This window comes from Apus apus, chromosome 3, assembly GCF_020740795.1.
Source record: "Apus apus isolate bApuApu2 chromosome 3, bApuApu2.pri.cur, whole genome shotgun sequence".
In the NCBI taxonomy this organism is placed as follows: domain Eukaryota; kingdom Metazoa; phylum Chordata; class Aves; order Apodiformes; family Apodidae; genus Apus; species Apus apus.
Window position 1 is genome coordinate 110,988,994 of NC_067284.1, and position 576,716 is coordinate 111,565,709.

General features: G+C 40.9%; 1 protein-coding gene and 1 long non-coding RNA gene across 5 annotated transcripts; one reads left to right on the top strand and one right to left on the bottom strand.

Annotated features, from left to right (window-relative positions):
* Positions 1-8,607: 8,607 nt before the first annotated feature.
* Positions 8,608-400,581, bottom strand: KLHL29 (kelch like family member 29). 4 transcript variants are annotated; one of them, XM_051615175.1, is made up of 15 exons: positions 400,473-400,581; positions 335,164-335,247; positions 253,614-253,919; positions 154,799-154,912; positions 148,464-148,605; positions 147,162-147,704; positions 81,566-81,704; positions 66,302-66,501; positions 59,550-59,809; positions 46,492-46,690; positions 43,338-43,520; positions 40,559-40,739; positions 31,554-31,747; positions 22,843-22,987; positions 8,608-10,925 (listed from the first exon to the last, which is right to left on the bottom strand). In XM_051615175.1, the coding sequence occupies exons 3-15, from the start codon at positions 253,872-253,874 to the stop codon at positions 10,742-10,744; spliced, it is 2,745 nt and encodes a 914-aa protein (XP_051471135.1). In that variant the 5' UTR covers positions 253,875-253,919; positions 335,164-335,247; positions 400,473-400,581; the 3' UTR covers positions 8,608-10,741. The 4 variants fall into 4 exon arrangements, with proteins under 4 accessions (XP_051471135.1, XP_051471136.1, XP_051471138.1 ...); XM_051615176.1 differs by lacking the exon at positions 154,799-154,912; XM_051615178.1 differs by lacking the exon at positions 147,162-147,704.
* A 391-nt stretch (positions 400,582-400,972) lies between these two features.
* LOC127382965 (uncharacterized) lies at positions 400,973-405,351 on the top strand. The gene is made up of 2 exons (XR_007889078.1): positions 400,973-401,256; positions 405,134-405,351. It is a non-coding gene; the product is annotated as an uncharacterized LOC127382965 (long non-coding RNA).
* Positions 405,352-576,716: the final 171,365 nt, after the last annotated feature.

The following is a 576,716-nucleotide window of genomic DNA, read 5'->3' on the forward strand; positions in this document are numbered from 1 at the left end:
TGAGGTTTTAAGCTAGCACTGCATGTGAATAAATTCTGAAAGATAAATGGGTAAACTTGTGAACGGATTAATGAAGCCAAACACTTAATTTTTTTTTTTTTTTCCTTTTGCTTTTATGCATCACTTTTGGTCATGTAACTATTGTGTAAAAATGAGGGATTATAAACTTTAATTAATTCAGCCTCATTCCATTTCTAGGTAATTTTTTTTACAGTGATCATTTGCATAGTGGGTATATTTCAGTTGAACCCACTGCCAGTAAATGGCTCACTACTGCTAAATTCCATTTACCTTAGGAATGCATTTGAGTTATACTACATTGAGCTTTATTTTAATAGTAGGGACAAATCCTTTTCCTTTAAAAAGATGATAAGCTGTTAAGATGTAAAATGAATTTGCCACTTCCAGTGGAATGTTAGCATTGACCTGGCCACATCTGCATTAAGATTTGTTGGTATGTGGATGCTGATTTGGAATAAAGCTGCTCTTGAGCTTTGGGTGCAAAAGGTGTTCTTGAGTTAAGCCACATTAGAAGGCTGCTCACATTCAATTACAAGACTGAGAGCAGAGGAGGTTGTCCAGGCTCAGGTTGGAGCCTCAGTGCTGCAGCTCTTGCCATGGGCTGGCAGGCTGCACAAGTCAAGTCAGTTCTGCTGTGGTGGACTCCTCTCCTCTCTGTGTTGTGTTTTGCTAACTTCTGGCTCACAGCAATCAGGAGTTGGCAGAGAACTGTGGAAACAAGGAATTGTCAGAGCTGGAAGGGAGCCATAGAGATCATCTAGTCCAACTCTCTGCTGAGGCAGGATCCCCTAGAGCACATTACTCAGGACTCCATCCAGGTGGGTCTTGCATATCTCCAAAGGAGACTCCACAACCTCTCTGGGCAGCCTGTCCCAGGGCTTTGTCACCCTCACCATAGAGAAGTTTTTCCTCATATTTAAATGGAACTTCCCATGTTCCAACTTGTGGCCATTGCCCCTCGTCCTGTCACTGGGAGGTGGTTGAGTCACCATCCCTGGATGTGTTTAAGGGTCGTTTGGATGTGGTGTTGGTTGAGATGGTTTAGGGGAGAACTCTGTAGAGTAGGGATGATGGTTGGATTTGGTGATCCCAAGGGGCTTTTCCAATCTGAATAGTTCACTGATTCTATGATTCTATGGGAACTACTGAAAAGAGTAGTCGTAGTGTGTGTGAGAGATGTATGTGTCCCTGAGACTGGATGGCTGTTGGGAATGCTCTCACCGTTTGCCATCCCATTTTTTAGGTGGAGATGAATTCTATCATGATGAAAACTCATTTGTGTCAATGCAAAATCTGAATTGTGCTGTAACCTGGAGATGTTTGGCTGTGTCTGTATGGAAGTGGGAGGCTGTAGAAGATGATGGGTCAGCTTTGGGGCTGCAGTTTGGGAGGAGGGAGACTTGGGGACATTTCAAAAGGGTTCCCTTTGAAATACTTCAGCAAAGGAAGTTAAGCAGAGACCAGAACATTCATCTTAGAATATATGTTAAATTCGGACTAAATTAATTTGCTAAGAAATGGAGTCTTTCTGCTGGAGAGGGAAAGAAAATAATGGTCTTTTAGTTAAGGGACTATATCTCATCTCCAAAACTCCAGCTCTAGTTCTGTTCTAAAGGTCTTGCATTCTCTTGTTGATTTCATTACACCCTGTAGAATCACTTCTGTATGTGGAGGCTGCCTGAAAGAGCAGCCATACCTGAGTTTGGTGGTAGGGAAGGACAAATTACCACTTGTTTAGGTTTCTAATTCTGAGATTAGTTTTGAAGTGATGCTCACGGCATTCTCTGATGTTACGAAAGGTTTAGTGAGGTAAAGAAAATATGTGAATAGTCACATGTATGTGGCTGTGAACATCAGTTTAGTAATAAAATACTGTTTCAGGTAGACTTTTTAATTATTGGAAATATAAGCATGTAAGGCTGCATTTCCATGAAGCACTGGAGATATAATGGGTTTAAAATTAATGTCTAGCCTTTATATTGGGGTTAGAGTGCTTGATAGTCTTGATCTAAAATTTAAAGTATGTCCAGAAGGCAGGAAACTTTTTTTTTTTTTAAAAAAAAGCTTCCTTTTCACAGGGTTCAGAGGACAGCCATGAAAGCATAGGCTGAGCATAAATTTTACAGTGTTAATCTTTTCAATACACGAGAATAAATTTTGGACATGGAAATGAGATGACACCTGATGATGACTTCAGTGTTTAAAACTTTGTCACAAAAATTAGGGTTTATCCACAGAGGATAATGTCAGCAGAAAAAAAAAAGTTCAGTCTGATCCTATGGCAGGTAGGATTTAATCTCATGCACGTGCAGGGTCTACTATTATGTGTGGTGTAACAGGCTTTTTGCAAGAATGGCCTCTTGTCTCAAGCTGCAGAATTTCACAATCATAGAATTTAGGGTCTGGAAGGGCCTTCTGGAGATCATCTAGTCCAACCCCCCTGCCAGAGCAGGATCCTCTAGAGCAGATCCCACAGGAACACATCCAGGTGGGTTTTGAATGTCTCCAGGGATGGAGACTCCACAACCTCCCTGGGCAACCTGTTCCAGAGCTCTGGTACCCTTGGAGTATAGAAGTATTTTCTCATATTCAGGTTAAATCTCCTGTGTACCAGTTTGTGACCATTACCTCTTGTTCTGCCACTGGACACCACTGAGAAGAGTCTGGCCCCAACTCCTGACACCCCCTGTAGATACTGATCAGCACTGGTGAGATCCCCCCTCAGCCTCCTTGTCTCTCAGCTGAGCAGCCCCAGCTCTCCCAGCCTTTCCTCATATGGTAGATTCTCCAGTTATACATTTATCCTGCTTTTTGAGCTGTTCATCAAGTGGTTAAGCTCATGGCTAGAAATTATTGCTTTACTCCTCATACGTTTTGATCCAGCTTCTATTTCCAGGCTCTGTTTCTTGTCTTCTCTTTGTTCTTCATACATAGATATTTTCTTTTTCCACCCACAAAGATACTAATGCACTGTGATCAAGTAGCCTCTCAGTCTTCCTTTTGCTGAACATAATGAGCTCTTTATGGCTTTCACAGCATTTTCTCCAGCCTTTAAGTCAATTTTGTGGCTCTTTTCTGCAGTAGGTCAATTTTTCAACATCTTCTAAACATTTGTTCACAGAGGAAATTGATGTGATATTCCAGCATTGGTCCCACCAGTGCCATATATAGAGCTAAAAATCACTGATTCCTACTCACTGTTCCCTTTTTTATACATCCAAAGATCAATTTAGGCCTTTTATGCCATGAAATTGGGCTTGGGAGCTCTTGTTGCTTGAGTCTTCTCAGACTTATCAGGATGCCATTCTCAAAAAGAAGCCTTATGTTAGTGGTCCCAGACAGCACAGGACTTGCTTGGTCCTTGTTATCCTCTGCTCTGCTAATCTGTTTCCACAAGTCTGAGACTAGAGATTTGTGTCAAGTTTTTCCTTCAGAAACTTGAGAAGAAAAGAATTCCCTCATCAGAAATACTGTGATAATACCAAATTGAAAATTAGTGAAACAGATTAGATATTCCTCAATTAATCTGCCTGTTCTTAGCCTGTTTAATATTTACTGAAAGTTGAAGTATTTTGTCACATACTGTTGAAAATCTATTACCTTATCAATCAAATGTGTAATCCTGTCAGAGAATGAGATCAGGTTTGTGTGATACAGCTGATTTTCTAGAAAATCATCATATTGATTCTTATCTCTTTGATTAATGATCAGTTTGGTTAGATATTATCTTTCCATTTTTACTTGGGATTGATGTCAGGTGAATGCCCTGTAATTATTCAGTCATTCCACTTGCCCTGTTGATAACTGTCACATTATCAGCACTTCCTGAAATACCCACGTTATTAAAAATGAATCTTAGCAGGACAGAGACTTCTGGGCTTTCTGGAGATGGTTGACTGCTTGGTTACCTTCTGAATTTGAAAACACTTACTCACTAGGGAGGTCTGAGAGCCCCTCCAGGTAATGTGCAGTCTGGACTTTTTAATCCCCATGGGGTACTTCTTGCCAAATAGGAAACAGGAATGTAAGTCATTCCCAAACCCTCCCTACCACATTTCCACTCTTCATTTTCCCTGGAAAGGCTGTGTGTGTGGCATTTGTATGTTTGAGTGCATACACAGGCAGCTTGCAGAAGAGCTGGGCACAAAGTGAAGCAGGTAAAACTGAACTTGGTATCAACAAGTAATGGAGCTCTGTGTTCACTGGACATGAAAATAAAGAACTCATTAAAAGGTGATACTTTAAATGGCATTGGAGTGGCTACAGGTACTCCAGTGGGCTTGGATATTTGGGCTTGCTTTTTGAGAGCTATGTGTTTTAACTAGGGTGTAGGAACAGTGTTTCTGGTAGAGCATAATGCTGATTATACTTCTGCAGCATTTGGTGCATCCCCTTCACTACTCAGTTTGCTGATCCTTACTCTGATGCTGTCCCCTGGCATGAGGACTTTGTGTTGCCAATTAGGGACTGCTTTAAGTTCATGAGATGTGTAGAGGAATTGGTTCCCTTCTACCTGTGAGGGCTATTATTTTAATATATTTTTAATGAGGTGGGAAAAAGGGAAGAGCTGAAGCTTACGTAGGAGCGTCTCCAGTGATTTCAGTGGCTGGATGGTTGAGCCCAGAGTTGTGGTGAATGGAATTTAATCCAGTTGGTGGCTGGTCACTAGTGGTGTGCCCCAGGGCTCAGTATTTGGGCCAGTTACAGCTTTATCTGTGATCTGGATGAGGGCGTCGAGTGCACCCTCAGGAAGTTTGGAGATACTAAGTTGGGAGGGAGTGTTCATCTGCCTGAGGGTAGGAAGGCTCTACAGAGGGACCTGGACAGGCTGGATTGATGGGCCAAGGCCAATTGTGTGAGGTTCAACAAGACCAAGTGCCAGGTCCTGCAGCTGGGCCACAACAACCCCAGGCAACATTACAGGTTTGGGGAAGAGTGGCTGGAAATTGCCCAGAGCAAAAGGACTTGGAGTTGTTGGTTGACACCTGGTTGAACAGGAGCCAGCAGTGTGCCCAGGTGGCCAAGAAGGCCAATGGCATCCTGACTTGTATCACGAATAGTGTGGCCAGCAGGAGCAGGGAAGCGATTGTCCCCCTGTACTTGGCACTGGTGAGGCCACACCTTGAATCCTGGGGTCAGTTTTGGGCACCTCGTGACACGAAGGACATTGAGGTGCTGGAGCAAGCCCAGAAAAGGGTAACAGAGCTGGGGAACGGTCTAGAAAACAAGTCTTACGAGGAGCAGCTGAGGGAACGGGGGTTGTTGAGGCTGAAGAAAAGAGGAGACCTCATTGCTCTCTACAACTACCTGAAAGGAGGTTGGAGGGAGGTAGGAGGGAGGTGGGGATTGGTCTCTTCTCCCAAGTGAGAAGTGAGAGAATGATAGGAAATGGGCTCAAGTTGTGCCAGGGCAGGTTTAGGTTGGATATTAGGAAAAAATTCTTAACTGGAAGAGTAGTCAAACATTGGCCCAGGCTGCCCAGGGAAGTGGTGGAGTCACCATCCTGGAGGTGTTCAAAAAACAGGTGGACTTGTCACTTCAGGACATGGTTTAGTTGGCATGGTGGTGTTGGGCTGATGGTTGGACTTGATGATCTTCGAGGTCTTTACCAACTTCAATGATTCTATAATTCTCAAAATCAGGTGCTTGCTCTTTAGCCACAAAAATGTGAGAACAGGTCACTGCTGCTGGACAGCAGAGAAAGTGTTTGGATTGTGTGTGGTGCGGGGCACAGCTCTGAGTGATCTTCAGCTTAGCCCCAGTTGTCATCACCATTTCTAGTTCTGTATTAATTTCCTTACAAGCCACATGCTGAAGTTGCCTATCAAGCTCTTAAAAATCCTGGGTTTCTGGTGCTGTTCTCTGGACAGGTCGTGGGTCTGGTACTGTTGCCAGTACAAATGTTGCTGTGGAAGATGTGGGATGTGAACTCCAAAGGTGAAAGAGAATGCTGGTCAAAAGTAATAGATGATGAAATTAAACCCAGCGGGCAGCCTTTCAAACCTCATTTTACAGACCACCACTAATAAAAAATTCAAAGGCAGATTTCGCTTGGTGACAGCACTGGAGCTTCCTTCTCCCAGGGAGTAACAGAGCCAAAGCATTTAATTCTGTGTGTAAAGCTGCTACCGACTGCAGCAGAGTGTTTTTTAGATGAAGAAAATCGAAATTTGTTACTCTACAAAATCCACTAGCCAAGCAGGAATTACTAAAAGTAGTGGGTGTTACCAAAGACAAAGCACAGGTGACTGGCAAAGGGAGAGTTGTCTTCAAGGCAGTCTGCCACTTTCTTTGTTGTTTCAAAATCTCCAGCAGCTGGAGACCGTGCTGCTCTGCCTGGGATGCTTCCCAGCTCAGCGAAGGAGCCCATGATGGCAGCTTCTGCTTTCATGAATTCTAAGCTCAGTGAGTGTTTAACCATGCCTCAAACAGATTGGCTTTTCAGAGGAAAAATGGTGTTTCTGTTCTGGTATTGCTGTCCAGCTTAATGTAATGAGTGATGGAAGCACTGTGCGTGGGACACATCTATCTGCTTCCCTCCAGACCATTTTTGTTCTGGCTTTTCCTGCAGTCTTAAGTTATCAACCCAGAACACTCACTGATGACAGGAACTTACTGCTGCCTTGCCATACATGCTGGGATCTCTACTTCAGCTGAAAGCATGTTCCTGCTCCTGTTTTTGAGCCGACTTGAAATGGGAAAGAAGGCACCAAGGGGTGAGCTTAAGGGGCTCATGCAATTTAAAAAGCGTGTATTAGTGTGACAAGTTGTAAAAATGTCCAAGTGGATGGAGAGCCAGTGTCTTCCTAGGGACCTGGAGCAGGTTGCAGCCTGCCAGGGCTTGACTGTATGTGGTGTTTGTAGGTTTATCCCCCCCTTGACTATCAAGTCACCTTGTTCAGCTGGTGGTGGGAGGCAGGGTGGTTCTGAGACCTTGCCCTTGCATTCGAGGCAGCGGAGAAAAGCTTTGGGCTCCGTTCCAAATTCCAGAGGCATTCTTCAGGAGAAGCCGAGCGGGTGGGTGAAGTACAGGAAGCAGCTTGTGCCTTTGCTGTCCCTGCTGATTAAACATAATGGCACTCGTGAAGTCAGGCAGAAGGGCAGGCTCCAGCTCCTCTCCCAGCTAATCCCTGCTGCTGCGGAAAGCGGGTGCTCCTTCAGTTTGCCTGGACTCCACCAAGGGCAAGTTGAAGTGTAACGAACGCTCTAATTAGCTCGCTCCAATTGCACTGTGCTGTGCTCAGCCTTAGCACCTAGCTGCAGTTAATTAAAAGATGGGTTGCTGAGGTTTTATTAGGACAGTGTGTTTGCCACTAGATGAAGTGATGGCAGAAAGGGACGACTTGTGTAAATTGTCAGGGGAAGGCGATACCTGAACGCGGCGAACGGCCCCGTGTGCGAGATCACTCGCCTTCCCAGGTGAGCCAGGGGCGAGTCAAACCAGCAAACAAGAGAGTTTGTATCGTTACCAGGCTGCTGAGCCAGCCTGTCCCCTGAATTTCTTAAAGCTTTTAAGAAGAAAAACCTCCGAGCAGATATGTGCCCAGGATTCATTTGGCAAAAGCGCTCAGGAAACTTCCCAGAGGGGAACTAAAATAATTTCCACATACAAGTAAAGCAAATAGCCTGTGTCTTGTTCATCCTATCAAGTATTATGGACTAGTGCTGAGTAAGAGATCTTTGCAGAGTGCTGATAAAAAGGTTGGCAACTCATTCTACCTGGTCTGGATTATTGCAGCATGGTTGTATAATACTGAATTACAGTATTTTTAGTCTTTTTTTTAGTCATCTTCCCAGGCTGTTCAACATGAGCCACTAAGCCTCAACTAAAATGTTTTAAAACAGCAATTCATGCTCCTAAATACTTGTGTAGATGTACCCTGTAAGAACCAGAGACCATTTCAATGGATTTTATATTCTTCCTCTTAATGTGTAGAACAGATACCGCCTCCTAAGATCCAGCTGAAATGTTCCATCTCTTTGGCATTTGAGACTAGTTATATTTGGCTCATCTTTGTTCCATATCCAGTTTTACAATTACCAGATGACACCCTAATGACACATCAAAGAAACCAGGAATGGTTGCACTTAAGTGCTCTCTGAAAGATGTATCCAGTGAGTTACAGTTACACTGGATACGAAGGGATTTTGACCACAGAGCAGAAGTGGCTTTTACCTTTAGACATCACAGCAGCAGTACACTGCAAATCCTAACCTTCATTTAAAACAACACAAAAAGCTACTCCGAAGTGTAGGCTTGGTTTTTTTTTTTTAAGCTAGTTCTGTAAACTGTCTTGAGCCCTTTTGCTCTTTATTTAATGGCAAATTTGGGGAAACAGGTAAAGAAACCGTCTTGCTGAATAAAAATCCAAACTTGCTTCTAAAAACTTTTTGGAAAAGGAGAATAGAAGTATTTTGGAAGCTTCTGAGCCTTTAAATGTTGGCCAGACATTTTTGGATTTGCATAAGAAGCTGGCTGGAATGAGCACACTGTCATCCATGGCTGGGATGAAACCTGAAGTCACCGTTCATGCAGTGTTGGTTCTTAATCAGTTGTGACAAAATTAATCCAATCTGGATGCTGAATCTAGATCTATAAATATATTTATTATAATATAACAAGAACTTAACAGTAAACATAAACTATATACAATACCATTACAGATAACCCTGTTTTTAATATTATTCACAGAAATAGCCAGTTTTGTTCCAGTGTGAGAAATGAAGAAATAAGCTAAATTGGAAATGTTGAATGTGTTTAGGTCTTGCTGACAGGTAGCACCTCCTTTGGAGGCAGACACACACCAACACTAAAATTAGTCCTGCCCCAGGCAGTTAGAAACTTGTGCTCCAATCTTTAGGTTCACACTTGCACCCTGTTTGACATAAATACTTTAAATGACATACTAGTATATAATTTTGTTGTGCTTATTTTTTTTTTTTCTTTTAAAGAATAAATAAAACAACTGCATAACAAAGGCTGGAACCTCACTGTCAAAATGGGAGACTTGAGTCACCCTATAGCTTGACTCAGCTGACTTGAGCACTTTTTCTTTAAATACTGCAAGATACAAATTTCATTCTTGTAATTTTATAAATTATTAATAAAATAAGATGATTAGCTAACCATCTGCATTGATTTCCCCAAAGCTGTAGGCAGACCTCCCTCTGTATAAAAAGGCTAGCATATTTGGTATGAAATTCAGCTAGATACTGACTGTAAGATCTCATCCACGCCCTGTGTGGGACCCTCCTTGAATTACCAGCATGGCAGTTGGGATTTGAGTCTGCAAAGGCAAGTATGGCAACTTTTCTCTCTCTACTTTGAAAGAAATCAGACGATCCTTAGCTTGGGGTTACTTCCTTTTTGGGAATTTTAAGATTCTTTCCCCTGCCCCCTCTATGTTACCCAGTCCATTTCCCATTTCATCCTTTAATGTATAAATTTATAAAGAATTTCCACATCACAATGCTCTCTGGATAGACAATATTTTAATATATATAAAAATATAACCCCTGTGCTGTGCATATACTTACAACTCTACATAGTAATCACTTTAAGTCTCTTATACTGGGCTTAAGTCTACGCGTTTTTCTACCACGGGATTTAAACGGTGTGTTTGGAATCTTGTCAATAAGAGAAGCAGAAGGTTTCCACACCTAGGGGGGAAACTTGAAAAATAAAATCAAAACAAAACTTCCCAGACTTTGACGTTACAGATAGTGGCGTAAATCCCAAGGCAAGGGATTTGGCTGAGAGCCAAAAGGTGGCCACAGCTGGAGGCATCTTCCCTGCGTGCTGCAAACGAGGAGATCCCGCCCTACGCTGCGTGTCCTGGTGCCATCCCAGGCAGTGGGTGTAGCAGGAAAATGCCTCTGGAGCTGGAAGTTATAATTTGGCATTACGGGTATCGAACGCTTCCAAGTTCACTCATCAGCAGAAATTGGGAGGAGAAGGTTTCGAAACCCCTCCCCACCCCCCAAAAAACCTGTGGGCATGACCACAGGTCCTCAGACACGTATCACCAGGAGCCCAACAGACGTTTGGTTTGGTTTTCATCATTTTACATGGCATTTATTACCACTAGCAGTTCCTCTCCCCAGCCCCCACCTCGTCCCCCTTCTGGGCTCTGCTCTAGAGAACTGCAAGATGTGTTGGATCTGATGGAAGACTGTCACCAGCATAAGCCATCTGTCACACAAGGTTTCCCTCAGTCACTGGTACTGAAAAGCAGGTATTTGTTAAAAACAAAGGTAGGAATCAAAGTGGTAAGGACACTTTGACCTTTCAGATAGACTGATGCCTAAAGTGTAATAGTAAAACTAATCTGCATGGTTATTTTAAGAATCAAGCTAGAGCTGTAAAGTAAAATGCAGATTATTATTATTTTTTTTTCCTCTCTTCCCCAGCTTAAAAAATATGTGAAATTCTATTGCACCTGGGTTGACCAAAAGCCGACGTCCAGAACAAGTGCCACTATAACATCTAGTGACACCCTTGTGTTATGAAGTTACAATATCTTACATAGCACGGAGCTCTCTGCTCCTTGTTCACCAAAAGGTGAGGATGATTTTTCTACATTCAATGTAGACACTATTCAAGACTTTAGAGCAATATGTTCACTGGCTGGCTTTGCTGCTGCTGTTTCTTAAGTAGTAGTATTCTTCTTGCCTGCTTTCAACAGGTACAAACAGTTCTCCATCCAACTCCTGGGTAACGTCAGCCACTCTGAATGTACTTCTTGATTACTACACAGCCGTGTCGAAAAACAGGGCAGGGCATATTTGGTAGAAGTGTCCATGTATTTGTTTTAGGGTCATAGGCTTCCATGTTTCCCAGGGCAGGTCCTTCACTGCTTACGATCCCACCAGTGGCATAAATTTTTCCATCCAGAACCACAGCACTGTATTATTAAAAAAAAATAAATAAAGTTTTAGTTAGTTCTCTTACCCAACAAATCTCTTTTTAGGCTTTAAACAAACCCAGTCTTTTGTAACATGGGGCAAATGATGAATACACCTTTCATTCTGATCTGTATAAAGCTGTGTGGGCATTTTTCTTGCCTCACCCTTTCTCTCCCCCAAATCAAACCTTTTTGTGTTCCTGCCAAGCAGGTAAATGTCTTCTCTAATTAAACAACAGAAATCAAGTCCAAGAAAGGTGTTTCTCCAGCCCACATATGGGATCTGCAGCAAATGTACCAGGAGGACGTGGCCTTGCAACACCACACACATGCAAAAGCAATCCAGGCAATCTGGGGTCCCTGCTGCCTTAGCTGGAATAAACTCTTGCTTTAAGTTACTCCTCTAATTATCAATAAATGCTGCAAAGTGGAGGAAAAAATGCTCTGTTTGAGAGCCCTTCTATTGTTGTGCTCTGGCACCAGATCCTAGAGGTCCTGCTGACTTGTCCTCCTTGGCATGCCCAGGGAGGGTGGTGTCAATTGGAAAGCCAGCCTGGAGCACATGGATCTGGTGGCTGGGGATGGCCAGCTGAGGGACTGGCAGGGGACCTACATGTTGGCATCTAAAGAAAACAAAACATCCTGGTGCTTTTTAAAAATCGAAGTGTTTGACTTCAGACATGTCTGGCAAATCAAGGATAAGGAGGTTGGATTAATGCTGTGCTCTGTAGGCTCTTGATATGAGGGAAGGGGTGTAGGTGGGGAAGGGATTTGAAAGAAAAATTGCCCTTTGGTCTCATTTCTTCCTCCTTCCACTTAAGCCTTCTGCATCTCCAGAAATTATGCACAGGGTGTGACACTCGTTTTCGGCTAATGAAGATGGACAATGGAGGATTTGGCTCCTGTCTGTGTATTTGGACAGGGCAGAAGAATGAGAGTGGCAGCTGGGTAGGAAAGGCCTTCACAGGGCTGCTGTGTTCTCCCTGCTGCCTTGGCACTCCATAGGGGAACCAAAAGGGGGGACAGCTCTGCTTTTTATCTGCTGTGAAGTGTAAGTTTGCCTCCAGCTAAATTTGAAGATGTTAAGTTAGATGGAGTTGGTGGTGGCTTTTCTGGTGATTAGGTCCCTTCCAAGAGCATCCAGTAGATGATTGTGTTGGGAGGGAAAGTGGAGACTTCAAGAGTGTGTAAACACCAGAGGACAGCTGGGAGAAAAAGAGGGGAGGAGGGGGGGAAGACAAATTAATTGCAGCCAAGGAGATCGATCTAAGAAGGTGGAGAAGGGCAGTAACCCTATAGGCTTGGTAAAAGCAAAGTAAATTCTTCTGGCTAATTTTGGAGCAGTGAGAGGAAGGAGGATAAAAAGTGAGAAAGGCAGACGACAGTGCTAGAAGACCCATGATCAACTGAGGTTAAAATGGCACTGATAAAGCCACACGTTTCTGAGGAGCACAAAACTCTGATGTCCTTGTGGAGAAGGAGAGCCTGAGGTTAAAAATAAACCCACAATGACAACAGTGAGGACTCGAATAAGCCTAGTCCCTGGGTACTGCCAGGAAATGGGAAATAATGAGAATCTTGTCAAAATAACTGTTAATCTGAAAGGAGGAGGAAGGAGAGAGAGAGGCTTGAAACACTTGATTAGAGCCTATCCACAAATCAGCAGGGCTGGATGATACATAGCCCAGGGTCCTTAGGGAGTTTGCTAATGAACTTACTGAACCACTGGTAATTATTTTTGAAACGTCAGGGAGAAAGGGGGAAGAACAAGGACTTGAGTAAAGCAAGTGTCATCCTGAAAGATGGCTCTGAAAGACAAGGAGCCTATCTCCAAAGGAGCTGGAGCTGGTGGCAGGGGGGCACTGCCCATAGGGACTCCTGCCAGGGCTGAGGTCTCTATGGCCAGCATGGAGCCCACCCAGTAAACCAGACAAAAGAGCAAATTAAACCATGGTTTAGGACTTAAGCTGTTTGTTGGGGGGTGAGGAGCCCTCCTCTATGCTGGAACAAGTTACTATTTAAAGCAAGACAGGCTGGGAATTACAGCTTGCAGAATACATCATGAGGAGGGAAGAGGATGGTCCCAGCCCAAGCAGGAACATTCCTGATGTGGTGGAGGGGCTGCTGAAACCAGCACAGGAGAGATCAGAAATGAAGCCATGGGGCAGTGGTTGCTGTTTGTGTTTCACTTTGTTTTCTTAAGAGTGAAGCTGAAGGAGATGGAAGCTTATTTCAATTGGGATATGGTTTGGGATATGCTGGGCAGAAGTGGGTCCAGTGTTCAGAGGTGGTTATTAAAAAAATATCCTGTAACAGCTTGACCCAAAAAACCCAAATGGATTCATGTAGCCACTTTGTTGGGAGAAGCGGGAAAAATCAAAGAATCTCCCCCCAAAAGAAGAAAAGATCCCCAGAGAAAGATCTGACTTCAAATTTACCACTAATGGGTAATTACAAGAGATGCTGGTGCGGTGCACGGAGCCTGGGGCCTGTTCCATCAGTGTTGATGAGCAAGGCCCTCAGCTAAGTTTTAATTTACTGATGTAGAAACACTGGTGTAGATGACAGCACCTCCCACCAGCACAGGAGAGGACCTTAGTGGCTGTTACCACTTACATACAGGCCCTGTCTAATCTTTAATGCTTATTACCTGAGCAGACTGCTCTGTGGAGCATTTGATCTGGGTGGGAAGAAGGGAATGGACAGAGGGAGGACCCTGTGCTGAGACCTTTCCATCTATGCCGTAGGTGACCCTGGGAACAGAAGCCAAGCAGCCACCAGCCCTTCCTAGCTGGCTGTGGGCTGCACAGCTGAAGTCTGGCTGCAAGTCCCTGGCATCCCCTTGGGCACCTCGTGTCAGGTCTACAACAGGGACGTGGGTGCTTCGCAAATTGTAGTGTCTCAGCTGCCTCCCTCTCTTCTAGTAAAGCCTCCTCTGTGGCACAATTAGCAGCTACTCTAAGCCAGAGCTGCTGCCACTGTCGAGCAGCTGAGTAGCCAAGCACACCTTCCCAAAAGGATCTGGGCACAGGTTCCACCCCTCCGTGCTCTGGATCAGGGGCTATAGCAGGAGGGCAGATGTTCTCCAGCACCTGGGCTACACTGGAAAATAATTCCTGCCCAGCAGCTGGGATGAGCAGCTCAGTACTGTAGCCTCCCATCATGGTGCTAATGCATTGGGGAAGAAACGGTTGCTGAACTCCACCTTTGGAAAGACAGTATGAATTTTAAATGGTGATTAGAGCAACTTCTGCCCCCTCTGAATGCAATTCCCACAGCTAAGATTGGCACAAAGCTTAGCTGGTGAGTCATGCCTGAGGTGAAGTCAGGGAGCTGCTCCTGCTCTCAGGAAACAGGCAGTTCTCAGTGCACAGCAGGTACTTAAATGTGCTGGGGAATTTAGAGACATTCAGGCATCTTCAGGCTAAGTGGCAGGTAGGTACTTAAGATCAATTAGAAATTTAGTCCTAGACTGCTGCTACTTTGCACTATTAGGACAATCACTGCTAATTTCTAGGACCTTAGGGAATAGAAAACTCAAGAGGGCTCTGAAACCTTGAAGAAAGTGAGTGGAAAGGAGTATGCTCATTGCTCTTTCTTCATTACTGTGACAATATTTCTTGTCTCCCCTCCTTTCCATCCCATCAGCTGTAAAAACATCATTACCAAGGCTGACGTACAAAGAAAGAAATAATTACAATAATTAGGATGCGCGTTTATTGCTTGGTGCCATTAATCCTGAGAGATAAAATGATTACAGGCTGTCAGCTCCTGGGAAGGAGAAAGGAAGCTCAGCACCACAGAGCCTGGCTGTGGGGACACAGACCCTCCAGCAGTGTTGGGAGCACTGACCTCACCAGCTAAGGAACAGCCAGACCCCATCTCTCCAGCAGCATCCTGGGGTGAAGGTAACGTGTGAGAATGGAGGTCACTTCATCCACTCCTTCCAGGAAGATACGTTTTCTATTATTACATGAGGGTGGTGGATCACTGGAACAGGTTGCCTACTGAGGGGGTGGAGGCCCCATCCCTGGAGACATTCAGGGTCAGGCTTGATGGGGCTCTGAGCAACCTGATCTCGTTGGAGATGTCCCTGCTTATTGTAGGGGGGGTTGGACTAGGTGACCTTTAGAGGTCCCTTCCAATCCAAGACATTCTACGATTCTATTTCGGCATTTTGCTAATTAGTACCCAGCAGGCTAACAACCCTGCTTTCTACTGCCCTGGTAATTACTGTGGTTCACTAGAGAGGCTTCATCCTGCAGCCCATTCACTCCTCATTGCCCAAACCATGAGCCGTGCCAGAGGATCACGCTGTGACTGTCCCCTGGCATTGCCACCACTACTCCAGGCCATCTGCTGACCTCCACGAAGCTGTGAATCACACTCCTAAGAAAACCCCAATAAAGCTGAGCTGCACCAAGGGCTGGTGGGGGCCTGGCTGGCCATGGTTGGAATGCTTGTATAATATGAACACATTCTGTGAATATAATAAATATGATATAATAAATACAATATGATATGATATAATATAAATAATCTGCCTTCTCTTCTCTGCCTACCCACCTTGCAGTCCTTGCCCAGCTTGAGCCAACAGGTGGCAGAGAGGATCCCTCTCTGGCCACTAAAAGATTTGATGGAGAAAACCAATCATTGAATTATACAATCATAGAAGAATCCAGGTTGAGAGGATCTCAGAAGACCACCTGGTCTAACCTTTCACGGGACAGGGACACTAGAAGAGATGATCCAGCACCCCCTCCAGTTGTGTCTTGAAAGCCTCCAACGATGGGGACTGCACCACAGCCCTGGTGAGGTTGTTCTATTGGATGATTGTAAAAAAATCCTACATTGAGATTAAGCCTCTCCTTGTACCTGTTGCCTCTTGTCTTCGCCACATGGCTTCTTGTGAAGCCAGAGCTTCTGTCCTCCTTGTAGCTGCCCTTTAAGTGCTGGAATCCTGTGTGAGGTCCCTCTGAGCCTTCTCGAGGGAGAAGAGACCTAATTCCTTCAATCCTTCCTCATAAGGCAGGTTCTCCAGCCCTTTAATTAATTTTGTGGCCCTCCTTTGGACCCTCCCCACTCTGTCCATGTCTTTTTCGAACTGTGGCACCTGAAGTGGACGTTGTACTCCTGGTGTGGGTGACAAATGCTGAGCAGAGTGGGCTGACCACATCTCTGTCTCTGCTTGTAACAGCCCTGTGGATGTTGCCCAGGATCCTCTTTGCCTTTGTTGCTGCTTTTGACTTTGCACTGCTTTTTAATCAACGTTTTTAATCACACCTGAAGGTGCTGCTTTAATTGCTGCCATTGGCTTGGTGACCACCTTCCCACCAAGAGTGTTATGGACCCTCCATGTTTCATTCAAAAGCATCTTAGAGTCTCCTGAAGGGCAGTAATTTGGAAGCAACCCAAAGCAGAGGATGTCACTGCCTCTTTACTGGAGTGTTTGAGAGCCAAGTGCCTGGGAGTTCTGCTGCAGCCCTTCCCTCTCCCAGACTTGATGGCTAGACAGAGCACCAAGCAGTGGGACTACCAGCCAAGTTTGTTAATTTTTATTACTATTCTAATAATTTTAAAATTTCCTGCTTAGTCCTAAAGATCATATCAGCCATATCAGGAAATGTTGAAAAAGAAAATATAAATAAAATCCTATGTTGTAATGTCTAGGGTTGTAGAAGGGATTTGAAACAGAAGAATTAGCATATTGTTTTGATTCCCTGAAATTTAACATCTTCTGAGTCCACAAAGCTCCTCTCCCTCCTCACTCCTGCCTATGCACACACATGCACTCACTAATTTATTTGGAGCAGCTCCATAAAGGTTATTAAATATTATCAGTTAGATACACAGAATCTGCTTGGAAGAAGAAAAAAAATCCCTGCATTTATCAGTGGATGAATTTCCTTCCTGCCCTAGGATTTCAGGTGGTCTTTAATGGAGGTGGAACTGAACAATGCACATCAACTAGGTGGAGTGAGCACCAGGATGAGTGAAGCCTGGGGGGTAGCAGCTCCCGTGGGAAGCAGTTCCATGTGGGACTGGGCAGAGCTGCAAGCTCTCTGTAAGCTCTTGCTGACCCTGGGGACCTGGAACTGAGACCTGCAACACCGGAGTGAAAGGCATCACTCCCATCTCCATGGGTAGTTAGTGCTCAGGGTGCCAAGGTGTTGTCCTGGGTTTGGCAGAGGTGCTGACAACCTCCGTGGTCATTTGCAGCTGGGTTGGCAGCCAGGGTGTTATGTTTGAGAGGGCTGGAGCTCGGGTGGCCCTGGTTGTGCTGCCAGAGGTGTCATCTTCACAATGAGATGGATAAATGAGGGTCCAGATTAGTCCTGCTCAATTAGGAGGATATCATGCCACTTCTTGGAGCGGGATTATTAGTGTGGGTGTTTTGGCCAAGCTCCAGTTATATTCTCCTCTACTCCGTGAGTACTTTTCCTTGCTAATGATCCAAACCCATCATGTGGCATGGTTACTGGTTGCTGAAATCCAGCCCTGCTTCATTCCGGAGCCCGTCGCCTGTCAGGAACGGCCCGAGTGCTCTGCCTGTCTCCGTTGCGCTTTAGCGCACGCCGAGATCCTTCATGTCATGAACTGCTATAGGAATTATTGCTAGGAGTCTGGTCCTGCAGTTCTCATCTGCTGCCCATGGAGCACAAATCCCAGCCACGCGTCTCCTTCCAGATATGCTGGAAGAGTCTCTGGTTTTCCCTTTTGGACCGCAAACACTTCCAGCTGGAAACGCTGCCTGCTGAACACACCGGCCTTCACGTCTGCAGGCTTAACGTGGCCGTTAGGGAATGGTGCTCTGTAATAGCTTCACCTGAGAATACCTGTCCAAACAAGCTGTGCTCTAACGCCTTCCAGTGCCCAGAGGTACCACAAACTTTGCAGCAAGGAAAGGCATCAGCTGGGGGGGCTGTGGCTGGTGCCAAACACGAGCAATGCCTGGTAGTAAAGGCACAGGAGACACCAGGCTTTGCTGTTCAAGAACAAGGGCTTATTTAAAGAAGGGGAAAAAAAAACAAACCAAACATCTACAAACTGACCCTGTTCTTGTGCTGCTTAAGCCCGAGTCGAAGTTTTTGATTTCCATTCAGCAGAACCCTCTAATAAATCTTACTGGTTAACAGTCAGAGGAGGAGGAAGAAAATGTTTTTCTGGTGTCTGTTGGGAATTGCTGGTACTAAATTAGCTGCTCTGGAATTACTGCTGGCACCATCTCGCCGCCGCTGCTGCCCCGTGGAGCTCTCTGCAGCACACGCCTGTGCGCACGCTGCCTGCATCCCAAGCAAGCAGAATATGGAATTTTTAATCATCCACAGAAGCACATTTGGTGTTCTTCTTGCTTGTGGAAAAAGCAAGCCTTGAAGGGCATTGCGGGGTGGGAGAGGACCTGCCTGCAAAGGGAGGACTCTCCAGCACTTGAAGGGGAGGGATGTCTTTGCAAGTCTTCCTGGAGGGAGGTGTCCAGCTGGGCAGAGCAAGGTGTGTGTGATCATTATGGCTCCTCATCCCTGTCGGCTGCTGCCACCGCCTCCAAAGATCCAGAAAATGAACAGGGGCTGCCAAACTGAGACAGGGTCTGTGTGGCAAACAGGACATGCTTGCTTGATGTTTGGGAAATGTCAAATACTTCCCTCAGCCTCACATGTCAGTGGAATATGTGCAGGACTGGTGTGTGAACTTGCAGTGAATTTTAAAATGCTTCAGGCCTGTTACAGGTCTTTGCCCATTTGGCACCATCCCTCAAAGGGTTAACTCTAGGTCAACATGAATTTCTTATTAACTTCCATCAGGCCAGGCTTAATCTGAAAATGATGCTCAGTTTGGTCTTCTGGTGATTGTGAGCTAGAGACCTGAACCATGTATGTTTCATTTTTCATTAAAAGTAATTTAACTTGATATTGAAACCATTTGAATGGACCTTTAATTTTTCATATGCAGGGACAGCCATACACATCTCTCTTCCCTGTGCTTGAAGCCATCAAGCTCCCTGGTCACTAATGTAGAAACAGTGCAGATAAAAATAAAAGTCATGTGGTCAAGATTTTTCCCAGCAAATTCGGTATCGAGTGACTCCTGGTGAGAGGAGATCAATAGCATGCAGTTAATTTTTAAGTTGTTTATGTTGCTGCTTTTAAACCATGTTTTTTTGTGATCCATGCTAATGAGTGGAATGAGGAATTTATAGATTCATAGACTAAGGCCAGAAGGGAGCTCTGTGCTTAATCTGAGCTTGTGTATAGGCAGGCCATGGACTTCTCCCCAGGCAGCATCTCTCTTGGAAATGTATCTAATCTCCTCTTAAAAACAATGAGTGCTGGTGAGTTCTCCCCCTCCCTTGCTGGTTCTCTGTTTAATTACCCTTGCTGCTGGGGAAGTGCCTCACTTCAAGGCTGAGATGTGGAATTTGACTTCCTAGCCCTTGCAACCTGCTTCTCCTTTGTTTGCGAGACTGAAAGCTTTTCCACTTGCTCCCAGGGATCGAGTCACCTCTCAGCCTTTCTTTGATAAACTTAAATCTCATGTCAAAGATTTGATTTGCAACCCGGGGTCATTTTTGCAGCTTCCCTTTGAATTCCTGCTGGTATTTCCACATGCTGATGCATGGACCTGTGTCCTGCACTCATCTCGCAGCAGCACCTCTCTCTTCCCAGCTGTTTTCATTTCAGTTTTAGGGCTCGTATTATATATCAAATATTGCATTGACACTTCATCCACTGTCCTGCAATGACAGCCACATTTTGTAGCTGAGAGTGGCCTTCTTTATGTCCTCCTCTGAGTTCCTGACTATCTAAGGAGAGCAGGGCTGGTATGTACAGCCCACGACTGCACTTCCTCCACGTGTTACTTTGCATTTAAACTACTGCTGCTCACTTGAGACTGAGAAATGCAGATAACTGGCTAAAACAGTTCCTTCTGTCATACTTCTTACCCACCAAGTGTTATGCCACCTGCAGCCTTTACCAGGGGAGATTTTCTAGTGCATGGATTGTTGGCAGATACATTCAATAATACTGAAGAAGAATCAATGCTTGCTACCAGTGGCCTTGCTCACTGATATCTTCTCATTAACAACTACATTTTGAGATCTGTCAGTGAAACAGATTTAATCTCTCTAATGTGTGCCTTGTTAATTCCATATAATACTAGCCATAATACCTTGGAGAAATCACACTATGTTATAGCATCACAGTTGTCTTTAGCAGCCAGGCATGTTTTATTAAAAGCCAAAAGAAAGAGCAAGAATTCCTCCCCCAAAAACCAGAAAGACAACAGGTTGGTTTAACAAGACTCATTTTCCAAGCAAGCACATTGATTGCTGTTCATTGTATTATTAGTTTATAGTTGTTTGTTGATGAAACCTCAAATTAATCACTCTGGTATTTTGCAGAGGACCAACAGGAAGCTAAGTGAGACCACTTAGCCTGATGCTGGCACTTTGCAAAATTAATTGCTGTGCTAAGATTCTCCCTTTCACCTTTTCAAAACGTGGTGACACTTTGACAGTGCCCTAATCCATCCTGCACTGCAAGAGTTATTAAAAATCAACATTAGTGGTTCAAAACAGCTTCCCAGTGAAGTCTCTAAAGACACCTGTGTCTCAGGCAGCCGAGTTGCCTGATTTGAGTACTTAATTTCTGACCTTTTTCATTCACGTATTTCCTTGCAGCCGCCGGTGACGGCTTCTGGTCCCCTCGCAGCAGAGTATGGAACCAAACCTTCTTTCTCCCTTCCAAATACAGATGAGAAATCCCCACCCGATTGGTCTGTGCTACACTTTGCTGCCTCATATAACTTTTATAACCAATTGAAATTACAAATTTGATCCCACTGGTTTCAAGTGCCTTTCTTTTCCCTCCTATTGGCTCTTTGCTTCCCTTGGCCCCCTGTAGCAGCAGTTTTTAACCTCTACCTTATACTTGCTCCTGCTAACTTCCCATCTTCCCTATTTCCATACCTCCTGATTTATTTTGTTTTGATCACAGCTCTCACGTACTCTTTTGGCTGAAATATTTTTCCTTGATTGTTGCCCAGCACATTTAAGGATTTTTGAAATGGTGCCTTTTTTGGCATCCAACTGGGATGTACTGAACTATTTATTTTTTTTTGGTGACTATAAATGTACATTTCCAGCTCACTGTTGCATTAAGCTTTGGAAAAAAAAAATAAAGTCTGAAGTTACTTTTTACTAATGGGTGTCATACTCTACTTAAGGAAAGCCAGTTTATTAGGGTGCCTAAGAAGCAACTAGTATTTAGGCCACTGGTTTACTCTCCTTGGTCCATCACAAGGTCTTCCACTGGTTTCCCTTTTGCAGGGTGCAGAGCCAAGTGTCCCTTCATGTTAAAACCTTGGGAAGTTTTCAGCAGAGATGCTCAGCTAACAGCCCTTGCTGAAAATCACTACAACTATGCAATTTCTCTTGTAGTGTATTCCAGATATTTAATGAACAGATTTTTGTTCTGTTTTAGAAAACGGAGATGATCAAAGAGCAGTTCATCCCTCTCTATGGGAAGGCACAGGAATGTTTCAAGTGTTCCAAGTCCCTCATGTTTCATTTTACTGGTTAGGGCTCTAATCCTGAGCTGGATCCTACCCTTTATTTCTGGTTTTCAGGAGAAAAGTATCATCAGCAGCTGCCTGAGCACTGCAGGCTCCTTCTCATTCTGCTTTTCCTCCTGCTGGAGTGGAGGGGACAAGGAAGACTTGATCTCAGGGCAGGACACGCAGGGTGGCAGCGCTTGGGACAGACTGTGTCTGACTCTGGTGCTTCCAACAAAAGGCGCTTCGGCCGCCAAGAGAGGGCGCGCGGGAAGTTGGGAAAAGAAAGGGAAAAAAGGGAGAAAACCAGAGGGGAAAAAAAAAAGGGAAAAAAAAAAGCCACAGCTGCCAGAAGAGAGAAACCGAGCGTGCTTTCTTAAAAAGGAAATTTCTCATCCGCACCAAAGGGAAAGGTTAAACGCCAAGAGGTGAGAACGCGGAGGTGTTTTTAGGACGGGGGTAGGAAGAGCCCTTGGGCTGAGCGCCTGGGGGCTGCGGGTCCGTGGGGTCCTGCCTGCTGCCCTCGCTGCTCCTCCTTCCAACCCAGCCGGTGTTTTGCCGGGGAACTTGCCTGGCATAACCCTTCCGTCCCGGTTTTGCTTCGTGCCACCAGGCGCTGCTGCGTGGGAGCTCGGGAACAGCCTCTCACCCCAGGGCAGGGAGGGCTTTTCCCCCGGGAACCCAGAGCTCAGCCTGTCCTGGCGTGGGGAGCTGCTCTGAGGAGCTGCTGCTGCTGCTGCTGCTGCAGGAAGCCTGAAACAAGCCTGTCTTCCTCTAACAGCCACGTAGTACTTTTTTAAGAAGCCTTTAAGTTCTGCCAGTACCTGCAGTGGGCGCCAAGTTTTATTTTTGTCAGCCAATTTGGGAAGTTTGCTAAACCCGTGACCGGGATCAGGGAACCAAGCCCAAAAAGCAATCAGAAGCACGTAATAAATAATAATTAATAGCAGTGTGTGGTGCTCACTCAGTGTTTTGTTTTTTTTTTTTCTTCCAAGGATCTTATAGGTAGTTAGCAAAAACATGTTCCACATCACGGGCAGTCTCTCCTACAGCATCCTCTGGTTGCACATGGCAAAGTGAGGGAAACAGCGTCCCTGCAGTCTGCTGGAGGAGCCCAACACACACACACACACACACACATCCCTCCCCCTGATCCATCGTGCCTGGATGTGAAGACACTGCAGAGCCCTGGAGGCACCCTTTGGGAAATGCTGTGTCCCTGAACACGTATGAAAAAGAGATGAGGCAAACCCCCAGATGGACACACCTCCCTTCCCCTCTCCCCTTCACTCTTAGGTGGTGTGAGCTCACGTATCACCAGAAAGCATTAAGGCACCGGTAATTCAGTTTTATTGGTTTTTCTCACCTGCAGAACTGTCTGGAGTGGTTCATGTTGGGACCTGCTTTAATATTGCCTTTCTCTGGGTCATAGATGGTGGTTGCTCGTGCATAAGCTCCTCCAAGAATAAAGATGAACCCATTGAGAGTGACTGCAGGAGCATATTTGTTATCTGTCAATGGAAAGCAACACTGAGATCAGTTTTAGGCTCAGGTTTGGAGACTGTTTTCTTATTTATACATTCCCCTTATTTACAGATAAGTCACGTTTTTCTACATCTCCAAGGCTGGGGAAAGAAAAATGAGGAAAGCTTTCCTGGTCTTGTTCTTCTCTCTCCAAGTTCTCAAAGGCACTTCTAAAGTTCATCAGTCCTTCATCCTGCAGTACACGCTTCTCTCTAAACTGGTGAAGTACAATTATCCTCTCCCAAAGCCTAATGGAGTCACTCTTACATATAAAATTAAGATGTCAAGTTGTTTCACAGTTGCTGTAAATTTTAGCTCAGATGCTTCCCATGTTTGTGCAGCAGCTAAGTACAGAAGAGTACTGAGACCTGCTCAATAATATCCAATACCCTTTTGTTTTCTGTTTTTGCTTGTGGGAAGGTCACCCACATAATGCAGAAGATTTTCTGAGCCCTGACTTTCTTTTCCCCTTCATCTGCCTTGTAAATTCACCTGCATTTTTATTTTGCAATGTGCCTGTACCTCCAAGCAGTCCTGTACTTCAACAACAAACTCTGTCAGGTTAGGGTTTGAAAGGAAACCAAGTCCCTTATCCTAAGTCACACTCAAACAGAGTTTCCAAAGATGCTTTAAAACTCTTGTGTTAGATATGGCATTATTAGAAATACTGGTAGAATGAACCACAAATTATCAAGTAAAATAATTCTAATTTAATTAGTTGACTTGTCCCGTATGCTGCTAGCACACCATATGCACATTATTAAATATGAGCCAGTTGGGCTGAAATTTCTCATGATGGTGTCTGTCTTGAAGCTATACCATTTTTTTTTAATCAACATTTCAGTGAAACCAATCAGCAGTGTCTGGGAACAAAAGATGGGAAAATAAATTGCTTTATTTGAGTTTAAAAAAGCCTCACAACCAGTTCTTTAAGAAGCAAGTGCCTAAGCCCTCTGGGGTGTGAAGCAGACACATGGGTCTGGGTCTGGGTGCCTATCCTGCTGTTGGGGGACACATACAAGTTGTCCATATTTAGTTGTAAGTTAAAGCCTCTCCAAAATCTGAATTTTTGTATGATTAGAAAAGGTTGATCCTCTTGCATCTCCAGTAGAGGATCTGCCCAGTTGCCTTCAGCCCCTGCAACCCCCCTGTGAGTGTGGGGAGCTGGGGGCAGTGCCCTGGAGAGGAGGTGCAATATCATTTTCACTGTGGTCTTATATCTCCTGTAATGGCCTCTTTGTAGTGTTGAAGGGTCTGTATGGTCCTCCCAGAGACTATGTCTCTGTCCTTTTATGAACACAGAAAGAGATGGGCTAAAACCAGCCTTGGCAGCTTCACTTTTGGCATTGACTCACCTCTTGTGTGACTGGCGTTGTAACCCTGAGGTTCTTGTAAAACCACCTTATTCCATTAAACATTTGAAAAGAGTTTTAATTTGACAGGAGCTAAGCAAAAGCTGATGAACACCCCCAGAAGAGAGATAATTTCCATAACTGTGGTTTGAACTGGTTAAACTAGAAGGCAAATAATGGTTTTGTGGTGTCTGCTTCTGTTCTAGCATGGCCACGGGGTGGCCTGGCTCAGTTCATCTCACCCCACATCAGCACATGCATGAAAACAGGCAAAACATGTTATGGGTTCAAGCTGGGCTCCTATTACGCTGAGTATCTACAGGCATATGTCAAAAAAACCACGGATGTATTAGGAAAATGTCACTGATCCTTGGGAACAGATGGGAAGAAACTAATTCATCCAGAAAATAGAACAAGGAGTATTCAGTTTCTTCTCAGTGCCACTGAGCCACTATAATTCATCAGAAAGACTTATCTGTCCTAACAACCCAGCTCACATCCCTTTCCAAATCAGACTTGCATATGTGACAATTTTTCCAGTTAAGACACTCATCAGAAATTTTCCGTATTTAATTATCACATCTTCCTGGGTTGGGGTTTGTTGGTTTTTTTTTTGGTTGCTTGTTAAATTTTTCTTCCTTCCACGATCAGTGTTTTGCAGGAGAATGAAACTCTTGCATAAAAAGGGAAAAAAAAAATAAATAAATCCACAAAACCTCAGCTCCCAAATCTCACAGGGAAATTATTTGGGGCTCCCTCAAGGCAGACACAGCGGATTCTCAGGAGAATGAATCAGTGACTTCACTCTCCTTTTGCTTAAAGAGGGAACCCCTCTTGGTTATTTTTATAGTGACTTTTTTTTTTTTTTTTCTTTTCAAATAGGCAGACAGCCTGGTGTTCTTTTTCTTTCTTTGTAAGACACATTGTGTTTGATTTTCATCAATTTTTCAATACATCACCTATTTGTTGTCCTTTTACTGCTTTTGGCTTTAGCTACAATTTGAGAAATTGGTATAAAGAAAGCCTGAGCTAGAGAAAGAGAGAAATCTCTGCTTTTTCTTTCAGGAAGGGAGAAGTTCAGGGAGAAGTCTCCTGATCCTGATGAAGATACATCAGAAAGAGAGGAGTGACACCCCTCCAGAGACAGATAGAGAGTGAACAGTGGGTTTTATGTTTGTTTTGCTACCATGGAGGCAAAAATTATTCATGGATACAGAGATCTTGAAAAACTGAAGCTGTCATTTCTGCTACCTAGGTGTGGATGACCACCTTCAGCCTTTAACCTTATTTCATCCTAGGTCTTACCCACACCCTCCCCACAGTGTTGTCCTTTCCAGGGCTTGGTAACCTCATACAACTACTCACAAGAGTGCTCCAACTTCTGTTGCAGCTGGAGGTCCTTTACATGCTCATAGTCTCAGGTTGTTGACTGGGGCTAATTTTGCAAAAGCATGTCCTGGTGGGGCTTTTCTGACAGTGCTGCTGGGCATGAACATGAGCTCCTATGGGTCAGAAGCTTACTGTGGGATACAGCTGGGACACTGGCTATTTCAAAATCCTGCCACAGTGAAGGAAGAGAAGGGAGAGGAAGCATGAAAGCAGAAGCAGCCTTCTTGCCTCTCCAAAATTCAAGTATTGAGGCTGTCGGATACAGTAATCCATTTCAGGCTGGAAAATCTTAAATGGGATTTGTCCAGGACAGCAAGCACACTTGAGATTAAAAGGCAGAATAAATGTAAAGGAAATAATAGATAAAAGGAAGTCTTCTCTCCAAGTGGATAACATAATAACATCATTCGCATTTGCTGTTGCTATAGAAAAATATGCAAGTATTTCTATTCTAGTGGCAGGTCATTGCCAGGAGGGCTATGCACTCAATGACAATCCTTGAGCCAGAGGTGTACTTCACATGGGGCTGATAATTTAACCTGCTGGTGTGCTCCTCAGTAATGACAGCATGCTGTCTGTGATGTGTTTTGTGGCTCTTGTATCTCTTGGCATATTATATGGTCAAGTAGCACAGTCCTGCTTGCTTAAATATCTTATGTTGCCTTCCAGTAAAGTGCTCGGTCAGGGACTGAAGTGACACTGCAATGAGTGGCAGCAGCAATTTATATGGAGAAAGGTTATTAAAACCAAGCTAGCTGAACATTTCTATCAGGAGGAAGAAATGCTGGCATGTCACCAGTCCAGATACAAGACCAACAAAAAGGGTCTCCTTGCAGGTGCGGGCAGGCGGGTTGATGCACATGATGAAACAGATTGGAGAAAGGAGCCTAGTTAATAGAAACTAAATCTATTTTAATAGTAATGCCTCTTCCCCTCCCTGAATACTATGCAGACAAGCTCAAGAATGGCACAGTAATGGATAAGATACCATCCTGTGGCAGCTGGGAGACTGTGATCTGATCTGTAAAATACCTCGTGGGGCCAAAGCGCAGCTACTGCAATTAACGGGACAGTCTCAGATGTCAGCCCTTCTGGCAGGGTGCTCTTCTGTTAGCTCATTTCTCCTACATGCACAAACCCTCCCCAGAGCCCCCCGAAGTTGAGGGTCCTCACTTGCAAACACCACATTTGATGCACGTGTAGGGATGAGCTGTGCCAAAGCAGAGCCACGGGGGGCAGTTTCAGCGTCGTATTTATGATGAATTGAAGAGAGCTGGACAAAGCGTGGCCACACGGATGAGGTGGTGGTATGAAGTGAAAGGGAGGACAACTGATGAAGGGCAAACATAAAAATACTGACTTGGCTGGGTGGAGGGCAGAGTATTTGTTGAGGAAACATGTCATGGAGTGGAAAAAAACATTCTGAAGAGAGGATACAGCAAATACAGAGGAGAAATGGGTGAGGCAAAGGAAAGTAAAATTCAGAAAACTACTAGGAACTAGTCATGGGAAGAAAAATATGTTGAAGGAGGAGATGAAACACATGCTGCTTGGAGACTTCTAGGTGAGAGCCAGCCAAACCCACACACAGATACTGAACTACTGGCATTGGAGGGAGGGCCAAGACATACACCTGATTTTTCTTGTAAAGTCCAAATATAAATGCATGGGAATGATTATGGATTTTAACTGAAATAAGTCATGGGACAGTGCAGCAAAAATGCACAGATACTGCTAATGCTGTTTTCTTGCATTCTTAGCTCTGTGATTGTTCCACTTTGATCAGACACATCACTGCAGCAGTAAAAGGTGTGGTGAGAAACTAGATACATTGATTAGAAACCAGAAATGCTCACGGATTTTTGACCTCTGTGTCCCCACAGTTCTCCTCAGATTTTAAAATTTAATAGCAGTTTTCTTACAATCCAGAAACATTAATAAAAACTTGTAATTCCACCAATATAGACACTGCCTGTTCATGTAGCAAAAAAGTTATATTTTAGTGGCCTGGCACAAAGGCAGAAAGTGAACTAAAAAGGCAGTGACAAGACAATTAGGCTTACTTACAATCATGAACTTCAGCATGTCTGTGGCCATCTTGTTGAACAAGACAAACCCCAGGAAGCTGAGCATGAAATACATTTTTAGCAGAGCTATACAGGACAGCTTGGCAAGAAATGGAAAGGCAGGTGCTGCAACTATGTAGCCCTGGTTCATTTACTGTTGTAGGACTTCGGCTCAACAGCAGCAAACTTCTTATAGGTCAAAACACAAAAAGGGAGTGTGCAAGGTGGTTTATCTAAACCACGCAATGGGGAAGCCCTGGGAAGTTCCATTCCTCCAGTAACATCAAACTGTGGGCTATGCTGCTGCGAGAACATCTGCCAGCTCCCAAGGCAGGGAGGACAGACGTGGGGCAAAGGATGGGGCACTGAGAAAGACCCTCTTCTCTCCAAACATGGATGTGTGTAACCAGCACCCACCCAAATGCTACCACAGCAGCCATGTGCAATGTGTTGGTCACTGTCATACCTACTGCACACAGGCATCCACATCCCAACACCTCCTAGAAGGTGAAGGCTAAAGAATACATGGAAACTGGGCATGAATTTGCTGCTTATTCCTAGAAGAACTCCAGGTAGAAGACAGCAGGGGCTGAGCTGTGTGAACACACTATCAGTCCCCACTCCCTATCTTTGCACAGGCAGTGTGTCAGCCCAGCCTGCTTCACCTCCACTCAGACAAGCCAAAAAATGACTCTCCCTTGCCATGGCTGATGCCAGTGTTGCTCTGGGTTAGGCTGGCACACAAAACTTTGAAAGAGATGGATCTGTTGGGTTCAAACATCCCATGCTGTGTTCAATTCACTATCATAAAATTCCACAGTGACTTGACACAGATACCACTGGTCTAAAAATCTCCAGAGACCTTGGCTACTTTCAATACCTGCATCTACTGTTGCATATCTGAGCATGCTTGAGGTGTTTTTAAATAACCTGTTGTCCTATTTGAGGTCAAATGAGTTTCACCGATCTCTGAGGTGACCTTAACCAACACAACACACTGTCAGATGTCTCAATTGACTTAGCTCAGAGGGATACCTTAAGAATTCACTAATGAACATTTCAGGCACCCTACAGTGATCATATCAGGGTTTATGTCAGCTCCATTTTTTAAAAAAGCACCTCAAAACTCCATGTACTCCATCTTTGTTTTAGATAAATTTTGCCTATATCACACGTGGCACAGAATCCAGTTACTGGGGGATACTCTACAAATAAAGGTTCTTGCAGAGCTGGAGAAATTTAAGTGCATTTTCAGAATTCCCACTGCCCTTTAGTGAGGATCAAGCCCCACACCAGCTCACTTTCCCAGACATTCTGCACTCGGGTGCAATTTTTCAGGCTCTTTGCTATTTTACTTTATTTGCAAATAAGCTGATGCCAAGACGCACAGCAACTCTGCATTTCATCATGTATTTTATGCCTTCAGCTTAACTAGTTAAATGTGATTACAGCAAGAAAACATAAACCCCATCTTTTAACTTTGCTGGTGTCTTTCATGTATTTTTGTTAAGAAAATATTGTATATGCACATTAGCACAATGGGTGACAAACCCAACTCTGGATGGTTTGGATGTTTTATTCACAAGCAGGCGCGGTGTTAACGCCTGCTAGACAGTGTAACGAGCCCAGGGAATGGTTTCTTAGCTCCTGTGGCACCTGCACTATTTTGGTAAGGACAAGGAACACATCTTTGCACAATGCATTCGTCTTTGCAATACACTGTGAGCAGAGGAAAACCTGGTACTGCCCGTCAGGGGATGAAATGAGCCACAGCAGCTGCATTCTGGCATGTGGCAAAAAGCAGGCAACGGGCTGTCTGCACTGCTCTAGTACACAAACATGTCACGGGTGAGGCCCTCCTGCTGGGTGCTTCATGCTGCATCATATGCATGTCATGTTGTGTTAGGCTGGACACAAACAGCACCGGGGAGTCACAGAGCAGCAGTGCTCTCAGGAGAGTCGTGGCTCTACCAGCTCCTTGTGACCTGATCTACTAGGGAACCCCAAGAAGGGAGTCATCAGAATTGTAACCAGCTACAGTAAAAAGAGCAACTTGTCTTAGCTTTTTGAATGGTTAAGGTTGGAAAGGACCTTAAAGATCATCAGGTTCCAACCTCCCTGCTATGAGCAGGGACACCTCACACTAGACCAGGTCGCACAAGCCTCATCCAACCTGGCCTTGAACACCTTCAGGGAGGGGGCATCCACAGCCTTCCTGGGCAGCCTATTCCAGTGCCTTCCTACCCTCATGATGAAAACTGTCTTCCTAATCTCTAACCTAAATCTCTCCTCTTTCAGTTTAAAACCATTACCCCTTATCCTATCACTACCCTCTCTGGTGAAAAGTCTCTCCTCATCTTTCACGTAGGCTCCTTTCAAGCACTGGAAGGCCACTATAAGGTGTCCCTGAAGCCTTCTCTTCTCCAGGCTAAACAGCTCCAGCTCTCCCAGCCTGTCCTCATAGCAGAGCTGCTCCGGCCCTGGGATCATCTTTCTGGCGCTTCTCTGGAGCCTATGATTAGGACTTACCTAAATACCTTATAACTGTGCTTCTTGTATCTCTTACTTGCTGCTCCTATTGCTCTACCAGGCTCAATAATGAGTTCTTGATTTTTTCTTTAAATGAAGCACCTCACGTCACAGTTTCAACATGACTAAGAGTTCTAGGATGGTGAAACACTGCAACAGGTTGCCCAGAGAGATTGTAGGTGCCCCATATCTGGAAGAAGTCCGGGTCAGGTTGGACAGGGTGTGAGCAACCTGATCTAGTTGAAGATGTCCCTGCTCACTGCAGGGGGGGTTGGACTAGATGACCTCTGAAGGTCCCAAACCATTCATGATTCTAGGATGCAAAGGCAAGCCACCCCAAAGCACCTTCTCCCTGGTGAACGTGTGAGCACTATTTCTTTGGCTACTTGAGTGCCACCAGACCAAAGGCTGCCCTCAGCCACCCCGTGCAGGGCAGGTGGCCCAGGTCGGCTGTCACCCTTCAGTGATGTCCTTGTGGAGCTGAATGCTAAACCTCATTTCCAAAAGGAGCCTAAGCACTCAGGGTGTAAATCACCACAGAAAGCAAATAAGTTGCAATCTTCTGAGCACTAACCTAATTTTAGAAGGAAGGCTGCACCTCTCGTGCTGGCTGGAATGGTGGAAAGTTTGGCCTCTCATCTTGCTCTGTATTCTGTAATATGTTTGCTAAGATCAAAAGCTTCACAAACTAATACGCACAGGTTTAATAATCTACATGTCTCAGAGATTTCAGCCTCTGAAGCATATATGCCTTTGGACACCACGGATAAATCCCAGTTAGGAATGACTGCCACTGCCCACAGGACAGGTGGCATTTTAAGAAACCCATATATAATAATTCACTAACTGAGCAGTGTTGTAAAACCACATGGAGCAACACATGATGCCAGGATGAAGTTTCACTGCACTTCCTGATTTTTTGGATCTAAAATTACTAGTTGTCCATACCTAATAAGTGCTTTGCTTTCTCCTCTACTTTGAACTCATCCCTTCTGGCTGATACCTGGCTGTATCAATGAGTGACAGTTGCCTTCAGTTAAGATCCACATAATTGCCTCTCTGGTATAATACACTGAGCGTTCCTGCCAATCTGTTGCCAACATCCCTCTCCTTCCCCCCACGCCCGCTCACTCATTTTCCAGAAAGGCACAAAACCACCGACAGCACAGAGATTCCTGTCACCACCCGCGCTTCCTCGGCCGCCGCGCAGCCCTTACCGATCATCGGGGACTCTATGAAACTCCAGGAGTTAGTCTGTGGGATGTAGGACTGCAGGACCCCCGCGGCTCGGCCGGCTTCGTTCACCCCTCCGAAGACGTAGATCTTGCCACCGCAGACGGTGGCGGCGGCCGAATGGACGGGCTTGGGCAGAGGAGCGATGGTCTCCCACTGGTTGGTTATCGTGTCGTACCTAAGGGGGGAGGCAACCGGAGTCAGCCCAGGTGGTGCAGCCTTGGGCAGGGTGGGAAGGCAAGGAAAGCAGGCTGGGGTATAAACAGAAAGGCAGCTTGACAAGCAGAAGGTAAAAAAAAAAAGAGGTGGAAACGCACTTCCTAGCATCCTGCAAATTCAGCCACTCGATGAAACAGTGCCATTAATGCCTCTTCTGGGCTTTTAAAAGGCTGAGAAAAAGCCCAGAGAAAGCTGATTCTATTTTCTGTATATGCTTCTCCAATCTCATTGTAGTCCAAGCTAAAGAAACTCAGGACATCTTTGTTGGGATGTCTGCCACTAATTAATTTCTATTAATGAGCATACAGTGAGATTATTCTTGCAAATCAGTGCGGTGATATCCAATGGCAACCGCAGGCAGGCAACTGTTAACACACTTCAGCTGTTCAGCTTCTGGAACACTTCTCACCTGCAACATAATGCAACACAATAGCTCTTTTTAGCCTAGTTAACTGACCAGGGATGCACATTTTGTGCCAGAGGAAGTTGCTTCCATTTAATTTTCATTTTGCAAACCAAACTCCTGCGCTTCATTGCAAGAAGCTGCCCACGTTAACGCTGGAATAAGATTTCACCATCGCAACCGTTTTTGACACGAAGCAAACAGAAGAGAGTATTCATGAAAGTGCTAAATTAGTTTTTAAGGTCATCAATATCTGATTTAATTAAGCCATTGACCATAAGGGAAGTGCAGTTAATAATCCATGGATGAAGATTCATTTTAGACAATGTCACAAGTACAGACATGATTTTTTTTTAAAAAAGATAATGTGGCAGGGATCCAAATAGCTGCTCTAAAATGAGTCTTGGAGTCAGTGGAAAAATAATGTGATTTTTAGGCTTCTGTATTTCCATGTAATGGCACCTTCAGTCAAACAGGAGTTTCCTGTATAGTGATTATACAGAACTGTTGACTGCAAGAACAGAAACCCTCAGCACTCGGCTCTTAATATTAGTGATATACAATATGCAAACATGAAATGAATCCATGGCCATGAACCCACCTGTAAAAAATGACTTAGTGGCAGGGGAATTCTCCCTTTCTGATATGTCCCTCAAATCCAAACTGCCCAAACTTGGGAAAAATAAAAGGGAAAAAAGATACAAATGGTGGAAACAGCACAAAATAATGTGCCTAATGAAAAGGCATTAATGAGTTTCCAAGTAATATGACTCAAAGTAATTAACAGACTCATAAAACTGAAGTAATAGCAAAAGGGAGGCAAACTTTAACTAAAAAAAATATTAGGGAAGTCCCTTTTAATGAGCATGGAGAACTGCCTTGTACAATGCTTTAAATTAGTTAGTGAGAAATTTAATTAATCTACAACAAAGTGATCAAAGGGGAGAAATATAACAAGATTAAACAACATGGTGCTGGGAGCAATCAAGGCAACTGACACACCCATACTGGGCTGATTTTTACCATTTGGTATCAAACCCACCTGCAGATGGATTTTGACTGCCCAAGCAGCTCCTCCAGGTGAGATACCTTATGCTGCAGCTCCTGCATTTGCTCACAGCCCTCAGGGCAGCATCACACCTATCCTAGCTGGTATGTAAAAATGTTGTATTATATAAAGTTTCATGCACTGCTTTTGGGTTACACTTTGCTAACTGTAGTAATATGGGGCTTTTTAATTTTGTTATTGATGTCTTATTTTATAATAAAAGCTGGTTAAGACATTGGCTATGTTTGGTTAGAAACTGGGCAAAGAAATAGAGCTGGGAAGAACTGATCTAATGTGCTTTTCTAGTTCCTTGGCTTGTATGTGTCACCTAAAACATACTGTCTCACACCATCCACTCTAACTCGGCACCACTGTTAGTCCAGCCTTCAAGGTTTGTGGCCAAAGTTGTTTGAGATGGGAGAGTGAGCAGCTGAGCTGCCTTTCTCAGTGCTGGCAGAACCACCTGGCAGACCACAGTTCCCAAGACCAGTATGTTCCTGCCAAAGACTTTCTGATCATCCTAAGATGTTTTTGTGAAGGAGAGGTCATCCCCTTCACATTTGCTGGGGGGGTGGGTGTGGTTGAGGACCACATATTTAGGAATACAGGAGAAAGGTTCAAATTACAAGACAACAGTCCCTTTTCTGGATGAATTTCACTATTGGGACCTCAGGTCCTCCAGAAGCCCATTTTTTCCCTGCTCTCTGTTTATGCTATATGCTGACATAACTGTTTTTTCTATCTTCTACCCTCCTTCATCTGCCACCAGGAAACCAGAAATTACCAGTTCCACTTAATCTGCTGAAAGACAAAGGCTGCAGATCTACTGGATAGGACTGCAAATGGGGCAGCTAAAAAACCCCACTCTTGTCTTGAGGGTCATTTGGTTCAAAAACTCCATGAAATATTAAGCAGGTGGAAGGTAGTTCCTGTCCATCTAACACAGGCATCTAACATGGGTTTCACACAGGCTGGTCTGTGAAGCAAACCTGTTAAGTAAGTGCCTAACCTAACTCTGGGGCTGAAGAAGACCAATTGGTGCCTTCAAGGCCTCCTAATAATAGTCATAGAACCGTTTGGGCTGGAAGAGACCTTAAACATCATTTAGTTCCAACCCCCCCTGACATGGGCAGGGACACCTCCCACTAGACCAGGTTGCTCAATGCCCCATACCTGTTCCTCAAGTTCCTCCATCCCCTGGGAATTTATTCCTCTGGTTCTTTCCCTCTTCACAAAACTGTAGACTTGATTTCTAGTCTCTGTTTTGCTTCAGCTCCCACCCACCAGAAAGTAAGGAGGTTTATTTCTGTTGGATTATAAAGCTATTTGGTATCAAATATCTCTTTCACATATGGACTTGTGGAAAATAATAAAGTCACCTCTTCAGCTTCCGTGGGATCAACTAAGTAGTCTAAGCTTCTTAAGTCTCCCACGGTGAGGCAGGTTTCTATCATTCTGGTCGATCTCAAGTCAGCTCTTAATGTGTTCACACAAGGATTTGCACTAGATTAACTAAATTGGTTTTAAAATGAATGAAGTTGAATCTTTGTAACCTTCCAGGACAGGAAATAATGACACCTGCTTTACCTCTCTGCCCCATGGCCTTTGCATCTGTTGCATCATCTCTGGCATTGCTCTCTCTTCAGTGCCACTAGTGCTAGTGGGGCTCCCCAGCTGCCTTCGACACCCACCCATTCTGCACATGGGCCAGAGGAGAGGGAGATTTAAAGAATCATCACCTTGAACTCTTTCCATTAGTTAAGCTTTGCATTTGATTCCCCTGTTTGAAACCATAGATGGAGACTTACTGGGAGCTGGCTTGAAGCCAAGCAAAGGTTTTTCTTCCCTGTCCTCCACTGCTCCCTCCAGTCCTGGTGTGTCCGTGCCTGTCCTTGGCTATGGGCCTACCAAACCTGTCCAATTTGCTGAACTTGAAACTTCAAGGACATCTCCTTTCACATGACTGGCTCCTGGTTTTGCAGTCCTTGAAGACGATGGGCTCACGTGTGGTTTCACACAGATGCCCTTGCATGCCTTCCTCTTTCCCCAGAGCTGTCCCTGCAACCCCGCAGTCCATGGCCCTGCAGTGCTCCAGACATCAGGCTTTCCAGGTGTGCAGGATGTGTGTGTCCCTGCCTGTCATTCACGTGCACTGAGCACTGGACCCTTGTGCACTCACTATCCTCTCCTTTATGTATTATTTATACATCTGCAATATGGCAAATGATCTGAGTCCAGGAGAAAATACAGCCCAGGCTTGAGGAGAACACATGCATAAATCACCTTGCTGGCTTTCACAGTTCTGTACTCTTAGGATTTAATCTGTGGGCCTGATCTTCCTCTTGCTTCACTCATTTCACTCAAGGCCTCCTCTCTTGCTCTTTCCCTACCACCTCCGGATTAACAGCAGAAACCCCTTCATTTAAAGCTGTGCCGTTTCCTTTGCAGCCTTCTTGACTTTTGATCTCTTCAGCACCTATAACCAGTATTTTCTTTCCTCTTCAATCTCTCAATTTCCCTCCTTCTAGTTTAAACAGCTGTATGAGTATCTCCATTTATTCACATTATAAAATCCTTACATCACCATCAGTTGCTTACAGACATGCACCCTTCAGTTTGTTATACATTATATCATTCTGTTTGCAGGAAAGCTGCTATTTAAAATAAAGCTCCACAGTGTCATACTGATCTACTCTCCAGATGAATCACATGTTGTTTAAAATCACATTAATGGATTACTATTTTTTGCCTTTTTTATTTTCTTCTGACTGCTTTGAGGAGCTTAAGAAACTATCCTTGGACAAGGCTATATATTTAATTTCCTTAAGACATCAATAAAACAGTAGGTTCTAAAGCTTATAATGTTACTCTTCACACTGAATTTTTTAGACTGTCTTCCCAGTACACACTACCCAGCTGAAATAATCTCCTGATTTTAGACAACCCTATTGTAAAAGTGCTGTCAGGTCAAGGGGATTCATCTTCTTCTGTCCTTCAAACAGATAACAACCACAAAGTACCCACATTTCCACACGTTTAGTCACATACATTGTCTTGTCAGCACACGCAGCCTTCCCGGCTCTCAAATTGCATGCATTACAGGGCCCATCCATTATCTAAAAACCTAGTTTGTGGATCCACTTCATTTCGCCGCCTCCCAACTCAACTCATATCTCAGAAGAAGACAGAAAGTGTAATACCCTCTCGCCTCACACCTCATGACTCACTCCCTGTCACACAGCAACTTGCCAGAGGGGCTTGATGGAGAACTGCAGTTGCACCGTTATTTCCCTAAACACTCATTCCAAAAACATAACTCTCCCTGAACACATAGCCATGTACAGCCACAAAAATGGACTTATAACTCAGTCCCTCTGGCGCATGCATATTGTTTTAACTTGAGTAATGGATGACTCCTGCTCGTCTGCTTCTGACAGTCCTGTAGTATTATCCATTGAGTTGGAATTTTTACTGCCTCTTTACAAACAAATGGCAGAGAAAGGGTAAAAAAACCTCAGCTGTATTGAAGTTGATGGGAAAACACCCACTGATTTAAGTGGCACCAGAATTTCTGGATGAGGCTGCACCCTTCATAACTGAAAGCATGGAGAGAAAACCACAGGAGCTGATGCCTTAAATCATGAGGAGTCCAGCAGTCCTTACTTGCTCTAATGTTGTCTAATAGTGCAGCAGGTGTAGTCAGGTGGTACCATGGATAGCTATGACGCTCTGACATCTGTTTTAAAAAAACCCAAAAAATGCAATAAAACCTACTTCGCAAGATTTTAACCATTTAGAATTAACTATTCCAAGAATCCAAGGAAAAACAGGTGGGGAACAAGAAAGAAACTGGGAGACAACGTGATTTTCTGTGTCTTCAAGGACCACAGTGGTGAGGCACCCTGCAGCCTCCTTGCTCTGGGGCTGCTCACTGGCCAGGTCAGGACAGGTCACTTTGGACTTGAGATGTGCCCTCCAACATGCCAGGAAAAACACAGTGAAACCTGGCCAAAGCTGGGCATGGTCACCCTTGAGCTAACTGAGCAAGGAGAAAGCAAAATGTGGTAGGGAAAGATAAGCTGCATGTGTATGAGGGGAGGCGGAAGGTGGCTCAGCCAGGGAAGGTGTCCAGAGCATTGTTCTTCACATTGGTGGCACAGTCCAGGACTGCATCATGCATCAGGTCTGGGTGAGCCCCTGGACCTCCACCTGGGTAGATAACAGGGCTGTAATCTCAGATGCCTCCTTTGGGGTGAAAGCAAATCAAAACCCAAAAGTGCATGACCCTGAAATTCAACTCTGAAAGGAACAAAGTTAACCTCAGAGGTAAATATAGTTTTTGGCATCACCTGACTTTGAGCATATGATCTTGTAATTTTCTTATAATCATAATACGAGGCTTTTTGTAAGACACACTGGAATGACAGAGAGGCTTTGCCCCTCCTGTGAAATGGTATCTCAGTGTCCCATCCAAAGCAATGCAGTATTTGAAGAGGAATGTGTTGCCCACACAGGAATATGATGGGAGAAGGGCAGTTGCTTGTAGCTCTTGAGGGAGGGGGAGTCAAGAAGTATTAACTGCACATACAACTGCAGACAACTCAGGAACTACAGTGACTTTACTTTGTATGGCTGTTTTATTTTGCAACTCAAATCCAGAAAGCCTCATTACTTGCAAAAGTGGGTACAGTGATCTCCACTATTTTAAATTCCTGAAGGCTCCTGCAAATTAGCTGCCAAAGGTGACATGCTTGTGTCTGAAAAGGCTGGACTTGGCTCAGTACAGTTACCAGGGTCAGCTTTTTCTCACCTGCCTTTTTAACAGCAGACCCCTGGAACATCCTTTCTGACATGCAGAGCTTCAGCCATGTCATGCTCTGCTTTTGTCATCCTCCACTGTCATTTTAATACAAAGGATAAAAAAAGGAAAGCATCCAAAAACCTCTCTCATTTCTTGGCATAACTGAAAGGAGGCCATGTTGCACTTTTCCATGGCTGTGTCTCACAAGTCACTTTATGGACAATAGCAGATTAATTATAACCACGGGCTTAGCAAATCCCCCAGACAAGACATTCTTATTGAGGTTGAGACGGTGTGCACTGAAATGATAGGGAGGAAATCTGCTCCTTTCCCACATAGGAGTCTCTTGGTGGGCTCGTTACAACTGAAAACCAGCAGGGCTGCTCTCCAAGCAAGGCAGGGTGTGCTGAGAGCCTGAGTGTGACTTTGCAATGTCATTTGTGGCAAAGGCTTGGGTGACTGAGATAAGGAGAGGGGGAGGCTTTGCTTGATTTGGGGTTCGTTCAACTGACCAGTGTTTTGGATGCTTTGTTAAAGAGCGACCATGAGAATCAGAGCAGAGAATGAAATGAGACTCTGGGAAAAATCAAAAGAGGTCAATCAATCGATGACATCTATTGACAGCATTATTTTGATGTCCCTCTTTATTGAGAGGTGGAATGAAACTCTTTTCTGGGCTCGCTCCCTCCCATGTTCAAAAAACATTTCTGCCAGTTAAAAATGTACTGACTTGAAGGACAAATACCTTCAGAAATTAGAAAAAAAAAATCTGCATCAAATGGTGGGATTTTCTTCAAAGCAAGTCCCAGGGGCAGTGCCCACCTTACACTTAGAACCAGGAGGAAAGCAATGCTCACACATTGTGTTCACTGCTATTATCATTCATTCTTTGCTGCCTGTATTTCCCTGACCTGCTGAGAGCATCATCACCAACACTGGTTCTTCGGCCCATGCCTGGGCTGGGAGGGAAGGCTACCTGCAGACCTTGTTCCACACCACACTTCCTTCTGTCACGTCCTTGTCTCCTGGGCAAAATAGTGCCAAATTTGTGAACATAAAGGAACACAAAATGTGAATGGTATCAATCAGCACCAGGCAAAATCTCCCTGGCTATGCACACATTTCCCAAACTAGTTTGCCCCATGCACTGAACTTAAGCAGAAATTGTTTAGGGGGGAAAAAAAAAAAAAGTGATTATTCAGTTAAAGATCATACCAAAAAGTAGATCTGCAGAAGGAAACTGTATTTTCAGCATTTCCTGATTTCCTGTGTGACTTTGAAACTTTATTTAAACTTTTAATACAGGTGTTGGTATTCAGTATTTATAGTATCTCCTTAAATAAAAAAAATAAACACCCCCTGCAAAAATGGAACATGAATGTTGCAGCACTAAAATCCAGAAATAATAGATTGAAAACACCTTTAATCCTAACCTTTTGAAAAAGAACCTATCCCTTTTTTGGCTCGCCTGTTAAGGCAACTTTAACAAGGAATTGCCTGCTTCAAAATGTTGCTGAAGAAGTATTCAAATTCCAGCATTTAAAACTGACAAAAAGAAAAAATCCCCTCATATTTTTAGTTGCCAGATTCACTATGGAAAAACATTTGACAAAAAATGTATCATTAGTCTATTGTCACAACGCATTTTTAAGTGTTTGCATAAGGCTAGGGCTGCACTGATCTTTTTGGAATGGAATATTCTTACACACTGCATTTCAAAGCAGTCTCTGTCTTTTAATGAAAACATTGATATGCATATAAAAAGTTTGGTTTTACTGAATGTTATGGTTGACATGAAATTAGTTGGTTTTGGACTTCTACTTTGTGAAATGTTTCTTCTGAGCTTTTGTTTCTTCTTCTATTTTTTTAATGTTCCATGTGAGAAAAGGAAAACTTTTCTATTTGGAGTCTTCTTGAAAAGAGAAATTTCCATTCTCTCCTGTCTCTAGTCAGCCCCTCGGCCAGGAATTCAAAACTGTTTCCGTTATTGGTTGGTTTCCTCAGAGCTTGGCAGGTCCCAGCTCCAGGCCAGGAACACCAAAGGCAGGATCTTCTTTTCAGCCAGGGCAAGGCTGAGGTGCTCTACCAGGAGAGGGCATGTGAGAAACTTACTTTGCTGTTTCTTTTTTGGAGTTTAAAAAAAAGAAGGGATCAGTGTGGTCTGTCAACACTTTCATCGGTACTACATTCAAAGAAGTTTATTAGTTCACTGTATAATCTGTGTGAAGTGTCCACAAAGCAGCTTAATTCCTCTCTTCCCTCCCCCAAGCAAACTGACAAACAAACCGGCAGCTTTCGCCTTTGGTTTTGAAACAATGCTTTCCACCAAGCTTAAAAAGGAACCTAATCGTGCATAGCGTCCTCCTTTCTTAGCTGCTATAAAAGCTTGTTTCAACACATACGGCCCGTTTGATGTGTCTTTTAAAAGGGAAATGCTCCTTTAAAAAGAGCATGAAGAAAGAGCTCCAGCAAACAGCAGCGGCTTCGGTTTGTTGCTTGGTTGTTGTTTTTTTCTTACCTTTCCACATGGTCAACGTTGCCTGCCACACCGACCCCTCCGATGGTGTAAATTTTCCCGTCGTACACCAGGCTGTTATGTCGACACCTGGGGACTGTCATGCGGGACACCAGGTTCCAGTTATCCAGCAGGGACATGTAACACCAGACATCAGCCAGAGTGACACCCGACTCCATGCCGCCTGGCACCGGGTGAGGGGAGGAGAAGAGGGGAGAATGATGTGAGATCCTGGAGCAGCAGAAGCTTTGCACACAGCAATCAAAGCCAGTTACAGGGTAAAAACTCTTCAAATGACATTTGACTAATTAAAATAAATCACCCTCAATACTGAGCATCTGTTCCGATGATGCATATCTGTGTCATTTATTCATGTGCCCCAAAGGCTGTTTTTTTTTTTTTAATAAGATGACATGAAGAAATCAGATGTCAGATTACGAGGGACATGTACAAAGGGGACAGACCCTTTTCATAAATAACCTCCAGTCTATTAAATTACTGCAGCACTTGCAAGAAGGTGTCAGCAGGCAGAGGCTACCTTGGCTTGCGAGACGCAGGCCAGTCTGAAATCTAAAATGCTTAATGAAGTGATGGATTGAAGCAACACACGGGCAGAATAAAGTCAGTGCTTGCACTGCAGGCTCAATGCCTCATTTTCAGGGACAAATTTCTTATTTATTTTAATTTGCCGATAAAGGAAAGAACCAGCTGTGCCACTCCCATGAAACAGTTCAAGTTGCTCTAGTGAAATATTTATATTGGTCATTTTTAAACTTCTGACCAAAGCTTCCAGGGCAGCCACTTAGTGGGTGTCTTACTATCCCTGTTTTGAAGCATAAAGAAGTGACATGATTTGAGACCACACCAGGAGTCAGTGGACGAGACAGGAAAAGAAACTAGACTCAGTTCTGCAGTTTAATGAGAAAACCAGGCTTCCTCCTTGGTATTTGCTCTCCAAAACCAGTGTGGAGTCCAGCACCTGGAGCTTGCAGGGGTTCATTCCCACTTCTGTTAGTTCCCCTTCCCTCTTTCATGTGTCTTTCAACTTTGAGCAAAGCAAAATATTCACTGACACTCAGCTAGGTTTCCTGCCATGTGAGACTTTACACTCTCCTACGGTAGCCACCAAATACCATCAGGTCATTCATCCAGACTCAAGAGAAAGAACTGAAATGAGCTCTGAATTTAGGATTCAACAGCTTTTGTTAGCAGGTATGGCACAGCTTAAAATGGGTCTACATCTTGGAAAGCAGCTCAGCTAAGAACAGCTAAAAGCCAACATCTCACAAAACCCTCCACAGAAGGCTTTCACTCCAAAAAAAAAGCATGGGCAAAAACACATAAAGAAATAAACAATTTCCAATCAATCCTCAGGGCCTTGATGCAGTATTAATGGAATTTACACCACAGGCAGCCATTTACTTTGGAAAATGCAGTGAGGGAACTCGGCAAGGGAAAGGCAACAGCTGTAACCCCTTACTGGTACTGTCTGCTGCATCTGTGCTGCCAACTACATCCTTGGTTGGCACACATCCACACCTCCCTGCCCCGGCTCCTCTTTCTATCATCAAACCTCCACTCAGTTGCCATCGGAGCATCCTTATATCACCTGGTGGGAATTGCTTTTCCCACCAAGCAGAGGTACCAGCAGACTGCAAAATACCAGAGGCTGTGATGCTATGGGCGCAGTGCAGGCAGCGACTTTGGGAGTCACAGTCTGGAACATGGTCTCAGACAAGTCTCAACAACATGTACAAAACATGAATGCTCCTGTAAGCAAATACTGTAAGTGTAGGTCACATATTCAGCAGTTCAGCCTGTCTGCCTCTGATTCCATAACCCACCACTTAGACTCAAGTACAGCCAGTATTTTAAATTGTGTTTCTAAGGCAGTGAAAGCTCTTTGCATGCTTGATGGTTGTCAGACCTATTTTCTTCATGTTGCAACTGCAAAATACTGCTGTTGCCTGCTTTGAGAGAATGTTAACAACACAGAGAAATGGAGAATGATAAAAGCAGGGAAATCCCTCTTCCAGCCTCCCTCCCACTTGTCTTTTTTTTTCCCCAGGAGCAGCTGGTAAAACGCCCGCGCGTCCTCCTTTGTCTGTGTTGCCTGTGGTGTAAGGAGGAAACTTTTCTTCTAGTCCAGTGAAGCTGGGGGATGACTGGATTAAGAACAACCCTGAGGAGAAGGATGAGAGGCTTTGACATGAACTGGCAATGTGCACTTACAGCCTAGAAAGTAGTCTTATTCTAGGCTGCCAGCAGGATGAGGGAGGTGATTCTCTGCCTCTACTCTGCTCTCATGAGACCCCACCTGCAATACCGGGTCCAGTTCTGGGGTCCCAAGCACAAGAAAGACATGGACCTGTTGGAGTGGGTTCAGAGGAGGGGCACAAAAATGGTCATAGGGCTGGAGCACCTCTCCTATGAAGACAGGCTGAGAGAGCTGGGGTTGCTCAGCCTGGAGAAGAGAAGGCTCCAGGGAGATCTTATCGTGGACTTCCAGTACATAAAGGAATCTTAAAAGATGGAGAGAGGATTTTTAACAGGATCTGCAGTGAAACAACCAGAGGTATAAGAGGGTAGATTTAGACTGGACATATGGAAGCAATTTTTATGAAGGTGATGAGACACTGGAACATGTTGCCCATGTCCATGTTTGAACAACCTGACCTAGTGAAAGATGCCCCTTCCCAGGGCACAGAGGTTGGACTAGGTGATCTTTAAAGGTCCCTTCCAACCAAAACCATTCTGTGTTTCTATGAAATCTGCTGCTTACCTGAGAGATAGATGTTGTCCCCAGCGCTGACCACACTGAAAAACTCTCGATCATAGAAGGGCAGACTGGCCAATGGGTACCACTTGTTGTTTTGAGGGTTTAAGCAAGTGACTGCTGTTAAAGCACGTTGATTCATGCCAATCATCTGACGACCCCCAACTAAGACTATTACCTCAGCTACACCTAGGGTTCAAGGAAGAAAAACAGTATTAAAAAGTGACATCTCTCAACCAGGCAGGACCCTATTAGACAATCCTTGCCAGACATGGCAATTTTACTGTATATAGGGCTGTTCAGCCTAGAGAAGAGAAGGCTCCAAGGAGACCTTATAGTACTTTCCAGTACTTGAAAGGGGCTACAGGAAAGCTGGGGAGGGGCTTTTCATCAGAGAAGATAGTGATAGGACAAGGGATAATGGTTTTAAATTGAGAGAGGGGAGATTTAGGTTAGATATTAGGAATAAATTCTTCACTATAAGGGTGGTGAGAAACTGGAATGGGTTGTCCAGGGAGGCTGTTGATGCCCCATCCCTGGAGGTTTTTAAGGCCAGGTTGGACGAGGTTTTGTGCAACCTGGTCTAGTGGTAGGGTTCCCTGCTCATGGCAGGGGGGTTGGAACTTGATGATCTTTAAGGTCCCTTCCAACCTTATTGATTCTATGATTCTAGAAATGTGTTTTAGACTGTGCAGTCAAACCAGGAAGGGTGAGAAAAAAGGGAGTGTGGTGTGTGGAGAGTGGTGGGTGAGGAATGACACTATGAACATGCTTGGGAGAATTTGGGAGGGAGCATGCCATCTGGGCAAAACTTGAAGGGCAAAGAACTAAAAAGGCAGTCCCATGTAAAGACATCCGTTGACTTCAACAGTCTTTGAGTGAGACCTGCATGTGATAGCTGTGGAGTTTAGCCATCATCCAGGGAAAGAATGTTTGGACTTCAACCTGTAGAAGGTGTTTTCACACTAAAAGCTAATGTCTGGAGGAGACATAGGCTATAGTTGTGGTTCTTCTCTCTGCATGTACTTGATGAACATGTAATTTTCTGGTGGTGTTTTTTTTTTTTGATTTTCCAGATGTAGGTAACGTGCTCAAGCTATGGATCAGGGAATGTCCTTGCCAGGGTCTTTGTGTACTAGGTGCTAGGAAATGGGACAGAGATAGCTCCTGCCCTAATATAGTTATTAATAACTGAGATTTATCTGTGCTTGATCAGCTCCCCCAAGACCATAACACACAGGGTGTGCAGCAAACCAAAATCTCTGGTAGTGCAAATGGGAAAAACTTTTGCAACCCAAATCTGAGTTTTCATTCTCGCTTTACAGCCAGAGCTGAGTCAATTCTGATCTGAGCGTTACTCCAGACTCATCCCCGCAGTGATGGGTCACAGTTTAACTCTGGATCATTTACTGGCTTCAATCCCAGGAGTCAAGTGCTGGAGACAGATAGTTTGGATTTAGCAGAAGCATAATAAATCTTTCTGCAGCAATTGCAAGCCCAAGTGCAGCCTGTTGCCAGGAGAGGTAGGCTCAGAAGCAGGACCATGTGGCCACAATCTGGAAGGAATCACCATTTGGGAGCTGTGCACATGGCTGGACCTGTTGCTGTCACGTGTCACAGTGCTCAGCCCAGAGACAAGTGTGCACAGGCAAAGGGGCAGAACTGCAGAAGTCAGATTGGTAGCAAGAAAGATCAGGAGCTGCAATGGAGCAAAATGGATCTTCAAAATAATGAGTTATGGTCACTCTTCATTAGCCTTTTCAAAAACCATGTTTGTGTCATTCAAGCAAGGTTACTCTCTTAAAAGTTATTAAGTTAGAGTGCTGTACAATTTAAAATAAATATTTTTCAGGAGCAGGAGATCATTATTTTTGCTCCATACCAGTAAATCTAATCACTTGCGCAAGACATAACTTGACTATAATCAATGACCCCGAGAGGGCTTGTGACATACTGCAGCGAGTCCAGAAAGAGTGTTTAGAGATCCTTTGTGTCTCTATGAATGCTGTTGATATGCAAAATAACATGGTTCTATATAATTAGACTCTGACCTAAAAAACTATAATCACCCTCTCTTACCTCGAGAGAATCACTTTTACCTCATCAACAAGCTTCTGGAAATGGTTGATATTACACCTACAATTTTATATACATAAAATAAGCACTTTTCAAAAATCCCTTCAAACATCACACCATTAGTCATCTTCAGTGAAAGACTTTTTAGAGTAGATTGCTATTGAAAGTCTTCTACTTCATCCTTCTGAAAGGTGCCTTGATGAGGCAGTCTCCAGAAGCTGCAAATGCTGTGGTTTGATATGTCATCTCTGTGCCACATTAGCATTCGTGGCAGCAACTGGAAGTTTTGCCTGGCTTTGCGATTGTACTTGTGGGAGGCAGAAGTACAGAGAGCATGTTAAAACAATTCACATGTTTCATCTGACTCCTTCTTGGATGCAGAGTTCCTACATGGCATTTGTACACTCTTGGTTCAAGAGATATTTAGGATATTTCTCACACTGCTAGATACAGGTTGTGCTGGTGAGTGGGGCACTTGGGTTTTTTTCATGTATTTTTCCAAAAAGGAAAATGCATGAGTTCCTCAGGTGAGGAACTTCTCAGAGTGATATGATTCTCCCTAGCTGGTGGGTTTTTAAAAGGGAATATATCATTTGTTTTGAAGGCAGTGAACAGCCTGAACTGGTACTGTAGGGCTCATGGTATGAAAATATATTTACAGAGGGTTGTGAAAGTGAAGCTGTTTTATGAATATTGATCAGCTGCTCCCTGCATGAGGCTGAAGAACAAAGAAGCAAATTTTTCACCTACTTTTGCAACTAGAGAAATGGAGGCATGGAGGGCAAAGGGCTCACTTTCAGGACAAATGGGGACATGTCACAGTCTCTGCCAGTACTAGTAATTCCTAAAAATTAGCCTTTAAAATCTATTTTCAGGACCTTACATCTCCATTCCCATGTCTGAGCATCGGGAGAGGCTCCTAAATGCTTGAACAAAGTAGAAATAGCAATTTGAGCTTGAAATATTGCCAGGCTTCAAGAAGGAGCCAAGGGAAGGAGACAAGATCCATGTCCCATCCCAGGGCATGTCCTGACCATGCCTGGGAACCACTGGAGCTGGTGTCACTGAGGAAGTTTTTCTTTACCTGCAGAGAGCCTGGGCCGGGTCCTTGGCGTCTGCATCTCCTGTCGGGCATGTGGCAGCATGTGATAACGTTTGGCTTCATTCACCAGATCCCGGCAGGCCTCCGAAGACTTGATCAATTCCTCATTGTCAACAACATTCAGCAGGTAGCTGGGGTGGATGAAGGGGAGGCGCACCACGGCCAGCAGCTCTGCAGCATACTGTGGGGGAAGCAAAACATGTCCTAACACACTGCGGCCTTTGTGCTGGAGTTCAGCCCCTCGGCACCTCCACCTCCTTCCCGAAGAAACATCCCCTGTCACCCAGCCTGGAAAGATGCATGTCATGGATGCTGCATACAGCTCTGCCTAGTGATCAGGTGGGACAGAGACAATACAGCTCTCAGTGTTCCCTGGCCTGGGCTCATTTTAGTCCCAGAGGACTGAAAATAAGCATCAAAAGGTGGCAACTCTTGTTATATAGAAATGTTTAGAGGGACTTTTGAAATAAAAGCTCATTCTGAACGCAGGCTGAATATGACACGTTCCTGGGTGATGTGCTCTAGATGATCCTACTCTGGCAGAGGGGTTGGACTAGATGATCTTTCCAGGTCCCTTCCAACCCCTAAGATTCTGTGATTCTGTGATAACACCTTGTGTACTGCAGACACAGAGTAAGCTTTCAAGTTTTCTGAATTAACCTTGAAATGTGAGTGTTGTTGCTGCACTGTAAAAAAAAATCCCCGAGCAAATATTTTCTGTCAGTATAAATGTAAAAAAAAGAAGCTGTTAAATAGGGTGGATTTCAATGTGGCAGAGACTAAATAGCATCAGCCAATTTGCTAAAAATCTTTTAATTATTAACGTTTATTTGTTAGAGAAACAAATCATGCACTTCTAAATTTTGGGGAAGTCAGACTCCAGAGGGTGCTATACAAATACTGACAATAAGTTTCATCTTCTGAGTAAATACATTAAACCTCAGAGGGCAAAGGACACCTGAGCAAATGAAGCTGTCTGTCACTGAACACTGCTTAAAGGAGAACAAAACCCCAAGAGAGACAACTGCAATCAAAAAACCAAGAGTCCATCCCCAGATTATTCTTTTTATATGTAATTGGTTATATCACAGCACAGCACAAGAGTACAGGGAAAATCAGAGCAATAGGAAAACGTGCTTCTCGAGAAGAAATACACACTAACAGGATGCAAACTAAGGGTGCACAGCAAGAAAAGATAATCATCCGTTGTAATAAATATTCACGTAGCAGCAGCATCCAAAGATCCCAACTGGGACTGAGGCCAGGATACAAATAAATATTCCTGAGGTCCATGCCACTCATCCTGAGTCATGCTTGGTGCCAGCAGCATCTCCTGGCCCGCAGATACCTGTGGTCTTCCAGAAGCTACTTGGCTCTTACTGTCCTTTTCAGCAGTGTGCCTGTTCCTGCACCAGGAGCTGGGATGGCAACGGGGCAGGGATGTGCCCTGAGCCAGCTAATGGACTGGCCAGGCATGTGAGAACACAGTGACCTCCAGGACTGCTTCCAGGGTTTCCCCTTTCCACACCCACACTGAAGAAGCAGTCTTCATTTAGGAGGGAAACAGTGGATTTCTCCTCCCAACGGCAATTCACACTGCTCTGCTGCCAGAGAGCTGTGTCAGCCTGGTGCAAGCTCAGCCAAGCGAGGATGCGACCACCTGTGGGGAGGTGAACCCACGGCAGCAGGGAGACCACCTTGCTCTCTGGCTGACTCCCAGCCCCTGCTCACCAGCCCTCCTCAACACTGGGGCCAGCAATTGTAGGCACAGCCCCAAGAGTTTAGGTCTGGACACCCTGTAGTTGTTTGCAGATGAAACAGAGAAGTAATGCAAAAGGTAAAGAAGAATGACAGCCCTCATCTTCTGCCAAAAATCCCACATGAACAGCGAGTCCATGGCTCCTTGCTATTACTTCTGGCATGGCTCGGGGCTGAGTAAGGCTTGAGATCAGTTCATCAGACAAACCAGAAAAGAGGACATTCCACTTTTTTCCCTTTCTGAAATCCATTTCTAAGACTCTTTCTAGGAGGTAAAACGGCTGCTCCCTTTCCCCAGAGTCACAAATGCCAGGCACTTGGCTGCAGATATCTTAATGTCATTAAACAGTACCTTGTACGAGAGGGAGCAGTGGACATATGGCAGTGGGAGGCAAAGCTCTGATTTCAGGAAGTGCTTTTTTTAAGAAGGTTGGAGGCGTTTAACCTTACATGGGAGCCAAGATGAAATGTGGCATCAGGACATGGGAATAATGCGGAGAGCAGGTATACCAGGGATGAGACAGACAACCCCCACGAGGGAGGTTAATCCCCACTACAGGCTGCTCAGGAAGCAGTATGAGTCTCTAAAGGGCAGTTAAAATCAAATCTTAAAATACATGGAGTGTAGAGTGGAGCCAGCACCTCCCCTTGGTGCAGGGACACACACAGGAGATGTCCCTGACGCTCCCGAGGCAGGTCTGCCCTGGAAGCAGCCGTAACACAAAGCAATGCAAAACACAGAGGCAACAGCTGTGCCATTAAATTAGGACACGGGGCTCAACAGGCACCACAACGTCCTGAATCTGAGTGTGAATTAGCACTGGGAAAAGAGCTCCCCTCAGGCAGGGATGGACAACTCCCATGGGACAAGTGGAATAAGTGCCTCCATCTCCCATTTTTCCCAGAATAAGCAGGGCAATGGTGTCGCCTGAACACGGCAAGCTCTCCCTCTCACTCGCCCACCTTGCTTTAATTGGATCAGGGAGAAAACCAGATTCTGCTTCTCTCCTGGATTTTTCTTCCCCCTTTCTCTCCTTTTTTGTCTGAGCTCTTGGCTTATTTTAAAGGGGAATAATCATTAGGACGTGTTGCTCCCCTTTCATCAGCTTAAAAGTTAATGTCACGTATCAAAACTGATGTCACTTTTCACTCTTGTTCTTCCCTTTGCTCCAACAGCCACAGAAAGGCTGGGGGTGTGTGTGCACACGACTGCACGCTTGTCACTGATGGCATTAAGGGTACATGTAATTGCAGTGTTTTTCACCAAGGGATTTGAAGGCTATGTACCATCATTGTGATGCCTCTAGAAGACAGGAGAGGCTTTTATAAACCAACTGCTTTCGCACCAGCTCTTTTAAGCACTATAGTCAAGGGTGAATTTCATTTAGCCTCACTGATTTAAGAATATTCAGGTGATTTAGGCAATCAGCAGCCTTTTTCTTTTGGATTCTCCCTTACGAAGGCTTTCTAGCTCTGTTAGCTATGATTGTACTAAATATCCTGTTACTATTATCCTTTTCATTTAAGAGTGGAATAAGCACTGTAAAGCATTTCAACCTTCTTAGCATCTGTTATTTGCTCTCCATTCTCTCTTGTCTTTCCATTGTTCCTTACACAGCTATGAAATATCTGCTGCACCTACTGATGTTACTGGTTTTTATTAAAACAGCAGAACAAGTTGCACAGGGCATGTTGCCAAATTCAGCAGACAACAACTTCTGGTCCCTGGAGTTGTGGTTTATGCCCGTAACTCCAGGGCTATTTTTTTTCTCACTACTTGGCTGCAGGCACTGGCTGGACAAGTAGAAATACTTCTCAGGCCTTTTCTGGGAATCACTTACGACTACTCTACAACCTGCATCACACACCAGCATGAAGCAGAGAATATTAATGCCCGTTCTGGCCTAAAACTGGGAGTTATCAACTCATAGGCATGGGAGACCATGCCTCAACTCCTTGAAAATGGACACCATTATGCAAATATCTAGCTAATTTATTGCTTAAAATGCTAGGGAAGATTTTGAACATCATCAGAACTGTTTTTTCAGGTGACATGAACCTCAGCATAGCTCCCACTGGATGAAGGGTGGCTACCCCTGCAGTGCTGTGCATGGCTGGGGTGCTCCTGCAGGAGCTAGGACACTACTACACAAGCAAAGGCTTTTTGGACAGTCACTGGGGAACACAGTAGAGTAGCAACTGTTGAGGGATGCTGTCTGGCCTGCTTCAAGGGACCTATTTCACCCATACCAATTTCAGAAAGCAGGGTCTTCAAACAGCCTACAATCACAATGTTGTTTCATAAAAACAGGGAAAGAAAAATCCTAGGAGATCTTATCTTTCCCTAATTACCTAAACTTTTGGGGGAGAGATTCAACTCTAGATTCAGACACCTAAATAGGTACATCCAAGCAAGTATTTACTTGTCAGCTAGACACGTGTAAGCTCACGTTATAATTAATAGAGATTTAGTCAACAAACTTAACACAGTCCCAGAGCAATGTGAGCTGCGTGGCTGCAGAGGAAGCAGAGAATATCAATGTCCCCTTCTGGATTAAAACTGTGAGCCATCAGCTCCTGGGGAAGGGAGCGTGTTTCTCAGACCATGTCACACCACACTCATTTGTCTACAACCAGATGTCAACCCAAATTGGAGGGTGATTACTTCTTCCCTGTGGTGGGAATTTTTGTGCCCACTTGCCCTGGGTGCTGTGCTTGGAAGGAGGTGGTGATCACACTGCAAGGGAGCCTGAATGTTATCCTTGGGTCAGCACTGGCTCAGAGGATTATCTGATCAGCACAATGTGCTATAACTTGAAGTTGACCTCTTCGGGCCTTTTCCCAATAATGTGTTAATACATCAATTCTAGCCCAGAAAAAAGAATGCTGTGGGGAGATCTTATTGAAGACTTTCAATACTTAAAGGAGGCCTATAAGAAACAAGGAGATGAACTTTTTTGCAGGGCCTGCAGTGATAGGACAAGGAATAAGTACTGGTTTTAAACTAAAAGAGAGGATATTCAGACTAGATGTAAGGAAAAAATTTTTTACTATGAGGGTTTTGAAACATTGGCACAGGTTGCCCAGAGAGGTTGCCAGTAGATGCCCCATCCCTGGAAACATTCGAGGTCAAGTTGGACGGGGCTCTGAAAAACCTGATCTGGTTGAAGATGGCCCTGCTCACTGCAGGGGGACTAGATGGACTAGATGACTTTTAAGGTTCTTTCCTGCCTAAACCATTCTGTGATTCTATCATAAGTTATTCCCTTCTCAGCAGGCAGGTCAGAGCTTGAGCAAACTAGATTAAAAAACAGCTGAATGCTTATTTTGTTCCTGCCTGTTACTTTGAGTGAGGACACTTATTTTACTAAACTATTTGTGAACATTTCTTCTCCTACTAATTATATCAGCATTATGAACACTTGCTTGCAAGTGGGCTTTGTTCTGGCATCTTCTGAGTCTCAGATACAAAACCCTCTTCAGTATCACACTAAAAACAATCTTTTTAGTCTCAAATCTCTAATCCATAAAAATCCTCACATGTACTCTCCTAAAGGACTCTCAATTTGTTCCTGCACAGACTTGGGCTACAACAGTATATAGATAGTTCTAAAAGGAAATATGTTTATGGTGGCAGAGTCAAATTTCCTGCTCCTTAAATGCTACACTGGAAAGCTCTCAAGATTTTTAAAATTTTTGAAGTAATGCCCAGAGAGGTTAAAATAATGTTTTCCTTATGCCTCAAAACTAATTTGTCTCTCCAGTTTACTGTTCATTCTACAAAGAAACCTTTGTGCTATCTGCCTAAAGAAACAGGCTTCAGCTAGAAATACAAATACAGAAGTTAGATTACCCACATGATGATACGATAGGGTTTTGCTCCAACAAACTGCTGTTTCAGCTCGTTGTGTGTAATTCCAAGAGAATTTAAAAAAACATTATGAAGTAGTAATATATTTGATTCATCTGAGAGCTACAGAGATTTATGTAACTGGGTTCAGAGTTGCTCGGCATCTCCCATCAGCCCCATCTGAAAGCTGCAGCGAGAAGCTCCTCAGATGGAGAGAAGCCATCATGGACAGATTTGAAGCAGTTCCTCATTGCATAAACCTCATTTGAATGAGAAGAGAGCTCTCTAATTAATAAAACATCTCCCCCAAAGCCCCTCAAATGGCAGGTGCTAGCCTTTGATATCTACCCTGCAGACAGGTAATGAACTGCCCAGTGGGCTGTGCCAGCGGTGACGGCTGGGGACTCGGCACAGTGGTCAAGCAAGAAAGAACATTGGACTGGTGATGTGAGTGGCCCCTTCATGCAACCATCTCCAGCTCAGCCTGGGCTTCCCCAGGAGGTTACCCAACCCAATATCCAAAAGACTGCCAGCTACATTTCCAGGTGCAAGCCCAGCAGGGAACGGGCTAGTTTGGGGAAGACAAAGCTGATGGTGCACTGATTTGCCATTCTCAGAAATGTGCCTTTTCCAGCTAGATTTTCACAGTACTGCCCTGCTATTTGGTAATGAGGGTACCTGCTTTGATACATCTAACTCCAGGTTATTACAAAGACATGCTGTGTTTCCAGTTACGTCCTGCAGATTACTTCACCCAAGGTTGCATCCAGGACCAACCTAAGCTCTCCAGAGTGCCTGACTTCTTGGAATCACAGTGCTGCCTTCAGATGAAATCAAAAGGCTTGGTAGCAAGACAGACAACAGCCTCCCTAATATCAGGAGATACACATTGTGGCAGCAAATCTGGTTCTCAGGAGCTGGGTTCAGCTGATGGCTCAGTGGCACGACGCCACGTGCTTAAGTCTCACGCTTAGCAAGAGGAAAAGAGAAATCCCTCTGTCTTCCTGAAATAAGGTTTCAACATGACATCTTTGTGGCAGCACAGCTGACTAAACACTGCCACATGTCATCAGCACCACGTAAAGCCAACTTCTGTCCTCTTCTCTGAACTGTCTGCAACGTAGCACATGGGTAGGTATTTCTAGCAGCAATATGATGAGTTTTTTAAAATATGTAAGAAGATAACTCAATGATCCATCATACTTGGAATTGACCTGATATTAAGGCTTAAAAAAACTTCACTTTTACCATGCAATCTCTAGCTTGCTGACTAAACTCTATCAAGTAAGCCCTCTAAGTTCCCCCAAAGGTTACTCTAGCAGTGAGTGGCTTTCCTTTTGTTTACGGGCATGTCCTCTACTCTGGTATGCACACAGATGCATCACAAAAGCATGCTGGCAACAACAAAATGGCTGAAGCTTCCAAGATGCTTCACAGAACCAAATAAAGTCCCAAAATATCCATCCCTGCAACATTCTGACACAGGAATCTATGTGTAATAATTATCCCAAATGCTTCTTGCTTATAAACTGATTTTGTTTCTGGAGGTTGGTCCTGAGAGCTGGGGCCACATGAAGCACAAGGCAACGCAAGCAAGCAGGTGGAAGGAGCTGCTTGCAGGTGTGTGTCTTAGTAAGGCTGTTGCTTCAGCAACAGCAGAGAACTATTTAGTAAAAGGTAGGCATAGGTGTTGGAAAAGCCATAAATTAAGAGAGCAAGAAGACTGGGAGCCAAGGGAGCTCCTCAAACCAATTAAAACTTCAGAAAAATAACTCAGGAGACTTCCAGTCAGGGGTACCCCTTTTTTAAAAACAAACAAACAACAAAACATGGAAGTTTAGTACAGGGGAAATTTAAGGAATTGCTAATGTCACCTGCATCCTCTTTTTTTAAAATTTAATGCAGGTTTTTCCTCCAATATACAGCTAAGGGCATGTTCCTGCACTGATTCTGTTCCTGCTGCTGCCTTTTCTTCTTCCTCTCTAAGCCTGCACAGGCTCTGAGTGTGTCTGCAAAATCCTCATTTAAATCTGAGCTCTTTGAGTAGCCTGTTCCTGGGAAATCACAGGGGTTACTGCTCATCCCTTCCATTTTTCACTTTCAGAGAAATTGGAGCTTCTTGCACTTTCATTATGGCATCTTTTTGAATTTGTCTGCTCTTCCCACAAATGGATTTCAAAGCATCAGGGTAGTCTGGGCTTTTCAAAGAAGCCTAATTGAACTGTAATAGAGTGTTAGTGCCTAATTCACTGTGGCTCCCTTGTAAGTTTCCTTTTCACACTTATTCCAGCACTGCTTCCCTGAAGCTAATGCCCTTAAGTACATTGATTGATAATTAATTTCCTCTTATGATGAATTAAGTAAGTTGAACATGCTGGTACTGGGTATCAGCATCGGAAGATACCATTGCCTTCCTGTTGCCACAGAGCAGAGTTGGGATTGTGCTTGTTCCCCGTCACATTCTTTATTTTCTTGGAGCAAGCTGCTCTTCTGCATAACTTTGGAGACTCTTTAAAATGTGCCTAGAAATCTCAACAGCCTAGCCACAGACCAAGTGTCTTTCACCTTCTGTCTCATGGTTACCAACCCCTTCTCCTGTGTAGAATCTTGCCTCGGGTCTGCCATTTGCTGTCACTGTCAAAATAGCTCATATATACATGGGCATTTGTAGCATTCTTTACATGAATGCTTTTCTACTTCTATCCATTACCTTTCTTCACCCTCACTGACAGATGCAGGGTTTCAGGTGGGCTTTGTGTTTGCTTTGACTAATTTGCAAAGTCTAAAAATTCATCCCAGTGGTCCTTACTGTTGTTACAGTCCTTGCATCCTTCCAGGCAATCTCTCTCCTTGGGGCTTCAAACACTTGTAGACATCTATCCCTCTTTAGCTGTCACTAGGCCAAGTCATGCATATTCATATCTTCTCATCTTTTTTTTCTCACATCAGTTCCTTCAGTCTTTTAATAATTTGTGTTGCTCTTCTCCAAATTACCTCTAAATTGTCTATGCATCTCTGGTTCTCAGGCACCATGAAGATTCTGTTTAGACAAATCTGTCTCTCAGGACACAAGTTCACAGAAGGCTTGTTAATGCCTTTATGGTAAAGATATTTAATTTTGCTACTGGACAATGTGATTTTGAACAGGGTTTAAAAAAGGGCACATGATTATATCCTTGCAGAGTGCAACAAAAGGTGACTGCCACTCAGCTGAGCCTCCCGTCTGTCTCTCATTGCTGCAGTACCTGCCTCTCTTCCAGCACTACTCCAGGCAACTTACTGAAATGTTTGTCCTCTCCTCACTTCTTGCTTCTCCTCAGGGCGTGAGGGAAGCTTCATGCAACTGGACATCTTGTTTTCCCAGGCTTTCTGTTATTAATAAACATGTCCCTATTGCTTATGTCAAAGAAAAGAGACACAACTTTGGATTTGGAGCAGAAAGTAGGAAAGTTTCGCATGAACTTTGGTATGTCTGTACTTTGAGCAGGCAGCAAATTGCTGCACATCCCATGTATTCACATCTTCTCCATGTTGTGCTGAACACTGGGCATGACTGCAGCTCTGTGCAGCTCCAGCAGTCGTTAGCACCAGCAGAAAACACAGCTAGTTATCCACCGGATCCTCCCAACAGCCCACATGGGAGGCATAACTTTCCTCCAGCTTAGAGTTTAAGAAATGGGGGCAGAAAGGTGAAACAACCTGCCCAAGGCCATGCAGGGACCTGGGGGGATGAGCTCAGGTGAAGACTGCCTCAGGCCTGGCAGAGATCTTTGCTTGTTTGGATGCCTCAGACCATGCTGGTTTCCAGACAGTAAAGCCTCCAATATACAATATAGTTCTTGCATGAGTTTGCCAGAGTTGTAATAAGCTTATCAAGGGGATAACTGTTAGGATAAACCCTAGAATCTTGTCCATCAGTCAGGAAGAGAAATAAATAGAAAACCCAGTAAATGCAGCTTTTCCAGATATGTCAGTCAGCTGCAGGCTTTTCACTCGGTGACAAGTAATCAAGAGTGCTCCTACAACCAGAGCTCTGCCTCTGCTGGGACAGGAAATTACCTTCCTAGCCCAGACCTCACATCACAGGCTGCTGCTTTTGGTTAGACCAATTTTACGTGACTGCACTCCAAGCAGCACTAAAATATCTCCATAAACCTTACCACATGAGCTGGAGAACTGCTCCAATGCACTGGATACAGTTATTTACCAAATCTTAGCTTAAGACATATGTCATTATCTGAACTGCCTTTCTGCCTTATGTAGATGGACCAGTAACTCTTAAAGCACTGTTATTCCTTCTTTGTGACAAGGCTTGGATGCTGTTTTTTGTAATGCTGAAGAGCACTTTTATAAGCATCTTTAGACTGTATGAGCACAATTTGCAAAATTACAAGTCAGCCAGTGCACAGCTTTTCAATCTGCCCTGCAAGCAAATCCTGGGTCCTTCCCTGCCACTGCCCTCCAGTCTGGTGGGGAAAGAACCAACAAAAGCAGACGTAATTAGATAACTGAAGAAGAGCTTTTAGAAAAGCAGAGAAAGTCCCTTCCAACCCCTAAGACTCTGTGATTCTGTGAAAAGTAGGAAAGTAGTAAACTCAACATCCTTTCAGAGGAATGGGGAGCTCCACTGAAAATCTCCTTCCCATAGGCTCTCAGAAAGGGATCCAGACAGGAAGGGAGGCAGTGATGGATAAGTTGTCATAAGAGCATGGCACAAAGAGCTGTGGTGTGGGGAACACAAGAGGTGAGATTTACTGTCAACAGACATAAACTAGCACTCCAGAGGGGTACAAAGCCATTAAAGCACAAAGAGTTTTGGAGGGCTGCAGCTGCCCTGGGGACTGATTTAGAGAGAAGGCTCCTTCTCCAAGCTCCTCTGCAGAGATGTCTCTGCTGAGCAAGCCCCTGCCAGGCTTTACTTGGGAAGATGGACATGCAGGTGAGATGAAGAGCACAGACCTTTCCCCATTTGTGTCATACCTCCACCTCTGGGAGGATGACCAATTCAGTGCTTGGAATAAGCTACCAAAGAGGCATTTTAATTACCTGCCATTGGAGCTACTGAAAATAAAAACATGATGATAGAGCTTGGCCTGTCAGGCAAAGGGAGATGGGGAGAGAGGAGACAGGAAGAAAGTGAAGGCCCTAGAAATCCAGGCCCTGAAAATTTTACTGCCAGGACTCCCTTTGGGAGAGAGAAATAAAATGAGACTGGTCACCTGAGGAGTGCAGCATCTTTATCAGAAATGAGATTATTTAGGTCTATCTTCCTTCCTATCAACCATCAGAGCTATTTGTTCCTGGGCTGTGAAAATGCAGAAGTCATTATTGTAAAGATGGTACTTTTCCTGGTAAGAACAGTTTCCTACTATTAGAAAATAAGTACCTATTTAACTAAGAGCTTTATAATAGATCAAGCAGCGCATGGAGTACAAAAAAAAAAAAAGTGAGAGCTACAATTCAAAGAAACTAGTTTAGTGGTAGAATTTAGAACGAAAACAGTTATCTGCTTGGTCTCTTTAATATTAATTTATTCAAGACCCTAATTTCTGGATAAATACAAATTTAAAATTAAAAGCCCTTGTAAAGTAATGCATGAAACCAAAGCATTTGGAGAAGCAAATAAAACTACTGTAGTAAACTACAAAGGCACTGGAGAAGCAGGGAAGAGGGGAAGGCAAGTTGGAAATTAAAAACCCCAGAAAACCAACCCAACTGCAACAGGAAAGGAAGAGAAGAGATGGCCGTGGTGCAGCAGTGAGAGGGGGGCAAGAAAAACAACCACTTTGAAAAATAAATCCCTAGCATCACCACAGCAGGGTATAGAAGGAACTATTTAAACCAGCAACTTTGAAAATGTAACCTGGACTGTCTGGTGAGTGACACCTCCTGTTTGCACCAGGCAAACAGGTTCCTGCTGCAGGGCTCCCATATTCCAGCCTCTGGGAATAATCCCCGAGGTTGCATTACAATCAGAGTTTGCAGCTGCCCAAAGCTGACTGCTGTCATCAAACTTAAAGCAAGGAGTTAAATAACCCAGTGTGTTTTTCAGGCCACCGAGAGCCAAAAAGGGGCCTGTTTCAGTAAATTAATGGTGTTGTGCAAATACTTTAGGCAATAATTTTGGGCAATACTGAATGGCACGGCTGGCACATGGAGGAGGTGGTCCCCAGCACAGGATTGCCCAGCTCAGCAACATCATTCACTGGCACAGGGTGGGACAAGTTTGGAGAAAGGCCCTGAGGCATTTCTTCCAGTGGCAGCAGTGCTGGCAGCAAGGCCTGGCCTGGCATGGAGTGCCCCACCATCCTTAACGTCCTTGTCCTCACCCAGCGGACTGATGAGGTCAGGAATACTAATTTTCCCACTTTCCAGGTGGGGGACAGAGATGCAGCTGCTCTGAATTACAACCCATGATATATTTAATATTCCATTGCACATTTAGGTGCTTGAATTCCCATTTCAGTCAAGAAGGTGCTGTCTTTCATGATGTGGGACAGCATCCATGATGTGTTTCCTGGGGCCCAGTCTGGTCCATAAGGAATTGGAGCATCCTCCTTAAACCAGCCAAAACTGACCAGGGATCAACAGAAGTTGGCCTGGCTAAGATAGGCCAGCAAATCTGATGTCCAAAGCAAGGGAAAGGAAGAAAACAACCTTCCCCTTCTGGGGTGTGTGGGGAGAACTGGCCTCCAAAAGGAGAGGTTTGGGGTTCAGACCACTGCAATTCACTCCCCATGAAAGCTGACTTGCAAGAGCTGCACCAAAGGCAAGTGGCAGGTTTTTAAATATCATCAGAAAAGTCTTCTGGTCTCAAAGACAATCATCAGCATCCAAACAGTCATTGCTTCTAGCATTTATCTGGAGACAGTGGGGGGCAAAGTAATGCACTCAGTTTCTTGAGTAAAGAGCAGAATGCATAGCTCAGATGGTGGAGGAAAGGCTAACTTTAATAAGTATATAATACCCAAGGGGTTGTCTAAGCAGGCAATAGACAGAACACTTTTTTTAATGCACTGAAGTCACACTCATTGAGCATGTGGTACCAAAAGAAATACAGATTTTTCTGAGAGATTTTTATTTCCCACTGTTACTAAAATGCATCACTGCCTTATAGCAGCACCTCACACAACTCTAATCCTTCCTGAGTTACCTCTGACCAAGCCTGCAGCCAACAACTCGAGGCCCTAGCTTTGTACCATGCATGTCACAAACAAGATTTTGATTCTAAATCATCAGCTATTGGGACCAGATTTTCAAATTACATACATTTTGTGCATAGCCTGCATTCCCTTTCTGTTTTTTTTTAATCTGAACTGCCCATCCCACCTCCTATGCACTCTCATGCTTAAAATTGCACAGGGATGGTTTCTATTTTAATAGAGGCATTCATGGGAAAGGAGCAGAGTGAGACTGCTGAGATTATTTTTACCTGAGCTCTGATTGCAGCGTCCTTCTTAATCCACTTTATCACTGTTTCATACACCAGCTCCTCTGCTTTGGTGTTCAGGCTGTCATTAGACATATAGGAAATGAAGTCGTCTTTTGAGATATTAAGGATCTCCTCTTGGTTTGCCACCTCTGGGAAAATCTGCAGGGCATATGCTTTGGCCATGTTGTATAGTTCAGTGCACTGCATGGCTTCAGCCATGGCTAATATTCCTAAGCAGTTGCTGGCAGTCAGCTGCTTTTCTAAAGGAGGGGGAAAAAAAGAAAAAAGAAAAGCAAGTGAGAAATTATTAAAAGCAAGATTCACATTTTTACAGAGATAATGAAAAAAATAAGTGTCACAGACAAGCCTCCAACCCTAATTAATTTTAAGGATTTAATTAGAAGCAGCACCCTGGGTTACTTTAGAATTGGAGCTTAAAATACAAAAATCAAAGTCTGTCTAACAGCTGAGCTGGGGATGGGGAGAGCAACACACTTTCTGAGTTTGCTTTTTGTGTAAGTCTTCACAAGGCACTAGGGAAACCTACTGACATTGTAGTATCTGGGGCTTCCCAAGGGATGGGAACCCAGCCAAGAGCTTGCTGCTACTCCTACCGCCCACAGTGGTGCTTTAAGGAACAGCAAAGATGTAAACGCCAGCACAGACACTCCAGAAGAAATGCAAACAGCACTAAGGACATTTCTGAGGATGCTGCAGTCACTTTATGATAATTTTTGCCCTGTTCAGCTACTAAGCTACTTCAAATAAAAGAAAATAAAAAATCCTCCCCCCGCATTTTATTTTTTTTTTTAAATCAAAGGAACTTTGTTGCTGCTGGATGTGATGACATCCCTTATGCAAAACACAGATTATACTAACGCCTCCTGTTAAACGTTGTGTAGTGGGTTTCAAAGAAAATCATGCACAGAGGAGACAGCATTATCTCCTACCCAGCAAACAGAAGTAATGGCAGAGCGTGTAGCTTTGTGTTAGGAGTGTGCTGCACCATATATTTGACTGTACTTTTTTTCCTTTGCTGCTATTTGGAAGAAAAATCCACCAATTTCAAACATTCATAAGAGGAACTCTCAGATTTTTCTTGGCTTTTGTTAACCAAGCCACTACTAATAAGTAGAATATATTCTTTTAAGATACAGGAACAAGGGAAAAAAAAAGTAAAACAAGAGAGAGACAGACTGCAATAGATCACAAAAGCATTGGTACCAGTGGCAGGCTTCTCAGAGGAGAAGTATATCACATTTGGGCAGAGTCATATCCTAGTGCACCATTTCAGACCACTGGACAGGAATGTGTGATAGCCTCATATTTCTTCAAACAAACCCCCATCAGACTGCTTCTGCTTGAAATGCTCAGGAATTTATCCCTACATCCACCTTCTGCCTTCCTCAGATTTAAAACTTGCACATTGTCTATAAGTGGCTTTTATGAAAATGGGATTATAACCTACTTTTAAACATTTATTTAACCTGGCCTGAGATTAGTAGTTTTGTGGGACTCTGTTTTGTGTTTGGATGTTATTTTCTTTTTAATTTCCCTTAATGCTTTTTATTTTCTTTTACAGATCCAGCAATCTTGAAACTAGGTTATCCCATTTTTGAATCAGTTGATTTTACTGACTCCAAGGAGCCCATTTCCTCGAGCAGACTGAAGCAGCAGCACTGTTTGCTATTAAAAGATTTTGTCACTCAAAGACTGCCCAGAGACAGGCTGCTAACTGATAGCTATGAAGCACAAAGCTCCCAAAATTTCTTCTTTTCCAAAACCAAAAAAGAACCAAAAACCTCTTCCAGGTTCCTTGGTGCTGGCTGTTGGCACAGTCCCATGTATACATAAGGCTGGGTGTAAAATAATCATCTAACAGAGCCCAAAACTCTCATCACTGCTTGGCAAACTCTCAAGTCAAAGACAAATACGACACTGCTCCACCTTATCCTCACAGGGTTTATAATAAAGGTAATTATCAAGTTTGACTCATTAAGCAGCTGTTTACTGGCACACAATGGAAAAGACTTGCAAGAATGAGTCTTGGCCTTCTCGGGGCTGGGTCTGCCTTTCTCAGGAGAGATTCCCATACCATCCCCAGCTGAGCTCATGACGTCGGGCAGAAAAAGCACTGGTCACACCTGGTTTCTTCTGATATGGATGGGTTTTTCTACCTCTGACAATGCTGGGTGACTGATGCAGCCTGGTACACTGGTCTCCAAGCAGTTCCACCTTGTCCCTTTGAGCTTCACTCCTTTCTCGTTCCCGAGAAACCACTCAGTGACAGACCCAAATGTCTGATTTGGCAGGTATTTTAAGGTCATTTGGAGAGAGGTTCCAGGGAAAGGCAGACTAGGGTGGGTCCAGGAAGCTGGTGAATGCTCTTCTTTGCACTTCATCACTTTTGATGTGAGGAGCACCACAGTGGCAAGGTGAGCACAGTGATTTCTTTTTTACGATGAGGGCTGGCATGTGAACTAGAGGGTTTCATCGCAGGTTAGCAAGACAGAGTTTGAGGCAACACCTATAGGAGATACGAAAAACCTCTATCCTGTGAGGAGCAAAACTACACCCTCCACTTTTTACCTCTGACTCAAAACTGAGGGGCAAGATTGGGCTCTCTTGACTCCCGCTGCCTATGGTACAACTGAGCAATCACATTCATATGCTTGTACATTCATAAATAAACAATTCCAAGAAGCAATCTGGTAATATTTTGGATTCATCTGGTAATATTTCTGTTAACAATTTCAGGATGAGCTGAATCGTGCCTTACCAATGCCTACTACTCTTCATTGACTATTAAGGGAGCTTACATGGCTAACTAGATATAGACTTCTGCTATATATATATCCCAAGTGAGTGCAATCCAGGGGCACTTCTGGATGCTGACATGACAAAGGCAGCTAAGGACCAGTTCTGCTCCATCTGCTCCTGTGCCGTTTTCCTTTGGTTGCTGACATGTTTACAGTAATTGCTGTTTTTGCCACGGTGACACTGAACTTGTAACAATACATGCTTGTGGAGTTTCACCTTGAGTCCATTCAGAACATGATTGCTGACTGCTAAACTATTCCCAGCGCCGAAGGGACTTATGAGCGGACTTTAAGGATATCAGATGTAATCTAGTAGGTTCTCAGTGGTTTGATACAGTGCTGGAGAGCACATTTGTCTCTGTGTATGTCACAATACTGCAGATCAGCAGCTCCACTTGTGGCAGATGTGATTTTGGAATGGGATCCTGTGCAGAGTCACCATGAGATAATCAGCCAGGCAGACTGCAAAGACTGCACTTCTGGGAGTGAGACGACTTGAGATATCATCAGAGATAGATGGTATGTAGGAAGGATTACTCAGTGTGATTGTGGTAACAGTGGAAGCTCAGTGGTTGATGTAAGCACTAATCCCTCTGTATGCATTAAGTACTGCATTTCAACTTAGAGAGGCTTTCCAGATGATGACTTGGATATCACTAAAATTAGTGTAAAACATGCATTTCCTTCCTCATCAAACTCTGTGTACATTCTGATGGGGATTTCGTTCCTCAGGAACTTCTACTAGTGTCCAAAGCATGTGAAGATGGGTAATAGGTGGAAGACTTCTGAGTGCATTCACTGTCCAGAAGGTTTCGCTTCCCCTGTGAGAGTGTTCTTCATTTCTTCTATCTACAGATAGATTGATGCTTCAGTTCCTCCAGTGTTGGGCAGTGTGGTTCTCCTGTGGGCTCAAAATTCTCCACCTTGGGTGAACAAAAAAATATTCCAGAATACTTTCTGCCAAATGAATAAGGACTATGAAGGCCTCTTGTTCCTTCAGGTGCCTATGCCTACTCATGCAGGTCTCATCACTGGTCTGTCACAGTTTTTCTTAAAGCTTCCTCTCATACTCTTTGCAAAGTTTGACTTTATGCCCTTTGCCCAGGAGACTAAGAAAATTCAGAGCTCCTGCTCTTTCCTGTTCTCCTCCATGAATCTAAAGGGTTCCACCAAATTCTTTTGATTTACAGAAGAATACCTTTATTTTATCAGCAGCAGACTTAAGTACAAGCTCAGAATTTGTTCTCTCCTGTGATGGAGAAGCCTGATTCACAGACCCAAGCCGTGACACTGATGAATCTCCTGAAATCGGATTTGAGCCATGACCGTGATGACAGTGTAAAATAAATATGAAAAAAAACCCCAAAACTCCAAACAACTTCAAATCTTCAGCCATACAGATAGAGGAAATACCTATGATGTCCTACCAGTTTGAAAACCTTTGGCCAGTTATCATATGGTGCCTACATAACTTGTCAGCATCGTTGCATCAGTGGGCACAAAACTGTTGCCATTTCTCATGGTCTAGACAAAAGCAGAGGAGACAGCACGTGGGAGAGAGAGAGAGAACGTGGCTATAAATAGCCCACTGAAGCTAGTTAAGGAATGTCCCATTGCAATGAAAACATTTTCCTGGCATGTTTTGAAGCATGTTTCCACAAGAAAGTGCAAGTAGGTTTGGAGTGCCCCTGCCCAATGTTGCTGAAAGGTTTGGGACAGAGACACAAGAGCTGTCCATCACCAGTTGGGACCCTGTGGGAGCTTCAGAACCAAAAAAGGATGACCTGACTTTCTCCTGAGATGGTGTTGTGCTGAAGAGACCTATTAATCTGGGTTTTTTACTTCTTTGGGCTTATTTGGACTTTCCTCCACTTCTCTCATTATTTAGACATGGCCACTGATGGGAAAGAATCACTGCTTATACTGCTAGATCAGCCAGAATCCTTGGAAAAAAAAACAACAACCCTGATTTTTTCCTCATGGGGAGGAGATGGCTTGGATGAAAAGAAAAAACACAGCCACAGAGAAAATGCCTTGCTATAAACTTCTTACATGGCAAATGCTCCGCTATCTCTGTAGAGCAATCCAGTCACAGCTATAAATAAAAATAAGCAATTACACTCCATGAATTCTCCAAATGAGAATAAGAAATTCCAGTGACTCCCCATATATCACTGAACTTATAAGCAACTCTACTATTTCATACCATAGCATGGTTCACTGAATTAAAATATTAACTATCGGAAGAGAGAAATCTCACATTGATTTAGTGAAATAAATGTATTTTGGTTCTGTGGCTGACTCTTTAGAGATAGTGCAACTTAAACACATCTTCTGTTGCTGGAAAGGTCGTAAGATCTAATCACTTTTAAAAGGTGGTAAAGAGAAGCTGGGGGAAAGCAATGTGGAGAGACCTTATTCAAGCTGCACAGTCAACATGGTGGGATTGCAAAGCATAAGCTTCATTTCCTTATTACCCACCTATTTGAGAACAGGCTTTTAAACAAGTGATGCATAAAAAGCTGGAAAGAAGAGAAGACTACAATAGCACAGTCTTTACTGTTGCCTGCATTGTAGCAGCCCAGTCACACCACTCATCTTGCCAGCAGGCCAGCTTAGCAGTGAGAATTAGCACAGCAGTAAACTGAACTCAGTGGAGTTTGCTTTTTGTTTGTTTGTTCAAATGAGTGCAGTATTTTCTAAACCTCATCTGCCACACTCTGCAAATCTAGATATTAATTTTAAAGGAGAAATGCCCAAGAAGAACCTATAGTTTATGTGGGTTGAGGATGTATTTGAGTTCCAGAGAGAATGACATCTCCCATACCAATTTGAGGGAGCCTGAATAGAAAGGAGATGTGAAAAAAAAAAAAAAAAAGATACTTGGAAATTGGACATGCAAAGTGAGACATATAAGAACAAACTCATGCATTTTGTATAATAAGTTTGCATTAAATCAATAATTTATAAATTATTAACACATTACTGATGAAGTGGTATGACTGAGGCACGAATTTGAACCAACGTGTTTCAGCTGAGCTCCAGTTCTGGCTGCTCTTCTGCTGTGATAGAAATGGGGCTGGCTGGTTCCAGCTCAGACCAGTAAAGCTTAGTCAACTGAGCTGGGAACCTTGGATTGTTTTGAAATTGTCAATGTTGAAAAATATACAGAAAATGCTAGGAGAAGGATGACATGGTGCAAGACAAGAAGAATGGGCTTCTCAAGGAGCCATGAGAAGACAAGACAGGGGCACTGGTCATGATGTCGCACTGCACATCTTCACTGGAGCAAACGCTCCCTGTGCACGCAGGGCACACCATGGGTGGGCAGAGAAACCTTTCATTCCTATCCACCATTTTGATGACACAAATCCATCAGACCCTAACTCTGAAAGAACAAACCCAGGAACATTCAATCTGGAGTAGGTCAACCAGATCTTGTTGATAAGAACATTGGATTTATGAAGGATTTTTTCATGGATGCAAGAAAATTGCAGATCCTGACTCGTCTGTGGGAGCCCAACTCCAACTCTTTCAGCTCTTGATGAAGCTGGCCAAGCTGGCCTGAGGTAGCACCCTGTCTTCTGTCACAGTTATGAGCAAACTGTGAGCTACATCCTGGTATCTGTGACATGATCAACCACTGCGAAAGAAAATGTCATCACAATACCAAGTATGAACCAAGATCCAAGAAAAAATTCTACCTGAGATGTGAAAGCAGCTGCCACTCAAACAGGCTGTTTCTCTAGATAATTTTCCACTGATCACTGAGTCAGGATTTTAAATTAGAATCTCAACCCAAATAAATAATGGATTTTAATTTTCTTATATTTAATCTTGGGTTTCCCAATTATCTTTTAAGAGTTGTTAGAAGGAGGGCTTCCAAACCTTACAATGAGATTTTAAAACCTCACTAGATGGAGTGATTCTTACCTAGAAATGAAACGCAGACTTTACAGAAAGTATGAAACTGGAACTTGCTGGCAGCTTCCAGTAGGGTTTTTGCATTGGCTGAATCTATGATCAAAGAACCTGTATAAACAAACTCCAGGAGTAACTCCAGGACATCCGCAGTGAGGTTGGACATGGCCAATTCCAGCTTCTCTCCACTTCTGCTACTGTCTCGTGGTGACCTGGTAACAGCAGACAATTAAATTATGGACATTACACCATCCCCATTTTGTTGGCATTTATTGATTAGTGAGGGCTAGAAAATCGCTTTGCACCTCATTATATTTCTCCATTATTTTGTTTACGGAACTGAAGAATATGAATTTTAAAATAACTGAACTTAAAAACTTTAACTGGATCTGAAAGAGAAGAGTCTTAAAGCAAGTCTTACAAAAAAATCTGTTTATTGCTACTTTGCATTTTCATGCAAAAACAGTTGCAAAAGAAAAGAAAATAAAAAGAAAAAATGAATGAGCCAACATTAATGAAAATGAGGAACAAGATTAGCGTTCAAAGGGAAACAATACATTTTAACATCTTGGTTAACATCTCATCTTCTGTGCATAACATAACTGTTAAGGAAAAACCACTCTCCAATTTCAAGAGAAAAGGTCATCTATTTTTTCAGGGAACCAGCACTGGAATAATTTTAGATGTCACGTGCATTTAAGGATACATTAAAGACCTTTTCTTAAAAAATAAAAAGTATTAATTTGTGTTAATTTTGAACTTGTCATTGTGGTCTATTAAAAGTACATGTATGATAGATATAATATGCATACACAGAGGGTCGTATAAAAAAATACATTTATGCTTATTCTAAAAATCTATTGTTCCCTTTTAGGCACTAAAATAAGGAAGCCCTTCATGGCAATTGCTTTGAAAACCGAATACAAGACAAGATAGACAGACAAAATGGTTAGAGCAAAGAAGGGAGAGGGGGGAAAACAACAACCAGCTCTGCCACAGGAAGCCAGCAGCCATCCTCTAGGAGTTTCATGACTGTGGCCTACGGTTTTTCCTGCATGAAGTGCTGAACAATTTGGGGATCAAAGTATCTCCTGCATTTGAAGTGTGGATTAGTGCTTGTGAAATTATTGGACAAAAAGAAAATCATACTGAATTAAAGTAAGGGCCCAGTTCTTAATGCATGGTTGGCTGATGTGTCTGCAACACTAAAGACAGGTTACACCTGAAAGACAAAAGCGATGATAAATTTGGTAACATCAAGGAGGGGAAATCTGCTGGAGTAAGAAAATAAACTCTTTTAATGGTTAGGACCATCCAGCACCTTCTCAAAGAAACATGAACTTCTCTTAGTCACTGGACAGTGAACGTCTGCTCGCTCCAACTCTGCTGGAGTACTTGCAAAGGCATCGCACAATTGACACAAAACCGGCATTCGATGCTGTGAGACTTCTATGGGCTGGTCAAAGCATCACTGTTCATGGGCAATGCCAGCTTTAAGCATGAGCAAGAGCACTACCAACCTCTTGGATTCACACAGCTGCCTATTCAGGTGATGGTCAGACCTCTACTACCCTAATGAAGCAAAAAAACCCCGATGTATGAGGTTCAGGTTTCTTCCCTCATGACACCCCACCCACCCCAATAACCCCTAAAATAATTTTGGAAAATGACTAAAATGTGGATGCTTTGTCACTGGTCTTCCATTGACTACCCTTGTCAAAGGCACGGCTTTAATTCATACAAATCTGTTCAGGATCAAATCTTTAAAGAGGTTTCATTTTTCTACTGAAAGTATTTAGATGGAGTCCACTACCACAGCGGAGAGTAGCTTGTAGTCCTTAACTTCACACACTTCTCTAAGGCAGTGAGCAATGGTTAGTCCCATTCACAAAAGGAAACTGAGGCACAAAAAGACAAAATCACTTGCCTGTGATCATAGAGAAAGCCAGGGGCAAAGCAAGGATCTAAACCCCAATTTTTAATTCTAAATGTTGGACTATCCCTTTGCACAGGAATACAGGCGGTTTAGATACTATTCCACAAGCAGACAGATAAGAACACATGTTGATTGTGATACCTGTGGTACCCCACATGCACAGATGTGTATGCTACCCCAAATCCTTACGCTTTAGCACACCACAATATTCTTCCTGAACTCTTTCTGAACTCTTGCAGATTCATATTTGCACTCAAGGCAGAAAACCTCAGGTGCCAAAACAGAAGAGTTGCCATTTCCTAGATCCTCAAGAGGATGTCACAAATTTTTTTATTTTTATTTTTTTTTTCTTTCTCACACTAACATACCAATAACATTCCACATATATGTTTTATTTCCAGTTGTTCCCACTCTTGGTGCTGCACCCTGGGCTATCGAAGTGACTCCTGGTACCAACACAATTCTGGTTGAGTTGATTTCAGAAGTGGTTTGTATCTGCCAGTGAATTCATATTCATGAGGGCTGGTTAATAAGGACATTGCTTAAAATTTAAGGGAGATTTGCAGAAACCCAGGAAGGGATAGGATCAGGCTCTCAGCACTGTGGGAAGAGCCACCACCATAAGCAATAACTTATTTAAAGCCACTAATTGCACTGTGCTGGTGATGGCTGTGGGAACGACTGTGCATGACCCAGCAGGAATCGCTCGCTCTCTCCCAGCGCAAAGACGAGGAGGCACAAAGGAAAAGATGACATGACACCAATGTCAGTGTAGACACACACCCACGTTAGCAACAACTGCAAGCTGCTATTTTTCAGAATAATTAAGTAATAATCTCTTTTACTTTGTAATACACCAAGCAATAAACTGCTGCTTGCAATTGATTACACGCCAAAGAAAAGCTAAGGTGTTTAATCAATCACTAAGAGCCACTTACGGCAAGTATAATACGAAGCTACAGAGATTATCGATATTATACAATGAGCCAGAAATGGGAAGGAATATTATCCCTATTCCTTCCTCTGCAATGCCTTGAATGTGTTGTGCTGTTTTGCTTGCACTTTCTAAGCAGTGAGCAGTCTGGATCCATGTTTAGCTGGTCCAGATACCAAGCACAGGCTTGGTTCAGCCCGCACAGGGAAATCACAGGTACCCTAGTTTACATCTGCCTTGGTATGGGCTGGACAATGGGCAGGGAACTGGTTGAAGCAGGTCCTAACGGACCAAATATGAGTGTTCGAAGGAAGAGAGGAAAATATTGGGGGCAAACAGGCTGATGTGACTGAAGCAGGAAATTCCAAGATTTCTTCTCAAAACAATCTCAATGAATCAGGCTGAGCATCCTCCTCTCAGCCTGACCAGAGCTTCCTGTGCTCCTTGGCTTTGCATGTATCGGAATATCATTATGCTCTGTGCAGTTGTACTACATCTATTTGGGGTGGAGCTTTCAGTTACTCTAGAGGAACTGCAAAGAAGTGGCCAAAGCTGTATGACAAGAATAGAATTTAGTCCCATTAACGCACTGGGGAATAGACTGGGGAAAACCTGGACAAATGTATACAGCTGTGCCCCAAACAGCTCATCCTGTAGCACCTCAGGAGGAGTTCTGTCAGCGACATCAGTGGATGCAAACATTTAGGAAAGTCTGCTCTCAGAAAAGCACTGACTTCTTGCCTTTAGAGTTGGGAAAAGAGACAGCTCTACCTAGTACATAAACCTGTTCCACCACTCTTGGCACAAAGACGGGATTTTGGGGATGGAGAGCCTGCCAGCTTCATGTTTCAGTTTCACTTGAAGCCAGGCAATGTACACTTATTGTCCGTGGACATCATTAAATGTGGCATATTCTGCTATTTGCCCTGCAAACTCTAAAGTTTAAACAGAATGATGTCATTTTATTGGCCTTGTAATCATTGCTCATATTATAAAGGTCACACATTTCACATTGTGGCATAAAATCAATAGCTCTCCCAACAGCCTCTGGGGGGAAAAGTTTTGCTTCTGAAGAATAATATATAATAAACAATTTTAGTTCTTACTTTATCATGGTTGTAATCTTGGAGAATAGCTACAGTAAAAATCTGGCAATGGCTGATATATAAACTCATTAAAATTAGGAAGTGATTTACAACAGGACTTTAAAAAAGATTTATCTTCAGCTAAACAGCAAGGAGGTTTGTTTAGGTCTACTTTTAAACAAGCTCCAAGAGCTCTTTAGCAGTTTAATTTTATGGTAACTGTTGGGGAATTCTTTCAGATTTACGAATCATATATTTCTCCAGCAAGGTGATAGACCTGAACCTGCAGATAAGCAGGAACTGCAGATACACTCTGAACGGGTAAGGGAGAGTTAGTGGAAAATATTGTGTATTGTCTGGAATAATTACGTCTAACAAAATAAAGCCAAGGCCTTTGAACATACTCTGGCTACTTATCCTTCACCTTAATTACTTAAACTAGAGAAGACAAAGGCACAGGGAACCTTTTAAAGCAAAAGATGGCTCGATTATGCTCTCAAATAACAAATCAAAATCAATGTCCTTTTCTATTAACTAATATATAGAAAAGACCTAAAATGTTAAAATACTCGTAGCAGGAAAAATAATCCTAAAGCCTCATCTGGAAGATACAGGAGCAGAACTGACAAAAGAAGAAGTAGAGAACTTTACATTTTTGGTATTAATTTATCCTTGAAAATTATTTCCATACATACAATGCCCACAGACAAGAATCAGCACTAGTGTTTTCATGCTTAATAGCAATGCAAGTGAGATGCCTTGATTTACAAAGCTGCATTTAGTCTAATTCAGGCTTCCCTCATGGTTTAGATATGCTGCCTTAACCGCCTTGCAATTTTATTTTGACTGACTAATGGTTTGGCTACAGCCTCACTCAACTTGAGATCAGATACAAAAAGCTACCTATACGCAGTGCAGATGCCAGCCAACTCTGTGTTTACAAGCTACATTCACAAAGTCAAAACAAATCCTGGATGTTCAAAATGGAGCCATCTGCACGGAATAAACATGAAAAATGTGAAACATTTTATGTAAATGTACATTACTGCCTAGGAACAGTTGGTGCAGCTTCCTCCCAGCCTGCCTGGCTGGGAACAGGAGGACTGACAGAGTTTGTGACACCTATTTACGTGCAGAACCATATGACTCACTGTGCCATAGACTCAAAGGTAGGATGTATATTGAAGCTTTGTGCTCCAAAAGGGCACTGAAATAAATGATTAGATTTAAAAATATGTTCAGAATTATCTTTTCTGATATTTCCCCAGGCACGTGGGACGTGGTGTGTGTCTTTTTCTTTTTGCTTCTCCAAGGCCCATTGCTTCTGCCTGTGAACAGATAGTCTATCACCATTACCTGCTCCTCTCAACAGGAGACAACACCAGAGGGCTAGTTCCATACTACAGCCTCCATTTTGTTGATATTACATCCAGAATTCCTGTTTAACAAAAAGGAAAGCAGACTGATTCTGGCAGTGTAACTACAAAAGTGGTATCTTTGACTATCTCCTGCTCAGGGTCTCATGCAAAGCAGGAATTTGAATATCCTCCATGAAAAGCACATGTTTGAGCTAATGGGAGGCTACTGGACTGCCAGCACGTCCACAGGAGCCCCAGCTCCACCCCTGACTGAGGCCCCATATTTTGGGGCTGGTCCCTCCTTGCATGGGTCAAAGAAATGGCCTGTTCCACTGCCCAGCTGCATCCTGGCCTCTTCACCTGATGCCTGCCCAAGATCTGCCCCATCAGCTTGACATGCTGATGGCACTGGCTTGCTTTCATCATCAGGAACATAAAAGTTTACCCTAAATTAATTATGTTCCTATTCCACTAGAGCAAAATATTTGCTTCGAAGACAGACAGGACAAAAAAACCCCAAACAACCAGATCAAATCGCTTTGTTCTCTGGATAGTGTTTTGGTCTCCAGAAAACAGGAAATCCAAGATTTTTACGTAAGATGAAGCACTTAAATGAAGAGAAGCTACTTCTTTTTGTCTCTGTCAAATTATTTTGATTACCAAAGAAAGGACTCCAGACTAGGATAGGCAGCTTCTTATGAGACTTAAGAGCCTGTTAGCTATGTGCTCTTAAAAAACTGTTCAAGTCTATAAAATTTAGACTGAACATCTTATGTACTATGGAATATTAGCCTTAAAGCACTGAATCTCCAGGCAAAGAAGAGACTACAGTATTGCTGCATCTTAACTGTCCACTCTTTGAATTTCATAATCTTCAGAGTTATTAATGGTTCAAAATCTATTTATTCTGGGAGAAGCAACAAAGAAACCTAGTTATATTATAGCCAGCCTTCAGCTATGAACAGAACAGACATAACACTCTACATGGGAAGTCATATTTCATACTGAAGAGCTTGATTTATCATAATTACATGCTCATGAGATACAAAAGCATAGATGCCCAAACATACCAACATACATTTCTATGATACAGACACCAAGCTGCATGTGCACACTGAGGTAACAGGATATATACTGAGTTATCCAAGTTTATGCAGCTGCAAGGTAATCAATCATGTAAATGATGACAGGAAGGGACATTTATAGAGCAACATCATTGCAATATGTATGTCATAAGGCACTGAATGTTCTATTAAATAGGATTTAAAAGAAATAAATTACATCCTTGCATTGCTTCTCCTTTGGAATTATTTTATCAGCTCACAATGTATTAACTTGCAAGTCTCTGCCTTTGCCATACTATCTTGTAGATAAATATGATCTTTGAGCCTCAGTCACTATCCATCTGTCTCATGAGAGACAAAAACATACACTGTAATGGTGCTATTGTATGATTACGATAAAGAACTAGTAAAATCACAAGGTTAAATAAATTACAGTGTTTAGAGAGAGGTTTGCAAATTTGTCATGAAAATTTACCTGACCAACAAATCCATTTGCTCACTTTTTACCAGGATATTGATACAAACAATGTTCCTCGTTCCAGGCAAACAAAATTTGGCAAGACTAGTGTAACTTGTTAGGGTCAAATGCTGCCAGTTTGCACCTGCTCTATCAGAAGAAAATCAGGGAAATGAATGGCTGTGTGCTCAGCCATGCACCAGCAGCTCCTGCTAATGCGCCATCACGGAAACCATCATTACAAACCAAGATGAGCAAAGGGATTAACTGCAAAACGCTTTTGTTCAACGGCAACATGGCCAGAACAAAAGAGAACAAACAAAAGAGCCACGTCTCCTATATACCCTTAATGCCATTCCCTGATGGAACACAATTTAATTGCTCCTTCAAGACTGTTTCTAAAGGCGTGGGCTCAGCAGCTGCCTGTGATGCTGCAGTGTCGGAGATCACAGTTGGGAGGCACAACTCTAGCTCCCTGCTGAGATTTAAGGAAGAAGATGAAGAGTTTGAAGATGCTGGCTCAAATGGCTAGCAAGTGCATGGAGAAGTGAATAGCAAGTGCCCCTGGAAGAACAGCATTTCACAACCTAGGGACTGAGAATAAACTACTGGAGAAGTAAAAAACTGGGCCAAGCTATTAACAGCATGGGATCTAACTTGTTTGCAAGTATCTCTGGCAGCCTAATTCAGCAAATGTGTGTCAAAATAGCCTGGGGTGAGTGCAACTATTTGTTAAAAGTAAATAAAAGATGCAAGCAGGTTTTGGTGGATTATATGGGAAGGAAGATGAAAAACAAAAAGACAAAATAAAAAATTTATTCCCACCCAACTTTAAGCGTGCGCCCTTAACCAACTCCTGTCTGATTGGTTTTAATGATATTTATTACACCATCAAAAACCAGCTTAGCAGAGAGCTGGCATTATGCAGCTAATAAATCTGTTTCTTAGGAATGTCCTGAAATTTATACAAGTAATTATCTAGGTAAGTCTATCCAAGGCTTTCTCATCAGTGCAATGTCTAGAGGGACAACAATAATAAAATAATGATAACCACAATTATTATTTATTGCTACTACTATGATTATGGTAGTGCCCAAAGATCCCAATCAGCATTTCAGTAATTAGAATTAATTCTGTCAGGCAGTGGTTCTGTCTCACTCAGCTATGGGGTGTTGCTGCTGCTTTTCTATAATATACACAGAGCCAGCCTGTGTTCTGGCTATCAGTAAAAGGTAATATATTGCATCACCTATGGCCACAGCATATGCAGGAAAGGGCATGGAGCTCTTCTCACCCCATCAGTCCCTGCCCACACTACCCCACAAAACTGGTTCGAGTATTTCAGTCACTGAGGATTAGCTCTGTGCAAGCAAAAGAAGGTGGGGATCAGGATCTGATATGATCAAAACCTGGTCATATTAATTCAAATTCATTATCCCAATCCAGCAGTGGCTAATCCTTGATGATTGAAATGAAAGGAAGTGAACTGCTGATCCTTGGAGCTACCTGCCAGCACGCTGGAGTTGGAGATTTGATTACCCTCATTTTAGGGCAAGCCTTGCTTTTGGAAGTGGCTCAAAAATGATAGCTTTCAAGAACACAGCTCCAGCTCCTATGCTGTGGAAGTTTTTTGTTGCCTTTGATCTATTTATCTTGAACTGCACCTCATTAGAGAACTGTTCCCTTTCACCCCTAAATCTCAACACAATCAAGCCTACACAGGGCTGTGAGATGTAAGTAAATATAGGCAGGTCACTGCACTGGCATGTCATGAGTGGTTGTATGACAGCTGTATGGCTTGCAGACAGGTCTAGCCAGAGCAAGAGAGGTGATTACTCTGTCATTTCTTGGGTAAGATTCACAGGATTTGTAGTTGTGTCTAGAAATTACGTGAGTGTGAAGTCCAAACTACAGAAAATAGAGATGTTGGCAATGAGGCAGAGGAGCAGGAGGCTAAGTGATTTTGCTCAGTGCCTCTCCAAGCTGCGGCCATTAAAAGGCGGCAGCTTACTTTCTACATTGTACCTTAAGGCTTGAAAAGGAGCCCTTCTCTCTTCCTCACCACAGTTTCTCTTCAGAGCAGGGCAGATCAATCCCTCCCTCCTTTCAGTGCCAGGATTCAGCCCAATCCATGGACCCTCCCATAGATTCACCCTCCTAACCCATGGCCATGCTTGTCAGGTTAGAAACAGCTGGGCTGCGATGCTTGCTAGGGGTTTTGTGGCAGTTCCACAGCCTGGCAGCCCAGCACCACCACTGAATATTTGTAAGCTGCAGTTCATTTATGTGGAAGACTATACATTTTTGCTTGATGACAACATGTTTTCCAAAGCCTGGCAGCTGCAAAATTTGAAACCCAGCAGGCAGCTCCAACAGGTGGGTGGGAGCATGGCTGCTCGGCCCGGCAGAACAAGCGTAGAGTGCTCACAGAAAGGGGCCAACAAAAGCAGAAAGCTGTCTCCCATGCCAGGATTTTGCACCCAAACCAAAGCAATTATCATTCCCTCATTTCAGAGAAAAAAATGCCTCCGTGCCATAATTTCCGCCTGCACCCTGGCAGTAAAGTGTGAAGAATATTTAATGCTCCCGTGCAGCCTCTCATTCTCACAGTCTCCTTCAAATGGTTTTAAAAGAAACTGTCCAGGCACAATATGCCCCTCCTGGCACTTGAAACAAACACCCTATTTTTAACTCCTTGTTTCTCTTTTTTCAAAGAAACATTATAATTTGTTTCCACATTCACCCTGTTCTACAGTGGAGCACAAGCATGCAGATACAGAAATGCTGCCTGATCCTCTCCTGGAGTTAAAAGGAAGGTTCTTAATAAGGAGGAAAACACAAAGGGGTCACTAAGAGTAGATTTTTCTTTCATCTGCTATTTCTCATTTTGGGTTTTTTACAACATAAACACAAACCAGACAGTCTGTTTTCCAGACACCTAAATGCTTTTGCAATTTTGTCAGACTGTTTCAGATGGATAGTGGCAGGTTTCTCTGTCTTGCATCCAAATGTTGCCTTTCCACACAATGGTGTAAAATCCAGAATGACACATCTGTCTTCAGTGTAGGTGCAAAAGCAAAAGGAATCTGGTCCTCTCACCCTAAACATGTTATTTCTCCCTGCCCTGCCTGCAAGCCGTAAGAAAGTAAATACAACCTTATTTTTTTGGGAAAAAAAAAAAAATTATCTGAACACTTGCAAAAAGAGGCAAAGTATCATGGAAAGGCAGTTTAGCCATGAATTCACTGCCTCTGCTCCTTAGGAAAGAAGAATGAACGTAGTGTTGCAGATGACACTGCATCAAAAGTGCTTGCTTCTTGCGACCAAATCTCTTTGCTTATGTTTGTGACATTGCTGCTCCATGCTAGTGGAATTAGGCAGCCAGGATGACTTCAAAGTTAAAAAGCATGATTGAAATAAAATATTGAAAAGGCAAAGCTTATAGGACAGGATCTATGTATCTTTAGTACCTGACCATAGAGAAATAAAGCTAGAGTCTGCACATAAAAGTCAGCATTTTGGCCAAAAATAGACTTTTATGTCAAGTGCATCCTACTATTAATGTCATACTTGGTAGAGATTCCAGCACTTTGGGTTGTATTAAAAAGAAAGCAGCAAATTAAAATGCTCCTGTGAAAATCCCTTTGTTACAGAAATATCCCATTCTATTTATTCAGCAGCTGTATTTGTCAATCCCAAATGCAGTGAGGAAAAAAAATGATGCCTCTTCATGGGATTTTCTGTTCCTTCCTTCTAGAACACTCATCTTCTACCAGATACAAAGACACAGCTCATTTCTCTCCTCCCCCAAACCAAGAAGTTGTAGCTATAAGGCTGGTTTAAATAAGAAAATCTGTGCTTGAGAGAGAAGTAATTTAGAGACAGGTTTTTTGATCTCTTTGTTTCTTCCTAGGTACATATATAAGCAGATGTATGTGACATTCGACAAACACTAGTTTCTGGAAGGAATCATTCATGCACTTTTAGCCAACTACAAATCAGGTGTCTAATCAAAGCTAGGTGACTAGCCTTCTCTCTGGGTGATGAAAAATGAGCATTTCCAAAAGGCAAATCACTCTATTTATCATAAGGTGAGATGAAACACCCTATGGACATTCTCATCTTCCCTTACAAATGCAGAGAAACCCTAGATTACCAGTTTAGGCTGGACCCCTGAAGGAAGCAGTCTAACACCCATCTTAACTTTATAGTCTAAGCAAATCACTTCAGCTCTCTTATTAATAAAGAGGGATGGCTTCCTCCTTCATCTCTATCTTAAGACACCTATTTTATGGTAAGAGGACTTGCCTCCTGGAGAAGTCTATGTTCCTTTCTGTAGACTACAGCAGCAGGCTACAATGTAAGGTTGGACTAAACTGTCCCTAGATGTCAACCTTGGGCCTAAAGGTTGCTTGACATTTAGAGCTCATTCCTCCAGAGGGATCAACCTGCCTGCACACAGGTACTTGAATTAAGAGACAAGATTCCTTCTAGAAACCTCTAGACTACTTCTTTTAATTGCCTGTACCATAAATTAGGCCCGCACTTTGGGAAGGCTGATTTCCTAAGTACCTAAAACATAGTTGTGAATTAGAGGCCAAAGTGAGGCAGACTGGAAGCAACTGTGGTTTGCTATACACTCAGAATACGTAAGGTGGCACTTACGGGATAGAACCCTACTCCAGATGCTACTTAGCATCCAGTTTTTCTTCTGAAGTTGTATGCTGCAGTAATCTGTGTGGGTCACAGTTCGAAGAAGCTGACTAAACGTGATTACCCTAAGCACAGATAAAGCAGATCAGCTCCTCTATTTGCTCTGTGCCTGAAGGAGCAAGCAGAAAGGCCAAGTACTCAACTCCATACCTGTCAATAAGAAGGATCCAAGATTCACCAGAGAAAAGACTATACTTCATGAAGAGAAATCTCACACTCTATGAATATATTTAATACTGTGTAAAATAGTTCCTGAGGTTGTTAGCAAAAGCCCCAAAACCCCTGAGGTTACTCCAATATGTCCCACTAGAAGACCAGCCTTGGACGTGAAGGCATCTTCATACATCCCTACCTCTCCTCAACACCTCTTTCCTCCCTTTGTGGTCACAGTGAAGTGGAACTAATGTCAGGAACATTTCATACCTGCTGTTTCTAATACATTTAATCCTTTTCAGATGATTTTGCACTTAGAAGGACCAAGAGTAGTTTTTATGGTCAGCTGCTGTTGGGAGGGAGATGAAAGTCAAGTTCTGGCTTAGGCTGGAGTGCTTCACAGGTCTGATGGGGACAGGGTAAGCAGTTCCTAAGTACACCAGTACCAGTGCTGGATATGGTGCTGAGCTTAGGCACATGACTGGACTAATCCAACCTGAAACAGGCTGTGCTCATACATTTAGAAGATAAACAGCACGGAACAAGAACTTTTTTAGAGAGGGACCAGAATGCACTTTGCAGTTTCAACCATTTTCTCAGAAACTAAAGGGGTTTCAAAGTGCATTCTCATTACCACACTTGTTTGATAAATAATAAGTAACTTACAATTGTTTTGGTCAATTAGACCTGATTATCATCTTTTCACTACAGTGCATTAAAAAGAACATTTTTTTCTCTGCTATGACTAATTTTTGTAAATAGGCTTCCTTAAGATGGTCAATAACTCTAGTTCTATTATGCTTTTTGTCTATTCATTTTTTTTGACGAGGGGATAATTGATCATACTTGCTTCTGAACATTTCCCTTTTATTCTTTTGAGACACTACTTGCTATTCTACTGTCAGATAGCAACTCAAAATACAGTGGAATCCGTGGCAGAACATGAGGCTAACAATAATTATCCTGTGGCAAAGAACAGCTGAAGTAAATACTCTGAAAGATATTGTTTTTCTGGGTGTTTACATGGATGCACATAGCACCTTCATGAATAGATAATCTTCTCCTTGAGTTTTCTGGTGACCTATTGGTGCCTTCAGCTGGAATGGAATTAAGAGTTTTACCCTAGCAGGCACTGATTGAAATGGCCTTTATATTATATTTAATCTCTTTTATTCTTTAAGAAAAACTGCCATTTCTTGTTTTGATTTCTATAATAACACAGAGAGTGCAGTATAAATCAAATAAAGCTTTAAGTACTACCTCAAAGGAGCTGCTAACAAATATCAGGACAGGATTGCAGATGCATTTTATTTATAAACATATTGACCCTTGTGAACTATAATGATTCTGTATTATTAAGGGCAGGATCTTACAAAATGCTGAGTGCCTCTTGCAGCTTGAGTCCTTGACTTGCACTGACTTAATGGAGTTCCTAGAAGGACTAGGCTTTACACTGCAAATATCCTCTAAAAAGCAAGTCTTTAGAAATTCCATCCCACAGCCCTGAGTTTGTTGTCTTGCAAAGACACATTTGCTCAGTTTACAGGTGAATATTTGTTTTTCACCTGACAGTTTTGCAAACTCAACTAGACGTCAAGCTGGATTTTTCCCTATTCAAGCATCACCATCATTAATAAAGGTACTTTTGTCTTGGATACACCTGTGCAACTCCATTAGCCTTCCTCAAGGTTACATGTGTGCAACTGAGGTTATATATGGAAGACAACTGGGATGGACACCAATTGACCTCTGGAATATATATTGCTGATGATGATGTGAAATAAGGTAAAAAGTGTTGAGGCTGGCAAATGGGCTAAACCTTTCACTATTTTTTTCTTGTACTGCATGTGAGCCTGTGTGAGCAGCTGAAAGAAAATAAATGCTGAAATCTACGATTTTGCTTTTATAGCCTCTTTTTAGAGCACTTAAAAGTTGGTTTTGTGGGGTTTTTTGTTTTTTTTTTTTGTTTTTTTCTTCTTTCTTTGTGTTTATTTGAACCTAGTTCATATCAGAGCTGTGCTCAGTCTAAAATATATCTCCATTTCATAAGCAAATAATAAAGCAGCAACAATCCTAAGTGTGCTTCTAGAAACAGATGCTGCCTGGTGACTTCTACACACAAAGAGATGTCTTCACAGCAAAATCCAAGTGACAGTCTTTGGTCAGTCAATTGTTGGATTTCTACAAGTTGATGCTAAGATTTTTATTTCCCTATATACTTCTTATCACCCTAAAAAGCATATAATTAGCCTTAACAATTAAATGGTAATGAGCAGACAGAAGAGAAAGGACAGGAGAGACCTGGCATAGCTACAGCTAGCAATCATTAGATTTACAGAGGGGAAAAGACATGCTTCCTAGGCCAAGATATTTTTTATGAATAATTGATAAGACAGTCAGACACAGTTATATCATATATATATCCATATATATCCATAATTATAAAACCAGCTTTGTGCAAAAGGACATAATACACTGAAAGGAGATACCAGCCAATATGCCATCCTGAAACAAAATACAGTCACTATGGTGTTAGTTGGCAAAATTTAAATACAGGATTTGAAGCAAGCAAAATTTTCTTTAATCCCATTTTTTAGCACAGTCCAGGCTCAGTCTGCTCAGGAAAATACTGCAAGGCAAAATCAGCAGCTGCATTAATTTGCTGATGATTGAGAGAAAAATGAAAGTTATCCTCATGGTTTTTTTTTCCCTACTTGCTACTCTAACCTACTAATAATATGAGAGTACCAATTTTTTCCTATGCGAGTATATGAAGCATACAAATTGAAAAATCAATGTAATGGAAAAAAAAGATTATCATGCACTGTTTAGAATCAATCAGCTAGAAACAGAGGGGGAGGAGGGAAAATGTGAAGGTGGAAGCATGATGTTTAGAAAATGTACATATTGAACCTACCCTAAGCTAGAGTGTTTGTAGGAAAAATCTACCCTGAAGTCTAACAGGCAGACTGAGCTATATTTTGAAAATAATCCTATTTCCAAGTTTTTCCAGAGAAATTAATCAGTAGTCTTTCCTTCCTTGAAAAGTCCCCAAATAATAATACAAATATCAATCCCTTTGCCCATAAAAGCCACACAAAAGCAGGTAACCAAGATTTCAGGGTGAAGGGACCATGACCCTCAAAATGCTTTATCAGCACGAGGTCTCAGCATCATTCACCAGAAGGCTGGTGGCTTTACTGCAGCCCGAAGGACAGACTTTGGCCGTATGTGTCGCAGTCCCTTGAAAACACTGACAATAGTTTTTAGTTGTGGTCTGAATTCACCATTAGCAGTTGAGTTTAAATCTTAAGGTTTCTCAGTGGTGGAACACTTTCTTCGGCCAAAACCGGCCTGTACTGATCAGAAATAATTACATTGTACGAGTCAGATGTGTAACAAATGGGTTTGAGTCTCAGTTTGGAAATACATTCAGAGGAGGTGGAAAGAATGGCTACTGGCTCTGTGACAGGAGATTCAATCTTCATAAACCTGCAAGAGAGGGGAGGAAAAAAAAGCGACACAAATGCGCCCTACAAAAGAACAGAGCAGATCACAGCTGGAAGGAAGGCAAACCTTTTAATCAGGTCCTTGAAATACAAGCTGCAGGAAGCTAGAACATTTTGGTGGACTTCAAACTCTTTGCCTTCAACAATAATTTTCAGGTCTGTAAACTCTTTCGCTCTGCGTTGCTGGTTCAACTCCTTCAACATTTCTGCAGAACAGAGAAGACAGACAGTGCCAGGGTTCCCATTAAGAGTTTTTTATTTTCACTTTTTACTTTTTTTTTCTTTTTTTTTCTTTTTTGTTTTGTAAAGAAGTAGAGAAAACAGGAAACAACTTGATATTTTTGTTGGTAAGATTGGCTCAACACAGACAGTCAGAAGTTACGAACATAACATATTAAAAAAAAAAATAAAAAGCAGGAACCAGTAGGTCTAAACAACTGAAATATATATACAGAAAAAAAGCAAAACCAATCCTAAATTTGGAAGGGTTAAAAACAAAACCAAAATATATCAGCATCAGCAAATCAGAAACACTGAGAATGTATTATCACAGAAAAGTTAAAATAATTTGTTATAAGAAAAATCAAGAGCTAATGAATTTCTATTCAAATGCAAATAAGTTTTGAATATACTAGAATAATATTGTAAAAATATGGTATTATGATGCAATATGAATTGGATATGGGTCAAAATAAAACCACAAAGCCTGCAAAAATAACTTATCCTTAACATAGTAAAAATGTGTTAAGCCTCTCAGTTAACAGAACAGTATTTCTAAATAATGTATGAATTACAGTGCATAAAAATTAGCCAAATTATCAGTGCATCTTGCAATATACCTCAGCATATAGACTACAATTGTATGTGCTTCAGAATTAGCTTAAAAGCATCCTTACGATAAAAAATAATCTCACACAGAGAATAAATTACTGCCTTTTATAGCAATTCCCATTTTTTGCACTCCAAGGATTTTTACCATCACAGCATTTTTATTTTTTAGCCTTCAATGGCTTCATTTACAGCAACAATCAACTTTCACACATCATGAAAGACTTGTAATGATTAAAATAACCTATGAAAGTGTTTCCCTCCTGCAATAAAGCACCTACCTTGTGTGATGCCTCCTTTTATAAAGCCTGTTGGAACTAACAGAACAAAATAGTAGTAGGCCATGTCTTCATGTGTGGATGTGAACTACTAACTGACCTACATGTTTTATATGCTGGCTGGACTTTTAAGGGTAAGACTTTCCTCCAACTCTGCAGACCAAAGTGGCTCTCAAAATGAATAATGTACTCTTCGCCTGGGCAATAGTCTGAGGGTTCAGTGATCAAAATGATAAAAGAGATTATTTTAAATACTAGAGAATTTGGGGTTTATTTTACATTTGCAATAGGTCAAGGTTCTCATTTTCTCAGTGTAACACCCTGAACACATTTCTCTTCAGACAGACCTGTAAATAAACAACAGTTCTTGACATGGAGTCCCTCCTTACACAAAGTAAAAGGGACCTGAAGAGTCTGTAACTTTAACTGCATTTAATTCCACTGTGTTTAATGGCACTGGGCTGCCAAGGCATCGTCAAAGGCCCTCATGGCAAAATGAAGACTCAAATTATCTTTGTGCTCTCCTGCTTCCCCCATGAAACTCAACACGAATGATTAAAGTGAAGCACTAGTGGTTAAACAGGAAAACATGCAAATACAAAACTGTTGCCTGGAAAGAAGCTCAAGTTCTCCCAAGCCCCAGCATCTGTGGTGCCCATTTTTCAGGCCTAAGTAAATAAATGTCACCTTGCACATTTATGTCTATTTAATGGAAACACAGTAGTGTCTGAAAGGCTAATTATTCTGTGCTGAAATGGGTCAGCACTCTCCAGAGAGCAAGCAGATCATTAGAGAGGGCACAGAAATAACAGCAGGCTTGTGTCAGATCTATAATAGGGGAAAACAAAATACTCTGTCCTGTGGGTGCTACAGCAGGGACTATTTTTCACAAATTCATCTGAGCTGAAGTACAATGATGCATTCTGAGCTAAATGGAAAATGAGATCTGAATGTTCACTCTTCTGCAGGAAAGCTTCAGGCTTTTGCTGGAGGTGTGGTGCCTGAAGTCCAACTTGACTATGAACAGCTGAGGTCTCCATTAAAGATCAGTGATGCTCTAGACACAAGGGGTGTTTCACCTGATTTAGGGTCAAAGTGACTAAGGTCTTTGGTTTCACAGGAACAGCACCAGGTGCCTTCTTTTATTTTGCATATCTGCATATTTTTGGAGGCAGTTGAGGAGGAAGTATTTTTCCATCCCTTTTCACATATGAACAATTTATTTTTTCTTTTTTAGTCCATTTTCCTCCTTTCACTTACAGCAGCTACATTTTTTTTTCCTGACTAAGTTTCTATCATTTAATGCCTTAAAGACAGTTACTTTTTCCTCTAAACTTTCGGACACTCTCTTATCCCCTACTTAATTTCACTTCTGTTTTCTGTCATTCCCCTTTTCAAATTTGCTCAACTACTGTTCTCCATCCCCATTTGCACTCTTCCTAAGTTCCCATTCAAGATCTTACTCTCTAGTGTCTGAGGCAGCCCTTTAAAAGCCTCCTTGCAGAAGCCTTTCAAGACAAGGGTTCCAACCAAGACTAAATCATACAAGTTTAAGATTGCACTTACACAAGGGGTCAATCTCCATCTCACCTCATTCCATTTCCACCTTTCAAAGCTCATGATCCATTATTCTTAGTGTTCAAAGAGGACAGCTGTATGAACAGCAACTGCATAAATGGATCCTGTGCTCCAGGAGAGGAAACACAGTTTAGCTGCACTCTGAATGGGCTGAGGGTTTTTGGAGGTGGGCTCAGGGTAAGCAGGACAGTAAAGACCATCCATGAACTCATGATTATGGAAGAGATTGGTGAATAACAAGACAAAAAATTCAGCCACAGCAGTGATGGATGCTGTGCTCTCTGTGCTATCTCCGGTGTTGTGAGAGCTGGTTTGAGCATCTAAATCCCCAGATGGCTCTCCCAGGTATTAGGCTGATTATTTGGACTTTACTGAGCACCCTTTAATTACATCCAGTCCTGCAGTTCCTGGGCACAGTTTCTATGTACGTTCTTCCACACTTCCGTGTGCTTTATACTACAGGGATTCATTAAGGGATGCAAACCAGAAAACACAGGTCTGGAACAGTGGTGCAATTTGGCTCATAAAAACCCCAGAAATCAGAACAAGCTGTAATCAGAAACTGAAGCTTCTCTTTTTCCTACGGCCATCAGGAGGCTGTATTTCCATCCTTGTCCCCCTGATTTGTTCTAGTGCCCTCCAGAGAGAGAGGACTATGAACAATCCTCTATTTTTGTAGCTTAGTTTCTGAACTAGAAAGAGAAGAGGCATGTGGAGAGGAGAAGAAAATCAGGAGACTGCATTGATTCATTGATCTTCCTCGCTGAGGCTCCTTTGTATTACTAAATAACTAGTAGGCATCAGTATTGGACACAAGGTTATACTGGAACGGGCCCTCATTCTCAGAGTATTTGTAATGCTCCCACTGTGCTTAGCCAGGCTTTAATGATTTATGAGGACTCAGGATGAGTTGGAAAACAAATTTTTTCACCAGGTAATAATGCCTGCCAATGAGTTGTAAAAGGAGAGACAACATAGTGCAGTCCTGGCAGTGAAAAATGATCTCAGTTGTCTCCTGCTAGTCCCTCTTCTGGGCTCCTCCTAATTCTCAGCTTTTCCTCCAAGAAGTGGAATTTCCCGAAACCTTCAGAAAGGGATGTGCTGGGAATTTCCTAGTGGTTATTTATTCCTCTGGTTTCTTCGTTCTTACACTGGGTTTTCTCTTTGTTTTCTTTTGTCTTATTGATTTTTAAAGTGATCCAGGTAAAAATGAAGTGCAAAGACAATTAAGGTGCAAGGTCTCAGCAGGATGGACACTGATATTCCCCCTCCCCAGTGAATCACAGCAAATGCTCTTGCATCCACAGTATGAAGAAATTATCTTCCCACCCCAGGTGTGTGACATGCATTGGGACTGCAGAAACCAAGCGAGTTCTTTCTGTCTTCTTAATGATTACTGATTCTAAATTATTCTCAGTCAAAGACTGGTTGAATGTGTTCTTCACAAAGAAGTACATAATAGGCATCCCCATGTTCTTCCATAATTATATGAGCCATGTAGTGGTAGAACCTACGTGGGACTTGGCCTAAAACCTGCACCTGAACATCTTTTAGGAACTTGTAAAAGGAAGTGCTGCCTATCTTGCCATTATCAGCCTTCATATTGATGCCTGGGGGCATTTAAACATAATTATATTGAGAGTCCCAGAGACAATATGGGTCAGAAGTTGTAAGTGACTTTGCTCAGGTCAGTAACAGAGCCAGGAAGAACTCAGAAGCTCTCACTCTTTGTCCCCGGCTCCATCCATCACACTACTTTTTCTCCCTTCTAATTAATGGACAAATTACAAATTAAACTGAAGAGCCCATAAGCTTTGGATCAAATGTAGGACCAAGTACAACTGTGTAGCTGTGTAGATCAAACAAAGAGAAGAGAAAATATATATTGACTCTTTTTAAAAATTACTGATGAACAAAAATAAAAATGAACCATAAACTTATTCCCCAAGTTTATTTATTCTGCATTTCAAGCACAGTGGAGACTGGATACCCAGCAGAAAACCCTCTCTAATGCACATTCCTGTGGCACAATGGAAGTTCTCCGGTTAATTTCCACTATTGATAGAGAATTCTACTTAAATTCTAATAGGTAAGGCTTTAAAAGGGGGCAGCAAGAGCTAACACATAATGAGCTGTGAAATAACGAAGAACACTTTTTGCAAACAGTGTTTTAAAAAATTTGATTGGAAAAACTAACCTATGATAAAACTGCATAGGCTAATTGATGAAACATCACTAATTATTGTTGTGAAGAACATGCAAGAGACCAGCATTTGCCCAGACAGCAACATGTTTTCATGACTGGGACAGAAAATGTGGGAAAACCAAGAAAAGTTACCAGAAGGAAAATCCATTTAGTTTTTTGCCTTAAATAGTAAGGGCATTAATTTCCAAGGGTATGCTCTAGTTAAGGAAAACAAGAATTTTAACCATTTAGTGCCAGCACTGGCCATGTCTCCCCATTTTGACAGACAGTGGTAGAGTGTGTGTAGCTCCAAGAAATGAAAGTATGAAGACTAAGAAGTTGAATAGGAGTTACAAGTGATGGGAAAGTGTGTACCAAGGTGAACCTGTCCTATTGAACCACAAAAAATCATTACTTTTTTTTCCAATTTTAACAAGTCTCTCTTTCTCCTCAGTGTATGCCCAGAGAGAACCCCAAAGCCTGACTCCATCTACCCTCCCACTGTCGATAGTTAGCTTGAGGCAGCTGCACAGAGAGATAACAAAGTGCCCAGCTGCCTCATCAGCCTGATAAAGTCATGCAGACACACTCACAGGTGTTGCTGTGGCTGAGGCTGTTCTCCACTCCCCTGGGGCATCTTGACGCTGCAGACCAACTGCAACTGACCATCATTCTTTAGGGTCTCCCATGATTATCAGGCATATCTTCCATGCTTATTAGTTATTTCCCAGTTGACAAATACACCACCAGCTATGGCAGCTTGAATGTGGTGTGAAGACAAGTACACACCTCTGGAGAACAGCTGCCTGCTTGGGACTCAGGAACATGGTTTTGTGATCTTCATTTTCCTTCCTGGACTCTAAAAATGAAATGTCCAGTTATCTGGACTGCCTCTGCAGTCAAATATAGACTGAAGCATGACTAGACAGAAGGTAAGAAATAATCTCTTGCAGACAAGTATGTTCACTTTTGGAGCTCAATTTCAGTTGAATGTCTTCATGAAGAGCAAAAGGAAAAAGAGGCGCAACAAACCTGGGACTCACCTATAAGAGGATCCTTTATCAGTGAGATGAAGGAGGCAGACAAATGGTGAAACACTCTTGCTCTGTACTGTGAAGTGCCATGGCTGCTAATGGCTTGGGATGGAGGTCCTAAATACCACTGTATGATACTGGGGTGTCCAGCCCTGCTCTCCCAATCTGTACTGATTATGGAGTTTCCACAGGATGCCATCCTGCTCCAAAGGCATCTGCAAATGCTCAACTGCTTGTGACTGTCTTCTCAGTATTTTGTTTTCATAAGCCCTTAAGCCAGATAAAAGGAACTGAGAAAGCCTAACAGTGACACCAGGAGCACTCCAAGGCTGTGCCCTACTGAGTCACTGCTACCCTGCTACACACCCTAAATGACATGGAGCGTATGCTCATGGAGACGTATCTCTGCTGGCACAGCTACACCAACCTCTGAACAAAAGGCAACAAGAGTCATCTTCTGCTGGGTTTTCTCAGAACAGCAATGTGAAATGCAAGGTGTGAAGCTGTCATAATCTGAGCTGATACAGTTATGGTAGTAGGACTTTGTAGTGCAGACCAACCTGTCTAGAACTTCAGTCTTGCTGACACTGCTACACACCTGTGCTTCTAGAGGAAGCAGTAACAGATGCTGGAGAGGGGAAAAATATTTTTAAATCCCATAACGAACACCACATATGTTGCTGTATATGATAATTCTACTCAAAGGATTGCTGTCAATGGGGTGCCCCATTGTGCTAAATAATTTTTCGTTGTTCATGTAGACAAATTCTTCTCACCTTATTACGATGAGAAAGGGTCAACAAATTCAGCTGCAGTGATTGCTCACTTGAGGAAGACAACTACAACTCTATGTGCAAATGGAGCCTTTCTAAATATACTTAAAAGTCAGGGAAGTCACCATATCATGTTTTGAAACCAATTTTCAGGCTATTATAATCACTAGAACTGACGTTAGGAGGTACCTCAAGGGTGCTTTCACACATTACAGAGTTGATATTTTCCTATATTAGGCTGCAGAACTATTTAAACATATTTTCTGATTACATTCAGAAATGAACTACACCACTGATTTCTACAAAATCTACATTAAATGCAACTTTGGAGAGATTTCATATCACAGTTATGTATAAAAATAATAAAAAAAGGAGTCTGGGGGCTAGAATGCTTTTGCTGCTTTGATTTTTAAGGTAAAGTCTTCTATGGTATCCATGCCTGCTAATTTATAACCATACAGGGTTACAGATTCACAGAATCACTTAGGTTGCAAAAGACCTTCAAGATCATCGAGTCCAACCGTTAACCCTACGCTACCAAGTCCAGCCCTAAGCACCCTATTTGGATGACTTTTAAACACATCCAGGGATGATGACTCAACCACCTCCCTGGGCAGCATGTTCCAAAGTCTGACAACCCTCTTAGTGAAAAAGTTCTTCCTAATGCCTACCATTAACCTCCCTCGCTGCAGCTTGAGGCCATTCCCTCTTGTTCTATCACCAGTTACTTGTGAGAAGAGACCAGTGCCTACCTCTTTACAACGTCCTTTCAGGTAGTTGTAGAAGGTGATGGGGTCTCCCCTCAGCCTCCTTTTCTTCAGACTAAATAGCCCCAGTTCCCTCAGCAGCTCCTCATCAGACTTGTTCTCAAGGTCCTTTACCAGCTTCGCTGCCCTTTGAACATGCTCCAGCACCTCAATGTTATTCTTGTACTGAGGTGCCCAAAACTGGACACAGTATTTGAGGTGTGGACTCACCAATGCTGAGTACAGAGGGATGATCACCTCCCTGGTGCTGCTGGCCACACTATTTCTAATACAAGCCAGGATGCCACTGGCCTTCTTGGCCATCTGGGCACACTGCTGGCTCATATTCAGCTGCTCATCAATCAGAACCCCCAGATCCTTTTCTGCTGGGCAGCTTTCCTGCCACTCTTCCCCTGGCCTGTATCATTGCATGGGGTTGTTGTGGCCCAGCTGCAGGACCCAGCACTTGGCCTTGTTGAACATCATACAATTGACCTCTGCCCATCAATCTAGTCTGCCCAACTCTCTCTGAAGAGCGTCCCTACCTCAGGAAGATCTACACTCCCTTCCACAAATGCACAGTGATTTTATGTGACTGGCTTTAAAAAAGAGCTGCATTTATATTACATATATGGATTCAAAGAATGAGAAAAAATGTAGAGACAATCTGATCTCTTTCGTTTTCCAACACAGACTGTGATCCATGTAAGGACAAACAGCAAGACCAAAGGATCCAGCATAAAAATACGCACTGAGATGCTGAGATAAAGATGCAACTTCTTGTATCAGGATGTGCTGTTTCTTTTTTTTTCAGGATTCACCCGATTAAATAGAAAGTTGGCTGCAGCTTGTTCTATATTGGCCAAGGCAAATAAACCCCAGGGGAGCCCAGCAAATTGCCAGCCTAGCCCCCTGTTCCATATATAACACGTCACTATCTCAGCTAAGACTGTAACTTGATTTCCAGGCAGACAATAATTTTCTCTGGAGACAAAATGAGAGAGACAGACTTAAAGAGAAGGAAGAAAAATAAATAAATCCATGAGCACTGGAAACATGGAAGAGCCCATATTCAAACAGAAATTTAGTTCTGATTGTTTTATTTACCAGCAGGCAGCCCTGAATATCAATACACACTTAAGGGAAGGCTAAAATATTTATTACTATGTGATCTGGGATGGAATCAGTATTATCCTAATTGCTTGTAGCAGAAGACTAGCAGATAGCTTTTAGACCTTTCTGATCTCTTTATGTAGTGCAAGGCATTAGCTAAACATTGCCTAGTTTGGAAGGCTTTGAAGAAGAAGCACCCATCTGTGAAACTGATCGTGTAATCAACAGGCTCCCCGACACTTCAGCAACAGGCGAACGCTGACCGGTTTTTGCTGGTGGGAGAACAAAAGCTGCACATTGTGCATTAACAGCCATCAGTCATATGTGTGTGCACACGCACAACCAGCAGACAAAGTGCTTCTTTTCAAAATATGAAAATAAATCAGGGATGCATCCAGGACGAATTGCATGTATTAGAGTTAAAATAAAACAGCAAAACTAAAATCAACTGTAAGATATCACCCTGACAAAGACTTCAAAGCACTTAAATACATTAATTAGCAAAGAGGGGGTGGGTTCCTCTGCCCCTTCTAAACAAAGGCAGTGATGCCCAGTTTCAATAAGGGTAGGACTTGTTTTTTTCTTAACATGTATGTAAGTGTAATCAACGCAATTCTTTGAAATAAATCCATCTTTACTGATGAGTGGCAATGCACCTACTTTCTATCCTTCATATACTGCACTGTATGATGCCCAATGGAAGCAAATAAAACCAACTCAAATCTTTGGCATTGAAATCTCACTCTTTCAGAAGATACTGTACATAATCTATAAATAATAAAGTATTAAACCTAAGTATTTAGGCCTCAGTGCATGGCTTAGTACCATGTATGTTACGCATTGGGTTAAATGCATATAACAGCACCTCTTGATCCAGTGGACATCTCATATTATAGAGAACTGTTCTTTAGGTACAGACTGCACCTCCACAGTGAGTCTCAGTGATTCATTACACTATCAGAACAGACCAGTGTAACAAAGTATGGCAAAAATAAAAAAATGAAAACATGGCCACTCAACTCTAGACCCTCCCTCAGGGTTCTCTGCAACCCAACTTCAACAACTGGTTCCCTGCTCTGTAACTTCAGTATGTGTTGGTGGCTGCACTCAAGTCCACTCATGAATATAGAAGTAATTATACAGTTATATAGGAATTATATAGTAAATAGTTAAATACAAGGCTGTTAACCTACCTAAAAATCACAAATGACTACAGGTTTTTAAACAAATGATAAATAAGCTCATTTTTGTGCCCCATGGGCTTTAGGAACATGATATCATATGATAAAAAAGCCATAATTTGTGTCAGATTTCCTTTGAACATCTTCTTACTTACAACACTTTAAAATCTCTACATTCTACCTGTCCTAAAGATGTGAAATACTTCATTTTTTTTTTTCTTATTTTATAAGTATTGTAAAGTTTCTAATGTCTAATGGTGTTGCAGCTGTTTAGGGAACATTTTCTAAAATGTCCTACTTGCTTCTGCCTAGCTCATGTTTCCCTTCAATAGGGTAACTTTGATTTTTAAGTATTTTTAAACAAACTTTTTGGAAGGTACTGTTGTTAATATTAAGTATTTTGTAGAAATCCTCATAAAGGCACTTCCTAGTATCCTGAATAGTGGTGTTGAATAGTGAATTTGTACAGTATTACAAAAGAATATGAGCTGTGTTTGGCTGATAATCACAGAATCACAGAATATTAAGGGTTGGAAGAGACCTCTGAAGATGATTGAGTTCAAGCCCCCTGCCAGAGCAGGACCAAAAAACCTCAAACAACTAGGGCAGATCACTCAGAAAGGCATCCAGATGGGTCTTGAAAGTCTCCAGAGGAGACTCCACAACTTCTCTGAGGAGCCTGTTCCAGTGCTGTGTAACCCTCACAGTAATGACGTTCTTCCTCATGTTGAGGTGGAACTTCTTGTGCTCAAGTTTGAATCCGTTGCCTCATGTCCTAATCCAGGCACATGTGAAAAGAGGTTGTCCCTGCCTTCTTGTGCCCAGCCCTCATGTTTTTATAAACATTAATTAGATCCCCCCTCAGTCTTCTCCTGTCTAGACTGAAAAGCCCCAGGTCTCTTAGCCTTTCCTCATAAGGCAGGTGTTCCAGGTGTTGGTAAAAACCATTTAACTACAAAGATTGTTTATATTCATAGAGGAACAAGTTACCATGAAGTGTTTAAGTAGCTGCCACACCAAACTCAGCACAAAAAGACCACAGAAGACATTTTTAAGAAGTCTGTTGAGATTAAAGGACAAAGATTTATTTACTGAGCATTAAAAGTTATGGGGTCTCTAAGAATTAAGCATGCTTATAAATACTATTTTGAGAGCTGAACAGCTTTCACATAATGAAGATGGTTGATGTGACTTGGCTAAAACATTTCAAATACAAGCAGAAACAAAGGGACACCTCAGAAAACACAGCGATTAAGTCAAATTTTCAACTGTGAAGGCAATGTACAAATTTCACAATCATTTTATAATCCAAAAATGCTACTAAGACTGACCCGCAAAGGTGCTGAACCTATGAAAGGATGACAACAGGCAATTTTGAATCTAGACAGGCATGAAAGAAGCATGTTTTTCTCCTTCTGTGTAGTTATGGAAACAGAGAGATATAAAACTCCTCCTAACTGAACTAGGGCTTTTTTCCTCTCTCTGCTCCCATTCGCAACTTTACAGTTGTCACCACAAGTCATCCTGCTCTCTCCTGCAAGCCAGCAGGCAGCAAGCAGGCATCTAAGGCAAGGAGACAACAAAAGGGGCTGCAATACAGCTTCAGTTCAAATGAAAGCCTCACCAGGGCTCCAGCTTGCACTGGGAAGACAAAATTGTAAAGTTTTACAAAAGAATTGAAGTAAATTCCTTTTCTAGAGGTCTTAGCTGGAAATGGAAGATCTGATTCAATTTAAGATACTGGCAGCTTCTCTTCCTAATGACTGAAATATCTAAACCAATAGCTCCCCAACAGTATTTTGCAGGATGACAGGGGTCCCTAACGCCACTTGCACTGTTCTGAAAAGCAATATGCAGAGTAAAACAGTAACTGTCTCCAGTTTTCAATCAGGGTGTTAAAGGTAGTGAAATAGAAGAAACATCCAGGGCTGACAGTATCTTTGAAAAACGCTGTAGAAACTGTGCACATCTGGAGAGGGGACATGCTACAGCTTTAGGTAAAAATGGGAAAAATAATGGAATCTAATTTAGAGAGAAGATTCTTGATGGGAATTTATTTGTCTGACTCACAGTGAAAATCAGAAACACACTGATGTACATGATGTAGAAACTTGCTTTCGTACGCTGGACTTGGGGAAAGTCACTTTGGTATTCCTATTGCTTCGCTTCTTGGGCTGAAACTAGAATATAATCTAGGGTGTCACATTTAAAGTGGAAATAGATGCCCACTCATAAGCTACTTTGCTAATCCATGGCACACTAAAAAAGGGTTTACCACAAATTTGGAGAAGAGGGCTGCCTCTGAGGTCCTTTCAAAGGGCAGATGCTTTCTTGCAGCCTTAAATCCAGTGATGAAATGTTCAGAAGTGGAAATGAAATACCTGTAGTCTCTTTAAGTTTTATTTTGCATTCTTCAAGAACAAAACAGTTGGTGATTATTTACTCTATCTTCAATGATATTTTGCCCTATGATACAGAGTAGAACCTGATGTCTTTAACTAGGGTGAGATGTGTGTCAGAACTGGTTTCAGGGGAGATAATTATTATATTATTTCTCATTTCTCTAGACCATTAATTTTATTTTATCATATACATATTTATGAAAATTGCGTTTCTTTTAAGGAACTATATGGTATTAGCAGTTTATACGTACAGACTAACAACCCTGGGAACAAACTCCTTAAAAATCTATGGCTAAACTTCAAAGGCTTCAGGATTTCTCACCTCCTGCATACTTGCCCTCTCCGTGCTCTCGAAATAGAAGGCTAACATGTATTTAAGAAGAACAAATATCTGCTTGTGCAAAAGCTGCCCTTTACGTTTCACAGGAAAAGTCAATATTTCAAAAGTTGGTTTTGTCTTCCCAAGTATCTATGACCCTTTCTGTCAACTAAAGATTTCATATACAGGGTTTTAAAAATGAAAATTGCTCTTAATTAATTTTTTTTTTCATTTGTATGTACATTCTTACATTGCTTAATAAAATGTCATTAACACTGACAATATAGCACAACTGTCATGTCTCACTGCACTGATGTCTTTGGGCTAGTTTGGAAGCATTTTTCTAGGTCATTATTTTTAATTAATACAAGGAATTAGTATATTTTTATTCAAAATGTCAAACTGTTTTAATCAGAACACAAATATGAAACATTGATCGAGAAATTAAGATGTTTCTCTGGTACTAAGTAGCAGCAATGTAATTAAAAGCATGACATTCTAAAATGGAGTATTTGACCATTTTACATCTTAATGAACTATCATCTCTACTTGCTATTTAAATTTCATTAAACTGAAACAACATCTCTCATAACAAATTCGGGAAATCTGTACCTTGTTAATGATGGTTACATGATTTTTCTAATTAGTGTGATTTGGAGAAAAACTGATTGAAATGGTGTCTTACAGCAAAAAATAGTTTTGAGGACAATTTATTTCAGCAAAGACACTGTCAATACTACATTAGATGGTAGCTATTTGTGTATAATCAGAGCTTGCTTTAACTTGGGTATGGCTGTGTATTAACTAGTAGAGTTAAACTCATGCAAAGCCCTTTTAGGTGACAGTAAATGTTTACCATTTCTAACCAACACATCAGTTTAACTGAGAACAGAATGTTGTTCCCATTACTCCACTTCAAAATAAGTAGTTATACAGACACACACGTTTGCAAGATTATCAAAGGAATATTGTTTCTTGATTTCCTCAGACTCCTTATTATCAGTTTTCTAGTCAGCTTAACTTATGTCTTGGGTTTTGTTTAGCTCTCTTTTTTTCCTTTAACTGCTGCATCTTTATTCTTCAAGTCCCTCTTGTGTACTTGTCATTTTTTCCTAGCAGTATTTTGTAGAGGTAGCAATATATCATTGAAGAATGTGATTAAGATAATTTGGTACATTCCTAAGGACATAGAATTGCTAGACTGAAGTGTAATTTGGGTAAACTGCAACTTTTTTTTTTTTTTTTTAAAAAAACACAATGCTGTAAACAAAACTGAACATGAAGCATAAGCTCTGTGGTCCTGATTTGCAAGAACTCCTTAAGAAATGAGAAAAAAAACAACCCAGATTTAGATTAATTTTTGCAAAATGCCCAAGTAACACTTGAGCCTGCAACTTAACAGCTCTTGAAAATTGAACTTATCTGTAATTTTTCATAAAGAAAAACAATTATTTCTCCTGAACTAATAGGGTCAAACTGCTTTTGACTGATCTAAGAAATGTCAAAGGTTAAAAAGATAAAGCTGGAAGGAAAGTACTTACTCTGTGAAATAACCATTCATCAGAGCTTTAAATCTCGGCTTGTTCTGCAGGGAATGGTCTGCCATGACAACTTCACAAAGAAATAAGACATTCTCTTTTGTAGGGGACTGTACAATTTTTTACAATTTTTGTCTTAATCACACAAATTGTACATCATTTTAACACCAATCTTTAATGCTGGTTTAAGTAAAAGAAGTCAAGAGTTCACAACTGGAAGTGCAAGCTCTAGCTATTCTTATGATTTTCCTCTCTGCAGCTGATGAACACAAAAAGTTGCCCGCACCAGTTCTTTCCTGGTCTTTAATATTCAATTTATAAATGAGAAAAATTAATATAACTCTTTAAAAAAAACTGCATCACACAGAGCTCCTAGAAGTGAAAAATAAATTCAATAAATGACTCAGTTTGACTTGAAGAACAATCCTTTTACCAGTCCTTTTTGAAAGCAAAAAGAGAATATGGTTGCTGCACACTTACACATTCAGTGGTGCACTGAAACAATGTCTTCTCTATTCCAAAAGTTAGAAAAGCTACAAAGATTTCCAGTATGTTGAACTTAAAAAAAACCCCACCTATTTTTTATATGTAACAAACCACCTGCTGTACATTGGTATGGCATCTATTGACAAAGAAGACTGCTGATTATATTTTTTGATTGTTTATTTTTTTTCCTAGAAGAAAAGGGCCAAGTAGACCTATAGGCAAAATTCAGGAGTGAACTAGGAGTAAACCTAGTGAGAAGACATTTTCAAACAGGATAACCATAAATAAAGATTGTAAAGCAAGAAAATAAAATTTAAAAGAAATGCCAAACAACACCTGAAAATTGAAGACATGTTCTTAAATGCCAAAGGTAGAGGTCAAGACCATAATGAAAATCTGATGCTATTAACCATGCAAAGCACAAGGGCTGTTTCAGGAATGTGCCAGTGGCAGAAAACAACCTGCAAAGAATGAAAGAAGTTGTTTTATATAATGAAAAACACATACTACCTCACATGCATATAACTAAAAGTGATCCAGGAATATAAACAGCTGTTATGCTGGGCTTAAATCCTCACAGACCAGGCTAACGCTAAAATAATGGAAGTATAAAAGATTTTCAAAAGTCACACAACTTCCTAAGTGACAAGTATGAAGAGAGGAGCCCTCTGCTACATTGGACCTTCCTCAAAGAGACTTTTTTCCTCCCATGAAAACAGAGTTTTAACTGTGCAGCTGTGGCAGATGTTAGTATATGAATATTTATACATCCAGAGGATATTTTTTGGTCTACCTCATCAGGGATGTTAATATTTGAATAGATTAATCAAAGCACTGAGATCATGAAGCAAACTGCCCCCTCACCTCCTCAGAGATGGTTGAGGTTTGTATTCTGAATGATGAGATGATGCTCCTGAAGCACTCAGCCCCAAAGCTCATGCCTGCACCATCTCAACAGGTACCTCCAGACCACAGAAGGGAGTGCAGGGTCACAGCACTGGGTTCTGGAAGGACCTAGGGTATGATGGAAAACCAGCACAACATGGTGCTGTGCTCAGGCATATAGCTCATGCCTCTAGGGAATCACAGAATCGCCAAGGCTGGAAAAGACCTTGAAGACCATCAGGTCCAGTCTAGGACCTAACACCAGCACATTGGCTAGACCATGGCACTAAGTGCCACATCCAGCCTTTCCCTGAACACATCCAGGGATGGTGCCTCCACCACTTCCCTGTGAAGACCATTCCAATGTCTGATCACCCTCTCCATGTCTTCCAGCTGTCCCAATGGCCTGCACATTTAACTAGCCTGCACTTGGACCAGTGACAACAAAGCTCACCTGACACAGTACAGCATGGTTTGCCCCATCAACTTACGTTTTCTTTAACTCTAGCTGCTCTAAATCACTCTTCTGGTATCTAAAGCAAAGCACCAAATGTGTCCTCCCAAATCACTGGCCACGACGAGTGGGTGGAAACTTCAGCAATAAGCCTTTAGGGCATTTTTTTTTTTAAATGGAGCTATAGAAAATTTAGTTTGCATTAATAGTGGCAACACAACAAAACTTTTTAAACCAGAACTGAACTAAGTTTCTTTTTTAGAAACATGTTATGTAGAAACTCTCACACATGTGAATGGCGCCAGCTTCACTGTGAGAGGAATCTAAATGGCATCAAAGCAAGACTACACTTCAAATTGCTTTTCATGCCTCAAAAACCAGCAAAGGAGAACAATACACTGTACACGCCTATTCATTTTTACCAGACTGGAAAGTAACACAGCTCTTGCCCTTTTATCCACTTGAAATTGAAGTATGTATTTTGCATATCTCTTTTTAAGTTTGTAACTTCACATATAGGATATACCTGCACTGGCAATATATTGTTAATTTGGTCCTTATTTCCTCAAGTTAATGGTATTGCATATGGATCAATGTTTTTAATAAGAAAAATCACAGCTGTCCTCGAGTGGACAAAATACAGAAAAATAACTGAGCTATCTTTATTATTTTTTTATTTTTATTTTTTAAATCTACAAAATATTTAAGGAAAACATCTGAGTGGGTTACTTTTTCTCAAGGCTGGGAAATGCTAGAAAGATCTTTGATGTGTCAGCTTTGACAGTTGTTTCAGTCCACCTCTGTCAGCCCTGCAGCAGAAGGCTGAGGATGTGATTGTTTCCCTTGTGCTCACCAGTCCCTCAGGCAGAGCACTCCTCCAAAACACTGCTTGCTAAAATTAAAATGTGATAAACACACTTGCATACTTTTACATGGAGCACACATTTTTGGCTGAAATTAATCAAATCCACATTTAGCTATGTAAAAGACATTTATCCTTAACTTCATTATCTGGAGTCCTTCTGCAGACACAGACAGGCACTCTTTCACAGGAGAGTATTTCTGTTTCCCTGGACATCTGTTTCAGCACAGCTGGGTTTTCCCCAGGGTTGTCCATCTCTCTCTATTAAGCACAAAAGAAGACTAGCTGATTACCTTTGATTAGCCATCCGCATTTGTCAAGTCCTTTGATCCAGTTGGGTTGACTCTCATCCACTGAAAAGCTAAGATTCTTTTTGCTGAGGGTTGCCCGTATCTCTCCCAGTGGATGGGGAGTACCCGGCACTGGAGCCACTGGCAGGAAGGACGTGGCAGCTATGACAAAAAGGGGTCTCCTGGTCTGGAGAAAATCAGCATGTGACTTTTTTCACTATTTAGGAAGTCACCAGGAGGAACTGAAGAGGCTTCTGAAGTCATAAAAAATCCAAAACTTCTGAAAGAAAAAGCATGTGAACTGGATGCAAAGAGGGAAAGGGGAATTCAAATAGAAAGAGGAGGAAGTTTAGGGTTTACTTTTGACAATCAGACTGTTGGTCTGGGCATAACTGAGATGGAAAACTGTTACGACCCAAAGGTTGGATGACTGATTTTGCATAGAGCTGCACAAAAGCAAACTTTAATTGGTACTGTTTTGTTCCCGGCCTATTCTAGTGCAACTTTCAAGACAAAATTGCCATTCAGAGCCTAGGAATATTTGCCATCCTAAATCGTGTTGAAGAAACAGAGTAATTTGTATATCCATAGAGACTGAGGAACCACAGCAGCATATCGGAAAGAGGAGAAAGAGAACTATACACACACAGGAAGCAATTTACTTATTTAAAAGCATTTAGGAAAGCTTGTCTTTAATCTGAACTACTTCTGCCAAAAAGTAATCATTTGAATGAGCAGCGAAAGAAGGACAACTTAAGACTTTGATCTCTATGTGTTTACGCCACCCCACTGCTTGATGATTTCACCCTCTCCTGCCATATGCTGCTGGCTGGTTTTCTTAGGAGTTGCTACTCATCCCCACTTGCATCCTCAGCTGTGGTCAGACTGTGATCCTCAATGTGCTGCTATTCCAAAGACCCTGACTCTGCTGGCACAACACCCCTTTCCATGACATTTCGAGGACAGGCACAGGACAACCTCCACTGCCTCATTTGATGGTGAAGTTGACAAATGACTTGCTCACTCTGGCTCTGGAAGTCCAAACACACCCTCCGTGATTTCGATCAAAGAAGCATCGTGGCTCCATTTGCCTTAGAAACCCCACATACCTCATTTGAAACATTAAGAGCTGCAGCCAGGCTGGGACTCAGCACTCCAGCTCTACCCTGCAACCCGAATCTCCCAGCTGACAATGAAATGCTTCATTGCTGCTCTGCCAGGACATCATTTTCTTTCCACCCAGCAACAGGCACGAAGGCATTCGAAATCACACTGTAACCCTGACAGGTGCTCCAAAGCCTTTCAAGGCCAGCAGAAAGAAAAAGAGAGGGAGTGAAAGAAAGACAGAAAGAGTATGCAAGGATGAGGAAACTACACTGAATTAGAGTTAATTAAACACAAGCTTTGACAATGTTTAAATAACAGGATTCTGCACCTAGCCCTGGAGTGCCTGTACTTGCTGTCATTTAATTTAAAAGAGCACAATAGCTAAATGCCAGTCTCCAGGCAGATCTTTTGCATCTTTCAGATACTGTATTAAAAAGTTATTATAAAGCAGAAGTTCAGATTAATTTTTTTTTCAGTTTGCTAACAGTATTCTCAAACATCGTACTATAAACACTTGGTAGGGCACTTGGTTCTTGTGAAACTGGGAGGATAGTTCTCCTGGACAGCTCTAGGACACAAAAGAACTCCAAATCTTGATGTTAATATAAAATAAATCTCAGTCTAATCTGAAGATGAAAAAAGGAAAGCATTTTCTTAGCAAGACAAATAATCTAACAGTAAAATGCCTCTCTAAGAAAATCAGTTTATAAAAAATATGAGAATACCGTCCCATTTGTAAAACTTTTCAGCAAAAATTAGTGAATATTGTACTGCATATTTTTAAAGAACAGTGCTAATACTTGGTAGTACTACGTTCAGCTTTCAATTTTTGACATGCTTTAAGAGGGATCTCATTAATTCTCCCATGCCCTATTCAGTGATGGTTGTGGATCTCTTTTCAACTGCAAGCTTTCAAAAATTTTTCAGCTTGAATTTATTTGAATTAGCATTTCCAACTGAAATAAAAAAAACAATTAGAAATTAAGTACCATATCTTATAGAAATGTTGATATAGAAATGTGTTAAGCTAATTTGTATGTTAAGCTACTTTCTTCAATGAAATCTGGCTATTATTTCCTCAGCTATTCAACATATAAAATTTTGCTATATTCATATTTGCAGAAACATGCAAAATGACCAAAATTGACAAATCAGTGCACATGAGTTACCTGGACGAAAAATCCAGCAAGCCATTTTTTAGTCTCTCAATAATACCTTGATGTCCTATAGTATTTTAAGAATAGTATTAAAGGCATCTGATGACAAAGTAGACACATCCATTTGAATACATTTTGGAAAAAAATAATAAAGTAAGGTCACAGAGATAATCAATGGCAGAGCCAGCCATTTAAAAGAGATGCTAATTTAGAAGCTCCTTGTTCTCAAAAAAGCAGAAAGCAACCTTATTTTACACTAGTCAGCTGGAAATAACACACCTCTGGGTGTCCCTCCAGATAGGAAATCAGAGGATGGTAGCTGAGCCTCAAGAGATCTTGGAGTAGATAACAGAAATAGGATACTTGAGTTCAGCCTAAAGTACACGCAGAAAGGTAATCACCAAGGACAAGATTAAAGTCACCCAAGGACCTCGGTGGACACAAGCTTTGGGATAACCTAGAGGCATGTGCATCAGAGCTGCCTGACAGTGGAGCATCCAAGAACTCACTGGGTAACTCCCTTGTGAGGCTGCAGCTCCCTGGACACCAACCCTGCACCTCTCAGTCCCAAGTCCCAACTCCACTGTACTCCAGAGTGTGGCATCAACCCTGCCCCAGATCCAGAGAAGCACAATCTGGAGGATACCTTCTCTAAGGACAGCAAAGAATTGATTCCTGGCTGAATGCTGGAGTCTGAAAGCTACATTCAAACATACGGCAGACTGAAAGTAGGACTTCTGGAGGGGTTGTTTTTTGAAATTGCTTAAATACTAGCAGAAATCAGCCAAAGGAGGTGGATGTGTAGACTGCCTTACTGTGATACAGGCTCAACCTTTCCCTTCCAGAACGCATTTAAGTGCCTGGATAACCCTCCCTTTTGGAGGTTGTCAAATGTTAAATAAATGATTGCTGAAATAGAGTGCTCTTTGTGGGAGAATGCAACATCAAACTCTTCTAGCAGTTCTCCCTCTCATGAGTACCTGAAAGAATTTCAGTGTCATGCTACAGTATGATGGGGTCGCTGAGACACAACATTATCCACACTGAACTGCGGAGCCAAGCAAAAGGTGCCAGGAAATCAAATACTGTGATACAGAACAAATGACATTTCTAAAGACAACAAACAACTCTTTATTTCAATCTGGCAAAAGCAAAAGCAGAAAGGGACAACACACTGAGAAAAATACAGGAAATGAGAAAAGCCTGGGCTATTAATAGTTTCAGTACAAATTAAAACAGTACAGAGAGAAATATTCCTTTTTCTTTCTTTTTTTTTTTCCTCTCCCTTTTGGGCTCTACTACCCTACTAAAAATCTCCCTTTCAGCAATAACTTTCACAGATCCTAACATGGGTCTAGATTTGCTTCTGTACCTGTTTCTTGCTGAGAAATCTGTCCTTTCTAATTACTTCTAGAGCAGTGACAAAAACCTTGTTGATCTGACCAGACAAATGCTGGCAAGTAAAACATTCAGTACTGCTTCAGAACTGCAACTATGAACATGCTGACTGTTGAGAGACAGGGATGATAATAGCACTGTTGATAACAATAAAAGGGACATAGGGAAGGATGAGAACTTAATTTTAAGCCATGTTCCATTCAAAGCAACTACAAAAGATATCTAAAAGAGATGTCAGAGGCAGAGACTCAGACAAGATATCTAAGAGAAGATGTCAAAGAGGCAAGGGGCTGCTTACAGAGATTTCACCACCCAACCAAAGTGATACAATCTTCCTTCTGGACTATCTCCCCAGAAACTGAATGCAGGTATAATGATACATGATTTATCTATTTATCTATCTATCTATTTATTTATTTTGGTAATTGAGATGGTAAGGCAGTCTTAAAGGTTTTGATATTCAACATATTTTTATTGCAAAACCTCCTGTCAGGAAGTGTGTTGCCATCAGAAGCAAACACTCTCCCTTTTCTTGAGGGAAATCATGCAGCAGTTCTGTACTTTGCAGTGGGCAGATGCACTAGTGGAAATATTTCAATGCTTTACTATTTATGCTTTTTTTAAAAAAAGATAAATTTCTATCTCCCTGCCTCTTTGAATGCTGTGTCACTTGTCCTTAATCTGTTCCCAAATACAGGTCCCTCTCCAATAGCTCCAAAGTTTTCTTTCTTCCATTATTCTTTCCTATTCAGACGCATCATGGCTATAATCACTTGATTATTGACAGCATTTTAGATGACTGGTCATTGTAATTGATCAATATTCTGTCTCCTCTGTTTAAAAACAAATGCATGAGTTCCACCATCCTGTTTGAGTGGGCTTGTTTTTCTTCCAGGTCACTGTATAGCTATTAGTTTTTTAATTTCTACTCTGGTCTTTATTGGTCTTGACCAGTCTGGGATAATTTTGAAAACATCTTGATCTTCATTGATCAGGAGAGTAAGACCAGAGCACAGACATGAGGGAAAAGTATCAGAGAGGCTTTTTGTGAATCTCGCTGTACTGTAAGAAGCCCTCCTCATCGAAGACTCAGGAAGGGCTTGACTGTAACAGAGACTGAGGGACAGAACTATCAAATATTTCTGGTTTTGCTCCTCAGAGTTAAATACTTTGTCGTGACTGGCACCTTTCTGTATTAATTACAGAATTAATACAGAATTACAGAACTAATATTTAATATTAATTACCAACTAATACTTGATTGGAAGATTTTGAATCTTTCTTTCCCCCATTTGTTCTGGGGTCAGTTTTGTCTGTTCCCAGGATAAAGCTAATGGCTTTAAAAAGCCCAAATTAAGCACTTTCTGCACAAGCGTTGGTAGTATAACCTTCCATCTGCATCTGTGTGCAGACTAGACTGATAAGCATCAGTATCAGAAAGAGTGCCAAAGCCAAGGCAAGCACAAGTACCTCTGCAGGATGAGCCATTAGTGACAAAGCTACACCTTCTACACAGCTATATTTAGGGGAGCTTCCCTGGTAATAACAGAGCCTTTGTGTGTCCTCTGTATACCTGAGGCAGGAACTCTTCACTCTTTCCTTACCTTTGAAAGAGCCTTCCTGTATCATTTCAGTTCCAGCTTGCCCTATGGAACTTCTGCTGTCTTGGTTCTTCACCAAGGTCTTTCCAGGCAAAATGTTTATGCCTGCTGGACTTTTCTGCAATGATGGTTTTGCCAGGAAGAATAAGTTCCTTAGCAAAGCCAAGGAAAACACCCCCACTCCCTGTTCTCTGACTGCTAGAGGTGTGCCAGATGAGGAAGCCCTGTGTTTCTCATTCAGCTCACTCTAACAGAGCTCTCCATATAGTATGCTCGTACTATGTACAGCACACAATTTTTTTTTTTTAATTAGAAAACTGCCTTTATTTTCAAATGTCATCTACAAGTTCAAAATTTGCACCCCTAGAGAAGAGATTTTCTTACTAACCATACATATGTGCAGCATGTTGGGGAGCATCGTATCACAAAAAACTTCTACAGTGGTTTTTCTTTTCAATAATTCTCTAGCTGCAACACTGAAGTCAGTGTTTTTAAAAAATGCAAATACTGCTGAATTAGAGGTTCTGTGGTACTTAAACCCCCCTGAGCAGCACAACCAAGAGAACCCCTCCTGGATTTTCAGTGACAGCTTTACAGTAAATGAGTGATAAAAGATGCACTGCTTGTCTTTGCTAATAATTTCCAATATATATGAAGAGAATGAAACATTTAAAGTCAGGGATGGAGGATTAAAGGATATCCATGATGAATGAGCTGTAGAGCTGAAAAGAATTTGTTGTACATCCTGACCAATACAGCAGTGAAAGTAATCAATCCATTACCTCTCTACTGAGAGAAATGGCAGAGAGATAAGAGGATAATGAATGCCAGGCACAATACTGATAAGGGAGACACTTAAAATGACCAGCCAGAATATATTCCATAGTTAATAGTGCTGACAAAAACAGTGACAAAGTAATAATTTATTCATGGAATAAGAACCATTCCTGTGAAAATCAAGGTAGCATTTTAAATTAAGGCAACTATTGAAATTAGGGTAGCCTTATTAACCAGTAGCCATTAATGAAGTATTGTAGAAAAGAATACTTTTAAGGGCTCATTTTACCATTAACATATGGACTAAATTACAAAATCCTGTTACTTACAAATGCAGATTTTTTTTTTCCTCCACCAAATCCTTCTGGCTTTTTCCTTAACCCTGTTCTTTAATGCAATAAAAATTCATATGAAGCTCTGCATATTCACATGCAGCCTGAATGGATAATGCTTTTGCCCTGTGCTGACATGCCCCATTCCAAAATCTTTTAAGAGGCTGACCTAGATTTTGAGTCCAATAACACTGAGTACTGCCCAAACTGAAATTTAAATACATTTGATGATTTGAAATGCAATATTTAATTAAGAAACCACACCCTTTGAAAAACTGCAGGTAATAAAAATTATTTGTTTTTCTCTCTTTGTGCCTGAAGATTGTGCTATATAACATAGTGTGCAACATGAAGTGTTGGAGATATATAAGGAACAGCACTGTGTTGAATGCAATAAAATCTGCATTTGCTCCAAATGGCTAAGGCTACAACTAAAAACCAGGCTGCTTGATCCTGATTTTCTGTTCAGATTTCATTATCATTTCTTAAATGCTTACACTGTTTCTTAGAATGTTTGGGGTCATTATCCGCTTGGAAACTGAACCTGTGGTCAAGTATACTGGTTTCCCTGGTACACAAACAAGCTATCTAACCACATAACCTTCTGACCCCAAAAGCCTGTTATTAAAACTTTAAAACTTTTATTTTCAACAAAAGTATCTTCCAATTATTCAAAGAATCTCTTTCTCATATTTCAGCCCTGGTGCCAGACAGAGATGAGTTTAGAGGCTTATCACTTCCCACATACAATAATTTTCTCCCCGTATATCCATCACAGACACAGAGCTGTACTGTTAGATTTGTTGTCTCACCTTAGACAAAATTAAAACATAACTTTCAGGGACTTAATGGCATTTTGAGCATTCTATCTTTATTGAAAAGCAATTGTATGTATCCATTAGAGTTAGGAAATTACCTATGCTAATAAATGTGCCCACCACAAACCCTAAGCAGGCAATTACACCTTTCCTCCTTCTTTCTAATAAGAACAGTGAAAGATTTTTGTCAGCTTAGAAGTATTAGTCACTTAGGTCCTCGACTAGGAAGTGTCCGAGGGAGAAAACAGTCACTAAATCAGGTAAAGGTTTCTTCGGTGGGCAGAAGAGAAATGCTTCAGGGACAGGGAAAATAGGTCCTTAATGTACATATGCAATATCTTCTGTTGCAATTAAGCTCACAGAGCAGATGGCTGCAAGACGCAGGAAACAGGCTTCAGATCCCCCAGCTGCCTGTATTAACCCACAGTCACTGAAAGCAAAAAGATGGCTTGCTTGGTGCTCTGAGCACAAAACAGACTCTTATTCAATTCCACCCGAGCTCACGCAGAGATAGTGACAGTTTTCTCAAAAGGGAACACAACTTGCTTTCTCAGCTCCTAAGCGTCTGTAACGAGCCCCTCTAATCACCTTAGAGTGGCTCAAAATAACTGGGCAAAGGAAATAGTGCTGAAAATATTGCTGAAGTCACCCCTGTTTTACACCAAAACTCTCTTGTTCTGTCATGTTCTGTTCTTTGTTTTCCAGGTGCAATTCTGCTACGTTCCCCTGGGTAGACGGAGAATTTCAAGAGACCTGATAATTTTCTTAGGCTCTCAATACCCTGACTGATCATTGGCCCCTATGGCTACAGAGCCCTCAAAAACCTGAAGATTTGGCCCAGACCCCCTCAATACTGGGGATTCAGACAGCAGATTATGCACTCTTCCCTCTTTCCTCCCCAAATCCCTTCTCCTCTCCCTCCTTCCTCCACTGATCTTCTTTCCTTCCTGCCTGCCTTTTCAAATTTTTTTTTGGTCAAGAATCCTGCATCACTCTTGGAGATCTTGTCCTTTCCTTCAATGACTGGAGTTGGCAGTAGTGGATTTTGTGGATTCCCAGGGGGAACTTGGTCAAGTTTCCTTTCATTGTGGGAATACTCCCCATTGGTTCCAAAGGGGACGCAACCCAACACTGTGACGACTGCTGTAAAGAAGATTCTGTCAGGAGCTCATGGCAACCATCTTCCTAACATAGAGCCTTGGACTAAAGAATCTCTTTGAGGATAATTTCAGTCCATGAAAAATGAAATCACTTCATGAAGTGAATGTGGTCTGTTCTGGTTTACTTTGAAAGGTTTGAAGGTTTATTATGATTGGAAAGAATGATTTTTAAAACACTCCAGTGTTCATCAACACCAACCCAACTGACAATGGTTTCCAGCTCACAAAGCAAGACAAGGAATATGAGGAATAAATTAAATGAATAAAATTAAACTGTCAGCAGAGAAAGTAACTAATCTCCATCAAGTCTCTTATGTAATCCAGACACTTTTACTGCTGTTATTATTCAAAACCCTTAGGGAACTAAGGATCTAGGTCATCTGCAGGATAAAGACTGTACTATCCAGGAATCAATATTCACAGTAGTAAATTAAATTATAGTCCCTTCCATGCATAGAATTTTATTATTATAAGGAGTGCTAACAATTTAAACTCAACAGGAAAAAATAAATCTAAGCTATCAGCTAACTTTTTCACTCTGGCATATCTCTATATACTGCGCTGTCACTTAAACTGTCAATAATTCTTTAACTTTCTGGGAAATAAGATACTGCACTTTCCCAGTAAGCGTATGGCTACTATAACGATAGACTTAGATAAGCCACTGCATCACTTGGAAGGACCATTTCAATTAATATTGACAAAGTTATATTGCCTTTAACACTAAAGAAACATCAGCACCACCAATGCGGTGTTTGAGGAATCCTACAACAGGCCATTGCTCTTTGCAATGTGACTTTTAACCACAGCAGTGTGATAACAGAATTTCTAATGCCTAAAACAGGTCAGGGAAGTTGATTTACAGGTATGCTGGGAAACCAGCCTTGCAGCTTTGAGAGTTGCCATTAGCTGCAAGGTCCTGGTGTAGTCTTCTACTATTTCTTCCACATGTTTTTGGTGGTCAGATTGCATTTACCTATGACCAACACTCCAATTTAAGACGCTGCCTAGATGTAAAAGTCAAATCTTATGGTAGTCTTCAAACTAATTAAAGTTGATAGCATATGACTGGGAAGTGAAGCCAATTGTATAGTGTTTATCTAAGCAGTCACATTTCTGTTTTTTAAACCTCCACAGAAAAGCTTCTAATTTCATGGTACATTATGGATCTCATTCATTGCATTAACTGATGAGGAAGGCAGACTGGTTTGATTGATTACTTAAACTGGCAGAGCTCAACTCAACTGCACACTCTAGGGCATTCATGTGCTGCTCTCTGCACTGTGCCAGGCACTGGCGCAAGCCTGCAGCCTCCCTTGATCCAATGCAAAGGGGAGTGACCCAACTAGAAGATATAGAGCTTCCACTTTCTATCTCTAACTTGTGCTTCCTTGTCTAGCACTGGCCATGACTTTTTTTGACTCAATTTCTCTTTGTAATTTGGAGATAAAAAAAATAAATATGTAGATCAAGGAGAAGTGATACTAGAGAAATGCAGAACTATTCATGTAGGAGAATCAGCTGCTTCCTTTTCTCACACACATATAATCTCACACAAAAGACTCTACAAAGCCACATAACAGTGCTACTTTGGGAAACTTCAGAAGCCTGAAATTCAGACAACTGTGCAAGTAAAGTATTAAGATCAGAATTAAGGAATGAGAGAAAGAATGGCTTCATTTTTAGCTCAACAGTCATGCAAGGTTCAAATACATCCGAACACCAAAGTCACAGTTTGCTAGTTTATTACAGAACACCTGACGCTCAGCTTGCACAGAAAATTAGGCAAGTTTTCCCAAATTGTTTCCTGAGCGTACAGTTGACAACATGTAACTACAATTAATATATTCTTCTGCTTAACTTGGGAGGTGGAATGCATTCTCTTCTCTTGCCAAATCAACCAGCAGATGCACCAGGCCCAAGAGATGCTGAACCTTCTGATCCCAAAGACAGCCAAGTTGTCATGAGGCTTCAGCAGCATCAGGTGCTTTTGAGGAACATGAAAGCATCAGGCACTGCAGACTGACATGTGAAACAGGTTTTCATGTGCCACTCCAGCCAAAAGTGTTGGGGAAAAAACCACGTGCCTGTCCTTCCAAATGTGCATGACATCTAGGTGAGGGGAAAGGACCTCCCGAGATTATGATCTCACTCTTGTTTCTGTAGTGCTCCTCCACCATTAACTGCCAGAGTGCCAAAACTGCAGGACCCACCACGGCTGTCAGAACAAAGAGCTTCTGTCAAGTGCCTCTGCTGATCATAATTAAAGTGGCACAAAAAGTATTTAGAAAAATGGGGAAAGGAGGGAGCAGATGGACAGGAGTAGGAGCTGGTGGTTCACTTCTGGCTGCTTCTCCTCAGCAGTCAGATTGCACCAAGAACAATGGGCTTTCTTTCCTGATCCTATCCTAGCCAGATCATTAAAACCCTCTTTTTGTCACTGTAGTCTCCTGGTGACTGAGATTTGCTCTGGTTATAGATTAACTATTCCTTAATCATAGTGAAAAAAATCACCATAGCTGCTGTATTCTGTAACACTCTGCATTCAACTATTTACTGAGAGCAATGCAAAAACCCAGTAAAAATAAAAAGCTCTTGCACATCAACGTACCTGCCCCAGGAAACACGTGGTTAAAGGACCATTATAAAGGACTGTTATGACGTTTGAGCACACAGCACAATGTATTGCCAAAAGACAACTGATGGACAAAGCTGAAGAGCAGCCAGATCTGACCAGAATCCAAATCCTACTCCTATTTTATCAAGTCCAAATCACACTCCCTCCAGCTTCTCTTCCTCCCTGTCTCTACACACAGCAAGTTAACAAAAAAAATTCTTGTAGCTGTTAATGAAAGCTTATAGCCTGCAATATACTGTTGAGCTGCTCTGATTCTATCTAATACACATTTTATTATTTCAGGATTAATAACAAGAACAATCGACAACACTACAATATACTTACACAGCACCTTAATTTGAAGATTGCAAAGGATATTACAAAAGACTGAGTAAGTATTAACATGTCTTTGTCCCTGGCTAGCAGAAAACACTGATAGACACACAAACAAATTTCATTTGGGATCTGAACAAAGAATCCTCAACTCAAGTGAGGAGGGTGGCCATCAGCCTACTCGCATGGTAACTTTAATCAGATATGAAAATATACCCCTACCCCATGATCGAGGTAAGTATGCCATGCAGAAGCTTAACAAGCTTAAAGTCAGCCCTGGGTGGCCACAGAGGAGTGTGTCCCACAGCAGCCTCACAGAGCAGTACTGTGTTGTACAGCACCACCAGCTACTGCCAGGCTCACAGGGACTGTGGTCACTCTAGTTTACATGGGTTTTGTGTGTTTTACGGATTACAAGGTTAAAACCAACACCATATTATGGCTTGACAGTTAAGGGTTAACTGACTGGCATTCCTTTATTCTTCTGTGCTTTAGATTTTATCAGAAAGGTCTGATTACTTATCAGTGCTGATGCCGTATGAATTACATCAAGATGAAGAATTTACATGAAAATAAGTCATCAGCACTTCGTGCTGAGTTCCATATGACTTCAGAGAAAATTATAACCTTTCTATACAATTTAAAATTCCTCCTTTAAAATCTCTTTACAGTATTCTATAGGAGGGATGAGAACCTTCACCCTCTTCCCTCCCACTCACCTCCCAGAAAAATCTAGAAAAAGATGCTATTAACTATGTATCCACATTAGTTAAAAAAACCCACACATATACACTTTTAAAATAATCTCATAATTCTCATAATACAATTGGGTGACAATTATCTGTAATTTTATAGGCCTTATCTATATGATCTTATATATAATTTTAAATGCATAAATACTTGCAAGCTAAAATGAACATTTTGAGTATGCAGATTGTGTATAGATCGTAGAATCATAGAATATGCTGAGTTGGAAGGGACCCATCAGGATCATCAAGTCCAACTCCATCATAATTGTATAGAGATCATAATATGGCTGAACTGCAGTTTTGTTCACTGTGTGTAAAAGAGAAATGTAACTTATGTTCAGAATTTGAGTGCAATGTTGAAAAATCCCAACACAAGTTATACATATGCATACAAATACACAGCTTCCTTATTTTTACATTTAATTTCTTCAGCTCTTAACAGCATCTATATGAGGTTTAAGCCCAGGTAATTTCTGAATATTTGGAAACAGTTTCCCAGGATGATGAGACACAAACATGTTTAACTGTGTGCTTTGCAGCCCACTTTAAGTGAGCATTCAAAGTTATTGCTAATTGTGGCTACCCTCCAATTTCCAAAGGAAGGCAGTACCATAAAGCACAGACTCCAGGCTCACTGGCTGCTCTGCAGCAAACATTAAATACGTGCATAAATCATTGCAGGATTAAGGTCCAAACCAGTTTGGAGTTACTGACTGAAAGCTTTCCTTTTTGTAATAAACTAACATTCAGCTCATTCAAAATGAACCCCAAACCAGACAAACCACATTTGCAAAAAAATTCAGCTGGTGTTAACCAGTTGTACCACAGTATGATAAATCTAAAATGGCCATAGAGAACATGGCCAATTTTAAAATGCACCACCATAAAAATGCAAGCACCCGCTCTTCCAGTCCAAAGCCCTGAAGGGATCTATTTTTTTCCTGAAACAATTATAAATAACTGAAAAAATAAAAAAAAGGATTTGGTATGAAAATGCCTCCCACACAGCCATCTCCACAGCACTGCTAATGTGTTGCTGTAACACTTTCTGTGAGCGATTATGTATTTCAGCTTCGCATACCCACCGAGCTCAGTGATTTGCTTCAATTAATTTAAACATAGTTACAAATGAACTTTTCAAAAATATAAGTAGAAGGTGATTTTTTTTTTTTTTTCCCAATTTTGTGCTTTAAGTTTGCCTTTATACATGTCTTCCTGCTCTTTCTCCAGAGTGACACATCTCCATCTCCTCAATTTTCAAAGACGAGCCTTGTCACTCTACCTCTCTTAGTCTGAACCTGGGAGATAATAGGGCAGATTTGACAAAACCTGTGCAGGAAATGAACACTCATTCATTTATTAGTGAGTCTCACTGGGCACTATTAAACTTGTAATAAAAAAAGTTATTGAAAGGAAGAGCACAAACCTACTGAATTAGAAACCCAGGCACTGGTGTTGCCTTCAGATTTTTCACTAATTCCCAACAGGTTGTTAATGGATAGCACTGCTCCCAGCTACAGGGAATTAAGGAGTTAACACTTAAGGTTGACAGGGAGAACAAATTATGATCCCCCTGTACAATATTACTTGCTCACTATTGCTGCCAAGGGGCAGCAAAGGTTGGAGACAAGGCACTAATCTTATTGCATAATTATAGCATTACTTTTCAACCCATTTCTGGGAAATCCTGGAGCTCCCCACAGAGTGCAGGTGACTACAGCAAACCAGAGGTGAGCAACACTAGCTTTGGGAGTCCCATCTTCCTAGCCTAGAAGTGATTACACTGGAGAATTTGAGATTGGTAGTGGAGGTGTATATATCCCTGGTAAACCCTTGACACGGTACTTTGCATCCTGCATTTTCTGTGTATGGAATATTACGTGAAATACTTAGACTGGGAACCTTGGGAGATTTTATGAATATAAATTAAAAAAAATATACTTTGGAAAGCAAGTTTGTGAATAGTTTTCATGTTAAATTATAAATCACTTTTCAAATGTTCATTCATATTATGATTAAAGCTCTTAGTTGTGAATTAGCTAAGTAAATATGCCTAACTGCAAGAATTTTGGTTGCTTAGATAAACAGTTACATAGTGAATGCTTTACTACATACATAAAAATGTATCTCATGTTATAATGCCTAAGTACATATTGATGCTACATTTCCTTGCTCTGATACATGCATTGAGTCCCAGGCCACTTTGAAGAAAAACTACAGATCTTAATAATTTATGTTCCAAGTTTTAGCCAGGATTATCAATGGTAGCTTTTGAGCTTTTTCTTTTAGTAACATAATATATCATAGTAAAAATGCACAGACAAGCGATGTGTCAGTTTGATTTTTTCCACCTGATTCAGCAACCCAAAATTCAGACACAGCAGTTTAAGCAGAGTTGCACACTGAAGAATTTAAGTCTAAGCATTTAATCTGTTCTTTCCATAAATTTCTGCTGCTTGTGCTATTATAATGATGTTACCAGAGGAAGTTTATTTATATCACAGATTTTCAGCATCAGCACATTCAGAGTACAACAGCAATCATTCATTCAATAGCTAAAAGCAATGTAATAATATCATCACTAACACTCTAAATATCAAAAGAACATTTAGAGAAAAGACAACGGAAAATAAAGTCACTTTGACCCATTCAGTAGTGAATTCACTGAACTAAAATGTATCTTTTAAATACACGTGCACACAAACCAGCACAGAAATAAACAGCAATTACGCACAGCTATTCTGCAGCAACAGGTTGCATATAATTAAACAATAATAAATAAGGGGATCTTTATGGGCCCATTAATAGGAACGTACACTCTAGAGAGCAGCATTGTAAGATCTTAAGCCTTGTGCATCCGAGAACACCTAAAGAGATTTTCTTCATGAGCAAACTATAGCCAGCATGACTGTAAAGCAGCGGGGGCAAACCTGACACTGCTCTGTCTAGACTATGCACAACAGGATCACTGTATAAAAACATAAAGTGCCAAGACTGATGGTGACAGATAGGAACCAACCCCCCCTTTTTTTTTTTTCTAAGACTATGCACCATGACTTCTTTTTTAACAGGCTCAGATCTACCATGAAAGCTGTTCTCCCTGCTGTTCCTAATGTATATTGTAAAGCGCTACCGAGAACAGCACTTTAAGGAGTCACTTGTCATTCTCACTTCCCTCCCCTGCCTGCTTCCCCAGTATTTAGATAATAATGGATCTGGTTGAAATCATAAAGTCTAAGAACATACTGCAGAAGGTTAAAAAGGCTAGACCCGTAAAAGCACAGATAAAGACTTCTATTGAAAATGATGTTAACAAAGCGATACTCTCCAAAGGTGAAGAAGTGGTCAGTCCTGTGTGTACCCATGTTTTAAAAGAAAAAGCAAATGATTTCTCTGTATTTTTGCAGTGTGTGTGGGTGAGTGTGTGGTGGTGGGAGAAGTGCAGCTTCAAAAAATGAATGGGAAGGGGAAAGGCAATGCATGTCAGAATAAAGTTTGTTAGAGCAACAGGAAATGTGAACACCAGCTTGTAATAGGTTCCTACAGGGCTTCAAAATGGAATAGATGAAGACCACTGCAAATGGTCAAAATGCTGCTTGGCACATGGGGAGAAATCATGATGACATTACCCTTCCAATGGCACATCAGCTCAAAGGGTGCATTAGCCATGGACCTGGGGGTTCTCAATTGTGCTGCAGCTTATGTTTAAGTACAGATATAGAGCTAACGGTGAGCCCATGCTAAATATGAAGGAGGAGAGTTTTCCAGATTAACTGGAAGCAGAACCATGTGGTACTCTTAGAGATGCTTATAGGCATGCTTCTCCAGTGTAAAGAACAGCATGGGAAAAGGAATTGCTGGGCTGAAAAAGAAAGAGGGTCTCTTGAGCATATATGATGTCTCAGCACAGCAGATTCTTCAGTAGTTAACCATATTGACTGAAAACTGGTAGACAGGAAACACATAGGTTTTTAAGAACTTTTAACATGAATGAATAAGAGAATCATAGAATATGCTGAGCTGGAAGGGATCAACATATGCAATGGATCAAATATGTTGCAGGATTCATCAACAGGATGACATTTGCATAGTCACAGGCTGAGCTTTTAGTAGGACATAAGGACTGGGAAAGATCTGACGGTGTAGATGTCTACAGCTGGGCCAGTTGTTCTTGTTTCTCTCTACACACAATGAAGATCTCTCTACAGACAGTGTGGTCAACAGAGCCTGTGGAGTCACATGCACAATTCACGTTTTGAGGATCAGAATAATTGCCCCTGATTCCCTTGATGCTCTTGTCCAGATTTCCACTGACAGGAAAAAGTGAACATGGCAACTGTCTCTAATGTCAACATCTACCTGGTAGATTGCCGGAAGTAAGGTCAGATGAATCTTACTTCAGGAAAAACATCTGGAGACCAGGGAAGATCCAAAGTCATTAAACTAGGTAAGTCTCTTAACATAATTTTTCAATCCTGTTGCAAAGCGTAACTCTTTTCTTGGGAATCTGGTGAGCAAGTGGATAGGCATATAGGGGTTCATTATTGCAGAGGGCAGAGATGATAATGTTGTCAGAACATGCATTAATGCATTACATGCTGTGTCTACCTAAATAATATGAATAAACCAGCCTGGCCTAGCCCACTTATTTAAAACTATAGAACAAATAAATATAATTGTGGCCAGAGAAAGCAAACTGCCTGGAAGGTACAGGAACAGTCACATTGAAAAATGCCACCTCATAAAGGCAGTAATCTCTCTCAGACAAATCTTCGTTATAGCTAATCACTATTTTGCCAAAGGCAACAGATTTCTAGGGGAAGGAACAGGAAGGCAACGGGGGTAAGAAAAAAATTCTCAAGCCCCTGCCCTCTACCCCCAAAACTGCAGCCCAATAAGAAAGTCAAATATTTCACTTCAGCTGGAAAATTCTAAGAAAAAGTTCAAATGGAATACTGTAGCAGGTGAAATTGAAAATGGGGCAGATAAGAGTTTGCAAGGCATATACTCCCCTCTGGCATTTTTTAATCAGGAATACAGAACTCTTAGGTGGAGGCAACATCACATACTTACATTGGATTATATGGTCCAAGTAATAACCTTGCATTGGTAATAAATTAATTTTTTTCCTATAAAAGTTGGTATCATTTTAACACAGATATCTCCTCTGAGGGGTACGGTTGGATGTTTCCACATCAGCACACATGCTTAATGTAAAATGAACAACTGTGCTCTCCCCCTCCCTCCTGATGAAGCAAAGATAGTCCAAGACAAAGCCTGGTTAATAAACCAGTTGTAAACAATCAGAAAAACCAGGCAATGCACTGAGCTGTGAATTGCCTTTATACAAACCAGGGGACTGCAACACAGATACGGTGTGAAAGCCATCTTAGAACCAAGATAAAAGAGACAATAAAAAGAAAAAGATAGAGGACAGCAGACAGAGCAGCAGGAATATAATTTCCTTCATAAATAATTGCATCCAATTTATGTTCTTACCTCACACTCCCAGCACTAAGTAATCTAATCAGACGCATAAGGTTTTATTCTCCAAAGTACACACAAAAACATGCAATAAAAGCCCCATAAAACATGACCTGTGGTGATTCGCTACAGATTTAAGAGGCTGTAACTATTTTTTTCTCCTCTTTCTCCACTTGGCAAAGGTCTTTTTGCAACCTTGTGGTCTCCTTCCAAACTTCAGCCCCCATATAAGATCTCTCCCTTTGGTTTTCCATATATTTCTGCTTAATTGCTCCTCCAGTCTTTTCTCTTAGGAAAGAAGGTTTAGCTGGAGGATGTCAACTCACTGCTGTGAAGTAGCCATCCTTTCTGAATGTTCATTTTGTACAGCTTCCTATGCCTAGCTTTTATGACACTGAAAATTTCCTTTGATTCTCCTCTAATTCAGTCTTAATCTGGAAGTACACAGAGACATTCATAAGGGAGTAGCAGCGTCTGTAAAACTTTCTTCCTCATTGCTTTGTCAGGTTGAGCTGGACAGTCTTCTCAGCAGCAACAACAAAATCCCAAGTTATTGGATGCCAGCGAGAAGGCTGGACAGATATTTCATGCACTTGATTTAGACACAGAGCTTGTAATCAGCCAGGGAAAGACTGATACGCTGTGGAACAAAGGCAACAATACTGAGAATTTACTCAGTTACATATTTAGGTTGTGTATTATATTATCATGAGCAGATTTTGAGCCTTAAAAAAAGTTTAAACTATAAAAAACTACTCAGCAGAAAGTATTCAGATCAAGCTGTATTTCACAAATTAATTTATAGTTGTTCTCCAATTGCCATGCACTGTTTAACAAGCTTTGTACCAGACCCATTTTAACAGCAAGGTTCTGAAATCAGTGCAAGCACAACCCCATCACAGGGAGACATGACTTTTTGATCTCATTTACAGCTGATATACTACAGAAGACAATGGTTGACCATTGGTCACCAGATGTGCTTCCCCTAATTCCAGCTCTTATGCCCACCCATAAAAGAAAGGTCTCCTTTAGTCCAGCAGAACACAAATCATGTAGGGCATCCCAGATCACTATCAATGCCTTAACCCACCCCTATAACCAAATGGAAAGTCAGGGCATTTTTCAGGGAACTCTTAAAATCTGATTCTTCCAACTGCATGTGCAAAAAGCTTCAGCCCCCTCACTATGTTGCTCTGCAGTTCTCTTAATGGGTAGCCTCATGCATTTGTTTTATTAATTCAGGTTATTTATTAACTTATACAAGACTCCAGACATCTTAACATTACTAATTATATACACATATCTCATGTTAGATTAATTATACTATATATATATAATTAAAGTAAATCTTGGCAGCCTCAAAATTGTCAGTTCTACAGGATCTCAGTCAGTCACCTAGGAGCCTGTTTCATCTTTGAGGAATGATAGCCTTAGCCTTTCCATCACATCTTTCTAAAACACATACTGAGAGCATTACCAAGAAGTTCAGACAAAAGAGCAGGGGAGTGATTTCCAGACTCCTTGCAGACTGTCCTGCCAGCCTGTTTTAAGACAAGGAGACTTAACTAGACATACTTCCAGCACACAGCATAGCATGCACTGGGGGTGGGGGGATGGATCATTATCGAGGTTAAAAAGTGAAACGGCAGTGCAGCCAGAGCCAGTCGTGGTAATCAGCTGAATTCTGATGCCTGGGTGTACATCTATGCACAGTTAGGTTCCTGGATGGCCAGTGGAAAGGCCCACTGGCCGCAGTGACTACTGCTTCCCCACGACCATATATTGCCCCACATCTCTGAATTTCCTGCCTTTTGCCTCACTGCTCCAGAAGACCCTTTGGCCTCTGCAGTTACAACAAGCCCTGTGCTTTTGTCCTGTGCTTATGGCTGTGCAACCTTCCCATTTGCTTCCCCCATGAAGGATGTCCTGGGGCTACAGCTTCCTTAAAAAATCTGTTTTCTAAAAAGGAGGTATTTACTGTTCAACAGCTCCAAAAACAACATGAAAATTTAGGTCCTCTCCCACCCTCACAGATGATTTAGTGGGCCACAATGGACCTCTGTGCCTGATCTCCATGACTGCCATGGAGAACAGTCTAACTTCAACAGGTAAATGTCCACACCAAGGCTATTGAGACTGGCTATTCCTCTGAGAGGTGGGAGGTAAGAGTTTGAGTCCCTAACATAAAGGAGGGGACTGAACCTATGTTTCCTATTTGTCAGGCAAGATCTCTACCCAACAGGCTGTCCTACTTTGTCATCCCTTCTGTATTTGGTCAAACAGGAACTGAATGTCTAAATGATGGAGTTTGAGGGCATGAATACAAGATTCCAAAAGGCATTCAGGTCCTCAAGACAGGTGGGATTTTAGATGTACCAGTTTTTTTATTCTGTCCCATGACCTGCCATATGTGTGATGCCCTCCTCTGCCAGCTGCCCCTTGCAATCTCTATTCTTAAAGTCCAGCTCAGAATTGCTAACTCCAGCCAGAGCCCAGAGCCTGACTTGGGTGCATTGGTGTGCTAATGCCTAAGCCCCTCTGGGGACAGACAATGGTCAGGGTAAAGGCAAAGCAAAGCAAGCAGAGTGGATTGCAGCGCCAGGGCTGCAGGGCAGCAGTGAGACAGACTGAGGTGGGCAGGAAGCTGCAGCAGCTCAAACAGGCTGCAGAAGTGTCATGGTGAAAGGGGGTGGAGGGGAGGTCTAAGGATTCAAGGATGGGAAGAGGGGTCTGCTTCAATATCTAGATGATGCAGATGTACTATATTTTTTTTTATTATTTATTTATTATTTCTGTATACTTAGTAGCTTTCTCAAATTTCATATTTTCATTCTAGGCTGTCTGATAAAGACTGTTTCAGAGGTAAAGATTTTTTTGCACTTTAAAATGCACATTTTTAGAAAACATGCCTTTGTAGGGATTTTAATCCCTTTTCTATAATGAGGAAATGTGGGGGAAATACAGTGCAAGAATATGATTGTTTTAAATTCAATATGTGAATCCTGTTTTTAATATGCAGAATTCCCAAGCTTTTTATCCTATTCTGTTTCACACATACACATGATTAAATGCACTGCACTCTCATTAGAGGAACCAGAGAAAGGGGTTCCATAATGAAAGCATGGACAAAACCCTAGATTTGTGAGTGTGGCCATCATGACACACAATCCCCATGATGGAATACACAAAATGGTGAATGTCTCTTTTCTAGCTCAATTCCAGGGGGTAAAAGAAAGGCAATCACTGAATACCTAACAAAGCAGACTGTGGTAATGACTCTGGAATTCCTGAGCAGGTCATAATTCAGTTCTTACATGAAACAAAAGCAGACAGCCAAGAGATAATGCCAGGGAAATCCCACAGGAGAGCAGACATGCCATGGACATGACTGGCCACTTTGCACTTCTGTTGCTCTCTGGTAGGAGCAGGCTGATTGTGTTGTTTTACATTTCTGAGTAAATATTGGTACTTGCAGAGGTTAAACAAGATGCTGTACTAGACCCTGCCAAGTCTTTCTTTATACCTAACCAGGAGACAGGGTAGGCAGTTACAGGATGAGCATACACTGACAACCTCTTTTAATCTAATCACAGAAAAACCATCACAGAAAGGAAAGTAATTTAGCAGGCAGTCTTGTCCGACTTGTCCTCATTCTCTACACAGAGGATTTTTTATTTAATGTGGTTTTAGGATAAGACTATAAGCACATGATAACAATATAATACACTAGCATCCCAGACCAGCAGAAACCGTGTGTCAAACCCCAAAGAACACAATTTTGGAATCAGGATAAAAACTCCACATTCAGGACCACTCAAACTAGTGCATCCTCCAGACACATGCAGTATGGTCCCGATGGCCAATTTGCAAAGGCAGCTTGAATAATTTGGTCAGTGAAATCATTAAATGACACCTACTTCAAGTCCCTAGTCTTCCATAAACACACATCCCCGCAGGACGCCCCCATGTCAAGTTGAACACATGCAGAGCTATTCAGGGTTTGATGCAGGACTGTGCTGGTGCATGACTCTGTCCTATATGAGGGGAGAAAAAGAGCATATGTGGGAACAGTGGGAGGAGAAATTGAAACCCTGTTGGTAAATCAACATTAGGGACTGAGATTTAAATAAGTATGTCTGTTAGCATGTGTTACTCTCATCTTAGAAGAGAGGAGCAGATTGCTGAGACCAAGTGTTGTGATTCAAAACTGTGTGACAGATTTGCTCTGTGAACCCTAGCAAGACACAAGTTTGTGTCCTGTTCTCCTTGTCTAAAGGGTGGGGGAATGAGTGGGAAGGGACCCATTCCATCCAGCGAGCGTGCTGTGGCCATGCACAGTGTCAGCCCTGTCAAACTGTTTGCCACCAAAGGATCTGATGGCCCATACAATGATAAACTACTTCCTCTACAGACACCTTTACATAGCTGCTTTGCTCTAGGCAGCTTCATTCACTGAAGTTTCTCTGAACCCTTTCCATTAAATGTGTTTTATGCTTATTAGTCAACAAGCCAAATGCCTCGTTCAGTTCTGTGAGCATTATTCATGGGGAGAGAAACATTTGTCCACTGGACATTAACCCAGAAAAAACAAGTGAGTCTGTGAGCACACAAGGGTGGATTCCTTGGGAAGGAGTCTCGTTGCATTTTCTGGCTTTCAGTAACACTGAGCTCTGACAGGAAGAGTGAGGCGTTCTTAATGCTCCTGAGTTGTTCCACATTTCTTCAGTGGCAGCAATGTAGAAGCTTCTCTTCTGTACTCATTATGAACTTAATGAAATTGGGAGAAAAATCACAGGCTTTGAGAACAGAAACCCTTTGCAGGATTTGTCTTATATGGGCTAAACAAATTTAAAAAATAGTGGAACTCTGGTGAGACCAAATGATATCAAAATACTGTGATCATATAAGCTTCAGATCCTTACAGAAGTCTTGGAAATCTCTTTCAGTTCTCAATACAAACTGAACTGATTTTGGATGAAAGTGAACATGCTGAAATGACAATAACATAGAAAAACTAAAAAAACAAACAAATTCCCACTACTCCCAGAGAAACCCTACGTGCCTTTCCAGCTACCTTGCATAAAAGGTAAACAATGAGAAAATCCTGTTATTCCCCTCCTTCTGCCATATGGATTTCTGCTTACTTTGAAATCATGAAATATTAATAGGAGACTTCAAATGAAAATTATGAGCAATGTAAGCTTAGCAGAGGTCCTACAAGTGCCTCCTGCAGCATTTCTTCCACTTTTTTTCTAAAAATCAGATCTAACCACTGTACAAGACACGCTGGCAAGGCAGGCAGCTCAGGGCACTGCTTCAGTTTAGCTGTTTTGACTCTCCTTTATATTTTTACGTGTAACACAGGTTGATTAAAAATAATGTTTGTTTATAGAGATGGGAGAAAACCCCTAAAGTATCCCCATAGCATCTCAATTCCACAGGGATTGGAATAAATCTGGTCACATCACAGTGTGAAAACCAGGTCCAAAGAACCAGTGAGTAATTTTGCATATGCAAGCGACCCCTCAGGTCTTTAGTCATCTGGCACATGCATTGCTATCAAGTTTATATACATAATTGCTCTAAATCATGCATACATTTTTGCACACATCTGAGACTCATACCCATATAAGCCTTGCTTCCTTCAGCTAAACAAAAATAGACTGTTTGTCTCTGTAGCTCTTCTCTCTGCCTCTCATAAAAGGTATCACCTGCACAATTAGCTAGGAGTATAATAGTTCTAATGTAATTTATTCATGAAAACACTCCCTTTGTTTCAACAACCATAAATAATTTGGCAGAGAGACAGTACACTTATTTACTCAGCTGAATATCCAGGGTTATATGATGAGTTCTTATCACTTCTTTGTGATCTGCTTATATCCCACTGGCATATTCCTGAGCCTTTGACATCCCAACAGACTGGGAATCTCCAGAAATCTGCCCCCATTATTCTATTTCTGGTGACTTTTACTGCTAACCTTGATGAACAATGACATGGAAATTGTAATCTGAGAGCTACCTCTTCCAAATCTCTTTGTAGGAGGTGGCATGGTGGGTTCTACCAAAGTAAGAAAGATGGTATGGAAGGACAAGGAGGAGAAAGAGAAGGACAAGGAGGAAGAGGAGAAAGAATCAACTGTCAGAACCCTTCAAATTCAGGAAATGTGCTGGCACTCCCTCTGCTACTGTGCTTCAAACCTTCATCTTGTTAGGAGAATTTTCTTATCCCAGGCCCCACAACAGGCATCCAGGACATTTGAGGAATCTGCTTGTAGAAGCTTTTCATCCACAGTAATGAGGTAAATTAAGGCAGCAGCAGAACAGTCTCTCCATGACAGTATATTTGGATTTCTAAGAATCTGATGGGCTAAAATGGATGGCAGAGGTATCACATTTCACCATTTACCTGTACATTTCCAATCACTGCATTACTAAAATAAAAGTTATACCTCTGCTGAGACACGTTCATTTTCTCTTAAGTCCTTAGCATGTTGGCCCATGAGAGGAAACCTCTCTGTTTTAAGTGCTTTAAGGTTTGCCTTCTAGTACTGGAACATCCTTAGATGGTCCAGCCTTCTCTAAAGTTCTTTGCAATTTTCCCAGTTGGAAATGGCTCTTTATTTTACACTAATGGCTGACTTGAAAGCTTAGTGGATGGGAAGAGAAAGCTTTCTGGGCATAGGCACAGATTACAATTAGTTATTCACAGAGTGTATTTTGATTGGAGAATATTTTATATTTTATGTTCATTAAAGAAGCAGCTTTCCTTACGTTTTTCCTATGTAGCCATAGACAAATCTGTAATAATTGAAGTTATTTTCTAATAACATCTAATTGCTACAGAAGTACCAATGGATTTGCTTCTAAAAGAGTAGCCTTGCCCATAACTGTAGAATGCTCTTAATAAGGAAAAATTGTTCTTATGAAACCTTTCATTTGTCCAATATGAGGTGGAAGACTATCATGCTGACACTAAAGAAAACTGAATATATTCTTCAGAGAAATTTTTAGAATGAAGATAAAGCAATAAAAAGAGTTATGTTTTGGTTCAAGTGAAAAGTCAAGTTAACCATAGGAAAGGAAATAGCAGAAGCTGCCAGAAACTGCTAATATTCTGAAGTTTAGGGATAATCCTCTAATGACCATTTTAAGTCTAAAGGTAATAAGAAATTTTATTTCCAAACAAAAATGAGAGTTAACCCAGAGATTCAAAGGAATCGTCACTAAAGGGGTTCTGAATCTATACTGAGAAATTCCAAAAGATGCTGGATCTTCATTTCAGATGTAGAAAGATCTAAAGGTCTTTAAGGCTGTATGATAAAACCTCTTTGTGAAGATGAAAGAAGTATACTTTATATTACATTTTGGTTTGTACATTCATCATCATGGGCCATGCTGTGAAGCTGAGAGCCCTCTGAAACCCCACCACACTTTCAAATGACTGCTTCAAGTTTTAATGAACTGGGTGGGCTTTCAAAATTTGTTTATTATCCATTTGCCTCAAATAACTTGGGACTAACAAATCACAACCCAGGCTTGCAGACTTTTTATCTATCACCAGCACTAGCCCAGGGGAAGCAAGAGAATGTCTTTGAACAAGGATTGATAAGATGTCTATTGACTGAGGATAAAGCTGAACCATGCTGAGAAAGCAAAGCAATTCATGGCGATTTTGCAAAGCTAATGTTTGATTGGCGAAAAAGCGTTTCTGAAACATTCTAAAATTAAATTTGTCTCAGTGGCATAGATGGCTGCAAAGAACCATTAAATACAAGATTCAGGCAAAGCAATGTACCCCCATAACAGTTTCTATAAAAGAAAGTACAGAGTAAATACATGACTGCTTTGCCTTAGGTGAAAATTATTCTGCCTCCAAGCCCTGGATTTTGATGATAAGTAATGTAACAAGGTTGGACTGGGACTACCAAGTTGTTTTCACAGAACATTTGTGCTCTTGAGTACCCATGTACTCTACTTGTTACAAAGCTCTGGCAACTTGATTATTTACTTTATTGAATATACAAGTTTCCAGACATATAGTGTTACCATCTACATACTTAAATTTTATTTTCACTGGTGCTGGCAAATAGAAAGAAGCCAAGTGTTATCTTTGCTTTTAGGATATGATCAGCAGTAGAAGTCAAAAGACAAGCTGAAAAAATGGGGCATTCAGGAGATGCTCTGTAGCTAGAACAAATATGACTTGCTGACTTCAGGCTGTCAGTAACCCATTAGCTGAAAGAAAACTGACTCTGACACAGATGTGAGACAGACTTAACTTCAGGGACTCTCACATTTTAAATCGTAACTTATTTAGTTTCTGGGAACAAAGAAAGCCCAAAGGAACAAAGCCCTGAGAGTGGTCACCAGTGTTCTCATGCTGAAAATAGGTGTTGAGGACTAAAAGGCATTTTAACATCTTTTCAAAGATAAAATAATGCATCAAAGACATTTTAGAAATCTAATAGATGGAAAAATCAAACGAGATGTTAAGATGCAGGTGTATTTTCTCATAAAAAGCTGTACTAACTAAATCTCTTTTCTCAAATGATTTTGTCTCACTTCCTTGGGGTTGGTGCCACAGTGCTGTCAGCCACCCCAGGGCTGGGGAAGGAGGGGAAGACTAAGTGCAGACTGTGCCTGTGCTTTTCCTGATGTGGGCACTGAAGAAAATGCTGCACTGGACAAGACTACCTGGAACTCTGGTTCCTTCAATCCCTGAGACGAATTTTGTCACGTACTTGGTACTGACTCCCATGTCCAGCTTGGGTTTCATTAAAGGGATGGTGAGGAGAATGAAAAACACCTTCATCCATTTGCCAGGGTAAAAAACCCAAACAAACCAAAACCAAACAAGACAGCTAGAAGCAAGCAAGCCAAGTCAGTCACCATTCTGCCCTTTTATTGCTAGGTTTATTTTCTTGGTATTTAATGAAATGCTTTTGAAAATGGTGTACTTTAAAGTACAGCAAAATAAAAATGCTAATCAATAGTCTCTCTATAGGAGCAACTACCTTCTGCCAATTAAAGTGCCTTGGAGAAAAAGAGACTTCTAAAAACCAATTTTATATCTTGCAGTGGGTTTTGAGGTGGGAGAGGGGCCGAAATCCAATTTCCCCTAAGGGGAGATTAGCCAAATACGATTTAACAGCAAGGTCTGGATGTAAAAGGATGCAGCTAATGTGCCTGTCTAGCTGCCATGTTGTAAGCCAAGCTAACGGCATTAGAGAATCTATTAGTGCGTCACACACAAATGTTATGGTTTGATCAATTCCCACTGCTGGCAGTGGTTTTTTAGTCTTGAAAGCAGAAAAAGAAACTAAAAAAAAACCACCTTTACATGAAATAACATGCCATTGCAATGTTTGACTGCCTGTTTCTGTTGCACTTAAAACTACTGAGGATTAATGTTTGGAGAATTCTGGCTACTAAAATGAACTACGAAAGCCACTCTTTCATACTATGTGAAAATACAGTATATTTTGCAAGCACTGTGACAGTTTACTAGATGCCTCATAAAAACCAAGCCGTGAGACAGTGTCTGTGATGAAGACCTTGTAACCAATACCCTGATAAGGATGTAACAAGAGAGGGTTGTATAAAAACTGGCTTTAGTATATGGGAAACAGAAGGACTAGAAAAACTGGATTTGTATAGTATATAAAACTGTGTACAGTACAAAGTCTGTAAAAATAAAATAAGCTAAGTCTGCCATGCTTCCCTCTAGTGGTTAATTCAGGGAAATTATGGTGGTTCAGGCTACACTCATTTACTTAATTTGGGCAAAGAGCCAGGACTCGAAGTTAAAGGTTCAGCTTCTCTACTGGCAGATGATATTACAGAGGATGTTGTCCATCTGACGCTGTCTGTATGTGGGCTGAAGGAACAGCATGCTGTCATTCCTAGTCCTAATGAATCAGGAAGATTTGATGGAAAGCATCATAAAGAGCCTGTTAAGTCAGAGGTAATAAGCAGAATTTGCAGTAAAACAAAAAATAAGCCATTTTAAGAGTGAGTATGGGAGAAAAGCAAAAAAGCCCAACAGCCCAACCCAATGAAACAAACCACAAAAGTATGCACTGAGAGGAAGGAAGACTGTGCATTTACTTGGAATTAATGAATAGGAGTTTCTAAGCATGGCCTCCCTGAGGTACATCTGTACTAGTAATTTCAGCATTGCCAGGGAACACACTTCTGCACCAGAACTCAGTCATCTCTGCCACTCATGTTGTTTTGGTCTGGCTCAAATTATGTCCTCCCAACAGGACAGGGACCCTACAGGCACCCTCTCTTGATGAGTAGGTGAGTTTAACAAGAAGGATGCAGGCTGTTCTGTGCCAGCTGGATCTCTGTACCAAGGACACATGTCATACATACTTAACTTGTGTAGATGTGGTCTGAGGGGGTTTAATTCACCCAACATATCCAGATAGTACTGAAGTCCACACCAAATATACCATATGGGAAAACAGAGGATGTCTAACGGGCTTGCACATGAGAGGAGAGTGTCTATTAGGTTCATGTTCTGGACAGGATACCCAAGAAAAAAATATTCCCAGCATTTTTTACATCTCTCTATGAACCTGATTTGCCAACAGAGAGCAAATGGGCCCTAGAGGGCAAACTGTGCACAATTCAGACAGCAGCCAAATAGAAACTTTCAAAGAAGAGATTTAAAGTAGCTCTGTGACTAGTTGAAAGTTATGCTTTTCCCCATCTCATTTTAATTTTAAGGAACTGTTAAAAAATTTAGATTCATAGAACCACAGAATAATTTAGGTTGGAAGGGAGCTCTGAACTGTTCCAATAACTTCTAACAAAAATACTTGCCCAAGACTTGCACTTTGGAAGAAGAACTTGAAATCTGAAATAACCATAAACCACCTCTTCCCCTTAACTATGGATAGGATGAATAAGGAAAATGAGACCTGCAAGGCAGTCTGCAAGAAGTATCATGCTTAAAACTCTGCATCCAAATGTCACACTGCTATCCCAAGCCAGTTGCTAAAGTTTGCTCTAGAATCAATAGAAAAGATGGCCAGCCCTCTAAGCAATGCCTCTTTCTCCACTGATGATAGATGGAGACCAGCTGGTGATTTATTCAAGAGCTAACAGTATATGTGGAAAAGCTACAACCAGCACTTAGAGTCAAGGACCTAACAATGATTTCCCCTGCTGTAGTTGAGGTGGTTGAAATCTCAAGTAACAGTGTGGGTCACAGCTCTGCAAATGACCAGGTATGGCAACTTAGGAAGGATACAGTCCCATCAACTTTAGTGAAAAGCACTATTCCTGGCTGCAAGACCAGGAGGCACTCATAAATCACAGACTGCTTGTTGCAGCAACATTTTACTTTTTCTTTTCTTGTTCTAAATGTTATCTGTAAAGTATCTGCATGTAAATAAAAATAATCTAACATCAATGTAACAGAGCAGCTGTACAAAATAAACCAAGGTAACTTGCAAACAATCTGTAAAGTTGCTAGAGGATGCAATTCTGATAGCCCTGCTAGGGATTATTATACTGAAGATTGTCTGAGTGGCTTCATAAAGAAGCTCCTACAATACTCTGCTTTACTGAAGTCTTTGTTCCTTTCCTTATACCTGGTTCAATATATACCGTTATAATTTAACTCTTTTTGATGTTGTTCATCTGGTCTCTGAGATAATGATGCTGGAGAAAATGGAAAACGTTACAAACACAGAGTTAGAAGCTAGCTGTTCTACAGTTTTGCAGGCTGGCATCCAAGATATCAAAAGATTAAAAAGTACATGTTTTAAAAAATTATTCTCCAAGGCAAACTTGGGAGAAAGATAATAAACCCCATCCTGACCAATTGGGAAATATTTGACACATTCTGGAAATCAAGCTGATGAATCAAGCTTGCAAAAGCAAACAAACCTCAACTGGGTTTATTTAAGCTTCCAGGCAGACAGACACATGCGGGTGCATCTGACTTTGGAGAAACACCAAACCAGAGATTACTGCTATTTGCATATGGCAGTGCCTCGAGGTTCAGTCAAGGATCAGACACCCACTGTGGGAACTGCTGTCAGGACATGAGGTAGGAAGGTGGTCCTTTCCTCCCAACATTTGTGATTTATTGGCCCAAACTTGCAGCAGATGCTGAGGTTGTGAATGGAAAGCATGATGCCTGCTCAGCACTGCTCATCCCTAGGCTTGGGTTATGCCCAACAGCAAGGTCAAGACACAGAATGAGATAAAGGTAAAGTGAGATGGTTGCTGTATATGAAGCCGAGGAATCTTTATGTCCACCCAAGCACTGTCCTTGAAAGAGAAAGAAACATCCTCTTCTGGAGGTTTGGATGCTATCTTGAGTGTATTGCTAAGAGGCAGTTAGTGAAACCCTGTACGGATAGCTGGAGACAGAAGGGATCTGTCTGGTGTTGTGATGGTTCTGTCACCTGCAGATATTCTGTATTAAATCAAACCCTAAGCAACCTTTAGGATCATGTCCACTACTTCCTCTCCTTGCATGCTGTTTCACACCTGGTCTGTTTTTCTCTCTTTCCCAGCTTTCTTTTTGTCTCCCATCTAATTGATTCCAAGCTTGACCAGCTCTGGAATTAATTTAACTGCATAATATCATTGCCATGACAGGCTCAGCCAGCTTGAGCTGCTGCAGCCCAGTGTGAAGGAGAAGGGGTGGGAGGACAGGAGAGTATGCTGGCCAGATGTCCTCCCAGAACAGAGAGGTAAGCCAGGGCCAGAGGCTGGTATACCTGTGTGCCATGAGCTTCTCTCTTGTGGACGTGTGCAGAATGTGAATGAAGCAAAACAGGAGCTTCCTCCTTCCTGTTCTCTGCTCTTGCCTTTGTTGTCTTTGTCTGAAGAATAAGAATAATCTTCCAATCTGTAGCTGAGCCTCCACAACTTCACATTGTTCTCTTTCTCTGTGAGGATGTCTGGTGCCACCTCAAAGGTGGCTAAGCAAAGGGTTTTGCTTTTTTGTTCCTTTTTAACAGTCCTCCAGCTAAAGCAAAAGAAACACTCAGAGTCTGCAATAAAGGGGACCATGTAAATGCCTGAGTGAAATTAAAGTACTGCAGACTATCAAAATGGAAAATACTATCTTTCAGGTTGTCCTTCCTTTTGCTTTACTTGCTGATTGCAGTAGATGATTAGAGAAGGCTGACTGTCCTTTTCAAACTCCATCGGGGCTAAAGCTGTACTGCTTCATATTTAAGCTTTTCACAGCATTTTTGCTATTAAAAGTCAAGGACAACAGATCTCAGCAACTATACATTACTTGCAGTGAGGGGCAGGCACGTCACATGCTATTCCTAAACATTCCAGAAGTGATACTCATTAATACAGTCACTCAGAACCAAGTGTCCAGCATTATCTGGGGTGGATGTAGTGTGCAACTGTAGGTGCAGTCACGGACAAGAGAGAAAACAGGGTGTAAAAGCCTTTGACTCCTGATCCCCCCAGGGTCCTTTTCACCAAGAAAAATCCTCATTGCAGCTAGATTCCTGTCTCCCTCTTTCCTTTCCCAGTTGGATGTGGCATTCTTCATTTCCTATATTTAACCACTGCTGCCTGGCAGCTGCTGCCTTTGCCCCAGGAGCTGGTCAGCTGCACGAATTCTAAGAAAAGTGTTTAGAGCCCAACAGGTGCTGGATCTCATTGCCTTGCATCCTTCAGTGCCAAATGGCTGCAGGCTCCTGCCTGCCTCCAGTACAGACACTTGCAGAGCTACTTTGATTTACCATCCTCTTGAGTCAGCTTTGGTTTAGGAAGACAACTCAACAAAACTGAACAAATCCCCAGGTACACAAACAGAAAACTCTGAGGACAGAGCTGCTGCTGCTGCTTTTGAGACTTCTTCCTATCTTCCCTTGGCACAGCACAGCTATGACTTTCCATCCTTCACTACAGGTCATAAATTTCAGAGAGGAAGTATTCCGTGCCCCCTGCTATGTATTGGCATGAAAGGCAAGGCAGCCTTGGACTCTTCTAAACTAGATGTTTCACACACAGTTACCTGTGATTGCAGACTGGACACAATGACCCAGAAGGCCTGTTCCAGCCTTGTATTTCTAAAACTTGCGGCTTCCTCCAAAAGGAGAAAAAAAAAGGTTCTTTCACCCTCCCTTTCTTATTTCTGCTTTGACTGGATTCTGAGTTATACACTTACTCGTTTTAATATATGTAAGGTCTTTTAATGAAGACTTCTGACCTTCAGCCCATTTCTGGCATCTGCATGATGTTTCCCACAGTACCACCAGCTGCTTCCCCAGCTGCTTAAAAACATACATATTTGGGGCCACCATGGCTATGGTCCTCACAGCCATTTCCAGGATGCACGACAGGAAGGCAGTGGCACTGAGTATCTGTTGGTTTCTGAGATACTCCTTAAGGATGAAAAATCCCCATGTTTGTATATAAGGACCATTTGTATGAAGGTAAATGAATTGCCATGCGTGGCTGAGAAGAAACTGAGGCCAGATAGAGGCAGTTTCACCAGGGATTCCTGGAAGTCAAATTAGGGAAAAGGAATTTCAAGTGAGGCGCAACATTTTTTTCATTTCTAAACAAGTTAACAGTAAAGTATAGCCCTAGGAAGGCGTATGTTTGAACAATTTGGAGCAGGCAAGATTCTCAGTGCAAATCAGTGAAGGTTTACTGCTTTCATTACACTGCTGATGGTTTACACCAACTGAAGAGCTGCCACTGTGTGTAATGTCTCTGGACTGGGGTGGAAGAACCACTAGGTTACATGCTTTTTTAATTGCTCATGAAACTGCAATCAAGACTACTTCCAACCAGATTTTAAAATGATCTGGTTCCTTTCTAAAATCTGCAAGAAGCTAGACTCCTCTAACTCCACTGAAGAAAGTTTTTATAGCACCAGTAGGTTAGTCACAACAGACACTACCCTGCCAGCCAAAGCAAAGATTTAACACAGGAGAAATGCTAATAGGTCTATAATTCTTTGAGGTAAAAGTCCACCATCATTTAATAAGAAGGTGATGTTCTTGTACATACTGACTGCAGCTCCTTCTGCATTGCTATAGATAGCTACTGTACTTAAAGTGGACATTAATGCTAATTTACAGTGAAATGCTGGCTGAATTACGTATCACATCCCCATGAGACTATAATGAACTCCCCATAATTAATGTTATTAATCATGGGCCTAGTGCAGGGGGCATATCTCATGCATTTCATGTCAAAGGTTCTTATTAATAAACATTTCCATTTTCCCAGCTGATGAGAGTTAACAACCTGCCAGAACTCCTATCATTCAAACCCGTCCAGCTTTATAACCCATAACAGAGCTCAGCTCCACACAGGTACCTCTTCTCTCAGACTTGGGGTGGTCAGCACTTTACAGGAGTCACTAGGCAACCTGCATGATGCATCAAAGCTCTGTTTTCACTGAAACAATTCTACAATAAATCTGCATGGGGTCAGCACGGCCTGAGAAGAGACTCCTACAACCCCACATGGCGAGACATGAAACACTGACGGTCTGACTCAAACGATGCAGAAAAAGGAAGTTCAAACACAGAGGTTCTACTTTGATTTTAACTCTTGCTGATATGCATGGGTCTGTGCAGTAAGCCAGTGGCCCAAAACTATTATATCATCATGGCTGTGATCACTTCTGAGATCCAGTTTTGCTGCAACAGATAACTTTTAAACTGCTACTATAAAAATCTTTCAATGCCAAAAACTGAACAAACTCAAAATCCTTTTCTCCCAGCTGCCTACAGTCTCCATCAGAGGCGAACAATATTCTTCATGTAAGGCTTTTTGTACTTTATCCTTCCTCTGGTTTCCTCTTCTTATTTTTGAAGGGTGATGTTAAATAACAAAAATGTCACTCAGTTTCTCCATAACTACACCGTGCATAAAGACCTTTTCTTACACACATATTTCACTTACAAGCCTGACTACTATTTTTTTTCCCCTGAAGTTATTACTCCAATGCAGTTCCTAGTCTGGACACAACTAGATCAGCTTACAGATGTGATCACCCTATGACTCAATTTTTCTTCTTTACTCCTTACAGCATAAGTTACTCTAAGCATTTTTATAACAGTGTAACTGCAACTACACTGAGAAGCTATGCTCTTCTCACTACACAAATGCAATTAATGCAAAACTGCAAGCAGCCAAGTCCTAACAGCCCTTCTAAGTACTTGAATGCCATGGATAGAAGGAGTGTACTTTTTTAAAGTGCATAGACTGGGATAGATCATCCAAGCTCTTACCTGAGCTGCAATAAACAAACAAACAATTTAATTTCTGACCACCTTTTTTGTGCCTGCTATCCATTTTTAAGATCCTATTTTTTTCAGCAGCTGAGAAAGGCTGTATGGCTCTGCTTCCCAATCCTGGCTTTAAAAGAAGAAACAGGAGAGCTCTGATCTCATGCCTGCTCTATCTGAAGAATCTGTGACGGCTGTTAACTGCTGAGACTCCTGCATCAGTGCTGAAAATGATCTGGCAGGATAAAAAAGCAGGGTTGCAGTGCAGTCAGGGCGAAGGAAGTACAGTCAGTTAGGCTCAGACTTCATCTCAGGCATGCATTCCCTCACGGTGTTGAAAATGGCAGCAATCCAATGAGTGGTGAGCTGAACTGTCTCCGTAAGGACCCATTGCTGACAACTGCTGTCACCCCTCTGCAGCCCAAACCTCTGGGCCAGCACCTGCTTGCCTGTTGCTGCTGAACAACACAGTTTGCTTGCAAGTTTTTGGGGGCATTTGCAGCATTTCAAGCATTCCAGCTGGCCATTTTCTCTACTCTCCGTCATTGTTCCAAAAAGCCAAATTGGAGAACAACCTAAAATATGCCAGAATATACATAGTTTTCTAATCTGTCCTACATCTTCCAAAATACCTCCCTGAAATTAAAACCTGTTCATAACCAGAAAAAAAAAATATTAAAAATCCAAATGTTGGCAAAGGAAAGTGTGAGAAAAGGGAGGGAGAGAGGGAAGTGGGTGAAGACAAGCTGTCTCTTAAAAAGTACAACTTCTATTCCCTTTTCCTTCCTTCCTTTATCCTGTCCTGTGGGCATTTGGGCTAATTAGCATGACTCGTACATGTCTGCCGTCGTATTATATAGGATTTATTACACACAATCCCTTGTTGAGAATCCTGCCTGGATGGGAAGTAGCTGAATAAAAAAAAAACGAATGATGAAAGTCACAACTTTCAAAGCCCAACTCCTCTTGCTTTACCAGGAGCTAGCACCAGCTGTACAAGTCAATGGAAATTAACCTTCCCTACCCCTTGGATATCCAGTAAACTCGGATTTGATCCGGATGTTCTGATTTCCATGCAGCTAAAATGCAATCAAATGCTTGATTTTGGGGGATAGATTTGCTTAAATTGTATTAATTCACAAGGATAAACACAATTAGTAGAGCTCATTAGCTCGCAAAATGTAATTTATTTTCTTGAATATACCCATTTCCTTGGATGAAGAGCTCCATTAGCTTTATTATATTTGCAAAGCTTATATAAAAATCCAAACCATGGCAACAAAGAGAAAATTGTTACTACACAGTCACAGCAGTCACCTTTCCATGTTAAATAAGTTTGGCATTTATTTATATTTAAATGAGAATATCTACCAATATCAAGACCAGGATATGGAGGAAGTACTTATACAGAATATAATTAAAAGTAATTCAAGAAACAAATGTGGCCTGAAATTAAAATACCCTCCCAACTTCTTCAACTGAAAAATGATTTAATGTTGTCCCTCAAAAAACTCTGTTTATAACCGCTTAATTATCATAACCAGCAATAGTAAAGGGACTTTAGCCCTTTACAGATGGGTCTGCATTCAGGCACGTCTGGTTTGCTCAGTGCTGTGCTTTAATACCTCTGTAGTATAAAGGCTGGAGAGTGGAGAAAATGAATACATGGCAAAGTACCTGTCATTACTTGTACCATATCACCGAGATATTCTACATGCACAATATGAAAGCGGACGGTGCAATTTTCATACTGTTATCATTTTTGATATTATACTGTCTAAAAGCAGTGACACACAAAAGAAGTGCTTTTATCATTTTCAATGCAGGGATGATACTAATTACATCATCTGTCATCATTATACAGCTAAACAAAACTTTTCTTTCATACAAAACTGCCATTTAGCAAATTAACGGGTAATGACCCATAATATACAGAAGATTGAAATGCAGGAATTACATTCACATTAGTCTGTTTTCTGCTTTCCCCTCGATTTTATTCCCTGATATATCATGAAAAGGAAGAGAGATGGAGAATTTCTACAACTATCTAATTTTCCACTGGCCCTACTGTCCTTTTGGAAATTGGTGCAGGATCATCTCTGTCCATATCAATGCATAGTTTGGTTCTACTTAATGATACAGACAGTCTGCCAAGCCAGTAAAAGCCAGATGTTAGTGTTCTGATGCACCAAAAAACTGCCGCTGGGGCCAGATTTTCAAAATTAGACATGAAACAATGAGCCTACATTTACTTGCAAATAATGGGTGGATGCTTGGAAACCAGGTACTGGAATGTGTGTTGCCTCCTAAAGCCTGATCGCATCATGTAAGATGATGGCATGTAGGAGGCAGGTGAGACGTTCCAACAAAAAACCCACACACGGAAGGCCAGGTAGGGTAAAGAAAGCCCTTCTGCTGCCTGGACACTACTTTGTGCCTGGTATAATGTTGCAATGAGTTGTATTGTGTGAAATGTTCAGGTGCCACTCTTCAAAGAGATCTATAGGGATTAAAAAAAGGCACAAACAATTGTGGATGAGTCCTTACCTCACAAACCCACACTTCTGGGAAAGAAGAATAAAAATACTTCATTTTTCATTCTCTCTGATCATGCTATGTTCCTCAACACAGAAGAAGAAATAACATGTAGGTGGGGATTTTAGCCGTGATGCACTTACTAACAAGATCATCTACCTAAACCCAGAAAAGCACATTTCAGCCAGATCTTTGCTCAACCTGAACCAGCGTGGCCCAGATCAGCTACTTCCTTTCCTCGTGCACCTACTACAGTTTGAGGAAAATTAAAAGAGGAATTCCAGGGTCAATTAGAATAAAATCATGGCAAAGACCAACGAATTTGCTATGAACTAGCTGTGTTACTGGAAGTTTAAGTCATCAGTAGGTGCTTCAGATACCCAGTAAGAGCAATTAAGCACTTGGTCTTTAATTCCCATTGTCCACATCAGGGTGTTTAGGGCTTTTCTCTTGCCCATAAAATGACTTCATGACAAGTGGAATTCTGAACTGAATGTATCTGTTAAGTAAGGAGGAGCTCTCAGTTCCAATTTATCATTGTTAAAGTGGATTAAAGGATTTTTTATTAGTAACACTTAGAGCTCACTTGTTCATGTACCTGGAGACTTCTACCAGAGGAAACCTTCCCCAGCAGACACTCTGGCCAAATCAAAAGCTGAAAATGAGTGTGTGATGAGCACATTACACAGGCTGATGAGGGCTCTCATGAGCTGGGAATTAGTGAAGAAACCTTTGAGAAAAGACCAAGCTCTGGTGGAAACAGTGTACGCGACACTTTTTTACTGAGTCATCACTGAACCAAAAAGCTCAGGAACCCTGTGGGACATCATGCTACTGAAAGTGATGTTTCCTGAGTGAAGTATGTAACCGTCTGTCTTAACCTTAAACCTCTTAGTAGGCCTTATTCTATTCAACAGTATAAGACAGCACTGGAACTTATGTAAGATAACAGTGTGAATAGCAGTTTAACAAACCATGAATCAAAACTGCTGACAATGTGTGACCAAATTAGCTTCTGTTATACTACTGAAAATGATGCCTGGTAAAATATTGGATGTATGACATCCAGAAGTAGCTTTCCATGGGCAGACGTGGAAAGCCAGCTTGATCACAAACAGGGACAAATGTGTTTGATTAACACACCTAGATCAACGTGTTTCAGTGTTAAGAGGCAAATGTTGTATTGATTTTAGGCAATTTTAAATCAATAATCTCAAAATACCCTCTTAAGACAATGACAGTTAAAAAATACAAGAATTGTACTTGTTATATCGCACTTATGACAGTGAGGCTGTGCTTGTGATGAGATGTCCCTCTGCTGATACTCTTGACCCTATTCCTGAAACTTAGGATGGGATTCAGGTTATGAAAACATATGTAAATTCAAGTGCATTCAAAACTGGCTATGTGTATAAGCTCCTATAACATCTATGGAAACCTAATCAGAGCAGACAAGAGAATCAACAGTGATTCAGCTGGGCAACCACAGGAGCTTGTTCAGTTGCTGACACATTGGTCCCTGATGCCCTTCCTAGGATAGCCAAGACATCTACAAATAGCAGCACTTATGGAAGAGCTGAGCCCTGTCAGTATCAAGGGACACAGGATGTACTACAGCCAAGGATAAACTTGGTCCTAGCTACCCATGTTTAAATGACTGAGTGACACGCTTACTTTCTAAATTTAGGTAACTCAGGGAAGAAATCTTACCTACCAGGCTTGACTACTGGTCAGAGTCTTCTAAAATAAGGCTTCAGTTTTGAATTGAAATTATTTTTTTCTCTCACTTACTAACCACATAATAACCTTCAATGATATCATATGTCTTTTCCTCATTACGATGTCCTTTTTAAAATATTCTGTTGTGGATTTAAGATTTTAAGTGAAATTCACTTCATCCGTTTTTGGGAGGTAGTAGGTTCAAGGTTAAAAATCCAACATTGTTCTCAGTGCTTTCCAAGAGGTAGGAACCAGCCAGTGCTCGTAATTCAACAAATGCAAATGTATTTTTGAAATCAGCTCCTTCTTTTAACTGTCAATTACAACTTATTTTTGTATTTAGAATTTGTCATCTAAATATGTTACCACATTATTTCCAGAGACTTAAATAGATCTTCAGTATATAAACAGCCTTTCTCTACTTTCTTTAAAACACAAAAGAAGACTGCATCTCAGGAAACACCTAATGTTACTGAAATACTGAAATCTAGTACTCCAACATCCAAGAGTTTGGACAAAAATACACACTAAAATAATTTCCAAGCTTTATTAAAATTCTTGATTGAGTTTACCTTAAAAGCCAAGAGGTGTTGTCAGCACCACTTTATCTCTATGATAGTAAGTTAAAGCATCCCTGGTTGATCACACCTGGGTTTACTGCACATGGTTTGCCTATATGGTAGTTTTGAGAGAAAGAGGAAAAAATAAAAAGAAAAGTAAAGTAATGATGGCTTCTCCAAAGACTCAAAGGGCACTTCCAGGGAAGGGCTGTGGGACTCATTGAAGTTTTCAAAGCAGAAAATACTGTTGGTATGGGCTTTAACAGACTGACTGCTCTTGCAATGTACTCAGCTTCTACTCATAAGCAGACCTGACTGTTCTCCAATCTTTGAATAGCTGATCCTTGGACAGGATGTCAAATTTACTTTCAACAATCTAGCAAGAAAAATACATGAAGAATCATGTCCTTCTGGAGCTGAATGAACATGAGCCCCTGTTCCTGCTACTTTTACACAAATTAAAGAGAGATTCCTGCAATTCTTCAGAGTGCAAAGATTCTCTAAACCTGAAATGAGTCGACTGATTCCTGCTATACATCTAGCAAAAGTCCTTCTGAAACACTCCTGAAAAGTGCTTTTTCTATTTGGAAGCTCAATATGGCTTCCAAATCAGAGCTCTAACCATCCTACAGAAGTATAAAAAAACCTCAAAGAAAGGCACTGCTCATAAAATAGCACCGTTTGGCCATGATAGGACTATATCTAGCAGAAAAACATCTGAACCCGAGCAAATTCAGCCATCTAGAAAATTCACATCTGTAACAAAGTCCAAAGACTCTCCTATTTCCTAGGTTACAGGCAATAGGGCTCTACTAGCACTGCTCCTCTGTCTGTTTTCCACAGGATGGTAGTGTTTTGTGCAAAATGTGCATGGGGATGCAAGGAACATTTCCCTGTTCATTCACAAGGAAAAGGTCAGGCAGAGGAGCTGGGCTCAATGTTGGATTGGGATCCTCTAGAAATCAGTCAGACTGAACAGAGTGCCAGCCCACATTTCTTTTAAGAACTCTTCCATTTTATCCAATTTTGTCTTTTTCATACCATCTTCCTCATCCTCACCCAAATACTTTAGTATGCAGACTGATGGGCAAAACACATTTTGTCTTCCCCTGAACCATCAGAGGAATCATGAATAAAAACATAACACCTCTTTAATACTGCATTCTTGGGGCTTTTGGATGCTGAAATGCAAGAGCATTGTGGAAAACATTATGTACAAAGCATTTAGGCAAACCTTTTCATCTGCTTTAGCTCCTTCTAAAGTATTACACAGTCATACTCTGCAAACCTGACCGAAGTATCTTGGCACCTTGTCTAGTAAAATGCTTCTGACTTAACTTCTGGTACACACAGGTGTATGTATATATGACTGTCTATACCCCATGTCAAATACTTAACTTGAACGTCCTGGTTTTGTCAGTAGCCCAAGGATTTTTCCAGTCCAGGAGTAAGAACATACAACAATACATGCTGTAACTTTCTGACTTTAATACGACAAAACTTCACTCTGCTTTTACTTGCACATCTAGATAACAGAAGTTTTGTCTATGAGTAATAATTCCTGCAAGCACAGGTACCTAGTGAAGGTTTCCTCACCTTATGATTCTTGCCAGAATATCCAGTCTGGGAATCTATTGCAATGATTTGTAAATATTAAGATGGAATTCTATACAAATACCTCATTACCCTCACTTGGTATAAATAGAAACAGGAATATATGCACAACACAAACCAGACTGAATGCGAGAAGCTTAACCATCTCACTCTGCAGAAATAACTCAGCAGCTTATCTTTGTGTACAGGAACACAACATACAGAAACAGGTACATCCACTGCTGGGAAGAACCTTCTTCAATGCATAGATTTCTTGCCCAACTTATTTCCTGCTTAAACAACAAAAGACAAACTAAAGAAAAGAAAGCATTGATACAAATGCCGTGAGCTTACAAACCACAAATGATTCCTCTCCTCCTAGTATGTATCTTGTGAACACGGAAGACAACTCAAACAAGCAGATTTGTGGGATGTTACAGCAAAGCTTGTTTCTTCACAATTATTCTTGTTTTTGCTTCATCTAAAGTCTTTGTATCTTTAGTCTTATAAGATTTGCACATCAGTTATTAAAAAAGTTATTTTTTTTAAAAAAAATATGTCCATAAAAGCACTTTGAAGATGCAAGGTGTTATGCAATCTCATATTATTATTGTTGCTGACTGCAGCTCAAAGCCCAGCCTCGCTGTGGGACAGCAGAGCTTATCATCAGCAATCTCAAGGCACAGCAGGGTAAGAAAAATCACTATTTGGAAATGTTCATATTTCTCAAATCTGTTTAGACTTCTTAAATCGAACTTGGAACAGAATAATTCTTTTTCTGAATGCAACGAGACAGAAATGATTCTTCCTCATGCAGAGTTCACGCACTGCTCCAGAGGACTGCTGATTCCAAAAAAAAGAAAAAAAAAAGCATTTCCATTTTCTTGTAGGGAAACCCAAGTATCATTTGCAATTGAATAAATCCACGTGTCCAAAGATCACAGAACAGCCCATTTTGAGGAGATTTAAGAGTACACACAAATGCACAGTCTGGCTCCTGATGTACTCAGCTTGTTCAGTTTGGACTGAGCATGGTCTCAATTCTCTACTGACTCTCTGTAGTAGCTATAACTTTACTGTCCAATTTTTAAGTCCTGACAACAAAAGAAGAGGAATTATCTTGCTGTGAAGAAGAAGAAATCCTAGTGGAAAATTCAAGGAAAGGCCAAACTTGTGCAGTGAATTGAATGTTCAAGAAAGGTAGCTCTGAAGTGGCTTCAGGCATATGAGTACAGCACAAAAGGGAACAGGAGTGTTTTTTGTTGCATTCAAAGGGTTGCTTGCAAAGAAGGGCTGCATCCAAATACGTGTCAGGAGGTAAACAAGAAGAGGACTAAGGAAAGACAAGGTCAAAGAAATTAGAAATTAAATAGAATGAGTTTTTAAAGGAGAACAGAGACTCTGCAAGTGTTTTGGACAATTAATAACTTTCAGAACATCCAAATGCAGTTCCAGCTCTCTGCAAGGGATTCTTGGAACAGCATTTGGATGGATAGATAGGTAGACTGCCTTGAAATTTGGGCTGTTTTTTATAGAGTTGCCACTTATGTATTCTGTGTCAAAAGGGAGCCTAGATTTTGGTTATCATCCAGCTCCTGAGAAATTTTGCACTTTGTAAGCATAGTGTTATGTGGATGAGAGAGAAAATAGTAATTCAACAGAACTCTGCCGCCTCTCAGACTTATTTTGAATGCATTTACTTATCACTCTCATGGACAAAACTGTATCTGTTAAGAAACCACATGCTAAGCAAACCATGCCTTAGACTTTAGGGTGGGAAGAAACTCAAGGCATCTTCAAATGTTTCATTGTCTAATTACCTAAGTGGAGCTCCAAGTGATGACACAATATCATGAAACAGAGTAAAATCAAAGTTTGTCAGATCTGCACTTTCAAGAACAGATGAACTACAGCTGTAAATCTGCTGCTTATTTGAAAAAAACAGGTATAAAAAAAAGGAGCACAGAGCAGATGACTTTTAAGAGCAGTTTCAGGAAGTTTTAACACACTTCAGCAACCCCATAGTTTTTTTCCAATAACCCTCATAAAATATTGGTAGTGGTGAGAGGCTCCCGCTCCAGTTGAAACCTGGAAATCTCAAGTCACTCACATATTGAGACCTGTCAATCAAAAGATAATTCAATGACCCTCTTTATGCTGTACATTTAGGAAGGCAATGTTCTAGGACTATTACAAGTCCTCTTTGACTCTTCAGTGCACTAAATCACTGTCTGTCATGACCAGACTGATAGTGGCATTAAAAGGCAGAGCAGGAATTACTGAAAATACTCCATCTGGAACACAAAAAGGTGAAATGCATTTCAGTCTTGCCCAAGTGATGGCTTAGATACCCTTATCAACTTTGCAATTCTGTTAAGATTATCCTAATGACAGAAGACTGTAATTAATCTTGAAAAGGATTTGATTTTAGAGAACCTGTTCAAGCAGTTTGCTTTAAGGTCATTACTGTGTGTCAACATGCTGGAACATGAGCTTGCAGCAGTGTGCCCTTGCAGCAAAGAATGGTATCCTGGGCTGCATTAAGTCAAGTATTCCCAACAGAGTGAGGGAGGTGATCCTTCCTCTGTTCTCAGCACTGGTGAGGCCACACTTGGAATGCTGTGCCTAGTTCTGGGCTCCTCAGTACAAGAGAGACATGGACATACTGGGAAGTCCAGTAAAGGACCACAAAGATGATGGACTGGAGCTTCACTCCTGTGAGGAAAGGCTGATAGAGCTGGCACTGTTCAGCTTGCAGAAGAGAAGGCTCAGTGGGATCTCATCAATGTATATAAACACTTGAAGGGCTCAAGCAGAGAGGATAGCTCCTAGTGACAGGACCAGAGGCAATGGACACAAACTGAAACACAGCAGATTCTCTCTGAACATTGGGAAACATGTTGTTACTGTGAAGGTGACTAAGCACTTGCCCAGAGAGGTTGCAGAGTCTCCACCCTTGGATATATTCAGAAGTCATCTGGACACGGTCCCGGGCATACAGCTCTAGCAGGTCCCGCTTGAGCAGGGAGCTGGGCCTGACAACTTCCACAGGTCCCTTCCAGCCTCAACCATTCTGTAATTCTGCAAACTCTTACGCATCATTACAAAGTTGAGCTTACAAAGGATCACCTACTAATCATCACTAATCATCTGTACCTTGGTACCTTTTAGACTGCCGCAGAAAATCAAGATTATATTACAGAAAACACAGCAAGAATCATGTACAATGCTAACATACTTCCATGCTCACCTCATTCTCCTACAAGAAATAGCAGAATGCCCTGTTATTTCTATTGTAGATTTCCTTCCCAACACTATAAGCATATATATTCTTATATTTATTTGTATATACAGGTACACACACATACTTAAATTTTATGAATTATTTTATATATATAATTTTTGTAATCTTATCTGTCTACCTATCTGTATCTATGGATACAAAATAAGAGAGATTTTCCTAAGCTTACACAGGCCATGTATTCTTGTGCAAGATAGAGAACTGAGAACAGGCTTTCCAGAATCTTCATGACACAATATCCTTTAATTAATGTTATTAGAATTCCAAATGGTAGGGTGTACTTCAGATTTAAAAACCCTCCATGCCCCAGCATTCATGTCTAGAAATAGGCACACTCACAACTACAGGTCAAGCTGAAATCCCTTTGGAAATTCAGACTTTTGTGAAGAAAAAGTTGATGGTTATTGACAAAATGTTGTAGTCTGTCTTGTTACTATTCATGATTAAGGAAAGTAAATATTGTCTCAGGTCTAATGAGAATTCCAATGCAATAAAGTCAAGTGTGAAAGGTGCAATCAATAAGTGATGATGCAACAGTACTTGTTTGTAGCTTTGTTATTGTTTAGTTCGTGGTATTTGGTGATGCTTGAAAATGAAGTGTTAAGAAATTAGTGCTACAAGGATTAACATTCAGATTTTATATTTGATATTGATATGTTTCTACAGTCATTACATTCTGAACACTAATTAGTATCCCAATTTCTGATTTCTTTTTCCACTAGTTAAGGACTGCAAACCAAAGAATTATAGAACAAAAATACTATGCAGACAAATATCAACTCTATCTATGAACATCCACAGATTAAAACCCATGACACCCATGGCTAATTTGAAACTCCAGGAGAAAGTGCTGCTAGGAAGAATGGTATTTTCCTCACTTTTGTGTTAGTGACTATGCATCAAAGTATGTCAAGTTTATGAAGAAAGTGTCTTTTCAAATGTGTAACAGATCTCACAGAGTCCAAGCCTGAAGATTTACGTCCTACATATGGCAGGGTTATCCACCCCGGGCCCTGTTTCGGATTGAATACAAGTCTTGGATGTAAGGAAACATACTTCTCTATGAAAAAGTCAAGGATTCAGTTACTCAGTTATTTCTGCAAGGAAACCAACCTGTTCTAGCCCTTCATCAGACTAATTTCTCTCTACTTGGGCTCAACTGGACTGGCAGGCACACAGACGTTGGTCTCTGTCACTGTGCCATGGCATGGGACACCAGGACCTTGTGTCAGAAACCGAAGGGGTGATTTCCATCTCTCTCTTCTCTGCAGGCATGCTGTGTGAGTGACAACTTGTGCTGGCACATCATGTAGCCTGAAGATACTGAAATTATGTTTGAGTATTATTTGCAGCTCTGTATTTTCTGAAGAAGCCACATAAAAATTGCGCCATGAGAACTTCAGTGGATCTTCACTGAATATGTTTCATATGACTATGTCAATCTTCATAGTTATGGAAATTCTGCTCCATTAATTCCCCTGGCACTTAAACTTCAGATTGCAGAGCAAGACTTAGGACATGGATAGAAAACAAGATTCTGTTCTAAAATACTAGGTTACACGACATGGCTTTTGAAGTCAGCTAGGCGTATTTGGCATAAATACTATCCAAAGGGCAATTACAGGCCAAACCAGACACCTCTCAAAACTGCTGTTGACTGTGGATGATTTGAAAGATCCTCTCCATTTCATAAGGCAGCTGTACAGTTCTTCACACATTGCTAAAAGCAGTAATTACTTTGAAACATCATTTATGTCTCTCATAATATGACTGCTTTATAAGTTCTCTAAGTAAATGGATCATGTAGCTAAACTTAACATTCGTGTTTAGTATATTACAGAAGCAATAAAAAATCCCTTCACCGAATATAACCCATCCAGACCAAAAACATTCTCTAATCCGTGCAAAAATTATTTTCTTACAAGTAGTTTCAATGGAATTAGGTAGGAATTAGCTGTGATACTGTAAGGAGAATGACATATCTGTTCTATATCACGATTCTTGTTATCAAAATGTATTTTTTGCACAGCTATGGAAATGACTCAAACCTCTCAGTCATGTAAGTGAGATCTCTTGACCTATTGCAAATGAGAGGGCACACTAGCACTGCCTCTGACTTTTGCCAACTGATTTTTTTGCTTTTGTTTAGAAACAGCCAAGTCAGAAATTTAGTTCTGCATGAATACAGTATAATATGACCCAAACATGTACACAGCCAAATGAAAGATAACTATGGCAAACAAAACATGGCGTTTTAAATCAGCTCCCTAATAAAGTCTAAAAATATAATAAACCAGCAAGAGCTGCTCTTTCACTTAAGGGATAGTTGGGTAATTATTCAAATCTGTACAAGACCGTATTGTCAAGTGAAATAATACTACAGGCTATCTCAGGATAATGAGATAGATCTTAAGGCCATCAGCAGTGGATCTTATTATAATACTGGCCAAGGTTCCCCAAGAAAGAGAGAGAATATTTAAATGAAACTTGTAGAGAACTAGTTTGACCTTGTATATTTGAACAGCTTAATACTCTCTCATAGTTTCCATTCCTACTCAGAGAGAAAGGTGCCTATCATTTGACACTTTGAAATCAGTAAGGCTTTAGAGACTGAAATCCCTGAAGGCAGAAACTAAAACAAAAAATAATTTAAAAATGGAGCCATACTGAAATCTGCACAATTTATATTAGGAGTCTTATCCCAGTGAGGTTTTAAGGTCTAATTAGACACCCAGCTGTCTTCTCTTTCCTGATTCTTTTTTTCCATTCAATACAACCAAACCAAACACATATGTTCTTTGGGTTCAGGTATTGACAAGAATTACAGCTTTACATGTAAGGGCTTTTAGGATTGGAAAAAGAGGAAGAGATTCCTTTTTCTCTATGAAGTAGGTACTGGTTATGAGACATTTGTATATGCATACTTCATTATCTTATGTTTGCTTTTAACCACAACAGGAACGGGAATAACTCAATAGCTGGTGGTCATGGAGAAGCTAGCTAATCCCTGGGAAAAAAGTTGTCTAGCTTGCAGTTTATGAGGTCCAGTGTGGCTAATGTGTCAGCAGTTGTCATGGATTAAAAATACTGCTTGTTCTGATATACTCCTTACGAGCCATAGGTTTCCAAATACCAGACCAGACATAGGTCTTATGTGCCTGGCATCCTCCAGTGAGGAACTCTCCTCCTCACCTTAATGAACACCTCCTCAGCTGACTGCACTCAGTGCTGCTTGGACCATTAGACTAGACTGGGGTTTACAGCAGTTTAAGCAAGAACGCTGATTAATACTTTGCAAATCAAATATTAAAAGACTGATTAAGTATTTTATGATCTTTTTACTTAGGCTCCAATTTGAAGTTTCATCTTCTAGGCAGAGATATGCTGAAGGTTAATTGATGGAGGAAGAGTGAATAACAGCTGATGCTGCTGGCCCTAAGTACGCAAGGCATTTAAGAGTATTCCTAACCTCAAGAGTGCAGTCACTGATGTGCTCATTTGTCTCACTAGGTTAGTGTCACTAGGGCTCAGATATGTGATCAAATTACCACAGTGAAAGTGGTTTAAGCTTATGTGTTTTTCCTTGTATTGTGTATTTGTATGTCTCCAATGACACCAAGTAATCCTTTAAATTGTGTTAATTTGATCATGTATCCGAGTACCCAGTGTAGTAAATTGGGATAGGTGGCTATGAAAAGTGGAGGTGATGCCTTTTAGAAGACAAATAGCTTCCATAGAGAAGAAAAGACATCCAGCAGAACCACTACACCTCAAGAGTATGAATCTCTCCCCTTTTTCCTTCTACAAAATCACAGAATCATAGAATGGTTTGTATTGGAAGGAACCTTAAAGACCATCTAGCTCCAACCCCACTGCCATGGGAAGGCACATCTTCCACTAGACCAAGTTGCTCAAAGCCCCACCACAGTTAAAGGTTTGTAACTTAAAAACCTTACCTTTTTAAAATTATTATTATTTTTAATTATTTTTTTTTAAGGGAAAGAATTTAAAAAAACTCTTAGAAACAATTGTTGGTCAATTTTTGGTTACCTGATGGGGCCAGTATCCCTTAAAACCCATCAAGATCTTAAGAAAAAAGTCAAAAGTTCACCATCCAGCAAGCATTCTCATATTTGGGGATGGACTTAAAAAATTCAAAGAAGTCCAAATATTTAGCTTTAGAAAAGTACTGCTCAGGTTGTGCCTGAACTCCTCAAGACACATTTGGTAAGGATTTGCACATACCAAAGTACAATTTACGTAATGAGCAGGAAGAGTTATTGGACTCATCATTTTTAATAGAGATTCCTGGTCTTTAGTACAGAGCTGCACAACAGAACTTAATAGCTTGTGGCAAGTAAATAATTTACACATGGATTGTGTCTGAATACAAATGTATACATAAAATATCACAGACTTAATGAAGCCTTTGGGGTGTTTTTTAAAAAATCAATTTAATTGATTTTGCTGATAGGTCTGCATTTATATTTTTGTAAGCTCCATTTTGCTTTACATGTGGCACAGTCATGATTTTTAAGGGAGGCAGGGGAAGCTCTGTAAGTGAAATTAGAAACTAAGTACACAGTGTAGGTATTTTTTAAGTGTGCAGGGCAAGATACTTGAAAATAACACTCCAACATGACCCAACAGTGTGGCTCATTTACAAACTACTTATCAGGAAAGGTCAGCCTCTCAGGAAAGCTCATGACTATTCAGGGTGTTTTGCAGCATTTGATCCCAATGAAGCTGGTAATGAAGAGTTTTCTTTTTAAAAGTGATCATGTTGGGTTGTTCAGCTTCAGTCAGAAGGTTACTTGCCTTTGGCTTGGGCTCCTACTACAGAGGGGAGAAGACAACAGTCGAAGAGGAAGGTCATAGTGCTGTGACTAATGCCCAATGAAGCCAGAAGGAAAAGAGCTGAATGGAAACAGGGGTGTGCGTTTCCAAGGGAGAGGCACAGGATGATGGCTGCTTTACCAGCGGGAGCACCAGCTTCTCTCACAGGCCTGAAAGCCGTTTTCTCACTACCAAACACACCCACAGCTCACTCTCCCTCTTTCTCAGACGCTGCTTTTGGTCGTCATTCACTCGTACCAGCTGTGCGCTACAGAAAAGCACGGAGACAGACGCCGGAGCTGGCTGGTGGGCCCGGGGAGAGCGGCAGGGAGCCCCACGGGCCCCGCCACCCACCCCCGCCTGCAGACCCCGCGGGGCCAACCGTCTTACCTTTGGGGTGCCAGGGGTCTGTGAACTCGTACTTCCCCACGCCGATCGTCCGCAGCATCTGCACCCCGTTGGCGTTGTCCGGGCCCCCCGCCAGGCTGGGGGGCAGCGGGGCGGCCGCCTGCCCGTTGGCGGTGGGCGCGCTGCTGGGCAGGGCGGCTGAGGGCAGGGCCGGCGGCGGCGGCGGCAACATGGGGCAGGCGAGGTGGCCGTTGCCCACCGGCCCGGGGCCCGGGTGGGCCACCGGGCCCACGCCGCTCACGGAGGACATGCTGAGGGGTTGGCTGTTGGTGTACAAAGGCTGGCTCTGGAGGTTGACCACCATGTTGCTGAGGGGCTGGGAGGGCTGCGGCTGGAGCTGGTAGTGGGCCGGCATCAGCGGGAGCTGGGGGGTGACGTGCGGAGGGAGGGAGGGCGTGACGCCGATGACGGGGGCCTGGACGCTGGCGGCCGGGCTGAAGGTGGGCGGCTGCGTCATCCCGTAGGAGTGTGTGATCAGGGCGGGCTGGCTGCCGGCTGCCACCGTGGTGACCCAGGGCGCTGCACCTGCGGCGGGAAGGAAGGCCAGCAATGGCGGCGGGCCGGGCACAGCGCGGACCGGAAGGAAAACAAACACCCCAGGCCTTCCCGTTCCCGCGTCTCTGCTACCGAGTCGCCCCCAACGCGCTCTCCTCCTTCACGGCTTCTAAAGTGGTTCGGGGTCTGCAGCCGTTCCCGACTGGTAAGTGCATAAAATTGCTACCGTGATGTGAGTGCAATTGTTAAAATACTCATCAGGTGACACGCGGCTTGTTTGTGGTTTTATACGTTTTGTGCTTTAGGCAGCTTAAGCACACGCTTCCAAGAAAATTAACCTCTTTCCCCACCGTTCTTTCATGGCTCCCCGACAAACACTCTGGGTGTATAATAATGGTGCTCCAGCCACTACAAAGAGATTGTAATTAGGCGTCTGGCATAGCAGCACAATGTGTGATATGTGTCTGGAAGCTGGAAATCATTTCAGGTAGTTCTGGACATAAAAGAGGTCTTAAAGTATTAGAAAGTGCCTCTTACTCTAGTGAAGGCAGAGGAGGAAAAAAAAAACCAACCCGCACTCTAATGAACTTGCAGGCATCTTAATACATTTATATTAGCCCCAGCACAGAAGAAACTTGAGGGGTCTCTACAATGAAAGAAAAATCCTGCTAAAGAATAAAGAAAAGGCTCACAATGAAGTCTAATTTATGGAGGTAAATGGAGATGGTGTATTGAATTCGTTTTGAATTATTTTCTCTTGTAGAATTACAAATAAGATTAGAAACATACCTGGGTTTTCATTCTCCCTCATCTGTTTAGATGGAGGCTCATCCGTGTCCCAGGGTGTGGACTGATTGATGGGTGTCTGTCCCCACCTGACGCTTGTGGCAAGTCCTTGAGGCTGATTTTCAGTCTTGGAAATGCAAGGTGTCTACCAGAGAGAGAGAAAAATACATAATAAAAATGTTTAGACTATTGGGAATTATTACTGTTCCTCATAGCTAGTCACTTGCTTGCTTGTTTGTTTGTTACAGTTCAAGAAGATATTCTATAATCTTTAAATATCATCCTCCTCCAGGCTTGCAAGACATATCTGTATGGAAAATACAACATATTTGAAAAAAAAATAATTCTGGAAATTTAACAGACCCATCTTTCTATTAAAAAATCCATGACAAACCAGCATTTTCAGAAATAAGTTGCTTCTTTTGCCTTGAAAATAAAAAAAAACCCAACAGATACTGTAATAGCCATTCCGTCAAAGCTTACATAAAATGGGACAATACTCTGTTTGCTCAGTGTCTTCCCAAAATAGTGAGTTTTGTTTAGCAGACAGCAGAACAAGAGATTTACAACCCTAGGACAAATTACTGCAGAACAGTACAGAGAAGCCTTAGTATTTACTGTCTGTCAGCTCTTTAAAACTGAATGCCAATAAAAAAGAAGCAGCATTACAGTCATTGGCTGCTAAAGTAGGTATGTTGGCAGCTCTTCAGAGATGTTATAATAACTGTAAAGTAGGGGAAGAATTGGGGCTGAATAATCATCAAAGGGGTATGATCTGAAAGAGATCTCTTGATAAAGAAACCATCACGTGGATTTAAATGCTAATGCAGCCTCCCCCCCCAGTTTCAGAGAATCTTCCCAAACAACCACCTCTTTGCTGAGAGAAGGCTTGTTGAAAACAAGGGTGCTCCAACAGGTCTCGTTTATTTAACTCTGCAGTGTATTTCGTTGCTGGAAGATTAAAAGTTTTTTTGTTTTGTTTTTACTAGTGTCAGAACCTCTAAACCAAGGAAATGGAACCAGCTGCCTATTGCTGAATGAGCACTGAAGGACTGAAGCTATAAAGAACAGGAGATCAGTCTGAGCGACTGCTTGTTTGTCTTACATCTGGGAAGTAATTTAGCTCTGAGCCAGGGGTATAGCAGCTCCATAAATGCCCTGGGTCACGCAGTACCAATGAAATCTCTGTCAACACCACCAGCTTTTTTCCCCTTCACCACCGGTACCTCAATACCCCCTGAAAAGAAGTCATCAGCAGACCCATTGATGCCCTCTGCAAATACATGCACACCTTTCCCGAGCCCATCAGTCATTCCTGTCTTTAAAATCCGTTGGAGGTGCCTGCTTCCTCTTGCTCACCTTTCTCCCCCACTAACACCCCCGCTAGCTCTTCTGCCCTGCTCCAATGCTCCTTTCCTTCATCCAAGTGCCTCCATCATCTCCTCTCACCCACTTCTTTTCTACCTGAGCATTATCCTCCTTGAGCTCTGGGAGCAACGACTCCCTGAGTGCAGACCTTGATGGAAGATGGTGTTTTTGCTCTGCTGCTCTCCTTGCTCCCAGAAGCCATAATGGGAATATTTTCCCCACTAGAAATGCTCTACTTAATTAAATGCAGATGTTCACAGGAAAATGGCATTTTTAATGTCTTTTTTTTCATTGGAATCTTGCAGTTAGAATTTTCAGCTTGTTGAAGTTTTAATTGCCAGCTTATGTCCATTTCTCCTCCCTCCCCAATGCATCAATTTATTCTTTTCCATGTTTCTGGGGGTTTTGTTGTTGTTGTTTTGGTTTTGGCTGTTTTTATAATTTAACTTCTCCACATTTATTTTTTTTCCACTGCTATGAAGGACAACAATATCCAGGTTTTAGATTCACATTTCCCTCTGCCCCCTCCATTTGAACTACTTCTTCAACTTCTGCAGTTGAAATAAAAATGAGTCAAGAAAGGCAAAAAGAGAGGACAAGCAGACAAGCAAGAGCTTTAAGATTCCTTCTGTTGTATTCATGGCATAGAAAGGGCAGGAGAGGAAGAAAGAAATCTCATTTTTGAAAAGCTTTCTATTTATAAATTGTCCTGAGAAGAGATTTCATCTGAATACCTTTAGCTTTTACATTGTACAAGGCCTTTGACATGGGATACAATGCTGTTGGTGGTTTACTAGTTTATGTTAGCAGTATCCTTTTGGATCTAGCTAAACTGTTTAACGGTGGTCAAAGTACTCTGCAGTAGGAAAAGTAAGAAGGAAAAAAAGAGCACTACCAGCACTCTCTGCTTATAAATCAGCTAAGATACTTCCTTCAGAAACACTCTATATCCTGAAGAAAAGCTTTAAAAAATACTAAATGAAATATAGAAAACTGGGCATTTTTTGAGTCATCAAAGATGGACAGGAGGATTCAGGACTCAAATCATACCCCATATGCTCCACATGTGACATGTATGTGTTTCATTTGTTGTATGGACTGGGTCTTAGAAGTGGGTTTGAAATACGTACTTCTGGTTACTCTGTGGCATGTTCAACACGTGCAGCATCTTCTGTAACTTTGTTACATACCCAAGCTGCTTTAAAACAGTGTGAATCTAAAATAAGAAAAAATATTCCTGTACCTTAAATAATACAGAACTACACACATGCTATAGTTTGAAAAGAACCCATATGTTCTGTACAGAGTGAGTAAAAAAGGGAGAATGTGACACAGGTCTTCTAAATCTCACAAAAAAGACACACCTGCCTTTTTTGAAACTCAAAGCTTGCTTTCCAAAGAACTAGAGCACCAGGTCAGGCACATATGTAACTGGTGGAGTTTGCACCCAAATCTAGATCCTAAGTCTGTACTTTGAGCTTTAATAAAGAGGAAAGAGGTTCACAGGTCTGCTGTCAATAAATACTTTTCCTCCACTTCCACAAAATGCTTTTTTTATCAATTCCCCCACCCCCCCCGCTAAATATGCTGACAAACTCTGCTTCTTAGAGAGAGGCTCTGTGGATTTAAATGAGCAAGTCCAGTACATTGCTTTAAATTGTACTCCTGAGCTTGTATTTCTTTGATCAGAAAGAGCTGGAGATTAGTCAGTATGAAATCACAACACACATTCATGAAATACAGTTTAGACAATGATGGTGGTGTAAACAGAAAAACAGCTTACTAAACTTTTAAATATATATATATGTCTGGTCTCTGATCTAATTTCTGCATTATTTTTATTACTAGATGAAGGGTTACATTACAACTGTTACATGTCTCTGATCCAATTGTAGCAATTACTGATTTGCGTATCTGGAATGCAAAATTATTTCCAACATTATCAAACAAAGGAACTTTCTGTCCATGCGCCCAGGCACATGACAGCACTCTATTTGATGCTTTTAATGTACAACACAAATGACCAAAAAATGGTCTGTATTATGCTAGTTGTGCAGGGGGAAGAGATGTGTTCCATTAGTGATCCGCAGACTTCACAGAAACTAATTGTACTATGTTATACTTTTATCTTTAGCTTTCATGTCAGATGCTTGTTTGAATTAAACACGAAACACATGAAAAAAGGAAATGCATTACAAAATCTAGGGGGTACAGATTTTAAAACACAGCCAAATGTCTACTTACATGAAAAGACAAGAAGGTTTCTAAAAGGTCTGTTGAAGCCTGGCTAGTCAACAGCAGCACTGGATATTTAATTGCCTTAAATTCATGGCAGACTACACAGATTACTAAAGCAACCATCATAATCTTTGTAGCACCCTTAACATCTTCAATCTGCGCCCTTCATCATGGATGGAGTACCCCAAATCTGAGGGGTTTTTTTCCCCTTTTGCTTGAAATAATCATGAAGAACAAAGAACATTTCAACTGAAGTTTGCATTTCACCTCATGCCTGCCTCTTTGAACTCCAGCAGTGAGCAATCTCCCAGTTTTAAGGAAATGAACTGCAATACAGATGTATGGGCAAAACAGAGCAAGATGGAACCATTTCAGAATTACGTGAGACTAACACAGATGAATTGCCAGGTTGATTTTTTTGTAGCTCAAACAGTCATAAACTACAGCCATAGGCAACAGTAATTGGTGTACAGCTGATCCCCAGGACCTTATTAAATCAAAACACTAAAACCCTTCAGATTCACAGGGCTTTTCAGAATATCCACAAGAAATTTCCTGAGTTCACAGGAATCAGCTGGTGCTAAAGACTGGGAATTAACATGGTTACTATCAGGTGTTCAGGAGGCATAGCTACAACTAAATTTGACTCTTAAGTCCCAAGTTTCACAATTTTTTTATGAAATAAGACCTAAACTTTTAGTAAAACCTTTTTTACATCAACAGGAGCAAAACCTACTGCACTACTACCAGCATTCCAGAGTATGTTAGTGGAATTAAACAACAAACAACAACCAAAATCAAACCACAAAAATTCCAGTACATTTTTCTTCAGGCTCAACACCAAATACTTCCTGGGAGGTCCTTATAAACAAATTTGAGCAGTTTCCCTAAAAGCTTGTAAAAGTGCTGACATACATCCTGCTACAGCTCAGAGTGCTAAGACCTATTCAAACAGTTTCATGAGCAAAAAAGAACTAATCTGGATAGAGGGATCCTATTTGTGGTTTCCAGCGACCAAAATTATTTTACTAAGGCCTTCACTTAAAGTGATGGATGAGGAGCAGCGATTCTGTGTTCCAATTATCCAAAAGAGATTGGGAATGGCAGCTTAATACTAAGCTAATGTATCCAATATTTAACCCACTCTATTTTTTCTCCCCATTGAAAATAAAAAGGCTGAGACATACGCATGCATAGAGGCAAACATTCCCTCCCACAGAGTCAGATTTTATGGCCTGTCATGGGTAAAAGCAACTTCAATTTAATGAGGGAATTCCTTTTAAAGCTGTTGGCTATGCCTCGCTCTAACAAGTAATGACTGGTGGCCCTGGTTGGGTTTTAAGCCTGAATGTGTCTGGTGTTCTTAAAGGCTCAGGGGCCTCTGCCCCTGAGTTTATGGTCTAATTTGCAGTTCACACTGCTAGATATTGCATGAAACAGGTATTATTTGTGTGCATGAGGCATGCATGTAAAATCTGAATCACAAAGAGACAGATCTTCATCGGGGGTAAATTTCTATGCCATGTTGGAGGAAATCCCAAACATATCTCTTGAGTCAGTCCATGGCCAAAGAAGCTCTTAAGTATGGATGCTAATCTTTTAAAGATGCAGTGGTGACAGCAATACCTCCCTAGCACTGTTGGGCTGGGCTACAGAAATTAAAGTGTTGTTTTAAGAGATGGATGTACCGTAATGTATTAAAAACCTAAGAGATATGGACAGGCCAGTGTGCAGGAGGAACAGAATGAGCTGCACTGCAGTAAAACCTCATTCAAGAACTTGCTCATGGGTGGAGAGAAGAACTCATCTACCTTACAGTTCCCATCACCAGGCAATTCTGCGATGACACAGCGTTGTTTTTCTCTTTTCAGAGCTAATGTGGAAGCAGCAAGAAAGAGAATAATACAGTTAACTCATAGGAAAAATGTTGCTACCCTGCATAAAAGACAAAAGAAGTCTTCTTTCCCTCTCAAGTGGAGAGAATAATTCAGTACTGGCATTTTAAACACCATTCATGACAAGCTAGTGTGAGCTCTGGAAAACTGAGGTATGGTCTCCAGGTGAGACATAGGGCTTAGCAGCAGGGTACAGTCTGCATTCATTCCCATTTTTCCAGGGATTTAAAGACACTCCCCCCTTTGCATGAATGACATGGGCTTGCAGAAACCAGAGGGAACCACACCTCAGACAGGTACAGCACAACATTCTCTACCCAGCCCTATTCCAGTCTGTGAGCTGCTAAGAAGGCAGATCAATAAACATGGCTAGCTTCTTCAGCCCATCAACATCAACCCACCTTTCCTGGACTGAGCCTCTTTGCCACCTCATTCATATTTGTTCACCTGTTACCTTCCCAAATAAGGCAGTCAGCCCAAATCCCAGTCTCTGACAATGCATTCCAGGAATTGATCCAAATGCTCCTGTTTCATTAACCCTTTCTAAGGTTCCCTACTCACACTGGCTGCAGGTCTGGGGAATTAAGAGGAATGAGGTGATGGAAAAAGGGGGAAGAAAGATGGGATAGAAGGTTGTGAATTGATCACAGGTGATACCTGTTTCTTTCTGGTGGCTGCACTGCCCAGGACAACCACCACTCTCACTCCAGTGCTCCAGTTAGGTGCTCAGAATTAGATGGAAATGAATGCAGGACTATGGAATGATAAGAGCACTTCATAAATGACACTTTGTATTCCATCTTGGAAAATTTCACCAGCAGAGGCTCAGGTACTCACCCAGCTGCCTTCGTTTCTCAGCGAGAACATCAGGGAACGGAGCTGAGGTATCGAACCGAAGTCCCGGCTGCGACACTTGCTGCTCCAGGACACCAGGGACATCAGCGCACGACACTGGGTTCGAGCACAGAAGCCCCACTTTAGCCTGAGCAGAACCTCCTCTGCTAACACGGTCGGCATGCAGATCAATCCCAAATCAGAACAAAGCTACAAATGCAAAACCATCTCACAACAGAGGAAAACGCTCAACGTCAGGAACAACGCGGCAGCACGTACTGCAGAGAACATGCACTACCCAACCCAGGGGGGCTCTCAGAGATCCTGCAGGCAACCCACAGTAGAGGCAGAGAAATCCAATTCATCATAAGAGCTTTTTGTCAGAGGGCAAAAGGAAATATGGGTAATAATGGAGTAAGTGCTTGTCAGACCAGAATCCCAAGGGTGTACAAAGGATGTAACCCTTGTGTACTGGCAAAGCTAGTCAAGAACGACCTAAAGGGGCAGACTCTTGAAAACTAAACGTTCATCTTGAATGCAAATGCTGGCCATGGCTAAGTTTAATAGTCGCTCTGCATGGCATTTTTGCCCTAAATTTCCAATGGATTTTCAAACAAGACCCTCTACTTCATTGTGGATCAGGGCCTAAAGAGAGTAATACTTATTGAGAGAAAGCTGTAACACTTTAGGCTCCAAACCCAGTATTAAGTTACTTGAGAAAAGTTCCCCTTTGTTGTTTGGATGCCAACATTTTATATTCAAGCCTGTGAATTCAGTGTTGCAATTGTAGTACACACTCCGTGGCAGGAAAGTGCATGTTCTCTGTCTACACAGCAGGCACATAAAAATAAAATAAAATAAAATAACCAAAACCCAAGATAAGCCTGTGAGTGTTGAGCAGTGCTGCATGATATTACTGATTTATTAATTTGGCTTGATTAATAAGTCTGTAATCAAGGGCACATTTAGTTTGCACATACATTTCACTTTCTAACAAGCACTTTTGTGTGCTCACTTTAGTTTCCATAATCTGATCCACATCTTAGGAAGCTTTCTTTAAGGGAGAACAGAGAATTCTTTTTCTAAAAAAAGGATCAAAGTGTACTCAGTCAACTCTCAAACAAAAGGACAGTCAGTACTGTAGAAACAGCATGCTTACCTTTCACAGCAAAAAAAAAAAAAAAAAAAAAGCCTATAGGTCCAGATTTATCACTGCCTTAAGTTCATCAACATCAATTGAGCTATTACATTGTGGCTGAATTTGGCTGATAGCAATTTTAAATCTTCTACTTTCTTTGAGAGTCTTCCACTACTAAGATGCTAATTTAATGCATAATTTAAACTGCACTGTCCTTTAACTCAACGTTTGTAAATAATTAAAAAAAAGAACTAAAAATCCTTTTACATTTATAAAACTGCCCTGCTTTTTTTACTGCAAAACAACAAAGACTTTGCAATAAGGGATTTATTTATTCCTTAAATCTAAAAGTAAAAGCTGTAAAAAAGATGAGGAGAAACTGATTTACAAGATAAAACAATTAGTTCTGGGGTATGTACATTAAGACTAATAAATTTCACATAATTTTTTAAAGGAGTGGAGGAGGAATACCAAATATATTAGACTTTATTCAAATTCTATTGAAAGGTTAAATTAAAAGCATCTTCTGAAGGTAAGTTATACAGTCACTAAAATTAAGATGTGAAAACCAGGATTAGAGTGCTGCATCTCTCCAAAAGGAAATACAATTTCATAATCAATCCCTTTTCTTACACACAAGATAATATCTAAAATCTGGCTACTCCTGTAATTGCTCTGGTCTTGTTAGAAATTTGGGTTGTGCAGGAGAAATACAAATGTATTCCACAGTAAAAAAAATATGAAGATAATAAACTGCATTCCCTTTTAATCAAAAATCATGTATCTCACTTATTCTTATTAAAATATATTTTTCTTTCTATGCAGACAGCTGAAAAGGCATTTTAAGACTCAAACAAGTCTGTGCAAAAACAGCTCGAACCCATCAATCTCCCAGTTGGTTCTTAAAAGAAGCTAAACATTCACCAAGCTGTTCTGACCAGACGTGCCTGGCAGATCCTTTTTGGGAATGAGGTTTCAAGATGCAATCCTGCTTTCATTCAGATTCACAGCTTTAATAACACAAGAAGTTCACTGCAGGATCGGGCAGTTGGTCCGTCATTTAATTTGATTTACAACAGAGGGCTAAGATATGTTTTTTTCTGGGAACACAGTCACCATTTTCTGCAGGTTTTCCAGTCTGGAGGTTTTACATCAAAACATTCCTGCTCATGTTGTTCCTGTGTCTCCATGCTACCAGTGGCAAGCTGTCCTGTTCTCCTGCTTTCCTTCAGCAGAACTGATTCGTGGACTAGCATGAGAGCTTCAGCTGCCTCCAACATCATCCTTCTAAAAGACTGATGGCAAACACATCGTATACCAAGCAATAAATCTAGCAAATGGCTATTAGACATACTTTGCTGTCCACAGCCACACAATTTAAAGTAAAACAGATAATGGTAGAGCTGTAGCTAGCATTACTAGCAGGACCTGCCAGAATCATGCTACATTGCCACTCATTTGTTCCAGGCAACTCACTCTCATTTTTGGGGGGTGAATCAGATTATACTTCAATATTACTCTGTGTGTGGCAACGTGCGATGCTAAATAGTCCTTCATCACCTAAGGATAAATGGGTACTGTTAAGATTAAGCTCTGCTTACACTTCCTTCAACAACAAACTGTTAAAAAGTTTCTTCGTTTTTTAAATTATTTTAAGATTAAATTCTTCTAGGTGTCCCGTTTGGGCCAGTGAACTCACTAAGAGGAAACCCGGCAAGGGTGGGGAATTTGGCCAAAGACATTGTACTTTTGAAAATCCACTGTTATGTAACTTTTAAATAAAATTCCTGCTATTAAAAACATAAAACCTCCTACACCCTGCTGAGAAGTTAACACAAACTAAACCACCCCTAAAAATAACCTCTCACTCAAAAACTCCAAGGTAATGAGTAAAGAGGGAGGGGTTGTTGTGACCCCTAAGTAACACAGGTTGGTTCTGTAAGCCATGTAGGGAAGGACAAGCTAAAATTAAATGACCTTTGGTAGGGATACCTCACCTACAACAGCAAGTCGTGATCTGATCTTCCTAATTCTCCTCCTCCGCTGCTGCAGGTCATGGTCCATCAGAAGCTACTATTTCTGCTGGGATGGGTGCAGGGCAGACAGTGCCCTCATAACCTCCTAAGTTGAACTGCCAGGGAGACCAGCCTGGGGTCGTTACAGATAATACCCCTTAAGAGGCAGCATTTCCGCTGCTGAGCTTGCTGTAGCTTTCTGGAGAGGCAAAGGGAGTTTCTGCAGCCATAGCCTCCAGAAGACAAATAGAGCCTTTTTTGTTGTTGTTGTACTAAAGCTTCAACTGGAACACAAATCTATAGATATCTAACAGCGCACATCAAAAAAATTTGGTCACAAGTATTGACCAGAGAGGAGTCAAAACAGGATCAAACACCTACTTTCAAAAAACCCCTACAAATGGGATACTGTCCACATGACTGGTAGAGATCAAAATAATCTCTACTGCAAAGCCAAAATCTCCATTCCCACCCATAGCAGTTTTTGGAGTAACTGTGCGCTTCAGACAAGCACTGACTGTACACCAGACTATCCAAACCACAGAGCCACACCTTGTTTTTTACATTTTTTGATGATTCTGTGCCAATTTCAAACAAGCATCATCTGGTGATATCCTTAAAATCATTAGGTTGTTAAGAAAGTTGAGTCATTAAGCAAGACCCTTCATGCAACAGCAATGCAAGACACCTGCCTCAGAAAAGGTCACAGAGTTTGTGAGATTAGGGTGCTCTGGGTGGAGACGTAAAGTTGGACTAGATGATTGTTGTAGGTCCCTTCCAACTGAACTATTTCTATTCTATTCTATATAAACAAATAAATGTATATATACACAAACATCACCATCATAGAATGGTTTGGGTTAGAAGGGACCTTAAAAGATAATCTAGTTCCAACCTCCCTGGAATGGGCAGGGACACCTCCCACTAGATCAGGTTGCTCAAAGCCCCATCCAACCTGGTCTTGAACACTTCCAAGGATGGAGCTTCCACAACTTCCCTGGGCAACCTGTGCCAGTGTCTCACCACCCTCTTAGTCAGTAATTTCTTCCTAACATCTCAGCTAAATCTCCCCTCTTCCAGTTTTAATCCATGACTCCTTGCCCTCTCACATACATACATCTCTTTCCCTGTACTACTGAAATGTGAATGCTATTAAGATGTTCATCTCTGCTTCTTCCCATAAGAAGTCTGAACTCCATGTACTGAGGAAGAAAAACATGAAGTAAAAGCTAACAGACTAGCTAAGCATCTGCTTTTCAAATGCTGCATTTGATTAATTATGTGATTTATTTTCAATGACTGATTCAATCAATTGTGATCAAATTAACAAAGACAATGATCAGAAATACCAGACTAAAACACAATACAAATTATTTGGTTCCAGGGGATCAAATCAAATGAAACAGGATTAAATTAACCAGTGATCAGATTAATCAGAAGTTGCTGCATAAAGTCAGAAATGTATCAGTACTTCAGGCCATTTGCTGTGTCTGTAGGTTGCCATTTCCAGCTCTTCCTAGAGCTTTCAATGAACTTTAAACAAGATCATTTTTCCTAGGTATGACAAGAGTCATGTGGAAGAATTATTACTATACTATTATTATCATCATCATCATGATCATTATAATAATTATTTGTTATTTCAAAGTACCACAGGATCTTGGGCTCTGCTACAAGAGGCATCCTGGAAAGAAAATCTACGTCCCCCTACACACGTGTGCAGCAGTCTGCACCTGAAGGAGTTTACAGTCTATGTGCATGACACAGAGATTAAAAGGTGACAGAATATCAGGATACAATCAAAAAGACAGAAAACCCCATTTAATTCTACAGTGTTAGCAAAGCCCAAAGATGAAAAGGCTACTTTTCAACAAGAAGCGTTAATGAAAGTTGCCAGTGATACAGCTGGAAATGTAGTTCTTACCTAAATATCAAAGTAAATACAAGTATCACAGGAAAAGTACTTCCATTTGCTGTGTACTGACCTAAATCTTGAGCAGTGAACAAGGTCTTGGAGTACTGAACAGAGATGTGGCTTCAAACACATCGTGCTCACCCTGGTTCAGCTGGACCCAATAGTAAGCAACTGCAAAGGGACTTTGTGTCCAAAGCTAGGCAAAGATGAGGCAGGGGACATTAGAAGCCAGCTCATTTGGAAGTAAATAGGAAAGCATTAATGTTAGAAAATGAAACCAAACTCAATTCCGCCCTTTTTTTTTTCACTTTGAATCCTGGCCCCACCTACTGTGGTGGGACAAGGAGAGACACCAGATTGGTGGACGTGCCATTTGCATGGCACAGTTCCTCAGGAACACAAGACAGAGGAAAGCTACCCAGCTCCCATCACACTGTGGGGCTAAAGCAGAGGGCTTCTCCCAGCTTTCTAAAAAAAAGGGAGTGTGTCTGTAACCAGAACAAAGGCCAAACCATATGTAAACAGGTCAGATCCGAATCAACTGTCCCATTTGTCCGTGTCTCTTACAGAGGCATTCAGGAGTTGTATGGGAAGACTCCTTCCCTTTCACTTAACACAGCATCTCCACAATTTCTAGGTATACATTTCCTAGTAACTGTAAGCAGACATCATGTCCATCCTGCGACAAGCTACCCGTCACCTGGCAGGATTTAGTCACTTGTGATTACTCTAGGACTTTTCATGCATGCAGGGAACAGATCAAGCTAAGTATTTTGACAAGCAATAGCTGGGGTGTGGGTTGGTCTCTGTCTCAAATGAAACCACTGGAGACATCACACTAACTTCTGATGGTCAGCAAGCTTGGAGATCACCCAGGGGATCTGGTTTGTATGGCCGTGGCCACGCATCCTACCCTTGCAGTTCACCATTTGCACCACAGATATTGATAGTGAAGGACTATCTCTATAGGACTGAAAATCTGATGAGCAGTTTTATACATTGAGCTTGAAAATTATTTAGAGAAACATTCCTCTCCCCTTTCCCACAACTTACAGACTTAGTATTTTACCTTCGTTTTCATCCACCACGGTGAGTATATTTAAAGCATCAACTCTTCCTAGCCAAAAGACATCTGGCATTGTGATAACAAATTCTGTTCCCTTAAAGAGTATCTTATTTGTATGTGTGGGCTTTTTCTCCTGCTGTGCCTTGCTACATTTTTTTTTTTTTTCAGGCTCATTGCAATTTTTTTCAGGAGTATTCTCAGTTTCATTTTCTTACTTTATTTTCCCCATGTCGCTCTCTCTCTCCTCACCCTTTCTATCACAGTCTCTCCTAAGTGAAATGAGAACCCAATTATATTCCTGTTAGAATTGAACTTTCAAATCCATCATGTGCTAGTGGGCTCAAAATTAGGCAAATAAATTCCCTCAACCCTACAAATTAAATTGAGTCTTTGCATATGTTCTTTTAAGAGCACAAAGATGTCAAGTATTCACCCAGCTGTCACAAAATATGATGAGCAGGCACTTTGTATTCATATAGATTTTTCTAAACCGTTTGTCAGATTTAAAAGAAATGCTAATGGATCCAAAAGTAAATTCTAATCTACCCTAAATATCTGGTTATTATTTGTATTACAGTAGGACTTAGAATTGTCAGTTGAGGATCATGGCACAATCTCAATGCATTTCACACACAAAGACAAAGATAATTTGGATGAGGTGCAGATATTCTTTTGCACTTTCTGAAATTTTATCTCATTATTTTAACAAACAGTCTCCTCCCAGGTGTACTCAACTTCACTTTAGAAAAAAAGTACTATCAGCTTGTAAGCATCAGTACCTAATGTGTTTGGTATTGAAACACAGGTCTTAGGTTTGCTAAAGCCAGCAACTGTCTCCCAGGTGTAGACTTGGAAGGAAAAAAGCTATCCTGAAGGTCAGACTTTGCCAATGCTTCTTTTCAGTCAAACCTGATGGAAGTGGGGCTGAGCAACATCTGCCTCAGCATCTGGATGGGAACTTGCACAGAGCTGCCTACTCTGGCAGGTTGGGTGTGACACAGGGCATCTGCAACTGGTCTGTGTAGGTCCAGCACATCCCAAACATGGGAGGATTTGCTGCTCTGGCACTAAATGCCACTACAATATTTCTCATGTGGTCAATCCAACACATGCAGGGAACTTGCGATGTGATGAATATATCCTGGACAGTTGCTCTCTACCTACTGCCCTGGCTGTTTGTCCAAAAACCTATTATGGCATCACTTAAAGCAGGAGGGCAGCAGATCCTGGCTGTCAGTGATAATCCACTGCCAAAATCAATACTGTTGGCAAGCTTGCTTCACAGATATTTATGATCAAAGAGCATATTTTCCAAGAATGTATTGTCAATCCCACTGTCTTGGCTCAATTTTAACTCCAGTAATTACACTCCTGCCTGCCTAATAGTCCCCTGCCACTTTGAGGAGACATGGGAGTCCTCTCATCCAGTCCCACGTTGCTTCACAGCATCACTGCACCACACAGGACACACCAGCAGTGGACACAGCTTTCCCTGTATATATTGTACAGAGCAGTTACTACCTAAACAGCTTCATGATTCTTAGAGGTGAAAAGTGTAAGATACTGTTGTTGCTGTTATTTAAAAAATTATTTATCTGCCTCTGGAACCAGTCATCTTGAGACATCTTTTAATTTCCTTCTCTTTAATGAGTAAATTTATACATTTAAATTATTTACCAAAGGTTGAGCTAGGTAGGTCTCATTTAGGGTTGTTTTGTTTGTTTGTTTGATGTTGTTTTTTATTTGGTTTTTATTGTTTGTGGGTTTTTTTCATTAATAAAAGTAAAACATCTATAAAATGTGACTGTCTACAGATTTTCAATACATAGCTTCAGGGAGTTCAAGCCCTTTCAGATCTATCTGGGAGAACTAATTCCACTGGCAAACTACAAATCTGCCTTTCTCAGTGGAATAAAACTGCTGTTTACAGCTGTATAGAGCATAAAATGGGAGGTTTTAAACTTGTGACATTTCCATGTCTGGAAAAGCTGTCACACGCCCAGCACAGCATCTCACCTCGAGCTGTAAGCCCGGGGGCATTAGTAGCATTAGCCCAAACGTAAGAGCACCAGAGGGAAAGAATGGTGTAACTAAAACACTATAAAAACCTCCCAAAATATTTTCCATTTTCAGGAAACAGAAGTTTTCCCACTGGAAAGGAACTCTGATTTCCAGCTGTATGCGCCTGCAGTTTTGCTTCTCAGAAACTTCTCAGTAGGGCTCAGCTACTGATTTCTGCCCATCGGAAATCCTGATTGGTTTTTGAGAGATCTCTGAAGGCATAAAGTGAGAGAAAGCATTGTTTTTTAGAAATATTTGCGTTATTATTTTATTTTTGAAGACTAAGCAAGTGCTGGAAGTTGCTCTGAGCCAAGACCTGGTAGAATCAACCCTATAAATGCGGTTTTGTGGGCAAAGGAAGATAAACACAAGTCACAGTTGGTTGCTTTCAGCCACATTCCCTGCACTCCTCCCACTTCCCAAAGGGACCATTTTGAGTGTTTAAAGGTTACACGTTTCGTGTTAAAATGTAAAAAGAATGCCAAATAAAACAAGTCCAGCTTAAAAAAAAAAAAAAGAACCAGAAAAGAGAAAGACTAATAAAGTGTGAGTGCATTAATTTATTCTGGAGCATTTGCATGTGTCAGAGGGAGTGGAAAGAAGATGAGCAAAAGATGAGAAAATACAAGATGAGACACAAAGTGACAGAAAAGAGCACCAGTTTGGGAAGAAAGAAGCAGGCAGGAAAAAGACTGTCTTGTAGAGAAGCCAAGACTGTACAACATGGGGGGGATATTTAAATGTTGAGATTTTACCTACTAACATCAATAGGGTTATTATAACCAACTTGGCAAGATCCAGGGGCGGCAGTTAAATATGCCTAATTTAGGTGTCATGCCTACTTCTCTCCCTCAGCTCTGCTAGAAGCTGGAGTCTGGCAGCCTGGATAACAAGTGGTCTAAATTACTCATCACTCTCCAGAAGGTAGGAGCCATTGTAAACTCTCTGACTATGCCCCCGTGTGCACTGCAGCAGAACCAGAGTGAAAAAGGAGGGGGAAAAAATGACAAAGAACATAATCCATTTATATTAAAAGCAGAAGAAAGAAAGAAATTTGGGAACTCTATGAAGAGAATGATGACCTAAACCAAAGAAGATGGGATACTGGAAGTTAAATTATCTGTGCAGAAAATATAATGTAAAAAGATTCAAAAGAAAATACAGTCTCTGTAGCTGCAGTCTGGTTTATCTAAAGCAAAAAAGAGCCAGCCCTCCTTCCCTCCCCCCAAACCTTAACTAAACTAAAGAAAAGGAAGTGCATACGAAGGAGAGAGATTTTTTGTTTTGGAGTATCTAGTTCCTAATTTAATCTTAATTCACTCTGACATTTATCCTTATGGATAATTCAGTACACAGATTTAGGGCAGAAAAAAAAATCCATAAAAATAATAAAATAAGAGCTGCTTGCAAGGACAGTAACAGTAAAAATTGCCCTTGGGTAAAAATAGTTCCTACTGCTTTGTGTCCTGCTCAGTTTCAGGCTGTGTATCAAGATCCCAGGAACTACTTCTTTTTCTCTTATGCAATCATTTGTGGCTCTCATCCAGCCTCTGATTATGCTAATTGTATTTGATGGAATTTGTACATACTCTCTTTCGCTCTCATCTCATCTGAACATACACAAGATGCATTTTTAATTTTTAACTCTTCAAAACAAATAAATACCATAATTTTCTCCCCAAGGTTATGTAAAAGTCAACCTTATTACTTGTTCTAAACAGCAAATATTCAACCTTTATTACCAGTGAAACAAATAACTCTTCTCATATTAGTATGTTGCGACAAAGCTTTTAGTTAGCTCGAGAGGAATGTCATAATGTAGGACTCTGCATAACACAGTCAGATCATGTCACCTAGACACAATTTCTTTGCATTAAATTAAATCCATCATCCTAGGAAGTGCAACTTTAATAAAAAGATAGAGTCAAGTTGACTAGATCAAGAGCCTACATAATTTTGAGACACTCTAAGTAAAAGAGGTGGTGAGATGTTGTAAAGCCATTCCCAAGGGTACAGTCATTAAACCCAGGACATTAGATTCCTGAATAAATGGCTTTTTTTCTTTTTTTTTCCTTTAAAAAATGCTCTTGACTAAGCAACTAGACATCAAAACACATCTGATTTTGGTGAGAGAACACCACATGACCTTACTGGCCTCAATCCAGGTTCCCTCACCGTCTCTAAGGTCCCCAAACACAGCAGTGTCAGGGTTATTTCATACTTCATGGGGATCCTTTGAACCTCTAAATTATTTTTTAATTCTACTAACTGGCAGCTACAGAGAAATGCAATTGCAAAAGTATAGGACTAGTCTCCCCTCCTAATTCAAAACAAGACTGGCTTTTCATTTTTTTATTTGGAGCTTTCTGCAAGCAACATTTTGGATTTTTTTTCCCAGGCATTTGAACTGTCTGTGCAAATGATTGTTGTAAATATCAATTCTGAAGCTGGGTCCCCTGCCACCCACTATTTCGGACCCTGACAGGAGCAGTCAGCCCTTCTGAGATGGGCTCTTTGAGCAGTTTGCTGGAATGAGAGCCCTCTGCATGTGAGTGCAGACAAGAAGATGCTGCCTGCCATGTGAATCTATCTGCTGAGGAATTGGCTCTTCTCCTCAGCTTCTGTTTCTTCATTCTCCACACTCGTGCAATGAACTGGCTGCAAACTGCTCCTGCCTCAAGGGTGGCCACAGGTCACTGCTAAAATGTATATTATTTATTTGGAGATCACTCTAAAAGTAACTCTATTTTTTTAAAAAGGGGAAAAATTAGATTCTTCAAAGCTCTTGGCTTTGAAATAAGTCTCTCTGACACACTCTTGAAACACAATACCAGAGGAGTTACAAAACATAAACCATCCATAATAAACACTTCTCTCCACCTTGTGTCTGCTACTACCTAAATTCTTTGTGATTCTGCAGGCACTGTTGTTATATACATGCAAATTTTAATTAAGGGAAAACTGGGCTGAACACTAGATAAAATTCTTTGTTGTATAGTATATTTGAAAAGCAATGCATCATTCTAATAGATTATACAATGGATATTTGCAACCTTCTTTGAAGTGCTTAGGTAATGGAAAAAAAAAAAAGAGATTAATTGAATAATTTATTTGATGGACAACAGCATTATTTATCAAATACATTATTCAACTAATAGTATTCAACCAGTACTAATTAAAAGAGAAGATGCAATTGCTTTCAAGTACAAGTCATTCAGATACCAGTTTTGGTTCCATTGAGAAAATTGGCTTTGCAGGGGAATTTCTCAATGCAAGTGTAGATGGTCTGGCCCAGAGAATTTTCAAGCTAAAGGAGGTATATCCTGCATCACAGTATCCTTCACCAAATACATCTGCATGACTGTGGTAGGATTTGCACCTCTTAATGAATTGCTTGCCTGTACTAGGGTTGGATTTTAGCATCCTCAACTGTGGAAGCATTTTCACACATGGAATAGATTTAATGAGTATATCTAATTTGTAACCTGCAGGGTGGATTCAACTCACTAACCATGCCAACAACACCTGGGAGCTTCCAGATATGAAAAAGAAATAGTCTGGCATCTTCTTTGCAACTTGGTTTCCCAAACATTTTGCAAACCCTCTTCCATCCCATGATTTGACACTCACCATTGCCTGATAAAGGTACAGCTGTTTCCTTGCCCAGGCTGGTGACACACCATGCCCATGTCCCATCCTGTTGCAGGACCACGTGTGGATGCCAAAAGCATTAGAAGCATTACTTACACAAGCTGAGGTGCCATCAAGCATACACTCAGCAGAGGCTAGTCAGCTTTGCCCCAAGGATGGGCCACCAGTGGGAAAAGCCAGTGAAACCACCTGTGCTTACACTACATTAGCACGAGCATTTTAACATTTTTTAGTTAGCAGGGAACTACAAAGAACATGGAGCTTTAAGAGCAAAAGGCTGACAACAGATGAGTCAAGTCCATCCAGGGAAAAGGCAAAGAACATATCAAGTAGCAAATAATGACCTCCTAGCAGCACACAAGAGTGGAGAAATGCTCATTATCAGACGGTGTCATTCAGCTCACCCAGGCACCCTCCTCACAGATGGGAAAACCACCCTTGGAATAAAATGAGCTTCATGATGACAGCAGAAAGCACATTGAACATAGCTTGCCCATGACCAAGGATAAATATCATGCTAGGACTTTACAGACATAATACACCCTTGTTAAGTTCCTGCCAAATATACCGTGGAAAAGGCAGCCATAATGGTTAGCAAATAAAGACCCTCCTGAAGTTTAGTAAGCTTTAAAAAATATTTTACTATTTAAGCAAAAAAGTCTCCCCTGTTTTGAGGAGGTTCTAGGATAATTTTCAGGGAATTAAGTTCAAAACAGTAAAGAGTTTAGATGACCCTGACTAAGTATTAACTGAAACTATTTTGCTAGTTTAATTTACGTTACTATTTTAAGCAGTGTTTCTTTTAATGATTCAAGACACATTTCCACTCTAATCCCCTGCTCCCGTTTGGAAGGAAAAAGATGAACGTGATGAAATGCAACACAGATGATAAATTCATGCCACTCGAAAAGTGGCAAATGACATTTACTGGTCTCTCAGTTCCCATTTCATGATTGATATAGAACTATAAACAAGAAAATAAGTAGTTAAAATCTTTCTACACAGTGGCAAGTAGCATTTTAATGGTGGTTTGCCTGGGCTTATTAACAAGCCATGGCAGTTGCTGCACACTGATCAGTAACCACGTAGGAGCTCAGCCTACTGTAGAAGTTCTGAGTCTATGTACTTTCAATTTTAGAGCATAACCATCATACGCTCCACAAACCAATGAAATTTCTAATAATACAAAGCAATGATGTGTTAAATTGAGACACTTCTAGCTTGAATGCCAAAAACTTCACTATGATTTAAAGGATCTGTGCTTACCTTTCTCTATCAATTTACTGTTAATTCGCTGCTATTGGAGCAATTTGCAAAAAGAAGAAAAAAAAAAAGGTAGTATTTTATTTAATTTCTAATACCAATCCCGGTCATTCTGAATATACACTCAAATCCATTTCTTGTACAAAATGCAATACAGTAATTCAAGAGGAGTAAGAGATGGCATGAGAAGTGTTGAGGGGGAGCAGGCAAAAAGAAATCAGTCTGCAAAACACCTGCCTTTAGAAATAGGTGACAATCCTCACTAGTCCCATTAGAAGAGGCATTAATGAAATTTCAGGTTAGAAATGCTATGTTATTTCAACTGTACCAAGCATTATATATTTGCTTTATTATTTATTAATGTTTTTGCTACTGTGCTTGTTATTATCACATTGTAGCTTCACATTTAATCCATATCAAACAACATGAGAATATCCTACACATGTGGGGTTTTTTTCTAAATGTGTCTTCCACCTTATTTCACCCCAGCTCCTCAAGATGGCACCTAACCATTGATTTATGACTCTGCACTTTGTACCAAAATCAGACATACAGCAAGTTGTTGTTTTTTTTTTCTCAGTATCCCATTCCCACTTTCTACTCAGATACGAAGACAAATTGTAATGACCTTGCATGAATCATGCTGACGTCACCCCATTCAGTCTGTGGAATAATTATGAGAGTAGTTTTCAATTTCTATCTCCAGGGGCTCTCTAACAGTCCCTTAAAATCTTTGCCACATCTTTCTCCTCTCCAACAGGCTTCTGGGGCAAATACAAAGTCAGAACTTGAAAGAGAATGGAAACTGGTCAGGATGACTTCAGGCACCTGTAATAAAGAATATTTAAAATGGGCTTTGTGATTAAACTATTGCTGAGCCAGGTTAGATGTGGCCTTCAGCAAACCAGGATACACTGAAGACACTAGAATTCTTTTTGCAGAAGTTACACTGCTAAGCAATTTGAGAAATTTCAAGCTTTGCTACTAGACAACCATGGAGCATAGATCAGGTCAAACTGATCCCTAGTATAAACCTAGTGAAACACAGCAGCCCTACAAAGTATGGATCTGCTCCTCAGAGTTCAGGTACAAGGTTAGAAATTGATAAATTAATTGTCCAATATCAGTACCTGCAGCAAAAGCAGCTGCAACAACTAAATGTTAACTTTATATACATGGGTAAAGCAGAAAAGATATGTCACCCACCAGTATCTCCTACTGACCTTCAGCTGGCTGGATATTACCATGCTCAGACTACCTTGTTCTGTGCCAAATTCAGTGCACAGTGGAGAGAAAGGTTAACCAGACAAAGATCTCAGACCTCATTTGTGAGCAGAAGGTAATAACCACTCAGTTCACCTTATGGACATGGTTTTAAGCAACCTGCCCTGGAGCACTGTTTGCTCCATCTATCCTTGGTCCAATACCTATGCCCTGCACTGCTGGAAACCCCATTAAAGCAGCAGAGTTTTCCACAAGAAGGTGGAAACTGCAGCCCCAGACACAGAAGGACCACAGAACATACTTTGAAACAGCACCTGGACTGTCAGAGAGTCAGTGTTAAGAGTGCACCACTGAAATAATGAGTTGGACTACCAGAGCTGTTTTTAAGTAATTTTTGTCTGTGGTTTATAAAATTACAGCATAACTTAGGTTGGAAGGGCCACCTAGAGACCATCTGGTCCAACTCCCTGCTCAAACTAGGTACGACTTCAAAGTCCGAGAAGGTTGCTTGAGGCTTTGCTCACTGGAGTCTGGAATATCTGCAAGGAAACAGATGCTACAGCTTCTCTAGGCAACTTGCTCCAATGTCTGACCACATCATTTTGATTTAATATCTGAGAAGAGTCTAGCTCTGTCTGCTCTTTACCTTCCCAGATGTAGCTGTGCACAGCAAGAATAGCTTATTGTTATTAAAGCTGAATGAAACTCACCTCTCTGAGCTTCTCCTCCATGTGCTCTACCTCTCTAAATAATTTAGTGGCCTTTCACTGGACTCACTCTGGTATGTCCATATGTTTCTTGTACTGGGCTATTCAGAACTAGACATGAGTGCTGAACAGAGAGGAAACACCACTTGGCTGGACCTGCTGGCTACACCCCCACTACTGAATACAGCCAGCGTGCAGCTCACTTCCATTTCCAGAGGAGCACACCAGTGCCTTGACAGTCAATTTGTCCTAATGCCCTTTTCTGCACAGCTGACCCCTGAGGAACTCAAAGGAATCAATCACCAGCTTCATGCCATGTTCACAACCCTTCAAGACCAGTAGTTCAGTCAATCTGGCACCCACCTTACAGTGTATCTATCCAAAATATATCTCCAGTTTGGAAACAGAGATCCAATTTGTATACAAGGGGACTATGAGAGACTGTAAAAAGCCTCACTTAGGCCAAAGTGATGACTTCCAGTGCTCTTTCCTTGTCTGGTGCCATGGACTTGTAAATGTCCGGTGACTAAGTGGCCCCTCGGACAACTTCTTCTACCATTGGTCGTACTTTAGTCCCCCAAACTCTGCCACTAGAAAGGGAGCCAGGGAAACCTGAGAGCAGACCATCCTTGGAGGATAATGCTAGCTGTTCTGCTACCCACACTCCTGAAGTATGTCCTTCTATCAGAGTTTCATGGGGAAAATGGTTGGACGTGATGAGCTCCCTGATTCCTAAGGACATAACACCTGTCTATAAAGATTAAAAAAAACCCCAGCTGGTCATTGTATCTAAAGATGGGCACTGCTATCTGCTGCCTGCTGAACAGAAATAAACACTATGGGATATACACCAATTCTTTCAGCAAATCCCTTGAGGATAATGTAAACTAGTGAAAGCTCTTCATCACTTGGTGATATCTATGGCACTGCAAGATGGGCCCTGCGGCACAAAGTTCCCCTATGTTTGTGATCGATACTGTGCCGTTCCTTTGGCAACAGTAAGGCCCATCCCAATGGGCCTTACTTGATCTTTCATGAGTTTTAGATGTTCCACAAGTCCATTGAAGGCTCCCTTGCTCCTTTCAAGAGGAGACACAATTCAGTTCTCTGTTTGTCATTTTACTTATGCACATCCCTGTGTTTATACACACAAACCTTGATAAAACTCTGCTTCTCTACAGCTCATATTCCTTCTTTCTCCATGACAAACTTGTAACTACCAAAGCACCCACTTCTGAGTAAATTCTCTTAATTTAACACACCGGTTGTGATGCCTGTATTGCATCTGCCAGCTGCCAAACCTTTCTTTGGAAACATAAAGAAAGAGAGGAGAAGCCAACACCTGCTGAAAAATCTCACTCTATCTAGTATTTTCTTTTTTCTTTTTTTTTTTTTTTTAAATTGGACATGGACAAGTAACTTGGACTTCTTATAGACAGGATGGTGATGTTGATTGCTTACTGTGAACTATGATGCAACAGGTTTAACTTCATGGTCTACCTCCAGCCAAATGCTGAGATTTTTACCAGCTTCAGCTTTTCAGATGTCAGTGTTTGTGTTTCGACACACATTACTACACAGGAAAGTTTAGTCACAGATGTATAAATGCCTAAATTGTTTTAGTTATGTCAAAAATGACAAAATTTACCACTACAAAAGCTTCTCTATCATAAAAATAATATCAATGAAAATGCTGAGAACAAGCTGGAGGTTGCAATTTCTTTCCATTTTTTAAAAACTTAAAATTTCCTTTTCATTCCCAAGGAACTTTTCATCCATCACATACCCCCAAAAAATTCAAAGTGACTTTGAAATAAGATCAGCCACACATATATATATATATATATATAATCCTAATGTCCTTTTAAAGTGGAAAGAAAAGTCTTTCTTTCCAATGTCTTTTTGTGTATTATCTTTTTTTTAACCTCTCTAAAGAAAGCTATTGAGGACCACTGATGTCTTGCTCAGCTGTGATGTCCGTGATGTAGAAATAGAGAGAAAACATCCAGCATTTAAGTAGAAATACCCTGATACTTCTTTGAATACCTTTTAAACTACTTCTTTCAAAGACACTTTCCTTCATTCAAAACAGCAGGTCTTGCTCCCTGCACACAACCATCCACTTCCCCTAACATCCCTCTCCTCTTTCTATTCCTCTTCTGTAACAGGCTGTGAAAATGAGACTGGGGAGACCCGGGTGTGTGTGTGTCGGTCAGTTTGTTATTCTGTTTGAAAACGGTTCCAAGAGACGTATTCTCTGATTAAACCATTTTGGGAGCCTTCCCTCTGTGCCAAACTGAGGCTGTCCCTGGGGATGCGGGGGAAGCTCCGGCTCAGAGCAGGGAGCCAGCCATGCCATGGTATTCCAGGCTGCTTCACTGCTGTCTATTTGGAAATGCCAAGCCTTCCTAGAGCTCATTATCCTTCTGTTCTCAGCCCACCTGACTGAGGGAACCATATCAGAAAACGACCTGGAGCTGTATCTTCTGTTTTTTTAATGAAGAGAAGTTTAGATACAGCACAAGTTCATAAATAACTTCAAGCTACCTTTGATGTAACCAGTCCTTATTAAATGTGTCTGGTCTAAAAGGAGAAAGCTAACACCAGCTCTGAACTATGACCATAAATGCAAACTACCTTCTGACCCATCTTCTCCGGTTATGCTGCCATCCTGTTCTCCTCTCCATCACCACTTTAGTCTCTCTAGATCATAGAATCATAGAATCATAGAATCTTAGGGGTTGGAAGGGACCTCGAAAGATCATCTAGTCCAACCCCCCTGCTAGAGCAGGGTCACCTAGAGCACATCACACAGGAACGCATCCAGGTGGGTTTTGAATGTCTCCAGTGAAGGAGACTCCACAACCTCTCTGGGCAGCCTGTCCCAGGGCTCTGTCACTCTCACAGTAAAAAAATTTTTTCGTATATTCACCTTGAACCTCCTGTGCTCCAATTTCCACCCATTACCCCTTGTCCTATCCCTGGTCATCACTGAGAAAAGCCTAACTCCATCTCCCTGACACTCACCCCTTACGTATTTGTAAACATTAATGAGGTCACCCCTCAGTCTCCTTTTCTCCAAACTAAAGAGACCCAGCTCCCTCAGCCTCTCCTCATAAGGGAGATGTTCTACTCCCTTAATCATCTTTGTAGCTCTGCGCTGGACTCTCTCAAGCAGATCCCTGTCCTTCTTGAACTGAGGGGCCCAGAACTGGACACAATACTCCAGATGCGGCCTCACCAATGCAGAATAAAGAGGTAGGAGAACCTCTCTTGACCTACTAACCACACCCTTTCTAATGCACCCCAGGATGCCATTGGCCTTCTTGGCCACAAGGGCACATTGCTGGCTCATGGTCATCCTCCTGTCTACCAGGATTCCCAGGTCCCTTTCTCCTACACTGCTCTCCAGCAGATCAGCCCCCAACCTGTACTGGTGCATGGTGTTTTTCTTCCCCAAATGCAGAACTCTACACTTGCCCTTGTTGAACTTCAAGTTGATACTTCATCAGCATTTCCTGAGCTCTACTTCTTCCCTGTCTATAATATCAGTGTCCATTGATGGCCCCACTTATACGTGGTAGACCTCAGTGACCACAGTCACACTGCATTTCCTTGGACCCCATGGAGATTAAGGCTATGTCCATAATAGTGAACCATGTATTGCTGGCTTTTGTAATGCAACTTGGAACCAGCTGGGAGATTGTCAGTTGGGTCAAGGCAAAATTGCACCAAGAACCATTTATACAACTGAGCATCACTGGGTGTCAGGGACCCTGATTGTGCCTGTTCACTGACACTGCTTAACTGATTCTTACTAAAGGAGCAACTTGGCAATGGGGCAGCTTCAGTCTCTATAAAGAGTTTTTAGCATGAGACTGTTTCTTCAATCCCAGATACTCAACTGCAGCATCACTGGCATTTTCCAAAACGTTAACTCTCAAAATCTTAGCTGCTGTTAAAATTCAAAAAATGCCCCAAATGCTATCTGTGTTTGTAGAAGTTCAGGTTTACTTACGGACTCTGAAAAGACAACATGCCTGAAGCAACAAAAAACTGCCACCTTGAAACAAACATACCTGTAGATTCTCATGAGAGCCCTAACAAGATGGTAGTGCTGGCTCATCTGAGGTCAGCAGAGACACAGAGGAAACACCTCAAAGAGTATATGGACCATTCAGACTCCCCAGAACAACCACCGTGCTGAAGAAGCTAGAAGACTTTTATTAAAAGCAGGTAAACACTATTGCTCTGAGCTTGACAATGTCTTCCTAGGCTGAAGAAACAGAAGGGCAGACAGTTTCTGCAGTGTGCAACTGAAGACCAATCCAATGTCCCAAATTCTTCCCTGTAGCCATTCCAATGACTCCAGGAGAGCTATTTTGCCAGAGGTATTATGAGAATATTTTGATTTCAATAAAATGGCTACTTTGCTGGGATTAATTCTGACAGATGTTTTAGCAATTACAAAACCACTTAACTAATTATCTCAACTACCTTTTTGGCCATCTTCACTGTGATAAACACCTCAAAATAAATTACACTGAGTAAACTGCAATGGGATTGTACAAAACCTTGGCTTTGGGAGAGACAGGATGGAAGTTAGTGCCTGGCACTTAATGTCATCAGCATTATAATGATTCAGCTAGAGTATATATAATTTTGATGCTGACCGTACATTATTATATAATTAAGGTAATTTAAGTAATTACTTGCTAAAAAGACTAATTTTGTTCATCAACATAAAGACTCTCAAAGCACAGCAATATGAGGGAATTAGATTCCAGTATAGCAATTTGGGGAGAATTAGAACCTCCAGTGAATAAAGTGGAAAAGGAGTAAGCAGTAAAATGGAAGAAAGGACAGTAAAAGTTCATGAAACTTTTTTACAACTTTCTGTTCTGTCACAGACATCCCCTGAAACTCCCTAATACTCTAAACATAGAAAGGATTTACCTTTTGCATATAAAATATTCACTATGAGACTTCTAACTGTAAACTTAAATTTAATAAGTGAAGAAGTTAAAACTCTTTCACAAGCCAGACAAGCAAAAATCTTTCCTTAGAGATATCTGTAATCAGAGTGACTCTTCTGGAGACAATTTTGCCTCTCCTCTTCAAAACAAGATTATCCTAGAAGCACCTAACCAATTAACTACTTAACTGAGGACACTGAGTATGCAGCCATCTCAGTTATTTCAAGCCATAAGCTCATCCATAAAAATAGACCATCTCATTCCTGCACAATAATGTAATTTTAAACCATGGAGGTTTTCCTCTGGAAACACTTCTTATTATAAATGATCACATTAAACACTGGTGTCTTTTGCAAACATACCAAGACTTAAAAGGAAGACTTTGATGGCAAAAGAGTGTTCCATTTGAGAAACATCAAGAAAACTTCTTTGGATTACTGTAAATTCATTATATCTTTTGGAGGTGACAACCTGCTTGTTTATCTGCGTTCATATAGTGTAAAATTTCTGTCTTTAAACTTCATAGATATGAAATTCCTATGGCAGAAAAAAAAATACTATCCAGATTGAAACCTTGTTTGTGATTATTCCTGATGCTGTTTTTACCTGGATGATGACACGTACCTGTTTTTATGACAGGAGGAAGATTCTGATACAAGTAATCAATATTTCATTTGTTTAATACCTAAGACATTGCTTGCATATATAACTGAGGAGTTAATTATTTGGCAGGCTTCTGAAAAATGCTAATTAAAATTTTAAGCTACAAGAAGCCTACAGAAGTATTTAATAGAAGAAGCTACACTTGGAGAAACTATTTTAGTACTTCAAGCAAGTCTGCCATATTAATAATATAAACTTTCAAAGTACTTTATCTATAAAGCCAGGAGACTTTGATATATACAATCTGTATTTTTAATGCAAGTGAAAGAACTTTCAAACACTCTTTAGAACATCAAGCTTAAGAATGTACATGGCTGCAACGATATTGCAAAGAATATAGGTTTTCCAAAGTCAAATTTCAAAGGCATTACAGAACTTGATGCATTAAGAACAGAAAGTGCTGCCCAATTCAAAACCATCACCACAAGCAGAGAAACTCACCACTGACCACATATATAAAAGAGACAAAGCAAAAGAAAGATCCCTAAAGAGCCCCCAAAGAATCTGACAGCATTTTTTAAACAAGCTGTCACCCAGACACACACACAAAAAAGAAAGGGATGAGAAAAATTATGTCAATGGCACTTGCAGAAGTGTATTTGTTATTGATGGTGCTTTTATTTGAACATCGCAACATTGCTGTAACTTGAGTTTCATTAAAAGCTCATTCCATTAAATCCCAAACAGCTAGACAACATAAGCTGACTAAGGTAAGACAGAGTCTGTGAGGGATTTAACTTGAATTTAAGATGCTTAATTTTCATTAAACTTTCTGTCTCAAATTATTCTTTTAACAAACAGGAGGTTAAATGACACTGGGATTTTAAGTGAATACTTTCAGAGCTGCTTTATCACGTAATTGAATTAAAGCTTTCCTCCAGTTACAGACCTTCCTGGGAGTGACTTCTGTCTTCTCACAAACATTTTGAGTTTTGCTAGGTCAAAAATAAGGCTTACTTTTCTAAATAGACTTGTCAGTTAGAACTACCTAGTTTATCTATGATAATCATCTGCATTTAATATCACTTGCTTCCATAATAAAAGCAGGTATGATTTGCATGGAAGATGCTGTTTTTGCACCTTTCCCAGGGAAAAATGGAACTAATGAGTTTTATTGCTTTGTTTTTAACACCATTTTTAAAGGAAAAAACACCCCAGATTTGTGATTAACGACTTCCATTTCCTTTCTTTGCTTACTTTTGTCAGGTTTTTCTCCAGGGCATGGTAAGAATCTTTACAGTATGACACTAATAGAACCGTCACATCCTCGAGATTGCATCGCATAAACAATTACATGTAATTCAGTTCATGGCTTCCTCAGAGGCTACATTATTTGGTTCCTAACTCTCAAATATTTTCTCCTTCACATCTACCAACATTAAAAAGGGTAAGAGGAAACTTCATCAAAGCCTACTGCTACCCTACACTGGGAAAAAAAGTCTCAATCTTTATCAAAACAGACAAAGACAAAAGGGAACCTTTTGGGTTCCTTTCACTCCCAAATAATTTTTACTGGTTTTAACAACTATTTGAAATACAGCTTATTTTGTTTGCCACAACCTGCAGAAGCAAATGCTTTTGCTTTTACTGTCTGCTTGTGAAATAGCACTACTCATTACATGCAAACCGCCCAGAACCTGTCTGAAAGGTCCAGTCCTTTCATGTACAAATGAAGAACTCAAGTGGTTTGAGAAGTACAGCTAGGTTTTAACAGCTGTGGGTTTCCTATCAGCCACCTATAAGTACTTTTATAAAAGTAAACACCATACAGCATTAAAGAGAAGAATGACAAAAATCCCATAAACCTCCATGCAGTCTAGGTTTTCAATGTGAGAGTATTAATGGGCTCATCATTCTTCAGAATTGAGCAACTTCTAGAGGAAGTTAAAAAATAAAATACAGTAAGCAGGATGAAATATTTTCAGTCATCAAATTCTTCCATTGGGACCACTACCACTTGGGAATCTGCTGGGTGAAAAATGTCACTTCCAGGTGTAAATTAAAAATTACGACAACATGAGAAAAAGATTGTTGTAAAATATTTACTTCCATCCATGAGCATGTAAGCTCTTCCTGTTCTTGGTAGGGGTAAATTTGATAACCACTCTAACAGGTAATGCAAACAAAAGGTGTATCATGTCCACCAGTGTGAAGAAGTGATCTCCATGACACACAGCCAGCATGTCTGCTGATGTAGATTTTTTCAGCTAATTCTGTGTTCTCCAGTTGACCTGCAACTTCCTTATTCCTAGAGCTACTAGTATCCTCTCTAAGGCTTAAAGGATATTCCTGAAATTGTCCTTTTTATAATAATAGTCTACTAAGACTGGCATGAAATAAAACCCTGACAAGCAATCAAAGAAGTAGGTTTTTTTAAAGGAGTTTCTCTAGAGAACTGGGTCAAAAGCCTTCTTCTAGCCCTGAACATTTGGAAGACATGAAAGAAAGCTTTGTTTTAGAAGCTTAGATGTCTACACACAAAGTTGATAATTGTTTTCTCTTTTTTTCTGTTTATTGCTTTTGAAGAAATTCAGTCTGAGACCTGGGATGCATCAAAGAAAGACTTGTATTTGGATGAGCTTTGTTTGATGGCAAAAGCTTTTCCTTATAAAGTCATCAAAACAGCCTGGAGTGAGAAGGAAGCAGAAGCCTTCTGGAAAAGAGTACCAAGCATCATTGAGGACAACCACAGGGCACAGAAACTCGGCAGCTTTTATGTTCTCTCTTTTGATGTGCACACAATTAGGGAGCTAGATGTCACATGTGTGAAGAGCCAAGGTGTCTGATACAAAACTCATCAAGTCAATATAAACATGCCCTTTGACTTCAAATGAGCTTGGGATCAGCCCTCAAAGATTTCAGCACTAATAAGTTAGAGGTTTTCCAACATCACTTGGATAATCTTCCAGGTGGGGGTGGTGGAGGGCAGTTTCAAAAGCAGATCTTAGCTCTGTCTATTGGCTGTGATCCATCAGAACAGGTACTTTCTTTGGTCAGACAGGAACTGTTTTTCTTTTACTCTTTATCACAGTGCAATGTCTTTTGCGGGAACACTAGCACATACTTACCTACCAAACTTCTTGCTGCTGCAGCAATCGTGGCTTGTGGCTTTTGTTCCATTTCAGAAAGAGCCTTAATTTGCATAGAGTACTTGATATTTCTTACAACCTATGGATATTGCCTATGGAGAAAACATGGACATGCTGCTTACGACTTCACTGCCACGGTACAGAAGGACTGGGCTAATCTCTGGGTTCTCTTTACTCTTATGTGTCTTCTGTATTTAAAAAGAATGAAAGGAATTCTATGCCTCAAGCCACCAACTTTCACAGTTGTATCAGAATATTTGTTTTTGTTGCATTCAAACCTAAGCCAGCTCAGTTTGTATCAGTCAATCACAGGTTTCAAACCCAGTCCGTTTTAGGGGCAATTAATGAACACTCTGAGGTCCTTTGGGACTGTGCCTTGGCCCTGCCTGCCCTGCCCTCACCTTCACTCCTGGCTCTCCCTCAGTGGCTGAGAAGTCCCTGCTGCTGCTCTCTGACCGTCAACACTGGCGGAAAGATCCTGGGGCACATTTAATTTGCTGGAAAGTACACAGAAAGGAGGAGGAAGGGCAGGAGTGTAGAAGACGAGCCATGGAATCAGAGAAAAACTCAGGTGCAAACTGAGCCATCCCTTTCACTCGCTTTTTGTGCTTTTCTTCCATCCTTTTGCTTTGTTATGTCTAAACCAGATGCCTTTTGGATACTGATTTTCAATGTGTGATGTCATGAATTACAGATATTGCTGCCTTCAAGCTATTTGGGCTTTTATACCGCTGCATTGATCAAAAAGGGCCAGGGACATCCCTGTATTATCTGCCCCTATCCCCTGTATAACACAGTTAAAAGACCTTTCCTAAAGTGTTTGAGTAACAGCATCCCTGTAAAGGTCACCTCTTCCAACTCCATTCTATTTTTAATTTCTAAGACACCATGAATAGAAATATGTCACAACTCTTCAGATTTTTTTTCCCCCCAAAATAACAATGTCCACTACAGAAGCAACCAATTTAATTTCTACACAAATCCAGTGTGAATTCACACTTCATCCCCCAGTAACTAAGAAACCTTTTTTCTGATTGAATATTGGAGTTACCTTTCCCTTGCAAGAGTTTTAGAGCTCGATACTCAGCTCAACCTCTGGAGAAAGCAGGAGGCAGGAGATCCAGGCTAGAGGAATGCCTCTGCCATGAAGCCCTCATAGACACAGTGTCACAGAGTTTTGTTCTTCACTCGCAGGTCTTATTTTTATTTTCTGATTATGTTTTTGCTTTTGAGAGATAATCTCCATTATCACATTCTTTCCTGTTCAACGCTTTTTAATGCATCTATTATTTATCTTAGGGAGGTCCTTTATACTCTTGTGTGAATACCAATTGTTATAGCTCATTTTAATTTCCTTTAAGGCCCTTGGCCATTTTTCTTTGGGAGTATAGCTGGTTCCACTTAATAAAAGTTTTGCTATGCAGATATTTGAAGCTTCTGTGCCCCACTTTTGAATCTCCAAATAAATAAGACTATCCTATCTGATATACATTCAAATTCAAAAGAGATGACAGAGACTAAAGCATGAAGTGCTTAACTCTAGTACATACACCAAACAAAAGAATTTGAGGTCAAGCAATTTAATTTTAAATTGATTTTACCTTTCCCCAGATTAGATGCTTATCTGTAGTGGTGGTGAGGAACATACATGTAACATTTAGCCCTGTATTTGGTCTAGATAAATCATGCTATACCTAGAAACCTTCATCAGAGGCACAATTAGCAAGAACAAAATTACATAGCAAAGAAAGATACTTCTCAAATTTGTCTCAAGTCAACCCCAGAGGATTTGATCTCAACACTGCTTCTGAAGAATACTGTTGTCTAAATGTTAGATATTTTTCAAGAAAATTGTACTGTTTGACAATACCAATAGTAATTTCAAGTGTTTTCTCATGTGTAATTTCTTTTTCGGCAGTTTATTGTATCAAAACAGTTTGAATAGAGAAAATAGCCATGACTTTTCTATTTAACCAAAACCTTGTTTTCTCTCATTTATTCGTTGCCTGTAATCATGAAACAATAAAGTCAAGTATTTGGGAAAAGGCCCTTCCTTTCATTGCATGTAACATCATTAGGGACTGTGTGATTTGGATTTCCATGTCTGAATAGAAATAATTAGAAAATATGATTCAAGTATTTTATGTCTGGGAAAGATGCTGGGATAAATTCTGCCATTCTCTGCATGAGGCAAGGGAAATTAAATTGAGTAAAGGGCTTAAAAGCAGCCTAGAATGCTGTATCCAAACTAGTGAATGGTACAAGTAAATGGAAGCTTCTAGAATAAAACAGAAGACAAACCGAGAGTGGGTCCCTATCTGATGTGCTGAGAGGTACATCTGCCACTGCTGCCCAGCAAGAATTGCAGTAGGTGTCTGCAAATGGCTTCCAGCTCTTCACATGGCATCTGTCTGAAGTTAATAAGGAACAAGTCATGTTAAGTGTGGAACCCATCCAATAAATTCCATCAAACCTATCCAGAGGCACAGATATTTTGAGAAGAACAAGGACTCATTTTGTCTTCTATGGGTGCTCCAAGACTCACTAGTAGGGAGCTAATTGAGGTGCCCCTGTTTTTAAAAGCACATGCAGGGTGGTGGCTTGCGTATCACCAGTGGTGAAGGCATCTCTTATGGACAGTGGTGCACTAGAACAAACATGGTCACATTTGCTCACTTCTTAGGGTAAAAGTTATTTGATTTGACAACTGAACTCTTTAGGGCCTGTGAATGAGGAACCAGCCAGAAGGCAAAGATATTGCTGTGAAGCATCTATTCCTTATCCAGATGTACACAATTTCGGAGTCTACATTTATGTTCCCCAAACCCACATCTAAAATATTGTTAGAGGAGCCTCAAACCAGAAAACTGCATATATATCCTTTGTTCACTGACAGAGGCCAAATTCAATTCAGTGTGTTCTTTATGATCTTTGAACACCACAGTCTTCTTGCACCAGAGCAGAACAAGAAAAAGTGTATCATACCTCAAATCCCTGAGATTTCATCAGAAAGAAAAAGATCACAGCACTACTGAGAGCAACTTAAGTGCCGAAGTTGGGTAGAAAAGATGTCTCTTTGGGAGCTTTCAAAGCAGTTGCTTCTCCCCAGTGCCTTTATAAAGAATATTTGCTCTTACTTTACAGGGGCCTTTTCACCAGGTGCCTAAAATTTAGGTGGAAATCAGGCACCTACTTCCTACATATGATGTACTGGTGACTTGCAAGGGATTAAACAGAACAGCCTGAAGGATGTACAAAGCACATGTGTATAAAATATTCAGATAATGAATGTTGCAGCTGTACACAGGCTCCTAAGACAAAACTGACTGCAGCACAAATGCTCACAGAAGCCAGAAAAATGAATGCTCAGACTCAGAATTATGCTGCACATGTATCTCTCCACCGCACAAATGGGACGGGTAATAACAAATTCCTTCACAATGCTATCCTGATGTTCATTAAGTCCAGAGAAGAGAGAAGGGTCTGAACTGGGGGACTTTACCCTTCTTTCTCATGTTCAACCACAGCTACTGATTGTATAAGATATCCAAAACTAGATACTGGAGTAGGAAGGGAGGAACATGCCTCAAGGCTACCAAAATGTTCTCAGTAATAGGTTAAAAATGTGAAACATTCAAAATGTCTGATGTTCCTTTTGATATTCTCCTGGCAATTTCCTAAATCAGCTTCAGATTTTACTTATTTTCAGCTTTAAAGAAAGCAGTGCCACAAATGATTAAAAGCAACAACAAAAAATAAACACACACCCAGATGGTAACTATTATCTGAGCCAGAAAATAGAGACAAATACATCCACTTAGGGCAAACTAACATATTGTATTATATCACTATGATCTACTGTAATGGGATATGATTTACATTAAAACTTGTTGTGAATTAGAGATTTAACTTATGGCCTTTCTCCGCAAATTACAACAACAAACAAGAGGATGAAAATAAGCTCTGATACTGCCATGCATCCCATCACCATTTGCTAGATTATTTCAAGACCACAGCCACAGATAAAATATTCAAAAATGCAGTTTTGGAACATTACTCTGGAAATGCGATTTCAGTGAAAATCCTGAATCCCTGCAGTCAGTGAAGATTCTGTGGCAATCTTCCCAAGAATTGGGGTGGTTTTGGTGAGATTTTGACTACAAAACACCCCAGAACCATCAGGCAGATGGCGTGACCATGGCTTATTATGTTAAATGTAATGGTGTCACTTGTGCTCCGTCCATCTGTTTGCGCTATCCACCTCCTGTCTGACATCATCACCCCTAAGATACCTATTTTAGGGACAAAGGAGCCAGCACTTTGGGCTTTGCTTTGTTAATGCAACTGAGCTAAACAGATAAACAACTTGTCAGGGATGAGTTTGCCACATTTATTCTCTGTAGCAAATTGTACTTGTAATTGGATAAGGTTCTCTTCTCCGCGTGCCATCGTCTGGTTTGTAATGTGGTGCACCTTTTAAGCACTGCAGAACCTCTCGCTGAGACAGCTGCATTTTGTGATAGATACTACACAAACATACACATAAACACTGCACATTTCAGTTCCCTAATTTACGTAACTGCTTCCTACAAAGAACCTAGTATTGAAAGTTGCTCAGAGAGGGAGGATGACATGGGAAATGGATTCCAAATCTTTGACGTTTCTTCTCCCTGAGTGACTTGCAAGAGCCAAGCTCATCTCTATGTGCCAATATTCTCTAAATAAATAAAAAAGGGTAATGTTTCCTCTCCTGAGGAGTGTGCACTCAACTTTATCCACCGGTGCTTTAGCAGCTCTGCATGAATGTAAAAAAATTCCTGTTTAACTTTGTCTAAAAACAATCCCTGAGAACATGGAGGGCAACTTTTCCCTGCTGAATGTGTGCTTGTGTGCCTGCCCAAAAGGTTGAGACTGGGAGGGGAATGATGAACACCCACCTCTGAAGTCAAACCACTCCTATTGCCTCCTGCTCTGGTGCAAAGCAAAAAAAATAAGTATGTTTGAGCCAGAATTGGTAAGTAATTACAAATGTAGCACCTCCAGCAGTACTCGAGGCAATGTTAATCTGACTGTCTTGGGTACCAGCCTGCAGTGTAGATCCTCACCCACATGGTGAGCCACAGATGACATTTATCTTGCTACATTCTTCTGTTATTGTCACAAGCTACCATGACTAAGGCTAGGACAGCATCCTGACTTGTGCCACGGTCATAGCTCTGTTGACCACACAGACTGACCTTTCCTCACTGACTGAAGAAACATGAATGATGTATCTGTACGGGTTAGGCTTTTTTTTTTTTTGGTGTGGGTTTTTTTGCTTGTTTGTTTGTTTTTAAAAAGGAATGTTATTATCTAGACACGAACAACAGGAAAGTAGGAGCTGAAAAAACATAAGAAAAAAATTTAGCTGCTCGTGTCTCCTTGGCTTTGGGAGCGATTCTCCCATCAGTGAGTCATTTCTGAAATGACAATGCTATGAAGAAAGCAATGTACAGAGAAGGGAGAACAAAATCCCATTCAGGACACAAGTCTCAGATCCCCAGGCTGGTGTGACTGGTCTGCTCAGGGAAACAGCTGAGATAGCTACAAATTTTGAGCTGTCTGGAATTTGTGCTCACTGCCAAAGGAAAATAAGGGAAACTACTATGAAACAGAGATAACAGTGTTATGAGAACTACACCAGCAATGAAATGTCAGAAGAAACTGTAATGGGAAGCAGAGGACATCAAGAAGAGATAGCATACGATGTCACCATGGCTTATTCTGTGTCAAAGGAGAGATCAAGTTTTGTAATGATGGGGGCCAGGCAATAATGAGGTAGGAAGTCAAGCCACAGAAGTGGTTCAAAGCAGGAGGCTACACTCTTCTATGAAATCTAGAACTTCTCACTAATTTCATAATGCCAAATATGTTTCTAGTAATTACCCTACAGGCTCATTTCTTCCTCATTTGCAACTGCCTTATGTGCTTTTAGCAACTACAGCTATCCCTGAGTTAAAATAGTAAAATAAGGAAGGAAGAGATTTTTCTTGCTGCCATTTTTAGTATTTTGTCCCTTTTGGATTAAATGCATCATATTATTTACTATGGTCTTTCATGCTAGTCCTCTGTCTTACACTCTAGCTGGAAGTGGGAATGATAACTAGCACCATGCCCAGGTACCTCACCGTTGGTGCTCAGAGAGTATGCAACACTGAAAAGAGATGGAAAACATAAGCAGGAAGTCAGGAAGACATGCCATGGGGATTGCTCCTTTGCTGTTGTGTTGGGACAACTTACTGCTCAGCAGAGCAATACAGACCCACCAGCTCTGCCAGCACGGAACCTGCTAGCCCAAGGTCTGAATGTGGACACTTGCAACCACTCTCTGGCATCAGCCTTGGACCTGCAGCATGAAATTAAAAGGACAAAACCCACATCAAATTCAGCTCTTGCACTGCTTCAACTGCAAGCTCATACTTTCCCCCCATAACCTATGCAAGATGTTTCTGAAGAGTAAAGGATGTTGTGCCATGACAGAGCTTCACTACAGAAACAAGCTGCCAGCTACACACGTGCTAGGAGCATCAAGGCCAAAGAGCTAAAGAAAAGCAAACTTATATAAAGAAATGTGAAAAAGAGACAGGAATAGTAATGCAAAATAAAAATACCAGATGTAACTGAGAAGAGCAAGCAGGATTTAATGCACGTGAGCCTTGCTGGCGTTGGATACATTTCTTCTGTTCCATTCTGGTGTTCCTGCAGGGTCAAGCATATTCAGTGTCCTTTATAATCAAGTTGTCAATATACAGTCTTGACGCTATACATTGATTTTCTGCCACAAAAAAAGATGAAGCTATCCCTTTGTGTTCAGCAATGTCGCAGGACTTAATATTTCTTAGACCACAATATTCGGTATCACCACAAAGACCAGGGAATCTTCCCGCCCCCTTACATTTGATCTGTAGTTTTTATGCATGCAAGTTCTTTACAAACATGTTGCCAATGTAATGTAGCAATGTATTCAGTAGCAAGGGGAAATCAGTAAAGTTTCAGTTTGTACCAATAAACTAGTTATGAAAACTTCTGCGAACTAAAGAGAACAGGGCAAGAAAATCCCCCTGAAATCCTCTTAAGGAAGATAATGAAAATGCTAAGACTTCAATAAAAAACCAGTTCACAAAATAATGTTTGTAAAAAAAAAATAACACTTACATAGTTCTTTCTCTCTAAGTTTCTCCAAAACTTCACCAAAGAAATCAGACTGAGTCCACCAGTGGCTAAGGAAAGTGAAGAAGGGACTTATATGTCTTGCCCAAAATAGTATATAATGCAGCAAAGGAAAATTGCACTTTCAGTCCCATTTCTTCATGTTAAACACATCCTTCTCTTGCCAACTTCCCCATCTTTTTTTAGCCATGAGCAGGGATGATACAAGGACTCTTCTACCTGAACTCCCATCTACTTAAAATGAAAATTAAAGTCCATAATGGTTTATCTAAAGAAATTTACATCTTAGAAAAAGCAGATGTTGTCAGAGTGGTCCTACAAGGATAAAAATCCCATCACCATAACTGCCAGGTGTATTTATTTTTTCTGTGTTCAGGTAGTACTTGTCATGAAATAAATTACAAATTATGGAAAGATGTATTCAGCAGGAAAGAAGGCAGAGGGCTGAGCTCTCACAATGCCCAACGCTCTTCCATGACAGGATATGGATTCAGTAAGATATGAGCCCAGCCTGAAAGGTATTATATGAAAATAAAGTAGAAAGCTAGAAGGAGCTCTACCAGACACCTCATAGGTGGTACCCACAAACACAGCCTGCCCTGGGTGTACGTTTCTTATTAGTTTTTAAAGATCTCCTAAGAAGACACTGCCAAGGAGCCCAATCCAGTGCTAAGTTGTTATCTGTCACCAGACAGATTTTCCTACCAGCTGACTTAAAGCTCCTCTTTCAGCATCACTTCCCAGCCAGCAAGCTCCTCTTTTATATTTGTGCATTTGGGTGTATTCTTCCTCCCCACGTCCACTTCTGTTTACAGAACTGTATTACACTGATAAACCAGGCAATCAACTGAAAGCAGCCCTGTTTTTTTCCAGCCCCTTCCTCTTCTCCCTGCTCATCACCATCCACACATACCGCAGCATGTGTGCCAGTAAGGCGTGCAGGGGACCATGGTGGCACAGGCCAGCCCTCTCAAAGCACTGTCCCTGGCTGTCCCCTCAGCTTGACCACACTCCTCTGGGTTGCTTAAAAAAATACTGCATGTGACTGTATCAGAAACCTTATTCAATTTCCAACCTATCACCTTCACCACCTCCTTCTCACCTGTTGGATGGTTTCTGACACCCTGTCCCAGGCAAGCAAAATAAATTGGTCTTTTACCTCGACAATAAACACCAATGAAGTAACTATAAATTACTTTCAGTGAATTGTTTCTTATCACACTACATATTTGCTTTCTTCAACTTTATTTGCTAGCCTGAAAGCTTATTATTTGTTAACAATACCTCCTTTTGGGAACTGGCTAGCTCACAGCCTTCTTCTAACAGGATCCTGGATAATTGTCATAGGTGGTTCCCGTTTCCAAAATAGACAGGGAAATTATTTGAACAGGATCCACAGAAGAGTAAGACCCATCTGTTTTAACAAGATCCAGCCAAGCTGCTTCAAGTGATTACAAGACATTTCAGAGACACTTAGTGGCCAATTTTACTTGGCTTGTGGCTAAACTTCAAGATCTACTTTTTAAACAGGAAGATTTCAGATCACAGCTTTACAGAATTTTGCTGAATCATGAAAAAAGGTGGAAAAGAAAAAAGCTGGGAATATACATATGTTTTTTCTTCATTAAATAGGACCACAAACTGGTAGAATGGGATTTGTGACCTCTTGAACTACCAACTAGAGATATTAAAGATGTGCTGTTTCCTCTGGGGCTTTTCTATTCAAGCAGGAGGATGCTGGTCCCCAGGTGCCAAGTTACCCATCTTGTCCTCCCTCAGCACATTTTTCATGCAGTTTTCTGACCTAAGCTGCAGTTTTGATCACATTTCCATTAGGAATCACTGACTGTGAGTACCCACGCATGGTGAGTGGCACATTAAAACTACTTTTTAATGTCTCACTATAAAACTTACTTTCAATATCAAACAAAACATTAAAGACCCATTATTTCTCCATACCAGCTAAAGACTTTTTAATGAGATTAATTACAAGAAAAGAAGAATGCATTTTTCAGAAGATCAGTTGAATAACACAACGCCTAATGTTTAGCAACTTTAAACAGCATCTATTATGTCTGATGCTATTTGAAAATTGCCTGGAAATATTTATAGCATTTCAAGTTGTTAAACTGGACTGCTCTGGTTTGGTGGGGTTTTGGTAGTGGGGGAAGGGGTCCAGGGGTAGCTCAGTAAGAAGTTGAGAAGCTCCCCCTGCTCCAAACCCAGCCAAGAAGCCATTAGAGGGACAATAGATGCACCTCTACCATTAACATACAAAAGAATCAACATAACACCTGAGCAGAGAAGGGCTTGGGGGACAAGAGCTGTGCTGGAGGAGGAGAGAAATGCTGGTGTTTGGTGAGGAAGAAGGGGAAGAAGGTGCCCAAGCAGAAGTTTCCCTGCAACCCACGGCGAGATGGCAGCTGTGCCCCTGCACTCGTGGAGGAACGTGGTGGAACATTCCCTGAAGGCACCAGGAGGGGTGAACTTGGCCACTGGACTTGGATGTTGTGGCCAGAGGATTTGCTAACAGTGGACTCTGATTGCACAGCTTTGGAAGCCCCCGGGCCAGGGGAGTTTGTTCCCAAAGCAGCCGTGACTCTGTGGGAAGCCCAGGCTGGAGCAGCTCTGGGCCTGGTGGGAAGGACTCATGGAGGAGAGGTTCATGGAGGACTCTGCCATGGGAGGGACCCCGTGGGGAAGCAGGGCAGGACTGTGAGGAATCCTTCTTCCTGAGGAGGAAGGAGCAGCAGGAACCACCAGCCTGTGACCTGACTCTAAACCCCATCCCCATCCCCCTGTGCCGCTGGGGGGAAGGAGGGAGAGAAACCAGGAACGAAGGGATTTGGGCGGGAAGAAGGGAGGGGGGGTAACATATGCAAGCCCTGCTCTGTGTGTGTCTGTGTCCTGTGTGTGTGTGATTGGTGTGAAATTAAATTATTATTTTTTCCCCAAGTTGAGTCTGTTTTGCCCGGAACCTTAATCGGTGAAGATCCCTCCTTGTCCTTTGTCTCATCCCAGTAGCTTTGTCCTTCTCATCCCAGAGTGTGTGATGGGGGGACTTCAGTGAGCGGCCATGGGGCTGTTCCTTTGTTGTCCTGTTGAGCTCAAACCACGACATGGACACATTCTAAAACTTCCACAAATAAAAGTGCCTATTTTTCTGTTTAAGCCTGTTAGAGCTCCCTAAGCTTTTCAGAGCCCTACAACTTTCACATGCCTTTAAGAAACCTATGTGCACCTTGAATGGAAGATGATTTGATTTTGAAGAAACGCTCAAGTAAAACGACCACCATGATCTATACATAAAATCTTAGATAAAGCAGAAGTTATCAGAATTAACCTCTCAAAAATGGCTCTTCAGGATGATGGCTCTGTCACAATAGTGACAATCTTCCCGCCTAAAGACCAAATACTAGATATGGGGGAAAGAAGAAAGAAGTTATTACATAATGAAATTGAAAAATACTATAGGCAGGCAGCAAAGAAAGAATACTTATGAATTTAGTTTTTAATCTTATTTCAGGCAGGGAGAAAAGAGAACATGGAGAGCAAGAGCAGGGGAGATGATGCTTCAGTTGCTCACTGGACCTCTTTGAGGATATTATAGCCTTGTTTGTGAAGGGAAGAACAGCAAAGATTATGTACCTGGATTACTGAACCCACAGCCTTGTTTCTCACTAAAGGTTAATGTCTAGGAGAGGAAGAACACTGACATACTTCTATAAAAGCCTAAAGATAAAAGACAAAGGGCAGTCTCAAGTGGATACTTTTCCTGCTAGCAAAAGCTGTTGCAGAACACCGAAGGCACCAAGACTTATTTTTGCTGCTATTTTTATCATTAATATAAACAACCTTTATTTGCATGAAGAGTTATAATTTTGCAAGAGATGCTAAGTGAGAGGCAAAGGGAATAATTATCGCTGAAGGACTAGGATAAATCACACATGTGAGCACAGGGAGCTTCACGTGAAACAGCAGGAGAGGACCACAATTCCTGGTTAAAAAGATCCAAAGAACGTAGCCTACATCCTACATGCTCAACTCACCCAAGAATATGTGGCTAACCCGGCTGCTCTTGTTGAGATACAGAGCTGAAAAGCAACCTATATTACAGAATCAGAATGGTTTGGGTTGGAAGGAACCTTAAGGATCATCTATTTCTGGCCCCCCCACATTGGCAGGGAACCTCACCCTTATATGAGGAAGACAAATGACAATACCAAATACAGTAAGAAGAAAGGAAGCAAATGTACACCTGTCCTTCAATATGAAAGCACAGCACAGCTCTTTGTGCGGGGTTTGACTTCAGACCTTCTGACACAGCCAGAGGTGATGGGCCCATTGGACCAATCCTGAGCCACAGAAATGCATTTCTCAGCATATGCAACTACTCCTCCTAAGTATTCAAAAACTAGAATACATTCAGGAAACTTTTAATAGATCTTTAGTATTAGCCAAGAAAAAAACCGCCAACATTCTCCCATAACTTCACAATTTCACAGCTGAAGATTTCAAGCCAAATGAAAGAAAGTCACAACAACCACCATCATTCTCTCTTCCCCTTTCCAAATCAGACAGTACTGCAAAACTTGCCATCAAATCACAAGAACTGGCAAACCTGAAGATATTTACAACATTATGAATTAAATTATGTCTCAGAGATTTAAATCCCTGGGAGAGGCACGGATTCCACAAGCTAAGGACATCACGGTGACCTTCCTTTAAAAGAAAGGACAGTGCCAAAGCTGACAGGCCCTCAAATTAAAATCTAGTCCAGAAAATACATTTTTCAAATGTCCTCCTGATTCTGAAAAAATCCATCAGTCTGCCAAAGCAAGGGCTGTAAGATTATTAAAGTGCCAACTACAATTTATGCCCAAGATACCTAGCTGGCCATCTCTCATGTTACATACTGCCAAGGCTCTGGGTCACACATCCTTCAGGACCCTCCTAGTTTATTCTGACTGAGGTTAGTTCTTCTCACTCCAAGGACTCTGACAGCAGAGTCCTGTCCCTGATCATGCTTCCCAGATTCTTGTTACTTTCTTCTCCAAAAGTTCAGTGTAAGATCAAGCCAGGTGGGCTATTCCTGCCTATTTTAATTTTCTTTCTTGATTAATGTCCCACTGCTTTGTTCTGGGTAGTTGTAAGAACATCTGCTACAAGAACAGACTTGCAGTAATTTCTACTTAGTGCAGTATGGGGGCATATATATGCATAGAATATTTTATGTGTTTCGTGCACAGCAGAGTTGACATGAAACAGGACAGATTAAGGAAACCAACTTCAAAATAGTCCTCTTGGGAGGTGGGAAGTGGGTTCAAGCCTTGCTGTAGCCTGGCTTGGGGTCAGATGCAAATCAAGACCTCTGCTTTTCAAAAGAAAGCCCCAACTCCCACATGGCTGCATCTCACTCAGCACAGCCCGCTGGGATGGCAATGTTTTAACGACTCATCAGGGAAGAGAATATGAAGGTGTTAGTAATGCCATGGTGAGGACATCCCCCTTCCTACCAAGAGCCCCTGCACCCGTGGCAGAGAGGAGCAGAGTGACTGCACCAGGCTGGCTGCTTGCAGGGGGAGAGATGCAAGCTGTCCCAGGCAGGACAGGGATGGCAGCCCTGGCCAGTGCCATGCCAGGGTGCAGACCTGAATGGAAGAGCTATCAGGTGAAAGGGGAGCCATGCACTTCTCTCCCTGAACAAAGTCTGCCTTTCTCCCCCACATTTCTTCAAAGGACTAATGCTTCATTTTGAGTGCATCACACTCCTTCGTTTGACACTAAAACCTCATTGTCCCCGTACTTTCGTTTTCCTCTCCCATTTTGCTGCTGCCATGTCAATTGGAAGAAATAAACCCAGTGCTGTTTTAGTCATCTAGGAGCATTTAAAATGACATTGGTGATGATTTTTCCCAATTTCACAGTCTAACAGATCAATTCTTTGCCGAGCCCTAAATTTAAAGCCACTCACTGGACAAAATGCAGGTCAGGACAGGAAGGGTTTGTTTTGCAATGAGCTTCTGTGGAAGAGCAGGATTCTCCTGTGTTACAATGCTCTGGGAGCTCTTGAGCAGAGAAGGGGGTGGTGATGTGCAGACACGCTGATGAGCACAAACAAACCCAGAGCCCTAGGGTGGTGGTGTTGACTGGTCACCTCACAGGTTAGTCGCTGTTTTAACTACGCAATGTTCCTTGGAGAGAGGAATTTTTCTTGTATCGAAAATATCCTGCTTGCTCAAGAAGAGCCGGAATGACAGGGCAGAAATGCAGGATGGTGAAACTGGCACTTAAGGTGTCTCTAGCAACACAATGCCAGCACTGTAGGCTTACAACATCCCTCCTTTCCAGCCCCCTCAGAGCTCTGTTTGCCTTCACACACACCTCCCCTGTAAGTACAGACACTTTTGCATTAAAATCAGAAGATTCATGGGGGAATGGACCAGAGGGCTGTCTGGTTCCACTGTGGCTTACGCTGCTCTAATACTGCTGTGGGTGTTGCTTTGCTGATTTCTACAATACCCCTCATTTCATTGCCAACAGCTACCCCAGCTCCTAAAATCCCCCATTTTGCTGTCTTTTACCCCCATTAGGCAAAAAACCCAGGATGCCTGATGCAACTCAACCAGTAGAAAAGTATGACAGCAGCGAGCCAGGCAGGAGGGAAGGAGGAGGCAAACAGCTTGTGGCCAATGTGCCACTGAGTGTCTCAGTGTCCTACCACTGCAAGGACTTTGGACATTGCACCAAAAAGAATGGCACAAAAACCATGCGGGGAACAGCTGCTCAACTTAGTTTAGTTCTGCCTGGCTCAGCTCTATGTCAGAGGACAGGTCCTTCTGTTCCTCACAACCAGCCTTCTGCTCCTCACTTCATCCTGCATCTCGCCCAGTCTTCAGGCTTAGAAAGAGAAAGTGTCACTATGTCACTAGAGACCATAATGCTATCTCAATCAGACGGAATCCCATCCTTCCCAGGAAGAGTCCCTGTAGGAAACCTGTAGCTGAAGTTTAGCCCAATACTGTTCACGGGGGAGCTCTCACACACTGGAGAAAGCAATCACAAAAGCTTAATGGAAATACAGCAAAAAAAAATAATTTAAAATGCAGGAAAGAGAGCAAGGAGAGACAGTCCTCAACTGTGAAAAGCTTGGGTTGATTTTCCAATTTTACTATAGGATGCAGCAGATGAATCCAGTGCTATTATTTATTGAGAAGTGTCCCATGTGCACGGTAGGGCTGTGCACACAAATAAGACAGTGTCTGCTCCAAGCTGAGACACAAACAGTTTGACATCTGAATACACCAGAGACAAGCTCTCCGTGAAGCAGTGTGGATATTTTCAGAGATCATTGCTGGAAGTCTTAAGGGAAATGGGGTGTTTGCAGGCAGAAGGCATTTCATAGAGAGAGGCAGTTCTTACTGAATACATAACGCACAGGAGTTTCAGCAGTAAACAGGACACAAAATGGGCAGGCAGAAGACAGATCTGGGAAAAATGTAAAAATATGAGTATGAAGTTATTAACAGATGGAAGTTAGGAAAGAAACTTAAGGAACTCTGAGCAGAGGGCAGAACTGAAGGAGAGACTGGAGAAGTTAGTATGACAAAACTGAAGTGATGGTTGATGCTGATGACAGAGCTTGATTCAGACCTGCTGTCACCCACAGGCCAAGTGTGTGATGGGTGAACACCACCCCAAAACCTCCATGACAACAGACTGGTACACTTTGCTATTCATGAAGCTCTAACAGCCATGGATGGGGTACCACACAGGAAAATGTACACCACCAAGAGCCCTGGTATATTAGAAACCCTCTAGAGACCAAGATTTCATTAGCATCTCCTATATTTAAACCAAGAGTATGTGCAGGATGGCCTGAGAGCCTTCCGTGACCACTTGGCCCACAATGGATCTGCCCATCTTGAAGCAGTTAGCCAGTGATCAGAAGGTGTTAGGGGTTGCAAAACTCTACAGTGCAAGAGCTCGTCTGATGAGCCAGTATTTGGCTTCTTTGAACACAAAGTGAGGATGGTGGTGACAAAAGCATCCACGTCTCTACTCAAGGCCTTGATGCCTCTCCACACACAAGAGCTCTGTGCCAGGCACTGGCCATCCCATGCTCCAGGAGGAACGCAAGTCTGATCTTGTCTCCATACTCAGACCCCTTTGGTGAATGTGGGCAAAGCAACCACCATGACAAGGATTCCAGGAAATCTATCTAGGCTCACCTTTTTCTCAAAGGAAACAAGGTTCAAGAGGCCAAACATCAGTTGCTGGGTAGTCTCCACCCTCTGTTCTGCAGAACTGGGGATATTTTGGTACCTTAGCCAAATCTGGAGTGGTGAGTTGGGTAATGCACCAAGTACCACCTGAAACTGCACAACCAGGAACAGAAAATTGTATTATGAGCAACACTGGGGAGAACTGAGACAGGATTCCCATGTGTCCATCAGGTTTGTTTACAAAGAGAGCAAAACCCTTTCCATTTTGGATGTACAGGGTACTCACAGTAGAGGGAAACACTGCGTGAGGTTAAGCTGTTCACCCAAGGTCACAGAGGCTGCCAGAGCTGGTGAGTGCCAGAAATTCCCTACCAACTCGTCAGCCTCCAAGTCAGACCATCCACTTCTTCCCGAAAGAAGCTACTTGTGTAATTGCTTCTTTCCTGTAAACTCCTTGCCAACCTTTTGAAAAGTAACTCCCACTAGTTGGGTTTGACAGGCCTGACGCGGCACTGACGTGCGGGCGAGCGGGGGCAGCTCCCTGCCAGCCACTGCCATCCACAAAGGACCCACTGTTTACAGGATGCACTATCAACAACCCAGCCTCTTTAACCCCATAAAACTGAAACTAAAGCACAGGAAAAGAACAGAAAATTCTTCTCTCAGCAATGAACTCCCTTGGCAATGCATGCCGTCTTAGCTCCCATTTGAATTTGGCCAGTGTGTTTAGTAGCCATAATGCATACAAATGCATTTTGCTGGAGAAATGCAGCATTAACAATCAGCTCATCAGGCTGTAGTGGAATGGGTTATACCATTAAGTTATCTCAATTAGCTGTTCTGCTCTGCCTACATGGTGTGCTCAGGCTCCCCCAGCTTACCTCATCAGCTCTAAGGTTCTGAAGATTTCAGCCATGGGTATGGGGCTTCAACCTGAAGAGCTGCTTCCTTGCTACTTTTAAGCAATTCATGAAATGAAGGCTGAAAAACCTCACAAACCAACCTCCAGCCACCAATGCACCTCAGTGAGTTGTGCACTACAAGCTTTGGAAGAAACTGTTCTTTAGGGTAAAAAGACAAAGCGCATGTTCTTTCCTGTCTATGTTTCAGCAGCAAAGGCTGCACATCACAGAGGGATCTTATGTTTATTTGGCTGGGCTCTTCCTTTCTATGGGAGGAAATCTGTGATTGATACAGGCAATTCCTAAATGTCAATATGTCCTTTCAAATGCACGGCCCACTTCAGTGTCAGTACAGGGAAATGACAGGACATCCGATATTAATAAGTATTGATGTGTGAACACATGCAGACACACAGTGATGGTGGAAATCTGATGGCATGAAGCTTTGAATAAATGTGCCATGGAAAGGAACAAATCAATATTTAGCATGGAGAGAAATTATTATGGGTATTGTATCTGCTACATCAGGAAGATCTGAAATGCATTACAACCCAGGAGTAATTTTCCTCCTTCTCCTGGTACAGGTAGAACTGGCTGTGTGGAGGAGGGAGAAGAGGGGAGGAAGTATTCTGGTTCACAGAGAGGCAGGGGAAGAAGAATTTTGTACCCTTTGGATAGTGGGAACAACCTGAGCACCACTGCTGTTTCTGGCAGCAGAAGACAGCTACTAGGCTGAGCACATCATCCTTACAGTTTGGGACTGTTAGTGCTCAAAATTAGTGAAGCTAAGAAAAAGGGGGAAGGAAGTGTAAATGAGCTGTACAAAATAGAGCTCTTGGCCTAAAAACATCCCTGTTGGGGGGGAAAATAAGAGAATAGAAAGGGTATAAAGGAAGACAAATGGATACAGCCAGGATTTTGTATTTCATCCAACAAACAGATCCAGCCATATCATTCAATACAGTCAACAGGGACAGGGAATCCAATAGGAATAGGGTTTTCTATGAGCTCAAAAACAAGACACACAAAAAGCTTGAACCCTAATACATGCACACATACTAGCATGAGAAAGGCTCAGGCAAGACATCTTCTTAAGGCCACAAAAAAGTCACTTGCATTTTTGATTTCACGAAACAATTTGATCAATTATCAGACACATCCTTCCCTCCTTCCTGGAATACATTAAATAGCAAAAAAGGACTCAGATGTTGTGAGGAAGTCAGGCTGTACTGTGGGGTGGGGGAACCCACAGCAGAGATGGACTCCTACAATAAGAAGCCACCTCTTTCCTTAATCAAAATACAATCACTGAATGTGAAGACTTGTGCAGCTGGTACTGCAGTGATAAAATTTTACTTCTCCTGTACTGCCAGCTTCATGATTTTTTATTATTTTTTTTTAATACAGTACTTTTTCAGACTCCCAGAAGATATGATCCAAAAACCTGAAATCATTGCCATGCTGCCAGCTCTAATATTCCTAGATGTACCTCCAGTCTAGTGGAAGTGTGTGTTTTCCATGGAGCCCTACCTCTTGGTGTATGATGACTAATGAAGAACATGACTTTCAGTAGTTATTTCTAACTGCTTTCATTGAGAAGAACTCAGTCACTGAAGGCTCAAAACCAAGTTTTGGGGTGTGTTTGTCGTAGCACCACAAACAGTATCTTTGTTTTTAATCCTCTGCATGTGTCAAAAGGATTTTAAAAATATTTTTTAACAACTTAAAATTTACCAGCTGTACTCTGGGGGAAGAAGGGCTCTCAGTTTCAGCCGTAAACACCAGGGCATCTATGGAAGGCAAAGTTTGCTCATTTCTGCTATGAATTAATAGATGGATCCTACATTAAATGCATTTACTTTACTGAGTTCTACAATCTCCTTCCCTCCAAGACAGGGCATTTTTGCTTTAGTTGGCTATTTGGAATATGATAGGGAAATGACAGTGTTAAGGTTGGCCACAGCTCCCGTAACTGGGACAAGATTATCACTATAGAGAATTAATTGAAAAGACAGCCTTTTGTCAAACACTATTAAATGACCTCGGGGGCTAAGCCCCCAAATCTAGAGTTAAAATATAGCTTAAATAGACATAATGAAATGTGAAGTAGTCTAGTCATGTATGAAACTCCCAAAGCTGCCTACAGGAAGCATGAACTAAAACCCACATGTATGCTTAGCTCTTACTGACTGAAGCTCATGAGAATGCTCCTCAGCTTCAGCTGGGTGAATCCTGCCCTTGGTTTTTATTTAGCAGCAAGATTTTTGTACTTGCCAGGGACAGAAAGAAACAAAATGGAGAACAGCTCTCCTAATATACACAAGCACATCTCATTCCTCATTTTATGTCTGCGTAACTGGAAGCTGAGAAAGTTCTTCTGAGGCCCAGCAAAAAACTTCTATTCGCTCTCATTCTGGGGCTTATTTTGAGCTGGGGAAAAAATACGGCCAAGGAGCTCAGCTGAATGAGTATCTTCAAGCGCTTTCTGATCCTGCCACGCTGCTGCCTTTGCAGACCTCAAAATCCCTCCATGCATCATTTATAAAGAACCCTATCCATTGCAGGAGGCAGCGAGCGCTGCCGCGGTGACGCGCTGGGAGAGCACTGACCAGCTCCTGCCCCTCCGCCTTGACCTGGCGGCTAACTCAGAGCTGCTGCTTGCCTGGAGCACTCTGCTCCACGCTCCATTTCATGCAGAGAGCAGAGAGAGCTGAGAGCTTTCGCTGGGGTTTGCTCTTTTCATTTCTAGCGCACCGGGTGGGAAGAAGGACGACTGGGATTCAGGTTCACATGCCAGACCGTGAGCAAGCGTATTCCCGCAACGCTGCAGGAGCGTATGCAAGTGAAAATGAGATGGTGACAGATGTGACGAGGCATTTTTAGCCAGAGCAGCTTCTTCTGAGTGCATCCAAGTGCCTGCTGCATGGTTTTGTTTCTGCTTCTTTGAGCGAGCCATCCTACGGCTACGCTAGCTGGTGTGCACCTGTATTTACAAGGCAAACTTAGCAGGACGTTAGAAGTCAGGGTTGGAGGAGACAAAACAGGAAAGGACATGCTGCCTGCTTCTCAGCCTGCTCTTGGGTAATTTTAGTACTTTCCTTGAGCACATAGGTGGCATGATGACTTCAAACTGTGGCCACCACTGTTAGCACAAAGAATTAAGTACATAAACAACATTAGCTGTAATAGTGTTATCATGTCTGTAACCTCTTACTAGGGAATTGGAAATACAAAGCTGATGTTTTCTTTTGCAGTGGAGGTAGGAAGCCAAGATAGCATGTTAGGTGATGAAACTTAGAAAGGAAAAAGAACAATTTTTTTCAGGCACTTACTGCAGAGTGCCTACAATATTGTACAATAATAAGCTGAAAATACAGACTTTATTTCCCTTTGGAATTCAAATGCTTGTACATCAATAGGGTACCTCTAATATCTAAGTAATAAGCATAGCTGCCCCGTAAGAACAGTATTGAAACTCAAATTCCCTCAATACAATTTCAGATTGAGAGTGAGAGCTCGGGGAAGAAGAACTTTATTACATTTCATAAGGTTCTTGTAAGCATTTTCTGAATTTAAAGCTAAAACCACAACCTCCAGTGGGAGAAAGTACTGTGCTCTTCTCTAAATCTGCATTCATTTATCTGATCCACTGCCACTGGACAAGATAAAAATGCTTTTAGTATTTCTGCAGATCCTGAATGTTATACTGAAGAGTTCATGGCGGCTGAGAACAATGACTGTGCAATATATACATTTACAATGCAAGTATTAAGTTGTTTGATTTTTTTTTTTCACTTTGGTACATATAATGTACCAGCAAAGCTGATAAGAAGTGTGTATTTCCCCTTCCTTCTTAATAACATTTGCTACACTGCTTGAAGAATCCAGGTATAGTGCACTTTGCTGGCCCTTAGGTTAGGAAATACATTAGCAAGCTGCACTGGTGAAATGGGTAGTAAATGAAGAGTTAATGTTTCTAATTGTCTCTGGATGATTGCAATATTTCTGTACCTTCTCAAAGTTTAAGATTAAACTAGTCAGGAGCTCAAAGCAAACTCCCTTATCAAAGGATTCTCTAAATAAACACTATTGCATTTCATACTAGTACCTCCAATTGAACTGAACCTGTTTATTTGTTTATGGTATCCTTGGTTCAAATGGCAGAACCTCTGTATCCAATTTAAAATGCTGAAGAGGTCACTTAGAATTGTTGACTGAACTCAGATCAAGCCATAAAAGAGACTTTGTAATGAAATAAATATTTACTAATCAGATTATCTACCCAGAGCAACAATCTTTGTTGGTCGGCTGCCATGTCGTACGCTTCCCATCACCCCCGTGGCTTCCAATAAGCTGCGTTTTCATGTTTTTCTTAATATAGAACTGCTTGTCATTCAGCATTCTACAATGTGCTGTTGTGCTGGGGGAGAGGAGCGGTGCCTGGGGCAAGGCAGAGGCTGATGGCGATGCCACCAGGCCCCTCGGTCTCTCTTCTTGCCACCTGACTTGCCGGGCAGAAGCTGCAGCAGCAGCAGCAGCAGGAGGGCTGGGTGCTGGGGTTGGGCAGCACCTCCAGCACTCTGCAGCATGTCCCTGCAGAGGGCAGGGCTCCACACAAAAACCTGCCTTGGCAAACACTTGTTAGGTCGTTTTAGGGATGCAAAGGGAAAAAGAAATTACTCCTGTTGAGAGACTCCTTCTACCTGTGTGAGGATGCAAGTGTTGCTATCCACATGTGGCAGGCACGGGCTGTTAATTAGGAAAATGAATGAGAAAAAGAAGTTTCATTAGGTGCACGGGTAACGACCCAGGTGCTGCTAAGTACAAAATGTGTTGAGAAAAATGAACCCTTGCAGAGTTTGAGGGGATGGATTATCAAAAACCCACAGTCACACTGACATAACATACACACCTGCTTTGTCAGAACAATTTAAGATGTCTCCACTCATGAAAGAGGGAGCAGGATAATGAAGAGCTTGGCTGTGCATCTTTCTGATTATTGCTGTATGAAAATACCTAATATTTAGTACTACTACCACGTACACAGTAAATGCATCTGTCTATTACATGGCTCGCTTGAGTTGGAAGATGGAAAACAGGCCACCTGAAAATGTCTAAAGTCACAGATCTGCAGGAAAAATATTCTCTACCAAGATACCTGCCAGTTCTTGTTCCCACTTCCCAGACCACACTGGCCTCATCCCAAACTAGGAAAGAGGGGAGGTTCCTCAAAGCATGCAGCCCAGTGCTCTCTGGAGATCTCTGGTCATGTTGCTCATCAGCTTGCTTTCTTGAGCAAGCTATAAAGTGCCATTGTGAGGGGCAGGAGTGGGCTGGGGTGGTCCTTTCCATAGGCAGAGCTCATGGGCAGCATGGCTCAAGGGGAACACCTTGGGAGCATGGTTTTTTGGGGAGAGGGGACTTCAGACTTAGCCAGGGACAACTGCAAATCCTGGCTCAGGATGACAGCAACCATCGAAGCATAGAGAGTGGTATCCAGATTTGCCCAGAGAAGCTGTGGCTGTCCCCTCCCTGGAAGTGTTCCAGGTCAGGTTGGATGAGGCTTTGAGCAACCTGGTCTAGTGGCAGGTTTCCCTGCCCATGCAGGGAGGTTGGACCTAGATGATCTTCAAAGTCACTTCCAATCCAAACCATTCTACGATTCTATGATAAATCACTCCTTACCTACATAAGTTAGTATTTCATACATCCACGATTACACGTTTCACAGAGACTTCCTGCATTTCTCAGTCTTAAATCTGTGGATTTTAATCCTGCCTCGTAAACCAGTCACAGAGTCAGTCACGCAGCCCAAAGGCTGCAACTATGTCCTTAACTCCCTGCCATGTGCACAAAAAGTCCTACAAGCTCATCAGTGGTTAATCTGCCCTATCAAAAGTGCCACAGTACATTGACAAAATTAGAAATACAAGTTTGCTATTTTAATGAGTCACTGACATCTGCTGCTTATTCTTAGTTTTCAGTCGTACTACCCTGTTCTGACATCACAGCACATGTGATTACTATTTGGTTACTGTTCTTAGCACTGGCTTAGACCTTTATTACTTTGACAGCATTTCTCCTCATTCATTATTTAACAATAACTTTTGCTTACCAAGCACATTTCCACACAACTACCTAAACTAAAAGCATGTCATAATCCTTAATGAAGTCCAAATGCTTCTCCTGGGAGGCAGGTAAGTATCATCATCATTTTCTGGATGGGAAAGCAGATATTAAGTAATTTGCCAAGGTCATGCAGCCTGTCTGTGGCACAGGTTGGGGAAACAAGTGCTCTCAGGAGCCCTGACTATCCGTTCCTGGGTGTAAGTAACATTTTTTACCAGCTCAGGCTGTTCTGGACCCAGAGCAAATGCTCAGGGACAGAACGTGAAGACATGAACAGCCATGAAGGAGAAGGTCCTGCAGCAGGGTCATCTCATCACCAGAAGGCTGTGAGCCTCTGCAGTTGGCTGATGACAATTTTTGTTATCAGATAATGCTTGAAACAAGGCAGTCCAGTGCCCTGCTTGGGAGCCTGAAGGTCTTGAGATATTAACAGTGCAATTTTTTTTTTTTTTCAAGTCCTGCATTTCTTAGTCTCTTTTCAACTCCATGTTTTAAACAATGATGTTATTTAACACATGTCAGCATGAATAAGTTTATTCTTTCTTCTGATCCACTCCTATAAAAGGAGCTTGTGTTGCACAGACTGCCTATAATTCATTAAGCCAAATTCCTCTCCATCTGGAGGCTTATACATTTGTTGAAAAGCTGTCACTATAACCTATTGTCACTGCAACTTTTTATGGACCAACCTACATTTTAATGTCAAAATTTATTTCAACAATTTTGCAGTACTTACTTTCAATTATTTCTATACCATCAGTCTTTAGGTAATGCAGCTTTCAAGATAATACACTGGGATAAACTTCTCTCTCTGGCTCTGTTCATACTGAAAATAAATGCAGTTTTGTATTTTAACAAGAGCTACACAGGAGACACAGCTTCATGTGCACATCCCAGTGGACACACAAACCAATAGCATTTATTGATCTCTCCTACCCCCACATGAAACAATCATAAATAAACACAACGGTCTATGTTGGAGAGAAAGACTCCCTGTAAAAAGGGAGTTCTTCTCAAGGAAAAAATACTGAATTAGGCTGTCCTCATTTAGTTTTACAAGTAAGTTTTACAAGAAAATTTACATATGCAAATTCCGCATGTTCCAAAGGGCAGATACATAAAACAATGCACAGAGGCAACAAGACCAAAGATCAACAGCAGCTCCTTTACTTGTTTCAAGCCACAATTTATAGAAAGAGATGCTTTCCTCCTAGCATCCCATCCTCTGCCAGACCCACCTGAAATGTAAAAGGAGATTAAATTTCCACCATACAAGGAGCCAAAACATCCTCAGTTTTGGCCAACCTGGGAAGGAGCCTTACTGACTGAAATTTCAGCAAGCAAGACATGGCCCTAGTCCTAAAACTCTGTAATAAAGTCATTCAGACCATCTTTTCCTGATCTTTCATAATGGCTTTACAATAGATTATGGCCTTGCTTATACTAGAGGGTTGCACTGGCATAAGCTGTGACCAGGACTCATTCTGCAGCGAAGAGAAAGCCAGAATGCAAACACACTGACTAGAAACAACACAGAGACACAGCTGAGGGATAGAAAAACATTATTTGGCAAGCCACTCTATCATAAAATTAGTCAAGGGTGTATCCATGTTTGCAATATGGCTTTATAGAAGCATCACTATGTTTTTTAATAAAGTAAAAATCACAGCCTGAATTGGCACGGTTGAATCAGTAAAATTTAAACCTTGACTAACCCCTGAATTAAAATACTGTTTCAAAAAGGGGGGGAAATGTCAGCATTTTTTGAAAGCTCTGTGTTGTCCAACTGAAATAATTTAAAAGGCAGGAATAGGAAGTGTCAGTTTTGGAAGTGACAAAGATCAATGTGTCTCCAATACGGTATAACTGGCAAATTGCTGTGCAGTAAAATAAACCATGACACATAACTGTAAAGCAGGCTCGGGCCAAAACTTACGAGTCTTACTCATCTTGCACTAAAGCAAAACTCTGCCTAATTGAAATGATGGAGAGAAGCTGAGCTGAGTAGGAACAGTAAAGCTTGGCTCATGTGATATATATATATATATGTATATATATATATATGTATGTATGTATGTATGTATGTATGTTCTGTTGGTAGCTTGGCTGCAGACCATACAAGTAATTTAAGGTTTTATCTCTTTGGTAGAGGCATGCATGTTTGGGTGGGGAACTGAAACAGATGGAATAAAAGCAATTGCTGTCAGGTCTTATGTTCATACACTGTCTTTCTGAATATAGACAGACACCCTCCCCATGTACTGCATTTTCTTCCTGTAGCACCCACCAGCCTATGAGCTGTGGTTCTAGGATGTACTGTGTGAAGTCCTACTGAGATGAACAGCAGCAGGATGGCCTCGTGTCCCTGCATCTTTACAGAAGGGAGGAAGGGGGCTGTTTAATCAAATTCTGTCTACTGAGTGTTACAAAATGGTGGAAGAACCTACAATAAAAGAGCCAGAGCCCAGTGGCTCAAATCTTATTGAAGTAAGCTGGACCAACACTGCAGAGCCTCATTTTAGAAGAAATGGGAATAGAAATTCCTGAAATCTATGGGTCAGTGATATCAGCATCTCATGCTTGCCACAGTACCGGCTACGTGTTCAAAGGCTTTTCATCTTGTGCTGACTTGACTGCGTGTTTTTGGATCCACTTTAAATGCTGAACCTACAGTAGTTATGTCAAGGACTGATTCAGCTGCAGAAAAAACAACTGGGACTGCATTTGTACTCCTGTAAGTCCTGGCAGTGGGCACACACCTCTTTCTTGCCTTGCAACAGTTCCCCCACTGGGCTGACTCTCCCTATCTATTCTAGATCTTGCCACTGGACATGCCATGGGTTTGCTTGGTTTTAGCACTGAAAGGAATAGGAGCAGGGAAGGGAGAAATATCTCAGTGATCTTAAAAGTGCATCCTCCTTGCTCCTGTTTTTGGGACTGATCTGCTCTCAGTTGCAGCCCTCAGAAGTTACACTTCTTTGCTTTGTAGCCATGCAGTAATTCAATGAGGAGCATACTCCAAGTGGCACAAGCGGATTTTTCTCCTTCTGTAAATCTTTAGCCAGAGTATGTTGAGCAGTTTTTATTTTCCTCCTGACATGCCGTAGCTTGCATGTTGTGGTGTCTTTTCAGGTCCAATTTTCCTAACTCAGACTAACAAAAAGACTGAGAGGATCAGAGAATGGTTTGGGTTGGAAGGGACCTTGAAGAGCATCTAGTTCCAATCCCCCTGCACGGGCAGAGACACCTTCCACTAGATGAGGCTGCTGATACAGGCAATATAGGTATTAAAATAGGTATAATCTCAATTTAAAGGCTACAAACTATGTTCTGCATCAGAGATAAGTTCATGGTTCAATCTGGCACCACAGAAAGTGGATCTTGTAGGGAGCACGTGGCCAGGAAGCCAACAGGAGAGAGGTAACAGCATGAGGATTTATAAATGCTCTCTGTGAATACAGGGGGTAAACACAAAATCAGGTTTGTTCAGTGACAAATGGCCATGACCTGCAGAAAAATTAAACTCTGAAAGGGCTTCTTTAGACAGTGATGGGAATCAAAACTCCTCCTGGTGTTTAGGCAGTGCATCATACGTTTGTGAATCTACTTCACATGCAATGCCAGGAGTTTAGATTCAAGCAGCAGAAAGATCCTTTCCACGTCTACAGCTTACGGGAGCCGGGGAGTAGAGGGGGGGGGATATATTGTCTGTTAAACCACTTTTAGGTCAGTTTCTGTATAAATAAATACAGACCCATGACCAAGGAAGCAACTCCCTTTAGATGTCTTAATACTCTTAAATGCCACAGGAACCTCAGCTTGGATATAATGTGGCTACAGGCTGGTGCAAAAGCCATATTTAGGATTATTCCTCAAGCCATTTTCCTGCTACCTCATCTCACCACAGAATTATTGCATAGTTTAAAGGAAAAAGACATTACAAAAATCTTCTTTTAATTAGAGCAACTGATGTTCTGTGACCACAAAACCCACAGGTTTCTAAAGAATATGCAGACCTTTTTAGAAGTATAAGGGGAAAAATCCAGCACAGGAGTTATATATGGTCTCTAGGGAAGGTCCTTTCTGGCAATTTAACTTCAAAAAACCAGGATCAAGACCTTAAAGGAGCACAAGGAAGCCATCTTCCCACAGCCTTCTCAATGGAACAAGCTTATCTCCAAAAATATACAATTATTCTGCATAAAGGGGATAATAAAAGGAAATGGAACAGAAAGATTTTTTAAAAAATTCTTCTTTTGCTTTAATGATGGGAAGATCAGAAACGGTAAGGATCCCTGGGATGACCCCTGAAGGCCAGGAGCTGTAGTGGGAGCTTTTGTTGCTACCATGAGAGAATCCTACTCCTCTGACAGTTCAGACAGTTGCAGACAACACAAGGTCCATTATGAAATGGGTATTTGCCTTTGGCACTAGACTGAGTCGCTCTTTTATGCATCCTCTACAACTGCCAAGAGGAGCTGCAGTCCTCACCAGGATGATGGATACTGGGAGGAGAAACAACTGATGAAACAAAGGAGATGATTTAGACCAGCACTGATTTCTTGTTACGCATAACAGCCACACATCAGGTTCTGGATGTTTTAAGAGAATATAAATTGCAGATTTTTTTATCCTTTATATCCTGTCTTCATTGGCTGCTGAGGGGGGAAGAAGTCAAGGATCCTCTTGCCAGTGGGCTCTGTTAGCATCTCTGATCTTTGGTGAGACCAAGGTCTCTATGAAGCCACAGTTCAGCCTCTGCTCCAATGAACAAAATCTAACCTTGTCTTGTCTTTGGCTAAGACTCTGGGATAGGCTACGATGAAACTATTTTGGCTTCACCAGCACCCCCTGTCCTTTGTTGCCCTGAGTTTCAACTTCCTTCTACGCAACCCACAACACTCCCTATTGCAATCAAGCAGCTAAAATCAGCTGCCACCAGCCAAACAGGTCACAAATTACTAACTGTATCAAGATCCCAGACAGCAAACCTTCTGCTTGAAAGCCTCTCATGATTAGGAGTAACCTCACTTCATTCATGTGCCAGGCAAAATGCTATGAGATTTAATCAGGAGACAGGAATGGAATGAATTCAGGAGGCTGGCAACAGCTAGCTTTGTGTTTCATGTAGTTTGACTTCCTTGTGGTATGTTTCCACTGACTACCTGCTGCAGGAAGTCTGAGCTGGTATCTCTCTGTAAATATTCAAACAGCCCATGAACTTGCAGGATGGCACAGGATTTCTCCCAGTGGTTTCCACCAGGAAAAGCTGTCCAGTATAAACTTATCTGAAATGGAATCATATCTTGCGTTTTCAGAGAAGAGGGGCCTTCTTTCTTCCCCTCTCACAAGACATTTTCCAGAAGAAATGTGCAATAAACATAATTAACAATACTTTTTATTATTACTGAGCAGGTTATAAAAAGAAATGCTTTCCACAGAGACTTATGAGCTAGCCACTCCCCTTGTCAGCTGTGTCTGAAAGAGCTGAAATCTATCCCTCTTCAGGGCATACCCTAAGCCCCACCAATTTGTCACGTAGTTTCCACAGGCATCTCAAGTGTGTTGAAACTTGGTTAATTATCGCTGCTGAACAACCCTCCTCCCTTCTCCTGCTTGAATGGAATTTGTCATTGTTTTTGCTTTGTTGTTGTTTTCCCTGCTACAGATTTTGCTTGCGATGCCTGCTGGGGTGCTTCAAACACTGAAAACATTTTTTAAAATGCTGAAAGGAAACTAATAATCATAAATAAATAATTCTTTAATTTCTCCAAGGAGTTGTCCAGCAAAAAGAGAGAAATCACTGAAGTAGTTCAAACGTACAAAATAAGACAGGAGGAAGAAAAATGCTTTCCAGAATCTCCCTTCAGGCTTTCCTTCAATGACCCATTGCAAGAAAAGCCAGAGAAACAAAAAGGGGAAAGCAAATCTGATTTTTTCGTTTGTACTGTGAGGGTGACCTACGCAAGTCAAAATGTGGGCTTGTTGTCCATGACAGAAAGCAAACTGAAGCCCTAGGTCCCTTTTGGCTTATGCCTTTACAGACAATGTTTGCAGCCAAGGTACCAACAGGACAAAGTGGATGTGGGTCTGAGGGGAAAATAAAGCAACCAAAATAGACAGATGCTGCCTTCAAAAGCCCTCTGATGTAAAGATGTTAGGAAACACATATATTACTACTTCATTTGATATAGTTCTTCAACACAGGGTTTGTTTTTTTTTTTCCCTAAATTCAGCATCTGTAATATTAAATTTACCAAAACAAAAAACCAAACAAACAAAAGCAGCATGTCAGAAGTACAAATAGTCGCTTGCTAGGCGACTTCTACTACTGTCCATCATTCAGGAGGACATCTGTTTATTTTCCTACTTGAGGATGAGCAAGGAGAGGACATGGGTTAAGCTGAAGAGGCATTAAATAGTCAGCAGCATGAAGTGAAAACATACTTCCCTCTTTTGACAGCTGTAGGCTGTTAGTTATTTTTTAATTGTGCATTAAGATTTCAGTTAATGTATTTTACACTCCACAGAATGTACATTTTATGGTACTTGACTTTCAGTATCAAGGATATTTTTACATGTGTAACAACTTGAGTAATGCTTGATATACATTAACTAGTATTTGTTATTCCAGTTTAATTTTTCCACATCAATCCTCTGGTTTCTTACCCAGCTGTCAGCACAGGTATATAGTAAAACTGAAAGGGGAAGACCTTCGAACTGACACAAAACACAAGCAAAACAGAACCATAATCAGATCCACAAAGGCTGAACTGAAATGAGAATTCAATGGGATTTTTTTGGAATTACATTAAATTCTTCTCCAAGTGACTAAGGTTATGCACAGACAACCACAGGCACTTGAGTTACTGTAAAATAACAAGTAATAACCAAGCTGCAGTAACATACCACATGTTTTCTCCCTCTGGAGAAGCAAAATGAGCTTAAGCCACATGTGTACACTTGAGACTTAAACTAACATGTTTTTCTTCAGAAGTGAGGCAGGTTATAAGAACCCATACACTTGGCTACTGCAGCTGAGCTGACAGAACACACCTTACCCCATCAAAGTAATGTTGCCTACTGAGAGCAGGGGTCCACAGTGCTGCTCAGACTCAAAGTGGCTTCAAATTTCCAAGGGTGCTAAACCAGCCTCCACAGAAAGCCAGTAAAGCTCTGAATTAGGAGGCTCCAGTATTGCCTCCTTCATTTAAAACATCCTTCATTTAAGGAGTTCCCTTATCTGCAGTCTCTATATTTGCAAGCTCTTTATCTTAGAGGGCTGTTACATCTGTAGCCCTGGCGTGAAAAACTGTGAAGACCATCATTAACAAAGGATCTTCTTGTCACTAAGGGAATATACCTGAGTCAGGGCAATCTCAAGCACGGTTACAGGTTGGATGGGAATGAATTGAGAACAGCCCTGAGGAAAAGGACTTGGGGTTGTTGGTTGATGAGAAGCTCAACATGAGCCAGCAATGTGTGCTTGCAGCCCAAAAAGCCAAACGTGTCCTGGGCTCCATCAAAAGAAGCGTGGCCAGCAGGGCTAGGGAGGGGATTCTGCCCTTCTGCTCATGTGAGAGCCCACCTGCAGTACTGGGTCCAGTTCTGGGGTCCCAACACAAGAATGACATGGAGCTGTTGGAGCGAGTCCAGAGGATGGCCAAAAAGATGATCAGAGGGTTGGAGCACCTCTGCTATGGAGGCAGGCTGAGAGAGCTGGGGTTGTTCAGCCTGCAAAAGAGAAGGCTCTGGGGAGACCTTAAAGCACCTTCCAGTGCCTGAAGGGGCTACAGGAAAGCTGGGGAGGGACTTTTTACAAGAGTGTGTAGTGACAGGACAAGGGGTAATGGATTAAAACTGAAAAAGGGTAGATTTAGGTTAGAGATTAGGAAGAATTTTTTCACCATGAGGGCAGTAAAGTGCTGGAATAGGTTGCCCAGGGAGGTTGTAGAAGTCCCCCTCCTGGAGGTGTTTAAGGCCAGGCTGGATGAAGCTTTGAGCAGCCTGGTCTAGTGGGAGGTGTCCTGCTTATGCTGGGGATTTGGAACTAGATGATCTTTAAGGTGCCTTCCAACCCAAACAGTTCTGTAATTCTATGATTCTATGATGATGAACTATTGTATTTCCCTTTGGAGAACAATGGATAATGAAAATCAGTCCAAAATTAAAAAAACAAAACAAAACAAAACCAAAAACCAACAAATAAGCCAAAGACTTTTTCTAAGGGGAAAAAGACGAGCAGTGACTTAGAGACCAAGTCTCACTACTGAATTTCAAAAAGGGTAGCAATGACTTCTTAACAGCTCTCGAGAGCAAATTTAGTTTTACACATCCCTCATTGAGATGGCTGTTTATGGCTGGTTTTGAACAATTTTCATTTCTTTACCAGGCAATGCACAATGAAGAAATTTCAAAACAGTAAACCAGAGCTACCCCAAAACTGAAATGTTATATCCTGCTTGAGAAACCTAAAGTATTTACTCTGAAAATTCCTCAAAACACACAATGTATTGTCCTAAATGTGCATTCTTAAACATGTAGGGGGCTCTCTTAGTGTTAAAAACAACAAAGTCCATAAAAAATCTAAATTAGTATTTCAAGCTTCCAGAAGGTTTGTCAAAATACACAATAAAGTTGTTTGCCATAAATTTGCAGTAGTTATCTGCAGCTTGTATAATGTTTATATGACGTTTATGAAATCATACTATTTCAAAATGATTGCATTTAATTGCTACATCTGAAAAGTGCTGTAATCAAATTAACTCCAGTTTCATTCTTCAAGTGCCACTGAGCTTTTTTAAGTATTCTAAGTAGGTGCAATAAAACAAAGCACGTATGAGGACACTGATCAAGCAGTAGGATTATCTGGGTAAGAACAATAACAAACAAGAAAGAAAATAAGACAGGTGAAGCAGACAATAGCATCCACCTTACTGCTTCCTGAAAAGTAAATCATCTGAGGCTGATGTTATAAAAAAGAACATTTCTCCCATTGTTTGAAGGAATTTTGCTGCAGCTTACAGAATTCATGTGAAATAATTCTTTGTAGCTTCAAGTTGAAAGAAAAAGGTCCCCATTCAAAGAATTAAGTGATTTTGCTGAATTACTGGTTTTTGCCCAACATTATCTCAGTTTTCATTCACTACAGTGGATGACAGTGTTGCAACTGTAAAAAAAGATTCTCTTCAGGAACCGCTTTAAAGTCACCTAACTTTTCCACAAATGAGCTTCCAACAAGACTATGAAGAGATGTTTTTTATATAGTTGAGAAGCAGAAGCATTCTTCCTGCCCTGCTGCAGGAACTCCCACCTTGAGAGCAGGGGGTGTGTGTACAGTGGTACCTCTTCTTGAACTGGGAGTGTGGGAAATGGTTTCAGGGGTTTATTTGGTTTGCTATTTTTTTTTCCTTGAGTTTGGATTTCATGTGATTACAGTTGTTGCTACCTGCTTACATTTGAAAATGCAAGCAAAAGAAATGCACCTTGCACTGCAAGTAGTGAAGATCACTTCATGTGTCATCTTCCAGCTATTCCCTGCAAACTGAGCCTTACTGATGAATTAGAAGAAACAGCCTTAAGGGCCTCCTCAAACTTTTAACTCCAGCTTGAAAGGAGGTCTGGAGGTTCTGAGAAGACTCACAAATAGATGGGAACTACAAATGTGTATTCAAATCTCACTCCTGCAGCACTAAAGCCACACATGACGACCTTTAACTTTTCAGTAGCACTGACGTGAAGGTGTATTATTACTAAATAAATATGCAAGGCAAAAGTTCTCGGTGCATTTCTAGTAAACACCGTTTGTCCAATACTGCTCTTGCAAACACAGGATATCTTCTTTATCTTCTTGTTTGTTTTGCACTATATAAGACGAAGCCAAACAAGCGTATACCCTTCCCAGAGCTTTGCTAGATGTTATCTTACCCATGCAAGTACTTCTGCAGAAAGGCCAGGCAAATTCCAGCAGAACCATGCTAATCATTGAGATTCTGGCAGGAACCTGGAGCCTGAGGGGCATGTTTGTTTCTAACATTTATGTGCAAACCGCGTTTTTACAAAATAAAATGCAATAGAGGATGGAAGTACAGGAAGGTGTTTAAGTGCTGCTCCTTCTGCCAGCAACAAAGTAGATATTCACAGGGAAAAGAAAAAAATCCCAAATTAACTTACATTAGACACTTCCTCCATCCTAGAACTGGTAGAAATGTGTGGTGTACAAAAAAATTGTATTTATTAATAACATTATTTTTAATTATTCTTATCTTGCTAGGAAATTAACACTGCACAAAAATTTCCTCATGTACTGCTGGCCTCATGCAGATTGGCTTTGTTGAGTCATACAAAAGATTTAAGCCATGAGGATCTACCAAAGTGAGGTAGACCACAAGTGCCAAAGATGATGGCCATAAAGCCAGGTTTCTTACCACAGCATGGCATTACAGAGGATCCCAAATACAATTTTTGAATAAACAGTTAACATTCTGTATCTTTTTACACCTGACCTTAAAACACTTCAATGTCTTTCTGTTACTGAGGTGCTTCATGTAGATTGCTTCACATGAGGCAGCCTTAATTACAAATCATACTATGTACCAAGTCGGGAATCCAGGAATCATGTTGCCAGTAAGCAAATAAACCTACAAGGGCATCGTAGCAGAAAAAAACACACAATCCTCATGTACAACATATGAGTTAGGTGGAGATTATTGTAAGGAAACGTACTTTTTAAAATGGCTATACCTTTGGGAAGTGTCTAATGGTGAGAAAGGATTTTTGTCTCTTTACTCAGTTACTACAAGGTGGGGTAATGCACTGGATAGACTATTAGAATTATAAACTATCTAGTATTTTTGCATTTTTTGTTTCAGAAAGGGGAAAAGAAAAAAAACAACAACCATAACTTAACCTCCATAAAAAGGACTAAAATATCCATATAGAAGCACTTTGTGTTCCTACACAAATATTAAGGAGAACATTAATAGGTGTAAAACTGTATTTCTCAGTGGATACCAACCACTTTTACAGTGTTTGCAGTGTTGAGGATTATACAAATTCTTCCTCAGGTGCCTATTTGCAAATGTATTTATTTGAACACATATTTTCCATATTATACCCGATTACATTTACACAAATGCTAAGGTGTTTAATGCACATTCTTATTTGATGCTATGGCCAGTTTCTAATCTGAGGCACCATCTGAGCATAAAATGTTAACTGGGAAACTAAGACAGGAGTTAGTTCTGCAAGGAAATAAGGAAAAAGAATATTAACTTATGGAGTAAATATCTGAGTCAAAATCTGGAAAATTTAGAAACCTTATTTTCAGAGATCTCTGCTTTAATTCCAGGGAGCAGGAGTGGCTTTTGATTTCCGTTAGCCCTGACAGAACTCAAAGAATAGCTCTGGAAGAAGACCTATCAAAGAAAAGATTTAAAGTTTGCCACCATAACAACAGAAGCAATCTCAACCCAGTTGCAAATCTGCTCTCTGAATTTGTATCCAGGAGTGGAAGAAGCTAGTGAACCGACACGGGAGAGGTAGAGAGTCAGAGAAGGGTGGCACTGGCTGGTGTCTGAATTCAACCACCAGCTTGACAGATGATTTTCCAGCAGAAGCTCTCTGAACTGGGGCAATGAACAGCAGCCGCCTCATCAAAGCCCTCACAGCTTGGCTCACTCCAAGCAAATCTGCAGCAACAAATCGTTAGGAACAAAACACCCAACAGCACTACCAAGAAACAGCAAGTCCAGCACTTCTGTGACTCCTTAACAGCATTTAGGCTTCAGCATCGCTGGTGAGGAGGCACTTGCCAAAGCACTTCTGCTTAGTTTGGCTTTTCTTTGCTTCCTCTTTTTGCCCCCCTCTTTTTTTCAGCTTTAGAAGCTCCAGTAAAACATCTACTTTTAATTTCTTTTTCACTGCTTTTATAAAGGAATACTGAAATATCTTTGCAATTTAACAGAGTAACAACTTTTTTTTTTTTCTCTCTCAAATCCCAGGTTGTATAGACTATTATTTCTCAGAGAGAAAGCAAGAGCAGAACCTATTGAAAAAATAAGATTATTAGTGTATTGACTATCTCAAAGGATTCTTACAGTGCTTCCCTGAAAAAACTTTCTTCAGTTTTCTTATTTTAACTTATCTTCACATGTTTATCACCTGTTTAATCTGCTAAAAAGGTCTCAAATGAAATTTAATCTGGATTAAAACAAAGTTGATTTGAAAATACTGACCCAAAGGAAAAAAATAAGTGAGATTCTGTTGTCATTCTTAACACTAAATTAATAACATTCAGTATTCTGAGGTGGCTGACTTTGGAAATAAGATTCTTTGATCTAATAAAAGTTAATTCAGACTCTGCTTAAGATATAATCTGTATCAGAGAATTTTTAATAAAGAGACATAAAGTGTCTCCAGTGAAGGAACAGCAATGCAACAGCCTTCTGATCTTCCACTTTGAATTCCTCTTCCTTCCTTTTTTATTAATAAAATGCCACAGTTCAACCTGTGATCAATTTGCTGTCCTTCAGCCATTGAGTCCCCATAGGATAAACAGAAATGTGAGCGACAAATAGTATGCATCACATCTTTAATTATTACTAGAAGAGATAATTACTAACATGTCTGACCATGCCTCCTACCTGTGGACCAAAAATGTACAGAGCAGTAATCTGAGGGACACAATTGCAGGGCACTGAAAAACACAGAAGGTCCTGAAGTCTCATACCACCTTTCTGGTAGAGGGGACATCAGCTGGAGTCTCAGATCAATAGTGAAGACACAGTTTTAAAAAGAAAATTCAGTTTACAATTCAGTCTTTCCACATTCACTCATGACAAGGAGTAACTCACCTCCTCAAGCACTCCTGCTCATTTCCAGAGTAACTTACTCCACTGACTAAAGGTATCTCTAGCTTGTGAGGGCTACCCCTTGGTGTGAGTGACCGAGTTGACACATCCTGCTAAAATGTGCATTTTTAAAGATGCAGAGCACCATGCTATGTCTTAGATCAAAAGGCAGCAGTGTTTATGTTAAGGGATATAGATTCTTCTGGTAACTTGAATAAAAATAGAAGTGGATGCTCTAAGTCTATTAATGGTTAGGCAATGGAAACCTTTTTGTAATCTCAACCTCCTGACACACCTACACAGGTAGCTTTGATCTCACAGAAGTGGGTGGTTAAAGTGAAGAACAAGCTTATCACTTGGAATCAAAGTCAGATGGAATCTCCCAGAATAAAACAATAATTTACAGCAGAAACGAAGCTTTCAGTTGTAATTTACATGGAGGAGCACCAGTAAATCTTCATAAAATTAAAGCCAATACTTTATTAATACCACGAACAAAAATATAAAAGTTCATTTGCTAGCAGCTATCCAGAATTACACAAGTAGCACCAAAATAATTAAAACTACTTGTCTTTCAAAAATAATAAATAAATGTCATGACCCTAAGCAGCAAAACAACATTATAATCCATTTGGTATGTAAATTCACTTGCATGGTAACAAGTCATGTATCTCAAAAAAGAAAAGAAAAAAGAAAAAAGAGAGAAAGAAGAATATATTTATTACATAAATTATGAAAGGAATATCAAAGAATGTAAAAAACTCAGTTGTGTTTCTACTTATTATTTTGCTTTAATTCCATCTAACTTTGTGAAAAGCCCCATGGGCTCAGGACATTAATTTCTTGTTTTTGCTGTCTTACTAACTCCTAATGGAGAATGACAAAAGAATTTCAATCACATGAATTGGAATCATGGGAAGGAATGGGAGGCAAAATTGAAGAAAGCTGCAAGCTACCCAGAGAGCAAAAAAATAAATGAGTATATTCTAAACACCTTTTGAGAAAGAGGAAAAACGCCCACGTCACAACCACAATCCGAGCTGATTTCAACACCAGTGAGACAGAAAGAAAATAATCTAGAGGAATTTAAAAGCAACAAATCTCTGGGACCAGATGGAAGTTATCCCTGGGTATTAGAGCAGATCAAGACAGAAACTTTCGGGCTACTGGCAGACATCATGGAAAGGCTGATAAGTTCCAGATGGAATACAGAAACCAGTAAATACGGCACCAGATTACAAAGTGATACGAAAGAACATTTTAGTGTGAAATTAGCAATAAATATGGTTGGTAACACGGCAGCATATCACAATTTTGACATAATTTGACAAGTCGCAATATAAGACACAGTGTCAGAAGCTATCAAAGCAAAACAAAACAAATCTCCCAGGTGGTTTGCTGGGAGAAAAGCAGTTATTTTGCTCAGAGTTTTCACAGAGTGGTTCCTCATTTCCTCCTGCCCAGGCTGGCAGTGTATTCAAGTATTATTGCTTTTAATAGGGCTGGGGGTTCCAGTGGGAGTCCAGCTGTGCTAGACACTGGTCCAGCACGACAGGACAGCATCCGGCTTTAGTGACCTTACCTTCTAAATGAGAGAGATGGACAATTCCCAGGACAAGGCGTCAACGCCAGAAGTCAAGCAAATTTTGCAAGGTCAAAGAGCTGGTTTGAGGAAAAGAACTCACATTTTCTCAGTCCAGACCCTAGCCACTAGATTACTATACCCAAGTGTCATTGCCTATCAGTATATTCAATGACAGTCCTTCAGTTCCTCCTTTCTCATAACTATAATCATATGTCACTTCTCCTGTCACTCTTTCTACCTTAGCAACTTCTACACCTGAATCAGATCTCTTGGAAGAAAGGTTTTCCTTGCAAAATAAGTCATCCCCAGAAATCTACTGACTTCCTTTTTTTTCCTGCTGGCTTCCTCATCTCTTCATCTGCTCATCACCTGCCATGGTCCCTGGTACCATGAGGATGTCACTGCTTCCATTTCTCCTCCCATCAAGGACAAACTCATAAACAATGTCAAGTGTTCACTGTTCTCAAACACACATTTGCTTAATTCATTGAAGTCTGTAACAAAAATGTGAAGTTAAACTGAAGGACATTTATATAAAAGGAGTGTAAGCACTCGGGTAAACGATCAAGATCCAGCAGCAATTTCAGCAATTTCCAACAGCAACTTCATGTACTCTGGTATTTGAAACTGGGAAAATAAGGCTTGGATTTATTTTCTAAGCATCTGAATGAGGTGTCTCAGGCATGTTGTTCCCAAAGCTCCCTCCGTGGTCAGTGATGAGAGGAGTCAGACCTTCCCTGTATGCTCTCTTCTGTGTATCCTGGGACCATCTTTGGTGTCTCATTTAAGTGTTTAGAGCTAGATGGGATGCATCTCTTGAGGAACACCATGAAATTCACACCACAATACATCGTGAGTCACAGATACAAGCATAAAAACTAAACTTGAAGCAATTATTCACCACCATGACAACAATGGGGAGTATGTGTTCCATCCTAACCCTCTACCCTGTAATTGAAGCCATATATTTTAAACAAAGAAAATAAAGGGGGAGGGGGGGGAAAAAACAAAACATGCTTGGCAGCAGGAAGAGGGACAAGGAAAAAGATTCATAAAGTTTTTGTGAAACAAAGTTGACAGAAATGTAAAGCAATGCACTGTGGTCTCTGAAGTAGGAAACACATGTCAAAAATAAATGGAATTGAACTTGATCACAAGAAGGACTTTGAAAGTGCCCTGGAGTAATAGTGGAATTCACTCCTGAAAACACGATGGCAATGTTAGGGAAGAGTCAAACAGCAGAGCCACCGGGAGGCAGAGGGCTTAGGCATCAGTGTCAGACACAAAACAAAAGCCAAAAAACTAGTCTACCACAAAAAAACACCCCCAGTAGTGCTACGGGCTGCATTTCAAATGCAAGAAGAAATCCACAGTTGAGTCTGATACCCTTTCTGGAAGTCACATTTTTCCACTTGGTAATTCTGGAACAGAAGGTGGGAAGATGTGTACCCTAACAAAGTGAGTTGCTTAGTGGTAACTCTGATGGACCCAGTATCTCTATGACCTGACAGCTCCTCTCTATCTCTTTTGCTTTTAATGAGAGCAGCTTTATCGTACAGTGTTACAATCTCAAGACAAGACCTACTGATCAAATGTTATCCTTTCCTCAGTCTGCTCAATCCTAGCCTTGTTTTCAGTCTGAAACTATCTTCTTTACCCTCCCAACAAATATTTTAACTGAAGTTAAGGTACAAGAAAGAACAAAGCTGTTTTCAGGATTAAAGCACAGAATCTATCAAAATCACTGCAAGAACCTTAATTCGTGCAGCTGAGGAAATAAATGGGGAAAAAAACCCAAAACTATGTAACTAAAAAAGTCTTCAGTCCCAGTTCTGAACCACTGGAAGGCATTGGCAGTCAATATATAAGGAATATATTAAGATAAATCAACCAGAGGATAAATAGAATTGTGATCTGCATAAATTATTTTTTCAGGGATATCAAAGTAAAGAAATAGTGGCTGACTGAAAGGAAAATGCAACGGTTAGGTCATACCACCCCCACCCTTCTTTGTTTCCATAGAAAATGTATGGAAAGTTAAAATTTAAATGATCACCTGCAGCAAGAAATCTGTGTTTGCTGGAAAAAAAAACTCCACAGCTATCAGGATGTTCTGAAAAAGTGAGAAGTCCATCTGGAAGTAACAGTTACAATTTCGAGATCTACCACAGGTACTCTCAAGGCTTTTTCATCTGCATTGTTAAAAAAAATCACATGCAGCCATCCCATGTTGAGTTACTAGAATGTTTTAAGTTTGTGACTCGATTCGAACCATTGCAAGTGCTGTGTAACAACTCATGTATTAGGTACCTATAGTATGTTCAGTGTCTCATGTCAGAGCATCACAAATCTTCACTTAGTTGCAAGAGCCTGTGTTTGGTAATGCTACACAATGTAAGCTTTGCCTTTTCTCGTGGTAATGTTTATTCTTGGGCTATATGTATGTATTTTCCACACATTAATATTTAAGATGTATTTTATTAATTGCAGCTATCTCAGGAGCCTGTAAATCTGAGAGCAGAGCATCCTTATTTATTTTCCTTCAATGACCTCTGCGTAAGACTTGCTTAGTTTTCTCTTTATCAGGCACCTTGGGATCCATATTTCAAGCTGGATACTTTTTTCTTCTTATGTCTAGTTATTATTATTTGTTTGTATTACAGCAGCATCTTACAATCCCAGCTGGGTCTCGATACGCCAGGAATACATAAGAAAGAATACCTGCCTGAGGAGAGAGTCTCTAGCTCAAAAAAATTAAAGAAAAACTAAAGAGACATGTAAGAATACAGCAGAGAAAGAGATGGAAAAAGGTCCTGTGACTTGCTTAATACGATATATAGGGAAGAGCTGCCTGGACCCCATCTTATCACATATACGATGCATGATTAACCATTGACATAGGAAATAAAAATAACTACTTCTTTGAATTTTTTTGAAGCACAACAGAGAAAGAAACTCAGCTTGGCTGTTTTGTAGCAGTAAGTCCTACAAAATCAACACAAGAGGTTTGATATTATCAGCCTGGACCCATGCATGAGCAGGCACAATCACAATGTCTTTCCTGGTGGTAACAGTCCTTAATATCGCATATCCCTGTTACTATGCCAGTGTTAGGCCTTTTCTCTACAAGAAAAATGATGCACAGCATGAGCCTTAGCCTACATTACTCTTTGATTTGAGGTGGGGTTTCTGCATTGTCTTCCTGAGCATCACAAAATTGTCACTAGAAAATATTTGTTGGAGGGAGCACAAGAACAAAAGGACAATTGAGCTGAAAATAAAAATACCTATTAGGTGACTACGCAGTCATACAGGAGGAAGAATGAAAAAGAACTTAGTGCATCAGCAGCCTAAGCTCTGAACAGATATTAAAAAAATCATTAAGAGATGCTGGGGCTGTAACATGTAACCTATTCAGTTCCATGCCATACTTTCCAGCATTGAGTGACACCAAAACCACAAGAAATCCTGCTAGAACTGCTGTTCTCCACCCCCCTGCTCACCTTCAGGGCCTCCATGCCATAGACAGAAAGGACCAGAGCAGGCACCTTCACAGTCACCATACACTTTGAGCGATCTGCAGCAACACAAGATGTTGCCTCTTGGAGACCAGGAGACTCAATGCTCTTGGGATATGGTACAGTATCTGTGGTTACTGCGAGCTAGGACTCAAGTCATTGTGCCATAGCCCCAGTAACACCAACCAACCATCACATCGTGCAACGTCTCTTCTCTTTGTCTTCTATTTTACTTTCCTAGCAAACTGGACTTCTAATGTAAGGGCTTGGCCTCTGTTAAAGCTATTGCAGAGTCTTGGTCCTGAGACAAGATGCTGAACAGAGATGGCAGTCAAAGCTCAGCTCTTCAGGTGAAGAAAACATGTCATAGCCAGGAAGCTGTGGAGGGGAATCCTGCCCCACTCCAGGGCAGTAAAAAGTGTCGCTACTCACCAGAGGTGGAGGGTCAATTTCTTTGACCTTGTCATCTCCTATAAAGATTATACCAAAGTAAACTAAAGAAAAGTAAACAAACCAAACCCCATAGTACTGCACTGCATATGCTTCCCAGCACACCCATCTACAGTAGATAACTGCAGTGTCATCTGTAGAGGAGAGAGAAGAGCACTTCACACGTGGACAAAGTGACACAGGACTTTGAATCTCTGTTTTTAAACTGTGTTGTCAAAGATGTGAATAGGGAGAGAAATACAACCGTGTGGGTTATGATTATATATTTATCCTAACAGAAACAAATTGTATTTGTTAACCTTAAAATGCAGTGTGTTCCAGCCTCCAGTATAGCTGCAATTTCGTCATAGTGTTATGAGCAGTCTGCCAGGTTTCTTCAAACATGCTTTTGCAATTAATTTAGCATCAGGCAAGGGGAGAATTGTGTTTTATATAAACTGTAACATTTTTAATGGTCTTTTTCTCACAGAGACAGCCAGAAGAGACCTTTAGAAATTATCCAACTTGACCTCTTGCATAATAGCAGCCACAGACCTCCCCTGAATTGATTATTGTTTGATCTATAGCATATCTTGTAAAGAAGCATCTAATCTTCATACAAAAATCAACAGTGGTGGAGATTTAGTGCAAAAATCTCTTGGCATAGTGGCCTCTTGGTCAGTTGCCCTCACTGTTGAAAACCAAGGCCTAATTTCTGAATTTATCTGCATTTGTCAAGCTTCAATTTCTCAGCACTTTGTTTGGCAGATGTATTACTTTGTTTCACAAGGATAACACGTGCATTGTTTATAACAAACAAGACAAGCATAAAAATGCATCTTCTTTCCAAAAGCAATGTCAGCAACGATTAGAAATGACTATGTGCCAAATAGCTGACTCATTCCCACACTTCAGTCCGAACTGGTGCTACCAATTGCCTCCCTGACATTTAATGTAAAATAATTTGCTGTAGCAAAGTGAAGACACGGTTCTACCACAGTTATAGTGTCTTTAAATCAGCTAACCTGGTTCTGGTAGCAGCCTGGCTGTTACAAAGCAGGTTGATGGACAAGGGAGCAAGGGAGTAGTTGTCTCAGACAGAGTGTGGTTGCAGAGAATGCAAAGCAATAACCCACGAGGCTTTCTAAAACCCACCTCATACAGGGCTACAAAACCCATCTGAGAAGGCAGAAAATACTCAAGAACTTGGCAGTGGTTACCCAGAAGCAGAGAGGAAACTTCCCTCCCAGCTCTTGGCATCTTCTAACTTTCTACTCCAGCTACAGAAGACAAAGGTCTTTTGGTCATGGGATGCAAGACCCAAGTCTCCTCTCCATGGAGATTTTCATACACATTAATACAGCAGTGTTGAGTGGAATTGCTCCTGCAAGGCTTGTTGGGTGCATTTCACTACCCTTGGAAAAATTCTTGGTGGTTACAAATCGGCACCCTAAATAGCAACATCTAGTACAACAATTAACAAGCTACAAGTTGAGAAAAAACCCTTGATCTAGGCTAAATAACTCTTTTGCCCACGGCCTTAAGAAGCTTCAAGATTAAGCCTGACTTCAGCCAGTGCTTATCTTTGATAACTGCTCAGAATAATCCTCTCTCTACTGCTTTTATGCAAGATTTTTTTGTCGCATTTTTTGTTTCTTAGTTGAAAATGTATTTAATTTTCCATGATTAAAAGGTGAACTGGAAGGCTTTTTTTTTACCTGCTCTGATCAGAGTTTAAGCTTCTTTATTTCCTCCAAAACTACCAATGAATCACTAACACCTGAAAATGAAGCCCGACCTGGATTCTCCGTGCAGCCTCAGGCACTGGTGATTCATCAACACCCCTCAGAAGACACTTTCAAGTCAGTACTTTACAAACGCAGAAAATGCTGTTTAAATATTTTGCTTTAAAACACACTTGCAAACCTCAGGGCTGCACAAATATGCTGCTACCAATCTGGGACATTAAAGTATTACTTCAAAAAAAAAAAACAAGTTATTTATTGAAGTGATTTCACTGCATTGCTAAGGCACTGGCTGGCTGGTTTCAGCAGAGCTATTTCTCTTTGTGGATGTGCTGATTTATAAATTGCTCATTCATCGTGAATCCTGTTGGATACCAGAGGAATCCTATTTAGGCTTCCAGTAAGCTATTTGCTTGGTTTACTAAGTTTTCCAGTCACACGTCCATGCAAAAGCTGCTTTCCCTTCCCATTCAGATTCTCCCTTCTGCCTGCTATTTGTCTTTGCCACATCTGTGTTTACTGTGCGGCCGTGGGCGATGGCACGCCTTAGCAGCTAGGATCTGCCCAAGGACCACTGCAGGGCTTGGCTGCCTCTCAGAGGTGACCTGCCAATCAAGTTGCCAAATTTTTTCATCCCTTTTATGCCACGTGAGCCAAATGCCCCAGCAGAGAAACAACTGAGTGAAACAGGAGTGTAGCGTTGCCCATTTCTCTCTCCATCAGCGTTGGCTTCTCCCAGCTACGGCTGGCTGGCTCCCGTCGCAGGAGACGAAGGCTTCAAAGTACTCTGTGGCAAAACTTTAAGTTTACTACTTAAGTTTTCTCCTCATGCTATGTGCTTCAGTGTTGACAGTTAACTCGCATTTAAAACAACCCTCTGCAACAGAGCTGTCAGCCAGAGATGTATCTGAGCCATACAGACCCTTTAAAATTCTTCCCTGGCTGAAGGGACATCAGTCAGCCAGGAGACCCTTACTTCTCCCTGACTTCTCTCTGACTTTTCTCCGGGTTAGGAGTCCAAGGGATATATACAGCATAACCTTTTTTTTTTTTTTTTTTTTTTCCCCCTTTCCAGTACTACTATGCAGAAGAACTTGGAAGCAAGGAAAATCGGGTCACGGTGTGCAAAAGGGAGGGGAAGTACAGACCGTGCTCCTGGGGTTAGGTCCCGCACTGAGCCCACCACTTCTACCCAAATGCTAGTGACCAGCTGCAAGACTGCTGATGGTGTTTGCAGCAGCTGGGGATTCTTCAAAGGTTCATATTTTACTGAACAGGGACATTTTCAATCCTGCTAACACAGTCCACATCTGCAACTAGCCTTCAGCCAGGGTTCACACACATAGCCCAGGCATAAGAGACTCACAAAAGGGACCTATTTTGAGAAAGCAGCTCAGAACCTGAGTGAAAAGTGTTCCAGTGGTTTTCTTCCTTGTACTGGAAAACACACCAGCAATAACTACTACAAATCACACTGGCCCTATTAATAATTAAAGATAGGGTTTTCCCTCTCCAATTTTACCTAGGTCTTGTGAAAACAGTTTGATAACTCTTTATGAATAATCAACAGCCACAACATTGACCCAGCAAGCTATAAATAAAAGAAGGAAGTGAAGACTACAGGGCTGCCTCTGACATGAACAAACGGAAGCCACTTGGGAAAGACAAAGACATACCAGAAAATATATATATATATATATAAATACAAAAAGAGTAAGATCTGGGAAAACAACAGGAATACCTCTAGCAATCTTGCGTGCCAGATCTTATCTTGTCCATATATAAGAGGTGGTCTCATGCACATCATCGAGCATCCTGTAACCTCCTCTAACATCCTGTCCCAGTCACGTCAGCCAGAGTTTAATACAAAAAGTAGTGACAGATATTGCAGGCATTTGCCAAATGCAACGAGAGACACTTTGCAGTGTCTGATCTACTTAGATCAGGGTTCTATGCTCTGATTATTACTTCACGTTGTCTCATCTACAACTTCTGAAGGTTAGGGAATAAAACCAAATAAACAGCCCCGCACCAGCAGGACAGAAATTCTTGCACCACTGTTAAGCTTAAAATGAGAAAACTACCATAGCAAATTGTTGAGGGTGCTTTTTGTCCATGTGCTTTTGAACATTCTTTTCTTCATCAAAAAGCAGGGTGATAACAACTGGGTCTTATTTTTAATACTTCTGAATCTTTCATTTATTTTAATGCTGAATGTTGAGTTGACTTAGCCTCATATCAAACGCTACTCAATGCCCTTCAAATCTGGCCTGACTGAAGCCAATTCCCCCAGATTTTCCTGCCTAGTGTTACATTAACTTACTGAGCTTACTTCTAAGAATAACAGAAAATTTCCAAATATGAAATACCATTTTATTCCCTGTTCACCAATTACATTCTGGAGCACTGCTGCAATGCACAGAATGGACAGTACAGCACAACAGGAGCTCTGCCAGCAAACTAAAATATTCATGAGATGTAGGGTTGTGTGAGACTGTTAACATGACTTGCCTCTCATTTAGCACTCCATCGGGCTGTACCCATGGCAATGGCACCAGTTCCAGACAACTCTTCCAGGCACCAGCAAACAAGGGAAAAAGGCAGTAAACTTGCCATGCACAAGTGCAGGGCGCAGGGAGCAGACTGAAGGCAGATGGGTGTGTGAGAATCTTTTATGGATGTCTCCTCTTGGTACACACAGACATGCAGCCATAGATCACCTTAAATGGCATTAATCAGAATAATAACCAATTCCCTACCTAAGCACTAACAAAGAGGATTAGAGGTGATAAAAACACAAAGATGACAGGGTATCGGCATTTTGAAGACTGCAGTGGCACAAACAAACACATCAGCAGGAAATGTTGGGGGAAAATCAAATGTCTGTAAAAGCCACATTCTACTGCAGACATAATGGAAGAAAAATAAAACAGCTGAACTGCTGGCTTTCCCAGTTGGCAGGTATTTTAGGATCTAAATGGCCCTGAAAACTTACTACAGTATAAAATTGCTGTAATTTAAAAGACTTCTAATTAAAAAGCTATAACATTAACTTTTGGTCCTCTCCCAACCCCTCACTTCTTTTCCTTAAATATTTGCCTCAACTGTACAATAAAAATGAAATAAAAAAGTGTATCGAATCACTTCAGGAACTACATCAGGCTGAAGACTTAGAAAGATAAAAGTAAAAAATGCCAGAAAATATTCACAGGTTTAGATTTACTCAAGACTACTTATATGTACAGCAATCTGAAACTGTAATTTTCCATTAAAACCACTGTGTAATTTCTTTTTTGCTCATTCCAACTAGATTGCCATTCTGATTTGATCACAGGCACTGTATAGGCAAAACAGCTATTAGCTCATCCAGTTCATGCTGATAGTGCAGGATTGTCCTCTGCAGTGATACTCCATCCAATTATGCAGTCAAGAGTAACAGGAACTTCCTCCACATCACTTAGCATTACAGTGAGGCTCACAATTAGCAGCTGTCTCCCTGGCTTTTTCTGAAGCTTCCCTCTTTTCAATTTTTGTTTAAGTCTTCAAAATCCCATAGCTCATTTAGGATAACCTCTGCTGCCCCTCTGTGTAGGACACTGTCTCCCACAACATCCTTGGGGGTAAGCTCAGGAAGTGTAGGTTAGAAGAGTGGATTGAGAACTGGTTAAACAGCAGAGCCCAGAGGGTAGTGATCAGTGGAGCAGAGGCCCACTGGAGACCTGTAACTAGTGGAGTTCCCCAGGGATCAGTGCTGGGCCCTGTCTTTGGATGAGGGGATAGAGTATGGCTTCATCATTTAGAACAAAATAATGGTGGTAGAGGTTCAGCTACCCACACTTTAGGTCTAGTGCTGATTTAAATGCCTGAGGTAACACAGATATCTGCACCAGTCTGGATGACACAACACAGGTCCTATAGGAAACCTATGCCCTCATGGAGCTGAAGAGGCAGCAGGGTAGCCCATTGCATCTGCAGCACCTATAGTAACTTATTTTTAAAGAAATTGAGTCTCATCCTTTCTGTCTGAGGCCGAAATGTCTATTTTCAGTGAAAACTGCAATCAACTATCTGTTAACTACGTTATACTAACAAAGACCTTCACTGAGGTCTATGACGGTGCAGCTCATAACTGAGATTAGCTGCATTTACAGGTCAGACACTCATCATAGTTGGACACTGGTTCCTTTCAAGTGATTAATGGGGTTATTCCTCTGATCATACTTATTCAAAGATACTTGTGTGGCAATGCACTTTCTGACCTGTCCAGGCACGTTTCCATTTATTAATGAAACTTGTGTGAACAGCTCTTCAGTGTCACCACTCTAAATATTGTGCAAGTCCTGCTGCTTGGAAAAAATATGTGACTGGCTTCTGCACAAATAGTGCATAAAGATGTCAATTCACTTCCTTTACTGCTCTGTCCACCTCAGTCCTGCACAAAACTTCTTATGTAGTCCCTGGTCTTTTCAGTACGAGAAACCATAGGAAATTGCATGGAATAGTATTATTAGGGTCATGTACCAACTGCTAAGTGTTTTCATTTAATGTTGCATTTAGATAGGAGCATCTGGAAGTTTGATACTAAAGCTTGGACACAGAATAAGTGAAAGCCACATTTAGGTACCTAAATAAATAGCATTCTCAGCACGCCTCTTAACATAAAAGGCATCTAGAGAGGCATGCAACAAATTGTAGATTTCTACAGTGTATAGATTTCTCTGCATCTCAGCAATCCACCCTGGGCTTCCTTTGAGCTTCCCTGTATCTACACAATGTATTTACTTCAGGTACTTTCAGCCTGTAAGAAAAATCTTTCGCTGAGCCACAGACTGTAGCTACTTGCTTAAAGAATTTTCCATTTATGAAATATTGTCCATGTCCCTAAAACTTTTTAGCTGCCAGATGAGCTCCAGACAGAAACACTGCAAAGATGTCTGTACTATCAGATTCTTTTACAAGTTTGTGTTTTGTTTTTTCCCTACTGCACCAGACTTTCATTGCCTGACAGTGTCCTGTCTACAGGTTGCTTTGCCAATCTGCATGTTAATCTTCTAGAACAGGACTGTCAGTTGCCTCCATTCATAGAGATCAATGTATTAAGAATTTTAAGGACAGAGTAAAACATCCCAACAGTCAGGACTTCACTTTTACACTGTTCTTTAAAATGCAAATAGAAATTCAATGAGGAGTTACAGCCCAGTGGTTTTCTTACAATCAAAAAGTAAGTAACTGATACTGATTAATCAATTCATATTGTGAAAGGAGGGGCAGTGGAATGATAGAAGGCTGAGTAATTCAGCTGGACATGTAACTTAAAACAGCCACATTTTGGAGCTTCTAAAAAAGGCATTAAGAGTTACTTCCCATGCCTAGAAATACAAACCAAGAAATTGATGTTCTTTACCTAACATTCAATTAAAATATCTTCAAAAACCCCTCCAGATCCAAATAAATCCAAGAAAGATGCTAATGGGGATGATGTAAAAAACAGCTCAAAAAGTCAAAGTTCACAGCTTCCCACCCCAAACAAGCATACATTAAACACCAAAAATATTCTTAACCTGTGGCTTCACAGCAGCAGTGCCATTAATCCTTGTCCATTCTCCCCTCCCGCATCCGGTCCCGTGGGGCCGACACTCGCCTGCCCCGGCAGCTCGACCCGCTACCCTGCGGTGCCATGTACCCACTCCACTGCTGGCAGGGTTGTGCTGGCAACCACTGACCTGCCTTAAAATACTCTGATGTTTGTTTCCCATCCCCTTTAGGCACTATTGATACTGCTGCAGACTCTGACACCTGAAAACCAGAGCTTTAAAATATCATTGCTGAAAACGTGCAGGACCAGGAGTTGGAAAAGACTCTTTCTATAGGTTCATCTTACATGGGACACACACACACACACACAGAGGATTTTTGTACCATTTTTTGCTCTCCTTCAATGCTTTCCAAGACGAAATCAGAACTCTGGTGTGTCAGGTATTTGGACTTGATGTACTATGCACCATACATATGTACCCTACGTCTCACAAAAGCCTGCAAATTCAGCAGAGAATTCCCTAAAGGCAAGAACCTCATTAAGTATCTGCTGCCTAACAGCAAAGCTTGGGGAAGGAGCAAGTCTCAAATACACTCAGGGCTGACTGGCTCTGCAGATGCACGGTGGGATGGGGAGGTAAGAGACAGGTTTGTATCCCTGCTCTTAGAATACTGAATATTATTCAGAAATGTTGAAGTGTTATAAAAAAGTCCTGGAGATTTAGGAAGCGTAAGTCTGAATCTCCTCAAACTGAGGAGGCAACTGAAGTAGGTCTTCTATTTCACAGGCTAGTGGTCTGATACTGTGGTTATTTTCTAAAATTAAAGGATTCTTTTTCGTACTGTTTCAGACATGTGACAATCTGAGGCTTGACTGGTGCACTGAAAACTTCTCTGCCTCTTGCAAGAGTAGCCTGGCTTATATCTGCAGGGAAATGCTTCTCTCCAGAGCCCAGCATCTTCTGATGCCAGTTCTCTCACCCCATCTCCCAGGCTTGAAGGTTCCCACCTCCAAAGGACACAGGCATCCTGAATTTGCAAGCTTCAGGCAGACTGACTTTTAATAGCAGACTGATTTGATAGTGAAAGCATCACAGGCATGTTTTTGTAAGACCAAAAAGAGTTACTCTATTATTTGCAAATTAGAATCCTGTTTAAAAAAATCCACCCTAACCCACTAATATTAAATGTATAATTAAAGCAAATAATGTAAAAAAATTTCTAAAAATAATTTTTGCTTTTTTTGCCTTTTAAATGGGAGGACTGCACCTCCTGGGCTTGTTTTCCTTTTGTTGAATACAGGACATATCCTTTCCTTCTTCTCTGGACCTTGACCTTTTCCTTTGCCTCTTAAATATGAGCAGAGCATTCACTGCCAGACCTTGAAGGAAAAGGCTTCTCTGGAGAGTGCATACCTGACCCCAGAGCAGAGATGATGAACCTGCCACTTGGAATGCTCTATCCAAAAATCCTCATTGCCCATAGTTTTTGACAGTTTTAAGATCTCCTGGTGCTACACTCTTTTTTAAAAAGAGAAAGCTGCTGCTGCCCTTACGTCTCGTGTTCAGATTTCCTTAAATCCTCTTCTTTTGTAAAGCATACTCTGAGAAATGCCACTTGGTGGATTTAGGAAAAGGAATACTTGGTTTCCATGTCCCAGACAGATTTAGCTGTAAGCCAGGGACAGTTCTGGCACATACAGATATACAGCTGAAGATGCTGGGGGTAATCTGAACTGTCAAGAAGTAAGGCACCTAGGAAGCTTATAGGTACCCCAGGGTTAGGCAGCAGAGATTTTCACATTTACAACTCTGGATTTTGCTGTTTGAATTTTGCTTCCCTCCCTTCCCTCTTGGGAGCAGTCTGTTTTATGGCTGACTCAAAGTGATCTGGCTCCAAATGATCCATGCAGGCCAGCTCTGCCTTCATTTAGAAAAGATAAACATTTTCTAACCCTAACTGTTATGGGGAATAATTTGAAATGCAACTTGACCATACCTCCAAACCTCAGAAGTCATAAAGGAAACCAAAACAACTCCTAATTTATTATGTTGTAAAAAATGTATGATTTTGGGGACTGTGTCGTGACACCTAAACATCTGGAGCTGGCAATACTAGAAGTCACTAACACTAACAGGATGAAAAATGTGATGAAATAGATAAGCAATGTGTACTATGACAGGGCAGGTGCTTGAGTGTTTTTTAACTGTATAAACATTACATTGTTACCAGACTAATTGAGATTTGTCATGACTTTCAAGTCTGTATTTCTAACACTGTCACCATACACCTACCTAGAAGGCTCTCAGAAATTTGGGCCTGTGAAATGTGAGATCACATATAGAGACATAAGAAGGCAAAGCCCAGGAGCTGAGTCAAGCCTTGTGAGCTCCAAACTAACACTACCTAATGCCTTTCACCGCAGCCTTCAGCGATGTGACACTGACTAACATCTGTCATGCAGTTTGTTTTCACATCCCCCTCCTTCTGTGCCCAAGTCTTACACAGAGACCTACACGAGCTTACATATTGCTAGACACAAGGAATCATTTCCCTAGTGCCCCTTTGTTGAGTGATCCTAAAATAGTGCAATCTGATTAACTGCTACATTGTGTTAACAACTGAGTGCAATCCTCATTACCATGCCATTGCTATTTAGATAAAATGAGTTCTACGATTAAAGGAAATACATAAAGCTATAAAGGAAGGAAAAATTTGGGCAGAAAGCAGTATTAAAAAATAAAAATGGTGGAACAAAAGAAAGAAAACAAACGTGGACAATTAGCAACACAATTCAGCTGAGGACCTGACATTTGCAGTTGACCTGGTAAAAAACATAGTAAAGTCCTAAGTAACAGAGCAATCATCTTTCTCTAACCATCTTTTTGGATCCCAAATCGTGCTGCAGTTAAAGGAGTTTCTTTTTCAGTCATTTTCTTCACAAAGACTTCCATGTAACATCATTCAATAATTTTGCATTAGAAGCACAGTGTAATACATGCACTGAAATCTCTAGAAGGAATAGTAAGAGCTTTAAAATCAAGAGTCCTCATGGGGAAAGGACAACCGAAAACAACAAAAAAATTGCTTTTCCCCAAATTCTGCAACTAAGAGAATGTACTCCAAGAAAATTAGCTAAATACTTATGGTAACTGCAAAATAAATCTTTAGAGTGAAGAGCTGGTCAAATCAAAACTTTCCAAGAGGAAATCAGAAGACGCTGCAGTACCTAAGTGGAAGACTTGGGTCCTTTAGTCACTGAAAACTGCAGTGTTTATCAGGTGTTCTAGTTTTTTTAGATTCACCACCTAAGGCTGGAAGATCTCTTAAGATCATTTTGGATGACCTTCATTTCCCAATGCCATCAAACTGCTCTGTCCAGCTACTCAGTACTGTTTGCAAGATGTACATGTTCTCCACATCAGCTGTTTTTCCATGTGTCAGCACATGAGCAATCATCTCCCAACACTTCTTCAGCAAACGGAATAGATTTTATTACTTGTTCTCCAGGCCTGGATAATTTTTATGGTACTCTTTAAGACTTGTTTAAGTATTTTTCTGTCTTCAATCATGAACATTCGAACTGGGCAGAGTATTTAAGCATCAGTCTTGCTAATAGAAGAGACTTTAATGAAAATGCTTGCTCTACTTTTGCTTGGCATTTCTCCTTTTATACCACCAAGGTCTTTGCTGGCTCTTTTAATTACGCTATTATACTGACAGGTAATTTTGAGGTGATTATCTGGGAAACTCTGGTGCCCCTTCCCAAGGGCTGTAAGAGATAAGTCCTGGTGGTTTAAGCTATGAGGCCTAAGATGTTGCTAGCTCCAGAAGTCCATCTCATGGGAAAGCAGAACAGAAGGTGCATCCAAGCTTTAATTGCAGCAGTTGAGCAGATCAGCTTTATGCAGAAAAACGGGTTTCTATTCACAAACCAAAGCAACAGGATGGGCAACCAAGCTGCAGTCACATATCTGCATCCTGCAGTCCTTGCTAGAAGTGAGTCTGTGGCAAAGGGGTAGACAAGAGATGTGGTCATGATTAAAAATGGTGCCATTGTGTCTTTCAGAGTATGCTTTTAGAATGTCTTCCCAGAGTGTCTAAAGCCTAGAATCGTGCTTTTACAAACAAAATCATCCTATAGGCATGTCACAGTGTCTTGGTTTCTTGCTCTCTTACTTTGTGTTTTCCTGGACTATGGAACACACTGTAACACCTTTGTTTATTTTCCAGTTCTCTCCAGCTGTCATTTTTTTTTCTAGCAACGGTGACAGACTATCGTTTGATAACATTTGGTAGAATGTAAATCAATTTACCTACATGCTGCTTAGTACAATTTATTCTTGCATTGCTCTAGGAATTTTACAACACTGGGCCTGCGCCCTGGTTGCTCAGAGTACAATGATGAATGCAGCCTTCCAGGACATCACAAGCTTTGATATGTTTCTCCTCAAAATACCTCGATGAGGTATAACCCCTCGTTACAGCGTTACTGAAACAAAACACTTCAGTTCAAATCCACAGCTCCCCACACCTAAATGCTACCAAAATCAGAATTCAATAGATATTCTAACACCAGGATAATTTGTCCTAGAGCTCTGTGATGAACACAGTCGGGAGGTAAACTCAGACCCCTCAGATCTTCCACTCGTTCCCCCGGCACTCCATTACTGCAGCATGCAGGGTCCTCCACTACCAGGTAATGGAGATGGAAAATCTTGAACTGCCTTTATAATAATAGAGAGTAGATGAATAGAGAGAAGAGCAAAAGTAAAAGCAAAGTAACAAGGGGAAATAAACGTATGCAGAGAAACATGTGGCAGAGTTTCTGCCACTTGAATGATTCAGTATAAGCAAGATGTGACTTTTTCACTCAGAAGGTGGATAATAATAATACTAATGATACCTACAATGCAAAGAGCCATTTGCAAACATGTATTTTTTTTCCCATTTAGATCTTTAAGTACTTACATAGCTTTTGCTGACACAGACAGATAAAATAATACAGAATGGGAGGATGGGCTTTGTTTCATTTTCAGATACCCAAAAGTGATCTGCAGGGTCCCTCTGTAGCCAGTGGGAACAGAAAAACACAGCAAAGCAGAGTTTCAACCCACCTACACATCTATTTAAAGATGAGAAAAATCATCTTTTGGAGAGTGCTATTCTTCCCTGCTGAATGAAAAGGGAATCTACAAGCTAGCTTTAAATAGGTGCATAAGATTTGGATGGGTAAAGACTTAGAAGGTGAATCAAAGCCTCAATGATTCATCACAAGCTGTCAAGTGAAAGAGTATTAGGCTCCAGGTTTCCCTAAGCTTTCCCTTATGCCTCATCTGCTAGACTTAGCCTGTTGCCAGGAGTGCAACAGAGAGCTTCCAGCTACCCAACACTGCTGGAGGTAAAAATAAATGGAAAGGCATGAAAACTAATGACAAGAAAAAAAAGTCCATTATATATGACAAATCTGTATAGCAGGCACAAAAAAATAGAGCCTTCCAATAGCAGGAAAGAAACAAAAGATGAGCCAATTCATTTATATCTCATCTATTTCATTTTTAGAGCTTTAGTAATAAAGCAAAACAAAAAAGATCAATGAGACAATGTGAGATTTTGTTTTCATATGAGAAATTTCATTAAAAAGAAAGAGCTTTTTCTATTTTTTTTTTTTTTCATTAGGAAGAACAGAAATACAGTTGAAAAGTCCCAATGATTCAGGAGAAAACTCAGCAGAGAGCAGGAGAGAGGACACACACGTGCAGAATGGCTCAATGAGCAGCAGAAACATTGCTGTCTGCAGGAAGATGGTTTTTTTCCAGGGAAACATTGCCAAATCTGCTTTTTCCGTCCTACCACGAGACACACCCCATGAGCTCAGTCTTTCAGATGCTTGATGCAGCCTCTCAGCCAGGCCTTCAGGGCTTGCTCTTGATGACACTGTCAGCTTCTCAGTTTGGGCAAGGACTGACAATCTCATCTTAGGCAGCAGGGAACAGCACAGGGCACTGCTGCTTTGCCACTGACCTGACACTGCATCTCCCCAAACAAGGCCAAAATCAAAGACTTGCTGCAAACTTACACTTTTACAGACACTTTCCTTGAAGCATCTCCATTTAGTTTTAGAGAAGCCTTTTCCAAAGCTAGGCTTCAATGTCTGTAACAGTACCTACATATTCAGATAGATTAATATCTAAAATTACATGATGATGGTCCTGGCCTACAACAAGCAGAAGGTTTCTTTATCCCCAAGTGGTTTTTCCAAAACACTCAGTTTGTGCCAACTCACTCCTTAGACTCTTATAAAAAATCTTCTGGAATGGAAACACCCCAAAATGGTCTGAGTATCAGACAAAACTGGACCTCTGCCTAGGCAAGAATTTCAAAGGTATTTGTGTTCAAACAGTTCATAAGAGCTGTTCAATGAATCCAACTGAAACAGAATAGAGAAGAGTAAATACTATTAGTCCTGCATCTGTAGGAGGTGGAAGGGGAAAAACATAAATACTGGGAGTCCTGAAACTAAGAGTAGACCAGGAGTCCTCAAGGCCAGTCACTAGATAGTTTCCCCAAATCATGCTGATCCAATATTGTGATGTGCTGCAAATGCCATTTATTTTTCGTTTTCTTCCTCTGAAACCCAAAACTTGTAATATTAAATAAGATTACGGGAATTTAATTTTGTACCCAGAACACACTAAGCAGACAGCAACCCAGTATTGTCTGCACTAGCCCATTATTTTATTAAAAAAATGCAACAGAGCTGAGTTCTGAAAAAGCAATTTATCAGTCTGCAGTACAAAGATGGTAGCAGTTCAGAGTTATTTTATTTAAATTTAGGTGCTCCTTGGCATGGATGTCCGGTCATACTTTCTAGGCTTGGCAAGACCAATAAAAAACACAGATCAAAAGTGCCTGATAGGTATAACTGCCTTATTCTTCCTCATCTCCCCTTTAACAAAAATCTGTAAGCTTGTATTGCATTTCTCTACAGAAGAAGATAATTATTAGTGTGACTGTCACATTCGTTTCTCGTTCTTGATAACAAATGAATTAAATCTGGCATCTGACCAAAGATCCTTCAGTTACCCTGTCAATGCTAATTCATGATACAATACATTTTGCATAGATTGGTGGAGGGAAGGAATGGTGGATTTATACTGCATGAAATTCAGAATCTGTTTAATATGGAAGACTTTGGTTCATGGTTACACTATATGTTGCAACAGAGTAGATATGTCACCAGATAGAGGGGAATGGATGCAGATTACAAGATTCCCTGGACATTAATGGATATCAGATCATCACGTTCTGAAACTTTGTTGATGGAATTTGCCATCACACTGTTTGACCTCTTTATGCTTAAAGTCCAACAGGTAGGTTGCAAAAGCAGGCAGATTTCAAGAGCAGCTTACACTGTTTTATGGCTTACAGTGGTTACAACAGCTAAAATAGACTTAGAGACAGAAATAATCACACTTCATGCTTGAGAGTACACATTAATTTAAGAATGAATTCTCCCTTTATTTAGCTTGCTGCAAATTTATTGAAAATACTATATTTCCCAAAAAATTTTCAGCTTCATGGACAAACTACTTAGACAAGATATCCCATCTAGTGTGTCAATATTCTCTCCAGGATACAGCAAGTCCTGGTGTACTGAACAATTACATCTCAACTTTTGCAATTGGTAAACTTTTAAGTAGCTGTAAACTTTATTGACAATGTAGAACCAAATACAGGCTTGCCTAAGAACTCAAATTCATAGCTTGATGCCAAATTAACGTAAGTAAAATATGAGTATTTAATAGAATAAAACATGAACCACAAAGATCTAGCCCATCCTAGGAAAAATGTGAAACTAGGAGGTTATTTTAATGAAAAACTGGAAGCAGATATCACAATCTAATGTTTAAAAGCTGTAAGAGTTAATTTTAGTTTGAAAGGAAATCATTTTTCAAAGTTCTGTACTCTGTTTAAAAACAGATTGAGCAAGTTTATTAAATTAGCAGACCACTGCATTTATGAAATCCATAAGTTAGATCAATGGTGCACAGTCAGCTCCAGAAAGTAATTGCTGGCTTCTCTCAAAATGGACAATCCAAAAACTTCCAAGGACTAGCTTTTCCCTCCATTATTTATAATGAGCAAAACATGGTGCAATAGATTGTAATTCATAATGCCTTTTTAATGCTTTTATAGCACAACATTTAGGCTCATTTCTAATCTCTGTGGATGACAGGTTGCATTATTGAATTTCCATTAATATGAATTATGGGTACAATATATTTTACCCAATATTTTCAACCCCAGGATGAACATGATTCTACAATAAAAAAATCATATGGTCAGCATTTTTTTCAAAAATAGAAATCACTAACAGCCATCAGAGATTAGTCTTGCTACAACACTGTGCATCTGACCTTGACCATGCATTCATCTGACTCTACAGAACCACCAGCCATAATTTACATGCACATTTATGGTTGTTAAAATGCCAGTATTTAGGTAAGTCCCTGACTATAGACTCCAAACAGCAAGATAAGGCTTGCTCAGTGGGCTTTCCTTCCTCTGTCTAGCTGGAAATCACTTTGCCATTTGGGCGAGGTAACGCAAGATGAAGGACATGAGCTTAGTCCTGTCCCTCTTGTGCATGCCTCCAAACACTGATGTGAGTCTGAAGAACTCATTCTCCATGATGAAAAACACTCTTAAGGACCAGGCAGACTCAAGTACACTTCAGCTCCTTTTGTTTTGCTCAGGAGCAGCTATCTGCCATGGATATCTATCCATAGGGAAGTGTCAATCCATCTAAATTACTAAAAACGTAGTAAACAATAGGCATGAAAACAGCCATTCTGAGGTCAACGGGGCTACCTGCATGCTTGAAGGAAAGCCTACACTTCATGTTTTACCAGATGGTTGAAAGACAAAGATACAACATCTGGTTAAAGAAATTCCAAAGCTGCAGGATGCAGGCAATACATACAAGGGAAGTAAACGTACAGCATACTTGCAATGGAAACCTTCCATTGGAGGCAGAATATCAAGCTGTATGAATGCACAGACTCACCTACCATGACTGTTCTTATCTTTATGGACTGAGCTAGGATTAGCAGCATAAAAGATGCTTTAACATTACCAGAGAATCAGAGAATGGTTTGGGTTGGAAGGGAATTTAAAGATCACCTAGTTCCAGCCCCCCTGTCATGGGCAGGGACACCTCCCACTGGACCAGGTTGCTCCAAGCCCCATCCAACCTGGCCTTGAACACTTCCAGGGAGAGGCAACTGTAACTTCCCTGGGCAACCTGTGTCAGCATCTCACCACCCTCACAGGAAAGAATTTCTTCCAAATGTCTAATTTAAATCTACCTTCTTCCAGTTCAAAGTCATCACCCCTTGTCCTAAAAGTCCTTCCCCAGCCTTCCTGTAGCCCCTTCAGGTGCTAGAAGGCTGCCATAGTCTCCCCAGAGCCTCCTCCAGGCTGAACAACCTCAACTCTCTCAGCCTGTCTTCATAGCAGAGGTGCTGCAGCCCTCTGATCATCTTCATGGCCCTCCTCTGGTCTAGCTCCAACAGGTCCAGTCCCAGAACTGGACACAGTACTCCACATGGGGTCTCATGAGAGTGGACTAATACCAGTAAAGTACAACAGCTGCTTTGGAAGAACTCTTTTTTAATGGTCACCAATAACCTTTGCACAGACCTTGCTGCACCAGGGCAGAAAGGCACTGTATCATTTCTCTTAGATTTTCAAAACAAATGTAGCAATAAAAACCTATTAAACGGAACAAAGAACTTCCCAAATGCCAGGAATGGCACTGTTCCTGCCCTGAGGAGCTCTCACCCAAGAATTAACAAGAAATCCACATGTGAAGAAAATAACACAAGAAGCAAGGAAGTACATGACAGTAAGGATGTTGAGTAATACCATATGTTTCTGTACACACACTCCAAACAGGTATTTGGCAAAGTGGGCTCCTAAATAAAAATGCATCCAGATACACTCATAGACCAGCCATAATGAGAGGATTAGTTTTTGCCAGCATCTTGGTGGAAAATAGTTCTCGAGGAGAAATCTACGTTTAGAGAGGGCAAGGGGCTTTCAAAAAATCTCCGGAAGCACATGCCAGGAATAGAGGATAAACAAAACATTTATCAGAAAAGCAAACAAAAAGGAAATCAAAACTGGAGTCCTTGGGATAACAGATGGCAGGACTGGGGACACAAAAAGATACATGGGTGGAACTCGAGCAGGGGGTTGTTTGAATGCTTCTGACATTTCTTTAAATGTCAGCTCATAATTATGACGTCTCCATCACCACCTTATAGGTACATAGCCACTTCTAGCAGAGGCCCCACAGCTCACAGAGAGCTGCACTTTAGCATTTTTAGCTATTCGTCATGTTCCCACCTTTTATTCTGGTGAGAATGAACAAGTAAACACCAAACTCCCACTGAACACCTATTTCTTCAGTTTTAATTTCAACGTTTTCTTGCTGTTCAGTTAAATCTCTGGATGTATTATACAGATTTATATGGAGTGCTACACACTGAGAAGTACTGTGAGATAAGTGGGAGAAAGGGCAATATTTAAAGAAGTTCAGAGAACCCTGCACATTCAGCATACTCTATAAACACTCCGTCAGAGAAGGCAAAGTGTGGTATAATCTCTTGCATAAGTTTACATGTGTAAAACCTACGCTAATAAAAGTCAATCCTTGTTCACTATTTGAACACAAATCCCATTAATAATTCCATTAAGCTCCCACTTCAGTTCATTATTTTACCCGTTTGCACTTCACTGTATTCACTGTCAACTGCTGCTTTCCCTGAGAAAGAGGGCAAACAAGGCCACGCAACCGCACTTCTGCTCCGTGCTGCACCCCGGGCCCGGAATAAAGGGCATTTTAACTCTTCTCCTACCTGGAGACTGAACACATCACATTCCAACACACCCAGCCTCCATCCCATGAATTAACATCTAACAACCATCCCTGAATTCAAATCACCTAATTATCAGAGCTACTCAGCACGCTTGTTCAATACTTTACTAAGCAGAAACTTTAAAGAGGAAAGGGGGGGATGAGGGGCAGAAGTAAAAGGAGGACTGACACAGGGAGAGTAATAGATAGCAAGTAATACCAGCTTATATTTTGAAATTAAAAGCTTGGGAGGGGGGAGGGGGAGAACTAGACAAAAAGAAAAACTCCCCTCCAAAACTAAGCCCCACAACAAAACACTTTGATCATGTTAAACATCCAGGGAGGCAAGAGATAACATAATCACAATGCACAGCAGGGTCCTCGGTGAAGAATGGGTACACGACTCTTAAAAGGTTATTACAGCAAATTTAAGCAAACCAATTGCACAGACACTGGAGAGCAGCTAAACAGAGGTTTTCAAGACTTTGTTCTGATCACTGAGGCTCATTCCAACTGGCTCAATTTGATCTAACAATCAAAAAGTCAAATGATATGAAGAAAGATATTTCCTCCAGTAAATTGAAAAAGGTGGAGTGGGAGGTTATTAAGATTCGCTTCCTGCAAGTGCATTTCTCCCTTTCTTTCTTTTTTTCTTCCTTTCTTTCTCCAAGCAGTCTAGCTCTTGTAAAAAGGTTTCAGCAGCGGTATGCACATTTGCACATTGCTCCATCTATGTACTTTTATTCTGCCCAGGAACACTCATCTTCAAAGGAAAAGTGAACAGCCAGGGCACTAAACACAATGAAGCAGAAACACAAAGGGAAAAGGGCTGAGAAACAGAAGCTTATTTCTAACAGCACTGAACAACTACCTGGTGCTAACAGCATTACATCTGACTGAACCTGACTGGCAAAACACCCCACTATTAACCCCTAAGCTGTTCATCAAATAGACTCATAAACTGTTCCTCTACAAAGGTATGGTAGATTTGGCACATTTTATGGTTGATGGGATGAAGAAAATCAGTCAAATAACACCACAGGTGTGATGTACCAGGCTTTGTTTCTATAGCCTCTTTGTGGGGAAGTATGCAAAATATAACATATGCCCATGGATTGCTGTCCAGGTGCCATCATAAATGGGCCAGTGGATGTATCATGGAATCACAGAATGGTTTGGGTTGGAAGGGACCTGAAAGATCATCTAGTGCCAACCCCCTGCATGGGCAGGGACACCTCCCACTAGACCAGGCTGCTCAAAACCCCATCCAACCTGCCCCTGAACACTTCCAGGAATGAGGCATCCACAACTCCTCTGGGAAATCTGTTCCAGTGTCTCACCATCCTCATAGTGAAGAATTTCTTCCTAATGTCTCACCTAAAGCTACTCTCATCCAGTTTAAAGCCACTACCCCTTGTCCTATCACTACCTGCCCTTATAAAAAGTCCCCCCCAGCTTTCCTGTAGCCCGTTCAGGTACTGGAAGGCCCCTATAAGGTCTTCCCAGAGAATTCTCTTCTCCAGGCTGAATAATCCCATCTCTCTCAGCTTGTCTTCCTAGAAGATCTTGTGATAAATACTTCCGATAAAATATCTGGTCCTGAGAGGTCCCCAAAATTCGTCACCACTGACTGAAAAGCCAGGCCAAATCCATTCCAGATGGAGATATACACATTAACCATGCCACTTTGATTTTGATTGCACGGGCTGTGGCAGGTGCAAGAGAGTGTGTGAGGTCCATCACAGCCACTTGTGGAAACACTAATTTTAGCTCATTATCATAACTGAAATGCTGAAAGAAAAGCAAAACCTCAGGTCTTCCTTCTTGCAGCACTAGAAGGATGCACCATCAAGGCAGTTTGGATCTCTCTGCTCATGGAATGAGGCAACTTCTGTTAATAAAAGGTACCCATACTTAATCTCCAAAAAATTGTACATAATTGTACCTCAGGCAGTTGGAAACAGGAGCACAGATGAAAACAGGGCAGGACAAGAGATATAACCATACTCTTGGATTTTTCCCAGTCCTGGCAACTATCAGAGGTTTATAGGGTCTTCATTGGCAGAGAGCAGTGTTATTCTCTATTCAATGCTGTGGTGAGAAAGGAAGAGAACAGACAGCCTACTAAGTGAAAAATCAATTGTGCAGGTAGCAAGAGATGTTTCTACTTCAACACTTAATGGCTAACATGATCTTTCACACCAGCTGTATGCCAACATCTATCCAACATCTAACACAATCTCTTATTTCCAGATCAACAGAAAAGATAAAAATCATTCCCTGGCACCAGGAACATGTGCAGAGAACATATTCTTCATTCTGATACAGGAACTGAATTCTCCAGCCATTGGTGGCCCATAAACAAAATCATGACAAAGATTTCTGAAAAATACCTGAAACAGTTCCCTGTAAGATAGATTTCTAGACTCCCTTCGACTATATATTGCTATTCATAATGGGAAAGTGGCTTCACAAACCATTTCACTTGCTGGGCCAATCACAACAGGGACACACCATCTTTGTGTACAGATACACTGCCTGAAAGAAGAGACCAAGTGGAGATGTCCTTGTACTCCTTATGGTTCAGATACAACTCAGTCAAGTATGAAACTGCAGAGTCAAGTAAAACCAATTACACTTGCCTCAAACAGAAAGCCATCCCAGAAACTAGGAAACTAAGCAGGGCCAGGACCTATTATACAGCTCTGAGGCCAAATGATATGGCCTGGCCACATTCACAGGATTATACACTTTTATCCTCGAGAACAAGGTGGCTATATGCAAACTGCCGATTGGGAATGTCTGCTGGCCCTTGCTAATCCCCAAGCCATGCCTGGGAGTTGTTTATGACAGTGCTAGCTGGCCCTGGCCAAACACAAGGCAGAGCCTGTGCTAACAATTTAATGGTATAGATGGTGAAGCTCCAGCTCTTGGGCCTGTGCCCTGGCACTGCCTAATCTACTAGTATAGACCCAGCCAAATGCAGTTGTATTGTGAGCAGAGCTGGCTGGAAAACAGACCCCAAAAAAGAAATAAAGAGTTTCTGAACATATTTAAAATCTCCATGTATTTTCATTATTCCCTTCCTTTTTCTTTCAGTTTTTTTCTTAAGTTTTCTTTTCCAGACATCCTTTTTTTGTGTTTTTCCACAGAAGTGTTCTACTTGCTAAAACAACAGAAGGTCAAAATAGTTGTGGTAAGTGCCGAGTGGGTTTCATTTCTTACCCATGATTCTGTGGAGCCTCCAGTGCAGTCAGATACACTGCGGGAAGTGTCAGAGGAATTTAAATCAACTGTTTTAATGAAAATGGGGGAGAAGGAGAGAGATGTCAAGGGTGATATAGAAAGGCAAAAAGATAAATGAATTAAAGTTTGTATTGGTCCACAAATTTAGCAGCATCGCTTAAATTACCTTTTTAATCTCTTAGTTCAAAGAGTCCAATGCAAAAAGGCATGCTGCTCAACAATTGCTGCAATTGCCTTATCTCTCTCCGTTTCTGAACGACTTTCTTTGTTCCATATCAAAAGAATGACCCAAAAGGTCTTGGCTGCAGAGCAAATCCCCTCCCTTGCCAACAGGTCCCAAGGCTCGGTAAGCAAGATTGGCTTTGCAGGCTTATTGCTGAGGTCAAGGTAACTTTCATAACTACCTCTGTGTAGCAGGTACCACCTCTCTGTTTTCTGAGGAAACATTTTAAAAGAGTCTAAGCTAACTTTTCTCAAAGACTCCACACCACAGCTGCTTGCAGGCTTTCACTACCAGAAAATAACCAGACTGTTTTTGTTAGACGGGACACTCAGAAGCCACCAGGTATCTCTCCTGCTCAGAGCCAGCTAACACAACAGCGGGGCCTGGGGCTTTGTCCACTTGAGTTCTGGATAACCACAGGATATGTAACATCTCTGGGTGCCTCTGCCAGTCTTTGGTTGCTCTCAGTGTGAGCCATTTTTTTTCTTTCTTTCTAACCAGGATATCCTTTGCTGACTTTTGTGTGCATTTCCCTGAGAAGACTCTGGCAGTATCTTCTCCATAACCACATACTAGGAAGCTCAGGGGAGCAATCGAATCCCCTTCACCCTTCTGATCTCCAGGCTGAGCAAAGCCAGCTCTCCCCTCTCCTCCACCACAGGCTCCACTGCCCTTCTGTGCACAGGACAATCACCCAGAATGACATGAGGAGCAACATGGCCCACAGGGAACTGAGGAGGAACACAAAGTGAAGCAGTCAGCATGGGTCCATCTGGGTGAATTTGTAGGTGTATTGCTCAGCTATTTTACTTCTGCTTATTTTTAAAGTGTCCTCTCTCACTGCACTTGGTTCATTGCACAGAACAGAGACACTGAGCTTTTGCTGCCCTGTCCCCTTACCATGCAAGCAGTGATGGAAACAGCAGCAACTTACCAGAAAATTGAGGAATTAATAACGTGAAGATGGAAATGAAGATAGATCTGTTGAAAAGTTCAAACGACTGTACAACCCACAGCTGAGATGACATTTAAAAAAACTTGAAATAGCATTATCCTGCATTGCTCCAGAGCTAAACGTTACTGTAAAGTAGTTCAAATTTCTAAGCAGGTTGAGAAAACAAGGTGAATGACAGCACTGTACGGTGGTACACAAAGTATCTGTGATCTGTATCTTCAAAACCTGTATGCATGTGAATGCCTTATTAAAAGCAGCACATATGTGTATAATGACCTTAATAGCCATCAATTCTACACAGCAGACACTGTGGTCACAGGAAAACTACCACAAGAATTATTGCAAGCAGTGGAAAAAATGTTTGTGAAATGGAGTTTAAAAACTTCATGAGCAAGAATGGAATTAATACACTCAAATTTTGCTCTATAATCCAGCTCGAAGAACCTTGCAAAGATAAATGCTAGACCTTTAAAAGCTGGAATGATAAAGATAATTAATGGAAGCTTAGAAAGAGAATAATGTCTCAAATCCATATGGCGTATAACTACTGCTCAGCTTTTGAGGACCAGGAAGATAAATTATTCAGTCTTACTCCATTCCAGCATGAGGCTGAAATTCTAAAGGAAACAAGCTGTTCAAAAACAAAACTGTGATGACTATGCCAAGATAGGAGTTAGGCTCAGAAGACCTAAAAAATTTCCAAAGTTCTAGTATTTATTGGCCAATGAAAATTCTGGGTATTCTTTTAAAGCAAACTGACACTACCTCTGCTTTGTGAAGTGTTTTCAAGTGTTAATTCAATTCCAGGATGATGCCAGGATTGTAGCACAGAAAACTTTGGTTGGAAGGGACCTCTGCAGATCACTTGGTCCACTCCTGCCCAAAAAAAGGTGAACTTTGATGTTAGACCAGTGTGCTTCTGGGCATGTCCTGCTGAGATTGTGACATTTCTAGTGGTCAGGATTCTGCAGCTGTTCTGGGCCTTCGCTGCAGTTTTGGACCCTGCATTAACAATTTATTTTTTTCCTTATATCTAGTATGAATTTCTTGTTACAATTTGTGCTTATTGCTGCTTCTCCTTTCACAGAGCACTCTGAGAAGAATCTGGCTCTATTCTGTATACAGTCCCAATCAGACAAGCGTAAAGAGCAATCAAACTCACCCTGAGTCTTCACTTCCCCACGCTAACATACCCAGCCCTCAGCTACTCCTTATATGTCATGTGCTCCAGTCCCCCAATCTTCTTGGTGGCTCTCCACTGCACTGGCTCCAGTAGGTTGGTGCCTGTACTATGGGAGCCCAAAACTGGATATGGTTCTTAAGATACAGTCACAGAAGTGACAGACAGAGCACATTCCTTCACCTGTTCACTACTCCTGCTAATACATCCTAGCACTTGGTTGACCTTCATTGTCACCACTACTCAATTTCAACTTGGTGTCTCCACCAGGATCTGCTGCTCCTTTTCTACTGTCTAATCTCTTTGAGCCTGGGGGTCCTGCCAATTTTTCATCTATCTTTTAGTTAATCTATACAGTATATATTCCTCCATATTAGTTAAGGGGATACCATGGAAGACTATCAAAAACCTTGCTAAAGTTAAGTAAATAAAAGCGCCAGGATTTCCCCTTGTCCACCAACCTAGTCATCTCATCACAGAAGGCCATCAGGTTGGTCAGGTATAATTTATCCTTGGCCGCTCCAGTCACCTTTTGGTCCCATGTGTACCTGGACATACCTTTGAGCAATGCAGTGTTTCTATATGCTTCCTGGGTAGCCTTTTCTCTTGTCTCTCCTATGAGGAAAGTCTGAGAGAGCTGGGAATGTGCAGTCTGGAGAAGAGAGGGCTCAGTGGGATCTCATCAGTGTTTATACATACCTGCAAGGAAGGTGCAAATAATATGGAGGCTGACTATTTTAATTGACGCCCAGTGTTGAGAGGGCAAAGGCAAGGAGCACAATATGAAACATGAGGGGTTCCCTCTGAACATCAGGCAACACTATTTTCCTTTGAGGGTGACTGAGCACTGGCACAGATTGTCCAGAGCGGCTGTGGAGTCTCCCACTTTGGCAATACTAAAAACTCATCTCCGCAACTGGTTCTAGTTGGACCAGTTCGGCTCTGGAGGTCCTATCCAAACAACTCTGTGATTCTCTCTGTTCCCATACAATCCCTTTGTTCATCTGAGCTTGCTCAGGACTTCCATGTTCAGGCAGGAAGGCCTCCGGCAGTGCCTGCTTGGCTCTTGTACATTGACTGAGCAATTCCTGTGCCACCAGTAGGCCATCATTGATGAGCTACTGGACCACTCTGCAGCGTCTCATACAACACAGCTCCTCTTACAAAGGCTGGAACTTCTGAAAAAAGAATGAATTTGCAGGGGGAAACATCAGATTATGCCCAACATCACTCTTTGGGAGTATTCCATCTGCTGGCTGGCAAAGGTACATTGATGCATTACTTCAAGTGGTTTTGAATGCATGGATTTTGTATAACATTCTGTGTTCCTTTGGGATAAAAGGATAACCTTAATTACATATAATATTATAACATAAACAGTATATGAACTTAAACATTCAAATTACACAGCCAAAAAAGCTTCTCTTTCTTGACATGTTTTTGCAACAACTTAGCAGTAGTAAGTATTATTCACATACTTCTCAGTGCTTTGTTTCAGGATTACCATAAAAGACCTGGGATCATAAACGGTAAGAAATAACACTATCATATGAAGAATTTATTACTAGTTTTTATTAATTATTAACACAGTGAGTGCATATTGCTTTACAAACAAACACAACTTCAGACAGAATATATTTCTCTGCAGAACTTCAACAAGCTTTGTCTTCCAGAGTAAACCAGTTTGGTGACGCTAAATTGTAGTGGGTAAAATCACACGTTTCAGCTTGATGGGAGCAGAGAACAACTGAAAACAGAGGAGGAAGAACAGATTCTGGGAGAATTCAGAATAGTCAGTTCCTCCAAACCAAAGTAAAATGTGTGTTTGGTTTGCTGAAAAGTGCTCCTTTCATCTAAGAGAGTGTTGCAGCAGGTAAACAAGACGTGGACATTTAATAATGCTTCAAATTCCAAGAAAAAATGCAACAAAATAACTTGGGGACCTGCAAGTTTACCCCTCTTCTACCTGATGCTTTGAAAAGTAATGGTCAATCATAAATCTCCATCCAAGTTGCTTCTATAGGGTGAAACTGGAGTTGGGAAAAAGGGTGAGGAATTCCTTTCCTTCCTTATTGACAATAAGCCTGTGGTTTGCCCACTCACAAGACAGTGAGTCACTCTCCCTCCATTCATGCAGAAGGAATCTGCACCTTGTGTGCCTTGTTCAGATGGGATGGAGAGCAGCTCCCAGTTCCCCATCGCCGATGGAGCGTGGCTCCTGGCACTACTCCTGTCAAAACAGCACAGGCTGTTTCATGCCATCAAGTCACAAGAGCCTCGTGCTCCTCTTAAATGTCTGGGCACTTTCTCAAGATTTTCAGGACTGTGGACAGGGTGGTGGTGCTGCTTTAATGTAGATCAGAGCTCCCTCGTATGTCCAGTGCGCATCCGTCTGTCCTGTCTGGCGTTTGCAGGTGCAACGTGCAGCAACACGAGGAGCCAGAGAGCTGAGTTTAATCTACTGTTTACCCCTCCTAGGGCCAAATGTATTCTTATGTCTGTCAGCTTCAGAGACAATGACCATATCAAGCAGGAACTCAAGGCCCAGAGAAATGACCACAAGAGGTGAAGCTTGGCTCACTTTCTTTTTGTTCATTTGGTTCATTTGCTTCGCAAGTAACTTCTAAATTGAAAACTGCAAATCAAGCAGCAATCTGAGGCAACCAATGTCATCAAGAAAATAATCTCTGTTTGGCAAATGATTTATTTTCCTTCTGATATGCATTGTGTTTTTAAAAAATGACCACTGTTCTCCTGTTACTTTTAACAAAAATGGTACAGAGACATCCCACCCAACCGTTTCTACAGCCACCTACAAACCGTTTGCTTCGAGCTCCTCTGTAACCAACACACACCTTAATCTACTCATCCCCTCCCCTCAATGATTTCTGACATAACCCTCTTCACCTAACACCAAAATCAGAAATTACCTAGTTGAGAAAGGATCAACTTTGTTGAAAATAATTTCCAAGGCTTAGCTGGCAAAATTAGGCATTGACAGCAAAAATAATAGGAAAGCACCGAGTGATTCCTTGTAAAATTCTTTTTGTAGCTACATTGGATGGTGACAACAGCAATATGTTCCCTAAATGACAGAAACCAACCTTAGGACTTTACAGACCTACAACTCAGGTGATGTCTCCTCCTTTGGAAGTACTGGTCCCTGAAAATAAAACCTCTAGTAATCAACATCAAATTACAGGCAAAGAAGCTCTCAGAAGGCTTTTCTAGCCTGACAGGAGGTTGGGACAAATTTTCCAACAAAATACTAATGCCTCCTGAACCACAGAAGGTATACAATCTGCTGTACTTTTTGTGGATAATCTGCTACTAATACACCAAAACCAAAGTATTTATTAGAAAGAAGTAAGAAAATAAAAATAATTCTAAATCATTTCAAAGAATCAAGCCCTTAAAATCCTGGCCAACACGTATTTTGTTTAGATTACTCTTATTACTGATATTTATCCCTTTTAGAAGTCAAGATACTTTTTGATCAAAGTGCCAAAGTCTAAAAATACTACTTTTTCTTTATCCAAAGCTGTCATATTTGTGACCTTGTAAGTACTTGGCTATGTCAACTAGTGCTTCAAAAATGCTGCCTTTCATCTTCAAATGGAACTGGGCCTAGAAACTGGCCAGACCTCTTAGCTCTTTCAACAGATGATAAACACATTGCGAGTCAAAAAATCCAAGCAGCTTTTTATGACTTTACAGATTAATTAACATGCCAGGGCTCTCAGACCAATTTCAGCCCAATGAAGTATCTGCAAAAGTTGACAAACTAAAACCACATTTTATATGTTCCAATTTCTACACTATTAAAAATACGCAAAAATACATCTGAGAAAAACTACTAAAATGATATGATAAGAGGAAGTGATTTAAGCCCTCTCTAGAGCCACAGATCATTAAGAACAGCCTTCTACAGAAGAGCCTGAAAACTGCCCAAAGCATCTCTCCAGTTTGTTCAAAGGGAAGAATTGGTTCCTCCACTTCAAGGCCTTCAACACATCAGTTTGGGAACCCATCACTGACCTCATGTTGCTCTTTTGTCCCTTGGTGGCACAACTATATCCCAGCAGTTGTAACTTTTACATAGTAGCTTAATATTATTACTTCAGCAGAAGTAACTGCTGAGTTCAATTTACAGAAATTTTGGTCAATTTGTAATTAGCAAAAAGAAAAAAAAGTCTCCTAGGAGTCACTGATAAAATCTCTCTGTTTCCTCCTTTCTCCTGCAAGGATACCAGGAGGACAAAATAACAGTATTTTTGGTGGTGAACTCTGCTGGTTTCAGCCTAGCCAGGCTGGTGCAATGGCACATCATTGCCAACATCACACATTTTGGCTGTGTTTGCTTGTTTGCAGACTCCTTGCAGAAGGCACAGTCTGGAAGCTGCACTCCAGCTAAATGGTGTGTTGCCCTAGAAGGTAAACTGAACTTTCAAACCTAGAGAACCAGGAGAATGTGATTTGGGTGCACAGAAAAAACTCTTGTATTCTGTCACGAATCATCAAGTGTTATATACTGTGGGCACTGCTCTGATTTCCTATATATTCATGTAATATTCTGCCCTAATTAGAGCTTCATATACACCAGAAGTCTCCACATAAGTGAGACTGGGCCTGCATATCATTTACCAATGAAACCAGACATTTAAAAAAAAATTATCCTAAGTAAAAACATGCTCCTGGTAAAATATCAGTTGCACTATTTGACATCCAGCAAGGGAAGCTTCATTTATCAGCACAGTCATCTGCCAAAAGAATCAGGAGGATCTTTAACACAGCTTTTGCCATTACAGCACTAGGGCTGGACTGCTACATCGTGTCCAGATCACAGAATTGACAGGCTCCTATCTGAAATGGTGACAAAAAATGTCAACTATCAATACAAACCCTCAGGGGAGTTGAAGAGTAGCTTTGCACAGAGAAGCCGGAAAAGCAAATTGTATGTACATCATCACTGCATGTTCTGATCATTCTCTAGCAACTGTTGTATTCCAATATGTATAATCTCTCTATTTATGCAAGCCTCTTATGTTTTATAATAAAAAGAGTACATAAATTTCAGTTACTGTTGCAGAGCAACTTGTTGCATGTAATTAATCATGTACAACATAATGCGCAACTTGAAAAACAATTCCTGTTTATTTTTCCTCTGCTTAATCAATATTTTAAATATTTGTGGAAGCCATACACCAGCTTAGCAAATCTTCACACTCAGAAACAAGAGGAAGAGAACAGACAACACAAATTCTGCACTATACAGCAAATCATCTGCATATGATGCACTGCTGTTGGGGGAGCTAAATTTTTCTGGACCACAAAGGAAAGAAGCATCTAACATTTTATTTCTGTGTCATTCCACTTTATTCCTTTTTGCTGTGCATTCCTCAGACATATTGAAATGTTTTTCCTTTAACATAAGAATATTCTTCCCTCCCTACACATTTTTTAACGCCATTTAGTTGCAGTGATGCACGAAGACAAAGAGAGTGGGGGCGATTTTTTCCCCTGCAATCCTTGCCTGACTTCCCTGAGAGGTTAACAAATGCTTTACCATCTCTTCCTTCTCTCCCACATCATAACTGTGGCTAACCACAGAGGGATCAAAACTACAGTAGGAACAACACACAAGTCCCAAATGCTACTGGAGTACTGTAGGTACAGGAGGCCAGGATCACATCTCAGTTATGCTATTTAAAGACTTGAAACTATATAGTTATCCCTGAGCTCAACTAGAGAAAATCTTATCAAAACTGAAGACTGGCATTTTTATAAAATTTGTCATAGGTTTAACCTTGAGAATAACAAATCATTAAGTGTGTGAAGGCTTAAGAATCAATTTATGTTACAAGGAAAGGGTTTTTTAAATTAAGGCTGGGAAAACAAAAAAATAGATCTCGCCTGGTGTTGCACAGATTCTGTTGATGTACCAATCTTTTCAGACATTTAAAAATAATACAGAGATTATAAAAGTAAATGTTCTATAACGAAAAAATGTCTTGGTAATAAAATTTCAAATTACAGCCCATGACAACACTTCTAAATTGAAGAAGTGATACAGGAGGTTTGATGGAAAAAATTGTACAAGTAACTTGCAAAGTAATTCAGGAAAGCAACAAAGAATGAAGGTGCTGCTGAGATGAACAGAAAGAAAACATAGCTGGAATGGGGTGCAGCACCCTTAAATTAATTTTAGATTGATTTGTTGCCAATATCTTAAGCCAGGCTGCAGTCTTATATGGATTTCTTTGAGAGCTTCTTCCCACCAATAAAGAACCTCTGCAGGGAAAAAAAACAAAACCCCACCATACACTGACAAACCTCAAGCTGAGCTCAGTCATCATACATGGCTGGACTCACAGTGACAAACTGATCCCAACGCAGCAGGAATTGCACTCTCCTACCCACTACTTCAGGTCTTCAAGGGGTTGCACAAGTAACTCCAAAAAAGGACCCATCCCTTCAAACTGTGCTGACTCTAGAGTCTTGCTCTGTGGCTCAACAGTTCGGATACAGCACCAGGGAATAACAGCCAAATTGAGGAAAAGAGCTGGAACTTTGCTCACAGTGGCACAGAATGAGCAGAAAAACCAGTAACCACTACCTCCCAGTGCCTCAGTTTCCCTGTTCATATACTGGGAGTGCAACATTAAACTATTACTTATAGGTTGTTGAGGTCTAAATAGTTTTCCTGATGTCTTCTGGCAGCCTCTGATTAAATGGGGTACAGCAGTGCAAAGCATCATCACCAATTTGTTTAGCAAAATACGAAGCTCAGGAAAATACAGGGGTTTTTTTGTGTAAATAACTCAGACCAAACATCTGTAACCACTTAAACGTGGCAGACCCACTAAGTGTGATTTGCACTGAAGCATCTGAGGTAGGAAGGTTACAGGTATGCTTTGAGAATAAATTTCAAAGGTCTGCAAAGTATAATTAGTTTTAAAGTTCTCCTACACATTAATAATTAGTAATAAAATCCTTCTAAAGCCCTCAAAAGAAAGATGTAAAAGGCTCTTCCAGAAGCATAAAAACACAGACCAAATTGAACCTCCTCATAGTTGGTGTTATAAAGTTTGCCTCTGAAGATGCTTTCACCTCTCTCCTACAGTTAATTTGATCCATTTTTTCTCTCCTTTGCAGTGCTTTTTCCATTCATATCACATAACTCAGGGTGAAGTCCTTAATCTTACATACATTTACATAACAATTTAAAGACCAAATGGTTCAGCCAGATTAGGTAGCCTACCAGTCCTTAAAATCATTTATCTATGAATTCCCTGACCAATTCTATCACCAACACAGCAAGTTTTACAGCCCAGTTCCATGTCAGAGAGAAAAGAAGTTTTTTCCTCCATTTTGAATTTGCATCTTTAGGATTCAGTTAATTGGGAGCTGAAGGACAGGAATATGACCAATGCCTGCCAATACAGGTATCCACAAGACAGATCTTGTCAAACTAACTTCATTTCAGCCTTTGACAAGATTACAACTCTGTTTGATAACATGTAATAGAGGATGATGGCATGTATATGGTATTTTTAATAACTATTGACTTAGCACTTTGACAAAAGAGTCTGGAGCAATTATTAGCTGTGCAGACATGGAAACAGAGGAAAGGAGGAGTTTTATCACCATGCAAGGGAATGGTGTGTCTGATGCTGAAAGAATGCATATGGTTTTGGTACCCATATTTTCAAAGGCAAAGAAACAATGGAAAGGATGCAAAAGACAAAAAGTTATTTGGGGGCTACTAAATCGGGTAAACGGCAGGAAATGTGAGCAACCAAGGACCAGAAGTCTGAAAACAGGCTAAATGGTTTAAAATAAAAAATGAAACCAGCTTTTAACTGAGAAGATAATGAATTGATAGGAACACAAAATGAAGGAAGATGGATGGTTGGTCTCAATGCTTTGAGATCTTTCAACCAGCTTGGGAAGATATGCTAAAGCCAAAATGGTAATTGGATGACACATCTGTCCTCAGCCTGGAGGAAAATTGCTGGCTGTACTCCCTTCCTTGGACAATGAGGCAAGGAGAACCAGGTTCTCAATCTTCTTGCTTCATAACACCATGATTACTTTCTGTATTCACCATGTCACTTCTTGTGTGGGGCACCCCCTTGCATCGGGTTTAATGATACCCACCACAATGTTGGGGAAGGCTCAGACTGCAGAGCAGCAGCTAAGCAATCAAATACCCCTCACAACAAAACAGAGCTAAGAAATTCAACTTAAGATGACACCCAATGAGCTGGTGCCTCATAAATATGCTCACAAAAATGCTAGAGAGGATACCCTGTGAACTCTCCACAGCTCAAGGCAACTCGGCACATTCATTTAAAAAAAAAAATAAACCAAGCACCTGCGTTATTCTTGCAACTTTTGATTCCCTTCTTATACAGATTTAATTTTTTATGCCTAACCATTAGCTGGATTCTACAAGGCAAAGGCACTGGCTGGTTACATTGCTAACCACAAGTGCAAATCTGCTGTGTGCGAAGGAGAGAGACAGAGTCAGGCAGGGTGAACATGTGTATGTATGAGCACCTGATGTTTCTTTCTGACACCGTTCCACATCATTAGCTGGAAGCTTGTTAGTAACCATACCCTTACATCTCTGTTCATCCTACCTACCTCACTTCTCTTCCAAAGATTCTTCTTCCTTAGTACATGCAATTTTGACTTTTTAGAGCTGTTCAGCTGATTCTCAGAAGTAGACGCTGGGGCAAAGACTATGCACTTTTACACAGTTATTTTATGGGAGATTACACAGCTGATTAACATTTCTCAGAATAAAAAATGTCCCATGTTAGCTCCATTCTTATCTATTTATTGCTTTTGATCTATTCATGCCAAAACACTCTTACTAATGAAAGTCATCAGCAAATTCTCTAATAAGGTAATTTAGAAGACAGTTCACATTGAACATATGATCAAAAAGCATTTAACTTGCTGTTCCTGCCTCCTCTCCCCCAATAAACACATGGTTTACTGGCACTGCTATGCTGCAAAATGGTTTTGAACATCTGGAAGAAGGGCTGAGCAGCTCCAGACAATGGTTGGACTCTACGTAGACCCAGGAACAAAGGTCATGATAAATGAAATTACTGCTTTGGCTCCAAAATTGCCTCAATCTTCTCCAGACAAAGCATGAATGAATGAAATGTATCTATCTTTGGATAGCATCTGGAGAACTCGGAATATGTTTTGATCAGAATCCGACTGGCATCTTTCAAATAAAAATAATGTGAAGATGCCATGGCTAATTTTTAAAACCAATCACACTGTAAACTTCGGCCTAATGCTTCCTTCTGCAGCATTGACCTTGTTTTTCTACAGTGTGAAAAAAAATCAATATAATAATGGTATTGCAGTAAAATTTCAGCTTGCTCTTGGCTTACTTTAAATAACTTTATTGTCTCCTTTTCCCCTGTCTGCGTCTGCTGTATTTGGCACTTGCAGTTATTAAAATGAAATCAAGTTGAAAGAAAATGTTAAATATCATAAAAAGAAAACCAGCAGTGCTTCTGGCTCACTTTGCTAATGCTGTGGTCACCTTTACAATTTGCCAGGCTTTTCTGTTCCCCAGCTGTTCTACCTGAATTTGCATGCAGAAAGAAATCCCAACTTTGAATTGGAATGTTGGAATAACAACTTGTCCTTTGCAGATTTAAAAGAGCTCAATGTTTTAAAAAACAAGGAAAAGTCACCCTCTTCCCTTCAATTATTTATTAGTACAAAAAAGCTCAATGGTTTACTAGTGATTTCAGTTCTTTGCAGCTTAACATTTTCTTACTCCTTAGTGTGTACTTCTGCCCAAAGGAGAGAGCCTGGTTATAGCAGTCGCACTGTTACAATCCAATGTGCACTAAGAACAAGGCTTTGAAATCCTTACAGGAAAGTACTGACTAAAGAGAAGAAAAAACAACATTCAGCCAAAATTATGCCCTTTGGTCACTTCCCACTCTGTCTGGATGAAAACCAGATCTACTTGTTGTCAACCACAGTTGGTCAACAGACAAGAAGAGCACTCCCAAAAGCAAAAGTGGGAACCACACATTGCAAAGAAAGCAAGAGAAAGCCCAAATGTAGGCAGGGCTGAAAGGAAGGAAGCACTTGCTCTGCTCAGTCTTGGGCCTCAGGAGCATGGGAACCCTCACTCTCGGAGCAAGAACAACCTACTCTACTGTACACGCACCACAGCAAAGAATAAAAAGACACTGACTGCCTGTAGAAAACATTTTTCCTCCTGCTGGCTACACCGTGAACACAGATCTTGCAAAGGGACAGATGATGCTCTGTCTCCAATGCACCCTCAACACATCGACCCGGGGGGGGAGAAGAAGAATAAAAGTAAATAAAAAAAGCTAAATTCTTACTTTGGTAGTTGAAGCTGGAGACGAGTTGGCCACCAGGCTGGTGATCACGTCGCTGCTGACAGTGGTGCAAGCGGCAGTGGCTGGGGTGGGGAGCCGGGAGGGGACGATGGGCAGGGGCAGCAGCCCGGGGCGGCTGCTGCTGTTGGTGCTCCCGGCGCTGCTGCAGTTGGTGCTGCTGACGTGGTTGCCGTTGGAGCTCCAGTCCCGGCGATCCCACCCGGCCCGGTACTCTCTTTCAAACCGGCTGTGGTGCCGTGACATCTCGATGGAGGGCAGCTCCTTCTCAGAGGGAACTCGAGAGCTTGCCTGAAAGACCGACATGAAAGAGGCGTGAGGAATAAGGTCCCAGCGCAGAGGCTGCACTGTGTCGTCAGCAGGGCAAGTCCCTGCCGTGCCTCCTCTGCTTCAGGAGAGCACTTGTCTCCACTTTTCCCAGTTACACATCAGGAGGCAGAGGGTGCTGCAGCAAACGTTAATCTAGAACTAAAATGAGACAAGTTTGGGCAGCTACAACGACGCAGTGGAAAGACCAAACCGCCAGACCCAAGGAAACACCATCTTCCCAAGCTCTCCAGAAGAATAACAACCAACATATAAACCACAAAAAAGTGAGTTTGAAGTAAATCATCATTCCAATCTTCTGAGAGCAGGGAAATGTTTCCCATAGCTCTGCCTTGACTTTTCTCACCAGCCTTCAGATTATTTCTGTGACTCTTTTCTGCACTTGATGCATGAGCAAATATTAATCCTAAAGATCAGAGTGAGAAAAATCTACCTGCTAAGTTGATCCATTACTTCTTTATTTTTAAAGCCGAGTATGACTTTACATAGCCCACTCCTCTCCTTTTTGCTAGACATCCTCACTGGAGGCTCCTACAGGAATGTTTCACCCTGTGACACTGAGCTCTCTGCAGTATGGCTGCTCTCCAGGGCAGGCCAACATATCCTGTCCCCTTCCATGCTTCTGGCTAGACTTAAACCACTTGATATAGTCAAAATGATCAAATGACCAAGTCACTTTGGGTGATCATCCTGTCCTTATCATTACTTACTTCCTCAGCTTTCATAATCCATAGATTTTATCTTCCAGGAGCAAGATGTCTAAACACAACATTGGGAGTTGAGACTCCCAACATGCAATCCTAGTTCAGATAATTATATGTTACATAGCCTAGAGCAAACACTTAAGTCTTCCTGCCAAGGTCTCCTAACCTGCAGAATGGTGGCAATAATGCTATTTTCACAGCAGAGTTCAAAGTTCAGAGTAAGGGAAAGTTTACAGCATTTGGAATTGAAGAGCAGTATAAATAAATGCTAAATATATTTATTCCTATAAATAAATAATGAGTATCTAGGTCACTGCAATGCCTGATTTCTTTTGTTTGCATCACACGATCCAGTAAGTTCTTTGTAGTAATATCACCAGGTCACTCGAAGCAATTTTATTTCACAAATTCTTAGATATAAAAATGGTCAGTAAAAACATCTGCTTACAATTGCTGAGGAGGGAGCTGGAATCAAAACTCACCTAGAAACTTAAAGATCCCAAACTACTTGAGAGAGATATTACTTGGAAATGTTATAAAGCAGTGCAGAAGGTTCACCAGGTTCAGCAGAGAGCTGCTAGCTTGAGACAAGGAAAACCCTTTCTCAGTTAAAAGTTCATTAACAAAAATGTGTATTTAAAACAAAACAACAGACAAAAAACCCTTCCACAATCATTATTTTCAACAAAAGGCTGAACCAAATCTCACAGAAGCAGCTGGATCTGCAATGGTTACATTGCCCCTCTGCAAATGTGAGCACCTTTGGCCAGAGTATATATTGGGGACCACACAGCAATGCTGCTGATGCTGATCACAAAATTCACATTCCTCCTAAACCAACACAACCAGTTATTTTTTCTCTGGTAGGATTTAATGAAAGATTTTACTTGATGATTTGAGTATTGAGGATGCACTGACATACTTCGATTCAGAAAGCTCATTCATCTTTTCTAGAGGTCCACGTAGAAAGGACAGCTATACACTGAACGTGGCAAAAAAGAGACACAAGTGCTGTGAAAGACAGTGAAAACAAGAACTGCTGTTTTAGTAGAGGTGAAGAAAACAAGTTTTTCCTCTAGTGGCAGCTATCTCAGAATAAAATCAGTATCTTAATATGGAGTCTTTGAAGGTTAGAAATTCCATAGGTGCAAACCCCCTTCCTTTTGTTTTATAAACCTTTTGCAAAGCCAGGCAAAAAGGGAGACTGTAACCTGCAAGATCCAATTTCAAAATACCCTTTATTACTCCTCACCTTTGGAAAAGTTTCTTTTCAAAGCCACACAGTCTCCACCACTGTCTGAAGCTATCTTTTTGGCCTGTTTGGATGGTGGCTGTCAAGAGAATGCCCTTCTTCTGAGCTCAAGGATCTCCATTAGCTGTGCTACTGTACTTCTTGACAAGGCAACTAGAGAAAACCAAAGCGCATACCCCCCCTACACACACACACACATTTGAGTGTATCTGACATTTATTTCAGCAGAAAGCAGAGGCACATGTGCACAGAAGTCAATAGCTAGCAGGTTTTGCCACACAATCCAAGACACCGTGCCCCCAGCAATTCTACTATCAGATGAGGCTGACAGGCAATTATGTCAATAACAAGCAAGAAAAAAAGCCTGTGACTAAGCCACGCATTAAAGAGTTTACTTAAAACCCACCACTCTCTTCACAAGCAAATTCACTTCTTTGTCCAGCTACTGTATTTCATGATATTTCCAACAAAAATTAAAAGCCAGGGCTGAACATGATGGGGTTTTTCCCTATGCATTGCATTAAATATACCCTGCTTGTTTCAATGTGTCATTTTTTGGCTGGGTACAAAGATATTTGACAGCAACAAGATGTGCAGAAAAACCGGAGGGGATAACTGTCTAATAAATGAGTATTCAACTGCTAGGGCTGGCTATTAATTGTTTAAAATTAGAAACAGTATGAAATGTTCTCATAAATAGCTGCTGGGTGAGGTAAGTAATGGTTTGTGAACAGACTAGCTAATTTTTAAATATATTTTTGGACCCTGAGTTTATGCTTTGTCTAGACTATTTTTGTCAAGGATCATAATCATAATAATAATGTTTTAAACATATTCTGTACTCCTAAGAAAAACTTCTCCAACAAAGTGTGTCCTGAGCCAAGCAAAATCATCACAATCTTCTGCACAGAAATTGACAAAGGGCACCATAAACCATCTTGAGAAATGGCAGTGCCAGAGGCCAGTGGAAACCACAAACAAACAGCAAGGAGGACAGCAGTCACTGTGATCAAAGATGTGTGAGCATTTTCATCCTAACCCCGTTTTTACCAGTTCCAAAACACTCAACTTTAAGCTAGAATTTTTCAGACATGGATATTTTCAGATTTTTTAATATATTTTTTAAAATAAACAAAAAACCACCCAAACCAAAACATCCTTTCTGTTGGGAAGACAGGGACAAGAAGATCAATACCTAATACTTATGAATATCAGCAGCTATAAATAATTCATATGTTTTCCCTTTTTAAGGGAAGTTTTCCTCAGCATTCATATGTACATGGTTTTTTTCTCTTAAATAGCTTTAGGTCCTTCTAAACAGCAATAAGGGAAAGAAAGAAGGTTTTTATGTTCTTTTTCAGACTTGGGGAATTCCCAGTGCTGTCAGCACCGAAGTCATCGCCCCAGCTAAGCCTTGGCTAATTATAGCTGTATCAACCTCACTTTTGGGGCTGATTTTCAGCTAGCAAAAAGATCCCCCACTCCCACGTCTAGAAGTCAGCTCTTGAGCAGACAAGCCTAAAGCTATCTCAGATACGTCTCCCCTACATCAGAGCCATAAAATCACAATGTAGACATTGCTGGCAAGAGAAAGAACACATGATTTCCATATCTGAGAAGCTGATGAGGAGGCACAACACATGCTGTTATTGCTGAAAATCACTCTCTACAGCTAATTCTGCTGACATGCTATCTTGTGAAGGTGGTAAAGTCCATGAGACAGGCCTTCCTCCACTCTCCACTAAAGACAAAATCACTGGAGTAGCTGGGTGTTTTTAGCCTCAACTGGAAAGGAAATGTGTGTTCCTGTTCGCCACATAGAAGTGAAGTGGTTTTTAGAAGGAAAAATCCCTACTGAAGAGGGAAGAAGGAGAAGAGAGGGAGAAGGAGAAGGAGAAGGAGAGGAGAGGGAGAGGGAAACAAAGAGGAGAAAGGGAGAGGGAGAAGGAGAAGGAGAAGGAGAAGGAGAAGGAGAAGGAGAAGGAGAAGGAGAAGGAGAAGGAGAAGGAGAAGGAGAAGGAGAAGGAGAAGGAGAAGGAGAAGGAGAAGGAGAAGGAGAAGGAGAAGGAGAAGAGGCCCATAGTTGTTACTGAGTAAAGGGATACATTCAAGGCAAAAAGATGAAATTGGCATTAAGGGAGAGCTATAGAAAAGGCTATAAAGTAAAGAAGAGAGATTGAGCAACCAAAGGAAAGCAAAAATCCCATTACAAATCTGAAATGAGATTTCATGACATGGCAAAGCAAACAAAATGCCTCTCTCAGTCCCCAAAGACTGCACTGTTGTGTTTGTGTTGCAAAAAACATACCAAAACATAGAGTCCTCTTGGTTTCAGAGAATGGTGATGCACAGTACTCTGGAGCCAGGCAGGATTATACATGCACCTGACCATTGCCTCCATAATTTACCTTGCTTTCACCACAAGGTGGGCTAGGGAGGGTAGAACAGTGAAGGGTCACTGAGTAATGAAACAACACTGAACGCCCTTCTGAGGAGCGTGACAGGCATCTCTTGGAGTCCTCCAAGGCCAAAACATGCAATGCAGCAGGTGAGAAAGACCATAAAAAGAAATTACTTTAAATCTATTGCTTTTGAGGGGCAGTACAATATAAAAGTGTCTCTGCTAGAGAAAATAACTTTTTCTACAACCAGGAGTTTTAGAAGTGTCATTTAAACAGCTTGCTCAACAGTAAAATTTGTGAAAGTTTTTCTGCAAAACATGAGAGTCTGTGGGACTAAAATGTGGGGCACCTACACAGATGACTACAGCCAGGCTCCAAATTTACCCAAAACACTTTGGCTATTTGGAAATCCTCCCACCTTCTCAGTTCAAAACCACCTTCCTCCTGGTACTAATTTTTCACCACATCTCTTAGGCAAACTCATTTGTTCCTTGTTTCCAAAGCTTCCACACACATACACAGAGGCAAAAAAAAAAGACCAGAGGCACTTGAGATAGCAGCATGCTAACTACAGGCCTCTTACCAGGTTCAAACAGATCATTGCTGCCAATTTAATAAACTTAAGTGATTAACATTTCATTTTATGCTTGATACACTTGAACACAGCCCTTCTTCCCCCAAGCCCAGAGCACTCACTGTTCTGCAGAAAAACGTTTCCTATTCATGTTCCTCTAAATTACAGTCTGGCTCAAGCCTTAGAGCAGCATTTTCCCTGCTCTCCATGCTTATCCAGTCAAGGTCTCCCTACAAATGTCTGTCCTCACAGATATAAATATAAGGAAAAACAGACTTTCAGCCAGTCTGAAGCTAGAGAATCAGATTTCTTAGACTATTAGTCAACTTCATTAAGTCACTTCAAAAATAAAGGTCAACCTTTTAATTTAAATTTTTCCTGGGTAAGCATTTGTTTCTAAATTTACCTTTTAAGTAATAACATTAGAGAAATATGATAGGCAAGAGAGGCTGGGAGAGAGAACAACAGAGGTAGATGCATGATCATTAGAGAAATGGAAGAAAGAAAGCGTGTGAAACATTAAAATAAGCAGCCTTACATGTTTTCAGACTGGATGAACAGAAGCACGGATAAAATAGCCTATCAGAGAGCTTCAAAAGGAATCAAGTGCTTGGAAAGCCTAAGTATTTTATGAGATCCACACCAAAAAAAGATGAGGAAGAACAGAGAGATTTGCTGTAATCAGATCTAGCATGAAGAACTACACCTGATAAAGAAGGTGATGTCTAAGTACCTAAGTCTGAATTATTTCAGGTACATGCTGCAGGGAAAATGTTACTGGACGCTGTTTTAGCAGAGCACACCAAAACAACAACCTCTTCCTGAGCACAGAACTCAAGACGTAATTCATACATATGGCACCAAAATCAAACTGAAAACATGTATGAATGTTACAATAAATTCTGAATATAACCCAATAGCAAGGTCATACATGCACATGTATTACACATGTGTAAATGTGTTTTTAAGAAAATCTCACAAATAAAATAGGGTACCAATAGATTTGGCAGCTTCAGGAGCTACCCTTCACTTCAGAAATGTGACAAACAAAATGTTTATTCAAGCTCAACATTATTTATAATCTTCAAAGACTTTCTTAGACACATATGAAATCACTGTTATAAACCTATATGGATCTGACTAATCCATTTTCACAATTTTTACTTAACCTCTTTTTTTCCATTTGGGTGACTTCATTGAAAGACTTCTTTGCTAGATGAAGGCAGCAAGGAATCCAATCAACAGATTCTGTAAAGCTGAACTACAAGCAGCTGTGTAGAAAGATAAGACCCCAAAATATTTGAGGTGCAAGGAAACAACCTTATTATCAAGCAAGGTCTACTTTTGTAAACCCCTGATTTAGTCTTGTAAACAGTTGTAAAGCTCTTGTAAAATCCAAGACAAGGCAGAGAAGGCAAGAAGAAGAAAAAGCCCAAATCCTAACCCTCTAAGTGATAAAGGAGCAGTAGATTTAAGAGATTATATAGGATTTAATTTTCCAAATATGTGCTGGAGGAGGCAAAGCACTGAGACATAGCAAAAGAAAGTAAACCAGAGCAGTAGCACAGTAGTGTCCTCTCAGGACAGAGTTCACTTCCCAAGAAGTCTCTTGCTTCTCTGTCTTAAAATACCATAGAAAAGTGTGTACACTTACCGAGTACTTAAGATATGGAAATAGACTCTTTAGTTAAGGAAAAAGAAACTTGACCATCCAACTGAAATAAAGAACAACAACTAGCAACAAAAGTGAACCCATACCAGTCTGGTTTCTTTTTTTTCCACGTTGAGAGAATATGATCTTCCTTAATAAGGGGTTACTGAAATATGTGATTGTATATGTTTTATTTCTATGCTTCTTGGAAATTTATCTTCAGTATGATAATTTCTGATATTTCATCATTTGCTTTCAAATGCTAATTCTTTTACAGCCTGAGTGGAGTAGATAACATATCCTGCAATTCACTCATCATGAGCATTGGGAGGCTGAGAAAAATTCAGAGGTCCAGCAGCATCTGTGGTCCTGCTGCTCTGTTGGAACTGCATGAAAAGAAGTGTGGCCAGCAGGGTGAGGGAGGGATTCTGCCCCTCTGTGTACAGCTCTGGAGCCCTCAGCACAGGAAAGACATGGAGCTGTTGGAGGGGGTCCAGAGAAGGGCCATGAAGATGATCAGAGGGCTGGAGCAGCTCTGCTATGAAGACAGCCTGAGAGAATTGGGGCTACTCAGCCTGGAGAAGAGCTGGGGAGGGGCTTTTCACCAGAGAGGGCAGTGATTGGACAAGGGGTAATAGTTTTAAACTGAGAGAAGGGAGATTTAGGTTAGATGTTAGGAAGAAATTCTTCATCATGAGGGTAGTAAGGTGCTGGAGCAAGTTACCCAGGGAGGTTGTTGATGCCCCCTCCATGGAGGTTTTTAAAGCCAGGCTGGATGAGGCTTTATGCAGCCTGGTCTAGTGGGAGGTGTCCCTGCTCATAGCAGGGAGGTTGAAACCTGATGATCTTTAAGGTCGCTTCCAACCTTAACCATTCTATGAATCTACCATAACCAAAGATGAAGACCAGACCCATCTTGAATCCATGCCAAATTTGGACATACACAAAGTTACAGGGTTTACATCAAGAGCAGGGGTCTTCTTCTGGGCAAATCCCCCATCATCCAAGTGTCTTGGACTATTTTGGAAGGCTTTGATCCACATGCTGAGGCGCACTTAGTGTCAACTACAAAATTATAGAAAATACGTCAAAATATACTGGTTAGGAACATGTATCTGGCGAAGATTCCTAATTCATTCCTCTCTCTTCAGACTTCCATCAGAAAGATCTCCCACTTGGTCTGGTCCTCCCCTTTGGCTTGTTGCAAACATGCCCCCAAAAGCAGACTCAAACCTCATCACCCTCCATTTCCAATAATTCGTTCCAGCTGTCATTTGCTGCAGACTCTTAGGTTTTCCAAGGTCACTCTGAAGCAACACAACTGGAATTTTGCACACCAGTTTTCTAAATAAAAATCCACCAGAACTTTACACAGAGCATAACAACTTCTTCAGATGACTCTAGAGGGTCCCAGGTAGCTTGGCTTTGCCTGGAACCCAGCCTTGTTAAAAATTAGGAAAGAGAAACAACACAGTGTTCCTCTGTAACATTCCTGCTTGCAAAACATTGCCCAAAACATTGACTTCCCTAATTAAATTATCTCATTAGCAAGAAAAGCAAACAAAAGAAAAGCAAATGCCAAAAAGCTGCTATGTTAAGGGCCAGTTTGTGGAGGGTTTGTGCAGCAAGATCCATACGGCAGAGACGGTGGCCAGCACCCTGACTCCCAGCACAGGGGCTGGCTGAATGTCAACTAGTGGCCAGGGTCCAAAGGAGACCACCAGGGAGAGGTAGAGCAAGGAAGACAGAGACATGACTAGATTTTTTCTGGGGAAATGGGTTATCCTTTCAAAATGCATTAAGTGTTTGCCAGCACCTGACATACCTAATCTTGCCTAAGACTTCATAGCTAATAAAGCAGAAATGTAGAATAAGCTACTGTCACTGTTGCCAAATGTCACAAATTAAATCTCCCAAAATTTAATTAACAGGAACTTCGTTCTTTCGGAGCTGGTTTATTGGAGGGTGGAGGGGTGGAGGGTGGAGGAGACTAAGTCTTCAAATTACTTTTGGACAAGGCAGGAGAAATTCCTGTTGATTTACTGCCATTCTTGATATTCCAGCCCTCAGGGAAGACAGATCAATCAGTCAAAACTATTAGAAGAGAAAGCTCTCTGCCAAGGAAAGGGTTAAATGCAACATATTTTACAGCAGAAGTTCTCTAGATTACCTGTATTGCTGAAAAACAGTTTAATAAAGAAACTGTACCCTCTTAGGGCAGTTTTGGGTCACCCTACCCTGCCATGGTTCACACTTTAAAAGCTACAGTTAGCACCAGGGAAAGCAGCACATTTTCTCTTCCAGGACTCAGGGCTCTGACGACACGGAGTTCTCTGACAGAGTTTGTTAAAAGGGACCTATATCAGTCCTCCAAATCAAGACCACGTGGACATTTCCAGCATCAGGCAGTCACTAAGCATCTGGTATACCAAAAGAGCTTATTAGATGCAAACCACCTCAGAAACAAAAAAGAAACATTGAATCTACTGAACATAAGACCAGTCCAGTCCATATCTTCGTGCACCCAAGTGCTTTAGAGAATTTCACATAATTTGCTTCACACTGAGGTAGCAAACTGCAGTTATCCCAATGCTGCAGTAAGAAACTGAATTTCCAGAGGCTGTGCAAGATCCCTACACCAAGGGGAGTAAGTACATTTCTTCCAGTTTCTGGTGCCCTAAGTGCAGGATTGTTGCTAACCTCCACTCATGTATCGTCAAAAGCTACCTCATTCTTCATTTAAGGAGCCACATATTCACTTGTCACACCTTTGGAGGGCCCAAAGGGCTTAGTTCCTCTGGATGAGAGAAGCTGCCACGAGACATTTGTTTCCTTTGTGGCACCAGTAGCATTATTACCAGGGTGCTCATTTCTCTGGGTAGAAATACTGAACTTGTAGCTCACTGGGCAGACACAACTTTCAAATCTAAACATTCCTGTCCTGCTGCAGGTCACTGATGTTGGCCAGAGTTGGTTCAACAGAGTAAGTATCACATCCACTGGCTATTTTTGTTTGTTTAAAAGGCGGTGCTTCAAGGATTAGAGGGACAGTGCCATCATCCTAAGGAACTAATACCAAACCCAGTATCAAAGTTAGCTGCTTTTCAGCTTGCTCCTGTGCCTCTTCAAACCTATTCCTGTCACAACTTCTTCCACCATCCCTTTCTTGCTTCTCACCTAAAATTTCCACCAGCGATTCACGTTTCATCTTTTCAACTGTTGGATGAAGAGTGTTTGCTGAATGCAGCAAATCAGCAACCTGCCTGTTCTAGGCCAGAGGTCTGAAGCCTTTAATTAGCTGCTTTAGAAATAGCACAAATAAGAATCAGCTCGTTTTTCAGAAGTATGAACCACTCACCATATCCCTCTAAAAACACGTTACGTAGTTACGTAACCTAGAACCTTTAAAAATTACAGAGAAATCAAACCATGTTTGGTAAGCACCTACTTCAAGATGGACTTAAAAATACCAAGAATCTCGTTAAAGTTAGTTTTAGTTCCAGCTTTAAAACTCCCAGATTTACAAGCACTGGCCAAAATGTTTACGTTTTATCCTGAATAGCAATCATTCACTTTCATTCAACTAAAGCTGTCAAAAACTCTATATGCAGTCTTGTAGTGAGATTCTTATATACAAGCCAAATGCCTGCATAGCAAACATCTGGCCTCACTTCTGTTCCATGGGTTTGCCAAAGATTTTTCTTGTGACTTTTTGTTTTTCTCTTTACTGTGCCCCGGGTCATTTTTCTTAAAATGAAATCATTAAAACAGACAGAGAGAGAAGAGGAACAAGGAGTAACGAGAACTTAGCATCTTAGTAATCTTCCAGTGGGACTAATTTTACTAAGTATTTGTGCTACTGCTACCAGTCAATTGCTACAAGTATTATTGAGAAACTGAAAAAAAAATAAAATAAAAAATTAAAATTAAACTGCATTTAGCAAAGTATATTGGCACAGAAAGAAGGAAAAACACATATGCTCTTCTATAAACTAGAAGCTCAGTTTACTCAAATGTCCTCAATATCAATATAAAATGTATTAACATAAAAAAAAAATAACTTGCTGTTCCCTTATTTTGCATTCATTTTACATTTGTACTTCTCTGAGGCAACAGATCAGAATGGTGCATTGCCTTCCCCTCAGGCCAAGTGGAATAAACAGGCAGGTGTAATATAAGGCTGTGGTGTCTCAGCTCCCCTCCCAAACAATTGATCTTCCAGGCCCACGGTATAATTCAGTCTTGGCAGCTCCTTTCACATGCCTCATTCCTGATCAGTCAATTATTTCAAATCAAGCAGAATTAAAGTGTTATTTTTGTGAGGGGGGATGATATTCACCAGTGACCGAAGTGAAACTAATAAACTAATTTCCCTTTACTGCCTTGGGCAAAACAGAAAAATTCAAGTCTATGAAGGAAAAACTGCAGCTGTTTCATCAGTCTGTTGCCCAAACGCGTTTGCAATTTACTATCTTTAAATTCAATTTTTGTTCACAGAACAATTTTGGAAACAGAACACAACAAAAAGAAAACAGCAAAAAAAAGGAAGTAATGAGGGTATATGACTCTGCAAGACAGAGCTGTGCAGTGCAAGCTTCCTGAGAGGCAGGAAATGGCACTCCTGTTCTTTGAAGCAGGGTACTCCTGTCAGTAGCAAATTTATCCAGTAGATGTCAACACCAGCAAAAAATATGTGTAAAGCCAACCTTAACATCAACAGTAGTCACTTCAATTTGCAGGAATGCATCAGAGGATAGTTTAATATCTGGAAGCACTGCACACTTGAAGTCTACTGTCTCATCCTTGCATCTTTCAGAACGGATCTGGCCTGGCCCATCTGTCAGTAAACATGTGGAGAAAAATAATTTCTTTTTTGCTTTTAAAATCATTTTGTCTGGTTTGCTGGAAAATGGAAAATTTGCTCATGACCATGTGATTACTTTCAGATTAGATATGAGGAAATTTTTCAGAGAAGGAGCAGAGAGATGAGTGAGCAAAACACTATGCAGTGGAAAGCAACTACTACAAGAAAAATCTTCATAGTTAACTAAATATAATCTGAAGAGGTCTGTTCACTTCTGACCTTTCGCTGCATGGTTAAGCAATGCAATCATTTAATGGATTTTGCTCTTTCCTCAAGAAGCTTCTGAACCTACAACAGTGACCTGAGATTCCCACACCGACCCCAGGTCAACAGATACTTGTTGTTCCTGTAAAGTTATTTTCTCTTTTGCAGTACACCAAGGACAGTCTGTTGTAAGCCTTTTAGTGTTATTATCACTCAAAAGGCTAAATTTGCCAACGAGTTTTAGCCATGAAAAAAAACAAGGCCATTGCTGTTGACACTTTTAAATCTACTATTAAGATCTGACTGTTTGAACAGCTTGTGTGTAGAATCTGAAGTACAGATTTCTGTTTCCTTTTTGTTTATTTTTAGATAAACCTTGTGTTTCTACTCTGCAATGTTTGCATTTGACTGCTGAGCATGCAGTAATCGCATAAATTATACGCACTGCTTAGAAACACTTTGCATCACAGCCCATCAGGTTTTTTTGGATAGATGAAAGGAGAAGGGAAACAACAGATCATTTTCCTGATTGATTAATCTTTCCTCACATTGCCATTTCCCTATAAACATGAGGAGGAAAACCAAAAGTATGTTGTGACATCTAATAGCAAGACACTGAAGCAAATTGTTTTATTACTGCTTCAAACTTACTAAGGAGTTTGTTTTCACAGAGATCTACAAGATGGCAAAGAGACAAAAATGAATATATTACAGAGACATCACTTTGAGCAGAGCTATTCCTCACATGTAAACCTTACAGCTCTTAAGAGAAGCATCCATCTCAGGGAACAGCAACAATGTAGTTGCAGCTTATCTAATCAGCTTGGCCAGAAATTCAGGCTCTTTGGAAAAGCAAAAACAATGGTCAAAAGCAGAGACAGTGAATTACCATCATTTAAGCAATTCTTAGGCATCAACAGAAGTGGGCACGGGAAGATAAGGCAAGGGCACTGCCCTTTCAGTAAATAATCCCAACAGATGATAGCACGTGAAAGAGTGAAGTCACAGCTCTAAACATTGGGGAAAGGCATCGAATGCAAAACCCAGCCCCATGTGACACAAGGCACCAGCAGCTCACCCTGTTTTCGGAAGCTCCACAGCTCTGAGTGCAGGCACGTACTGCCCAAGACAGAGCCATAAACAGTTTGGAGATAAGAGGCATGTCTTGTGAGGCACCCAGGAGTTTCACAGCCTTGTATGAGCAATGCTTTTAATTACCGACAACAGTTTCTCTGATTCCCCCATCTCAAAGAAGCAGTGGAAACTTTTGATTTGCTGTGACACCTTGATTGCCTGTGGATGAGTCACACTGCATCATTTCTCTTGGTCTTACGAATTTATAGGTTTTTAAGGCCAAAAAGCACAGGAGGCTGTTACGATTGTTCTGACTCTGTGAACAGCGCAACCCTCGTGCCTCATCCACCAACCTGCCTGTCTGAGAGAAATAGGGACTGGGTAAGACTACAATATATGTCTAAGCTTGCCTACAAACACCTGAACAGTTCCCTCTCAAACAAACAAACAAACCAAAAACCAAAACAAAACCCAAAACACCCCCAAAAACACAACAAAAAAAACCCAACAAACAAAACCCTATTAATTATTGCAATGAAATAATGTACCTCTCATGATCCTTAAGGTTCAACCTTCCAACCCAAGCCATCCTACGATTCTGTGACTGTCATCAACACCTCTTTTCCCACTAGTTTATCTGAACCTGGGAAGCTGCAGGAGTGGTGACACAGGAGGTGTCCAGGGCCTCCCCTGAGCTGCTCACAGCTGGTTCCAGCCCATTCCTTGATGGCCTCATCACAGGGCACAGCTGAGCCCCTCAGCCTGACAGGTGGTACCTCTGTGCAATTTTTCTAAAAAAGGGCAAAAAACACTGTGCAGGCAGGGAGGAATAAGGAGAAGAGTGTGAGAAATGGCCCAGCCAACACTGAGGTTAAAAAGGGGAGAGTGGGACAAAGTTCTCCAGGTGCTAGAGCAGGGATTCCCTGCAGTCTGTGGAGGGGGACACAGTGGAAGCAGATATCCATGCTGCAGCTCATGAGGACCTCACAGTCCTCTCCTCATGGCAGGAGCTGCAGCCTGTGGAGGATTCATACTGGAGGAGGGAAGAAACACGAGGAAGGAGCAGCAGAGAGGAGCTTTTATGGACTGATCCCAACCCTCATTTCCCAGGGGCAGGTGGAATGAAGTTGGGAATGAAGGAATGACGTTGAGCCTGGAAAGCCTGGAGGGCTGGGGGAAGTTGTTTTAACTTTTTGCTTTGTTTCTCACCATCCAACTCTGTTTTAATTGACAATAAACTAATTTTCCGAGTCGAGTCTGTTTTGCCTGTGACAGTACTTGGTAAGAGATGTCCCTGTCCTTGTCTCGACCTGTGAGCTTTTTCATCTTATTTTCTCTCCCTGTCCTGTTGAGGAGTGGGATGGAGAGTGGCTGGGTGGGGTGTCTGGACCCTGCCCAAGGCCAGCCCACCACAGTGAGCAAAGTCCTGCAGCAGAAAAGAACTAATTTAATTTGTTTTTCTAGAATTTCCCCAAGAAAGTTCAAACAGTCATTCCCTATAGTAACAGGGAGGAGGGACAGAAAGAACTGAACATTTCTGTATCTGCAATATTTTAGTATATTTATGAAAGATACCATGGGGAAGACCTCCTACATTATTACAAAGGCTGGGTTTTCGCTTTATAACTTGCTTTGAAGATGAGCTTTATTTCCAGTTTCTAACAAAATTTTGCTCCATGCATCATATCATTATATTTTTGCCTACCCACTTGTAAATAATTTCTAAGCTGACGTAAGTGTGTGAGCTGCTTCGAATGATCTTCACAGATGGAGTGCTCTACCAATTGCTTTCCTGAATAAAGTACATATCCATTGTATTTCCTTGATCTTCTAGGTAAGTAATAACATCCACTGAGGATGGATTCGACATACACTTTGAAATAATGCTTCTCTGTAACTAGATGTCTTATTTCCCAGCATTCACATAATGGCCCCATTACATGCTTGATTACTGTGGCCAAGCTACACAGAGTAATTTGTTTAGAAGTTCCCCTTCTTTTTTTCTTTATTAGCAGAAAACTTCGGCTTCGTCTATTTACTGAGTACTATGATTTTCTGAAGGTTATTTTCAATGATCCTGAAGACTGCCTCTGCCTTTAGAGAAAGACTCTCCAGTGCATTTCATTCAAAATTCTTAATACACAGTTTTGCAAGATGCCTTTTCTTCTCCCGCTTTGGTCTTCATTCCCAAAGTTACAGTTTCTAGCAAAATTTTTCCACACAAGGTTATCCAGTTCCTTGTATTTAAATACAATTATAAGCATTTATGTGGTACTCATTGTCTTCAAAGCACTTTACAAACATTATATATTTAAAGCTTGTGGCATCCCTCTTACTCTGAACTCCATTTTACATGTAGAGAAACAGACTCATAGGTTAAATGATTTTGTTTCAAGTCACATCACAAGTTACTGATGGATGTGAGACCAGAACACATGAACTCAGATTTTCAGTTCCATACTCAAAATTAAACCAGCTTTATTCTTTCACTTAAATAATAAAAACAGTAATGAAAAATCTTGCTCAGGTTCAGGGAGAATTTATCTGTCTCTTTGGACGTTCTAAATGCAACTCAGAAAACCACAGGGAAAGCACCCTGGAATGACCCAGGAAGGCAGCTACCAGCTTTTTAATCTATATCCTCCCTTTCCAGTGTTATAGAGGGAAATACACAAATGCACATTATCAGAAAAAGGGACAGTATGTTTTCAAGCATTTATATACAGCCATACACACACACATATATGATTCTCAACCACTATCTAAACCAACAACAGAGACCTTCCAGCCAGAGAAGAATTTGCAATTTAAAAACTGAAGTACATTTCAAAATGGCATCACTAAAGAGCTTTACTATTTGATAAGAAGATTACAGTATGTTCAATTGCATACAGCAAAAGCCTTTTAAAATAAAGTACAGGAATAGTGAAGCCAGGCATTTGCAACAAGATAACAAGAAGCTAATTGGCCAGTGGAAAAGTGTGCCCTGCTGAAAAGAGTGTTCAGGAGCCAGTCGGGTTTTGAAACCCAAATAATGAGTGGGGGCTTTTTTAGCTTGAACATTTTTCATAATCCAAGTGAGAGGTCTAAACACAGGCTGTATGCAACATTATCTGTATTTCCCTTTAACAGGCTTCCATGGGAACAAATGCTCAGTGTCAGGCTGGTACTATACGTCCATTTAATTGAGCTGAGAGAACTCTCCTGCCCCTGAAGAAAGCTCATCTCTTCTCTCCATGGATGTGACTACAGAGCTAGCAGATAAAATCTGGCCCTCACTCATTATTTATACAAGCACCTAATTATCTCCCAGAGACTCCCCGTTTTGTAGAAGTTTCTTTTTTGGAAACATCATCCGTTGGCTGAATAGAAAGACAAATCTAGCCCTGGATACTGTGACAGTCAGTGCCTTATCCACTGGCAGTCAACACTGGAGCATTCCTTGCCACGACATGTGGGAAGTGGCATGGGAATCTGCAGTACTGCTCACATGTGAGACATGCTCCTGGCGTTCCACTTGGGTCTGTTTAAGGTTTCTCCTGGGTAATTGACACGTGCAAGTTCAATAGTACAAAAACAAACTTAAGGAGAAACATGGCATGGGTGGGAGCCAAAGATAAACAAAAAATGTAGCTGCATATTGCATGATTTCCTCTGTGCTTCTGGGTTCCGTCTTACAGTTTACATTGCTCTAATGCCACCACATCCCCAACACCTTTGATACCTGTTTAACTGTGACAAAATGAGCTTCTGAGGTCAAGAACTGTTGTTATCCCTCCAGCTGATGAACTGAGGATGGAGAGAATATGGACCAAAGCTAGAAGAAGCCCTTGGGTAGGCACAGCAGAGCTCAGACAATATATCCAATTTAAAAGCACAAAACCACTCAAAGCTTCCTGCAAGTCTGCAGGAAACCACATTTTTGCTAATAAAGCTATTTAGATGCCCAAAGTCCTGCTGTTGTATAAGGCAAAGGGAGCATCATTTGGACATTTATCACTGCAGGAACACTGGAAATCCCCAGATGAGGCCATCAATACCCAATCCCATGGTGTCATGTTGTTGAGCCCCTCCAAAACACACAGATGCTCTGAGTGGAGTACCAAAGGGAAGTAATACAGTGTTACTTGTCCTGCCGAGGGATCTGATTTCCAGCTTTGGTTCCTTATATAATTCAAGCACGGGGCATTAAAGAAATCTGCTGGGCTCAGAGGTTTCCATGCCAGGAGCTGAATGTTGTTGCACCAGGCATGGCTATGTGCAGCACAACACTGGGGCTAGAGCTCTCTTTTAGGTGGCACTGTCTATTTTTTAACTCTAGATTTAGACTGAAGGAGAGGAGTGGGTATAATCCTGTGTTCTCTTGAGAGAGAGAAAAAAAACAACCAAGGATGCGCCAAATTATCACCATGCCCCCACCACTCTGCTAACAGAGCCTTTGAGCAGACTTAGACAAACCTTTCACTTCAGCCTAAGACCATGAGAGAGGACACGGGTGTTGCTGCTGCTGCCACTCTTTGGGACCGAAGTCACTGTAATTTAGCAAGTGTGCCATTATCCTTGGGCACTTCCATGCTCGTGAACTACAAGCTTCTGCCTTCCTGGTCAGATGGAGGGGTTTTAGTGCGTGGTTTGGTTTGGGGCTTTTTTTGGCCATTTCATTTTTAAGATTATATGATTTACACAGACGCTGGTGAAGTATTTTGTAGCACTGCCATAAAACAGCAGACTGGAGGCAACACACACATATTATGAAAGGTATGTCATTATAATATGTAGCTTTTCTGTTATAAATTACATTGAGCAGCTAAAGTACAGGTTACAGTAAAGTCTACACAAGTCATGTTGTGCCACTAATGTGCATATGGAAGGAAAAAGAACAAACAATTTCCCTGTGGATTTTTATACACTTAGCAAAATGGCCAAGACTAAATACCTTAGGGAGGGGGAGCCGAACCCTATTCATGAAATCACTGTGGTGTTTTTAAATAAGAAACACAACTAGGCATGTGTCACAACTATGGAAATATCAAATAATACTGAATTAAAGCCCTTTTCAGGAATGTACAAAACACAACTTGCTCTTACTGTCTACTTTTCAATCTTGAACTACTGGCTCTCTGAAGCAGCCAAGACAACTTGCTTATTCGCTTGCCTCACAAGCCATCTAGAAGGTACCATGTCCCTTCCTTCACCCTTCCAGTATCACGACTTGGGGGCAGCTCAAGGCACCTTGCACTGGCAGCAGTGGGAAAGACTCAAGGAAAGCTCAGTGAAGGAGCTCTTGCTTTAGCTTGGAGGATGATGGGGCAGGAGAAAGGGCAACACAACAGATGCAGTTTAAAGCTGAGACTTAGCAGCACAGAGGAAGCTCCCTTGCAGCCCTTCCTAGTTTTCTCTCCCAGTGTTGCTCATTTCTTCAATCAAATCTTTTCCTCTGTGCTTACCATGTCTCCATTTTGTGTTATATTTCTACTCACCACCTCCTCTTCCACTGTGCAGCCCTTCAGGGCCCATCCCTTCTGCTTCATGTCAAAGTAAGAATTTAACCAAAACCATCCCCTGCCCCCAAACAAGCCTGCCTCAAAGAGGTGGTTTTCAAAATGTTGTTTTCTTTACTTGACCACTCTTATCTTTTTTACTTCTATTTTTCCATCTTAAAATCCCTAAATGAAATCATTAGGTGTACAAGAGTGACCTGACGTAGAAACCGTTTGGCAAACAAAGGACTTGTATCTTATGCTTAGATGTAGACAGGAGAAAACAAAGGTGAAGAAGCAGGTGGGAATTTTGTGGTAGTGAAATGGAAGTGACCAGCTTATAATATATTAAAATTCTAAGCATAGTTTTATCCCAAACCAGAGGAAAAACCTGATCCCTCCTAAATAAGGTATTTAAAAGAAACCTTTAAGAGAACCAACAGCCCCTTTCTGTCCCAATTCAGCTATCTGCTGCTAACTCCTCAATGGAGACTTTAGAATTGGACAATTAATTTTATTAGCTTAGAAGAGAAAATATCAGCAGCCAGCAGCAAAACCATCCAATCCACCAAGCATTTCTATTTGCAATGGAACTCATAGAGTTAAATCCCACTGTGCATCTTGTTCCAGGAGCATCCCTGCCACGTCTCGTTGCCTGGGTGCAAAAGTTGGGCCAAAACCAGTGATTATGATTTTGTAAGTAAAAGCAAAGTATTTGCTCTCAACAGAGTCATGTGAAGGATGGCATACATTAATTCCTTCTTTTCTGCATTGCCTCTGCATACCCGCTGCTGGCAACGCGACAACATATACGCTCTGAATGTCGTGCTTAGTAGCTTAAGAGCTCCAAGACAGACTGTCATTTTGCTCATTCTTCCTGGGCCAAAATGTGTTTTCCCAGAAAAAAATAAATATATCCCCTCCTCCCAAAAGAAATACACCCTGCAGCGCCCTTCAAATTTCAGGAAGAATTGGAGTGGCACCATCCTTGGAGGAGGCAAAGGAGGGAAGGCATCCTTGGGAGGTTTTTATTCTAGACAAGAGAGGCTCTCCCTGAGACAGCTTTTTGCCAGCTCATGGAGAGTTTGGAAAATGAAGGCAAAAGCCTCCCCATTTGACTGAATTCAATGGGAAGGCAGAGCGGCACATGGAGCACCGGGGCAATTTGCTTTTGGCAGCCTATTTTGCTAAGTAGGTGGGCTGCATTCAGAGCCAATTAGAGGTTGATGTTTTCTTCCTTAGGTACAATGTGCTGCAACACAGTTCGGACTATTCTTCCCTCCCTGAGTCTGTGTTTACTGTGGCTGTTCATTTTTACTGTTGGCAAGGGGAGATGTTTAATAAAGCAGGCCATTCCCTGGTTACAAACTCGGTATATCATCCTTTGGTGTATGTACACATATGGTATGAAAGAGAATGCTGTTAAAAGCCAAAGCAACTCCTGCCAGCAATTTTGGATGGTAGGGTTGTAAAAAGAGCGTAGGGGCGCGATGCAGTCCTCTGTTTTCAGATCCCAGGGGGAAAAAGGGAGAGACAGCATGGTGGGTTTAGATCTGAAGGAAAAATGGGATCTTAAGAGTGAAGAAAAAGGAGCAAGATCCAGGTTTGAAAATTCCTCATTCCCGTTTCAAGGTCTAAGCTTTGTTTTGGCTTGTGCTGTTCTACAAATGGAGCCAAAGAGGTTCTTATCCAGCTTTTTATTTCCTGCAGTGCTAAGCCACTAAAATGTTCACATCTAGGGTCTGCTTTAGTCCCGTCTCTAATTAAAGTAGTTTATTTTTTCAAACGTGCTACCTCAGACCTGCTGATGTTGCTTCAGGTCATGCAGGCAGGCTTCAAACTGCTTTCTAATACACCTAATAGTGCCACAGTGATATGTTCTGCTTATTACTGTTACAGAAGCAGTAGGCTTATAGTATCCTGTGCAAAATACTTCTGTAATGGAATGGATTCATTTAATGAATGCCATTTACTGCAGCAGAAGTGACAATTATTTGATGTTTTGTTACAATTAAGACTCATTAGCCAGTGACTTTTTTCTTAGTTGTCTGACACCATAATAGATATAACACATATCACATAGAAAAGTTCTGAACTTCTTTCTAGTCATTTAAAAAAAAAAAAAACCATGAAGAAAGTGAGAACGAAAGTCTCAGCATTCAGCTGCTTAAAGTGTCCTGCTTGCAGGAGGTCACATACACCTGCCCACAAAAACTACAGGGAGAATGCAAAACTGTACAAAGCTTCTGGGAAAGCCCTGGATGATACCCAGCACCTCAGCTTTCCATTAAGCAACTGGAAGTTTAATGCAAGGCATCCCATCACCTGGCTAAGAAGCAAAAAGGCTTTTGAGAAAGCAAGCAGAGCCAGGTCTTGATGCTTTGCTTTTAACAAGATCCCAGAGCTCAGTCAAGATGAGAATCCCAATCCAAGAACCTGCTTGTGGAGGGATCAGTGCACCCTACCATGAGACTAATGGGAAACTCAAACCCCATTTTGCTAATGATCCTATCTTTCTCAACCAGCGTTTGACTGCTGAGGAATGAACCTCACATTTTTTCCGCCAATGCAAACTTTTCTGTTCCTTGGGAACACAACAGCTCGCTTGCTGTTCACAAGTCTTGAACAGCTGTATGTTGAATGCTCAGAAACCAAGAAAAAATCCCCTACTAAATAAAACATACATTATTGCCAAGTAAAAACAATGTTGGCTGAACCAGTGTCACTAGACTCCAGGTTAAGTTTTCAGACTGCAAGAAGTCAAAAGCCAAAATAGTATTTGTGGGAATGCAGCATTCCTCAGCATTGCTGGGGACAAAAGATCATGCTCAGCTGTACAACCTGCAAACAAGCTATCAAACTAATTTAATTCTTCAAGTCAATACTATTTGAAATCTAAGTCGCACAAATACTGTGTGTGTGTGTGTGTGTATATATATATATATATATATATATATAAAACTACAACACTCCACAAATATCCCCCACTTCCCCAGGAAGACCCACAAATTAAAAAGATCTCATTTAAAAAAAAAATCAATTAAAGGGAAAAAAATATTAAACATAGAAATAATTAATTGTTCCCTTAATATTTGGCAATGATACTTTAAAAAAAAAAAGTTTCCTGAGTCACTGGTTCCTTTTGTTTAATCAAAAAAGGAAACGTAAATTTTTTAGCTTTTAGTAAAACCTACCTCATAATCTGGCCACACTACACGCTGTATAGGAAATAATTTCAGAATAAAAGGTTGTGAGTGAAAATAATTCAGCAACAGCAAAATTAACACCCCCATAAACAAGTGCAAAAGAAACATGAAAAGTGACCTGTTTGCTTTTGAAACCTAGAATAAGAACCCCTCCAAGAAAAATATAAAAACAAGGCAATAAGGAAAAACTCGATACCGTATCTTACTGTTCTTGTGCAAACTCAGCATCATTCACTTCCATTTTGCCTGGGTCAGACACACGTGCACTTGCCAAGACAGACATAAAAACACACTGCAATGTCAGAACTTCCAACTGATGCTGCCAGTGACTTCTTGATCAACAGATCAAGTCATGGCAGCCTCAACATGTAAGAAGACAGACAAAAGTAGGAGGGTGGGGGGAAGTGACTCAGCAGGCAGGACTGGAGGCCCGAGACCCAGACGTTTGTTTGATGGCAGAAGGCATCATGGGGGGAGTTCTTTGAAGCTTCCCCCACCCTTAGGCTTCTCCAGCTCTTCTGAGCACATCTTTGGTAAGAAAGACTCTCTCTACTTGTAGAGAGAGTACTTACTCTCTACTATTTGTAGAACTTGGTATTTGGACACCACTGACTGTAACCTGAAAATGAGCCATCCATTGCAAATTCCCATTTCACTCCCACCTACATGCAATCCCTATTAACTCTCCCATGCAGATGAAAACCTGAGCATTAATGTGCTAATGAATGGAATACAAAATATGTTTTTCCCTTCTATTGTAGAGGGAGGATAAAAATCACACTCCTGCTCCTTTATCCAATCCATACCAGAAGAGTTATAACCCCATGAAAATCACTTGAGTTAAAGATAAGCTGGGAGCTCCAACTTTATATTCATTTTTATCAAATCCCTGAAACTGCTTCATGGGGTTTATTTTAATAGATATTTCTCCTAACAATAATAACCCCCCTTATCTGTACTAAAGAAGAGGAAAAAAGCAGATTGCATCATAAATCTTAGTCATACCAGCTAATAATCTTCAAAATCATCCTTTTAACATGGATGGCACCTGTTAAGCCAAAGCACCTTTCCCCTGCCAGTTTAGGAATACAGTTTCATCCCTGCTCCCGTTAAGAAAATGGAAGGCTTTCCAAAAACTGCACAGGCAGCTGCAGGATCATAAAATCCCTCAAGGGTCTATGAAGCCGAGCTGTAAGCATCACACCCCTTGCCTATAATGAGGGAAAGGGGAATAAAATCTCTAAAATGCCACGTTTAACCCCCTAGCCCCTCATTGCTGGGCTTTATCCCTGGGTTTTGCTAATAGAAGAGTTTCAAGTGTCAGCTGCAATGTAATTTTGTTTATTAAAAGCAGAAGAGTTATGGCAATGATTATGTCAACCCTGAACTATAAAAAGGCCACATATTTGCAATCTTTTTACATAAGGCACACTGATAAACATCATTTATTCCACAATTGCCAATGACATGCCATACAATGTACCTTTATATGTGTTTAAAGCAATTTTATTCCAAGGGATGCACATCTGATTCCAGTGGAGGGTATGTTTTCCAAGATGCATTAAGGTCTAGCTAAATTTATTTTTTAAAGGAAAAAGAAGTGTAACTTATTACAACAATGCAAACTATTATTGTCATAACAATGTAAAGTACCCATGGATTTAATACTACAAATGCTCTGTTCATCACAATCTCATTTGGCAATAGTGTCATTTCCCTGTATTTTATGATACAAACATTTCTCCAAGAGCTATGCCATCTCACAGAAGAGGTGCAAAAACCAGGGCACTTTTAGTCCAAAGTATCTGAATTGTAGTTCTTTATCAAATTCTTTGAAAATAAATACAGGCACTCCACTAGCATTCTTTTTCCAAGTATAGTAAGGATGCAAAACTTTCAGCTCTACAGCAAGGAAGATAACACAAAACAAGATTAAATTATAATCTTGGCTGGCTGGAGACACTAAGGCAGGGAGTGACCTACTCAAAGTCACAAACTATGTCACGAACAGAGTAAAAGGAGAGGTCTGAGATGCTGATGCAAGTCTGTGGTGGCAGCACCCAGCCACTCTCCTTCTCCAGCTCTTAGATGGTACCAGCTTTATTTACATTAGCTATTTCTAATTAATCAATTAGCAGAATAGACTAACATCAAGTTCTTCTCTGTAATGTGGTAACATTGTATTTGTATGCAGGTAAAGAGGTGTTAAGTGACATTACAAAAACTTTCAGATGGTTCTCTGTGAACTTTCTCCTGTGCCACACTGTAAGATACTCGGTAATATGTCAAGAGTAGAGATTACAGATAACACCATTCACGCCTTTGGGAATTATCACTGATGCTCAGCTCCTGCTGCACCCTAACTACAAGTCAACCCAACCAATAAAAGAATCTAAACGCAAGGGAGTATTTTGGGGGCAATTCTTTGGAGTAAGTAAGCAAGTGGTACCTTCCCACCACCTGTCTACCTTTCTGATGTAACAGAGCAGCCCGGTATCTCTCAGGTATAAATCAAGCTGTACCCTCTCAGCCTGGACCACACCACCCTCCCCTGCAAAACGCTCCACAAGGTTGTAGCTCCCTGGTCTCACCTTTGCGGAGCCTCACTCTTCGCCCCTGCCTCAGTCTCCACTCCTTTCCCTTCTCGCCAGCTGCTCTGGTCTCCACTGCTCTCCTGCTCTGCCCTTCTCCACATTTCCCTCCTTCAAATCTCTCTGCGATCACGGAGCCTAGCAACGTTAATCTGCCACTCATTTATCATATTTCAAGCTCAGATATACAAATCCCCTTCCCTTTGTCCGTTTGGATCATTGTGATTCCATTTTATCGTCTCAATTCCTCTTCTCTGGCCCTTTGCTTACCAACTGTTGTTTATTATTATTTCCCTATCTGGAAGTTAAATCTCTCTGAAGCCGGCGTCCTTGCCGCTGCCTTCCCCGTTCAGCACGAAGCCCGGGTGCTCTGTCAGTGCTTGATAAACCATTTGTCATTCAGACAGCAGATAATGTGGCTGCACACATGTCCATTTGAACCAGCAAACACTAAAGTACTGAGAAGAAAAGTGTTAAAATAGCACTGAAGGATTTATAAATATACGTGGGGATTTTTCTCCATGAGAAACACAGAAGGTAGGAGATGCATTGCTGGGCCAGACTGGAAGAGGCATTTAAAACTTGCAGACCCTTGCTGTCTGTGCTACAGTCTCTCTGCCTATGCAGGGGGGTTAGAACTAGATGATCTTTAAGGTCCCTTCCAACCCAAAGCATCCTATGCTTCTATTAATCTATTTCAGCACAGGCTCCAATGATCCCGGGCTTCCGCAGAAACCTTCCTTTTCATTTCTCCAGCTGAATAACAATAATTAAAAAGACATACTGAAAGCCAGGATCTTCAATTTTCTTTCTTGGCTGTCATACATGCTATAAAGCAGGTGTAAGAAACACTTCTCTCTGCTGTCCACCCAGTATCAGAGGTCGATTTAACAACATGGTTTTGAGAGGACAAGCATTAAGGAAGGAGCAGAACTATGATCACTTCTCCCTCTACATCCTGGCAGCAGCGGGGGTGACAGTAGTAGATACCTGCAGGTTACATCGAAACTTCCCTTTGGTACAAATAACTCAGTTGTTCTCTACATTCTTCAGACTTCATATGGTGTGTCGTGTCAGTGTCTGAGGAATTAGCTTTACTTTCTCACCATCTTATCTGCTGCAGTCAATATTTGTATGCTAAAAACTCACAATACAAGAGAGACTTCGTAGAGAAGATGAAGAGCTCCTTGCTTTAATTCCTGCTGTGCAGGAGAATTACATCTCTGTTCAGAAATGTTTGAGGTACTGAATAAAGGAACTTTCCAAAACACTTTGTTTAAGACTTTCCCAGCAACTTGGCGTGGAAAGAACTGGAGCTGAACCATCCTCCCACCGTGGCTGTTCCCAGCAGCCAGTCTAGCCAAGGAGTTTTTAAGATACTTTTAAGAGCACAAACAAACCAAACCCCCATACCGGAGGCAGCTAAAACAAATGGCGTGTTTTAAACTAGAGTTTTAACTTGAGTCACTTGGTCACTTTTCCACAGGCATGTTGGGCTGACTACTGCCATCATACATACAGCTCGACAAAACAAGTAACTTCATTTTCAGAGATTTAAGGAGGTTTGTGGCGAACAGAGGCTGCCCAAGACCTCCAGGGAGAAAAAAAAACAAAAATCAGAGCAACTGCATTCACATGTTATGAAGTTCTCCTTGACATTATCACCTACAGGCAGAAACCTTCACCAACCAGAGGCTCTGGGGAAACTGCTGTATGGTCTGGAAAAAAGGAAGACCAGGACAAGTGCAGAGTAAGCAGACAATTTATACTGGCCACTTTAATTTCACTCAGCAAGAGTATGGGATTTAATCAAAACAAGATATGCAATACACTTGAGTATTATTATTTTTTAAAATTATTTTTAGTAACTTCTTGCCTTTGCTTTTTTCTTTTTTCTTATGACAATCTGAGAAAAATGACAAGGAGATCCAAGAATGTTTCTATGTGCTTCTAACAATTTACCCGGGGGAGTAAAACTGCGAATGTTTGAGGCAGGTTCTGCAGTTAATACATGAGAAATAAAGTAGAAAGAATTACTTTAAAATAAACAATCTCACACATTTATTACTGTCATAAAAACTTATTTGAACATTCAGATTTCAAAACTGAGTTGAACACAATTTTGTTGTTGTTGTTTGGAAAGTGGATTTTTGCTACTTCAATACAGACTACGTTTATTCTGAAATTAAGGCCATCTGCACACAAACTTGCACAATAATTAAACTCGTTTTCCGAAGTTCAGTTTAATTACTTTGGTGACAGTACTTGCGATCAGCTTTTAGTTTTATAACTAATTAAAAATAAAAAAATTATGTTTTCAAAAAAGCTCTTTCCTTCCGCTAATTTGCATTTACAGAATCCTAGAATCACAGAATCATTAAAGTTGGAAAAAGACCCCTAAGGTCATCTAGTCTAAGCATCACTTACAGCAGGATACCGTTAAGAGCTTCTAGTAAAGGTTTGCTATCCACTTCTGCAATGGAAAGATGCTCAAAGTATCTATTTTAAACAAAAATACAACCTTCCCTCAAACAATTCGTACATGCCTTTTCACAGGATCATCACACTATCCAATTTTGCTTTGCATCTGTGACATTCTCATATATTAGAACATGCATCGGGGGACCCAGAGCTTTGGATGGCCACTCTGGTTGACATTTATATGAGACTCAAAGCTAAACAATAAAGCAAATGAAGAAGCAAAAAAACAATCCATATCCCACTTTATGCTCCTTGGAGGTTTCACCAGACAACTGGTGCATTAAAACCAATTTGATTAATTTTCTTTGAAATCTCAAGACAAATTCTAGTGGTTTTTCAAAGTGAGCCTGGCAGTTCTCACTGTAATCATGGTTTTTCATAGTTAAAGCTATAGGAGGTTGTGGAAGAAGACAGTTAGATTTGGTCTTTGGAACCTGGATGCAGCTTTGGCTATAAAGGCTACTTCTCTCTCTGTATCATACCAGCCTATCTCACAGTTCTTTCCCTAACTGCATGAAAAATGAGTCCTCATGCTACCACTGTGCTGTGTCAATTACACGCATTTTGTCCAAATGTTGTAAAAGTGATACTGCTATTTATGATCTGCTGCAAGTGTTTCTGAGTTTCTTCTCTTCTAAGTAATTTTATACTGATTTCTCAGTACTTGTGAAACCTAGAGTAGGAGAGGAAGCCAGGTCTAATGTATTCACATCAATTTTTAAATAGCTTTTTTAAGTTCCCTGGGATGAAAACACAGGCAGCTTGGCTCACTTAGGAAAACCGCTACGCCCCACAAAGTCTCCTTCCCTGTCACAGAGCTGTGTCACTCAGGTGGTCCCAGTAGAAATCTCAAACCTTATCAAGGCCAAGTGCTGAAAGGAGGGAACCTGGTGACCTCTTCAAATGGCTGCTAGAGGGGTTATTTTCCCAGACTGTTTGCCCTCTCCCTTCTCCATTGCATCAGTGTGTGCATCTCTGCTCTCTGTATCCTTTTGGACTGTCATCCCTTCTGTGCTCCTGGCACGATGACTCCTACCTTTGATCAGCAAAGTCAGCCCTCACCATCTCAGCACAATGCTCCAACCCCACTCATCTGTAGCCAACACTTCCTGTAAATATTTACAGAACAGTTTGTAAGAGGGCAGAACAAAGCAAATCTGTCCCCTTTTTTCAAAATATTTGGCGCCACACACAGAAGATGCAACCATGTGACTCCAACTCCTGCTTACCCCTCTGAATAACTGCCTTCCTGTGCCTCACCTCATGTCCCACCATCCCTTGCCACGGTCCAGCCCATCTTTTTGCACAGAGGATATTTGGAGTGAGTACAAATGCTGGTTTTACTCTATGTTCACAAACCACCTAACATAAGGAGATCTTAGGCCATGACCCTGGCTTGGGGGATTTTCTGTAGGATTAAGTAAAGAAAAAATATACTGAATTGTTCACTCGTCCACTACTTACAAAAAAATGTTAAACATGAGCAGGTGACACCTTTCTCTGACCCTTTTGCACACCATTTACCTTCTTCTCTAGACTCAGAATCGACTCTGGCAGTCAGAGTTTTGGCTGTTCCAATTCCATCAGCAGCTGATTGAATACAGTGCTCTGTGCTGCTTACCTATATCTAACTTTGTGCTGCTCCATGGCATTAAGCAGCTGTCTTATTCTACCTCAGGAGTCCCTGTGTCTGTTGTGGATGGAGAGACTCATCTACACAGCTTTCAAAATGTGCCAGAATCTCCCCTCAAAAGAGAAAACAAAGAGGAGATGGAGAGCTCAGGAGCTGGTGGACCACAGTGCCTTCTTGGGAGGGTAAGACATTTGGGATGTGACAGCATGGGGCTCAAAGCTGAGATCTGGGTAAGAAGATTAAAAGCTGATGTGATACTCAACCCCAGTGCCAGCAGCCCTTACCAAAAAGAAACTCATAGATGACTACAAGTGTAGGTTTATTCAACAAAAGATAAGTTTTATCCTGTTGTAAAGATAAAGAAGTGTATTCTCTTCTCTACCAGGCCAGCCAATGGCAGCAAATTCACCTGCACCATCTTTTTATCCAAACAACATTGAGGGCTTGACTTTTGATGGTTAAACAACCATCTCATAAGGAAAACTAGCTGCAAGCCAACCTATACTACAGCACAGAGCAGCCATTAGGCCAGCATCATCCTACCTTCAGTGTGCCAGGCTAAAGCAAAGGACAATACAGATTAAACCCATAAAACATCTCAAAGTACAGTGACTATCTGCTATGTGTTAAATTTAATTCTGTCATATTTGTTTTTCTCTTGTATGAAAACAACCCCTCAGCAATATGCTCCAAAGCAGAAGCAAACTCCCTTCACATCTGAGGCTTCCTACAATTTATTTGGTGTCTTGCTTCAAGGTGACTAATTTCATGTCAGAAATAACCTACTGCACTGTAAAGTGATGAAAGTATTTCAGTCTTGCATGCTTCTCATCTAAACAAAGATGGTATAGCTCCTGTCCTTGAAATAAAAAAAACAAATATTAAAAAGTAGAGCTGAAACTCACACAAAGCAAACAGGAGCTTGTCTGTCTCAACACCATACTGTGGCATCCAAAAACCCCTCAGATGGACTAAATACACATAATATTAAGTTCTTCTCTTTAATAAAATCTGGGTTGTGTACACACAGATTATTAAAAGTAAGCATGATTCTACAGTAACTACTGATCACATGTCTTATTTCTGCATTTCACTCTGCTTGGAAGGTACACCACCCTGTTCCAATTCTATTCATAAGTGGTTTCAGTTTCTGTCTTTAATGTAATGGCACAGCTCTACAGTCATTAATTACTTTAATATTTAATGTTGCTGAAGTGCCACACTATAGAAGAGGTTTCCAAACTGAAACAACAATTGTAAATATTTTCCTAAATGAAAGTGGAGGAGATCACTCCCTCAGTCAGGGAAGGCATTTCTTCAGTATGTGGAAAAACCGTTGAAGTCCAAACAAAATACCTTTCATTGGGTCAATTTTTCCATTTTCCTAAAAATTTGTTTTTCAAGTATGTGTGGGAAGAGGAACTTTCAGTGATTAAGGCTAAATGTGGAGGCCAAAATACTGAGCAACACTGTTTGAATACTCGAGCGATGACATTTGTTTGCCTTCCCTGCTAAACAAAGGGAGCCCCTGCTGGATGGTGGGCAAAGGCATCACCAAGGAGGGAGAGAAGGAGAGCTCCTCAAACCACAGCTTATGCTATTTGTGAAGAAGAAGAGGATGACTGCAATTCCTGATGCATTCTGCAGATGCTGAGATGGAATCAGACCAAAGATCACAGAATTTTTTGCAGGAGCTGAATTCTACGTGTCTGGATGTAGAAATGGTTGAATTGCTGCCGCATCACTAGAACGACCTTTGAGACCCAGCAATAGCTGCTGAAGTCCAAATCCTTTATATGATTAAGCCTTAAAAGGCCCAGAATCACACACAACACAGAACTGCTGAGGCTGGAAGGCACCTCTGGAGACAGTTTAGTGAAACCCTGCTGCTCAGAGACAGGTCACCTACAGCAGCTGTCCAGGACCATGCTCAGCCAGTTTCTAAGTACTTCCAAGGATGGAGACTCCACAACTGCTCTGGGTAACCTGTTCCAGCATCTAACCTTCCTCACATAAATAAGTTTTCTTTTATATTTACATGGAACTTCTCACATTTCTGTTAGTGCCCATTGCCTCTTGTCCAGTCACTGAGCATCACAGAGAGGAGTTTGACTCTGTCCTCCTTATTCTTCCCCCCAGATATTTACCCAACTTGCTAAGATCCCTCTTGAACCTTCTCTTCTCCAAGCTGAATAGTCCAAGGTCTCTCAGTCTTTCCTCACAGATTAGATTCTCCAGTCCCTTAACCATTTCTGTGGGCTTTTGCTGCACTCACTCCAGTAAATCCACATCTCCCTTGGCCCCAAGGAGCTGAGAACTGGACCCAGCATCTCGGATCGGTCTCACCAGGGCTGAATGGATGGGAGGGATCACATCCCTCAACATGCTGGCAATGTTCTTCCCAGTGCAGCCTAGGAAGCTGGTGGCTGCCTTTGCCACAAAGGCACACTGCTGGCAAGTGGCCAGCTTGTTGTCCATCAGGACCTCCAGGGCATTCTCTGCAGAGCTGCTTTCCAAATGGTCAGCTCCAGCCTGGGTGTGTGTGGGGGGTTATTTCTTCCCCTGGAGCAAACCACTACTTTCCAGTTCATCACATTGTCCATTTATCTAGTCCGTACTTCATCAGTCAGCCTTTGAGGATGCCAAAACCATTCCCAGAACCATATTTGGGTGGTTGTAGGACAGTGCTTAAACCTGGGTCCTGATGTGGTTCAGTTCAGTGTATGGATGTAGCCCCTGATGGGTAGACACGGCCCTGTTGTACCTCCCAGTGGAAATAACCCAAAATTAACATTTCACTGGCCAAAAGCAAACTGCCAGTAATGTGGACCTGAAACTAGAATTAGAAAGTTGCCTTTATGATGACTAACATGCAAATGGCTGAGACTGGCTGAACTGGTCTCCAGCGTGAAGGGCTGATTCAGTTGACTAAACACAGGCATTTAGCACCATTTGAGACACCCCAGGGTATATGAGACATCCTCATAGAGACAGCAAAGCAAATATGACCACAGACCTCCAGGAAACCCACACCCATCTGGCCCAGCAAGCTGAAGGGACAACAGAAGACCCTGAGGCATCTCAAATGGCACTGGAGGACTGTGTTGAGCCAACTGAATAGAGATCCAAGCATTCAGATGCAGAAACTGTATTCATTTATTTATTTCAAATGTTCTTATGCTTATACTATTTACAGGGTGACATTTTCCAGTTCCACTCTGTGACCACATGGCTACAAATCAACAATCCTAATTTCCACCAATGCATTTTTAGCACCAAGACACAGGAATCCAGGAGAATGAACAACAACAACAGGAAATACATCAAATATCGAGGCTCCAATAAGTATCCCAAGCTGGATCCTCCAACACATACAGCTTAAATACATTAACTAAAATTTATCACTAATGTATGTCCCTTTAGTCAGCTTTCTTCAGACTGCCTTTTGAGCAAGTGCTGTTGGCTACTGGCAGGTCCAGCAGCCTATACTGCAAATGTCTGTGACTTTTTTCACTTGCTCCCTTCAGGAGCAATTACCATAGAAACCTGTAACATGATTAGCATTTTATATGCCAGGTAAGTAATATGTATAAACTGCAAAACTTCACCTTCAAGGTGATAACATCTCTATATCTAAAAACCACGGGTCTACCTTTCTTTTTATTTCTGCATTTTCAAGTCAAAACGTTTTCTCTGACGTAACGGGTAACAAAAAACATGGTCATGCAAAAAAAAAAGAAGTTGCACTGGAGAGGTGAGAGGGCAGAGGAGGAGGGAGGACAGGCTGTTAACTGCAAGAAAGGAGCTTCAGGAACCCTGAAACTGGGACATCCCTAGAAAAAATGCAATAAGGAATTGCACCCTAAATAATTTCATAGGCCTTAGTTAGAGACATATCTCAGATGAGTTTGATTTAGAAAGCAGGCTTCTTCTGGAAGGGCTAAGCCTTCCTCTGTAAAACTCACTAAAAACATTGCTCCCAAATTACAGTATTTGCTTCTCAGTCGGATGAAAAGCCTTTTTTTTACTACACTCCTGCCTGGAGATATTTTTCCCTCCCACTCCATGCTTTCTTTTTAATGTAAACATTGCTTGAAATTATTGCAGTACAGATGAACAACTATTAATTAAAAGTGAGGAAGATTTATTGCATCAGACAGCACTGCTGTAACAGGTCAAATAGCAAGAAGGATATGGAGCACAATGTGCTGCAATTAATTGCTTAATGCCTCTTAGATCACAGCCCTATATGTTTCATAGGTGTCATGGAGAGTCTGCACCCCACCATGATTTGGCTGTTTGCCTGCATTCATGCTACACCTATAACATAAGACCATGATTTTTGAAGAGGAGTCAGATTTAAAAAACAGTCTTGCAAGAAGGCTGCAAGAAGAAGTATTCCAGCTGATACCTGAGCTTTTTTTTTGTCCTTCTGTTAACTCTTACTCTTTGATTTAGAAGGCATTAGCAGTGAAGCCCACAGTTTCATTACCTGGGGTTTCTCAGCAACATTATCCACCCTGTGCTGCAGAGATCTAAGAAAGATTTGCTGTGAGCTCAAGTGACAGATGCTCCTAGTCCAAAAGCATGGGGCTTTGGAGCTGTAGCCCTACTGCTGCTGTGAATCTGCAAACAGCTTTTTGCACAGGTAATGAGAACTCAGACGGCTCAGCTTGGTAAGATTTTTTACTACAGTGTTTCTGCAAAACTACTGCAAGATCTATCAAGAGGTTTTAAGCAGCTCCAATGCCTGCAAACATACAGGAGTGCTGGCACACAACACCAGCTCTCTCTTGGCAAAAGGCAGAGAGTACCTCACCGTGAGGAACAATGTACTGCATTAGTGAGATCTGCACCAAAAAACTCAGAAACAGTAGTCAAACTTCATCTACAAAGAACATGCAGCACAGAACAAACCTCTAATTAGGTATTTATTAATCAAACAAAGAAGAATTCAGATGATGCAAGATTTCTGATTACCTCTCACGCACAGAAGCAATAAACCACATGGAAAAAATCAATTTCTGAGATTAATACAATGATCAATTTGGGTCATTAGCAGCAGTTACTTCTTTAAGGCAGATACTAGGAACTGGACTGAGACCAAACTCATTACCCAAATGGTTGCTTATCAACCATGAAATGGCAACGGCCTATTGTTGATTCGGTTCAGATCTGGGGCTACTGATTTGGGGGTAAAAAGTTACCAATCTCCTGAGCTCCCTGAGCCATTCTTTGACAATCACGTGCGTGGGGGAAAAGAACCCTATTTCTGATTCTAATAAAAAACAACAAAAGAGATTTTCTACAGCTGATTTGTTATCTGCCCTTTTTTTTTTTTTCCTCCTGACTAACGCCAAATGCCAGGAAGCCAGGACTTGTTTCCAAGCTGTGTGCCCGTATACTTTCTGCAGTTACAACTCTAAAGCACCTTTTCCAAGTGTAAAAAAAAAAAATATCTGCACATATGCGAGGCAGAAAGTTATTAATTCTTCACAGCTTCAGCTTCGCTATTTTAAAGCTCACACCAGCTTCAAGCTTGGGCATGCTGATGGCAAATGAGAGTTACATTTCTAATTATCTTCTTCCTTACCAAAATAAATAAAATTTACAGATCCAGGGCTATGCATGCACCAGAAAGATACTGCTATTAAGAGACGGGAAGGCTGTGCTAGAACACCCCTAGGCAAATGAAACAATTCCTTTCTCATCCCCCTCTCCTCCTTCTAAAGACCTTCCCATTTATAGCCTGTCACTTACAGACACACTTCCAGCATTCAAAAATACTCCCCGTGTTTGTGGATCCATTTTCCAGAACAAAACGTTATCATTCATCAGGAGCAGAGCTGTTTGCAGCGTGAACAATTCGCTTTCGTTAAGTACCATATGGCCGCCCATAGGAAAATGCCAACATGTTTCAACTCTACAGCTGGGCCACGGCTCCTTTATTCATCGTGCAGATGGTTGTAATTGACACCACTACTAAAACAGGTCTCAAGCACTTCTGTAGGATCATTAGAGTAATTAGTTATTAAATACAGTCACCATTTTTAGAAAGGAGGTTTTAAGGCTTGGCATGTAAAATGCAATATTTTGCTATAATGAAATAGACAGGCTAAATGTTACGGGGAGGGGTAAAGCTTATGTGATCCTTTTTAGTATTTTATCAGAGAGGCTATGGAAATTGCTAGAGCAAAGCAAAGCACACAAAATTATGTGCTAAGGAAACCAGCTGAAACCAGGAGTATTCTTAAATAACCTCCTAGCAGAACTGCATACTAAAACTTCTGCAGAAAACAAATTCAAAATTCCAAGGAGGGAGGGGAAATGCAACTTCATCTATCACCAAATTTCAAGCCTGAGTTCAAGCTTAAATGTGGGATGTTAACATTTAAGATAACTAGCAGTCCCATACCCTTGATGCTATGATGCACATATTTTTCAGGATTAAAATCCAAATGTGTGGTTTATTTTACTGCAGTTTCAGAGTCAAATTAATATGTATTATTACAAGGGTCCAGCTCAGCTCTGTGAATGTCAGATAAGAAGTAGTAGATTTGCAACTTGAGCTGTGTAGCAGGGCAAATTGGCTAAAACACCTTTTCACCACAGTCCAGCAAAGAAACTCCTTGTAATAAAAACAGGGTTTGCTTTTGAATAAAAAAGTTGGGGTGAAGCCTCACGGTAAAGCTCTGTGTGAAATGTCACCATTAGAGTCACAAAGACACATCTAAAAACTCCTAACTCTTAAACTCTTAACGTCAGTCTTAAAAAGCAGAATGAGACACAGCTTCTGAGTACTGGCCTCCAAGGATGAGTGAGAATAAGCATGCTTGGACAGCAAAACTATTACTGGAAAGTGTACTAGCATCTAACTCCAACGAAAAGAGAAGATTTTTCATTACAAACCAAATACTTGGTGTTCCAGATTACTTTAAACATTCATTACAGGTGTAAACCTGGTAAGGATTACCAGACATAAACCAGTATTTTCTCTCATGGTTGACAAAAATAATCTAGAACTGATGTACCTGAAAGGAGTCTACAGGAGATACTGAAAAATAACATTGACAGATAGTGATACAAACCTCCTCTGAATAGATTTGGGTTAGAAATCAGAAAACTACTTCTAACCACGAGACGGGAGAAGAGGGGAATACCTTTCCAGCAGCAGTTTTAAGGTGAGGGGTTTCACAACAGAACAGGGTAGGTTTACGACATGGCCACATCTCTTAGCTGGGACCCAGAGACTTAGGAGATCTCCTTGAGTTGCATATTTTCATCCATTTCACTTCTCAAATTAGAGTGGCTTAAAATACATTACATCGAACTTTAATAATGAATATAAGAAAGGCTTTATATAGCACAGCAGACATTAAAGCCATTTACAAAGAAAAATAGATGCCATTAAAGTGAAGTTATTTATCTCAGGTGGCTGCTGTTGTGTGCTTACAGCTGAGTCGGTTTTTATGACTCTTTTTCGGATGAGCTGTCGAGCAGAGATCCTGAACACTACAGTCAGGCTGATGGCAATTATCCCAGGAACAGCAGCAGTAACCCCAGGTATCCTGACCAAATTTCACTTCTGATGATAACCTTCTGCCCACCTTCATCCCCCACGGAGTTTCTCTTAGAGGTGGTGTTTGGGGTGCCTTCCCTGCGGGGTCACGCAGGGTGGCTGGGTGCTGCTGCAGGGACTGCCGCGCCGCTCCCCGATGGGAGCCCCAAGGCTCCTGTGTTATGTTGCTGAGCAAAATGATTTCCACCAATACAATCCACACTTTGTAAATAAATGTCTTAAAGTTATACATTCACCTTTTAAAAATTGCTAAAGTTTTGTGGTTTTGCATTAAAAGGGCTTTAAAATGTAGATTTTCAGCTTTGCATATTAAATTTTGTTAGCAAGTCTCAGTTCCCCAAGCAGAAAATTATGGCAGGATTTTTAGCATAAAGACATATTTCTCACATACAGGAGCAGAATTGCCTAATCTAAGAAGTATCAGTTCTGGGTATTCTACTGCTTACTTGGAAGCTATTATGTGTTTTTCCAAGTTTCTAGCAACTTTCTGTCAAATAGATCTCAAGAGTTATATGGTTATGATAATCAATATTAATCGGAGCGATCGTGGTAGGAGAATTCTAATATTCAGGTCACCCTTCCTTCCCTTAGAAGAAGCCAGGGAAATCAATACACTATTGCTAAGAAGGGGTTATCATAAATTACCATCTGAGCATCAGATATCAATGCAATGTTGCAGCTCTGAGGTTGAATAAAATCCTTCAATATGTAGGAAAAGCACAGAGAATCAGTAAAGGCAGTACCACCGTCTCTGTTTTAAAACAGAGAAATTAAATCAGAAGTATTCACTAAATAAAACCTGCAAATGCACAGAAAACTCACCTTAGAAATTAAAAGACTTAAGAAATGCAATCTGTCTTATTAAGAAGAAGGTTAACAGGGGAGTTACTCCCTGCCTCTAAAGAAAGGTCTTTAATCTATTGGAAGATTCAGTGGGAAGACAAAACTGAAATTAAACCCCAGACACAAATGGTTAACACACATTAAGCACTGGTTGGTTTCATGTGGTAATTAAACACCAGGGGGAAAAAAAACCATAATGATGGTGTTGATTTTTGATCGTTTAGAATCTGTAAATCAAACAAGTTCACGTCCTAAAAAATCTTCTATAGCTCAGACAGAAATTAAGGGTTTGAGGCAGAGATTATTCCAGACAAGTACATTACACTGTCTAATCATTACGAAGTTGATTAGATTTGTGCTTTGGGATTTGGATCGGGCCCTCAAAAATAGATTGTAAGGTATTTTGTTGTTATTGGGGTTTTGGGGTTGGCTTTTCTTTTTGGTCTTTATTATTCCTATTGGGAAGTTAATGCAGAAACTTGTTAAAATGCTGCTTTCAAATTCTATTTCCCATTTCCAGTCTGAACTTTACTCATGACATAGTTCTACTCATTTGTGTACTGCTAATACAAACTTAGTTCACATGGTGCAAAGCCAGCTTGAGATAAAGAGACAAAGCAAGCCAACCTGTAAACTGCAATCTGAATGGTGTATTAAGGGATGGAGATCCACAGGCACTGATAGGACACCATGACCTGAAAGCCCTTCCCAGCCCAGCATTCCCAGGCATTTCAGCTTGAAAACTTCATGGAGAATTTCAGCATCTCTCTGCTCTCTTAAATTTATGTCTACTGTATCAGACACAAAGCAGCAAGGCATATTCACCTCTGCATCTTCAGGTTGTTGAGGTATAATTGACAATTAGAGAACCTGCAGAACAGCACTCAGATCATGGAAGAGGAGAATAGAAGAGGAAGGAAAAAGATGTCATCTCAAGCAAGAAAGTCAGTACAGGAAATAGGGAAGGAGCCCAAATTTGGACCCTTGCTACCTGAAGATCCAGACTTAGTATTCTCACATTGATTTCAAATTTGAGGTTTCATCGACTTCCAGGCAATGTAACCTTCTCATAGATTGATGGCATGAACAAGGCTTGAAATCAGCAGGGAAATGAAAGAGTTAACACAAAAAAAGCCAACTAAAACCCCCAAACAATATAGTACCATTATGGCCCCTTTATAATGTCAGAAGGAAGTTGTTAAGCTGTCATTCCACAGATGTTCATCCACACATATACAAGAACACAAACAAATCTCATGGGATCCCTCACTTTATGTGTGGCATACATAAACGTTACAATTCTTCCATCATCACACGTTTCCCCTTCCTCCTGCTGCGATAACAACACGAGGAATAAAAGCATGCCATTTCCAAAAAAAAAAAAAGGATTAATTGAGCTCAGGAAACATGGACCAGCCTATGAAAAAGCTGATGAAAAAGCCCTGCCATCGTGGAAACTCACAAGAAAAACTACACTGAAATTACAGAGGAAAAAAAAACTAGCATATATCAGGTACAACAATTATTCTTAAATACTGCAGGTCTGCAGATTCACATCATTTTTGCTGGGTTTTTCTTTTGTCTTTAAACGAAGTGAATAGTAACAATTTTACTATATAATTATCTTCTTTCCCCTCAACAAATGTTGATTTTTTTTAATTGCAGGTAAAAAGACAAAGCTCAGCCATTTAGGCAAAATAGTTTTGAATTAATTTCCTATTTTAAAGCACTAACAAACAGAAATAAGCTTCTCTGCAAAAGTTTCTGGAGACTAACATCTCTTTGTCCTCATTACGATATCGCAAAGATCATCAGATAACAAAAATGCTTCTTACTGTACTTAGGACACAAGCAGTAGAATTAAGGAGAATTTCTCACCAGGAAAAGTCTGGAAGCAGGTTTTCTACTTTTAATGTAGAAAATTAGGGAGGGCAGTTGTAAATCGTACCTCCAAGTTCAGCCATGTCATCAAGTTGTGTTGCTCCTCGTGAGAGCAGACTGCAAGGCTAAGTCCTCAAATGACTTCAGCCACCCCGTTCTGAAAAATACTATTTCTAAATGGCAAAAGATGTTCTCATCAGTGAAAGGAAAGCTGCAGCTGGAAAAAAATTCCCTGTAGGAAGGTTCAAAGAAAAGACTAACAACAGTTGACTGGAAAATGAGAGAAGTATTTTGGTGAAGAAAAATCTCCATTGCCTGGGATCAAAAGGCAACTAAACCCCAAACCTGGTTGCTTCTTTGGTTCCCATACTCCCAGTGTGTGGCTGTACGTCACTTTGATGCAGTACAAATTTTGTACTGTCTGTCTTTACAAGATTATTAACTTCCAATCCTGCAGCAGTCAGGGCTCCATGAATAATTTGGTTTAGAAACAAAATCAGGGGCTGACCAAAAAGTAAACATTAAATATAAGGCAAAACCATGTTTTATGTTTCTGTAAGAAATTGTTTGGTTTGGGCTCTTTTTTAGTAAAAACAGAGATGCTCCTGGATAACTCCCATCCTTTCTGAGGTGGGTCCTTCTCAGTTTTTTCTTTTGGATGCATCTGTGTTCCATCTAAAGTAGTGAGAAAGAGCCAGCAGCACCACTAATGGCCCTAATCCTGAGGCAGTGAAGTCCCTTATTCACTCCAACCCTATAAATGCAGAAACACCTTCTGGAAGTGGAACAGCTTTAGTGGCAGAGATTGACAGAGGCTGTCTGGTGCTCCCAGTGCTCTGTGAAGAGGTGTGAGTTCTCCTTTCACATCCCATCACAGACCCACACAGAGCAACCACCTCCATCTGGCTGTTTGCTTTGTTTTTAATGAAGGGCACTGAAACTGCCTTTTTGTCAGAGATTTTACTCAGCTCAGTGGTGTCAACAGAATCCACACTGATTTCTAGAAGTGTAAGACCAAGCAAGGAAGCATCAGCTTGGTCTGCAGTATGAAAGTCAAATTGGTAACCTTCTTCCTTGAAGCAAGAGCAGTGAGATGTGAGCTCAGTATACTCTCACTGCAGGTGAACTGCAGCTGAACATCCAACCAACACAAACTCTCTAACAAAAGCTAATAAGGCCTGGAGAGACCCTGATGTGGGGCTGACAACGTTGCCCAAGTTTTTATCTAAGAGGAAGTAATAGTCTTGTAGACCAAGAAGCTCAGCTTCTCGGGAGGAACTGGATGAATTTCACTTGGCAGGAGGTTGGACTACTGAGGAGCAAATCCTTTCATAGGTGCTCATAAGGCTGAGCAAAACAGTGTTTGTTTTCACATCTTGTGATAAAAGACTCACTAGTCCACATAAAATACTCAAAATTAATGAAAATGGAAAAAAAAACCCACCAAACAACCCAAAACCCTGAAAGGGGGGGATTAAAGGGGGGATTAAAAACTGCAGCCCTTCTGCAATATTGCTTAAAGCTATTTGGAAGTTACAATTGTAACTAATCAATGACTGCAAACAACTTTATCCTTAATAAGAATGATGAGCTCAGGAGAGCTAAAAATAATGCTCAGATAGTTTAAATGTGAATTTTCACTTTAAAAGGCTATTACCAAAATTCAGCACCACACTGACGGGAGAAAAATCTTCACATGGGCTAACAACTTGATGAGTCTTTTAACGAATGACCAAGTCTGCTGTTCACTAGAAATTAAATCTTCCTCTTAATGTTTGGCTTTTCTCGAAGCAGTGCAGATTGAGACTGAAAATACCAAACAAAAAATACTAAAAAAATTAAAGCAGAGCAAAAAAATATCTGGGAAACATGAGCAAGAGAAAAACTGCTGGATAGTTCACTGCTTTTAATTCACAGTGAAGTATTTATAGATGCTAAGGGTCACTGGTAGTCTCACTAGTAAACAACAGCAGCTGGTTGAAATTGTACCTCTAGAATTTCATTCATTTTACTGCTGACAAATAAACTCAGTGAATCAATGCCAATGTAATATAGTGTCTGCACAGAAATGTTAAAAAAAAAAACAACCAAAACCCCAGTTTGAAAAAAACAAGTCTCAGGAATTACAAAGGGAAAATGTCATTAAGAGGAAAACTGACCCCATCCACATGACACGGATTTAACTCCCTCTGTATTTAAATGCTTTCTGGGAGCCAGTTTCCTGCCTTGTGGTTGTTTTTTTTAAAGCAGTCACAAAAAAGTATGTTTCTACCTGTATATTCTGTACAAGAATTAAACCACCGACATTGCTGACTGTTCCCTCCCTGCTTACTTGCTGGTTTCTCCTTATAACCCACCCTCATGACCTCACCATCTCCCTCACACCCAAATTAGCAGCACGTTACCTGATCGGGAATCTCACATTTCATTATTTAATAGGTTTGTGTTCATCATCCACTACAGCCACCTGCAGTAAGGCTCTATCAGCAGCAGTGATACAGCCACTTCTTGAAGCACTAAGCTTCTCAGCAGTGACAAAACCCTCGTAACATACACCCGAAGCACAGATATGTGAGTAAACAAGTAGTGAGACTGATGGCTGCCGTCACTGCTGTGAACACAGCTAAAGTACGTGAAGATGGTGACTTAATAAATGTAGGATGTCTTACTCTGATGTTGATGCTCATGGGGTTTTCTAAAAATGACCTGCAGCTTAAAGCACTTATTTTCAGACGCAGGAGAAAAATAAACATAGAGAGAGTTCCTCTTCAAAGCAATTTTCTTGGTAGAGTTAGGGTTTTTTTATATGTATGTATGTGACACAAGTAAAACTAAAGAAAAATAGTTATTTATACAGCTTGAATCCGTTATTAAAAAGCAGAAACCTCCTTTGTGTGGCTCTATCACCACCTCCGTGAGAAGCAGCGGTGTTGAGTCTGCCCACTGATTAGATGTTCAGCTCAGCAAAATCTGATCTACCAACTTGGCATTGCCTGAGCCCATCACAGGAGGTTTTCCTCTGGAAGCACCTTCCCTGCATCAAATCACAGCAATTCATGGCAGGACAGCATCTATCTGCAAGATGCTGAGCAAATGGATACTTTTCATTCACAGGAAAAGAAAAATGATGCTTCTGTGTATGTGAATAAATGGTATGTGAACAAAGGTAACATTAGAGATAAGGTTTGCGGTCTTGAAGCTGTGAAGTCTTGCAGAACACTAAAAAGGTTTCCTGGGATGACCAGACCAACCCATGTCATTACAAACCCACCCCACTAGTTGAGGCTGCTGTGCCTATGGTTTGGCAGGAGGCAGAAAGCCGCCAGAAAGCTTGGCACTAGGAAAAACTCATAAGGAAGTGGCACAACAGCATGGTGCCACATGTGCCCTGGCAGCTCTGACCCCTCTGCATCCCTCCCTAGCAGTGTGAGGAGCAACGATGCCCTGACTTTTGCTTTTATAGACATCAGCTTCTGGAAAAGTCTGACATCGCTTTCCCACTCTCTCATGCAAGCCACTTTTGGGTGTGGAATTTCTTTTCTTGCTTTGCTTTTATCCTGGCCATCCCAGGGTTCTTACCTAAAGATGTGAGATCAAGATGTGACTGCCCACAAACTCACACTGTGCTCTGCACAAGCAAGTAGGCACAAATAAATTGGTTTTAAAGGCACTCAGCTGGGGTTGTGCAGAGGGTAGTCCTGTTGGCTCTGCACAATTTGGGCTGTCCCTCCAGCCTTTCTCTTGGGTAAACCTGGCAGAGAGCAAGCAGGGAGTGACAACAGAACAGACTGACCTTGCCCGTGCAGGGGGGTCGGAACTAGATGATCTTTAAGGTCCCTTCCAACCTAAACCTTTCTATACCTCTATGAACACTGCTGCCGGGCTTCCCATGGCTGCAGCACAGCAATCTTTCCCATGTCCCCAGGGAAATGACAGTGGGAACAGCAATGGGCCACTCCATCCTGTACAGGCACCAGCTGCCCCACAAGCACCTCTGCCATAAGCCCACTGCGTCAATACTGTCCACTCTGCTGAGAGAACAAGCAGTCCAGCTTGCATCAAGCAAGTCCTGGGGCTTCCCTTCATCCGCACGCAAGGGCCCTGGAAAAACAGGCCCCAGGCACAGAGAGCCAGCAGTGAGCTTAAAGGCTGCACAGCTGCACTACAGCCATATGGTGACCGACCCCCACTGCAGAGCAGGCGGCAGGACCTGATGGACACTGAGATAATCAGCGTCACGCTAAAGATTATTCCCTGGCTCACAGGATTTTAGGCCACTGGACTGTGCTGTGTCAGGCAGTACTAAGCTTCTCCTGAGCTGGTCCAAGGTCAGAGGGTGCATTAGCTTCCCAGCCGTCCCGGTGGCAGGCAGAAACCTCTACAGAGCAAGCATCAGCTCTGCACTGCCAATAGCCAATGAAGGGTCTTCCCAAAGCATCCTCTAAATGAAGGGACTGAGGGCAGAACCCTAAAAACCATTCTTGGGTAGCCAGAAGTGAGTATCGAAACAGAACCAGTGCTCAGCAATCACTACCTGACCCAAATGCTGCACTTGCTACTTTTTGAAAGCATACAAATGAAAAAAACCATAAATTCAGTAGATTCTCATCCCTTCCTTTCTCCCTCTCTCCTGCACAAAGAGAAGCCCCAGATCAGGGACCAGAACTGTCCACACAGCAGCCCTAAATGCAGGGCAACAGGTTGATCACACAAAATATGGTTTAGATGCACCTTGTACCAGTTTTTGGTCACACAGACCTGCTGAAGACACAAATTTGATGCACAGTAACTCAAATACATTTTACGAAATTTTAGTGCATGTGTTGGGGGTTTGCTGCTCGTGCTCCACCCATGAGGTGCTGAGCTTGACTTCAAGATCTCACCTTACCTAGTTTTATTGAGGTACAAGAAAAAGAGGAAAACCTGGGACCCTCTTCATGTATTGTCTCCCTGTGATGTAAGACAAAACCTACATTAGCCTGTTATGAATCAGCTCCTCTTAAAATTTAGCTGAACTAGGCATGATGGTTCTCATAGAATCACAGAACGGCTTGGGCTGGAAGGGACCTTTAAAGATAACCTAATCCAATCCCTCTACCACGGAGCAGGGACATTTTTCACTAAATCAGGATGCTCAAAGCCCTGTCCAACCTGACCATGAATGCTTACCTCATAGCAATGGTCCTGCACTGGATCTGATGCAGTTTATGGGTCAGACATGCATATTAGATGAGATAGCATTACAAAGAAGTTAATTTCTAATGACGGTTAATCAAGTGTAAGAAATTCTCAACTGCAAGACACAAGGGATGGTGAATAGGGTGTCAAGCCACTTCCAGGGCAGGTGCTGTACCTGAGAGCCAGGAAATGCCACAAAATCCAACAGATAGTGCCCAGGCACAGCTCACCACCCACCTAAGCCACGTGTGGGTTGGCAGCAGCCTGGGCACTGTCACTCAGGGGACCAACCCTGACAGTGGTACCGTTCACCTAGAACTTGCGGCTTCCCATGAAAAGCAGTGTTCTATAATTGGATTTCCCCTTGTACAACATTTCCATTTGTGGGGAAAAAAAAACAACTCAGTATTCTCTATTTTGCAATTCTGTTACAGTCACAATTCAACCATATGCACATTATTTATTTATTTGTTTATTTATTTACAAGTTACAGCATGTGTTGGCAGTTCTCTGGCCTTCATCCTCCCTCTAGAGAAAAACTCATCACAGTCTCTGGTGTGCTTTTCCTGGGTACAGCTGAAAAGCTGTAATTCATCCCTGCTTTTCTTGACCTTTCTGCCACTTTACTGCCTCTGATATTTTTTTCTCCCTTGTCTTGCTACCTCTCCTAGAGCTGCTTTTTCAACATCTTCTCAAAGAAGACAGGGGAGGCTCTTCAGAGCTAGAATCCAGAGGGACCAGAGGGGACCAAAAGCAGATCACAGGCATCCACTGTGGCTCGAATGTGGGCTCAGTGCTTCCAAATTATGACAGAAGGGATGTCTGTAGCCTCACAGATGGGATACAGGATGGCTGATGCCTATGCAACTCCTTGTCCACATGCAGTGTAGTCAGGTGTGTGCTTCAGTTTATGTTATGGAGGACTCGAGTTCAAGGACCCTTATTTTTTAATTCCCACTGTGCCTCATCTCAGCAAGGCGAGCACTGTCTTCTCATGTTTACAACGGAAAAGAGTCAACAGAAACACAAATGGTCACTTGTGGGATTCTTCAAAGCTACCAGACTTGGCTTTTATATGGAAAATACAGAAAAGAAGACAAGTCAAAAGGGGACGATAAACAGAGGCAACAAATTCAGGAGCAGGGAAAGAAAAGGGGAAAACGGTTGGGAGAAGGTGGTAGAGAGCAGAGCATTACAGCTGGGTGAAGTCCTCTCCAAAACCATCAGTACAGTGGGCAAGTCTGTGAATTTGAGAGAGGTTATCAAAGATCACTGAAAGTGTAGGTCCACACGCAACTAGAGAGCAAATTTGTTGTTAAAAGTAGCTACTGAGAACTTGAAAAGGAAGAAACCAGTGGTGGATGTGCAGTTTGTGGCTTCACAACAAAAGAGTAGGCAGAGAGCAAAAAGGGGAAAATCCTGGTTAAGGATGACTGTGAAGAGGAAGTCACATCAAGCAGAAGGGAGAAAAACAGACCAGAAGGTTTAAGTCACAGGGAAGAAACCTACAGCATGGAATCAAACAGTAATTGGAGAATGAGATCAGAAAAGCGCTAAAACACCAAGGTCCAAGGAATCCATTTTCAAACAAGAGGAAACTAATTCAGGTTTGAAGGGCAGATCAAGGCGAAAAAGAAAATCAGAAGACAGGGAAGAAATGGTATAACAAAACTCAGCAAAAAGTCAGGAGGGAAAGTGGTGCCAATGGACTAAGTTTCAAGAAAATGAGAGGGAAGAAGAACCAAGTGAGGTGCTGAGGAGGAGGAGAAATGGGATGCTAAAAGCCAGCAGCACAAAGTTCTTCTGAAAAGAGCAAGAGAGAGAGCTCCCTGACATCTGCAAGCAGCACAAACTTCACTCTGCATCAGAGAAATATTTCATTGTTCCAGAGAGAGAACTTCTTCTGGTACCTGATATTATTGTCTTTCCTACTGAATACAGAATAGAAGCACTTTTAAATAGGATTTAAACCGAGCAGTAGAAAGTGTTAATATTTATATAACTAAGTGGTGTTTAGCCAATGGAAAAGCTATGCATCAAAAAATGTGTGACTTATCTAATATTTGATAAAGATATTAGAGGTTACCAAGTTTTTAAAATTACTTTATGTCATTAAGTAAAGACTCTTTCAAAATCAATAAAGATCAGACACTAGCTGAGGGCATTAATTAGCATGGCCTTCTTTGAAGTATAAAAAAATCCCATGCTCCACCCTCCAGAATTGGCTGTAGGTACTTACAGACTAACCTGCAGAAAGACAGTAGCTCCAGTGGCAACTACACAGCAAAACCCAGCCTGGCTCTTTGGAAAGTGGACAAGCAGCCAGCCTACTTACTTCCCATACCAGACTCAATTTCCTAAAATGCCTGTATGGTCCAAGAACCTCTAAGAGGAGACCAGGATCTAGAGCAAATTGCTACAGTGGCAATATAAGCTTGCAGGTCTATGGGAACAAGAGGGAAAGTATCTATCTACCTTAGATCTGGGAAAATAAAAAAGCTAAAGACAGCAAAGGCAAAGAAAGTGCGAGGAGGATGTAGACAGAAGAACAGGTTAGAAAAATCTTCCTGCAAAATCTTTTTTTGTTTTGTTTTGTTAGTAAGATTATTTTTTTTTGCCTTAATAATAGATGTCATTTAGATGAAAAGGAGCTCAGCCTGCCCCTGGATATCCTTCTTTGTCTTCTGAGTAGACTCAAGGACCTCCATGCATAGGCTCACCAAAATGTTTTGCAAAAGTGCGAAGTGCTTTGCCCGGAGGGACCAGGGGCTACAGCTCCAAGTCAGAGCCCCAGGCTCCAGCACTGTGTTTCCTTGTCACACCGCTCTGCTCTGCTTGCAGCAGAGTACAATGCACTAAAATCCTAATCTCTAAAGCACTGCGTGCCGCTGCTTCAGAGATCAGCATTTCACTCGATTTTCCTCTGCTGCTGCCATTGCACACAAGAGAGTGGCCCAGCAGGGAAAAGCAACACGACATGCAGAGATGGAGAGGCACGTGTGGCCGGGGAGAGGTGAGGAGCAGAGCATAGTAATGCCGTATAAAGGGGTGAGAAAAAGAAAATAAATGTGGAAAAATAGAGAGTATTGTAACTAGGAACTTGGAGGGAGGGAACTTGCTCCCTCTCCTTCCCAGCGACCCTAACAGCAAGGTGTCTCCAGCCAGAATAAATCAGCTGTTTTCTGAGCAAAGATTTGAGTCAGCTGCAGATTTTTTTCTTTCCTTGAAAAGATAAGATTAGGAAAACACTACGGTCCTCTTATGCACCCGAGTATCTGTGAATATTTTAAGATGAGTTCCATCCTGCCTCTAACAAGAGCTTTAAAATATAAAACAAAGTGATGGTACAGTGGCTGGAAGACCTGAAATCTGACCCAGTACTATCTGAGTGCAAGTTACACTGTCCCCTGGACTCAGTCTGGCATGGCACACGCAGGGACACAAGCACTCGACTGACTGAGCTGAGCAATTCCAACTTCAAGGCACGATGGTCACAGCTAAAGGAAAAAAACAACCCCTCAAAAGAATAAAACAAGGGCTACAACCAAACAGTAAAACAGTCAAGAGGATCAAAAATAACGGGGCAGTAATTTTAATATTACAGAGTTCAAGGCATGTTAACTATTGATAACTGCTCTGGGCAAAGACTTGTTGCCATCAATCAGAAGAGCAGTGTAATTTAAGGAAGTATTTTGGCCTGTCACCTTGTACAGCATCTTTGCTAAACTGTTAAGGTCAATCTACAACACCAAAATCTACCTCACAGTACCTGTGTCAGGCTAGAGAACTGTTACATAGGATTAGTGTTATATACTGATAATGCTCTTTGCAGTGAAAGCTGCTTGAACTTTGCCCTGTAAGAGTGTTTAGACAGTCTAGTGGTCTGCTAAGTCATGTGGGTTTGCCCATGGTTCTTCCATTTCAAACAGGGAGACAGCATCTCGTTCTCCTGAATCACTTCTGCTAACTCCTCCTCATCCTCGCTTACCTGTCACATAGGTAGGGAAATACTCATCCTCATGGTTGCTATATAAATTCTGTATCAGCCAATGTCCCTCTTCAGTAACAATGAAGAAGGGGAAAGCCTTTTCCATTCGGGTGTTTTGGCAGATGTACACTTGCAGATTTAGAGGTTGTGGTTTAAGACATTGTTGCTCTGGCCTTCTGCAAAGGTTACTGTTCTCAGATCAACAACAGCCAAATGGGATGTGTGTGTCTACCTCAACAACCACAGCAACTGACAGCAAAGATGGGCTTGCATTAACATACTGACTACAGACCACCACCACTGAGACACCAATACGGTAGCTGCTGCAAGAGCAGAAAGTAGTATAGAGTTGCATGGTAAAAAACATCTGGTAATGTTTGCAGCAAGGAGCATCAAAACCCAGATTCCAGGTGGAAAGCCAAAATTTCTGGGGGAAAGTTGGTTCCTACCTCTCCCTAGCCTCTAGTGTCTTGTTCCCATCTTTGCATGTCACCATGATGTCCCTTGGTTTAAGCTGTGCAACCATCTGTGGGGTCATCCTGTAAACTGGTGAACTGAGGCAGGTAGAGAAAACCCCACCACTTTCCCCTCCTCCCTATGCTGAAGGATTATTTTTAGCCCAGACCAGTTGATAATCTGGTTCATGGTATGTCTCTCAAACTACAGCATCAGCACAACTGAACAGGCAGCCTGAAAAGGCTGCAGGGAGAATGAATACACACAAAAATACCACTTTAAAACCACTGCTGCTGCAGAGACTTTTGGACTGCAAAATTGTAGCTTGACTGGTACCCCTGAACTGCCAAATAATCCATTATCCAACAATAATCTAAACAATACAATGCAGAATTCCAAATTTTCCTTAACTCCTGGTGTTATTCATTCCATATAGATGCTTTTGAGATCAAGACCACAACCAGTGGTGAAGACAGTAGTGAAGCATGAACCAAGATGACCTTATAGGGAAAGAATCTGCCAGCAGACTAAGGCTAAAGGAGATGCGTTCACATTTGAAGGCATCTCACACATAGTGCAAATGTCACTACTTCCTTCTGCCCCCCCCCCCTTCCTCCCAAAGTCACTGGAAAATAAAGCAAAACAAGAAAACATTCGAAGAACTTACAAGTGGAACCAAACCAAACCAAAAGTAAATAAAAATGTTTTACTTGACTCCCCTGGGCAGGGAACGGTGGGCCTTGCAATAACGAGAGTGAGGAATGAAATTTTAAAATGAATGCCAAGTGGGAGAAGCTGCAGAGAAAATTGAGACGCAGTTTCACTGTTATTTATCCCAGACAAAGCGCACATGCTCAGCGCTGAGCAATGCATGGCACGGGAACAGCACCAGGATGGAGCTCTGACACAACTAATCTTCCTTTTGTATTCCCTTCTGTGCTTTTGAGGAAGAAAGGAGAGAGAAAGCAATTTAGTGCAGTGATGCAACTTGTTTACTTCTCTGTACCCGCTCAGATGTGTTGGCTGAGATATATTTTTGGAGGTGCAAGAGGGAAGGAAAGAGAGAGAGAGAAGGAAGGAGACAAGGAATTACAGAAGTAGAAAGATGACAAAATTGTAAGACAGGCCTCCAAATTTTGCCATTGCCCAATGGTTCATGCAAGTGGCATGTGCACAGCCAACAGTATGCCAGCAAAATTACATGAGTTACCCAAGACTTACTGTGCCTGAACTAGTTAAGCTCTGGCTCATACTAAAACTGATATAATTCTCAAATGAGCAGCTTAAATGGCAGATCTAATGGGGCATCACGTGCCTGGCCATGAAAAGCCAGCCCACTCCATCACTGGAGCCCCAGGTCCTTCTGCTGAGACAGGAGACACTCAGGCAGGTGGGTAACTCTGCTTATGGCACAGCTGGGCACACGGGCATCCTCACCCTGTGCTGGAGGACAGAGGGGGGCTCAGGTCACTCTCCACTGCCAGCTCAGATCCCTGGCACTGCAAAGGGAAGAAGGGGGTGGAGAAGATAGAGGAGGGGAACATTTATTAGCAAATAACTGGCTCATTTCTCCTGTTGTTCTCTAAAGCTTTTTCCTCATTCCTAATGAAACCTAAATGGTATTAAAAAGGCAGAGACCGTTTCTTAGCTTAAGAAAATAACAAAACCTACCAAGTTACCAAGTTCTGACTGCTTTATAACCCCCTCATTAGAGCCGATATATCAACCTTTACATGACAGAGTCCTTTTTATTAGAAGCAAGCCCTTCTTAAAATACATTAGAACCATCACCTACATAGTCAGTGGCTCTATGTAGTTTGCCTAACACTTCAGAACGTGTTAAAATCACACATTAAAGTTACAGTAGCCTAACACTAAAGAAATCAGAGTCTTTTAAAGGTTTAATTCAACCACTAATGGATTTTCTCCCAAGTTAGGAAACACTTATATATTGCTGATTTACCGCAGGTGTGGTAACTGAATTTGGACTTAACATACCAGCTGCAAGCAAATCAAGGAAAAGGCTTCATAAATCAGCTTAAGGCACCACAGGCTCCATGGTGCTTGGACTGACACAATTTCCCCACACAAGCACACAAAACAAATGGGAGTTTATAATTTTCTCTGTCACAGCTCATAACTTTTAAAGGTTAGAAATCAAAGCACAATCAAAGCACCTCCACAGTGGAATTTCATACATTTGAATGGGATGGACATAAGGCATCCTAGAAAATTATTTATGTCATCCCCTCATCACACAATGAAAGGATGAAGGATGCAACGGCTGTGATAAAGGCATTGATTAACTGTGTTATTTGGTAAATACCTTCCCTTGAAATTTCTCTGGAAAGATCAAGGTTTTTTACTTTATTTTTGTTTTACAGAGACTGCTCTCCAGCACCTATTCTGCCTTTTAAAATGAATCTTCCAACGCACACTGTGTTTTACACGTTGTTTTTTTTCAACAAGTTGCACTGGCTCGGAGTCACAGCCATTGTAAGACAAGAAGCCACAGTAACTTTATCTAAGAAATATGAGGTGGCAGAGATCCAGTACACCCAGCACTCAAGGTGAAAGAACAGCATGGAAAAAGATTCACAAATTAATTGTCAATTATGGAAGACTGCTGGAGTGAATTCTAGATGCATGCATAGGATAATTTACCCAGGCACCTGCACGACAGAACTGTGGATAGTGCTGAAGCAATTACACTGTTTCTAAAAAGGATGAGATACCATCATTGCAAAAGGACAAGCTGAAGTGTTTGCATTCACATAAATTCAGCAGAGTCAAGCACTGAAGACCTGAATGGATGATGGTCCTTTGGAAGAAGGGGAGGTCAGAGTACCTGACTGAGGGAAGTTGCCTGTATGGAAGGCAAGGAAGAGAAATAATTGCTCATCCAGTTTTTCCACTGCATACAGGCAACCAAAAAGATGCTGTCGTACCCACGCCTACAATATGGGCATCCTGTGGCATGAGGTGGCACATACCAAGAGCTCATTTCCCATACTTTCTTACATACTTTTTCCCGTACTTTCACAGGAGAGTGGCAAATACTTCCACTGTTCCTGATGTAGGTGGTTTTGACAAAGAGCCTGGGAGTGCTCCATACCCAATTATCAGTGATCCCCCAGACACGCTGCACAAACTCTGGATCCTTCCTGAGCAGACATCAGCAAACCACTTCTTGGCTTGTGAGGCTCAAGGATGACACAGCACGTTCCCTTTTAGGTCTGTGTTCTCGACGTTCCTCCTTGGTCCTAGCTCCCACTGGCATGCCACAGGAGTGCAGGAAGGACTAGAGATTAGAGTCAGCGCAGCAGCTGCTCCTCCTGGCTCTTTGAATAGAGGGAAAACAGCTTTTGCCCAATGCATGGGGAGTGATATCATCAAGTTAGCAAGCCAGGAACAGAAGGGATACATCAGAAAGGAAATAGGAACAAGAGCTTCCCCTTACAAAGCAAACAGTGGTGCTTTTTTTAGAGAAAGATCTTTGCCTAAAAAGCTCTCACAAAGTACCTCATGGGAGGTTCAGACGATTTTCAAGTGCTGGAAGAAAAACAGACCTGGGGTTAGAGTGGTAACCTGGATCTGGGGAGACCCACTTCAGTTCTTTGCTCTGCCAAGCGTTCTTGCATGACCTTAGGCAAAAACACTGAAGCTGTAGTTAGTGGATACCTTGGCTTCAAAAGCAAAGTCAACCTAAGAAGTTCTTGCCATTCCCCTGCCTGCCATTTGCTGCCTCCACACTTGTGCTGCCCTGAGAGCCCACAGGCACTAGCCTGTAAACTGAATTCCTGAAAAGGAAGATATTAAAAGCAAGGTTTTTGTTGTATTTTGGGTAATTTTGCACTGGTCTGCTTAAAGGATCCACAATCAATCAGCTACAACAGCAAAACTGCAGAAGAGGGGAGGCTGGGGAAGCCTGTAGTGGCACAAGGGTGGGAATAAGCAACCAGAAGGAAGGTCACAAAACCAACGTGCTGTCCCAGCCAGGTGGAAGAACCTCCTCAGTAGTGCCAGATGCGCTCAGACAGCATCAGCTGCTGCTGTTTGAGATTGATATGGTCTCCCTCCCTGTCTGCCTCTCCAGCCCCCTTTGCAGGGATGGCTGCCCTCCTAGCAGGGGTGGCAGAAGGAAACATATGTCAGCGCTTCACCTGCTGCTGTTTGTTGGAAGAAACAGCCAGGAATTTGCTTAAGCCAGCACCACCACTGAACTCAATGTGCTGTTTAACCTCCTCCCTAAGCCCTGGACTCCCAGGCACTACCTCCTAGCTGGGGTCCCCAGCGCTATTCACACTCCCAGGCTCCTGCAAGGATAAACAGTGGAAAGGTGCCGAGACACCTCAGGTAAATGGGGGCCATGGGGTGGCCGACAACAGAGAGCAGCAGCCAGTCTCGTTTTGGTAAGCTCCAATTTTCAAAGCTGACATGCAAATCTCTGCTTACCCTACATAACATGAATGCTCTCCTACAAACCCCGGCTCCTGATTAACTAAGTACATCACTTGCCAGCGCTACTTGAACGAGCCTGAGAGCCCAATTAGCAGCAGATGCAGCACTAACAGTCCTCACCTGCTGTGCCTACCAGTCTTCAGATCAGGAAGGGAAGAGAATATATCAAAGGCTTGTGGAGGGAAGGAAGCTTAGAAAAGGGGTCAAAAAGGATGAGAGAAATAGGTATCTGCAACTGTTCCTCAGGCAAGGAAGCAGAGCCCTATACAAAAGGGAAAACATACAGGCCTAGGGAAAACACTGCCACAGATCATGAAAAACATCCAAAGGGCTGCTCTAGCACCCTGGGAGCGTGGTGGAGGGTGTAGCCAGGAGGGCTGCAAAGGCTCAGGGAAACTCCTGGTCTTGCCCAAACCCCAGGGAGCTCTGCCACATGCAGAGCTCTTCATATGCTTTGGTGCATCAGCACAGGTACCGAAGTCATCCCACCTTTTCCATTAGTTCTCCTTGACCTGCCTGTGTTTCTTTAGTGCCTCAAACAATTAATAAGGAGCCTCTCGTGTCTATATCTTCAAGACTAATATGACCTGGACAGGTAGCATTTAACTAAACTTTTCTGAACTCCCCAGTTCCAAATCTGACTCCAAGTTTTACCTCTGAACCTCTATACCTATGAACTGACTGATCTCACACACCAAAGTATGTCAGTTTCTACACTTCAACTATTGGCACTTTCTTTTTAACAGTAAGAAAAAAGAATGTAATGTGCCAATCCAGATTCCTGGATTGAGGAGCAGAGAACCTGTCTTTGGGAGGAGGTCCTCAAATAAGGGTTAATGCAAATCCCTGAAGCTTTAAGATGTTGGGAAAAGTAGATTTAATGCTATATTTAATGCCATAATTTTCCATCAACCAGCAGAAGGCAGCTGCATACCATTTATGCTGGATGCTTGCATCTCATGCCAAGAAGCCTAAATCTCTCTGAATGCTGGGCATGGAGAGTCTGGGAATGCCACATAAACCAGTGGAATTTATTTTTTTTTTTAATAGTAAACATGTACCTTTTTCATATATAGAAGTCACATATTTGGTTAACCTTTTCTGTTGCTATCTTCAAGATAGTAATTGTGGCTGTTGGATAGAAGTAACAGAAATACTTTGAAAGAATAGTTCTACTCAAAGTGTAGTCAAACAGGCCACCTAGGATTCCAGGACCACTTCTGTATATTTTTACTAGTGCCTAGATATTAAATTTGTGGCCTCCAGTGACTGCTGACTAGCCCCCAAGTGCTGCCCACACATCACCCACTGGCTTGACAGCAGTCTCAGTAGAGAGACATCACCCAGTCTGAGCCAACTGGTTTGTGCTACACTGAAAAGCTTCCTGCACTTACTGAAACAAGTTTCTGTAAAAAGTCCTTTGGTTTCTAAGATATGTCACAAATGGCCAGAATTCCCAAACAAGGCTCCCGGCAGAAACACAATTAAATAGATGGGCTTGTTTTCTACAGACACAATCCCTTATCTTTGAAATGAGATGATGATACATTTTCAGAAAGAGGAAATTAACGTCTCTTTCACTGGGCTTTGCAACTGAATTTGCTTTTCAGACATTTAACCCTCATTTCCAGCATGAGAAACTATGGTGTCAGGGTGACACAGAGAGCTGTCAGTGGTGACCATACCATCATGGTGAGACACTCAAAGCTATGTCCAAGTTCCACCCTTGCTGGTCAGAGGCAGAAACAGAAATGCAAAAGACCCAGACTAAAAAAACCAAAACAAACCCCCAAAAAACAGTGGGAGAGACTTTTAGCCAGTAAAACAGAGTTTTAAGATTACTTTTCCAGTCTAACCTTTCCAAGGAGAAGGGAGACCTAAATCACGCAAGAATTCTAATTTAAACTAAAAAGTGAAGGGAAAATCTGTCCTTAATGCTGGAAATAAAGGAGTAGAGCTGGGATACATTTAATAGGTCATGAGCAAGGGACACAAAGTAGATGTCTGTGGGCATCTCTGGACCACGTGTAAGGCAGCTGCTGCTGATCATACACAGTGCCTTGTGATCTTACATTTGATGACAGACCTGTCACGTACCTGGGAAGTCTGTAATTTTTAACATTCTATCCACCAAATACCATCTCATTTTTATGGCATGACAAGATGTATAAGCATTTGTGAAGTGAAATCCCTCCAGTTGAGCAAATATCATCACTGTGCCATGTGTCCACCTAGACCATTAGCTTTAGCTGGAAGAAAAAGAGCTGCAATTTCAGAAGACATATGTAGACTAGTTGTCCTTGGTAAGAGTCCAAACTACCATGCTCCTTTTGCTCTTGAAGATCCCAGCACTTCTTTTTTTTTTTGACCCAACATCATGACTCCATGTATTCAGTATAATTTGTGTTACTACAAGGCACGTGTGGGTCTGAGGAATGAACGCTGGAAAAACAGATTTCACAGATCTGGCATTCAGATTGTGTCAAATATGCTCCTACAAATGCATTCTATAAGACAGTGAACATTTAGATGGAATTCCTTAAGAATCTCTCTTTCTAAGACAAGCAGCCACAATGGTCCAAAGCTTACAGCTTGATGAAGTATTCCAGGTCAAAAAGAATTTGGGTCATGAAAACACTGAGGAAGAAAATTCTCTTTCATGGGGCCTACCCTCCAGTGCTTTTGATTCAAAAGCAGAGAAGTGCTCTTGGTGTGTTCTCAAAATGGTCTTTTCAAAACCAACCCTCCCCTTTCCTCCCCTGCTTTTGCAGAGGCTAAGGGTGTTGCCCTCATGACTTTCAAGCATGTACCTGCAATAAGGTTATTCCCACCTAGTCAAACACACATACCCTGATGTCCCCAGTACAGCTACAGCTTCCATAGGCAAAAATCACAGATCACTCTTTTTGCTGAGTAATCTTCTTCCTTGTCTTACAGGGTTTGCAACATGCAGGTGCTACTGGTAAGTAAAACCAATTCTGCTGCCCAAGAGCAGGCAGCTCTCACTGAGACAAACATCTCAAAGCCTCAAGGCTTGAATTCATCAGGTCTAGATGGTACAAGCACGGATGACTGAGGCAACCAGCAGAAATGCCATGGCCACCCAACCTTGACCACCAGTACACAAAATCAGAACAGGGCAGCAGTGAGACACACTTAATACCAAATCAAAGTCTGTGTGTGGTGGATCACACTCGTCTGTTCTTGACTCTTGGGACTCCTAGGAGGATGGGGCTGTCAAGCACTCTGAAAGCATGAAGTGTGACGTTATTTGATAAAATCAAAAGGTGTAAATAATATATACATATTCTTCTATCCCCAGAGAAAAAAGTCAGTGTATTATAAACTGTAAGTAAATAATAATGACACAAAGCCAAGAGCACCCCAAAACACACAAAGGAATCTATCTGAGCTTCAACTTTACAGCTGCAACTTGGGAATTTATCCATAATTTGGGGTTTTCTTCTGTTCATTCCTCATGTGGGGAAAAAAAGAAAAAAAAAAAACAAGGCATGAGCTCTAAAGAGGATTGATAGAACATGAAAAAAATGCATTGGAAGATCCATTTGAACTTAGCTTGTTGTTTTGTTTCTTTTTAATCAGAGGGGGGAAAAGAAAGACCCCATTACTGTGCTGAAATGAAAGATTCACTCCAGTTAGTAACTGACACTTGTCAGACTGCACTTCATAACTTTCTTTCATGACCATCAGTACAATAAGCACCCAGCATTTGACTTTCGGTGCAAACATTTCAAACCATCAAGTACATGAAAACATGTACAAGTCTGGACAGAGTATCTTCATGACAGTTCCTAAATGTCCTCCAATGTAAATCAAAGCATGAGAAAAACATTTGTTCCAAGGTATGTAAAAAAAAGGGAAACATTTGATGTGATACTACATCAGATTAAAACCAAACAATTTCATTTTATGCTTTATATGCTCTCCCATCCCATGTGCGTCTACTTGCAAATCTCTCTGCACAAAGGAAAAAAAGAACACAACTTCTAGTTGTCCAAATTACAAGCCACTGTAATACACAAAAGCAATAAACACAGGTTCTGCCAGCAATCAGATAACACTTATCGTAAACAATAGCTTCTGTGATTTATTTGAAACAGGTTCAGCTGCTACAACTCAAGATTTGGTTATTCTTATTTTTGTGTTGGATTTCCAGCAGGTGGTAAGGACGCAATAGAAGTGTTTAACCACAAGAGATTTCAAAAAGGCACTAGTATTACATTGCATACGAAGTATAACAGAGATTTCTTTTGCAAAACCAGTTTTCCAGCTCCCAGTGGCCTCTACTAGTTTGCAGAGTCTACTTCTGAAACTTTTTCTTGGTTCTCAGCTCTCCCAACACCACATGCAGCTTGATGACCCACGTTCAGAAGCGACTCCAAACCTCATCAGTTCTGTGTGCCAGTTTCTGGTGCAAGTGGGAAACTGTACAATGCACTGCAGTAAATGTTAATTGAAGATACGAGCCCAGAAAAGATGGACTAAATCTCCTGCGGCAGTATTTAGTGGAGTGTGATTTATTGCAGCTCTGAGAACAAGGGAAGGAGCCCTCCAAAATCTCTATGTCCTGCTTGAAGCGAATACTGCACCGTGAAAATGCCACACAACACCTCTGTGTGAGCATTGTATGGGAACAGTGATCCCTGCACGTGTCCAGTTAACGAGATGGAAATGTATCTGCAGTGAGGATACAGATTCAGTAATCATCTTAAAGGCTGGATGGGACAGCATAGTTCCCTCCATGGATCCTACCTCTAGAGAGACGCAATGGATCCACCTTGCTCCATGCAGCTACGTTCTCCCACCCATCTCCTCACTCCCAGCATCCCCAAAGGCTGAGCTCATCCATGTGGGACAAATAAAATGCTTTATAGACTGTCCAAATTAGTAACTGCTTTCTGTCCTATTTTCCCAGCCTTGGGGATAAGATCCAACAGGTTTATTGATAATTTCCATGAAGATAAGCAACATTTTAACGTTACCATCAGTGGCCAAGGATTCAAGGCTGATGAAGCCACACAAAAATTTGCTGCAATCTAACGTTATCTCTCTCCCTGCAGGTATACATCACTTTGAGCTGCAAGATACTTAAGGTTTATACTTTGTTTATTTTCCTGAAGCAGATTAGCAAGAAAATGGAAGGTTAACATTCAGGTTGAGAATTTAAATGAACTAGTTAGGAAAAACAAGGCTGTAAGTCTCATAACCACTCTATGTCAACCATCTTGTACATATTTGGAATTCAATGTTGTTGTGGAGGCTGGGAAATTTATGTAGCAGTAGACCTGTAATATTAAAGAGTTGCATTTATTGCAGCAACTTTTAATTTCCTAACTTGTACATCAAATTCTCAATATAGTTTTGCACTAACTCTCTCCTGTTGGTGGTGGGGTTTTTTAAACACTCATTTCCCCTGCTTTAAAAATAAATGAAAGAAACAACATTGGAATACTGAAATAAATGCAGATGACTTTTGCCAATTTCTGCACACAATTTACAGGCTAAATATATCAATCCACCTCACACCTATACCTTTAGAATCAATTACTGAAATAACCATATTTAGTGTGCAGAATGCAACAGCACATGTAATTGGAGGCTTGCACATTAAAAGTTTAGAGAAACCTTATGTATGTGTGACTAGAATTTCAATGACCTACAAAATTACTTCAAACAGCTCAAAAAGTCACAATATAGTTAAGGTTCAGGATGGGAGAAGAGAACTTGGAAGTCTTAAAAACTCCTCCCAGAGGGAACTGGCTTATCTTGTGTTAGCTTTCCTCCCCACTCTTTGGAAAACCCCTCCTCAAAACCATGACTGATACAACTCCATTTGACAAGTTTTTTCTGTACCTGAGCTAATAAAGGTCTGTGGGCCAAGAACACAGCAGCAGCCATTCCAGCCAAGGTGCCACCTACACTTGCTTGAGAAGCACTTGGTGCCTTTATCAGCCATAGCTTTGATTTGTGTTTTTTCCCATCCAACTTGAACAGAGCCCCTTCCTGCCTCGTGCACTTAGCAAAGAATTTCTGCCCTGATTAAACTTCTTGACCCTCCTACAATTGGCCAGCAGAATTCAGTTAAAAATACTCCTTTTTCTACCAACTCAGTAAGTGGGCTTTCTTCAGCAAGACATCAAATGTGCTTATTTAGCACAAACCACTTCTAGTCTGACTTGCTTGAGTAAAGGGAGAGAAAGCACCACAGTTACCCCAGCCAAGGCTACCTTCAGGTGAATGTCCTGCCAGTACAGCCTGAGCTGGCAGCCCTATACACAAATTTTTTCAGTTCACATTTGTTTTAGGGAGGGAAAGATGCATTGGCTGAGGGATCCAGGACAAACACAAAACCTTATAGCTGACATAACTCAATAATCATCTTCAAAGCTTTATCCTTCCAAAATTGGGACTGAGGAACAAAACTATTTAAAACTATTCTTCCTCTTCTGCCCAAAATTTACAAGCTAGTTCAAACAGTGAGAGGACATCTTGCAAGAACATATTTCAGAAATGGAGGCTAGCAAATTGTCAGACATTTTCATTTCTGCAGCCTTGAGATGTGGAGCAGATCCCAAAAACCATTTAACATCACCACGTTCACTCACAGTTCAGCCCATCTTCAACAGAGGCTGAACCTTTGAAACGGCTGCTGTGTCTCATCCCAGCAGACATACTGCACTTTCCCAGACCAAAGTTTAAAAATCCTGAAATAGCTACAGTGAATGTGCTTGGTACAGATGCTGAGGAGGGCAATCTGGGTTGTCTTCTACTAGCAAAACTATGCTGAAGTCTGGCCAGACTCCAGAAACACACATTTCTCTGCAGATGGCTAGAGCAACATTTAACAGTAGGAACCATAAAAGACTTCCACTTCTGATTACATATATTATGTTTTTATTTTATTTTTAAGACAGGGAGTTTCTCCTCTCTCCCCCCCATGTTGTTGTTTTTTTAAGCCTATTTAAAGGTAGTCACCACATGTTTAAATTTCCCCCTCTAGCATCTATTTAGCTTTAAGCTACCTCAGGCCAAAATTATTTTACCTGTTCAATATATTATAGTTGGGTACCCTGCAGAGCTGAGTGAATTACTGCCAGAGCACTATGTAAATCAACCCCACGTGTTAAGTAAAACAGTAATGCAGTGCAATGAATGCCTGTCCACAATCATTCAGCTATAGGTGGCACTCCCACGTTTACCATATGAATAGATCAAGATTTCCATCAAGTGACAGAACCTTACTTCTCCCCCCAGATTCAAACGTCTGCATTAAGGAAACACTTCAAACATCAGTATCTTTTTCTCCTAAGGTACACTTCTTGTCTGTAATTAGTTTTCATTGGTCAAGTGGTTTCCCTTCGACATACCAGGCTATACTAAGGTTTTTAAGTGATGGTCTGTGATTCATCCTACACTGTTTAATGACTTTTTCCCACCCCCCCCTTAATCCAGAATACGAAGGAATAGAAATAGGAGAGAAGGTGGGGAGGGAGGGGTGGCAGGGAAGATTGCCTGCAATCATATTGTTACACCGTGCACAGTTTATGGCTGGCACACATCCAGTTTGCAGTTGTGATAAGAAATGTGTAATCCTATTATACAGAGAGGAGTCAGAATGTACAAATAGGTCCTGGAAATAGGAACTTCTCCTGTAAGATAATTCTTCTTGCCATAATAGCTCTGCAAGTGGGTCTAGATGGTAGCTCTTTGCCATTTCCCCCACTGCTAAAGGAAAGCCAACTATCACAACAATTTGCCACCTGTGAGCTGGGATTTTTGCAGAAGGCAAAAAGGATTTTCACCGTACATTTGTGTTCAAGCGTCTTGTTAATAAGAACAATGGCTACGAGTCCCTGCAGCCACGCTGACACTGTTCTGCACTGCATGGAGAGAGCTCAATCTGCCCCAGTGCTGCCACGTCCTGTGAGGCTGTCCAATCTGCACACTAAGCAGTTTTTAAGAAACATTAACTGCTCACCAGTGACAAAAGCTGGTTCTTGTGGCATTCTGTGTCCTTGTTTCCTTAATAAGACAATACAGGAACCACTTCCCCAGCACAGGGTTACTGGGCTGCTAAAAGCACTGAAAATAGAAAACCCAATACCACCTCCCATGTAAGTCAGCATTTCAGTGGAGTTAAAATTCCTGGATAATTCCAACCCAATCATCTATTTTTCTCATTTTCTTTGCATGACAATACTGCATTACTGTGCTTATGATTTTAAGAAGTGGCCGTGCGTTCTCATGGGCTACGCATTGTCCATTCCCCCGTAGGAACAAGGACTTTTGACTTATGCAGGGTAAGTTAAAATACAGGACAATGCTCTCTTGAAAGCCAGTCATTTTCTGACTAAGGACCCTTGCAGCAGGGAGGTGGTAAGTTCTGTGCCAGAAGTGGCTGCACTCCCCAGTGAGCCAGGTCACTGCTTAACCTTACTCCTATCTGACCAAAACATAAATTCCTCAGAGGGAAGGGCTTTCTCCTAGGAAAAAGAATAAATAAAACAACCCTCCTACAAGCATGTCATGCAGGAATAAAGGACATGGTCATATGTTGTAAGGTAAAGCACCATAAATTAGCTGAAGCAGTAGCAGGGTACACTAATTTACTATGAACCCCATCAGACTGTAGCTAGAGTATTACTGGCTTGTGAACAACCTGATTTGGTATGTTTGTAGAGTATATTTTCATGACACGGCAATTACTTCTGTGACTGCAACACAGACATACTTGATAAGTACCAACAAATGCCTTTAGCATCCTGCCTTCCAACTTGCTGCAGCAGCAAAGCTCACAGGTAAGAGATGTAATTCTCTTCAGGGTAGAAAAGGGAATTGTCGATAAGAAAGGAAAAAAAACAGGAAAAAAAATAAACAGTCCCATTAAAAGGAAGATACTCTACATTTACAGGCTTAGAGAGACAGTGACTAAATGGTGTTTTAGGTCAGAGGAGTACAAGCACATTTCCATTAAGCTCAGCAGGAGGAGACGTGTGTGTAAATACTAAGTGTGTGGCAAATAACTAAGGTATGATGTTTTTTAAGCTTAAGTAGTACTAACCCATTAAGATTGTTGAATTCTGGATTTTCTGAACTACTCTACAATCCAAGCATCAGGCCATTTGGAGACCGAGGGCAGACTGGATGAGGTGCCTTCCAACCTCAGTGGTTCTGTGAATCTGTGGTAATTAAATGGTATTTATTTCTTGCAAAAAAAGGTTGAATGTCACAAATTCTAAGTGTAAAATGACAGTGAGGGAATCAGACTAAAATGGTTCTGTTGAGTTAAATTGGGCAAGAATACATGTATTGCAATCCAATTAGCAGAGAAGCTTTTTCCCACATGTTGTTAAAGTGCCTTCTGCACCAAACTACCTTCACCTGACCTGACAAGCAGTGAATTATCTGTTGTAGCTGGACTCTGTTGCAGATTAATTAAAAGAAAACAGGAGAAGAAAGAGATAGAAGCAAACTGTACCAAAACTGCATAATTTTCCTATTAATATGAACCTAGTATGTTATTATGAACCTAACAGTTTGCAAAATCCTCCAATAACAGGACAGAGATGAGTAATTCAGACTAGTGAAAGACAACAAAAGCAATCATAAATCAGCCCCTTAAAAAAAAATAGTAATGAAACTTATTTAAAAATATTATATGGATTCTCTCTTTCTCTTTTGAGCTTCTGGGGTTTGCTGGCTGGTTGTGGTTTTTTTCCAGCTTTTTCTCACTGTTGTCATTAGACAAAGAAGCAGCAGACACTGCTGTTGTGTGCAGATGTAGACACAAATCCCCTCTCCTTCAGCCTGGAGAAGAGAAGGCTTTGGGCAGACCTTATAGCACCTTCCAGTGCCTGAAGGGGCTAGAGGAAAGCTGGGGAGGGGCTTTTCACCAGGGTGTGTATTGATAGGATGAAGGGTAATGATAGTAACGAAGAGGGTAGATTTCGATCAGATGTTAGGAAGAAATTCTTTACTATTAGGGTGGTGGGACACTGGAAGAAGGTTGTCCAGGGAGGCTGTGAATACTTGCTCCTTGGAGGTGTTCAAGGCCAGGTTGGATAGGGCTTGGAGTAACCTGGTCTACTGGAAGGTGTCCCTGGCCATCCAGGGGGGTTGGAATCTTCTAGGTCCTTTCCAGCCCAAACTACTGTATGATTCTGAGATTCTATGATTATTCTGTGGACAAAAGCAACAATATAGCTGCACTGTGTGTGGCAGGACAGGCTATTTATTCAAAATAGCCTTTAAAAAAAATGTTGTTTTAAATAATCTTCTGAGGGTCACTCAAGGTCTCCTGCATTAAACTTCTGATTATTTGTTAATCCAAGTGTCACTCTGGAGTCAGTTCAGGAAGATGAAGAGGGCAACTGGGAGATCTGGAAAGGACTGACTGTCTGACAGAACAAGCCCACTTCGCCAACCATCAAAAAAGCTGGTATCTTCCAACCACTTCCACAGGCTGGTACAAGATCCAGGTGGCACCCAGTGTGCTGACTGTCAGACATCAATTGGGTGCTGACTGTGACATCAACTGACTGTGATCAGAAAACTCACCATCACAATATGCTACAAGAGCAATTAAGTCATCCCTCTGGGCAATGAAGAAGGCATTATTTATGATCCAAACACCAGTCTGAGGCTCAGGTGCTCTGGGGTCCACTCACAACACCACCAAACAGTTTCTCAGGGAAATGCTGTGCTTGCCTCCATCTACAAGGCCAACATTGTAAGTTGATGACTATATAAATAACTAAGTAGAAAAAAAAAAGATACCATTTTAAGGATTATATAAACAGCTCAGGGCTTGACGTTCAGCTGTCTACAGAGCTCCACTCAAATCAGAAACAGCAAGCCTTCTATGGAAAACTTTCTGAAAACCACATTTGGATTAGGAATATTCCTTAAAACTCTGTAGAGACATAAATCAGTGCTGCTGATGTGCACACTCTTATAGCTCAAAGTCTAGTAGTACTAAAGTGAATTTCATTGGCTGAGAATAAATATTTCCATGAGCAGACATTTCTAATTTAGGGATGCTTTTGGTTTTTTTAATAACTGGAAGATATTTTCGCATGCAATTTCAATTCTGATCTATACACTCCCAACTGAAAGTCATTCTGTTAGTATTGTGCTAGAATATAAAAAGAAAAGGAATAAACAAACAAATTTAGTTTCTGCCCAGCAGATGAATGTTTTTAATAGGAAAAAATTTGAGAAAAATTATTTGACCAAGGTCCAAAAAGCAAGCCAGTGGAAAGCTAGGAGCGAAGTCAAGCACATTATTCTACCTGTGGATTTCTGAGTTTGAGGCCAACAGCCCACCTGATAGACCTCCTCTCATCCCTTGAGTATCTAAGTTTCTAAATGCATACTCCAAAGTTAGAAACATAAAATTTTTCCTACACAGGAATGAAGATGCTTTGGTTCAATGTCTGAGAGGAAAGGTGTTTCTGAGAGGCAAGATGTTTCAGCAACTAGGAAACTAACTGTTAGAGGTGAGATAAGTTCAAACCTATTCCTTCTCCAACAGCCTTTGAGACACCACACAACTGCTGGGAAGTCAGGCAGTCAAACACATTGCAGTAAGGCAGCCTCTGCCCAGTCTGTTTCAGTTACCTCTCTGAAATAGAGACAACAGTCCACCCGGATTAGGTTTTGCAGGGGGTATACTGAGCAAGCCTAACGTGATTGTTTTGGAGGACAATTACTTTAAATGCTGACCGATTAAAATCCTGCTGCACAACTGTGGCCAAGTTAAGTAGAAGGAATGCATTTTAAAGTTAAAATAGAAATGCAGTCCTTTCAGATCACTGTACTCATCTGTTCACTTGCAGTGCACAACACAGGCAGTTGCTGTAGCTGCTACACCACCATTAAGTGATGATAGGTGAGGGGAGAAGAGCCTTCTGCAGACACGCTCTTTCCCTGAGCACACTTTTCATCTCCCAAGAAGTTTGAGTTTCCCAGCTCAGACAACCCTTCCACACGGCATAATAAAAACCCATACACAGAGCCAAGGATCTGCCCTCAGCCGGCAGCAATTAAAATTAATCATTCACAATTCTTTTCATGGGCATGTTCAAAAAAGAGACGCTGCCAGCTCACCAAATCCTCAAAGTTGACAGACCTTGAAATAGGCTGTGGTCAGGTACAGAGCGTTCCTGGGTTGCAAGCAGATAAAACATGCTTTGCATATCGATTCCCCATCCCACTCACAGAACCCGCAGCACTGACTGTCAGAGGCACCTAAGTCCTCAAACATCTCAGCTGGCATCCATGAAAGAAATTTTTCAGATAAATATTGCTATGTCCGTAATTATTGCTGCCTTGCTGGGATTGAGGGCCACATCAGTGTTAAAATGTCTTATTCTTGAACCTTAGTGTCTTCTGAACTTGAGATTCCTCCCCTTTTTTTCCACACATTTGTATTAAGCTTTAATCACCATCTCCTTCCCTTTCAGCTTCACTGGTCACTGGAAATGCTTTTTTGAGGGAGGTGAAGAGCTTTCTGAGGTACAGAATAGCCTAAAGGGTATCAGTTTCCAAGCTTTAAAAACTAATGAAGAAATTACAGTTACAGAGGTAACCCAAGACGTAAAATTCAATGTAAGGAATTAGGGCTGTCATTTTCTGGTAAACCATTTACTTACACAAGCAGTTTTTCTGGGAGTGAACCTCTACTGTTCATGGTAACAGCCATGACCACTCTGTCCATTTGAAACGTATCATAAAATGTAAAAGCACAACTTAAGTATATAAACTCAAAATTTGTAGGCAGTAAGACCAAGACTGTAACCATTGTAGAGAGAAAGCAATCTCACACCTAACAGACTGGAGATGTCTAGGTATCAACCTGCATACCACAGTTTCCTTCCCATCAACTGGAATATTGATTTTTATAATACACACTGGAAAAAAAAGGTTTCACCAGATATACTGAAGGAGGAGGAGGGTAATGGGATCATCTGCCTCCCACCATGAGCTCTTGTAGTTGGAGCTCAAAAATGGAACTAAAAGCATGAGATGGTGGAAGACCCAACTTCTTACATTAATCAACTCTCAGCACAGCTTTCAGTCAGAAGATTTCAAAGGAGCAGATATTCTCTCTTTGCTGAAACAAGGAAATACCTGATAAATATGTCTTCCTTTTTATCTTTGGAGTGATTTTTCTATACTGTGTGTAGGTACGATGCTGTGCAGGAAGCAGGAGAGCTGAAAGAAGAGGGAACAGTTACACAAGAAGGGCTCACGAAATCTCTCTCTTTAGGAAATTCCGTCAGAGAAAATGGGGTAAACTGTAAAACTACAGCACTGAAGCTCAAAAGTCTCCATGGCCACCAGCAACACTGCAGCAAGACTGAAAATGTCACCTCAGATTTCTTTATGTTCTGTGCAGGGTACAGACTATTTTTTTCTACACTGTGTATTTACCCAATGCTTCTCTTGTATTGCTCACCCCAACTTTTAACCATCATGGTTTCCTAATAGACAATATGGGAGTCATGGTGGACAACAGGCAGACCATGAGCCAACAATGTGCCATCACAGCCAAGAGGGCCAATGCCATCCTGGGGTGCATTAAGAAAAGCAAGGCCAGCAGGTTGAGGGAGGTTCTCCTCCTTCTCTATTCTGCCCTGCTGAGGCCTCACCTGGAGCACTGTGTGCAGTTCTGGGCTCCCCAGTTCAAGAAGAACAGGGAACTACTGGGGAGAGTCAGCAAAGGGCCACTAAGATAATTAAGGGATTGGATCAGCCCCATGAGGAAAGGCTGGGAAAGCTGGAGCTGTTCAGCTGAGAGACAAGGAGGCTGAGGGGGGATCTCATCAGTGCTGATCAATATCTACAGGGGGTGTCAGGAGGATGGGATCAGGCTCTTCTCAGTGGTGTCCAGTGGAAGAACAAGGGGTAATGGTAACAAACTGGTACACAGAAGATTTAACCTGAATATAAGAAAACACTTCTTTACTCCAAGGGTAACAGAGCCCTGGGACAGGCTTTCCAGGGAGGTTGTGGAGTCTCCATCCCTGGAGACATTCAAAACCCGCCTGGACGTGTTACTATGGGATCTGCTCTAGTGGATCCTGCTCTGGCAGGGGGGTTGGACTAGATGATCTCCAGAGGACCCTTCCAACCTCTACAATTCTGTGATTCTGTAATATATCCTCGTTAAGCCAGTTTGTCACTGAAGATGGTAGTAAAGGCATTAAAACCCTAAAATTTATGGCTCCCTCCTCTCCAACCACTCTTTTCTGTACCATAAGCCTTGCACTTGCAGCAAGGCATTCTGAGATGTAATTTTAGACTCAGAATGAGTATTGCCAGCTCCCAGATCAGCTCTCACTTCATCCCGTTCTTCCACAGCCATGAGTGTTTGTGACTCAGATGAGCAGTAGGGATCGGTGTGTCCTGCCGAGCTGCCAGGGAGAGCCAAGCCAGTACCCCAAGTTCTCCCTGCAGGCATTTCACTACAAAGCCTAGTTTTGACTTGCGCATTTTATATGACTTTTGCACACACCCTCCCTGGCCCCTGTTCACAGTTTTCAAGTTATCTGGAGGACAAACCTCAAAAGGTGTGCAGTAGAGAAATAATTTTAAAGGGTGGCAGCCCTATTTCATCATATTTTGTGGTCCCTTCTCCCTTTGGAAAGTCAAGTCTAAATTATCACAGCTAAAACATTTTATTATCTTGTACAAACTCATCAGGGACCTTGGCTGAACTATGGCAGATAGGAAAAAAAGAAAAAAGACAACGACCAAAACCAGAGGACAAGTTAAAAGGAGAGGGAACTGTTGGAAGAGGCATGAAGCCCCCCAAAGCCACCTTGGGAAATGAGAAGCAGACAAAGCAAGCAGGGACAGTGTGGGTGTCTGCATTTGTACATGGGGATGATGTAGCTACCTGAAATTTTCTGGCTATTCAACACAAAATGAGGGCAGGCCAAATGACCAGGCTGAGCAGAGATGCAGAGCAGCTTGCTCCAAGTAGAGATGAAAGCCCAGCTTCTTCTTGTAATCACCAATCTTGCTAATAATGGATTTAAATGGTTTAAATAACTATACATTCAATAAGGTCAGGAGGGCAAGGACAGTTGTGTTTTGATTGTTTTGAACTATATACAGCTTTGCATTTTTGTTCCTGTTTTAAATTAAAAAGTAGCAGTCTTTTGCCCAGAGCTGGCATTGTCTAAGGATATAAGCAGGGCAAGGAGCACAGAGAGGACCATCTTTTTTATTAGTCCATTGACAAAGAAAACACAATTCAGACACCAAAATCTGCAGACATTAAATCTTCACAAAGCAAAGACCATTGCTCTTTAAATACATAAACACATAAATTTACATGTATGCACACACACAAGAACTTCCTATCTTGCTTTAAAATGTGAAATAATTTTTCAAGCCTGCTCTGCCAGTGACAAATACAGCTCATCTTTTCTTTGCTTAGGGAAAGAAAATCACAGCTGAGAAAAATAGACTATGGAAAGACTCCAGCAGCAGAAGACACAGCTCTTACCTACTGCGATTACAGAAAAGTGCTCGCTCTTATTCTGTGCCTCGCTCCTCTCTCCCATTCTTTTCATCCACCTTAAGAATAATTTCAGGCTTTAAGCAAACAGGGTCATTTGAGGGATTTTATGCTCGCAGCTAAAGCCTCCTCTCCCCTCCCTTAGGGGAAAGTAAAAAAATAAAAATGAAGCAGCAACAAAAGAGAAGTAAGTTTGCAGTTCTTCAGCGCTCCCTTTCTCCCTTTCCTAATGCAAATTCAGAGCAGTTCCTGTTGAGACTGTAAACACCCACACAACTTTCCAGGTGGGGAAAAACCAACCGTACATCAGAAGAGACAGAAGAGCAATTTCTTTGCCCTTTCTCTGCTAAGTGGCTGGATATAAAATCTGTTGCTGCCTTGTGGACAAACACACCCGGAGCCTTCAGGAGAAAAGAAAAATGTTTTGGGAGGATTTGATGGCTGTCTTATCTTTCCTTGTACACTGAACAGTCTGCATAACCTAATAGCATTAGCTTACTAACAGATGTATTAATAAGTATGGGGGGGAGGGATGGGGAGGGCAGAAAAAAGCTACTAAAACATATTCCACCTACACATCTTGCTACTAATCACAAACTCAGGTAGAAAGCAAATTACTTCTACCAGACCAGGAGAAAAAGAAAAAAAAGGGAAAAAAAAAAAAAAGAGAGAAGGGGGAAAAGCACCTATATTCATTTCCTTCTGGAAACCATCATATATAAAAAAATTACGTGATACTACTAGCTGCCTTTATCAATCCATGAGAAGGGAAAGTAAAAAAAAAATAAAAATCAATCAAGAACTATCACAACATCTTCTCACAGTTAGTAATTTAAGAGTGATAAACATAATGCTGGCCTCAGACAACAAGAAGGATTAGATTTAGCTGTAAAACAAGAAGTGCAGTTAACAGTTGCTGTTGGGTCTAGTGTTAGGATTAGAAAGCACTGTTAATCACAAGAAATGCAAAAAGATTAAGAGGTGATGGTTGCTAGTAAGGTTTTTAAGACCATGTAAGTGCTGAAATTCATTCTGGGATTAAAATTCCTCAAGGGGAAAAAAAAAAAAAAGACAGATCATAAACACAGAAGCCAGTTTCACTTGCACTGTCCACAACCCATTCCTAAGGGCTACAAGAAATAAAAAGAGTGGAAAAGAGAAATATATGCCTTGGTTTACACTGATGGGTCCTAGGAGAGCTTTAGTGAGGAGAAGTAAGCCTTTGTATTCTGGTACCTAGAAATTAACTACTGCAATCTAAAAGCTATTAGAATAGTGGGTTTGGGTGAAGAGATTTTGCTTACCAAAAACCTGCCTGCTGGAGTCATGGCTTTTAAAGGCACTGCAGCAGGAATGATGATGGCATTTAGTATCTGCATCCTTTCAGTAGAAAGAATTAGACAACACCTTTACTTCCTGGTTAGTTTCCAGTTGGTTTAGATTCACAAAAATGATCTATTTATCTTCTAAATCAAGAAGATAAGTAGAAGAAGAAGGTATCAAGAAAAAGTAAAGCTCTCCATTTAAAATACTTATTCTGGAGTATGTAAAAGAATCTACTCCAGGGGAAAAAAAAAAAAATAAAAAAAAAAAAAAAGGAAAATTATCAGCTTCCAAAAACCTCAAAATAAATACTATCTTTGAAAAAAAAACCAACAATCAAATGTGAATTTTGGATGGAAATTTTCACTCAACCAGTGCATCATGTAGTCAGATTCCCTAGCTCGCTTATGTCAGAGCATTCTCCTCCAGCAACCACTGTCTCCCCTGGCCACCACCATCCCAAACTGCACAGTCCACAGTACATCTCCAGGAGAACACGGACCTCTGCAAAGCCCATCAGCTTCCCCATAGGCCCGATGGACAGCCAACACTTGTTTAGTGGTGAGGCCACCCAAAACTTGCCTATCCCAAATGCATCCAATGACACAGAATACAATTCAAGTGCCAGCATGCGATTTCATGAGTACTGGCTCTGCTCAGCTGCAGTTCCTCCTGGGTCTGCAAGGAGCAAAATGTTGATTCAGACCAGTCTCTTTCCACTCCTCAATTTACCTTCTGTGAAGCTGGACCTTGCCATTCACAGGTTGCGGAATGGTGCAGAGTAAGACCATTTCATCATTTTTTAGCACACCTTTCAGTCAAGTGCTCCTGGTGCATCTGTCTGGATTTTCAGACTCTGTAAGACTACTTTTCCCTTCTGTTTCCCCAAAATGAATATTTTTTCCAGATGCCTGTAACAGAAGCAGAAATAACCATCTTCCAAGAGTTATAAAACAGTCATATTAAATAATAGAGGTGAAAGCACTGCCTATGATTTCTGCAAAAGTCTTTTCAGTAGAACGGATAAATTTATTCACTGCATTATGGAACAGTTTGAGAAAACAAGATCATACAATGTACACTGTCTCTATTTAAATTGTTTCATTTCTATTCATGAGTGCTCTGATTAGATACACTGAAAATATCATCAGTAAGAAATAAATAATTCTGCCAAATTAATAGTTGTTGATTTCTTTTACCTGAAAACGTAAGTAGCATCTCATTCACACTAGATAAAGCTGCTGTAATTTGGATGCATCGATCTTGTTGGTTCAAGTCTACACAGCACACTGAGACAGGTATTCATCTACATTTTCTTAATATTCAACACCTTCTTTCAAAATGCTGAGTTATTTAGCAAGTTAGCATGGGCCAGTATATGCTTTGCTTGGAGACATTTAGTAGCCAACTAGAAGGGTTTTTTTTCCTGTCATTTTTTTCCCTAAATAAGGGGTTGAGAGAAATAAATTAATTACAATATAGAAAATTATTTAGAAATGGTATTTTGGAGAATACAGGTAAACTTTCTGTATGAGGCAACAAATTAACAAATACTCTTTACTTAGTAACATCTCTCTGCCTCAGAAAGGAAGTGGCCAGAAGAAACCATCACTAACAGCATTAGATGATGGGAGCAACTAAACAACCCAAAATCAAGGGCTTTCCAGTACCTCCCTCCCTGTAAAGTATTTCACTGGAAAAGCACAAAAAGGATGGATTTGTGAAAATGGAGCAGAAGACAGAAAGATCAGACTAATATTTTATTTCAAATAAAAGACTAAAACCACAGAGCTAATACATGGCTTAGATGTTGCAGAACGATGACTGCAGTATGTCTGCTCAGGGCATCAACATCTGAGAAAAAACCCACTACATTTTTGAGGAATTTATCCAGTTTGACTCAAAAATGAATTCTTCTTCTAAAAATCAAATATAATCACTGTAACATTAAAAAAAAAAATAGAAATGCACAGTTGAGTATCTTAAGAGCACGCTGTCTGCAAAGCAGCCAAGTGATACACCTCAGAGAGCTCCTGTTAGCTACTGCAGGCAAGATAAATCAAGAAAATGCTGAGATGAGGTGCAATTTGACAGTTAGCAGAACAGCAGTAATTTGATGAAGAAAAAAAATCTGACAAAATCTCAGTTCACAGCAACAGATTTTGGAAGCCTATTTGCACATAAATTGGAAAAAAACAATTCTTGCATTAGAAACTGATGAAGATGAAACAATATACCCTAAATCCTAATATATTTGAAATTATTTTCTTTGATTCAAAGCTGATAATCCTGTAACAGGCAGTAACTAAACAGGAACTTACCAGACTGCTCTGCATGTTGAAGAGACTGCAGAGTCAGATCCTGATCTAGGGCCATTCAACTATCAGAATAACTGGATTTACTGCTACATGCACCTTTGTTTTTGCCATTTGAAAGCATCTACAGCACAGAGAACATTCATCTGTGTTTTAAGCATTAGCAGCATAAATATCCCCTTGTGTACCGTAGACTTCACCACTTTTGGCTTCCCATAAATCAAGCATACAACCAATCATCTTTTTTTATGTTGGACGTTAATGGCAACTCTATTATTCAAACCCAGGCTGTGTTGAGTTGCCTTTCACGGGGCTGTGAAGCAGCTCACAAGCAGGCTCACAACTGAGCAAGGGAACATTCAAATCCAGCCATCGCCTTCCCACTACAATCCCACCCCCACCAGAAATGTGGTATTCTGCATTTTTCAGTTTCTCTCATCTATGTAAAAGGGTTTTTTAAAAAACTCCTATAAAGCGGGGGGGGGAGGGGGGGGGGAATTAGCCTTTTGTGCTCTTCAAGAGCTGCCTCTGTGTCCCCATAAACATTCCGATTAAATTTTGTCTCTCACGTACTTGTAAGCAGAGATGCTGTTCTTTACTACATTAAAATTAGACACAATAGATTGAGAGATGACTTTTTGTGTAATTATGTCAAACTCTTCTCCAAACACACAAAGGGATTTTATAGATTGTCTTTTTTCTGCTTACCTCTGGATTTTTATGCTCAGCACGAAACGCAGTAAAAGTGAACGATACCCTCCCTGTGTTTATAGTGCCCACCAAGAAACATTTCAAAACCAAATAAAACAACTTCGTTATGATTTAAGCAACACAAACAGTTCTCCCAAAGGGTTGTTTGGTTTTTTTTCCTCTCCTTTTCCCCTCATCTTTCAGTTCATGAGGATGGGGAACGTGAAAACTAAATGGATTTATGTTTAAATAATTCATCTTTTCAGGCATATCAAACCAAGTATTAAAGTTCATCCATGGGACTGGCCAGATTTAGCTGATCATAGTGGTATTTTAAACAGCATTCTGGAGAGGTAGTGACAAAAGGTTGTGAGGAAATGCTGAGCAGCTGTGTTGATAGAGCTGTTCTGAAACAACACGTGTTGAAACTCTACCTATTCTTACTGAAAACAGCTGATGGGGAGACATTACCCACCATCCCAAACTGCTGCCGCTACATTTGGAAGACTCATGCCCACAACAAGAGATGCTCTGTCAGCAGGACAAGCTCTGGCAAATCCTGGGAAGATTACAAGAATTACGAAGGCTGAGGATTGTTATCCTGACAAGTGGTAGGAAAACATGTGGCAACAAACATCTTTAGGAACACAAGTCCCACAGGGTAGACATCCACACTAGCTGAGCTGATCCTACAAGCCAAGTTGCCTTCAACTAAGATCCCATGAGGACTGGGAAGTGCTCATAGTAACTCTCCTTCTCTTGGAGGAATGGAGGAAAATAGAGAGTTTTGTGTATATTTTTAAACATCCTAAGAAGTACAAAAAATGGATTTGCTCTTGCAGGAAGTCTTACAAACTTCCTCTGTAACCTTTACTACACTTGCACTAAAATCACATTTATTGTGCTAAACCACACCAAATTCTTGCAGCTAAACGGGGGAAAAAAAAACCCAACAAACAAAACATCTAGGCACCAGCATCTTTTCTTTTTTTACTCCCTAGAAAGCCAGAATCTAAACCTTTCCATTCTTAATAGTAACTGTTTGCTTTAGTAACACATGCAGTCTCTCTCCTGCATGTGGATATCAACGTGAAAGATGAAGAGTCTGCAAAAGTGGATCAGGAAAATAGGTCCTTTAGACAACGAAGATCTGTCCCACTGATTTACACCAAAAACTTCGTGTTATCCAAACTGAACTAGAAAAAGCAGCAAAGAAATATATTTATAATAATAAATATACAAACAGAACTGACAACAATTTTAGCAACGCTTCTTTGCCTGTGTAGGAAATGGTTGGTTGAAATGAAGAAATGATTTTGCTGTGGGGAAATTTGAAGCAGGTTAGTAACGTGCCAGAGAGTCATTTTTGCAGTCAGGTTTGTATCTTTAAATTCAGTGAAGTGTAGATATATTGCAACAAAATCAGAGAAAACCACTGGAAGGATGTGCTGGAAGTCGATTAAAGGAAGGATTAAAGGAAAAACAAACACAGAAAATGCCAGTATTCTTGGATTTCCAGTGCAATCCTCACTGATTTATTCCAAATTAGTTTCTGTTTCCAGTCTAAACTCACATGGATTGTAATACTACAACCTAAATCACACAGAAACAAGATTTGGTAAAGAGTTAAGTTTTGCAGAATGTGTTTTGGATGAGTTTCACTAGAAATAGCTCGAAATACCTTTAAGAAGTATCATCCTCGTAACATGCTTACTCTTGAGAGGAAATTTTGAGCCCTTCAGCAGAAAGCAATCTCACTGCAAGCAGAACTTTAATGGCTTTGAGCTACAGTTTATGCAGTGGGAGCCCTCTTTAAATCAAGTATGTTTAAAAGTGTCCTTGTTCTAAGTTGCATGTACTGGACATCCCATCATAAATTTATGTCCTCATGCTTTGCAGATTCCATGTACCCACATAAGCTCTCTGAGATATACAGACTCTTCCACGTGGCTCATCTTCCGCATAAGGTGGAAAAATTAAGTGCCTCATAGATCTTGTGTGTGGAAGCCATTCTAAAAATCTGCAATATTTTCTGTCTACATCATATGCATAAAATACATGTATGATGAGAAAATGTGTGTTAATTGATTCTGACAAAGAACCACCACACTATAGTCCATCATCATATCAAAATGCTTACAGTAATGCCTACTGGATTACAAGTTCTGACCTCTGGTGATATGGAAAACTGTATTAATTTCCTTCCTTCATAAAGAAAATAAAAATGGTGACAGCAAGTTCTAAAACTTTAAACCTGAGATGGTTATTACTCTAGCCCAGCTGACAGTGTTAGTTGTGGACAAGCGCTTCCAGAGGAAGTGGAACATAAAAACAAAGTTGCTGTGACCTTAACCATAATCCTGTTTGCATATTACATTTTCCTACAATAACAAGGCAAAGTTCCTTGTGTTCTGGTCAGAAAAAGTCATCTTCCAGTAAAAGCACACTGTGATCAATAACATTTTCTTCATATATAATATTATCTCTCACTGAAACACTCTTTCACTTGGCATTTCAGGCTGCCGAGTAGGGGAAATTCATGACAAAACTCAAGATGGTAAATGAGATACTGCAAATTAATTCCATCCAAGAACAATCTTTTTGTTCATGAACGATTTGACAAGCCTGTTTTGTCTGACTTCAGCAGAAGCTTTCTCAGCTTTCAAATATACATGAAACAGAAGAATCTGCTCCACTACCATACCAATCGTCACTTTAGCCTGCATAATTTTGTGTTCACATACATTATTGTTTCCAGAACCAACCTGCAGACCAGAATTGCTGGGGCGTACTTTAAATATTAGTTTAGAAATTAGACTTAGAAATCTGCAATATTAGTTGTGAAATCCTATTTTCAAGTCACAGCCCAGAGCGTGGCAGAGTGCGGGAATCCTGCATTTTTGAAGCCGTTTTTGCCACCAAGTTGCCTGCAATCTGATCCTGAAAAGGCCCGAGTGATGAAAATGCCAGCTAAAGGATCTCAATTTGGAACCGGCAAAGTTCAAAGACAGCTTTGTCACAATGAGCATTATAGTAAAGTACTCTATCCACAAGTCTGAAATTACTTTTGCTATGATTAGTAGTAGCTTTATTCCCCCCTCAGAGCTCAAGTCCTTCTGCAGGCTCAGACAGTGACCTGGTGACACACACAGCAAGAAGCAGAGCTCATGCTCCTCGCTTTCCACATGAAAGCCCATCATCATGTTAGCAACAGGAGCTGTAGATGCATTACTGCAAGTCACTGGTGTGCAGGCTGGTCCAGAAAAGCATGATTCTGCAAACAAGGCTTCAGTACAAGCAGGTTTACTTACACACACCTCATCTTAGGTGCAGAATCACTGCTGTATTAATATTTCAGTATAAGGAATAAGGGGCAGGCAGTTGTTGAATATTCATGCTGTAGCAATGCTCTCTGTATGAATTCTCTAGCAGGAACATGCAAAGGCTGTGCCCATACCCTGAAGAGTTCACTATCCAATACCCCAATTAAAGAGATACTTTAGTAGGTACTCTGCTTTAGGCTCACAGAGCAGGCTCATCAACTAACTGTATTCCTACAGTGAAGGATGTGCTCCATTTCTTTACTTAATCAAGACTCGTGTTGAAAACAACATAAAAGGAATGGGAGAAAATGGATGAAAATTTAATTTTACATCTGCAAATCCCAAGGCCTCATGAGATCAGAAACATGTAAAGGGTCAAACAACTCATCCACCTAAGAAGTCATTCATAAAAGATAAATACCCTTTTTAATTGTGGAGGAAATGCATGGAGGGGAGTTGCACAGTACTCTGCTGATAGAATAAATCCAAGAACTTATTTGTGAGAGAGAAGGGGCACATACAAGATTGGTCCCATTGATAAGCAGGAGCACAGATGACATTACAAGCAATATGGATTGGAAGGACAAAATAATCAGGGTTTTGAAGGATGGGACAAAGCTTGCGGGGTTTTTTTACTTCTGTTTGTGTTGTTTTTTTTAAACAAAATAAATTAGGCAACAAGTCTTCATGTAAATGAGCACTTATAAAGCAGACTTTCTAGGTGAATAATTTCTTTTACGATTAATAAAATTTGCAGTCTGAGTAACAACATTCTGATGACTTTTTGCCATTTGCAATTATTGCTCATCCCGGCACCAAAACCTCATTATTATTATTAAAGCTGACAAAAAAAATACTTAACTGCTTCTATAAAAGGACTTAATTTTTAAAGGAATCTCAAGTTTCTCAGCTTTGTTTCTACTTTGAATCTTGAATGTGAAAAATGAGGCCATCCTAGGGACCCTTGTGTAGGTCTGCATTGATTTCCAACAAGTAATTTGGATAAAAGCATCTAATTTGTACAGTAACATGACATTACAAAAGTATACTTCTCTGGTTTAAAAGCAACCTACAAGAGTATGGAGATAAGATAATCCTGTGTAACTATAAGCAGGTAGTTTATCCTATAAACATACTTTTTTTATATAGCAGTTTTCTGCCAAGGAACTGAAAGCATTTAACAGTTACCATAGGACTCACAGCACTCTCACCAATAAGAGTATATAATCTCCATTTTAACAGCTTGGAAGCTGAGGCACAAGCACAGCTGTGACAGAGATATCAACAGGAACCATATCCATCTCAGAGCTCTGAGAGTAAATCCAGGTGCACTTGACATGTGTTGTCTATAGGCAGAAAGGAAGATGGGTATTTTTGTGTTCATGCCTATAAAGATGTTAGTATGAACATTGCCTGTGCCTCACTCCATCCTTGCTCCCTGATGTAGCAGCAAAATGAGAGCAGTGTTAAAAGACAAAAAACAAACAAAAAACAAAACCACAAGTGCTGTTAAACGGACTCAAAATCACACACACACAAAAACAGTGCCTGATGCATAGGTGCTCGACAGAAGCTTTTTATAAACAGATCTGAGCTCTTTATAAACACAGATCTCCATTTAGTCATGATTTAGTGGATGGTTAAAGGTCTGGAGCACACGAGACAGGCTCTTCCTGAGGCACCCAGTAAAAGAAGCAACAGGTGCAAGCTGCAACAAGGGAAAATCTGCTAACATGTAAGGAAGAAGAAGTCCGAGTGTCTGGGTAACCAGCAGAACAGCTGCCTGGGGAGGCTGCAGAGCTTCCATCCCCAGGGGTATTAAAGGACTTGCATGGACACGGGCACAGCCCCAAACAACCTGCCATTGCAGTTCTGCCTCTCCAGATGGCCTGCTTTGAGCAGGAGATTGGAAGAGGTGGCTTCCCAATGTCCTTCCCAAATGGAACTTTTCTATGAATATTACACCAAAGACAAGTGACATTATTCTTTGGTTTCTCTGCTGCATCCCAAAGCTTATTACAAATTCATCCAAAAAACGTGACCCTGGACTTCTGTGACTAACTTTTTCTACTTCATTCCACTTACTCCTTCTCCTGAAAAGGATTACATTGAACAAACCAAAAATCCTTGCTCTCAAGTCACCTAAAAACTACAAAAATGAAAAGCAAAATGCAATCATTGTGTTCATGCTCCTAAACACATGTGGTCATTTGAGGTCTCGCTTTGAGTTTACATACCTTCCTGACCCTCTCTCCTCCTAAGAAATGTTCCAGAAAGCAATCAGTCAGAGAGACCCACAGTTATGAAAGTAACTGCATCACAGAAATAGCTCTTAACTTCTTCTTCATTTCAAATTCCTCCCTGTACCTGCACTTTTCATAGGAGGTGCCACATATGGTGAAAACTAATTCAATTTGAACCAGAAAAACCTGGGGCTAAGTACCTCCTCAGCTGGAATACAAAAACTGCAGCCACGCGCGATTGTCAAGGTACACAGGGCTACAGTCAACATGCATCAACATTTCTTATATTCCTTCAGAAAAACTAAGTGAGTTAAAAGGCCTTTTAAGGGGAACAGCTGAGCTAGGAATATCCAAAAACAGGTAAGACAGGCAAGTATGCAACTCCTGTGTGCAACCCATTCCCAGAAGGAGACTAAGTCCATCCTGGAATTCAAGCCCCTTTCAAACAACAACTCGCACACAACAGAAGCCTTCATGAAGAAGCCTAGAAACAACTGGCTTCTGATTTCCAAACTATGTTATCTTCCTTCTTTTGTAGCAACCAGATCACAGCCGTGGTCACAGAAACATCCACGGGCACACCATGACCTAACAGAATAACTTTGCAATAATTTGATACTCAGCCCAAGACTATCCTCAGCATTTCATGCTGATGAAAGTAGGTGACACTGCAACTTCTCACAGGCTGGACTTGTTATGACTTTCCCCACCACTGAAGGTGAATTAAACTGTCACTCATCACTGTATGGGTTGCTCTGGCACAACTACTTTATGAGTTGGACAACTCTTCTCTGTATTAAAAACTGAACAGTTTGTTGCATGTTAAAAGTCTTCATCCTCCTTTCTGTGTGTTTTCTTTTCCTTTCCTCTTCTCTTTTTTCTGCTCAACTACTTTTCCCCTGACTCAGTATATTTAACCCTCTCTGCTATACAATGTTATCTTTTGCTCTCCTCCTCAGTAGCTAAAAACCAATAAACTTGCCTATGAGCTCCAGCCACCCCAGCCAAACAATTAATTATGATCTGAGCACTGAATCACTGATGTGCTCTCTTGGTTCTTTCCCTAAGGCCACTTGCAGGTGAAGTAGGCAGCAAAGCTTGTGCGAGCACAGGGTCATGTCTCCCTTCCCAAGTACCATCTGATCAGTGTGTCAGTGTAAGGCTAGGAGTGTATTCCTGAGTGTCCATTCTCTGATCTATCTCCCAACACATATGCTCTATTAATATATAGGAAAAACATTTATGTTACTCATTGTGAGGGCTACTAAAAAATCAGATTGGGAGAATGTTCCATTTAACTACAATTACAGTTGTTAGCATCTGCAATGTGCAGCATTACACATGCAGGGACAAACATAAAGAAAGAATATAAAATAAAAGCCTTATTCATAATTCAGACTCAATTTCCAGCAAGTTTCATATATATATATTATTATACACACTACTTATGACTCTGTACTAGCAGCACAGAAAAAAGGATTAAATACACACTTGTACACACCCAAGCATACACATAATTTCCTGTTTTACCACGGACATACTAATGATAGGAATTGAAAAGGGTTTTTTAATTGTCAAAGGTACCCTGAAAGCTTTAAGATAGCTGCTCAGCAAAATATGCCCATTTCCCAGAGTGAAAGACTTGGGAAAAGGCTTTCACTGTTTCAAAAGTGAAGTTCAAATTCATTTATGGGAAGAAGCTGCCAGAAATGTTACAATCAAGATGCACTGGGGATCCTGAGGTGTTCAATAGGGAAACCTGGGAAGGAACAGCAAAAACTGGAAGTAAGGATTGCACAGCAGTCTGTGAGAAAGATTAAACAGATTAAAAATAGGGGAAAGAAAAATAGGACTTGGTAGTCTTGGCAGACAGCAAGTAAAACTTGAGCCAGCAAACATGCCCTTGCAACAAAGGCCAAGTGCATCCACCCTGGACTGCAACAGCAGCAGCACAGCCAGCAGGTGCAGAGAAGCTTCCCCTTCATGCAGGACTTGTGAGCCCTCCCGAACAAGAAGGCTTTGACATACTGGAGCAAGTCCAGTGGAGGATGTCAGTGGCTGGAACACAGGTTCCTGCAGACCTCACTGTGTTTTCCACATCCCCAAAGGAAAGGTGCAGAGAAGACAGCGTGAGCCTATTCTTGGAAGGGTGCAGAGGTATGACCAGAAGAAAGAAGGTACAACAACAGAAACTTAGATTATAGATGAGGAAAATATCTTTCATGAGGTGGTAAAACATGGAAACAGGGGGCCAGCAAAGTTTTGGAGTCTGCATCTTCAGATATAATTCAAAATGCAACCGGACATAGTCCGGTGTAACCTGCTCTAGGTGACCTTGTTCTGAGCAGGAGGTTGGACTAGATGATCTTCACAGGTGCCTTCCAGCCTGAATTATCTCACAAATCTACATCTCTGTCTGGGAGAAGCCAGAAAGCTGGTCAAAGGTGGCCAAGAGGACAAGAAGGCTATCAAATCGCTTCAAGGGCCAGGATTAGCTCCATGAAGAAAAAATAGAGAGGACTGCAAATACAAGCTAGGAAAGGGGTGAGGCAAGAAAAATAGCAGGTTGAAAGAGAAGGTGGAAGCAGAGGAATAAGACAGATGAAGGGGCAAATAAAACAAATCTGTATCCACTAAATTACACTGTCCTCCAGCAACTGGGAGGTAAACAAATCCAACAAGAGTCATTCAACAATGAAGTCAAGTATTTAAGTTTGTAATCTGATGTCCACAGTAAAACTGGTTAAGAGAGAGAATCAGTTCTCTCTTTCCCTTCTCCTTGCCCCCAAGAAACCAAGTAACCTTTAATCTCCCTTCTCCAAACATTTATAATCAATCTGGCAAACTTCACAGATACTTGTAACTATGTTAACGTTATGAGCAACATTTCACTTGTAATACAAAAATACATGCACCTCGGTCAGCTTTAAAGTCAAAATGTTCACTACATCCAACAAAATATCCTTCAGCTTTTTTACAATTTTATAAGATACGGGCCTATGTGTCTAAATACATACAAACTTTGCTCCCTCTTGGAGCTACATCACCAAATTTAAATATTCCTGATCAGGTTTACCACATTAGCATTCATCCTACTGCATTATATTTCTATTGTAACACATATGCTCAGTTGTACATGCTGACATGGGGACTTGCTGCAGTCACTTAAAGGGAAAGCACAGCCCAAACTACCTTCACGTAAGCAAATCGAGAGTCCACAAAAGACAAACAAACAACAAAAAGAACAGGTCTGCACACTTACCCTGTGATATCCAGAATCTGTATCAAAACCAGCCAGACAGCAAACCCTCGCATCTAGCAGGGGGTTTCAGAGAAGCCAGATTACCTAGAAAGAGTTGAGAAGACTTATTTTAATACATGGAGTCACATATGCTTAATACGAATAGGCTTCAAATGAGCTGTTAACACAAGAGAAAAACAAATTGCTGCACAATGGGAGATGTTACGTGCCACCATGATCAGTGTGAGGAACGTAGTCCCCTGAAGGTGACAGAAATTTGCTACGAAGCACAGAGAGACAGATGCTGGTAGATACTTAGGGTTTAGCAAAGAACATCTAATACCCAAGATCACATGGTGTTAACCCTCTAATCAAGGATGCAGAGGAGATCAGAAGGAGCACAATATTTTGCTTAATTAGTTGCTATCAAAGAGAGGAAGAGTTCAAGGACTTGCAAAAACAAGACAATTCGAGATTTTTTAAAAGTTTAATAGTGTTCTAGAGTCTTTGGTAGCACAGGGTTTGCCTGTGAAATAAAAATAATCTCTAGCAATACATTTAAAGAAATAGATCTCATTTTAATGCCAAGAGTAGAATGGCTATTCATTAAAGTAAAGCAGTTTTATACCTATGTTCTCCATCTCAGATGTAATATATATTGAAGAAATCTTTATGACAGGAAGTGGCACGTAATCCTGCAAGACTGAACTCCTGTCATTATCTGCAAATCAATACATTTATTTTTTTTAAGTGGATATAACAATATCTATTGATTTCATGTTTTCAGCACTGGAGTTTCACTTTCTACAAAGAAGATTGTTACAATGACAAGAGAGCTGCATACAAACAATTGAGTTGATACAAACTAATCTGAAGTTTACAGTGCACTTCCCTTGCGCCCATTACCTCAGCTTAAGCTTTTTTCATTTTATATAAACTTCATGTTTTGTGTAATTATAATAACTTTGAGACAGTAGAGCAACACTTTGCTAATCCTACCTGCAAGCTATAGAAAGTTTGCCATGCAAAACATCTCCTTGGAAGCTAACTCCCTGTCCAGCTGCGGTGTAACTACAAGGTATTTGTATGATTTTTTGCTACATTTATAAACAGCCTGACCAAGCAATTTCCCTTCTGAAAGCCTAAAATCACCTCAGCACTGAAGAGGTTAGAGTCCAAAGAGGTGTGGTGATAAGGAGGATGGTAAAGGAACAGGAAACAGAAGCACGTGGAAGAACTAAATTATTTATCCAAGGTCACTTAGTGGATCAGTCAAGAAATGAGCTCCATTATGTCACACTCTGTTCCTTTAAGAGAGTTTAATAAACTCAGAGCTGGCTACAAGGCAAGACAGACCATCACTTGCAGGAAGAAAAACACAAACAAACAAAAAGATCAGAACACTATAAAAAAAAGTTTAAAAGGATGAGATCAGGGCCAGCTGACATCCCAGTATTAAACTCATAAAGCAAACATAACAGTTACAATTTTTAGACCTTACTTCATGCAGAAAAGCCAGAGCCCTGCCTAACCACCAGCCAGCTGCAGGTGAGCTTCTTGCAAACATAAAGCAAGATGATACAAGGAAGAAGCACACAAAAGGCCTGGAGAAGGCGCAGATATGTAAACATCCTCTCCACGTTATCCCACATCATTCCTGTCCTCTCTGTCACACAGAGATCCACCCTCTCCTTAACCTGCTTTCTTTACAGGGTTAGACTCATTTTGGAGTTAAGGCATTTCAAACAGCTGATCTACTTATGTAGATATTTTAATGATTCTCGAACATGTAGTTGAGACATTTCAACTGAGCATTCTGACTTTCATGACATGACTAAAGAATTCAGCATGGACCACCTGAAAAAGCTCAAAAGAAAACAGAATCTGTTTGGGTTTGATTTTTTGTTTGTCAGAAAGAGTGCTGTTTTCATGAAGCAGTTTATGGATAAGGAAGAAAAAACTCAAGGGAGTAATTTCTCCTTTACATAGTGACTCATCATATCATAGCTACTCCACCATCTCCAAGAGCAACACTGGGCCAATGCTGCTCTAGAAGATCTCCTTAGGGAAACATCTACTTTTCAAAGCCATCTCAGGACTCCTGTTTCAAGACTTCACAGAATAGCAAAGCCTTTGACAGTAGTAAAAAAATAAAACAGGTTTCTGATAGGAAAGAAGCTTGAGAAGCCGAAGACAGTTTTACACGAAGGAAACCTTCTTCTTTCCCACCTCAATAATGAAAGATATGAGTATTTACAAAGTGTATTGCAGGCTCTAGACAGCAGTGCCGTAGGGAAAGGCAAAGGAGACCTTGCAGCTGGATATGGAACATCTGAACAAAAAAGGAAAAAAGAGGCAAGAAAAGCAATGATCTGTTCCCATGATAATGGTAGACAAAGATGGGCTTAAGTTTGCTTGCTCCTGGACATGCAGACCTGAAGACGAGTCAGAATTATCACTTGGGGGGGCACAATGACAGAATTAATGTTCTTTGCCGTTTAACATATTGCACTTTAAATTATTAACTCATATTTGGGTGGGTTTTTCTTCCCCCGCTTTAGAAAATCTTGGCTGTTTCTAGGAAAAGAAATTTAATCTTACCAAAACTTCACTGCAGTTGTCACCGAGGGGGAGCAAAGCGAGCAGCACCTGCCAGGTGGTTATGAAGCATTAAAATAAAATACTGAAACTGGCAGAGGCAGAAGCACAGCAAAGAGCTTTAAACATCAAAACCAAGAGCTGCCATCTCTCATCACAGTGTACTTATCTGTAAAGGTAAAGCCTCAATTCCCTGTATCAATACTTATGAAGTTGAAGGTACATTACAGAATCTGACAGCATCAGCCTCATCTCTCCTTTGTGAGTCTCAGGTCACAGATCCTATGCTGTACCCAAGATTCTAAATTCTACTTGAATTGACCTGATGGAAACCAAGATGCTTTAGATATTGCACCTCAATTGCATCTAGTATAAAGTTTCATGAAGCTGGAAGCTCATACTTCAGGATAAAAATAACAGGAGACCAGCCAAAAAATGATGTAAGAAACTGGCATCAGCTTACTCACCTCATCAACATCTTCATGAAGGGATGGACTAATCAGAAGAGTCTTTGGCTTAAAAGACCTGGTCACTGAGAAGCAGGTCTGGATCTTTTGGAGAAAACAGCTCTATCAATTGGATTCCCTCGAACTTCAGCAGTTCTGGGTCAAAGTAGAGTTGCCCTGCCCCAGCAAACAGTGAGATACACTGACAGCACCAGCAGCTAATGGAAAGCTCACCATGCTTCAGCTTTAGTAGTAAATTGGAAAAAAGGTTCCCAAAAGGCAAGAAAGGATGGGGGAGAGGTGATTTTGTACGTCAAGTTGAAACCACAATACTCTTATGCATCAAGCCACTTCCAGAGCTTCTCCATTACAGATGAAGTTTCCAAGGGCAATACAGCAGATGAGCTCATCCATCAAGAGCTGCACAGGGTGAGAGAAGCATATGCAGATTTAAACAGCATCCTCCTGACCCAAAGTAAGGTGAGGAACAGGCAGCAACATTTGGTAACTCAGCACAGCAATAAGGGGTTGTTCCAGAGCCCCCAACAGCCTGCAGCAGAGGCACACTACAGGGACCTCAGTGAAGATGCAACGCACTAGGCAGCACCTGTCCACAATGTCTCACTTGTATTTGGAAAGGAAGAAGGATAAAGCCCAGGACACGGAAACAGTTACTGCAGGTTAATTTAATCAGGAAAAGTTTGATACAAAAATATTCCATAAAAGCCTGCATGTGCAGACAAACTATAAATCAAGTGTGAAGCACAAAGTGCTTAAAAAATGCCGTTTACAAGCTGCTTTGCACTGCAAACATGACCTCCCCTATGTCAGGTACTGCAGCTTGGGGCAGGAACTGAAGAAAGAGAATGTAACATTTAAAAAGAACAGCCCAAAGCAAACCAGAAGGAAAAAAAAAAAAGAAAAGAAAAGAAAAAAAAATACTCCAATATGAGGTGTAACAGGGTATCTGACTAACCAAAATCAGTCAAGCCTGCAAGCTTAGGACAATCCGGAGCTCTCAGTGCTGCACAGGTTAGGGATGACTAGTGTGCTGTCCCAGTTATCTTTAGTGTATTTAGGTTGGGACTATTTCAGCTCTACAAGAAAAATCTATTTTCTGGTGAGACCTGTTGTTCTAACATTGGCAGAAACCAAGCAAATGGTCTAGAAAGGGAGTTATGCAGGGATCCCACAAGAAGCTACACAAGCTCAGAAGTTGGGCAAAGCTACAGCCAAGAGCTACAGGCTCGGACAGAAAAAAACAAAATGCAGGTCTGGAAGTGAAGGATACATCCCTTCTCCCAGCCCTACTTTATAAGAAGAGTCTGCTCAGAAGGCTACAGTGTATGTTGATTCTAATCTATTATTTGGTACAGAATTTAGAGATGTCTCTTTTCCCCAACTGATAACCAGCAAACTATTAATTTGCAGGCAATAATGTTGCAAGGTCTGCAGACCCCAGACCATTTGCAAGCCAAAAGGATTCTGAAATGCTTGGAAAAAGCCCAGCAATGCTGTCAGTCCAAAAGAATTTAAGCTGCAGCAACCAAGGCTAAGGAATCACCCAAGAAAAATGACCAGAGAGGAGGATGTCTAAAGTGTAAGTTATTTATATCAATCAACAAATGAGAGCATCACTGGATGTACTATCTAACAGCTCTGGGTTTTATAATTGCTGGATTCCTGAGACTACTTGGTATGTTTTACTCATAATGTTTCTTGCAGTCACACTCATCTCTCTGAGTGAAAGCAGGCTGGGAACTATTAACACCTCTTCATCAAAGATTCAGACAGACTGACAGTAACCCTGAGGTTATTCTGTATAATACTTCTGAAAAAGTCCCACAAATTCATGTACTGGCCTGTGCTTCAAAGAGATAAGCTGGGGAAAAGGAAAGGGAGACTAATTTTAGCTCAGTACCCCCGTTTCATTGCACTGACAAATTAACTCCTATGACACTGCATAACTCTGGAGAAAACATTCATGGTTTAGAACTGACTGTTCAGTTTGTATGCCTGCATGGATAATCACTTCTTTAAAAGGAAGTATACCTCAATAATATTCATAGGAAGCTTTAGAAGAGCTTGGCAAACATTCCTGACAAAACAAAAAACGCCAACAGAAGGATTACTCATAAAATGCTACATCAACAACTCTTTTGACAGGCATCTGGATTGTGCTGCTCTTTAAAAGGGAAAAACAAAGATGTCACTTCGAATTTTAAATGGAAACAGTGAAATATGCCATTAAAAGTATCAGATCATAAACAAAGCTATTTTTGCAAACTCAAGTGTAATGAACAATGATGACAAAGTTTGTCAAGACACTTTACAGATACTCTATTTTTTTAAAAAACAGCTTTTAAAACACTGCAAGATGTACAGATAACAAGTTAGTAACAAGCTTACAGACCTAGAGAATCAGACATCCAGCATTAATACTCTATTAAGTCTCCTAGTTTTCTTCAAATGGCCTTTAGCTGATGCTGCTCTAAATGAAGTTAAAGCATAAACATCTGCCCAACTAAACAGAACTCCAGAAGAAAACATAGATAGGCACTTTAGGAGCTCATCCTCAAATAATGTATTTCACTATCCTTCCCTTAAACCACGTTAACACACAGAATTGCATTATCCAGACATTAATTTCTGTGGTATTCTGCAGCAAGCCTCACAAACAGATGACTGATCATGCAAATAGGAATTTCTTACTCATTTTAAGTTGATTTAATTTTTATTTTGTGGGAGAAGCTCAAGGAAAGCTACTGAGATGTGTGGGGTTCAAAAGAGATATGTAAAATATTCACACGCCACAAGAGACAGCTGAAAAGACAGCTTGTTCCAATGAATGCAGAGTTCTAATGAATCTGCAATATTCAGTTCAAAATTCTTTACCCGAATAGTGAGGTTTCTTTGAAGACAAATACATACAGCCTAGTAAAAGAGGTAGAGTTCCTTATAGTGGAGTCAGCTTCTTCACAATTCACTGAAGTCCACTGGCTTTGCTGGAGAGTCAATAAAGGAAACAGGCTCAAAGTACACCAGCTCAGAGGTCTTTTATTCCTTTATTGAAAAGCAAAGACTAGCAGAGGTATCTTCTTCCAAAATGGTTTGAAGGCATCAGGAGTAAAAGGCTGAGAAATTTTAGGACAGCTTGCCTATCATATCTTCCCAACTTCATTGCTTCACCAAAGCAGCTGGAGAGAGTAGCATTCAAAGCACTGAAGCATCTGACACTGAAAATGCCTTAATTTCTTTAACATCATCAAGTCACCTTCTGCAGCTCAAGGCCTTCCCCAGATTTTTGTCCAAAAATTCAATGGAAAAAAGTAGAAACAGAACAAAGCCAGTTGGTCTGCCATTTGCAGATCATTTTTAAAAGAAAGCCCGACTCTCCTAGTAAGACTCTCTGGGACAATCAGGGAGTCAGGTAACAAAATCAACTGCAGCTGATGTGAAGACAGCCACATCATGCTTCTTGTGGAGTGGGAGGAATGCTACCAGGCAGCTGGAGAGCAGCAAGAGAGCAACAGGCTGCTGCAAAAGAGCCAGGGCAGCGGCCAAGTAACTACCTGGCTCTTAGCAGAGTTTTCTGTGTCCAGCCTTGCACAATGCAAAGACAGACTGAGCAGAGTACAGGAGCTGCACTCGGTTCATGATGTACCAGGAACAGCAGGGATGAAGGGAAAAACCTAAAAGCTCATTCTGTTGGGTCTGATGCTGCAAAATGGTAAGGGAGAGTACAGTCTCATTAGCTTGGAAAGAACAGCCTGTGCTCAAAAGGGCAACAGAAACCATTTCCCTTAAGATGGTAACTTAACACTGCCATACCCCAGGAGAAGGGAACATTCTTATGCAGTATTTAGGTACAAAGTAGTCTGAAAGACTAAAATATAGCCAAGGTGATAAAACTGCTACGGTGTGGTATGGCCAGCAACATACTGCATCCCAAAAAGGTTTCCAAAACTGTGAATGCATACCTAGAGGAGTTACTCTTTGGGCATACAGGGATTGACAGAAGTCACTTCTGATTCCCCAGATACTGTCTCCATTTTCTCTCAGACTCATTTTGGACTGAGAAGTTGACCACAGCAGGGGAATCCTAATGTCTCCACAGGGACCAACACACTCTTTACTCACTAGATAATCCTAGCAGTCCCTTTCTTACATTAGTCTGATTCTCTTGCATGTATTAACTCACAGGACTCAGTTTCTTGCCTTATTCAGGAAGAAAAGAAAATAAAAATCATGCCATGATTAGCAGATTCCTAGTGATGCCTTGGGGGTGTTGGTGAAAGGTTTTAGTGATTAATTATTCCTGTTGTCAAAATCTATTACAAATTTTCTTGGCTTTTATTTCTAGACAATGAATCTTGTTACATTTTTGTTCAACACACTGAAGACTTTTCCTTTCTTCAAATTTCCCCAAGTAGAAAAGCTAATAAATTCTTTCCTTCTCTTGGTTTAGGGTAATGAATGACTGCAAGAAATCCCAGTGGCTTAAAGGAAGGTCTTTCCACCCCTTAGCCACCATCATCACTCTTTTACTCTATCTCATCAGCCTCCTTGAGGTGCTGACAAAACTGAACACTATATTCTGAGAGTGTTTGCAGTGTGGTCAGACCTAGATTTAGCACAGACTCCCTGAAGTTCTCCTGCAGATGTACACAGGGATTGCTGACACAGGCAATGCACAGCTATGTCCTACAAGCTCATGTTCCCCTGGTGTCAACTTAGGGGTGGAATAACAGCCCTCTCTCCTCCTCTCCACTGACTGCAGAGGGAGCCTAGGACAACCACTTTAGAGTAGGACACCAAAGTGTAAATGGTTGAAGTTGGCCCAGCTCAATTCACATCCCTCACACATGCCAAATGAATTACTTTGTTCTAGTTTCTTAATCAGAATGGTGTCACCAAGTCAAAAGCCTTGTAGAGGCCATAAATATCAAACTTGCAATCATTAAAAACACTTAATAGATACCAGGTCAGCTTGACAGGATCTATTTTCTAAAATATCAGGTTGATTGGCATTAATTATATTTCTCTTACTCAATCCTTTACCAGCTGTCCAATTTATTATATCCCAAATCAATATTAGAATGACAAGACTCAAAACCTTCCACCTTTGAGGTACAGATCTTGGCCACTTTTCCAAAACAACAAACCAAATTTCCAAATCCAACTGCCAGTAGAGCACTGGCATAACAGAGCTCTCTTTCCCCCTCACAACTACAACACTAAAAAAAGATCTGTAGCATAATTTGTCATGCCCAAAGAAACAGCAGAATAAACAAATCAGTTACAAAAGATCCCTTTCAGAAGAAAGCAAGTGAAGACAGAAGCGGAAGTGTGGGAGGTGAGCAGGTTACAGTCAATCAAAACTTTTGATTCCATGAGAATAATTAGAAAAAGCAATTCCTTCACAGCAAGAATTTATTCTCCTGATGCAAATTCTTGATTTTAGCACACGTGACTATCACAGAATTCATTCAATTGCATGAGGAGATCATGCTGTTGAAATTGAGATGCTAGATTTAATTTAAGAATTAGGTTGTATAAGAACACAGGGTTTAGGCTCTATACATATGGTGCTGACAAACCTTCATCAGTGGGCAGCCTTAGAGCTGACCTTCCCCAAGAAGAGTCAGCACTGCTTGCAAGTCGTTCACATGCCTACATGAATAAGTGGAAGGAAAGCATTTTCCTACAGGATTCATATTTTCCTGGCAATCACGTACTGTAAGCTGCATGCCTGGGAGGTGACATATCAGTGCTACCTCCAGCTTTCTCAATAAGCTTGGTAGACAGCTTCCACACAACTACATTGAATGAGGCATTACAGCAACTCATTTAACATAATGAAGTTGCTACCATCTTCATGATGCAGAGACATGAATGCTCCAGCTGAAGAACTGCAGTGCTTTCCCTGACACACTTATTTGCAGCTCTGACTAAAACACGTGCAAGTTCAGCAGGTACAGAGACAGAGAGCTTGCCTGTGTCTTAACAAACCAGCACCAGCACAGTTAGGAAGGTATTTATTTTTTAAAAGTCTGTTAGTACCCATGGAGAAGACCACAGTTATTTGTCTGACAGCCCCAGGCAGTGTCCTGCAGCTTGCAAAGGCTTTGAATAAGACTATCACACCGCCACTTCTTAGCATAGAGAACATGCCTGATGATAAAATGTATGATGATCGTGCTACAGCACCAGGGATACTGCTGTTTACTTACTCAGTTTTTTCCTCATGGCCTAACAGTGATGTCAGGATTAGTACAAAAGCCCTCTCCACAGCTCCAGCTCTCTGGTGACGTACTTTGCAGGAGCAAGCTCCATCTCACCTAACACCTTCATTCAAACTCTCCTCACTCAAGTGTTCTCTCTCCTGGTCCTCATTTGTCATATGCATAATTCAGAGACTCCCAAAACAGTGACTGCCTTCTTGTGATTAGCCTAGACAACTGTCTGCTCCTAGGCCACTTTCATAAGCTACACAACCCAAATGCCATGCTACAGGCACATACTACGCAGGGGAAGCTTTATCCAAACTGTTGTGCTTCTTCAATGACTCAAATTGAGAGATGTGGAAAATAATGAAATTTTGTAACAGTCCAGTAAAATTCAACTGAAGATGCCCATGCACCAAAGAACTTCAAATATGTTGGTCTTGCATGACTCACCAAATGGAGAAATCAAGTTACCATTATAAAAGAAAATGCTTATTGTCTCACATTTAAGCAATTCCTCCCTACTTTGCATCAAATCCCACGGGGTGTCTCATCACATTAGTTACTAATTCCTGACTGCATTACTGCAATTCTTCTGGAATTGTGGGCATGACCTAACACCCAACAGGAAAACTGCCATTTATCTTGTATCTGTCATGCACGGAGGTTACAATTAGGCTTGGGGCCCTCACTGAGGTGCAGTTCCTTTGAGCACCCCTGACCTTCAGAGAAAAGCATTACTGTTCCAATTTCCAGAACTGCAACTGAAAAAAAAATGCTGTTTTAATAAAAACATCAGGAATAGCACAGGTTTTCAATCTGCAGCTCAGTCTATACAGATTTCTGTTCAGCACTAAACACAACTCACCTGTTTCTTTGGCCTCTTTTTCCCACACTGCAACACTGCCCCAGAATTAATTCTTGTGATTGAAAGGGTAACCTCACAATGAGAATACTGTGGCCATGGGTTATTAATGAGAGTCCTGATCAAGTGCACATTCAGTTCAAGTCATTTCCTAAAAAGTTATCCTCCTATAGGCTATATAAATACATAATACATCTACATTAACCTGTGTGACACTGAAGCAGCCTTTACAGCAATCTGGCCCACTTTATCTCCAAAGTAGACTCTTATACCTCATTTGAGTGAGCACATATTTTAAATAATGATGAGGCTCCAATTTCCACATTTTCATGGATGCAGTGTCAAATTTACTTGTAATATGATCATCTACTATCTGTCAGTACTGAGCAAACTAGGTGAGAAAATAATGGTTAGTAGTTTATTATCTGAAATCCTAATGAAAATTAGCATGAGGTAAGTGGAGATTTTGTAAACAAAAATGTTACTTGTTGATTGCAAATGCAGGATGCTTTGACTTAAGTTATTTCTAACATAAGATCAGAAGTCATTGGGTTTTTGTTTGCTCAAAATAAGTTAATTTCCTCCACCATTCAATTTTTAAAAAACTGGAACATTTAATCCACTCCTGTGATACCCACAGCAGATCTCTTTAGGGCAAAACTTATACCAGTGTCAGAGAGAAAGAAGAGGAAATGTTGTCACCAACTCATGGGAGAGGTACTGAAGCTGGAAGTTTCACTCATTTGATGCTGACTTTATGGCTTCCATGTGGACCAGACACCCGATAAATTAACAGAAGAGCTGGAAGCCTGGCACATCTCCTTGTTCATTTTCTCATCTCCAGCCTATGAACCAAGGAGAGCACAACCCAGTTAGACTTACTCCCCCAAGATTTTCCTACCTTTTAAAGCAAAGAAGCTTTTTCTACTTGAAGGAAAATAAAATAAAAATAAAAATCAGCATTTATTTGTGTGTTTACCTGAGGATTAGCAATACAACCAGCTTACAGACAAGTACAGTGCTCAATATAGCAGCAGCCTGGTCTGAAACTAGGTGAAAAAATACCTGGTGTGAAGGATGTCATCTTTTCATAACTTGTTTAGTGTCTTATCCCTTCTTCACTTACCCAAATGATATTCAGGTGTGTTAAATCACTCCTGTGGCAAGAGGACATGCTATGAACCATTGCCATGTCTCGCCAAGCCTGTTTTGATAGCACAACACAAGGTTTGGGCAGTAGATGCCTTCAGTGCCACTGCTGAAAGAAGTGCTGGAAAAGCTGCTGTGAGCCAAAACTGAGCTGAGATTTGCTTCACCAGATCCACCCAAAGCTTGTGCTGGCCAATGGAAAGAGGATGTAGAATCAACACCGAGAGGAAGGACAGATTTTCTGTTGAAAATACTCATTATGGTAGTGCAAACAGTATCTGAATACACCCACATGGTCCTTTCTTTGGTTTGCTCACAACATACTCAAGGGTCTGTGTGTGTCAGGGGGGGAAGTAACCAAAAAGAACTAGGTAGCAAATGGAAACACTGTACCGTGGAGATTATATGAAATTTTAATGAAATTTCGTTTGTCAGACCCATTAAAATGATCTTTTGATTTATGGAAGAAATACTTTTCTTTTTAGCAACTACAGATGAAATAGTTTTGATGTCCACTAAATGGAAATACTCTTAAAGGAGAGTAAAACATTTTTTTCCCCATAAGAAAACATAATGAAATTCATACTATGTTGTATTAAAGTAAATATTTCTCAGTTAAATTAGATTAAAATGTAGTAATTTAAAATTTAATTTTAAAAACAAAGTATTAAAACTTCTGTTTAATATAAGGGCTTAAAGAAAATGTTAAATTTTATCAGTGAACTCTTCAAGATACAAGCAAAAAGGTAACACCTTGAAATTAAATAAAAAAGACCCCTGGACAGTCTCCTTGCCACCTGAGGTCAATTCAGGCATGTTTGCGTATTTAAATACTGTAAAGCTCAAGTATAAAGCTATCTTAATTTTATATTTTCCTCCTGTAACCTTTCCCAAAAAGTCAGATTTTTCAGTCCTGACTATCTACAAGTACATTTTTTGTTTGTTTGAACATAGCCAGCACTTTCTCAAAAGTACTTTCTGGGACCAAATCACTGAAAGTAAGCCCAAGAACAGTTAATTTCTCAGTCCCTGGCTGGAAAAAGAGCACCAAGTGAAAGAGAAAGATGTTATAGCCTAACATTGTAGCCTTTTAGCACAGAGCCATGTATTAAACAGTTTAGGTCCCTTCAAGTACATGCAAGCATTCTTGAAAAATCAGACTACAGCATTTGAGTGCATGAACACCACAAGTTTGAGTTTATGTAATTCTCTTTGAAATCAATAAAACTGAATATCTCTAAAGCCTAACACAGGTTACAGGGTAGGTTGTGATCAAAGAAAGACATTAGTATCCCACACATGCTTTTGGCAAGCTTTATAAGCTTACATCCATGGTATTAATTTTTTAAAGGCCACTTCCTTGTGAGCTTTTCTCTACTTGGCCTGAAAGCTTTCATGACTGGTGTGTTTTCATACATACAAGAACTATGCTTGTTGGAGTAGTAAGGTTGTAATCTGGCTCTGCAACCTAGGAACTAAATGAAGCAGCACCCAAATGCTCCTAAGGATCCACCTTACTTTGCTCTGTGTAAAACATCAAAGACCCTCATAAAAAGAGGCAGCACAGGACACCCTATAGGTAGGAGACATGTGAGAAACCATGAAGCACCAACAGTTCTCATCTCATCCATGGTGTATCCCAGAAGCAGGGACCAGACCTGGCCTGTGGTCCAGCATCATAACCAGCAGGTCCTGAGAGTCATAACCACCAGTTCTACCTCATTCTGCATCTCTCCCATCTCAACTCAAAACAAGGAGCTTCACTGATTGCAGATGTTCAGAAAAATATTCACAGCATGTCTTGCCATTAATTAGTTAATCTGATAAAAATGTTAATAAAGCTACAATATGTATTACTTAGCAAAGAATAAAAGCTTTAAAACATAATAGTGTGTAGAGATAAGAAAATAGTATTTTGACAAGCAAAGAGTGTATAAATGTAAGGTATTTACTTGTAAGTCATTTCAATTACTGCTAACAGAAGAATATTATGAAAATAAGTTATATGCAATACAGAACAAAAAACAATAAATTACTTAACTGAGTATTCCTTGTTTGAAACCCTAAATAATTTAAATCCTAAAGAGTGCAGTTATTTTGATTTAGAGCATTTCACCCTGACATACATTTGGAGTAAAAGTGGAAACGTAGTAAATCACCTCTAAAATAACCAGGTATTTCAGAGTGAGAATGGAGCTGTGCTAGAGATGAGAAACATGAAGCAACTATCAAGGCAAAGAAGAAAATCTTGGACAGCATGTCAACAAGGAGCAGCTTGATGCTAAGAGGTACAGGAGCACCTTAATCAGTGGAACAAGGATGGGAGGGAGAGATGCTTCCGGATGAGCTGGCACTGGAGTGCAAGTGGCCTGTGTCAAATTCCTGGGATTAATCACCCTCCTAACGACCCACCCAAGAGACATAAAATGTGCTTTTGCTCAGTGCACACCACAACTGACAGGTGAAGGGAGGTATGCAGCTTTATTCTGAAGGTTTACATGAACGTTTAATGGGCTGGAAAAAAACCATTCGCAGAGTTTTGCATTATTCAGTAATTTCTCTAATTATAAAGTGACTTGGAGCAATGCTATTGTTGCAGACAGGCCTTTCCTAGGGCCCACTGTTTAGGAAGCTGTGTGTGAGCGCCAAGAACCCTCGCATGCCAGAGCAAGCATCTCCTAAATGTCACTTCTACCCCACCACTGTTCCTCCAGCAGGTAATGCACACATTATCTATGCTGACCTCTCCTTAATTCGCAATACCTTTATGTCATAAACCAATTATCAGCATTTGAGATGAGCAGCACTTGCTAGTTTGAGAAGCAATTAAAAGTTAGGACCTGTCTCTTGCAACAAAAAAGCATTCACAGAAGCAGCACTAGACAAAAGCTGTGTCACACAAGCCATTGGTCTAATTCTGCCTCTGTCCATTATGGTAGGTTCCTGCTGGATGGCAATGGGCAGGCAAACAAACAGCAAAGTTTGAGGTGCAGCTGGTGGTACTTACATTAACAGCAAAAGCAGCATCAGTTAAATTAACATTCTTCATTCTTTCATTGCTCATTATGGTTTGACAGACATACCTGCAGTCCACATAAATGACTTAGAACAAGAGAGCTGCCTAGCATCCTGCCATGAAACAAGACCACCTAACGGGAGCAGCCACTGTAATTAAAACTCTGGAAACCAAGATTTATACCAGTTTAAGGATGCAGTGATGGGTATTATATGACCTGCTTTAAGTTTATTAAAAGAATTGTGGAAGCCCATGCTGTTACTCAAGTGAAAAGTCAGAGCCTACCATTTGTGGTATTTGTCTGATAAAAGGGACTCAAAGGTTCTTTTGATCTAGGAATCATTTGTGTTGTTTCAGGTCTGGAGATGTGGAGGGAAAGAAAAAGATACTACTTCAGTATTAACGAATCAGCTTCCCCAGGAGAACACTATTCCTAAGTTTTACTCTTTCAAGTCCACAAGATTTTCTTTGATGGGGAATTGCAGCAACTGGTTCTGCTTTAAAATTTACAGCCACATTTAATCTCTTGGATCAAGAAAAGTTAATTTCATCAATTCAAGGCTGTATTTCATGGAACTGTAAGTGTCAGAGATGAATATGGTACCAAAAAGAGGGTGAAAATCCGTAAGTATTTTAGAAAAAGCATCTCCAAAGCCCCAAAATTAGACTTGACCAAGTAACAGCAGCTGCTCAGACTGGAACTCAAATGTATTAAGGAGGTATTAACATTAAACTCTGAAAAAGTATGTTAACAAAAACAAACAAACAAAATCAAATGGACCTGTAGTTACATACCACCTTTAAACACTGTGTGAACACATCTTAATACTTAAAACTGGGAGTGGCTGACACACCAGAGAGCTCTGCTGCCATCCAGCGTGACCTGGACAGGCTAGAGAGTTGGGCAGAGAGGAACCTAATGAGGTTCAACATGGGCAAATGTAAAGTCCTGCACCTAGGAAGGAATAACTCCATGCACCAGTACAGGTTAGGGGTTGACCTGCTAGAAAGCAGCTTTGTGGAAAAAGATCTGGGAGTCCTGGTGGACAACAGGCAGACCATGAGCCAGCCATGTGCCCCTGCAGCCAAGAGGGCCAACACCATCCTGGAGTGCATTAAGGAAAGGCCAGCAGGTCAAGGGAGGTTCTCCTCGCTCTCTACTCTGCCCTGGTGAGGCCTCACCTGGAGCACTGTGTGCAGCTCTGGGCTCCCTAGTTCAAGGAAGACAAGGTACATACTGGAGAGAGTCCAGCACAGAGCCACAAAGATGATTAAGGGACTAGAGCATCTACCATATGAGGAAAGGCTGAGAGAGCTGGGGCTGTTCAGGCTGGGGAAGAGGAGACTGAGGAGGCATCTCATTTCTGCTTACAAATATCTAAAGGGTGGATAGCAGAAGGACAGGACCAGACTCTTTTCAGCAGTGTCCAGTGACAGGAAAAGGGACAACGGTCACAAACTGGAACCCAAGAGGTTCAGCCTAAGCATAAGGAAAAACTTCTTACCATGAGGGTAACAGAGTGCTGGAACGGGCTACCCAGAAAGGTTGTGGAGGCTCCACCTCTGGAGACATTCAAAACCCACCTGGACGCCATCCTGTGCAACCTACTCTTGGTGAACCTGCTCTGGAAGGAGGGCTGGACTAGATGATCTCCAGAGGACCCTTCCAACCCCTAAGATTCTGTAATTCTGTGACTTCAGCCCATGCTGCTTTAAGTGGCAACTTAATGCAGCCAGTATTAGGGAGGAAGAAAAACCCTCAGACACCAACCCCCACATTTGTTGTCAGCTGCTCTATTTTCTGTGAAATATTCCCACTTCTTGCAACACCTAAATATTCAATAATTGAGTTAGTTAGCTAAGGGTATATCTATATTAAAGACTTCTCCTCTGAAGTCCCCATGGCTCTCACCCACCACCCTGGAAGACCTGAGGCTTGCCGCTCCTCACCCTGAAGACTGTATTTTACAACAACCAGCTTTATCACCCAGAGAGCTGAGGAGAGGTTCCCCCTTGGGAACTAGTTAGCACTGAAGTTGTTTTCTTCCTTGGTATCTCCAAACAGCTGGGCAAAGGTCTGACTGCCCCAAGGGAGCATATGAAGCATCTTCCCAGCACCCCTGCCCAAGGACTACACTTCCCCAACCACCACAGTGCAGCTTCTTGTGCCCAGACAGGATTCCTGGCCAGCCTTCACATGAAACAAATTCATTAAGTCACCAAGAAAAGCTTTTTTTTTTTTTCCCCCCAGAAGTTTAGCAGGTGCTAGGAAATCTGTTGCAATATTCTCCCAAGGACTGCAAACAAAAATGGATGCTACTTGTCACTGAAAACCCAACATCATCCAGGGCTTTGCTGCATGGGGGTATAAATTTGCTTGCCCCACAATGAAATACTGTTAGAAGGATGTTGCCTATCACAAAAAAAAGACATGAAGAAACAATGCTCTTCATCTTTTTTATAATTTTGTTGTTTTTCCAAAGAGATAGCCAACTGACATAGCACGACTCCTCTTGTATATTCTTCAGCTAGAACAGATAGACCACTTCCTAAAAGCATGTTTACTCAGAATAGTGCTGGAACATGGAGATGCTACTTATTGTTGATGGGAAGACTAAGCACAGTCAGATATGTAAACACAGGAGATTTAAGTTTTCTGCAGACTACATGTTGAAATTTCAGGGGTCATGTGCCAGAAAAATCACTTCTGGTTTCCTTCCTCCCTACATCAGTTTGTAATACTAGAATCCCCTCTAAAACTCTACCTTGCTGGCATCTTAGAAGCTCATGGAAATACTACCACAGCAAATAATCTCATACAAAGTCAATAGGGTTTCTATTAGTAAAATTAAAATAGTCCAATCTGAGTGGTGGGGTGGGTGGTAGGGAACAAGCAGAACACATGCCAAGTTGTTAAATCCCCTCATTGTTTCTAGTGTCATAGGACCTGATCCAAAGTTCACAAACATAAAACACCCTTTTCACTGATTGTAAGGAATGTTGCGTTCAGCTTTTAAAGTCCTTTTTTGTCTGCAGAAGAGCTGCTGGGAAGGGCCTCAGTAACCACTTCATGGGTATTCACAGAGCTAATTTAATTACTCGAGTTCTAATGAAGCAGTCAACTAAGGCTACAAAGATCCTCCATCAAGCAAACTTTGTTTCTTACAAAAAAGTCCTCATACCTATAGTGGTAACTCAGCTTCTGCTTTCCATACATTATGACTGTAAATCATTGCTGGTTAACTGAGGTGAAAATCTCTGCATTTACAACTTTCCCAAGTTACTTCATTTAGTGAAATGCAAGCCCAACAAAGCACGTTACAGCTTCTCACAGAGCCAAAGTATTAGATATCTAAGTACAGAATATGAATCAGCTATTCGAATTTAACCCTTACAGCCTAGGAGACAAAGCTTATGTGCAAAGCAGCACAGGCTCCTTTTTCTAAAACCAGGTGCAAGCTTGTGAAAATGTGTTATCTTGTTGCTAATAGTGATCACCAACTGGGATTTGATAAAAGGACAACTAGGCTTAGCCTGCTTCAGAAAGGGACTCATTAAAATACAGAAGAAAAGAAAAAACACTCAGTGTAACAAACAACAAGAGATTATCCCTTGCAACACAGCATCCACCTGTGATTACACACTGTAGCAATAATATGTAACAATGTTCAGGATCCCAAGGAAAGCTGGAGATGCATGCCTGCACGTTTTTTCATTGAATTTTTCTGTCACATAAATGAAGATGGCATTCAAATAATACTCATGTTGAATTCAGAAGGTATGCTTAATTTATTCCTTTTTTTCTACATAACTATATGTGTACAGTTTAACATAGTTACAGGTATAGGAGGAAGACCAAGACACATACAGATAGTTGCAGGCTCCAGATCACAGGACAGCAATGATACCACATGACAATAAGCCAACTATAATTTTGGATTTCCTATATAGACAAATTTTGCTACTGCAACAGAAAGAGGTAATTCCCTACCATGCACACACAGCTGGATCTAAAAATATAAAAAATGAAGTAGAACAATTTAATCATCATTGCAACTAGCAAAAGTCTGTATCGTTTGTGTAAAAGGACTGAGCACAACTAGGAATGGGAAAGCATCCACCTCAGGAAGTACAGAAAGATATAATTTAAAATGTAACATAATCCGGCCCAGTGGTCTCTTCCTTTGGATCTGCATGTTGACATAGCAGAAGAGAGCTGAGAACGTAATGGGAACCTTGTGAGCTACACCAAGAGTTGCAGTATCTCCTGTACAGGCTAAGCCAAGGCAGGCCAGTCCAGACGAGTAAGGATCATACAAAAAGCAAGACATTTGCTGGGTTACACACTCACTAGCCTCCCAGTTACCTTCAGCAGTGAGCTGCAGACTTGACAAGCAAATGGAGGTAAACCAAGTAGTGCCATTAAGTTAATAAACCAAACATGGCTGCCACTACAGCAGAGTGTATGCTAAAACAATATCTCAAAAATTGAGTCTTTAGAGAAATTATCTGGATACCAAGGCTTTGACAAGCCAGCTCTGCCCATGGATACCACCAGGAGCAGCCAAAGCTGGCTACTAAGCTCTGCTGCTTGTAAACATTATCTGTCAAGCAATGTTTTCAACTCCACTGCACTTTGTGAGCCTCTCCTTGCCTGGGTTAGTCAAATCCCCTTCAGTGACTTCCCAGGCTAGGCTGACCGCTGAAACTGGATACTGGAGTGTTCTCATCTCCTCTTTTACCAGCAACCCAGCACCACGCAGCTGGAGAAGGCATAGAGGAGTGGCAATAACATATTCCAAATGCAACAGCAATTTCTAAAATGAATGCTTCTCTACTGGCTACAATTACAGCTCCCTGGAATACTAGAAATCAGCAAGGTCAAAAGCTATGCAAGTAGCAGAGAAAACAGATGAGTGTTCTCAAACTCCACAGCTTATGTTGCTGCTGAGGAGTGGATTAAAAGATATAACTGAATATAAGAACTCATCATAGACATGATGAACCAAGATGGGAAAATGGTTCTCCCCCCACAGAAAGAGCAACATTAAATTAGGATTTCTAATGCTGAAGAATGGATGAAGGACTGGGAGCCAATTAACAGCCCATTTCTGCAAGCTGCAGTTCAAATGAGATTTGGGAAAATGACAATTATAGGATGCTGCACAGCAACAGACAACTTGTGCTGCTGAACTTGCAGCTTGCTACAAACTGTGGCAGTGTCCTCAGCCATGTGGCATGTGCTTACAATGGAGAGTCCCGACAAGAACCAGAGAGGAGAATGAAACTGGCAAGTGTGCTTGGAAATAAATAAATAAAAATAATGATAAAAAGTGTCAGGATGGCAAAAGACTGACAGAATCGCTCCGGGGTTTCTTGTTGGTAGAATATTCATTCCCCTAGTAAGATATCTACCCATAGATCAGATTAAACAGCTGCTGACTGGAATGAAAACGTAGCTCAGCTTCTCCAGGATATTAAAGTGTGTAGTGCAGCTGACATCTGATCTGATCACTTTCCCTGCCAAGCAAGAATAAAATAAAAAACCAACAAAATACCAAACTTTAAAAAGGCAAAACAAAAAGTACGAAGAAAAATCCACGTTAGAGGACTAAACATGATTACAGGGGCAATTTCAGATCAGTATCTATAAAAGATTTTATAGACTGTAAGATGCTTATCCAACACAATTCAAAATTGACATGTTATAGGCTATACACCAACCACTTCCCACAATGGAAGGTAATTTTGGAGATACAGAAATCAGAGGCAGGGGATACTCTCTGTAGGAAAGATGATACAACACATTTAAATTCTCACACACAGCTTCACAGAAATAAGCAGCTGACATAAGGATAAAATTAAAAGGGAAAAAAAGCAGTCTGAAAATAAAATTACACAGTTAAGGATACTAAACTGGTGGGTTTTGAAAGAAGCGAAAATATAAATGCCTTCTAAGTTCAGGGACCTGACCCAGAATGCTGCTATCAGCTACACACAAAGCACAAACCCGCACCAAAGGAGTGTAACAGGAGGATACCACAAACTTTCGAGAGGTGCTAAGCAGGCAAATTTGATCTAAAACTACGGGCTTTAACAGAGAAATTAAACAGGGATGGCTAAGCTGTTAAACATTTCACACTACAGACAATGGCATGAAAGATACAGTAACAGAAGCTTAGGGGAAAGCAGCCAGTGAAAACCAAATTGGATAAAATATTGAAACCGTGGGATAAAGAGATGACCAATAAAAAAAAAAATCTCGAAATTCTTTCAGACCTGGGAAAGCACACAGAGGCAAAAAAGGAAAACGAAATTATACTCAAAATATCAGATAAAGATGACTTACAGAGACATTACACTTCTTCCAAGCATAAACAGGGAAGTTTCTTCCAGCACCATTTTTCCCCACTCAAAAAGGAAGCAGCAAACTTGGATTAACCCAGTCTTCCAGCTCAAAATTTAACAGTAGCATATCAAATGGAAAACAGTCTCCCAGTCTCTTTTTCTTAACCACAGGCACAGGATAAGCCCCCTGTCATGTCCTCACAGAAACCTAAGTGTTGCAACATGGAACAAAAGTAAACCATCACCATCTACATGTACCCTGCACAGCTGAAGTGGTCTTAAAACAGTTACCAATGCCAAAAAAAACCAAAACCAACTAAACAAAAAACAACCCAAAAAAGCCCACAAACCAACAGACAAAAAACCCACCACACAACCCACATTACCACAGACCTCACTCTGAAAAGCATGAAGAATTACTCAGTGTTGCAATTGGTAAGACCAAGTAACCTGGCACAGGTTGCCCAGAGAAGCTGTGCGTGCCCCATCATTGCAAGTGTTCAAAGCCAGGTTGGATGGGGCTTTCAGCAACTTGATCTAGTGGAAGATATCCCTGCCCGTGGCAATATGGCTGGACTAGACCATTCTGTCATGCTGCTTAGAAATTTAGTTTGCAGATAAACAAATGTTCTCTAAGTAACAACCCAGAGTATGTACAAGTAAAGAATGATGCATACGCAGAAGAGGGGATCCCATCCAGCATTACAGGTAATAACCTTCAATCATTATTGTATTTTCTATTTTGAACACTTTTAAAATATTAACTGACTATAAAACCCAAGGCTCAACAGCCCCAAGTAAAATGTTTTTTAAGAAGGGAGATTACAAAGACACAGACAATTCACTCAACTTGGCAAAGAGAAACAAAACCTTGGAGCATGGACAGGACACATGCTGGCATCATCTGGTCACTGGAGGAGGGGTAAGGAAGTTGACTTGAAAGTTATTCCAGCTTACTGTCTGGCAATGCAAACAATCTGAGACTGCAGCTGGACACTTGAATATCTTCAAAACAAATCCTCTGCGAAGGACTAAGTATTAAAATGAGTGAAGTCAATGAATAAACAAGTCATCAAAACTGAGAGGTTTCCCAGGAAAAGCTTAACATATTTCAAGTTTTCATATTGATGAGGCCAAAACATCTGCCAAGGACTACACAGGTAATTAAGCCACTGGAGAAAAATGCAGAAAAGGCAGGAAAAAAGAATCCTGTGGTATTTGAGAACTGCAGGTAGGTGCCTCCTGCACCCGGCAGCTGCTCGACGTTCATCAGTTGTTATTCAGTAGCATCAATGACAGGATGCCATTTCCATCCCATCATTATTTGCTACTGTTGAAAATTACTTTCAAAAAGGACAGGTAAAGTGCAGACCCAGGTGTTGTCTGTTAAAAAGATTACTTATAAAAATGGATCAAAAAGTTGAAAAAATAGTTATCTGTGACAATACAGTGGCCCGTTTCTACAATTTATATAAGCCCGTCCAAAGATTTTCCTCCAAGCATCTCATTAAATCTAGACTCAAAAGCTAGAACTGAGTGTATTTATATATTTCAGATGCTGAATGCTGTCAGGATCCGAAGATAAACTACTTCTTCCAGACAATTTAGATTTTATAATATTTGTTGGCTTCACCAAAGATGAAAGACTGTTGTTGTTTTAAATCACTGTTGTGTACAATCTGGTCTGCATACATTTAACAGGGAACCATTTACAATCCCATCAGCATTTGGAGTGCAGCAATGGAAATGCAAGCCACAACTGGGAACTTACCGTGTGACACCAGAGCTCAATTTTCACACCATCTTATTTTTCCTCCACTCTTTTTCCAATTAGATCATTTGGGGGCAGGTAGGATTTTGTTTTTTAGAGATCCCCACACATCTGCCTTACTGAAGGTATGCTTCAATCCATTCATCTCTCAGTTCCAGAAGCTCTCTACGATAACTCCCAGCAGGTACCAAAAAACAAATACATACATACACACATACACACAGAGCTCAGTGTCTTCTCCTACAAAACAGGATTGCAGTTCAAAATCAACAACATATCACTTGGACACATTTAAACAGCAAGTGACATAGAAATTTAATTGTTTTCCAAAAGACTTCAAGTTCGCTTCATCTCCTCCATGTACACAGTGTCCCTGTCAACTACAGAGTTTGTCCAAGGAGCTCTGTGCTGAACTGGAAGGTGAAGACAGGAAAGATGCAGACAAGCTACAGGGTACCAACCTTTTTCTTTCTGACCCTCCAAAGAAAAGAACATGGGGAATCCAGACTTAATACTCTCAATGACTTTTCTGCAATGACACTCAGTGTGAAATCATGATATGAAAAGGGAGCAAAACCTCTCTGCTTCCCACCTCTCACATCACGTTACATTTCTCCAAACAGCAACTGTCCACAGGGGAACATCACTTCATAAGCACTCCATCCTTCATTTGTGTCTGTTGCCTTAAAATGCCAGAGACAAATCAAAGTGACAAAATGCAGGATGCAGAAACTAGTAACTTTATTTACAAGTGGCCTGAAAGCTGGGCTGGTGGCCAAATTCCCTGTGACTGTCCCTTTTTCCTCCAGGGCATACCTAGGTCTGGATTCAGGCATAACTGCTCATGGAACATCTCTTGTGCACCCATGCTTTCAGAGACACCTTCCTAGACCAGCCAGCTGCAGGGTCCTCTCGACACCAGTGGCCTCAGAGATACCAAGGAGCCCACAAAGGCCCCTTGTCTGGGGACAATGGGGCAACACAGCCATGCAAGTGCCTCTTCTGGCCTGACTTAACCTTCCCATAGCTGGCATAGTTACACCACCTTGGAGGTCTCTGCAGGCCCTTGGAAAGTGATACTAGCAGCTCCTGTTTACGAATAAGCACTTACCCATGAGCCAAAGTGTAACGGTTGATAGTTTGTGATAGAGAAAAGATTAACTTCTTTATTTGACCAGGTGCCACTGTGGGACTCTGTACTCAATCGAACCCCATCTAGGCCAGTTTTTAATGTTCTATTTTAATACTTCATGAGTTCCCCGTAAACATAAAAAAAAATAAATAAAAATCTTATTAATTCTTAACAATTTGTGTCCACCCATTCATAAGCTTTCAAACAAACTCTTTTCAGCTCTAGAAAAAGAGCACTTTTTAATGTCCACAGGTCTTAGATATATTTCTCCTTGTAGATCTCTCAGCATTCCGATGTGGGTGTGTCTGGATGGCACACACAGCACTTCCCAGCTCTTTGGTTATCCACTGTAGAGCTACTGACCCTCTTCTGATGCTCAGAAGAACGAAATTTTTTCCTCTCCAGTTTATTAAATTAAAAAAAAAAAAAAATCCCCTTTAATCTTCGCACTTAAACTTTTTTTGGATCGTTACAGTTACTCCTCTTTGATAAAAAAAATCTTACTGGTTCATTCACACAGCCTAATATGGCACTATACTACATTTCATACAGTTTTAATTAATACTTTAGCTGTGTCACTTGATGTTTAATACTGACAGGTGACTATCTTCCTTCTTTCATCACTGTTGCTATGATATTTACAGTATATTTGAAGTAAGCTTCCCACAGCATACTTCATACGATCCAAATATTATCCTTTCTTTATAAAAATTCTAGGAACTGCCTCACTGAAAACAATTAGAGGAAATAGCACTTTTCCCATTTCCAGAAAGGAAGAAAAGTCCAGACATTAAATTATGAAAAGTCTGCCTGTGAAAAGAGTTTTCAAAATCTCTTATAAAAAAAGAAAATTATCAGTAGAATGCATTCATTTCAACTTGCACTTCTAGTGAGAAGTTGCTTCTTCCCCACCATATGTCAATATAAATATAAATACACTAAAAATTAGCATTATTTGTATCAGAAAGAGATCAGTAGGTTATCAGGCCTAAAATAATGTTCATCTAAACCAGTGTCAATTAATAACAGACCTTAAGTGCTCCAGTGATTTTGCTGCAATATACTTATACTTAAAAAACAATCCTCGAGAGGAAAAAAATACACAGCAACCAACCAGCCTCAGTGTACATTTCCTACCTATGTTTCCACTCAGACTCCATGTCAGACAGATGCAGTGTTCAGTCCCAGTAGGATCACTCTCAACAGCCACAACAAGAAACCTAACATGCAAACATCTGGACAACTGAAATGATCCAATTAAAGCCAGGATTTGCAGGACTTCCCTGATGACCTTGCAGATGAGCAGGAGAGGCTGAATTGAGAAGTGGCAACATCACCTGAGAGTAACAGCCTCCTGTTCTTCTGTGGGTATTTATACTACAGTTAGCACTCTGCTTTTATTATTTTTATGTTAAAATCATTTGGGACCAACCACTGTCAGAGCTCGTATATGCAACACACAGCTGGTACTGCCTGCTCTAAAAAGCCAGTCACATAGCAGGGACGGAAGCAGGTGGAGAAAAAGAGATAGACCCTACAAAGAAATGGCAACAAGCGTTATCATAGAATCACAGAACAGTTTCAGGTTGGAAGGGACCTTAAAAACCATCTAGTTCCAAGCTGGCAAAGAAAAAAAGGCAAAGAAAAAAAGGGGGGAAAAATGACACAGCAGAAGGGATGAAGGTCTGAAACCGATGATAACAAATGAGAGCCAGCAAAGGACACTGTGTGAAGAGAAGCCCAGAGGAAAGGACTCCAGAGTAGCATTTTCTCCCTTCTGCACAGCCTGCCCGCAGTGTGTTCATCTGTTCCATCAGGCCTCGCTGGGACAGCTCACCCCCTGGATATTTCTCTGTCTGCAACCCACATACTTCTCTAGTGGACAGTCAACCTCATGTAGTTCTTGGTCCTCTTCCTTCTTCTAAGATCCAGTACTTTCACATGCTTTGGAAAAACTAAAAAGGACATCACAGCATCATCCTTGCAACAAGTGCTTCCCCTAAGACCTTCCTAGGGTAGGATTTAATGCCATGCAATTCTTCCCACAGTTTCCTAAGGAAGAGATTACTAATTTACCCATTTTACAGTTTCAAAGGTAGACAAGAGGCTGAAAAGCTAAATGCATTACTGGAGGCAACAGCAGATTAAGACTCATAAGCTAATGTCTCAGCTGTGTGCTCATGCCATTAAAATGCAGAGTCTTCTTTAATAATAAAACCAGTCTCAGCCAGAGATTTATGGTCAGCATCACTGGAGGTGGATTATGGAGCAAGATTCATACACTTATTCCCATTTAATTCCATTATTCCCCCCCATAGACCTTATACTTGGAGTTTCCATTTGTTGAAATCTTATAATCATAGAAACACAGAATGGTTTGGGTCAGGAGGGACATGAAAGATCACCTAGTTCCAACCCCTCTACATGGGCAGGGACTCCTCCCACTAGACCAAGTTGCTCAAAGCCCCATCCAAGCTGGCCTTGAACACTTCTAGGGATGGGGCATCCACAACATCCCTGGGCAACCTGTTCCAGTGCCTCACTGGTCTGTAAGTTTCTAGGAAGGACAGTGTATTCTACTTAATTCTGTAAGAAGAGCTGAGTATCACTGAACTCATTACTAAGACTCCAGCTTCACATCCTACTCCCAAACCCCAGAAATTAGGTTTAGTTGCTTGACAAATTGGTATTCTAAGCTAGAAACACAAGAAGGCACCTGTACAGAGCAACTCATGAAGAATCTTGCCTGATCACTCACTTTGGAGAGAGACAGCATCTCCTCCATATGCTTCCCAACAAGCAAACCAATCATTTTGTAAGTGGGTCTCGCACAGTAAGTTTTGCAAGGATTCTTGCCAAAGAGGCCCATTAAATTCACGTCAATCATACCACAACCCTGCAGTACCTGCACACATGAGCCTCACCTCATCTCCAGTAGCATTTTTCAACACAGAATGACTATAGAGATGACTTCTCACACTTTTGAAAATTATTGCAAGTCCCCAGATGGTGGTATAATCAACATTTTTTTTAAGAAATCCCTTAACGGAAAGGAAAGACAGCTAGAAATCCTATGCTCACAGCAATGCAGTTAGGTTTTAGAAGCTGTGCAGGCCTCAAACAATAAATCTTCTCTGCCTGAAGCTGTGACTAGAAATATTCCCTGCCACATGCTCAGGTTCTCTTCTGTAACTTGTAGGATACCATTACTGTAAGCAGAAGTTAATAAATTAAACTAATCATAATTGTTACAACTGAATATTGGTAATTTCATGGAACCGTATTTAAGCAAGAGGACAGAATCCAGCAAAACAGTGTCTTCTAAAAAAAATCCAAACACCTCAATAATAAAAAAGTGTTTTCCTTCAATTTCTTAATACAATTTAGAGCATTTATTTTCAAGTTACTGTAAACACCTACTAAGCACCACACCTTGACAAGGGGTTTTCTTTTCCAGTTGAAATGTGGTCTTGCAAAGCCTCTGTTTATGCTTCTATTTTGACAAGTTCTCTGGGATTATTTTATTTCCCCAGTTACCACAGCAGTGAAATTATTCCAAGGATAAAAATCCTATGCTTTGGCTGGAAAGAAAGTCCTTCAACCATCCTGTGACATTTTACTGAAAGAGCAACAGAATTTCTAAATAACAGCTTCAAAACGATGTTACAAACTAAACCCCACATATCCAGAGGGAGATGAGGCAAGAATGGGGCACTAAGAACAGAGGTAAATGAAACAATAAACATGTATTTAAGGCTGTAGTACCTTTGGCAGCTCTCTGCAGATCCTTAAAAATATAATCCAAGAGCTCAACTTCTTTAGTTACCTTGAAAATCTCAGCGTGGTTTGATGACATCCTTTCCTTGTCCTAAAGTTGTGTCCTACTTAAAAACTACTTTGTTTTGCCCCAGAGACATCTGTGTTTCAGTTTCCTGGCTAATGACCACAGGGACTGGGTTTTGTTGTGTGACCTCCATTTGTAGCTTGTAAAGTGTTTTGAGCTTGTCTGGAATAAGTGGAAAAAAAATTAAAGTAACAAGGGGGTTTGTTTAATTGCTACACTGAAGTTTTCAAAATTCCAATATTTAACTGGATGGCTGGATTTACTGTTATTGTTATGTTTTTTTCTTCTTGAGGGAGAAGCCTTTGAGGTACTAAATGGCCTAAATTCACAGAGAATTTGTTCCACAGCCTTATCAGTTTAAGGTAATTTTCACTAGAGTTCCAGCTTTTTCTTCCTCCCTCCACTCCAAGCAAACAACTCTCTTCTAAGTTTTTCCTTTGAGTAGATATGGAGGGGAATGGGAAAAGGAGGTAAAAAAAAAAAATTTAAGAGGCCCTGTGATGTTCCAGACTTAGTGTGCTTCCATGCTTCAATCTTAAGACTAAATTTACAAATAGAAGATGTTCTCTCAACATTCCCACCTGCCAACCCCACAAGACACTCCTGAGTCATCCTGGGCTCTTTCCTCATTGCCCATCACTACCAGTAACACCGGGACCACAGGCAGGCCAAGCCCACGTGCAGGGACACCTGCTCATTCTCACTGTCCCCAACGGGCTGACACAGCTGTCAGCAATGCAGAATTTGGCAAAGCAGTCGATAATTCCGACTGCTGCGTCTGCCAGGCGCCCTCGATCAACACTGTGCTAGCTCTGCAAAACCAACAAGAGCAAAAGCAGTCATCAGGAGGAAGGAAGAAAATAAGGCAAATAGACTCTGAAATACAGGCTAGGAACAGACCTGCTGAGCAAGACATCACCTTTTTACAGTCACTTCTCTGACAGCAGTTCGGATAATACTCCTTTTCCGCTTTCCAGAAACTAAAGCCAGTATTTTATTTGCTTCTCAACAACTTAAGCATCTGGTTTCTGAGTTACAGGCTAAGCAATTTTGCCAAAGGGTTTTAATTTTTATTTTGCAACTTATATGCTTATGCTACATTTTCTACACATCACTTGGACTTCACAATATACAGGCTAATTCTGCTCACACTTAGATATCTAAGTTTAACAACACTTAATGTACAGCAAAACCAACTTTATCTCAGAAGTCCTTCATAGGTCAGCAGGCACAACTGCTCAAACTGAAATGCCCAGAAGGGAATAAAATCCCACCATCTCCACCAGTTCCACACCACTTGCTATATATAAGGTGAGTCTTTAACGTTTTCTTCTGAGATTAGTTCCCTTGAACCAGCTGCAAGCAAGTGACTTGCACAGTGAACTGACAAAGGTTAGAGGATGCTGTCACCTTGCCTTGGTAACTCCCAGGCTCTCCTGGGCTTTGAGACATCATGTCTACAAATGCCCATGATGTCTCAAAGCTGTGCTCCTCTGCACACTCAGGAAAGTTGCGTCCTCTTTCCAAACAGCTTGGCAGGACCTGGCACCTGCTTACCAAAGTCTGGGATTTGGGGCCAAGCTCCCTGCTGGCTCCAAATACAATTACAGACAGAAATACTTCCTTGACACTTCAGAGGATGAGCTGATGTGCTCATATACTTAGCTATGTCAACCTATAAATAAAAGCACTGCAGAAGTTCCAATAATCTAAACATCTAGTATTTTCTTCCCCACAAATGCACACCTTAAAGGCAAATCAGATCAAGTACTTCTCCAGATGCTATGTTCTGTGCTTGCATTTTAAAAGATGCTGCCTTTTAGACTCTCTGGTAGGGATGGGAAATGGTAATACCTAGTGTATCATCTCCTGAAACCAAAGAACTAGGAGAGACAGGCTAGTAAACTGTAGTCACACCAGACTGCCAAATATGAATACTTGCAAGTTACTGTATTTGGCTTCCTCATTAGTTACATTGATAGCATTTCCTGCAATAAGTAGGGAGAGAGGAGAAAGCTGCATGCCGTGGTCCTATTAGGCTGTCATACCGGGATGTAACAACATCATGCAGTAACATTATTTTTTAAGACAAAACACTGATGTTAATTCACACTGCAGACAGAGGCACAAGCCAGAGAAATATTTATGCACACATGCTCTCCTAATAAATTCAAAACAGAACCACTAGAAACTGATACTTATGTTTAAAATCAAGTGTCAAGATTTTACCCAGCAGAGAGCACAAGGGAGGCTCACTGGAAGCAAGCAGCAGCACAGAGGCAGCCAGAGCCAAAAATTGCAGGCTGAATTCACAACAAATGCAGCAGCAGCCCTACACCCAGTGCAACCACAAGCTGACACTAAAGAGGTTTTCTCTGAATCCATCTAAGCACATACATGAAGATTATGGCTGGCAAAGAAGCCCTACCAGCACAAGCCATCTGAGAACTGGATCCTCAGTCTTGGCACAGAGTGTGGGATCTGTCTCATTCATATTCATTGCCAGGGAATCCTAGAACCATTTTGGTTGGATGAGACCTTTGAAAAGTATCTAGTCCAACCTCTCTGCCATGGGCAGGGGCATTTTTCACTAGATCAGGCTGTTCAAAGCTCCATCCAGCCTGACCCTGAACACTTCCAGTGATGCTACATCCACAGCTTCTCTGGGCAACCTGTGACAGTGTTTCGCTGCCGTCACTGTAAGAATTTTCTTCCTCATGTTCAACCTGTATCTGCCATCTTTCAGTTTAAAACCACTACCCTTTGTCCTGTAACTATAGGCTTTGGTTAAAAGCCTCTCACCATCTTTCTTGCAAGCATTGAAAGGCCATAACAGCAACTCCCTGGAGCCTCCTCTTCTTCAGGCTAAACCACTCTAAACTCTAAGCCTGTCATGGCCCTCCTCTTGACCTGCTCTAACAGGTCCATGTCTGTCTTCTATTGGGGTTCCCAGAGCTGGATGCAGGGGACCCCACTGTAGGTGGGGTCTCACAAGAGCAGATGAGCAGAATCACTTCCCTTGACCTGCTGGCCACACTTCTTGTCATGCAGCCCAGGACACAATTAGCTTTCTGGGCTGCAAGTGCACATTGCCAGCTCGTTCAATCCTTCATCTACCAACATCTCCATCACCCAGTTTGTACTGATACCAGTGACTGCCCCAACCCAGGCGTAGGCCATTGCACTTGGCCTTGTTGAACTTTGAGGTTAACAGTAAGGGCAAAAGCCATAAGCTCAAACTGGCCAAAAGAGAAGCTAATTCCAGCCTAAACTTAGCACCTATGATAAAATAGGGACATTCAGAGGGCAAACTATTTCCTTCTCCAGACTGCACAGGCATCCTGGAGCAAGGAGCTTAAGCTTAGATGTTTGAGGTAAGGAAATCCCACCCTCACAGCCACGAATGCAAGCAGCTTTTATTTTAAGAAAAGTGATCAGTGTTACAATGGGCTTGAGTCACTCTCTCCATCCACCTTGGTCACCTCTCAAATTCTTCTCCTCCAGGCCTCCAGCATGGCTACAGACCTCCTCCAGCCAGCCTGTGCTTACTACTACCCTGTCCATCGCTGTGACCATTGCCTGCGTTACCAGGGCAAACAGCTTGCAGCTGGTGCTGAATGCCAGAAAAAAAAACAACAAAAAACAACACAACATGGTTTTGTTTGGTTTCTTTTTTAAAGTATTTTTATTGGAGATCCATCAGCTACAAAACTGTAAGCATCGCTTACAGTGTTTACATGAGGCATCCGAACAAGTGAGGAGCAGGCTCCTTGTGTATCTCCCTGATACACAGTTCTCAAGCACAATACTTTTAACTAGTGATACTTTTATACTTCCATTTCTAGTAGGAGTTCAATTTCTTTGCCAGTTACACAGATACATGCTTTCCTCAGGAAGGTCCCTATAACCTAGGTTGTAGTTTGCACAGTCAGCAGTGGAAAAGACTCCACTCTAGAATAATATTAGTGAGACAAATCAGGGTGGCTAAATATACCTGCAAAACTTCATTCAGAAATAATCAACTACTGAGGAATGTATGCCAGGTACCCTTATTTCTTCAAGTATAGTACCAGATTGGTTTGCTCTAAAAAGCCAAATATGACACACAGGTTTGCTCCTGCTGTGCAGGTTTGGGTCAGAGTACGAGTCACACAGGAGCTTAACAGGGCAAGGTGCTGAGGAGAAGAGTTTTAATTTTGACTTAAATATTGAGAAATAAATGAAAAAAAAAAAAAAAAATTGGTAGAGAACTAGCCTGAAAAAAATGTTTAAGAGGCACTATCCAGTCAGAGTAGCCTGAAGTGACTGTCTGGGCACAGGACATGCACCTAACTAATCCTGCTTAGCACCCTGCCCTTGGCAGTACCCTAGAAGCACCCTAGTGCAGGACAGCACATTCGTATTTCATTGCATCATAGAATGTCAGGTTGGAGGGGACCTCAAGGATCATCTGGTCCAACCTTTACAGGGAAGTCTTCAGAGAGATGTGGATGGTGGAGTGTATATTCTATTTTCCTATAATCCAAACCACCAATATATCTGCCCCGCTCTTTGTGCCACTACTTCACCACACCGGGCAGCAGTTTGCTGTTGCAATCCTAAATCTTCACAGGTATTTCTGATAATTTCTTTTGGCTTCATCCTCTTGGCCGAGAGGTGGCACGGGGGTAGATGAAGGGATAAATCTGCAACCTAGATTGTGACTCAGTGAAGAGGACACTCCAGTTTGGATTGCTGTTACCACTTAGGAAGCTCCGTGGCAGGTGGAGCTGTCATTAATCAGACACACTGACAAGCTGCTGCTCTCAATCACGCTTTCTGATCAAATTCCACACTAATCAGGAACTTCAGAGCAGGCTGGCTGTTCAGCAAGGTTAAAAATGCAGATGATATTTTCCTTAAGCTTCTCAACATTCAGTAACAAAAACATGGAGACCAAAAAAATGCCCAAACAATCCCCCACTACACTGATAAAGATGTTACATCTAAAAAAGAGCAGCCATACTACATGCTTACAGCTGGACTGCTTTCTGTCAATGCACATTAATTTCTTAAGTGGACCAAAATTTGTCATGTAGTTCTCAGGGTAAAAAACATCAACAATCCCCTTTCAAAGCTGTGCTATGAACAATTCAGCTGCACTTAAAGAATATGCCTGCTTAAAAACACCTAAAAAAAAGCCAGTTCTTATAAATCAAAGCCACACCAAAAATATTTTTGGTCAAGTTAGTGTAAAGAGATGTTTAACTGTTATTTCAAGGTAATTAGGTATGTCAGGCACCATGCTTAATGCAATGCACAAATACACAGCAAGTGAACTGTCAAAAAGGTGTTTATTTGCCTTAGGGGAGGCAGAACATGCAAGTCTTTGCTGTTCTCATAGAGGGCCACATTTCAGTCAACAAGATGCACGTACTGGCAGGAGCTGCCCTGTTCAGCTTCCCCATCAAAGGTGGTTTAGAGAAACGGAAAGCACATAAATTTTGACAGATCAATGCCTAAGTTTCAAAGAATAGCTAGAGTACAAAGCAAAACAAACAAACAAAAATCAGGTATCGTAACTTGAGGAAAGCCAAGGCAGCACGTACTCAGACAGAGTTGCTCAGAATGCACTTGCTTTGCTACCTGTTGCAACAAATTGCCCACATGAGCTGAAGGACTGGGGTAAGCTGGAAGTTCAGAGAAAACTTCATTAAGTAAACACACTAAACAAGGATTTGCAAAGGCAACATGGACGTGAATGCCATAGTGCCACTGCTGCCAAAGTCACCGTGTAGGCAGGGACAACCCTGAAGGCATAACTCTTCCTTTTGCAGTTTTTCTTTCTGCTACTGATTTTGGGTCAATCGTTGATGCAAACCAGAAGCAGCCCAACATTTCTGAAATGCTGTTCCCTCTAAAGGACATCATGCCACCATCTAGCCTCTGACACCCACGCAACTCAAGCAGGAAGGACAGAAAAACTTGCAGCTTAGATAATTTTTCTGCTCATTAATTCTCTGAGGAAGCACAGTTCAGCCAGAGACAAGTTCTAGAGCAGACATTGTTAAGGTTTTGGCTATTTATTATCTCTAATTTAACTGAAAAGGCAGAAATTGAGTGACTTAAGATTCATTAACAGCTTCCTTATAAAATTTAATTTTAGCTACTTACATCTGTATAGGGAACATAAAGTAACATAATTAAAGCAGATGATTGCACTGATTGTAAAAGGCTGCCTGCTCAGTTTTCGCTGATCACTCCATCTCAAGCCACATTAACAAGTTGTAGGTTAAAACCCTCTGCAAGATCTTGAGTGACCACTCATCAACTCTTCTTTCCAAATAATTAAATTAATGCCCTCCTCTGGTGTATTATGTCTTGAGGGGAAAAAAGTAGAACAAAACCACCAGACAGTAATGACATGAGATCACTTACCTGATCAGTCAGTTACTCTCAGCTAATACAGCATAGAGGGGAAGGGGAAAAGAAAAGCCTCCAGTACTGAAACTGCCAGCACTTCAAGACAAGAAGGAAGAGAAAGGCCTGCGACTTCATTTAAAACAACAGTCACCCACTTGTTTTGCAAAGCAGTTGTTGATCACATCCTGCTGGTTTTGCTCCTTATTTCAAGCGAACAAATTACATTTAGACACTTACTTCATGCACTTGGTGTTTAAGCGCCCTCAGTAGCTACAGACACAGTCACGGATGGAAGGTAAACAGGATAAGACGACTGCAAAAGCAAGGATTTTCTACACCACACACTAGCATGGGAAGCAAAACAAACCACAGAAACACAGGGTAGGGAGGGGGACACTGGAGAAAAGCAGCAAGTGTACAGCACTACACAAAACCACACAGCAAGAGAGATGTGAGGAAATAAACACCTTTGGAGATTCAATTCAGCTGTGAAGATTTTATTTTAATTTTCTCCTTTTTTAAAAAAAAAGTCAGCTGATCATGGTGTCTCTCCCCATGAACAGAGACAATTTAATTCCTGAGACTCTAAGAGCTTTTCACTCATGCAAGTCTTACTGCTGTAAGACTCAGTTGGGCTGTGTTCTCTAAAGTGGATGAGCTCCAGAGACCTGCTGGGGTAGGAAACGCCAGGGAAGAAGGGTGGGAGGCAGGAGCCAGCCTGGATGTGGCCTCTTGGAGAGACAAACAGACCCATTTGCACACATTGCATACACAGCTCTTCTACAAGGGATTTACACTGTATAAGTATGTACTGCTAATTTGTGTTTTCAGAAAACCTCAATTCTACTTAAGACATTTGAGTTTTTCCTTCCATTTTTGGGGAAAATTTGCTACAGATTTTTTTTTAAGACATGAAAAAGAGACAGACATAATAAAAATCAATGGTACTACAGCAAGGAGAGTAACAGTGACATTGTTGAGATAAATGCCTGAGGTAGCTCCTAAATCAAGAGGATACCAAGAGATGCCATAACAGATAGAAGATCAAAATGTCTTGACTCATTTCTGGTACAAAGTTTCCTTAGACCTCCTGTAAGCTGCTCTCAGGGTCATCTCCAATACAACAATAATGAAGGTTTCTGTGTGAAGTCTTTGAAATGCATCTAGGCTCCCTTCCACTTTGCAGAACTCTAATTAGTGTCTAATCAATAAGTTTATTTTCCTGCCTAAAAGTATGACCCAACTTCTGGTTTACACAGGAAGCATTTTTAATCAGGCACGCTAAAGCAGGTACTCTTTCTGGAAGGTAATTTTTTTCTTGGAAGCCTTCCATTAAGAAACAGTGGAAACTCCTCTACTAACTCTTAATTAAGTGCTCTATTGCTTTGGGTTTGTTTCTAATTATTTTTCTTCGTAGATAAGTCATTAATAATTGAGTATCTGCTCGCCCCAAGTCATGACACTGTGAATGTACTAAGAAAACCAGTGGCAGTTGTCTGTCTGAGCAGCAGCAATGCTACTGAAGTGGTCTAGAAGGCATCTGTATCTGTTCCTCCAAAGTAATTCCAATAATTTGGGGGGCTGGGGTAAAACTAAGCAGCATACAGAGTCTTGCATTTTGACAGCAAACTCACTTTGTCCAGCACTGCACACTGACACAGCTGTGTATTTATTTTTCCTTCTATACAACATCAGGCATTCACAATCTATCCAAGACACCAGATGTACTCTGAAAATAGGTGTGCAAATATGGTGACATCCCTACTGCAGCCACCTGGGAAAGACCCCCAGGAGCACAGGCTACTCCTGCAGGAACAGAAGCCCACTTTTCTCATATCGCAACACCTCCCTTTGCTGTCTAGATCAAAAAATTAATTTCTAATTAGGACCCTAGCATCTATGCAAGAAAAAAAAAACATTTCTTCTCTTTAATAACCTACTTCCAGTTTTTAGACTGTGCAGGACTGTACATCCAGGGCTTGATAAAAAAATTGCTGTGCAACAGAAAAAACAGTGTCATATTGTCTTTGTAAGAGAAAGTGCATTTTGGGTACCGCTGCTTTTGAAAAATCAATATTCTTCTCTAAGTAAAACAGTCTCCTTCTCCAACAGACAAAAAAGTATTATTTTCAGATCACCTATTCTGGTCAGCCCTACTAAGCTGTTGACTCTAATGAGTTTAAATAGTCTCCTGGAGACAGGCATACAGGTTTGGGTGTAGCAGAGTGAAGAGAGATGATGCTTCAGTCACTTCACACTGGCTGTATCATTTGACAAGTTGGTACTCAAAATGCTATCTATTCAACACAGTAAGCAGCTAATCTAATCTAAAGCAGCGCTGCAAGCCCTGCTGTGCTATGGAAATGTTCAACAATGCAAACATGATTAGCCACATAGGTGGAGCTTTACATGCAATTGTTTTGGGAGTAAGATTTAACAGTGTCATAGAGACAACACAGCCTCCCTCTTCAAATCTATCTTATCAACACTCACTTCAGATTTAATCTTGACTGCTGCAATTCTCTTCCCCCTCTTACTAACGTGTAGGCTCATCTTGCAGCAATTACATTTATGAAGAGAAGACAAAAATATTAATAAAAGCATTTGCTGTTTGTTATGTTACTGGCCAAATTGCACAAAAGGATGATTTGATAAGATTAAGAAACTATAAAGTACATACATGTTAAGAGCAAAAATATTTTTACCACATAACAGATGTGAATTGAAAAAATCCCATAAATCAATCAGACCTAGAAATTGAGCAAATATCTTTAATAGAATACTCAAGGTTCCAACTTGGGAATATCCCAGGAATATGGGAGAAGTGAAAGGCTTCCCTGCCAAAGATCTGAACACAGCAATGCAAAACCCAAGGATTTCCGAAGTCAGAAATGTGAGTAATTACAGAGTCCCTCCGCAGCCGTGCTTGCTGCCACCATTTTGGGATGTGCCAACTGCCTGTCTGGTCTCTTAAAAGTTTTCTCAAATTACTTTTGTAAATAGTGCTGGAATGGTTGGGTGACATTTAGCTTAGTGCACTTCAGACCAGCTAAGGCAATAATGTTAGCCAACCCCACAGTATGTAATGCCAGCGTTAAGCCTTTTGGCATACCCACTGTGAATGAGGTATTCCCAGAAGTATGAGCAGCTTTTGAGAAGGTGAAGGCATGTGTATTTAAGGGCTGTTCCTAAAGTCCAGCCAGTCTCTGTCCTGAGGGCATACTAAATACACCAGCATCCAGATCTCAATCAGCATCCAACAGGCTGTGCTTGCCTTCCTAAAACGTGTCTTTGCAGCTGTGATTAGTGTTGTGTTCCAAACGGACTTAAAAATATTTAATAAAAAAGATTAAAAGTTCTCAAAGAGGATTTAAATACAGGCAGTAAGTCAGCACTTCACTTCCTACAATCCCTTCCAAGAGAGATTAGGGTAGAAGGGCTCAATACCTTGAAAGCAAAATAGCTACAAAGAATGTTGATTTTCTTTCTTAGAACAGTGGCCACAGAAGATAAGAAGCACAAGTACTTATATTTTAAAACCAAACACAGAAGTATTTAAAAGATACTGTCAGTGCAAGTATTGAAGTGATACTGTGAACTTCACACAGACTCTGAGAATAACATCTGAAAAACTTCAAACTAGAGTTTGGCTCTTTTCATATTATTAATTTTGTGGGCCTTCAGTAAACCTATATGCCCAACTACCTCTATAAATACATGTATGTATATATATATAGGCATGTAAATATGTATGTGTATGTGCACTCAGACGAGTTGGCTCTTTTAATGTCCCTTCCAACCCAAACCATTTTATATTTTTATGATTAATGATGCCTGCAATATTATACCAAGTCCTGAAGCAGACTGACATTGCTGGGGGTTTGAGTCTCAATCTGAACAAAATAAGCCTCTCTCCTGAATTTCCACCAAAAAAAAAAAAAAATCTCGACAGTATCAATGCCTACTGCTTTATTTCTGTTGCTTATTAAAAAAAAAACCTGGTCCTAAATAAAAAGCATCCTATCATTTTACAGGTTTAATGGCATATTTGTCTAAGACAGGAGGCAACAGTAGTCCCTAAATGTCCAGTAAAAATACTTCAAACTATTTGCAGAGTTCTGCCAAGCCAGCATTCATTTGAAGTGGTGTGTGAGAGGGGTGTGCACTTTTATTACTCAAAATCCTCCCCTGAGACCTTTGCCATTGAAACAGCCCCGTTCACCATCCTTTGATGCCACGAGACCCACGGGAGGGCAGCTTTAGGCAAAAAGGGACCTAAAACATCCCACCCATTTCTTCCGTCTGCACTTCCCCAGTGGCCCACCACCTGCTCCTCCATCTCCACCCTGTAGACAACAGCAGCAAAACTTCTGACTCCTTCCCTCACTCGCACCACAAATGAAATAAATATACTGGGAATTACACATTCCCTCTGCCACCAGACTGAGCCTGCGGCAAAGAAGTTCTAAGATACCTTAATCCTTCTGGCTGCCTCCCGTCATGCTGTGCCTCCTCAACGCTCACAGCTCTCCCATATTACTCTGTAATAATGCCAGCTGGCCTCTCTTAGCCAGCTTTTTTTTTTTTTTTGCCTTTAAAAAAAAAAAAAAAAAAACACAAAACAAAACAAAAAAACCCTCACAAATTTAAAAAAGGGCAGAAAATAAACCCCTGAATATAGCATTTCATTTGTGGGTTGGTTCTTACCAAGTTGTTACTTGTATAATTAATCATAATTCAAGAAGGCATAGCATGCAAACAATTATCTAAACATTTAAACACAAAGTGGGTTCCAGGCTCTTCACAATACTGACATATTTAGCACCCAAAACAAATCCTTTTACTGCTGTCTTTAAAACAAAGGCACACATTTTCCTGTGGGTGAGATCTCCTACTGCAGCACTTTCCCTCCTTCTGCAGGAAAAAGGATATTTTCAGTAGTAGAAAGTTATGGGACAAGTAATTCTAAAAGTGGATTTACTGCATGGAAAAAATACTCTTAGTTACATACCTGGTTGATGACAGTCCCATTATGCCATTCAATAATTTTTAAATAAAAAAGGAGGGGAAAAATTGTGGAGAATTGATAAATATTTCCCTTCTACCCATTATTCAACCTTAGGAAGGGGCAGAATTATTTTTAGCTGATTTTCTTCTAAAACTGATGGTTCTTTGAATATATTTCCTAGTGGTAAAAATTACCATTACTCCCATTTCCTTGCTTCCACTGGCAACTATTTATTTAGGTATTCTGTCACCATGGGGAGGGCAGATCTCTATTCTTCCTTGCATCACAGAGCATTCTGGAGCAAGTATGTTAATTTTATATTCCATAGGGCACAATCACATAGAAGTAAAAGTTGAGGGAGGAGGTAGAGGGTAGAAAGGGAGGAACACACTACATACTCCTGCAGATAAACTCAAAGCACACAGCAAGATCTAAATTATTGAAAAATGTCCCAACTTAATATTCCTGATACAGAGGTTGAAAATATAATTTTAGAAGGCCAGCAGCACTGCTCAGTTCTACAGAGCCTAATAATTTCCTCAAAATCTGTTTGGTCTCAATTTTGTGTTTTTATTTACACAGAATGCAGTCAGCTTAAAAAAAAAATCCTAGAGACTAGATCAAGATAGGAACCGATGTGCCCCTAGTGAATGGGTTTGAGTTATCTGAAGTCCAGTGGCACTTACTAGAATAATCCAAATAGAATATTCTTGCAATTATGTCCCTCTTAAATGCGTAGGCTTTCAATGACAGATACAAAAACAAAAGCCTGACTGAGTCCAAATGTTGCCAAAAGGCTGATGCTTCAGTGCATACCCCAGAAGAATCTCACCACTACCCTTCCACTCACTGACTGGACCAGACAAATAGCTAAAGTGTTTTCACAGCTCAGTGTGACAACTTCGTATTTACTGTTCCTCTGCCCAATTTCTCTCAATAACCTGAGCCCAGGACTCCTTATAAACTGCACCCAGTATGAAGGTATCCAATTTGAATCTTTGTATTTACACGGTTGGCAGTGCACCTGGCAGCTCAGTGTAACCAAAGATGCTTCAGAAACCTGGCTTAGCCAACCTGGCAATTAGACATGCAGTTAAGTGCTGATCATCAATCACAGCAAAATAAAAATACTCACATGGAACTAATGCAAGAAACCTTCTCTTAAGCAGGATTATTACCCTTAAAACACAGCACCTGGCTTTGCTGATAAGCCTTGATGAAACGTATTTGCCATGCACCTGAAAAAGTTCTCAGCCAGAGACCAGAAAGGATAAGCAAGTTCCAGTCTAGAGTTGACCCAGATGGTTCCCTGTAACAATAAAAAGAAAATCCATCTCTGGAGCCTTCAGTGATCACAGAGTAGCCTGAGATATGACAATGCCCAGATCAGTTAGACAGAGATGACTCTTCCAGAGAGTTATGACACCCCATTACTCTTCATACTCTAGCTACCCCAAGTTACTCATCAATCTGCTTTACTTACAAGTTCTAAAATTAACTTGTGTCTATTCTGAAACCACTGAAAATACTTCAGCATTTTAGAGTGAGGTTGTAATACCCTGAAAATAAGGAGTTAAGCACAAAAGACATCTATTTGTAAGCCTCCAAACATGCCAGCAGTTTGAAGTTAATATAACATGGGAGACTAAGCATAGCTTTTGTTGAGCATATTTCCCTGGATAAACACACGTTTTTTTCTTTAAAAGTATAATTTAACGCATATGTTAACCATACTTCCAACAGAAGAGTTTGGGGACAAAATTAAAAAAATAATAATAATATGAGAAGCACATTTCAGACTAGATTAGCTTAAAGTATGCAGGGAAGCACCAACTCTGTATCAAGCTGAAACAGGTCAATATAAAGGAATATAGTTCTGCCCAGAAACTTTGCAAACACCTATGCCAAGCATAGGAGATGCTGATTAACAGAAAAGCAAGCTCTTTACCTGCTACCTAAGATGACAGAATAACATTCAGGTCCAAGAAAAAATGGCTTCTTCCTTAGCATTCTGACTGCTGTAAACACTAAGGAGCTTCTGCTAAATCACATCACCAGAGTTTCTTTTCCACTGCAGTCTTTCCTCAGCTAAAATCCTCCAAGGCTCTTTGGCTCAGTATCACTCTAACTGACCTCCTCATTTAAGTCTTGCTTGGTGGAGCAAGGAAAGATAAGAGTGACATGATCCCTGTTTTACTGTTACCCAAAAAGACTTGCTGAGATACCTAGGAAAACACAGATGTGCAACTGCAAAGTGCTAACATCTGATTAAAACACAGTTCAATGAATTACAGTTTCTTTCCTCTATCTCTTACTCAAATAAAATTCACCAGTCAAGAAAGAAACCTCCTTGATACAGAGAAGGAAGAATGCCAGCCCACACAATAATAATAAGAATTAATGCATTTGGCTAAAACATCTCCTCTGCCACCTTCACACACATGTGAAGCCTCCGCTCTTGGAGGGATTTGGCTTGTGACTGTGACACAAACCAGTGCTTCATCGATGTCAGTAGCATGGAAATGCTTCAGACATAGCCTTTAACTCCCCTAACAGCAACATGAGAATTTCTTCTACAGTCACTTTTCACTACTGCTATTCACAGCCTCACAGACAGTGAAGGAGCTGGCGAGACTCACCCCAATTTCATTCTGTGTCTTCTGGGAAGGCTGTGAGTAACAGCGGAGGCAGCTGCAGCTCCAAGGGGCGGAACATGAAAAGGGTCGAGCTGCACCGCTCCCCTCCCAGCTCAAGAGGGAAATGGAAGGGCAGACCACAGCCTGGGTTTGACAGCACAAGAGGGTCTTGCAATACCTCTGACATTTTCCAAAAATTAAAACCTGAATCACAGAACAACTGAGCTATGACTGACAACACAAGAGCAAGTTTGCTCCTGTCCCGGCAGGTTGCAGGCAGCGGGTTCCCCTGTCACGAAGGAAAGCTTAAATTATGCCTTTATGTTCAGATCAAGCCAACGGCTGCTTAGCAGTGTACTGGTCCCAGTTCCAACAATTCTTACTTCCTTTTCTTTCCCTATTCTCGAATTTGCCAACAAGTATGACAATGGAATCTAATTAATGCTCACTAATGAGTGGGACACCAATTGCTAATCCAAAAGAATTTGGTTATGTGCAAGTAAGCAAACAACTAATGTACCATAAACTGTGTTTTGTTCATTTATTTTGACAACTATAGTTTGCTTTTAATTATGATACTTCCTAGCAGACTAGTTTGCCTGTCTATTTTGCAGTACTGAACTCTCTTGTACTACTATGTTTTTCCCTAATGCTATTATTAAAAAAAAAGTTAACAAACAAACAAAACAAAAAACAAACCAACCAAAAAAAAACACAACACAAAACAGAGCAAACTGATACTGCAAATCCTCTGTCACTAAAATGGACAAAAAATTAGTAGAAGACCTCCAGAAACTTGCTTGATGGATGATCCACATCTGCTTCTACTGAACCTCCTTGTCCAGAAAGATCCATCAGTGATACTTCATGGTGCTGAAGAAGTTTTCATCCCAGGCATCGTTCCAGTGGGACTAACAGTTCTTTGCAGAACAGATTTGGTACTACCTGTGTTGCTAAAGATATCCAGCTGTATCCAAAAATGCATCCCTTTCTACACCACATCCGTAAACTAACACATTTTGACATTTTTCTCTGACTTAAAAATTTGACCAGTTAAAGCCTTTAAATAGCTTAAGCAAACTCTCCATCAGTGGGAGTTCTCCTATTATTGCCCTGCATTCCCCCACTGCTTAGAATATTGCTTAACTGCTGAGACTGCCAGAAGTGGCATAAGCCAGTAACACAGGCAGCCATTTGTGAAAACACTCAGCACTTTCTTTTGTAAGTGCTGTTTTTGATTGTCAAACATGTTTTTAAAGCATACTTTTTTTTTATAGTGTTGAACTACTAATTTGTTTTGGTTTTGTTGGGTTTTGTTTTCTTGGGGGGAGGGGGGGGGGGGGGGGGGGGGGTGTTTTTTATTTATTTTTCTAAATAAAAAGCAAGTGAACAGTTGACTTTGTGCAATCACAAGCTTTTAGGGGACACAGTTAACCCTGACCCTTCTCATGTTCCAAGCACAAACCTTTGACTCTGAAGGGAGATGTAGGTGAAAGCTTGTATGGTCCAATTATCAACAATAAATGTTGTGTGCACTTTGCCAGGACTATTTCTCAGGCAGCAGGTAACTGTAGAGGAACTGTCCTAAATGTCTGGGCTTGGTCCCCAAAAGACTGTGGTCTGGACTCCGGAGTTACCAAACAAGGACATAATTTGGCACATGCAGCTTTGCTGGTTGGGTGAGAAGTCAATACTAGATTAAAGTAGTAGGTCACTTCACTCCTAGCCTAGGAGAGCTTCTTGGTCTAGTTCTCAGGTAGCAGTCAAAATACCAAAGCCAGTGGAGACTCCCTATGAAGGGCCAAAAAGTGAGATAGGAACTCATGACCTCTTAATCCTCAGGTCATAGCTAGTCCTACCAGACCACAGCACCTTTGGCTTGGTTATTGAAAAAGAAGATGGCCTATCCATTTTTTTAGGAAGTAATACATTTCCCCAAAGGAATTAATACTTCCAACTGTTTTCTGCCACAACCACCATTCAAAGCTTAAAGACTTGGGCTAACATCTGCTTAAGTATGTCCACAGCCAATGCAGAGAAACCCCATCAAGGCAAGAAGTAAGGGATAATGCAAACAAAGCAATTAACAACTGAAAACAGGGAGATAATTTGCAACACAATTCTCAGACTGGAAGCACAGTTAACCCCTGTGAAAACACCACTGGAAGATAGTTGGACAGTAATTTCCTTCTCAGATGGTTTTCAAATAAGGAAATAAAACACCAGGAACAATGTGAATAACCCAAGGGCTCTAGCATCTAATAGGTCTCCACAACAAAACTAGTACAAACAACCTTTTCAGTTGCTACTTCCTGCTTTCTTGAAGGTTTTCAGGATTGTATAAGCAACACTGCAGCTCATCTTTAACTAGCAGTCACCTATTCCAAGCAGAAAGGAAGTATTTTGCTCTTCGTAATTGTCCACGTTTTCCCTGTAAGCCAAGTTCTTCCTTCTTCCACATGGAAAGAACGTCTCCACTTGGCCCATCCATGGCTACATCCCTGTATCAGCAGCTGGCAGCCCTGGGGGCTAGGAAAGGACTGCTGCACCACTAACTCAGCAGTGCAGTAGATACCTGGCAGCTGCCACAGCAGATTATCCTCTTAATTCTCCTTTAAGCTCAAACAAGAAAAGCTCTATCATCTCCTTCTTGCACATCCCACTTTCCTTCCATGGATGTTTCACTTCTGGACAATGCTTCAGATTTCCAACACCCTACTTGCTCTGATATCTGCTGCTTATACCACTCATCTCTGCAGCAGCATTAGCCACTGCAGCTCTGATCCTAGCCTGAGCTCCAGCTCTATGCTCTGAGAATATCCTCCTGTTGAAGAGTTTCAGTCCCACCCCATTTCCCTGGCTTCCCTGTGCTACTGGGAAAGAGCTATCTGACAGCTACTGCTGGTACCCGGGTATCCAATGCCCAAAATGGCATAAAAGGTTCTTCCTACCTCATTGACTCACTGTTTTTACATGCAAAAAACCCCACATGCAGGCAGGACAGCATAGTCCCTATGGCATCCAGCAGCAATGGGATAAGGACTATCCATCAAGATAGCCTTCTGACAGGTGACAGCCCCAGACACAAGTCTATGAGCTCCATGCATCACTGTGCCAATGCACAGGCTGACTGCCCAGCATGAGTGCCAGAGGTTCCACTTACCACTGTACTGCAAATTAGAGTTACCCACATTCTTTCAGGTAACCAGAACATTGCTGCCCCCTGCTACCCAACCTTACAAGAGGCTTCTCATTTAAATCAGCCAGCAGGCAGAAGTAGCTGCCCCAATTCAACTACCCATGCTCAGCAAAAATCAGCACAGATAACCCAGCTGTGGAGAACCCTGAAGCTCTAATCTGTGCTAACATCCTACAATCACCAAACCAAGGATATTTAAATTTCCCTTCAGCATGATGCCTCTTCCACCCTGCCTAAGCCACTTACCTCATCAACAGAACCTCAACCTCCAGCCTCCAAGATGGCTGTAACAAGGCAGAGCCAACTTTTTGATTTTTCTCCCGGGTTTGCTCACATGAACTCTCCTGTGTCAGTTCCCAGGCAGCTCCAAGGCAATCCCTGCCATGGCCTCCTTTGCCAGGCTCAGAAAACCTTGCCTCAGTCTCAGCTTTGAAATCATTACTGTGGCTGCTAGAGCTCCAGTCCATTTTGCTCCCTGAGAACCATATTCACCAGGTCCCTGGCAAGGTCTCTGGGGCTGTCACCCATCAGGGGAGCATGCTGGAGCAGACTGAGGGTCTTGCTAAGAAGCCTACCATGCTCCATGGCCCAGTGTACAGCTGAAATGAAGAGCAGGTATTACACAAAATATAGTGGCAAAACTCAAGTGCTGAAAGCCACAGAAACTGATGTAGCAGTATATGACAAAGAAGATTTCTCAATCCTTGAGGTGAAGGACCAATTCACCTTGGGAGGAAAAAAGAAAAAAAATCACTGTATTTTCTCCATCTATTCTATTAGGACTAGGATGGACAGTCATGCTATAAGTAAATTTTACCTTTATAAGACCGAGTCCTTAGTAGCTGGGGAGACAGTTTTATTATCACCACTACAGCCTGCCCAAAGCACAAGCAAAGCTTCACCTCCCCTCTGCAGCTGAGAGCCACCAACCTACCTCCCAGGACAGGTCACCTTCGAGACAGCCCAGGCACAAATAAATAGTGCTGGCCAACAGATTACTTGAGCCCATAGAGAAACGTGCTATTCACAATTTTTGTCACCAGAACTGGGAATACATTTGATCTGAGAGCCTCAGGCAAAACCCTTCTCCTCTCTGCATCTTAGCTTCCCCATCCATACAGCTTTGCAGAGTCTAACATACACGAGTGAAAGGCACTGCAGAAAGGCAGAAAGTCACTGAGCAGAATGACAAGACAGGGGCCAAACAGACATGATCACCTCAGATTTTCTGAAGATGGTTATTTATTCATTCTCACATTGTCTCAGGAGCACTGAGAAGCCTTAACTGTGATAAAGGTCCAATGGTTGCAAACTGAGTATTTTCTTTAATCGCATTTGATGCTGTTCTTAAAGCAGTCTGCCAGCTCCAGAGTCATTTGATTATACACAAGTATTACTTCAAAGCAAACAAGCAAGGGATACATTTTTATTTGTTTGTTTCAGTGTTTATAAGTGATATTTTCTTACAATTTGCAGCATGAAGGAAATAGACGGTACTTATGTTTGGATCTAATTTTCATGAAAATTGAATAAAACCAGAAAAACGCCAGCCATCCAAATCCTTCCTACCCCCAAGTAATTAAGTTGCCATGAAGTGGGGAAAAAAAAAAACCAAACAAAAAACCCTTGCTAGTCAGCCAACTTTGTTTAGGATATATTTCATAAATCAGTCATGTTCAGCTTAAATCAGCACAAATGAAGAGAGAAGTAGAAGCCTCATGGCAACTGTTCAGACACCTGAGAAATGACAGTCAGAAGCTGAAGCCGCATTTGTGGAGGGGAGGGAGGTTGGGTTTGAGGGGGTTTCTGATCAAGTTTTCAAAAGCAATTCAATCTGACTCATTATAAAGGCAGCATGGGAGAATGGGAGGGATAGGGATGAGAGACACAAGCAGAGGAGGGCATCGCTCGGTTGGGGAAACACAACACACACTGGTGTGCTGCAGTGTAGACCTGGAAGACTCCAATGTTGGACTGTCAGCACTGAAGATGCTACTGCTCCAGCTTGAACCAAGATACCCTAGAGGCTGTACAGCTTGTCAGAGGGGACATGATGCACATTAAGTCATACCGCTCATTCTTCCCCTCCTCCTCATGTTCTATTAATGAGAGTAAGAATAGAAAGAGACAAGAGTTAAGTGTCTAATCCTGAGAAAAGTAGGGAACAGCTTTAGGAAATCACTGTTTCCTACTGATGTAAGGCTTGATAAAGAAATGAAACCTATGTAACTGAAAAACCCTTGGTAGAATACACATCCTTGATACACGCATGAGAAATCGGCATCCACCCACAAAGTTCTTGAAATCAGCCCAGTTCAAAAGGTAAGATTCCCAAAAATGTCTTAATTTGCAGGACTGCTCAGAAGAGCCACTGATCTAAGCAAAAGGGAAACTCTCATCCTTAAAAACACCAACAATAACCTGTATTGAAGTGAGCAGAATAGTTTGAGTCATTTCATCTCATGGAGAGCAAGCTAGACTTCTTTTAAGTACTTCAGCAAAATTCATATGGGCACCATTCTAGAGAGATCATGAAAAAATCCTGGAACAACTGCTCAGTGAGACAAGGAAAACAATACCAAAAAACTGTCAGTGTGTTAGCTGGAGCAGTAATGCAGTTTTGAAGTGCTGCTATCAAATCAATAGTACTGCTTCCCTGCTCTCTGTGCTAGACACACAAATCCAAGGGAAACACAGCAGACTCAGAGAGGGCTCAGAGGACCATAACAACAATATTTTGGATGTGGAGATGCTTATTTGAAAGCAGACTGAAGGCTGAATATCAGACTTTAGAGACAAAATAAAAATGTAAAATCCTGACTAGAAGAGAAAAGTCATAACTTCAGTTTATCTCCTCTTGGTCTCATAACAAAAGGGAATTCAATAAAAGCTACAAGTTATAGAACAGATAAAAATAAGATAGTCTCAAAATGTCTAACCAGACTGTAGAGCTTGAAGGCAGAGGCAGCAGACAAGGTCAAAAAAGCAAGAATGCACCCCCCAAAACAATTAGGCATGTTTATGCAGTTAAGAACATCAAGAGATTTAAGAGTCCACGATAAAAATTCTTAGTACCAGGTATTTAACTTCTGGAATAATCCCTGAAAGGTAGTGAGAGACAAAGATAATAATAACTGCCCAAATCAGAGCATCATTTGTCCTTTTATAGATGGTTGGCCACAGGAACTGCTAAAGTAGGTACTTGATTAGATGGACCAAAAGTCTTCCTTGCCTAGCACCTTAAGGAAGTTAACAGTTAAGCACCTTAGCTGCCCAAGTTGACACAAAACTGTTACACTAAGATCTATGTCCTCAAAACACATCCAGTTCTCTGGAATTAGCATTTACTTGTTATTTCCTAAAACTACATTCTTAAACTCTGCCAGATTCCTACAGTATTTATAATAACAGGACATGCAATCAGCACTATATAAAGTTAATTACTTTCTGTGGAGAAGCTACAAACCATTTGATCCAAAAAGTTCTTGGGTTGTTGGGGTTTGGGGGGTTTGTTATTTCATTGTTTGTTTTAATTTGGGGGGTTTTCTTATTAGCTGCTTGGTTTACCACACCAAATATCCAACCATACAATCAGTTTTCTATTTGCAATTAATAGTTATGCTGATAACCACTGTTTAATCTACCTACTAACAGAAGCCCCATCAGAAGTAAGCCTTGAGGGAGCTGCAGAATGGACACACTGAAGTAAGGACTTCTCCCAAGAGGCTTGTTTGTTGTCTTCTAAAATACTAAGGACAGACTGAAAAACAACCAGGCCATTTGTTGCAAAAAGACAAGGGGTGATGGTTTTGAACTACAAGAGGGTAGAAATAAGGAAGCTTTTTTTTTTTTTTTTTTTTTTTTCAATTAACAGTTGCCCAGAAAGGTGGTAGAAGCCCCATCCCTGGAACTATTCAAGGTCAGGTTGGATGGGACTCTGAGCAACCTGATCTAGCTGAAGACGTCCCTGCTCACTGCAGGAAGATCGAACCAGATGACCTTCAAAGGTCCCTTCCAAACCAAATTATCCTGTGATTCCCTGAACTCCCTACTGGATAAAGCTGTCACCACTTGACAGCTGAGCGTGAGCTCTGAGAGGACGTGCCTGCCCAGCACACCACCAACCTGAGCTCTAAGGGCCGGTGAGTGATTTGGCCCCTGCCCACTGACCCATGCCATCTCCTTCAGGGCAGGACATGAGTTTCAGTTAAGCACAGGGAGCCCTGAACTCCATCATTTATTTTTAGTTCTCAATATTTTAAAATAACAAAAATCCTGGCCAGCCAAGACAGGCCCTGGGGCCTTCTCTCCCATCATGTGAGGCTCCAGCTGAGGACACCAGCTGTTTGGATCAGGTGCTCAGGGTAAGCAAGGATCATGCTTGTTTGAGTTTTGGGTTGACGGCAAGTTGATTATGAGTCAACAGTGTGCCCTGGCAGTCACATGAGCAGTGAGTGTTCTGGGATGCATCAAGCACAGCACAGCCACCCAGTCAAGGGAGGCGACTGTCCCACTGTACACTACACTGTGTGTAGTCTGGGTGCCTCAGTATAAGACAAGATGTTGAACTATGAGACTGTGACCAGAGAAGGGCAACCAAAATGGTGAAAGTCCTCAAGGACAAGATTTACAAGAAGCAGCCGAGGTCACCTGGTTTGTTCAGCTTGGAAATGGGAAGGCTGAGGGGTGCTCTCATGGCAGTTTAAAGATTCCTCAAGAGAGGCAGCAGTGAGGGAGGTGCTGATCACCTCTCTGTGGTGACCAGCAAGAGCAGAAATGGAATGAAGCTGCACAGGGAAGTTAAAATTGGACATAAGGAAAAGGTTCTTCACTGAGAGGGTGGCCGGTCACTGGAACAGACTCCCCAGGGTGGTCCCGGCACCAAGCCTGTCAATGTTCAAGGAGCATCTGGACAAGGCTCTTAATCAGGTAGTCCTGTGAGGACCAAGAAGTTGGACTTGATGAACCTTAAGGGTCTCTTCCAACTTGAGGTATTCTGATGCCATGATGCTCCACATCACAGCCTCTGGAACTATTAAACACCTGCCGCCTTCTAAAAGAAGATTTAAAGCCCATACTTAGGGGAGAGGGGACACACTACACGTGAAGGAGGCACTGCAGCTCCAGTCACAGCTCATGTAGTTAGGCTCTGCAAGCCTCTGTTTCCATAAAATCACTAAATCCTACAAATGGACCTTCATCCCCAGCAGGTGACATCTGTTACATCCTTTCTGCTCCTTGCTGGTTTGCATGTCCTATAGTCCCCTTCTCCACACACTACCCTCCCTGGGGGATGCTCACCTTCTGCAATGTCAGGGGGCTCTCCTGCTTGCTAAGGAGAGCACAAACCAGACAAAAAGTTGGAAACAGATGGTTTTGTGCTTATGTCAAAACTAAACCATGTGGATTTTCCTCTGTTATGTTCAAAGCTGGACGTCCTGAAGGTATCCAAGTTTCTTCCCCTCCCCCAGGCACATGCCACCTACTCTGAATATTGGTGGGCAGGTTGCTTCAAGGTACAAGAAATCACCAAATCATGAACTTTTTTGTTTTATTCTGGAGTTCACAAAATGGAAAGACAGCCCTTCTCTGCTCAAAAATATTTCTCAAGCAAGGCAGTCACCTGGCTCCAATGCAACTACTTCTTCCCTCCTCCCCCAGAGGTGCCCTAAATCAGTGTTCGACACCAGACTGAGCAAAGCAGCTAAGTTAGCAAAAGGTGTCAAGTAGTTGTTTTTGATACGAAAGGCTTCAGCTGAAGCACGTAAAAATACGAATTCAGATACTGGATAATTAACATGTTTATAAGACTTCAGGCTGGTATGGACTACTTCTGTCAAAAAACACTGTTGGCTACGTGGTCCTCATAACTGAGCAAATAACTCTCAGAACTTTGCCACAGACCTATATGCCAAAATGAAAATAGATGGAATTTACGTACATTTTTGCACATACTTTGGAAGGCAGGGAATTATTTCTGATACAATAGCAGTGGTGCTAATAAGTTAGCACCAAGATACAAACAGCAACCAGGTCAAACCCTTAAGTCACTCTGTAGGAAACCTAGATATGAGCTTGTTTTAGCTCAGAATTACACCGAGACCTCATATGGTCCTTGCTAATGAAATGAGAGGAAGCAGTAGCATCTATTCCCAGTGTAACAGCAGGGAAACCAGATTGCAAGGTTCTTCTGCTAATATGAGTTACTATAGTGTTGCGGGAGCCTCGCACTGTTGCAATAATTGCAGATTTAACAGGCTTTTTCATCCTTCTCACCTTTAAGTCCTCTCTCCCTCAGAATAGCTTAGTGCTGCCATCTACTTTTTTTTTTTAACCTTGACAGTGTTTTTAAAATTATTTTTAGTTGGGTTTTTTGTGGGGTTTTGTTTTTATTTTTTCCCTTTTTTTTTTTTTAAATCTTAAGAGTTCTCAGCAGACTAACTCTCCCACTTAAACTTGAGTCCTTATAGTTATGTCCCCCACATTTATACTTCGTCCAGCTCATTACCACAGGCAAAATTAAAAACAAAGGAAATTACACAGTGTCAGATCCAAAGTCCTTTAAATGTTCATTGGCACTTGAGCCCTAAAATATGACATAAAATAGCCCCCAATGCCCTCAGCTCTTAACCACAAGACACCTTTTACAACCTTTGAAGGTATTAATCTAGTAAAACTCAGCTTACAAGGTAACAAAGACCTACGTCTTACCAAATCATCAGGATAGTTTTGGAAAGCAAATTTATCTAGTTAAAAATGTTCTTCAAAGTTTCAGTTCTAGAGGATTAATGAAATTCTTCTACACATAGTTTATTCGCATAGACATTAACACCATTGGGAAAAAAAAAATATTTCTTGGCTAATTTGTATGAATAAAGAGCCTGAAAAACATCCAGGCATTTTACTAGGAGACTGCCTGCTGCTCAACAAGCAGGATCCAGTCTTGATTAATTCTCCACCTCACTTTTTCATCCAACCATTTTTTTAAGGCATTGACAATTGTTTACATATTGTTCCCCAATTACCATTTGTTGAATAACTTAATGCTGTTCTGGGAAGTGGGTAGAGCTGCTCAGACCACAACACTGCTCCAACTATTCTTTACCCATGGAGGGGAATAAGGAGAGACCTTCTGCCTCCCCACTAAAATCACCTAAGCAAGATCCATCCATCCTTTCTGCAAGGATCTCCTGAGACAATGTGTTCTGGAGTACTACACTGTTGGCTTATACTTTTGCTTCACTTCATCCCAAACAAGATCACCATAACCCCTCTGGATTAGTGTCTGATTGGCAAAGAAATTGCCAAGCCTCTAGTGGGTTGTCCGTAAACCTGTGCCTGCTTTGCCGTAGCAAGGTGCAGCCTTTTGACCTGAAGAGTTTGGAGAAAAAGCAAAACAAACAAACAAAACTCCTACATTTTATCATTATCCATTCTCACGAAATCAGCTGCATTTGGCAAGTAACAGACACGCTCTAAATAATTCCCATCTTCATCCAGATGGCCACAAACATGACATAGGGTCCTAACCACAGGTCCCAGAGCTGCACACTTACAATGGGTATCCAAATCCCTACTCAAACCACTCACAGCATTTCCCACAGGCATGCAGAGAGGGTCCTGCACAGGGAGAAAGGCTTTTACCACTGCTCTAGCTACATGTCACAGCACAGCCTGTTCAGATCCCTGCCCCAGACTTCTGTTGATGCTGCAAAAAAGTCCTGAGGGCTCAGGTGGAGTACATCTGTTTGTCCACAAGGAACTGAAGGGAATTAATCATATTATATGTGCTGTACCAGCCTGATGAAGGTCACACATCTGAACTGGGGCAGCCCAACCTTTAGCACAGGTGTCAACTCTACAAAGAAGCACCCTGAAAAAGTGCAAGAAAGGTATTTTCAGCAATGGATTACTTTTTTTTCTTCCCTTCCTGCAGAAGCTTTATTTTTGTAATGAAAGATGGATGGGAGAAAAGGGAAAAAAAAATTAGTTTTTAAAATAAAAATTCATTTCCTAGCTGTCATTCTTGGATTTTGCATATCATGCCTTAGCATTAACTGCTGCCAAAGACAAGACGTCAGGTCCATCTGGCAGATGTACACTTCCCCAGCTGCCAAGCCTTTCCTTAAGAATTAGGGGCTTTGCTATTAAGCATATTTGCAAATTCCAGCCTCCTAAGTGAGTATGGCTCCTGAACAGCAGCCTCTGCTTCTGAGTGCCCTGGAAAGGGGGAAGTAGCTCTACACTGCAATCATCCACAGTATCTGCTGCACTTGTCTGGTAGGGAGGCCAGTTTTCTGGTAACCAATGGCTATACCAGCTGTGGGAGAGCTTTAAAGAACTCTTTTTTCTCCAGATTATCCCCAAGTAAAATTAGAAAGTGTTAAGGAAGCAGAGGGGAAACCCAACCATTCAAGTCGACATCATTACTTATTTACATATAAATACAGCCAGGAAATAAGCATATGTATTTATATATAAACAAAAAAGCTATCTGTACACTGTTTTTGCATCCAATATTTACTACTTTGTTGGTGACTTAAGAAAAAACTTTCTCCCCAAGAAACTGATGATAAAATGCCCTCTGGTGGGCGTGACTGTGGACCTCTACAGCAACAACCACCTCCTAAATAGTCCAGAGCCTTCAATATACTCTTGGAATTACTATTTTTAATCAAGTCAGACAAAGCACATACTTGCATTCCAGAAGAAACAGATACACCCCTCACTATTGAGCCCATGTTTTACCCCTCAAGTATCCTCAATTAGAATGAGCTAGAAGTTGAAAAAATCCTATTAAAACATTAAATTATTCCTACAATTATATTAATATTCATTTTACTTCTTTACAATAATTATTTATTATTGATTTAAGAGGAAAAAGTAAGAAAACCAGAAAAGTGGCATTAGGTTTTGCTTTTTCTCAGTATAACAGAATCTTTGTAGACTAAAATGGAAAAAAGAAGGGGTGGATAAGAGTAGCATTTTCAGAGCTTATGAATCATTTTTGTCCTGTTAGAGCACAAGGCACAGCTAGGAAGGAGGCTCTAATTGTACAGCTGAAAGATAACAGTCCTTGTCCCAAAAGAGTTTGCTGCCTAAACAGAACAGGCAAGGATGGAGAAAAAAACCCCAAACAACCAACACCTCAAAATGAAGCTGTGTTTCATCTTTAAGATGCACAATAATTGTGGGCAGTGCTTTCATTAATCTGAAATCAGATAAATCTAAAAAAATAATTAAAAAGAGAGAACTGAATGCTTAAGCTACTGTGACAGAAGAGGTAATGCAGCAACTTGGGTGCAGAATGCATATACTTCGAGAATTATATATATATATCTATATATAAAAAATAGACTGCTTTGACAACACACTCAGGCTGGAAAACAAGAGCCATCAGATCAGACTACACAAGCCTGACTCTAACACAGCCAAAAAGCAGCTGCAGTTACACACAGAATTGAAGTCAATACCACATAGTTTCCAGCGTTTTTTAAAATGTTTTTTCTTTCAACAGAGAAGCTTCAGAGTTGCAGCTAAATAAGGATAAGCAGAATAAAACATTCTCATCACATGAAGAAAAATGGAAGAGCTCCACTGTTTTCCCCCCAAGTTCCTCAGGAAGCCTTTTTGCTTCCATTTCAAACAGGATATGGCACTTTCTCTGTTCACCCAGATGGTTAGAAATTTGTTTCCAGCTTCCACAGTACAATTTGCAGTTAATTGTTGCTTTATGCTAAGAATATTTGCGAGTTTGATCTACACATGGAATGTGAAGCATTTCTGTCTTTTTAAAGATGTTTCTGGGCAACAAAACTTTGCTTGTGAAGTTGTTTTGGGGTATAAACAATTGTATGATTTAACATTCACCCTCTCCTTTTCTGCCCTTGGAAAGAAAGGCAAAACTGTGGAGAAAAAAAAACAACCCTCATTTATCTAAAATCTGCCCTTTATATAAGTAGTGCATCCCTGCTCTGTACAGAGCTCCGTCCCTCTCTAGTGGCAGCTGGGTCACATACCAATCTGTAAACCTGCTCCCAGCTTGGCTAATCAAAGATCTGAAACTTTAAGACTCAAACAGCCCCCCTTTATTCCTCTTTGCAGACAGCCCACCCAGAAATTCAGAGTTATATTTGTAATTTTCTCTGAAGGCTAAGGGTTTCACAGAGCAGTGCTGTCACTTGGTGTTGTACTATATAAGCTCCATCAGTGCTTCATGATCTTCATTCTTGCTTCTCTAGCTATTTTGTTGATTGCTGCTACACTGAAACCTATTTCTCTCATTAGATGCAGTAAGCCAAGATTAAATGGTGTATTTGTGGATGTAACAGTTAACACACAATGCTCTGGCTCCTAAATTTCTGCCCCAAACTAAAAGTAACAGATTATCTAGGTAGGATTAGTACTGACATTTCTTGGATCTTAACCTGTTGGGTTAGTCTTTTCTCAAAAGACGCTTTGCTGTTAGAGCAGCAATTAACAGATCAAGGTTACACTACTTCCCCCCCTCCACTTCCAGTCCCTTTAAAACAAATATATATCAATCTTTAACTTATAAAAGAAAATATATGCTACTATGTCCGACAAGCAAAGAGGAGGAAAAAAAAAACCCACACATCACTTTTCCTTGGGTTTTTTTTGTATCTTTCAGTTTTCTAATCAAGAAAGGCCCGAGGCTGAGCAGTTCTGATTGTTGTTAAATTCACAATCTTTACATACAAAAATAAAGATTTTGTACTTTTTGGTTTTAGGGTAAAACTATCCTCTTAAGCAAACTCAGAAATGGCTATAGTGAAATTTGAGAGATTACAAGTCTACTCAAAAACAAGAACTGGTACGTTCTAATTTTACAAGGCAAGATTTAGACAGGGAAAGGCTCATCATCTGCTGTCTCATGTGATGTCATTTTAGAAAGTACCTCGAGGAAATCTGAGTCTGTTCATGTTTCGCTAACGACAAATAACTGCATGATAAACAGTGTGGCCTGAAAATAGGAGGAAGGAAATGGTTAACCAGGACTTCCACTCAGATTACATGCAGCAAAAGTCTAAGCAACCTCACTGGCTTCTCCAGATGAAAAGCCCAGAGGTACTTAATACCCTAATTAACCATCACCTCAAGCAGTAGATGCCTTGGACTCAAGCTGCACCTGCATTTCCATCAGAAATTAAGAGTTTAAGGTTCTCCACTAGCACACTGAAGCTGCATGAACTTCTGTAAATAAAGAAGCCAGCACAGCACAGGGTCTTTCATTGGTTTTATTTGTATTACTTTTGAAATGCAACACTTCAGTAATATAGCTGTTGCAACCACAAGATTCATCTAAGAACAGTTTTTAGAAGGGCTGAAGGGTGCTGCTGTGAACTGTCAAGTGTGACACTGAAATACTGAGTTTAAGGAAAACTTGATGCAATTTCACTTTTAGCAGAGCATCCCCTCCCCACGCACACAAGCAGGTTTTTGAAATTTCCATCTGAGACAGAAGACAAAACAAAGTAAAACAAAGAGTATTATAGCAGCAAGTGAATGACAGTTCCCCTCTTCGACTGCATTTCTGTATCTCCAGACCACTTTTAAAGTCAGTCCTGTATTTTATAGACTTCAGGCAAGCCTTTTTGTGTCCTTACTTGCTATACCATTTCTATGCTGCATTTTTCCTCCTATAAATAACAACTCAAATATTAGCCACAACTTCCCATTGCCATTTAGTTCAGAGAGATAAGGTTATGATGTTGCAGAACTAGAACTGCCCAGAAGTTTAATCATAAAATTACATACTTTTCTTCCCAAAAAGAAACATGTACTAGAAAATAGGCTTTACTTTGAGGATTTGATAAATCTTAAAAAACAGGCAGAACATTTATCAAAGATTTTCAAGGTACCAAATATAACTTAATTTAATGCAGCAAATTTGGGCCAAGGACAAATTTGGGCCTCTTTATATAATCCTTAACTGTGAAGGGAAAATGGAAAAAAGGTATTGAAGCACCTGGGTCACACAAGCCAGAGACCAGAAAATATGTCTACTCTTCAAATGTCCACCCCTCCTCTTTTGTAGTTGCAGTCATCTAGTGAGATTTGCAGGCTCTTTCTTTGACCTTTAGACCTTCACAGTTGAATTTCACAAGTGATTTGTTCCTCAGGGTACAGAAGCACTGTGCAACATCAGATACATATTGGAACATGTCAGCTGCACAGGTGTTAACTAGATCAGGATTTGGTCCACAGTTTGGCAGCTCCTGTGATAATTCACACATCAAGATCAACTGAGAGGTTCCCCAGAAGGTCCCGCACAGCCACCTCCCACGCTCTGTGTGCTACAGGCAGCTTTTAATCAAGTCTCATTACACTTCTTTGCCATTTTCTTAGACTTCAGAAAGCAAAAGGGTGTTGTTGGTTTGTTTTGTGTTTGTGGTTTGTTGTTGTTTTGTTGTTTTGCTTTGTTTTTTACTTTCAGACTTGTACATAGCAAATAAGGAAAAAAAACACGTTAGCACAGACACCCAGTGTCTCACAATTTCTGAATCTGAGATTGGGCCTGCAGAAAATCCAGACTAGTGTCAGTGTAAACGAGGTAAGTTAACTTACTAAAGATCAAATCCAAGTTTCATCTATGTCTATGCAACATTGATTTCTGTTAACTACATGTGTGTAACCAAGAGCTACACGTGAGTCTAGTACCTTGATGTCCAGCTATTGTCAAACAGAAGCCAAAAAGTAGCTGCAAACATTAGTCTGATGTTGCCCACAGGCAGGGCCTTGCAGAAGGCTGCACCAGCAATTCTTATTGACAGGCTTAAGATGGCAAACCTCGCTATTAGAAGTAATTGCACAAATATTTGGAGTGTTCTTTAAAAAAAGAAAGAAGATGACATAAGGGAAAAGCAACACAAAGCCACAGACCAAGAAAGAAACTACTACATGCAAATACATGCAAGCTTCTCCCAAGCTAATTCTCCTCTTAATGGAATATTGATCTGTACGCTCAGTGTTTAGAAATGTGAAATAATGGGGGGGGAAAGGAAGGGAAGACACGCTTAGAACAGTGAGTTTTGCTTAAATAATACATAGTTTCCACATATGATCAGCCAAAACTAGCATAATGAAGAGGGCAGTATAGCATATAGAATGTTTTGCCTCCCATTGTATTAGCAAATTAGTCAGAGATGACCTGCAACTATTAACCACACAATTTTTACACCATCATCCTAAAGAAGCAGACTATGGTATTTTTCATAACGTCTTACCACACGATATCCTTACTGGACCTGCTGTTTCCCTGCTCTGAATACGACAGACTACGGGTTGCCAGTGGTAGGATCTAGGCTCTTCAGATGTAATAAATCAGGATGTTTGTGAAATTAGTTGCGGGTGGGGAAGGGGGTAAGGGAAGAGGGAAGAAGGCAAACCAGTGTTCGGGTGGGAAGCAGAGCTGTCCAGTCATGATGGAAAACATCTGGCTAAGCTTCATTGCATCCGCTCCTACACTTAAGTGAGAAGGAAGGATGAGGGGAAAAGAGCTGCAGCTTTGAAGCAGTTACGATTTATACAAGTCTCCCATTGCTTAAACAGCACCCTTAAAATGTAACCAGTGTCATACAATCAAGAAGCCACTTATTCCTACCTTCCACAAATCTCTTCCAATTCCAGGGACTTCTATCACCTTTACAATTCTAGAGAGTTTCTTCTAGCCTTTTCCTTCTGTCATTCACAGACTGCTTCTGAGATATCCCTTATAGCCTCCAACATATTTTACTAAAACAAGTCATTCAAAAAGCGGGCAGAAAAGAAAACAAAACAGAACCAACACACATTCCCATCAGAATTCCTAGCCTTGATATTTCAAACAACAGCATCATGCTCAACAGCTCCACTGCCTCATCCCACTACCAATATATATTTAAGATATTCTTAAGAGTATAGGCATTGTCAAAGGAGCTGTTCCATAATGTGGGAACTTATTCAATCATATCAACCTATACATTTTACACATGTATGTATTTTTAGGCTATGCCCCTTGTTCCAAAAGATTAGAAGTTTAATGTAGAATTAGCCATTTCTTCTCCCCTACTCCTACTGAAATGCTATGAAGAAGTAAGGAGTAAGCTCAAAAAAATATTGCTTAACTTGAGTTATCCTGTAACATTTCATATAGGTCAAAAAGGCATTTTCCAGACATTTATATACCTGACAACATTCTCCAATATGAAGTGGAACAATTTGGCATTTTTCCACTCTTGGCAAGCAAGAGACAAAAAAAACAAACCAACCAAAAAAAAAAAAAACCAAAAAAAACCCCACAAAACAAACAAACAAAAAAAACACCCACAAAACAAATAAAACAACCAAGAAAAAGTTAAAAATTAAGAGGTTTTTTTAAGTACACAGTATGTTAGGAATCATTTCATGAATTCAAGTGTTAAACAAGCCACAAGTCAACCAAAATTTGCAATACATACATATTTCAAAGCACAGGTAAACACAGCTGCATTCACTTTAAAGTTACTCTATGTCATGTGATTATTACTATGAACTTCCTGAACTTTTGCACCTCTTTTTTGATTTGTGGTTTACCTGTGGCTGGAAAATCTAACAGCATTTAAATTATTCTCCCTCTCATTAAGAGAAACAGCATGCTTAAGCCTCAGACTGTGACAACAGACTTTTCTTTGAGTAGTTACAGCATGCTGCGATCTGCAAATCCACCATCACTGCTTTCACAGCCCAAAAAACAAAAGCCTACAACAAGGTCTGACAAAGCATATCTCAGAGCAGAATTATCTGATTTAAATATTAATTACTCACCAGCATGGACTTTAAGAAGTGTCTGAAGGAAAAGCTCTTAAATCACACTTTAAATCCAGGATTTCTACTGCCTGCATTGTTATGCAGATCATGACTTTGGAGGGGGTTTGTTTAGTTTTCTGCTGTTGTTTTTATTTAAAGATGAGTGAAGATTGGTAAGAACTCTCTCAATTTCCAAAAAATATCAGAAAGTAGTGTGGGTTGGAAGGGACCTTAAAGATCATGTAGTTCTAACCGCCCTATCATGGACAGGGACACCTCCCACTAGACCAGGATGGTCAAAGCCCCCATCCAACCTGGTCTGGAACACTTCCAGGGATGGGGCAGCCACTGGTTCTCTGGACAACCTGTGCCAGTGCATGAGTAGAGTCCAGATCAACAAATCAGGAACAGAGTTCATGAGACCTGCTACAGAACACCATTATTGCCTCAGATAGCCCTACAGGAACTTGAGAGACTGTTCAAAGTATCCCTCAACTACACTGAAAGTCCAAAAAACATTCCTACTGCATGCACATCTGTTTTTAACTAACAGCAACGCTGTAGGAATTTTATCAGTGGTGGGTTCTTACAAACTGCTGCGCTGAATGAGTTTCAGAACATGCCCCTAGAAATAATCTGGTTTCCTTAATCAAGCCATGTTTAATCTGTGTTTATGCAGAGTTTAGTCCTAGAACTGTAGCCAAATCCAAGAACTGTACATTCGTGTCTTCCGACAAGTGAAATCAAACCCAAACTGAAGTTCTAGCACTTTGTATCACATCACATAGCATGTTGTAACGGATGGCAGGGAACAAACCCACAAAACACTGCAAAAGGAATGCTGAATTCATTTTAAGAGTCCAGTGTTGTCTGTAGCTCAAGCAGACAGCTTCAGCAAATCGGTACTACTACTGCAAACCAGCACTGTAAGTTACCTGAAGTCTAAGACTACAAAAAAATTATGTTTTTCTGATTATAGCAAGACATAATCAATAGCAATTATATATATATATAAAGTATATATATATATAACAAATAGCAATTATAGGAAGAAGTCCAAGTTGAGGATATTTGAAAACCTAGACCTCAGCAGCACATCAAAATTAAGGAAAATAGACTCATGTTCCAGATATTATAATCTACAACATGCAGTTATTTATGGAAGAGTGTGACAGGAATCCCATTACTGCCATTTATCAGATGGTCATGACAGCACAGAGATAACTGGGTGCATGACCACAGCACCAGGAAGGCTTCTTGAGCCATCTCTTGTACCATGTCTATTCAGTTCTGGTTAACCACAACAGGTAAACAGCAGATATTCACAACTTGTGAAGTGCATTGACTTAAAAAAAATCTGACAGAAAGGCATTCCCATAAGAGATTTCTAATCTATTTCCTTTTAATCTCCTTCTTTGTAGCTGAGGAAGAGTTCTTTGTACTTCTGGTAACAAAGAAAACACAGAAGTGACAGAAGCATGTCAAAGCTGTTTACATTTCATACAGCCTCGCACCCGGAGCTGCCGTTGGCAGGTTACTTGAAGATCCTGTTCAGCCTTGGCATAGGAGCTCCATCTTCCTACAAGTAACTTTATAAAAAGAGTTAATTGCATCCAGGGATGCTAAAACTTTTCCCCATTCAGGGTAAGCTAACACAAAACCAGAGAGGAAATGTTAGAAAGTGACAAAGGGTTAAGACAATAATTTCAAGTACCCACAAGTATACTCAAGGCAAATTTCTGCTATCTGTCTGTTTATGGGCTTTAGAATATCAGTATTTATACAGTATTTCTTCTGTGGAGAGATGAGTACTTTCAGAAAATTATTAGATAATCAAATAAATCACAGAATTTTATGATACCATGTCATGTTATTGAATCAGCATGCAGCGAGGCGAACCACTGTAAAATGAAAGATGGGGGGGGGGGGTGTGAAAAAGCTGAAGGACCAAGTAAGTTGCTAACCCGTGCTGAGATTTCAGCTAGCTAAAAGCCTTGCGTACAGCACAAAGAATTAATGATCTGAAAATGATGTGGACTTCTGTGGTGCACTATGAAACTGATGCTCTGCAAACAGAGCAGTTCCAGGATCAGGCCTTCAGGTGCCTGGGCTCCCTGGGTCTGTAGCCTATGGCAGTACATCCAAGCAACTGGTGTAGTTAGGGTACAAGTCACTGCAAAAGCCTTTGTAATGCTATGCTCAACCTAAAGTTAAAGAGGGATGACCAAAAAAAAAATTAAAAAAAAAAATAATTAACAGAAGCATTAAAGATACTCCACAAATTAGAAGCGAGGAAAAAAACAAACCCAAACAACCAGATCAGCTGTAAAATTTAAAAAACCAAAAAATCCCACAACAATGATATAATGGAAGTGATGGGGGTTAAGGAAGACAGGACAAACTGCAATTTGTCTCTCCATTTATGGATCATGGGGTACTCTCTTCTGCCCTAATGCTGTGTGTGGGTTTCCACCACAGCACACAGAGGCTCTACAAAAAGAGCCTGGGATGAAAAAAAAACCACAACAAACCACAAATCCAAAAAATAATCCATATATTAATCCCCCCCAGCTTTTTTTTTTTTCTTATGTGTCAGAAGAACTGGGTCCGTAGGTTTTCAGAACTAAATTAAAAGGTCAGGAAACCAAGAAAGCAAGTAGGCATGGAGAAGACTGAATTGCAGATTAGCACAGAGAAAGAGTGCTGGGATGATCACGGATGACTGCAAATAGTTAAGGTACTGATCCTGGTGGCTGGTAGCACAGTGCTGAACTGGAATGGCTCCAATGGGAACAAGGGAACACAACCTGGGAGAAGGATGCATGGATGTGAAGCAGTACCACTGGTGAGATGAGCAAAGCTAACCTGGCTATAATGAGCTCTCCTCAAACAGACACTTAAAAGTGATAGCAGCAGATACAGTGCACAGTAAACCCAAAAATCGTATCTAATTTCTAGATCTGTGTCTTCCTCTCCTTTCACCGAGAGGACTTCCAGTCACCATACACACCATATACCTCTTATTATTGTCTGAAGAAGAAGGGAAGCAAACCTGACAGCATGCTAATCTGGAACAAGGGAAAACAGAGGTGGTTACTTTCTTCCCTCAAGATTTCTGCTTCAAAAAAGCAAATGAACAAGAGAGGGGTTGCTCCAGCACTGGCACTTCTTGTTTCATTTCAGCAAGACTTCGACGAAACCCAATTCACTATGTTGTGCATCTAATATATGGGGTGCTTGAAGTATGACCATCGCTCATTAGAAATGTAATTAAAAAGTGATAAAACTAGATTTCCCCCTCCCTAGCATGCAGATAAAAAACAGTAACCCTGCCTCTATTTGTAACCATGACAACTATAGAATATTTTATTTCAGTAATATAATTCACACTGAACACTTGCTCACAGGTTTTGTTGTTAAGGGAAAGGTTGACACACTGTGCATGCATTTCAGAAGCTACCAGAGACAACAAAACCAGGGAAGTCAGGCAGTTTTTGAGACCAAGAACCCAGTCTGTATTTCAGAGTTCATTTCGGACCCTCTACAGGAAGGAAAATGAACTTGAGCAAAAATTCATCCAAATTAAGCATTGCTGGTCATCACTCGCAAGGAAACTACTTTGTATGACTGGATGCTTTTCAACTTTTAAATAAATCATAACGATACTCCCATATTTTAGAAGAGGTAGTAACTCAAACCCCAAACTTCAATTATCAATTAAAATAGCACAGGCATTATTCAGTTTCTATTAGGAAATATCAAAATAGATGTTATGGGAAAAGATATGAAACAGGCAATGAAAGATGAAGCTTATACATGCTCTTTAAGCCTCATTCTAGATGGGTCACTAAATTATTTGCATAGCTCCCATATTCTATCTCCAATTGAAGACAACTTCCATAAATTTAAACAATGAGGACAGGTTAGAAGAACAACAACGAAAAAAAAAAACACAACACCCACAAACCCCCCCCCCTTTACATTATGCAGAAAAGATTAAACAACCTCCTGAGCAGACCTAAAGTTTGACGCTGATAAATGTCAGTGTAAAATATGGCTGTACTTTATTTTTCTCCACATGGAGGAAAAATAAAGTAAAGCCATTAGCAGTTTAAAGCAGAATATAAACAACAGTAAGGCAAAAAGACACTCTTGCTTTGTTTTGGTGGCAAAAAAATAAGAAAAATAATCAAGCTTGCTGGAATATTACTTCTCTCACACAGATCATCTATCATATCCACCAAGGAGGATTTAAAGTTTCAGCAGACTGCTAATTATAAGAGACAGTAATAGTGTTATCTGCAGTCACCTTAAAGCTACAGTAGTTTGGTTTTTAAGTACCTTAAAATTGACCTCAAAAGAACAGCCTGACAAATGTGCTGAAATCGGTGCAAGAGCCACACATGCCTACACGTACACACACATGCACTTCCCTCAGTTGTTTTAAATAAACTTTTTTCCCCGATATTCTTTATCAGAAAAATGCTCTGTATTCATCTGCTTTTAGGAAAAAAAAAAAAAAAATAAGCCTGCAGCAAACACGCATGTCTTTTTCCTTCATTGATGGAAAAGTGATTAAATCCCCCTTAATCTAGTTACCAGAACGCTATTTTTCTAAACAGTTTTCATATACAATAAACAAAAGATAAGCAGCCAACTACACGACCAGGGCTCCATAATTTTTGGTGGTGGGGAGAGATAAATCCACCTCCGGCATTCTGGGAATATTTTCAGTTGAATAAACGAAGCCAGAGGGTTAAAAAAAAAAAAAAAATCATCTGAGACTATTTACGAAGTGTATGAAAAACACCACCATCCATCTCCAGAACTCCCTTCCTCCAGATCTTTCTCCACCCTCCGGGGAAGCAGAGGAACCTGAACTCAAAATCCCGGGTACCACAGACCTGCATCCTCACGCGACAAGGACAGCTAGTCACAGGCACTCAATGTCAAAACAAAAAAAGTAGCTTTTCCCTCCCATCCTAAGCGAGACCTTCCGAAAACAAGTCCCCAGGGGATGCGCCTCTGCGCTCCTAACGGCACCGGGCTGCACTTCGGCGCCAAGAGAAGTTAAAAGAAAACAATCCCCCCCACCCACAAAAAAAAAAAAAAAAAATATATATATAAATATATATAAATTAGCCAGAGAGCCTCAGCAGCAGCCAAACAAAACCTCACACCGGCGAGGAATGTCACACGGCGTGGCGAGGCATGGAGTGGGAAACGCGTTACCAAGTGGTTTTGAAGAAAATACACGGATTTAAACAATATCGTGCCGGGAAGTTCCTCGTACACATCACGCGGGGGAGGGAGAAGGTGGGGGGTGGAAATGTATTCCAGGCAGAGGGAGACGGCGGGGCTGGCGAAGCATTTGGGAAAGAAGGAAGGAGGCTGCCTGCCGGGGTGCGCACCGATGCATTCCCAGGCAGTTTCCCGGGCGGCTCCGGGCGCGGGCCCGGCGCTGGGAAGGGGGGATCCAGCGGGACAGCCGCCCCCGGGAGGGGTGGGGGGGGGTCCACGGGGACACAACCGCCCAGGGGGGATGGAGGGGATGGGTGGGGAGGGGAGTTGCTCGGCCGACCCCGCTCTCCGCCGCGGCGCGGGCGAGTGCCTGAAGTTGTGGGTGCGCGGCAAGAGGTGGGGACCCCCCGCTACCGAGGGGAAAAAAAAAAAAAAAGAATAATGAATACATTATAGGGGAAAAAAAAAAGAAAGAAAAACCATCATCCTCACATTACGATCCCCCGCTGGCTTCCCGCACAGCACCCCCCAGGCGGCAGGAGGCACGCAGGAAGTTTTTAATGCGGGCAGCGAGCGCAGGCGCAGGGCAGCCGCCAGCCCGGCGATACCCGGCCAGGCTGGCGGGGAGCTCCGCGGGGCGCGCAGCCGCCGCGCCGCTTACCTCCCTCCGCGGGGGCGCAGGCAGCCTTGGGCCGGCAGCGCGGGTGCGCGGCCGCGTCCTCAGGCGGCGGGAGGATGCGCGGCGGTGGCAGCAGGAGGAGGAGGAGGCGGCGGCGGCTGCTGCTGCTGCTTGTGCATCGCAGCCTCCGCCGCTAACGCAGAGCCCCGCGCGGCTGCGGGTGCCGAGAGCCGCGCTGGAGGCCGGGCAGGGGGTGATGGTGGTGGTGGTGGTGGCGGCGCGGCGGAGGCTGCTGCGGAGCCGCGACCATGCTCCCCGTCTGGCCGCCTTCCCCTCACCTACTGCCCGCTTTAGCCGGGGAGGGAGGCGGCCTGGGCGCCGGGGCGAGGGGCGGGCCGGGCCAATCGCGGCGGCGGCGGGAGGCGGTGGAGCCCGGCCCGGCCCGCCCCGAGAGCCGCGCCGACACGCCCCCGCGGCCGCCCCCGCGGGAGCCGGCCCGGGCCGCGGCCCCGACGCCGGTCGTGGTCACCGGGAGCGTCCGGGCCCCGCTCGGGTGGCAGCGCGGAGCTGCGGGTTCCCCTCCCGCGGGTGCGGAGCCTCCGCCCCGCGTCCCCGGGGCGCTGAGCGGCGGTGCCGAGCGCTCCCCCTCGGTACGGGGCGAGGGCGTGCAGCGGGGAGAGGATGTTTCCGAAAAGGTCAGCGCTCTCCCGGCTGCCTTCCAAAGTAGCGTTGTGCTTGCAAAGAAATATTACCCCGCTTTGTTAAATCATCTCTCCCCGGGGGCGTGATCCAAAGCCCCTTGAAGTCCTCAGGAGTCTTTGAATAGGTTGGTACGATTCTCTCCCGACACCGCTTTTTCTTTCTTTATTTTTGTCTTTGTTAATACCCATCGTGCTTGGAGTCACTACAGACATTACGCGTGGAAATCTGCATCTGTCTCTCTATTCTGTATAATCTTGTATCAGTGCGTGCTGCTTTGTAGAGATCTTTTTGATGTGCACACAAGCTGCATATGTTGTAGTTTTAAACATAGAACACTTTGTCTTTTTTATTTCCTGTAAGAGTAAAAAAAAAACAAAAAAAAAACAACAAAAAAAAAACCCAGCTTAATCAAATTCTTTTCTCCTTACTTTGCCAGTTAAAAATGCATCGTGGGGGAAACGATGCTCTAACGTGTTGAAAGTGAGGCAGTTGTGCCAAATGACAGCTGAGCGAGGCGAAGGGAAGGGAGGCAGGCACAGAACCAGCAGGAATAGGCAAATGCACGGTTTTGTATGAAAAAGGAACACAGGTTGCCCGACGCTTGGGAGGAATCAGGATGCAGTGTTCAAAGGGTGATTTCATTCTCTCTCTTCCCGGCCTTGCAACCAAATGAAAACACCTTATTGCTGTGGACTCCAAACGTTTCTGAAACCCAAGCATCGTCATTAATATTAGAATGCTTTTAGCAGAATATGGCTTCACTCTGAACCAGGAAGGCTTCTTTTTGGCTTTCCTATTGCCGTGGATTAACGTGGAAACCTCCAGTCCTGTGCATCGCACTGAAGTGTGAGGGTCAGAAGTTCACAGCAGTTCAGATCTGAATTATTTAGCAAGAACACACACACACACACACACACACACACACACACTCACACACACACACACACACACACACACACACACACACACACACACACACACACACACACACGACAACACTCTTCTGATTTGCATGCAGATTTTATTTCCCCCCCTCCCCTTAGTTTTCTCCCTTCCAAACACAAGAGCCCTGTTTGCTTTTATTTGCCCTGGTGCAGTGTTATTTGCCCAGCATATCTAGTTGACCCAGAATTCGATGAAACCAATGAGGAGAAGTCTCAGTGGGACTGTTGACCTAACAAGGAGCATGTCAGTCTCCCGGTGGCATTTGAATGTTCTCACAGCGAATGCTTCGAGACAGGAGAGAGCATAAAGCAGAGATTCTTTGGAATCCTTAATTAGACACAGTGATTTTGGAGTACTGGTTTCTGCTGCTATCCTCTGGTGCCAAGTACTTTGTTTTGTGACCTTGGGGTTAAGGATACCAACCAGCCCTGTTTATTTTTAATAAAATCCTACAGTTATATGAGACAGTTCTAGGTTTTATTTATTTTCAGTGTCAGTGCTTCCATCTTATCTGCCTCACAGGTTTATAGTAAGGATTTAGCTAATATTTGGACAGCACTTTTTAAGCTATGAAGTTCTATAGGTCTATTATACTGACCATTTTCTGCATTTTTCGTTTTAGGAAGGTACTTTCATACTCTTTCACTTCAGGAAGATAGAGTGCAAATCTTGACCCTAGTTTTCCCTTCAAATTTTGTTAAATACCTGATTTACAAATGCTGACATAGGGTCAAATTCTGATTTCACCGACAGGTAATGAATTTCAAAGCATTTCTATACCCTCAGTAACTTTATTCCAGATCTAAATCAGTTTAACTCAGAATTTGAGCCACAATTTCATATTCATGAAGAATAAGCATGTGATTACATCAAATACAGTATTCTACATTAATTTTCTTCCTTCAATTTTCTTATTTTAGTAACTTCAATATTTTAAGAAGAAACTGGTTCATTTTATTATTATTTTTATTTCCTTTATTTTTTTTTCCTAGTCTGTTTCTGAGAGAAAGGCATCTACAGGTGGGCTTTGTAGAGAGGAGCAAGTGTCTGAAAAATACTTTGAGGACATCCTGCTCATGGTTCAGTGGAGTCACAGTGTGCAACAAGTTGTTTAAAAATTAATGATAATACCTGGGCCTGGAGGAATTCCTCTGTGCTTGGCACGCTATTCCTGTCACTGGGAACAGTGCACTGCCACTCACATCCTTTCTCAGCATTCAGGAAACCCTGTCCTCTCATTTAGCACATGTTTTTAGGCAGGCAAACCTATGTCTAAGGAATAGCACTGATAATTAGAATCCTTAAAGTGCTAATGAAACTAAAGGTGTATTTACAGAAAACCAAATATTCTGTGATGTGGGTTTTATTTGGATGGATGGGTTTGTGGGGTTTTTTTTAATAGAATCTGTTACAGGGTTGTACTTCACAGGCTGAGGATTGCTTGTGAGAATCCTGGTTTTGGATTAGCCAGCTGATAGCCAGCAAGATTTTGGTGGCTGGTAAAGCTTGCTCCACTGAAATAAAAGATTTCCTCTTTTAGCAACAGATCATTATGTTACAAGGTATGTATTAGAATGAGAATAAAGCAACTTTCCCTGTCTTTGCTGATCATATCAAAACTTATGGCATCTTGAATTGTCAGAGCATCAAGTCCATCTTCTGATAAAGTATTAGAAGACACAGAGATCTATTCATCTTCTTGGAGATTTCATTTTAGTCTGTAAAATGCTTGATGGCAAAGGCATTAGATTAGCTGTGGGCTTATTGCAGGGACCAACATGGTAATCGGGTACCAGGATTTTGTAAAGGGTTCCCACAAAAAAAACTCCCACTTACTTTAGGGTAAACTTTCTCTCCCATATTTGGATGAGCTTTAGGGAGTGGAACTTTTATTTATTTGAAGGCATTTAAAATTAATTCTTAAATTTTTTACTAAAAATGTATTACTTTCTGATGCAGATGGAGCCATTTCAAAGGTAATTAAATAAAGTCTCCAAAACTGTTGTGAGATTTTTCTAAACCAGAACCAAAGAGGAATGTTTTCTACCCTAAACTTTAACAGCAAGGTTTGTCTCCTTTCAGCTAGAGGAGACCTCCTTAATGACAAGTTTATAGTTTGGATACTGATGTCAATGGTTTAATTTTCTGCTGCCTGAAAATGGTAATAATGGAGATGGTATCATAGCCAGAAAAAAAAAAAATGGTAATAGAAAATGTGTAGATTTCTGAAAGGGTTCAGAAAAAGTCAGTAGGGATCAGGAAGATTTCTCAGTTGTTTTTCAATGATTTATTTTTATTTATTTGAAGTATAAAGCCTGTTCACTGGTACTTTTAGCATTCATTTGTCTATTTGTTACAATTACCCTTAGCGTTTAGAAGAAAGATAATCCCCAAGGGAAGCAGGAAGCAACATTTAAAGTAATTTTTAGCTGTGCAGCTTGAGTTAATTGCCAAAATATAAATTTAAGATGGCTTAAAGCTGCTAACAACCACAAACCTGTGAAAATTTAGAGAAAAACATCATTGACTTCTCTGTGCACACCACGTTTAATCAACACCTCCTTCCCTGAGCAAATATTCTCTCTTCTGCCAAGAGTCCAAAGCTGGTGTCAGGGGTGGGAAGGCAGAGCCAGCAGGTAGAAAGTCCTGTCGCTGGGAGATGGTTAGAAAGGGATCCTCTGCTTCATGCATCCCAAACCACACACACTTCCACATCCTTTATATAGTAGTCAACAAGGCAGGAAGCTATTCTGTGAAATAAATCAATCATCAGACAAGAACAGGAGTGTTGGGTTGATAACCTGTAGAGGGAGTAAAATTATTTTACCAAGAGATGAGGAAGATATTAATCTTGTGAATATTGGACTATTCTTTCCATATTTTTTCACAAGAGGATTATATTATAACTCCCAGACTTTACATATCTTTGAGCTTCTCAGGCGTTTAGCTTTTTAATCTGATCAGAAACTGTTTGCAGATGCATGGATGGCTCTGTGGGCAAAGATTGTGGAGTCGCTTGCTTGGAACTGGCAAAATAAAGATTTTTGTCATTTTAGGTGTGTGAGACGAAACTTCCTTGTTCCTGACTTGTCAAGGGAATGAGAAGAGTCTGATCCTCTAACAGCAAGCCGTATATTGAGTTGATTTCTCTTTGCTATGACAGAACCATTTCCTAAAACTTTCCCCAGAAGACAGAAGTGGGTTCTGCTGAAGTTGTGATTTTGATTTCTTAGTGGGCAGTAATAAAAGTAAGATCTAGTTCACGTTATTGGCAGCACCTGGAGTTCTGTCTTGAACTATGTGAAAATCTTGAACACTTGGGAAACAGCAGAAAAGTCAGGCTTTTCTTGGGACTTTGTGAGAGTTTATGAAGTTTTTGTTTGACAACTTTATTTCTAAGTTGTCTGTCGTCCCTTTCAATGAGACAGAGAGACATTTTCATTGCCACTGAGGTTACCCCAGTTGCTTCAAGTTTTGTCACAATAACTCCACTATACTGGCTTATGACGAGGGGGCGTAGGAGTAATTGTACTTTCAGGGTGATTTTAGAGGGAGTTGTGTTGTTTGATTTGTTTGTCTTGAACAGTAACAATATGTTTCCACCTATTCCTCATAATTATACAGGAAAAAGTAAAATACATGCCATTTTGAACTGAATGTCTCTATTCAATTGGTTTGACTCCTATTTTGTGCCATCTGTGGCATAACTAGAACAGAGAGTGAGAACAAAAAAATATAAATGACTCAGTCACATTTCCTTTAGGAGACACATCATGCTCCTCATTCTTGTCAAATAACTCATTTGAACTCTGAGTGAAACAGTGTGGTGACACTCTGGTCATGGAGAGGACATGCTGCCATTCTGTCATTTAATAGACCCAAATTTATACTATAATATTTTGGTTAAGCAGCTACACATTATTTTTCTGTATGTTTAGATGGCCTCCAAAACAATCTTAGCACAATGCTGGGATGTAATTCAGATTAATTACATGTTGAATTTTCCTGTAAATGTTAAGTACCTTGCAAGCCAGAATGTGGGAAGAATGAGAGGCTAGTTCACAGAGTGGAAACTGGGACAAGTAGGTGCCACTGAAGCCCCCAGATGACATAGATGCCACCTGAATTATTTGCCACGGACTCTACGGGGAACCATATCTAGGTTCTGGAGTGAGATAGAGACAGTGATACATCCCACAATCTTTGCTTTGCTTCTGTCCAGACTCACCAGAGCAGGTCACTTCAGACCCATAGAAGCCTTGATAGAAGGAGGTCAGTGATACTTGGGGCTTCCCTAGGAATGGATCTGAGATACAACCAGGCGTGCCAGCAAAACTTGGAGCCTGGCTGCACTCTGAGGTCCGCCAAACCTGTAGTCATCTGTTTTGGGGTGGTTTACCTCAAAGTTTACCTATGAGGTAGGTCCTTCAGGCATACAGACCAGCCCTCTAGCATCTTGTAGGTGTTAGAGAGTTCATCATCACCACACCCTGTGAAGGGGGTGGCATCATTGGTCTGAGTGTAACAAAAAGTTTTCCTCCTGTCTACTTGATGCCTGGTAAAAGTCAGGTGGAAAATGGCAGTGGTGTTCCCAGCTTTGATTTAGTTAATGCTTCACACAGACTCTGAATGTTGTATAAAACTCTTTTTCAGTGGATTCCTCTAGGAATCAAGTTTTGACTAAAGGCCAAATGTTTTTTATTATTGATCAGAAAATGTCTAGAGAATCAGGTTTACAGATGGCAAAGGTTAACAGTAAAGAAATGGAAGAATAAGTGCTAAAGGGGTAAATTATTATTGCTGAATGACCCAAATTGCGTAAGGAAGAGGTAAAAATAATTTTTAAAAGGTATGAATAGTAGCTAGGTACAAGACAATGTAATAAAGAACAAAGACAAGATGCTACATAGGGCAGGAGAGTCTCTTTTGGAAAGGAAGGACTTTGAGAAAGATTTAGGATTCACTTTGGATAAACACCTCAAAATGAAATCTCACTGTAACTCTGTGTCTACAAGGCCAATGCAATCCTGAGATGTAAAAAAGGGCAGTATCAAGCAGATAAGAGGATTTGATGCTGCCTTCGTGCACAACAGTGGTAAGGCTGCTGTTCAGAACTGTGTTCAGTTTTGGTGTTTGCAGTTCAAAAGCGATGTGGGAAATACCAGGGTAAGTTCAAAGGAAAGGTATGAAAAAGGATTCAGAAAACAAGCGTGACAACATGAGGCATAAGCAGCTCAACTTATTTAGCTCATCAGGGAAGAAGCTGAGAAGTGTATTGGTCACTGCAGGTAGGTACTGACCCATGGAAAAATATCCAAGACTGAGTAGCCACTTTATCTACCTGACAAAGGCATTACAGGACCCAGTGGCTGCAAGATTAAGTTAGACAAACCCTTAAAAGAAAACACGATTTCCTATCCTACAGAGCCTTAAATAATAAAACTGTTTGTCCTATAAAAGCTGTCACAAGTAGGGATGTTGAAGAGGATGTTAAATATGTATTTTTAAATGCACGCTTTTATCAGCTTTGTGGAAAAATCTGTACATCTTTCTGTGCATGTGTGAGTGGGAGCTTTGTCAGGAGATTGGTGGCAGTTCCTTGTCTCACAGTCTGAGAACCTGTTATTCCTCCTGTTAGTCCCTCGTGAGGCTCTGGGGACCAGCACTGCCAGTGTTGCTCTCAGCATCCTCATAACAGTTGCAGTTTCAAAAGAGAATAATTATTATCAAATAATCATTCTCTTGTTTCGTGGCTTCAGTGAGGTCTTGCAGACTGTCAGGAAGGATTTATTATTTCTTTTGGATTAAATTGGCCACATAGATCTTGGTTATTTGAGAGTTGTTTCATTTTTCTGCATTCCCTGGAGCATCAGGGATGAAAGAGTGGCTGGAGATGAGGCCTTGGATGCCCTTTTGCCAGTGTTCTGCACTGGTGCAAACACCCCTCACCCCAGTCATAGGTGCCTGGGTGCTGTGTTTTGCTATCATATTTATGACCACACTAATTCCAATATTTAAATTGATCAAGACTTTTTCTTCTTGGCAGGGATCTTGCAGGTTACACAGCTTCTCCTGAACAATGTGCACACTGGGATCATCTAGATGTTTCTGATTTAGTCCATTTGCAGGTTTTTTTTTGCTGAGGTCTTGGACAGGTTAGTTTTCTTCTATATATAAGTCTACTCTCCCAAGGACTAAACTATTGTGATTTTTTTTTTTTTTTTTAATTTAAAATAGGAATAAAACATGTTGCTTTGAGATATATCAGAGATGAGGCTCTCAGCTCTGTTTTTAAATTCTTTGAAACTTTTTGTAAATGTTTTGTATAATCAATAAGGACATGATTAACAATATAGCATGATGAATATTTTGCACAAAATTTTGGCATCTGGAAATTCAGAGGCTTTTGTATCCAAAAGGAGTGATGCAATGATCTACCTGCATTCTTCCAGTGAACACTGTAGCACTTACCCTGGTAATTGTTGGTTGGAACATAAATCTTACAGATGAGCTGATGAGAATGTTTACAAAGTTTACACACCCAAGTCTCAATTATCTTACAGTATTTCCTGGAAAATCTATTGCATTCCTTTCTCTGTTATTTAAAGTAATAATTAGCCAGGTTGATTTTCATAAAGTTCTCTAGGATTAATCACAGCCCTGTGAGCATAGAGTAAAATCCTGGCACTGGCCAGGCTGTGTAAGGGTTTGGTTATGAATAACCCTATTCAGTTTTATCCCTTGTGCAGGGCACGGGTTAGTAAGTGACACATACACAGCTACACACATATAAATAGTGGGAATGGTGGCAAAGATGTAGAATTCCTCAATATTTAGGAGAGAAAAACATTAGTGAGAGGTTTGTTTTTTTCCTGCCTGTCCCTCTTGAAGCTTTGTTTCATGGTAGCCAGAGGGAGAAAAAACACATTATATGAGTAAATTGGGTGGAGAATGTAGCCGGGGCCCCAGTAAACACTAAGAATGAAAACCCATATGAGTGTGTATTCAAGCAAGTATGAGCAAAGATGGTGCTTTCTGCAAGCACTCTCTTGGAGGAAAATGCTGTTCTGTAACTAAATAACTGGGAAGAAGTCGGGGTTTGGCTGAACTGCCTTCTGTTTAGATTTTCACTCAAGGATCCCTGGTTTTCCCCCTTTTGCTCCCCTTCCTCTCTGCCCCAGCATCATTTGTGTGGTGGTACCTGATACTCTGAATAACTCAGCTGAAATCTGAGATCCCTGATGACCAACACCAATTTTCAAATGATTAGACTCAGCCTGTATGATTTTGGAGTGATGGAGTTGGGATATTTAAAATTCTGTCCTGTCAAGAAATGATTAGGACATTAATTTGGGCCGTATTAGTACATCTCCCCTGTGCTAATGGGAGGATAGACCCCCTTTCATGTTTAATCTAAAGAGGGATTGATGACTGGTGAGTTTGTCTCACATAGGGATGTCTGCCACTGAAATAAATGATGAGCTCAGTGAGTGAAACTGTTCGGGCTACACTCTCTACATGTGGATTCCTTCTGTGCCGAAGGCAATGAAAGCCCTTAGGTGGCAGCTCTGTAGATTTTTCTCATTGTGGGCGAAAATGAGGATTTATTTTTTATTATTTGTTAGCCCAAGGCTTCTTTCTTGAAGTTGCTACCGGTTGCTGATGCTGATTTCACATTTCATAAACAGCCAAGTCGTGTTCAAGAAGCAGAAAACTGACCTCAGAGATGACATAACCACCAGAGGCAGAGGAAAGCGGCAGCACCGCCACTGCCTGATGGGGAAGGAAAAGGGCACCTTTCCTCAGAGTTTGCCAGCAACTTTTACTTGATGTGTTGAGTTCAGTACTTCGGAGGTAGAAAAACTACAGTAAAGTTCCTTTGAATAACAACAGACTAGAAAAGCCGCCTAATGGATTGGTTGTTGGTTGTTTTTTTTTCACTCTGTTACTTTTAACCCAGCACTGCAAAATTCTTCCTACCTGTAACGAGTCATTTAATTTGGAAAGGCAAATAAGAGCTCATTAGCTGATTTCACTGCTACAAAGGAAGTGAGCAGGTTTTATGCCTTGGGACAGACTTTTACAACCATTTTGAAATGGCACAATACAATGCATAAATCCTCAAGCCTTTTCAGAGAGGAAGAGAATGCCCTCCCTCCTTTGCTTGGCTGCTTTTTTTCATCATAAACCCCTTTGCATTTCAGTATTTGGGAGGCTGATGTATTCCAGGGGTCCACACAAATAAGTTAAGCATGTGAGTGTTCCCAAAAACTACTAGTACTATCTGTTGTGTTTTCCATTACATTTTCTGGGTGTTTTGGCTGGAGAGAATCTATCTGAGAGCTCTGCATTATAGTCTCAAAGACAAAGCGATAATATTTTTGCAAAATATGTTTTTTTGTGTCTTGTGCTACTCCTGGATATTTTGGGACATTTTAAGTTTCCTTTTATCTAAAAAAGGTGGTTTGTTACTAGTCTCACTGTTTCAGAGAGTGTTTAATCGATGGGACTTTGAGCAACCTGGCCTAGTGGGAGGCATCCTTCCCCAGGGCAGAGGGGCTGGAACTGGATGATCTTTAAGGTGCCTGCCAACTCAAACAAGTCTATCATTCTATAATACAGAACTGTATTTTTAATTATCTAACAATATGTGATTTTTTATGAGGACTTTGCCATTTATGTTACTTACCTTAATGATTTTCAGAAATAATCTCAATGATTTTTGTGAGCACCCACCTTAATTACTTGCAATTAGTGCGTATGGATGTCAAACCCAGGCAGAAAACCCTCCACATCAATTGTGAAACCACAGTTCAGGGTTTTTAGTATTTTACAGCATTTATTTATTATGGCTAAAAACCTTCAGTGCTCAAGGGGCAGATCTGTAAGGTATTCAGAGGTTCAGAAATCATATTAGTGTCGTTTAAATGCTGCCTTTAAGTTTTAATTCAGTAACGTGTAAGATACTCAAACTATAGTGAGTTATCACTCATTAGCGGTGCCTGAAATTCTTGCAGTTTCCACCTTCAGCAGTTGTTTTGTGGTCACCCCAGAACCACACGAGCAAAGCAGATTCATGATTTGTGAAACAGATGTTAGCACAGCACACATCAGTCACTCAGCACAGCTGGGAACAGGGTTTTCTCCCAATGGGAAACCAGACAGGTACCATCGTGGAGGTGACTCTGCTCACAGGTGTCATCCCTTTGGCTTGAATGGAGAGTTTTGTACGTGAGCAGGTGTTTGCTGGCTGATGCCCAAGAAGGAACCTCTGGGAACCCTATATTTCATGCAGTACTGGGGCTGTAGGCTTACAGCCCCTCACTCAGAGCTAAGAAATAACCATAATAACCTCTCATTTTCCTGGAAATGAAGTGTGTTTGGCTGCTCTGTCAGGCGTAATGATTGGCAGGGGTTCCAGGTGTGTGACAGCATCACCTCTGGCCTTAGGACCAGCACAGGCAAACAGCTGACACTGGCTTCCAAACAGCCCCAGGGAGTTGTTCTGCTCCAGATTTGTGCTGGACAGCTTCTTCATTCGGGGCATTCACAAAACGGAGGGCTACGAATGCCAAAAGTTTCAGTGGGTTCAGAAAGTGCTTGGATGAATTCCTGAAAGAAAAATATCTACGGATAGCTGCTAAACACAGAGGCACCAGCATGGGCTTAAGAAATCCCTTGGCTCTGATTAGCTGGAGTCAGGGAACGTGGGCTAGTAAGGTATTATCATGTAACCTTCCTGTTTTACATTCCTCTCTAGATGTCCTCCCTTGGTGCATGCCAGGTAGGATACAGATGGACTTCTGGTATTAGGTGGTAATCACAGACCAGGAAAAAGCTTTTGCTGGTTGGATTCTTCAGCATAGTTCTGCAACCAAGTTGTGGATGCCCCATTCCTTGAAGTGTTGAAGGCCAGGTTGGACGGGGCTTTGAGCAGCCTGGTCTAGTAGGAGGTGTCCCTGCCCATGCAAGGCTGTTGGAACTAGGTCATCTTTAAGGTCTCTTCCAACCCAAACCATTCTATGATTCTACAGCCTTTCTGCCAGCACCCCACAAGGACGGTGCAGGCTGTCTGGAGGTGCAGGTGGGGCAGCAGGTCTGCCCTGCAAGCATGTGGGATGCAACAACATGAGACATCAGGGAGTGAGGAGTACTCCTTAGCTTGCATGTTTGGCAGCTCTAGAAAAAGCAGTTTCATGGAGCCAACTTTTTTTCTGGGCAAGGACTATCAGCACCCCTAAACACATCTCATTAATTTGTGGTAGGAGAGATGGCTCCTCTGAAAACAGGCTGAAATGATCTCCCAGATCCCCTCAAGCACAAGGTGTGACTTTTCTGGAGGTTTTGAAGCAGAAGAAACTGAGGCTGAACTCTGCCCATATAAGGGGAACATGTTGCATTTTATCCTTATTTTAAGGTCAAACCATCACTGTCTTTTGCTTTAACTACGAAAAAAAAAATATCCAGTTTATTTCCCTTTCTGTAGGAAACTCAGCATATGAATAGCATGCCTAAGTTACTGTGGAAATGCAGCTAGGGACATACTAAAATAACTACTTTGAATGTGATTTGATTGGAGATACACAGTGATTCCAGTTTGAAAAGGCAACTTTAACAGACTTGATGAAGAAATAAAGAAAATCACCTACTTCGGTATTTATTCTATGTCAAAATCCTGTATTTCCATTCTTTTCCGCCCCTCCATGGCTTCTTTGCACCTTTGCATCACACAATTCCTAAATAATCCCCACCACTCTCAAAAACTGTCACCTGAGTTATTCACAGCCAAAGAGAATAGAGGGGTCCGTTCAGTATTTGAGGAAGCCTTTGCCAATGAATTGGAGGAGATTGCTTCCTCATCCCAGATGCCGATTAATTTATACTCTCATCCACAAAGTTTGTTTTCCTTTCTGATTTTTGTGCTAGCTGGAATGAGTGCAGACACTGTTACTCAGCCTGTAAATGACCAATCTTTATAGAAATGTAAGATTAGATATGTACATTAAGAATGTTGAATTTGAATGTAATTGTCTGTTCACTCACCAGTGCAGACTATTTCAGGATATTTGTTACTACACTGAAAACATTTTTGTCTCTCTTGAAAATGGCCATTGTATTTTGTATTCCTGTGCACCAATGACTGTTTTAAAGAGGAATATCTTATTAGGCACTAGGAATAAAAAACTAGTCCTTGCATCCTGGGCAGCTGGGACTCCTTTGTGTCAGAAACACACATGCTTCACTTGACTTCCAGAAATAATGCCTTGGTCTTCAACTCCTCATGTGAAGTTAGACATGCAGGTTAGTGCATCTGGGGCTGGAGTCCCAGAATTAATCGCTTCCAGCCTCTGTGTTTGACAGGGAAGTGGTGCTGATAAAAGCAAGGAGTTAACAGTGATGCTGTCTCCGATGTGAAGCAGTGGGAAGAGGAAACATTTTGACTAGGGTCAGTGAAAACTACTGTGTTATCTTGTCCTTGTGATTCACATTCATTATTTATCAGAACTCCAAATCAAGCAGGCTCATCAGCATCTTTCCTTTTACCCAGCACTTCCCTCCCTGGCCAGTGCCAGGGGCTGCTGTCCTGTGAACTGCAGGAGTTGCAGCCCTGAGTTGTTCAGTCCTTCACCCAGACCTTCCTTTTGATTCCCAGCTGGTGGATACGTTTCCATAACATGGGGCTGTTCCTTTCTGGGTGGAAAAAAACCCAAACACAACAACCAAAAAACCCCCAAAAATCCCCAAGAAAGGTCATACATTAAACAATACCAAATCCTAAACATCCAACATGATTTCTGCCAGCTCGCAGTAATATTTGGATAGATACTGATTAAAATGTTTTACAAACTAGTGTCTTTCAGTGCAGAATATTCTGATGGTGATTAGATGTCACCTGTGCCCACATGAGGGGACAGTGAGAACGTCAGCTGTAAAATGTGTGGTCAGTTAAAGTGCAGACAGTGAATGCCACAGACTGTATCAAGTCCCTGAGCTCTAAGTGGTCTTCAGAGCACGGATGGTGAGATGGTTGTTGTATGGGAAGAACTTCATGCATGTCCCAGGTGTGTGAGCTGCCCCCTCAGCAGCATCCAACACTCTGGTGCTCACTGCATAAGGGAGGGGGTGCCAGCAGGAGCCTGTAAGTTCACTGCTTATATGGAGTAAAAAGACATGACTAGAGCAGCTTTATGAACCAGCTTGTCAACTCCTGTAATACTCTAATTACTGTTCAGTTTCTAGATCAGTTACTGCTGTTTGCGGACGGTCTCCATGCCCCTATAACACCAGGTATGCTGCAGTTGTAGGATGGCAAAATATCTGCCTGGCAATTTAATGTAATGCACATGGAGGCACATCCTGCTTTGTCTTTTACTGATTTGAATGACCTTTATTTTTGTTTAAGGAATAGGTAATTTGTGCTAACAGCACATCAGGTTTTTTAGCAGAGGCCCACAGTGCCCATGTTGGTGTACCTCGGAAGGATGCTGTCCAGTCTGTGTTTCCTGGGATGTGTGAGGGGTTAACTCAGAGGACAGACTCTTTGTGTTGCCCCCATCCTTCATCTGCAGAACCTGGCTGTGTATGGGGGCTCCTCAGGTGATGCCTCAGTGAGCAGGTCAGCAGGGATCCTTTAGGTAAGCTGCACGTTTGCAGCTGATTATCCGTATTGTACAATTGCATCCGATACACAGAGTACTTTCCCTATCATTCTTCTGTGAACCCACCATGGAGGTGACCCTACCATGTGAGGTAGAAACAAACTTGTTCTCACTCTGAACAGCAGGATGTGAAATGTTTTGTGATCCCCTTTCCATAACAGACAAATGCCCTGTGTAGAGTTTCAGCAGCTTGTGATTCCTTCAGAGTACTCTACTGGGGGGGGTGGGGGGGGGAAAGAAAGACCTGCTGGAGATACTGAATTAGAAAGTATTTTAAAACCAGAGAATTAATTAAAATGAGTGTTTTACAAAAATTAGAGACGTCTGGATGCTTTCAAGATGTTTTCTGTTGGATTCCAGAGAATCCAGAGGGAATCATTTGGTAGAAAATCGTATTCACTAAATGATAACCAAATGTCGGGTCACTGCATTCAAGGAAAGGCAGCTGTAATCTGAACCAAAGTGTGGCCTGATTCAAATTACCTGAATAACCCAGCCTACCTCCCTTCTACTACTGCTTTCAATAAAAGTTTTGTCTGCTGGGAAATTCTCTTAGGTGCAAACATTTTTTTGAATAATAGTAGAAGGGTTTCAAAGTTATGCCAGTACTGAAGTTTCTAATTAAATAATTCATATGTAAGTCAAAGATGAAAAATTCAATAACTGTAATGGTATATAAAGCTGCTGAAAGGTGTTTTAAATATATGCATCTATAAAGCTTAATATCTGGATTTCTAGCCCAGCCTTCTTCTGTGCCTAATAAATCCTTCTGTTTCTTATATGTGTTATCCATCTTATGTCTGTCACAGAGTGCTGGGCTGAGAGACAGGCTCTGGGATGTTCCCTATAGACACAGGCAATAGAAGTGCTAATATCCAACCTTGGTTTGGTTGGTTGTGTTGTTTTGGGGTTTTTTTTAAGGCTCCAAAGTCACAGAAATGTGGAGCTGGAGGTCTGGTGACTAATGAGTAAATTGGCAAAGAGTGTGTATGCCTCCAAAGATTAAATATTATAAGATACTGGCTGTATCGGTAGAGTTTCAATTATATTTGCTATTGAAAACAATTTGTGATAGAAAAAAAATTTTGAAACAAATGGGAAAGTCTCTGCTTCTGTCAAAGACTTTTTTTTTTTTCCACAGTTGTCAGCATTAACAGGCTTGGAAAATTTTTCAGTTCCTTTCCTGCAGAACTTTGTTATGATGAAGACGATACAAAAATCGAAAGTGTAAACTAAAAGCCAGAGGTCTTATTTTTCTTTGGTATTTTTCATCTACTGCAATAGCATGGTATGTCTAGATCCCTTTGAAGTCAATGGGAGCCTTTTCATTGATTTTAATGGCAGCTGGATCAGACCTTTAGTGAAAAGCAATGTACAAAGGCACCGCACTCACTTCAGACCAGGAACAAAATCCTTCCAGGTGAGTGGCACCTCATGGCAGCCCAGGCTGTGCTGGGGAAGAATGATGCCTGGTCTGGCACTTCTTGTTTCCCACTTCAGTGCTGGGCTATATGCAACCAACATTTTTTGCTGTCCAGACCCCGCTTATTTGGGACAGAAGGTAGGGTTTTTTTTAGAGTGACTCAAGAGTGAATCTTGAAATAAAGTAGATGCAGGAGACTGGAAGGGTTACGGTGAGGGTGGCTGTAGGGGGAGAGGCTGCCTATAATTGAGAAAGCTTTACCACATTTGATTCTGGGAAGGATGTTCTTTCAATGTGGTGTGTTTTGATAAGCGGTATGAGAATTTTTAAAGTCAATAACTTGGTTTATAAACTTCAGCTCAGCTGGACTTAATCCTGCAGCTAGCAAATCCACAGACCAAGTAGCCCAGCTGTGTCCTCATTTGTTAAGATCTTAAACCCAAGAAGACGTCTAGGATGCTGAATTTTATTTTTTTTTCTAATACTTTTATAAAAAGCCTAATAAAGGCAGATAGGAATAAGATGTGCAGCAAACCCAGCTTTTTCAGTAGCGGAAAGAAGGAGGGGGAAGAGATGCATTCAAATTACCTTTGGGCTGGCCCAAATTTGGGTCTTGTGTCTGCAAACCTTATCTCTGCCTGAGGGAAAATACTCACAGCAATCAAGCTGATTCAAGGAAGCACATAAGCACATGCCTAAGGCTTCTTGTCTTAGGTGTATTTTCCTAAACAGGGGTACTTTACTGATTTGAAGCCTGTGCCACACCATTGTATTTTGTAGAAGAGAGCCTCACCCTGTTACTCCTGAGCAAAACCTTCGGGTTTAAATCCCAGGGCTTGGATGGTTCTCTATTAAATGAAACATGGCAAATTTACGAATGCACACAGCCCATAACAGGGCTGGGGTTGCAATGAAAAAATCTTTCTCCTTGCAGGAGTGAAACATTTTAAGTAATTTAATATAGTGCATATTGCTGTCTATACTGTTAATGAATATTATATATTATTTTATACATTATATTAATAAATGCAATGTGCACTAAAGAAAGAGCCTCAACATAGGCCAGTTTAAGAAAGTCATATATAGCACAGCTGTAACTTTTTTAAAAAAGCCATCCATTATTTGTAACACCTTTTAAAACTGTTTATTGCTTTATATTTAGCAATTGCTGGTATTTCCTTCTCTCCTTCTGTTTCCAGCTGAGCTTGATTTTATTATGACTTTTTTTGTTTATTTCAGCACAGATGGTGAGATGTATAAGGAGAGCTTATATGTAGAGCCTACTCCTGTTCCCTGTAAAATCCATATGAATTTTGGCCACTGACTACAATGAGTGCAGAAGTGGGTCTGGCATAAGTGATTGCATTGTTGGATTGTTTTGCTTGTTAAAGGGAGACCGAATGCAGATATTATGATTACAGAGAGCATAAATAAAACTGAAGCAGCCATTTTTTTTTCCTCCACCCCCCTCTGTTTTCCCAAGGGGAAGAGAAAAATAAGTGTATTTCGTTGAAGTAGGTTGCATATAAATTTTAAGTCACTAGAAGGAAATATTTCCTCCTGCTGCACTGTAGACAGGCTGTTAAGATCACTGCTGCTGTGGGTCATAGACCCAAAGTAGTTTTCCAAAGCATTCAGTAATTTTGGGGGCTTGTGGTCAGAAAAAGTCAGCTCTCAGACTGAAGAGCACTCAATAATTCCTGTGGCAGTGAGGGACATCACACACTTCTCCTTCATCAGCCCAGGATGAAAACTTGCTCCCAGGCCAGACAGGTCACAAATTCCCTTCCTCTCCATGGGATAACAATTTCAAGCCCAGAAGTTGCCAGTGCAGATCAGAGCACTGCTAGCACAGGACTAGCACAATTTGCTTGCAAAGAAGCAGCAAAACACCATAAACCAGGCGGTTGTGGAAGCACAGCTGTGATGGCTTGGGTGACCTATCTATGGATGATTTAAGATTTCTGTCTGTAGCTGTAAAGATGATCCCATGAACTTCTTCAGGAGACAGGCAATTAGCTATTTGCTGAGTAAACATACCTTCGCCAGACTAGGGACAATAATTACTAGGCATTAATGATAGGTAGCCAGGTGGAGAGGGGAGCTTGGTGAGCTGAAACTCTCCAAAGGCAGTACAAAAACTACAGCCTTGGCTGAGGTCTTGGAGAGTGCTCCTGGAGCTAGTCAAAAAGAGCTGAGCAGAGCCTTGGTGGAAAGGTGTTTTGTCCAATTTGGCCAATAATCTCCTTTGGCCAACTTGACCAAAGGCTGGTTTAAACAGCTTAAATAGGCGGTCATTGCTCATCTCCAGCCCGTGAAAAGTGCTGTGGGTTAGGGCATATTCACACTAAAGGTGAGTCAGGCAGAGCTGCCCAGACTGATGGAGGGTGATGGAGCAAGCTGGAGATAATAGCTCCTTCAGCAGACACCACTGTGCTGTAAGAGAGAGGATGTTTGGATCTTGTTGGAGAATCCTGTACAAATCCCTGTACTCCTTACATGCTGCCCCATGGCCTTCAAACACCAGGCTTTGAACCCAGCATAGGCATGGCTGACATTTGTTAGAGACTGTGCCTTTAATTGTCTACGTGTGGAGAACTGCTGGTGTCAAATTAATCTGGGGTGAGAGCTGGAGCCAACAGTTTTATTAACTTCTGGTACAGGGAGAAAGGAAGATGGGCAGAGTGAGTGCACTTACTCTGTGAGTTGTTGTCTGTGCAGTTGGCCATTTTACATATCCCAGCAAAAAGGCTAGTGGGTTGATAAAAAAGAAGAGAGAGAAAAGGAGATTACAGCATGCTGTTGGTCAGATGATAGGTATTTATTCAAGTAGGTCAAATTTAGTGACTCATCTGCTTATCAGGGTCTCTCAAAAAATCAAGCATAGCTTTAAAAGTGACAGTATTTATGCTAATGTACAACTCACTGGGCGATCCCTGGCTTTTATTTCACCACCTCACAGAAACGATAATTGCCACAAAACCCTCCTGCCTCAACAAGTCCTTCCAGGATCTTGTTACCCCTTTCTCAGTCCTGATGCTCAGATAGCTCTCCCAGGAGACCTTGCTGAAATCTGTGTTTGCACAAGAGTCCAGACACAGGGAACTCATTGTAGGGCTGGGGTCTGAAGCCTTATTAGATTTAAAAATATCCAAGGTGTTGCGCTATCAAATATCACCAGAATGAGACTGAGCTGTATTTCCCAGGATAAACGAGCACATTTGCTTTAATATTGCAGTGTTCACATTTAGATTTTCTTTCTGCAGTTTATTCACTTCTTTTCTAATTCAGAAAATGCACTAATTTGCAGGTTTGCCCATTGCTGGTGTGAATTAGGGTGCTTTTACTCTAGTAAAATTAAAACCCACAGACTAGCAATAATATCTGTACTGCAAAACACCCTCCTTAATTAAGCAGTAGGACATGAAAGGCTGTATATTTCTGAGTGATTATAGCACACCTCATGTTGTTTTATAAGGCATGAAATCTAATGCAGAGTGACCACCCGAGAATTGTAGTAATTGCCCTAAAAACACTGCCTGGAGTGCTTGGTTGCTATTGTGAAATGCAAGCAAGAAGTAAAAATAAAGATTAGAGTGGGAAAAAAAAACAAAACCCTCTCAAATATGACTGTTGCTTTCCACAAGAGTCTCTCACTCCAGCCATGTCTTGTGCAAAGTTTTAAAGAATGTAACTGAATGGTGAAAGTGCAATTAAAGATTTGTAAACTCATCATAAACAGCATATTCTTGACATAAAAGTGTTTAAGGGTATTAAACCCCCTTATAGACAGAATCTCAAATGCTCGCCTGAATTCTTCAGGTTTATGTTTCGCTTTTTACAGGCCCTACTTGTTTTCAAATTTTAACTAGGATTTTTTGGCTTTCAGTTAATTACTGCTACATAAACAGTAATTAAATGGCCATCACCTTGGAAACTGCCTGCAACGTTAACCTTGAACCCAAATATAGGGTCTGTTACAGCCAACAAAACAATTAACCCAATTTGTTTAGATCATTAATACAAAAGATAAAACATTAAAAAATCAAACCTTAGTAGAGGCAAACATAAGCAAGCAGTTGTGTTCTCTGCTAGCCCTGGGAGTGCTTCAGTTTTGTACGTTGATGTGCATAAAGTAACCAGCAAAAACCTGTTTTGCTGTGCTGTTCAGTTTCAATAAGGGTAGATGGAGTCCCACATGGTTGTGGTAGGTACCACAGGGTGTTTTAACCAGACTAGGGGTTAGGAAAAATAGTGATTACAGCCTGCTACAGACTGAATTACAACTTTTGATATGTCCTAGCAGCATCCTGCAGTGATGCAGCCAACAGTGAATACAGGTAAATGTAGTTTACCCCCTTCCAACTTGGGCGATATTAAGTTTCTACCGAGTGGGTAAGGATATCTACTTTTTATTTATTACTACACCACTGGAATGATGCCATTTGTGTTCCTCCCAAAAACTCCCACACAACAAACGTCTGTTTAAATGGGCACTTTATAGAGAGGAAGAAAAAAGAGAGGGTGACAGGCAGCCATAAATACCTTTGCTGAAAACTTTCAACCTAACCTTTTTATTTTTTCTTCTTTCTCCATTTTCATTTTGAATTTTCTTTAATTGAAACCTCTGTGGCAATTCTAGCCTTCATTGAACACTGAAATGCCAATAGACCTGCTCTATAATGGAGGGCTGTGTAGCAAGACTGTACAATAATATCCTGATGCAATATAACAGTAGGTAGCTGGGGAATGTAATCGATTTCCAAAAGAACTGGAATGACCCTCCTCGCAGGTGCACAGGGCTCCGAAACTCCACTGGCTCCAGCTCTGATCAGTTCTGGTTCACTTCCTTCCTTAAGAGGAGGATGTTTAATCTTATCAAGGGCTGGTATGAAGCCTTTTTTTTTTTCTTTTTTCTCCCTTTTTTGCTTTAAAGAGTGTGTGCACCATTGTGTTGTCACCTTTATTTACCTGCCACACTTTACCCATATGCTTTTATTAAGGGTATATTTAGGTGGAGCTGTAAATGTCAATACTGATATTATTTCTTTGCAGGACAGTGACTGAGGTCTAGCAACAGATGCCATCAGTTGAAAGGATTTAGCAAGTACTGAAAAGGAGAATGATTTAATTTGAGAGAATCCAGGATTTCTACCAGATGTGTCCTGCACTTCTCTGTAAAGGAGTTCTGACCAGGAGACCCCAGCTTCTTCTAGGAAAGATCCTGCATTGTGCATTAATGTGTAATGTTACCGCTTATGTACAATAGCTATGAAATGGTTCTGCTTGTTTTCTTAATGTGACTTTCAATTTTTAAGAACTTTCCTTCTTTCCATCTGAGATGCACTTGCTGTGGAAGGCACACATGAATATTTACTGTTCTGAAATGAAATTTTGCTTGTACGTATGTATCCATACGTAGAATCTGGATCTAAGTGAAGTTAAGGGAGCATGCTTCTGTTGTTTTTTGATTTCTTAACCTCTCCACAGCTTGTAAAGGTCCTCTAAGGGGTAGCGCAAAATCGGGCTTGACGTTCAGAAAAACATGACAGACCTCAAGGTGCATTTTGAAATATTTGTTATTTGAGTTATAGGGGTCAACGAAAATATCATTTTGCACAGTCAACGTTCTTGCCTTGTAAATAAATACCCATTGTTTTGTAGCAGATATTGCACCACCGCTCTCTACATGAGAGGCTTCTTTATGAAACAGCGTTCCCGACTTAGCAAAGATTTTACACTCATCCTTTCTGTTTCATAAACAAGATCTTCAGGTTTCAAAAATTTCCCTTTACAGGCAGCAACCTGTGTCACCTCCCCTTTTATAAGCAATTAGATGTATTTGCGTGTCGGATGAAGCTGTCAGACAAACGGACTCTCCTCTTTAGGCCCTTCCTTTACTGCTTGCCTGTGCCAGACGGAGTGTTTATTGCTTCCCCTTTCTTTTTATTTCCCTTGTTTCGTGCTGTGGTCACCTCTGCCTGTCGCTTGGCTCTGCTTGCTCAGCCACTGCCACGGGCAGGGATATTTCAATAACATCATTCAGTACCAGTTTGTTGCTTTTTTCAATAAAATCCTATTCAGTCAAAGACTTCAAAAGCACCAATATTAAGCAAGCAAAGGGCCCACTGTTTGCCGCCTCTGTAAAGTCCAACAGAAACACGAAAATGAAAGGATTGGTCTTTTTGTTGTTGTTGTTGCTGTTGCTGTTTGTTTGTTTGAATTTCCTTCGCGGCTTCCCACGCCAGGGGAGTCTGCTCAAAGCTGATGTTTTAACCCAGGAAGGGTGAGAAGGACCTTGGAGCCTCGGTCCCCTGCGCCTTGTGCCGCCCGGCGGGGATGCGGCTGCCAGAGGGGGGCGCGCGCCGCTCCCGCTCCCGCCTGCTTCCCGCGGCATTCCCGCCCGCCCCGCGCGCCGCTCCCGCCTGCTTCCCGCGGCATTCCCGCCCGCCCCGCGCGCCGCTCCCGCCTGCTTCCCGAGGCATTCCCGCCCGCCCCGCGCGCCGCTCCCGCCTGCTTCCCGAGGCATTCCCGCCCGCCCCGCGCGCCGCTCCCGCCTGCTTCCCGCGGCATTCCCGCCCGCCCGCCCCGCGCGCCGCTCCCGCCCGCCCCGGCCGGCTGCAGGTCTGCCCGAGCTGCTCTTCTCTGCCCCTTTCCAGGCTCCCCTTTAGAGCGGTGCTGCGATTCCTGCAACCCAGGGAAGAAGCCCAGAACGTCCCGGAGCCCCTTCCTGCTGCTCCCCAGGCGTTAATGAGCTGACTGGGTTTTTTTTCTTGCGCTAAAGAGGCTCAGGGACTAAGGACCTCTGCAAAACTGATCACTTCCCACTTTCCCGGGCGCCTGCCTCTTTCATCTGCCTCCTCCAGAACAGGAACGGACAATTATATTAATCCCCTCCTTTCTCCCCTGAAAATCCCAGACCCTTTTAAAACAAAATGATATGCTGCACACACCGCCCACCTTGATAACAAGAAAGAGAAGATGAACGATACCTGAGAGGTATTTGTCATGTCACTGGTAGCACTGTTGGTGAGCAAGGTGCACTAAGGAACTACCTTGACTAGAACAGAATTAAAATGTGCAAATTTCCCTGCGTTTGGGGAGACCTGAGAGCTGCTGGGGAGGGCTGAGGAGTGTTTTAAGAATCCAGTTGCAAACAACTGTTAGAATTGCAGGTACACATTTAGTAGCTTTCATTCAGTCTTTGAATCTCCCAGGATTCGTGGGTCAGTCAATAGGGTACTATGGATTTATTGTCAGAACTTAACCTGAGTGCTGAGGTTTCACCACAGCTGTGCAGGAGGGTCCAGGTCCTGCTCCTTCCCCCCTGTAGCTGGACATCCAGGGTTGCACAGACCCTTGACAGATGTCACTTTCTAGCTCTTTGCCAATTATTGTCGTGTTATAAAACCAGGGTTTCAGTCCCAAATGTCTATTATTGTCCCATTCTTCCTTTCTTTCTGCAGGTGGCCAACACTCTGCTTTCTGGTTTTTCTGTCTTCTCCATCCAGACATGGTCTTGTGGGTATAAAGCCTGTGAAGCGTTTTGGAAATGAACGCCGTTATGCAAATTGTTGCTAGAAACAGAGCACAGACCTTTGTGTTGCAGATTCAGACTGAGCTCTCACTGAGATCAACTATAACGCTTGTCTAAATAACAGCACAGTTTGCAGAATCAGGCAGGTATGCTGCATTTATTTATATAAGCTTTTGGAGACCAAAAGGTGAATTTTGGCATACCAAATCGTCAGCACGCTGGCAGCTGAGCCTTATTCTGTCTATTGTGAAGTCTTGTTGGGTTTAAATGATTTCTTTTTAGTGTTCTCAAGTCCCTCCTAAAACCTGCTTGAACCCCCGTTTTAGCTCCCTGCTAGGACGTGACAAAACACGTTTCCAGGTAAGAGGAGCCTTTAGCCTCATCAGATGGAAAGGACATAAAAAGTGTTTGAGGTTATTAAACTAAGCAGCCTTAGTCATCACATGGCAACAAAACACCTGGAGGATTTAAGTTTCGAAACCAAATAAGGTTAATAAAATAAATGTTTGGGGTAGTGCATACAATAGGTATGGGTTATAGTAGCTAGAGGTGCCTGTAGCTGTGTATCAGTGTGCTCAGAGGAATGGACTGGCTTTCATACTTCTGCTGAAGTAATAAAACAGCAGAGCATCAGTGAGTCTTGTACTCATGCAGTCTAGTTTCAGTAGGCTGGAAAACATACTTGTATCCTAAAGGTGCTGCTCAGTGTCTTCTTGTGAAATCATGTTTGCTCAAAGCAGTGAAAGGAATTATATTGTTTGGGGAAATGCAAAAGTTGGGTGAAAAAACCCCATAAATATCATGTTTCTGGCTCCATGCATTTAAACCTTACCCCTTCCCTCACTCATAATCTTTATTAAGAGTCCTGATGCTAATTTCAGATGATAGAAAGAGCTCTCTTGGAAAATGGCAATTCAGGGTACAGGATCTGTAAGAATAAAGGCAGGACTGTTGTCTGGGGCATGGATAGGCATTGGGTTGGGATTTTCCAAAGCAACTGGGGATTACTTACCCACCTCTGAAACAGGTTTGCAAAGGACAAGTTCCTGAATATTGCCTGGAACGGGTTGCTCAGTAAAAATACACAAGTCAGTTTTATGACATAGTGTCTGCATGTAGGAAACACTGTGTGAGAGTGGAGTAGGCCTGCTTTTAGGGGTCTTGGTGGCTATATTGCCATTTACAGTAGTGATACAGCTGATTACCATGGTTACCACACAGAAGCATTATGCACCTTGTTTGTAATTTTGGTTTCATGCTTAGAGAAAGAGAGAGGGAGGGATAAAAAGCATATTTGAGAAGTGTAGCATTTACTTAACTCATAGGGGTCTTGTAAGGTTGAATTATCTAGTATTTTCTGCTTGCTTTAGAGATGTAAAAATTATTTCTGTTTATCTATCTATTTATTTATTTATTATTTGGACGAATCTTGCCAGGTTTAAGAAGTCACCTTTCTTAAATGGCTTAACCTTTCAGACCTGTAGTAAGAATTTTACATTATGGGAAAATGTTTGCTCCTAAGGAGAAAGGAGGATAGACGCTGAAGTGATTACGGTGCTGAGGCTGCACCTTAAAAATTCTTAGTAAAATTTCTGGCTCTGAGAAATCCTTCCTGGTGATGAGTCACGTCATCTAACTAGGGTTCAGTTTACCCTCGACAGAGGGTAATAACTTTTCTTTCACACCTGGTCTGCTTAGACTTAATTCAGAGACCAGAGACTGCCCTCAGCTCCCTATTTGCATCTAGTGGGACAGTAGTAAGAAGTTGGTCCTAACTGTGGTTTGTGTTTCGTGGAATAACCATGTCAACCATGAACAACTTAAGGATGGGATAACTATTTTACTTGAGTTGTTTAGGTGTCTTCAGTGGACAGTCAAGAAGCTGAAGGAGATATGGTAAATCAGCTACTTTTTCTGTCTTCGGCTGTACAAATATTCATGGTTAACAGACTGCATTTTTATTACAGAGACATGGGAGCTATTTTCTTCTGGTATCTTTAAATTAACCAAGGTGTTAAGTAGGGTAGTAAAGAAAATGGCTCTTTTAGGTTTACTGAAGCTTCATACAGACTGGGAACCCAGACCCTCTGCTTGTAAATGCTAATGTAGCAAGTGTCATCATTTTTCAACAGCTGGACAGCTGGCTCAGTATCCTTATATTAGAGGGTAGGTTCCCACTTAAAACTTTAAGCAAAGTGGAGAAGTGATGTCTCAATTACATTGATTCCTCTTGAAACTGGAAATCAGGAGATTAATTAAAGTTTTAGTAGATGTGAATGGGAAGATGGGTAGAGAAATAAGCTTTTCCTCAATCCCTTCTGTGACAGAGTTTTGTGAGAGGGCCATGACCCATTATCATCTGTTGGAGCTGCTGGGCAGGATTGATAGGAAACATCAGGAATATATTCTGTCCAGATTCCATAGGGCTTGCTTATGCTGAGCTCTGAAAAAGTAAAATACAGACAGAATTTGAGCCAGCTGCTTCGGGCGCAAATTTTAGGCACATGGAATAAACTGGAAAGCATGTCAACTCTCTCTGCCATGCAGAATGGCTAAAAATACTGCAGGAATCCAAGCTGAATGCTGGAGGTGTTTTCTTATTTTTCCTCCTAAGCAGTTCTCTGGTAAAAATAATTTCTCTGCCACCAGAGAGCTACTCCAAGAATGTACTCTAAAGGCTGATGGGGTGGGCTAGGTGAATAAATAATTTCTTGGAACACTTTTAAAAATATGGGTTTATTTGCTTTTGTTAAAGTCATGTTAAAGCAATAAGTGCTTTGTGTCTCTTTGGTATGTAACCTTCCCTCCAGACTGTGCTGACTAGGTCTCCAAACCAAAGATTAATACATCCATGTGGTCTCTGTAAAAAGCACAGATGTATTATCCCTGATGCAAATTATTCCAAAGAAGAAAATACTTTCTTCTCGTGTTGGTAGGTATAACATTATATGTGGCACTCCTAGTAAGAGTTTCTGAAATAGCTATGCTGCACAAAAGGGTGAGAGGGATGAATAATTAGGTCTAGGCAAAGAAGTATTTAGAAACATTTATCTTAGAGCTGCAACATAAGTGAAATAACATCCCAGCTTTAATTTGTCAGTAAACTGGCCACCTGGATGCAAAGGGGTCTCTCTCAGAGTACAGATAGTCCAGCTGCCTTTTCCTGCACACATGCAATGAAATTTATTTTCTTCTCTCTCTGCTACAGATGCATGGAATCTTTGTTTCAATTACGTTATTTAAAATTAATTGCACTTTGGAAGCTCCACAGGCACTAAGCAGAGGGCATTCTGCAACCCCCATAAATGAAGATAATAATACGTCCTCTGAATATATACCCAGACTTATGCTGAGGAGGAAAAGATACCTGATCAGAGGGTTTTCTGGGACTGGAAAAAATGGTCCAGATCTCTGGGCAATGGAGTGTTGACTGGGCACTTGGCTTCAATGTCTTCAGTTGTATCTCAGGAAGGAAGTGACAGAAGGTACTGCAGATTTGAAAGCAGAGAGGCTGCTCTGGGTCATATCACCTCTTGTTTTAGCTGGAGACAGGTTCTTCTCATTTGTTATTCAAAATTGTGGGTTTATAATAAGTGTCAGGACCCATGGGTCGTCAGAGCAGTGGAAAGGCTGGCTGCCCAGCTCTGTGGAGCTGCAGCAGGTTCTCCTGTGTTCCTTTCTAGCAGCCTGGCTTCTCTTGGCCCTCAGCTCTCCAGCCAGCTCTGCAGCCAGGGCCTGGGACAGGGGAGGTGTGAAGGTAGTTTCAGCTAGCACTGAGTGCCTACAATATATTGTCTTAGTCCAGATTGTTTCATACTAAGGACCTTCTTCTAAACACTGGATTGGGTGGAATCTTTCAAAACTTCATGGGTGATAGGCCTGGAAGTAGAAAGTCTTAATGACTCACTAGGTATTGTCTGTGAGGAATGATTGAAGCCATCTATTCCCAATCCCACTAATCCCATGCCATGTCTCTGAGATGGGACATCAGAATTCCTCTGACAACTGTATCAAATGCCATGCTCAAATCCTGCATGAGGAGTTATTTTTCAGAGTTCTGATAAAGGGAAATGTAGGTTATTATGAGAAATTGATATAAATTTAATAACAATGTCTGATATAAGCAGGAAGGCTTTTTACATTGTCTGCTTTATGAAGATTATGGGCAGACTATAATGTGATGTGCCAGCAAAGCAGAAAAATGTTTTATGCTATTACAGCCTGGTGTTGGGAGTGAGGATCTTCCCTTTTCAGTGATTCAAGTGTAGTTGAAAGAGATTTGTGTTCAAATAGCAGAAACAAACAAACAAACTTAAATTCAATAGCTGAGAAAATCTTTGAAGTCCTATGACTGTTTTTCCTGAAAAGCTAGTAAAGCTTTTCAAAATGAATCATCCAGAAATCTAACTGTCCTTTTAGAGTTAATTCAGGAATGTCACTCATTTAAATATAAAGCTTTATAGGTGGGACATGGCCTCTCAGTACAGGGCTTGAACTGTTTTACTACCTGATGCTTTGCGACCATTTGCAGCCTTGAGGAAGTCATTCACCACAGAGGAACAGATGCTGCAGGAGGGTTTGTACAATTGAGTGTTTTGAGGAAGAACTGCTGTTGATGTAAGAGGGAACAGCACTCCCTTTTGTGAAAAGGCTGATTTACATTTAAGTCAGTAACCATTGCATTGATGACTGCTACAGAACATAAATATAGCTGTTCTGCTGATTGTAGAATTAATTAGCAAAAGCTTTCAAGGTTATGTGGTATCACACCAGTGTTTCTGGTTTGAAATCAATGTATTCTACAGCAGAACACAGCTGGGTGAAATGCAGGAATGAATCACCCTCAAGAACATCATAAAAATGATGACCAGGTTTCAAGCAAAGAGATCAGCTGGGACATACTTGAGAAACACATACAGAGCCTTCCCTTGCTGTTGCACAGTGAATTGGTTTTTGTTACTGTCTGAATGAAACAATGGCAGAACACAATGCAGTTTCACAGCAAAGGAACAGGACGTCTCAAAATAATGTGAAGGCAGCAAGGTGAAGTGCCCACCACTTAGATCTGGCAGCACTGCTTCTTCAACTTATTGTCTTTGATTATGTCATGGTCTCTTTCAGCAGGACCCATTTTTCAGAGTGTGCAAGAAAGGGCACAGGTCACTGTATCAAAGAGTCTGGTTCTTATGTTTGTCCTCAGTACTCAGGGTAAGGTCCCCATCTCATTTACTGAACACGAGTCAAATCTTGTTTGGAACAGAATGTTTTCCCTGCCTCATAGAGGGATGCTTGTCACCATGGTGTCTGAGTGCCTGATGTATGTTGACAATTTACCCTTTCCATGTCCCAGCGAGCGCAGGATGTGGTATTAAGAGGATTTCATATATGAAGGACACAGACATAGAGAAGTGAAGTGATTTATGTGAATCCATACAAGAAGTCTGCAGCAAAGTTGGAAAAAATACTGCCATGGTTGTGCTTACATTAGCAAGTAGAAGGGGGGCTGCAACAGAAAGTAGTGGTGCTGAAGACCTGACATCCACACAAAATTTGTTTTGGAGGCTTTACTTCCGACTGGGTCTAATCTCATCCAGGGAAATGGACTGTTGGCAGCTGGAGTACACTTGGAGTACCTCCTTTGGTTTAATTTAACCCCCAGAGAATCCACTTTGCCTATTCTGAGACCACTCATGGTACAAGCCTGCAGGTGATGACCAGGAAACTTGCTTCTAGTGCACTGTCCTAGCTAAAGTACTGAAGTACTGCTGTAGAAACACCCTCTTTCTCCTTCCACACTCAGTTCCTCTACAATATTTAAGGTGAATCCCAGGAGGCACTTCCTACAGTATCTCTGACAACACGTGCAAAACCAGGCAATTACTTGCAGATTATTGGTACTGTCCTTGGCTCACTTTTCTCATTTAAAACCTTCCTCTCAGCGAGCTCACTGCCTCACATGGCTTCAGCTATCTGCTTTGCATCAATGACTTACAAATCTACCTGTTCTCTTTTGACCTCCCTGCTTCTGTCAAGTCCAGCAGCTTGTTGTGTTTCTCTCTGAAATTTCCCTCTGAATGTCTTGCCCTCCATTTAAACTTTGCATGACAAAAACATCATAGCTCAGTGAGCTGCTGGAAGTCATTACAGCAGGAGCTCAGGCAGCTATTAAACATAGTAGAATTCTACATATGTCTTAGGTCAGCAGTAGAAAGAAAAATGTTTCAGCTAATTGAGCTAATTTTTTATTAGGTATTTTATTTCCATATTGTATTAAATGAATATACCTTGCTAGCTGTAGTTCAAATGTTTCATAGATGATAGAACTAAGTTTTTTCTGATTAAATGTTTAATTCAGCTTTTGGAGTACATTTCTTAGGCATCACAGAAAGCAAGCATCCATTCTCATACTTGTGGATCCCTTTGTCATGTTTGACATTGTTGGCCACAAGCTACATTTGCTTGTCTCAGGGAGGCCTTGAGCCCCAGGGTAATGAGCTTAAATGGTGTGAGACCTGCTTCAAGGCATAGCTGCAGCAGGCAGGGAGAGGAAGCAGCACTGCTGTCAGGAGACCTCTCACTGGTACCAACACACACAGATTCCTCTCTATATATAGTGTTATTCATTATATGAGTCAGTAGGATTTAGTGTCTGAATCTGGGATGGCTCCATCCGCATCCCTGCCATGGTGACCAAGGTTGTGTTGCCATAAAAAGGCTGCTTGTACCTTTTCACCAGAGGGCAGAGCAATTTAGTGGCTCAAAAGCAGTTATGTATCTTGATGCTGACAGTGGTAAGAGGCATGTTTGGGTCAACAAGAGCAGTTCTGTGATGGTGAGCCCCAAATGAAGATCAGGAAGGAGGAAAAGACCCAGAAGAAGTAGCAGTGTGTCCTGGGGCAGCAGCTATACACAACCACCCAACTCTCCTGCTTCTTTGGGGAACCCTGCCAGAACCTGCCTGAACCACCTTCCTAATGGGCTGTACTGTGACCCGTGCAAGGGATGTTGTGCTTGAGGAGTTGATGATCACGAACAGGCCCTGTCTGCTCTGTTGGCTGCTTGACAAGTCCATATGTTATTAATATAACCTGTAAGTTGTAAGATATTTGGGAAAGGAAAACTCAATGTGGATCAAGGGGTGGGACATACTGATCTTGACTGGGAGAATGTTGCGTGGTGAGGAGCTGGTGATCCACATAGCAGTTTATCTGAGCAGCCTGTGCCATGCTGCACTGGGCTGCATATCCAGTGTGGCCTTCAGGCTGTGTTGTGCTGCACAAACCCCCTGGACGCAGGACAGTCTTGACCAACTCATTGTATGAAAGGATCCTGCAGGCATGTCCCACTTGGTACCAGTGATTACACTGCCTGCTTGGCCTTGCTGTTATCTAAAAGTGCAGCAAGAAGTTGTCATACAGACATCCCTTGTGAATGGAGTTGTTTTATTGCAAGAAAATTATATATTGACTTGGATGACCGAAAAGAAGATCTTTATCTCCACGGACAGAATCCAATCTGTGCAGTTTGCTGTGGGAAGATCCGTCCGAGTTCTGTGTGATGCTGCATGAACAGGAGGTGCTGCTGTCTGAGGGTGCTGCTGTCTTAATTTACTTGCTGTCTATATGTATCCTTTTATTCTGTCTTATTAAAACAGTTATCAATCTGCCTTGCCCAGCAGCTTGATCATCACAGAAGACCTTTCACCCACATTGTGCACTAGTAGGGTTGTAGATTTTGTATGACTTCTGGAATGAAAGATTCCAGGCAATCTTCCCCTGTTTCTGGATAAAATGTCCCTAGACCCTCACAATGTGGCCAGTTGAAACTGGAGTTGAGGCTTTGCTTCACCTCATGAGGCAGCATGAGGTGCTGCTCCCCAGCAGTCTCTGGAAGGCTGACCTTGTCTGACCATCCCCAGTCAATGCAGGTCTCTGAGTACTTCTGTTCATCAGTCCCACACTATACTAGTCTTTACCTCAGCAAGAGAATGTCTACTGGGCTTAGTAAGGAGGAGACTGGAGAAACCTCTGATTTGGCAGAAGTCCCCCTCAACTGATTTCCAGATCAGAGAAGCTAACCAGCTGCCAAGCCTCAGGGACACTCCAAGCAAGCATTCACATAGGCAGACACCATACATTTGGCAGATGTTATTCACACTGCTTAATGCTCCACTGGATGCTACAGATGTGAATGTGGTATAAGAACCTACAGAGGAAAGAAGGGGATAGAAAAAAACCCACTAAATGACAGTTTCCCTGAAGAGATCATTTCCGCACTTCCTTGTCTAAACTCTCAGTGCAGGTTCTGTTGTATAATTAATAGCACATCAGCTTTATTCCCATTCCAGTCTTATGCCTTACAGGCTGCCATCTGAAAACACAGGCGTAGATTTTGTGTTGTGCCAGGTTGCAGCTAGGGAAAGGTTATGGGAGAATGTTACAGCACAGTCAGTCACAGAATTTTAATTTCAGATTATTAACCTCTATACGGACATTTATGTAGGCATGAGTTAAGTTGACCCATGGTCCTCTCTATAACCTTTGTCTGCTAGAGACACCCAAAGTGCTTTCCCTAAGCTAGAGGCAGGAAGGTCAGGAAGGTGGAGGAAGGCAGGAGCAGAATGTATCTACTTGGGTTAGCAGAGTTAAGTGACACAAAGGCTCAGCTGCAGAAAACGGATCTTTACTGCTATCTTGTCCTCAGATTTCTTTGAAGCTCTACACCACAATTTATATTCCTAAAGTCGTGAGAAATCATTTCTTTCCTGAAACCAACTCTTTTCTTTCTCTGGTTATACTTGCCATGCTTCAAGATGTGCATGTGCCGTGAACCTTGTCATGAAGGACAGAGCTCTCGCTGTTGGTATCCAGCTGTCTCCTGCATCCTTTTCCTTACAAGCTCAGAACAAGGGTTGTAACAACACAGCCCGAGATGTCTGGAGGAAAGGATGGCTGATGTTGCATGCTCAGAAGATTAACAGGTTTGGGAACATAAGTTCAGTTGTAGAGGTATTCCTTGGGGTAGAACGTATCCCTACATTTTTTTTTTACCTTGTACCATCATTACGAGACACTGTGAAATCTCAATGTTGTATATTTTGTTCTGTTATCTGTGTTACATAAGGCTCTGGAATAAAATCTGAAACAATTTAGCTTGCTTGTATGTACAGAGCAGTAAACAGATACAAATTCAGAAGGAAAAGGAGAAAAAAATGCCCTCGAGAGAAGTATGAATGAGCTTGAAAAGGGCAAATAAAACAGCAGAGACATTTATATTGGTCTCTCCTACTGCTCTGAACAAAACAATTATGAGATAAGAGAGGCAAGAATGGGAGGAAATTCTTTCATTTTTCACATTGAAAGTCCAAAGAATCCAATAGCCTATTTATGAAGAGCAATAAAGAAGATACATGAACTGGGTGAAGATGTTATTACAAATATATCGGCCTGTTTGGAAAGGCCAGGAGTTTGGGGTTGTGGGGGGGGAGGGTTGCTTTTTGGTAGTGTTGTTGCTTTTTATATAGAGCTATCAGCTAAGTTTTTAAGGGTGGAGCCTTTTATTTGTCAAGAGAGCTATATATGCCAAGAATAGTTTGTTATATCTAGCAGGGAGGACTAATGCTTTTATTTAGGATTTGGAAATGGTATGAAAAAGAAGCAGATAGGAACCTGAATTTATTTAAGCTTTAATAAGCAAATATAACATTGGCTATCTTTTAAAGAAACTTAAAAACAACTATTCTTTGTTCCTAACTTAAAGCACATTCAGAAGAGATGTATCACTTTTTTGGCCTACTAATATGAAACGTTTATTCTTTTGAAATGGTGCAGGGAAGCCCAAGCTGCTAGTTAAGGGATGATGTTCACAGCCTTATGACAGTTAAAAAGCAATACAATTAATGTAAGTGTATTATTTCCTGAATTTTCCCTCTCGTGTCTAAACATAACAAAATAACAACTTATTCCAATACAGAAATGTGAATTTGTTGCCAGCCTACTAGTGACTGCATTATCCTGTGGAAGAAAATCCAGACTGAGGAGCAACTCTTTCACTGTCCTCCCTTCCATGAAACTTTTATTCTTAGCAAAACCTAGCAGTCTGAGTAATGTGTTTGCTGCAATAACTTTTACTAGTGCTGTATTCTCCTATCATAATTAGACATAAAAAAAAATGTTTAGACCAGGAATCTCTCCAAGTCAAGTAATCAAAAATTAAGTAATTCCTTAATCTTTAAAAATTATTATTGGTGTAATAACCCCCTCTGGGGATTAACTACAGTAGCAAAGACTGTGATTAAGGTTGCCTAGCCCTTATCATTGTTGAATTATTTTTTCAGTGGTTTATAACTTTGCCAGACTGCAATAATTTGGATTAAAACTTTCCCAAAATGTGAAAAGTGTCTGTGTTTAGCTGAATTTTTTAGGAAGCTTTAAAGAAAAATGAATCAGCTCTTTTCAAAACTGGGTCAGGGAAAATATATTTTTCAGCCAATATTAAAAGAAACATCTTGCAGTTGTTTTATTAACAAGTTTTGGCCTATTCTGCTTTTAACTGTTATTTCAGGCAAGAACTTGAAATTTGGCAGATAAATTGCCTGTGTCCCAGGGAAGTGCTGTCCTTGTGCACAGCTACCTCCATATAGCCAAACTGTTCATCTCAGAAAGATCTTTATGTGCCTGTTTTTTGGTCACTGGAGGGATATTTTAGGTCTTAAAGGTTTCAGATCCAGTGAGCACCCTGAGAAGGTGAGGCAAGCAGGGGACTTCTGCAGAGCAAAAGGCTGGGACATGAAGCACAGTAGAAGAAGGAAGACAGATGTGGCCACAGTGTTTGGGATCAGGAGCCCAGAGGTGAGTCTGTAGTTTTGAAGGTGGAGGTGAAAAGTGGAAAAATTCTGGTGATGAACTGGGGGGAAGATGTGTGAAAAGTTCCTGGAATCAGTAGGGGAGGTCTGGGGCTGGTGTTTGTACAAGGACAGACTGTAGCTGTGCCTGCATTAGTAAGAGAGTGTTAGGACATGTCCCAGCACTGGAGTACTGTAGTTTATTTTGTAATACTTATTCTATATATTTTTTGTTACAGTTTTGATCTGTGTAAACCACACTCCCAGGTGATCCTCAGGCATGGTCCTGGCATTAGTGTGTGCCAGGGGCTATTTACAAGAGGCAGTTTAGCTGTAGACTCCCTGTTTTGGGGTGATGGGAAAGGCTAGCTGTTTTGGAATGAACCATCCCATTTCAGCTGGCTTTAGTTGTAAATCACATTTAAAAATTTCCCATTTATTTCCCCCATCCTCACCCAGAGGATGAGATACAGTGAGAGAATGGAAGAGGCTGTGCCATGCCAGACTGTTTGGTATTGCTCTGACTCTCTTCCCACTGCAGTTAAGTCCGAGCTGCCCTAGGACAGCAGAGTTAGGCCGATGCTCCTGTTTTTTGCAAGCTGCAGACCTCAGGAGACATCTCATTAGGCAATGTCGGCCACTGGCTCTGTGCTCCCAGAGTGAATCTGAGCCCAGACAGCCCCCATGGGCTGCACCTGTTTTGTTGGCATTGCTGGTGTGTGCGTACAGCCTGCTGGCAGGGCTTAGGTCAGGCTCTGAGTGAAGTGGACTGCAAAATGGATGGCCAGTAGGTGAGTGGGTTGATACTCGGGTACTAACTGACTTGGCATCTTCCTCTGCAAAGCCCTTCCTCAGGCTTGACATAGATCTACAAACAATCAGAAGGGAAGTGACCTCCCTCTTGGGGAGTGACTGCCCTCTTGGCCCGTTATATTATTAAAATGCCAACTCTGAGGAAAGAAGTTAGGTTTAAAATTCTCTGAGCAGCCCAAATGGATGTTCATCTAGTTTAAGGAGAATTAGCTTAAAGTCCCAAAGTGATGGTGGCCCAAGGGGGATGAAATGGTGTGAATCAGGACTTTGTGAACTTCTTTTAACTGTAAGGTGTTTGCACACAGAAGCTTGTGAAGCCAGACATGGACTTTAGCTTTGCTTAAGGACAAATTAGTTGTTTCTTATTTGCCAAAAATCCTGGCAGATATTCCGGTCAAGTCCTGGGATAATCTGTTCCTGGTATTACCAAAGTCAGAGCCTTTCCCACTTTGCTGTGTAGGTCTAAATTGCAGAAGATACAGTGTACAATCAAATGAAAGCTGACACAGGAGATGAATCAAGGAGACAGGAGCAGAGAGACTTGACCTTGTTGCTTGCAGTGATGGGTAGAACTGAAAGGGTTTGGGTAGCAGGTCTATGCTCCAAGAGGAAAGACCTTACTTTTCCTATGCTTACCTAAAGTGTTCGTGAGCAACCTAACGTTGTGGGTAAGGCCAAAATATAAACAGAGCAAAGGAAAGCAATGGAGATACTTTTATTTCCTGTGATGATTATGTAGGTCTTCTTATTTCCAGCAAAGTAGAAGAACATCAGATATACAGACTGAATTGTGTATTGGTAATACATATGTGCTGGAAGTGCATACTAGGGTTGGTTATACCTATAGATGGGTTTTAGCTCTCCTCTGACAAAACAGGGACAACAATGTTATTCCTTTCTGTTGTTTTATCTGTTTGGATTTTTAATTTTTTTTTTATTTTTTTTTTTTACTCAGATATTGACTGCTTGATATGTGTTCACATGCATGTGTGAACACATCTTGCCATCTTTAGCATCAAATCAGAGATCAGAAAATGTCTGTATTATTTATGGTTAAAGTATGGTAGCAATATCTGTAAAAGTTTGGTTGTGCAGGGAAAGGACTACAGTGCCAGAAGTGACAGAAGAAGAATTAATGCTTTCTCCAGGCCTTTTTTCTCTTAGAAATGATTGACAAAGTAATTTTCTTCTTGTACTTTAATAAAAGTGTATACATTATACACACCAATAAATCCTCACTGGGCCAATTACACATCATATGACTTATCTTATCACAGCCCCTAATATCCAAACAAGAAATTAAAAGCATGCAGATTTGCATATGAGGATGTTTCTAGTCCCCAGACTCAATTGTCTTATGAACACTACAACATACACAAGAAAGAAACAAGCTGGCTAGGCTTTGTGACTAATAAATCCTGCCTGGTGGAACAAACTACATCTGTATGATGTACCAGAATGTGCTGTATAAGTAACGTTTGTTTAGCATTTTTAAATTATATTGGGAGATGAAATATTGAACAAATATTGAAGCTCTTCCTTTCACACAAGACACACTGCACAAATGCAAAGTCCTGTTAGCTATGGATATGCAACACAATAGATTTGATTCATATTCATACCATTTTTGTAATGTAAAGGAACCTTTCTATAACAAGGATCTCACTTGTTTTTCATTTCCAAGTGTGGACTTAAATGGAAAGTGGAAGTTCCAAAGTTTGCTTGCATCCTGGTGGCACCTGCTGGGCTTTTGAAAAGCTTTCATTAGATCTGAATACGTGCTTTCTAAGAATGTTTCTGGTCTAAAGGCACAGGCTGTATATTTTCCTTGATGAATGCTATCAGCTTGTTTTTTCCTAAACTAGACTGTTTAATAGTATGGAGGCAAAAAGAGGGGCATTCAGCTTTATTTCCACATTCCTAAAGCACATTGATTGATAGCATCTAGTGCTACATGTGCAGCATTCCCCCCATTTTCTGGTGTGGGGTGACCCATGCATTGTGGAGAGCAGCTTCATTGGAGGAGCAACTTCCCCGGGGCATGTGGAGGTGATGGATTAGATGATGGTTTTGCACCTGCAGCAGGCTTGGGTATTATAAGTGCCTGAGGGGGGAAAAAACTTCAAAATAATAGAGCTAAGATGGTTGTGCTGGAGGGAAACGGGGAAAAGATTGTGCCCTCTGAGACACAGTCTGTTTCTCATTCCCCTCCCAGGCAGTGAATCATCTTGCTGTCCCCTTCTCTGAGCTCCTGGCAAAGCCAAAGTTTGCCTTTTTGTGAGTATATTAATAGAATTACCCGCTTTGTTGCACTCTTGTAGGTCAGGATAGCCTGAAAGTCAATAATGTTGGCCAGGTTTTTAGCATATGCGGGATATCATTATGACAGTGCACACACATTTGGTACAGGAGAATGTCCAGACTTTGCTGAGGCAACTGAAATTGTTTAGCACTCAGAAGTCCAGCTGGTATGCTCCCCTCCATATACATAAATAAAATAGAATAATGTCTAGAAGACAGGCCACAACAGATTAGTCTTCTTATTCTTGGCCCTTTAATTAATACAGTCTTCTAGTTCAGCCTCAGAATGTGTTTAAATTACTGTGCCTTTCAATTGCTTAAGACTGGTAAGACACATTCTTTTGGGTCTAAATATTTTATTTAAACTCTTGCTTTCACAGAAGCAACATTAGGTTCTAAATATTTCTGTGCAGAAGGTTCTAGATATAATTAGTTAAAGTTAATTGCTCTTCCCTGGGCTCTTACTTGCCCAACATTTAGTTGTCTCATCAAAACAGCAACAAATACAGGCTGAGCCTGAGTGATGCATATGAGATGTCACCTTAATGGAGCACTGCTTGAGCTTCATTTTTGCAGACAGCAAAGGAAACTGTGGTCAACAAATATACCTGCTCCATAGACTAGTGCTGGGGAATATGCTAATGTTCAAAAAAGAAAATAAACAAATGAGGAGTTTTTGCTTTATGTGTTTCCACCTAACTTTAAATACCAAGTTTTGAAGCTTAAGCTAGGAGATGAGTACCATAAGCCTCTTTTGTTGGTCAGTGAACAGTTAGGAACTCCTTCAAAGGATGAATCAACACAGCAGCTGGTTTGAGACACTCTTTAGAAGAGCCAGTCTTTCTGCAGCATCAGTAACAAGAAGCTAGGATGACCAGCCTTCTAACTTGGGCACCTCCAGCAATGTGTCTAACTTCATACCAGGTGAATATCACCAAAGACTTCAGTTGTTTAAGGCCAAGCTTAAAGAGGAGCTACAAACCCAGGTTTCCCATTTGTAATGACAGCCACTGGATCACAGAACAATAATACCTGTCAGATCATGCAGCTACTAATTTATGACATGAGCTTCCAACATCTCATTGAGGGCAGTGAACAGAGTTCAGTGTGTTGCTAACTCTGCAGTGTGTCTCTTTCTTTTTGCACCATCGACTTCAACAAGCAGTCAGCACTTCACAGGCTGTTATGTGGTGGTGAAATCTCATTCCATGGCACTTGGCACAGATAATGTATTTTTGTTTATCATGGGAACATTGTAGAATTTCTGATGTCTTTTGCTCTTCATTTTCTTGCTTTTAAGGTTTGATATTTTTAGCCAGGTTTCCTAAGGAGACAAGGCTTACGCCATCATGCTGTTTGTCAGCTGCCTCATAACTTCTGAACCTCGTGGCCAATTTCAGCTCTTTTTGACACAGAAGTAAGGGTTTCAAAGATATTACGTTCCCACAAGGTTTGTGAGAATCAACAGCTTGGTAGAAGTTCTTTCCTGTGACAGTGGTGAGACATTGGCACAGGTTGCCCAGGAAAGCTGTGGCTGCCCCATCCCTGGAAGTGTTCAAGGCCATGTTTGATGGGGCTTGGAGCAACCTGGGCTGGTGGGAGGTGTCCCTGCCCATGCAGGGGGGTTGGAACTAGATGATCTTTAAGGTGCCTTCCAACGCAAAACATTCTGTGATTCTCTGATTCTTTGGTAGATGAGAGAATATATCATTGCTCCAGCTGAAGTCCTGTGAAAGACAATTCAACTCTTATTTGTTCCATTTGGCAATGGGCACCTAGTCAGGCCTCAGGTAGCATCTGGTCAGCACAAAGTAGTGCTGAACTAACTGTAGCCCAAGTCCTCTCTCACCCATCATCTAGCAAACAAAGTGGAGAAGAGGGTCTGGAGGTGGCTTTGGGAAGTTGAGAGAGATTTTATGCCATAGAGAATGGTGGGGAGTTGTAACAGTAGTAGTGCTATGTGTCAGAAGACAGAGAGGAGCTGCAGATAACTACTGGGAGGGATTTCAGAAATGAGACATAATGAAATTCTTTATTCACCAAACAACTTCTCTTGCTCTTTCTGTGTTTTATTTTGTGTAATTAACCAAAGATATGGTAAGTACCTTGATGGCTTCAAAATGAGGATAGGAAAGAAAACCACTGAAATAAGATGAAATGCAAACACAACTCCATGTTTGTAAAAAAAGAAAAAACAACACACTAAGAGTGCATTGCAAACAAATTAATGCAAAAATCCAATAATCTACTGGTCTATCATCTTTTCTTTACTCAGAGGTGGAATTAATTAGCAAATGATCCATATGGAAAGTATTTCCTATTAGGTTTTACTTATGCTTTTGCCTCCAGTAATGATCTTCAATAAGTTTTCTAACAGTGACATGTTAGGATCAGAGGAACAGCAGCACAGAACCTGTTAAATTATTAGTCTGCTCCAGTATCCAGTCTCCAAAAGTCATCATAATGAGATACATCTAGGGAGGGTGCAACTAATCTCCTAATGAATAACTGTAACAACCAGACCTTTAGGGACATTTCTTCGTAACCCCAAACAGTCAGTGATAGGCTTGTGCCCTGCAGCAGGAGGGCTTATGTCCATAATGAATCTATTTTTCAGTCATTTAGCTATGGACAATCTTATTAATAATATAAATGCAATAACTCATTATTGGGGTTTAACAAAAGAGAAGGAGAAGAAAGTGTAGGAAAGAAAGTGTTACTGCTCAGTGAGGACAAGGATGGAAAAATTGGAGTTTTCAGATGTGACAGAAACAGCAGTGTCTAATAAAATTGCTTTTATTAGCTTAATTTGCCACATATAGCACAAATATTTAACTTGAATGAGGCATGAATAAGTAAAAAACTATGCGCTGTACCATTTAAAGTGCTATACTTGAATAAAATAATGTATATCTTTTCATATGCAGTCCTTGAAGTCACACTACATGCATCTTTAATTTCTTCAATTAAGAAAAAAAAGAACAAATGGAGTTAGATTTTAATTATTCATAGTTCATTTGAGAAAAATCTTTGTAAATGAGAGGAAGGAGAGTTGTGCTATCTATCACAAAGAGAAAAGAAATAGATATAAAAACCTATTTGACAATGCAGAAGCTCCTGCCTTCACTAGGTGCTGCAGCCTGATGTGACAAGAAAGAAACTTTATAGGAAGAGCTATTTAGGAGGCCACATCATGGAAACTCCAAAAATACTGAACTGCTGGTTGACAAGTAACCAGAGCGCACATTTGATAGAGTCCTAATGAGGGCTGTATGTGCAGGCATGTCCTTGAAGCCTGTGTATAAAAAAGACAGGAATGTAAGGAACTGCCATCTTGGATCAGACTTCTGGTCCATTCGGGCCACCTTTGTCAAGGGCCAAAGGCAGCTGAGTCAGCAAACATGCAGGAACGTCGTAGGAGATGTGTCCAAGGAAATTCACAATCACCAAAGTCTGACTTAAGCCTTGGAATGTTTATTCCTTCCAGCACAGGTTGTTTTTTTTACCTTGTTGTTAAAAGAAGAGGTATTTTTGTTGTCAATAAGAAAGCAAGTTCTTCTTTGGGTTTTACTAGCCTATTGATCTCAAGACTGCTTTGCTGCAGTGAGTTCCACAGCCTTATCATGCACTGGTTGAAAAATGATTACTTTCTATCAGCTTTGAATTGATTATCTTTCATTTTCATTGAATGTCTCCTTGGCAAAGGAGAACAGAGCCAGCAATCTGCCTTTTTGAGCATTTCATTATTTTCTACACTTTTATGTAGGCGTTCTAGGTCTTCTAATTTGCAAAGTCAACAATATCAGTCTTTTCGTTCTGATTTGGTATGTGACCTCTGTGCTCTTAATGATTTTCAACCTGTCTCTGAGCATGTAATTTTTAATAATGTTTTTGAGATCACGGTCTGATTTGGATACAATATTATAATGGCACATCATTATTTCATATACTGACTTTATTATTTTTCTTGTTATTAAATTGCATTTGCTTGTGTAATTGCAATTGCAGTCTTTGTTCCACGGTCATGATTGTAACCGATCTCTTTCCTAACATAGTTTCAAGTGTTGTGTTGTATGTATAATGCAATTTCTTTCAGTCTGATGCATATTACTTTCCCTTTTTCAGCAGTGAACTTTAATTGCTATTGTCTTCATTAAATCAAGATCTGTATAGGTTAAAAGTTTTTTTGAGAATCCCTGAAAAGGATCCTGGGCCTCAGTTATGTAAATAATATATCATCTGCAAATTGAGATGCTTCACTGTTCATCTTCCTGTCCCAGGTGCTAATAGGTATGTTAAATAATGCCAGTGACAAGGTAAAATCTCAAGGCATCTGCTGTTAAATTTTTAACTTGGCCATTAATTCTTACTTTGTTTTCTGTCTCTTAGCCATTTCTGAATTCACACTGATACTTTGCCTCTGTGTGACTTTCTAAGTTCAGTAGCAACGTGTTGTTAGTAACTCTGTCAAAAACTTTGTGTATTCAAAGGAAGCTTTTCTCCTTTACCTGCTAATTTATCAACACATTCAGAGAATATTAATAGTGAGGCATAGTTTCTCTCTGCTACGTTTATGCTAATTAGATAGCATGAATTATCAAGTAGTGTCATTTTACATGCAATGCTTATTTAAAATAGAACAACACCACAAGATATTACACTTCCCTGTGTGTAAGTTCAGCCTTTTCAGAGGAATTGGGGCAGTGTCTGCAATCCCACAGAACTGTAATAGAGTAGCTACCTGAAAGAGAGATCATGTTTTACGATCAGCTCAGCTACTTTATGCTTAAAATCCTTGGAAATCTTGAACTCTCACCTCTTTGTCCAGAAAGTCAACAATGAACAAAGAGAGAATCAGTATGAAAAGGAGTTTACAACACTGGTTCCCAAAAAGCAAAATGCACCTACAATGAAGCTGAGGCCTTGAGCAGAGCCCAAGATAATAAAATCTATTCCTGGTGAGATAAATGCGATCACTTCTCTAGTACATCCTGTGCATCAGCCACCTTCAGAAAGGGCAATTGCAGCAGCTCCTGTGGGAGCAAGAGCTTGTGCAAAATGCACAAGTCCAATTAGCAACCCACCCCTTGAGCTGGGAACACACACACACTGCTGCCTTGCAGACTGCCCAGCCTGCCTGCTCACCACCTCAGAAGATTTGGAAAGCTGCTGGTAACTGCACTAACCTATTTCCTTGGGAGAATATTTTCTCCTCACCTTCCTTCAAACGAGGAAATGAAGGTTAGCGATGAAATTCCATCTGGACTTCACCATCTGAGATGTGATAGAAAATCTTGCAGGATAGTTTTTGTCAGAAATGCTCTCATCTCCACTTTGGCTCTGATTTCTTAATCTGTTTGGCCTTCTACTTTGCTCTTAGTCCTGGTGAGGCCAAAGAGCTAAATTTGTACTTGCTGTGAATGGTATTTTAGAGGAATGTTTTAAGATGACCTACTGGACCCAGATATTTGGTGTAATAAAAAAAAATACTGTTGAATTACTTTTTAATCTTTCTTTCTGTATTTTAATTAATGTATATTTGGCCTAGAGCAAAGGAAGCCAGGCCCTTCCAATTAAATTAAAATTAATAGTAATAAAAAAATACAGAAGGAGACAGAAAATAAATCAGAAGCATAAGGATCGAAATATATCACATTCTTCTTGGCTTTCTCTTACCATATGTAAGAGTGTTAAGTCCATGTCCAACTTAAAATATGTTCTGGAACTCTGTCAATTTTCTGCTGAGGGAAAACTGCAGAACATCCCAAGTCTGTGGTGGTCCCATGGCCACATTAAACTAAGTAATTACAACTTTCTCCAGCTGAGGTAGCCACTGGAAGGAAGGTACAGCTGTGCTATAAATCTGCCACATTTTATTTATCTTCTTGGAGTTTTGATTCCCTGATGACTTTTTATTTTGACAAAAATTATTCTGTTGTCAATCCAAGGGCCACCCTCGTGTCTGAGAAGAGCCTGTCCAACCTGAGTGGACCATCTTGTATGAATAAGAACATCTATTACAAACACTTACTTGTCATATTGGATCCTAAATGCTATTGAAGCCACAGTTGTTCCTATTTCGAAGAGGAGACTTGAAGTAAAGTAGTAGGACAAAAGACTATATAAAAAGACAAAAAACTTCTGTGTGAAGTGCCAGTGCCAGGGAGTTACTGGTCCTTTTTATTGATCCCTTTTATACAGACCTTGACTTGTAAAGACATGCAAACACACAAATGATTGCTTTCAGTGTCATAGGCTACTGGCAACTGGGATGCTGAAAAAGACACTAACAAAGGCTAGTAACATCACAAAACCCCAAAAGTTTTCAGAACAACACCTTATGAAAACTGGTTTACCACAATGTAAGTTGTGAGACTTCATGCTCCAAAGGAAAAGAATATGTTCATTTTTTTTTAATAGAAGTTTTGAATATCTTAAGTAAAAGAGAGTGGTGAGAGAAGATACAAAACTGTAACTTATTTTTAAAATGTTCATATGATCACATAAAGCTTTTTTTTTTTTTTAGGAATATAGATGTAAAATGTTTTTCGTATTTGCTGAAAACACAGTGAAGTGTGTGTGTGTGTTCCCAGAAAGGCTTGTGTCCTGGAACACAGTTTCCTTTGGTGAGGAACATAAATTTTGAATTACTTCCTCTCAGAATAATATTTCTTTAGGTTATTACACTGAGTCCTGAATGTACTGGAGACTGAGAGGCTGAAGTTGGGGAAGGCCTGGATCAGAGGCAAATAGGTTAAGAGTTGTTTGCAAGTTCTCCATACTCTTAACTGATATTGCAGCTATTGGTATTAGATTTATGTAACTCCATCACAGACCAAGAAAATATAATTCAAAGACAACAGCAACAATTTTTTGTCTCTTTTATACATTGTCTATGTACAAACCTCTGAATTACTTCTGCATTTCTTATGTCCTCTTTCTTTCTTCACAGGCTTCTTAAACTCCTTTCCTCCTATCTTAGCAATACAAACATGAGATTTTCTGTCTGTAGCTCTGGTCATTTAGAGCATCTTTCCTATATCTCTTTGTTTTCTTGTTGCTTCATCTAATTGGAAAAACATGTATTTTCTCCAGGCTCAGAAAAGCCTATTACTCAGTCACTTAGGACAACTTAACAACCAGCCTGGACAAATGTAATTTAATTACTTCTTCCTCACTGGCTAAGGTGCTAACCTGCATTTAAAGATCTTGGGTGTTCTCCAGCCTCATGCTGAAAAGAAAACTATCTTCCACCTCACTTTCTTTTAAGTGCTGCTGAAAAGCAAGAAAAGAAAGGATGGCTTTGTTCAACCAATCGTTTTTTCAGCTTCTACCTCTGTCTTGTTCACCAAGTCATCTCCTTAGCAAAATAATGACAGTGCTGGCATACGTAGCAGAAGAACCAGCAAAGCTACAGTTCTTTGTCAGAAAGCAGGTTTACAGATATTTTCATTGGGAAAAATCACCAAAAAGACGCATTGGCTGATCTTTAGATCTCTTTCAAAATGCAGCTTTATTTAACTCCAAAATAGGTTTTAAAAGACCAGGTCCTTCTGGCCCTCTCCACCAGTTGTCACTGCTCAGGGACCTTGCCTAGAGTTTTAAGATGTAGTGGGAAGAAAACAGTGACCATATTTCCGTGTCCTGACAGTTCTGCAAAGGACCCAGAGGTCGTCTCCTTCAAATTCCTAATCTCTCTACAACTGAGGCAACAGTTACAGGGTACTTATTCCTAGAATATGGACTCCGTTTGACAGTTAGTTGAGTAAACCTATCCCTGTAATGAGAAACCACTTGATCTGTGGTGACCAATTTATTTCCAGAAGCTGCAAGACAACTTGTCTGGCCAATTATCTTCAAGATGGGAACAGGTTATTTTGAAAACATAATGCTAATTTCTTGATTCCTCCACCCAGGAGGGAAATTATATCTAAAAGGAAAAATAGCTTACAGGCTGCAGGGTCTGCCTTGGACTTCTTGGGTGAGAAATGGCATTCTCTGTCAGTAGGGAATTCCTCTGTAGCCTTGGTCAATGCCACGGCTCATGCAGACAATAGTACTTGAAGTAGCACAATTTGTAGCTATGGGGAGTAAGAGATTTTACATGACAATCAGATCTGGCTGTAATTTAAGAGCACAGATCTGTCTCAGCCTGGGTTCACAGATGCTTTCAAAATCAACTTTAATGAAATCAATGGCATTTAGAATTCCAAATGACGATCTTGCTGGCTGGCTCCAGGCAGTTGGAGAAATGTGCTCTGCAGTGCACCCTGCCATTCCAGCCCTCCCCCCCGCATTTGGGATCTGAAGAGTGTATTCCATAACACATTCCAGCCTCCAGACTGGGATTCCCTTTATGGTGAGGGTAGGGCAAAGGGACAGTGGCAATAGGGCCATGCAGTGTACTTCGCAAGCTGCGAGGCTCCCCCAGTTCAGATACGGGTCTCCCTGACTGCTGTCAAAGGTGGCTGCTAACACTGTCTTCTCACAGTTGCATGGGGAGGAAAATTCCATTAAAGTTTGTGATATGCTGATATACTACGGTTCTGGGAGCCACAAAAGTACCCAAGATAGACAGCTAATTGTTACAATTTTGGCAGTACATCCCGTGTTGTGGCACACTGCAAGCTCTATGAAAACTCTTTTTGTATATTTTGAATAGCTGTAGTAAATAATCTATTAAAAAGTTATTGCTTGGTGTATTCCAAAAGCCTAGAGCCCCAAATTGAAAGTGAAAGCCTGTTGAGCTTCATGCTGTCCAAAATGATAGTAAGAGATGTATACAAACTGTCCTGATGAGCTGAGCATATTAGACAAGAACTGAGGATGTTTTGTCATTGCAATTTTAATGATGAGCTGAGACTCAGGAATATGAAGTTTCACTCCCAAGGTCACAGAGCAAGACTCAGCACAGCTAGGACCAGAATCCAGTGCCCTGGTGGTCAGGCACAAGACTATCTTCCCAGTACTCTTTTATTTTTTTAAAATGCAAATAAATAAGTGCTGCATTCCAATTGCTCCCAGCTGTTGACAAAATTATTAATAATTTATCATTGCTTTTCACTGCGTTTTACTGGTTCTTAGAGTACCTGTAGCGTGGGATGTGTTAAAAATCATTAGAGGAGCCTGTATTCATACTTTGGTGACTTGATGAAGTGGCTGCATCTATATGACCAACTAAACAGTACTAAGGCCTTTGGCTGTGGATATGGCAAGATGGTCCCAGTTCTCTAAGAGAGGGTAGCTGGATCTGATGTGCCTACTGGGAAGGGGCCCTAGCCCATGCTAACTCCTAAAATGTGTCTGCAAGGTTTTTTTGCTTTCTTTTGTGTTGTTTGTTTTTGTTTTGTGGGGAGTTTTTTTGTTTGGTTTGGGGTTTTTGTGGGTTTTTTGTTTGTTTTGTTTTGTTGTGGGTTTTTTTTGGGTGTTGTTGTTTTGTTTTGGTTTTGTTTTTCTTTTGAGACAGCTAGTTAGCTTTGGGCAAAAGCATGCTGTACACAGCTTAAACCATTTAACAGAATCACACACACAATCACAGAACGGTAGGGTCTGGAAGGGGCCTCTTGGAGAACACATCCAGGCAGGTTTTGAATGTCTCCAGGGATGGAAACTCCACAACCTCCCTGGGCAGCCTGTTCCAGGGCTCTGGTACCCTCAGAGTAAAGAAGGATTTTCTCATATTCAGGTTAAACCTCCTGTGCTCCAGTTTGTGCCCATTGCCCCTTGTCCTGTCACTGGACACCCCTGAGCAGAGTCTGGCCCCATCCTCCTGACACCCCCTGTAGATATTGATCAGCACTGATCAGATCCCCCCTCAGCCTCCTTGTCTCTCAGCTGAACAGCCCCAGCTCCCTCAGCCTTTCCTCACAGGGTAGATGCTCCAGTCCCCTCATCATCTCAGTGCCCTGTGCTGGACTCTCTCCAGTAGTTCCTTGTACTTCATGAACTGGGGAGCCCAGAACTGCACACAGTGCTCCAACAGGACATTTGGGCTCCAGTGTCTGGGCCCAAGCAGTGTTTAGTTCAGAAGTACAGATGCAGCCAACAGAGTAATTTAGATATCTTGAATGTAGATTCTTTTTGTCCAATGCAGGCACCATCCTAAGCTGCTGTTGGGTTTCTGCACTTTCCATCAAGATAATGGCTGAAGGAGCCAGTGCTCCTTCATATCCACCCATATTCTCCAGGTGGCTTTGAAAAGCCAACCCAATTGTTAGGACAGAAGAAACAATCTAAAGAGAAAGAATACGAGATAATTTTAGACCTTTGGCACTGTTATTGCTTCAAGTGGTGCAAAGTCCTAATGAAAAACTCTCTTCCCTTTTGCTCACACAGAGGCATAGATACACGCAGAGAAAGTATGTAACAGATATAACAAGAAGCCTTGTCCTAGTTGGTAAAAAATGTCACATTTCATATCTTTCACATAATAGCCATCTTTTTTGAAACTGAAATACAAAATCCAAATGTCAGCCTACTCTGGGTGTCTTGAAATCCCTTTCTGCTTTTTTAACATGTTATTGTTCACTATATTGCATTTTTCATTTCCACTTGCTGTGATATCATGACATTTGATTTTGTTCTGGCCAAGAGGCCAAGAAGCTCAATTCAGTGCCAGGAGTCTCATTGGTCTACTTGTTTGCCACTGAGACACTGTGGATGATTGAAGTACCAAGTGTCCCACCTTGCATGCAATAGGAGCCCATAACCCCCACTAGGAACTCATTCTCCACCTGGTTTGGGGCCAGCAGCACAAATCTGTTCTCATGCTGATGTCTTGTGACTTTGCGACCCAAAACCTTAGCACATCTTTGTTTTGGGTTGTTTGGGTTGGTTTGTGGGGTTTTTTCCCTTGAAGTTTTAATGTCTGAGGACCTTCTTTAATATATCGCTTTCACAGATGAAAAAAAATCAGCTTCTTATATATTTTTATGAGAATATATGTAGCTTTTTAATCTTCAGGGTTTTTTTTGCTGTGACTGGTACCTTTACATATAAAGAAGCACAGCATTCCCCTCCTTTCCTTCTAAATGGAAAAGTAAATGCTTATTCTTTCCTTCTACCTGATGCATGGCTTCAAAATACTATAAAGATATGAACCCGATGGAGTTTCTAAATTATAAAGCAGGAGTTTTTTTATATTACCCTGAATAACAACTGGAAATCTAGTTCTTTATAATAAGTTATTTATTCTCCATTTTGAGGTTTTATCCACACCCCAGGAGGTGGCCATGTATATTTCAACAGGTGCTGCATCCAGATTGCTATGATATTCTCAAACCATATTAGATTGTATCCAGTGGAAAGAAATGAATTTGAGAGCAAGACTTACAGGCTGATGAAAAATGAAAACCTTTTCTCTTGTTGAATGCAAAATTTTCTATTAGGTTCATAGCTGTTATCAGCATCAGCCTCATGTAAATACATATTTATGATATGACACAGTGCTTGTCTGGGAGAACAAGCATCTATGTTGTGTACTCTGGCCAGAAAATGTACAGAAGCTTTCCAAACCTTCTGAAAAATGTAATAATAGAGTTCAAAAGGGACTAAGTTGGTGGGCAGGAGGAGGCATTGCAGCAGGATCTCCACATGCCATGGTTACTTGCTTGCTTTTCAGGAAAATGAAACACAACTGTTTCTGATTCATGACAAGTAGTCGGGAGGGACAAAGACATGGAAAAGAAATAGTGTATGATCCTAAGGGGAGAGAGGGCATTTGGTGTTGGAGGAAATGTGGTGGGTTTTGTGAGTTTTTTTGTTTGTGGTGGTTTTTTTAGAATGAGTGGTCTTTGATTTCCAGCAAATGCAAAGCCTCTAAACCCTAACACTGTATCAAGAAAGAGGAAGCATGTTCTTTTGAAACAGCCTCTAGTGAGATGTGTATTGAAGTTTCTGTGTGTGGCTTATATAACCCACCTTAGCAAAGTACACCAACACTTCATGGTCTTCAGTGCTCTTTTCCTTTCAAACCCGGGAAAAGCTTTTGTCCTCATCACTTCAAATGAAGCACAGAGACAGAACAGGCTGTTTCCACACAGCGACTTGAGAGGGGGAGTTTGATGCTCCTCACTGTGTCCCTCATCCACGCTCCTCTCAAAGTCCCAGTTCCCTTGTTGTCATGAAGTGCTCCCTTTTTCATACAGCCATTACATGATCTGCAGAAGAGAATAACCTCTTAGAAGACAGGTCTTCTTTTTCAAGAAAGCTTCAATCCAGCACTTTAAAAGCCTATCCAGAAAGGGCATGGCAAATTCTACTTCTGAGCCTGCTAAAATTTGTTGCAGTAGATGTGTGGAAAGAACGATTGCAAAATGAGATTGCTGGGACCTTTCAGTTCTCCTACCAATCCAGTAAGATTTTCTTTTATAGTCAGCTGCTTTTTATATGTACATATAAAATATTAAGTATATATTCTAATTTTGATGTTAATTTGGTAAGTGCTGATAGACCTGGTACACAACAGCTAAGTTCACAAGAATTATAATAGCAAAAGCCTTACATCTCTGTCTGTTTGATAGAGAACAGGAGCTACTGTTTCTAGACACCATTTCCTCCAGCTGCCTACCTCTTTCCCAACAAATTCCTTAAACAGTATTGGACAGCTGGGACAGACTTCAAGATTAAGAATCTGAATATGCACCTTTAGGCAGATGCCTAGAGATACTAGGCCAACCTTTATAATCAGAGAAGAGGTGATCAGTGCAGCCAGTGCAGCCTACAGAGCCGTTCAGACTGCCAGCAGCTAGAAGAACCATTTGGTTGTTCACACAGTCATCCAGTGGCACTTGAAATGATCTAGGGTATTATACCTGCTTGGGAAGGCTATGAGGCAGCTTTGAGTCCTGTGCCAGCCCAGTGATGGTATCTTGTATGATATTAGATGCCAATACATATGTCTGTTCAGCTGCTTAAGCCTAGATGTCCAGTGTCATCTCAGGGTGGGCTACCCTCAACTCCTCTTTCCTGTCACTGGACTTATCATGTGAGGGTCCTGACCAGCTTAGGGGAGGTGTCTGGAATTGCAAGAAGCTGTCTGAGAAATCTTTGCTATAAGGAGCAGCAGCTCAGCAGCTTTCTCTTGGGAGGTGCATTTAAGTAGTCCCTGTATGGTCTATGTTGAGCTCTGTGACCATGAGCAGCCATGCCTGTGACTGGCCATGCCATCTGTTGATTTAGTCCCTGCCCCTGTCCTGGATACCTCATCACTGGTCTCATCTGGCAATCTGGGCTCTTGAGTAAAGCTGGTTACCGTCACTGGACCAGCTATGCTCACCTCGCTGGGGTACCCTGGGGCTGCCTCTTTGCTGGTGAGGGCTTTTCCCTACCTGCCTTGCAGTTATCCCTGCTCCAAGTTCCCCTTCACTTGTGGAACAGCACCAGTCCTTGCTGCTCCCTAGTGCATGTAATGCATTGGAGCCCTGGGACATCTCAGATAACACTGTGTTTAGACAACTGAGTTGGACCTCTGCCTACTTAAGGGTGTACTAAATCACTATCATTGTTTGTACTGACTAAAGAGGAATTCATGTGCCCTTCCCATATCTGCAGCTGGAGATACTATCCTAGGGCATCTGAAATGGGAGTGGAGACTGATTATGGGCAACTGAAAGAACCTACAGTGCTGAGTGACCAGAAGGAGCTGAAGTTATTCCAGGTTGTCTCTAAAAGTGGGCAGGCAGGATCAAATGTAGGAAGTGACTGAAAGGTGGCAAACAGCAGGATCTTAGAAGTGCACTCTCAGAGTAAACTGAGTAAACATTTTTGAAAGGCCTTTAAAAGTAATTACAATCTTTTCTTTTCTTGCAACCAATGTAGGAGATATGCTGAAACTTTACATAAATTATAGGCAGAATTATTTTTTCTTTGGGTCAAGGAATCTTTTTCCCTACTCATCTGAAATGTGCAAGGTAATAATCTAGGATTAATGTGTCTTAATGAAACTTCAGGCATGCATATTTATGCATAGATTTTAGCACAATGATATACAAAAAAAATTTACAGTGAAATAATAAAAAAAATTCAGCTAATCTTTGCATTGTTGTTCTTTCCATTTCTCTTTTATTTTCTCTTACTTTTGTTCTGTAACTCAGGGCACTTATCCAGCAATTAGTTAAGCCTCATGCCTATTAATGACATTGGGACTACTCATATGAATAAAATTAAATGAATACCTAAGTGTTCTTCAGGACCGAGTTTTCTATAGCCAGAAACCCAATATGCATGAATATTTGTTTTAATTCTGAGCATCTGCTCTATTTGGCCACAGAATCACCCACAGTATTTATGGGAAAGGGATTTCCTTTGCTAAAACACTTGTGGAGAAATACTGTTTGTTGAAGGGCTGAAAATACGTTTTGATTTTGATAACTGTACAGGTTTCTTGAACAGTTATACATACACATGGAGCTTGCTTGGTTAAGAACAGTGGGTTGGTGCAGTGTAAAACTTGGGGTAAACACGTTTGAGGCAGTAATGCACATCCATTCTACTGTGCATTGCAGCCTCCCCAGGCATCACTCCAAAAGAGATGGAAGGGACAGTATAAAACATTCCTGGGCATTCCTGAATACTGTCCCTAAAAGAAAGTGGCAAAGTGATAATGTGGGAATCCCACTGTCCTTTGTAGGGTCTGAAATGCATCACTACTCTCTTTTCTTTCCCTACTAGGAATTGTGGAGATTTCCAAAATGCTGTTCTGTCAAGGGTCCTAAAGATCCTCTCCTGCTTTGTACCCCACATCCTGCTGGGGGCTTTGTGAGCCCTCCTGTAGCTTTTTGGATGATAGAATGGTATGGAGAAGAAGAAGCCACAAGAAAGTCCCGTTATTCAAGAGGTACCACTGAATAGTATAATATGGACATGATTTCTAGATAGGTCAGTCTTGTAAAGCAGCAAAGGGAGAGGAAAGAAAGCAGAGTACATGAATTGGAGGTGGGCACTTGTGACAAACAGTGGAATGGACAGGTTAAAATCAAATTCACATTCCGTTAAGGCTTGGCAATTCCCCATTCTTCCTTTATGTAAATACCCGGATTCACATGCAAAGAAAGATAATAACATAGAAAGATATCTGCTATTCACCAGTGGTTATTTTTTGTTGACCTAATTAAGTTTTTAGAAAAGTTCAAGCCATCCAGTCAGGAAACAGTGTCAAGTGACATAAGTGCCTTTCAAATCCTGTGAGAGAAGAATTGCAAATAATGGTGGAGCTAAATCAGCTCCCCCACATCTTGATGAATTTTTTTTCAGGGGGAAGACTTAGAGAATATGTGCCAGTAATTAATATGTTTGTAGGAATGTGGGCTCATTTTCCTGCTGATAGGAAATATGCTTGTGAAACACAAGAGTCACTAAATCCTAAGGATCCTGTTCTAAGCTTGTGGGCAAAGCTGTCTCCCATTCACTTTGCAAGGTCAGAAAACTGCAAAAAACTCTTCATGTCTAATCTGACCTCTGTCACACTGACAGACCACTGAGTTTTATTCAGCCATTTCTGCTTTTAGTCCATAACTTCACAAGTGGGGTATAGTGACCTCTTGTTAGTTTTAGGTTGACCACAGAAGTCAATAAGCTGCCTGAGCTTCAGGAAGATCTATCAGGGATGAACTAGTTAGAGTTATGGATTACATGTGTTTAGTCTCCTTTGCAGCAAGGGAATGGTTAGACTGAGGTCTATTCCAGCTTCTGACTTCTTTAATGTAGAGGCATAGCTATAATTTAATATAGAGACACATATCAAATCTCAACATTTCATTTCAAGACCATGAATGAAACCAAGACTTTGCCTGGATTCAATTTATTTTAATGATGGATTGAAGTTTCTGAGTATTGAATATGCTGGAACTATTTCTGGTGTGACCTAGAAGAGATGACAAGGAAAAAGAGGCAATGACAAGTCACAGGTAGCTGGAGTTTGTGGAAAACAGGACACAACTATAAGGATGAATATGCTCTGCCTGTGCCTTAGTTGGGTAGTCACAAGCTGGGAGCTTTAGGGTCAGGTCTGTGCTGCAGCAACAAAACCGTGTATGTGGCTTTCATATGGGAGTAATCATTCAAGCCACAGGGCCAAATTCTGTTCTATAAAACTCTTCTAGCTCCATAAATTTAACTGATGCTACTGCTTCAGATTTACAATGCTGTAATTGAGCCTAAATTAAATATCTGATCAAAAGTCTATCTTTAGAGAAAGAAAATGCTGACATTTGTCTCTAAACCCAGATCACTCTATTTAACTGTGCAAAGTTTTATCCAGGCATGCCTGACATTATGCATGAATTTCAGCTATTAGCACGGTGGAGTTAGGATAAGTCTTAAAGAAGGAAGCATAGGGCTTTTTTCTGCTTGTTCATCACAGTTCATAGGCATCTCCTGGCACATAAGCAAATGTACCTTGAAGTTAATAATGATGAGAGGATTGTGACCTGAATCTCTAGGCTTCTCAGGTGAATGATTTGCCAGATGAGTCCAAGAGATAATGCTGAAAACCAGTGAAAGGTTTTTCAGGAATGTTGCTTTGCATCTTATCCAAAGCTCTTTTCACAAGGCAGGAAAGTACGGTGATAGACTTAGCTGTGCTGTTACACTAGGGCTGTCAGGGTTTAAGCATCTCGATAATGTTATCATGAGGAGCACTGTACCACTTGCATTGGAAATGTGTCAAAGCTCTTTCTTTCTCTCTCTTTTTTTCTCTTGAGCTGCAGAAGACAGGAGCATTTGTAAGCCATGAAGCACAAAAGGCAAAACAAAAGCATTTTTGTTACAGTAATTGAGAATTTGGAAGAGGGGAGTTAAGTGCTTGTGCCTAATTGTAGTGCAATTACCCTGTTTAATCCAGCAACAGGCTTCTTTCAAGCCTCATCACTATACCTGTGTAGAAGAATCTCATTTCACCACTTACCAGAAGACTTGTCACTTTGGATATTGAGTACAATAAAGCTTCTCATTTCCTCTGCCTCAATCTTCCATTCATCTGGGATCATCAGAAAGATAAAGACAGACAATGCAGAACATGGCCTCATTGATGGGATCATACAGAGAATGAATGGGACTCCCTGTCTACAGTATTTATAAACAAGTCACAAGTTATTAGTATCTGACTGCTTACCTTACCTTCCCTGCTCATCTGTTCTTTGCTACTCTTGTAAGCAAACTCTTAATCATCTTTGATGTGTTTCTCTTCTTAAAACCCAGGCATAGGTGCTGCTATCCCTTTTTTATAGATGGAGTAATGAAGTTCTGAGAGATATGTCAGGTCTTTTGAACATATTAATGTCTATTTAAATGGGCAGGGACAAAGTGCCCGTGTTGCTCTGAGTATCTGAGAGACTTGCCCAAGGTCATGTGCAAACTGAGGATAAGACCTGAGTTCCAAGTAAGTCCATCAATGACTGATCAGACCCTCCCAGGTATTACTTATATAAGCTCTCATATTGTTTTCACTTTCTGCCTGAACAATACAACTCTTACTACCTTTAGTATTACAACTATTTAGGAGTTCCTGTTATGATTGTCCTTTCATCCCTAGCTTCTTGCATATGAAGAATATTAGTATCTCTCTGTTTCATGGTTCCCTTGAGACCCTAGTCATGTGCTGGCACCCTCTTTCCCTGTGCTGTGTGATGTCCTCACCTACTCCCAACAGCTGCTATAAAGAACTCTGGAAGACTTAGTTATTTGAATCATGATGCAGGCTGCTCTCTGTCTCTGATTTTTAATGGTTCAAAATATTCTGTCCTCTCAAGATCATGGAACAACCTGAGGTATTCACAGGGTTTTCTGCTACCCCGCTTAAGTGGTTTAAACCTTCTCTGCCTGTGCTCAGTTTTTCTTGTTAGATAATGCTCTGTTTGAGCTTGAGGAGATAAACTGTGGTGTTCCCCAGCACTACTCTCAGCATTTATGTGCTGGGATTCCACTTCCCTCTTTTATAAAAGTTTGTTATAACCTAAGTGCTTCTCCCAGCTCAGAAGGCAGCCAGGTCTTTTATGGTTTTGCTATGCCAGCATACAGCATATCCAGGCAGTGCCATCTTTACACCTCTTTGATGTGTGCTGGACATACAAGGCTGCACATTTAAAAACTGGCTCAAGTTCAGCTTCCATAAAATGAGGATTCTGTTAATTGACAAACAGAGAAACTCCCAGCCTGTTGTTTATCTCTACATTTTAATGGTAACTCAGTTAATCAATTTAACAATAATACAGAACCTTGCATTTTTATAATGTCTTGTTTCCCAAAGGATACTAAAGCACTTCACAAACTTGGTTTAATCTCATCTATCTCTTCCCCCAGTGCTGAACTGCAGATTCCTTTGGAGTGGAAAGAAGTGGGTGTCTAAAAACATGGAACAATGTTACTGAGGAATTTGAGATGGAAATTCTATATGAACAGAAATAATTACCATATACCCATCGCTATTTTTTTGATGGGAAGTGGGGTGCAAAGCCCACTAGAGAAACAGCTAGTCACTGCTGATGCTGATAACCCAGTTATTGCTGCAGGAGTAAGAAAGAGGAGAGTATCCTGGGAAGAGGAGAGGTGACAGGGAGGCAAAGCTGATACCCTGATGCAATGTGAGGTAGAAGCTAATCCTGTGAAGTGCCAAATATGGCCAGTTTTCTGAAGCGATGCTTGGCTACAGTAAAATGCACTGGACTAGAGTAATTGGAAATAATTAATTGGGACATTCATTCTCCAGCTTACAAACAAAGTCCATTTTTGTACAAATTGACTCCAATCCAGTAATTTCCCTCTTTCCTGGGGGAAATGTAAACTGCTGTCATTTTATCTTCTTGTCTCTGATCTTTTCCACTGCCAGCTACTAACCATACTCAGAATCTATGTGCCTAACCTCACTTCTAGCAGTTTGTTGTATTTTTATAAAGAAGACACCTATTTCAGAATTTGGAGAAACAACAATATCGTGTTCATGGATGACTGATAAAGGCAGAGCGTAATTGGGCTGAATTTCTTTCTGCAGTTTGCAGACAGTTTATTTCCCATCACTGTTCCTTGGAGCTCAAGTAAATTGATTATTACACACTAGCTCTTAATATCTGTGGTTTATGCTTGCCACAAAGGAGGTGTTAATGCACCAATGAATGATGGTCCAAACATATGTTTAGAATATCATTTAATGTAGCTGTAGTTTTCTGCCCAAGAAGGTATCAACAAACAGGACAGGTAATCACTATTCATCTTAATTATTGTAATAACATATCCAATATTCAGGAATAGTCTGACTTCACTGTCCTGTCTTTATTTTATTACTGACAGTGACAGAAATCATTAAGGTTTTGTGATTAATTAATGCTTTCACCAATAACTTCACTAGCTCTGCTGCTGGGAAAGGGAATTTGTGACACTGAGTTTTCAATCACTTTTATCCTCTGGGATAGTCTCATTTTCCTTGTTTTGTTTTGGTTTTGTTGTTTGTTTTCTTGTTTTGTTTTATTTTGTTAACAGATAAAAGCTTTCTGACTTCCCTAAAAGGCACCTTCTCCATGTTAGCATGAAGGAAGAGTCTGTGGTTTGAGCCCTAGAAAGCACAACCCACCCTCTCAAAACTGGCTGTAGGACCCATAATCCATGAATATATGGGGCTGCTAAGTAGGTTGCATGGAGTCCTGGGTAGTCCTGGCAGTCATGGGACTATTTTATCTTGCACTTGAGATAATGCATATGCCTGTTTGTCTCCCTTCGCCCCAGGTGGTATGAACACAGCAAGATCCTGACTTTGCTCTTTGTCATGAGGACACACAGCATCCAGTGCACAGGTCTGCAGCCCAACCCCACATCCACAGTGCATTTTAGTGACAATTACCTACTTTTATCTTTTCAGACACCCTCAGCTCCTCCTTTGCTGCTCTCTGTTGGCTGTCTATGCTGGTAAATGCACCCAGCACCATTTTTTGGCCTTGCAGCCATAGCTGGACTATCAAACTTTCTAACCACCCAAAATAAGGTCCCTGTGTCCAAACAGCTTGCCTTCACTGTTCCTAGGAGATATTTGAGCTTGTTAGCCCAAGCCAAAACCATGCTAGAAACTGATGTAACAATTTAAAAGAATAGATTTAGTAGCATAGGTGATTATTGTAGACATGGTGATTAAGTACATAGAGAAAATTATCAAGATTTATTAGTTCAAATCATTCCATTGCCTCAAAGTTTATAACAAGGAACTTGAAACAGACTCATCTCCTCTGCGTTGCAAAGGAGGCAAAATATGCAGTCAACAAAACTGAGTTACTTAAGGATAGTTTGGTTATAATTAGGTAGTAACAAATCAGGGTGAAGTAAAGGGGTCAGTGAGAGTGTCAGAAGGCATGTGGTCATTCTTATCACCAGCCAAATAAAAGTGTGGGTAAAATTAACTTCTAGTACAGACTGAGCCAAACTGAGAGGATTATCAGTGAAATTCATCAGTAACTTATTGGAAAGGGAGGTTATTTTGTATTAAAGTATTATTTTATTTGAAATGCTGAACTTTGTTAGATGGCATAGATAAATGTGTTCAGTCTGGACACGTCCTTCAATGCTGGTTCGTAGCCCCACAGGAGGAGAAAGTTGTGTGTATCAATGCAGAACAGAAAATGGCACTCATTAGTATGTAATTAATGACAAGTGAGATAGAATAGCAAATGGAAGTGTGGGAGTGCTCAGGGGGATTCTTCTACATCTCCTCTGAAAATACCGTTTAAATCTTTATGTTTCTGAATTTTAGTGAAGGGTTTGCATCAAATCATCAAAGTTACCATGAGGCTGATGATTCATCGATGACTATATTGAAAGAATGATCAGAAATCTTAATTAAAATCTGTGTGCTAGGATTTGGGTGTAGCAAAAGGCAGGGTCAGCAGAAGAGGAAGAGAAAGCATTTCTTTCCCAATTTTACAGATACTCAGGGGGACTAACATGGTTTTTCCAAGGTCAGGCTGGAAGTCTGTGGAAGAGTCTGAGAGAGACTTTCTCTCTGGGGACAGATTCAATGCCTTACCTGTAAGACCATCCTTCTTTTCTACACTTAGAGCTGAACACCATCACCTGTGTTTCCAGCATCACACTAAGAAACCCCAACCCAGTTAAATGAAAAAAATAAAAAAAAATAAAAAGGTGCCTCAGGTTGCTTGAAGTTGAGCATTATCTTTGTCTTGCTCTAGGACGAAATGTAAATCACTGAAGGTGTGAATTCATAGCAACAATCACAGCGAGAAACACATTCAGGAGATAAATGGAATTTATCTGACAGTATAAGTTCAAACTAAAATCTAAAGTAATGCAGCGAACAGTGTTTAACAAGATTTCAGTGACTCCTGGTGCTTTTATAATCTGCCTAGTCTTTTGAAAATGTTTTCTTTATAAATGTTTATACCAGCTGTCTAGTGAGATTAAGAGCTTTTCTCCTTGAGTGCCATGTTTGCCAACAGTCCGGGAGTTATTTGCATTGGCAGTTCCTCTGGCATCAAAGGTGTGGTCATTGCTCCAAGCTGCCATCTTCAAGGGGTCATCCAGCTACTTCCCACTGGAACAGCCATGTCTTATATCTTCATTTTGGGAGAGCTAAATCTTAGCCCATGAAAACGGACACTTGGTCAGTGGGCAGTCAGGCCTGTTGTCCTTCACACTTTGCTCACACATTGTACTTGAATCTTGACCTGTGGAGGTGGTTCACTTGCATGAGGTGCCTTAGTGTTATCTGAGATGCCCTACAGCATCTACAGCTACTGTACAGGCTGGTAGAATTGATGCAACCTACAGGAAATCTGTGTCTTTCTGGAGTGGCAGGTTGACTCTGCCTGAAATAGGATAATATGTTTGAGTGGTCCATGGACTAGGCATTTAAATGTCTTTAGGCTTCGCTGACTATACTGAGTAGCAGCTGGATTCAGTTATCTAACCAGGTCCTCCACTACAAGAAGGACACTGAGGTGCTGAAGCGAGTCCAGAGAAGGGCAATGAAGCTGGTGAAGGGTCTGGAGAACAAGTCTTATAAGAAGCATCTGGTGGAGCTGGGGTTGTTTTGTCTGGAGGAAAGGAGGCTGAAATGTTTAAAAGGGGACATCCACAACTTCCCTGGGCAACCAGTTCCAGTGTCTCATCACCCTCATCATAAATAGTTTCTTCCATATATCCAGTCTAAATCAGTCTTGATACTCTTGGGGATAAGAAGGTTTCTTGCCCATGACATCTGTAAGTTAGAACAAACTCTTATCTGGATGGATCTCTTTCTGATGTTCCTTGGTTCAGGCATAAGTTATTGGGTTGGGTGCTGGACTTGCAGGTTAAAATGCTGTACAGCATCTTAAGTGGGATATTGGACTAGCTTATTGCAATGATCTGTTCTAGCTTTAATGTTCTTCAAGGGTGAAACTGATGCTAATACAGAGCTTTTTAGCATTGCAGGTTTAAAGTTGCCATGTAAATTTAAAAATCAAATTGTCATCATTTTAATAATATGCTTATGTGAAGACAGACTGTTAAATATCAAAGAATGATGATACCAAGGTGTACAGGAAAACTACTCATAAATATAATAGCAAAAGCTGCATTTTAACTCCCAACAATAGTTAAAGATAGATTTTTAATAATCACAAGATCACAGAATTGTCAGAGTCGGAAGGGACCTCTAGAGATCACCTAGTCCAACCCTCACTAAAGCAGGATCCCCTAGAGCACATTACTCAGGACTGCATCCAGGTGGGTCTTGGATATCTTCAAAGAAGGGGACTCCACAACCTCCCTGGGCAGCCTGTCCCAGGGCTCTTTCACCCTCACTATAAAGAAATTTTTCCTCACATTTAAATGGAACTTCCCATGTTCCAGCTTGTGCCCATTGCCCCTCGTTCTGTCACTGGGAGCTACTGAGCAGAGTCTGGCTCCATCCTCCTTGCACCCACCTTTTAGATACTTGTAGGCATTGATAAGGTCTCCCCTTACCACAGTCCTCACCCTCTCCACAGTTCTCCAGATGTGGCCTCACCAGGGCAGAGTAGAGGGGGAGAATGACCTCCCTCAACCTACAGGACACACTCTGCCTTATGCACTCCAGGACTCCATTGGCCTTCTTGGCAGCAAGGGCACATTGTTGACTCATAGATAATCTACTATCTACCAGGACTCCCAGATCCTTCTCTTCAGAACTGCTTTCCAGAATGTCCACCTCTAAACTATATTGGTGCATGGTGTTCTTCCTGCCCAGCTGCAGGACCCTACACCTGCCCTTGTTGAACCTCATTAAGTTCTACTCTGCCCAGTTCTGCAGCCTGTCCATGTCTCACTGAATGGCCACACAGTCTTCCAGTGAATCAGCCACCCCTCCCAGTTTGGTATCATCAGTGAACTTGATGGAGATACACTCTGCCCCCTCATCCAGGTCATTGATGAATATGTTGAACAAGAGCAGACCAAGTATTGACCCCTGGGACACCACTGGTTACAGGCCTCCAACTTGACCCTGCTCCATTGATCACCATCCTCTGAGCTCTGCCACACAGCCAGCTCTCAACCCACCTCACTGTCCACTCATCTAGCTCACACTCCCTGAGTTTCCTAATGAGGATATTATGAGGGACAGTGTCAGAAGCCTTGCTGAAGTCAAGGTAGATAACATCCACTGCTCTCCCCTCATCTAGCCAGCCAATTACGACGCCATCATTTGCAATCAGATTGGTCAAGCATGATTTCCCCTTGGTGAATCCATGCTGACCTCTCCCAATGACACTCTTTGCTTTCACTTGCTTTGGGATGACATCCAAAATGACTTTTTCTGACACCTTACTGGGGACAGAGGTGAGACTAACCGGCCTGTAGTTCCCTGGGTCCTCTTTCTTGCCCTTTTTGAAGACTGGAGTGACATTAGCCATCCTCCAGTCCTCAGGCACCTCTCCAGTTCTCCATGACCTCTCAAAGATTATGGAGAGTGGCCTAGCAATAACATCTGCCAGCTCTCTCAAAACTTGTGGATACATCCCATCAGGGCCCATGAATGGATTTATGAATGTCCAGATTGGCTAAGTGGCTTCTGACCTAATGCCAACAGCTTGGTAACTTGAAGCATAAATTTATTTGTGACCTAAATAAGAAGGGAATTCACTGGGGCAGGTTGTTGCTTTGAAACTATTAAAAGATTTCTTATTTTTCCTCCAAAATGGGTCATGCTGATTACTGTCATTGGGGATCCAGGATTAGATGGTCATCTGACTAGATCAGGAGAGCAATTCTTCTATCTATATTCACCATGGACAAATTTTCCTTAGATTTTGTACAGAATTCACTCCTGTGTCTGAACAATGTTTGAGCTGGAGATACACTTTTTCTGTGTTATGAGGGAGAAATTGACTGATATCTTCAGAAATCTGCCACTGTTGCATTAATCACTTCTACCTGGTCAATGGCATTTACAGGGTTAATGTTTTCTGAATAATATACCTGGTAAATTACTGCTCCTACACTCAGTTCAAACTCAATTTCATTCCTTCAAGGTTTCAGTAATCGTATTGCTAGGTAATAGCTGAGCTAAAGTTTTCTTTGAATCTGAAATTGTATAATTGAACTTTTGAACTAAAGTCTACCCATCACTTTCTAGCCACACTCCTTGGTGACAGAATTATTTCTCTTTAGTTTGATGATAACCAACTACTAAATCCTTGGGTTTTTTCTTTACTTTTAATGCACCACACTGTATATCTGTGATCTTACCTCAATCAAAATATCTATTATCATTGATTCTACTCCTTGCATTTATTACCCACCTTTCACTGCAGGCTTTCTAAGCACTTCAGAAGCATTAAGCTCCATAAGAGGTCTATAATGAAGATAAACAATTTTAAGGTCCGGGGAAGAGACTGTAATTTTCTGTATCTTGCCAAAGCACAATGAGATGCTGAGCTGGTTGTCCTCGAGGCATTATTGCTATACAACAGATGTGCAGACATATTATAGATGAGGAAACTGAGGTATCAAGAGCCACCACAGACAATTTCAGAATCTGGGCAATCCTAAAGACCAAATACAACACATGTAAGGAGAAAATGTATTATTTGACATGTATGGGTACATTTTCACCACTGCAGTAGTAGAGCATATTAAGTAGGGACTCTATTAGTCTGAAACATTATTCTACTTTTAAACAGCTTTGCAAAAGTTTTGTATATGTTATTTAATTTTTATTTTAATTCATCAGTGTCCCTTGCCTGTAGTTAGGAAGATCAGATACCCTTGGAAACTGAATAATCTGTTTGTAATAGGTATACATTATATTGAAACCCAGTCTTTGGTTTCCAGTTGTGTTAGGTGCTGTACATAAGAAAAAATGTCTGTCTATGTAGATAGGCCATCAAGAGGTCTGCTTATGCATGTAGGTTCAGAACTGCAGCAGTGAGAAGAGGAAAGGTTGCCTCACTTGCAGCCTCAAACCCAGCCTGGTCCATGCAATTACTCACATAAGCCAACATCAGAGAGGCTTCCTCACGCTGCTTTACAAAAACACATTTCATTCTTAAGGTAGAAGGGACACACAGATCACTGGGATTTTGGGGTTAGGATCTAGTTATATTCTTTAGCTGAGGGGCTCAGTGCTAATAAACAATGTACTTTTGTTGTTGTTGTTACAAAAATCTTTTGAGCTTATTTGTTTCAAAGACTTTTCAAAATAAATGTTCAGCTGTCACATGGCTTGCTTGCTTTTTCTCCTGGGTTATACCTGATATAGCACACTGATGACAGAAGATAGCTGAAAAGTGCTGATGCTTTCAGCTGCTGTTGAGGGTGTTATTTTAAAATTGCCTGAGTACCATACATCCCAAAATGGTTCTTTAAAACACAGCAATTATTGAAATGCCTCATCAACAATGGTTTTGCATATACATAGGTAGTATGATTTCATTGACCAGGTCACTTGAGAAGGTAAGGAAGCTCTTAGTTACAGGACTTATAGATGACTCAGGAAGTAAAGTAACCCCCTCACATTTGTAATTGTATTCACACAGCTCTTACTTATAGATGGGTAGGAATGGAACATGAGGGTGAAGGAAGCCACAAGCTTCTTCAGAGGGAAAAAGCATACTCAGCAGTGGGAAATACATTCAAAACCAACAGCAAAAATGTTGGCTCATCAACATGATGCTGCAGTTTAAGCTAGCAATGCTTCCCGTAGTTTGTTATTTGGATCCACAGCTGTCTTGACTCACCATCTTTAGATGATACAGTCATCCTAGACTATGTGGGACTCAATGAGAAGGGTGAGCTTTAGCCAGCCTCCTCTGAGTTTGTAATTGGTTTGATGATGATAGCTCATTTTCCTTTGCTTCTTCAAATTTACTCGAGCTAGATGGAGACCACAGAATTGCCTAAATGAAGTGGAACTCTTCTGATTTTCCAGCAATGCTAGCTTTGCATTTATAGAGGTGCACCTGAAATTGTTACCTGGCTTCCTGCTGACTTTGGGGAGCATGAGGTCACAAGAATTAAAAAAAAAAAAAAAGGAACAAATTAAAAAACCCAGTCAAACCAAACCAAACAAAAAAACCCCAATACCTAAAGAACACAGCAGGTCATCTCTTTTTGACATTTTTAGGCCTCTGACTAATTTTTCAGATAGTATTTTCATATATGATCTCTTACGTCCATGAAATGGCCTGTAAAATCCCATTGTGGGGACTTCATTTGGTTTCTCCAGTCATTCAACAAGCCTCCCAGGGCTTTTTGCATGGTCAGTGGAGAGAAGCAGACTGCAGAGCATGACTGAACACATTCTGTGACTCTCCTGGGAGAAGGACATTCTAAGCTTTTGGTCTTTGTGCTATTTGTTTCTGTGTAGCACAACAAAAAAAGAGCTTCATACCACTTGGAATCCTAACATACTTCTGTAGAAGAAGGACTAGTGAATCCCAATGATCCAGTGCAAACCACATGTGCACTCACATTAAAATATTTGGGTGTGCTAATAAACTGGGTTTCAGAAATGGACTTGGTTGTCTGTACAGAGCACAGCCTTTGGGAGATATTGCTCCATTGAGGCATCATTCCAGCAATCTAACAGCTTAAAAAAAATCCACCTTCCCTTTCTCATCATTATGAAATAGCACACTTTCCTCCCTTGATCAGGGAATAGCCCTCTACAACTGACTCCATCACCTTTCTGACTTGAAGGGCAGAACGGCAAGTTAACCATCTGTATTGGGAATTTTTCTTGAAATTCATTGTGTCCATATTCTATTCTTTTATGAATATAAATGCCACAGAATATCTGGGTCAATGATGTCTAAAGTTCTTTTTCTTGCATCTTTAATTGACTAAACTTAAAACAGGCCCTTTTGTGAACTTCCTTGGGCTGTATTGACAGAAATTTCTTTTAATGAAAATGTCGGGGTATCTTGCTTTCAGGAGTGAAATCACCCTATGTCTTATATGTTTCCCAAACCCTTTTGCTGGAATGGAGCTTGAAATACACTCAAACTTCTCAATGTTTGAATGTTTGGATTTGTACTCCACTTTGTCTTCCTTGTCTGTATTTTTTAACTTTTGTAAGCAGAACAGTTTTATGCCCTCTCTCTAGTGCCATTTTTAATTCACTTACAGACTGCTAGAATCTCACAGAGATTTACAATACTAATTAATTAACTCTCACATTCCTCTTGGGTTGTAGGTAAAGATTATTATCCCCCTCTGACGGGGGTCACCAGTGCTCTCCTCTTATTCAGCCTTGTGTAAATCAGCAGTAACTCCACTAAAATCAATAGCATTATCCTGCAGGAGAATTGATACGAGTCAGAAAGGAATCTGGTCCAGAAAATGCACAGCCTGAGCTTAACTGTCCTGAGATGTGTCTTTTCTTCCATGGGACTTTGAGAGATGAATAAAGATGATGGTTTCATGAGGGATGACTTGGAGTGGGGTTCTACTGAAGTCTGGAAGAGCCCATTTGACTGGGCCCTGAGGGATTGCCAGCTTCTGCAGCATTCCTGGTGAAGGGTGGCACACTCCCAGTCATACGCAGCAGCGAGATGCTCCAACCAACACTCTGCATAAAGTTTGGGTACTTGCAAGCTCTCAAAATGAGCCAGGAGCTGGAATAGGAGACCCACAAGCTGAATGCAGAGAGAGACAGAAGCGAAGTTGGCAAAGAGGTTTTGTAGAAGCTTGGTCCCCTTCCAGGATTTCAGTGCTGTGAGTGCAGATGAGATCCGAGTGTGATCAGCCGGTGCCTACCCACACTGAGGGTGTGATTCACAGCCAGTGCAAATACAGCTTTGAGAACAGATGCCATCCGTACAATTCATAACAGAGTACTTTGGCAGGCTCTGTCCTGGGGTGAGGAGCACCTTTTCTGTGCCTGCAAGAAACAGCAGTGTTGGCACAGCATATTCTTAAAGGCTTTATTAGTTCAGGAACAGACTGGTCAGTACTTTTAAGGTCTAAGCCCAAAATAACTTCTCCAAGGTCAGACAGCAGAACAAGAAATAAATACCAGCTCCCATATGTCTGCTCTTACTTTTGGATTCTTTCCCCAACCAAGTCTTTCATTTAATGGACTTGCTCTTGAACTGTGTGTGGTGGTGGTTTGTTTCTGATCTACCCATAGCAGCTCTATTTATGGTGGCTCCACAGGCACCTCTTGATCTGTCTCTCCCAGTGGAATTGTCTATCAGCACTTTTTATGAGCCTCTTGATTTAGGATATGTATTAGGAACTTTGGGAGCACTCTCTGGACAATGACTTGTTTATGGTGTTCACGTCATTCTTAGTTCAGAGTGTTTATTAGCCCAAGTCTCCTTCTCACTATATTGGGAATAATATAGATCTTTATTTTCTCTGTCCTTTGATTTTTCTAGCCATGCAGGAGACATACCAACTCTCCAAGTTTTAACAATTGTCTCATTAAGATATTTCCCACTTTTCTTTGCTAAATCTGGCAAGTATAATAAAGCAATTCCTTCAATTTACATGCTGGACATGCATCTGGACACTTTATCTACTCCTTCCATTAAATTACTGTTGTTTTTGCCAGATTATATTAGTACTAGCTCTGACTGCTTGAAAGATAAGACTGGCAAATAAGATTAAAAACAAACACAATTATTTTAAAAAGCCTTTTGTGCATACATAGTTTTTAAAATCTTGGTACAATTAAGCTCACTTTTTCTTCAAAGAATTCCATCTAGGGTATATTATCTTTATTATTTGAACTTTACTGAGGGCCCTTCTTGCAATTGGTGGTCCCTTGATGCGAGGTGCTGTATGTAGAAAGGAGAAAATACATGCCTTGAAGAGACAGAGGATGTATTTTCATCCCTATTTTACAGATGGGAAATTGAGGTGGGGATGTGCCCCAGATTACCCGGAGACCTGAGGCAGGACAGGAATGAATTGCGTTCTCCTGAGTTCCACTCTAGAACCTCAACCATTTGACCAGGGCCCCTCTGACAAATAGTATTTATGAAATCCCACCAGCTGTGTTGGCCAGTTGAGCAATCACAGGACACTGCCTGCAGTGGGGAATGGGAGATAAAGGCTTTTGTGGGCACTGTCCATGCTATGTCCTTGCAGCTGGATCAGCAGACGCTGCCACTTGTATTATTGACGAAAGTAATTTGAAGGAATTGGGGATCTGAGCAAACTGCCCTCATGAAGGAGAAAGGTGGAAAATAAAACTAGTAAAACCAGGAGAGGATATAGGAATACTTTATACTGCTCTCTCCCTATCACTGTAATTTCCTCACTGGCTCCCCTTTGGCCTTTGTCAGTTGTCCCTGCAGATCCTGGTGGTTTCTCCACCACTAGTGATGGACTGGTGCAGCCTCAGCAATGATTCCCTGTGTAGGAAACTGCCTCCCAGCCTGGATCTTGCCATACAGTCAAAGGCACTGCAATCCCCCTGTCCCCATAGCAAACGTGGCAGAGAAGATTCATGTCATCTGCTCTATTCTGGCAGTTTGCAGCCCTGTTGAGGTGAATGTTGTTTTGTTCCAAGATGCCACCACAAACTGCAGCAGCAGGGTGTTATCAGATGTGGTTTTTTTGCTGGCACAGCTCTGGCAGTGCTGGCAGGGGATGAACTCTCCTCTTGAGCCCTCAACAGCAAGATTTAGCACAGCTCATTGCCCAAGCCCACAGTCAGGAACCCAAGTGTAGGCTGAGGAACCCCAGAGAGGCTGGTGAGGGCTTCAGGGAGGCTACAGATTCCATAGTCCTTTTTAAAACAAAGTTCTCTGATACACATCTGCTCACACACTACATGCCCACCCAGCTCAGTAACAGCATGTGCTGGTCAGGTACCAGTTTGGGCAATGCCTTTTTCCCTACCTGCATATCAGACACAGTTTGAACTGGGGAGATAGTTTGTTGGTTTTTTGTCTTTTATGCCATCCTGTTCTTTTCTTTTCTATGACAGCTGTGCTCCAGCATGGAAAGAACTGCTGTGCTGCCAGGTTCGTATAATATTGAGCTAACAGTAAATCAGAAATTTTCTTCTTTTTTTTGTTTGTTGGTTTGGTTTTGTTTGGTTGTTGTTTTTTTTTGTTTGTTTGTTTCATTATTGTTCTCCCTGATCTCCTTGCAGCTGATTAGTTCACCAAATGCCTTGTTTTTCCATACATTCTGTGGGTCTCCTTGCAATCTTTCCTTCTTGCTTCCTTGTAGAGGGATACATCTTACAGTCCTTACTCCACCATTGCTTTGCAGCCCTGCACTTCTGTACTACTATAAATATCTCTGAAAGAAACCTCTATGATTATTTCCTAATTAACATCCTTAGTCTCTTTGCTCACAATTTTAATTTTGATCCCTTTTCAGAAGGCTCCTGTATCGATTGCCTTAATCTCTCACTCCTTGCTCCTTCTACTTTCCTCTGTTCTTAGTATTTCTGCTTACAGCTCACTCTATCTGAGTAAAAACTAAGTCAAGGAGACATCAGCCACGGCTGTGAAGCCTGAGGGATGAATTGCAGCAAGGGTGCAGGAGGGATCATGCTGAAATGCATAATTCAAATGAGAAAAGCCAACATGGCTTCTCTAAGGGAAATCATGCCTGACCAATTTGGTGGCCTTCTATGACAAGGCTACAGAGATGATGGATGGTGGCAGAGCAACTGGTGTCATCTACCTAGATTTGTGCAAGACATCTGACACTGTCCCAGATGACATCCTGGTCTCCAAACTGACAAGGCATGGATTTGGTGGATAGGAAATTGGCTGGATGGCCACACCTAGAGAGTTGTGGTCAATGGTTCAGGGTCCCACTTGAGGCAGGTGACAAGTGGTGTCCCTCAGGGGTCTGTATTGGAACCAGTGCTGTTCAACATCTTCGTTGGAGACATGGACAGTGGGATTTAGTGTATCCTTAGCAAGTTTGCCGATGATACCAAGCTGTGTGGTGTGCTTGACACCCTAGAGGGAAGGGACACCATCCAGAGGGACCTTGACAGGATGGAGAGGTGGGCTAATGCCAACCTCATGAAGTTCAACAAGGCCAAGTGCAGGGTCCCGCACCTGGGTCGGTGCAACCCCAGGCACAAATCCAGGCTGGGGGAGAATGGCTGGAGAGCAGTCCTGAGGAGAAGGACTTGGGGGTGGTAGTAGATGAGAAGCTCGACATGAGCCGCCAATGTGTGCTGGAGCCCAGAGAGCCAGTTGTGTCCTGGGCTGCATCAAAAGAAGTGTGGCCAGCAGGGCCAGGGAGGTGATTCTGCCCCTCTACTCTGCTCTGGTGAGACCTCACCTGGAGAGCTGTGTCCAGATCTGGAGCTCTCATCACAGGAAAGACATGGAGCTGTTGGAAAAGGCCCAGAGAAGGGCCATGAAGATGATCAGAGGGTTGGAGCAGCTCTGCTGTGAAGACACGCTGAGAGAGTTTGGGCTGTTCAGCCTGGAGAAGAAAAGGTTCCAGGAAGACCTTATAGCACCTTCCAGCACTTGAAAGGGCCTACAGTAAAGCTGGGGAGGGGATTTTCATCAGAGACGGCAGTGACAGGACAAGGGGTGATGGTTTTAAACTGAAAGAGGAATCAGGAAGAAATTCTTCACCAAGAGGGTAGTAAGGTGCTGGAAGAGACTGCCCAGGGAGATTGTTAATGCCCCCTCCATGGGGTTGTTCAAGGCCAGGTTGGATGAGGCTTGTGCAGCCTGGTCTGGGGTGAGATGTCCCTGCTTGTAGCAGGGAGGTTGGAACCTGATGATGTTTAAGGTCCCTTCCATCCTTAAGCATTCTGTGATTCTATGATTCTCAAGGTAGCAGGAGCAATGCAGGCATCTGCTCTTCAGGGGCAATGCCTCTGGTCTTTCTGTGAGCAAATCTGCATCTCTAGGGCATTCTGAATATTCTATAGCTTTTCAGGTTGGTTAAAGGTTGGTTCCTTATTGTGCCTTCCTCACTGACCCTTTTCCAAATGTCTGCATCTCCCTTACTGCTCCCACTGCAGGAAAGCAAAGCTGCTTTCCTGTGCAGTGAAAATCTCAGGCAAACCTGGGAGGAAGGGAGGAGAGATGGTATTCTCCAAAGTTCAGAGGATTAAATGACGACTCCTCTGAGCTGGCCAAAATATTTTTGGACAGTGCCCAGCATCATGGTGTCATAATCTGTCATCTTGGCTCCTGCACAGTAGGTCTGTGGCTCACTTAGTCTGAGTTTTAAGTATCTAAAAACTAGCCAGTAAAGTATGATCTAGTCACCCTAGGCTTTCTCTGTAGCCAAAAGAGAAAGACAGAGCAACTCCTCTTATCTGCTTTAGAAACCTGTCTCCTCTTGGGATAAGTCATCATCCAGGTCCTCCCCATTTTTTTTGTAATTGATGGATATGGCTTTTGTGAATTCTTGGGTGGTTATCTCAGATGTAGGCTTTTTGAAGTCTGTAACGTATCAAGGTAGAGCAGGATCCAGGACAGCAACTATAACAACAAAAACAATGATATTATGTTGAGGGTTGGAATAAATATTTTGAAGCTAGAAAGAACAGTCCCTCAAGAAAAATAATAAAAATCAGTTTTAAAAACCCCAAAAGAAAACAAACCCCCCAAATGTGAAGCAGAACCAGTGGGGAACACTAGTGAGGTGTTCTTTCATGTCCCCATTTGGTGTAAATGGTCATGGTTTGACAGGCCTCTGCTCACCAGGACCCTTCTAAGAGGTAGAAGGTGTTATTTTGGGTAAATCATTCAGCTGACAAGGCTGCTGGGTGCATTATAAATCGTGTATCCTGTGGTTCATGAAAAGCTAGGTCAATATGATGTCCTAAGAGATAACAGAACTGTTAGATAATTGAAAATTTTATTATATTTACAAAATATGACAAAACCAAGAGAAGGTTTTACAGTGCATATTAAGCTGTCTGGTAAAAGAATGGCACTGCTAAAGCTGTAGTTAAATTAGCTTCTACTTTGAAAAAAAAACAACCCACCAAAACATAAGAATGAGAAGACTGGAGCAAGTTGGGCTCTGAACAGAGTCCCTCTAACACTGCCTTGCTCAGATGCTGGCAGCTTTGCCCACTGCAAGCAAGGAAAGGGCTGGCCATCAGTAATGCATATTTGTTAGAAGAGAATATAAATCTTTGAAACTGTATTCCTACTAGGTAGCAGCTGAAGGACCTGTTTGGAAATAAAGAGGGGAAAGAAGAGAGATGAAGCAGTGAATCTTGCAATAAGTTGAAAACTCAAGAGAGGATGTGAGCAGAGACACAGGGACAGCTTGGAAGGAACCTTCATTTCTTTGCATAATGTTGCTTCCAAATTTGCTGAGAGCTTTATATTCTGCTTTCTGAGAGTAAGTAATAAGCAATATCTATACTAGTTATCCCAGAAGTGCCAGAGCCTCCAGGCTAACTGTCCTATGAGATCTACTGGCAATGTTTGGCCACGTCCATATTGTTCCTGACCTCTGGAAACTGTCTTGTCCCCAGAAGAGGAAGTCTGCCCCACACAGAGCCCAAGTTGTTTGGGTAGCAGTAGCTGAGCATTCCAGGGATCTCACAAACTGTTTAAGAACACAGAAAGTCTGGCTGTAGCTCCCATGCACAGCTGAGTTGCAAGGTGTAACAAAAGTGATTCCACTCATGTTTGTTTTGTGCCTGAAAAGAAAATTCAATGGAAAAAGGTGCCTTCCTTGAAGTAATTAATTCAAAAACATAGTGGTGTTTGAGCAATTCTTGGGACATCTGAAGCCCATGATGACTTTAAGAGGTGCAAGAATAGGATTAATGAGGCCAATTCTGCCAAGTGCTGCCTTGGAATGGATTTCTCAATATCAAACCAGTGATCACGTTGAAGGAAACCAGTTGAGGTTTCAGATAACCAGAAGCAGTCACATGGTTCTAGGCAAAGCCCCATTTTTTTGTGTGTGTGAAGGGGAAAAGAAGAAGGTAGAAAAGATAATAAGGAAGAGGCAGAGTCACACGGGAAATATCTGCACCAAGGACCTGGAAAAAGAAGAAAAAAGATATAAAAATTGGTGTTCTGGGCAGAGTGTAGAAAAGTATTTGGAACTGTGAGGAGCAGAGTAGTTCAGGGAAATAGGATGCTGTGTGCTAGCTCTGGAGAAAAAAAAACAACACAACAAACAACCCAAAGTATGAGTGCATAAATGGTACTTGACTCACCACCATTTTTCTTCTCAAGGGATCAGCCCACGTGCCCTGAAATGTGAACTACTTGGATACAAAATAATATGCCCTGTTCCCTTGACGCAAAGCCTAGACAGAATCTGGTTCCTTCTGTTCCTGGCATGATCAAAAGGAGAAATGAATGAAACAGTGTGGAGACAGATAATTAATAATATCCCAGGTTTTGGCAATTTTTTATTTTTTTTTTTTGCCAGACTTAGAGAACATAGCACCTCTTGCATCATCCTCACAGAAAATGAGACTGCTGCTCTCCCTAAACATTCCCCTAAGTTTTGTCCCCTGGTGTGATCACATCCCATTCTTAGAAAAACCATCTCAGCTTTACAAAAAACAGTGGATGCTGGATGTGAAAGGAGGAGAAAAATCTTCTGTCTTCACAGCAAACATCCCCACTAGTCCCAGAGGTTTTATTTTATTCAGATTTTATTCAGTGGTGAGGTGGGCTGGAGGAGAAGAGAGGAGCTGCAGAACTGCATGTTTGATCCATGACACGGGTGCCCATACCTGGGAGGCTAGGGCTGTTCACAGTTAAATATACATCCTGTTAATTTTGCCTGAGCATTAAATCTGCAGCTCTTTGCAAATGCTGCAGAGAGGCCACAAGCAGAGCTGCTGGCCTGGTGGGATGAACATATAGAAACCTCAGGGACTGTTCCCAGCTCTGCCACCCAGCGATCTCAGTCTGCTCTGAATACTGCTCTTCCACCAGATTCCCAAATCTATGAGGACTGAATTCTTAATCAACACTTTATGGTGTCCTTTACACTGTTGCATAGTGAATTCAATAAAGGTAAAAACTGCCATGTTTACTCATTTAAAACTAATTTTCATACACATAAATGAGTATGCATGGGAGAAAACTGGACAGTGCACAAACGAGACTTGAAGCTGGATGTCTTAAAGCAGATTTATTAATAATAATAAAAGAAGAACTGATTCACTTGTGTTGCAAGATTTTGTCATTTATGTGTGTACAGAGATTTAAGGATATAGATGTTGGATATTTTTGTTACTTAACAATGAGTTCCAACAGGTTTAATAAAACATTTGCTTGTCAGTTTATGACAAAATTGCTTTTAATAATGTGCAGTGAAAATCCTTGCATTTCAGGGGTATATAATATTTTTGTGTTGTTACATTTGGAACACACAAACTTGTCTTCAAAATCACAACCTTTCCAATCTGGCCTGTGTTCTCAGTAAGGAGAAATGTCTCTGTCAAGTTTGAAGAAATTATGAGAGGGAAAATAATAAGGACACCAAGAGGAAGCTCCAAACAAGCTGGATTAGAGGAACTCGATGGGCACATTACTTTGACTTTGCTTTCTGTGAGCACAGGTGTATAAGTAAATATGTTCACTTTTAGCTACATTCAATATGTAATAAAAAATAATTTGTTTTTGCATTACCTGAATGAAAAATGCACCTTTCACTGTTAAAGGACAAGCATATTTTCCTACTGCAGTCTAACTCAAATGCAATTCACCTACCTGCCTGCCCCCCAGTATTTCACCCTTGTGCTTCTCCAAAGCAATGAGAAAATGGAGCCCTATATTAATTTTTTTTTTTTTAAAAATGGTATGAAGGATAAATATAGAGGTCTGCAGAGGATTAACTTGCTGGTTAAGACATTGGTGCGAGAATTGGAAAATCTGTCTTCAGTTCTGAGCTCTGCCATCTCAGGCAAGTGCATTAGCCTCTCTTTCCCTCAGTTCCCCATCCTCAGGATCCCTCTCTCCTCACTGTTTAGATATCTTCTCTACTTAGGCTGAAGCCAGGTTATTTCATTTTACTCTGCATTTGTATACTCTGGAGTTATGGCTGTCTTCTGGGTGCTACTTTAATATACCTGGGTGTTGCTTTAATTTACCTAGAATTTTAAATAATTGTGATGATAGCAATAGAGGAGGAAATCTACTGCAAACATTCATTCAGGGCTGCCATTCATGTGGCTGGCAGAGGAAACCCCTCCCCACCTGAAAGTAACTGGGAGTTCATGATAGCCTCGTTTTGTTGACATGTCAGGGAAGTTTACTGCAAGCTGCTGAAATGCAGGCTTTAAAAATTTTTCATCCAGGTGCATGCAATTTTTGCAGACTTGCCCTTTTGCTGGTGTTGCAAGCCTTGTAGCTCTTTCCAGACTGTGGGAGAATCAAATGTGCTCTGTGATGAGCTCCACACCTACTAAGAAGACTAAGAAAAGGCAGGATCTTCCTGACAGTTTCACTGTGGGAAGAACTCCAAAAGTGGCTATCCTGGCTTTGGGGATATATTTTTCCTCTGACTCCTAGAGACCATTAATGATCAAAGATGACCAAGGAGAAAGGCTTTATTCTATGTTCAGAATTCCCACCAACTTCAATAAGGGCCACAGGTTTTGCCTCTGGAGTTCAATGCTGCAAAATAATTTGACATGACAACAGAAATAACACTTTTGGGAAAAAAAAAATAAAAATCATCAAAGCTTGTTTTGATCTTATAGTAGCTCTATGTAGTTTTGGGACAAAAAAGTAGCTTCTTAACTTTACTGTGCCTCATTGTCCTTTATAAAAATCACATCAATAAAATTTTGAGTAATATATTGAATAATAATAAAAAATTATTCAAATGTTCTTTAATAAAGAACAAATCTAGTCCTGAAATGAACGGAGAGGGTTTCCTTGACTTCAGTGATATTAAACTCTATTATAAGAGAATTTGTCAAGTGTCTAAAAGGTGAATCTATCCATTTTATTGTTAAAAATGCAGTTATAGGCAAAAGATCTTATATGCAACCAAACTTTGTTTATTATAAAAGCTGAATATTCTTTTCTGAATTAACATAGAAAATGTGTGCAGTCTTTTCAAGTATTTCTACTTTTCAAAGCACCCACAACCTGTCTGCCCATGTTGCTCATGCTCATCCTTATCTCACCCGTGGTCTTTCTTTTAGCATAGGTATTTCTAAAATCATCATGAATTGGCCCTTCATGCTGCTCCTCATCCTCTATTTGATTAATTTTTCAGTGTACTCACCCTTTTTCCCATTACCTTACTCATGGTAATGGGAACTCCACAGAAATATACCCAGAATTTTCAGATCACCTGCTTTCAAACTCCTCTTTAAACTAGTTTGTTCTGTGATGCCCTCAAAAAAGGGAATGGTAGTTTGGCTCTATGTTCACTAACTCTATTCCTTTTCATATTGTCTGACTTTGGCCTCATCACTACCCCGTGACCTTCCATCAGAATACATCTGTCACAACCAGGGTGACCCATCCCTTCCACAAGTGGTTTCTAAGAATCCCACATGAACGAAGTCCAACCAACACCTGTCAAGTGCCAAAACAAACACTTTATTAACCTGGAAACAATGGAAAAAATGATGGGTCCTAATATACAAGTTATCAATAAGTCACCTTCCTGATTCTTGGTGAGCTTCCTCATCCATATCCAACCCCCATCCTCAGGATCACAGTTTGGGACAGGGGAGTCTAGTTTCCCTGAGCCTTGATGGGAGATGTGGTAGGTCCACTCAAATCAGTGAGGGACCTTTCCTCCATCTGCTTCTCTCCACTAATTTTGGGAATACTAGAGCATCACTTAACCACCTCGTGTAATATCCAGGTTGGCTGTTGGTCCATAAGTTCCTTTGGAAAACCTTAATGCAGACCTTCCAGCCATAATTGTCGCCACTTCTTTCCCCTCAATCCTAGGGTACATTTTGGCAAGGCACCTGTTGGGTTTTTTCATTACTTCATGTGCTTGTCCTCTATGGACAACCCTAGTTTCTACCTTTTCTACAGGCTCATATTTCTCTCATAATTTATAAGTTCTTGTGCCACTTCTCTCCAAGCCCATGATATTATCCCCTCCTGACAAAGAGACATGCCACACATGCTCTGTCTCTGATTCCTTCGGGGTCTGTCTAAATTCTTTCCTATGTTTGGCTGATTCCATAGTAGTAAAAGTGTTTCTTTAGTGATTACTTGAGGGTGGTCATCCCCATCATTCTCACAGAGACATTCCATTTTCACTAGGGGTCTTAATGGGGGCATTCCTAGCCTACCTGCTCTTGCAATTCTTCTAATTCTCCTAACCAATATCAGGGATCAAGACTCCTGTCCCATTTCCCTGGTGGAGGATTAGTTATAGTTTCTGCTTATGCAATAACTTAGTTTAATTTCGTTTGTTCTCTGACAATTTACTTCTTAAGGTGGTCATTTCCTGCTGAAGCTGCACTACTTCTTCTTGGGCCACAAGCATGGACACACCTCTAACATGGTGTAAATAATGGCTTTCCTTTTCAGGGCTTACATTTTGCCTGAGTCCACAATATTATCATGCCTTCTACTAGGGTGGAGGGGTTAGACAGATGTTTGCAAGCCCATTTTCTTGCCAAGGAGAGGGTTTGGCCTTTAACTTTTCCAAAAACTCATCTAAGGTGGGAATCCCCTCTGTATTATACTTCAGTGGAGTCACACACCACTTAAAACTGCTAAAAAGCAGGGAGTGGTCATCTCAGGGAGGTGCCACGTAAGGTAAATCACAACAAAGCCCACACCCCTAATTTCCCTAAGAGGTCTCATGCATCAAAATAGTCTTTCTGCCTCCCCCGTCTCCCTTCTGTGATTCCACATAAGAACAGTTCCCTATTCACAGAATATTTAGAATATTTGGGCTACAAGATCCCTCCCATTCCCCTTGCAAACACTGGCGTTGGTGTGTGGCTCATGGGAGGTCTGATGAAACCTCCTTGCTTTCTAGACTTCCTCACTCGAAGTGGAGAGCTGGGTGAGGCTGGGCTCCACTGTCCCTCCCCTGATGTAAGGTCATACAACACCTGCACTCCTTTGTTCCCGGGCAACAAAAAAGGGATGATGGCATGGCTCAATGTTCACTAACTCCATTCCTATTCATATTTCCTGACTTTTCCCTCATCATTTCCCTGTGTCCTTCCATTAGAACACATCCATCTGCTGTCTCCTGTTTTATATTCTAATTATAACCTCTTTAACATAAGAACTATTGCTTTCTCATTTCTTTTAAATTATCTGGTACAATTTTGTTCTTGTCTGTGACTAAGACTCTGTTATTGTGGAAAGAAAATATAGTTATTAAGACAGTTTAAATTTAAAAATAAAATAATGGTTAAGTAAGTATCAATTTTGAGTGTGTTTCAACTTTGGCTTAGGATCAAACAGGTTATTATTAAATGTGAACTTGCTGTGAGGATATTGAAAAAGTCTCTAAAAACCTTTTATTTAGAAGACTTGTAGTCTGATAGAAATTTCCAGGTAGTTAAGGTGGTCTTGCAAGTCTCAGGCTGTCACCAATGTTCCTAAAACAGTTGACATTAATTCTGTCTTTTTTCTCCAGGATTCCTCTAATTATATTCTTTAAGGGGTTATTTGGAGAGCTTTTATCCTAGTTTTTTTCCACCAGCTGTTTTGCCTAAATATAAATGCCTAATGCCATGTGAGATGCCCAGTGTATCAGTGCTCCTCTCCAGCTACTGGTCTGGAAGAGTGCAGGTCTCCCATAGGTCTCAGTCTTAACTAACTTGAAGTACCTCACAGAGCACTGGGTGTCTCAGCCATGGAGCCTTCTTCTTGGTGACCCAGTGGCTCTATTAGTAACCTGTGTTTGCGGTTGTGTTCATACTGTCTAATGAAATATCAGTCTTTGTATTTTTCTGCCAGAGTCTGCACTTCATGCTACAAGATGAAGCCGTAAAAACTTCCTTTTGTAATTATCAGTGTTGGAGAAGCGTTTGGACAATTCCCTTAGATATATTGTTTAACTCTTAGGTTGTCCTAGAGGAGTCAGGACTGGGACTCGATGATCTGTGTGAGTCCCTTCCAACTCAGGATATTCCATAATTCTATGATTATTTATTGCTAGCTGAGGTATCAGCTCCTACCATTTCTCTTCCCTAAAGAGAAAACCTACTGGCCAGGCAGGTTCCATCTGGTTATACTTTCCCTCATATTCTCTTGGAGCCACCATCAAATATCTATCCACTGATGATGTACGTTGGAGTCTTTACATCTGTATTCCCCTAAGACTTCAGTTTTAAAAAATTTATCTTTTCCTAACCATCCTGTGTGAGAAGCTGCATCCTGAGCAGCTGTGGTGGGGCCCTCAGCTGGCTGTTATAAGCCAGCTGGTTCCAGCCACTGGGGAGAATTGCCATCAGAGCTTTTAAGAAATTTTGCTCATTTTCCATATGAGACTTCTGCCTCCCATCTCCAACACACCTGCGTGCTTTTTCCTCGTATCTTCAAAAAAAGGTGGTTTATTTTCTTTGAAATATTTAATCAAAGGACATTGTTTCCTAAACACAAGAACTTCAGTACTTTTCTTCTCTCTTCTTCTCTGTGTTAGCCTGACAGCGTCTGCTTCTGCAAGCAAACCTTGGTGTACGTTGAGCTGCTTCCTTGTCAGCCTGTCTCATTTCCTGCAGGGTGGTGTCCATGTTATCAGAATTGGAAACCAGGACAGGGAGAGCATTTTTATTAACTCAGCTGGAGGGCTTATTTCCATAAATTTTGGAATTCAGCAAATAGCGGAGGCAAATTAGAACCCAAATTTCTTGAAAAGTTGGTTTCCTGCTCATTTTTCATGCTACTGCTAATAATGGCTGCTATTCCTATAACTTCTATGATTGATTAGGCTACTAACTATTTTATGAACGCTAAACCTCTCAGAAGCCAGATGGGATTATGTACTGTTTTATTTATAGGGAACTCGTGGTAAAAATATAGGCAACTGAACCAGGACCGCATGGGAAATAAGTGACAGAACTAAGAAAATTGCTGAAGTCCCTTTTTATCATTTCTGGATTAAGGTCTTTTATCCATTCCTTTCTTAATAACTATTCCTTGGTTCTTTGTCACCAGTATTTCTGGATTTGGTCTTGATAGGTGGAGTTTGAGAGAGTGTTTAAAATTTAATCTCAACCTAATTTGCTCATTTTCAATTTCAAGTGTATTTAATTCATGATTCTAACTGGATGAACAGATGATTAGATGTAGATTTAAGGAAAAGGAGGAATACAGAGTCTGCATGTAGCCTGAATATCTGATAACTTTAAAAAAAAACACAAGGAAAGGTTTTTTTGGAGAGGGCTTTGGATTTTATGCTCCTTAGCATGGCGTGTGTGATCTAAGCAAATGTCTCATGGTGTTCCTCTGAGTGGACTAGCAAAATTCAACTATTATAGTCTGAAATAAAACACACTTTCACTAACTGCCATTTACAGTAAATGGACTTTCAGAAGAAAATCCATTTTGAAATGCTTTTACTTTTTCTACATACTAAGTAATCTTTTAGAAATATATGTGCATTTCATTTGCATTCTTAGCAGGGTTAAATCTCAGGGCTAAACTTTGTTCTTGTCTTTGCTTGCTTTTACTGTAATTTTACAATAATGCTACTAAAGCAACATCAAACATCCCATGGCCCTCAAAACACTTCTGTGTTTCGTGAATTTCTCTAATTCTTCTTTGCCAAGCTGGAATTTGCTAAGGCACCTGGGAAACCTGAAGAATGAATCTTTAATTGTCCGGGCTCAATTCTCCCCTGCTGAGTCCTCTGAGAATTTGCAACCTTTCAAAGACATGTCAAGGTGGGTGTGAAACTTTGACATTTGGTTTAATCGTAGAACAGTTAAGGTTGGAAGGGACCTTAAAGATCATCTAGTTCCAAACCTCCTGCATGAGCAGGGACACCTCCCTCTAGACCAGGTTGCTCAGATCCCCATCCAACCTGCCCTTGAACACGTCCAGGGATGAAGCATCTACAGCTTCTCTGGGCAACCTGTTCCAGTGTCTCACCACCCTCACAGGAAAGATTTTATTTCTAATGTCTGATCTAAATCTACCCTCTTTTGTTATCACAACATGCCCTTGTTAAAGGTCCCTGCCCAGCTTTCCTGTAGCCCCTTCAGGTACTGGAAAGCTCCTATAAGGTGTCCCTGGATCCTTCTCTTCTCCAGGCTGAACAACCCCAGCTCTCTCAGCCTGTCTTCATAGCAGAGCTGCTCCAGCCCTCTGATCATTTTTGTGGCCTTCCTCTAGACTCTGTCCAAGAGCTCCATTTCCTTCTTACACTGGGGACTCCAGAACTGGACCCAGTACTGCAGGTGGGGTCTCACAAGAGCAGAAGAGGAGAATCACCTCCCTCGACCTAATGACAAAAGAGAATTGGAACCATAAACACTTTATATATATATATATATATATAAAAATCAGCCTAATCACAGTATTATCACATTTAAAAAAAAAACCAACAAACCAATTATTTATGTACCCCAAATTTGGCAACACCGTGGCAGAAAATGAGTGGCTGACCTGAGCATTAGGTTGAAGACCTGGAAATCAGGCTGCCTTAGAGCAAAATAATTGAGAGCTTACTAGAGGGGAAATACGACTGGGATAAGTTTGGCTCTGGCTGGGTTCACACTGCAAACGTTAGACAGTGTGACCTTTTGTTACCAGTCTGCCTGACAATTTGCAGCACTGAAATCAAAACGGGGTGCAGGAAGAGACAGTAGAATAGACTGCTAGGCTAGAAAAGGTGCTTGCACTGCAGAAAGAATATTACATTGTCACAAAATTCTCTGAATTTGAACAGGAGGAGGTGACAGGTACAGGAGTCTGTGTAATGCGTGCTGGGAGGTGTGTGTGTCTCTGTGTGTGTGCCCTGTTTTGAGGTATTGCCATTTTGAGGAAAGGGGAAATATTTTTGTAGGCTGTGGTCCTTCTGGCACTTAATTCAATCTGAAATTGCCTTTTAGACACACTTTTTGCCCGAGAGTTGAAATTTCCAATTTATCTTATTTAGTTTATGTAAATTATGAACATTACTTTTAAGACACATGCATTGATGTTTATGAGAGTGCCAAGATTTTTCTCTCATAAACCAGCTGAAAATGCCTTATATAAATTCTGTGCTGTAGATTGGCTATTACAATTGCAAGATCAAAATTATTCTTGGAGGTGATAGCTCACACAGCAGCTAAAGATCTTTTTCTGCTGTTTTATATTTTTTCCTTACCAGTTATAATACTTAATAGAGGAAGTCAACATGTTCCCACCACTGCAGAAAATGGATTACTGAAAAATTCACAGCTTTGGTGTGTTTTTAGAGACTTGAGCTTAGAAGCGTGAGTTCTTGTAGTTTTTCTTTCAGCTTTTTTTCTTTATTATTTATTTAAATAACACTTTTCAAACTCCTACAATACCATGTAATTGTAAAATAGAGTCTGATCCTGCAGAACATTTCAGATGGAATTCATTTTGTCTGAGTTTAGCTGTCCGGTGAGTCATCTGCAGTCAACAGAAAAATAGGTGGGTGGTTCATTTTATAAGATACATGTCTAGGATAAACAAGATGAATTAGATTCTGGAGGTGCTTTGGGACGCATCTAAGCTGCATAGGTTTCTCTCCCAGGGAAGCTGGAGGATGGAGGGGAAAATTCCCAAGTTTCAGTGAGAACATGGCTGTGGCCACTGCCCAGCCCTGAGACTGTGAAGAAACTTTGGGTCCTACAGTTTCAGTACAGCTGCCATCTCTTCTTTATCTATAGAATGAATATAAATGTGGCCCATTTGAGAGACTGAATGCCTGAATGCTGAAGCTGACTTTGATGCCCACGTTTTCCCAACCTGCAGTAACAGCAGGGTGTAAGTGCTAATTCCTTCTCTCCTCTGGTGATTCTTACCTGCGGTTTATCAGGTTTCTAGTCCAATGCAGAGAAGTGCCACATGAAGTATTTATGGGGTCTTCTCAATGAATGACCACTCATGCTCAACCTCACCTGACATGACAGAAGCCCATTGTGTGTGCTCTATGTGCTACATATATAGGTGTGTGTGTTTAGGGGCAAGCAAATGTACCCTTGGCAAACAGAAGACAGAGACATTGGGCAAAGACTTGATTTGCTCCAAACATACCTTCAGGGAAAGAGAAATATGAAGGCTTTACAAGCTGCATATGAATCTGAGGAATTTCTAGGCTTAAGCATGGGAAAGTAAAAAAAAAATATTCACTTGGAGGGGGCCAAATATGTATGGCTTTGACAGGGGGCTCACTGTAGTCTGAGTAATGGCAACTGAATGGCCAAGAGCTTTGGGTAAGACTGTAAGGAAAAACAAATTCTGTGGCAGTGACCTAGTCTTCCTTTAATATTTCCCCCTCCCATTAGCAGCTCTTTCCTTCATAGTAATTTGACAACCTCAGAGCATCTGGAGATTAGACTGACTGTTGGATTGTGGAGTAGACCTCCAGAGCTCTGGTTATAACACTGTTAACTTCTTGTCTGGGTGTCGTGCCTGAATATACTACTACAAGACAATACACCTATGAAGCCATTAAAGCCTTATTTGGTCCTGCCTTCACGGCAGCACAGACAAAACAAGATTTACCTGTACCTCAGCCTACTCCATCCTGATTGTTTCTCTCGATGAAAGCAAAAAGACTTCAGCTTTTTCTTTGTAAAAGAGAAGGTCTCAGCATGCCTATTGCTGTAGCTCTGAGAGTTCCTTCCAACTGCCGTGAGGCCTTTCACAGCATAAGTTTAGAAAAAAATTAAATAACCCCAGGAGATGTTTTCTTCTTGCTCCTTACAGGCACAGGGCTAAGCTTGCTTTGTGTCAGTGACATTGCAAAACAGTTCGTACTTCATAAAACTAATAGTTAATGCAGATGCTGGTGGTAGGAGACTGCTTTTACAAACATGACTTTCAAACAATGCATCCTGCTGAACACAGGCTTTAATAACAGAGTGCTTGGATGGCCAGCTGTCTGTCAAATCTCTCTCCCTGCATCCTGTAATAAACTCATTCTCTTTGGTGACAGGCCAGGGAATTTGAGGTTGTGCTCTGCATCTGTACCTGGCCTGAGCTGCCAGTGGGACAGTTTCTTAAAATATGTGCTTTTTCTAAGTCTCGAGCTGTGTTAGAAGGAGAGAAAGGTTCTTAAAATCCTTTTGAAATTGAAAAGGTGCCATATATATTATTTTTTTTCTGAAGGGATTAGAGCTGTAGTTTTACACAGTCTTCTTGCAATTTTATTTTTAGCTTTGGTCATAGCCCACTGGTCTGATTTCACTTGAATGTCCCAGTCAGTAAACAGGATGCTTGAAAAATTTGGCGTCAGAGTGACAGCTGGAAATTTTTTTTCCAGGAGTTCTGACTTTCAGCAGCTTGCCTGGACAACAGTCATATTAACTCTCCCTGTTATTCAGCTCTGGAAAAAAAAAAACAAACAAACTAATACCCTGGAATGTCTGCTTTTATTTCAGAATGCAAGATTGTTTCATATGGATTTAGCAGCAGTCCAAAGCAATTGCTTTACACAGTGCACAAATAAAACCTAGACACCTTTTCTTTTCAGCTTGGTTACTGGCTACTTTACAAATCAATTAAAAGCTATTTTTAAATGCACACCCATAATTATTAAAACACACCCATAATCATCAACCAAAATCAGTGAGAATGCAGAGACAGTACAGGACTAAGGAGATCCGTCATGAACCTACCCAGATACAGGAATGTTTTCAGGTGTCCAGTTGCTTTCTCTCCTTGCAGGGGCAAGTGGGCAGCAGAGACAGGTAAGAACCCTGGTCTGGCATGTCTCAACCAGGTGCTCTGCTCTATGGCTAATACAAAATGTGCTCTTATTGCCACCTGGGAGTTGGTCACACCCGTGTGCTGGCCAACAAGCTGGCAAGAAGCCTGTTTTGCAGAGATGGAGTTGTATAAAGCAGATTTAAGAGCTTGGTCAGTCAAAACCTTCTGCCTGCAGTGCTGGGGGCTGGTGCCTGTTGAATTCAGCAGGACACTGCTCCAGCAACTTCTACTTCGTAAAAGAACAGAGAAAAAGGAGGAGGCTGCAGCAAAAATACTGCCTGAGCATCAGCCTCAGCCCTGTTTGGGAGGGACTGTCTGCATCTGGCAATGTGCCCCATCTGTGGATTTTATGTTCAGCTCTGTAATGATGCACAGTTGTTGCATCAGTCATACATTTTATACGAAAGACCTTGATAAACAACTGCTGTATACATTGTGTCTCCCATAAATACATTTCTGTAATTTTAGTGTAGACCTTCACACTTAAATGGTATAACATTTTTTACAGTTAATCAGAGAGCATAAACAACCAATGCAATAGCATGTACATGTAATGAATACAAAGCTCAGTTTCACATGTATAAAAATATCTGCCTTCCCCCCCCCAGTTTAGTAAATCAAAAGTCTCCAGATATAATAACCAAAATGCCAGTTCTGTTACTACCTGCCACATCCTCAAGTGCTTCCCTTCCTACATTTCCTTAGTATGTTGCATAGACATGACAGAAATTGATCTAGGTAACCATTTATTGATTTACCTTCTGGTATGAAAAATTGTGTATTAACCTGAACTGAACCGGTTCATCATTCCCTTCCTTCTTGCTTTGACATTCCAGAGAGAGGCAAATCCTCTCCTGGGAAAAAGAAATCCCTATTTTACCATGATATGTCATTTATTTGTCATTCTTTACCCTCATTTTCTCTCATATTTGTATGAAAATGCTGACCAGTGTCAAGCTCGATTACAGAGTGGTGGGAATTTTAAAACAGATAAGACTTGATTAGGGTCTCAGTGATGGAAACACTCTTGAGTGGCCACAGCTCTTACTATAGACATAGAAGAAACCAAAAATGTGAATGATGGCTCTAGAGTGACTACAGTCCAGACATGGGAAAGAACATACGGAAGAATATCTTCTATGCTCCAAAACAAGACAAAAGGGCTTCGTTGGAATATACAGTTTCTTATACGTCGGGATACAGCCATAAAACATGTTCCTCAAGGAATTAGGCTTCATTAGTTTTAGTGTTCATAATATTAATAACTAAAGACAATTGTGAATTATTAAATTAAATTTTTAAATAATAAATAATCTTATGAAATTATATTTCTTGGAAGACAAGGACTCTGTAGCCAAAGGGAACTATTTTTCAAAGTTGCACATATGGATAAAAAGTGAGGAAAAGTTGAATTAAGTTGGGTTTTGACCATTTTTTTGACATGACCCTTTAATTGAAAATAACATGTAGGCAATTGACCTCAGGAACACAGAAGATTAAATTGATGTGAAACTCACATAATATCAAATTTTTTGGTGCATTTCTGGCTGCTCTTTATGCTCCTGGTTGTGATCAACCTATATTAAAGCTGTCTATTACACACTTCAATTCTTCTGAGAATAGTTCAGGCCTTGGCCACGTCAAGATAACTCATAGCAGCAAGGGTAGGGTGTTGAGAGACAGGAGGAAGGCTCTCATTGACACAGGACACCACTTGGGTGGTGCAGGTGGGTTAATCCACTCTAGGCCACATCATGACCTCAATGGAGAGGCATGTGCTGCAAGACAAGGTGGAGCATAGATAGCTTTGCTGCTGTGTGACCTAAACAAGCTTTCAGGCTATTTTAAATGTACATCTGGTGTCCTTTCAGTAGACCTTGAGCCACAGTTGCCTATTTTTCTCCTTAGCTCTGTGGAGTGTAGGCAACAGCATCATGCTCAAACCCACCACCTTACTCTTTAGAATTGTGCTGGTAGGTATCCAAGATAGAACTTCCTCTCTATGGTCCCCCCTGAAGATTAATGAATTTCAGAGATATGAAACAATAATGGATGAGTCTTTCTGTTTTATCACTATGGGTGTTTAAAATAAATCAGTCTCTCAAAGGTAGAGGAAAACAAAAGCTTGATTCTCATCTGATGTAAACTGACGCAACACCATGGAAATAAATGGAGCTCTGCCAAGCTCTACAAGAGGACAACATTGTCTAAGCTCTATGCATATTCCAATCTGCTTGCAAATGAACAAAGGAAGAGAAAAACAATACTCACATGTTCTTGAAAAGAAACTCCATTTAAAAGTATTAAAAGAACCTCACGGAACCAGGGGAATAGTAAAACTAGTTTAGTTTGTAACCACAAAATGTTACTTTCTTCAATTTTTCAGGGATTTCTAATATAGCTCTTCTTCTCTGCATGGCATGTAATATAATTAAGAATATCACAGTAGTTATTATTAGCTCTTACACTGTGCATAATATTATAATAACCTTCAAAAGGGAAAGACTTGGAAGGAATGGATCTGGAAACAGAGGCATTGACCTGGCATAACCAGCCCAGGAACACAGAGCAGATCACTGACAAAACTGGGAGTAAGACAGTGTCCCATGGCTGCTGGGCTAGTGATGCTTCCTACAGGAGTCTTACTGAAATAATAATAATAAATAAAGGTGGGATATACCCCTTTGGCTCTGGAAGAGGATTATTTCCTTGTAAAGCTGAACATCACCTTTAGTATGGTAACTTTTTCTGGAGGCAAATGTATCTAATTAAGTTAAGTGATTGTCAAGAGTATTTTAAGTTTAGCAAAGCTCCCATCATATTTTATTTCCATTTTGCATTCTGTACAGTAATTGTGGAAAGTGCATGATTTACTGTGGCAGCATTATTCAAACTTAATTACAGTGTTAGGAAGCAACCATAACATGAAAGTAAATAGCTACACTGGTGTGGGGATCTGTTGTGTTGTTTTTTTTTTTAAAAAAAAACATTTTTCTTTTGTAAAGAAAATAAATTGTGTAGAAAAAAGTTTCCAGCTCCTGAAATCACATTAAAGATAAATTTTCAGTAGGTTTCTTAAAGGATTGAAACAGGTACTTTGTCATGGGATTTTAGATCTTTCTTTATATCCATCTTGTGATTCATCCCTATATATATACCAGATGTTGTTCCGTCCTTAGGGGTATATTCTCTTATATGTAGGACTGAATCCTAAGAAGCAAATAAAAGGATTTAAAATATTATTATATAGCAATAGCAAGATGTCTCTGGTGGATCAATATGTCTGCTACCTAGAATACATAGCAGAAGCTATTCATTCAAAGTACCACTTTCATACCAACAAGGCAGATAGCCAAGAAGCTTTACCCACGTTTTTTCTCTTAATAAATGAATTAACTGTTTATTGATGTCGTTTTAGGAGCCCTTCTCCTCAGCCTTCTAAAATCTGCCTTCTCTAGTAAATTATATATCCTACCTCTTTTGCATTTTGTAGGGTAGGCATTAAAGGGAAGACAAAGACATGGTTCTTGCTCCACATCCAGAATGGAATTTTCATTCTTTAACATCTTTGGTCCTTAGAACCAATGATGCACCAGCAAATTTTGTATGTTTGTGGAAATGAGAGGTTCCTTGTGATTTCAAAAGACCTTTTATTTTCCAGGTATACTGAGGCATGCAGAGAGTCGCTTAAGGCGGAGGTGAAGCGTAGGCTGCTGAGCCATCTACAATTTACAGACACTGAGCTCACAAAGGCAGGACCTTTATTGCACCTTTCAGATAGCCATCTGCAGGTATCATATTTATTAAATCTTTAGTGACACAGAGGTGTCACTAGATGACTTCTTTAATGAGGCCTGTGTTGAAAATTAGTGACAGTGAGATCTTGGTAGCAGGATATAGTTACTAATGCTTCCTCTTTATTTTGTTTTGTTTGCATCTAAGATGCTGGCAAAATATTCTGGAATGAATATAATATTTGCATCTTTTGGTATTAAATGAGAGTAGGGAATGAGTTCAGCTGATCCCAACACCAGAGAAGTGTGCTTTAAATTGGACTAGCACATTTAGGAAAATCTGCTACATCTTAAGGTAATGTAGCTAATACTAAGGCTTAAGTACATTCGTATGATTTCTCATTCCAGGATCAGGTTTCACTTTTGAGCTGTCCCTGTTCCATCTGATAAGGGATAGCTTTCTGCTTTGGGCTCTGCTAGCAGGGTACAGTTACTCTCATCTTCTTTGGAGAATGATGACAATACGGAAATTGATCAAACCCCAGTTTGGCTCAGAGTCATATATCTACAGCAAGGCTGTAAAATTCCCCTTTTGAGCTGGGCTATGCTCATCTCCCATAGTTTTCTACCTGCCTGTTTCTGTGAACAGACAAAAAATCTATAGTAGTGCATATACAGTGCATTACATGCACTTTCTCAATATAATTAGTCGAGTCTCTTTTGGCTTGCAAGAACTTTTTCCCTTGAACAAAATTGATTTTTTAAGTTATCTGATTTGTATTTAATAGTGTATTCAAATCTCTTCCCCCAGAATCCATAGACCATCTTGCCTGACCTACATCAACAATGAATTTCTCAGAATACATTAATCAAATACAGTTTTCTTGAGTTTTGTGCATTTTTCTCCTTCATTTCACAAACAAATGACATTTGGTCTATTTTTTCATGCAGATGAAAGTCAAGTTCCCAATTTCTCTGTTAGCTTAAAAGCTAAAAGTGCAGCATAATAGTGTTATATAGGGAGCAGTTCAATATGCACACACTAATGTGTACCTTTTATGTGTGTGTGCATCAACCCACCTGTAGTCCGATTATGGTGGTAAGACAAACATTAAAGTGAAATCTCTTGCAGAATTGAAGGTAATTTTTTAATACTTGGCAAAGACATTAAAATTCCAAAATCCACAAGGACGTCTCCACTGCCAGGATTCAGCAACCACAGGCTCCTGCTAGTGCTTCAAAATATTCCTTTTAACATAGAGTAATTTTTTTTTCCTCCCCACAATAATACTTTTTTTTCTTCCACCAGTGCTCATGTAAAATGCATAGGACTCAGATCCTCAGCTGCTGCTGCCTGGAAAAGTGCCACTGGATTCAGAGGAGCTGGGTGTGTATCCATCACATGAAAATCTGCATCCACAGTGAAGACAGTGATGGCAACTGCCACACGAGCATTGCAGAAGGGCTTCCATTTCAGACCTCTGTTTTTGATGACTCTTCCCCATGGTGTTTTCAAAATGTGGTTGGGATTCCAGTTACTTACCTTTATCTGTCCAAAGCTTAGGAGTTATATTTGCATGCAGTAAGCATTTTCATGTAAAGAGGAGTCAATTAGGGTTAAAAATCCAGCTGTCCTCATAGAACAAAGCTCTTTAGCCTTAGTTTATTTTTTTTTCCCTATGTGCTCAAGACCCTGTTCCTCTGATTCCTGAAGGTTATTTGATCCAGCAGTGTAATGGTTTTGGCTGGGATAAGGTGGAATTTCTTCACAGTACAGGTACTGGCTATGTTTTGGATTTGTGCTGAAACAGTGTTGCTAACATGGGGATGTTCTAGCTATTGCTAAGCAGCGCTTACCCAGCATCAAGACTTTTTCTGCTCCTCACACCACCCCACCATAAAATAGCCTGGGGGACACACCAGGAGTTGGGAGGGGACACAGCTGGTACAACTGACCCCAGCTGGCCAACAGGATATACCATATCATAGAATGTTGTGCTAGGAATAAAAGCTGTTGTGAGGTTGTGTGTGAAGGTGGTCAGAGCTGCCACCGTTTGGGGCGTAGCTGGTCATTGGTTGGTTGGTGGTGAGGAATTGGGGGTTTTTGCATTACTTTTTTTTTTCTTGGTTTTGATTATTTTCCTCTTTTTTCTAAAATTATTATTATTATTAAACTACCTTATCTCAACACACAAATTTTCCAGTTTCACCCCTCTGACTGTCTCCCCCAACCCATGCACCCTCTGGGTGGGGAGTGAGCAAATGGCAGTGTGGTGCTTTACTGCTGGGCAGGCTTAAACCATGACAAATAGCAAACTTATCTCCTTCTTCCTTGTGTTTCTCCAGTGGGTCAAGAGTCTTACTAGAGCATTTAAAAAATAAGTGGCTGAAAGCACGAGACACCATTTGCCACTATGTACATATTCATATAAGCCTCCACACAAGTATTTTGAATTTCAGGAACACCAAGTGCCTGAGAGGTGAAGAGGGGGAACATTGTTTAAGCTTCTTCAAACAAAGAGGTTGCAACGCTCCCTCTTTTCATCCTTGAAGCACAGAGAAGGCACTACATTTGCTCCATCCACATTGTGCTCCTGTAAAAAGGGACATGGGAAATGCCCTAGATCATCTGCAGAGGAAAGCTAAATGCAAATGAAACTGATAACCCAATTAACTTAATATGCAAGGTAATTTAGTGGGTGTTGAATTCATTTGAATACATATGATGCAGTGCAGACACCTGCTGCAACTGCACCTTGCATCCTTGTTACATGAGTGATTTCTCCCAGTGAGAGCCAAGAACATACTTCAAAACCCTCTGCTTTGAAGTAGCAGTGGTATGAGGCTCCAGTATGCAAGTATTGCTTGTTGATGAAATATCTTAACATATTTAAAATGCTTTGATGAGTAAAAGAGAAGCTTAGAATGCTGGCATTGTCACCTGCAGGGCTGACATTTACATTCCAGGTAATGGGTATCCATTTCTTGTCATGGGGTGCACGTGCAGGATTCTGGATTAACTGGGTTACTTTTGAATCCTAGTGTCAGATCAGGTTATAAAGCTGGTTTCTCTTTCTTTCTTTTTTTTTTTTTTTATTTTTCTTATTATTAAGTGGCATTGGATAAGGCAGGTAACTTTGAGATGCCATTTGTACTGTTTCTTTGCCATTCACCCTTTTGGGGTGGAGTTATGGTGCTTCTGTTTTACAGAGATTTGGAGAAGATAACCTGGCCAGCTCAGAACATCCGTCATCCATTAGATTAGACAATGCAGTCAGTTGGTGGGGAAGAACATTATGTGGCACATACTTCCTCTTCATGAATCTTCAAGAAGAGTGAGCTGCAAAGCAGGATGTGCCAGATATAATTGGTTCAGTCTTCTTGGAAATGACACTGCAAAAAACACTGAGACTTTTAGACTTGAAGTTAGAATATCTGCAAAATTTGGTCATAGGTGTAGGCCTTCTCTCAAAAAGGGAAATTTCACCTACATTGTAGCATCTGTCCAGTTTACTGCTGGAATGAATTCTGTGTGCATTTAGATTCTTTAATATATCTTTAAGAAAAGGATTTTTGGGTGAAGTTTTTAAAAAACTCAGTACTTTCTCTTTGTCCAGAACTTTGATATTTAAATCAATTTATAAAAAATAACTCTAATATAGTTGTTTGAGATGGTTCCAGTGAAGACACCTGTCTCTCACCACTGGTTAATAGGAAGGCTGGGAAATTAGCTACAGAAGTTGCCTAACTTCAGATATTTAAACGATGATTCGGACATTGGAGATTTTACTCCCATTCAAAGCCAAGTTCAAATGTGCACACAATAAAACATAAAAATATCTTTTTATATATCTATGAAATTCTGTAGGAGAGCTGTAGGAGCTGCAGGAGAATATTGGGGTAGTGCAGATAGATACATTTTACTCCTGTTGTTGCTGGTCAATTCACTTAATATTAGATAACATACTTGTCTTATGAGTATTTATAGGAAACAAGGTGGCTTTATTTCAGTCATACACTGCATGAAAATATTCCACAATTATCAAAGCATTACTAGCTGTCATTTATCCTACAAATCACCTGGAAGATACTTCAAGAAGTCATGGAGGAAGAGACAAACACTTATCCATACAGTTTGTGGCTGCCAGGTTTATGGGAGAGAGGTATCTTTTGTACTCCCTGTTACAATTGGTAATAACAGGAAAATTTAAGGAGTGATTCAGTTTGAGTTCTTGATCCTTACACAGGCAACTTTTCTGCCAAAATAGGACTGTCAGCTGACAGAAGGATGAGAAGCAAAATAGCAAAAGAAGTTGAGGCTAATGAGAAAAGCTCATTTCTCCAGCTGACTTCTGCTCTATGTTCCTTTCTTCCTCAAGTTGGGATGAGATAATGAGAAACCCATCCTTTGAAATCTGAACCCTCTCTGCTGCATAAAAAAAAGTGTCATGGGAGGCAATATGGCTAACCCACTGAAAGATGTTTTCCTTGGAGTCACTTTGGTTCTTGGCATTCCTTCTTTTGTATGTGTGTTCTTAGGGGCTGGTGGCTCGTAGGGTTGCCATGTTGAGCAAAGTATGACTGGGCCAACCAATGGGACTGCAGAAAGGCAAAATGGTTTTGCACACCCAGCCTTGTTGTAGTTGAAGTGAAAGGCACTGTTGTCTGATGGATGATGTGTGAAGCAGAGCTAGCAGGATCTAACAAGAGCTAAGGGCAGACTGCATCTGGGCAGTTGTCATCCCAGGTTTGTTGTGGTTTTTTTTGTTTTGTTTTGTTTTGTTTTTTTGTTTGTTTTTTTTTTTCCCCCATTTGTAGATTTTCCATTATTGTAATGATTCATAATTTATAATATGGGTGAATCAAAGGTCTTGGTCACGTCTGGAACCCCACTGTGCTTAGCTCTAATCAGGTGTGCGTGTGTGTTTGTGTATGTAAGCACACGTCCTTAGGGAAGCATTCCTGAGTGGAGGAGTCTGGGTCTAAAAGACACAGGAATAACCAAATGGTAAGGAAGTGAGAAAATGATGTGGGAATTAATCATCAGACACTGATTAACACACTTACTTAGTTGTATCATGTTTTGTTGTTTGTATTGCTACATCTACAACCAGATGGTGATGTTTAAACATTTGTTTGGTATTTAAAAATGTTCCGCAATGTTTTGCACAGACAAATGTTGATACCACTCATTCTGGGTGCATTCAGTAAACAGGGAGTCTGTGGTGACCAACTTAAACATAGAAGACAAAATTTCAGTACCCGATCTGGGTGAAATGGAGATACAGTCCTGTTCCAGTTCCTGGGTTGCCCAGAATTTGCTCACCAGGGATCAAATTCTGACCTTGAACCCTCTGCTGTTACCAACAGCTGATGTTTAGAAAAGCTGCTTTGGACCAGATATCTGGTGAAGATCGGAACTTATTCTTAGAGACTTACATGGGTTCCCACAGTGAAGCTATGGGACCCTGAGGAGTTAAGCATGCTTACTTCAGCAACATTTAAGTCCCTGGTTAGTGGTTTAAGGAGTAGCACTAGCTACTTGGTGCATGCAGTAGGTATGGTCATGATACCTGTTACAAGGACTAAATCAGACTTCTTTCCTGCACTAGATGGTGTCATTCTGGCACCATCTACACCTTGAGGGGCACTGCTAACTCCTGCTTGCCTCAGGGAAGAAGCAGCTGAAAAATAGTAAATTTTTTTTGAAGATGGGGCTAGCAACTCATACAGGGGTGAAGTGCCAGCAAGAGTGTCTGCGAGCTTGAAACGAATGGGGGCTTTAAGACGAATCAATATGTAAATTGTTTTATTGCAATATACAGTATTACAGAGGGGCAGAAAGTGTCACAGAAACTACTGCATGGCATCACTGTAGTGGTTTGAGACAACATGATCAAATAAGGAACAGCTCCATGGCCGCTCACTCAACTCCCCCCCCACACATGCTGGGATGAGGAGGACAAAGCTCATGGGTTGAGACAAAGGACAAGGAGGGATCTTCACCGATTAAGGTCCCAGGCAAAACAAACTCAACCTGGAGGAAAAACAATAACTTAATTTCACACTAATCAGACACACCCAGGACACACACAACACAAAGAGCAGGGCTTGCATATGTTAACCCCCCCTCCCTTCTTCCCAGGCCCAAGCCCCTTTGTTCCTGGTTTCTCTCCCTCCTTCCCCCCAGCGGCACAGGGGGATGGGGATGGGGTTTAGAGTCAGGTCACAGGCTGGTGGTTCCTGCTGCTCCTTCCTCCTCAGGAAGAAGGATTCCTTACAGTCCTGCCCTGCTTCCCCACAGGGTCCCTCCCATGGCAGAGAGTCCTCCATGAACCTCTCCTCCATGAGTCCTTCCCACCAGGCCTGGAGCTGCTCCAGCCTGGGCTTCCCACAGAGTCACGGCTGCTTTGGGAACAAACTCCCCTGGCCTGGGGGCTTCCAAAGCTGTATAATCAGAGTCCACAGGCAGCAAATCCTTTGGCCACAAAATCCAAGTCCACTGGCCAAGTTCACCCCTCCTGGTGCCTTCAGGGAATGTTCCACCACTTTCCTTCACGAGTGCAGGGGCACAGCTGCCATCTCACCATGGGTTGCAGGGAAACTTCTGCCTGGGCACCTTCTCCCCCTTCTTCCTCACCAACCACCAGCACAGTTCTTCTCCTCCAGCACAGCTCTTGTCTTCCAAGCCCTTCTCTGCTCAGCTCTTATCTCAGTTCTTTTATATGTTAATGGCAGAGGTGCATCCATTGTCCTTCTAATGGCTCCTTGGCTGGGTTTGGAGCAGGGGGAGCTTCTCAGCCTCTTACTGGAGCCACCCCTGGGGCCCTTCCCCCCCGCTACCAAAAAAGCCCCACCAAACCAAACCAGAACAATCACATATGTGCAGAGAAGTACTTTGGAAAAACTGATGTGCTAGTAAGTGAGACGTAATTGCTGGAATTAAAATATCCTTCCTCTTGCTGTCAAACCCAACCTGTTTCCCAGGACAGAAGACCACTGGGTCAGCTTGAGGTGTTCCAGAGAATTGTTTTGCACCATCATGATAAGCCACGTCTCAATGATATTCTTCACTGAATTGTCACATGGAGAGCTGAATCTGAGTCCCTTTGTCTTAGATTAAGGACAGTTTCAACTTTGGAGATTTATAAGGCTTTCTCCAAATTTATTGCAACTTTTTTTTCCTGCAAACCTAGGGCACTGACATTGGATCATACAGTCACAGTAATCGTTCATCTGCTTGAACAGTTGCAAAGCTGGATATCCAGTTTCCTTCTACTTTTCAGCTGTGTTTAGTGCATGTGGATAACACTAGCTGCTCCCTTCCTACAGAACTTCAAACCAATTTCAAATAGTGTTGCACTCCACACTGACCACAGTGTGGCATATGATATGTGTCTTTACTGCTTAAGAATATTGAGATCACACTCAAACTGTGGTCAGAAATCAGGATACTTAAACCATTACTTCTGAAGTGAACTTTTGCTGAAGTTAGATTGCTGGGGATTTTTTGGATATGTGGTGGCTCCATGAAGTCCCTGGTGGCACTCTGTGCTTATGAAAGGCACACTTGAAAAATCATTGACTTTTTGTAGGACTTGGAGATTGTGATCATGACAATAAGTAGCAGCTACCACGTGGGGCAGTGCCACGTTGTGCCAGGTGCTGTGCACACAGAATACATCTATGGTTACTACTCTGAGGCCAGGACCAAAAAAATTGAATAAAATAATTCTTCTCTCTCACATGGTCTGGAAATATGTTTGTAAATAATGCCAGAAAGTGGATCTGGGTTAATGTTTGGAAACTGCATATGTCTTTCTTTACCATGGTTTAAGCAGTTCTGTTTTTGCAGGAACAGTCAGTCCTTTCTCAGTTGACAGAATCACAAGTGTTAGGAGGGACAACCAATACTAAGGCTTAGTAGCTTATTAAATTACTGCAGTTATGTCAAAGGCACTTGTTTGAATGTGGCAGAAAGCTGAACTGAAGTAATTTAGATGCCTTTGAAAACTTGTTATTGTGGCTTCAGGTTTTAGAGCAGCTTCCTGGGGTGATTAAGCCTTCAGAGAGAAGTGTTTCAGATAGATACTGATTTACAGGTTGCCATAGGTAGACTGTTCTCATCTTATGGTACAATGTTGGGTGAAAATTAGGAAGTTTACTAGTAGTCAGCCATCAGCTGGGGATTACAGCAGCATTAGATCCCAGCTAACACTCTTTGCACCTAAGTTCTGCAGATTTTACAAAACTGGTGCTATCAGCTGAAGATGCACATAGGATTTTATCTTATGTTTGTGTGTGCTGGGTAGTGCTGTGCCTTCCTTTCAAAAAAAATCAGGCATGAAAAGTGTATTGATTACAGAAACAGCTGCGTATTTCAGGTGGGTAGAAAACAGAGCTGCTCTGCTCCCCTTGGATGCATGTCAAAAGTAGTGGGTCAACCATACGTGTGAACAGGGACAAGCAAATCCAGCCTCTCACTAGGTGAGGGGCATTCATTCCTCTTTTAATTGAACACAGTGATTTTCCTGCCTACGAGCTGATGGTCTTGAAGCCATTTAGTTTTCTTTTAAAATAGCAATCTTGGTCTTAACACAGCTTCTGGGTTTTGATCATCATCATATCATAGGTGTATTAGCTTTCTAATCTCAGCTCATGGGCAATATATTTCACGTGGCTGGAGTCCACAATATAATAAACAGCCTTCCTAATGATCCTTGTCTTCTTGTTTTATTTGTAGCCACTGAGGTATTAGAAAACAAGAAGCTTACATACTTTCTTTTGTGAGCAGTCATCCAAAATGGAGTGAAGAATGTTTTTCCAATGAATTAATTTATCTTGCATTCCTATTAGGTACAAGCTGTTGACTCTACTCTGTCTCAGCTATAAAGGTAAGATACTTGAGTGTCTCTGTGAAATCTATTTTTAACCGTATGAGTACAAAGCACCTGATTTAGCTCCTGCTGACTTTGGTTTAAAATTGGAAGGATCTCTGTTAAAGTCGTTAAAACCTATGGTGATTTGGGTTAAAACCTAAAATAATAATGAAATTAGGCTAGAGTCAAAATAGAACAGACTTATGCAATTGCGGATATAATTGTTCCACTGACTTTCCTAAGTCATGCTACTGTCTGAAGTTTTTCTATAGAAAGGTATCAACAAGATATATTATCTGCAACACATTTATTTTTAGAGGGCCACAGCCTTTTTCATTTATTTGACATAGTGGAAAATCTTGAAGTCTGGCTCAATCTATCTTTAAAACAGGGCACTGAGCCCAGTCCTAAACTGTTTCTCTTTTATTAGGCCAAATAATCCTCATTCTTCTCTAAGTACAAATTTACTTATCTGGTTTTACATCCATTCATCTACCCATGTACTAATAAAACCCTCATCAGTGCAGAATTTCAGGGCTCTGTTGAACATTTCTACTATTCTGTGAAACACAAGAACTTTAGTAGCTCCATTTACTGTAATTCTAGTGCTGTAGCTGAACTACCTTCAGCTCCCTGTTTTCTGCATAATCTGATCACATCTGAATAAGGGAGATTTAACAGGTACTCCCCTACTTATCTGACACTGTTTAACACTCAGCTTTGTTCTCTCTCTTAGTACTTTGCCACTTTGTGCCTGTAATGGCAAATCACATTCTATTTCCCTTTCTCCTTTGGTGTAGCGTTCTGAAAGCCTGCATTCTTCAGAGCTCCTTGTTTTGATCTTTTGTAATGCTGTGTGACTGAAGGGGAAAATGATAAGCCCAGAGACTCCCTTTAAACTGTCCCACTGCAGAATATCTGCCCATTTGCTTTGAAATACACAATAGTGATGAATGGCAGTTTGCCTAGCAGTGCTGAACCTGGGGCTTTTTAACTGATGTATTTTTATCTATTGTAAGATAATGTTGATAAAGATAGAGGGATAGATGTAGAGATGACATTAATTATTTTTATTTTTATGTAAAGCTACAGAAAGCAAACACTGGTGCTTTCTGACTATATAAAAGGTGGATTTTTGCTTTCCTTGTAAGAAGTTGCAGACTCTGACCAATGTTTTTGGAGCCATATGGACATCTAATGGTGCAGCCAAGGACTCTAATGAGTGGGTTTTTCTGCAATATTTCCTTATCTTTTTTAAAATATCAGTGGATTCCTATTTGAATTTTTAATAGACTATATCCTTCTCCAAATGAAGCCCCAGGCACCAAATCCAGTACTCACTGAAGAAATCAGTGCAAAGAGTGACCAAATAGGATTCAACTTCCTGAACACAGGTGTGGTTTTGGATGATCAGGGATATCTTGCCTGGCCTCTTGCTCTTTCTCTGCCAGTTTGGCCTGTTGGTCCTAGAAGACTCTGCCTTTGGTCCTGTGGCATTTCTGTCACCCTGACAGAATCCTTCACATACCCTAGGGTATCTATGATTAAGTGCTTGAATTACTCACACAGTTTGCTCTGAAATGCCCTATTGCAGTTTCTTAAGGCCAGGATCAGATTCTAGGGAGTTTGAGGAATATTTAACGTTGACTTTGATGGATGAAAAAAGATCCACAGCTGGGATGAAAAAAACAGTTCTTGATCCTTCAGAATGATGATGCAGGTTAAGTGTAAGGGTATCTTTGTGGTCACAGTAACTGCATACTCTACTCTGAGTGAAAATGTTATGCAAGGAGTTGCTGACATTTTGATCATAAATATGGGATAATACAAAGGAGAGCTAAATCCTCCCCTTTGGATTGAAGAAAATACCAGGGTACACGTATGTAGATCTGAGGGTGGAAGCTGGCTCTGATGTGCCATCCTCTGCTGCTGAGTAGAAAGCGAAAACAGCCATATGATTCATAATTTGAAGGCAGAGATTCGTCTGCTACTAACCAGATCTCCACTCTAACATCACAGTACAGAATAGCTTCTTAAATGGAAGGGAAATTCCTCCTCTGGCATGAATGGCCTCGGCAATTTAGGCCCTTTATTTCAATACGTTTTTCTGTAGGTTACTCTTCATAGAGGGCATAAAGGTCTTTTTGAAAGCTGTCTACAATATGAGGAGCCATTTAGTGTTTGGTCCCAGGGACCTGGAACCTTCCAGCATCAAATGTCTCATAATGTTGCTGCCTGTTCTACGAGAGAAGGTAAATGGATGCCAATACACTCTGCCCTGGTGGGATGAAGCAAATTTCACCTCTGAGTATCTGCCCTGTCCCTTGGACAATTCAGTTTTAGATTGCCTGAAATGCACACTGGTGAGAGTGAAGCATGCACTGCTGCACAGTGCTGGGGTGTTGTTTTTTTTTCATGTGACCAGTGACACCATTCTTCAGTGCTGATGATGCTCAAGAGCTATAATTAAACCATTCAAATGCAACTACTCCAGGAAAACAACTCCAGAAATATCACAGCTCAAAATGTTTCTTACCTTCCTTCTTTCTGCTGTGTACCAGCTCTGCATATTCTGCTTGAGTTTTCAGAACAGTACTAATTTCTTTGTTTCTTGAACATAATCAAAAGCAGTACCAGCTCTGGAGGACACTATATAACAATAACAGGATGAACTTCGAGCTGCCTTAAATGTTACGCAGTCATTTATAGCTGTGTGAAAAGTGGCTGCAAACTGTAGAACTCTCCTCTGACCTATGTCAGTGGGGAATTGTGACTTGGAAGCTTTTCATACACAGTTTTCAAGGAGTGTTGGAAAAGCACAAGGCAGTTGAGTGTCTGACATCTCTTCCTCCATAGTGTTAGTTTTGCCTTTAATCAGACAACTATATTGTCTTGAGAGCTCGAGGAACTATGCAGACAAATGTATTGATGATGCACAAGTACTAATTAGATTCATTCACATTCTTTTTTGTTGACTGTGCAAAGCTAAAAGGAGTGAAAAGCAGCAACTTATTTTTTGCCGACAAGTAAATGCATAATCCCTGAATGCACTAGGACAGTTATCAACTGAGGAAGAAAGCAACATGTTTGCAGACTCCATTTTTAGGCTTCAATTTGTTCTTCCCAGCACGTCACAGCCAATTATCAGGTGATTTGTTAAACCTGCCACTGCATACAAATCTGCTGCCATCCTGCTGGAAAATGGGGATTTTTGAAAGAGTTGGTTGTAGAGTTCATTCTATCTCAGTGATTGGAGAGATGTGCCTTTTTCATAGTGTTTTGTTGGTTTTTTGCTTTGTTTGAAGCATGCCAAAAGACAAAATACAGGGAAGTTAAATTGTGGGAGAAAAGAGCCTTAAGACTCCATCCCTTTGTTTTCCTAAATAATTTTCTAGCTCATTTTTTAGTAGTCTGACTATTATTGATTAAAGTAGACTGTAATATTTAGCCCTTACTTTACAGAAGAAAACGCAGATCATTCATCCCTTCTTTTGTTATGAATTGAGCTTCACAAGTGTGGGATAACTGAGGGGCACAGAAGGCATGAAGCTGGCTAAGATATTGGTCAATTTTTGCTTCATTTCTCAGTAGAAAAAGCACAAACCAAAACCCAAACTTTGTGAATACACAAGGACTTCAGGCTGCTCTGTGTAGTTATGGGATGTGACTTTTGTGGTCATTGTCTTCAGGGGGCTTCTAAGTGTTTTTGACAGCACAGGTTGTGCTCTCTTCTGATCTGTGTTGACATGACAAATCTGGGGAGGATTTCCTGTTGGTGTAGGTCAGAGTAGCTCCAGTCAGAATAGCCTGAGAGGGATGTCAGTGGGCATAGTATTTGTAGGATATTTTCAGCGTGTTGTCTTATCCCACATTTTGTTTCCAGAAGCCAACAACTGATGCTAGATTTCTAAGTATGTTTTTAGAAAGTAGTTTCATTGCTGCATTTTCTTTGAGACTGTTTTTAAAGAAGGTTGGCAGCTTGACGGAAAATTCATTTAAAAAGGAGAAAAGAAAAAGGGAATGTGTTTTCCTAACAAGTTAGAGGGCTAAGAGTCTCCAGAATAATACACAACTTATTGGTTTCTCCAATATAATTCACTAGACCACCTGCTGCCCAAGGACATCTGCTAAGCTATGGAGTTGAACTAACTTTGATCATGCAAAAGAGAGATTGGAATGTGTGCTTTCCTCCAGTGACTGCAAAATTGTTACCAAGTGGGGGGGATTGGCATATGTGATCTGTTTCTACTGTGCTGCTTGACTAGGTACTGATAATTCAGCAACCTGACAGGCTATGGCTTGGGAAAACAGCACAGTCATCTTAGATTATCTCTTTTAGCCTAAAATGCAACTTGAGGAAATAAAAGAAGTTGTGCCTGAATTGAAAATAAAATAAATAAAAGCATAAATTATGTTACTCTCCTAAAATGAAAGGTCCTCATCTTTTCATTGTATTTAATTAGTGAAGCATGAGATGAGAAATCTGGAACTGCCAAGTCAGTTCAGGAAAGTGGAAAAATGAACTGAAAATTTCAGAAACTTTTGTTTTTCTTGTATAAAGCGACATTTAAAAACCAACACCAACTAAGGTCTCATTTTATGTGGTGTGCAGCCTTTGCTGGGACTGTACCTGGGATGTGAATGATCTTGTTTCATTGCTCTCAGGGTATTGGGGACCCCCATAGAAACACTGTGGAGGAGAGAGAAGTGAAGACAGTCTTATCCTAGCTGACAAACTTTGATAAGACAAACTGTTTTTTTATAGCCCAAGGGTCATCTGGTTGTACTGAGTGATCACTGCAGAGGCAGGAGACAGCTGGTAGCAATGGGAAATAATCAACTAATTCCTTTAACAACCAGCTGCTGTGTGTTTAGTTTGCTGTGCACATATATACACGTCAGCATACACCAGTATTTTAAAGTGTATGGATGTCTCTGTGTGTCTGTGCTTATTACTGTCATCTTGTGCAGTCCTTTCATGAAATAATTAAAGGTTTCAGACTCTTTTTTGCCAACTGACTGGCATTACAGGTGTTCTGGATGATATACCTGTTCCACTTGGTTTTATAAACTGACAGAAGGTGGATCCTGGCGTTATCCATGTGCTTTCACTCCGTGGTTATGTGGGAAATAATGTCTCTAGCCACTTCTTACTATTCAGGGAATTAATAAACAACAGCAGTGATGAAGCAAAAGAGCAGTCATGCATTTTTCAGTCCTTTGGAAATTCCCTAGCTGTGGGACAGCATGCTCTTTTGTTGACTCTCCTTCTGGGAACTTTCTTACACTCAAAATTTCTCTGAGTTGTCTCCTTTTAATATCTGCATTCTTCATAAGTTATTTCTTTAAAATTGTTCATTGAAGTGTGAAGGAGAAACTGCTGTTCTTCGTGTGGGAGTCTCTTCTGTTTGGCTCCCACAGAGCACTGAAATCATGCTCATATCAAGGGGTGCTTCAGGAGACTAGTGGCTTTATATTCAGATTCAGATAATTAGGACACATTAGGATTAAAAAATTTCTGGAAGCACTGGAACTTGAGTGACCCAGGATTTCTGCTGCTCTGGTATTGGCTGCAGTGGAGCAGGGTGCTAGAAATTGCTCCAGGGTCAGCAGTTTGGGAGAGGGTCAGATTGACCTGGAGAAAACCAACTCACTCCCTTCCACAATTGCAGGAGGGTTTCAGGGCATGTCCAGAGCTAATCTTAGGACTCTCTTTCTTGCTCACAATGAATTAACCTTCCCCCATAATTAGAAGAATGATAAGGCCAGAAATTCTCAGCAATCTTCATTGTTGGACCTGTCACAGTTTTTATTCCACTTCTACTAGAAATAGATCTATCTTCTTTCTTTCTTCTTTGATACTGTCGTGGGTGTCTGATACAGTTGTGGGTGTCAATTACAGGTCACCTGATCAGGACGAGGGAGTCAATGAGACCTTCTGAAGGCAGCTGAAAGCAGCCTCACAATTACAGGTGCTGGTTGTCATGGGGGATTTTAACTACCCAGGCATTTGCTGGAAGGCCTGCTCAGCCAGCCATTCGCAGTCCACGAGGTTCCTCCAGTGCATTGATGATAACTTCTTGATGCAAATGGTGGGTGAGCCAACTAGGAAAGGAGCACTGCTGGATCTTATACTCACTAACAAGGACGGTCTGGTTGAAGTGGTAAAGGTTGAGGGCATCCTTGGCTGCAGTGACCAGGAGATGGTGGAGTGCAGAATCTTTAGGAACAGAATACCTAGCAGGATCATGACCCAGGACAATCAAACCTTGCAAGAGATACCAAGGACAACAGAAAAGGCTTCTTCAAATACATTGCAGACAAAGCTGACACTATAGACCCACTGCTGAATGAGGTGGGTGCCCTGGTGACAGAGGATACAAAGAAGGCTGAGTTACTGAATGCCTTTTTTGTCTCTGTCTTTACTTCTGGAAACTGTCTTCAGGAGCCCCAGACCCCTGAGGCCCCAGAGGAAGTCAGAATAAAGGAGAAGTTTCCCTTGGTTGATGAGGACTGGGTTAGGGATCAATTAAGTAATCTGGACATGCATAAATCCATGGGTCCTGATGGGACGCACCTATGGGTGCTGAGGCAGCTGCAGAAGTCAGAGCTAGCTCACTGTCCATCATCTTTGGTAAGTTGTGGGGAAGAGGAGAGGTGCCTGAGGACTGGAGGGTAGCAAATGTCACTCCAGTCTTCAAAAAGGGCAAGAAGGAGGACTGGGGTAACTATAGACCGGCCAGCCTCACCTCCATCCCTGGAAAGAAACTTATCCTCAGTGCTGTCTCTAGGCATATCAGGGATAAGAGGGTCATTAGGAGCAGTCAACATAGTTTTACCAAGAGGAAGTAATGTTTAATCAATCTTATAGCTTTTTATGAGGACATATGCAGGTGGATAAATGATGGTAGAGCAGTGGATGTGGTTTATCTTGATTTCAGTAAAGCATTTGACAGGGTCTCCCAGAGCATCCTTGCAGCTAAACTGGGGAAGTGTGGTCTCGGTGATCAGGTAATGAGGTGGATTGTGAACTGGTTGAAGGAAAGAATTCAGAGAGTTGTGGTCAATGGAACAGAGTCTAGTTGGAGGTCTGTGACTAGTGGAGTCCCTCAGGGTCAGTACTGGGACCAGTGCTATTCAATATATTAATCAATGACCTGGATGAAGGAACAGAGTGCACTGTCAGCAAGTTTGCTGATGACACCAAACTGGGAGGAGTGGCTGACACACCAGAAGGCTGTGCTGCCATTCAGTGAGACCTAGACAGGCTGGAGAGTTGAGCGGGGAGAAATGTAATGAAATTCAAGGGCAAGTGTAGAGTCTTGCATATGGGGAAGAACAACCCCAGGTAGCAGTATAGGCTGAGGACTGACCTGTTAGAGAGCAGTCTAGGAGAAAGACCTGGGGGTCCTGGTGGACAGGAGGATGACCATGAGCCAGCAATGTGCCCTTGTAGCCAAGAAGGCCAGTGGCATCCTGAGGTGTATTAGGAGGGGTGTGGTTAGTAAGTCAAGAGAGGTTCTCCTCCCCCTCTGTTCTGCCTTGGTGAGGCCGCATCTGGTGTATTGTGTCCAGTTCTGGGCCCCCCAGTACAAGCAGGACAGGGAAGTGCTTGAAAGAGTCCAGCTCAGAGCCACAGAGATGATGAAGGGAGTGGAACATATCCCTTATCAGGAAAGGCTGAGGGAGCTGAGTCTCTTTAGCTTGGAGAAGAGGAGGCTGAGGGACAACCTCATCAATGTTTACAAATATGTTAAGGGCAAGTGTCAGGAGGATGGAGCCAGACTCTTCTAAGTGAAGTTCAGTGATAGGAGAAGGGGCAAATAATGCAAACTGGAACATAGGAGGTTCCATGTAAACATAAGGAAAAACTTTTTTACTGTGAGAGTGACAGAGCCCTGGAACAGGCTGCCCAGAGAGGTTTTGGAGTCTTATTATCTGGAAATATTAAAAACCCGCCTGGACACGTTCCTGTGTGATGTGCTCTGGGTGATCCTGCTCTGGCAGGGGCGTTGGACTAGATGATCTTTTGAGGTCCCTTCCAACCCTTAACAGTCTGTGATTCTGTGATTCAATTTGACAGCCTGTGGGTGCTCTGCCACAACAGTGGCACTCTTCAGATTTTTTGCAGCTGGAGTTGCTGCCCTGGACCATGGTGCTCATTGATGGAGCCAATCACAACATCCTAGCACCAACAATGGTTAAACTGTCAGATTATGGTTGAAGGGAGAATGCCTTCAGCAGACCTCTGTAGCAGCACTGAGGGTGGAAGCTGGCTGCCATGATCTATGCAAGCGATGGCACTAGCAGGAGGTCACCCTGGTCCCAGGGTGACTGCTGTGAGCAGCACTTGTTTGATGCATAAAGGCAGAATGCAAATTTCCTCCTGTGGCTGTGGGGATCTTTGCATTACATCTCTAGAGAAGCTCGTGATATCTCATTTGATTAAAAAAATAGTGTAGTTTGCAAACTAAACCTATGAAATGCTGAATCTTGGATGCAGAGATGGACAAGAAATAAATGGCAGGAAGAATTTGCTTTCTCAGTAGTATTGTCTAGTCATACCCACATTCATTTCCCCCCCTCCTCTCTGAGCCCTTGTAATCTGTATTAGGTTGGATTTTTGCAAACATTTGTTTTGTAGAAGGGAAAAAAAATATCATTTTCTAAAATAGCCTCAATGTTGAAAATAAATGTTAGCTGTGTGGTGTGTATTGCTATGTAGTTTTAGGTATAAATATGAGTATAGTGTTTTAAAAATAAATGCAATAGAAATGTTGTGTCATTGTTCTATGATCCAGCAGAAATTACTCTTAAGCATTTCATACAATGTCTATCTATAATATCTGGTAATTTTCTGAAATAACTGAAAATTTTAGTCACATCTGGGATGGAAGCAGTCATTTCAGGGAATGACTGGTTGTTTTAGACGTTTTGTAAAATGAGTAGTTTACTCTATGGCTACAACATGTACACATGCAGATTTATCAAGGAAAGGAGGGTGACAGATGGTTTAAGTCCTATGACTGCTCCATTTTCTTCCCCCCATCCTCTCTAGCCTGCTACTCTATCAGCAGCCAGGACTGCTCCTCTGTGCTGTGTTTTACTGGAGTTTTCTTTGGTTTTTAGAACAACAAAATGCCACCACTGTTTGTGAATCTTGGGATGTCCGTGTCATGTCTCCCTCGATATGGGGGCTAGGGTGGACATGGGTTTTGCAGGCTGCTGTTTGTGTGCAGAACAAACTTGTGTCTCACTTTTGCTTCCTATTTATGTCAGATCTACATCTGTACCTCCATTTTGCAGCTCTTTCAGCAGAATGTATTACATAAATTGTTGGTAAGTAAAAGTATAGAGATTATTACACTGAGGCAAATGAAAAGATCATGGAATTTGCATATGGCCCTGGAAGAACTGTTTCAAAATACTCTTTTTAAGGGTTAACATGTCCATAGACAATTTTAAGGCTTGATAGCTTGGGAGTATTTCACTGTAAGGCTGATACATCATAGTTCAGGGAGAAATACACTCAGTCCAAGCTCTTATTTAACAGGTTTTACATTTATAGGTTAGGGAAATTAATTTTCTTTGAGATATTGATGTATCAACGTTCTTTCTGGATTCTAATTTACTTCCATTTTTTTTTTTTCTCATGGATCCTGGGATGCAGGGAAACTCAGTTAATTTGTCAAGGATTATTTTCCTTAACCTTGTTATAGTCCTGGATAAACCTCTACAGCCAAGTGATGTAAGTTTAAAATATGGACTTAATAAGTGTTTTTGTTGAACTGAATTTTGCATGAGTTTAAAAAACAAACTCAAAGTCTTTCTAGTCCAAATAACAGAAGTCATGATTCTACTTAATGTACTGCAGAAAGGAAGAAGGAACCACAGTTGGCAGCATCTAGAAAAGATAATGTATTCCAGGTAATCAATTCATGCTTCATTGGATCTTTCCAGCCAGCTAATGAATAAAGGTGCCCATTTGCAAGCTTTTCTCTGAAGCTGATTAATTATCTTCACAAAATTTGCTTTACTCATGTAGTGATCATCTGAGGTTAAACAAATCTTTAAGTAATCAATGTACTTGTAGTTCATTAAGAGGAGATCTAATATCCAGCCATCCACCCATCCATCCACCCATTTCTAGAAAGTTCTGCTATTAATATTGGCATATTTGGCCAAAAGTAATTAATCTTGAATTCCAAGGTGATAAGAAACTGAAGGAAAAAACTTTTTTTTTAAAAAAACCTCTAAAATAAGGTAAGAGCAGTTAGATAGCAACTAATAATTAATCTCCATGCATTATTACCTTGGTTTCTGACTCCTGATACAATCCTGTAACCACCTGAGACCAGATTTACAAATTCATGTAGGTTTGTAAAATATTGATTTCAAAGGAAGCAGTAAAATCTATGTAATTTCCTGGGTGAGATCTTTGGATCTTAACATTATTTTGAGTAGGGACAATCTTCCCTGTGTTTGCTAGAAAAATGGAGCCCAGATCCATCCCCTGCTTGCAAGCTGTTGATAATACCTGGCCAGATGGTTGCTCTTGCCTTTTCTTTCAGAAGAATGAGAGCTGTACCATCTTGCTATATTGCAGAGAAGATTAACACAGAAGACTATAATCGGCCCAAAACATGCTTCCCAATTAAAAAAATATTTTAAAGACTGGTCCATTTAACCCAATCAAATATCTTCCTGCCATTCATAAAAACAAAGATTGCTGTTCATTGTGACCAGAGGAGTGTATTGATCCTGTTACTAGCTCAGTCCTATCTAGAATTTATCCTTTTCAGTCAAGATGCATGCAGAAAATTTAAAGGACAAACTGTGGAAAAGGATTTGCAGTCCAAAAAAGCCTTAGGCATTTTTGAAGACTTTGTCCATTTATTAATTTGAGTGCCAGCATTTTTGCTATGGTTTTTATACCTGGATTGTTCCCATTACATTCAGCTCTGACAGACCTTTCTTGTGTAAATTATCAGTTAAAGTTTCAGCATCTTTTGAAGTCTGAGAGAATCTTGTAGATGAGGTGTGTGAGCTTAAATGGATGTAGCTGAGTAAAACTCCAGAGGAGGAACTCCTGAGTCTTAGTTCTATTTGAATGCAGTTGAGGAAGACATTAAAAAGATACATCCTTTGGCTAGATCTGCAAAGATTCTGAGAGTGAACAGACAAATTTACTTCAATTTCAGGAATACAATTGTAAAATCCAATAGTAGTTTATTCATCTTTTAGGACACATTCCAGTATAAGGACCCTTTTATTTGCTAAGGATGTTTCCAGGATGGGGACTAAAACCTCATGATGGAGGAGCAGAAGGCTGTTCCTGTCTAAGTGATAAAGTGAGGCAGGGAACACACCTACATCAATAAAAATTGCTGGGTGGAAATGTTTGTGTTCCTCTGTTGGCTGTGACACTGCTGTGCTAACACAGATACCAAACATTAAATTGAGCAAGATGCATCTGTGCTCTTTTCAGAGCCATCCACAGCCTCCTCCTGGAGAAACTCTAGTTATGGCCTTGACAAGTGGTCTGTGTGGTGGGTGGGGAACTGGCTGACAGACCATACCCAGAGGGGTGATAGGATATAGTTCATCCTCAAACTGGCAACTGGTCACCAGTGGGGTCCCCTAGGGATCAATTTTGGGCCCAATGCAGTTTAACATCTTCATAAGTGACCTGGATATTGGTATCAAGAGCACCCTGACAAAATTTGCTGATGACACCAAGAGGAGTGGAGAGGCTGACACTCCAGAAGGGAGAACCATTCTCCAGGATGACCTAGACAGGCTGGAGGACTGGGCTAGCAGGAGTCTCATGAAGTTCAATGGGGAGAAGTGTAAGGTCTTGGAGCCGGGAACACATAACCCAGGAGCACAGTTCATACTGGGATCTGCCTGGCTGGAGAGCAGCCCTGTGGAAAGGGACCTGGGGGTCTTGGTGGGTAACAGGCTCAACATGAGTGAACAGTGTGCTGCTGGGCAAAGAAAGCCACCAGGATGATGGGCTGCATCAACAAGGGCATCACCAGCAGGGATAAAGAAATCATTGTCCCACTCTACTCAGCACTTGTTAGACCACACTTGGAGCATTGCATTCAGTTTTGGTCCCTGCTCTACAAAAAGCATGTAGACAGGCTGGAGAGGGTCCAGAGAAGGGCCACAAGAATGATCAGAGGATTGAAGGACCTGCCATATGAGGAGAGGCTGAGAAAACTGGGTTTGTTCAGCCTAGAGAAGAGAAGGCTCAGGGGAGGCCTTATTACCATGTTCTAGTACTTAGAGTGTGGTACCAAGTAGATGGACACTGCCTATTTACAAGGAGTCACATGGAAAAGGCAAGGGGTGATGGGCACAAGTTGCTTCTTGGGACATTCCAATTGGACACAAGAGGTAAACTTTTCACCATGAGGACAGTCAAACATTGGAAAAGTCTCCCAAGGAAAGTAGTAGATTCCCCTACATTGGACAGTTTTAAGTCTCAGCTGGACAGGGTGCTGAGCCATCTCATATAGACTATAGTAGTACCTAGAAAGGTTGGACCAGATGATCCTTGAGGTCCCTTCCAGCCTGGCATTCTAGGATTCTATGATTCTATGACACAGAGATCCAGATTCGTCCAATCCAATCTTTGATGACTCCTTAGGAATGCTAAGGAGGTTTTGGCTATGGTCCATTGGAAAGGCTGTCGGGCTGATTCCATTTTTGGAAACTTAGATTTCACTTTTAAATTGCTGTGGTCAACAGAGGGATCCCTAGAGGAGTGTCTCAGCTGAATGCCAGAAGTTTGGAAGGATGAATCAGGCCTGAAATGTGATTTGTGTAATCAGCTACTGGCTAACACGTCTGTCTAGAGAGGTAGTTAAATCCCAACATAAACCAACAACAGTGCAAACTTATCATCAGCTTCCCAGAAGAAAGTGGTCCTTATTATAATGTCATTAAATTTTTTTTCAGGAAATTCTTTCTATGCTAACATGTCTTACACTGATGGATTACATAGACATGATAGCAAGATAGAATGTCTGGGAATGTGAATCTTTTTGGGGCTCAGATTGCACATAAATATTTCTATTAAAAGTAAAAATTGACTGTGGTAATGGTAAATTTCTAGGCAAGTAAGGGAATGGAGGTGGGTATAAAATGCACACCTGTGTAGAAGTACAAAAAGACAATGAAGTAATCATAATTTAAAATATTTTAAGTTTTGGAATGTGTTTTCTAGACACCAATATGTTAATAAATACTGCTACTGAGTACTTATCACTTATGGTAAAATCCAAAGACTACGTAGAATCACAGATTAGTTTGAGTTGGAAGGGACCTTAAAGATCATCTAGCTCCAACCCCCTTGCATGGGCAGGGACACCTCCCACTATGTCAGATTGCTCAAAGCCCCATCCAACCTGGCCTTGAACACTTCCAGGGAGGGGGCATCCACAGCCTCCCTGGGCAACCTGTGCCAGTGTCTGGCCACCCTCATAGTAAAGAATTTCTTCCTAATGTCTAACCTATATCTCTCCTCTTCCAGTTTTAACCCATTAACCCTTGTCCTAGCACTACAAGCCCTTGCAAAAAGTCCCTCCCCAGGCTTCTTGTAGGCCCCTTCCATGTACTAGAAGTCCACTCTAAGGTCTCCCTGGAGCCTTCAGAACTCATTGAAATTATCAGTAATATTCTCAGTGACCTAAGGTTTTGCACTATGGGATTTTCAGATGCATTTGAGCTTCAACCTTTGCATTGAGTTGTCATTGCACTAGATGAAAACATGCTGTTCCAAATGTTCGTTGTGTCTTTCAAGTGAGAGGACTTTTTAATTTAAAAAAACATATTTTCCTTTGAATTTGAAATAAGGGCCCTTGACTTTTCTCCTGGTAGGTTCTGACAAAGAAATATCAGCAGACAAAGTTGTGTACCCTTAACTACAAGTGAGGAGCTAGTTGACCTCAGCTAAGTCATTGATGAGGGTGAGGCTAACAGGAAAAAAACTGATCTCTTCATAATTTGTTAAGTGAAGAGTGGTTAGCTAAAAAATCTCATTATCAACCCTGTTCTTGGAAATAATAAAAAATATATGTTAAGTAAATTTTATTAAGCTCTTCCTAGGTGTAACAAAAGTCTCAGTTGTCAGTCACTATATAACCCAATGTCACAGCCATGTAGATGTCATGCAAAGTGATTGGTGATGCTATTCTCAGGTTTCTTGCAAAGGAATAAGTAAATCCATTTTCTCAAAATAAAGAGATGTAATTTAATAGAAGGCATTAAGAATTTCTCTTCAAGAGAGACCTATGTATTAATTTGGGAACTCATATGTTCTTTGGCCTCTTTGGAAAGTACAATGGGTTTTTACTTTCTTTTTTTGTCCATGAAACATTTATCATAGGAGTCATTAAAAAATCCTATTAAATTACATTTCTGTGAGTTGTGTCCCTCATGCACTTGGGAAAAGTGTGAAATGTCTTTTCAATTGAAGGCATTTTTCGTTTATATATATTATACTTTCTTCTCTGGGGAAACAAATGATGTCTCCATAGGGTGCCTGACTCAGCATGGAAACACCATCTCTGTGTAACCCCCAGTATCTAGGTCATCACTGGAGAGTGTGCCTTGAATATCAAATGCAAAAGACAGAACCTCTGTTGCTTGAGTTAAAGGACTAACCCTCCTGGAGGCAGCTATAGCAAAAAATGTTCTCTTTGGATCAAATGGAAACAAATAGCAACTCTTGGATGGAGGAAACAAAGCAGTGAGGCACAACAGGATGGTTGGAGGCTGAGTTCAAGGCTGGAACTCATGGAGACGTAAACTGGCCCTACTGATTATTTCTTTACTTGCTATTTAATCACTGTCAAGCACAAATCTAAGCATGACACTTGGTTGCCTATGCTGTTAAATGCTACCTGGCTGCCCACTTTTGGCCTGGACCAACTATCTCTATTGTTAACAATTGTGTGGTCACAGTTTTTAGAACAGGGCAAGCAATATTCCCTTCATGGTATGGGTTTTGCTGTCATGTTTTGGAAAATAAGGGAGTTTAATGGCATGGGGATAGCCAGACATTAGATGGCCTCCAGTACCCGACTTGATTTAGTGTATTAGTAACATACACAGCCATTTCACCAGTAATATTGTCCCTATAATTTGTTTCTAAGTGTTCACCTATCAGGTCTGAATTCTCACCCTGACTCAGCTGCTGCTTTTTGGCTTTGGCTTGATCACTTCAACTCTCTTTATCAGTTGACTCCTCTGGGAACTTTTGGTAACTGAAACTAACGTGTTTCACAGGTATATGTGAAATACATACCTATATATATATACAGACACACACACACATGCATACAGGTTCATGTAATAAGATACAGCACTAGGAATATGCTGTCATTGCACATACATGCTCAGTGTAATTATTGTTTTCCTCCAATTATTTATTGCAAGCTCATAACTCTCTTCTGTGTTATGTACAGATGTGCCCATGGAGCAGATCCAAACACCATTCATGCTTTCCTGTCTTGAATTATTTTCAGGAAGTAATTAATTGTACAAGTTTAGTCTTTTAATTCTTGTCTTTGAACAGGCCAATTTATTTATTTATTTATTATTTTGAAAATATTCAGTGAAAAATTCATGTGAGTGTGTGTGAGCCTGCAGATTTACTTCTGAACTGTTGCCTTGAGATATTTGACTTCTTTAACTTGGATAGTCAGTCACTTACGTTGAATCAAAAATTCGAGCTTCCAAACCCCTTTGTTTTCCAACACTCCTCACGGAAGTGTGAAACTAGGTGGGGCTGGGTAAGGATTCTGAGGTGAAGACCCAAGAACAACAAACAAGCTGTTACTGGGCAGGCATTCTTTATTGCAGCACTGGGGACATCTCCACCATAAGTGCTCCGACAAGTTAGTGAAACACCCCAACTAATATACACCAAGAACATGCACATTCAGTTTCATGTCAATGAGTTCTCAGAATTCTTTTACATTGTCATTTTATTTCCTGGAATTCGCTTTCTTAGTAATTCTGCATGCTCGAGGGTCCCCTGGGGGAGGGTCTTTGTTGATTCTTGTCCTTTGTCATCTTTGTCCTGTCTCCAGTCCTGGTCCTGTCTCCAGTCTCCAGCTGGTAGATTGCCCAGGTGGATCAGAATCAACATGAGTATTGTCTGTAGGCTCACAGGCTTTAGAAAACTTGATGTTATCACAACCTGCAGAATGCTTGGCATAAGTGACTGACAGCTTCACAAAGCACATTGTTTTAAAAAGGAACCCGTTCAGTTAACTTAGTACAGCATATTCATTCTTTTAGTAATTTTTTTATTAGGCTCTGTTTCTATTGAATCTACTAACAAGTATCCCATGACTACCAGTGCTACATGGTTTTATTTCTACTTTATATTTGTATGGATTAAATAAAAGAAGAGATGCCAAAAGGATGTTTTCAGTACTTAGATTGCATTGGGTTTTGTTCTATATCTAATTTGTAAGTATTCATGTTACTCTCACTGTGCCAATATTATTTTAAAGAACATCTGGAAAGAAAATTCAACCTTGTTAATCAGTGATTCTTAAAAACTTTCACAAATATCTTTATTTCATTGCTTTAATAAGTGAGTCAAAGCAATGAGAATTCCTTAGAAAAGATGGTTTTCTTCTTGTTCTGTTTTCAAACTGTCCTCCAGTTTTCCCTGAGGGGAATAATAAAGTTGCTTAAACTCTCTCAAATGGCAATAAAGGGGATCACACTTTAAAAATGTAGCCTAGGGAAATACAACAGCACATAAATTCCTTTAGAAATCACTTGTCAGGCTCATTTGGAATGGCAAAAGCCAGAATGTGCTTCTGGCTAATAATTATTTCTGAGTGGGAGGATTGTCTAAGCTCTGGGGAAAAACAAGAGATTTGAGTATAAGTAGTGAATTTGTTTCTGGAAACAGAAACAACAGAAACTCCCACCCACACTTTTAAAGACTGCTGTAGCACTGCTGGAAATCACAGGGGACTACTGGTCCACAGGGTCCACCATACCACAGGGTACTGGATCAGGCCCAGTCTCTCCTCAGGTTAACAATGCAAAAAAGATTTGATTTTTCAATAGGAAAGTTGTGTGATCTCTCGGGACGGGCTGTTAAAGTACTACATCTATGCAAACGCCATTAAGAAGTAATTGTCAATATGCAAGACCTAATGACCTGGTATTCAAAGCAGAACAGTAGGTAAATACACTGATGATCTTCGAGTAATAAAAGCAGCTAGATGCTTCCTTAAAGAGGGACTGATTCTCTTTTGGGGAATTCAATGGACAGTCACAGGGACTTCAGTGAGCTTTGGCTCAGCTTTGGGGGCTGGGATTCATCAGTCTAAATGTAGATAGATGTCTGCATCTGAGCTATAGCTTAACCCAGTTTTATGGTCAGGGGGGAAAGGCAGCTTGTTTTAAGATGCAGTTCATCTCATCCTAATGTAGATGTTTGATAGAGATTTTTGTCAGTTCCTGTCCTAAAACTACCTATTCATCTCCATTGACTACAAATGGAGTCAGAGTGACCAGCTGAGATGGAGATGAATCCCCCTCTTGCTTAGTGAAAAAGCCAGAATCTGCTGTTTATACAAACTGCTCTTTGCTTGAGTTATGTTAAAACCCCACCAGCTTGAGACTCTTCTCCGTCAGTGCTTGCACAAAGTACCTCTTAGTGCCCCTGCAGTGTATATAAAACAAACTAATGCAAATGGACAATTTTCTTCTTTCAAAACTGTGCACGGTAAATGATGTTTGGCTCACATAGAAGTATTTGCAAACTAAAATTCAGCTGAAAAACTAAAGCAATTTTCTGAAAGAGAAAAATATTTCAAAACTGGAAAAAAACTGGGGATTTTCCATTTCAAAGTGACATTTCAGTTGGAAAAGTAGCAAACTTTGATTATTTAAATTTACTTCAAATCACAGAATCACAGGATCACAGAATCACCAAGGCAGGATAAGACCTGTAAGATCATCAAGTCCAGCCTATGACCAACACCACCACATCTCCAGACCATGGCACTAAGTGCCACATCCAGCCTTTCCTTGAACACCTCCAGGCATGGTGCCTACACCACTTTCCTGGGAAGTCCACTCAGACTAAAGCACCATCCCAAAACAAAGGTTATACAGTATTTGAGATACGTTGTGGTTTTTTTTATTTTATTTATTCTTTTTAAAAATTATGTGTTTTAGGAGATGAGATTTTGTATTTCGTGGCTTTTAAAATTTTATTTTACTCCTGAGGAAAACAAAAAATCAGATCTTCTATTTCTTCAGTGCACAGTAACGTGTGTTAGACCCTAACAGGTTGCTTTTTCCAAACTTCATGTATTTGTAAAGCCTGTGATGTGTGTTCTCTGTATTTCAACACTTGTGTAGTCTTTGCCTAAGGGCAGGTTTTCATCTAAATTTCTTGAACTGCTGCAGCAAGTGACTTCAGCTACAACTGCCTTTTAACATTAATGTCCTCAGCAGGCTGGTGTAGAGCTGAGGCAAACCTACATAAGTCAAGGAGTCACATGAACTTGGACTTGTGGAGCAGTTTGGAGAATAAACTATGGGGATTTGCAAAGAACCACTTGGTTCGAATGGGGACATGAAACAGCAGCACGTCCACCACTGTTACCAGAGCCATTGGCTGGGGACACTTTTTACTTTTCACTTCGGAACAGCACAGTTTAGCTTTTTCACCTCCTTATGGCAGGGCATCCCTCTGATCATGGTACTGGCAGTCAATGGAGAACCCCTATCCTGGGGAGAGGATGAGATCTCACCTGTTTGCCTGCTGGTCAGCTGCACTCTGTGGTGCATGCAAGAACTCTAATGTATTCACTTGTGCAAACTTCCTTGAAGTCAAAGATTGTCTTTTTATTTTATTTTTTTCCCTTCTTTTTCCTTTCTAGAAATTCATTCTCTGGTGGGCTGAGAACAGCCATTGGCTGCCTTCCTGTGCTGTTAAAATAATCCTATCAGAAGTGTTTGGTGAGATCTAATCAAGGCAGAGATGAGGAATTTCTTAAAAATGGTACTTCTGATGCATGTCAGGTTGCTTTGCTTGGTCAGTTGTTGTCACCTCAGCTCTAAAGAATTTTAATTACTGTAGCTGTTATGCACACATTCCCTTAGGGAAAGATAATTTTCTTATATTTGAATTAATTTGGGTGAGTGCAGTTTACTTTTCCCTTAGAGTTGCTTGCCTCATGGTTTGAAATCAGAACTATGCAAACTTTCTGGATCTGTAAGCAGATGCTACTCATGGGACCCCCCTGTGTGCCAGTCATTTTTCTCCCCCAAATGATGTGTGCACACAGGCAGGTTGTGAGCCCACAGCCATGCAAGAGGAGGCTGGATCCAGCCTCAGGAGTGGGATCTGGGCAGCTTCAATTCAGCCAAAAGGGAAGAATCTTTTACTGAGTTGTCATCATTCCTCTTAGACAAACCTCAGGGACCTCAGGGTGCCTGCTTCCTGTTAGAAACTGTGGAGCGGAGTTTTCACTAAAGATACGTGAAATGTAATCTCCTGATTGACTGAATTCCTACTGAAAATGGGAATTTCATCTCCAGTTTCTCTTTGGCACTTCTGAACAATTTTTGAAAGTTACTCCAATCACAGATACATTTGGAGTAAATCAGAATTGTGTCTGTGGGGGAGTTACATCAAGTTACGTTGTTGGAAAGCAAGGGTGTAAGGGTGCCTCAATTTAAACATGTGGATATTTTCCTAATACTTAAGCCATTTGGCAATACTGTTTACTTGGATCCAGAAAGAATGAAAACTTTCCTGATGTGGGAACATGAATTTTCATTTGAAACAGCTTTCTCTATTCTGCATCTGTCTCAGATGTGAGGTGATGCTTTTCCAACAACTTCATGTTCCTTATCTGTAAGTTGCAGTAGCTCTTAAACCAATAACAATAACAGACTAATTATTATTATTTTTTTCTCTCATATTCTATGTTATGCCTTCTATAATGCTCCTATTACCATGATCATTATTTTAATCTCAGGGAACAGACGGAGTTCTAATATTTATGACTTTTTAGTCTGCATGGCTGTTTTTTCAGAGAGCTGCATTTCCAGTTTATTCACCTTCTCATACCTTCAAATCTGTAAGCCATGTTCTATCAACCATAAATGCACTTTATTCCTTGGAGTACATGTTCTGAATTTACAACAGTTTGATACAGAAAAGTCTTTTGAGACATTAATTTTGTAATTCAGTTTATTCTACTTGAATTATGAGCCAAGTAATAAATCTACATTATTTATCTGCACTGGTGATTCCCAGCCAATTGTGTAGGTTCTTCTTTGAAGAGGCTCTCTTCAACACTGTTCCTATTAAAAGACACTGCAAAGTTTTTCCTTTCTCTATATGCAGGGTTTATGTTCTTTGAGAGGTCTTTTTCAGTCTTTCAGGTGTATGTATTCCTGAAGTGTCTTCAAAGTTGTCTAAGCAGCTTTTCTATATACAAGCAACAGATTGGAATCTCATTGGATGTCTGGCTTTTTCAGACCTGACCCTTCTGTAGGGAGGGGGGAGCACCATAAACATTGGTGTCCTGGTGGATAGACATAGATAATAGCAGGTCTTAATATGAAAACTTAAGACTTTGTGGCGTTTTGTTGTTAGTTTCCCTGAAGAAGACAAAATGTGATCAGATGACTAGCAAATCAATACAGCAGCTAAGGCAAAGATCTTGTGTGAGAATGAAAAAGGACACTTTAGAGACCATTCTAGTTAGATGTTTCCAGATGAGTTGTCCTTGATTAAATCTTCTGTGTAAGACCTAATGAAGTGACTGTAACAACCTCTGACCTCTGAGAGCTGCTGACAGATCTGTGAATTATAAGCCAATCAGATGATCATCCATTACCATAAACGTACTGGGGCAACCAATAAAGCTAGGAATTTAAGATGTAACGATGTTATAAGCACAAGGTCAATATAATTTGAGAAGATCAAATTATCTTATTAGTAATATCAATTATCATAATTTGATGTTCTCAAATTATGTCAGACAAGACTAGTTTACACCTATAATTAGGAAAAAAACAGTGACCAGGAAATGAGAAGGTATCCTATAACTTGACTCTAATAAAATACTGACCTTGTCTAGTAGGACATTCTCATTAGCAAACTGGGTTTATAAACCTATCATAAGGTGAGTGCAAATCTAGCACAGAAAAAAAATTATGAATGGATTAAGGGCCCCTTCTCAAAGTGAAAGAAGAAGCGCTTGCTGTAGGAATTCTCCTGGCTTGAAGTGTAGGGAATATTTTCATTAATCACCTTGGAAAACGGAAGAGGGAGTACAGCTGTAATATCTGTAGACAACAACTACCTGGAAGGGGATTGTGAGCTCCCAGGAGGAAAAATATAAAAGTCTGAAAACAAGATTTAAAAAGATTCACAGTTGTCTTGGCAAGCTGAAGGAAAGGTCTTGGGGAAAAATAGGAGGAAATTCAGTGAGGAGAGGTGCAGAACACTACCCTGAGGAATAATTAATTGCATACATATAAGCAAGAGAGCGCTCTTGGCAAAGCAGAAGTTAAACAGACGCCACTGAATCACAGGCTGAATGTGAGTGAAGAATCCCATGCTGTGAAAAGTAAACCACATCCTAGGGTATATGGCAGATTTACTGTAAGTTTCACTCTTTCTTGCTTTACTCAGCATTCATAAGACCTTGTCCTGTTCCCAGTTTTGGGCAGTGCACTGTAACAGATGGGCCAACTGGAGGGAGTCCAGCAGAGAGAGTGTGGATAATCCACAGATGTAGAAAACATGACCTTTAAGGTGAGACTGGAGGAATTTGTTTTGCTTAGCCTAAAGAAGAGAAGACTGAGGAGGACATGGTGACACTGCTACAAAGGATTGCCAGCAAAAGGAAAAGAATAATCAGTTCCCTGTGTCCACAGACATGACATGAAATTACAGCTCAAAATACAGCATGGGTTGTTTAGGTAAGACATTAGAGAAAAGCATGTCACTGTAATGACAGAACAAGTCTCTGTCTGGAAGGATTTAGATATAGCAGATCCTGACTTTGGGCCAGTGCTGGATAAGACAAAATTCTCAGCCAGAGATATGTTCCCTTCTGGTGCAAATGTTACTGCAGCAAATGAGGCATGAAGCACCTTGCTGTCCCACAAGTCACACACTTGAAATGAGGCACAGAATAAAATGTGAGCTAAAAAAGTTGAAAGGCACTGGACAAACTGATGATGAGTTCCCTTCAAAGCTCTCTTTCTCTGACCTTAAAATGTACCTTAAAGAAAAACTTATTTGGGAGTATGTTGAAAATTGCCACCTCAAATGAACTGAGGAACAGTGATTGTCACAGACCACACGAACATACTTTGTTTTGTGACTGCATAATCTCAGCAGAATGCTGAGAAAAAAAGGCTCTTGACTAGAAGATTTGTTGCTTCCCTCACCTTTATGCTCCTTTAATTAGGCTCTTTTATGCGTTATAGAAACTTCAATTTTGCCAAGCAGATCCAAGCTCCTATATTTAAACTCTGAGAATTTTGATATTTTTCTTTTCTGAGTATGATTATAGATACGTCATTTCTAAGACTTATACTTTCAAAAAACCATGGAGTGGCTCTTGTTCAAAACCCTCTCGCTTTGCACACAACTAAATCCTGCTTATTTAAGCTCAAGGATGAGAAATATAATTCCCAGAATTCTGTAAGAAAGGCTAATTTAGGTTACCTGCAAGAAAAATTTAGAGAGAATGTAGAATAACACAATTTTATTGTTAGGTTATAGCTTATTATGATGATATAAAACTTCTGTGCTTAGTGCAATTTTTGGTAATTTTATCAGCTTTTGTTTAATGAAAATTAATCTAATAAGTCTTCTAAATATATTGATTTCCGTAGGGAGAAGCACATAAACTACAGCAAATACTTTAAGGTTGCATACAGTGAAGAAACCACCTTTTTCTATTTACTAAAACGTTAATTTAGGCTAGGCAGCATAGGTGAGCATAATGACTGATGGATGATTATCCCTTATGAAAATAGAACATGTTTTATGGAATAATTCTTTGTAAATATTTTGCATAAGGGCAGAATGGTATACACACAAGAGGAGTGTAATAAAACTGCTCTTGGAAATGCACAGGAATCTAAAGCTAGTTCTGGTAATGAGCAAGAATCTGACCTAAGAAGAAATCAGGTAACAGTGATTTGTTAGCAAGCCAAATATTTACTTTAAATTCATGTTTTCTTCTGCTTTCATATGTCTTTTCATGCTCTCATCTCCCTCCTGTCCCCTAAACATGACCTAGGTTATATAAAGTTCATGTGAAGACATGCTAAGGCACACAGAATCATAGAATCATTAAGGTTGGAAGGGACCTTAAAGATCATTAAGTTCCAATCCCCCTGCCATGAGCAGGGAACCACTAGACCAGGTTGCACAAAACCTCATACAACCTGGCCTTAAAAACCTCCAGGGATGGGGCATCAACAGCCTCCCTGGGCAACCTATTCCAGTTCCTCACCACCCTTATAGTGAAGAATTTCTTACTAATATCTAACCTAAATGTCCCCTCTCTCAGTTTAAAACCATTACCCCTTGTCCTGTCACTATCTTCTCTATGAAAAGCCCATTCTTATTGTAGGGGGGTAGGACTAGATGACCTTTAGAGGTCCCTTCTGTGGGGAACAGTTGATCTTCTCTCCTCTCACATAAGACTAAACAAAATGCCTTTCAAGCCAGCAAAGCAAGAGTGGTGTCTTTTTGCTGATTTAGCCAAGGATGGACTGGAACGGGCCCCTTGCTCTACCAGATAAGTCCACAACAAGAAAACACCTCTCCCTTGGAGTGTATATTTAACAAGTAGTACCTTTGAATTGTTTTCCTTTCCTGAACCTTGGCCCCTCAGTTTGTATTAGCCCTTAATAAACAGGTTGATTCGTAAACAGAACATTGGTCTCAGTAACAATTTGTGAGCGTGGTGAGGAGGGGTGTTCCAGAATACTCTGGAACACAGTCCTGCGGTGGCTGTTCCTCTGGGAGATGCGAAGGGCCCGTGTGAGCCCTCGGGCTCATTCACAAAGCCCTCCACACTGGGGAGGTGTCACAGAAGCATCCCGACAGCCGGCCCCCCCCCCCCCGACATCGGCTGGCAACACCTTCCAACCCAAGTCATTCTATGGTTCTGTGATTCTGTATTCATAGAAATCAAATTGAAGAGATTTTTTTAATGCTTTAAATTAGTTGCTGGTACACTGTTTGTAGTCACCTATGTTGGTTTAACATGGGCCTGTTACTGGTCAGCTTGTTCCTACATCTATTCCAGCAATTTAGGGATATTCTGTGATTCTATGAATCTATGATTCTAACACCTTCTTGTACTGTTTGTGAAAGTCATTTCCTATAAACAGAATGAGCCTTGAGCTCTCTATTAATGAACATTCGTTTGGAGAATGAAGGAGAAAAAGCATAATTGTTATTATCTTGTTTCATGGTGTATTGATGAGGTTTCTCTCATTTCCAAAGTCATAACTCAGAGACACTTTAGCACAGCCTAGGAAGACTCACTTAGATTTTATTCACTAGATTGCTCACTTTCTCCCATTTAAAATCAGGCCTTTTACCTTCCTCAGCTTTCAAGAGCAGCATCTATACAATTACGGGTAGGTTTATCAGAAAATGCCACTGGTCCTAGGCTATGTTTTACCCTTTACCAATGGGTTCTCCAAAATGTCACGCTCCATGTCCTTCCTGAAACCTGTACGCTGTAACTCTACTATATACTTACTGCTTAGAAACTGAATTTTTGAGAACATTCCCACTGTGGTGCATACGTTCCTTTCATTAAGATAGCAGGCTGAATGAACAAGTAAAATGGGCTTGTGCTAATACAGTCAGTAATGAACTACCTTTAATTGAAAAAGCTGTTACAGTCAGAGCAGTTTTTTATTACATTTCTGTATGGAAAGGGATCTCTTTTCCATGTTCTCTTTTTCTCCTCCTATACAGCTGTAAGCATGAAGCGACATCTGTCCAACAGGCAAGTGATTATTAACTCCACTTTAAGAACTTCTCTAATAAATAATGTATTTACAGGCGGCAAATCCAAAGGCCTAGTTCTTTTTTTATTCTATACTGTCTTTTGAATGCTGCAAAGCAGTGCTAGCACAAACTGTAGCCTGAAGAGTCCAGCTTCTGACTGCTTCTGTGTGCTGTATCACTACTGGTAGAAACATTTAAGATCATGTTGAGGTAGCTTATGCAAAAAGAAAAATATTTGCAGCCAAAATTCAAAATAATATCATCTGTTTTCTTGGAGAATTCTATTTTATGCTCAGCCCATTTCCCATTTTTCTCCTGCCAAGGATATAATGCAGAATCCAATAGCTTGGTGGCTTTCCCTGAACAGCCATCTCAGGACATGAATGGTTTTGGTCATCTCTGGAATTTTAACACACAAGTTAGCTGCATTTGTTACAACACACAGCAGTAAAATAGCTAACAATGTCCACATTGAAATGGTGATAGTTAGGTTTCAGACTTAACATTCTTTTGGAAAGTAAGGGAAAAGCCATATCCTCAGAGCTGTAATTTCAAGTGTTTATCTTTGCAATGTCCCTCGTTTCACTCTCTCATGTTTTCACAGTCATGGCCATTACTAGTTTCATACTAACACAAAAGTAAGCTGAAACTCTTGTATAGCAATGTATAGCAGAGCATGGCTAATTTTGTGGATGAGGCTTTGCAGAGTACAAATCAGTACTGGGAACAGATGTGCTTTTCTCATCCCAGCTCTTGTTTGTGAGGAGATTACTGTTCATCAGTGCTGAGTTGCTCTTACTTTCCAGCAGAACTGATTGTGTCAGTGCTTCACCCACTTCTGTTAAGCCAAGTCATATTAGCTTAAATAATGGGAATAGGTTGTGGCTAAGCCAGTTTATGTTGACCAAAATGGGTTAAGGAATCACAAGAACTGACTTGTGGAAACTGTGGCTTTTGCTTGGAGAGCAGCTAAGAGAGACGGAAGGCAGCCAGTGGACAAGCCCGCTTCCATCTGCATATACCTTCTGAAAAATGTCACGCATGGTAGTGGGAGAGCATCCTATCCGCCTTTCCCAGATGAGTGACACTCTGTCTGCAGCATGAACAAGAAGTGAAGTTGCAGTGAAATGTAGCCCATGCTTGAAGCCTCAGGATAGATGAAGAGCATCTCTCTTTCCAGTCACACACATGTTGTGCCTGAGCACAGTGCTGAGGAGAAATGAACCATTTCATTTTAAGATTCCAGTGCTTCAGGCCAAATATAGAGATTACTCTAATTGATAAAACTGGGTTATTGAAAAGATTTAAATTAAAAGAGAAGAATTTTTATTTTTTTAAAAATGAAGCCATAAAAAATTACTAATATGGCAATTGAAACTGCTCAAACTATGAACAAAAAAGAGAGTTACTCAACCCAGAAAACAAGTACAATATTACACAGAACCTTCCTAGAGTCAGAATCCTCATAGCACTGGCAGAGTTAGAGTATCCTCAGTAGGTCCCTGTAGTACAGATAGATATACAGGAAAGTTTGGTTGCATGCTCTAGATATTTGTTTGGTAAGTGTGGTGTAGTGAAATGAGGTGGTTAGAGAAAAGATCTGCAACATAAATTCTTGAAGTAGGGATGACAGATGAATACTTTATTTAAAGCACTGTGCTTCCTGACACTTGAGAAACAGACCAACAGCACATGATCTACTTCGCAGGCAGTTTTGGATAATAAGACAAAGCAAAGTAATTCCAGACTGCAATTTTTCGAAGAGTAGTAAATCTGCTAAAAAATGGTATTTGTGAGACACTGAAATATTCAGCTTACCAGAGAGAATTTGTTGATTATCTTTAGCTGAAAAGAATGGAGAAAATTAAACTTAGTGAAAAGTTTCACCTTGATATTTTGAAATACAATATCTCTTTGTGGAAAGGACAATTTTTTTTTGGCATTTTAAAAATCATTGTGTGACAAGAGCTATGGAATTTAGGTTATAAATATGAAGCTCAAGTTCATCAAATAACTGTGGTGCAGCTCGACATCAGGTCTGTATCTGTGTGCTACTCAGTGCACTTTAGACATGAGTTCCCTGGGTGTCCCAGGAACTCTTCATCTGGCTGTGTAGATAAGATAATAGACTGATCTGAATCAGTGGAAAGAGTTGAGGCAAGGTGAACTTAACCCCTAGCCTGTTTCAACACAAAGCATTTTATTAACTGGCACAGGAACTCTCCAGGTGGGAATTTCTGCCTGTCCTGAAGCTTGTTCCCTGCAGTGCCTACTGTGCCTAGACCAATCCATATGCTAAAATGTGTTAACATTCAGGGTGGAGAATCCAACCATCCCTGATACTTCCCAAAGGGACTCTTGCTGCAGAATTGCTCAGATTGTACATAGGTAGGACATTTATAAAAAGGCAGTACAAAATTCTTCAGAGGTGTGCCGGTTTTGGGTACAGAAATGGTCAGGCAGGACAGTCTTTTGTAGTTAGGAGAGGTTTTCTGTGTAGTTTAAGGTAGGACCACATGTTAGAGGTGTGTAAGAACTGAATACAAGAACAGAGGTTTGGGGAGTGTCACTCGGAACAGTTGAAGATGCTGTTGCAAGGACCACTGAAAGTCTCCCATCACCCTCCAAGTAATGAGCAACTATCCCATTTGAGATGTTTGCTTCCCTGTGTGAGCATCACACTGTGTAAAGATCCCAGTGGGTTGGGATTAATTGTAAGATTCTAAGAATATCCAAGAATTTCTGGTGTATTAATAAATTTACTAAACAGGAAAAAAAAGAAAAAAGAAGATGAACAAGTTAAGCGACTGTAGAGAAATTATTTTTGTCTTAGTCAAATGGTCTTTCCTTAATTTTGGGAGTGTCATCCCCTTCACAACAATCAAAGAAGCAATTGCTGAACTCTAAATAAAATCCCAACCACTTGAGTTTTGTTTTTGGTTTTTGTTTGTTTGTTTGGTTTTTGTTTTTTTTTTTTTTTCTTAACCAGGCTCTAGTTCCCTGTCTTCTCTTTCTGTTTCTGCAGTTTGTGCTCTCAACTCATCCCTTCCAGATCTGTCCATTAAGTATCTGATCTTAAACAGAAGTAGCTCTGCATGCACAGGTGAACATGTTATCATTGTAGTGTTTGTGCTTTTATGTCAAGTGCCTTTCGGTCGACTAGAGGGTGAGTAGCTACATCCACATTGCTCTTTTAGAAGGTCAAGGGCTTCCTCCAGGAGTCCAGTTGCTCACCAGCCAGTTATTCATAAACATCATGCACTTCTAGCCCTTTTGTCTCCCCATAACCCATCTTAATCATAGCAATTGCAGCACTTGTGAAACTATCCAACTTATTTGATCCATTCCACTGTGAGTTTGTCCTACTTACGTGGCATATTATATTTAATAAAGTTTTAGAATATAATATGACCAGCTATTGATTATCTTATATTTGGTTATAATGAGCACTGGAGAGGAAGAATCCATTCTGTGGAATGCAGCAGTGGCAATGTGAGAAAGGAGCAGCTGTGGCTTGTAGGTACCTTCCAAAAACTGGACAAGCTTAACCTGACATCTCTGAGCTCCAGCACCTTGACTTTGCAATGGTGCAAACCTCTGGCAAAGGGAGTGCTTGGGTTGTTCTGGGTGTTGGTTCAATATAGATTTCTTAAAAATCATGTAGGCATGGGAGGAGAAGCCATCAGTGAGACAGGAATTATAAAGACCAACCTCTTCAGCCTGTAAAATCAGCCTCCAAATTAACAATGACCTGAGGCAGGAAACAACCCCCTACTCTGAGGCTGTTACTTGCTTTGCTCTACCCAGTCCAGACGACCATCCAGACTGAAAGGACTTGTCTTGAAGGAGCTGCTGAGGCCATCTCCTGCAGGACAGTGTAGTTACATATAACCATCTTCCCCCCCTGTGTCATGCCATGAAGAAGACAAGGGAAAGAAGCTCCTGCTTTAAAATAATGTTGACCAGTACTAAAGTCAGATAATCTTTCAAGGATTTTTTTCTTTTGCTTAGTTTTCACTTGGTTGTTATTCAGAATGCTACTGAGAAGCAAATGACAAGTAACTCATGGCTTACACGTAGCACTTAAAGCTGCTGTCCCAGTACCATTTGCACACAGTACTCCTCATGCCCTGGGTCATACTATGAGGAAGAATTGCTTTCTTGTTTGCATTTCCTACCCCAGATGTAGCTGTGTATCAGTGACTGGAGTTACCTGTGCATATTTTTCTATTTACTTCTATGTCCATTAAAGCCAACGAGAAGCTTGAACAATACCAAGTGTAGACTATAATCAGCATGTACAGTTCGTGGTGTGTCCTGGGATCTTTGGATGGAAGGATCTCTATGTGCCTCATCGTTATTAGTTTTTCCTGCATCATTTGTCAAGATAAATACATGCCTGTTGTTGAGCACAATGTACTGGAAACTTCTGACTTGCAAATTAATCTGAAACATAGAACCATATAAAAACTTTATGCATCTAGCATTGATGATTTAATTTCTGCTCTTGAGAAACAGTAAAAAAGAAAAGTTAGCAGTACATATACACAAGTTAAAAGAATGAGCTAAAAATGGTTGCCTTCAGTTGGACACCTATTGTCACTGTGGTGCAATGAGTGCCATGGGGAACTAAATGTGAGTAACACAGCCAACACAAAAAGCTTCTGTTTTACTGATAAAAATAAAAGCACAAGACCTTTCAGAATGCAAAGGCAGATTCTGCCATAAAAAATATTGTAGAAATCTAATTCTAGTACTCTTCATGGAGCTGAGCATGTAACGCCTGCTCACAAATAAAGATACCCTTGAGGAGGAAACACAGGAGGAGGTGCTTTATGTTTATGCATGGGGTTCCTCTGTGGAAGAAAAGTGACAAAGTTCTGAGGCTGATTAAACTGAAGTTGTGTTTGGGAATTATGCACAGATCAGAAATGAAGGCTGATGATTCAGGGTTCTTCTGCTTGCAGAGATGATATTTTAAATAATTGTATATATTCTACTTTATTTGGAAATGTCACATAATAATATGTTACACTCTGACATGCTGTGTTATGCCATTTTCAGGGGATCCACATGAGATAGTGTGGAAGGAAATCCGAAACACATTATGGTGAGGGATGGAACTTTAGGGTCTATGAAATAAAGTGGTTTTGCTTTCTGGGAATTTCTGTCAACTGTCTGCTGTATTCTTCACTCTGTTACCCTGTGAACAGAGCCTTAATAAGATAGGAAACAACTTTTCTTCCCTTCATCTGTCAAGTCTTTGCTGGGCTGTGTGAGTCTGGGAAAACTTATCATCAGTCTTTGTGGTTGAACACCGGAATTGGCACACCAGGCCCACACAAGTACTGGACCTGACCTTAGAGTTCACTGTTTAATTTCTGCTGTTCCCTCCCTCCCTCTCAGTGGCTTAATTTTTCACAAAGATCTGACTGATGGGGTCAGTAAATAGTCTCATAATTATGCAGACTCTGTTTCTCTTTTTTAAACGAATGTTAGACCTTAAACCTAAGTAATACCCTTGAGGAGCCAGATTTGTCCATATAAATCATTAGAACTTGGTGAGGTTGGAAATTCAGGAAATGCTGGGAAGATATTTTATGTATATGTTTCTAAGAGAAGGATTTTGCCTGCAAAGTTAACCAAGTAAGAGAACATGAAAGCTAGAGAAGTGACATGTGCTTTTGGTAAGCCTCTTCCCAAGAAGGCTAACAGAAAACCTGCCAAGGTCCATTCCTTAAGACAGATGTTTGTTAGTTAACCTCATCAAGGTACTTCACGTCTAAGCATCTGTCTTACTGAGTCACATACTCCCATAACTTCAATGTTATCAGGTTGTAATTCTTGTCATCTCTGTCTCTATAAACCCATGAATTAGGCAGCAAGTTTTTCAAGGGACTGTTACAAATTAAAATTAAATTTTGAAACCAAAGTGTCTATTATAAAATACCTGTCTGGGTCACTGCCTAGTCAATAAGGAGAATCGTTTCTGGAAATTGACTCATCTTATCTTAAAATAGGTGGCTCAAATCCAGAAAGATGATCCTCAAGGTACAAGTCTGCCTTGAGCAAATAAAAAAGTAAATTGGATAACATTTTAAGCAGATCACTTTTTTTTTGGTGACTAAAATTAAGAGATATATTTCACACAGTGGTAGCTTCCTATGATGGAAGTCTATTCAAACTTCTACATCTTTGACATGGAGGGAACACCAGATGATGAGAAGGGTGAGGTAGAGGTAATATAAACCAGTGGTAGCGGCAGCATTTGGTGGTGGCCAGCAGGTCAAGGGAAGTGATTCTGCCCCTCTGCTCCACGCTTTTGAGAACCCACGTGGAGTACTGTGTCCAGTTCTGGAGCCCTCAACACAGGAAGGACATGGAGCTCTGGAGCACCTCTTCTATGAAGACAGGCTGAGAGAGTTGGTGTTGTTCAACCTGGAGAAGAGAAGGCTCCAAGGAGACATTATAGTGGCCTTCTAGTACCTGAAGGGGCTACAGGATATCTGGGGCTTTACAAGGGCTTTAAACTGAAAGAGGGTAGATTTAGGTTAGACATTAGGAAGAAATTCTTTAGTGTAAGGCTGGTGAGACAGACACTGGAACAGGTTGCCCAGGGAGGTTGTGGATGCCTCCTCCCTGGAAGTGTTCAAGGCCAGGTTGGATGGGGTTTGGAGCTATCTGGTCTAGTGTGAGGTGTCCCTGCCCTTTGGGGGTTGGAACTAGATGAACTTAAGGTCCCTTCCAACCCAAACCATTTTGTGATTCTGTTGTATGATCCTATGATATAGTGATTGCTGGAGTGAGACAAGCAAACTCACTTTTCATACCCAGCCAAAGATACGCCAGCTGGTAGGAACAGGAACAATTTATATTCCTTAAATAAAAAAATATTCTGTTAAAAACACTTCTGAAAGACATTTGTATGAAACTTCTCACTGACAGAATTCCAGTCAGAAGTCTATTCATCTTTTCCTATGAGAGGTATCTAAGAGAGGGCAGATGAATCACCTTCTGGAGGTGCCTGTCTCTGAAGACTTCTATTCAGACATTCTTCTTTGTCTGTGTTGGGTGAGGTACAGCTCTGGCAACTGCTGCTTTTAACCCCAGTAATGAAAGTAGGTGGTGACAAACTGGAAAGAAGAGAGTGAAAAAGATGCTTTGTTATAGGGGGTATGAAAATGCCAGAATAAACCTAGAAATAATTGAAAAACCCTAAAAAGCTACCAACTGGGAAAATACTCAAGAAGACGTCATAGGTTTTCAGCTTTCTGAAGAGATACAGCTCATTATTCTGGGAAATCTAGCATTACAGATTTAAATTGCAAAATAAAGGTGTCCTTGAAGGACTCCAGAAAAAAAATTATTTTGGAAATAGGATGCTTCAGATCTGATTCTCATTTCCACTAAAACTATTTTTATGTTTACAGGGTGAACTAACTTTGCAGTATGTATATTTCCACCTGGTTCTCACTGATTATCAAAATTGTGTCAGTTAAGTTTTTTGAGATTGAGCTTTCCTATTTGCCAAATAAGAGGTTGGTTTGAAACTATGAATGAACAAGAATATCAAGACCTGCAAGAGCTCAAATATATACAGTAAATTGCAGTTGTCTTTTGTTATTACATGCAAACAAAGTCTTTATCAAACTACAGTGTAGTATATTCAGTTCAACCAAATCTGTCGTCATCTAAGTGTTCCACATACAGAAACTAATGATTACAGGTTCCAAATATTTTCATAAGCACCTTTAAATAATATAACATTCAACTATATCCAGGCTAATGTTTCAGTTCTGTGAATTTCTAGCCCATGTAGCCTCAGAGACCATAGAGATATAATGCAACTTAGGATAAGAAACAAACACAGTTCAGCACTGATTTATTACCTCCTATTTTTAACCTGGTTTCCTAAGAAATCAATGCTTATGTATATGCTGTGTATGTGTGTGGGTATTACATTGGGCTTACTGGCCTAGTTCAGCTGCCTTTTTGTGGAAAGAAATCTCAAAGATACTAAAGGTGAGAGTGATCTCATGTAACTTTGGATGGCTGAATGTGGATATGTCTGTTTGAACTCAACACCCCAGGCTCCCTTTGTAGACAGTGGAGGGAAATGGTCACTGTATATTGGGATTTATGTAATCTATTTTGGTCACTAATTGTAGCATGAGACAAATCTTGCTATAGAAATGTCCTAGATGAAGAGCCCAAGTGTGGAAGGTACAGACCTTAAATTCTTGAAAACTCAATGTAAATAAGAAGGTGGTATCTCTGTGGCAATGAGGACTGCAATAAGGCCTCAGGTCTTGCCAAGCAAGTGTGCAGACACCACTACTGGTGCCCCATTTGCAGAAGAGCTTCCATCAGACTTCATGGCTTGCTAGAAATTGAAGAATCCATGTGGGGGTGATACATTGACTGAAAAGTCAACTCACACAGGGTCAGTAGTTATGTGCAATTGGGATTGTCTAAATTTGGCAAAATGCAGATACTGAGGCTTCTCCTGTTTTCTGTGAGGATTCTCTGATGTGTAATGAGAATTGAACTCATACTATATCCCTTCATTTAGTGGTATGTCATGGTTTAAGAGTGAATGCCAGTGTGGAGGCTAAGTGGATTTGGGTAACAAAGCACTTTATTCACAGAGATATGCAATTTTAGTAATTACATAACTTTTCTCTATGCATCATCCTGGAACAGGGTTACAGCTCTCCTGGGAACTCTTTAGTTTCCTAGCTCTCCTGGAGTTGTAAAAATGGCCCTGATTCCTCATCCCAAGATTTTGGTGCCACTCAGATTCTCTGGTTCTCTGAGTCCCCCTCAAATATTCTTTATTTGTGTGGAGAGTGTTTCTCTGATGACTGGTCTGTTCAGATTGCACAGATGTTTTTTGATTTGCCATCAGCAAATGTCTCATTTTGCTGTTAGTTCTCACAACCTTCTTGTTCTGATCATAGTTGCACTTCTTGACTATCAACAGGTTGCTTGGCTATCTGTTTCCTTGAGTGGACAAAAGCTAGTCAAGGTTCATTCCATTCTGTGGGAGAAGAGGTTGGTCATATTTCACCTAATTCTACTTAAGCAAAAGTTTGGTTAAATTTTGTATACTCATACTAAACCAAAAATTTGGATGAAGTGTGTCCTAACACCTTTGCTATGAGGCCTAACTCAATCTCACTGCTACAGGATGTCACACCTTCTTTTTTCTTCTGCTTCTGTACTCATCTGACCACCTTGCTTTCTTGCAGACCTGCTTGCTTCTCATTCTCTGCCCTTGAGTGTCAGGCTTCATTACTCTTGATGGTCAGTGGACTATTTGCCCAAGTAAGCCAGTTTCAAACGCAAATGCAAATTTCAGCTTTTCAGTAGGAGGGAAGAGAGACTGAACTGTCCCCTTCACAAACATTTATTACAGAAATGTATAGAAAAAAGCTGGCAACATGTCTCCACAGGAAGTTACAGAAGTATGCTTGGTAATCTTTTTTAATAGTCTTAAATCATACATGTAATATTTTTTCTCAAATGCACTTGAGTAAACCTAATGATATTTTGAATTAAAAGCTTACATCCTGTAGTAGTAATAAGGGTGCACAGGAGCTCAGTTAAACTGCCTCACTGAAACCTAACAATGCAGTAGCTCTTTAGGAAGATACTCATGAAAAGAGTTGTTTTCATGAGAATTGTCCCAAAATACAACCTTTTGCTAAAAGGCTACTTAACGTTACTTACCCATTATCCAGATGATGCTATGAAATGTGTGATAGATTGGTAGAATAACAAAATAATGGGGAAGAATCCTTAGGTGTTTCTAAGGCAAAACCAGATGGTTTTCTGTAAAATATGTTTTACTCTAGCTTTTTGAAGAAGTTCTTTGGCCTGAGTGAGTGGCAGCTGGGGGATGAATTTGCATTCCCTGGTCTTGCTTTATTTGTAAGCCTGTGTAGAACTGTATTAAGCCAATGATTACAATCAAAACTAATGGCTTTTGGACTTTACATGATTATCTAGAAAAGTCAAGGAGGAATTTTTTTTCCCTGCTGCCAAGTTTTTAGTGTTTTGCTATTTTTTTTTTCTTTTTTCCCCTCTCAGAAGTAACAGAAATAAGCAGCAGCTGGATATTGGATAGGTCACTGACTTGGTACAGAGAATTCTCACAGGTGTCTGAGTGGTTTATTTTCTCAAACACTTAGAGTCATATTTGTTTTGAGGTATGCAGTTGAGAAGGAATTTTATCCTAGATTATTCTGAAAGGGCCTTTTGTTTTTCATTTTCTTCTTCAGCTACAGATGTATCTTTTTAGATGACACATAATCAGTTTTCTTCTTTCATATGACCCGTGGACACCTTAATCTTTATACTGTCATACCTTTCAGGTTTTTGAGGACTGAAATATTCATTATAATTAAATATGTAGGCTATTGAGATGAAACATAATTTTCTCTAATAGACCTGAAGCCAGGTTAAGTGACCTAATAGTACCCTTGGGGTTTGTTTTCTGTGAAACCACAGACTATTCAGAATGTCTGTGTATTGGGAATTTCATCAGTGCTCACATTTACTGGAGAACAATGGTTAATCAGATCTACTGATCCACAGGAAAGCAATCCAAATACTTCAAAATCTTGCTATTAAACAAGACAGGGACTCAATTATATCAAATGCTGTAAAGGAAGAAATTTCTTTTGACTGCAATAAATTTTGGACCAGCTCCTAGGTCTTAAAAGCACACAATGCTTTTGCATTATCCCAGTCTTTCAAATAGGTAAAGTTGTTTAATGATGCCATTTCTGTTCCACGTTACAATTTCTGTTGGAGAACTAGTATTGAAGTGAAAACCAGTTAGAAAAGCTTCTTACTTTATTTCACCTCAAGGTCTTGTTTATTTCTACTGGAATTTGTTATTTCTAAGTTAGTTAACAAAGTAAAAAAATGAACATTAGTGTGGCGTTAGTGAAGTGAGTTCTTGCATTTGGTGTTTCATTTAATTCAAGATATTAAAAAATTCAATAACTAAAGAGGTCAGTATGGTTTTTTTGGTTGTTGTTGGTTTTGTTTGTTTGTTTGTTTTGTTGTTTTGTTTGTTTTTTTAATAAAAAAAATTTTAACTACACATATTCAAAACATTACGGGAGTAAGTTTCCAAATGAATAAATTGTATTTTCTTCCTCATTGAACCTCAAATATGAATGTATCTGTTTGTGCAGTTTTCTGCTCTTTGTTTCAATGACCCTCTTTCACCTCTTGTGCTCACCATAATTATTTGCCTTATCTGCCAGTGAGAACTCATCTTTTTCTCTACCATAATTACTTCATGGAGGATTAAAGTGAAAAGGCCACTTTCCTCTTGTTGTTCATCTTTTCGAGATGTCAAGTTATTTACAAAGCCTTTGGATTAGTAATATTATGATAAGAATTTTGGTAAATTATATGTGAGAGAATTAGGCCCATTATAATCTTGAATTCTCATCTGTCCTAAAATATTTTTTCCTCTCTCAGTTTCCTAAGCATTGCAGTAGCAGTTTATTACTTTTTCAGTGTTCTGCCTTGACATTCTGCTTAATGATGGCAGGAGACGTGACCCAACCAATGGTACATTTTTCTGACAAGCTACTAGAAATTCAAGTGTTTTGATCCCTTTCTTATTTAAAGGCATGAAACTAAAATAATATGAATGTGACTGTAAATTCTATCACTCTTAACAAGACTAATTTTTTTTTATTCCTTCCAATAGTAAACAAAAATGGTTTATTGGAAGACACTTCTTATTTAAGTGTCTGAAATTCACTCAGTTGAATCAGTTTTATAAATTTACTTTTACTCAGTAAAATAAAGGCCTGAATTTTTCCCTTGTATCTGTTAATTTTGGGTGCTCATTGCTGTCAATCATAAAGCTAGAAACATATCAAAGAATCAGATTTAGGTGATTTTAGACATTATTTTAGACACCAATTTTCTTCTACTTAATTTTAAGCATGCACTAGACACACCTGTCTTGTCTTTCTGACTGATAAGAAACAGTAGCTGACACTTCAGGTATGAATCAACTCTCAGGTGAGCCAAGTTTCTCTCTGGAGAAGTCATTTCATACCCACCTAAAAGTTAACCTGCAGCAAAAAGTATTCCACCTCCCCAGCTCTGCTCTATCTATATCTATATGTATATGTATATCTAGGTGGGTTGAGGTTGGGCCTGTAGGTACAAAATAGCAAAAGTCTTTCCTAGGGGCTCTTCTGCCTCTATAGTACATTTATTACGAGATTGTTTTCTGTAAAGATTCCATTTTGCCTTTCATCCCTCAGATACCTCTTTGTGTCTGACACAACCAAGTTGCTACAGGACCTGACACAGTGGCATTGTGAAAACAGTTCCTCCAATGTTCTTCTCAGCTGGTTATAATTTACACTGTTTTCCTGCTTGAGAAGATACAGATTTATAACAGTAAATTTATTTAGTATTTAATGTTTAGCTGGGATTATGAGATAAGTCCGGAAAAGTTCCTATGGCCATGAGAATGATCAGAGGGCTGGAGCACCTTTCTTATGAAGACAGCCTGAGGAAGTTGGAGTTGTTCATCCTAAAGAAGAGAAGACTCTGGGGGACCTTATAGGGACCTTCTAAAGTCTGAAAGGGGCCTATAAGAAGGCTGGGGAAGAGCTGTTCGCTAGACCATGTAATAATGAGACAAGGAACAATGGTTTTAAACTTGAGAAAGGGAGATTTAGGTTGGTTCTTTAATATGAGGGTGGTGGATCACTGGAGCAGGTTGCCTAGAGAGGTGGTAGGGGACCCATCCCTCAAGATATTCAGGGTCAAGCTTGATGGGGCTCTGAGAAATCTGTTCTACTTGGAGATGTCACTGCTTATTGTAGGGGGGTTGGATTAGATGACCTTTAGAGGTCACTTCCAACCCAATGCATTTTACGATTCTATGATTCCTTGAATTTGCCTTGGAAAACTTAATCCACCCGCATGGATAATCATGTCTAGAGCACTGTAGAAGACAAAAAATATTTACAATTTTCATTTTAAAAAAATCACTGCCTCTTATTTTTAGTCCACTGATTTATATAAAATTCAACAAGAATAAGCTAAATGAAAATTGCATGGTTTTCTAGTAATTTCAGTTTTTGTTTTTAGTAGAGCCTTTACATATAGGTTAACCCTTAAATTCTGAATTTAGAATACTAAAAAAAATCAAGTATACTGTAAGCATTAGGTACACTTAATGAGTTTTGTGAAATCTAATATGGTAATGTTGTGCTTGTACATAAGATAGAACATATCTGTTCTTGGCATTTCTTTGATGACCAAAGAAGTACCTACCACCATAAGACTACTTAACTTGGCAGTGGATAACTCCCACATACAGCTCTGGAAAAATCAGTACATTAACTGCAATGATTAACTTGAGTGTCAGTGTTTTCTTTAAAACCATAGAATCACAGAATACTTTTGACAGAACCAAAAGGAGCAGCTTTAAATAATTGTGGCCAAAGATTTTGGTAGTCAAGAGACAGTGCAATAGCTCACAGACCTTTGGAATTATCCTGCAGCATTTCCTGTTTCCATTCTTCATTTCTACAAGAGTGGGATTACACAGTTCCCGAGCAATGCACAGTCCCTTAGGAAGGGGTGCTTACTAACTATTATGATGCTATTGTGTTTCTTTTTATATTCTGTAATGAATTGTATTTAGGAATTTAGTCAACAGTACAGAACCAGTTAGAATAAGCAAAGATCATTATTTTGAAAGCTATCAATATATCATTACAGAGAAAAGAGTGTGAATGTTAAGGGTGAAACTTATTCAATGGAGAGACTTTACCAAACTGCACTGGAATAATAATTTCTCTAGGGTCTGAGTTCTCATACCACATCTCATGGTGGAAGGGCAGGCTATGAGAGTACCCCAACAACCTGTGCTGCATGGAGTCTAATGTAGCACCTGCCCTGTTGTGGTCTCATCTTCAGAGGAATGTCCTAAGCTGTTGCCTCTTTGGAACATTTAAAGAATTTCCTTTCCTTTTGTACCCTTGCTATTTTATTCACTGCAGTATCTGCGCTGCAGCTTCCCTTGAAGCAATGTTCCTGTGACATTCCAACGTTCCATCATGGTCACCAGCACATATTAGGATGTGTCAAACCAGCAGAAAAAAACCAACAGCAGGCAGCATAGATGCCGAATTTTCCTGATATGCCTGGAACTTTACACAGCAATGAGAGACTTGGAAAGTTGCTTCCATAAATCAGTTTTTTTGCAAGGTGGCTTTGGATTTTTAAATTTACTTATTTTTTTTTTTTAGCTTGATTCTTTATTTAGCAGCTAGCCGAGCAATGCAGACACTTGTTCCAAAGAAATCAATTAGTGCAATCAGCCTAGATTTTTTTTTGTTGTTCTGAAGATGAATTTTTTTTTTGAGACTGAGCAATTAATATGGAAAGAATGCTCTGTTTTGTATGAGGACTATGCTGAATCAAATCATGGAATATCTTTTCGGTGCAATTTAAATGTAAAATTTCTGTGACTTAAAATCAAACAATGTGTAATCATAATTTCTGTATCTGTTTTACCTAAAACTGTCCAACAACGGTGACTTGGAAAAGTGACTGATATGATAGATAAATGTTTTCTTGCAAAAGTCTTTAGTATTTTCAAGTTCCTAAAAAAAGATTATATAATTCTTCCTGATTGAGACAATAGGGACACCTAAAAATATTCTTACAGTTGCATAAATGCAGGAGAGGGTCACATTGCCACACTGAACAGAATATGAAGTTCCACACTAGCATTTTTCTCTACTCTAGTACTGAATATAATACTCCTCAAATACAGACTTTGAAAATACAGTCCTAAACTCTTAAAAAATATATATATATATATTAGAGCAGATTGCTCTATTTTAATGGCTAAGTTTTTGTGTTAAATTAACATAATTTAATCTTGGAAGCACTGTAGTCAAGTGAAAAGATTTAATCTCTACATAGTACTGATTTCACATCTTGTATTTTAAGAGGAAATAGTAAGCTCTTATGCCAGAAATAGGAAATTGGCAGGTCTGTGGCATTGACTTAGAAATGGCACTTAATATTTTTAATCTACAGCTCACGTCTTGTTTAATTTATCCATTAGCATGATGTTTGAGTGCCTTGCCACCACCAAGGGTCTGTAACATTACACCTATATTCAGGAATGGAAGAAAAGAACATGCACACACTTGCAGACTGATTGCTTTCATTAGTTTTAATTAGTTTTCTTAGCACTTGCTGGTCTTTAACTGGTTGGGTGGCTTACACCAATACTGAAAGAGGGCTGTAAATAGAGAAGGGGCAGGAGCTACTTAAAATGGAAATATTTAATTCTCTTGTGGTGAGAAAATAAGGCTCAATGTGTTATAAATTATTTTTGGAACAAACAGAGCAACCTCTTCTAGAATCCTTGTGCCTTCTGCTTTGGAGTCTCTGTGATGCTTTAGGTTGTATTCTGAAGAGACTGAAAAGATTAAGTGGTCAGATGTTTGCAGGGGAAGTTATGGTAGAAAATTAATGTATACTTTTTGAATATACAAATTTTTATGATACATATCCATGTGTCTTTATGTTATGTTAGTAATGGGAAACTTCCATATTCTCTTGAAATACCTGAGACTGTGACCTGTATCATATATATGAGAATGATGAGTATGTTTATGGATATACACACATGCTCAGAGGGAGGGACAATATTGCAAATAATAAAATTCCTCTAAAGGTTACAATCATATAAAGTGCAAAACAAAACTACACCACCCAATATTTCTTTAAATAGTTCAAAAGAGTGAAGACTTCTCTTCCCCATTTTCCCTTGTGGCGACAGGGTGAAAATTGTTTTAAGCAGTCAGTGAGAAGAGCTTTCCCAGACATTTGAGAAGCTTTTCTTGTGTCTCCTTGGCTGAATCAGGGCCACGAAACATAATGGGAAATGAAGATGTGAGAACTGCCAGTCAGCATGTCCTTACCACAGCTTCCCTTGTGTGCAGGGGAACACTGGGTGCAACATTTTATTTTAGATCAGGTTACCTGAACTGGTGTTGAAACTTGTGAAGACATAAGCTATTATCCTCATCTACACATGGCCTCACCTCCAGCTTTAATTCTGCTCAAGTCAGAGGTAACTTAAGCTTTTTATGACCTGATATTTTCTGAAATGTTTAAAATTAGCCTGATGAATAGCAGAAAAGCCTCATGACAGAAAAAAAAATGTAGTTGCAGCTGGTCTGGAGAACATATTATGCCTCTGTCCTTGTAAATTGTTCCTTTATGTCAATATTACAACATTTTGGTGGAGACCTCTGTGGAATCTTTCACTGCTGCTGCCTGATTTACTTTTTTTTTTTTTTTTTTTTACATGCATGGAAATAGTGTTGTTCAAGGGCAGTCAACTTAGCATCGTTTTATAAACAAGCATTACAAACACAGTGAGAAGGGATAGGTCATTTTATACCAAATTTAGCTGCTCATTTAGGGAGATAAAAAATGAAACAAGGGCTGTATCCATTAAAATCCTGCTCTGTTGTCTCATCTGTTTGGGGGAAAAAAAAACTGTACAAGAAAGCCATTGACTTTGCTGTTTCCTTTGGGAGAAGCACAGATGTGGAAGAACAAATTTTAACACCTTAGTGAGGCAGCTTATGAACTCTGTCTAAGTTTGTTGAAAGCCCTTCAAAGTATGGAGTACTTTTCCATCCTATTTGTGTAAGAACTCAGGCTCAGATTCAACATAGCTTTTAAAAATGCGAGTAGTTCATCATCTGTTTAAAATTATAGTTGTGCTGTGCACTGTTTCTCTGGGGCTTTATTTCAGATTTTATTTTTCTCATAAGTTTATATATATATATATATATATATGTATGTATTTATACAAACTTCCAGCTTTATTTTAGCATGTCACAATTTTCTGTGGGGAAGCTTTGTTTTTTGAAATATGTGATGGCAAAAGGTGATGACAGAGTAAGATTTTTCTCACCTTGCTCTACCAGCCAGATTTGTCTCTGTCTTGGAAGGGCTGCCACTCATTGCAAGAGACTAAGGTAGTCTAACAGAGTCTCCTGCAATGTTGAATTTTGCCCTGTTGATTAAAGTCATGGATAATGTTAGAAAAAGATGCCATTTTTTAAATGGTGGTTTTTGAGTGCTGCATGTTTCCACTAGGAACAGAACACTAAAATGCTACAGACTGTCAAAAAAGCCAACTTTGTACCTATTCTTGTGTGTGGGCTTAACTCAGGCTCTCTAGTGGTCTGAAAGATGCTAAATATAAGCAGGGTTTTTTGGGTCTACTTTTTATCTCTGCTTTAGAAACTGTGAGTGATGTAAATTACTGTGCAGAAAGACCGTAAATCTGAAAAATTCCTAAACCTTTGATACAATTCTTCCACCCACTCTCAAATGGGGTTGACCACAATAAAATACAACTGATTCTGCATTAAAAAAAAATAATAAAAGAAATATCTGGAAACTTTAGAATAAAGTAAAAGTAGTCAGTTCCAGCCATTGCCAGGCACAGGCTGGACAATAATGACCTTGTTTTGGAGGTGAGAGTCAAGAACAATGAGAAGGATACAGTCAAACCCATGGTCATCATGATAATTTCAATACTAAGACAGACAAGGGATTAGGATTTCAAAATCTTTTGTCCATAAAACCAAACTATCACCACTTCATCCAACATAGTAAGAAAATGCCAAGAAGCTGGTAGATCACTGCAGTCCGCATTTCCTGCAGAGAGGACTGGGGAAGGACATTTCACAGAGCTGACACTATGGAAATCATCAGAGTCCCACTGGAATGTGTGCAGTGGCAAAATCCTCTGACACTCACAGAATCCTAAGAAATCAGGGAGCACTGAACTATTTCTTTATTTACTTTAAAACAGAATATTATCCATTTATGAATTCCAGATGGGAAGGGACAGCTGTCATGCTGATGACATCATTCCCCCTGACACTGAAGGATGGAAAGGAAAAGCAGAGTCACATGTAAAGTATGTCAATAACAATGACAGCATGGGGCAAAAGAATGTAGGAATGGTGGGCAAAAGGATCTACATAATGACTAAGACAAATAAAGTCTAGTACACACTAAGAGGAAGGGGTAGTCAAAGAACAGTAGTTTAGAAGGTAGTCTGCAACATATCTTCAGTCACACTTTATGTGCTAAATACAGAAACAAAACATCAGGAATCATTTAGTTGCTGGGAGATTTTATATAATAAGAAAATTATTTATGTTTTTTAAGATTTAAAAAAATCCAAAAGTCAGCCTTCTTCTGCTCTTATAAATCTTGAGAACATCATGAAGACTTTTTAGATGACTTCCTAAATCCTAAATATCAACTTAATTTCTTAGTGGAGTTTTTTGGTTGATTTTGTTGCTTTTTTTTCTTTTTCTTTTTTTTTTTTTCCCTGGGTTTGGTTTCGAAAACCTGTTGAAGAAAAAAAAAATCTTGGAACTGAAGAAAGGGGGATATTTTCATAAGCAAATGAGACTATACAAACTTATTACCTCTTTATAGTAAGATGTAAAAGATTAAGACACAGAATTTAGTACTAAGATGGTCTGTTACACTAAAAATGAAGTGTGATTTTATGTGTCATCCTTACCCAAAGCTAAAACATTCTGACATGGTGGAATGTAGGAAAGATTAATATTTCTTGCAGTTCAATTATGAGAACTTTAACAATGTTCTAATTACTAAGGAAATTCTCTGAATAGCAAAAGACTCTTGCATAACATGTCATTTTATAGTTATATTTCAATGTCCAATTCCCAAAGACAAAACTGGTGCAAGTGATGATTCAAAGGGGATATCATTTCTATTGAATAAGAAATGAAAGAAAGGTAGAATGGAGAAAACTTGGAGAAGATTGCTTTGCTGAATTAATTTTGACTTTGTCACTAAACTCATGTGAGTGGCAGACCTTCAGAGATAAAACAGTGTGTGAAGGTACCATCTGCAGGAGCTAGGAGGCTGGCAGCTGTCTCTTGTTGAGCTACAGGCATCAAAAGTGAGGCTGACAGCCCTAGATACTGAATTTTAAGGAATATTTCCCTCCTGCAGGCACAGAAATATGGTCTCTTGCAAATTCTGTATTGCAGGGAGGTCCCTCAGAATTTCAGGCAAATCTCTTTCTTTCTTTTCTTCCTTCTTAAATCTTCATAATAGCCTTTGGTTGACTCACTTCATAGCTCACATGTGACTGTTTTTAAGCCTGGAACTGGCTGTGATTTCTTATGCTATTATCATGCTATTAGAGAAGCAATCAGAAAGATGCTGTGACAATTTTGTCATTCATCTTCAGTTTATGGCCACTCTACAGCACAAAGAAGAATTTCTGACTTTTTAACAAACATTTCAAGTAACAAACATTACATACAAAACCCTGAATATAAGGCACCCATTTGTAGACACTTTCAAAAATAGACTACTGGAGACTTTTTTGGTAAACACACGTAAGTATTGTAAATAGCCTATATTACTAGTATAAAAAAAAGGTAATGCTTGCTTATGCCCACACTAATCTGTAAAGCCTACCAGGGGTCTTCTCTCAAACACTTAATGAGAATTCCCTCATATGGAGTACTTCCAAGGTGCAGATCATGCAGTTTCTTACAAAGACCCTTGTCTTTTCCAGTCATCACACCTGTCTGACAAGCTGTATAAAGCTGCTGGTAAAGCTTCTTTGGCAGGGGGCCTTGAACTCTCTGTGCTTTTCACAACACTGATCCACTGTGCAGCTCTGCATTGAGGTCCTCACCCACCAGTGCTTCTTGCTCTTCTCTTAAGCCTGCTAACCACATGGCACCAGGCGATGAGACCTCATCTCAGGGCTATGATGCATGGTTCCAGACACAACTATGATGAACTGCTTTTAAAACAGTGTCAGGATGGTTATACAGTTGACACTGGAAGTTAATTGTGTCAAGCATTTATCAAGCTACAGCACAGGAGAGAAGGTGACAAGCCATGCTAGCTTCACAAGTTGCTGATGGCAAAGCATTTGAATTAGTAGCATGATATGTAAATGGTCTAGCTCTGCTAATGCCACAGGAGACATTCAGAACAGGACTAGACCATTCCAGAGGAAGATAATTACTATAATTCAAAGAGGAATAATTCCTTCCTTCCTTCTTTAGCAATGATTCATGTGATACCAATATTGTGATCATGTTATCTCCATGCTTGACAGTGCTGCTTTCTGTTTAACTCCTAAGACAAGCCTCCCCTCTGTTCCCTCCCCATGTAATTGATGGGGATGGCATGAGAGCATCTACCACTGCTTTTGGTGCTGTCCACTGATTATCCTCAGCTGCCATGATGCTGTGGTCCTAATGTGATAACCATGTTTCTCCTACATGTGCCCTTAGATGAGTTAGAATCATCTGACTCTGTTTCTCTGTCTGGTTTGACAGTGGAGAGCACTGTTGAGTGTTACCTGTTCTGCACCTCAAGGACAATGAGGAATTCAGAGATCCCTTGTGAAGACCCTTTCCACAATGTGTTATCCAAGGACACACACCAACCACTTAGTCATATCCTGCATCTCTGCTGGTAAAGATATATATAAATGGTAAAATCTTCATCACACTTTTCTTTGCCTTTGCAGGTTCATGCTGCTCCTGCCCAAGGACAAAGGACAGGAGAACAGACTTCAGTGCCATTGAGTTTAGACTAAAGGTGAACTAGAACTGTTCACCAGCTCCCACAGTCAACTCACACTTCCCTTTCTTCATCACTCTTTATATCCTAGAGCCAGACCCCAGTGCTTCAGCCTGTATTCTCCTTAAAATATCTCCCAGATATATGCCATTGTCCTTTAAGACTCTGTTTTTTCTAGGATGTAAAAGTTATGACAGTTTGCTATTTTTATCCTTCCAGGACTACAGTGAAGGAAAAAAGGAGTGACAGAGCTATAGGCCCTTCTAGTTCACACTGATCCCCAAAACCACAAGCACACTGCTAAGCACATAAATATTTTTCTGCTGCTGAGTGTGAAAACTATTTACTGATAGCAGCTGCAAGAAACCTATGTTGAGTACTGAGGCAGGTTATTCAGGTTATGAGTAAGTCCTGAAATCTAAGCTATACCTAAGAGCACCCCAGGGACTGCCTGCTACATGAGGAGACTAATAACCAAGAGAGAGTTGCAACAGGAAGGGTAGCTGATCTTAGAAGATCCAGACAATGTTATTTGTAAATCACAGTTAAAATATTTTCCTACAGGACCTGCTTGTTTCCTGGGGCCATCTGGAATCCTTCATAACCTGCTGAGATTAAACACATCCCCTTTAGACAGTGTCTTGTGTCAGGTTCCTTGGACTAATTGACAGAGAACATAAATACAGTTCTGGTTTGGCTGTTAAAAGGATCCTCGTTAAAGCATTCCTGTGAGGATGGGACTGGGGATCTGTCTTTTCAGGCATCTGCTCTGCTTAGCCGTGTGATGAGTGTAGGCACACTGGGGAAAGGCATTAGCTGATGTTCCTGTTGGGTAGGTGCCATGGCCATGGTCACTTAAGAAGTGACAACTACCATGCCGTTGCCCTCTGTCATCATATTCCCAGAGGCAGAAGCAGTTTTCCTTCCTTTCTTCTATCTCTTTTCTTTCTCTTCATCTTCAGAGAGAGAAGGTTTTATTATCCTTCAGGAGATGGCTTTTGAAACAATTTCTGAGGCAGGAATATTTTACTTCCTCCTCACTTGCCCCAGATGGCCATTGCTGACTTTCTTATAGGCCTTCTTCAGACTCTTTCACCCTAATCATGCAGAGTTTTCTAGTCTTCTTATAATTTGTCAGGCCTCTGTAGGTGCTGATTTTGGGAAATGTTGCAAATATTCCAATTGCATGCAATTTCTGTCTACCAAGATGAATACACAGGTGTTGTCTGAGGACTGGGTCTTTGCTATAGTGATGCCATCATATTTCAAACGTGAAAGGCTATCAAAGTGTAGATGTGAAAGATCTTTGTTCTATTTGTCTAATGGAAATTCTGAAGAGGGGCTCTGTGAATGAGGGGAATTTGGCTCCAGTTGCAGGGCTGATTCAGAGCTCTTCAGACAGGGAAGTTTCTAGATGACATTTCAGCTGAATGAGGAAGCACTCTGGAGGGCACTTTGAGGGCTGGATGCCTCAGAGATATTGTTCCTTGGCTGGAGAGAGCACTCCCTCTCATGCCACATTGACAGGCTTTCCAAGGAAAATACAGTGTGGGGAACAAAAAAATAAAACAAAGAAATACAGCTTATTTCAGCTGTTGATCCTCATAGAAAGGTTTTTCTCTGTGACTGCTTCATGGCTACCTTCAAGGTTGGCAGTAAGATTTCCCCTGACAGCTACAGACCTGAAAAGCAAGACCAGCTCTGGCTTTGCAGAGGCCTCATCATAAGCCTCATCGTAAGAGTAAAAATAAAAATTTTTGCCACCTAGTTAAATTAAATTTATGCCTTTATCTTGACTCTTGATTTTCTTGTTCTTGATTCCAGATTATCACAGAATCATAGAATCCTAGGGGTTGGAAGGGACCTTGAAAGATCATCTAGTCCAACCCCCCCGCCAGAGCAGGGTCACCCAGAGCACATCCCACAGGAAGGCGTCCAGGCGGGTTTTGAATGTCTCCAGTGAAGGAGACTCCACAACCTCTCTGGGTAGCCTGTTCCAGTGCTCTGTCACTCTCACAGTAAAAAAAAATTTCCTGATTCACCTTAAACCTCCTGTGCTCCAATTTGTATCCATTACTCCTTGTCCTATCACTGGTCATCACTGAAAAAAGCTTAACTCCATCTTCTTGACACTCACCCTTTACGTATTTGTAAACACTGATGAGGTCGCCCCTCAGTCTCCTCCAAGCTCAAGAGACCCAGCTCCCTCAGCCTTTCCTCATCAGGGAGATGTTCCACTCCCTTAATCATCTCTGTATCTCTACGCTGGACTCTTTCAAGCAGTTCCCTGTCCTTCCTGAACTGAGGGGCCCAGAACTGGACACAATATTCCAGATGCAGCCTCACCAAAGCAGAATAGAGGGGGAGGAGAACCTCTCTTGACCTACTAACCACCCCCTTTCTAATGCACCCCAGGATGCCATTGGCCTTCATAGCCACAAGGGCACATTGCTGGCTCATGGTCATCCTCCTGTCTACCAGGACCCCCAGGTCCCTTTCTCCTACCCTGCTCTCCAGCAGGTCAACCCCCACCCTGTACTGGTACATGGTGTTTTTTATGTATTTAAGCTTGAAGGTTTTTAATGTTGTCCATGAGCTGGTGCAGACATTGTTTTCTTTTGTCCTGACATTGTATCTGATTTAGACCACAACCTTTGCATTTTTCTCCCTTTAGGTCCATAACTCTTGCTGTGACTCAACAAACAGTACGTACTGACAGCAAAGGCCTTCTCATGATTTAGGAAACATTCTTCTAAGGCAAAAGTCATATGAGTGCTGGGGTTAAAATCTTTCAGTATCCAATGACCCTACAAAGCCACCTATTTCCCATGACTCTTGCAGCTACCTCCTCACTTTGCTTAAAATATGTCTATCAATTAAAATATATAAAAATATAAAATATATAAAATATAAGTTCAATTTAAAAACAAAACAGCACAACCTGTGGAGCACATCTGATAACTACTGCACTATATATCTAGGTCTTTATAATTGAGTTGCTCCGCTCTCTGCAGATATACATTGGCAGAGTGTTATTTGCAAAATCCATGATTTCCTGCCAGTCCGTAGCTTCCTCTTTTAGTCTAATTAGAGTCAATTATATCAGTATAGATCCAGGGGGTTCCACAAATGCAGACACAGTGAGATTCATGTAATGTTAAATAAAAAGGGGAAAAAAGGATACAAAAGTTCTTACATTAATTCTTTTAACGACTTAATATTTTGATGTAGCTTTCTTTCTGCCCTTGATTTACTGAAGTTAGGTTGTGGAAAGCAGCAAAAATGTTGTCATAATTCTCTAAGCGTTCTTCATATTTTGCTTTGGACTCATATCTCACACTAATATAACTTCCACAGGAGCTACATCTCTTTGTGCATAACTTGCTTACTAAAACAATGAATTCTCCTTGAGTACATGTGTTTTCATGGTCAAATGCTTTTGTTATTATAAAAACAGAGATGTCTTAGTGGTGCAGGATGGCCATAGTTGCTGAAAAATGCACTGCTTTTGCTTCTCATCATGTTTTTCCTAGCCATTTTGTCTCGTGCTAAAGAGGGGGAAAAAAAAGCAGCTAAATCATGTTCCAGTTCATTCTCTCAGTTTCTCCTCATTTTGAGAAAGATGGAGAATAAATAAATAAGGAAAGGTAAGTAAACTGGTGACAGCAAGCATTTGTAAGACAAGGCCTAGAATACTGTAGAAAATTAGTTCTTAGTAGCACAGAGTCCTTCAGAGATTCTGGATGGACTCAGCTGGGATTAAAGATTAGGAGAAGGTGAAGGAAGGGTGCTTGCTTGCTAAACTCTGTGTGGGATAGTACGTTATTCTTGTGACTATTGTCTTTCTGGTAATGTGCTATCAGCCTTAGGTGAAATAGTTAAAATGAGGCTGTGGGTTCCCCACCCAGCCTGCACCATTCTGCATCACTTTCACGATCACACAGAGTCACAGAATCACCAAGGCTGGAAAAGACCTTTAAGATCATGAAGTCCAGCCTATGAATCATCAAGTGCAGCCTATGATGGATACTACATGACATATTAAAAAAACTAAGAAGCTTTAAAAAAATATGTATTAGGTAGCATGGGCTGGGATGAGATGGCTGAAGTTAGAATAACAAGATTTCTTGCTGGAAATATGTGATATGAAGGGGAGGAGTGTGAAAGCCAGGAAGTCTTTTAATAAAACAGAGGACAGCCACTGCAGACAAGCTATTGATTCTTCATTTGTTTTGCAGTAAATCAAGACTATTTAGACTAGCTTATTAAGAGAAACAGACAGAAGTTTATCAACAGTCAAAGTGAGGATTGCTATAAATGCAGGGTTCCTGAGATCCTGTATTTCAGCAGAGAAGGATATCTCTTAGCCAGATACTGTGTTGTTAAGAATAGTGTAGAATTTACTTTGTATATACATGTAGACATACAAATACGTATAGATGTTTTAGCACTTGCAGTTTCTTCTGACTTGTACTGCTACTACCTACCTTTAATCTAAATACATCTATTTTTCTATTTCCCTCTGAAGCCTGCCTAGCAGTTAAACATGTCCACCAGGATCAAGGTGCTTCACCCCCACAAAGGCTTTGAGTCAGTATAGGATGCATGTGCCCCAAAGGACATGGTTAGAATAAGCAGTAAGCAGAATGAAGCTGCTGTGCAAGCCCCCCAAAATAGAGTAAGATCATAGAATCATAGAATCATAGATTGGTTTGGGTTGGAAGGGACCTTAAAGATCATCAAGATCTAATTCTCCTGTCAAGGACAGGGACACTTCCCACTAGATCAAGTTGCTTCAAGCTTTCTGGGCTGCAAGTGCACATTGCTGGCTCATGTTGAGCTTCTCATCAACCAACACCCCCAAGTCTTCTCCTCAGGACTGCTTTCAATCCATTCTCCACTCAGTTTGGATTTGGGCTTTGGTTTGGCCAAATCATGTCAGTGGGTTGAGACTGCACTTGAGGCTGGAGGCAGCAATCATAGGTCTGTGAACTAGGGGTGAGATGTTACCTGTTTGAATTTCAGATGCCCAGAAAGCCAGGTCCAGTGACTGCAAAATTCCATTCTTAGACCTTGCACTGTTTTTGTATAATCAATCACATGGTGGTCCTTTGATTATCAGCATTTTACCATGTGTCTGTCCTGCATTCTGTGATTATTTAATGACTTCATTTAAATGCTGAAGCATTTAGCAGTCAAAGCTAATAATTGTTGACTTCCTCTGTTCAGATCATACACTAGACCATGTTACTTTGAATGCTGAATTGAATGTTTCTCAGCTAATGCTTTCTTCTCTCTGAGGCAGAGTTTATCTGGCTGATATAAGTAAGATCCCAGGACCCCTTGCTGAGTAGCCTGCTTAGTCACATATGCAAGTAAGTAGTTTTCCAGATTTCATGAGTACATCTCACCTAGTTATTAGTGATAGCACATGGTGCAGACAGCTAGAATTCTAGCTTTTCAAACCTGCACAGAATTACCTTGTCTGCAGACAGGATATGAGCACTCAAATCTATTGAAATGTAATGGGATTAAGAAGCATGGCTTTTTTAGACTCTGTTGAAAATCCAGGCCATAACTGAGTCATAAGCTATGTATAACTGGGAGCATCACTTTCAGATGTAGCAACCTGATTTTTTTGGTAAAAGTGAGCTTATCACTCAAAGACACTGAGCTCTGACTAGTCACATACAGCAGTGAATGAAAATATTGACCTATTATTATAAATATTATTTGAGTGCTTTTATTCCACGCTGCATTGTTCTAACCATCATATAACCACACACAAAAAGTAGATCCCTCCCCAGACAGCTTACAAAGTCAGTAGCTTTGCCTGTGCACATCTAAAAATATGTTACCTTTAAAGTTTACAAATATAATTTTTTGTATTGAAACAATAATTTCTGTAGGGCTACTGAGAACATGTTTTAACGCAATATCCAAGTCTCCCTGTGAAAGAAACCTGAACCAAAACAAATTTGTATGCAGAGTATTGGAAGGCCCATTGTTATAAATAATGCAAACTTCTTCAATATGAATATACTGTACATAGAAAACTCATTTTCCTCCTGCACTGCTCAGGTCAGTTTTCACAAATGCATAAAATGTAAACATAATGTATTATAATTTGGTTTGGATGAACAGGGAGGATTTTATATCCTATTAGGTTTTTTAATGCAGTACTTTTATTGAAGTTGATTTAGCCAGCCTCCTATGATGTTTGTTAGGTGCCTGTAAGATTGAAAATGAGTTGGTGTCCAGAGCAGCAGCACAGATGTTTATAATATGCTGATATTGTGCTCATTTGAGCCACAGATGGAACCAAATTATTATTACATCACAAAAATTCCTTAAGCACCAAATTATTAGGCTGGATTGACTTGAACTGTATTAGTTAGACCTGGAACTAGATTTCAAAAGACCTCAATGTTTAGAGTAGTTTCAGTGCTGGCTTACATATACATTCAATGCCCTGGTTTTGTACAAGACTCTCTGGATACTAGTGGAATATAGTTGTATTTTTACTGTCTGCTAGAGTAATACCCTTATTCCCTGAATTTTAGGCCTGCCAAAGGGAGTCAGAAGCAGCTATAAGGCTAAACCAAGTGCACTAATGCACAGTTAGGAGGATGGAGGAGGATACTTCATCTACTTTCTAGTCAGGTCAAGTAAGATTCCTGCCCTGTGGAGCACCATTAAGCATGGGACAACTTTGCACTATACCAAAAGCTTATGCTTGCTTTATAGATTTGTTTAAGCCCTCTACTCATTTTTTTAATGGTTTTCTCATCCCATTATTGAAATAGCAGATTTTGTCCCTTACTTGCATCCCTGCTGTACCTTCAGCTGAGTGGGAGACAGATTTAGAGAGCCAAATCCTACTTCCAGATGATGGCTTTTTCTGAAGATGTGGAGAATGACAGATGCACACCAGCACGTGTACTTATATCATATGAGTGATGTCAGAAAAACATTGATGTAGGAAACTTTACATGAATGCAGATTTAGCATATGCTCCAAAGGGCAAAGGGACATTTAGGTTTTGAACACCAGGTAAACTTCTTCAGATTTGTTCTTACTTTTAATCTGTAAAATGTGAATTAAAGGTCTTCTGTATTTCAGAGTGGTACCCTAAGGAGAAGTGCTTTAAGATAGGCAAACAGCCACACAGTTAAGACAGGAGATGGAATGGGAATGGGAGGCTCCCTATTACTGATGCAGAAGGAGGTGATAGCAGCCATGCATGACCTAGAGAAGAACAGCAGTAAAAACTTCAACAGCTTTCAGATGCTGGTCACTAAATCTGCAGTTGGGCTTCTTTGGTGTGATGTGAACCATGTAGCTGTTGATTCCTGATGTGAAGATGCAGAACATGCCTGTTTCTCTGTAATGTCTTCCTAATTTGACGCCTGGCAAAATGACATTGCTTCATTAGGACTTTCTGTACAGCAAAACCAAAGATCTCATGGGAAATCTGCAATTCCTTCTCTTTTCCCTTCACTTCTAGGATTTCCCACTAACCAATTTAAAGTTATTGTAATTTATGGCATGCAGTCTGGACAACATCTCCCTGTCCAGCAAAACTGCAAGGATTTTTACATATTATCATAGAATCACAGAATGGTTTGGGTTGGAAGGGACCTTAAAGATCATCTACTTCCCAGCCCCCCACATGGGCAGGGACACCTCCCACTAAATCATGTTGCTCCAAGCCCCATCCAACCTGCCCTTGAACACCTCCAGGGATGGGACAGTCACAACTTCCCTGGGAAATCTGTTTCAGTGTCTCACCACCCTCACAGAAAAACATTTCTTCCTAATATCTACCCTAAATCTACCCTGTTCCAGTTTAAAGTCATTATCCATTGTCTTGTCACTCTATGCCCTTCTAAAAAGTCCTTCCCCAGTTTTCCCGTAGCCGCTTTAGGTACTGGAAAACTGCGATGAGTTCTTCCTGGATCCTTCTTTTCTCCAGGCTGAACAACCCAACTCTCTCAGCCCGTCTCCATAGCAGAGGTGCTCCAGCCCTCTAACCATCTTCCTGGCCCTTTTCTTGACTTTATCCATGAGCTCCATGTCCTTGTTACGTTGGGGGCTCTAGAATTGGACACAGTACTCCAAGTGGGGCCTCACAAGAGAGGAGCAGAAGGGCAGAATCCTCTCCCTTGCCCTGCTGGCCATGCTTCTTTTGAAGGAGCCCAGGACACGTTTGGTTTTCTGGGCTGCGAGGGCTCACTGCCGGCTCATGTTGAGCTTCTCATCAACCAACACCCCCAAGACCTTCTCCTCAGGGCTGTTCTCATTCCATTCTCTGCCCAACCTGTATTTGTGCTTTGATAATTGTCACTGTTTGACTCAGGTTCGAGTCAATGCTCTCGATCCCCTCCCACCCAGGTAGGGAAGGAGAGAGAGACAGAGACTTGACTGGATTGGAAGCTCAACTACACAGATTTAATTAAACACTAATGATAAAAGAAAATATATACAATTATATTCAAATATCTTCAGGAATGTGCAAAACCCCTATTGTCTCCCCTCACCCCCAGCAACTCCCACAGCATCTCCTGAGCTGCGAACAGTCCCAAAGAATCCCGGAGCTGCTGGAGAGAGCGCAGAGTGATGAGGGTCAGGAGGGCTGGAGCCTGGGGGGCGGTGGTGCTGGATGGACGGAGTCCTCCCCAGACGCTGGCCATGGATGGAAGAGAAGGGAAGAAGAAAAAGGAAGGAAGTTGTCTTCTGTGATCTCTGACCTTCCTCTGAGCTTACGTAGATATATGGAATGGAATATCTCTGGCCAGTTTTGCTGTCTGTCTAACTCAGCCTCCTATGGGGGCAGGGTGTGGGGGGGTTTGTAGATTCCCCTTAGTGTCTGAGCTGGCAGAGTAAAGATGCGACCTTGAAGACCCAGCAGTTAGAAAAACATTCCAACTGTTATCAGCCTAAGCTGGAACACTTTGCTACTAATTAAAAGAAAGCTTACTGAAGGAAAGAAAATTAAGTAAAAGTGGCTTCATCCTGGCTCAAACCAGGACGATAATGTTAACAGGTATTCTGCACATTGTCACTTTGTACATCTCAGCCATCAGGGAAACTGAAGGATGAAGCTCAGATATTCTCTCTGATATTGTCCCTGATACTAAATGCCCTATCATATTTACCTTGCGCCACCAGAGGTCCTATTTAAATCACTGTATATACTTGGACAAAAAGATACTGATATAGGAAAGATGTTAAGAATCCAGCTGTTGGGAAAAGGATATTAAAATAATTAGAAGCTGCATGTTAATGGGAGAGCAGTATACATATATGTGGGGTTTTTTGTAGCTCTACCTCTATGTGTTCACTAGAAGATTAACTGCTGTTAGCAGAAAAACAGAATTTAATTGGTTTAATTATGTAACACCAAAGACCAAATCCTCTGTGTGCACTCTGCTAGAATTGAGACTACAGCTGTCATTGAGTTGAACTGGGCAAGAAATTCAAATGTTATTCTTAATACTTTCAATTTATTTATTTATTTATTTATTTAATTTAAAAAATAGATATAAATTGGTCACTTTCTCACATAATTTGGCACAGAGGGTCTTTCTTGGTTAAAATGTAAATTTTAGTGGGTGGAATAATAACAGAAATGAGACCTTTGTCTCTTGAAATTAAAGTGCTTGTAAAGCTGAAGCTGCCAGCTTTGTATATTACAGCCTGAGGAGATAATATACTGAATCATTCATTTCCTTTTCCTATTCTTTTTGCCTTCTTCAAAAGCACATTCTGTTTCAAGTAATTTCAGTCCAGTAATGAATATAACACTGACTGACTCACCATCATACAAGATCTGCTTTGGGATATCCTTTATCAGGTTTTTATTCTGTGCAGTCAGAATACTGAGAGAAATGGGAAAAATGTAACCTACCACATGGTGAGCTGATGCTTTCTCTTGATGTTTTTAAATTATTGGGCCTTTCTTTGATTAAATCTTACATTTTAATAGATATAAATTGGTCAGTTTTTGACATCATTTGGCACAGAGGGACTTCCTTGGTTAAAATGTAAGAAGAAATAGATTTTTTGTTCAAATTATTTTTACCATGATAAGAGTCTGTCTTGGCTCCAGTGCTGTCTTCTCATTAGTGAACTGCGTGATGGAGTAAAAGGTCTGTTTGGATGGTGTTGTGCTGTTGATATGTTACAGGATGGGTTTTTAAATAAAAATGCTACTGGCAAACTTGAACATAGTACTGAAAAATGGACCCTGTTGAGTAAATGTAAAGTCTTGCACATAGGAAAAATTAGTTGCTCAAAAGGAGGTGCATACTGCCTGCTCCTTGGTAGCAGAACTGCATAAAATGAAAAAAGATTGAGCACTTAAGGTGAATTTTCAGATTATTTCATGTTCTGAAAGAGATACACAAGCTGAAATCAAGTTTAGAAACAATATGACATAATTCTTTCACTCTAGTCAAGCCAATTAAACTTTGGATAAGAGGTGTGTCCAGGTTGAACACTGAAGTTCAATCAATAGTTGGGCCAAATGGATGTGTTAGATGAAGGATCAAAAGCCTCCAGACATGACCAAAGAAGGAAAAAAGGAGGGATAAATGCAGTGTGCTGAGAGTGAAGACCCTTGTAACAGTCTTTAAATACATAGACATTAGTCTGCATGTAGAGCCTAGGGAAATGTCATGGACTTAAATTTCAGGAAGGACAATTCAAATTACAAAGTAAATCTTCCCAGTAGTAAGGAGAAGCAATGAACAGGTTACTGTGTGGTATTTCCAGCATGGTCTATTGAAAAGTTTACAAATGCCTCCCTCGGGAATGTCTTAGTCCTAATTGATCTTGTGTAGGAGAAGGAGAAAGATAACGTGATTGATTCAGTTCTTTCTAGTCCCATTAGGCTAAGACTTCAGGTTCAGCTATAGGCAATAAAACGAACAATCTTTTTTCATTAAATGCAGCTTTAAAATTTTCTGCTTACAACACAAATCTGTTCAGACAGCTATGACACTACAGATGAGTTTCACATGGAAATTTCTTGGATTAGATTTTTCCATTTAAGAAATACAGTTTCATAAACTGAAAAGCACTCAGTAACATTAAATGAAGGTTATAGTTGCAGATCTCAAATTTGCATGAAACATTAGTACTTCACAATTCCTGTTGCCTTTGAAACTGAACCATTGCTGTCAAACATTCTTAAAGCTCAGCAAACTTTTTAAAGTAACTATGACTTGATTCTCTAATGGGCCCAGTGTGTGAGAGAAAATGGGCTATATACTGAGAAATACATTTTTATTGAGACTTAACAGTCTTTTTATTGAAAGTACCAATAAAATAAAGTAGTTGATAAGGAATTATGTGAAATGACAGTGAAGGGCTTTCTGCAAAATTTTTGCAAACTGAAAATAGTGAATTTTAGTCAGTTGAATCTGATTATAAATTGCATTTCAACTCACTTGGTACACAAAAACTGCATCTTGACCTGGCAGGGGTGATTAAATCTCAGTCTTTTCAGAGAAGTTCTTGATGAATTATAGAGAAAAACATGTACATTCCATTAATAAATCTGGATAACTTTCCCAAAGGGATATGTTAAAAAAAATTAGGAATATACCAAACATACCATGAAATTTTAAGAGATCTGAATTGACTGTAGGTCTTTTAAGACACAAACCAACAGGAACGATTTTAAGGAAATGCACCATCTGAGAGAAATTATATCATTCTGAATCAAAACACACACAGGTTTCCAATGGAATTTATTTTGTTTTAGAAATTCAACAGCTTCCTTTGCACATTATGCTTAAACTTTTGCCTGGGGGAGAACCTGGAATATACACCTGCCTATGCAGGACATTCTTCAATTACAGGAGAACAACAAAAAACAATGATATAAACCATATGGTAGTGCTTTTTAGTTTTCAGTTTAATTCTGTAGAAGAATCAGTGGAATTCTTAACTTTTGTTAAATCTCTGGGAGGTTTTCATGATGTGAAATCTGAAGAAGGAATTTACATGGTTGTGGAAGTTATGGTAGTACAGATCTCAAATGTAAAGCCTGGATCACCTACTCAGGGGAATACCGGGTAGGTTTATAGAATTTATAGTAGGTTGAGCCATCTGATTTGGGCATAATCTAGGCACGTCTGGAAGGAAGGACAGACTTTCAGGAAAAATTGTGCCACAATGGCTTACATCTTAAAACAGCAGGGGAGAGCTAATGCAGATTATGAAAATGAATTCAGTGGTGAAGTCATTGTAATTTCTTCTAGGTGGGTAAGAACCGATTTAGTGTGTAATCTACAGACGTACAAGATGGAATCCAGTTTGGTGGACATTCTTGGCTTGGCCAAGCTAAGGAAAGAGCAATATTGGAAGTCAAACTTAATTTGCACATGTATCTTCACTTAGAGATTTCCAGCATTACCCCTGTGTTTTGAGAACAACGAATGTGCTTAACTGACATACTTACTAAATGCACTTATCCTGTTCTTAGAACCTCAGTGGAACTGATGAGGAATACAGAAAACAAAATATCTGCTTTCAAATTAAATTATTTTTTTTAATAACCCATATATTCTGACTTCAATAAATGTATAATATGTGTAAAAGTACAGCAGAGGTTGATTAGGATCCAGGAGGGTCTGCATATATTTTGCACTACTAAATGTGCCCAGAGTAGATGACTGTTTTTTAGAGCAGGGGGAAATATATGAGGGAACATAGTGCAGTTATCACAGATAAGACCATAAACTGGGAATGATATCTGCACTGATTTGGAAGAAAGCTTGACGGGCTGTGGGTTAACCCTTTCTCTTGGATTTAAAAAATGTGATGCTATTGTTTGACTTGTGAGCATTTCTGTTCATTTCAGAGCATGATTGCATGCAAAAATGTGTTGCATTTTGATTCATACTTGTCACATGATTTGTTCTTATAAAAACATTTCCAATTTACATGCACAGCTGATGTGAAACAGCAGCCACAAGCAGATTTAGGAAGCAATCTCTGAAAATCCAGCCAAGTAGATTTGCCCTGGAGTGTTATTGAGAGTAATATGAGAACCCCATGAAAAGTTACAGCCTTATAAAATATAGTGGACTTTACCTTATTCCATATTTATGAGCTATAGTGTCAATACAGCACTGTTATGAAGTTGAAATGGTACCAACATTCTTAGAGTCTGACCCTGCCAACATTGACTCAATATTGTACTAGTAATTTTAATCATGTACTTGTGTATGTGCAGAATTAGATCTTTAATCCTTGTTTTATGTTCTTGTTAGTCACTCAGTCAAAGCAAAGGGGCATGTGAAAGGAAGAGATTCAGCAAAGTCCAATGGTGTGCTGCATTAGAAAGTTTGAGGAAAATTGGTTCAGCTATTTTTGAGTTAGGCAAGTGTTTTTCAGATGTTAAGAAAATTGTTTCAGCTATTTCATGCTTGGGTAACAGTCTTGTTTAAAAACATCAGGCCTGGTGTGCACCTCATCTTGAAGGAGAAATGTGTGCTCTGCTTTGTGAAAAGGAAGTTACTTTTGAAATATAAGAGTTATAATCATCAAACATTGAGGAAGAGGATATTATTCCCTCCTAACTTCCTCTGGAAGAGGACTGCAGCATCATCTGCTTCCTCCAGTCTCTGCCTGTCTGATTTGCCTACAGATTCAGAGCAGTCCGACCATATTTCTTGTGAGTAAATGCAGACCAATGCAAGGGGGGATGTCAAAGGTAGGGCTGAACTTTTAAATGTAACCTAATTTAATATGCCTTGAAATGTGTTGCTGTACCTGATCTGCTTCAGGGTATAAGAGCTGCATACAATGCAGCAGTGAATACGTGGAACTACCTTGTCTTTTTAACATTAAGGCAGTTCTTAAATGTCTCAAACAAGCCTCAGAGCTTCAGTACTTACCAAAGAACAACAATGCCCTGTACTTTAGTAGTAAACTAGTAGAGAAAACTCCTCCCCTGCCTCCCACACACACACAGTGTCTGTTGCTGGAAGGGCTTTCTCTGAGTTAAAGATTTTCTTTTCCTTTTCTTTTCTTTTCTTTTCTTTTCTTTTCTTTTCTTTTCTTTTCTTTTCTTTTCTTTTCTTTTCTTTTCTTTTCTTTTCTTTTCTTTTCTTTTCTTTTCTTTTCTTTTCTTTTCTTTTCTTTTCTTTTCTTTTCTTTTCTTTCTTTTCTTTTCTTTTCTTTTCTTTTTTTCTTTTCTTTTTTTTCTTTTCTTTTTTTTCTTTTCTTTTCTTTTCTTTTCTTTTCTTTTCTTTTCTTTTCTTTTCTTTTCTTTTCTTTTCTTTTCTTTTCTTTTCTTTTCTTTTCTTTTCTTTTCTTTTCTTTTCTTCTTTTCTTTTCTTTTCTTTTCTTTTCTTTTCTTTTCTTTTCTTTTCTTTTCTTTTCTTTTCTTTTCTTTTCTTTTCTTTTCTTTTCTTTTCTTTTCTTTTCTTTTCCTTTTCTTTTCTTTTCTTTTCTTTTCTTTTCTTTTCTTTTCTTTTCTTTTCTTTTCTTTTCTTTTCTTTTCTTTTCTTTTCTTTTCTTTTCTCTTCTCTTCTCTTCTCTTCTCGGATATTTCTGGGATTCAATCAGTTCACATTATATTGTCAACTTTTTTTTTCTTACCCAACTACATTTATACATGAAGTATGTTTAATTGGTAGTGTATTTGAGAGTATGTTTTTCAGTTTCTACATTTTTGTTTGCAGGTACTACCTTGTAAAACAATTATGTTATGGGCTAAAAATGTGCATGCTGTGCTAAGCCAAAGGTTGCTTTGCTTAGAACATATGCAGAAGGTTTGATAGCATTCTTTTTCTTTCCTGGCTATGCACACAAATTAATTTAGCTATTCTAGTGGTGGAAATATTTACCAAAATCCTCTTCTTAGAAAGGAACTTAAAGAGAAACAATACATTGATGCAAGGAGAAGGTCAGCTTTAATCCTCACTACTCAAGAATTACAGTTAGGTTTATCATAGAAGTGTTTTCACACAGAAAAGAAAGCTAAGAAGCTGCTAAATGTATTTGTTATTTTCCCTTATTGTTCACCCAGTCTCTAAGTATTTAAGTTCGTGGAATTTCATGAGCTTGATATGATTTATCAGTTTAGAAACCCTTAGTGGAACCTTCCCTTGAGCACATACACTTGAAATCAACGTATTTGGGGGAATTTTAGAAGTCTTACCTGCTTTGGCAATAACTATGTCTATTGTTAGTTTTGAAAACATTTCTAGCTTTTTCATTGGATGATTCCCAGCTCTTCAAATGGCAGTTTCTTACTGATAGCTTGGTAGCCAGTTCAAATCTATCCTCCCAGGGCCAATAACTATTTTGTAAACATATAGGAAGAAGTGAGTATCATCAAAACTACATTGTGAGTTAAAAATTGCTAAATAATTTGTTTTCACAAAATGGAACTTCTTATAACTATAGATGCACAAACTTAACAGTTTGTATTTTGTGCATGTGGTGGGTGATAATGTAAGGCCATAGCTTGCCAAGTGTGTCCAGGCAAAGGAAAAGGGTTCTAGTAATTGTAGGAGGTGAAACTTTGATCTTTGAGTTTTGTGGACACAAAACCTCATTTAGGTCCAGCTGTACAAGTTATACTCAAATTAATAAAGCACTTATTTGTACCATGTAGAACTTCCGTGCAACTTTGTATGTGAATAAGTACTTCCCTCCTTGAGTCTGTTATTTCTGTATTCCACAGCCCATACTGTTAATCTAACAAAATTATTTTCTGGCATCCCACACTTCCCAGCAGGATATGGAACAAAAATCAAGGTTTTGAAGACTTTGGGTGGATTTTTGTTGATTTTTTTTGGCACTACATAGCCTCTGTCTCAGGCGTCTGATTCAAGTCACCAGTGTCTTGGTGTTTTTGTTCAATGCAGAGGGATTTGCTCCCTTTCCTGAGACTGTGCTGTATAAACAGTCAAAGTACACGCTCTGGAACTTTACAGTAAGAAGCATATCTTTTCAGTTGGCTCTTTTGGGAGGCAAGAGTGGCTATCCACGCATAAAATAAGTGGTGTGAAAACCTGCTGTTATTTACTAAAAATCTTGAGGAATGAGGCAGAAGTATGGCTTGGGGTTAGAGGCCCTGTAGCCTCCTGTCCTGAACAAAAGACAGACCTGTGACCAAAGCCAGGAGGACGTGCTCATGGTTTCATGGATTAGCAGCACCTCTTGAATCCTCACACTTGATTCAAGTGACTGGCCCTTCACTTGCTCAGAAGAGATGAAACTTTTTGTGTGGGCTGCCCAAGGGAGGACAAATTTGACTTCTCTGTACAGAGAATAAATGAAGGGTGTCATAAGTGTGTATCTTAACAGGTCATTCTCATTCTGCTGCACAGGAAGACATCTGCCTTTTTCCTTTTGCTTCTGATTGTCTCAGAGACAAACTGAGCTACTTTACTCATTCTGGAGGATATGAGAGTCCTTGAGCAGCCTTGTAAATTAAATGGGAGTAATCATGAAGGAAGATAAGAATCAGTGGGAGTAAAAGGTATCAGACTGGCCTTAATCAGTATGGTAAGAGCTGGGAAAAGAAAAATAACAACAAAAACATTCAGATTGAGATTAAACAACTGGTAGCTTGCTACAGCATTTTTAAATCAGCCACATGCCCTCTCTAGTAAAAAACCTATATAAAAGCACTATTCTTGTTTTGGTTTATTTTTTTTCTGTCTTCTTTTGTTTTTTAATTTTTTTTTTCCCTCTCCCCACAGTGTAGTCCATACACAGCCAGTCTTTGTGGTTACAGACAGCTGAGAAAATTTAGTGCAATTTCAGCTTCAGTGCTCAAATTGTTTTTCTATAGGCCAAGTAGTTTAAAACAGCTTTACCTCTGGTCCCAGGTGTTGCTGAGACAGCAAAGTCTTCATGAGTCCTCACAAATCAGCAGGGAAAACTGCTGAGGCAAGAATAATCTTTAATTGTGCAACCAAAAATACTAAGAAAAAAAAAATCAAACAAGCAGCATTTTTTCCCAATTAAATGTTTCTGTGTTCCCATCAAGAAACCCATGTGAGTGGTTTTGAAATTTTTCAGTCATACCTGCCTCTTAGGATGGTTTGCTTGGACACATGTTGTGGTGAATCACTACTTGCTTATTGAAAATAACATTGTGGGGAATCTCGGACAGAGCACGAAATTCCATATGAAAGATATTCTTAATGTCAAGTAAATGTTTCAAATTTGTGTGACCACTGAATAAAGCAATAAACTAAGACCATATTCTGGCACATGGGTGTACAGATTATAAACTAGCATCACAAGTTGTAACTAGCATCAGTGAAGAGACCTGAAATGAGTAAGAGAACTATATGAGGGTGGCATTTCAATAAAGGGTTCATACAGGGGGGGAAATGGGAGTGAAGGGGAAACAGAGAGAAGGATGTGTCACAAGTTCTTGTCTCTCATTTAGGAAGGAATGAGGGAAGTCCAGTTTCTGCAGTTTTTAATCCAGTGATTTGTATGAACAATTAATTAATTTCTCTCATCCCCAAGAAACTTCTACAGGAAAATTTAAATTATGTTTGATTTTCTTATCAGGTCCCACAGTCTTTCCCTAAATGCTCAATACAGTCATGAGATAAAGCAGTACCACACCTGCTGGCTTTACTTTTCCCATGGCAATAAGAATCCAATCCCAGCTGGCAGCAGAAATGGGTGAGATTTGATGCTGGCAAGAACTGCTGGTCCAGTTCTACAAGACAGAACTTTGGACGTTGATATTCATGTTATGATTATTATCAGCAGGGTATAATAGAATCCCAGAATGGTTTGGATTGGAAATACTTGGATTAAAGTTTGGATTAACAATCATCTAGTTCCAACCCCCTTCCATGGGCAGGGACACCTCCCACTAGACCAGGTTGCTCAATGTCTCATCCAGCCTGGCCTTGAACACTTTTGGGCAGGGCCACCCACAGCTTCCATGGGCAACCTGTTCCAGTGTCTCACCATCCTCACAGGAAAGCATTTCTTCCTAATATCTATCCTAAACCTACCCTCTTCCAGTTTAAAGTAATTTCCCCTGGTCCTGTTATTCCATGCCCTTGTTAAGTCTCTCTCCAGTTTTCCTGTAGCCCCTTCAGGTACTGGAAGGCCACTACAAGGTCTCCCTGGAGTCTTCTGTTCTCCAGGCTGAACAGTCTCAACTCTCTCAGCCTGTCTTCATAGGAGAGGTGCTCCAGCCCTCTGATAATTTTTGTGGCCTTCCTCTGGACAACTTCATGTCCTTCCTATGTTGGGGACTCCAGAATTGGACACAGTACTCCAGGTGGGGTCTCACAAGAGTGCCGGAGAGAAGGAGAATCCCCTCCCTTGACCTCCTGGTGTCATGATCCAATAGTCAGATACATGGGTTGTCAAGACGTCTCTTTGTTTAACACTGCTTATCTCTTGGATGTCTCCAGGCAAACACCAGACCCCGTAAGTGTCTGAATACCTCTTGGATTGTTAAAGAGAACCACCATACAACCCGAATATCACAGCTGGCCACGCTGCTTTTGATGTAGCCCAGGACAGGGTTGGCTTTCTGGGCTGCAAGTGCACATGCTGGCTCATGTTGAGCTTCTCATCACTCAGCATCACCAAGTCCTTTTCCTCAGGGCTGTTCTCAATCTATTCATGCTGGAGATGATGGTTGCCTGCAGCAGGGACTCTAGGTCAGGACTAGAGACAAGGAACTGGCTAGAAATCTGTTCCTGGATCTAAAAATTTGCCTCTTAACCATGCATCAGGAAAAGAAACAAATGCTGAACTTCCACATCCTTCCCCTCCACTCCTCAATCCTTCTGCCCAAGTAGAGGCACGTGAGCAAACACTGTAACCAGCATGAGCTTTCCTGGTTTTCTTGGGATCTTTCTTAATTTCTTTAGCAGGTAATGAAGTACATGCTCGAAGGCCCTAATGAGGATTCTGCTAGCAAGCAGACCTTCATGAAGATGTAGCTCTGGTGTGGATATCTTACACACTGAACCTGTTTCAGACAAAATATAGTGATATAGTAAGCAGCAGGGCGAACAAAACTAATTGAAGGAAGGTTATACAGATGAATTAGTGCACTCCCTGATGGCTTGGAAACTCTTGAAAGTCTACCAAAAGAAAATTAATTAATAGAATATTTAATTTATTGAAAATATTTTTGAATAAGAGTATGTTTCTGAAGGTGATGAAAGTGCTTTTAAAATACTTTGATATATTGATTAGTAGAGTTAATTTGTCACCTGCACATTGTTATTTAGTGTTACTGGCTGTCTCAGTTAATGTGTTTCTTGAATATGAATATTTAATGGTCTTGTATAGTGAAAATTATGTTGTTTCAAGCTTAATAAATTGTTCAGATCCCTTAAGCCTTTAATATAGTTTTTTTGTTAAGTAAATATATAAAAAAACCTACTATCTAGCTGCTGCTCCACCTTGGTATCACTGTATGTGGACTTCTGGTAGATATTTCAGAAGAAATGGATAATTTTTCATAGAGGAAGAGAGTTTCTGGCAATAAGGTGAGGTCCATCAGCATCAAACAGTGCAAAAAGAGAGAAAGGAGCTAATTTGTCATGGGGTGACATCAAGTCTCAGCTCTTCCAAGAGGATCTTTTAGTTACATCAGCTGGCTCACTTTCTGTATATGAGAATGAGGGAGGTTTTTAAAGTGCTGACATATAGTCAAATATTAAAAACGAGCCATGAATACATTTGGGTTGGAAATCAGGGAACACTTTTTTTAACACCTTAAGAGTGGATGAAGAGTTTTGAGGGATTTTAAGATAGATCTTGCTCAATGTGTTGCTTTGGACAGCAAAAGACCAGACCTGGTGATCCTGATCCTTCAGTTCCATTTGAATTTTTTGTATGTTTGAAAGATTTGCATCTGAAGTACTTACATGTGAATCATAGAATCATAGAATCCTAGGGGTTGGAAGGGACCTCAAAAGATCATCTAGTCCAACCCTCCCTGCCAGAGCAGGGTCACCTAGAGCACATCACACAAGAACGCATCCAGGTGGGTTTTGAATGTCTCCAGTGAAGGAGACTCCACAACCTCCCTGGGCAGCCTGTTCCAGTGCTCTGTCTATGTGGCTTCATAGAAAAGTAAAACAGTGCTAAAAATATTTAGAGAGAACACGAGATCTACAAAGACATTACATTTTGAACTTATATACCCAAAATAAAGCACAGAAGATGGGATTTAACTCCCATAGTTTTAGATGTCATATGTCTTGATGTTCATGTCTAGCTATACTCTCAATGATCCCTGAACAGTCACTGGGCAGAAATAAACAATTTCAGGGGCTCATTTATCTAACCTATTTTAGATACCCACTTTAGGAAGACAGTAATAATGTACTGGAAATGGCTGATTTTCTCCTTTTCCTATAAAAGTTACCTTTAAAAGTTAACTGCAAGTTTTTCTTTTGCAGGTCTTAGCTGTGATCAGACAGAATTTGTCCAGAATGATTTTACTACTAAGATTTTGTTCTATGTTCCAGAGTTATGATGGATTTTTTTTTTTTAAATCAGTTAATTAAACAAATATTGATAAATATTAAAATAAGGACTTAGTGCAGTTGAAGGAAAAGTTGTATTTAAGAGGGGCATTTATTCAGACTAAAGCTTTGACTTGGATATCAGAATAGTTTCTTGCCTTTTCAGATGCTTTATCTCATTGCAAGAGAAAAAAAGCTTTTTGGTTATATATATTTGAAAGAAGACATATAGCAACAAAGCTGTGACTGCATCTTTAGAGTTCATAGAAAAATTCTATTGCAGGGTGGTAAATGCCCTGCAACACTTAGCAAAACACATCAACCCATGTCTTCCTATCAAAGGTTCATCTTGTCAAGCTAGGCTGATGATTGAACATGTGGTGAGGTGATAATGGATCAGATGGGTCAACAAGATGAGGATTCACATGCAAAGCAAAAGGATGTAGAATTGGAGGTAAACATTGCTTTGTATGAGAGTCTGGTAGAAAATCACTTGAATAATGATAATTCATCTATCAAGCATTTAGCAGTCACTCAGTTCAATGGAAAAATCTAAACTGATTATATGTCAGATGGAAAAGGTATAAACAAAGAACAAAATATCTGGGTATTTTAAAATTCTGAATAGAAATCCTACTAAAAATATGATAAGGACTTAATAACCACTCTTTCAGCATACTGAGGCCTTCAGTATGTTGCAGGGACACACAAAATAGCTGCATAAATTCTTTATGAAGAGATTCACAGTAGGGATGGAGCTTTCTTATTCCATGTTGAACCAAAAGATCCGTTCCTCTGTTTCCAGATGGTAGATGCTGCTATAGGTTCTTCCTTATTTGTCTTAGTGTCTGTATTGATTCCATTTTCTATTCCATACATGCTTGATACACTATGCACTGGTGTGAGAAGCAGAAATCACCTTTTGTGATTTCCTTAGTGTTTGCTGATATTCTGCTATTACAGCATAATGCTCTAAGGTTTTTGCATTCCACAGGGGATCAGTTGAATTCTCCTGGTTCTCAGGAAGAACTGGAAATGGGTTATTTAGATTTCAGGCATGTGTTCCTTGGGGAAACATTGAAAATATTGGGAAGCTACTCCCCAACAGCTTTTTTTTTAGATTGAAAGGGACCAGTATAGGAAAAAAAAAAAACCCAAACACCAGACAAGGGCTGGGGGGCTGCTGCTTGAAAATGGAGCATCAGTAACTTAAGGAACTGGCTATAATAATCCTGCTCATTTTGGAAAGACTTTTGACCACCAGGCCAATGTGGTCAGCAGATCAGCTGAGAAGCTTTTGGTATCATCTTCTGCATTTCATACACCATTGTTGTTATCTGTTAAACACTAGTGCCAGACTGTGAAAGATGTAGCAGGGAGAAATGTTACACCAGTCTAGACAGATCTTTATGTCAGTGAGGATGATGAAACATCTGGCTTTTGATGTGCTGTTTTCTTCAATTTAGATAGATCTTTAGACTCAGTAGCAGCATTTTATTTTTATGGAGTCCCAGTGAGAAAAGCAACATTTTTCATTTTCATTTTGACAGCCTGAGAGCTGGGGCTGTTCAGCCTAGAGAAGGGAAGGCTCCGAGGAGACCTTAGAGCACCTTCCAGTACTTGAAAGGGGCCTACAGGAAAGCTGGGGAGGGGCTTTTCATCAGAGAAGATAGTGATAGGACAAGGGGTTATGGTTTTAAACTGAGAGAGGTGAGATGTAGGTTAGATATTAGGAAGAAACTGTTTACTGTAAAGGTGGTGAGGAACTGGAATGGGTTGCCTAGGCAGGTTGTTGATGCCCCATCCCTGGAGGTTTTTAAGGCCAGGTTGGATGAGATTTTGTGCAACCTGATCTAGTGGTGGAGTTCCCTGCTCATGGCAGGGGGGTTGGAACTTGATGATCTTTAAGGTCCCTTCCAACCTTAATGATTCTATGATTCTATGATACAGCAGGACCATTTTCCCATCACCACAGTTCATGCCCCACCCTTCTTTTCTGACACATTATCCATCTATTCCTCCAGCTCCATGGTATATTTTTCCTGTTTCATTAACCCTTCTTGGGCAGTTCCTATCTACTATCTACCTTGTTTATGCTCTTTTTGTTCCTCTTCCCCACTGACACCAGAACAGATTTCACATCCACCTCTGCCCACTGACCTCTTCCCTCTGCTTAGCTTACCTCTCTCCCTACCCTTCTTCAGAAATATTTGCTTCACAACAGCTAAAATCACAATCTGTCACAATCACATCCTGGTTTCCTGTCTCTGATTTTTGGACCTCATACAGACCTGAATCTCTTCAAGTAAGACAATTCTGATATTGCTCTTTTGCAGGCGCTTTCCTTCTCTCAGGGTTGCAGTCCTGACAAACTATGTAGGAGTTTGGGATTTTCAGGTACATAGAAATGGAAGTCACTTCCTATCCTGCCAGGCTCTTTACCTTACTACAACAGGGAACTGTAGCAAACCATGATTTTACAAACTGATTTTATAAGTCATTCAATTATCATAAGAAATTATTAACCAAAATGAGTCATAAGGGAGCACAGTAATGCTGTGACTACAGAACAGTGTGCTCTCATGTTTCTAAGTCTGACATTTGCATTTAGCATGAGTATTCGAAGTGATGATGAATATCTGTTCAATAAATTAGATTTTATTAATAATACATGCATTAGAATGACCTGTAAGGATCAGAGACCTGGTAAACAAGCAGATTTCCTTTATTGAAACCAGAATCTTCTTGTTCTTCCTTATACTTCAGAGATACTGAAAGAAACCATGAAACTCTGTAAACTTCATGGGGAAGTACATTCTTTTTCTGGTTTTGCAGCACTTTGCCAGTGTGTGACAACAATACTCATAATAAGTATTAATAATAATTAGCTGCTATTTTTATGAACAACAAGCTTTACTTTTTAAATGATTATTTAAAATTGTAGCTCTTGCTCCTGTTGCCAATCCTGTGAAAAAAGTTATTTAACTCATATTAAGAAATCAGTTGATTAATTTCTTTTCTGAAAAGTGCTGTCTAATATGTTCCAGGCACAGACCCTTTGAAAGACAAGTGGCTTCTTAAAAGGAAATTCTGTTGCTAGGAGACCATAACCATAGAGTTTCAGGAAAAAGTATATTTTATTTTAAATAAGAAATGTTGATTAATGAACATGCTTAACAGGCAAAGAACAAAGCTATCACAGCTATCTCTATTATATCAAAGAATGGTTGAAATGTTCAATGGATATTTTAAGAAGGAAGTATAAAGAGGAGATCTTCAAAGGAAGTCTAACCAAATTGAGAGAACCAACGAGTCCAGAGCATGCTAGTACACCAAAAGTTCCCAAGTAGCTCTACGGGATATTAAATCTCACATTTCAAGTTTTAAACTTATCTCTGTCAGCAATGAGAATCAGATTTACTTCAGGAAAGAGAGAATCCTCCGTCTGTATTTTCCAAAGAGAAAGATTTGAATGAAATGTTTTCTTGATGTTTCTTCTGGTCCTGCCCATCTGGGACTTTGTAGATTTCTTAAACTTCGAGTGTTGTTCATCAGTGCAGGGTAAATATTGGGCTAGAGTGTCTTTGGCTTCGATCCACTGTGGAAATTCCTAAATGTGTCAGCAGTAACTACCTGTGTACAAACTTAGTAGTGTTTAGAATGCACATAAATAATTCCAGTCTCATAAAGTATTAGCTGAAGGTAACTGAGGGTCCAGTATTGATTGTCTTAGTTTCACTGAGTAGCACCTTAACCCACAAAAAGTCTGCTGAAGTCTAAGAAGGTTTCTTTTGGAAAAAACAACACAAGTACAGGCATTAAAATCTGGCCCTGCTGGCTCAATATTCATCTAGTTGTTTAATCCCACAGGTCTTGATCTAGTTTAAGACTGCTGAAAATTGACTCAAGAGTAGACTAATTAATAAGTTCATAATAGTATCAAAGAGCAAGAAATATTTAAAATGGCTGTTTCTGCGAGGAAATCAAATTGCTTTCTGAGAACTAGCAACATGAAACAAAATGTGTATCTCTTCAAAGGGAGTAACATCAATTTCAGCTGTAAAACTTTGTGTTTTCAGTAGATGTCTACAAAGGAAATCTTTAGAAAAGAATCTTCTCAGGAGGTAAACTTTGAATTCCTGAACTACTGAAAGCTCCTGGTTAGGCAGAGGATATCCCAGAACAGAGCCAGAGAAAGAGATGATAGGCATTATTAGGTAAATTGTAGATATTGCCACGTGTGCAAAGAGCAGGGCATAGCAACTCAACCAGAAACATCCTGATACAGGGGAAAGAAAATGCTACAGCTATCATACATATTCAATGGCTTTTATTGATGTGGTGTTCTTGGGAGATCTCTCCCTGGCAATTCACATCTTGTCATCCTCTTTCAGCTGAGTCAGTCAGGGTGCAAATTTACAAATGAGGAAGTGAAAGGCAACTGTGGGACCTGAGCATCTCCCTGACACAGGCTGAGATGTGCCTGCGGAGAGGAACAGTGATTGGAAATGCTTTGCTTAAAGCTGAGGGCTGGTTCACCACAAACCTCGGCCATATTGTGTGTTTGCAGTTAGGATAGGGAAGACCAGAAATGGTGCAAGTCTCCTCAAATTTTGCGGGGGACAAGGGACATATGCTGCATATTACTGTCACTTTTGACTCCAAAGGGAATATGTATCTATTTCTGCTAAAGTATGGCATATGTGTTGTCTGGAAGGCCTGCATTTGTATCTACACAATAACAGTGAGATGTGGAAGTCTGTTGTGGACAGCAGATTTACTACTTGATAGTGTTTGCTTAATGTACAGATACCGTTTACTGTGTTCCAAGGTTTTAGGGACGTATTAAATATTTGTTTTACTGAAGCTAATATGTTATTTTCTCAGAATTAGGAACATATTCTTATCAGAACTTTGCATGAATTAATCCTTTATAATGCTTTGAAAATTCCTGAATATATGAAAGTCTGGGTTTTGCTGCTACAAAGAGTTAATCTCAAATGCCAGACTACAGAGAGGAAAACAGAATTCATGCATCTTGGGTTATACAATGCTTACATTCTCTTATATTTGTATTTTAAAAATATTGGGCTTTTTTTTCTGGAAACCGGTGAGAAACTTATGCTCTTCACCAAGCAAAAATAAAAAGGGGATGCAGAATTACAGAATTTTAGCTTTCCTCTGTGTAAAAAAAATAATAAAAAATTGGTACAAGAAATATAATTCTTGCTCTGACAGAGAGGCCTTGGTGCTTTACAGAAGTAAAAGATCATGTTAATCCACAGCAGATTTTTCTAAAAGGACAACTAGACATCCAAGCCCTTATTAGCCCTGCATAAAAGAAGCTTAACAACTTCAACCAATTGTTTCCCACTAGGTGAAAAACTCCCAAACAAGTTGGGAATGAGAGCTAAATCAGATTGCTGACTGATAAGGATCCTTCCCAAGGCTAATAACAAAGGCTCACCACAGACAAGCAGCGGATTAAGCATTTTAAGCCTCTATTGGCTACCACCAAGGAATCTGGCCTGGTAATTCTGCAGTCTGTAGCTGTTTGAGTAGCTATGAAAAATAGTGATGAAGAAAGTACACAGACCTGAAAGGTATTAGAGGTATTTTCTTCTGCACTGTGAGTAAGGTCCGGTCTCTGTAGAACAGGATTGCTCAGGATGGAGAATAAATTTGCTGGTTAAAAGTAGTAAGGAAGAACATGAGAAGCATGAGAGCAGGAGAAGGAGAAACAGCCTGAGAGTTTCTTTGCTGAAGTAGGAATGAGGAGACTTGCTTCCCTTCACAAGTGCTTGGCTATTCCATGTGTTTAGCTCTTGTTTGAGGGGTTAATGAGTCCCTGCAAAAGGTACCTTTGAAAATTATTTGTACTGTGGGTTTGAAAGTGAAGAATTTACTAGCTGTATATTACATTCTGCTTGGTGGCTGCATTGCTCTGGGCTCCCTCAAGCAGCTGCCTGTGTACTAAAGCAGTGTGTACTATAAAAAATTGCTTTTCCCAAAATATTTGAAGGAAATGGAGTTTTCAATGGATTTACATCACACATCCGCATTTTGGCATCATTATTTAAGAGCTTATTGGCACGACTTGGAGTTGTGTGATAGCACTTACACTGGGTAGAAATAATCAACAATAAAAGTGATATAAAAAGGGTTGATTGTAACTGGCTTCTCTTTTAAAAGAACCAAGTATTTTGATAGCCAATGAAAAAATGAAAAAGGCAGTTATGGGCCCTGTACTTTTCTGCATGACCTCTGCCTGAAGACCATCACCTTCATTCTAATACTCTGATTTGTGTTTTGAATAAATTATTCAATAATTTCAAGCAGAGAAAGCTCTCTGTCTCTTTTGGACTGTGACTTCTTTTTTCCACCCAACTGAGTTGCAACTAAATGCTTCACTGTGTTCTGAACCAACTTAGAATTTACTTCTGAATCTCTAATGCTCTCACCACGCATAACAGCTCTTGGTGGCAACAGAGGTGGTCCTGCAGCTCACGCGGTCTTCTGCCTCCTTTTTTCAAGTCACTGACAGATAAAAAGGAGGAGAGCAAAAAGTTATTCAGAGGTGAGAGAAGGGCAGTGTAGATTAAGAAATAAAACGCTCACAAAGCGAATCCTGCAGCCCCAGTTAATTGAATAGTTAAAATATCTCGGCTTCCATTTGCACATCCCAAAATCTGGCCTTTTGTGATGGCTTTATTTTTTGCTTCTACAGGCTTGTGCTAAGCTTGCAAGTCTGGCAAACTGCTAGAAAGCTCTGGAAATTAGTGAGCTCTGTTCACCCTGTGGATTTTTCCAAGACACCCCCAACTTGCAGTTTTATTTTGCATATAAACCTTTAGTGTAATGGGGCTGAAATTGGTGTCTTAGACCTTTCAGATGTGTCGAGGAACACAATAAAGAAGATCCCTGTCTGCCCTGGTACCCGATTTGTCTCCCGTCTGTCACTTGTAAAGGAGCAATGGTGGAATAGTGCCTTGCTCTTGAGAAATTCTCTGGGTCCCTTCCCTGTGGGAAATAGCAGAGTATTGTGATGCAGATTTTCTGCCAAATCTCACAAATCCCTCACTGTGGGGATTTCTCTTTTCAGTCTTCTATCCTCCTGTCTGTAGAGCACTCACATTCAATACAGAAGGCTTATCACTTCCTTTTTAGAACTCTAAGAACCAACATCACAGCCTGCAAAAAAAACACCTGGTGAGTGAGATCTCATTTATTCAATTTTTGAATCTCAGTGAGGACTGCTCCAGAGAGGAAGAGCCTCTGATAAGTTATTTGCTGTTTCCTTTAAAATATGCTTGCCTTTCAAGAGACTCCTGCTTCTCTGCACCGAGAGATAGAGCATAATTATATTTGCTGTTAAATGGATAACTGTGATGTCCAATATTTAATTAGTACCTCCTGTCTAACTGGTAATGTGCATGACTGCAACTGTGTATTGTCTGAGCCTTTCAGACATAAAGAAGGGAAAACCAGGCACATCTTTTAGGAAGACAGACAGATTTATGGGCTGACTCTGGATTGAAAGGCAGATTCACAGTGATTGTTCAAATTAACACCAGACCAGAGCACATGAAAATTGCCATCCATTCGATGCACTAAAATTTCCCATCTGTGATTTGTACTTTGTGTTAGGTTTCACTCTGACAGTGATGCAGTGAGGGTATAATGCACAGACTGGGGTGTTCAAAAGTGCTCTTAAATCCGCATCTCAGGTAGAGGCAAAAGCTGCCACTGAGACCTACATTGTGCTGACTTTACAAGAAGCTGTGCACCCTTCAGCTGAAGCAGATGGGTTCTCACATGTCCAGGACATATCCCATTGCACATGGATGTGTTCTTATGGGGGATATTCCACTTATAGAAGATCAGAATTGAGAAATAGGCTGTTGACTTAGCCACCTCTGGGTAATTTTAATTTTTCTTTCTAGTATTCACCTGTCGTGTGTTTTTTTTTGCACAGTTACAAGAAGAAACTTGCACAGTTATAAAAAAACAACTGCAAGAGCCTGTGTTGTGAGGCATTGAATAATATGATAATGAACAATGTAAGCACTTAGGTTAAAGCCAGCTAAAAATACACCAATTAAAAAATGCATTTATATCCCTTCATACCCATGGAATATTTTAATACTTTTTGTTAAGATAAGCCCTATTTTTGACTGAGAGATTGCTAATGAGCACAATTTTTGTAATAACCAATAAAAAGATGTACTTCACAGTGTGGTTATCTCAGTTGCACTTTGACATAGATGTTAGAGACAGACACAAGAATGTCCATGTCTTCTTTTTAGATCACAAATGACCAGGATTTAGACCTTATAATTCACCAGGTGAACAACAGTGATATGAAGATCTCAAAGTATGACAGAGCCTTGATTCAGCAGAAACCTGGGATGTTTCCTGATAAATTACTGTCATTTACTAATATCTGTGCAACACCCAGACAGAGCCTACTGTAGGGGTGCTTCAGCTCCGTGTGATACATGCTGCAGTTTAAAAAGAAAAGTGATCTGCCAACAGTAATAACACTGTCATAAATCTGGCAGTCCTAAGCCTTGTTTTCTATCTTCTGGCTTCTTAATTTTGCTAAATTGTTGCTTTTAACACGTAAAAGAGTACTAATATGCTAAGTTATTATAGGTGAGTCTCTTTATAAATAGGCCTAGATAACATGAGATCAGTGTTTTAATTCTGATTAAAATCTGAATCAATTTTACTGACATTTCAGGCATTTAGGCAAGGCTCCTTATTTTAGAAATGGTATATTTTTTGCTCATCTTTATTTCCTGTCCTCTATCTAATCAGCCTTTCTTTCTTTCTTTCTTTCTTTCTTTCTTTCTTTCTTTCTTTCTTTCTTTCTTTCTTTCTTTCTTTCTTTCTTTCTTTCTTTCTTTCTTTCTTTCTTTCTTTCTTTCTTTCTTTCTTTCTTTCTTTCTTTCTTTCTTTCTTTCTTTCTTTCTTTCTTTCTTTCTTTCTTTCTTTCTTTCTTTCTTTCTTTCTTTCTTTCTTCTTTCTTTCTTTCTTTCTTTCTTTCTTTCTTTCTTTCTTTCTTTCTTTCTTTCTTTCTTTCTTTCTTTCTTTCTTTCTTTCTTTCTTTCTTTCTTTCTTTCTTTCTTTCTTTCTTTCTTTCTTTCTTTCTTTCTTTCTTTCTTTCTTTCTTTCTTTCTTTCTTTCTTTCTTCTTTCTTTCTTTCTTTCTTTCTTTCTTTCTTTCTTTCTTTCTTTCTTTCTTTCTTTCTTTCTTTCTTTCTTTCTTTCTTTCTTTCTTTCTTTCTTTCTTTCTTTCTTTCTTTCTTTCTTTCTTTCTTTCTTTCTTTCTTTCTTTCTTTCTTTCTTTCTTTCTTTCTTTCTTTCTTTCTTTCTTTCTTTCTTTCTTTCTTTCTTTCTTTCTTTCTTTCTTTCTTTCTTTCTTTCTTTCTTTCTTTCTTTCTTTCTTTCTTTCTTTCTTTCTTTCTTTCTTTCTTTCTTTCTTTCTTTCTTTCTTTCTTTCTTTCTTTCTTTCTTTCTTTCTTTCCTTTCTTTCTTTCTTTCTTTCTTTCTTTCTTTCTTTCTTTCTTTCTTTCTTTCTTTCTTTCTTTCTTTCTTTCTTTCTTTCTTTCTTTCTTTCTTTCTTTCTTTCTTTCTTTCTTTCTTTCTTCTGTGTTAAATAAAACTTTCAGGGAAGTTGTGACTGAATTCTTGATACGACAACTGAGAGGGGAATGCTGAGGGAAACATTTGGTTTAACTGTGATGTCTTCATTCTACCATGATGATTTAGCTTTACTTTTACACTGAAGACTGTTAGAAAACTCCCTTTGACAGTTTACACTATCTGTTGTGGTCAAGTCTTTTCTAACAGTGGAGGGAGATAACTGTTTAGCTACTTGACCTTCCTGGCAATGGTCTGGTACAAGATTATAATAATCTTTCTGCCTCCAACAGTGATAAGCTAGTATCCAGGCAGTGTTTTGCACTGTAGTATTGGTGAATGATCTGTGACTAAAATTTACCTAGGAGTGAAACTAATATATTTCTAGTCTAAAACATGTACTCAGCTGAGATAAATATGTAATAATTATTATTTTTAAAACAAAGGGTAGTCTTTTCTGCTAGCATTTCTAGAACTAGACATCTGGAGGTGAGGCCCTGAGGCAGGGTAAGGCTGATTGCCTATGCTAGGGTAGAATTCAAGCATTCAGACCTAAACACACAAAAAACTACCTATTACTTGTATTTATAAAACATTTTTGCTGCTATTTCTTCACTTACCACTTCAGAAGTGCTTTGAACACCCAAAAGTCTCTTTTACCTTTTCTTTTTTCTTTTCCTTCTCTTGTTTCTTTTGTGTTGGGAGCTTAAGTACATCCATGCAATTTTAGTTTGTGATAGAGTGAATATTATTCTGGAGGGAATAAAGAGCTACTTCCACTTAAAAATATCTTCATTTATTCTTAAACCCTGCTTAGTTGTAAAACTTCTGTAGTGTGCCAACTGGTGGCCCTCTGTTGAAATGTTAATTATGAATTTATTCCACAAAAATAAGAACTTCAAACTAAGAAAATGATAATGGATTTGAATATGTGCAGGAATCCATCATGAATAGAGCAGCTTTGTGAATAAGATTTTCTCCCTGAATGATATGCTGGAATACTTGGCTTTAATTTGCTTGAGTTAGAATACAATTGAGGCAGTGCACAGAGTTATGATCTCTCTCTCACAAACTTAAACTTCAACCAAATTAATTTTCTGATTTGAAACAAACATATTTATAGGAAGATACACATTCAGCCTGATTCAAAGCTTTCTGAAACCTGAGAGATTTCTGTGGATTGCAGTGAGGACTCGAGTTGCCATAAACCTGTAGGATAGGGAACCTCTTGAAGTCTGCCATAAATCCTCAGAGACAAATGTCCACAGCAACAGCTTAGTTTAGTTAATGTGAGCAATTTAGACTGTCTAAGCATTCTTTAGAAGGCAACCTGTACTTATCATAGCAATTCTCTCTCTTCTCTCTTACATTTGTAAGCATAACAAATCATATCTAATACATTATTCTTGAAATTCTCATGCCCTCAAAGGCAGGATTGGAAACCTTAGAAAGGGCTAAATCTTGGCATCCTGGAAATACAGAATTGGAATGGTTTCTTGGTCTTCAAATGCAACCCCCTGACAGTATGGACACCATGTCATATATTTACTTCCATAAATGTTTCAAACAGCATATTAATAGTAGGTAGGCTTTTTATCCTGAGTACTTTACCTGGAAGATCATCTTTGCTTTGCATTTTACTGCATTAGCAGCCACTTTATGACCCTTTATTACTGTGTAAACACTGTCCTTGAGTTCAAATAATTCTTTGCTCTCCCGTATCTGTACCCTGCTTTATGTATAAGGAACAAATCACATCCCTTTGGGTTACAAGGTAAAATTTTCTCTTGTCTGATAAGCTCTTCATTCCCTTCATTATCATGGTGATTCTTTTCTATACCTATTCCAATTTCATATCTTTCTTGAAAGTAAATGACCAGAACCATACACACTATTACAAATTAACTCTCATCAGAGCTTAGTATAGTGGAATTAATGCTTTTCTATCTCAGCTGGAAACGCTGACTGATGTATTGCAGGACAACATTTGAGTTTTTCCACAGTTGCCATCCCTTGCCAGCTTATAGTCATTCAGTGAGCAACTTGTACACCTGTGTCTCTCTCTCTCCAGTCACTTCTACGTGAGGAGTTCCTACTCAATAGCAGAAATTATCATTCATAGTCCCCAGTGACCTTCCTCTTTTTATTAGAGATTTCATTTAATTTAATTATGCTTACTCCCATCCTCAGGGCCATGCACTTCTTTTTGTGAAATACCTCATCTTCTTCCGTACTTACAATGTCTTTAGAGTGCTTATTATTTTTTTAAGTCAAGTTTATTTATACAAAAAATTAACAAGGTGGATCCAAGGCCAGACATTGGTTACCTCTCATCTGACTAAATTTTCCCTTTTGAATATTTCTCTACTAGCCAATTATTTACTCACTTCAGAGTTCCAGTATTAATTCCTATTTTCTTAATCATCAGTAATGCTTCTTCATATGACATTGTACTTATTGTGTTTGTCATATTTACATGTGACATCAGTACTTCACTGGATTCCAAATGGATGAAAGCTAATGCCTCCTCTTTTTTAAGGTGACTTGGACAAAGCAAAGTAGGTGACCTAGGCTGGATGGAGCTTTGTTGAGCACAGGTTGCATATTATCTTATTGTTTTATAATTTTAAGTATACTAGCCTTGAAAATGCATATTACATGCTTGCATGGCTTTGAGATTAAGTTGGATGCCCTGCTCTCTAAACTTGGTGGTCCTACATTGGGTATTGTATATGCATTAAATATATTTATTGCAGAACTAACTTGGGTGCCATGTGCCAGTGCCTTTGGACCTTTTGTGAATGCAAAGGAATTCAGAACACACAAAAAAAATTAGTTCAATGCCTGCCTCCAGATACTGAAGTAAAAACAAGGGCCTGAAAAGCAGCATTACTACAAGACCTAAAGCTTTTTGGAAACAAAGGACAAAAGGAAAACTGTGAAAAACAAGGAAAAAAAATTGTATGCTACAATGCTGCAATAATTAACTTCTCAGAGTATTGGTACTGATGACTGTACATTAGTATTTATTCTTTGGAAGCAATCTTTGTATGCTTTTTGAGCACCTGCTAGTATCAAATATTGGACAGGAGTGGACGAATAGCAAATAAAGTGTAATTTTCCTAAAGGTAGTTGTTTCTGTCAGGCCCCTTAACCGTTACTTAAACTCCACATTTTTCTGCATGGAATTTTTTTTTGTAGTGCAAAATATCCAGAAAGGTTGCTATTATAAAGGAAAACAATGCACATTGAATCACTTCAGCATGATAAAACTGGGTCAGAATTCTGTCTTTAACGTGTTTAATTTTAGACAGCTTTCCAAATTAAAGGTGATCATATGTTCCCAGTGTGTTGTTATTCCTGACTGTCCTGGAATATACAGTGTCTCTGTGACAGCTGTACATCTGAAATTCATTTTTATTGGTCCTGTCTTTTAATTTGCAAATGTAATTTTAAAAGCCTTGAAAAATGATACAATGGATTTCAATACTTGAAGAAACAATAGGATAGGAAATGGCAAATACTTCATGGATAAATCAGACTGAATGGATACATGGAAAACAGACTTTCATTGGCATTAATTTTCCTTCCTTCCTTCCTTCCTTCCTTCCTTCCTTCCTTCCTTCCTTCCTTCCTTCCTTCCTTCCTTCCTTCCTTCCTTCCTTCCTTCCTTCCTTCCTTCCTTCCTTCCTTCCTTCCTTCCTTCCTTCCTTCCTTCCTTCCTTCCTTCCTTCCTTCCTTCCTTCCTTCCTTCCTTCCTTCCTTCCTTCCTTCCTTCCTTCCTTCCTTCCTTCCTTCCTTCCTCACTCTCTCTTTCTCTCTTTCTCTCTTTCTCTCTTTCCTTTATGTCAAAAACCACCCTTGATTACAATACAAACTAAAGAAGGAAGTGAAAGGTTAGTTCAGATGCTGGGTTATCAATCTGATACAGAAAGCACTAGTAAAAGCTGATAGATGAAGAGTTTATGACCTTTACATGGGATTAGTGACCAGTCTAGTATATTAGCAAAATACTGTGCACTGTACTCAGGAACATAATAAGATATTTTTCTTATTATGGTACAAAAGACATTCATGTAATAAAAATGTTTATTCTAGCCTGTCTTATCAGGGGTTTCCATGTTGTATTTCTAGCCTGGTCTCCTGCTTATTGGTCTGGTTTACATAATGGTATAAATGTCAAATGGAGCACACTTTTGAACTGCGAAGGACTGAGGCAATGAAGGAGGAACAGGGAATAAAAAAAATAAAAATGTAGAGGAAAGGGATATGGGGATAAAAAGAGAAAAAAGAGGAGAAAACGTCAAAGTAGGAAAGGAAAT

Bases quoted from the DNA above. Each gene is read 5' to 3' on its own strand.
- KLHL29 (XM_051615175.1), bottom strand. From the start codon at position 253,874: ATGTCACGGCACCACAGCCGGTTTGAAAGAGAGTACCGGGCCGGGTGG. The intron at 43,521-46,491 runs GTAAAGAAAAAC...CTTGAACCCTAG, and splicing joins CCGGCCCAGGCTCTCTGCAG to GTGTAGCTGAGGTAATAGTC. The intron at 40,740-43,337 runs GTAAGCAGCAGA...ACCCGGTGCCAG, and splicing joins GGACAACATCTATCTCTCAG to GCGGCATGGAGTCGGGTGTC.